Source organism: Microplitis demolitor, chromosome 9 (assembly GCF_026212275.2).
Source record: "Microplitis demolitor isolate Queensland-Clemson2020A chromosome 9, iyMicDemo2.1a, whole genome shotgun sequence".
Classification (NCBI taxonomy): domain Eukaryota; kingdom Metazoa; phylum Arthropoda; class Insecta; order Hymenoptera; family Braconidae; genus Microplitis; species Microplitis demolitor.
In genome coordinates, this window is record NC_068553.1 from 17,402,923 (window position 1) to 17,875,924 (window position 473,002).

General features: G+C 27.5%; 22 protein-coding genes and 7 long non-coding RNA genes across 46 annotated transcripts; 15 read left to right on the top strand and 14 right to left on the bottom strand.

Moving 5' to 3' along the window:
• Window positions 1-4,518: 4,518 nt before the first annotated feature.
• Window positions 4,519-6,684, bottom strand: LOC103575096 (mitochondrial intermembrane space import and assembly protein 40-B). The gene is made up of 2 exons (XM_008554731.3): window positions 6,536-6,684; window positions 4,519-5,140 (listed from the first exon to the last, which is right to left on the bottom strand). Exon 2 carries the CDS (start codon window positions 5,022-5,024, stop codon window positions 4,626-4,628), a length of 399 nt encoding a protein of 132 aa, XP_008552953.1. The 5' UTR covers window positions 5,025-5,140; window positions 6,536-6,684; the 3' UTR covers window positions 4,519-4,625.
• A 3,876-nt stretch (window positions 6,685-10,560) lies between these two features.
• LOC103575100 (tyrosine-protein phosphatase non-receptor type 13) lies at window positions 10,561-47,455 on the bottom strand. The gene is made up of 9 exons (XM_008554734.2): window positions 47,267-47,455; window positions 28,530-28,672; window positions 23,220-23,395; window positions 22,915-23,079; window positions 18,160-21,556; window positions 16,995-17,240; window positions 16,444-16,918; window positions 12,819-14,476; window positions 10,561-11,504 (listed from the first exon to the last, which is right to left on the bottom strand). Exons 2-7 carry the CDS (start codon window positions 28,669-28,671, stop codon window positions 16,449-16,451), a joined length of 4,596 nt encoding a protein of 1,531 aa, XP_008552956.1. The 5' UTR covers window position 28,672; window positions 47,267-47,455; the 3' UTR covers window positions 10,561-11,504; window positions 12,819-14,476; window positions 16,444-16,448.
• Window positions 44,482-45,656, top strand: LOC103575104 (uncharacterized). The gene has a single exon (XM_053741827.1). It carries the CDS (start codon window positions 44,938-44,940, stop codon window positions 45,553-45,555), a length of 618 nt encoding a protein of 205 aa, XP_053597802.1. The 5' UTR covers window positions 44,482-44,937; the 3' UTR covers window positions 45,556-45,656.
• Window positions 47,456-48,097: 642 nt separating the features above from the next.
• Window positions 48,098-50,424, top strand: LOC103575090 (peroxisomal membrane protein PEX14). The gene is made up of 3 exons (XM_008554716.2): window positions 48,098-48,419; window positions 48,488-48,802; window positions 49,799-50,424. The coding sequence occupies exons 1-3, from the start codon at window positions 48,357-48,359 to the stop codon at window positions 50,177-50,179; spliced, it is 759 nt and encodes a 252-aa protein (XP_008552938.1). The 5' UTR covers window positions 48,098-48,356; the 3' UTR covers window positions 50,180-50,424.
• Window positions 50,425-51,479: 1,055 nt separating this feature from the next.
• On the bottom strand, window positions 51,480-56,913 carry LOC103575089 (CTD nuclear envelope phosphatase 1 homolog). 3 transcript variants are annotated; one of them, XM_053741829.1, is made up of 6 exons: window positions 56,596-56,913; window positions 56,375-56,466; window positions 54,370-54,436; window positions 53,890-54,091; window positions 53,489-53,706; window positions 51,480-52,496 (listed from the first exon to the last, which is right to left on the bottom strand). In XM_053741829.1, the coding sequence occupies exons 1-6, from the start codon at window positions 56,603-56,605 to the stop codon at window positions 52,339-52,341; spliced, it is 747 nt and encodes a 248-aa protein (XP_053597804.1). In that variant the 5' UTR covers window positions 56,606-56,913; the 3' UTR covers window positions 51,480-52,338. The 3 variants fall into 3 exon arrangements, with proteins under 3 accessions (XP_053597804.1, XP_053597803.1, XP_008552937.2); XM_053741828.1 differs by having other exon boundaries at window positions 56,366-56,466; window positions 56,596-56,912; XM_008554715.3 differs by having other exon boundaries at window positions 56,366-56,912.
• Window positions 56,914-57,628: 715 nt separating this feature from the next.
• On the top strand, window positions 57,629-63,212 carry LOC103575088 (transmembrane protein 181). 2 transcript variants are annotated; one of them, XM_008554714.2, is made up of 11 exons: window positions 57,629-57,849; window positions 58,616-58,779; window positions 58,836-59,089; window positions 59,970-60,229; window positions 60,375-60,455; window positions 60,530-60,629; window positions 60,704-60,831; window positions 61,511-61,660; window positions 61,747-61,849; window positions 61,922-62,152; window positions 63,061-63,212. In XM_008554714.2, the coding sequence occupies exons 1-11, from the start codon at window positions 57,811-57,813 to the stop codon at window positions 63,192-63,194; spliced, it is 1,644 nt and encodes a 547-aa protein (XP_008552936.1). In that variant the 5' UTR covers window positions 57,629-57,810; the 3' UTR covers window positions 63,195-63,212. The 2 variants fall into 2 exon arrangements, with proteins under 2 accessions (XP_008552936.1, XP_053597805.1); XM_053741830.1 differs by lacking the exon at window positions 57,629-57,849 and adding an exon at window positions 58,460-58,528.
• A 23,237-nt stretch (window positions 63,213-86,449) lies between these two features.
• Window positions 86,450-88,117, top strand: LOC128668581 (uncharacterized). The gene is made up of 2 exons (XR_008404215.1): window positions 86,450-86,701; window positions 86,937-88,117. It is a non-coding gene; the product is annotated as an uncharacterized LOC128668581 (long non-coding RNA).
• Window positions 88,118-90,185: 2,068 nt separating this feature from the next.
• LOC128668582 (uncharacterized) lies at window positions 90,186-96,969 on the top strand. The gene is made up of 3 exons (XR_008404216.1): window positions 90,186-90,594; window positions 96,128-96,319; window positions 96,404-96,969. It is a non-coding gene; the product is annotated as an uncharacterized LOC128668582 (long non-coding RNA).
• Window positions 96,970-98,683: 1,714 nt separating this feature from the next.
• On the top strand, window positions 98,684-100,586 carry LOC103569861 (activated RNA polymerase II transcriptional coactivator p15). 2 transcript variants are annotated; one of them, XM_053741831.1, is made up of 5 exons: window positions 98,684-98,775; window positions 98,859-98,911; window positions 99,145-99,260; window positions 99,587-99,818; window positions 100,314-100,586. In XM_053741831.1, exons 1-5 carry the CDS (start codon window positions 98,702-98,704, stop codon window positions 100,394-100,396), a joined length of 558 nt encoding a protein of 185 aa, XP_053597806.1. In that variant the 5' UTR covers window positions 98,684-98,701; the 3' UTR covers window positions 100,397-100,586. The 2 variants fall into 2 exon arrangements, with proteins under 2 accessions (XP_053597806.1, XP_053597807.1); XM_053741832.1 differs by lacking the exon at window positions 98,859-98,911 and having other exon boundaries at window positions 98,688-98,775.
• Window positions 100,587-100,642: 56 nt separating this feature from the next.
• LOC103569859 (titin homolog) lies at window positions 100,643-109,151 on the bottom strand. 2 transcript variants are annotated; one of them, XM_008547387.3, is made up of 6 exons: window positions 108,952-109,151; window positions 108,134-108,861; window positions 106,921-107,213; window positions 101,783-106,848; window positions 101,681-101,721; window positions 100,643-100,998 (listed from the first exon to the last, which is right to left on the bottom strand). In XM_008547387.3, the coding sequence occupies exons 1-6, from the start codon at window positions 108,992-108,994 to the stop codon at window positions 100,915-100,917; spliced, it is 6,255 nt and encodes a 2,084-aa protein (XP_008545609.1). In that variant the 5' UTR covers window positions 108,995-109,151; the 3' UTR covers window positions 100,643-100,914. The 2 variants fall into 2 exon arrangements, with proteins under 2 accessions (XP_008545609.1, XP_008545610.1); XM_008547388.3 differs by having other exon boundaries at window positions 100,907-100,998; window positions 101,681-101,737.
• Window positions 109,152-112,632: 3,481 nt separating this feature from the next.
• LOC103569858 (integrin alpha-PS2) lies at window positions 112,633-153,808 on the top strand. 3 transcript variants are annotated; one of them, XM_008547384.2, is made up of 12 exons: window positions 112,633-113,010; window positions 122,758-122,879; window positions 127,795-127,913; window positions 135,625-135,784; window positions 140,218-140,279; window positions 146,849-146,897; window positions 147,043-147,123; window positions 148,487-148,662; window positions 148,967-149,202; window positions 149,276-149,900; window positions 149,967-152,801; window positions 153,322-153,808. In XM_008547384.2, the coding sequence occupies exons 1-12, from the start codon at window positions 112,826-112,828 to the stop codon at window positions 153,415-153,417; spliced, it is 4,746 nt and encodes a 1,581-aa protein (XP_008545606.1). In that variant the 5' UTR covers window positions 112,633-112,825; the 3' UTR covers window positions 153,418-153,808. The 3 variants fall into 3 exon arrangements, with proteins under 3 accessions (XP_008545606.1, XP_008545607.1, XP_008545608.1); XM_008547385.2 differs by lacking the exon at window positions 147,043-147,123 and having other exon boundaries at window positions 153,322-153,807; XM_008547386.3 differs by lacking the exons at window positions 112,633-113,010; window positions 122,758-122,879; window positions 127,795-127,913; window positions 135,625-135,784 and adding an exon at window positions 137,530-137,808 and having other exon boundaries at window positions 153,322-153,807.
• A 2,230-nt stretch (window positions 153,809-156,038) lies between these two features.
• Window positions 156,039-165,531, bottom strand: LOC103569857 (PAN2-PAN3 deadenylation complex catalytic subunit PAN2). 2 transcript variants are annotated; one of them, XM_008547382.2, is made up of 18 exons: window positions 164,912-165,531; window positions 164,638-164,816; window positions 163,965-164,134; window positions 163,570-163,884; window positions 163,158-163,371; window positions 162,925-163,061; window positions 162,681-162,827; window positions 162,220-162,316; window positions 161,578-161,811; window positions 160,864-161,109; window positions 160,533-160,779; window positions 159,355-159,528; window positions 159,103-159,269; window positions 158,655-158,823; window positions 157,815-158,549; window positions 157,465-157,594; window positions 156,856-157,077; window positions 156,039-156,709 (listed from the first exon to the last, which is right to left on the bottom strand). In XM_008547382.2, the coding sequence occupies exons 1-18, from the start codon at window positions 164,973-164,975 to the stop codon at window positions 156,433-156,435; spliced, it is 3,924 nt and encodes a 1,307-aa protein (XP_008545604.1). In that variant the 5' UTR covers window positions 164,976-165,531; the 3' UTR covers window positions 156,039-156,432. The 2 variants fall into 2 exon arrangements, with proteins under 2 accessions (XP_008545604.1, XP_008545605.1); XM_008547383.2 differs by having other exon boundaries at window positions 156,040-156,709; window positions 160,560-160,779.
• Window positions 165,532-166,823: 1,292 nt separating this feature from the next.
• Window positions 166,824-170,519, bottom strand: LOC103569856 (serine/threonine-protein kinase fused). Its single transcript, XM_008547381.2, has 5 exons — window positions 170,371-170,519; window positions 170,035-170,294; window positions 167,924-169,464; window positions 167,133-167,317; window positions 166,824-167,049 (listed from the first exon to the last, which is right to left on the bottom strand). The coding sequence occupies exons 1-5, from the start codon at window positions 170,479-170,481 to the stop codon at window positions 167,011-167,013; spliced, it is 2,136 nt and encodes a 711-aa protein (XP_008545603.1). The 5' UTR covers window positions 170,482-170,519; the 3' UTR covers window positions 166,824-167,010.
• A 2,869-nt stretch (window positions 170,520-173,388) lies between these two features.
• LOC128668583 (uncharacterized) lies at window positions 173,389-180,702 on the bottom strand. Its single transcript, XR_008404217.1, has 3 exons — window positions 180,509-180,702; window positions 174,435-174,625; window positions 173,389-174,350 (listed from the first exon to the last, which is right to left on the bottom strand). It is a non-coding gene; the product is annotated as an uncharacterized LOC128668583 (long non-coding RNA).
• A 4,300-nt stretch (window positions 180,703-185,002) lies between these two features.
• LOC128668604 (uncharacterized) lies at window positions 185,003-192,514 on the top strand. The gene is made up of 3 exons (XR_008404247.1): window positions 185,003-185,196; window positions 191,278-191,468; window positions 191,553-192,514. It is a non-coding gene; the product is annotated as an uncharacterized LOC128668604 (long non-coding RNA).
• Window positions 192,515-193,946: 1,432 nt separating this feature from the next.
• On the top strand, window positions 193,947-198,084 carry LOC103578530 (ATP-dependent RNA helicase DDX42). Its single transcript, XM_014443786.2, has 6 exons — window positions 193,947-194,112; window positions 194,644-195,710; window positions 195,781-196,009; window positions 196,841-197,598; window positions 197,658-197,786; window positions 197,848-198,084. The coding sequence occupies exons 2-6, from the start codon at window positions 194,667-194,669 to the stop codon at window positions 198,010-198,012; spliced, it is 2,325 nt and encodes a 774-aa protein (XP_014299272.1). The 5' UTR covers window positions 193,947-194,112; window positions 194,644-194,666; the 3' UTR covers window positions 198,013-198,084.
• An 882-nt stretch (window positions 198,085-198,966) lies between these two features.
• LOC103578531 (uncharacterized) lies at window positions 198,967-210,717 on the bottom strand. Its single transcript, XM_008559661.2, has 6 exons — window positions 210,413-210,717; window positions 208,372-208,584; window positions 207,293-207,431; window positions 203,391-203,517; window positions 203,083-203,311; window positions 198,967-202,647 (listed from the first exon to the last, which is right to left on the bottom strand). Exons 1-6 carry the CDS (start codon window positions 210,637-210,639, stop codon window positions 200,463-200,465), a joined length of 3,120 nt encoding a protein of 1,039 aa, XP_008557883.1. The 5' UTR covers window positions 210,640-210,717; the 3' UTR covers window positions 198,967-200,462.
• A 10,975-nt stretch (window positions 210,718-221,692) lies between these two features.
• Window positions 221,693-302,127, bottom strand: LOC103578532 (serine/threonine-protein kinase 17B). Of its 2 annotated transcripts, XM_014443784.2 has the most exons (8): window positions 301,968-302,127; window positions 301,864-301,901; window positions 273,131-273,273; window positions 240,411-240,623; window positions 239,291-239,429; window positions 225,662-225,788; window positions 224,340-224,568; window positions 221,693-223,042 (listed from the first exon to the last, which is right to left on the bottom strand). In XM_014443784.2, exons 3-8 carry the CDS (start codon window positions 273,262-273,264, stop codon window positions 222,100-222,102), a joined length of 1,785 nt encoding a protein of 594 aa, XP_014299270.1. In that variant the 5' UTR covers window positions 273,265-273,273; window positions 301,864-301,901; window positions 301,968-302,127; the 3' UTR covers window positions 221,693-222,099. The 2 variants fall into 2 exon arrangements, with proteins under 2 accessions (XP_014299270.1, XP_014299271.1); XM_014443785.2 differs by lacking the exons at window positions 301,864-301,901; window positions 301,968-302,127 and having other exon boundaries at window positions 273,131-273,714.
• A 492-nt stretch (window positions 302,128-302,619) lies between these two features.
• Window positions 302,620-383,654, top strand: LOC103574980 (proteasome activator complex subunit 3). Of its 3 annotated transcripts, XM_053741751.1 has the most exons (5): window positions 302,620-302,651; window positions 303,511-303,588; window positions 382,164-382,523; window positions 382,845-382,981; window positions 383,057-383,654. In XM_053741751.1, the coding sequence occupies exons 1-5, from the start codon at window positions 302,634-302,636 to the stop codon at window positions 383,277-383,279; spliced, it is 816 nt and encodes a 271-aa protein (XP_053597726.1). In that variant the 5' UTR covers window positions 302,620-302,633; the 3' UTR covers window positions 383,280-383,654. The 3 variants fall into 3 exon arrangements, with proteins under 3 accessions (XP_053597726.1, XP_008552780.1, XP_008552781.1); XM_008554558.2 differs by lacking the exons at window positions 302,620-302,651; window positions 303,511-303,588 and adding an exon at window positions 380,763-380,901; XM_008554559.2 differs by lacking the exons at window positions 302,620-302,651; window positions 303,511-303,588 and adding an exon at window positions 381,003-381,092.
• Window positions 383,655-384,736: 1,082 nt separating this feature from the next.
• LOC103574981 (caspase-2) lies at window positions 384,737-387,220 on the bottom strand. Of its 3 annotated transcripts, none has more exons than XM_014443787.2 (7): window positions 386,929-387,138; window positions 386,664-386,833; window positions 386,175-386,398; window positions 385,835-386,105; window positions 385,505-385,758; window positions 385,169-385,448; window positions 384,737-385,093 (listed from the first exon to the last, which is right to left on the bottom strand). In XM_014443787.2, the coding sequence occupies exons 2-7, from the start codon at window positions 386,799-386,801 to the stop codon at window positions 384,980-384,982; spliced, it is 1,281 nt and encodes a 426-aa protein (XP_014299273.1). In that variant the 5' UTR covers window positions 386,802-386,833; window positions 386,929-387,138; the 3' UTR covers window positions 384,737-384,979. The 3 variants fall into 3 exon arrangements, with proteins under 3 accessions (XP_014299273.1, XP_053597772.1, XP_053597771.1); XM_053741797.1 differs by lacking the exon at window positions 386,929-387,138 and adding an exon at window positions 387,145-387,220 and having other exon boundaries at window positions 384,738-385,093; XM_053741796.1 differs by having other exon boundaries at window positions 384,738-385,093; window positions 387,033-387,138.
• A 1,382-nt stretch (window positions 387,221-388,602) lies between these two features.
• On the bottom strand, window positions 388,603-396,186 carry LOC128668602 (uncharacterized). Its single transcript, XR_008404244.1, has 3 exons — window positions 396,041-396,186; window positions 389,649-389,839; window positions 388,603-389,564 (listed from the first exon to the last, which is right to left on the bottom strand). It is a non-coding gene; the product is annotated as an uncharacterized LOC128668602 (long non-coding RNA).
• Window positions 396,187-397,114: 928 nt separating this feature from the next.
• LOC128668590 (uncharacterized) lies at window positions 397,115-397,818 on the top strand. Its single transcript, XR_008404224.1, has 2 exons — window positions 397,115-397,366; window positions 397,602-397,818. It is a non-coding gene; the product is annotated as an uncharacterized LOC128668590 (long non-coding RNA).
• A 4,447-nt stretch (window positions 397,819-402,265) lies between these two features.
• Window positions 402,266-409,470, top strand: LOC128668603 (uncharacterized). The gene is made up of 3 exons (XR_008404246.1): window positions 402,266-402,434; window positions 408,234-408,424; window positions 408,509-409,470. It is a non-coding gene; the product is annotated as an uncharacterized LOC128668603 (long non-coding RNA).
• Window positions 409,471-410,745: 1,275 nt separating this feature from the next.
• LOC103574697 (39S ribosomal protein L16, mitochondrial) lies at window positions 410,746-412,603 on the top strand. The gene is made up of 6 exons (XM_008554203.2): window positions 410,746-410,926; window positions 411,130-411,201; window positions 411,283-411,440; window positions 411,922-412,056; window positions 412,143-412,253; window positions 412,339-412,603. The coding sequence occupies exons 1-6, from the start codon at window positions 410,887-410,889 to the stop codon at window positions 412,552-412,554; spliced, it is 732 nt and encodes a 243-aa protein (XP_008552425.1). The 5' UTR covers window positions 410,746-410,886; the 3' UTR covers window positions 412,555-412,603.
• Window positions 412,604-417,672: 5,069 nt separating this feature from the next.
• Window positions 417,673-420,751, bottom strand: LOC103574698 (uronyl 2-sulfotransferase-like). 2 transcript variants are annotated; one of them, XM_053741912.1, is made up of 7 exons: window positions 420,545-420,751; window positions 420,247-420,459; window positions 419,345-419,505; window positions 419,225-419,287; window positions 418,971-419,119; window positions 417,894-418,165; window positions 417,673-417,818 (listed from the first exon to the last, which is right to left on the bottom strand). In XM_053741912.1, exons 1-6 carry the CDS (start codon window positions 420,662-420,664, stop codon window positions 418,020-418,022), a joined length of 852 nt encoding a protein of 283 aa, XP_053597887.1. In that variant the 5' UTR covers window positions 420,665-420,751; the 3' UTR covers window positions 417,673-417,818; window positions 417,894-418,019. The 2 variants fall into 2 exon arrangements, with proteins under 2 accessions (XP_053597887.1, XP_008552426.2); XM_008554204.2 differs by having other exon boundaries at window positions 418,971-419,131.
• Window positions 420,752-421,844: 1,093 nt separating this feature from the next.
• Window positions 421,845-441,367, bottom strand: LOC103574699 (putative inorganic phosphate cotransporter). 4 transcript variants are annotated; one of them, XM_014443726.2, is made up of 9 exons: window positions 441,262-441,367; window positions 441,069-441,178; window positions 427,263-427,456; window positions 426,788-427,030; window positions 426,389-426,476; window positions 425,771-425,997; window positions 424,829-424,978; window positions 424,386-424,760; window positions 421,845-423,837 (listed from the first exon to the last, which is right to left on the bottom strand). In XM_014443726.2, the coding sequence occupies exons 2-9, from the start codon at window positions 441,169-441,171 to the stop codon at window positions 423,640-423,642; spliced, it is 1,578 nt and encodes a 525-aa protein (XP_014299212.1). In that variant the 5' UTR covers window positions 441,172-441,178; window positions 441,262-441,367; the 3' UTR covers window positions 421,845-423,639. The 4 variants fall into 4 exon arrangements, with proteins under 4 accessions (XP_014299212.1, XP_014299214.1, XP_014299213.1 ...); XM_014443728.2 differs by having other exon boundaries at window positions 441,069-441,143; window positions 441,262-441,321; XM_014443727.2 differs by having other exon boundaries at window positions 441,069-441,331.
• A 3,645-nt stretch (window positions 441,368-445,012) lies between these two features.
• LOC106693985 (glutamate receptor 2) lies at window positions 445,013-449,581 on the top strand. The gene is made up of 8 exons (XM_014443706.2): window positions 445,013-445,662; window positions 445,755-445,870; window positions 445,945-446,115; window positions 447,051-447,295; window positions 447,381-447,589; window positions 448,090-448,358; window positions 448,941-449,135; window positions 449,391-449,581. The coding sequence occupies exons 1-8, from the start codon at window positions 445,330-445,332 to the stop codon at window positions 449,506-449,508; spliced, it is 1,656 nt and encodes a 551-aa protein (XP_014299192.1). The 5' UTR covers window positions 445,013-445,329; the 3' UTR covers window positions 449,509-449,581.
• LOC103574701 (dynactin subunit 5) lies at window positions 449,573-451,234 on the bottom strand. The gene is made up of 4 exons (XM_008554208.2): window positions 451,026-451,234; window positions 450,758-450,945; window positions 450,019-450,130; window positions 449,573-449,924 (listed from the first exon to the last, which is right to left on the bottom strand). The coding sequence occupies exons 1-4, from the start codon at window positions 451,071-451,073 to the stop codon at window positions 449,727-449,729; spliced, it is 546 nt and encodes a 181-aa protein (XP_008552430.1). The 5' UTR covers window positions 451,074-451,234; the 3' UTR covers window positions 449,573-449,726.
• Window positions 451,235-451,982: 748 nt separating this feature from the next.
• LOC103574722 (protein PTHB1) lies at window positions 451,983-463,544 on the top strand. The gene is made up of 12 exons (XM_053741732.1): window positions 451,983-452,348; window positions 453,915-454,003; window positions 456,072-456,336; window positions 458,542-458,846; window positions 459,021-459,151; window positions 460,983-461,157; window positions 461,294-461,536; window positions 461,610-461,849; window positions 462,282-462,595; window positions 462,735-462,905; window positions 462,981-463,121; window positions 463,335-463,544. The coding sequence occupies exons 1-12, from the start codon at window positions 452,071-452,073 to the stop codon at window positions 463,542-463,544; spliced, it is 2,562 nt and encodes an 853-aa protein (XP_053597707.1). The 5' UTR covers window positions 451,983-452,070.
• Window positions 463,545-473,002: the final 9,458 nt, after the last annotated feature.

Below are 473,002 nucleotides of genomic sequence, written 5' to 3' on the forward strand. Positions count from 1 at the left end.
GACCAATAGGCTTCGAGTTTTTAAAATTAATAGATTTGTTTTTTTCGGTTTAAACTATAATTTATTTTAAAATTTAATAATGATATATTTTATTATAAAAAGAGAAACGATAAATTTTTTAATGGTTCAATATCAATACTTTAATAGTTATAGCTCTATTTTAGTGACTTATATATGTATAATACTATAACTATGTATAAATCTCAACAAAAGTTAAAGTAATATCAGTCGGAATTTTATTTTAATTTAAATTACAAAATATTACCAGGGTTCGATGCACTACTCTGTTATCTAGCATTCGACGGTGTGATTTACAACAACAAAAATATATGATATATTATATTGTATATTATAAACAATCGTATAGAGATTTTCGGCGATTTAATATAAAATTATATACAGTAGTAAATATATGTATTCCAAATATGTAACTTATATGCTTTTTATATTAAGCCATATATACATTTACATTTACCTGATAATATATTGTATTGATATATTTCCTTTTATATTCAAAAAATATAAAATTTTTATATGAAATGAAATATATGGTAGCATATAATTTATATTATATATGCCACCATATATTTTCTTTGTTATATTTAAGCATATATTTTATTCGGTGTATGTATATGTAAATGGGTATATTATATATTCGCTTCAAATTAACTAATTTCGATAATATTATCTGCAATTTAAAGAGTATATTAAAATTTATATCTAATTTAATTGGAGTGGGTCATATATATAAAAAACTTTTTTTTTCCATACACAATATAAATATATGTTTTTATATATGATCAGAATATATTTTTCGTATATGATAGAAATATATATTTTTATGTATGATAAAAATATAGTTTTTGTATATGACAAGAATATATATTTTCATATATGATAAAAATATATTTTTTGTATATAATTGACATATATATTTTATATATACTAAACATATACAGACTTGTATATGATGAATATTATATTTTTTAATATAAAAAAAATATATCAGAAAATATAGTTAAATTCGCCACATATATTTTCTGATATTTATCATATATTTTTACCTATATTTTCACCATATATGTTATTTTCATACGGGCAGTGATCGAATTGATCAAAATTACACTTAATTATTTTTTCAATCCATATAAATTTTTCTCAGAAACGCGCGTAAAAACACCTTCAGGTATTTTGATGGTTAACAATTTTCACTGCTAAATATACAATCATTTTTTTTATTTTTTATGATAAACAAACTTTGACTACTGCCGGCACGATAACGTTAAGTATAATAATAATAAAAGTACTTGACCTATTACTCATTTGAATAATTATTTAATTATATTGTTCAAACAATTATTCTTAAGAACTTCCTCTCTAAAAAAACTTATCTCTTTATCTACTTAACAACAATAGATAAGCTCTCAATTACAGATTTTAAATTATAATTTACCAAAAAAATAAACTTTATCATTCATTTCTATTGAAAACGTCATATTCATATTTTTCACTCATTTAAAAAAATAAAATTCTTAAACTTTTTCTATAAATATTTAGAATATGGCTCAATGAAGTCTAACTCTGCTTAATTACACCTCTAAGTATTTCCTTATTAACAGAAAAAAGCTATCAAATTATCAACAATGCCGGATTATCAAAACAACTCTGTAATATATTACATGTAAACAGTTTTAATACAACATTGCCTTACGCATGTCAATTAATACTTTTCATACTTAAATATAGTGAATATATCTATAAAAATCGCTTATAATTTAACAATAATTATTTCTGAGGTATATCAAATTTATCACTTTGTACGTCAATGGAACACAATTGAATCTGTTTTCTTATTAATCAGACTTTTTCGGTTGAGAACATAAATATATATGTAAAAAATAAATATTTTGAGTATATTTACAAACATGCAAACATAATAAGGATCTCTTATCATAAACAAAGAAAAATCTTTTCTCCCCTTACGATTTTTTACGCGACAAATAAAAAAAAATCTTCAAGACGGAAAATTTAAAAATCTTAGTGCACCAATAATATCATGTATACATAAATCCTAATCTAAACAACGAAGGGTTAAGATTATAAAATTAGGTTATCATTTGTTATTTGTTTTCGTACATTGCGCATTGTACTGCCCAATAATGACACGACTGTTTGTTTGGGTGGGGTATTTTAATCCCTTACAAAAGAATGTGAAATTTATGGAATGGTCATGGTTCTGGATAAGAGCGTTGACTTTATGGAGATTTTACTATAGACCCTATAGACAAATACAGCAAATTTCAGGATTACATAAAAACTCACAACCGGTACAACCATCGCAACACACACAAAGGTCAGCAGAGATGCAACTATCGCAACCGACACAACCATCGCAACCGACACAACCATGGCAACCGACACAACCATCGCAACCATGGCGGCCGGCACAACCATCACAAACAGTACAACAATCGCAACAAATGTACCCGTAATCTCCAGTATAACAAGTTTGAGGCGTCCAGTAGGTACACGACAAACAATCGACATCTCTTGAATCTGAAGAAAAAATATATAAATAATTAACAGAAAAAATTTTCATAAAAACGAAAAAATGGAATACCTGTTGCGGTCGGTTGAATAGAAACAACTTCCGGTTCGTTAGTTTGATTACTTTGTTGTGTTGCGTTAGGTTCATTTTGGCCATGTGTATCAGAATTCAAAAAAGCAATTATTATAACCATTATGCAGACCATTAATGCTACCGATCCAAAAACAACAGAGTCGTTTATAGTATTTAATGTATCCACGTACATATTTAAAATGTTACTTATAAGCTACGTTGAACTGAATACTCGCTGATAATATGATTTGGAGGCGTGCTTACGCGGACGGAACAGGCGACAATGGCTAATGTCAAAAGTTTCGTAACATACACTGTAGGGGCATAGAAACTGAATTAAAGGGCGCGTTCAGAAATACACTCTGGAAGAGTAACTTTCAACTCCCGCGTTCAGAAATATCCTCTGGTCAAACCAGAGGAACGTTTCGACATTACCATAGTGCGTTCATAAATTTTCTGAAAAGGTGATATTTACTTCCCCAAGGTAAATGCAGTATTAAATTTCCTCACTATGAGCGCTGATTCCCATATCCCGGGTTCGTTCAAAATTGTATCCAGGTATTAAAACAATTTATTTGAAGCTCATTCAGAAATTTACTGAAGAATAAAAAAAATATAATTCATCTCTTTCGATCATACGCATTTTAAATTGTGTTATCTCACTCTAATCTGCATATTATTTATCCAGGTACGTTTTTGAACAAACTCGGGAGATGATTCTTTTCCGTATAATTTTTTCAGAAAAAAAAAATGAAACGTATTCTTTTAATATCGTTTGTAAGCTCATAAAGCATACCCGAAAAAATTTTGTGTCTCATAATTTTGATTTTCTTTTTTTATTAATTTAAAAAAATGTCTGAGGAAAATAATTTTTGTTCAAACCTTGAAATTGTTAAAAATTGTTAAAAATTGTTAAAAATTTCTAAAAATCTCAAACACTCAGCCATTTCAAACACAATTTTTTTTATATTATTTAGGTTATGTTCTATAAGTAGGAGACGTAAATAAATTATTTCAAAGGAGCCGCCATTTTTATACCATAAAAGCTATTTGAAATACTATTAAATAGATAGATAATAATTTTTATTTGACGACGAGATCAAAATTCCTTGTGGCCATTCAAACAACAAAATTTTTACGTTAATTAATATATGGTACCCGCATGAAAATATCATATATGGAAAACATATATTAAACAGTATATGTTACAGATATAAATATATGTGACAATACATGGAATCTTATATAGAACCGTATATAGATTTTGGCCGATTTTATTATATTTCTATATATGTTTTCTCTTATATCATTTCATATATTTTCGTACAACTTCAATATATTATTTATATTTTTGAAAACTTATAATTTTAATATATTTAAAAATAAATGTTATTTATATATGGAAACAAATAAGAATAAATATATAATTCATCATTATATGCCACGATATATGTACCATGTATTTAACTTTATAAATTTTGGTATATTTTTCGATATATAGAAGCATATAAGTCTCCCCATATATGTAAGAATAAATAAAATCTATTCTTTTCTGTCTTTCTCTCTCTGTTATAAGATTCAAACATTGTGTTCAGAATATATATGTGCTAGCTTACAAATTTACATATATAATTATCAATATATGTAATACATATATGTGCTAACTTATAAGTTTACATATATGATTATAAATATATATAATACATGTATTAATTTATAAACTTACGTACAGAATTGATTATATTAAAACTTAGTATATTATATATAAGAAAATATATATCATTTTTGGCCATTTACATGGTCCCATAATGATTATATATTTTTCCACATATATATATATATTTATCATATATAGTATATTCACGCGGGTATATACAAATAAATAAAATTAGTGTATGTTATCATTTTTGAAATATTTTTTAATTCCCGAGTAATAAAATTTTTTTAAATACAATTTTTATTTAATTATAATAACGATATTGACTAAATAATTTTTAACAATATACTATTTTAGATTATTTTCACTGTCTTTTTCATCATTCGTTGAATTTGTTTCTGGCTGTTCATCCATCTCCAAAATTTCATCGGAAAAACCTTTGTCGCGATAGTAGTCAGGATATTTGGACATACATGAGAATAATGTTTTAATCGCTACCAGGCAATCCGCATTATTTTGTCCTTCTACGGACGTAAACATACAAGAAAAAGATTTTTTGAACTCTGAACCGCAGGGTCCTGATGCCATTCCATCTAAACAAGGACAGTCCCAATTTATTTCCCCATCAGGAAGCAGTAATCCAGGAGCTGATTCAGATTCTGGTGAATTGTTTTCCTTTGGAGATGAATTGTCTTCTTTGGCTGCTGAAATTTTTATGTCTTTTTCTTCTTTTTGTTCAGTTGACATAATTGAGTTTTATGATAGCAATACTATTGACTAATTCTTTTAAAATACTAGTTTTAATATAATAAGACTAGTTTTTTTTTCCACTGAATATTTTTCTTCAAATTTAAAACAATTAACTGAAAAAAATATATAGCTTAATTATTCGTTACTTTTTTAATAATTAAAAAATCTAATTCTATCAATATGTTGTTGTAACACTCAAAATATACGTCACTGAGCGCCTATAGTCAGCTACTCAAAATAATGTATATAAAACAGCGGAAAAAAGATGACAATTCAAATTGCGACGTTAGTAGTGCGAAAAGTATAATTTTTAGTTACATGTACTATAGCTTGCGTGCGAGAAATATCAAAGTAACGTTGAGTCATGTGACAAAATTTTTCATCGAATTTCAAGCGCCTTCATTACCTGCGGTTGGTAATTTAATACTTTTAGGCACTTCTTGACAGCCATTTTGATCACAAGTTGACGTAAATCTACGATCGAAATAAAATGTCAAGTTGACTGCAAAAACCTATTACGGCTGTATATTAACATCAACTTGTGGTTCATGTTATACTCATATTAATCAAAATTTGAAACGAAACTTGACGTTAATTTGAACGAAAATAGTAAACAGCAAGTTTTTGAAGATGAAATGTCGCTAACAGGGTTCATTGTCATACTTTTCGAGTATTTCTTACAAAAACTAATGTATCGATTAGTAAAATCACGTATAAGACAATCGTCACAACTCTTGTTTCATACACAATCGCACTAGATAGATAAACTACTAATTTATAATGAATATATACTATAGCACCCTATAAAATCCCTGTTTAGGAAATCTTATAGAATCCAATAGTTTCTTATAAATTCCCAAAGACATTTTATAAGAATGAATAAGTTCTATGAGAAGTGCTATAGTTAAGTATAGGGCCTTATACCTTGGCTATAAGAATCTATCGGATTTTTTAAGCAGGGATGGCACATCAATAGGTCTACTAGAATTAGTAATTGGTTGAGATTTTCGCGGGTAGTTTTTAAAACGTATAGTTGCTTATGGTAGGCCTGGCTATAGTTCAGTTATCATAAGGTAGAGATTTTTATGGTAGACCTATTAATGTGCCTTTTCACATTAAACAGTATTACAGTATAGTTTAGGCATCGAGAAGTAGCCACTTCTCAACCGCCACCCCACGTACTAAAATAGAACTTCCAAATCATGAATATATAAAACAATAAATGTTTCGCGCGCATGCCACTTTTAAAATTAATTTCAATTTATAATGTCGTGTGAATTGTTCATGTTTCAATGTCATTGGTAGCTGGGAAAATGGCTTGAAAAAAATTTCATTATCAGAGGGTCAAATTTTGACGAATATTTGAACTGTGTCAATACTCAGATTTATTGTATGAATGATTTAAAAATTTTTTAAATTTTGTATTAAGTGTTTTCTCAAATCTTGAGTCCCAAAATACTTTGATATTAATTTTAATATTTATAAGTATATTATTTTATAATACTTACCAAATTTATTTAATATATTGTTTCTATACGAATTTATTATTTAACAAATATTGATCGTCTTAAAAAAAAACTATTACACCAAAAAACACAATAGCTAACCGCATACATGTGCACATAACACACGTGTTTACAACAATGAATGTTTAAGTGAAAACAACCTAGAATATGATGCAACGTAATGGTTTTTTATTTACCATATGTAAATTATTTATCGTATGTAAAATATTATATGGTCGGTCCCTGTGAGTAGAATTCGTTTCACCATCGTGAGACAGGTGGCGCCACTCTCTTTTTCTTGGATGGGCAATATTTCCATTTTGCGCGTCTTGTGCGCACGCAGTATAGAGGAATGTAACAATAGTAATATAGCTATATAATCAATAAAAAAAAAAAACTAAAAATATGCACATGTAGAAAATTTAAAAAACTACAGGTGCACTCGGTCTCTTCTTTCTTGACGGCGTTCAGGATTTTCTTCTAAATTTTCCTCAGAAGCAATCATTTGACTATCAGTCTGTTCATTAGGATTTGCACTGTAACTGACTGCGGTTATTATTAAAATAATCATTGCTATTAATGCTACTGCTGCAATTATTATTGAAGTGTCCATCATTTTTTGTAGGAATAATAATTAGTTTACCTATCAGTCAAAAGTATTTTTAATGCGAACATTAGAGTGTGATGGAAATTTGATTAGCTCAGATATTTTTACGTGTCTCAATGTATAACTGATGATGATGATGATGATTATTATTTTGTAATACTTGGCATTGAATATCAAATAGAAGATTTAAGTAGGAAAGTTTATTTCCTATACTATCAACTGTCTATGAATTAATTGAAATTATCTAGTAATTGATGGGTACCAAGGCGGCAATTAAAATTTTTTTTTAATTATTTAAAAAATGCTGATAAATGGCGCGAATTTAAAAATTTTTTAAATTAGTCAATTAAAAATTTTAAATTACTTAAAACTTTTCTGATAAATGGCGCGAATTTGAAATTTTAAAACCTACTCGATTAAAAATATTAATTTTTTTTATTATTTGAAAATTTGCTGATAAATGGCGCGAATTTGAAATTTAAAAAATTACTCAATTAAAAATTACATTTTTTTAAATTTATTTTAAAATTTGCTGATAAATTGCGCGAATTTAAAATTTTCAAAATCAGTGACACCTCAAGATATTGAGATAAAAAAAAACTTTTTTATTCATTTAACCCTAGTCCATAAATTAAGTCACGCAACTAGTAAATTTTTTCGTTGCAAATTTTGAATTTTTATATAAAAAACCGGGAATTTTGAATCGCGGATTATTGTTTCCAGATTACGATTTACCTGAACCATACATTGCAAATTAATCCTTTCTAAAAATATAAATCAATTCCTGGTTCAATGATCAGTATAACTGACCCTGGAATTTGAATTTAAATTTGACACATAAATATTTTAATAATAATCAAAGTATGTGTTATTATAAAAGCAGCGCAGTAATTCCCACATTAATTTTATTTACAAAAAAAAAAAGTAAATAAATACTTAAGAAGAAATATAGATTTTAATTATTCTATTTATTTGATTAATCATAAAAAAAAAAAAAAATTAAATTCTACATAATAAAAAAAATAATAAATTTATCAATCAATTAATTACTCAGTAAATGTTATAATTGACAACTGTACAGTTCGATATGATAATACATTTCTTATACATTTATTTTTCATTCAAATACTAATCGCTGAGTTTATTAATAAAACGACAACTTCATACATCAATTATTTAATTATTATCTTTTAACTCATTAATAATAATAATAATAATATATTTTTATATATAATGTGTACATCAAAGTTTAAAAAATAAAAAAAAAATCTTATCTACATTAAGCATTCAGTAAATAATTAATTTTCTTTATATTTTTATGTATATATATATATATATATATATGTATATATGTATATAAGTACTTATGTCATTTAAATGTTCTAACACTTTAAATATATTTTATTATAATTCCTTATTTAAATACTTAGTTAATTCTCTCTGCATTTTAAAAAACATAAAAGAAAATATGAAAAAAAAAAAAAAAAAAAAAAAAAAAAAAAAAAAAAAAAAAAAAAAATACTAAAACAAAATTTATTATTCAATTTTTGATAATTAACATTTGATATGCACGTGCATTGATTGCACTAATTTTATAACCTGAATAATTTAATAAAAACAACATTGATATTATTGCAGTATATCACGTTGCTAAAATATAAGGGCGATATTATTATTATTTTTTTTTTAAACTTCATATCATATTTAAAAAAAAAAAAATATTATTATGCTCTTATAAAGATAATTAAACTCTCTCTATATATATATATATATATATATATATATATATGTATATTAAAGTGGTAATTGTATAAAATATTTTTGAATTTTGATGCTAAGTGGGAATCAATTAAAAATTTTTTTAAATTTGTCTGATTTGGGCGCGCATATTAAAAATTTTAATTTTTAAAAAACCAAAAAGGTTGTTCTTACTAGTGATTTATATATCTTCGGATATGGCGGACCTGAACTACAGTAATCACCGTAATTTACGATATTCGGAAGAATTACGGTAAAATACGGCATTCTACGGCTAAAGTACGGCATTTTTACCGTAAGTCTGCAGTAAGGGGCGGTCAGTTACCGTAAAATTGTAACAAGCCTGCGATATTTTACCGTAAGATGGAGCAATGCACTGTAATATCTGTAGATTACAAAAACATACGGTGCTTTCGGTAAAATGCTGCAAATTACGGAAAGTTGCCATATTTCACCGCAACTCATGGTAAAATACCGTATATTTATCATAGGAATACCTATTTTACGGTAAATTACAGAAATTCGGTAAATTACCTTAATTCGGATAAAAAAAAAATTCAAAAATAAAAAATAACCACGATAATAAACAAACTATATATTTCTTTAGTATATATTTTTTTTTTTTTTATTAATATCATTTAATTAATATATTGTACACCTAATCGATAAATGCACTTGGTTAAATTAATAAAATATACAATTTTGTGTATAAATATATAAACATATACTCCATGATATGTATGGTATAAAATAATACATAAAAAAAACTATGAAAAATAAAATAAATAAAATCTTTTTTATTTTTTATACTTTTTTTTTAATGTGAAAAATTGCAATTTTTTAAAATCTCATGAAATGCCGGAATTCAATATATATATATATCAATTATCATTATGTAAGTTGTATATTCAATGATAATAACAATGTAAATATACAATTTCATAATTTTAATCAATAACTAGGGTGGAAAAGCATAATAATTATATATGTATATATTTATGTATAATATATTGCACTAAAGGCGTTTTAATTGTAAGTAATACTTTTATGTATTATTTAATGAATTTAAAATACAATATCAATTATTTTTTTAAATAATGACAAACAATGCACAGTAAAAAAAATTTTGTAAAAATTAACACAAAATTGTTTGTTAGAAAATTTTACACAAATTTTCACGTCACCGGGTAAAAAAAATTATATATAATTATAAAAGATCATATATGCTTATATATAATTAATTAGAATTCTATGTAATTATGCAAAATTATATATTATTCAAGATAATTATATATGATTACATATAAACATCCATTATATATAAGTATGTATGATAACATATAGTTATATAAAATTATATGAAAGTTCATTTAACACTTTTGGATATTTGTATACAATTACATATAATTATATAGAGTTTATATATGATTATACATAACAAAACATTGTATATATTCATATATAATTCATATATTCATATATATTCATATATAAATACATTCGGTCATTTTCTATATATAATTACATATTATTATATCTAATTATATATGAATAGATATGAATCGCATATAATTATATATAACATAAATGATTATATATATCAAACCATTGTATATATATATATGTATATAATTTTATATAATTACATTGGACTATTCTCTATATATATATATTAACATATAATCTTATATTATATATAAATAGATATGAATTGCATATAATTATATATAACTTTTAAACCCAGTTTATGTTAACATTATTAATTTGTGTGAAAAAAAATGTTAATATTCTCTGTTACCGGTTCTAAAACTTTAACACATGAAAATGTTATCTGACACACGTAAAGTGTTAATTTAACTCTTTTATTTGTGTTATTCTGACACTTACAAAAATGTATGTATTGCTACGGTAAATTCACATTCTTCGTGTTAATTTAATAAGTTAACACGCGCTCTGTGTTATAGTTATATTTTAAGGGTTAACACTTGTTTGAAAAATAACACTGAGATGTTACTTTTGTTTCAATTAAAACTTTTTGTGTTAAAAATAAACTGATCAAACAACACAAAATCAATATGTTAAATTAACACCCAAAAGTGTTAAATATTTAACACAAAATTTTTAACAGACTTTTTTCTTTATGCAATTACGAAAATTTTTTTACTGTGTCAATACACTTGTGCAATTTTATAAATTATTTGAGCTTAAAATTTTTAATTATGGCCGATTATTAATTATTATTAATATATCATAATATAAAAGCTTTTTTTTAAATTATAGTAACTAATTAACTAAGTAATACTAATTGCAGAGGTAAAATAATTAGCTATTTTTTTTTTTAAATATAAGAAGCGTAAAAAATGATTATAATAATAATTATTATTATTATTTAAGTACCGTTAACGTAGGCCGTATTTTTAAAATTATTTCACGAATAATTAAATTTAAAAGTTTTTTTTTTTTTTCACTTGTTTCTCATTTGTTCACTTTTACACAATATTTACATATTTTATTATTAAATAAACATTGAAAAAGAACAATGCGATTTTTACCTGACTTATTATCGCGTCTTGGTGAGTCTTGTTTATTATTTTGATGAGGAAACGCCTGAAAAAATAAAAATAATAATAATAATTAAATAAATAAATTAGTTAAATGTATATTTAGATGAATAGTTTTTTTTAATTATGAATTGAAATAAATGTTCGGTGAATTTTTTTTTTTTAGTAATTAAAAGTACACAGGGCACTTTTATCTTTTGAATGCTAATTAGTTGAAACTTGAAAATATACGGCAACGTTTATGATTATAAAAGTAGATTTATAATGATGACATTTTTTTTTAATTCAAGAAAAATTGTCATTTTTTCCTGCGTTAGTAAATTAATTACATTTTCATATCTAATTTTATTTAAATAATTTTTTTCCCGCGAATTCTATGAAAATATTTAAAAAATTTAATTTAATAATAAATTTGAAAATTTTAATAAAGTTTTGGTTTATAGTTTTTTGTTAGATTCAAAGTCACTTTGAATTTTTTTTTTTCAATTTTACTGATAAAAATTACTTATTAATTTTTTTATTGTATTCTTACTAAACATTTGTCATAAATTACAGATAACCTATAAATTTTATTAATAGACTCTACAATTTCATAAAAATCATTTTTCAATAAAAGAAAAATTCTAAAAAAATTAACAGAACATTCACTAGCAACGTGACGCAAAATAGTCACAGTAGACAGAGATACTGCTAGTGTGTCATCAACTTCTCCCAGAGAGAGAATGAACTTGTAGTCACCCCCACTACCTCGTATTTCAAAACTGCGCATGCGTAAAGAAAAGCGGGAGAGTCTTTAGTATTTAAAACACTCAAAGTGGGAGTAAAAACCGAAGTCGCTCAAGGCGCTCTCTCGTGAAGACAGTTTTAAATTCTCGTTAAAAATTTCTAGGTTATTTTTACATAAAATAATTTTCTGAATCGCATTCCCACTAACAATTGCCCGCAAAAAAATCAGAATTTTCTTTTAAATCTTAAAATGTTAGATGTCTGCAACTTTCAGTACCACAAAAATTTTACTTTTAAAAGTCATCAGCGACTCGGAAAAATAAATGATCCTGGTTAGCAGGCAGTCAACGATTTTCGAATTTTTTTCTCAAATTATTTACAAAAAAAAAAAAAAAGGAACTAAAAATTTGCACATGTAGAAAATTTAAAAAACTAAAAGTGCAATTTTTTTTTAATGTTTATATTTTATGAATCATCGTTTTGAAATAAAATCCAAAAATTATCAGACCTCCGCTAACTTCAATGTCAAAAAAAACGCTAGTAAATTTTTTCACAGCTAATTGACATCAATTAGCCGTCAACTTCGCACTACATTTACCACCTAAATAATTCTACAAGACCATAAAATATTTACCTCACTAGTCAATCGTCTAATTTTCCCATTATCAGCATCATTAACTTTCCCAAGTTCCTCTTTTTTCTCATAATTATCACACACCTCACAGTCCATAACCTGTTTATTTTCACTAAAAGGTCGTGGTGGCGCTTTACGTTTTACTTTTTTAACCCGACCACCACCCGCCATTTTGTCGGCATCAAATTTGACTTTTTTTTTGCAACTAAAACTTCGACTCGACGATCGGTCTCTCAAACAAGATTCCACTTCTTTAAATTCAAATTCACTCGAACAACCACTCAGTCTCTTATCATCTATTTCTCTAATCACCAGACCGTCTTTTTTTTTCCTCATCAATTTTCCCGTGTGCTCTATTTCGACAACTATATTTTTATCATTCGTATATATCTTTATATCTTTTCCTACACACAAATCATTGCTATTATCACCAGCTATATAACTATTATTTATTTTTTTATCATGTTTATAATGCTTATCACTAAAAATATTATTTTTCGAACTAAAAATCTGGTCATTAACTCGATAATTATGACTAATTCTACCAGATTTTTTATCTCCAGACGTATATGTATTTTCAATAATATTATTGTCATCATTATTATTAATATTATTAATACATAAACGATTAATTTTATAATCCATCGCATCAGATATTTTAATTGCCGGTTTTTCAGGCTCTATTTTTTTAAATTTCATACATTTAAGACTAGTAGTATCGTTATTGTAATTATCGATCTCCAGATCTTTATCATCAGTCTTTTTACCTTTAATACAGGCACTATTGTTCATAGAGTCACAATTTATTCCATTATTATTAATATTATTATTACTATTATTAATATTATTATCATTTATATTTTCTACCATCACTTTGTCGTCGCTATTTTTTTTACCCAACTCTGTAAGCTCTATTTTTTTAACTTTTTTCAGCTTCAATTCATGAAAATTAGTAACAAGTTCATTCAATAAATCATTTTTCATATCATTTTGACTTTTCATATTTTTACTATCAATTTTCATAATTTTTTTATCATCATTTTTATTTTTTAAATCATTAAAAAATTTATTGTTATCGTTATCAAAATCGAACGAATCATTTTTGTTATTTTTTTCTGTATGAGAAATTTTTCTGTGGTTTTTATTTTGAATTTTAAAATTTTTGTCATTAGTCGCGGCACCGCCATCTTTTAATGCTGCGAAAGGTAAATTACTAGCAGTAATCATAAAACATGTCGCTTCATTTTTATTATTATTTTTATTACTGTGTGAATTTAAAGACTCAGGTTGTTGGCACATTCTATTCATGTCTGAATACTCCATCACACTTTCAAAGTCTCGAATAGTGAATAAAAGCGGTGAATTATATGTTTTTTTATTTTTATTATCTTGCTCTTTTACTTTAGTAACTACGTTGCTGTTTACTCCATTTGAATTTGGCTTAACATTTGATGATAAGGAGGATGAATATAAATTGCTTGGTTTTATTAATTTCTTTGAATTTGTTTTAATTAATTGACTACTGGATAACGTCGATGGGTTAATTAATTTATTTTCATTTTCGGTTAGTTTTTTTGATGGTTTAGTCTTTAATATTTTAGGGTCTGGTGAATTTTTTTTACGACGCAACGGCACTGCTGGTGGATTTTTTAATTCAACTGTAAAATAACACACTTTTTAATTATTCACTCTCAATCATTTATTTTTAAAAGATTAAAAAAAAAAAAAAATTATGGGAATTTTCATAGACTTAACACCATTTTTTTAGAAATTTAAAAAAATTTAATTTAATAAGTTTTACATTAATTTTAAAAATCAAAATTCAAATTTTATAATTTTTTTAAATTTAAATTTAAAAAATTATCTTTATATTTTTTTTTATTTTCGAAAAATATTCTAATTCCCATTTTTTTTTTTTTTATAAAATGCATTTTGTTTCACTAAACAAAAAAAATAAATAATTCATACTTTTATTCATGATGATGATAAATTTTTAGTAAAAAAAAATAAAAATAAATTTTTTTTAATAAATATATGAGGACTCGAATGTAAAGTTTAACTAAAAGGTACGACCGTTCGTAAGTTACTGAGCAAGATTCCATACAAATTCATTTAATCACCTGCTTTACCCTTGAACTCATTGGTTTAGTTAAGTTTGATAGAAAATAATGTCAAATCGATAGTTGAGGTTTGACTAAGTGGATAATGGCAATTTAATTAAACGAGAAATACCCAAGTTGAAAGGTTTGAATTAATATCGAATAAAAGTATTCAAATTACTTTCAAGTTATACTTATTTTTCATTTAATTTATTATTGATATTGAGTGAAATGGTAATTAGTCTAAAATAGACCCGGAAAATTTTTATAACAAAAAAGGTCATACTATTTATCACACATTTAATTAGTAATTTTACTATTTCATAACCTGAACAAAAATGAATTTTTAAAAATAATTTTTAATTACGATATGAAAATTTTTAGTGTAAATAAAATTTTTTTTATAGTTATATGTTACCAAAATACAAGTATATCATAGAAAGGTTCGAAATATTCAAATTATTTTATTTGAATTCGAATATTTGGTTCGAATTTCAAAAGCGCGCGTAAATAAATATTTTCGAATCTCACGTTTGAAGATAGAAATCCACAGAAGTTCGAATTGTCGTCACAATTCTGAGGTTATGACGTTCTCAACAAAATCGAGTACATAGTCGAACTTCTCTCAGAGAGAGAATGAACTTCGAGTCGCCCCCACTACTGAAAATTCCTAAACTGCGCACGCGCAAAGAAAAGTGGAAGAATATTTAGTACTAGAACACCTAGAGTAGGTAAAACCCGAAAACACCCGAGGTAAATTTTTTCGTAGGGACGTAAAGAGTGTCGCTTTCGGGATCCGTCGGAAATTTTCGGTTTGTAACGACAATACGTAGTAGCGACGTGAGATAAAACTTGTTTTCTAAAACTGGGGCTAAAACCTATGGCGATTGACTCTCTGGGAGGACAATATTTTTTTAATAGCAACATGGAAATCTCATTTGCTAGAAAAAATGACGAAGCTATCATTGGTTAGGAATAATGTAATTTTTTAAAATTTTTAAGATGCAATTTTTAGAAGTTTTTTCTATAAGTATTTTAGTTGTTTATATAAAAGAAATAAATTTTTTTCGGCTATTTTTAGTATTCTTAAATATATATGTAAAGTATGAAGAAATATATAAAAAACACTTGGTAGTTAAAAGAAACAAAATTTAAATTTAATAAATAATTTACGAATGAATGTTCAATAAATTTGAATAAAATAAATTTTAAAAAGTAAAATCGATAGTTTTAAAGTTACAAGTGTTTGAATTAAAAGTTTATATAAAATTATACGTCACAACTTTTATTTTATTGACTTTAACAAAGAACATTGTTTGGAGCATTTATAAGAAATCCAAGAAATTTATCAAGAATCTTTCATCTAGATAATTAAACTCTTAACAATCTTATAATCTATAAAAGTTTCACGGTACCGATACTTGAAAGTTAATAAAACGATGAAAAAAAATAACGAACTTAAAAAAAAAAAAATTTAGTATAAACTTATAACTGGTAGTTGATTTGATAAAAAAAAATTTATTTACCTGATTTATATAAAAACTTGATGACTGGTACCGCTAATATCCAAGTCTTCAATATTAATCAGTATACTCGCGGAATTTATTTCATTGCTCGTAAGTCCATCTATATAAAAATTTTTACCATCATAATTGCCCATGGTACTGGAAGCAGCGCTGCTGTAAGCACTGGAAGTATTTTGAACTGATGATGTTGGATCACATGATTTCGATGGCGCCAGCCATCTTGACGATAAACTACAAGTTGTTTGCGTATCTAATGAATTATCTGATTTATCATTAATTGTACTCTGTAATTGATGCCGGGTTGTCTTTATATTGTCTTTATTACAATTATAATTATCACTATAATTATTATGATTTAGTCCTTGTGAAATAATTAATTCAATCGTTTGACAAGAACTATTTTGTAGCATTTTTAACGCGTCTTCGTAACGAAAATTAAGTAAACTATGGCCATTTATTGCTACTATTCGATCACCTGGAAATTAATTATTATTTATTAATCAATCAATTAATTTATTTATTTATTTATTAAACTATTAAATATATGTAACCTTTATTTATATTTCCCGCCATATCAGCAGACCCGCCGACTGAAATCGCCTGGACATAAACCCCGCCGTCATTCCCTTCGGTCACTTGCAATCCAATACTACCACCATGCCCTCTTTCTAATTTTATCGTACGTAAAATTCGTTCTTCAACGAACGACAATTCTTCAAGTCGAGCCATAAGGGAAGTCGACATGGTTTCGTCATTCGAAATATGAAAAGTTTCATCATCTATTCGTATATCTGCATCTGATAGTAGAAAAAAATGTTAATGTTTCGGTCAAAATCGTCCCAGTGAGAGAGTACCTCGGGTGTTTTCGGTTTTTACTCCTATTGTGGGTGTTCTATGTAGCGAATTCCCCTCCACTTTTTTATGCGCATGCGCACTTCGGAAAAAATTGGTAGTAGGAGAGGTTCGAGGTTCATTCTCTCTCTGGGAGAAGTTCAAGATAGTTGTCGTGCTATCGGTCACTGAGATAGAATTTCGTGAAATTTAAATATGATAATAAGATAGATGACCTAAATGTAATTTTAAATAATTAGAATTTATGACCGATTGCGAAACAAGATATTAATAATCAAAGGGCACGTAATTAACATGTAGGTTGAATCAACCTTAAAAGGTTACGTTTTTACGTGTATTACAAATATCTGTCGGTAGAATTTCTCCAGAAATTAATAGATTGTAAGAAAAAAATTGTAAGATAAATTAATAAACAAATGTTTTTTTGAAAAATTCAAAAATTTCAAAAACGCACTACTTTTAAACTTATTGACCAAGTCGACTCGATTTTGAACTCGATCAAGGTTATCAAAGCTAGCATCCGAGTGGGAAGACGCGTTATATATCCCATATATATATATATACATGAAAACTATAAATTTTTGAACGAATAGTATTCGTTAAACCTATTTGTAAAGTTATGATAAACGGTAGCAGAATTCTTTGAAAAATCCACTAAGACAAATACAAAAGTCAGATTTCTATGAAATATGAACTCTACTAACAAAAAAAAAAATTTACCACCGATTTTGTAACAAAGTCATAAATATTCAAAAGTATGTCGATATCGAATGAAAAGAAGAGTGGACAATAGCACACACTATATATAGCACAACTATCTCATTTTATAAATAAAAATATAAAAATTCATAAAATAGAACATACTTAAAACATATGCTTCAGTCATTGGCGAATCATTTGAATGGACTAAAGAGCGAATTGAAGAAACAGAATCCGATTTAAGTGACATTGATTCAAATTCATCAGCAGAATCTTTTGGCGCCAAACTGTTGCCATAAATTGCACGTGTGCCCATTTTAACACCCAATCGTCTGGGTAAACTTGGCGTGCGTGATCCTTGTTGTTGCTGTTGCTGTTGCGAAGGCTGTTGCTGTCCTTGTCGCGTTGTCGTACTACTATTAGAATTAGGAAGACTTGAGGTTTTTATTTTGCTATAATTTTTATTGGCATCATTTTCACTATTCCATGCATCAGATGTAGATTCTGCTGAACGAAATACATGGACTTTATTTTTTTTAGCACAGCCAGACTTATCGATTGCTGCATAAAGCTCTTCTGGATGCACCGTAATCTTATCAGTCGGCTTGTAGCCATTGGAAGACATTAATTTCGGTATATCGTAAATAGATTTACACAATTGCCCGATACTCTGATAATTATATGTTTCATCCCTGAAAACACGACAGTTATCTAATTTATCGCGTTCATTCAATTGCACACGTTCGCTTTCATCTTCAGTATCACGCGAAGCGCCTTCTGGTTCTAATCGCGCCCCTTCCGGTTCTAACCGCGTGTCTACTTGTGCATAGAGCGCGTCATCTTCAGGTGTATAGCAAACAGAATCATTGCTAACTTGCGACGGACTCGAATCTTTTTCCGGATTCTCGTTTTCTTTATTTTGACAATCTTCTAACGACGGTTTATTTTCCCCATTATTATTATTATTATTATTATTATTATTATTATTATTATTATTATTATTATTATTATTATTATTAGATGCTATCATTTTGTTGCCAATTTTAACCTTCACTTTACTTTTGGGTTTTATGTTACCCAGTGAGTCGGTTATCAACGGGACACCAAAGTCTTTTATCAAATCCTGATGTGACGTAAGACCTGATCGGAACTTTTGGAAAAACTGATGATGCAACGACGTGAGATTGAATGCGTAGTAGCTTTTTTTGTGGTCCATTTTAAGGTTAAACTTGATGTGCTTACGGCCATTTTGTTTAGTATAAATCGCCAGCCCGTTTTTGCTGTAAGTCAGTGTATGAATATCCCGCCATTGCAGGCGAACTAGTTCGCTTATTTCCCGCACTTGACCAGCGCGTTTGAATAATTTAACCCCTTGACCATAAATACCGAACCATATATTCGTTTCTGCTTTGCGGACTTTGTTACTTTTATCATTACTTTTGATAGTTTTGCTATTGACATCAGAAATGATGTTTTTGGGTACAGCGTAAACATTTTCTTTGCCGTCGACGTTAACAATACTATCGTTCGCCTGATAGTTTACTTTTGCTAGCGTGGATTCCTTGGATAATTGCTGGACAATTTTGTTCAATTCCCTGGCATCAATCGTCGCAATATAAAGATGTAGACCATAATCATCAAGTTCTTGGGCATGAGTAATGAATAATTCCTCAGCGGTATTTGCGTCAAGACCTCGTCTATTTTGGTGCGCTTGGTGTAGCTGGATTGTAAGTGTTTCGTTAGATAAATTCACTTGGGATCTCTCTTCAGAATTTGATAGAATCAATGTCTCGGGCACGTAATGTTCGAGTAGGAAATAATTTCCCCGACCGTGTTCATTTTCATTGTAATTACCGAATTCCGCTTGAAGAGCAAGACCTGTCAGATTGACGAGCTGCGCCACTGAGCAGACCAGCTGCTGTTCTAAAATACATCGTCTTATCTGTAGGTAGAGCAAATGCTTTGAAATCCAACTGCGAATTCCGCGCAATGAGGGTAAGAAAAATCTTTGTCGTAAATAGAGCATGAAACTTGTTGGCAGACACATCGGTCCGGGTTTGTTTTTGTCATTCAACCATCCAGGAGGCGCGACTTTGTGCAGTTTTGTTTCAGGAGGCAACATGGCAAAGTCTCCTGCCAATAAAGCCGCTAACCCTAGAGTAAAATTTTCCTCCAATCGCTCGGCCTGAATAATCGCCTGGAATAACTGACTTGCAGTTATTCTGTTACGGTCGCACACGACATCGATTCGTTGTCCGGACAGTAAGATAACAACCAGACGGCCTACATTGTTACCCTTAGGATCGCCGATTTTGAGGAATTTTGACGGTTGATTAGCTCGTACTACAAATTCCGGACCGACACATTGTGTCTTGTTTAGAGAACGTACTGGACCACTGAGGGCTCGATATAACCGTGATGGGGCTCGTTGTACGGGTTTACCACGACGAGCCCTTGGCCCATTTCGTAGTTGGAGATTCCGAGGTGGTTTAGGTGGCGGTGGGTTACTGGGAGGCTCGGGTAAAGCGAGGGGATGCGAGTAATTCGTCATTGCGTTGTTAACTACTGTTGAAGGTTTGACACTGTAAGTGGGTTCTTGATGACATTGTATCTGTTCATGATGATTTTTTTGTTCTTCTTGTTTGTAATACTTAACATCTGAACTCTGACATATTTTTTGTTGTTGACTATGATATTGCTTTTCAGACTCAATTATAGACTCCACTGAATTGCTTCGTAAATTTTGTGTTGCTAAATTACGACTCAGAATTTGCGGGCTTGAATACTGTCGATGCAATGAAGTTTGGGGCGGGCGATTTTGCCGGGATGAAGTTGCGCTGGGAATTATTTCTACGCTGCGAAATGGCACTTGGCCAATATGAGGGGGATCTTGATTGTGGTTTTGAGGGCTCGTGTTATAATTGGGATCTGAATTGAGTCTGGTCGTAATCGGCCGCACATAATGACTATTCTGATTCGGATGATGTTGTTTGACAGTCAGCCCGTTAACGCGCACGTCCTGTGAGCTAAGGAATGGTTTCATTGGAAAAGCATATATCGGTTCACTGTATACACTATTAATTTGAACCTTTTCATCGTTTTTACGTTTCGTTATATTTCGTATCTCCGATTCATTGACGGGCTTTTTCGGACACTCGGAATAAATCGGCTGTGAATTTGTTCGAATGTGATTCGTTTTGTCTATTAATAACGGCCCGTTGGATTTAATATCTGTTTGGGATTTAAATTGATGTTTTGTGAGGTGCAGAGTTGATGGCTCGAGGACACTCGGAAGATTGGGATGAGATCGTGAATTGCGTGATTGCGCTTTGAAAATCTGTCCTTTGATCTGGTGAGGCTTTGGATAGTTACAACTTGGGGGAATTGATTTTTCATTGTTTTCGGTACGTTGATTCCAACGGTGAGGATGTAATTGACGTGAGGATGCTGCCCGGTTACGGGCTATGTACTGAGGTGATCTTATAACTTCACGATACATGTCCATTACTATGCGAGTGAAAGGCTTTGACAACATACGCGTACGACAATACTCTGATATTACCTGCAAAGTTTTAATAAATTTTATATTCAAACGAGCTAAAAATAATACATTTTTCTATAGATATGATATGTACACTAGGGTGGCCCAAAAAAATGGACTATTTTTTTTTTCGAGACTTATGAAAATTTTTTGGTTTACGATATTTTAAGAAGCCTCTCCAAAAATCAGCTCGATAAAAAATTTTCAAGAGGTCGCTCACGAATTTTGAAAATATCAAAAATGATTGAAATTCGGATTTTTTACTTATAAATTTTTTCTTTCTCGTGGCAGCAATAGTTTATATTTGTAAAATCATGTCTATGCTGAAAATTTCAGCCAAAAATTTAAATATTTAAACGGCGCTCAAGAATTTTGAATATTAACTGATAATATGTGACTAATACTTTGAATTAGTTTTTGTATTTTTTTATAACTCAATTATTGTCATTTCACTAAAATATAACTTTTGCATAACCAAAAATATACAGGACAGTCTTAAACAATAAAATTTCGTAAGTTTTGAATAAGCGAAAAAACCTAAAAATTGAATTAAAAAATAAAAAAGTATGTAAATAACTTAATATTTACATTTATCGGGTTATATCTCCATTCATTGTGATGCAAATTGATGGTAAAAAAATCGAGAAGCTTTATTATCAATATTCAAGGGTCGCTCGAAAACTTTCAAAAGACAGTACTCGGAAACATTCAAAATTCTTGAGCGCCGTTTAAATATTTAAACTTGAGCTCATATTTTCAGCGTAGTCATGATTTCACAAATATAAACTATTGCTGCCACGAGCAAGAAAAAAATTTGAAATAAAAATTCAAATTTCGATCATTTTTTATATTTTCAAAATTCATAAAACATCGTAAACCAACAAATTTTCATCAGACTCGAAAAAAAAATAATGAGTTTTTGCGGGCCACCCTAATGTACACATATGGAAAAAAATGTCTCTTAGCATAACAAAAATTTTTTGCACCCAAAAATCTTTTGTTTCTATGCAGTAAAAAAATTTCTCGTTCGTGTAGAATTTAATATAAATAACAAAATTTTCATTTGAATTAAAACAGATCAAATTTTCCGACCCGGGTAGTCAATTTTCATCTATTTAATGACATTTATAAAGCTAGTGGGCGCATTAAAATTAGTAGTATACAAATCTGATATTTTACGACTCGCACATGCTGAAAATAGAGTGTGTTGTTAATTCATTCGTATAAATTTTATGTCATGAATGATATGCTCGAGTGTTTATATATTGTTATATATATTTCCATCACTTGTTATTGATTATGTCTGCATTCTCGTTTAATTAAATATAACTAAATAATATAATATAGAGTAGTAGTAAAATTTAAATTGAAACACGTACATCAAGAAGATTCATGAGAGAAGCACGTCGCTGCGGATCCGGTTCAATCATAGCTGCTAAAACAGACTGTAGTGCCGAAGGCGGTGAAACTGACACTGAACCTGTTAGGGCAGCGACCCGTGGGGTGGTATCCAATAACGCACGGCCCAGCGAGTACATCCACATCTACGGAAATTATAATTACATGTCAATGTCTATTGAGTCTACGGGGTGTAGACCAAGCGATGATTGTTTTAAAGCATGTGGGTTATATTTATTGCCTTTTAAATAAAGCGAAAAGGGGTTATTGTTATTTATGGACTTACTTTTTCGGATTCAGTGTCTGAATACAAACGACCGGGCCTATATTCTGGTGGTAAATACGCTCGAGCTGTTTCCGGAGACGCCATCTGCAATATAACTCTACCTCGGGGTGTGAGTTCAAGTGTGTGAGGAGTCACCACCGGCCCCGCCCGCGAACCGCTTCCAACAACTCCGCTGTCTTCAACAGATAACAATACATAACAATTATTATCTCAGAATATATTCAGCGACATTGGAAATTCAACCCCTTACTAAATATATATATTATCATTTTATATATTTTATTTCTGTAAAGAATCAGGAGTGGTTACAAATTTTATTTCAATTAGAATTCGTTACTTGGAGTTACCAAATTTGAAAAAAAAATTACTCTGCATATGTAGTAAATGTGGAGTTTGTTTTTTCAGAGGAGTAATTTGGATTATGATCCTGAAGTCAGAAGACAACTACACGGAAGAAACAGAATATTAAAAATTAATAAATAATAGTAAAAAGTGGAATCTGTTATCAACAATTAGTACTATTATGTGCTTAATGCAAAGTAGTTTACTAATTTTTGTAGATTCCTGCTGTCAATTATTTCAAAAAGTAAGGAAATATTATTACTTTTAGGTATAATACGTCACTTATTAATGAAAGCTAATTAATTTATGGCATAATCTATTAAAAAGTAATGATTGGTAAAATTAAGAATTGCTATCTTAGATACTGATTTTTCCAGCCGAAAATTCCAAAAGTTACAAACTTTTATTTTATAAATTCGGTGTCACTGATCAATTGTTAGCTTAAAATATCATTTATTCATCATTATAAATTAATTTACAATATACATAAATCGAATAAGTGGTAAATAATAAAATGAAAAATTAGTATACTAGATACTGATTTTGTTGCCCATAAAAATATCCAAAATTTTAAACTCTTATTTTATAAATTCTATCCCATTGACTAATAATTAATATAAAATGTTATTTATTCGTTATTATAAATTAATTTATTATATACATATATCGAATAAGTGGTAAATAATAAAATGAAAAATTCGTATACTAGATCTTTATATATTAATATGTACGTTTACTAATTTTTCGGTTCCTCATTTTTAAAATTTTTCTGTTTATTTGAATAGTAATAACTGTAGATATCAATTTATCGATTCTTTTTCATATTAATTTTAATATACGAATTTACAAATTTAGCTCTTCTGTGTGTATCAAATTTTAATATAAATAATAGTCATTTTGTAATATATATAATGATCCTGGTTTGATATTAGTATCGAATATACTAATTTTAAGTCGAAAATAAACTACAAACTATTAAAATTTCGAGCATCATTTTTTTCCGTGTACGAAATTTTACAAATTTATAAGAAAGCGACTTTCATGAAAATTATATGCAATGACTTTTTTTTTAATGTGTTGTTCAATTCTACGCGACAACAGACCCTTTTAAAAATATTAAAAATTTGTATAAAGAAATAAAAAAAAAAGCAGTCAAATAAATTAATCGAATTGAGTCCAGCAAAGACAGTTCTGATATTAATTTTTTCGCGTTAACTAAAAGGTATTTTTAGCAATAGAAATCATACATGATGATATGATTGATGCTGAAAATCCACTGTGAAAGTGACAACTCATTGACATACATTCAGAACTTAACATATTGATGCCAACATATAGTATTCTAGGGGAGGAGTTCATTGTTGAATTAGATGCATGTTCTCTGCGCTTGGCAGCATACTTATTATATATTGAAAACCAGCTTCGATACCGACATTCATGACAATTCAATTATTTAATTGACTTAAATGTGTATACCAACATATTCATGGAAATAATAATTACACGTGTTTCTTTTATATTGATTTCTTGAGAATAATACAGGAAAAATTTAATTTAGGAATAAGTCTATTTGTGGAACAGGGGATTCGAAGTTATGCAAATACTTGAATTCAAATGGCACATGAATAATCCTGATGTATCCTTACAAATCTTAATATTTTATGCATTCACTTCCAGTTTCTGCTAAAATTATACTATTATATAAATAAAATTAAAAGTTCATTATTAGTTTGAAATGTCATCTAAAGTTAGAATTTTTTCTCCTTTTAGATGTTCTCTTGAGAAAAATTTGCAAAATTATATAAATGAATGGTAAATAATAGATATGAGATATTGTACGAAACTCGGGTAATTTTTGAGCCAAATTTGAAAAATAATTCGGATTTTGGACTCTTTGCAATGATTTTAATGGGCTGTCATTTATAATTCATTCGACTAAACCGGAAATAGGAAGAGTTGCCATAAAATTATTATGCTATACTACAAAAAACATGCACTGAAAACTTATTGATAAAGAGTAATGAATATTATTCGTCTAAATTAGGAATTACAATAATTTTTGGCATAACTTCCTATTTTAAGTTCGGTCCATAACATAATCAAAATCCGTACATTTTTTTGTTCCGCAAAAAACGTTTCAATCTTCAGGTATATAAATTGTTATTCTAGGGAAAAATATTCATATTTAAGTAGAGCTACAACTATTGTGGGCTAAACAAATTTTGTTGCATTAAAAGTTTTATTTATTTTGCTTTTGGAAAAAAAATTAGTTAAGGTTTACCCAGAAAAAAGACGAAATAATAATCATCTGCCCTCTATATTACTCATATTTATCTGTGAACTAATATCCATAATAAAATATGTTTGGTTCAAAATTTAATGTTTGTAAACGAACAGAGTCTGCTTGTGCATGTAACAGATATTTATTTACAGCAAATATATGACCATTATTAGTTGATAAATATTTATTAATGTTGAAAATAAGTTTGTTCACCGAATGAAATATTTGGTTAAATTTTCTCATGTTGATACGACAGATGGCTACATAATAACCCCAACTTTATTACATATTCATAAAATCACAATTGTGCAAAATATACAAAATATATTTTAGTAAAATCATATTGTATTGTACATTTACCGAATTATAGAGAGAATAATTCAGTACTTTAAATTATTAATGAATGAGTGAATAATAATAAGCATAATTTATTCCAAATTTATAAAAAATTATTCACTGTCGGCCTAAAAAAATAGTATCAAAATTGAGCAATTTTTTTTTTCTGACTATTGCGATTAAGATTAGTTATTATAAATTTTTTAGCTCCATTTTTTTCTATGTCAGGTTTACCTGTATGAAAATAACATATATGGTCAAAATATATGAAAAATATCAGAAAATATATGTGGCGAACTTAACTATATTTTCTGATATATTTTTTTTATATTAAAAAATATAATATTCATCATATACGAGTCCGTATATGTTTAGTATATATAAAATATATATGTCAATCATATACAAAAAATATATTTTTATCATATATGAAAATATATATTCTTGTCATATACAAAAACTATATTTTTATCATACAAAAAATTTATATTTCTATCATATACAAAAAATATATTCTGATCATATATAAAAACATATATTTATATTGTGTATGGAAAAAAAAGTTTCTTATATATATGACCCACTCCAATTAAATTAGATATACATTTTAATATACTCTTTAAATTGCAGATAAAATTATCGAAATTAGTTAATTTGAAGCGAATATATAATATACCCATATACATATACATACACCGAATAAAATATATGCTTAAATATAACAAAGAAAATATATGGTGGCATATATAATATAAATTATATGCTACCATATATTTCATTTCATATAAAAATTTTATATTTTTTGAATATAAAAGGAAATATATCAATACAATATATTATGAGGTAAATGTAAATGTATATATAGCTTCATATAAAAAACATATGTTACATATATGGAATACATATATTTACTACTGTATATAATTTTATATTAAATCGCCGAAAATCTCTATACGATTGTTTATAATATACAATATAATATATCATATATTTTTTGTTGCAATCATATATGATTTTATATATTTCAACCATATATTGTTTTTTCCTACGGGATAATATTAAACTCAACACTTTTTTTTCGTTTTCATTATAATTTTATTTCTACGCTCAAAAGTTTAATTTTAAGCGGATAAAGTTTATCGGTCTATTTTAATCAAACTATAATGGACATTAATGAAACCGATGAGTAATTTATGTCATTACCTATCGTAATAAAATTCCCCAATGAATTTCAATCACCTCTGGATTAATAGCTGCAATGATTGATAGCTCATCAATCATCAAAATCATTACAGTTATTCACAAATAAATTCTTTAGTTCACTTACTTATATTTTTCTATAGATTTCTCATCAGCATCTAAATATAATTTTAATATTCTCATGAAACTTTATCTTTAGACAAAAAACATTCACATATGTATATATATATATATATATATATATATATATATATATATATATATATATACATGTATATACATACAAAAAGTTTATTTGGACATATAAATAGCTGTTGGAAGGAAATCTCGGCCGGAGATGAAGTAGAGAAATAAAAAAAGTAGACCGGGAGTGAGAAAAGGTGGTAATTCCGACATATGAAGTTTGCTCAGTGCCTCCGGGACACATATAATACAACAGAATGCTATATAACGCGATAGCTTCAATTTGATACCACTGGGCATAGCAAAAGCATTATTTCTTAGTCCTTCTATTGTCTGTTATATCCAACTTAAGGATTGCATACTCATATATATATATATAAGGGTGATTTATTCTAAAATCGGTCTTTTCTTCCCTTTAACTCCCTCTAGAAACAAAGTATACAATAAAAAGAAAAAGAAGCTGATGAAAATTTTAGGGGTTGCATTGAAACTTTATTGATTATTGAACATTGCATTAAATCATTAATCACTTTTTCCTTCTCTCAAATAAACTTATTAAATTCCATTGGCTGTTAAATATATTCATTGATGATTTATAGTTTACATTGATAGGATTTGTGAATTTTAAATAAGATTTGTTAATTTTTAATAAATAATTTATAACCCTGGTAAAAGTAATCCGCACTTACGAATTTCCGAGTCAGATCTAATGCTGACATTTGATTTTTTTTTGCATCCTTAAAAAATAAAATTTGCAAAAACATGGAATGAGAGATTTTGCACTGAAAACTGCAATAGACAACTATGGTTTTTTTTTTTTTTAATTTATATGTAACTTTTTTTTCATTCAATTTGAAATATAAGAACTTAAAAAAAGTTTATCGAAGTTCGTGAGCTTTTAATCAATGAAACAAGGGAGCGCTAATGAATCAAGGGAAAAAGTTGATTGTAATGGTTCAAGTACTTACTGGAGAGAAATAAGTCTTGGAGGGCCTGGGCAGCTTGGCAAAGAAGAGCCCATGTCTCGGCAGCGGCCAATCCTGTTCCCCTGAGTGCAAGAATGTCTCCAGCTAAAACCGGAAGTACTGTACTTCCTGTATCTACTGACATTCTGCAACAGAAATTAATTTATTGATCTTCAAATTTATAATAAATTAATATATATATATATATATATATATATATATATATATATATATATATATATATATATATATATATATATATCTATATATATATATATATATATATATATATATATAGATATATATATATATATTTTTTATATTTATTTACACATCTATTCATACATGTAAAAAAAAATTCCAAAAAAGTTTCGCATGTAGAACTTCTAAACATGAGACAGATTAGAACTTCGAATGGAACTTTTTTGGAACGTTAGTAAATTTCTTTTAAAAAAAAAGTATCTATGAGTATATTTAGAGTAAAAAAAGGACGTTCTTGGTACTTTTTTGGAATTTTTTATGAACGTATATTTTCGTTCTCTAAAAAATACAAAAGTTGTGATTTTGGAACTATTTAAGCATGTTTCTAGAACGTCTTTATTCTATAAAAGATGCAAAAGTAGTGATTTTGGAATGTTTTTGGAACGTCTTGTTTAGTCCATAAAAAAGTCAAAAGTGATGATTTTAGAACTTTTTTGGCATTTTTTATGGAACGTCTTGTTTAGTCCATAAAAAAAATCAAAAGTGATGATTCTAGAACTTTTTTGGCATTTTTTATGGAGCGTCTTGTTTAGTCCATAAAAAATTCAAAAGTGATGATTCTAGAACTTTTTTGGCATTTTTTATGGAACGCCTTGTTTAGTCCATAAAAAATTCAAAAGTGATGATTCTAGAACTTTTTTGGCATTTTTTATGGAACGCCTTGTTTAGTCCATAAAAAAGTCAAAAGTGATGATTCTAGAACTTTTTTGGCATTTTTTATGGAGCGTCTTGTTTAGTCCATAAAAAAAATCAAAAGTGATGATTCTAGAACTTTTTTGGCATTTTTTATGGAGCGTCTTGTTTAGTCCATAAAAAATTCAAAAGTGATGATTCTAGAACTTTTTTGGCATTTTTTATGGAACGCCTTGTTTAGTCCATAAAAAATTCAAAAGTGATGATTTTAGAACTTTTTTGGCATTTTTTATGGAACGTCTTGTTTAGTCCATAAAAAATTCAAAAGTGATGATTTTAGAACTTTTTTGGCATTTTTTATGGAACGTCTTGTTTAGTCCATAAAAAAAATCAAAAGTGATGATTCTAGAACTTTTTTGGCATTTTTTATGGAGCGTCTTGTTTAGTCCATAAAAAATTCAAAAGTGATGATTCTAGAACTTTTTTGGCATTTTTTATGGAACGCCTTGTTTAGTCCATAAAAAAGTCAAAAGTGGTGATTCTAGAACTTTTTTGGAATGTCTAAAAAAGTCATATATATATATATATATATATATATATATATATATATATATATATATATATATATATATATATATATATATTTTTTTTTTAGTACTAATTTAATATTAATGGAAAAACAAAACCCGAAATTGAGTTAAATTTGTGGATAAATTCAATTTAAAAGTTATAAATATTTTAAATTAAATGAATCCATTGAATTTAATTGAGTTGTATATGAACAAGATTAATTAAATACTTAAACAAAATTTTACATTTAAAAATGACACTAAACTAATAATTATTCTGTCACTCAGCGTAACTTTAATTAAAAAAAAATAAATAAAAAAATAAACTAGTAAATTTATGAATAATAATAATGGAATTAGTAATCAATAGAATGAATTTATGAAAGGAGGTGTAAAATTTTTTATTCTCATTAACTGAACAAAAAAAGTAAGTGATAAAAAATCTATTTATAACTAAGGAACTAAAAGTAACTTATAAAGCGCAGATTAAAGTGGAAGTTGAAAATTTAAATCTGCGGGATAAGTCACTTTCCGTGGTAGTGAATTGCTGCTCTACTCGGCTGATTGATACTCGATGCAGCGAATAGAGAACTGAGATGAGAACACTCTTCTATATAGACTAATACACCAGTAGTGTGTAGTATAGCAGAAGCATTTGCCAAGTGACTGTACTTATACACTACTACTAGACTAGTGTTGATCGAGTCCAATAGGACGTTTGACATTTAGCGGCATAGTGATGTCACTTCCTCTCAAGCCTAATCAATTTAACAGGACGCCATCAACGAAATTGACTGGGCAATTGGCAATACTTTTGTTATTAATTTTCTATTTTTTTTTTTTCAATATTTAATACTCTTTTAATTAAAAAAAAATTTTTTTTACATCGAGAATTTTACTTACAAGGAAAAAAATGATGCTCAAAATTTTAATAGTTTGTAGTTTATTTTCGACTTAAAATTAGTATATCCGATACTAATATCAAACCAGGATCATTATATATATTACAAAATGACTATTATTTATATTAAAATTTGATACACATAGAAGAGCTAAATTTGTAAATTCGTATATTAAAATTAATATGAAAAAGAATCGATAAATTGATATCTACAGTTATTACTATTCAAATAAACAGAAAAATTTTAAAAATGAGGAACCGAAAAATTAGTAAACGTACATATTAATATATAAAGATCTAGTATACGAATTTTTCATTTTATTATTTAATACTTATTCGATATATGTAAATAATAAATTAATTTATAATAACGAATAAATAACATTTTATATTAATTATCAGTCAATGGGATAGAATTTATAAAATAAGAGTTTAAAATTTTGGGTATTTTTATGAGCAACAAAATAAGTATCTAGTATACTAATTTTTCATTTTATTATTTACCACTTATTCAATTTTTGTATATTGTAAATTAATTTATAATGATGAATAAATGATATTTTAAGCTAATAATTGATCAGTGACATCGAATTTATAAAATAAAAGTTTATAACTTTTGGAATTTTCGGCTGGAAAAATCAGTATCTAAGATAGCAATTCTTAATTTTACCAATCATTACTTTTTAATAGATTATGCCATAAATTAATTAACTTTCACTAATAAGTGACGTATTATACCTAAAAGTAATAATATTTCCTTACTTTTTAAAATAATTGACAGCAGGAATCTACAAAAATTAGTAAACTACTTTGCATTAAGCACATAGTAGTACTAATTATTGACAACAGATTCCACTTTTTACTATTATTTATTAATTTCTAATATTCTGTTTCTTCCATGTGACCTAAAATTGTCGGGTATTTTTTACTATAAAATTCTACGCGTGTATCGAAAATAAATATAATTCAATTTAACCCAATCAATATTGTGTTACATAGCCGGGATGTGGATACTCTATTATGTATGTAATCTGCCAGCTTGGACTTGGCAATAATTCCCGTAGTAATATATATGTATTAGTATACAAAATAGCAGAGTAGAGTTAAGTAGAGTAGCGTATTGTATTGTATAAATCTAGTGTAGAGTTATCCCAATAGCAAGCAAGCTTTGCATGGCCCAAGTGATAAACATCAACGTCAAAGACGACATTGTGGCAGAAAACTTCCGCTTGATTTTCTCCTATTACTTATCTGCAATTTCTTATCCCACTGAACAGACTTTAAAACGGGATAAAAATTTTCTTTTCATTGCTGTTGAATCTGTCGTAAAAGAAAAATTTCCGCTCATTTTATTTTCTTTTTTTTTTTTTACAAAAAAAAAAAAAAACCTTATAGAATATTGATGTATTTACAAATTCTTTATATTACGGGAGATTAAATTAAAAATTTATAATGTTCAAGTTATGTATATATATGTATATATATATTAATATATTTTAAACTGTTGAAATGGTAAATTATTGAAAGAAAATTAGGTAAAGTAAATTAAGTGCTGACTGGTTAGTAATTCCGAGTGACTAATGGTGTTCACATGATTGAGTGTAATTGAGTGTTTTTCAAGTATTTCAAATAAAAACATTGTCTGCAGACAGATAATTTTTATTTGACAATAGCTTTAGAAATAAAAACCTATTAATTTTACAAACTCTTAGTGATAAATTTTTTTCAATTAAACAAAAATAATTTATACAATTTTCACCATGAAAAAACGCTCAAAATTTAATAATAGTCACAGTAAACAGAAAAATTGTTAACTGTTACTATTTCTGATAACGTTAATTTAACATTTAATAAAAATAACATAACATAATTTAAATAACAATTAAAATTTAAATAAATATTGCATTAGGGTAATAGAATAAATTTGATGCTGAAAAAATGGCAAATCCCTTTTGATTTATTAGAATAAATTTAAGCTGTTAGCTATGACTCAGTAATTTTTACTATCGCATGGATGATCTCAGTTAGTATTATTTTTAATTTAAATAAAAAAATTACTTATATGTGCTCTTTCAGCGTGAAAATTTTGTACTCAAATAGAAAAAAAACGAGAGAAGGGAAAAATAAAAAATAAAATTTGTAATAATCACAATGGACAATAGAAAAAAGTATAATTTTTAATGAAAAATTACAAGCTCGAGTGAGTAATTACTGTCCGTAATTAAAAATTTAAATTTATTAGTAAAAAAATAAAAACTCCTTATGATTTAATAAAAAAAACTAGTTAAATGTTAGCTATGATTAATTTTTACTGTGCAAATAATTTTTTAATCTCATGATAAAATAAATTACGAGATTTTTTTTAGCCATTTTCACTTGATTTTCTTTCGTAAATAAATCACGTGTAATTTTTTATTTAAATTTATTTACAAAAATTCAAGATTATTTGAATTATTCAAAAATTCCCGCCTTCACTGAAAAAAATAGTCGGTAGCTGCTACCGATTAATTTTCAGTAACAGCTACCGATTATTTCGGTAGCCGTCACTTATTAGAATCGGTTCCAGCTGCCGAAAAAAAAATCGATAGCTGCTACCAAAAATTAGGTAACTAATACCGAAATAATCGGTAGCGGCTACTGAAAAATAATCAGTAGCTGCTAGCGATTAATTTTCAGTAACAGCTACCGATTATTTCGGTAGCCGTCACTGATTGGAATTGGTACCAGCTACCGAAAAAAAATCGGTAGCTGCTACCGAAAATTAGGTAACTAGTACCGAAATAATCTGTAGCGGCTACCGAAAAATAATCAGTAGCGGCTACCGAAAAATAACCGGTAGCAGCTACCGAAAAATAATTGGTAGTGGCTACTGCAAATTTTTTTTAGTGTGAAAAGTAAATATCTGATTTATTAAAAATAAATATATAAAAAATTTATTTCTATTTCATATAAAAAAAAAATAATTTATATTTTTTCAATAACCTTTGAAATATATATTGAATATTCCAACAATACAAGAAATAGTCATAATAAATATCACTCAATAAATATAAGAACATATAATATAATTATAAATAATGAATACACACCTTACACATCATCGAGGGGTTGATCATCACGCGGAGGTACTCTCGCGTTAATAATCTCGTGGGTAAGGGATATTGAGCCGCGGCTTCCAGGTAAATAGTAAACTAAACATGATACACCCACGAGGAACAGGAAGAATAGAAATACAAGATCGAACATCAATAACGAGTTTAATGTCATTAACTGCATCATGAATATCAATCTATCACTTTACAGTTATATTTTTGTAAAATTACATTTTTCAATATTGATATGGATTTTATATATTTTTTATGTGATATGTAGATTTTTATGCAGGGGTGTTATCATGAAAGCCCCCATTCACTCAATTGTTACTATTTCTCGTATCACCTTGATCCAATTGTTTTTTTATTGAAGGATGATAGGCATATACTGGTAGATGACTCAGTGGTGATTGATACCTACTACATATTCCTATAGTCAAATGCAACAGGAAAGCGTAATTTGATTTTGATTCAATGCGCGTTCACCCTCGGAAAATATATTGTTCTATTCCCGAGCGTATAGTAGTTGTATATATCAGTCGTAAAAATTTTCTGTAATAAATTACCCTCAAGAATAACGTTTCTATAATAACTTTTAAAAATTCTTCGGGTTAAAAATTACGATAATAGTTTAGAATTTGCTCGAAAAAAAAATTTTTTAATTTGAACTTCGAAATTTGAGACAATTCTGAGGCGACTATTTTTGAAACGTTTGAAAAAAAAAAATAATAATAATATTTATAAGCCCGATTTTTTCGCCCGAATAATTTTTTCTCAGACAAGAAAATTTTGAATTCCAATTTATAATGCAAACATGTTTTTGGGACGAGTAAAAATGTTTTGCGCCAAAAAATCTGTTTTTCGTGTAAAAAAAATTTTAAACCAGGCCTTGTTTTTGAAAAGTTAATATTAAAGTCAAAAAACCTTCATAATTAACTTTAGTCTTTTTTTGAATTTTTTTCGAACCCGAAATTTTAGATTGAATTATTTTTGCCTGAAAAATTAAGAAAATGTTTTCGAAAAATTCTTATAAAAGTCAAAAAAAGTTCATAATTAACTTCAATCTTTTTTTGAATTTTTTTCAAACCCGAAATTTTAGATCGAATTATTTTTACCTGAAAAATTAAGAAAATTTTTTTTCGAACCTCAGTTGAAAATTATCTTTACTTTTAACGTTTTTAAATTTCCAAAAATCTATTCAAAGTTTAGAATAGTCTCAAATTTTGAAGTTCTCTATTACATACTTTTTTGAAAATGTATTTGAACTTTTTCTACAGATAGTTTGCGTTTTTCACGATAAAAATATAAATTTTATCAATTAGATGCGTTTTTTTATAAAAAATTAAATTGCTTGTAACATTGTTTAAAAATAATGACGTTATACATAATTAATGAAATATATATATCATTTTTATTTCGAGGTGTTGGAAGAATTATTTCCATAACACAATTTCAAATGAGATTTAAATTGAAATTACACGCAAAATACGGGATGAAAAGTTTTGTAGAAACAATATTACTATGAATTAAATTTCCTACAAAAAAAAAACATCAAGTGTAATGTAAACGCGTGTTAAATAAATATGTCAAGCGTAATAATAGTTTTGATAATGTGAAAAAAGTTTTGTCCCAGAAATCTGATAAAAATATATACAATGATATAGACAAAAAAAGTTTAGCAACAGATTGTTTAAAATAAAATAATTTAAGTTTAAAAATTTGAATTTCAAATTAATCGTCTCCTATTAATAAAATTATTTTGGTCTCGTAATTGAGATAAAATTTTATTACAATAAATCAAAGTTTAGTTTTATTTATTTCACTATTTTATATAACAGACAAATTAATTTATATAACAAAAATATGACTTATTTAATAAAATAATTAAAAATTTTAATTACACTAAAAGCACTCATTTATGTAACCATTAAAAAATAAACAAAATTTTATCGGCACTTGTTACGTTAAAGTAACCGTTAAATGTCTGTTTTATTGCTCGATAAAATAAAAATTGTTGACTTTAAAGTTATTTCATGTTATATAAAATAAAAAAAAAAAAAAAAAAAAAAAAGAGGACTGAGACAGATGTTTATCAGCGGATAAAAAAGCGTGAGATATCTGTGCGGTAATACCGTTCGAGAAATACTAAAAGGTGCATGTTCGGTCGTTTCTCTTGAAGCCACATCCCCTATACACCCTTTAACACCCTACACCCTCTCTGACGTTTCTCGAGAGATTCTGGGGTTCCCTCACCCACGCTTGTACGTCAAACGCGCATCCACCAACGCAACAGTTGCTGCGCGCCCATCGTGTGCGTCCATTACCGATCTACCCTCGTGTACTCTTTTCTCAAAAAATTTACTCTACATTCTAACTTCGCCAGTTTTACTACATACTTTCATTTAGTAACAACAAAATCCTCCATTCCATGCCACGAACAAAAAAAGGATTTTTCGACACAAAAAATTTAAACTCCTCAAGAAAATTTTTATTTGCCCTGAGAAATTTTTTCAAGCCGTCAGAAAAATTTTATTTTTAGTTCTTATGCCAATAAATCCTTTTTTTCTGTGTATATATAAGAAAAATGACACCTTTAGCTTAATTCAAAATCGATAAAAAAGTTTCTTCCATTTGTATTGCAATCCGAGTAAACTGTAATCTATCAGTTTTTTCCGTGGAAAAATATGACAGTCGGAAATACTTTATTTGTACAGATGGTTTTCTTCTATTTTCCAGGGTATTCAATGAAAATTTCTATACCAAGTACGATGAACTAATAAAATTCTTGAAATAGAAAAAAAAGTGGTTTATTGAAAAAATTATGTGGAAATGAAAAATAGTTTATAAGAGACTTTTTTGCTGTTAAGTTCATAATGGCAATCAAAAATTTATTTTAGAGCTAACGAATGAATAATTGCACACCTCAAATACAAAAGCGCGATATGCTCGTCTCTATATTTCAATTTTTTATTTCGACCGAATCAGTATAGACTATTTTATTTTTTTAATTTCTTAAATAAACAGAAAATCGGTTTTCGAAATTTAGTAATTGTTCGAAATAATAAATCCACTATTTCTGTCTGTGAAAATAATTTGTCACAAAATTTTTTTTACTGCTTTGAATCATAAAATAGAAAAAAATTTATATTTTAGTACGATACTAATTTTTTCTGGAGTAGATCCAATTCAGTTTTTTTCTGAATGCATTTTTCATGAAAAAATTTAGAAAATTTATCACTTTTAAAACCGAGTCAAAAAATTTTCATTTTTGATGATAAGAAAACAATATTTTTTTTGTACTTTCAGAAGTTTAAAAAAAGTTCAAAAAACGAGCTAAAATTATATATATACAAACATAAAGCAGTTCCCCATGTAAAAAAATCGTTCCAAAAAAGTTCGAGGTCTAGAGTTTTCAAATTTGAGACAGACTAGAATTTCAGCTTTTTTCAAACTTTCAAAATTTCACTAGTAAAAAAAAGTAGATTTTGCACTTAATGTGCATCGCGCGAATTTCCGGTCAAATAAGAACGTATCAGAAACATAATTTTGCAAATGTATATTGACTCCATTTTTTTTCAATATAGAGATTTTCAAAATGTTCTCGTTTGACTAGAAATTTACCCAAAGCATATCAAATTCCAAATCTACCTTTTTTCATACTATTAAAATTCGAAAAACTCGACAAAAGCTCAATTTGGAATTCCAATTTGTCTGAAATTGAGAAGTTCTACATGTCGAAATTTTCTTGAATTTTTTTTAAATGGGCCATAGGTGAACTGATTCATTTGCGAATATTCAGCAACTATTTTCTTCAAAGGTGACCTTCTTTCGTATAAAGATACATAAAATGGTATTTAAGTGTTTAAAATATAATTTATTTCTTGCAAAAAAGACTCAACAACAGCTATTACGTGCTTCTCATGTTATAATGAGGCAACAAGAAAAAGAAAATTACTAGCTACGATATATTTTTTTAGTTTTTCTATCGAAAAGAAGGCGTATTTGAAGTACGATCATACATTTTAAAATAAACACTTAGTATTGATAAAACGATATTTTTAAATATTGATTTTGAAATGTTCACTTTCTCAAGTATCATAATATGTAGGCAGTGCATAAAACGAGTTATTATGTAAAAAAAAAATTCAAAGTCCTCAAAGTTTATACCTGATATTTTAAATAAAATATTGGACAAGTACTTTTCGGATTATTTGAAAATATTTTTCATTTAGTTCAATAATTCCTTAGTTTTATTCAAACACGGGATAATTATTCCGACAATAGATGCAATATTATAAATTTTCACTCAAGTGAAAAATTTTAAGGGTCAATTATTTGCAAAAAGTATACGTATGCTAAAATTTTAATGATTGCAAGAATTTGCTTAAAATAACAGTCCGAACAATCCAGGATGAGAATCCGTGCAATCCTGACTCGAACGGTTATCCTCTGAATAATCGATCGTTAAAGGAATTCATGTTTCCACACGATTTCGTGATTTGTGAACATGAAATTCATCGCATATATATTGTAAGTCATCACATAGTTAAATAATTTAATTAACCCTTTAAAGACATACATTTTACAAGAATTAATCAAATTTATCAGATAGTTGGAATATCTACGATGAATAGATTTGAATTTTTATGATTTATTATAATACTTCCTTAGATACCCATTTGAAAAGTGTTTTTCAGTAAACTTCCAAATCAGACAATTGTGAATTTAAAGTTGATCATTGTTGGAATTTTTCAAAAATTCAATAGTAGACCTAATCTCCAATTTCGTAATTGGTCGTAAAGTCTCAAATTTTGAAGTTCACATTTATGAGCTTTTTTGTAACATTTTTAGAACGGATTTTTTTTACCCAGATATTTGTATTTTTCGAAATTGTGTTATGCTAATCTCAAATGTAAAATGTATGCTTTAACTTTTACGAAACATGTCCGGTAAGTACATTAATTTACCGTTTTTACTTCCCTTTACTGAGGTATAAAAGAGATGTCACGAGCAGTGTCTCTTTATTTATACGAATACTGCACTATACTATTTCCGAAAATTTTAGGTCATTTTAAAAAATGTTATCTCTGAAAAATCTTAGATGAAAATGAGCTACCATCAGAATAACAACAGCAAGATTACTAAAAAAAAAATCTACCTGACTTATTCTTAAGCTCGCAATGCCTTAAAATGAGGATTAATTTCATATGCGAGACTTTTAACTCAGTACTTGTGTTTTTTAATGTCTCGCTTGCACTGCGTTGACATCCTATAAGTGATAGTGTCGTGAGAGAAAAATTCTCATAACGAGAGTGCTGAAGGGTTAATCCACACTTTCCCTTTTCTACTGCCGTTAACTTGCACAATGCGGAGACCTAATAGGAAATGCAGTCTGAGTTATTTCATTAGAGGATTAATTTTGAAGGCAGAAAGTATTTATAAATTTTGTTAATAAATATAACATGAAGCAATTAACCCCTTACGTACTGCATGTAGCGAGGAAAATCCATCTTTCAAACGTGACTTTGAATGCTTGTAAAAGATCTTTGGCTTGCAATTTTAACCCTGACATTTTTTTTTTTAGGGTACTACATTTCAACATCATATGTTATAAATGACAAGCAGAGAAAGTTTATTGTAATGTAAAATGGAAAAAGATCGATCAAATCGAATGAACTGAGAAGTGAATTGTATGAATCGAAGGAATAAAACCCTGGAATTACAATTTATTCAATTCCGTAGCATGGCCATGCATAGAAAGTAGAATGAAAAAAATGGGTATTAACATTACGACGTCAAAGGTTAGAAAAATATATCCTGAGATCAAATAACTATGAATTGCATTGAAATACTGCTCTGGTATCTAAAAAATTTTCTCAGATAAATTGGAATTTACGAATAACCAAAAGATGTCTATTTAGATCTTTTAAGAAGGGTCAGAATTTTTTTCTCTATTACACTCAAGTCAACGAACGGTACTGCCCTTGTTGCACTTGCGCAGTAAATGGAAACTTTGTAATGCATCGAGCTCATTCTTAATTTCGCATTTAGAGGTCCTCCTTAATGACAACTTTTAGAGCGGATCAAAGTTTTGGTCGATTGAGCAGGGATATTTTCATTGGAGGTTAGCTGAGTTGACCAGATGGCTGACGGAGACGCAAAATTTGAATCTGAATCATTTTATAAGAAAATTGTGTCTAAAACAATGAAAGTCTCGAATGTATACACAGCCGCGCAACACAGCGAGTCTGGAGATAACAGTGTCCTTCAATTAACAGTGACGCGTTAAATCAAGTGGTTCGGTGACCAGCCGCTAATTGATTTTTCTGTCACAAAAATTGAATTTAACCACTCTACAAGTCTCCAAGCGCGAAATTGGTTTATACTCTCTTGTCACCTAGCGGGCTGTGGTGAACTAAGATTTTAAGTAAATGAAATTATGTAATGGATTCTGTCCAGACTCATATAAGTCGTAGGAAAACTTAGAAATGTTTCTTTAATTTCATTTTCTAGTTGCTCGCAATAAATTTTAATTGTGATTTTTGTCCAATTTGTCAACTTTTTAAGCAAAAGTAAAACATAGAATACATGAAAATTTTATTCTTTTGATTTGAAGTACAGGAAATTTTGATATTCAAATATTTAAGATTTGAATATTTCAAATTTTTAATTTTGACTTCATTTAATTCAAAGTAATTATTATTATTAGCAATTAAATCCGGGTTTGGAAATTTTCTAATTTTTTAAAAATAATTTCCATAAAATTAAAAATATATTTTTCTTTTTAATATTTATATTTAATAATAACTAAAATATTAAAAACAAGATCAATAATAAGAATAATAAAGAAAAAAAATAATATTCTAGCTTGCATAAATGCAAAGTAAATATTTACGACGACAATAAAAAGTATTTAATAATTTCATAGTATTTGACAACATATTTTTTTCACTAAAGCTAAAAATAGTTAAATCTGAAAAGAGAACATAAATCTCAGCAAAAAAATTGCGTAAAAAGAGATTAACTCTGAAGAGGAAATAAAAACGCATGCAATTAAAAATATAAGGTTTGTTGAATTTTACAGTACATTTTAACGATTTACTAAAAGTGTACTCACTAATAAAAAAGTACGTTTTGATAAATGATGCAAGTTTTGTCACGGTGTTTTATTTTTAAAAATTTGAATTTTATAAAAATTGAATTATCGAACTTAACCTCAATTATCATATACATAAACATATATGTATTTATCGATGAACGTATAGATTTAAATTGAAACAATCTCTGCCTAAGTCACAAAATACAAAAAAATGGTACATTGTGAGTGATAATGAAAAGTGGAGAGATGGAGAACTGAATTTGTGGAGTGAGAAGTATTTCGTTTAAGTATACGACAGCTGAGACTTCCCAATTAGGTGTGTCTATCATACCCCACCTAAGACACTGTGTTCCAACAAAATTGTTATACCTCGGATAGTTAGTCTACGGAAGAGCAGAAATTTCCTGGAAATTCTCACTTAGTGAATGTCCCTTCTCTTTTTGAAGCGTAAACTACTACGCATGCGCTCTTTCATTGATATATAGATATATAACAGCGTAGAGATAGCGTAGTTTGCAATGGAGGTCAAGATAGACGAAAAGTTCCGAGGAAATGGAATTCGACTGATTGAAATAGGCATAGGGACGAGTGACTGCGAGAGGCACGAGCTGTAAAAAGCCATCTCGTGGAGTGGAACCGAACTACCATATGTATATTTGTCATTTCTTCATTTTTGAAGTGACAGAAATGCTTCAATTTATAAAAATATTCAACTGCGTGCAGCAGGATCAAAAATTTTGAAAATAAACTATTAGAGGATTAATTGAAAAGTAGAATACAATAAACATCTGATATGAGGAGCTTTCACAAAATTTTATTTCTTCGACATAATTTAGCCACTATAACCACATCTTAAAGTGCTTCAATTTTCTATACAAATAAAGAAAAAAAATGTATGCACTACGAAATGTAACTCATCAGGGGGCGCGTGTGTTTTAGTATCACTTATATTCCAACAACTTCTGATAAGTTTAAAAGCCTCTTGTGAGAAAGAAGCTCATAACCCACGTTCTGAAGAGTTTATAAGTGACTACAATGCTTTGGAAAGGAAATAAAATACTTGGATTTACACTTTATGAATATAGAATATTTGTTTTTTCGCTAGAATAACTATTGCTTATATTTTTATTTGAAATATTGTTCAAAATATAATATATATTCATAAATTGTTTAAAGTTTTAGTTTAAATGCTAAGCAGTAAGAACCGAAAAGTTTTCAAACAATTGCTTATATAGATAGACGAACAAACAGATAGACGTCTAACACAATAAAACTATAAAACTTTTTAGTAATGACTGTATAAAATCCTAATTAAATACTACAATACTTTGCTAAAAAAAAAATTAATTAAAAATGATTCCAAAAATATTGGAGTATAAACAAGTAATCAATAGATGGCGCTCTTATATACTATAAATAATAATAATGGCGGCTAAATTTTTTTCATGAATGTTCAGATTTTGTTTTATGAAATACAACATCTGTAATATTGACCGACGTCATGGGTTTTTTTTCACAATTTTTCTATTTTCCAATCATTATTATTAAAAAACTGACTCAAAATCGTATTCATTTTGTTCTTTCAAAAATTATCTTTCAATGCTACGAATTCCGCTCTAGTTCAGCATATTTAAAAGGGTGTAAATACATTTTTCACGTGAGTGAAACAGCTGGTACCGGGTAAGCGATAGTAAAACACATCTCATTGCGTCGCAATTGAGTTGCACAAAATCAATTAGAAAAATTAAATTAACGACAATGCGGATTCCCATTTTGGCAACAGCAGTTGCCTCCGCTTCGCGATCGAAGTGTGCGATATATTTTCTTGAATGCTCGTAGAGGAATTTTTAATTTAAAAAAAGGTTAAATGATCAGTTGAGAGAAAATGAGATAAAAAGTATGAATTTTTGTTGTTGTTTAGTAAAATATATATCTAGCATTGAAATAAAAGTACTCGCAATCCAAGATAATAAATAGTAAGAGATACTTGAAAAAGTTTTCGCATTGCTACGGGGTCGATAATGAGCTTACGAGCTACTGAAGAAGCCCTTGGTAGTAAAAATTGCCGGCTGATCCGGACATGGAAAAAGTTTGCGCAAGTTGGGTGTCATGCAATACGCAAACTTTCTTCAAACTCGCTCGAGGTAACTTCATAATAACTACTTGATACTTTGAATACTTTTATTAATCGTTAAAAACCATCAGATGTTTTTAAATAAAGTAAGACTAATTAATTTATACAAACTGAGTGTAAGTTGTAAAATAAAAGCATTATTTTTCAAATGATATTTTTTTGTGGTGGTTATAGTGCACTTTTAAACTTTATTCGTTGTGAAATACTTTGTTTAATATTCACTAAAAGTTATTGATCTATCTATACATATATGTATAGATAGATGTATTTTTAATTCATTATTTAAATTGCGATTAAATAGTTATCAAGATAAAATGTACTTTCATCCGTTAGAGTAAAAAAATTTTTTTACGGACCAGGTTATTGAATTATGCTTTAATAGCTGTTCATTTTATGCAGAATTCTATGATTTATAAGATCCATTTATTAATTTTTTTTTGTGAAAAGAAAAAGTAAATTATTACTTTGAAATTCCTATTTGACGCGGGTAATTTAAAATAAATATTTGTTACCTCATTTAAAATTCTTTCTATGAATGTTTTTAAAAACGATTCAAAATATTTTTTTTTAAATCCAAATTCTGTTCGTAAAAAAATTTTTTCTCAACCCAAGAAATTTTTTTTTTTTTTTTAATTTGAAGTTCAAAAATTTCTTGAGCTAAGAAACAATTTTTTTTGTGTACATAAATAGAATTATTTAAATATTTAAAAATGTGTCACGTAAATTAATAGTTTTTTTTTAATTTTGTAATAAAATATCCAATAAAAAATGAATAATTATAAAAAATGAAATATTTCAGATGATATTAGAGCCATGGTAAGACGAGACCGCATTGAAAAAAGCGACAAAAAGGAGGAAAAAAAATTGCCAACCGTTGATGAAGAGGAGAAAGACTTGAATCAAGGTTTCGGTGATTGGCTAAGATCGAGTGACGGTGTGGAAATGATGAGACTTTTTGTAATTGCAAATTCACTTCTTGTTTTTGTCACAATCGGTTGGCCAAATATACAACAAGTATGGTCCATAATTAAGGATTACATAACCGGCGAGGACGAATAGTTTAAGATAATCATCTTAAAAGTATGACAATATAAATGAAAAATACTACACAGAAAAAAAAAATATTTCTTGTCCTAAAAAATTTTTTGTTTCAAATTTAAAATAAAAAAAATTCGCGGTAAGAAATTATTTTTTTTTCTGTGGATTGCAGGAAAATTTAGTCAGGATATTAAAAATAAAATGTATTTTTAAAATTGACAGATAAAAAAATTGAATTTTAATGAATGATAAAGTACCTAATGCTCGTCTAAAACTTGGACGGATATTAAGTTTACTCCTCGTTTCTTAAACAACTATCGATTTTCGAAGCACTACTTGAAGAAAACTAGCTCAACGTGAGTAATTGTGTTACTCGGCTGAATTTTCCTCAATTGCATTCTAACGTGAAAGTGAAAAAGCTTCGCAAGAGGAAATAATATCCCTAAGGCGAAATTTTTAAAATAAATATCTACTATCATAAATTTAATGACAACGTTACGGATTCTTAACATCAATTAATTTTGAAAAAGTATATATTTATTTTCCACTGACAGCATAATTTACTTTTGGCGGGAAAATATTTTTTTAAAAATTTAAATTGCAAAACAATATGACGAGTTTTCAATCAATTTTTTGATCGATTATATGAATATATAGGGAAATTTTTTGAATTCAAAAATAATTATGCTGGCTGTGGCAATTCGCGGTGTTGTTTTACTGATCGTAATTGGCTGGTACAGTAACAGCGTTTGGAAAATGATTGACGGATATTTTAAAGATAAATTTGAAAAATATTTACGTGATGAGTACAAAAGATTTCCGCAAATGAAAAAAGATGTTCAAGAAAAATTAACGGAAAAACAAATAAACGAAATTGTCGACTCTACTATAATAGACAGCAAAAATAAACCCAAAGAAAAGCCATTAATATTAAATTCAAATGTTGATGAAATTAATAAAATTAAATCAGTTAATTTGGGCAATGAAGAAAATTTCAAATCAAAAGATGAGTTACGACTGAAACCAATTAAAGAAATTAATAAGAAAAAGAAATCGAAATTTAAAAATTTACATTCTATTGATAAAATCAGAGCTGAGAATGACGAAAATGATTTTTCGGAGTTTGAAAGCGATGGTGATAAAAGAGAAATTAAATTAAAAGGTATACGAGTGGCGAGTTTATCATTTAAACCTAAAGCTGATATTGGTAGTCTTGATATTATTTCAGAAGATGAATTCTGTCCAATTAATTTAGATAATTATGATGAGGAAACGTGTGGAGAAATTAAAGTATGGCCTTAATTATTTAGTTTATTTGTAATTTTAAATTTAAATATCAATTTTAAGTTTTCATTTGTTTGAATATTATATATAGGCCTCTCCAAAAATCAGATCTATAAAAAATTTTCAAGAGGACGCTCACAAATTTTGAAAGTATCAAAAAAGATCGAAATTTGAATTTTTATTTCAAATTTTTTTCTTGCTAGTGGCAGCAATAGTTTATATTTATGAAATCATGACTACGCTGAAAATATGAGCCCAAATTTAAATATTTAAACGGCGCTCAAGAATTTTGAATGTTTCCGAGTACTGTCTTTTGAAAGTTTTCGAGCGACCCTTGAAAATTGATAATAAAGCTTCTCGATTTTTTAACCATCAATTTGCATCTCAATGAATGGAGATATAATCCGAGAAATATAAATAATAAGTTATTTACATACTTTTTTATTTTTTAATTCAATTTTTAGGTTTTTTCGCTTATTCAAAACTTACAAAATTTTAATGTTTAAGACTGTCCTGTATATTTTTGGTTATGCAAAAGTTATATTTAAGTGAAATGACAATAATTGAGTTATAAAAAAATACAAAAACTAATTCAAAGTATTAGTCACATATTATCAGTTAATATTCAAAATTCTTGAGCGCCGTTTAAATATTTAAATTTTTGGCTGAAATTTTCAGCATAGACATGATTTTACAAATATAAATTATTGCTGCCACGAGAAAGAAAAAATTTATAAGTAAAAATCCGAATTTCAATAATTTTTGATACTTTCAAAATTCGTGAGCGACCTCTTGAAAATTTTTTATCGAGCTGATTTTTGGAGAGGCTTCTTAAAACATCGTAAACCAAAAAATTTTCATAAGTCTCGAAAAAAAAAAAAATAGTCCATTTTTTTGGGCCACCCTAGTATATATGAAATAAATAAAATTTCAAAAATTAAAATAATTATTAATTACAAAAATTATAATAAATAAAATAAATTATTTTTAAGTATTATAAATTTAAAATTTATTATTTAAAACGCACTATAAAATTTTATTTCGATTGTATAATCTACGAAAGTTATATTAAAAGTTTATACCGGATTCGAAAAACACAAACTTTAAATAAATATAATATTAAAATTATGCAAACTAAAGTAGAAACTTTCAGTTAAATAATTTTATATTACAACAATTTTTTTTTTACTAAATTATTTAAATGCGAAAGTACTATTGCATAGTTTACAAACAATTTTCATTCAAATTCTTCCAAACAAATTCCGCGCGCTTTTAAAAAAATAGAAATAAAATTTTTATGAATAAAAGAAAAGTCTTTCAATTTTATAAAAATATAAATTTTTTTTTTTAAATTCAAACCAGAGAATTTATCTTAAATAAATAAATATTTTCGACAGGTGCAGTTTGTTTAAATAAAATAATTACTCACACTCCGAAAGCCCGTCACTTAATTTAAAAATATCAAATAAAAAATCAATTTAAATATTTAATTGCAATTTAAAAATTTAAACCCAGAATTTTATAAACAAAATTTATATAAAAACTTTAGTCTGGTTTTGTAGGTTAATTTAAAAATATATATGATTTAATGTAGACTATTTTAATTTTTAAATATTCAAATTAATTTACAAGTGAAGGATAATTATTTAAAACAAAAAAAATTAATTAATTGTATTTACTAACCTAGTAATTTTGTAAAATAAAGTATAATAATAAAAAATGAACTAACCTAGGATACGATGATCTGGAGCAGGATATTTATTTTAAAATGATTATTATTTTTAAATTAGAAATTTTTTTAACACCAATAAAAACACACTATTTTTTAGCGCTTGTTTATACATTTTTACACTTATATTCACAAGTTAACATACTTACATTACGAATTAACACTGACAACACACGATAAATCATCAAATGAGAGCGCGTCATTCTCCAGTATGTCGCACTCACACACACTCACAATATACATATACTACATGCTCACACATATACTTTTTAAATTTATATACACATGCAATATATATATGTTACATAAACCCATGTCTATGTGAATGTTCACAATCCACCTTTAGTTTGAATATTTCTGCACAAATTTTTCCCGGGCAGCACTGTCGCGCTTTTAAAAATCGTCATTTTTACTAAAAAAAAAAAAATCGATACTCGATTACTTGATAAATTTATAAATTTTTATATTTTATTTAGTAATCAATACTCAAATTACCCGCCAATTTTTGAATTTTTAAAAACCGTAATGTGTAAAAAAAATATTTAAAAAATCGCGGCTATAATTTAAATTTTTATTTTTTGTAATTTAATTTAAAAAAATATTCAAAAATTTATCGTTTGCTAACTAGAGTGTAAATTTAAAATTAAAATATTCTTAAAAAATGCGCGCGCTAATTTTTAAATTGTCAATAAATAAAAAAATTTAATTTATATTCTACTCACTATTTATTTATTTAAAAATTTAAAAAAGTTCCAACTGTCAGTTATATTCACACTCGAAATTTCGATGACAATCGATTAATCGATTGACATTCTTTCGAGTAATCTCAAAGTGCATCAGCGCATGTGTATACAGAGGGTATAGGTTACGTTTTTACATACATTTATATTTATATCATTTATATATATATTATATACATTTACACATAATAGTAAAATATGAGTGACTATCTAGTAATTAATTATTCATGTATTATTTAAATTTCTTAATTATCAATGATATTTATTTATTGACAAAAGATAAGTTTTAATTATTAATAATAACAATAGATATACATATATATTTAAATACATATAGATATATTTAAAAAATGGCAGATAACTGTAGCGATAGTAATAATTTTAATGGTATTCCACCTCTGCGGGAAAGTTTGGTAAGTAAATTTAAAAAAAAACTAAGTTTATTTATTTAATTAACTAATTAATTAATTTTTATACGCAGATAAATACAGCAGTTAAATTTTTGAAAAACCCGCAAGTGTCATCGAGCCCTTCGAAAAAAAAATACATATTTCTAAAAAATAAAGGTCTGACGGATGAAGAAATTAAAAAGTCATTTGAACTTGCGACAGTAGCACTTCCAATTGATAATAAAAACGAATTTACTTCGATATCTATTCCTTCCTATAATAATAATAATAATTATGTTAGTAGTAATTATTTAACGCAACCAAAGTGGATTTATATTATTAAAGAAGTTTTTAATGTTACCGCCTTTATTGGGACTACTTTTTACTGCATTTACTGGTGTTACAAGGTAATATTTTTTTTTAATTTTAAATTTTAATTCAAATTCAAATTATAAGATTTGACAAATTTTAAACTTCAATTATTCATAACTAACAATTTATTTAAGTTCAAAACTTTGAATATTTTTAAGTAACTTTTGGTGGTGGCATGGGGTCTAGATAATTTTCGAATTTCAAAATTTATAAAGCCTAAACCCATGTCACCACTGAAGACATTCATTGCCTGCAATATTTTTTTGTACATTGGAAATTCTTACGGCTACTAAAATTTATTCTAGTTCTATTGCCTATGGAAATATTAAATATGTAATTTAATTGCGAAAAAAATAATTGCAGTTCTATTGCCTAGAAAAATAATTCATGATGTTTGATTGATTGCTATTTAATTGTGAACCCAATCAAAGAAATTCCTAATTAATGTAGATGCTCCTGATTTTCCTGAGAAAATCTTGTACTTGAGGAGAAATGATCAACAAAGACCGATCACTTGATAAAAAAAAGACGATTGATCTGTAAAATATGAGAACCGCAGTAGTCTTGACAAAAGTATAACTCGCCCGGTCCATAATAAGACACTGGGTTGAATCTCATAGTCGACTTAGGGAATCACCTGATCAGCTCACTAATTTCTGATAGAAAACTGTCAAGTTTTACAGTTGCTATTGTCAAGACTACCGAGGTTCTGATATTTTTCAGACCAGCTGCGTTTTTTTTATCAAGTGATCGGTCTTGACGTTGATCATTTCTCCTCAACAAGTACAAGATTTTCTCAGCAAATAAATCAGAAGCTTGTCTACATTAATTAGGAATTTCTTTGATTGGGTTCACAATAAACTAGCAATCAATCAAACATCATGAATTATTTTTCTAGGCAATAGAACTGCAATTATTTTTTATGCAATTAAATTACATATTTAATATTTCCATAGGCAATAGAACCGTAGAATAAATTTTAGTAGCCAACTGAGCTTTTAAATGATTAATTATTTTTCTTACAATTACAGAAATTTATTGAGCCAATTTTATTTAAACGTAAGCCTCCAAAACCTGATGACAATAACGAATTAATATTGAAAGACGTCAAAGAAATGAAAGAGTCCATAGCTAACGTTGAAGAAAACGTAAGCAAACTAACGTGCAATCACACACCAGACCCAACAGTACCACAATTAATACAGGAATTGAAACAAGACTTAGCTAGTTTAAAAGGTTTACTATTATCCCGCAAACAATTCCCAAGTGCGCCGCCTTCGATTCCAACTTGGCAGCTGGACGACGCCTCCAATCAGAACCGCGAAAAAACTACAGAAGACGATGCCGCGAGTGGCAGCAGCGCTAATAATTCTGACAGTTCGCTAGAAATGATACGAGAAGATCCAAAATAAATTTTTTTTATTATCATATATATATATATATATATATATATACTTATTGATAAATTAATGGACAATAGTTATATTGATCACCAAAAAATGAACCCGACCCAAATTATACGATGCAATAAAATACTGAATTTTTTTTTATACTTTTAATAACATTATTTAATTTTTTTTTTTTATTTAAAACAAACTTTTAGTTTTGTAGTAAGTTAAATTTAAAAATTCAAATTTGCGCGGGAATTGTAGATAATAAAAATTGTGGTTTTTTATGTTAAATAAAAAATAATTCTTATAATTATCATTTATTAAGAGTCTATAATTAACACACCTTCAACAAGATTTCTACAAACTAGTAACTATTATTATTATTACATTAATTATAATTATCATTATCATTAAATAATTAATTAATTAATTAATTAATAATCGCTATTATTTATAACAGAGACATAACATTCCGATTAATATTACATTTAACCATTTTTTCATATCATACTGCAACTGTAAATAATATAATTATTATTTTCACAAAAAAAATCATTGAAATAAGTCTACATTTAAATTTACATTGAACCAAATTATACCAAGTTAATAATTACAAAAGGACATATTTTTTTTTTTTATTGCAAATTATTTTGGATTTATTTTAAACTCCATTAAAAAAAAAAATTTTTAATCCGGGAACAGAATTTAAATCACGCGCCCTTATTTTCAAAATTTTTTTTTTTAATTTTAGATTTTAAATAAATTTGAACAATTGGCAAAAAAATTTACGCGCTTTTGAAATTGGCGCCGTAATATATGCGTGTAAAAAAAAAACTCGTTTTAAAAAAAATTCAAAAAAAGTTCGATAAGTGGAATTTTTGAATTTGAAGTAGATTAGATTTTTTGTAATTTTGATAGTAAAAAAAAATTTTGGATTTTATAAGAGCGATTTTTGATGATCCTGAAGTTATTTAAAGTTACCAGGCAATCAAAAATTTTTGGATTTTTTTTTTTCACCGAATAAATTACAAAAAAAGAAAACTAAAAAAATGCACACGTAGAAAATTTAAAAAACTCCAAGTGGATTTTTTTTAATATTTTTTTTTCAATAGTTTGACATTTTTCAAAAATCCAAAAATTACCAGACGTCTGCTAACTTCCATATCATGTTATCCGACGTCTTATAATTTTTGGATTTTTTTTAAAGCGATAAATTATATAAAAAAAAAATATTTGAAAAAAATGCACTTGTAGTTTTTTAAATTTTCTACATATGCATATTTTTAGATTTTTTTTTTTTTAATTAATTAATAGAAAAAAAAATTCAAAAATTGTTAATTGTCTACTAACTTCAAATCATGACTTTTGAATAAAAAAAATAAATTTCAAAATCATTTTTACCTTAATTTCGAAAAAATTTCTATTGGAAACTAATGGCTCTAATAAAAAAAATCAAAATTTGAGGTTTTCAAAATTACAAATTACAAAAAAGTTTTCCTCCGTCTACTCAAATTCAAAACTTCCACACCGAATTAATTTTCACATAATAGTATAACATTTATCGACGTACAATTGCGTGGAAAAAGCAAATCGACAATGAAAATAATTCCACACTATCTTTTTTTTTCTTATTTTTTTTTTCTTTTAAATATTATTTAAGCCAAATACTTAATAATCAAATTTATTTTTACTCGTTTACATAATTAATCAACCACATATATAATACATGGATTATTGATCTTTGGCTAATGCATAATTTCGGAAGTGCTTTACATTATTTACAAATTCAATGAAAAGTAATTAAATTCTGTATTAATGAAAAAAAAATAATAATAATAAATAAAACTAATAAATAAAAAAAATTTCCGTCCAAAACTAAATTAAATTTTTAAATTTTAACTTCAATTAAATTGTCAATATGTTGCATTAAATGAATTATATTTGTAACAAATACTAGATTAATTACTTGTTGTGTAATGAGGGCACACATACGTAGTGTATTCGTACATATATGACAGTAATTTTTTTTAAATTTCTATGTATTTGTGTGTTGTCAGTATAATTATTATTATTATTTATTAATTTGTTATCATTATCATTATTATTATTATTATAATTATTATTATAATTAATTAAACTATTTCAGCAAATCAATCGAGCATAATAAAAACACTAGACTGCTACCAGCCACCACCCCCACTATGGGGTAAATGTAAATTTCTTGACAAAACTGAGCGCACGTCTTGAGTAAAACGAAGTGCATCTAATACAGGTAATAAACTTAATAATGCTGTATCACCAGCATCACTGAACCATGATTTTATTGGTATTGCATTATCTGTAATCAATAAATTTTTTTTATATTATTAAATTATCTGTAAGTGAGCAGTAATGTGTGCTAAGTCTGGTTATAAGCAATCGTGTGCTATAGATTTTATTAATAATTTTCTGTTCGATAAATATCGATTGTAAATCACAAGACTGTTAAAAAAAATTTTATAATAGATAAATGTTCAGTGAACGGTAGCTGGTATTTATAAATAGTTATGGGGAAATTGCGGTGTGAAAATTTTATGTAATTAATGATAATTGATAAAATTGAAACTCGAAGAAAATCTGGAAAACTCGTCTAAGGGTCAGCTTCGAAATCCAGCTGTTTTCAAGCTCAGGTCTCTCCCTAAAATATCACTGGACACAAAAAGTTTACACGCATACACATATACACACACGCATACGACCGGAAGTCCATTCAGTAAGTAATTTTCTAGGAGTTCAAAATGCCGAGATCTAATGAAAACTCGATTTTCAAAAATCGAAACAATTTCCCTTTTTTTTTTTAATTTTTATAGCGGGAAGTTTGAAAATTTGAAAACGGAGTGCAAAGAAATTGCAGATTCTCATTTATTTTCATGGTGTAATTTTCCATAATTCCCATGATTAAATTTCCTTAAAATTTCTCAAAATTTTCTTAATTTTCTATTCGAAAAAATTAATCAATTTAAAAGCGGCAACTTTTCTTTTTTTTTTAATTTTAAATTTTTATAGCGGGAAATTTAAAAATTTGAAAACGGAGTACAGAGAAATTGCAGATTCTCATTTATTTTCATGGTGTAATTTTCCATAATCATGATTAAATTTCCTTAAAATTTCTCTGAATTTTCCTAATTATCTATTCGAATAAATTTAAACGCGGGAAAAAAATATTTAAATTCAAAATTAAATAAAACACAAAGTGAAATTAATAAAATACGAGTGTGTTTTAAAGATGGCAAAAAAAATATATATAAAATGTATGTAGCTTGGAACCAGACTGGTATATTTATTTCTTACGTGGATAAGCTCGGTAAGCACCAGGACTGTTGTCAAGTATAAAAACTGACGTTAAATCGGAACAAATAGCTGCTAAGTCCTTAGTATATGATCCCATTTCAGGAGTACAGTGTTGTCTGTAATATCTACGTCTAAGTATGCCACGATTGTTGTCCAATTTGTCAGCAACTGCAGCTCCATAAATTTCCATTGATGCTGTGAATACAACCAACTCGTACCTGTTTAATAAAATCATTTTATTATTAACATTTTCATATATTTAAGTTATTATATACTCAATACTTTTACTTTCAATAATCAATAAAATTTTAAAATAATTGATGTTCTATAGACGTTCAATTAATCAATTATTTAAATGTATTAAAAATTACCATAAAATATATAATTGTTCGTTTACTTACCACTGACTTACAATATCCAAAAAAAAATCAACATGAGGTCTTTTGTGGACGAAAAATCTCACTGGGTGTCGATCAATTGTCACCTTCAGTACAAAATCCGGTGGAGTTCCTGGTCTGACTGTCGGTCTTGCTACTCCATCATGATGTGAATGTATTAATGTTTCGTCTAAGTCTAACACTAGTACTTTTCTCTTCACTATACCTGAAAAAAATAAATAAAACATCTTTTTAATGTTTACTTCATTCTTCAGACTTAAATTATTTTTTCCCAGTGCAGATCGATATTTTTTTAATTTAAAAAAAAAAGTTCATACAGGGTGAAGTAATCAGTCTCCAGCTCATATTTATTTTTTAAAAAAATTTATTAAATTTTTGGTTTGTTAATTGATGTAAAAAATAGTTAATTATAAACATATGCTACTGGGATATACTAATATATCAATACAAGTATTAACAATAGATAAAAAAAAATTAACATACTTAATCGATGTTTTGACAGTGGTGATAGTGGAAAAATTTCATATTTAACCGGTTGCATCTGTGAAATCTAAAAAAAAAAATACAATTATTTATAATCAATTAATTTATTAATTAATATTATTGTTAATTAATTATTAATTAACAATAATTATGGACAAAGAACTTTGGATAATGAAAGTAGCAGACGTCAGACAATTTTGAAATTTTTATAAAAAAAAAAAATTCGAAATTTAAAAGATTTTTTATTTTGAATTTTTAAAAATTTTCTTCTATAAGTATTTTAGTTGTTCGTTAACAAGAAATAAATTTTTGTCTGCTACTTTTATTATCAATAACTTTGACCATCAGGGTAATTTGGACCTCTTTCTACTTGGATTTTTTTTATCATAAAATCTTGATCAATCTCGAGATCTTTTAGATTTCATAAATGAAATTATTTTAAATCAAAATATGTAACCCAGAATAAAAAAAGGCCAAGTTATCAAAGTTGGCTGCGATAATTTATTCAGAATTTACTGAAAGTATAAACATTTATTAAAATTTATCACATTAGATCTATAAATAAGTAAACATTCATATACTTTCAATACATTGTTGAAAAAAATATACACAGATTTATGAGTAAATATGAGTAGTGCATATTAATAAGTTATGAAGTAATGAAATATATTTTTTGTATAAAAATAGATGAGTGTAATAAGTAAATAATGACCCTGGAGTTAGCAGGCAATTAAAAATTTTTTAATTTTATTTTTTTATTTAATTTAAAAAGTATGCACACCCAAGTAGCAGACTTGGCTTTATGACATCAATTAGATATCAGTTTTGCGGCTGTTTTTTTGACCCATTAGGACACCAAAATGTTGACAAAATCAGAAATTTTATTCTAAAGTTGACAGCTAATTAATAATTTAAAAAAAAATATGCACACCCAAGTACTAGACTTGGTTTCGTGACATCAATAAGATATTAATTTGCGGCTGTTTTTTGACCCATTAGGACACCAAAATGTTGACAAAATCAGAAATTTTATTCTAAAGTTGACAGCTAATTAATAATTTAAAAAAAAATATGCACACCCAAGTACTAGACTTGGTTTCGTGACATCAATAAGATATTAATTTGCGGCTGTTTTTTGACCCATTAGGACACCAAAATGTTGACAAAATCAGAAATTTTATTCTAAAGTTGACAGCTAATTAATAATTTAAAAAATAAATATGCACACCCAAGTACTAGGCTTGGTTTCGTGACATCAATAAGATATCAGTTTTGCGGCTGTTTTTTGACCCATTAATAAATCATTAAAATGTTGACAAAATCCAAAATATGATCTTGAAGTTAGCAGCCAATTAGCAGTTTACAGATTTTTTTTTTTACTCATTAAAAAGAAAACCAAAAACATGCACACCCAATTAAGTGATTTTGTGATGATACGGGTAGCCATCTAATAACTTTTTGATTTTTGAAAAACGATAAATTATTCAAAAAAAAAAATATTTTGAAATATTGCACTTGTAGTTTTTTTTATTTCCTACATGTGCATTTTTTTTTTTTTTTTTTTTTTTAAATTAACTTGTTAAAAAAAACAATAAAAAATTCGTAATTGTCTGCCAACTTCAGGATCATATTTTGTGACATCCAAAAGATATCAATTTTGATGTTACTTTTTACTCCGTCAACTACCAAAACGTTGACAAAACCAAAAAACGTCAAAAAAAAAAAAAAACTTGACACGTGACGTCAAAAATCTGTCATCAGATGACTTTTTTCCCAGAAAAAAAAAAAAACACAAATGACTCCTGGACCAATATCCTAACATAAAAAAACTAAGGTCAAAAAAAATTCTCAGCAACCTGGGGCCTGAATAAAAAACTGAAATTTAAAAATTTAAAAAAATTTATCGCATTTAAAATTGAAAAGTTACCAGACTGCTAACTTCAGTACCACAAATAAATAAATAAATAAATAAAAGAGGTGCAATGCACCAACTTACGGCTCTAACCTGCTTCTTTAGAAGAAAGCAGATGCAGGTCCACACACGTGAAGCCATTAGAAGGAAAGCCCTCATCCCCGTTTGCAATTGTTTCAGCATTTCTATTACTCATATAACCGGTTAAAACTCTTTGGTTGTACACACGGTAATTAAATGCATACAACCTTATTTTATTAAGGACAATATTTATAAATATATATATGTATATATTTTATTTAAAATAGTTTTACCATGACACATCCACCAATAAGACACTAAAATACCCTAATACAAGTTGTATATTTGTACAAGTAAACAAACTCGGTATTATATCATCCTGCATTTGTGAGTTATCATATTTTTTAGCTAATTTCAAATTCTTTTTTAATAACTATCAAATTAATGATAAAAGTCATCAGGTATTTTAGTTAACTCATTTAATTTGTACGCGGATCCACTAATAATTTGTCGGGATCAAAATCACTAAATCTTAAACTTACACGGACATTGTCTTTTATTTAACAGGGACACGATTATTATATTTATGTATATATGTGTATTTTATACGCGAATATATGTTATGCTGATGATGAAAAATGTTGTAATCAAGTTTATTGTCTTGGTTCTGTGGTTTTTCTAAGGTCAATATGGCGGGTTGTGGCGCGAAATTTGAATTTTGAAAATTTGACATTTGGGTGACAGACGAAATGTCAATGATTTTTTTTTAAATTTGAAGTGATTTTGAATTAATTTAAAAAAAAAAAAATGGACATGTAGAAAATTAAAAAAACTATGGGTGCAATTTTTTAAAATATTTTTTTTTTTGTAATTTATGGGTTTTAATGAATTTCAAAAATTACTAGACTAATCTCAGTATAATTTTATGAACGGAGTCAGCAGACAATTAACAATTTTTTTTTGACAGTAATTAAAAAAAAAAAAAAAAAAAAAATGCATGTGTAGAAAATAAAAAAAACTATGGGTGTAATTTTTTAAAATATTTTTTTTTGTAATTTATGGGTTTTAATAAATTTAAAAAATTACTAGACTTATTTCAGTATCATAATTTTAATCTAATAATTTTAAAATTTTTGAAAAATGATAAATTATAAAAAAAAAACACATTTAAAAAATTGCACTTGTAGCTTTTTGAATTTTCTACATGTGCATATTTTTCTTTTTTTTTTTTCGCAATTGATTTGTTGAAAAAAAAAAATTCAAAAACTGTTAATTGTCTGCTAGCTTCAGGATTATTAATTTTTCGATTTTTTTTTTCAGAATTTTATGAAAGAAACAAAAATAAAAATTGAGCGAAGACTCATGACACAGATTCCGATTATAGAGACGATCAATAACCTAGATCCCGATGACACAGACTGATCTTCTTACTTATCAACCGCAAGTCTAAAAAAATTATCAGTTTCTCAGAAACTTGATGACAATTTATTGCCGCCAAGTTTATTTAAATGTGTCACAAAGTCACACATTTAAATAAAAGGAAAAATGTAAGAACTATTAATAATAATAATAATAATAATAATAATAATAATAATAATAATAATAATAACAATAATAATATTTAATTTATTAATTTTAACAATTATTAATTTTTTTGAGTTACGAGGTTGATATATGAAAATACGAATTTAAATGTAAAATATATATCCTATATACTTAATAATAATTTATTTACAATGAGAGAACTAGTATTATTATTATAAATTATGACGATAAAAAAAATAATTTTTTGAGCAGCATAAATGTATAAAATCAATCCCAGTATTTTATTTTTCCATCCCAACCGGCAGCGGCGAGGCGGAATGGCTCATGAGGATGCCATAGTGTAGCCATCGCTAATCATTCGTTAAATAAATCATTTGTTAAAAATAACAAAATTGATTCTGTTCTAATAAAATTTAGTTGTCCTAAAAATAAATTATAGTTTAACAGAATTTAACAAAACCAATTTAATTGTTCGCAGAGAAATTATTTCTCAGTGTACGTATTTTTATTTACCACCCTCCTAACAAAAAAATCAATAATTCTTTATCAGTTCTCTTACGAGGGCGCTTATCCACACTACTATTTACTTCAGTCTCTGTTATGCTTTTTGTAATTTATCAGAGGCCACAATTTTTTTTTATTAACTAATTAATAGAACTAATAATAAATTAATAAATAAATGTAAGTACAATTGTCTATTTTTTAAATTTAAATGTCACTAAAATAGAATTAATTATAAAAATACAAATTTTATTAAATAATTTCTAGATTTTACCGAATATTAAAATGGAAAGTGGACTAGGATATTCATATCATCTGCCTTCAGGGGGATGGAGTTCGAAAATTCGTAACACGTTGACACAATTCAGCGATTTGTTTAGTGAATTTAATAAATATATTGCACCTGCCTATCATCATGATCGATGTGAAAGGTAATTAATTAGCTGATTGATTAATTATTGTAGTACTTATTTGTTTATTATTGCAGATCAGTACCAATGCGCCTTTACTCGATGCACAAACGCGAGTTCGTTATGGTGTTTGTTGCATTTTTCGCGTGTTTTGGTCTCGCAGTTTTTATAGGACTCGCTGGGCCACCGATAACTTCGACAGTCGAAGAAAAAGCTAAGCTAAATGCCACAGATATGGCCACTGGGCCATTTATTATGAAAACTCCAGCTCTGTCAACTTATAGCCAGCAGTTGTGGGTCATTGCCAAGTTCTCGACGTCAAATACTGATGGTTTGAATTTTTTTTTTATTTATAATTTTTTATGATACCAGCATTGGAACTTTAAGTTCCAGTGTCAGCCAGGTGAAACAAGCGAGTTTCAGTCCAAAGCAAATTAATATCAGCAGACGCGTAAATTCTCAATGCCGTCAGCGGCGGAAACAAACTTGTTTCAGCTGAGGAATAAACAAATAATGTCTCTGCCCGGTGACTGAACGCCTCAGCAATTTAAACTCTGATACTTGTAATTTGTTTATTAGTCATTTCAGAGCATTAATTTTATTTACGTAAATGACAGTTCTGACTGTAATTAAGTTTTATAAAAATTAGTGTCAATAATAACTAGTATTTATAGTTTCTGCTTAATTATAAATTTAAAATGACAATTTACGCTTACGCTGATAGTTGATTGCACCATTGCTAGAAAATTAACTTGTTTCTGACTGGCTGCTGACACTGAAACTTTAAGTTCCAATGCAGGTGATCATGAAAAATATCGGGCATGTTCAGAAAAACACTCTGGAGATTGATAAATATTTATCCAGGCGATTAGTAAGTGGAAACTCACGTGGTTTAATTAAAACCAGAGGAACGAAAGAGTACCTAACACCTCATTTACCTTCTCCGTAAAATTAATCAACGCATTGAGGCAGTCGATTTGTTCCCTGGTTCAACCAGATAATATTTGTCAGCGCAGAAGCTGCATCTTTATCTTCCAGAGTTTATTTCTGAACATCCCTAGTGTGTAACTCTGAATGAAACACGATTTCAGACCGGGTGATGTCAGCCTTCACTCGCAGTCTGAAATCCTTTTGTTTCATCCCTTGTCGCACGATATACTATTTATTAATGCTTGAAGTTAGAGACAATTGACTGATTGATTGGTTTCTAGATGAGAGATATGACAAGAGTTTTCAAGTCAGTGTTAAAATAGACGGAATAAATGAAGATGACAAGTTGGTTTCGGTGCTGGAAAGTGAAACTGCACATCGCAATAGGACGAGACATTTAAAATGTGAGAGACAAGTGTGCGAAGAATTAATTGTCGCACATTTGGGATCTCTTGATTATACGCATTATATATTAACAGTAAGATTTTATGGCCTCGAGGGCTTCCATCAGCGGTATTCAATACGAGACTTGAGTTTTTATGTACGTAATAAATTTTTCTTTGCTTGTAATTAAGAAATTTATTTGAATTTTAATTTTTTGGTCTGGAACTGGTACAAGAAATTTTTTATTCATAAATTAATATCTCGTAATTTTATAAATTAAAAAAAATTATTATTTAAAACAGTTCAAAAATTACAACCCAGCGTTCACGCAAATTGAAATATGGTTCAGATTAATATTTCTACTCGCCACTTTTATAATCACGGTAACTACTAATCAATCAATTAATTAATCAATTGATTAACTAATTAGTCAATAATTAAAATTAAAATACTCTAGTGTTGGTTTGGCCACTCACTGAAAAAATACCCAATGAACGATTGGTCAATTGAACAAAAATGGGTGTCAGTATTACTTCCACTACTTATTCTTTACAATAGTAAGTCCATAAAAAACAAATTAATAAGTAAACTTATTTTTAATCACCAGTAATTAATTAAATATTAATTACAGACCCATTTTTTCCAATGATATTTCTTATAAATTCATGGGTACCAGGAATGCTGGACGCAGTCATGCAGACAACTTTCCTCTGTGCGATTTTAATGTTCTGGCTCTGTGTTTATCACGGCCTGAGACAAGTAATCACTCATCAAACTCATTAATTAATCACTTAATTAATTAATAATGGCATATTTACAGCTCTGCTATTAGCGGCTCTACCAAAAATGAAACTCTATTACTATTTAGTAGACTTTTTTATTGAGAGAATTTTAAATATGGCGGATATTTTATTGAAGAGAAATTTTTTACGTAAACTTTGTGACAGACTTTGACAGGTGAAGACTTTGACTCTATAGATTCTTATATGGGTTCCTATGGAATTGACACCATGTAAAATCCATATAGGAATCCAGCCTAGATTTCTATGTGGGTTCCCATGGTGTTTTTGGATAGATTCTCATATAAAAAATTCTGATATAGATTCTTATATGGGCTTCTATGGGAATTTACACCATGCGAAATCCATATGGGAATCTAGTATGGATTTCCACGTGGATTTCTACCTCGATTTCTCATAGGAATCTGCATCATGTCAAAAAGGGAATCCAGATACTCACAGTTTCTTATGTGGATTTCCCATATGGGAATCCAGATACCCATGGATTCTTATATAAATCCATACTTTCCTATATGATGAATACCTATTGATTTCCATGTAATCCCATGGATTTTGATAGGGCAGAATTTTATTTTTCATAAAGCCGCTTATAGCAGAGTCTTAAATACGCGATAATAATAAATTATAATAAAATTTAGAATGACAGAAGACTATTAACATTTTATTTACCAAAATTGTTGGTAATCGGATCACTATGGTGTTCATCACTTACTTTGGCCACGTGGTTAAGATGGACAGAGCTTGAAGATCCGACTTATGATTACGCACTCGATACATCAAATTATTATGTAATTTTTAATTATATATTTTTATAATACTTAACTTTAATTAGTTAACTAATTAAGTAATTAATTGATTAATTAATTTTTTTTAGGGATTTAAAGTCTTCTTTTTTACTGTTGGATTTATTTATATTGCGTACTTATTATTATTGATGTTGAAAGCCTACAGTGAATTGCGCGCAATGCCATATTTTGGTAAGTTAATTAATTAATTAATTAATTAGTTATTTAATTAATTAATATACTTGTTATTTTATTTTTTTTAAGATCTAAGATTAAGATTTCTGACATTACTGGCAGTGATAGTAGCAGCGGTATGTGGAATAGTGACATCAAGACATTTTGGTGCTGGAGTACTAGAAGATAGTTTTGCGTCGCGTTTATCAACTTATTACCGTACAAGTGCACAATTTATGGCACTTTATGGTTTATTGAATTTTTATTTATATACTATGGCTTACGTCTATTCACCAGGTTTACAACAAATTTACGGCCAGCGTAATTATTTATACTATCGATTATATCAAATTTATCGTATCACTCTAAAAGGACTCAAGAGAGACATCAGTTGCAATATTTTTTTGTACATTGGAAATTCTTACGGCTACTAAAATTTATTCTAGTTCTATTGCCTATGTAAATATTAAATATGTAATTTAATTGCGAAAAAAATAATTGCAGTTCTATTGCCTAGAAAAATAATTCATGATGTTTGATTGATTGCTATTTAATTGTGAACCCAATCAAAGAAATTCCTAATTAATGTAGATGCTCCTGATTTTCCTGAGAAAATCTTGTACTTGAGGAGAAATAATCAACAAAGACCGATCACTTGATAAAAAAAAAGACGATTGATCTGTAAAATATGAGAACCGCGGTAGTCTTGACAAAAGTATAACTCGCCCGGTCCATAATAAGACACTGGGTTGAATCTCATAGTCGACTTAGGGAATCACCTGATCAGCTCCCTAATTTCTGATAGAAAACTCTGTCAAGTTTTACAGTTGCTATTGTCAAGACTACCGAGGTTCTGATATTTTTCAGACCAGCTGCGTTTTTTTTTATCAAGTGATCGGTCTTTAACGTTGATCATTTCTCCTCAACAAGTACAAGATTTTCTCAGCAAATAAATCAGAAGCTTGTCTACATTAATTAGGAATTTCTTTGATTGGGTTCACAATTAACTAGCAATCAATCAAACATCATGAATTATTTTTCTAAGCAATAGAACTGCAATTATTTTTCATGCAATTAAATTACATCTTTAATATTTCCATAGGCAATAGAACCGTAAAATAAATTTTAGTAGCCAACTGTCTTCTCAAATATGAGTCCTTTTAAAATCAGTGACGCCATTTTAAATTAATTATTCATATTAACTAATTAATTAATTATTTGATTATTAGATTCTTCGATTACAAAAGATAATCCCACATTTTCAATGATAAATGACTCTGACGAAGATGTTCTTTATGGTTCCGACGAAGACAGCAGAAGACCACTGACACGTGCGACGAGAAATACCGACGATAGTGATTAAAATAAATAACTAATTAGTTCAAAAATTTACACACAATTATCAGTCACTAAATGACTATAAATATATATGATAATTGATAATAATAATAATCGTTATTTGAATATCATCATTAATTTTTATAAAATTTTTTTTGACACGAGCAAATTGATAAAAATTTTAAAGTTCAATTTTTTTTATCAATTTGCCAGTATAGAAAAATTAAATTGTAAAAAAGACAATATTATAAGCGAATAATAAATCGCAACTTAAAATATAATTTTTATTTACACTTAAAATAAATTAATAGACTTTGAACAAAAAGTTTTGTAAAAAAATTAAAATTCAAAACTGAAAATATTTTTATGTAAATATTTAATCTTATATTGTTATATTTATTCAATATATTGACGTTTGATAATTATAAATATATATAAATATATAAAATAACATTACAATTGTTTTTAATAATGTAACATAAATTATTCATTTCAAAATTCCCGCGAAAATTTAAATCGTTATAATTGGGCTTGCACGCAAGGTTCCCAATTACGTTCACCCAAATTGTCTTATAGCTAAAATTACTATGAGCGGTAGTGTTATGTCCTCAACAGCCTCAGGTGCCTCCACCTGTTGATTAATTAGTAAACTTGAGATATATAAGAAGCGCGCATTTGAATTCCATTTGAAATTATATATTAATTTCTTACAACACTTATTGCGTCTTAACAATATTGAGTCAATAATTTAAATGATAAATCGTCGTGGCACATACTCATTAAATTATATATTTTTATTATAAGAAAGTTTAAATAAATAGATAGATAAACCTTTATTTTGTATTCAGAGAAATATAAATACAGGTTGAGTGGTCTTGGAACGTTTCCTGTCATCCGATACTTAAAACCTAAACAAAACATACGCATAAAAATCATGAATAGGTCCTTGTTCTAAAGTTAACCGTCAATATGGTTATAAACAAATACATATTCTATCAACAAGTAAGAAAAGAAAATATATAATTAATAAATGTTACTTACTAATGAAAACCATGTCTCACCAGAATTTAACTATTACTGTTAATATTAAATAAAGAGTGACGCGTATAATAAATAAATTAAAGAAAATATAGAAATATAGCATTATATTAATTATAATAATGTTTCACAATAAATAGTAATGTCAATCGTACTAAATAATTAAATATAGAATAATTATGGAGGAATACACCTCTGATAGCCTAGAATATTTAACTGGAAGATTGTATCTAAGTACATATAAATAGAATAAGTAATAAGAAGTTGTAGAATGGATAAAGTGAAGAACGTATATGTGTAAGCTTATATCCCAAATTTGAATTAGTAGAAAGTATAAATGTATAAGTATAATATTTAGTAAAGGACATAGATATATAAGAATATATACATGTAAGCATGAGTGTGAACATGAGAGTAGTGGGGAGAAGTTGGAGAGTGAAGGTCCGAGATCTCTCTGCCGTCTGATGTAACTTCACTTCTCTCCGAGAACTCTTTACGAATACAACTGTTATTACTGATCAAGTTTTATCCATACTTTATAATAAAATTCAGTCTTCAGATAAATGTTATTTTATCAATTACATCTATCCTTAATCATAGTTTAATTATTTCATTAAATAACAATCATAATCATCATCATCGTAGTAAACAATAAATTTATCCACTGTTTTCAAATTCAAAATTTGGTCCCGCGTGACAACGAACTGCCCACTGTCCAGGAGGTGGCGTCAGCTCCGATCCTAGTAACCTCCCAGGACATAACAACTGGTGACAGCGGTGGGATAGTCACACCAATTGGGTTCAACGCAAATCTGGAGATTCAACAGCGTTCTGGAAAATCCTGATTGGTCCATCAGCGTTTTGAAATTCAAAAGCATCATCGAGTGTATTATTCTGCATCTGTTCCGGCGTTCCAGTAAGTTTATCGGCGATCTTCCAATTCCAGAGGGTCAATTCAACTGCGAAGGGTCATCTAGGAGGAAACTTCATGCTGACAGAAGATATTAGTGAAGTGAAATTATGTAGTGCGATTTTAATAAGGGCAATTTCGCGAGTGAAAAGTGAAAAGTGATTATTTTCTTTTTTAAGGTATTTTATTTGTATTAATTCTGCAACCTGTAAGTCATTCTATGAAGTATTATTTTATATCAAAACTAAAGGCATTTTGTTTTAAAGGAAATTCTATAACTATTCATGTATGAAATTTGACGATTATTTGATATTTAACACTTTTAAATTGCTATCAGACATAAGTTTCAGTCGAAATAAGTACACATTATAATATTTTGTATTATTTACAATTCCATAATCTTAATAATTATAATTAAAAGTTCAACTGTAATTTGATATAGTATTTCCTTAATATATTAAATATAGTAATCAAATAGAATCAAGACTATAGAAGCATTAACATGATTTGAGGCGAAAATGTCTAATTTAGTGACTACAGACGAACACATTTCGGACGCGAACACTGAAGTGGTGATTAGTTCTATTGACATTCAGAACACTAATAATGACAATTTTTCCACCATCTCTCCTTCTATAACCCCTAGCATTCCAGCTACTCCAGTTCATAATTCGAATCGCGTACTAATTGAACCGGTACTCGCGGGCTACGGAAATAATGAGCACAATTATGCTACCAATAATCTAGTTCATACAAGTAATTCCCAATTTTTGAGTACCAAAGACGCTATAAACCTTATACCCGTATTCAATGGAGAAAATATGCCAGTTAATAATTTTATTGAACTTTGTAATCAAACCTTAAATCTAATACATCCACCTGGTAAATTGTATTTAACTCAGTTGATAAAATCTCGTATATTGGGTAAAGCCAGCAAATATATTTCAAATCAATCGGGATTAGCATTTGAAGGGATTTTGGGAAATCTTAAAAGAGCTTTAGTGCCGAGTAGAACTCTATCTCAATGGCAGTCGTTACTTTCGAATATTTATTAAAAGGATGGTGAAACCATCGTAGATTACGTTACTAGAATCAACGAAATCGTTCAAGGAACGTCAGAAGTAATTATGGATAAGCATTCGGGTGAAATACGAACCGGGTTATTAGCTAGTACCCAAGAAGGAGCTCGAGATAGCTTTGTACGGGGTCTTAGGGGAGAGTTAGGATTGTGGGCTGCTAGTCAAAAACCTCTTACCCTGTCGCGAGCAGTAGATCTTGCCGTAGAATTAGAAAAAGAATTGAAACAAAGAAATTCACTTTTTAAAATACATTCCCACTGTAGTAATAATCCTTACTCCAGCCAATATTCCATTAGTAGTTCCCAAAATCATATTAAATTTGCGAACAATCATTATGGACATTCATGGAAATAACTCCATGAACGTAATTTGTTCAATATGTTCTAAGCCTGGCCATTTCGCACAAATCTGCAAAAATAGGTTAACTTGGGTTAGAGAAAATAACACAACATCAAACCAAAATTTCAATGCATACAACGACCAACAAACTGACAATACAGCCCACACAGAAGACCAAATGAAACAAAAACTTATTCAAAAATGACGCTTCCATAAAACTCACAACAACAAGCATATTACCTCACCGTGTATAACTATTAATAGTGATGAACTACTTAATTTGGAGAAATTTTAATTCACGATAGATTCTGATATTAATTATAAGTTGATATTAATTTATTCTCCAGTTCCCCCACTTTCAAAACTTTCCGTCACGACAACAAACACTTCTTTTTATGCCTCGGTGCAATTCTCAGCCAGAAGACATTAGAAAATACCTTCCTACTACTCTGCCCCTGAACTCCTGAAAGTCACAGATCATAAATCATTGGTGTGAGCTCATAGAATGAAAATTCCTATATCTTAACTCCTACATCGGTTGCTGAAGTACGGAAATATGAATATGAAGTCAATTATAGGGAAGGTCGATTGAACGCTAATGTTGATGCGCTCTCTCGAAACCCCATTGACATAAAATTACTTAATATATTATTGATTTAGAACACAAAGCTTGGGAAACCGCTTCTTGAGGATAAACTCATAGGAAATAGTAGGTTGAGTATTAGCATGGATAAAAACAGAATAAGATAAAAAAAAAGAGTGTGAAAAAAAAATTATGGCATCGACTCCTTGGGGTTGTTGGACAACCCCCTCCAAATATAGTGGCGTAAACAGCAAGTTTATGGCCACCCTTGGCACGTTGTGCACATATCTGAAGGATAGAGATGCCTTCCCGACGACTCGCCGACCTGACGTTGAGGCGGAAAGCGAGACTCGAACGAGGACAGTACTCTCTTCCCAGGGAGACGAGTTGTTGGATGAGTGGCAGCCCTCTTCAGAGGGGTTTATTAGCCCTGTCCCTTGGGTGGTTGGACCACCCAGCAGTTGTTGTACCGAGCTCGGATGTCGTGTGGGGGTTTGAGTCCCCCATGCATGAGATGCCAGAGAGGACGTCCTCGCCTGAAATGTGTGAAAATGAAAGAGACATTATAGAAATGCATGCTTAAGTACTAACATTAAAGTTATCTAAAAGAAGCAAAACTAGTTTATATTTAAATATTCCGGAATCAGCAACAAATGTTTGTAGTCATAAATATCTAGTTTTCTTATATCCGGTTCAAACCAACCTCCCTGCCAATTCTTTTAATGATAATGATACTTTTCCTGAACCGATATTAAATGACGTTTATTCCTCAGACGATGAACCTGACAAGAACCCTAAAAACCCTGAATGGCTGACAAAAAGAATCAGAAAATCAATCTTACTTGTTGTGTAATTTCTAGTCTGCCGATTATAAGTCAAGTAACACAATTAAAAAGCCGCTGAAAATCCAGACAGAGCTACATTCAAATCAAAGGAATATTGTGACTGTCGGGTGAACCCTAATAAGTTTTCTTAAGGAAATTGGGTATTTTTGGCAAATGACGCGAAAACCAACGAACTTGATCGTAACTATATAGACCCTTATAAAATTACTGAAACCTGGAATAATGAAATGTAGCTACCTAATTCACCCCACCACATACCAAGTCGTACATACAAACAAGTTGAAATTAATATATCTGGAATAATATAACATAAGTGATAAGAATTTCCGAGTATAACTTTAATCAAATTTTCTTTAAATTCGTCAAAAGACTCTATAAAATTAAATTACCTTGTTGATCCGTATAATACTTCATAGTCTGGATTAAACTCTTGCTAAAATGTAAACACCGTGACCTCAATGATAAGGCTGGGCCGTACTAAACGAGTTTTTAAATTTTACTTTTCTTTGAATTTATTGATCAATTCTTATTACAAAAATTTTATAGCTTCCGAAAAATGTTTAAGATAAACTTTTTTTTTGAAGGTTTTCATCATTTAAGTGACGTAATTATTCCAAACGTAATTAGAAAAATAAATTCGAATATCCGGTTAGTGCTGCTCACCCTTAAAAAATATGTATTCTTGTGTAATATAAATATTGTGCGTAACCTGAGTTAATATTTACTGTTAGTTTTAAATCATGAAAATGATTATTTTTGTAACTTGTAATGTAAATGTGCGACCACGATTTAACAACCAGTAATGGTATTATTTATATAGGTAATTGTCTTGCAGAATTTATATTTCATTCAGAATTAGCTTTAGCTATTATTATATATCGTTATATACATGTGTATATATGAGAGAAAAATTCGACGAACGATATGTCGAATTTTCATTAACGGTGGAGGTGTTGGGTAGGGATAGTTTCGCCGAAAAACTAGAGTGGTAAAACAGAGCGCCTAAAGCAGCAAAAAGAAATGTTGATAACGAAGAATGATGAAAACATAGTTTGTGTAAATTCCGATAGAGAGCCAGTAAAGTACTTGTTGAGACATAAAATCAAATACGACGACGAAATCACTGAACACCAGAAAAAAAGGCTCGTTCATGAAAAATGGGCAAAGGATGATTTTGTTGTTCATACTGCTATAGTTTGCCCGTTTGAAAAGACGGACAAATTAATTTTTTTTATTATAATGAAGAATTTTTTTTATTTATTTAATAACTGATGAACTTGGTTTACTTTCAGAAAAGTAAATATTATAATGTGATTAGAATATTTCGCGGTTAGTTGAAAGACAGCATTGAAAATATACTGTAAGTCATCCATTTGAAAAATCAGCTGTTTGAATAATATTACTTCATTGATAAAATTTTTTTTTTCATTAAATTAGTAATGCAACCACTTTAAAATTAAAAGGGCGCTGACACTACAATGCCTATAAGAACAGTACTACTTTGCAATGTGCAGCTGACGGGAAACTGTCGGTCGACCCGTTCAAGAAAACGGGTAGATTGAATTTTAAGTTTTAATTAATAATTTATAATTTTTTTTTTTTTTTTTATTTAACGGCGTAGTGACGTCCAGTCGTACATAGCTGTAAGAGAAAAATGATACATCCACGTACTGTCTTGCAGTATGCCAGCGTATAGAGAAATCATCAGCCCGCCCGTTTGAACAAACGGGTAGATTAATTTTTATGTTTTAATTAATAAATAATTTAATTTTTTTTTAATTAGTACCGTAATGACTTTAAGTCTTACTTACTATGAGAGAATCATGACCGTAACTTAAGTACATCCTAGCAGTATGCCAGCGTATATAGAAACCACCAGCCCGCCCGTTTGAAGAAACGGGTAGCTTAATTTTTGTGTTTTAATTAATAACTAATTAAATTTTTTTTTGATTAGTACCGTAATAACTTTAAGTCTTACTTACTATAAGAGAATCATGACCGTAACTTAAGTACATCCTAGCAGTATGCCAGCGTATATAGAAACCACCAGCCCACCCGTTTGAAGAAACGGGTAGATTAATTTTTATGGTTTAATTAGTAACTAATTAAATTTTTTCTTAATTAGTACCGTAATGACTTTAAGTCTTACTAACTATGAGAGAATCATGACCATAACTCAAGTACATCCTAGCAGTATGCCAGCGTATATAGAAACCACCAGCATGCCCGTTTGAAGAAACGGGTAGCTTAATTTTTGTGTTTTAATTAATAACTAATTGAATTTTTTTTAATTACTACCGTAATGACTTTAAGTCTTACTTACTATAAGAGAATCATGACCGTAACTTAAGTACATCCTAGCAGTATGCCAGCGTATATAGAAACCACCAGCCCGCCCGTTTGAAGAAACGGGTAGCTTAATTTTTGTGTTTTAATTAATAACTAATTGAATTTTTTTTAATTACTACCGTAATGACTTTAAGTCTTACTTACTATGAGAGAATCATAACCGTAACTTAAGTACATCCTAGCAGTATGCCAGCGTATATAGAAACCACCAGCCCGCCCGTTTGAAGAAACGGGTAGCTTAATTTTTGTGTTTTAATTAATAACTAATTAAATTTTTTTTTGATTAGTACCGTAATGACTTTAAGTCTTACTTACTATAAGAGAATCATGACCGTAACTTAAGTACATCCTAGCAGTATGCCAGCGTATATAGAAACCACCAGCCCGCCCGTTTGAAGAAACGGGTAGCTTAATTTTTGTGTTTTAATTAATAACTAATTAAATTTTTTTTTGATTAGTACCGTAATGACTTTAAGTCTTACTTACTATAAGAGAATCATGACCGTAACTTAAGTACATCCTAGCAGTATGCCAGCGTATATAGAAACCACCAGCCCGCCCGTTTGAAGAAACGGGTAGCTTAATTTTTGTGTTTTAATTAATAACTAATTGAATTTTTTTTAATTACTACCGTAATGACTTTAAGTCTTACTTACTATAAGAGAATCATGACCGTAACTTAAGTACATCCTAGCAGTATGCCAGCGTATATAGAAACCACCAGCCCGCCCGTTTGAAGAAACGGGTAGCTTAATTTTTGTGTTTTAATTAATAACTAATTGAATTTTTTTTAATTACTACCGTAATGACTTTAAGTCTTACTTACTATGAGAGAATCATAACCGTAACTTAAGTACATCCTAGCAGTATGCCAGCGTATATAGAAACCACCAGCCCGCCCGTTTGAAGAAACGGGTAGCTTAATTTTTGTGTTTTAATTAATAACTAATTAAATTTTTTTTTGATTAGTACCGTAATGACTTTAAGTCTTACTTACTATAAGAGAATCATAACCGTAACTTAAGTACATCCTAGCAGTATGCCAGCGTATATAGAAACCACCAGCCCGCCCGTTTGAAGAAACGGGTAGCTTAATTTTTGTGTTTTAATTAATAACTAATTAAATTTTTTTTTGATTAGTACCGTAATGACTTTAAGTCTTACTTACTATAAGAGAATCATGACCGTAACTTAAGTACATCCTAGCAGTATGCCAGCGTATATAGAAACCACCAGCCCGCCCGTTTGAAGAAACGGGTAGCTTAATTTTTGTGTTTTAATTAATAACTAATTAAATTTTTTTTTTATTAGTACCGTAATGACTTTAAGTCTTACTTACCATGAGAGAATCATGACCGTAACTCAAGTACATCCTAGCAGTATGCAAACGTATATAGAAACCACCAGCCCGCCCGTTTGAAGAAACGGGTAGCATTATTCTGCTACAGCTCTTTAACTCTTGAAGTAACTACATTACGAAAAAAAATAAAAAAAAATTATGTATTAATTTAAACTTAATAGTAAATCTGACTGCTTTCCCCAAAGGAATAGACTGACAGATTCCGTATTGCTGTAATACTGCGAAACAAAACTCAAATGATAAACATTTTCCGATTACGACTTTTTTGAAGTCGAAGTCGAGATGCTACTAATAAAAATAAAAGAAAATTATTTATTAATTGAAACACAAAAATTGATCTGTCCGTTACGCTAAACGGGCAGACTGAAGGTTTCTCTATTGCTGGCACAATGCAAGACGAAAATTGAATGTGTCTTTCTTCTCTTACAGCTAATTAGGACTGGAAGTCACTACGGTACTAATTACAAAAGAAAAAAAATTGTTTACTAATTAAAACAGAAAAATTAATCTGCCCGTTTCCGTAAACGGGCAGGCTAGTGGTTTCTCTATACGCTGGAATACTGCCAGGATATACTTAAGTTAAGCACATGATTCTCTTACAGTTAGTAAGACTTACAGTCATTACGGTACTAATTGAAAAAAAATTTAATTAGTTACTAATTAAACCATAAAAATTAATCTACCCGTTTCTTCAAACGGGTGGGCTGGTGGTTTCTATATACGCTGGCATACTGCTAGGATGTACTTGAGTTATGGTCATGATTCTCTCATAGTTAGTAAGACTTAAAGTCATTACGGTACTAATTAAGAAAAAATTTAATTAGCTACTAATTAAACCATAAAAATTAATCTACCCGTTTCTTCAAACGGGTGGGCTGGTGGTTTCTATATACGCTGGCATACTGCTAGGATGTACTTAAGTTACGGTCATGATTCTCTCATAGTAAGTAAGACTTAAAGTCATTACGATGCTAATCAAAAAAAAATTTAATTAGTTATTAATTAAAACACAAAAATTAAGCTACCCGTTTCTTCAAACGGGCGGGCTGGTGGTTTCTATATACGCTGGCATACTGCTAGGATGTACTTAAGTTACGGTCATGATTCTCTCATAGTAAGTAAGACTTAAAGTCATTACGGTACTAATCAAAAAAAAATTTAATTAGTTATTAATTAAAACACAAAAATTAAGCTACCCGTTTCTTCAAACGGGTGGGCTGGTGGTTTCTATATACGCTGGCATACTGCTAGGATGTACTTGAGTTATGGTCATGATTCTCTCATAGTTAGTAAGACTTAAAGTCATTACGGTACTAATTAAGAAAAAATTTAATTAGTTACTAATTAAACCATAAAAATTAATCTACCCGTTTCTTCAAACGGGCGGGCTGGTGGTTTCTATATACGCTGGCATACTGCTAGGATGTACTTGAGTTATGGTCATGATTCTCTCATAGTTAGTAAGACTTAAAGTCATTACGGTACTAATTAAGAAAAAATTTAATTAGTTACTAATTAAACCATAAAAATTAATCTACCCGTTTCTTCAAACGGGCGGGCTGGTGGTTTCTATATACGCTGGCATACTGCTAGGATGTACTTGAGTTATGGTCATGATTCTCTCATAGTTAGTAAGACTTAAAGTCATTACGGTACTAATTAAGAAAAAATTTAATTAGTTACTAATTAAACCATAAAAATTAATCTACCTGTTTCTTCAAACGGGTGGGCTGGTGGTTTCTATATACGCTGGCATACTGCTAGGATGTACTTGAGTTATGGTCATGATTCTCTCATAGTTAGTAAGACTTAAAGTCATTACGGTACTAATTAAGAAAAAATTTAATTAGTTACTAATTAAACCATAAAAATTAATCTACCCGTTTCTTCAAACGGGCGGGCTGGTGGTTTCTATATACGCTGGCATACTGCTAGGATGTACTTGAGTTATGGTCATGATTCTCTCATAGTTAGTAAGACTTAAAGTCATTACGGTACTAATTAAGAAAAAATTTAATTAGTTACTAATGAAACCATAAAAATTAATCTATCCGTTTCTTCAAACGGGTGGGCTGGTGGTTTCTATATACGCTGGCATACTGCTAGGATGTACTTGTGTTATGGTCATGATTCTCTCATAGTTAGTAAGACTTAAAGTCATTACGGTACTAATTAAGAAAAAATTTAATTAGTTATTAATTAAAACACAAAAATTAAGCTACCCGTTTCTTCAAACGGGCGGGCTGGTGGTTTCTATATACGCTGGCATACTGCTAGGATGTACTTGAGTTATGGTCATGATTCTCTCATAGTTAGTAAGACTTAAAGTCATTACGGTACTAATTAAGAAAAAATTTAATTAGTTACTAATTAAACCATAAAAATTAATCTACCCGTTTCTTCAAACGGGTGGGCTGGTGGTTTCTATATACGCTGGCATACTGCTAGGATGTACTTGAGTTATGGTCATGATTCTCTCATAGTTAGTAAGACTTAAAGTCATTACGGTACTAATTAAGAAAAAATTTAATTAGTTACTAATTAAACCATAAAAATTAATCTACCCGTTTCTTCAAACGGGCGGGCTGGTGGTTTCTATATACGCTGGCATACTGCTAGGATGTACTTGAGTTATGGTCATGATTCTCTCATAGTTAGTAAGACTTAAAGTCATTACGGTACTAATTAAGAAAAAATTTAATTAGTTACTAATTAAACCATAAAAATTAATCTACCCGTTTCTTCAAACGGGTGGGCTGGTGGTTTCTATATACGCTGGCATACTGCTAGGATGTACTTGAGTTATGGTCATGATTCTCTCATAGTTAGTAAGACTTAAAGTCATTACGGTACTAATTAAGAAAAAATTTAATTAGTTACTAATTAAACCATAAAAATTAATCTACCCGTTTCTTCAAACGGGCGGGCTGGTGGTTTCTATATACGCTGGCATACTGCTAGGATGTACTTGAGTTATGGTCATGATTCTCTCATAGTTAGTAAGACTTAAAGTCATTACGGTACTAATTAAGAAAAAATTTAATTAGTTACTAATTAAACCATAAAAATTAATCTACCCGTTTCTTCAAACGGGCGGGCTGGTGGTTTCTATATACGCTGGCATACTGCTAGGATGTACTTGAGTTATGGTCATGATTCTCTTATAGTTAGTAAGACTTAAAGTCATTACGGTACTAATTAAGAAAAAATTTAATTAGTTACTAATTAAACCATAAAAATTAATCTACCCGTTTCTTCAAACGGGTGGGCTGGTGGTTTCTATATACGCTGGCATACTGCTAGGATGTACTTGAGTTATGGTCATGATTCTCTCATAGTTAGTAAGACTTAAAGTCATTACGGTACTAATTAAGAAAAAATTTAATTAGTTACTAATTAAACCATAAAAATTAATCTACCCGTTTCTTCAAACGGGCGGGCTGGTGGTTTCTATATACGCTGGCATACTGCTAGGATGTACTTAAGTTACGGTCATGATTCTCTCATAGTAAGTAAGACTTAAAGTCATTACGATACTAATAAAAAAAATTTAATTAGTTATTACTAAAACACAAAAATTAAGCTACCCGTTTCTTCAAACGGGCGGGCTGGTGGTTTCTATATACGCTGGCATACTGCTAGGATGTACTTAAGTTACGGTCATGATTCTCTCATAGTAAGTAAGACTTAAAGTCATTACGGTACTAATTAAAAAAAAATTAAATTATTTATTAATTAAAACATAAAAATTAATCTACCCGTTTGTTCAAACGGGCGGGCTGATGATTTCTCTATACGCTGGCATACTGCAAGACAGTACGTGGATGTATCATTTTTCTCTTACAGCTATGTACGACTGGACGTCACTACGCCGTTAAATAAAAAAAAAAAAAAAAAATTATAAATTATTAATTAAAACTTAAAATTCAATCTACCCGTTTTTTTGAACGGGTCGACCGACAGTTTCCCGTCAGCTGCACATTGCAAAGTAGTACTGTTCTTATAGGCATTGTAGTGTCAGCGCCCTTTTAATTTTAAAGTGGTTGCATTACTAATTTAATGAAAAAAAAAATTTTATCAATGAAGTAATATTATTCAAACAGCTGATTTTTCAAATGGATGACTTACAGTATATTTTCAATGCTGTCTTTCAACTAACCGCGAAATATTCTAATCACATTATAATATTTACTTTTCTGAAAGTAAACCAAGTTCATCAGTTATTAAATAAATAAAAAAAATTCTTCATTATAATAAAAAAAATTAATTTGTCCGTCTTTTTAAACGGGCAAACTATAGCAGTATGAACAACAAAATCATCCTTTGCCCATTTTTCATGAACGAGCCTTTTTTTCTGGTGTTCAGTGATTTCGTCGTCGTATTTGATTTTATGTCTCAACAAGTACTTTACTGGCTCTCTATCGGAATTTACACAAACTATGTTTTCATCATTCTTCGTTATCAACATTTCTTTTTGCTGCTTTAGGCGCTCTGTTTTACCACTCTAGTTTTTCGGCGAAACTATCCCTACCCGAGGTGTTATGTCCTCAACAGCCTCAGGTGCCTCCACCTGTTGATTAATTAGTAAACTTGAGATATATAAGAAGCGCGCATTTGAATTCCATTTGAAATTATATATTAATTTCTTACAACACTTATTGCGTCTTAACAATATTGAGTCAATAATTTAAATGATAAATCGTCGTGGCACATACTCATTAAATTATATATTTTTATTATAAGAAAGTTTAAATAAATAGATAGATAAACCTTTATTTTGTATTCAGAGAAATATAAATACAGGTTGAGTGGTCTTGGAACGTTTCCTGTCATCCGATACTTAAAACCTAAACAAAACATACGCATAAAAATCATGAATAGGTCCTTGTTCTAAAGTTAACCGTCAATATGGTTATAAACAAATACATATTCTATCAACAAGTAAGAAAAGAAAATATATAATTAATAAATGTTACTTACTAATGAAAACCATGTCTCACCAGAATTTAACTATTACTGTTAATATTAAATAAAGAGTGACGCGTATAATAAATAAATTAAAGAAAATATAGAAATATAGCATTATATTAATTATAATAATGTTTCACAATAAATAGTAATGTCAATCGTACTAAATAATTAAATATAGAATAATTATGGAGGAATACACCTCTGATAGCCTAGAATATTTAACTGGAAGATTGTATCTAAGTACATATAAATAGAATAAGTAATAAGAAGTTGTAGAATGGATAAAGTGAAGAACGTATATGTGTAAGCTTATATCCCAAATTTGAATTAGTAGAAAGTATAAATGTATAAGTATAATATTTAGTAAAGGACATAGATATATAAGAATATATACATGTAAGCATGAGTGTGAACATGAGAGTAGTGGGGAGAAGTTGGAGAGTGAAGGTCCGAGATCTCTCTGCCGTCTGATGTAACTTCACTTCTCTCCGAGAACTCTTTACGAATACAACTGTTATTACTGATCAAGTTTTATCCATACTTTATAATAAAATTCAGTCTTCAGATAAATGTTATTTTATCAATTACATCTATCCTTAATCATAGTTTAATTATTTCATTAAATAACAATCATAATCATCATCATCGTAGTAAACAATAAATTTATCCACTGTTTTCAAATTCAAAATTTGGTCCCGCGTGACAACGAACTGCCCACTGTCCAGGAGGTGGCGTCAGCTCCGATCCTAGTAACCTCCCAGGACATAACAGTAGTAACACCTAGCAGAAATGATAAAAAATAAATGGAACGTGAGCCAAAATTTCAAATAACAAACCAAATCAGAATGCGCATGCGCGAAAATTTAAAACTACAAAGCGGATGTCCAATAAAAAGTTCTTTGTACATATATTCTGAAATTTTGTTTTATTTATTTCTAGGTATTATTTTTTTTACTTACCTGTATTTATGTGTGTAACTTATTCTTCATAATTAAATTTACTTTCGTTTTTTAAAAAAAACTTATTTTTATTTGTAAAATTAAATATTTAATTAAAGATAAAGAAATGGTTTAAAAAACAAAAAAAAATATAATTAATAGCAATTGAAATGAAAATTTATTATTAACAAAACAAAGCAACTGAGGACAGACTTTTTATATACATACACTCCTAAATAAGTAGGCATGTACAACGTTATGAGTGCGCATGCGCGAACATTTAAAAATTTAGGAAATTTATTGATGACAATTTGTTCTCTTTTTTTTATTTCTTTGCTATTTATTACGATTAAATATATATATATATATATATATATATATATTATGTAGACATATTTATTTAGATACATGTAAATTAATAAATAAAATATTATATATGAATTAAAAGAAAAGAATTTTCTTATTTAAATCAGAATTACTCAATATAAAAGAATTTTAATTAATTGATATAAAAAAAAACTACTAAAAACAATATTCTATTGCACATACGCAAATATTTAAAAAAATACAAAATCTCTCGGAAATTATCCAGTAGAGATTTTTCATTTCTTTTGATACTATATATTTATGATTTAATTAGTATGAATATTAATATTTGCTTCTTTACAATAATAATCATTTTCTGTACGAAAAATATCGTTCAGGAAATAAATACTTTTGTAAAGAAGCAGATGAAAAATATAAATAATATTGTAAAAAAAAGAGAAAATTATAGTATACATTTTTCTTGATTTTTCATAATTTTTTTTTTTTGTTTATTTGATTGCATTAATATTTATTATTTTTTTTACTTACCTGTATTTATAAGGATTCTTCTGCTTCTTTTTAATTATATGGATTTTTCACTTTCTTATAAATAATATACTTAATTCTATTTATAATCTAAATATTTAATTAAAAATAAGAGGAAGGTTATTTTTTTAATTTATAAATGCTCAATTAAAAATAATAAATATTAGAATTTATTATTTAAAAAAAAAAAAAAAAAAGCGGCTGAGGACCGACTTCCTATACTGTGCGCATTCACCTACAATTGTATTTGTTTAGAAATACAATTGTACTGGTCTAGGCTATTTTCTTTTGTTAGAAAGAAAATAGCCCGTTTGGGAAACCTCAACACCGATAAAATACTCCGATAAAAATCCGATAGACCCGGAATCTATCGGTTTAAATCGGAGGATTTTACCAGTGAAAAAACCCGACCAACACAGTGATCACTCGATTGGTGACCAAAAAAAAGCTAAATAAAACTAAATACAAAATTTTATACATTAAACAATTATAAAATAAATACATATAAAAAAAAAAAAAAAACAATAAATTTTCATAAATAAAATTCCTTAAAATTAAGCCTTAATAGTAACATTCAGGTCTGATCACACAGTACTCAATCTCACACACACTCCATACGCTTATAAATAATACTCGGGTATGATCACAAAGCAATAAAAATTTACATACAATCCATTCATTACATACTTATAGGTAAATTAAATTACATTCATTCATACTTATAATTAAGACCTAAAGGGATAAAGGAAGAAAGAAAAATTTAAATAAAAAACAAACTACCCAAAACCATGCAACAAAGAAAATAAAAAAAAAAAGCAAAATACGCAAGCACCATGCGAAAAATGCAAAAGATACATGCCACTCGAACACATTCTCACTCTATAAAAATATAAATTAAATTCTTAAATTATATATCATTCTAATATCATTCATCACACTCACACTTGTATAAAATAATTATTTAAAACTAAATACAATTAATCTTAAATTAAATTAAAAATTAATAATAATAATAATAATCTTAATGATCAATTAATAATTATTCTTCTTTCTCGTCCTGGTCCTCCTTCTCCTGGTCTCGGTATTCCTTGGCACCCATGGATATCCTTATTCTCGTTGACTGGATCTGAAACTAAAATATATATCCCAATAGATTAAATACAGGGATACATATTTATAGAAAAAAAAAAAGAAATATTAGAAAATGAATATGCACCAGAAAAAAAAAAATTAAAGCGGCGGTGTGTCCTAGGATCTGCATCACCTTGTCCTTGATGTTCAGCAACATCACTGTCCTCAAAATTATTCTGGTCCTGGTAGGCCAGTCATGTCAATAGATTCCATTGGACTCTAGATTAGACACGTCATAAATGATATTGAAACAAGTCAATCCAAACTATATCTAAACCTGAAAAATAAATTAGAAAAAAAAAAAAAATAAAGAAATTAATAGCCCAATAACTTCAGCAGGGTAAGAGTTAGGAAAGTCCCTGGAATCATGAAAAACCTATTAAAAAAAAGTAGAAAGAAAAATTATACATCTAAACCTGAACAAAAAAAAAAAAATTATAAAATTTATCCAATTCATGGTGAGGTTACGGAACCTTGAGAAATCTATTAAAAAAAAAATCATATTTCTAAACCTAAAACAAAATCCTAAAAAATGAAAAAAAAAAGATAAAAAATAAACATGTCGGGGTGCGGTTCGCGTATCTAGTTTTTTTTTTAAATAATAATTGAAAAGCTATCAAAACTAATTAAATAAATAATAAAGTGACTCTATTGTTAAAAGACTGACCTTAATTTAAGTGAATTTATATTTAAAAAATGGCTCGAATCTACGGAACTTCAATTAAATAAAAAGAAACGAAAGGGGGGGGGGGGGGGTGAAAGAACATTAACATTAATTAATTTAATTGAAATAAAAATAAAAAAAAAATGGCTCTAATTCAAGTGAATCTACTTTCAAAAAACTACTGACTCTACTTCTACTAAATTGACGCTAAATTAAATGACGATAAAAAAATTAAGAATGACTGAGCATTTACAGTAAATTAATTAATCGAAGCAAAAAATAAAAAAAAATGACTCTAATTTAAGTGACTCTACTTGTATCAAAATGACGCTAAATTAAATGACTCGAATTAAATGACTCTACTGTCAAAAGAACGACTTTAAATAAAAAGACTCTACTTTCAGAAAACTACTGACTCTACTTCTACCAAATTGACGCTAAATTAAATGACGATAAAAAAATTAAGAATAAATGAGCATTTACAGTAAATTAATTAATCGAAGCAAAAAATAAAAAAAAATGACTCTAATTTAAGTGACTACTTGTATCAAAATGACGCTAAATTAAATGACTCGACTTTTTTAAAAATGACTCGAATAAGATGACTCTACTGTTAAAGGAAACGACTCTAATTAAAGTGACTCTACTTTCACCAAATTGACGTTAAATGACATGACTCGAATTAAATGACGATAAAAAAATTGAAAATGAATGAGCATTCATATTAAACTACTTAATTGAAACCGAATTCCCTTCTGATCGTATACAAAAGTCACTATAAAATCACATCGTTATGATATCATCAATAAAACGATTGCAGTCAATATTAATATCAATCGTGTAATGCGACCTGCCAGGGCCAATTACACTATCATTATAGAATGATAATGGTATTGATATTAATTATGACAGCAACAATAATATTGACAATACCGATAACAGCACGATTATTACAGATTTTCTTAGCATATACGAGCAATAACGATCGACATGTATTGAAAATAGAAATTTAAAAAAATATAGTGAAACCTGACCGAGTGCCAGGTCTCTATCATTAAGTGAAACGAAAACCGACTCTACTCTTAAAAAAAATTACTCTACTTCTATTAAATAGACACTAAATTTATCAACTCGACTGTTTATAAAATGACTCGAATTAAATGACGATAAAAAATTAAGAATGACTGAGCATTTACATTAAATTAATTAATCGAAGCAAAAAATAAAAAAAAAAAAGACTCTAATTTCAGTGACTCTACTTGTATCAAAATGACGCTAAATTGAACGACTCGACTTTTTTTAAAAATGACTCGAATAAGATGACTCTACTGTTAAAAGAACGACTTTAATTAAAGAGACTCTACTTTCAGAAAACTACTGACTCTACTTCTACCAAATTGACGCTAAATTAAATGACGATAAAAAAATTAAGAATGACTGAGCATTTACATTTAATTGATTAATAAAAAGAAAAAAAATTTTAAACTGAAGCTACTCAAAATATCTCCGATTCTGTAAATATGACTCTACAATGATGATATTACTCTCATTTAAATGACTCTATCATTAAAAAACTGGCGTTAATTCAAATGACTCTAATCTTATAAAATTGAAGTTAAAAAAAAAATTATTGGGGTGTAAATACATGTGTGATAAAAAAAAAAGTGTGTGTGTGTGTGTGTGTTTTCTTTCGAAGAATAATAAAAACTACATAATATATTGCCATCAAAACTGAACCGTATGCGTAGCATTAGGCCACCAGCCAATCGATAAATCGAATCCCCGTTTTGATCGCACACAAAAGTCACTATAAAATCACGTCATTACGATATCATCAATAAAACCATTGCAGTCAATATTAATATCAATTGTGCAATGTGACCTGCTAGGGCCAATTACACTATCATTATCTCACTCATAAAGTGGTAGTGATATTGTTATTAATTATGACAACAACAATAATAATGATAATACCGATAACAACATGATAATGATAGATTTTCTTATAGCATGCGACCAATAAGGACCGACATCGATCGAACCGGAGGGTTATGCGTACCAGCCCAGAAGATCAGGATATATATTATAAAAAAACTAGCAATTAAATATCGCGACAGCCTGACCTAATGCCAGGGCTCATAATTTACGCGGGAATGCCATTTAAATTAAATTTATTATTAGAAAAAGAAAAAAAAAACCCGATTTTTAAAGTAACTCTAATCAAATTAATACGACATGCAAGCAGTACCAACGAGTAAACTAAAGACTCTAATGATAATGCCACCTAACCAAGTGCCAGGTGATTTTTTTTAATTTAAATCTAATTTAATGAATTTAAGGGAAAAAAAAAATTAAGGGTGTAGATTGGTGTGTAGAGAAAAGTCGCCGTAAGCGAGGTTGTGGGTAACCTCGACTATACGGCGGCGTGTGGGGTGAGACTCGATTTCATTAAAGATGAACAGAGTCTCAGGGGTAGTGTAAGTAAGGGTGTATGAGAGAGAAAGAAAAAGAATTGAAGCTAAAAAGAACCCAAAGCAAAATTGACTCTAATTTAAAAGCCCCTGGACCAGTAACTTAAAAATCTAAAAAACCGTGACGCTAATACTCGATTTAAAAAAAAAAAAAGGGGTAAAGTGTTTGGTGAATGAAAGAGTAAATGAGTGGTAGAGTTACCACTCATTAAGAAGAAAGAGATGGGGTGATTCTAATTTAAAAAAAAAACCCGAATTATTTAATTAATCTACTCCCCCGATCAGTCTAGTGACATCAAAACCCCAGTCCTATATTATTCCCCTCCTATAGTAAAACTAACTTATTAACTAACGCAGCAAAAGTGACTCTAATTAATTGAATAAATAAAAAAAAATACATATCGCTCTACAGACGCTTAAACACTTAAAAAAGAAAAGATTTGATCAGAAAAATTTTAAATGAATTGAGACCGGCACCCAAATCGCACCCGGGTACTCAAAGGGTGGGACAGAATAATTCATAAAAAATTAAAACTGATCAGGGAAAATTTCTTTTTTCAACTTTTTATCATTAAAAAAGAAAAAAAATAAATTTTTTTTAATTTTTAATGGATAAAAAAAATATTTTATATACGCTGCTATGGTTGGCCACCCATAACAGCGTAACAATATTTTTCGCCTTTAAGATCTATAGAGCGATATATATTTTCAGACTCTAATTCGCGTGAATTTAATTCTAAATAAATTATAAGAACCAAATGTCCTTATAATCCCTAACACCCATAAACCCCCACCCAACTAAATCACTAGACCAATATCCCATTTCGCGGACAAAACCCAACGCGAATTAATTATTAATATTAAAAAAGGGGTAAGGGTAGTGATATAGAAAGAGAAAGAGATGAGTTAGGGAAGGGTTGGTTGACTCTAAAATTAAACGCGTGATTCTACTGAGAGAATACTCTCAACAAAAAACCTATTACTGGTCCACTAATTAATCTAATTACCCCGATTAAAAAAATTAAGAAAAAGATAAAAAATAGAAGAGAGAGAGAGACTTGGAAACGCAAAGAGCGTATGTGTATGTGTGTGAGATGGGTAAGAAAAGTTGTGTTTGAATTATCAACAGCAGAAGGCTATTGATAACCAATCAATCTACACCCCATGTTAAATTAAAAAAATAAAATACAATAACTCCAGAAGGGAGTTATTCAATTTATAGAAAAAAAAAAAAAGGTTACTCGGTTAGTACTGCTTGTGATTCAAATGACTCTAATTAAAATGAATATAATAAAAAAAAAAAAAGACAAAATTTTAAAAAATAAATGACTCTACTTTGGAAAAATTAATTTAATTTAAATGGCATATTTTAAAATTTAACTCAACTCAAATGACTTTACTGTAATTAAAATGACTCTACTTTTGAAAAAATTAGTTCGATTTGTATGATTCTACTTGTAAAAAAAACCGGAATTTTGTATCACTTGATACAGAATTTAATTTATTAAGAAAAAAAAAAAAAAAAAAAAAAAAACGGCGGTGAAAAATATGTGACTCTAGTTCATATAATTTGTACGTGACTCTAATTTTGAAAAGATTATGTGTATATATGAATTCACACCCCAATATTAAATATATTAATTAAAATTTGAAAAATGACTCGAATATAAATGATTCTACAGATTTAAAGATAAATTTAAACGCTCGAATTTAATTCTAAGAAACTAAAAATAATGCAAAAGACTCGACTTTAATTGAAAAAGAAAAAAAAAATTAAATGTAAATGACTCGACTTTGATTTGAAAAAAAATAAATTTTATGCAAATGCTCAACTCTTATTTAAAAAAATTAAAAATATTTCAAATGACTCGACTGCAATTTAAAAATACTAAATTTACTATAAATTATTTGAATTTAATTTGAAAAAACCGAATTTATTACGAATGACTCGAATTTAAGTTAAAAAAACCGAACTACTTTCAAATGACTCGACTTTGATTTGAAAAAAAATAAATTTTATGCAAATGCTCAACTCTTATTTAAAAAAACTAAAAATACTGCAAATGACTCGACTGCAATTTAAAAATACTAAATTTACTATAAATTATTTGAATTTAATTTGAAAAAACCGAATTTATTACGAATGACTCGAATTTAAGTTAAAAAAACCGAACTACTTTCAAATGACTCGACTTTGATTTGAAAAAAAATAAATTTTATGCAAATGCTCAACTCTTATTTAAAAAAACTAAAAATACTGCAAATGACTCGACTGCAATTTAAAAATACTAAATTTACTATAAATTATTTGAATTTAATTTGAAAAAACCGAATTTATTACGAATGACTCGAATTTAAGTTAAAAAAAACCGAACTACTTTCAAATGACTCGACTTTGATATAAAAAAATTGAATTTACTGTAAATGACTCGACTTGAATTTGAGAAAACTGAATTTAATTCAAATGACTCGAATTTAATTTGAAAAAACTGAATTTAAGTTGAAAAAACCGAATTAGTTTCAAATGACTCGACTATTCATAAACGTAATGATTTTAATTAAAAAAAAAAAAAAAAAAGATACGGAACCGTTGATAAAAATTAAAAAGTGAAATGAGATAGACAGATAATAATAGAGAATAGAAAAGAGAGTGACAGAAACCAAAAAACAATAACAAACCTCAACAGGGAAATAACTTTATTTCTCTGCCGAACGATGCCAGATGATCAGCTGGTAGGATGACAACTAGCAGTCCCTTGAGGTAGGTCAGTGTGTTTCAGTTCCATCCTTCCTTCCAGTCAAGACATCAGAAAACGATAGTTTCCGTCGTTGGAATCCATTGAAAACCTGTCTAAATAATTAACACTTTTTAATTAAAAAAAAAAATACTTTTGACTTTTGTAATTTACTACATGGAAAAAAAAATTAAGAAAAAAAAATTAATTATTTCAACTTGCGAAAATGCCAGTTGAAAAAAAAAATTTTATTTTAAAGTGACCATGGATCACGTTAAGGAAAAAAAAAATTTAAAAAAAAAAGTCAAAAGTATTTCGAAATATAGTTGGACACTTCGACTACGATGTCTACACATCGGGTGTCGGGTGCCAACTGACCCTTTTGCCCCTTGCCCTTAGCCCCTTCACTTTTCCACCACTTTCCCCTACTTACTACTCACCCTGCGCAGTAGACGATTTTACTGGTATCGGATTTTTTTCTGCGCAGGTAGAGAGGGATCTCCCCCCAACTTCGACCTTACGGCCGAACTACCCCTCAACCATGCCTACGTGACCTGACCCTCTTCCCCCGTCCCCGCAACCCCCTCGTCCAAAAAAAGCTGATGCAACAATTTTTAAAATGAAATAATTTGATCAATTATAATAAAATCTTTATGTTTTTTACAGTAAAATGCATTGATTTTTATAAATCAATATAAATACCAGCCCATTCACTAAAATTCAAGTAATTATCATGAATGCAAACACCTTTAAAAGGTGAATAAAAAGTGTATGCCATAAAAAAATGCGCTTTTATTAATATTAAATATAATTATTATGCATCTAGATGTTTTATACATCTAACAAAATAACTTGCAATCAAGTCTCGAGTCTTATTTTAATCAAAATCTTTTTTTTTTGTTAATTAAAATAAAGTAATTTGCATTACTTTTATTTTCTATCAACTAAATTTTTAATTTAAAAAATCTTCCGCGAGAATATGCCGCGCGTCTCTCAGTGCGCATGCGATCTTAATTGTAAACTCACCCAAAACATCAGTCGTTTCTTGAAGAAAGCAGCTGTCATAAGTTATAAAGTTAATTATTAATTCTTAATTATAAATTTCTTAGGATTTATTTAATGAACTAATTCGTGTGTCAATCAAATTGCTATTAAAATTATTCAAATAAGATTCGGATGAACATCAGTAGCCAGAGTGCTGTCAACAATCTAACCTTATGTTGTTTGTCCATAATAATAAATTTAATTAATTAAAAATATAACAGAAGTAAGTAATAATTTAACATTCAACTGATTTAAAAATTATTATTTATTGTTCTTCAATACACTCGAGTTACAATCATTTTTTTCTTTAATTAATTAATTACAAATTACTATATTTATTTACTGTCTTTCTTCATCCTAATGAGTGAAAAAATATTTTATACTTTTATATTTAAATAATTAAAACATAAATTTATTACTAGCTACTAAATATTAAATAATATTAATCTTTATTTCAGATGTGCAAACAAAAAATAATAAATCAGGAGATCAATGGATATTTTTTTTAAGTTGACGTCCATTTGTACATTGACCACTAAATCGAAGGAATTTTTTACTAAGAGACACAACAATAGTCATTTCATCAACACAACAAGAAAGATGTGCAGAGTCATTGCTAAATTATTTATTTTTAATATATATATTTAAATATAAAAAATACCGTTGATAAGTAGAATTATTATTGAATTCTTAATTATTATTATACATGCATAACATATATGTCTAGTCGTAGTTTATTTTTTGTTAGTCTTGTTTAATAACGATTTAAAAGAAAAAAAATTAATTATTTTTCGCAAGTTTTCTTTTTCAATTTTCTTAAATACAAAAATTGTAAATCAAATTTTTTTTTATTTTTAATATTTTAATCTCTGGGGATGATAAATTTAAATACAGATGTATGAATAATTTAAGTATCGAAAAAAAAAGTATTAGTAAACAATTAATTCACTGCAATTAATGAAATCAAGTAATTAATCTGAACGCATTAGTGTAATAGAGGCATGTACTTTAAGATTTTTGACACGACTGAATTTAAATAATTTATATTATCGGTTTTTTAAAAATTTTTATTCATTATCTTATGATTATCTTATAATTATATAAATCTGTTCACTAAATAACATTTAAATTTTAATGGACAATAAAAATTATTAATTATAAGTTTTTAAAAATTTAATTCTACAATAATAATATTATTAATAATTATTAAAATAATCATAAAGAGAGACAACGAAAGAATTCGTTTATATCTATGTAATAAATCTACATATCTGGACATCGATGAATTCTGTACACTGTACATTTATTGGATCAGTTTTATAAGTTTTTTTTTTCTTTTCCATGTATCCAATCATGAGATTTATATCAATTAATAATATATTGAATATTAACAACGACTTTTGTTCTTGGTATTCTTGATTAGCGTTCTACAATTGACAATTAGCTCGATTAATATTTCAAGGCTAATTATTAATAAATTGGATGAATTTATTTGCTATTTATTATTTTTTTTAATTCATTTTGTCTGATAGTTAAATAAATGAAATCATTTACTTAAAAGTGATTTTTTTTACAATGACTCAATAACTCGAGTAAAAAAATTATTAATGAATGAATGATTGAAAGAAAAATATAAATTGTTATTTGAATTTTTTCATAAAAGTTAACGTGACGTTAAATTCATTAGCGTGATCTTATGAAAGATAAACTCTGATAAATTGATATCACGTTTCATTTTTTTTCCTTTTTTTTATAGTCCATTGATACTTTCATCATAATAATCGTCAGTATTATTGAGTTTACAGTTTCTTACACTCGTCACGTGATTACGAGTAATAATAAGTGATAATAATTAATAATATTTAAAGATAATAAATCGTGGAAACTTTTAAAATGAATAGTAAAGGATTTTTTTTATAAATAACGTTCATTATGTTCTATTTGTTTTTCCTAATACTTGAATTAATTAATAAAGTAAATTAATATCAATTATACAAACATGCGTATCGATAATGAAATAATTAACGTAATAATAACAATAATTGTAAGAGATAATAATGAACAGATGAGTCATTAATAATCAATGATTGAACGTATAAATTTAAACAATTATCAGCATTCAAGTGCGGCATACATTAATTTCATGGAAGAGAAGAATATTATTTTCATCGGTTTTTGTAAAAATCTCTCGCAAAAATATGCCACGCTACCTCGGAATAAATTTTTATTTTTAAAGGCAAATGAGTTTTATGCCATGAATGTAGAAAATTTTTGATTGATCATTGTCACTTCTCGACAGTAATTCCATCATCTTAATAAATGCAGACAGTTATATAGCGCTTGTTTTTTCACTTAATACTTTTCTTATTCACCCAAGAGTATAACACATCGGAAAAATACATGATTAAATTATTCTCTGTGTTCAATTAAGTAGCCGTTAGCTTTTCTCTTGTCTCTTAGTAAAAAATTCCTTCGATTTAGTGGTCAATGTACAAATGGACGTCAACTTAAAAAAAATATCCATTGATCTCCTGATTTATTATTTTTTGTTTGCACATCTGAAATAAAGATTAATATTATTTAATATTTAGTAGCTAGTAATAAATTTATGTTTTAATTATTTAAATATAAAAGTATAAAATATTTTTTCACTCATTAGGATGAAGAAAGACAGTAAATAAATATAGTAATTTGTAATTAATTAATTAAAGAAAAAAATGATTGTAACTCGAGTGTATTGAAGAACAATAAATAATAATTTTTAAATCAGTTGAATGTTAAATTATTACTTACTTCTGTTATATTTTTAATTAATTAAATTTATTATTATGGACAAACAACATAAGGTTAGATTGTTGACAGCACTCTGGCTACTGATGTTCATCCGAATCTTATTTGAATAATTTTAATAGCAATTTGATTGACACACGAATTAGTTCATTAAATAAATCCTAAGAAATTTATAATTAAGAATTAATAATTAACTTTATAACTTATGACAGCTGCTTTCTTCAAGAAACGACTGATGTTTTGGGTGAGTTTACAATTAAGATCGCATGCGCACTGAGAGACGCGCGGCATATTCTCGCGGAAGATTTTTTAAATTAAAAATTTAGTTGATAGAAAATAAAAGTAATGCAAATTACTTTATTTTAATTAACAAAAAAAAAAGATTTTGATTAAAATAAGACTCGAGACTTGATTGCAAGTTATTTTGTTAGATGTATAAAACATCTAGATGCATAATAATTATATTTAATATTAATAAAAGCGCATTTTTTTATGGCATACACTTTTTATTCACCTTTTAAAGGTGTTTGCATTCATGATAATTACTTGAATTTTAGTGAATGGGCTGGTATTTATATTGATTTATAAAAATCAATGCATTTTACTGTAAAAAACATAAAGATTTTATTATAATTGATCAAATTATTTCATTTTAAAAATTGTTGCATCAGCTTTTTTTGGACGAGGGGGTTGCGGGGACGGGGGAAGAGGGTCAGGTCACGTAGGCATGGTTGAGGGGTAGTTCGGCCGTAAGGTCGAAGTTGGGGGGAGATCCCTCTCTACCTGCGCAGAAAAAAATCCGATACCAGTAAAATCGTCTACTGCGCAGGGTGAGTAGTAAGTAGGGGAAAGTGGTGGAAAAGTGAAGGGGCTAAGGGCAAGGGGCAAAAGGGTCAGTTGGCACCCGACACCCGATGTGTAGACATCGTAGTCGAAGTGTCCAACTATATTTCGAAATACTTTTGACTTTTTTTTTTAAATTTTTTTTTTCCTTAACGTGATCCATGGTCACTTTAAAATAAAATTTTTTTTTTCAACTGGCATTTTCGCAAGTTGAAATAATTAATTTTTTTTTCTTAATTTTTTTTTCCATGTAGTAAATTACAAAAGTCAAAAGTATTTTTTTTTTTAATTAAAAAGTGTTAATTATTTAGACAGGTTTTCAATGGATTCCAACGACGGAAACTATCGTTTTCTGATGTCTTGACTGGAAGGAAGGATGGAACTGAAACACACTGACCTACCTCAAGGGACTGCTAGTTGTCATCCTACCAGCTGATCATCTGGCATCGTTCGGCAGGGAAATAAAGTTATTTCCCTGTTGAGGTTTGTTATTGTTTTTTGGTTTCTGTCACTCTCTTTTCTATTCTCTATTATTATCTGTCTATCTCATTTCACTTTTTAATTTTTATCAACGGTTCCGTATCTTTTTTTTTTTTTTTTTTAATTAAAATCATTACGTTTATGAATAGTCGAGTCATTTGAAACTAATTCGGTTTTTTCAACTTAAATTCAGTTTTTTCAAATTAAATTCGAGTCATTTGAATTAAATTCAGTTTTCTCAAATTCAAGTCGAGTCATTTACAGTAAATTCAATTTTTTTATATCAAAGTCGAGTCATTTGAAAGTAGTTCGGTTTTTTTTAACTTAAATTCGAGTCATTCGTAATAAATTCGGTTTTTTCAAATTAAATTCAAATAATTTATAGTAAATTTAGTATTTTTAAATTGCAGTCGAGTCATTTGCAGTATTTTTAGTTTTTTTAAATAAGAGTTGAGCATTTGCATAAAATTTATTTTTTTTCAAATCAAAGTCGAGTCATTTGAAAGTAGTTCGGTTTTTTTAACTTAAATTCGAGTCATTCGTAATAAATTCGGTTTTTTCAAATTAAATTCAAATAATTTATAGTAAATTTAGTATTTTTAAATTGCAGTCGAGTCATTTGCAGTATTTTTAGTTTTTTTAAATAAGAGTTGAGCATTTGCATAAAATTTATTTTTTTTCAAATCAAAGTCGAGTCATTTGAAAGTAGTTCGGTTTTTTTAACTTAAATTCGAGTCATTCGTAATAAATTCGGTTTTTTCAAATTAAATTCAAATAATTTATAGTAAATTTAGTATTTTTAAATTGCAGTCGAGTCATTTGAAATATTTTTAATTTTTTTAAATAAGAGTTGAGCATTTGCATAAAATTTATTTTTTTTCAAATCAAAGTCGAGTCATTTACATTTAATTTTTTTTTTCTTTTTCAATTAAAGTCGAGTCTTTTGCATTATTTTTAGTTTCTTAGAATTAAATTCGAGCGTTTAAATTTATCTTTAAATCTGTAGAATCATTTATATTCGAGTCATTTTTCAAATTTTAATTAATATATTTAATATTGGGGTGTGAATTCATATATACACATAATCTTTTCAAAATTAGAGTCACGTACAAATTATATGAACTAGAGTCACATATTTTTCACCGCCGTTTTTTTTTTTTTTTTTTTTTTTTTCTTAATAAATTAAATTCTGTATCAAGTGATACAAAATTCCGGTTTTTTTTACAAGTAGAATCATACAAATCGAACTAATTTTTTCAAAAGTAGAGTCATTTTAATTACAGTAAAGTCATTTGAGTTGAGTTAAATTTTAAAATATGCCATTTAAATTAAATTAATTTTTCCAAAGTAGAGTCATTTATTTTTTAAAATTTTGTCTTTTTTTTTTTTTATTATATTCATTTTAATTAGAGTCATTTGAATCACAAGCAGTACTAACCGAGTAACCTTTTTTTTTTTTTCTATAAATTGAATAACTCCCTTCTGGAGTTATTGTATTTTATTTTTTTAATTTAACATGGGGTGTAGATTGATTGGTTATCAATAGCCTTCTGCTGTTGATAATTCAAACACAACTTTTCTTACCCATCTCACACACATACACATACGCTCTTTGCGTTTCCAAGTCTCTCTCTCTCTTCTATTTTTTATCTTTTTCTTAATTTTTTTAATCGGGGTAATTAGATTAATTAGTGGACCAGTAATAGGTTTTTTGTTGAGAGTATTCTCTCAGTAGAATCACGCGTTTAATTTTAGAGTCAACCAACCCTTCCCTAACTCATCTCTTTCTCTTTCTATATCACTACCCTTACCCCTTTTTTAATATTAATAATTAATTCGCGTTGGGTTTTGTCCGCGAAATGGGATATTGGTCTAGTGATTTAGTTGGGTGGGGGTTTATGGGTGTTAGGGATTATAAGGACATTTGGTTCTTATAATTTATTTAGAATTAAATTCACGCGAATTAGAGTCTGAAAATATATATCGCTCTATAGATCTTAAAGGCGAAAAATATTGTTACGCTGTTATGGGTGGCCAACCATAGCAGCGTATATAAAATATTTTTTTTATCCATTAAAAATTAAAAAAAATTTATTTTTTTTCTTTTTTAATGATAAAAAGTTGAAAAAAGAAATTTTCCCTGATCAGTTTTAATTTTTTATGAATTATTCTGTCCCACCCTTTGAGTACCCGGGTGCGATTTGGGTGCCGGTCTCAATTCATTTAAAATTTTTCTGATCAAATCTTTTCTTTTTTAAGTGTTTAAGCGTCTGTAGAGCGATATGTATTTTTTTTTATTTATTCAATTAATTAGAGTCACTTTTGCTGCGTTAGTTAATAAGTTAGTTTTACTATAGGAGGGGAATAATATAGGACTGGGGTTTTGATGTCACTAGACTGATCGGGGGAGTAGATTAATTAAATAATTCGGGTTTTTTTTTTAAATTAGAATCACCCCATCTCTTTCTTCTTAATGAGTGGTAACTCTACCACTCATTTACTCTTTCATTCACCAAACACTTTACCCCTTTTTTTTTTTTTAAATCGAGTATTAGCGTCACGGTTTTTTAGATTTTTAAGTTACTGGTCCAGGGGCTTTTAAATTAGAGTCAATTTTGCTTTGGGTTCTTTTTAGCTTCAATTCTTTTTCTTTCTCTCTCATACACCCTTACTTACACTACCCCTGAGACTCTGTTCATCTTTAATGAAATCGAGTCTCACCCCACACGCCGCCGTATAGTCGAGGTTACCCACAACCTCGCTTACGGCGACTTTTCTCTACACACCAATCTACACCCTTAATTTTTTTTTTCCCTTAAATTCATTAAATTAGATTTAAATTAAAAAAAATCACCTGGCACTTGGTTAGGTGGCATTATCATTAGAGTCTTTAGTTTACTCGTTGGTACTGCTTGCATGTCGTATTAATTTGATTAGAGTTACTTTAAAAATCGGGTTTTTTTTTTCTTTTTCTAATAATAAATTTAATTTAAATGGCATTCCCGCGTAAATTATGAGCCCTGGCATTAGGTCAGGCTGTCGCGATATTTAATTGCTAGTTTTTTTATAATATATATCCTGATCTTCTGGGCTGGTACGCATAACCCTCCGGTTCGATCGATGTCGGTCCTTATTGGTCGCATGCTATAAGAAAATCTATCATTATCATGTTGTTATCGGTATTATCATTATTATTGTTGTTGTCATAATTAATAACAATATCACTACCACTTTATGAGTGAGATAATGATAGTGTAATTGGCCCTAGCAGGTCACATTGCACAATTGATATTAATATTGACTGCAATGGTTTTATTGATGATATCGTAATGACGTGATTTTATAGTGACTTTTGTGTGCGATCAAAACGGGGATTCGATTTATCGATTGGCTGGTGGCCTAATGCTACGCATACGGTTCAGTTTTGATGGCAATATATTATGTAGTTTTTATTATTCTTCGAAAGAAAACACACACACACACACACTTTTTTTTTTATCACACATGTATTTACACCCCAATAATTTTTTTTTTAACTTCAATTTTATAAGATTAGAGTCATTTGAATTAACGCCAGTTTTTTAATGATAGAGTCATTTAAATGAGAGTAATATCATCATTGTAGAGTCATATTTACAGAATCGGAGATATTTTGAGTAGCTTCAGTTTAAAATTTTTTTTCTTTTTATTAATCAATTAAATGTAAATGCTCAGTCATTCTTAATTTTTTTATCGTCATTTAATTTAGCGTCAATTTGTCAGAAGTAGAGTCAGTAGTTTTCTGAAAGTAGAGTCTCTTTAATTAAAGTCGTTCTTTTAACAGTAGAGTCATCTTATTCGAGTCATTTTTAAAAAAAGTCGAGTCGTTCAATTTAGCGTCATTTTGATACAAGTAGAGTCACTGAAATTAGAGTCTTTTTTTTTTTTATTTTTTGCTTCGATTAATTAATTTAATGTAAATGCTCAGTCATTCTTAATTTTTTATCGTCATTTAATTCGAGTCATTTTATAAACAGTCGAGTTGATAAATTTAGTGTCTATTTAATAGAAGTAGAGTAATTTTTTTTAAGAGTAGAGTCGGTTTTCGTTTCACTTAATGATAGAGACCTGGCACTCGGTCAGGTTTCACTATATTTTTTTAAATTTCTATTTTCAATACATGTCGATCGTTATTGCTCGTATATGCTAAGAAAATCTGTAATAATCGTGCTGTTATCGGTATTGTCAATATTATTGTTGCTGTCATAATTAATATCAATACCATTATCATTCTATAATGATAGTGTAATTGGCCCTGGCAGGTCGCATTACACGATTGATATTAATATTGACTGCAATCGTTTTATTGATGATATCATAACGATGTGATTTTATAGTGACTTTTGTATACGATCAGAAGGGAATTCGGTTTCAATTAAGTAGTTTAATATGAATGCTCATTCATTTTCAATTTTTTTATCGTCATTTAATTCGAGTCATGTCATTTAACGTCAATTTGGTGAAAGTAGAGTCACTTTAATTAGAGTCGTTTCCTTTAACAGTAGAGTCATCTTATTCGAGTCATTTTTAAAAAAGTCGAGTCATTTAATTTAGCGTCATTTTGATACAAGTAGTCACTTAAATTAGAGTCATTTTTTTTTATTTTTTGCTTCGATTAATTAATTTACTGTAAATGCTCATTTATTCTTAATTTTTTTATCGTCATTTAATTTAGCGTCAATTTGGTAGAAGTAGAGTCAGTAGTTTTCTGAAAGTAGAGTCTTTTTATTTAAAGTCGTTCTTTTGACAGTAGAGTCATTTAATTCGAGTCATTTAATTTAGCGTCATTTTGATACAAGTAGAGTCACTTAAATTAGAGTCATTTTTTTTTATTTTTTGCTTCGATTAATTAATTTACTGTAAATGCTCAGTCATTCTTAATTTTTTTATCGTCATTTAATTTAGCGTCAATTTAGTAGAAGTAGAGTCAGTAGTTTTTTGAAAGTAGATTCACTTGAATTAGAGCCATTTTTTTTTTATTTTTATTTCAATTAAATTAATTAATGTTAATGTTCTTTCACCCCCCCCCCCCCTTTCGTTTCTTTTTATTTAATTGAAGTTCCGTAGATTCGAGCCATTTTTTAAATATAAATTCACTTAAATTAAGGTCAGTCTTTTAACAATAGAGTCACTTTATTATTTATTTAATTAGTTTTGATAGCTTTTCAATTATTATTTAAAAAAAAAACTAGATACGCGAACCGCACCCCGACATGTTTATTTTTTATCTTTTTTTTTTCATTTTTTAGGATTTTGTTTTAGGTTTAGAAATATGATTTTTTTTTTAATAGATTTCTCAAGGTTCCGTAACCTCACCATGAATTGGATAAATTTTATAATTTTTTTTTTTTTGTTCAGGTTTAGATGTATAATTTTTCTTTCTACTTTTTTTTAATAGGTTTTTCATGATTCCAGGGACTTTCCTAACTCTTACCCTGCTGAAGTTATTGGGCTATTAATTTCTTTATTTTTTTTTTTTTTCTAATTTATTTTTCAGGTTTAGATATAGTTTGGATTGACTTGTTTCAATATCATTTATGACGTGTCTAATCTAGAGTCCAATGGAATCTATTGACATGACTGGCCTACCAGGACCAGAATAATTTTGAGGACAGTGATGTTGCTGAACATCAAGGACAAGGTGATGCAGATCCTAGGACACACCGCCGCTTTAATTTTTTTTTTTCTGGTGCATATTCATTTTCTAATATTTCTTTTTTTTTTTCTATAAATATGTATCCCTGTATTTAATCTATTGGGATATATATTTTAGTTTCAGATCCAGTCAACGAGAATAAGGATATCCATGGGTGCCAAGGAATACCGAGACCAGGAGAAGGAGGACCAGGACGAGAAAGAAGAATAATTATTAATTGATCATTAAGATTATTATTATTATTATTAATTTTTAATTTAATTTAAGATTAATTGTATTTAGTTTTAAATAATTATTTTATACAAGTGTGAGTGTGATGAATGATATTAGAATGATATATAATTTAAGAATTTAATTTATATTTTTATAGAGTGAGAATGTGTTCGAGTGGCATGTATCTTTTGCATTTTTCGCATGGTGCTTGCGTATTTTGCTTTTTTTTTTTATTTTCTTTGTTGCATGGTTTTGGGTAGTTTGTTTTTTATTTAAATTTTTCTTTCTTCCTTTATCCCTTTAGGTCTTAATTATAAGTATGAATGAATGTAATTTAATTTACCTATAAGTATGTAATGAATGGATTGTATGTAAATTTTTATTGCTTTGTGATCATACCCGAGTATTATTTATAAGCGTATGGAGTGTGTGTGAGATTGAGTACTGTGTGATCAGACCTGAATGTTACTATTAAGGCTTAATTTTAAGGAATTTTATTTATGAAAATTTATTGTTTTTTTTTTTTTTTTATATGTATTTATTTTATAATTGTTTAATGTATAAAATTTTGTATTTAGTTTTATTTAGCTTTTTTTTGGTCACCAATCGAGTGATCACTGTGTTGGTCGGGTTTTTTCACTGGTAAAATCCTCCGATTTAAACCGATAGATTCCGGGTCTATCGGATTTTTATCGGAGTATTTTATCGGTGTTGAGGTTTCCCAAACGGGCTATTTTCTTTCTAACAAAAGAAAATAGCCTAGACCAGTACAATTGTATTTCTAAACAAATACAATTGTAGGTGAATGCGCACAGTATAGGAAGTCGGTCCTCAGCCGCTTTTTTTTTTTTTTTTTTAAATAATAAATTCTAATATTTATTATTTTTAATTGAGCATTTATAAATTAAAAAAATAACCTTCCTCTTATTTTTAATTAAATATTTAGATTATAAATAGAATTAAGTATATTATTTATAAGAAAGTGAAAAATCCATATAATTAAAAAGAAGCAGAAGAATCCTTATAAATACAGGTAAGTAAAAAAAATAATAAATATTAATGCAATCAAATAAACAAAAAAAAAAAATTATGAAAAATCAAGAAAAATGTATACTATAATTTTCTCTTTTTTTTACAATATTATTTATATTTTTCATCTGCTTCTTTACAAAAGTATTTATTTCCTGAACGATATTTTTCGTACAGAAAATGATTATTATTGTAAAGAAGCAAATATTAATATTCATACTAATTAAATCATAAATATATAGTATCAAAAGAAATGAAAAATCTCTACTGGATAATTTCCGAGAGATTTTGTATTTTTTTAAATATTTGCGTATGTGCAATAGAATATTGTTTTTAGTAGTTTTTTTTTATATCAATTAATTAAAATTCTTTTATATTGAGTAATTCTGATTTAAATAAGAAAATTCTTTTCTTTTAATTCATATATAATATTTTATTTATTAATTGACATGTATCTAAATAAATATGTCTACATAATATATATATATATATATATATATATTTAATCGTAATAAATAGCAAAGAAATAAAAAAAAGAGAACAAATTGTCATCAATAAATTTCCTAAATTTTTAAATGTTCGCGCATGCGCACTCATAACGTTGTACATGCCTACTTATTTAGGAGTGTATGTATATAAAAAGTCTGTCCTCAGTTGCTTTGTTTTGTTAATAATAAATTTTCATTTCAATGCTATTAATTATGTTTTTTTTTTTTTTTTTTAAACCTTTTCGTTATCTTTTATTAAATATTTAATTTTACAAATAAAAATAAGTGTTTTTTAAAAAACGAAAGTAAATTTAATTATGAAGAAGAAGTTACACACATAAATACAGGTAAGTAAAAGAAAAATAATACCTACAAATAAATATAACAAATTTTAGATTTATATATGCAAATAACTTTTAATTAGACACCCGCTTTGTAATTTTAAATTTTTGCGCATGCGCATTTCGGGTTGATTTCCTATTTGAAATTTTGGCTCATATTCCAGTTACTTTTCGTCGTTTCCGCTAGGTGTCACTACCACTCATAGCCATTTTAGCTATGAATCATTTTAGGTAAAAACGTAATTGGGAACCTTGCGTGCAAGCGTATAATTGGCCGACATTTTCGCGGCTTTTTATTTCCCGTCCAATTGAAAAATTAACTAACCGTCATTTTATTAATACATATGTTTACATATATACATACAGTTTTTCTCACATATATACATAAATATAACCACACACTCAATTGCAGACAATCGTAAGTACAAGCAAAGTATTCCTTTGTCTTCATTGTTATCTTCAAATAAAAAACTTACACTTTATGTTAATTATTATTTATAGATTAATATCGAATCACTTAAAATCCCGATATTTTTCTACAACTACTTTATTCTGTAAGTTAATTAAATTATTAAATATATAAGTATGTAGTAAAAACTACAGATGCTTTTATTTGCCGGCAAAAATTAATTATTTTTATTTTATTTATTTATTTAACGATGAATAATTTTTTCGTATAAATATATGTTACTTTTCTCATATATTTATATATGTACATGTATGAGTATATATTTATATAAGAAAACAAAAGCAAATTTTAACCTTAAAATATTTTTTTTTGTTTCAGTAAACCCAAATAAATATCAAGACCTTTGGAAAGAGGAACTAGATTTGATTTACAAGATGCCGAAATCTAAAGAATATCTTTCTAGTGATGATTCCAGTGGATCTAGTCACTCTGAAGTAATTATATTTATCTATTAATCATTTTTTTAAATTTTAATTGCCAATAAATATTTTATTAAAGTCATTTATGATGATATTGAAGTTAGCAGACTGATAATTTTTTTAATCTTTAAAAAATGACAAATTATTAAAAAAGAATATATTTTTAAAAATTGCACTTATAGATTTTTTTATTTTCTGTATATGCATTTTTTTTTTTTTTTTTTTTTTTTTTTTTATTTGTGTAAAAAAAAAATTAAAAAATTTTTAATTGTCTGGTAACTCGGATCATTTTTTTAGCGATTAAAATTAATAGATGAATTATTATTTTTTTTTTTTTTTAGGACGAAAAGCCAAAAAAGAAGAAGCCAAAGCGTGACGAAAAAAAAGATAAAGATGTAAAAGAAGAAAAACCATCAAAGAAGGCATCTTCAAGTAAACTTGAAGAAGAAGAACCAACATGGGAAATTGGTAACAAGAAACACGTTACTGTTCGTAAATGGAAAGGAAGATTGTACATCGACATCCGTGAAATGTATCTTGATAATGAAGGTTCTCTTAAACCTGGTCGCAAAGGTATTTTCAAAATTAACATTTATCTTTATTTCTTATCATCAATTTAATACTGAAGTTAGCCGCCGTCTAACGATTTCTATTTTATTTTTAAACAATGTCTTTTTTAAATACTGAATTTAGAAAAAAAAAAATTCAAAAAATTGCACTTAAGTAGCTTTTTAAATTTCCTACATGTGCATTTTTTTCTTTTTTTTTTTTTTCTTTAATTAAACTGTCAAAAAAAAATTAAAAAATTGCATTCATAGCTTTTTAAATTTCCTACATGTGAATTTTTTGAATTTTTTTTTTTTTCATTAATTAAACTGTCAAAAAAAAAATTCAAAAATTGCACTTGTAGCTTTTTAAATTTCCCACATATGCATTTTTTTCTTTTTTTGTTTTTCTCTACTTAAATTGTCGAAAAAAAATTCAAAAATTGTTAATTGTCTGCTACCTTCAGAATCATATCAATTTCATTAAATTAAGTAAGTAATTAATTAATTAATAAAATTACAGGAATTTCTCTAACTCCCGAGAACTACATGAAGCTTAAAGACATTATGGGGGAAGTTGATGAAGCAGTCAAACTCAAGGCATAAATTCCGCCCCCATCACAATTAATAATTAAAAATTATTATTAATTACTTCCGTAATAATTAATCTAATAATTAATGTCTACAGTACAATTATAATTGTATTAATACAATTACCTTGAATAATTTGTTCAGTATTTATTGCCGTCAATCTGAATAATTATTTTATCAATAAAAATTACAAATAAAAAACATTTTTTTTAATTTTTATTTTTTTATCAAAAAAATTTTCACGTAAAAAATATTTAAACAAAAAAACTAGATGCACTTGTACAATAATTAAATATCAAATTTAATTTACTGTACTAAAAAAAAATTACTTGTCTAAGGTAATTATTCTATAAACTATTACACATATTTACAACTTATAATTATTTAATTGTTTTGTTTTTTAATTGGAAACTGACAATAGATTTTTATTGTTAGTCAAACTTAACAGTTAACACTTTTAATGTAATGCTCAGCATTGAAAACTTTTTTTTGAATTTTGAATTGCGCGTGTCAATTTTTAAAATAAAATATTTCTACTCAGGTCCATGGACTGTCGTAAGTAATTTGTCGATATTTAATTGACTTAATAATAACTTCGGGTCTCTTATTTTGTCAATCTGGAAAAAATAAGAGTAATTTATTAATAAAATCAATTAGTAGTTGGTCATTAAGACCGCGAAGATGAAAAAAATCTACGCGGTCTTTTTAAAAAAATTCATGATACTGAAGTTAGTAGATTACTAAAAATTTTTGGAGTCCAAAAAATCGATTATACGAAAAAAGAAAAAAATGCACATGTAGGAAATTTAAAAACCTACAAGTGCATTTTTTTTTTTTTTTTTTTTTTTATAATATATAGTTTTGAAAAAAATCAAAAAATTACAAGATGGCTAAACTCAGTATCAAAAATATGACCCTGACTTTAGTAGACAGCTAAAAATTTCCAGATTTTTTTTTTCAAAAAATTGAAAAAATGCACATCCAGAAAATTCAAAAATCTACAAGTGCAATTTTTCAAAATATTTTTTTTCGCATAATCTATCATTTAAAAAGAAATCAAAAAATTACAAGACGGCTAAACTCAGTATCAAAAATGTGATCCTGAATTTAGTAGTCAACTAAAAATTTCCAGATTTTTTTTTCAAAAAATTGAAAAAATGCACATCCAGAAAATTCAAAAATCTACAAGTGCAATTTTTCAAAATATTTTTTTTCGCATAATCTATCATTTAAAAAAAAATCCAAAAATTGCAAGACGACTAAATGCAGTATCAAAAAAATCCTCAAAAAAAGTCTTACAGTATCTTTAGCCTCTGGATTTTTTTTCCGGTTTGCTTTTTCTGTAACAATAATTACCTGACAATTAAAAACAATAACATAAATAAAAAAATAAAATCTCACCTTCTTTATAATGCCCATCATTTTTATCGACATCCTTGACTAATTTCGTCACTCCCGTCTGTTCGATGACATTCGGAGAAGAAGTAGCCAACGGCAACGAGTTAATAGACGTAACCACAGACCTACTGTCCTTCAATTGAACCTTCCGCTTATATTTAACCGGCTCCAGTTTAGGCGGTTCCGATTTCTTGGTAATTTTCTTGGCCTTCGGCGGCTGGAGACTGAACAACTCCTCGTATGGAATCGCCGACAAAGTGATCGAAAGTTCCCCATCATCTGTCGGAATTGTCATCGAAATGTCGTCAATAGTCAACTTCCGGTACCTCTTCTTCGAATTGACATTATCGTCATGCACGAAATTAATCTCGCAGTGAATGAACGTCACGTCAGCCTCCACCTCTTCATTCCCAGAATTTTTAGCCGCCGGGACCAACTTCAGTGACTCGAGGACAGACAATTTCTGATCCGGTACATTGTCATCGACATTAACATCGATCTCCATCTCGCCGGAAGTTCCCGGTTCGGAAATTTCCGGGTCGCTGGTATGCAACTGTCTCAGTAATTCCTCGACCTGACTAGCCGATATTTTCTTCTCTTCGCTGACGTCGCTCATCTCATCCCCGCTAAACAAATCCCGTTTTACCATTTCGACCTTGTCATTATTGTCCCTAGAAGTTTTCTTCTTAACCTCTTCGCTTATAACCCCCGGGTCATCTCGAGCGCCATCTTTTGTCTTCCTAGAATTTTCCAAAAGCAGCCGATTCATAAGAATAGACTCCAGTTCCTTGCTGTCCTTAAATCCCGGCTTGTCTTTATTATCAACCTTCACTACTTCCTTTTCCTTTTCCTTACTGTCCTTCTTATCCTCAACCCTAGATTTCTTCTTGTCCTTACTAGTGTCCCGCTTATTCTTATCATCACTTGACTCACTTTTAGCCGTACGCGCAGCATAACGCGCAGATTTCCTAACTGCTGATACAACAGAAATTTTTTCTTTGTCTTCTTTCTTATCCTTTGCTCCTTGATCCTTTTTTTCATCCTTTCTATCTTTTACTTCACTATTACTTCCGTGACTTTTAACCTTTTCGTCCTTTTTGTCCTTAACCTCAGTAGTCCTTTGACTCCTAACCTTATCATCCTTTTTATCCTTAACCTCAGAACTACTCCCTTGACTTCTGACCCTTTCGTCCTTTTTCTCATAACTACTCGCCTGACCCTTCGCTTTGTCATCTTTTCTATCCTTAACTTCATAACTATTCCCCTGACCTCTACCCTTTTCGTCCTTTTTCTCATAGTTACCCCCTTGACCTCTCACCTTATCATCCTTTTTGTCCTTTTTATCCTTAACCTCATAATGAGACCCCTGACTCCTAACCTTATCATCTTTTCTATCCTTAGCCTCATAACTATTCCCCTGACCTCTACCCTTTTCGTCCTTTTTCTCATAATTACCGCCTTGACCTCTCACTTTATCGTCCTTTTTGTCCTTAACCTCATAATGAGTCCCCTGACCTTTTGCTCTATCATCCTTTTTGTCCTTAACCTCAAAACTACTTCCCTGACTTCTGACCTTTTCGTCCTTTTTCTCATAATTATTCCATTGAACTCTAACCTTTTCGTCCTTTTTATCCTTAAACTCATAATGAGACCCCTGACTCCTAACCTTATCATCTTTTTTATCCTTGACCTCATAATTGTTCTGACCTTTGTCCTTAACCTCAATTTTCCCTCGACTTTTAGGTTTGTCTTCTTTCTTATCCTTTCCTTTACTTCCTGCATATAGAGGCTTCGCAGTGATATTATTTTTCTTTGGCTTGAGTTTATCGATCATGCGCAACCGCTTTTCGTCCAGTTCTCTCCTGAGAATTTCCTGCCGGTCCTCAATTGCTGTCACCAGATAACTGGAACCCACGTCTTCCCTAGGATCGGTCAGCAAAGTCTTCTTTCCGTCATCTTGATTCCAAGGACAACTCGTGTTAATTAATTTACTTATTTTGCTGGTTAAATTTGTCGTCATCGTCTCGGTACCGCTTTTAGACCCACTAGGAGTCTCAGATATGTCAGCTTCGTCTAGTAAATCATCATTTTTAGCTGGGGTTTCAATTTCTGCTGCTGCTAAGGCTTCGTCTGATTTCATTAATGGAAATACTTTTTTCGGTGATGCTTCAAATATTTCCCCATCTTCCAAATCATAATTTTCTTCTTCTTCTAGGTCATCTTTATCTTCACTTATTTTTTTATCTTCAATAACTTCTTTACTCACATCATCTATTTTTTTATTTACATCCTCTCCTTTATTTTTATCATCACATTTTTTATCTTCACTCTGTCTATCATCTTCTTTAATTTCTTCATTTTCTTTTTGAATTTTCCCGCCAATATCTTTTTGAATTTGCCCGCCATTTACTGGAATTTGCTCGAGACCTACTGGAATTTGTCTGCCATCTGCTGGAATTTGTCCGCCATCATCTAGATTTTTTCCGCCATCTTGTTCTTCATCTTTATCATCAATTTTAACAATCGAATCACTTAAATCGAGCCCTAGATTATCAGTTTTTTTTGAAATATTTCCGCTTCTCCTACTCACTGATAACCTGGACCTCGACTTCGACTGATCGTCACTATAATAAGAAGACGACGAACTAGAACTCGAAGACGAGGTGTCGCTGTCAGAGTCCGAGTCATCACTCCTGCTATTGTCCAGACTTTTTTCCGAATCTTTGCTTCTGCTCAGGACCAAGTCAACATTTGAAATCCTCAATTCTTTGCTTTCATCTTTGGGTAAATTTTCCTTGATAACTTCAAACTGCGTTATCTCCAACTTGCCACCCATGGCATCCAACTCTGATTCAGTCGAGGCTGATGTAGAAGCAGAAGCAGAGGCAGAAGTTGAAGCAGAAGCACCAGTAGGATTTGATTTGCTGTCATCTTGAATTTTACCACCAGGTTTTTCGTATTCTCCCGGTTGGTAGTAAGGCGCGAAGTCTTTTTTCAATGAATCTACGGTATTGTCGGAATGTTTCGGTGTGATGTTGATACAAGGAGTAACCGGAAACTCTGGGGTTGTTATGAACCCACCGACTTTCGTTTCATCAGCATGAGCTTGAATAAAAGACGTCGGGTTGCTGGAAGGACTCAGCACCCGCGGAGTCGGTGGTATTCCAAAGTCATCGAACTTACGAGGTGTCTCTAGATTCCCAATATTTACCGACTGATGGTTTTCTTTATCAGATCTGGTATCCAGGCTGGTGTTCAACGAATCAGTGGACCTGGAGGTCTTCGTAGCGATAGTTTTTAATTTAGCATATTTTTTGGTCACTCCCTTGGCGGTAACGACCGTCGACTGCGTCACTTTGACACTTGATTTTATTTCTACAGTCACTTGGTTGCTGTCTCCAGCAGATTTATCAACACTGGAGCTAACAGTATCAGCTGGCTCTTTGACAGCCAAGTCTTTGTCATTTTTCGTGGATTTATTTGAATTTCTACGTGACTTCACTGGTTTATCTTCCTCGGGAATAATTATCGCTTGCCTCAAATCCGAATCCCAGGACTTTTCAAGCTTGCGAGCAGCTTCTGGAGCTTCTATAACTTGGATTTTTTTCGGAGGAGAAACACAAGAGTCTGATTGGGAATCGTAGCCAATTATGGTGTCAACACCAGACACTTTGTTCCAGTTCCCTTTGAGCGTTGGCGCGGGACTTCTGGTAGCAATCGGCACCTCCATGGAGTTCAGGCTCTTACTGGGTGTCTTGGTGGCCATCTTCTTCTTGGGAGAGACCGCGAAGTTTTTAGTTACCGGGGAATTGAATAAACTCGTCCGGCAAATGGATTTGTTCATAGGACGCGGCGACGGACGCGCGCTGGCGACCGAGTACCGGCGACTGGAGTTGAGTGTCGGGGTGTTGAAGTCTAGGGCGCGCACGTGACTGCTTCGGCGCCTGGGTGTTGATAAACTGAGCCGGTAGTTTTTCGCCCGACTCTTCATCAGCGACTTGGGTGTGCGTTTTATTATCTCATGAGTTGATGCTTCTGTAGAAACGTTTGCGTCTACGGTGAGATCTATCGTTGGAACTGGATCTGATGATGTTACTGTCTCTGGAACTGATGCTACTGCTGCGATTGCTGGAGGTTTTGCTGGTGATGCTGGTTCTGGTGACCGCTTACGTTTGTTAAGTTTTAAAAATGGCGACAAACCAGTACCCGAAAGTGAAGAGTCATCAAGATTCAACGCTGGCATATCTGAAACCTCACCTAGACAATTATTTCCGCAAGCAGTCACTGCTTCTGGTGTTTCCTTCTTAACTGGAAGCTTAGGTAGCAGTAATTTTTTCTTTGACAGCTCAGCTTGCACTGCAGCCTGAAAAGCACTGGACACTGGTTTCACCACCGGTTTCACCACCGGATTTATCGCTGGTACTTGGACTGTACGTAGAAAAAGTGTCTCACTAGAAGGTCTAGGTGCGATCGTTGGGTACTTTGACGCAGAAGGATTTTTCTGAGAACCCGATATATAATTACTCATTTCGTTCTGGGAACAGACGACTAGTGTCGGCAATGTGACGACATTTTCTTCTTGAATTATCGTAGGTTTAGGTTTCTGTCGGCGTGTTCTTCTCACTTTGGTAGCCGATTGTCTCACTTCAGCTGGATTTTCATTTACTTCTGACACTGGAGCGAGGATTGAACCTGGAGCTTCAGCTTGGGGTTGGGAATCTGGAGCTGATGACGAGTCCGGGATCCCGATGGACAGCGCGCTGGTGACACTTCTCGGAGGACTGAGTAGTTGAGTAATTCCAGTTGATGCTCCATCAGTTTTGGTACTGGGCTTGGAAACATCAGCAGAAACACTTGGCTCAGGCTTTTCTATGGGTTTACTGTCAATTGAATCACTGGAGTTATTTTGCTGGGTTATTTTGTTGGCATTGATGATGCTTTGGATAGCAGCAGCATTCAAATCATCAAGAGTGTCGTGTTCTGTTGCTCCATTTAATTCGCTAGATACACTGAGTCTTTGCTTTACGCCTTCAGTATCGTCTGGTACTGAGTTCTGTCCTTCGTTGAACCTGAGTGATTAAATTAACAAATAAATGAGTAAATAAATAATTAAAAAAAAAAATATTTATTGATAAAAATACCTGTCAGCAGAATTTAAATTGCTTGGACTGTCATTAGGAGATAAATCATCAACATTGGTACCGATTATCTCATCTAGAAACTGCTCGAACATTGGGTCAGTCTCCGTTTTACTGACGATTGTCTTGATGGCGTTATTCAGCTCTGTCATTATTGATGTATTTCCCTCGGGATTATCAGCGGGACTGGTCTCTTTGATCAGTGAGGACAAGTCAACAGGCTGGAGAGCTTTGTTTATATTCTCGGCTATTTTTTCTTGGATTTCTGTACGGTTTAGCATTTCCTTTGTCAGGAGCTGGAATTTCGAATTTATTTTTTTTACTTTACAAATCGTCAGTTAAATATCAAGTCTTTGAATCAGGAATTATCTTGAGTCTAGGGTGTATTGTGCGACAAAGAAGGAAACAAAAGGATTTCAGACTGCGAGTGAAGGCTGACATCACCCGGTCTGAAATCGTGTTTCATTCAGAGTTACACACTAGGGATGTTCAGAAATAAACTCTGGAAGATAAAGATGCAGCTTCTGCGCTGACAAATATTATCTGGTTGAACCAGGGAACAAATCGACTGCCGCAATGCGTTGATTAATTTTACGGAGAAGGTAAATGAGGTGTCAGGTACTCTTTCGTTCCTCTGGTTTTAATTAAACCACGTGAGTTTCCACTTACTAATCGCCTGGATAAATATTTATCAATCTCCAGAGTGTTTTTCTGAACATGCCCGATATTTTTCATGATCACCTGCATTGGAACTTAAAGTTTCAGTGTCAGCAGCCAGTCAGAAACAAGTTAATTTTCTAGCAATAGTGCAATCAACTATCAGCGTAAGCGTAAATTGTCATTTTAAATTTATAATTAAGCAGAAACTATAAATACTAGTTATTATTGACACTAATTTTTATAAAACTTAATTACAGTCAGAACTGTCATTTACGTAAATAAAATTAATGCTCTGAAATGACTAATAAACAAATTACAAGTATCAGAGTTTAAATTGCTGAGGCCTTCAGTCACCGGGCAGAGACATTATTTGTTTATTCCTCAGCTGAAACAAGTTTGTTTCTGCCGCTGACGGCATTCACAATTTACGCGTCTGCTGATATTAATTTGCTTTGGACTGAAACTCGCTTGTTTCACCTGGCTGACACTGAAACTTAAAGTTCCAATGCTGGAACACCAGCCATCTATTAAATAAACACCAAAAAATAATAATTACACTGAGGTTTTCAATGGGCATGTCAGCTTCCAGTTCCCCATCGCTCTCAATATCCAGAGTCTGAACTTCAGCCGTCGAAAAATGCGTCAGTTCCTTAGTGTCCGTAGCCGTAGAATTTTTCACCAGCTTTTTTTCCTCTCCATCAACCAGCTTCTTCTTCACTATTCCCGTGGTCGCAGATCCCGACACCGACTTACTAGATTTAAATACTGACTGGTCATTTAAATTCTTAATCATCCTCTCTCTCAAAGCCTCTGAGTGACCAGGTAACTGGTCAAGTTGCGTGGCATCAGTATTCAAAGCAGGTTCATTACTATTCAATTTGAACTGACGTTTACATTTTTCGCGGTCATGAGTCCCGCTGTGCTTGCGCTTCCGCATGCTGCTGGACAAAATCGGCGACCCACCCTGAGCCTGGGGTACGTTTATGTTGACAAAAAAACGCTGGCCCCTAGATGACCCGTCAATGAGTAATTTTATTTGCTCCTCAAGATCATCAGTATGCAGGCATTGCTTCAGCATATCACAATCGTCAACTCTAGACAATTTATCTTTAACGAACCCCATAACTGACCAGTACTTTTCCATGATATAAGTCAGTGTAAAATTGTTAACTTTGGTACTGAATTTTTTTCCTCTTTGCAAAACGTCGCGGCACTCTTGGAGATGCGGCGACGTGGTTAGAAAACTAGCAGCGGCTTCCACGCATTCATTTTCTTCTAAATATCCTGTGTTATAAATTATAATTATTATTAATTCTTATATTTATTTAAATAAAATATATCACTGAGGTTAGCGTCATTAAATTGTTAACTTACCTAATACTAGTCGTGCAATTTCTGAAGGTAAAATTCCTTCCATTATAAAAATATATTTTAAAATAATTACTTAGCTAATTAATAAGTTAATTTAATAAATTATCAACACTTAGGGACAGTAGTTTTAATTGTTTTGTAATAATGGTAAAAAAAAAAAAACAAAAAAAAACATGAAACTTAACTGAGCATCTCTGAATGTTTTGATTATTTTTTTTTTTAACTCTGTCTTTTACTAACAACAGCGTTCTTTGTCGGCGTGCGCGCGAAATCGCGGCATTTTTAATCCCAAATAAAGTAATTTGGTTTATTTGAATGGTGGCGCTGCTTTAGATTTTTTTAATTTGAATTGCGCGCGCGCTGGGAGGAGATGCGCGCGCGCCTAGCGGCTGTCAGTTGACTTAAGTTCTCTCGGGTACGTGACTTGTGATTTATTTGTTGTAATTAATGTAGTAATTAATGTAATTAATTAATTGTGGTTGTGGTTTAAGTTTGTAATTAAGTTTTAGTTAATTATTTTTTAATAATTGAAGTGATTTTTTTGTCGCGTTGTGATTTTGGGTGTAATTTTAAAAAGGCATCGGTTTTTTTTACTTTGTCAGGTAAAGTTAATAATTTTTGTATTTATTTTTATCAGGAACATCAATTTTAAAAATTTTAAAATTATAAATAATTATTTTAGTGAGTGCGAATGTAAATGATGCTATATGACTAAAGTTAGCAAATATCAAATAATTTTTGAAATTCAAAAAAAATAATAAGTTATAAAAAAAAAAAGATTTTGAAAAATTGCACTTGTAGTTTTTTTTATTTTATACATGTGCATTTTTTTATTTTTTTTTTTTTTTGTAATTAAACTGGGAAAAAAATTCAAAAATTGTTGATCGTCTGATAACTTCTGGACCATAATGATACTGGAGTCTGAACGATTAGTAATTTTTGAATTTTTTTTAAACGAATAAATTACAAAAAAAAAAAAAAAATAAAAATATGCACTTGTAGAGAGTTTAAAAAACTACAAGTGCAATTTTATTAAACATTTTTTTTTTTAATAATTTATTGTCTAAAAAAAAATCCAAAAATTATTAGACGCCGGCTATCTTCAGTATCATAAGTTTACCGACGTCTAATAATTTTAGAAATTTTATTAAAAATGATAAATTATAAAAAAAAATTTGGAAAAATTGCACCTGTAGTTTTTTCAATTTTTTATAAGAACATAATTTTTTTTTTTTAATTTAATTGTTGAAAAAAAATTCAAAAATTGTTGATTGTTTGCTAACCAAGATAATTTAATGTAGCAGACGTGAGACGGTTTATAAATTTCAAATAAATTAAATTTTAAAAAATGCGCGTACAGATTTTTCATTTTTCTAAATACGCATTTTTTAATTTTTACTCTAATTAAATTTTATTAATTTATTCTAATATTTCTAAAATTGTCATTCGTCAGCAACTTTTATTTTAAAATATGAGTATAAAAAAAAATTAATTTTTCGGATTTAAAATTTTTCCATTGTCAAAATTTTATTTTTTCGTAAATCTGTGATATTTATTCTCTTAAAATAATTGTCGCTGTAATTATTAATTTAATTATTTTTTAAAAATTATTTAAATGTCCCAATTACTAAATTTAACATAATTATTAATTATTTATTAATCAATATACAAAAATTATTTATCATCAATTTCAAAGATTTAAATTATTTGTACATCATTAAATTTATTTAATTAATTAATTATGAAAATTTATCAGAGTAAAGTATATCAATAATAATTTTGTGAAAATAATTTTAAAGTCAATGTTTATTGTAATGTCTTTTTTTTCGCTGACGTATAAAATTACTTTGCATATATTTACCAATAATTGTTCTCATATTTGATTGTTAATTTATCGTTTATAGTTTTTAAGTTGATTATGATGATGATTAGCGAATTCCTCCTGAACCTTCTCCTTCTGGGTGAGCTGTAGTTTCGACTTTTCCAACTTCGGTTTTCTCAAAATTAATAGGCCATTCTTTCCACAATTCTTTAATTTTTTTATTCCAGTCCGGATTTTTATAAAGTATAAATAAGAATAAGACAACTAATCCAATTCCAATAACGATACCCAGAAATAATGATATTGATATTTGTGCAATGACACTCATCTTGATTAATTTTTAATTTAAATTAAACAATATTTTTCTTTTACTAATATAACGTTAAAAAAAATTAAAATATTCTTATCACTTTTAACTTATTATAAAATTCAATTAATTATTTTATTACTCATTATATTTTATTCAAAATTTCAAATTTCAAATTTTTAATTATCATTCATTTTTATTATTATCGATCGCTTATATCGATAACTATTTTATCAACTTCTAGTAAAATAAATTTCTGTCAAAAAATTTTTTATTTAAATTTAAATATTTATTTAAATTTAATTGTATATTAAATTAATATATAGGGCAGGGGGGGGGGGGGGTTAAATGTTTGGAGACTCCAAATTATTCCAGGCACTCAAAATTTTAGGGCCCATTTTTGCCCCCTCCCTTCCTTACATATATATGTATATACAAATATTTATTTAAATTCAAAATAAAAATTTTTTTTTTACTTCCGACAAAAAAAAAATTATTCATTTTTTTTTTTTTTTTAATTTAAATGAATAATTAATTACATGATTAAAAGTTGTCCCTTAAATCCCGTATAGAAATACCATATATGATAAATATATATGGAAAAATATATAATCAATATGGGAGCATATAAGTGGCCAAAAACGATATATATTTTCTTATATATAATATACTGTTTTAATATAATTAATTATATATGTAAGTTTATAAGTTAATACATGTATTATATATATTTATAATCATATATGTAAACTTATAAGTTAGCACATATATGTATTACATATATTGATAATTATATATGTAAATTTGTAAGCTAGCACATATATATTCTGAACACAATGTTTGAATCTTATAACAGAGAAAGAAAGACAGAAAAGAATAGATTTTAGTTATTCTTACATATATTGGGATATTTATATGCTATATATCAAAAAATATATAAAAATTTATAAAGTTAAATACATGGTACATATATCGTGGCATATAATGATAAATTATATATATTCTTATTTGTTTCCATATATAAATAACATTTATTTTTAAATATATTAAAATTATAAGTTTTCAAATATATAAATAATATATTGAAGTTATATGAAAATATATGAAATCATATAAGAGAAAACATATACAGAAATATAATAAAAATCGGCCAAAATTTATATATAATTCTATATAAGATTACATGTATTGTCACATATATATTTATATCTGTAACATATATTTTTTAATATATGTTTACCATATATGATATTTTCATGCGTTTACAAAAAAATCAACAATTTTTTTTTCTACCTTGAGGTATAAAATTTAAAATTCGATTTTTTTTTCAAATCAATTTAAATTATTTTTTAAATTTGAATCATTTTTTTATGAATCACAAACTTTTTTTTTATTCAACAACTATATAGATAGATAATATGCGGGCCCATATATATATATATATATATATATATATATATAAAACCCGGGTAAGTTTGAAATGGCAGTGGGTGGGAGTCATAAGAGAAGTCTAAGTAAGAGTCAGTACATAGTATTTCACTCAGTCTGTCCGCGACCGTCCGTCAAGTTAAATCACACATCAGCTTAATAATATATAGTATTAAGTCGTGTGTTGATAATACCCCCAACTCACTTTATTAACTAACAAATGATAAATACTAATAATAAAATCAAATGAAATTATTATTAATTAGCAGTGATTGTTAGTTAGTGCAGTGTCAATAATTCAAAAATTTAAATAATTCAAAATGCGTGAAATTTTGTGTTTTCGCGGTATTTTAATATCTGCTATTTTAGTGAGTTACAGTTTATTAATATGGAATACAAATGCATTTAATATCGAAACAAGACACTATACTACTTATCAAAAAGAATCTAAATCAATGTTTGGTTTCTCTGTCGCTGAATATCGTGATCACAGCAAACGTGGATGGTAATTTTTTTTTTTTAAATAAATAAATTTAAACAATTAAGTATTTTCATGGTTAATTTTAAAACACTTGCTCATAGTAGTGACAGTAAAAATACAATTATCGTAAATGATTCATAAAAAAGAAATCCGTAGCGTAAAGAAGTTCATTCATCACTTCAGATAATTAAGTCATTAATTTATTTTATTTCCCTGAATATCTAAAAAGATAAAGAAAAAATATATGTGGATATTTTGTTTGGCTATTTACCCGTTCATTTTTATTTAATGCTCAATTAATGACGAATAAATTTATCGGTATTTTATATATGTATTAAATCGTATCGAATTAATGCGTGGTTGTGACCTCGTATAACATTTAGGATTTTTTTTTTTTTTCTAATCATTATTCATCTACTATCTCCATTAGTGTATCCAATCTCTCTTTTAGAGTTTTATATGAATGAAATCGTGTTTATATGTAATATAAACTTATTGCGACATGTAGTTTATTTCATTTTATATGACGTTTTCAATTTTTAACGAGAATACCAAATTTAGATTTGACCTCCTATTTTAATTTCTTATATATATATATATATATGTAGGTGTAATTCAACAATTTATGATTTTTTTTTATGAGTACAATAAAATCTTGTTTTTACCTTAATAACTTTTTTTTTTATTTAAAAAAAATTTTTAATTTATAATGTAATGACCCATATTAAAAAACAATATATAGTTGAAATATATAAAATCACATATGATTGCGACAAAAAAATATATGATGTATTATATTGTATATTATAAAAAATCATATAGAGATTTTTGCAGATTTAATATAAAATTATATACAGTAGGAAATATATGTATTCCATATATGTAACATATGTTTTTTATATTAAGCCATATATACATTTACATTTACCTGATAATATATTGTATTGATATATTTCCTTTTATATTCAAAAAATATAAAATTTTTATATGAAATGAAATATATGGTAGCATATAATTTATATTATATATGCCACCATATATTTTCTTTGTTATATTTAAGCATATATTTTATTCGGTGTATGTATATGTATATGGGTATATTATATATTCGCTTCAAATTAACTAATTTCGATAATTTTATCTGCAATTTAAAGAGTATATTAAAATTTATATCTAATTTAATTGGAGTGGGTCATATATATAAGAAACTTTTTTTTTCCATACACAATATAAATATATGTTATGATATATGATCAGAATATATTTTTCGTATATGATAGAAATATATATTTTTATGTATGATAAAAATATAGTTTTTGTATATGACAAGAATATATATTTTCATATATGATAAAAATATATTTTTTGTATATGATTGACATATATATTTTATATATGCTAAATATATACGGACTCATATATGATGAATATTATATTTTTTAATATAAAAAAAAATATATCAGAAAATAGTTAAATTCGCCACATATATTTTCTGATACTTATTATATATTTTGACCATATATATTATTTTCATACAGGGAGTAATTAATAATAATTTCTTTTAATTAATATGCAAATTTATAAAAAATTGCTAAATATTAAAAAAAAATATTTTTTATTACATTAGACGGTTTGCAACTTCCGTTACGATATATTACAGTGTGATTTCCGTCCGGTTTTATAAAGCGCGCCTAAGCATTAAAATTAATTTTCATGCCTCATACGCACGGTTTGATGCAAAAATATATATATAGAAAATATGAATCATCATAAAAATTTATATCTATATATATATATATATATATATATATATATATATATATATATTATTTTTTATTTACTATCATTATCACTTATCGTATTAAAATATCATTAAATATTATTTTCACAGTAATTTGTCTTTATAATAGTAATAAAATAATTTAAACACTTTTGTATGTTAAAGATCAAGTATATCGTGGGTAAAATATAAGGCGCGATAAAGAGTCGCGAGTAATCGAGAATATAACAACCGAAGACCCGTAGAAAGGATAATGAGGATCGCGTGAGGCACGTGCCTCAAGTCGCTCAGACTCTTTCAATATACTGTAATCATCCTAAAGAGTAGTTTCTTTCAATCTTTCGTGTATCCAAACTCACTTTTACACCTTTTTTTATTTAAATATATTTTGCTTTCAAAATTATATACAGAACAAAATAATATTATTCATTTTTCTTCATAATAAAAATTTTCTGGACATTTTTAGATTTTTCAAAAAATGATAAATTATTTTTAAAAAAATATTTTAAAAAATTACACTTTTAGTTTTTTTAATTTTCTACACATGCATTTTTTTATTTTTCGTTTTTTCAAAAAATTAATTGTTCAAAAAATAATTCGAAAATTAATAGTTGGCTGTTAACTTCAGGATCATTTTTTTTGCAGTAAGAAATCATTTTTTAATTACAGATAATTATTAATTTACAAAATATGATCTACATATATTATGTCGAGATAATTTATAGATAAAAAAAAATTTTAATTATCTAGTCGCGTGTAAAATAAATTTTTTCCATTTTCTTCGCATGGATGATAAAATATTTATGATCCTTTTCGTCCTTCCGGACGTCCAGTCTATCTACATATATATATATATATATATATATATATATATATATATATATATATGTATGTATGCATATATGTATATATATATGTAGTAAAGTAGTAGTATCTTTATAAACGTGTGCACCATATGGTGAAAGCCGAAACAAACTCATTCCTCGTGTCCTTCTGGTGTTTGTCAAAAAATATATTGTGAGCTCATGCGCACCTCCGGCAAAAGCATATGTTGACCTGATGCTGTTTTAAATCTTTAATCTTCACTATCTGTTGTATACTTTTGTTACTGATTTATTATTTTACTCCCATCTGCACACCTCAAAAAATATTTTCCTTCTGAAGCTCAAAACTCCAGAAAAAAATTTAAAAAACTTCAATCATTTAATTGATTGAATCGCGTAATTTTATTAAGCTCAAAATTGGGTCATCGAGCATCGCAAGTTAATTTGATTTAACGTAATATAATCTGTTAATTAATATCATTATTTGCAATTGATTCACTTGCTCTAGATCTTTCTTTTTTCATCATCAATTATTTGTTTTTATGATTCTGGTTAGCTAACGTCTAATAATTTTTTATTTTTTTTTTTTAAACAATAAATTGTTGAAAAAAAAATATTTTAAAAAATTGCACATATATATTTTTCAATTTTCTACATGTGCATTTTTTCGTTTTTTTTTTTTTCTTCGAATTTAACTGGTCAAAATAAAATCCGAAAATTTTCAATTGTCTACTAACTTATGATATTGAAATTACCCGCCAATTATTTTTTGATTTTTTTTTTAAACAATAAATAATAAAAAAAAAATATTTTGAAAAATTGCACATATACATTTTTCAATTTTCAACATGTGCATTTTTTCATTTTTTTTTCTTCAAATTTAACTGGTCAAAATAAAATCCGAAAATTTTTAATTGTCTACTAACTTATGATACTGAAATTACCCGCCAATATTTTTTTGATTTTTTTTAAAACAATAAATAATAAAAAAAAAATATTTTGAAAAATTGCACATATATATTTTTCAATTTTCTACATGTGCATTTTTCCATTTTTTTTTTTCTTCAAATTTAACAGCTCAAAATAAAATCATAAATTTTTAATTGCCTGCTAACCAGCATTACATTTATATTCATTACAATTTCTAATTAATATATTCCTATATACATATATATCAACTAATACATTTTTTCCTAAATTACAGACAGTCAACTTGTTCATTAAAAAAAAAAAATCAAACAGGTTTAGACGCCTCCTCAATAATTTTCGATTTCTAGTTTAAAATCTTTAAAAAATCGTTTAAATTTTCGCCCACGTGGTCAATCTCCCTGTAATAAAAATTACAAAAAAAAAAAAAAAAAAAAATTTTGACATTGAATAAAAATAAAAGTGAAAGCAAAAATAAGTTATTAAATTATCAGTAGGAGTTTTGTCAGTAGGGATATTCCGTACTCCTTATAAAGCTTGAGCTCGATACATACCAAGACTTAAACTACGGGACCGACGTCTACGCCTCCGTTTGCGTGTACGTTGCGTCATCGACTTAACTGACATGGGTCTTGAAGCCCGCACACCAGTACCCTATACATTTACCCATATATATCTATATCTACATATATACATACATACATATATATATAAATATATCAAATGAATTGAATGATCCTCATTCTTATGTCCACCCTCGATGTTTATATGCTGGTTAACAATATTACATACATTTATATACGTGCACAATATAAACGCACACCATACACACCATCAGACATTGTACCAGTACAGGACATTATTTTATTCTGACTCGCGTTCCAATGATCGACGTGGCCAGACGAACATCCTGTTTTTCGGCTCTTCTTTCTCACGCGTCTGACCTTGACGTGTCCAAGCCAATAATTTTTAATAATAATAATAATGATGATGATGATGACAATAGATCGCTTGAGACTATGGGGGTTTTTATGGTAAATAGTTGAGCCAATGATGGCAATGGCGGCAATAAATGGATAGATAGAAGCTTTTATTATGGATATTTTTAATTCGCTTTTATTTTGGGACCCATGTGTATGGCCACTGGATGGTATCTTGATAAATCCTGGCAGGGGATAAAAGATTATGCGTATTCACGTGTCTGATGTACTAATAAATCTAATACACAGTTTCTTCATGCTCGGGTCGGAGGATTTATATGGATTTTAAAATAAATAAAAAGGGTTTAGTTTAGACAGCGGACATCCTTAGATTTAACACGTGAATAAAATTCAGTGACAGAGTGATTTCTGTTGGCGGTTTTAGTTTTTTTAAAAATATTCATACGATTCAGAATTGCTGTAGACTTTTTTATGCTGAGAGTTGTAAAGATTGAATTTAAAGATTGTATTGGCTGTATCACGAGCGACGTATTTAACTTTTAGTCGGTGAGTTAAAGAATTACTGTACGGGAATTGCATTGAGCAATTCGCCAAGTACGGTGTCACGATGGAGCTGTTCGATTTTTCCAAATATGGGATTATAAATTCATGGTATGGGATTACGAATGATGTGAGTCAATGGTTATTTGAGTTTTACTTAAAAAACCATTTTATACTTTTACTTTTAAGTGGTTTTTGATAGTTAGTTAATTTAGTAATTAGTGAGATAAGATTTTGGCCTTAATTTTGAAAAGAATCGTTTAAATGTTTGATATTGCGGCGAAAATATTGGTTTTAGAGAAAAAGTTTTCAAACAAAAGTTGTAGGAAATTTGATTTTAGAAAAAAAATGTCTCTTATGATTTTCTTATACGACTGATATTTTCACTGTAATTCCAAAATTAAGATTCATAATGAATGATTCAAATTTTTGTTAATTATGAAAATGTTAATTTTATAATTACGGTGAAAATATTGGTCCTAAGAAAAAATTATAAGAGACATTTTCTCTGGAAAATTGAATTTCCTACAACTTTTGTTTTAAAAATTTTTTTATACGACCAATATTTTCACCGTAATTCCAAAATTAACATTCATAATGAATGATTCAAATTTTTGATAATTACCAAAATCTTAATTTTGAAATTACGGCGTAAATATAGGTCGTATAGAAAAATCAGAAGAGACATTTTCTCTGGAAAATTAAATTTCCTACAACTTTTGTTTGAAAAATTTTTTTATACGACCAATATTTTCACCATAATATTATTTTCCCGCCTCTAAATATTTCTTAATTTATACACCAGTTGTAACACCAGCCTGGTTACACCTAAATACCATCACTATATTCCATTTTATCACCGTTTTTTTTTACAGTCAACTATAAATCTTAATTTCAATTGTAATGTCATCAGTAATCAGATATCTCGCTTAATTTGTCATCACCATTTTGATATTATTGTATTCCTTTAATGGTATGGTGAATAAACAAATCAATAAACCCAACTATCATTGAATGAATCATTTCCCACGGTTAACCACACGCATGGATTCCGTAAATACGAAGAAATACTCTAGATTATCTTTTATATATATATATATGAACGTGGTTGGCGATTTATACCGTTATACTATCGGTAGCCGGTTTCAAACAGAGCAAACGTCGGTTGTCAAGTATCATTGCAATGTTTAACACAAAAATTACCCGCGTGTCTGGTTTTAAATGACAACCGACACATCACCGTCTTCGTCATCGTTTATTTGTGTGTTATACCTCCTTAAATGGGAAAACGTCATTTTATTACTCATATACCATTCGTAATACAGTAATACATAAAATTTAGGTAATTTTGACACAGCTGAAGACAGCTGTCAAATTTATTATCAATTACTGTATAATTACTAAGGCCAGGAATTTTTCTTTAATTAAAAAATTGATAATTAATAATTAATGATGTCAAATTTTTGATATTAGCAAAACTATTGGTTGTATAGAAAAATTTTTCAAATAAAAGTTGTTCCAAATTAAATTTTATAAAAATAATGTCTCATATAATTTTTCCTTAGGATTAATAAGGAAGCCGTAATTTCAAATTAAGATTTTTATAATTAACAAAAATTTGAATCATTCATTATGAATCTTAATTTTGGAATTACGGTGAAAATATTGGTTATATAAAAAAATTTTTCAAACAAACGTTGTAGAAAATTCAATTTTCCAGAGAAAATATCTCTTATGATTTTTTCATATGACCAATATTTTCACCCTAATTTCAAAATTAAAATTTTCATAATTAATAAAAATTTGAATAATTCATTATGAATCTTAATTTTAGAATTACGATGAAAATATTGGTTGTATAAAAAAATTTTTCAAACAAAAGTTGTAGGAAATTTAATTTTGTAAAAAAATTGTCTCTTATGATTTTTTCATATGACCAATATTTTCACCGTAATTTTAAAATTAAGATTTTCATAATTAACAAAAATTTGAATTCATTATGAATCTTTTGTGAATCTTAAAACACTTATATATATACCCCCACCCTTATTATCGATCGGAGTAAATTTACTCATATATACACCATTTTAACACCCAGGCAACACCCTTACGGTCTGAGTTCATTTTAACACAGTATAGTCTGTTAAATTGAATTATTTCGCAATTAAACGATTAAATTACCTATTAATTAGAAGATAATCAAAATTCATTGAACCGTAAGACGATAAATAGGGCGTATTGATTTAATCAATGGGTTTTGTAGGTTATAGGTAGTAATTAGTGGTTCAAGGTGAAGGTAGAAACGGTTTTTTATATTTCTTCATTATGTAAAGACTTTTTATTACAATGAGTTTAGTAGCTTGTGCAATATCTGCATATGCATAATGCTAATGTTTTTCTTACATCATGAATGCATATGTTTACTTGCTTCAATGCATCTTCCTCAATGCCTTATATGACTGTCTCGGTCGTACAACTCGTTGTGTGAAGGTCGACTGTTTTATTTTTTTAAATTCTTCTATTTAGAATTTTTAAATATGGCGCCGACTTTTTAATTTTTTGCTGCTTCATTGGGAATAAATCGAATCTGCAGTTGGTATAATACTCAGAAAGTGTGCAATCAGTATTTTACTACAGAGCACATTATTTTAAACAAATATCAAACGAAGTTGGTTAACTTTTATATCAATGTCAAAAGTTATACATAATTTCTATTTTTAGTCTGCTGATCTGTCATTGTATTTTTATAAACATGATAACTTTCGAAGGAATCAATTAATTGACCCACTTTTTTTTCTCATTAATTTCATTACTTAATATTTTATTCATTATCACTTTTGCTTAGTTCAAAAATTTCCGGTAGATGGCGTTTTGTTCTCGCTGATGAAATTCTATTTTTATTTTATCAAATATTGAAATATAATTTTCTAGGTTATAAATTATTAATTACACTGAAAAAATCAAATTTAAAAAAAAAAAAATATGCACATATAGAGAACCGAAAAAACTATATGTGCAATTTTTTCAAATATTTTTTTTTTTATAATTTATAGTCTAAAAAAAAATCCAAAAAATATTAGACGTCTGCTAACTTCAGTATCATAGTTTTATAATTAACGCAAATAAAATTAGGAATAAAAATAAAAAAAAAAAAAAACTAAAAATATGCACATGTAGAAAATTTAAAAAACTATAAGTGCAATTTTTTGAAATATTTTTTTTTTTATAATTTAGAGTCTGAAAAAAAATTCAAAAAATATTAGACGTCTGCTAATTTCCGTACCATAAATTTTTTTCATTTTTCTTAAGTCGCTTGTGTGAAATATTGATTTTTTAAAGTAATTTTCTAAAGAGGAGACGAAAAATTTTTTTTTTTATGATGACTGCGCATTATGGAGGTGAGTGAATATGGAGTAATTTAATTTATTTAACAGCCATATGAGTAGATATTTACAAAATTGACCATTATCGTTATTGACTGACCTGGTGGATAATAATGACTACCTATCACACGAACGATACACATTTTAAAACTTGTAATCATGTATTGTGAGTATTCTTTATCACGCATGTCATAAAGTTAATTAGAATAATTTTTTTTAATTATTTCAATTGAAAAGACGTGAGTTTTTGTTTTTAAATTTAAAGAATGATTTATTGAAATTTATCGAAAAATTTTGGTGATGGGTGACCTTTAAGTCGACGGAGCAATAGGCAATAGGGAATAAAAAATGATAAAAGTAAACCCGATGATCAGCTACCGGAAATGACGGCACAAATATCCTCGCGATCCCTTCACGTGCTTTTACGTTGACTAGAATATAATGAAGCGGCCCTCTCTCAATCATTATATATTTCCTTTAGCTGCGAGTAGCATTTTAAAATTGCCTTGTCAGTGATAAAAATATGAGTAGGGAGTTTGTGTGTTAAATTGCTGAAAATATTTAATGCTCGAATATTATTTATTTTTATATTTTATATAAAATTATTTATGATACTGCAATTAGCTGACGTCTAATAATGTTTGAATTTTTTTTTAAAGCAGTAGATGTCAAAAAAAAAATATTTCAAAAAATTGCACATGTAGTTTTTTAAATTTTCTACATGTGCATATTTTTATTTTTTTTTTTTTATTTTTATTTCTACTTTTATTTGCGTTAATTATAAAACTATGATATTGAAGTTAGCAGACGTCTAATATTTTTTGGATTTTTTTTTAGACTATAAATTATAAAAAAAAAAAATATTTGAAAAAATTGCACATGTAGTTTTTTGAATTTTCTACATGTGCATATTTTTAGTTTTTTTTTTTTGTCATTGGTTTTTTGAAAAACAAATCTTAAAATTACTAACTGTCAGTACGGGAAAAATTCTAAGAAAAATTCAAATTTTTGTCTCTCCCTCCATTTTCTTTCTCAACGCGGGTCCTACACATTCGTTAAGTATACGAATGGTCTCTCATTATAAGCAGCTATTGAAATCGCATTAAAAAAATTCAAATTTTAAACTCAAATTTCATATTTTGACATTTAATTTTAAAAATCGATTTATTACTGATTATTCAATTGCGTGACAGGGAAAGTTGCTTATAACGAACTTGGACCGTAGCTGTCATTAAAAAAAAAAAAAGAAAATGAAACTCAAGTAATTGGAGTCAGTGAACAAATTGGTTTTTTTTAATGCACTAAATTATCCGTAGATAAATATATACTTTAATGGATTGATTTATTATGTTACATGATACCCTTTTATCTTTTAGGGTCATCGTAGGAGCACCGGAAGCACAAACATCACAACCAAATGTATTTCGTGGTGGTGCTGTTTATCGATGCGACATTGCTGTAGACGACAGTTGTATACCTGTTGAATTTGATCGCAAAGGTAATCTTTTTATTTATTTATTCATTCATTTTACTTTTATCTCTTTATTTATATTCACTGTGTGGAGCAAAAATACCATTTCTGACCACTGTTCCATTTTTGGACATTTGATACTTTATTTTATTCTATGAAAAACTATAAAAAAAACCACATATATTCATTATAATTTCTAATTATATATATATATCACCTAATACTTTTTTTCATAAATTATAAATGTCCAAAAGTCTTTTGATTTTTTTAAAACCTACAAAAAAACAAAAAAAAAATATTCAAAAAAATTGTACTTATAGACATTTTAATTTTCTACATGTGCATTTTTTTTCTTTTTTTTTTTTTGCAATTAAAAAGTAAAAAAAAAATTCTAAAATTCCATGTTCAGTTTTACTCACAATTATGGGGTGTAAAAATTTTTTTTTGTGTATTTATTACGTTTTACCCCATGTTTATTAAAAATTGCAGTAAATTTAATAAAAAATGATCGTACTCTAGTGTTTTCGTAAGAAAATATCGCGACCTAAATTTAATATTTTTTTATGTAGACCGTGATCTTAAACATAATGATGATGAGTCTACCGGTCGTATTTGAATGTAGAGCAGTCTATTTTTAGGTAGTTTGCACCCTGCCGTTGAACCCATACTAGTTACTCGAAATTTTCTGACGTTAAATATTTAATAGCTTTAATTTTTTTAAAAATTGCGCAATATATTCATAATTAAATAAGTGGAATTGGTATTGTCAGTTGTTTGTCTTAATAGACATATTGTTTCGGTTCTTAATTAGCTTGTAGTATGTTATACAATCCTGTTGGATTTATCCAATTAGCGTTTGTCTTTGTGTGGTATTGTGTTCTTACGTTCCTCTTCTGAATATATATAAGCTTTAGTACAGTGGACTGTCGATTTCTATGTAAAGATACACTCGATTCCATGACCGTACATCCACCTAATTTACAATTACGCGTAACGTTGCGTGTTAACATTTATTTACGTTAATAAATTTTAATTTATAATCTTATCTGTCGGTTAGATTATGCCATCGGTTTTTTAAAATGACCAAGGAGTCAACGCAGGAGAAATTAATAATGAGTACAAATACAACTGTCATTAATAAAGAATTTATTTTTTTTTAAATTACGGATTAACATTTTAGTTAAATTTTAAAGGGGTTAATTTTCAGTAAAAATGTTTTAGATATTTTTAAAATTTATTCCCGCAAATTTACTGACCAGGGCAAGTTGACCAATAAAATGATTATTTATCAATGTGAATTTTTTTACTTGAAGTTTTTTTATAAAAATTATAAAAACGCATTAATTAGTTAAAGTAAGCGACTAAAGGAAGCCGTAATTTCAAATTAAGATTTTCATAATTAATAAAAATTTGAATCATTCATTATGAATGTTAATTTTGGAATTACGGTGAAAATATTGGTTGTATAAAAAAATTTTTCGAGCAAAAGTTGTAGGAAATTTAATTTTCCAGAGAAAATGTCTCCTATGATTTTTTCATATGACCAATATTTTCACCGTAATTTTAAAATTAACATTTTTCTAATTAAAAAAAATTTGAAAAATTCATTATGAATCTTAATTTTGAAATTACGGTGAAAATATTGGTCGTATAAAAAAATTTTTCAAACAAAAGTTGTAGGAAATTTAATTTTCCAGAGAAAATGTCTCTTATGATTTTTCTATATGACCTATATTTACGCCGTAATTTCAAAATTAAGATTTTGGTAATTATCAAAAATTTGAATCATTCATTATGAATGTTAATTTTGGAATTACGGTGAAAATATCGGTCGTATAAAAAAATTTTTCAAACAAAAGTTGTAGGAAATTCAATTTTCCAGAGAAAATGTCTCTTATGATTTTTTCATTGACCAATATTTTCACCGTAATTTTAAAATTCAAATTTTCATAATTAACAAAAATTTGAATCATTCATTATGAATCTTAATTTTGGAATTACGGTGAAAATATTGGTCTTATTAAAAAATTTTAAAACCAAAAGTTGTTCAAAATTTAATTTTAATGACACTAATCGGGATTAGGGTCTTTTATTTTAGTTCCAAAGTCACCGCTAGATGGCTGCGCTTCTCGCATGCGCGAAATTAAATCATCTTTATAAATTGATGAACAATTAAACCAACAGTGGTTTTTTGAGAATTTCTACTATGAAATCACACCGGAAATACTAAGATAATTAGCTAAATAAATAAACTTCTTCAAAGATAGAAACGACTTCAGTTGAGTCACTTTCAAGTTTTACTTTGATCGTAAAAATAAAAATTATCATTCACAGACTTAGCATCCCATTGTTTCAAGGCGTTAATTAAATTCATAATCTGTACTGATAAAAATAATGACAACTTTTTAGTAAATTTGAATTCGAACGGGTCAAGATTAATTAAAATTTACCAACTAAATAATAAAAATATATAAATATTTATTTATGTTATATTTGAACTAGATATTTATTATCAGATAATAAATTTAAAAAAATTAGCTCACATACTTTTGTTTACTTATATCTGAAGCATCGAGATAACGCAATAATTTCTCGTCCATGACGGTCGACGAACTAACGGAAATAACACTTCCCTTTTGCAATGCAAACAATTAATAGCAAAATCGCTAATAATTTATTTAATTCTTCTGACCCAAGATAAGACTAAATACAGAAGCTAAGTGTTGAAAGCATCCAAGATGACTAATTCCACATATAAATAGCATCGTAACCCAATACAAATAAATATCAAAAAAAAATATAAAGAGTTTTGTCAGTTTATCTCCTAAACAAACGAGCCAACATGAAATATTATACAGATATAAATCTCTGCATGTGCAATTCACCTGCCGGCTAAGAATTGTGTGCTCAGTAACTCAACATGTCTCATCAAGGTTCATAGAGAACATATATAATAAAATATAAAGCTCATCTTTGCACTCAAACCTAAGCAGCCCATCTTCAAACAAACGCGGACTTTTTCAGTCTCTTATCTGGCAAGTGAAGAAAACAGAATGAAATCCGTTAGCATGGACCAGTCTAAGGACAGGTCTAAGTACTAGTCTATGAAAGGGAAGTAATGGATGTTTTTTATCTGTCATTTGGTGTCAAGTTGGTCTCTGTTATTCAGCTCCATGACGAAAAGATAATAGGGTGGTAAGACGACTTGTAATAGAAGTTATCGGTAAATATAGTGCTCTGAGAGGTGTGTAGTTGGTTTTATGTTGTCTTTCCTTAAGTTAACTTCAGAAAGATGTATATATAAGAGTTTGTACGACTTACGGTGTTTTTCTTTATTAGGTATTGCCGGTTTGTTTTTATCCGTCATTTCGCGTAACCGTCAGAGATAAATACAAGAGTGAGTAAGTAAACTAACGTATGTATGAGTTGGATTGGGATGTAAGACGTTACGTACCCGATACATTTAACTCTGGTATATAGAGTGCTGATGGATAGTATTATATATAGGAATGATGAGGTGAATGCATTGCTGGTTAAAAAGGAATAAAGGCCGGCACAAGCTTCGGGCAAATGCGATGTGAGTGACCTCTAAGGCCAGGCTTAGGTCCAGTTGATTCTTCATTAACTTTTTTTTTCAATTATTGTGAATTTGTTATTGTTTATTGGGGGCTAATTGAAGATGACGGCTGGTTATTTTATTTTAAGGAAATTTTTAAATAAAATTATTTTTAGATTGGTTTATATTTACCATTAAATCTACTGCCGAGGTTATTTTAAATAATGACGAGAGATTTACTGTGTCTATGGAGAGATTACTTGGTTAAAAATTGTTTTTTTTTTCTGACAGAAATTTAGGACAGAGCAAGAGGCGATTTTGAGGACTTTATCAAATTAGTCATTTAAAAAAAAATAGATTTTTATTTTTTTGATGAGTTTTGAAATTTAAAAAAAAGTGGGAGGGACAAAACGATTTTTTTCTATAAAAAATGTCTCTTATGATTTTTTTATACGACGAATATTTTTACCGTAATTCCAAAATTAAGATTCATAATGAATGGTTCAAATTTTTGTTAATTATGAAAATTTTAATTTTGAAATTACAGCGTAAATATTGGTCGTATAAAAAAATCATAAGAGACATTTTTTATAGAAAATTGAATTTCCTACAACTTTTGTTTGAAAAATTTTTTTTATACAGCCAATATTTTCACCGTAATTCCAAAATTAACATTCATAATGAATTATTCAAATTTTTGTTAATTATGAAAATTTTAATTTTGATATTACGGCGTAAATATTGGTTGTATAAAAAAATTATAAGAGACATTTTCTTTGGAAAATTGAATTTCCTACAACTTTTGTTTGAAAAATTTTTTTTTACAACCAATATTTTCACCATAATTCCAAAATTAACATTCATAATGAATGATTCAAATTTTTGATAATTACCAAAATCTTAATTTTGAGATTACGGCAAAAATATTGGTCATATAAAAAAATAATAAGAGACATTTTCTTTGGAAAATCAAATTTCCTACAACTTTTGTTTAAAAAAATTTTTTATACGATCTATATTTCCGCCATAATATAATAAATTTGACGTCATTTATTATTAATTGTTATTTTCAAATTATACAATATATATATCAATACAATATATATCAATTGCTATAGTTCAATTAATATTGTCTTTGAGCACGTATTGGGCCATGTGTTGGTCGAGTAATGGATCACAACTTTTAGTAAGCAACTATGTTCACACTCACGAGCTTATTTTAAAAATGAATAATAATTTATTTTCAAAATTATTCTTAAAATTTGAATTTTATTCCCGCATTTAAATCTGCAATACTTCAAGGGTGAATTTTACTCGTATTTACTCCCTAAATTTTTTACAGTAGGTATTTTCCCTCAAATAACTAATGAATTTTTGTTTTTACAGAAAACAATTACATTAAAAATCCAAATCCACCTTACAATCTTATACAAATCGACAATAAGACACTACAGTGGTTTGGTGCAACTGTTTCTACATCTCTCGAGGACGGAGGACCGATATTGGTGAGTCAGCATCTTCTTTTTTTAACTTATACTAAATAAAACTATAATTCCCCCAAAAAATCCGAATCTTTAAATATTTTTCTCGGGCAGAAGCAAAAAATAGTGTCAACATTTAATATTTTTTTAAAAGAAAGTTAATGAAAGCGATACAAAGTTGATAGTCAATGAGCCAATGGAATACATAAATTGACCATTAAATGTCAGGCGCCATAAATGTCACAAATTTTTAAAAAATGAATTTATCAACCATTGAATATTACTCTCTATATAACTTTCATTTGCTACATTACTCTCTTTAATTTCCTTTAAGTTTGCGCCAAAGACTCTTGGGCGCACGCGTACACCAGCGTTCCATCTATTTCGGGATTCAAAAATAAGCAATCTTAAACCAGAAACTTAGACAGTCTGGATAGGAAACAAGAGCACGAAATTTCATTTTTTTTTATCATCAAAATATTATTATTTATAAACAAATGTTAGTATGCGCAGCGCTATTAAATATCACGCTTACAATTTTATACACAATCAGGTTCCATTACAAAGCCGTTTATCTTGATGCCTCTTTAATGTTACAATCTGCCGTACAAAATATAACGTGTCTCGAGTGAGAACTAGAATAAATGTAATGTAAGTAAAGTGAGTGACATTGTACTGGGCATGGAAATGCTCATCACGTACCAACTCACTGCTCCTGGCATTCACCACGTGGAAAATTCATCCCAGTCTTTCACTCTGCTTGCCAACTCCTTTACTCTTTATAGTCTCGCAATGCTTTTGTTTAAATTCTCTCTGACATTACATACATGTCTAATTTTTTTTTTTTTTTTCATCTCTTTGGACTTGCGATAGATCTTAAAATATAAACTTAGTCAAAATAAAAGTCATTATGAAGGCAAGAATTTTTGTTTTAATTTAAAATTAACCAATAATAAATGACGGTGTCAAATTTTTGATATTACGGTGAAAATATTGGTCGTATAAAAAAATTTTTCAAACAAAAGTTGTAGGAAATTTAATTTTCCAGAGAAAACGTGTCTTATTTTTTTTTTATACGACGAATATTTACGCCGTAATTTCAAAATTAAGATTTTGGTAATTATCAAAAATTTGAATCATTCATTATGAATGTTAATTTTGGAATTACTATGAAAATATTGGTCGTATAAAAAAATTTTTCAAACAAAAGTTGTAGGAAATTTAATTTTCCAAAGAAAATGTCTCTTATAGTTTTGTATCAGGACTAATAAAAAAGCCGTATTTTCAAAATTAAAATTTTCATAATTATCAAAAATTTGAATAATTCATTATGAATCTTAATTTTGGAATTACGGTGAAAATATTCGTCGTATAAAAAAATTTTTCAAACAAAAGTTGTAGGAAATTCAATTTTCCATAGAAAATGTCTCTTATGATTTTTTCATATGACCAATATTTACGCCGTAATTTCAAAATTAAGATTTTGGTAATTATCAAAAATTTGAATCATTCCTTATGAATCTTAATTTTGGAATTACATTGAAAATATTGGTCGTATGAAAAAATTATAAGAGACATTTTTTATAGGAAATTTAATTTCCTATATCTTTTGTTTAAAAAGTTTTCTGATAAGACCAATATTTCCACCGTAATATCAAACATTCTAACCATTCATTCCGACATGAAGGCAAAAATCTTTACTATTTGAATGTTAAAATTCCCCATATTGACAACCAGGGTCCGGGTTATAATTTTAAACACTAATTTTCAGTTTTTTTTTCCGTGCACTATTAAAGACAAAAATTTCCTAAAGCAAGTAAAAACTTTAGTGCCAAAAAATTATCTTTCTGCGTACGAGGTTCAAAAAAAAATGATTTAAAATTAATCAATAAATTTAAATTCACATCATGCTGATCAAATCGTCAGGTTGAACGCCCACATAATCATACCTTTTATTTCAACCATGTCCTTGTTATTTTAATGTGGGTGCATGACTCTCTTGTCTCAATATATATACATATACATTATACATACATATATAAATATATATATGGGTACAAATATGTTGAATGTGCATTGTACATACTGCTATCGAGATTTGAATAAAAGCAACCTGGCAAATAATAATTTATCAAAATTCAAACAAATATATATAAACATATATATTCATATATGTTCACCCAAAAATCTGGCGGTAGATATTTAAAGATCCGACAGACACTCAACTTAATTCACAGTGGCTTCTTTCACCCTCTGGACTGGCCATCGAAAAAGAACGAGCCCGTAAAAAAAAAAATCCTATCCAGTGGCAGATAATTTTTTTTACCGCAAACCAATCCGTCCTTTTCCTCAAGCTATCCATTTAATCCCTCGTGTTTATCTTAAATTCCTGACTTTCCTTTTACTCCTTTCCTTTTATTTAGTTTCTTTTATCCTTTCCTGCAATACTTGTCTCGCGCGATCGCTACGGCATCTCTTGTATTTTGGAGATTACAGCTTGCAGATTGCCGACAGATGTTTTACGTTCTTTGCCGCGTGTCTTTTCTCTTACCCACCCTCGCTTGTACACTTAATTTCATATTGTATATATATATATATCACATTGTGCCCTTTGTTTAATTTTAAAAATTTAATCACCGCGGTAAATAATTATTTAAAATTTTAATTCAAATTTAAATTTAATCAGTTTTTAAATCCTCGGGTTTTTTCGCGGTAATAAATTGTACTTATTTTTTTTTAACACGCGATACTGAGGCTGAAATCAAGGGAAAATAATAGCTAAAGATAAAAAGATATATATAAAAATTCCTCATGAGACATTGGATGGATTGTATGCATCGGACAGTCGTGAAAACGAGGAGAGATATAACTGAAGAGAGACAAAATGTGATACAAGCATATATATATATATATATATATATATATATATATAGAAAGAGCTTGAGGTAAAAACGTCGGAACGTCTTCTGCAAGGAGTAGGAAAGAGTTTTGCGAGCAACACGGCTTCGAAGGAACAATCGCTGGTAAAATATGGGCGCGTCCGAACGATAAACCTGGTGGCGGCTTCCTCGCGGTCGGCTTTGGCTGTTTTGTCGTTAAAAAAAAAAATAATAAAAAGCGCATCGATTAAAAAGAGTACGGGCTTGTAGGGTACATAATATACCGGTAAAAGGGTAAGATTGTAAGAGTTTTAGATGGAAAAATAAAAACTAAAATGGATAACTTTTATGTAGAGGAGTATGTGGTTATAAAGGGTATAGGATGTTGATGCCCGAGAATGTACAGTCGAAACAATCGGAGACAATCGCGACCTCCAGGACCTCTGAGAGCAGAATCTTGTATGAGTCTTGATCGCTCGCCCTAACCTATAACTCTCTTGAGCTTTATATTCTATCGATCTTCGCACCTTTTTTGGACAATTCGCCGTCTGTTTGATAAATAGCCACCGGCATTGTTTAAAAACAATAAAACATTTTTTATCCGTCGAATGCCTTTTTTCCGCAATTAAAAACACAATTTACCGTAGGTTCTCGTATGAAAATAACATATATGGTCAAAATATATGATAAATATCAGAAAATATATGTGGCGAATTTAACTATTTTCTGATATATTTTTTTTTAAATTAAAAAATATAATATTCATCATATACGAGTCCGTATATATTTAGCATATATAAAATATATATGTCAATCATATACAAAAAATATACTTTCATCATATATGAAAATATATATTCTTGTCATATACAAAAACTATATTTTTATCATACATAAAAATATATATTTCTATCATATACGAAAAATATATTCTGATCATATATCATAACATATATTTATATTGTGTATGGAAAAAAAAAGTTTCTTATATATATGACCCACTCCAATTAAATTAGATATAAATTTTGATATACTCTTCAAATTGCAGATAAAATTATCGAAATTAGTTAATTTGAAGCGAATATATAATATACCCATATACATATACATACACCGAATAAAATATATGCTTAAATATAACAAAGAAAATATATGGTGGCATATATAATATAAATTATATGCTACCATATATTTCATTTCATATAAAAATTTCATATTTTTTGAATATAAAAGGAAATATATCAATACAATATATTATCAGGTATATGTGAATGTATATATGGCTTAATATAATAAACATATAAGTTACATATATGGAATACATATATTTACTACTGTATATAATTTTATATTAAATCGCCGAAAATCTCTATATGATTTTTTATAATATACAATATAACACATCATATATTTTTTTGTTGCAAACATATATGATTTGATATATTTCAACCATATATTGTTTGTTGATACCGATTATACTTTATTTTACGTCTATTATTGAGCTGATGAAAGCGGAAGAAGACTAATTTGCCGGGGGATAGAAAGAGACGAAAGTTATAATGCCGGACAATACGAATTCCTTTGGTGTGTTTTGTCCAGAGGACAAATTGCGACGCCTGCTAAACGTTTTACTTTTTTTTGTTGTTTGACTCAGCAACTCTGCCCTCTTCCACTCTACCGTTGATTCCAGTTTAGTTATTGTTGTTGTTGCCCAGTATATAATACTCCCATTTATTATTTTGTGGAATCCTCTTCAGATTGAGCTGACTCGCGTTTCTGTAACCTTACCATTTTTAGGTTATAAGTAATTCTGAACAATCAAAGTATAAAAATATATGAATATAAACAATAACAAAAACTATCTTACAACCGCCTTCGATCTCTGATTTATGACACTGGGGAAAATTGTAAACGCCGCAGAACTTGATTGATAGGTTCCATGATACAATATATATATATATATATATATATATATATATATATATATATATATATATATATATATAGGCTGGGATGGATGAAATCAAATATCCGGAGCGAATCTCCGGAGTTTAATGTCTCCGAGTATTATTGGGCGTATCGCTACTACAGAATAATATAAGAACGATTATATGCCCCCGCGAGGACCATTTACCTATAAATAATGTCGTGACTCAGTAGCCGCAAAAGGTGAGTCAACTGTATATATGTACATATGTATATATATGTTTATGTATATATAGAGCTTCTTGGTTCATGACATACATGTCAAATTTTAATTCTTTGTCGCCTTGGTCGCATAAAACATTAGACGAAAAAAAATATTCTGTTGGTACTTTTAAGTCTAGTAATATGAGTTGTTACAATATATATATGGACGTCGGAAGTGATTTAGTGGTTAATAATAACCCAATTTAAAATTCGTCAGCCTATTTTGTTTTGTTGATCACACGCACGACCTATAAGATGACCTCATTCACGCCCTGAAATAACTCATGCTTTCAAAGTGTGTAATTTTAAATATATATTAATATACAAGTGACGTATTTAAATATTTTTTTTTGAGAAACAGATATTTATTTCTTCGAAGCATTGTATGTGCCAACTCCATCGTTTTATTTCAGTGACAATCATTTTTTTGGGTCACACTTTTATTTATTGGGTTTTTAATTTCAACTGCGAGAGCGGTAGCCACCTAGCGGAGACTTAGGAACTGAATTTCGATAAAAATGCCATTGATACCCTAGAATGAATGGTTTTATGGGCAATTAAGTCTAAAACGATGATTTTTACAATTTAAAAATAAAAAAATTAGTAAATTGACTCAGAAATTTTAAAAATTAATCAACGTTGTAGCTTTTCCATTGAAAACTACAATATAATAGATCGTATCTTCAGTAATATCGGGACAATTTTAGTCTTAATCATTTTTTTAAGGTCAGACTTTTATCTATTGAATTTTTTATTCTGACTACGAGAGCATTAGCCACCTAGCGGAGACTTTGGAACTAAATTTAGATTAAAATGTCATTACTACCCTAGATTGAAAAGTTTTCGGTGTAATTTAGACTGAAACAATGACTTTGTAATTCAAAAATAAATTAACATCGTAGCACTTCCATTAAAAGTCTGCAAATAATAGACTTTTTACTAATATCTGGACAATTTTACTGGCAACAATTTTTTTTAGGTCAGACTTTTATCTATTGAATTTTTTATTCTGACTATGAGAGCGGTAGCCACCTAGCGGTGACTTTGGAACTAAATTTTGATTAAAATGCCATTTAGACCTTAGACCAAAAGCTTTTGTATGCAATCAAGACTCAAACAATGATTTTGTAATTTAAAAATAAAAAAAATAAATTGACGTAATATTTCTATTAAATGTCTGCAAATAATAGACTTTTTACTAATATCTGGACAATTTTACTGGCAACAATTTTTTTTAGGTCAAACTTTTATCTATTGAATTTTTTATTCTGACTACGAGAGCATTAGCCACCTAGCGGTGACTTTGGAACTAAATTTCGATAAAAATGCCATAAATATCTTAAATTGAAAGGTTTTCGGTGCAATCAAAACTAAAACATCTTGCAATTTAAAAATAGAAGAACAAGTAAATTGATTTGAAAATAAAAAAAAATAAATTAACATTGTAGCGTTTCCATTAAACGTCTCCAATATAATAGACCGTATCTTCAGCAACATCTGGACAATACGTGATGATCGCAGCTGTCCTAGAACTGTAGATGTCAAAGATTCTCGCAATAGATTTACCTCTTGAGCTGTGTAGTTCAATAAGCATATAACATCATTCCAGCCTCTACACTAATAAACATATACACAAAGTTTATAGATTTAAACTAAACTCACGCCATGTATACCATTATCAACGAGTCATCGATTCTATTCTACCAGCAGGCCAGCTGCAATCGATCAGCTATCATCAAGTGCAGACTTATTTTATCCTGCCCTCGCTTTCTCATTGAACGCCTTTGTTCTTAGTTTCCCCGCGGCAATTTAACATTTCTCTCTTTATTCCTTTATTTATCTCTTACCCAGCCTCGCTTTGTTTTATTATTATTTTATCTTACTCTTTTCACTTGATCAACAATATTACTTACACAACTAGTTATATCAACTCTACATACACTTACATATATATGTGCACATGTATAAACTCAAAGAGTAAACCCAAGACCATTGCCCATCAAAAGGGTCCATCGTGTCCTTAATAATGATTAAATTTAAACTAGCGCAATGGATAAATTGCCGTATTTGCCTTCTCTATTCTTTCCACTTCACACAATCCACTTTTATTCTTATTGCTTGAATATTTATCTGCTTGTTTACTATTCGCAGAGTTTTTATCGTCTTTTAACTATCCAATATTTTTAAATGGACATTCTGTTCTTCATATTTTATATTTTTTATTTATGACATTTATCACTTGAGCAAAATGATAAGAAATTGTTTGAAGGCCGCAAGGTTTTAAGGTCAATATCTTTTAAAATATTTATTTTAAGACCATATATATTCATTGTCATACTAATACATATATATGTATATATATATTTATTTAAATATTAAAAATTTAAAAATGTACTAGTGAAGGTCATGGTTTAATTTCAGTAATAAAAATTAGTCATATATTTAAATTATCATTGATTCATTTTATTAAAGAATCTTATTTATAATATTACATATATGAGGATTTATATATACTCAATTTATTTGTTTTGCGAAACGTAATTTCTAAAAACAGAACTGACGCATTCGCTTATTCAATAAATACAAATATAAATTTTTGAATTCACTTAAAATTAATTTACTCATTTTTAATTAATTATTAATTAAGCTTTTTTTTAATTTAACAGGCTTGCGCGCCGAGATACGTTTTTTTTTCGGTGTCGCAATCGAAAAAAGACTTCGGCGATAGCTCGAGACAATCGATCGTGGGAAATAGACGGGATCCAGTCGGCACTTGTTGGTCCACAAATTTCACGACTTCAACTGAGTTTTCGCCATGTCGTACTCGTAAGTTTTTCATTATATATATATATATATATTTTTTTTTTCATATATATTTTTGAACGCAAAATTCATAGCGCGGGAAAAGTCGCTGCTTTTTTTTTAAATCATAAATTTTTGTAGCAAATGCTTATCAATTATTTTTGATAAGACGCGTCAGTAGAATTACAACTCATGGGTTTTTTCGCGGCAAAATTTTTTATTTGAAATTTTTTTATTTTGTTCTTTTAACAGTTTGACTAAAATTTTTAATTTAAGAATGTTTTAAAATTGGTATTAATTTTAAAAAATTCTAGCAGCTAAATTATTGGAGCTACGGTAAAATTTATAAAAATCTTTTTTGTAAGAAATTTAATTTGCTACAAAATTGATATCTATCATTTTTTATGTATCTTTGATAGTTTCGCCAGAAGATTAATTTAACATTAAAAAATTCAAATTCTGTAAATAAAATTTATTTTTTTAATTTAAATTTTCAAATTTTTTATTCTAAATATTAATGATTAAATAATTTGAAATATTATTTTAAAATTCAAAAAAATTTCTCACTATTCCTGAAAAAATAATAATTACTTAGTAATTTATACTTAAAAAAAAAGCGGCATCTCCTTCTACTTTTACCTTCTAGACCACACACGCGCATACGAACTTGTAAAAAATCTAAATATTAAGTTCCCAAAAAAAAAAACCACTCCCCTATAGAAAAATAATTTTTATAAATATTTAAATTTAAACACGATTTTTTTTTTCAAATTTTAAAAATTGCCGCGTTTTTTTTTTATAAAAAATTAATAGTCAGCGAAATTTTAAATTCAATACCTCTTACATACAATTATATATATATAATTCATATATAAATATATGAATATAAAACGTAATTTTTATCGTCGCACCTTCCTGCAATTAAAATTCACCATTTTCTTTACACACGCAAGCATTTATTGCAGCAATAAGCGGGTAGATTCTTCATTTGTGTATTAACTGCATAGCACATGTTATTTGATTTCAGAGCTACGCATTTCCGGTTGTTAGTTGTTAGTGTCATCATTAATCTCTTCCTTAAAAATTACATGCTATAAAACATAAACGCAACAACGTACATAACTTTTTACTTAACATCCTTAAGTTATATTATTTTATACTCGGCCACTAACAAAAACTTTAGAATTTATTGTTTGCTTAATTAAAAGGCCACGGACAATTTAAAAAATTATAAATTATTAAGCATGTCCTAAATAACGAACCGCCGATATAGATATATAAAATATAAATTTATGTATTTTAACAAATAATTTATTTGACCCGAGACTTAATAAGAATTTAATATCTAACTCATTGTCTTTCGTTTTTAATCAAACTAACATATGTCTTTCTATTTACAATTGTTTCTGATAAGATAACTTTTTTTTTTATCATTTATTAAAGAAATCAATTAATGCGAAAAATTCGTAATCATCATAACAATAATTATTATTATAATTATTATTATTATTATTATTATTATTATTATTATTATTATTATTCCTAGTGGATCCAAATTACGGTAATTTACTGTTTTTTTCCATGATTTACCGCAATTTACGGTATTTTAAGTTAATTATCGTAAAAAGCGACAATTCAGAGTATTTACTGTAATGTCCGATAGATGTCTCTCATAATTAACTAAGTCTCTTACAGTAATTGTACGTCACTGGAGTCAGTCGATTTTAAGACCCTGAATGTGGAGTTTACCCTGCTTAAAAAATCCGATAGATTCTTATAGCTGTATGTATAAGGCTCTATACTTAACTATAGCACTTCTCATAGAACTCATTCATTCTTATAGAATTTCTATAGGAATGTATGAGGATCTATTGGATTTTATGAGATTTTCTAAACAGGGTAGATACTCTACAACTTGCTTACTACTGTATTTTTGTTAATTAACATTAGAACGTGTATCCAACTATAATTGTGTTATTATTAATTGACATATATATACTTAACATTATTTCACATACTGTATATTTACGGAATTTTAACCGTAGACCGTAAGTTTTTTGAATATTTAAAGTTTTTACCATACCAGACCCGAATGGTGGTAAATTACCGTATTTTACCGCAAACTACCGTATTTTATGGTAATTTACGGCAAATTACAGTAATTTCTAATATAATATGGCTTATTACAATACTGTACTGCAATATGAAGTATTTTTACCATAATACAGTTAAATACTTTACTTTACGGTAAAATTCCATACTCTTGCAGTAATTTTACACTTTTACGGTCAAATACTTCAATGTTACCGTGAATCGCAGCAAATTGACGTTAAGTTAACCGTACTTTTACCGTAAAATACTAAAATTTACGATGAATACCATAATTTACCGTTAATTACCATAAGTTACTGCAAACTACCGTATTTTACCGTAATTAGGATTTGTCAGGGTACTGTCCAATACTTTAATTTACTGTAAAATACCGCAGACTTGCCACAATATTACGGTAAATTTCCAGTCTCTTATTGCTAATTTACGGTAAAAATACTGTTCTTTTGCCTTAGAATACTATAAGTTAACCACTTAACACCTTATTTTACCATAAAATTCGTTATTTACCGTAATTTAGACCCGTCAGGGATTATTATTATTATTATTTTAAAAAATTTATAATAGTAAATTCCTTTATCCATTTGTAGAAAAAAAAAGAAAGTAATTACGAGCTCATTTATCTTGTAATTTATTTTAAAAGACTTAAGACGTTGCAATTAAACAATTTATACATAAGAGTTGAAATAAATTCTTATTATTAATTTATATAATATTTAAAAAACGTCACTTGATCTGTATTACACTATTATATAAAAAAAAAATTCCGCGAAATTTAAAAAGCGGCGCGTTTGAATATAATAATGAAAAAAAATAATTTACTGGTTCATTAAATTCAAAACAGTTGTTTCAAACTACATACACTAATTTATATTAGTTTTGTGTTGTTTTTAAAATTTAACCAATTACCATTTTTAAAAACCGAGACCGAATCCGCCGTTCTTCCAGGAACTTTTTACTACTGTAGGGCCTTGCAACCGGAAACGTACAGTTCCTTTACACTGTAATGTATAAATGTGCTCCCTAACGTTTAATATTTAAATAAATTTACAAACAGCTGCTGTATGGAAATTAGCAACAATTTGTTATTCATTTTTTAATTTCTCTATTTTAACTGATGACTTTTTTTAGCCTTAGAGATTTTATTAATCCAATCCAAGTACAATATAAACAAATATAGGATATATATATATATGTATATATATTACATTACTATTTATTAATACCACAATATTCACACAAGAGCTTATTGCCACTTACTCTTGTCTCTCGTCGCCTTATCCGTCTCAATTTGTTTTGCGCTCATTGCTAACAACTACTGTGTGCTTCATATATATATATATATTTGTTCGACACTCGTAATATTACATTTTGTATGACTCACACACACTTGAACGCCTACATATTCAAGTAGACTCTGTATGTCTACGTGCGTATCGTAGTTTTATAATACAACAGAAGCATTCATACTCATGTATGTAATGTATGTAAAAAAAAATATATATATATATATATGTGTATAGATATATATTAAATTAAACCAGCGCACATTCTTTTTGAATTCTAATTTACGCTACGAGCTGATAATTAATTTTAAAAAATATTTTTATCAAAAAATTCAAAGGTCATTTCAAATTAATTTACTTAAAAAAACCATAGCTCCATAACTATCAAGTTTATGAAAAAAATCAAAGATACCATTTTTACGGAGAATTTAATTTCCTAAAAAATCATCTCTTATCATTTTCGACGTACACTTGATAGTTTACCCAGAAAGTTAATTTAAAGATTAGAAAAAAAAATTATAGGAAATTCGTCAGTTTAAAAAATTTATAAAATTTTTATGCAGAGTCTAAAATATTCGAGTTATGGAAAAATGACTTAAACATTTTTTATAGGAAATTTAATTTCCTTTAAGATTGGTCTCTTTACTTTTTGTCCTATCTCCCATAGTTAAGCCGCAATGTCAATGTAAAGTAATCGGAGTCTGAAAATCAAAAAATTTCGCATGACTAAAATTGTCTATAAATATTTTTGGACACTAATTTATTCAACCTACCACATAAACTCATACATTAAATAAACAAGTCACATGTAAACCCAGTCTGGACAAATAACCAATTTGAAAATTTAAATCTCAAGACGCTAATTAGCAATTATCTGAAAAAAAAATAATAAAACTTTCGTCATCGGCATAAATCCCTGCAATTTATAGCCTCCATAATTATCTTTTAAATTTATTAACACTGACAATTATTTATGCCCAAACTGAATGATAATTTAACAAACTAATTAATTTTATAAATAACTATTTGCTAATTTTTTTTTTTATTTTTTTTTTATAACAGGAAATTTTGGGTATCACAGACAAGGATACTGCCAAGCTGGTTTAGGTGCTGCAGTCTCCCGAGTAAGTACGCAACAATTAATATCACCTTTTCAACATGTTGAGTCTTGAAAAAAATATATATATATATATAAAGATTATAAAGAAAAGTTGGGAATAAGTAAAACGGCAAGTCGTAAATAAAACCCCCACGTGTAATGTCGTCGGTTCACAACTTTTCTGGTTTATTCGTGTCGCAAAAGAGTTAAGAGTTAAGAGCTAAGACTTAAGACTTGGGGACACGATGAGGGTTGATTCTCATCCTAAAATGGTAAAGAATGTATACTCAGCTTTGTACGTTTTAAACATCGCGCTGTTTGTTTGAATACACTGTCTTACTTTTCCTTTAGAAAATATTTTAAACTTATTCTTATTCTCATAATACATTACATTACACCACATTACATTTAACTCTATATACATTACTCATGTGCTACAATATCCTCTATACGTAAATTTAAATATGTACATACATATTAAATATGTGTATATATAAGGACATATATGACCCCAAAATTTTATTCGATTGCGATTGCGAAAAATCTCTTGGTATTAGCTACAATTTTTTCTTTACGAATTGCTGACTATTATTTGAAATTTAAAATTGAAATTTTTTTTTTTAAATGTGAAAAAAAAATTGAATTTGAACCTGTGTCCAAAATTTGAGCTGGTGGTTCATTATTAATAATGAGTGGAAAAAAATTGTTATAACTTTTGATAGAATAGAGATAGGGCAAAAATCAATCAGAGCAATTTTGTAGGAAATTTAATTCCCTACAAAAAAGGTCTCTTGTGCTTTTTTCGAAAATTTGATAGTTAGAGACTTATATACATTTTTTGATAAGTGTCAAATTTGAGTAAAGTTATCACTACAGTTAACTTTGAATTAAAATTGTGGCGAAACTATTAGAGATAGCGCAAAAATTAATTGGGGCAATTTTATAGGAAATTTAATTTCCTACAAAAAAGGTCTTTTGTAATTTTTCTGTAAATCTGATAGTTAGAGACTTATATACATTTTTTGTTAAGTATCAACTTTTACTGAAATTATCACTACAACTTTTGAATTATATTAGAATTCAAATTCAAATTATACCAAAACATTGGAGATACATCAAAAATCATTGATACCAATTTTATACGAAATTTAATTCTCTACAAAAAAGGTCTCTTTCAATTTTTTCATAAATTCGATATTTCAGCCGCTAGAAAATTTTGAAGATTAAATTTTAGATATTTTGACAAAAAAGATTGAAATTTGAAATTTTTATTGAATTTTGAAAAAATTTAATTTTGCTCACCTGAAATTTTAAAACTTACTGTTTATAGGAATACTTCTTATATAAATAAATATTAAACTTTAAATATATGTAATTTTTATTCATAAAAAAAAAAAAAAAAAAAAAAAAAAAAAAAAAAAAACAAAGCATTGTTTTATCTCTTAACATATAGACGTTTTATATATATTATCGTTTATCGTACTCTCGATTTATACAACAAGCATTAAATCTTCATCGTGATGTGGTAGAGCGACCAGAGATTGTGTCTTTGATCTCAACAATCGATCTCTGACTTACATAAAATATCTATACCATTTTCTATTTGAAAAAAAAATATATAAAGTACAAAATTTGAATAAAAAAATTGAACATACTATACATAGTAACATTTAGATTTTTGTCGCTGTGTTATATTTCAATCTAGTTTTTTTGTCGGCAAAAGTACTTCGTGTACTTCGTGTTTCATGTACACTGTCTACATATTTATACTTATATATATACTTTTGTTTTTGTTTCCTATATAAGAAAGAAGTTTGTTTTATTATGAGCATTGTTCCAGTTGCAAATTTTTATCATGTTAAGCACGAGCTACATTTATAAACCGATTTACACAGTAGGGGGTATATTTATTATTTCAATCTTATTATCATTTTGTATTACATATTTAAATCACTTGAATAATGGGGTAAAATGGACGCGCAATGATAATATTTACATTAATTTAAATTTTATTTTAATATATGAGAAATTAATTTTTACTGATATTTTTTTTACCTGAGGTAAAAGCGCGCGAAAAAATTTTCAAATTTTTTTAGATGAAAAATTATTTATCTTAATTTAACATGGGGTAAAATGGGCCGTGTAATTATTAATTAATTAATTGTGAAGTATAGAAATAAATTCTGCTTTTTGGAAAAAAATAAAAATAATTTATTGAAATTTAAATTTTTCAAATTTGGCGCGAAATTTGCCATATGATTTTTAAATTGTTGTGTTTTAAAATAAATTGTATGTAAAAAAAAAAAATTAATCACAATAATTTAGTTTTTTTTTTTACATATTTTTATATCATGGGGTAAAATAGCTCACTCAAAAAAAAATCAAAAAAAAAAAATTATTTAAAAATTAATATCAGTTCTGATTAATAAAAATTTTTGACATTTTTCTAAAACGAGGCAAAATGGACGATTTTTCTGTAAATTAAATTTAAAATTAAAAATTTATATATATGATCTATTGTATTTAATTGATATAAAGTATACTTATAATATATAACAATAAGATTTATCCATTTTGATGTAAATGAAAAAAATTCGTGCAAACGTTTGCGCACGTGCACATGAAAAATAATATTCATGGATCTGTGGTCATATGATGTGAATAGAAAAGCCGGAATAGAAGTAGAGCTAGAAATAGAGGTTTTAAAGTTGAGGATGGTCACTTTGATTCAGATATTGTTGTTTCTTGGGCGTCCATTGTTTGCAATCGTGCACGAGCCGGTACGAGGACATAAGCCATAAAAAAAATAAAATAATAATAAAAGGAGACCAGGAAAGCACGAGGCAAACGTTACGCTCTGTCCAATGCACAAATAATATCCGTGTTTAAACGATAAATATCAGATCGGTGCCCAAAAATAAATGTAAGGCGTTTAAACAACGTTTGTGGTCACGAGAGCACGATCCCCTTTGTTTTTTATTTAAAAAAAAAAAATAAAAAAATTTGAATAAGACCGGTGTGGCGCCACATCTCACTGTCTTACATGCTGCAGGTGCACTGATGATATCATCGAGTATTTTAGAAATATAAATTCCGCGAATACTTTTATTTTTTATGAGACTAAAGTTAGAACTAAAACTAAGACTGAGACTGAGATTAGAATTAGAGCTAAGATTAGGGTCAGGACTAGAGCTAAGATAAGGACTAAGATCTAGAACTGGGCTGATAAGGACTAAGATCTAGGGCCAAGTTTAGGACTAGGATCTCGAACTAGGGCTGATAAGGACTAGGATCTAGGGCTAAGATCAGGAGTAGAGTCTAGAACTAGGACTAAGATATAGACTAAGATCTAGGGCTGAGATCTAAAACTAGGGCTGATAAGGAATAAGATCTAGGGCCAAGTTCAGGACTAGGATCTAGAACTAGGGCTGATAAGGACTAGGATCTAGGGCTAGGGCTGATAAGGACTAGGATCTAGGGCTAAGATCTAAAACTAGGGCTGATAAGGACTAAGATCTAGGGCCAAGTTCAGGACTAGGATCTAGAACTAGGGCTGATAAGGACTAGGATCTACGGCTAAGTTCAGGATTAGGATCTAGGGCTAAGATCAGGACTAGGATCTAAAACTAGGCCTAAGATAAGAACTAAGATCTAGAACTGGGCTGATGATTAAGATCTAGGGATAAGATCAGGACTAGGATCTAAAACTAGGGCTAAGATAAGAACTAAGATCTAGGGCTAAGATCTAGATCTAGGGTTGATAAGGACTAGGATCTAGGGCCGAGATCAGGACTAGGATCTAGAACTAGGGCTAATAAGGACTAAGATCTAGCGATAAGACCAGGATTAGGATCTAGGGCTAAGATCAGGACTAGGATCTAAAATTAGGGCTAAGATAAGAACTAAGATCTAGGGCTAAGATCTAGATCTAGGGTTGATAAGGACTAGGATCTAGGGCCGAGATCAGGACTAGGATCTAGAACTAGGGCTAATAAGGACTAAGATCTAGCGATAAGACCAGGATTAGGATCTAGGGCTAAGATCAGGACTAGGATCTAAAATTAGGGCTAAGATAAGAACTAAGATCTAGAACTAGGACTGATGACAAGGATCTAGGGATAAGATCAGGACTAGGATCTAGAACTAAAATTAGAACTAAGATCTAGAACTAAAATTTAGAACGAAGTTTAATATCAGTACTAGGGCTAAGATAAGGACTAGGACTAAGATTTAAAACTGAGACCCGGGCTAGGATATAGGACTAAGTTCATAACCAAGATCAGGACTAAGATCAAGACAAGGAAATTAATAATCAAATTTTTGTCAAGTTAACTATCATAGTTAAATTAAAAATAAATATGTAAACATTGTAGAGCAAGAGATGTCCATTTAAGGCACCTACATTTTGTTCTGTCACCGTGTCCGTGTTTTCTCCTCGAGCACGGACCACCTACGCGATACATATACACGTACTCGTCTCTCTTTTGCGACATCGTCTTTACTTATAAAGCAGCTCTTCAACATCTCGTTATACTACTCTCACCTTTTTTTTTTTTTTTTTTAATTATTATTCATTATTACAAACATAAAACATGAAACGTAATATAAACCGTGAAATCCTCTACTAACTCGGAGAATTTTTTAAATTTCAAACTCCCACGGTAGCTTATTTATAATACCACAGTACAAACTTAAATTTTTTGTTATTTGGTACAACTAGATACAAAGCAGAATCAAACAGTGGTTTGTTATTTTTAAAAAATACTCTTGAGTGGGTACTTAAGCGATACGCTCCTTAACGTTTTTTTTCTTTTATCTCTCTTTTGCTGAGAAAAAAAAATATTTATTATTCATTAAAACTGAAATTAATTTTTTACTCCAATGAGATCATGACTTATTTTTTATTGCAAAAAAAAAATTCAATGTGAAGGAGTAATTACTTTTGAATAAATTACAATTTACGATTGTAAACATGAGATTAAATAATCATTGCATAAACTCTGTCTTTAACAACACCTTCTTTCTAATTCCGCGAGGAAAATTGTTATTTTTTATGCTATTTATATAAAACTGTACATTATAATTTACATTTCCAAGGTTAATCCTTTCTACTTTATCATTTTCTATTTAAATATTCAAATAGATTTATATAATTTTACACATTGTTTGACAATATCCAGAATATATGAGATAGACATACATTATATATGGTTATTAGAAAGGAAATTTGATTTCCTACAAGTTTTATCTCTTTGAAAAATTCCGTAAACTCAATAGTTTAGAAGTTACAGCCATTTAAAGAACTTTACAGCAATAAGTTGTCAAAAAATTCCATACGAAACAGTTAAATGCCACTAACTTCTAAACGGCTGCTTTTACAGAATTTTTCAAAGATACAAAAGTTGTAGAGAATTGAATTTCCTACAAATTTTGTCTCTTAAAAAAATTTCTTAAGCTCAGTAGTTTGAAAGTTATAGCCGTTTAAAGTAATGTTGAACAATAAGCTGTCAAAAAATTGCTTGTAAAACAAACAAATGCCTCTAACTTCTAAACGGCTGCTTTTAAAGCATTTTTTAAAGATACAAAAGTTGTAGAGAATTAAATTTCCTTTCCAATGACTATAAATAATATATATCTATCTCATATATTTACAAAGATATCACGAATCAAAATTAAAAATACAAGAATTTTTGATTAATGAATAATAATAATAACGGTAATAAATAATAGAAAAAATTTTCTAAATATTTCTAATGTCATTAAACTCTCAATAGAACACACGTGATGTATTATCACTAAAACACTTATCCAATTCCATTTCCTGTACAACGTAAATAGCATATATATTACATACTTTCTACTTAGCATGCATATAATACTTAATATACTTACTATAACATACATATATATATATATTTATATACTCTCCGCTCCATAATATACACACTTAATAATTTAATTCCATGAATCAGCTCGCCTTTTATTCCTACCGCTCTCAGAAATCAGCGTCAAGTGAATCGCAAATCACTCTTCACTTTCATCATATTAATTAATTATTCAAATGATAACGTCAATGACAAGTATATATATATGTATATATATATCTCTTATATTTTTTCATACAATTACATTCATTCATAATTTAATCATTTTAATTATTAATTAAAAATTTATTTATTTGAAATTCTTAAAACGTGACATTTTCAAATTTCCCGCTTTTTTTTAATATTTAAATTTGAAAATATAATTATGCACACTGTAAAAAAAGATTTTATTGACGTAAGAATTTTTTTTTTCCCACAGAAATTTTATTGTTTAAATTTAAATTTAAAAAATTTTTTGGCGGGAAACAAAATTTTTGCGCTAAAATTTGAATTAATCACGAGACTTTTTGAAGAAAAAATAAGAAACTATAAATATATATGACTACAAATGATCATGTGGAATTATATATGAAGACATTAGTTGCAGAAAAAATTCATATGTTCATATATTATATATATGAACATATGAAGTATTTTTTCCAAGCAAATAATTTTTAAAAAATTTCATAAAAATTTTTCCCGCGAAATAAATAAATAAATTTGATTACAGGACGGAGAGAGAATTTTCATCGGCGCACCAGGAAGTTGGTACTGGCAAGGTAATTTTTAAAATAAAAAAAAATAATATTAAGACATTAACCGTTAATTAATTAATATAATAATTTAACAAAAGTTCATTTACCAGGGAAAAGTATAACAAAAAAACTAGACTATTGTGTAAAAAAAAATAAAAAAAAATTTCAGGTCAGCTGTACTCAGTGATGAGAAGATTGGATAATTTTCCCTTTGTACCTCCAGGAAATTCTTCATTCGGTGTTTTTCAAGGTACACCAATTACACGCCGTCCATTAGAACGACCCTCTTATTAATTTATTAATTTATTTAAAACCCACAGATTACTTGCCTAATTAACAAGGTTTTATTTTTAATTTTAATTCAAACGCCTCTATATTAAGGGAGGGTGAGGCCAAAAAAATTAATCAACCCCATTTATTTTATTTAATTAATTAAATAAATAAAATTAATAATTACCCCGAAACTTTTTTGTCCCACCACTTGCTTGGCAGTGCGAGCTTTTAAATTTTTAAATTAACGGCAAGGCTTTTAAGGATTTAGATTATTTTAATTAATTAATTAATTAATTTTTTTATGTTGAATATTAACTTAATTATTATTACTAAAGTTAGTAATTAAAAATAGTTGTGTGACTTTTTGTCCCGTTTTAAAGATTAATGATTTTTTTTTTTTAATACTCCTAATAAAAAAATTTAATTTTATTTATTTTAATTTAATCACTGCCAGGTGAGTCCGAAAGGGCGATAACAGGTGTGGGCAGAGCTTTTATTACAGCTTCTCCTGGCAGTTGGCGTGGCAGTACCTAATTAATAATTAATAATTAATATTATTTTTATAAATAAAACTATTAAAAAATAGGAATAATGATCGACCGGCTAATGCTTATTAGAATCTCTGATTTGAAACTATTGAATCTGATTTAAAAATTCAAATCTGACTTTCAAATGGAAAAAAAAAATAAACTAAAAAAATGCACATGTAGGAAATTTAAAAATCTATCAGTGCATTTTTTCAAAATATTTTTTTTTTTAATAATTTATCGTTTTTAAAAAATCCAAAAAATAGATATCGGCTAACCGGTATCATTAGTTAACAGACAATTAATAATTTTTGGATTTTTTTTTCAACAAATCTATTGCAATAAAAAAAAAAACTCAAAAATACACATGTAGAAAATTAAAAAAACTATAAGTGCAATTTTTCAAAATATTTTTTTTTTATAATTTATCATTTTTAATAAAATTCTAAAATTATTACGCCGATGAACTTATACTGGTTAGCCGGCGCTTAATAATTTTTGGAATTGATTTAAAATGATAAATTACAAAAAAAAAATATTTTAAAAAATTGCACATGTAGTTTTTTAAATTTCCTACATGTGCATATTTTTCATTTTTTTTTTCGTAATTAATTTGTTGAAAAAAAAAATTCAAATGTCTGCTAACTTTAAAATCATAGCCGATTGAGTTTCTATCAGATAAAATCGTAGTTTTTAATCAAAGACGGATGATAATTAATAAAAAATATTTAAATTTTTAATTGGTGACAAGAATATTGTTTTTTATCTTTTATTTTTTTATTTTTCATTATTTAAATAAAATATTTTTTTCAGGACAAACTTACACGCAGTTGCTAAATAATCGGGGTAAAGTTATGTTTACTAAAGAAGGTTCTCCAGAAGAAGATGATAGTTATCTCGGATATTCTGTAACTACGGGTGACTTTATTGGTAATGGAGACAGTGGTTCTGCTGTTGGTATGCCAAGAGGATTTGGATTACATGGCAAAGTAATTACTTTTTTTTTTAGATTAATTTTGTGTCAAAGGTGACAGATTTTTAAATTTTTCCTTAACTAATTTTTTTATTTAAGTACGCGCCATTTTTTAAATTTTCATTTAAAAAAATTGACTTTCCCGCCAAAGGAAATTTTGGTGTTTTTCAAAAGAATCCTTTTTTGAAAAATTAATAAGTAATTTTCGATGAAATAAAATTATCTGAGATTAAAATTGCGTGTCATTTGAAAATGAATTAAAATTTTTTTTTGGCGCGATTATTCAAATTTAAAAAATAAAATTTAATTACCACTTTTAGGTGATACTTTTGACGTCAAATATGACGAACCACCAGAACATAACCGGGGAACAAATGGGCGGTTACTTCGGCTACGCACTAGCTTCCGGTGACATCGACGGCGACGGACTCGACGATTTGCTCGTTGGCGCTCCAATGTACACGATACCAGAGAACCCGGAGATGAATTACGAGACAGGGCGAATTTACATCTTCTACGGCAAGGGCCCGGACAAATACCGTCAATTTGTGACCAAGTAAAAAAATCACTCAAACTAAAACCAATCACCAAATAAAAAAATAAATTAACAATAAATTAAATACTTCCAGAGACGGCGAAAGCAACAGAGGCCGTTTCGGTTTGTCCATAGCCTCCCTGGGAGACATCGACCGCGACGGGTACGGAGACTTCGCCGTCGGCGCCCCTTACGGCGGACCAGAAGGCCGGGGATCAGTTTACATTTACCACGGCTCCCGCGACGGCGTCCAAGAAACTTATTCCCAAGTGATCCACGCCCAGGACCTCAGCAACCGGGTCTCGACCTTCGGGTTCTCGGTCGCTGGCGGCCTTGACCTCGACGGGAATCTTTACCCCGACATGGTCGTGGGTTCCTACGACTCGAGCACCGCGATGTTCTTCCGCTCAAGGCCCGTAATCAAGATGGTACCGCAGGACACCTTCGTCGAGTTCGGATCCTCATCTAAACTGATATCACTGGACGATAAAGACTGCACGCTCTCCGACACAACACCTGTTACTTGTCTTCCTCTCAAGGCCTGTTTCATGTACACCGGCGACGGTGTTTTATCCAGCTACGACTTCAACGTCCAGTATGTACTCGATGTAAAAAAGACCAAGAGTCCAAGACTTTTCTTTTTGGAACACGAGGGCAAGCACACTCTCAATCACACGATTACTGTTGATCGCAATCAGCAATTCTGCCGCACTGTTAGAGTAAGTTGTCATTAGTCATTTCATTAATTCATTTAAATAATTCAATTAATTAATTTTAATCTCTAGGTTTACGTAACGCCAAGTATTCGTGATAAATTAACATCTCTGGATGCTGAAATGCGTATGAGTTTAGCTGAGGAACGTTGGACAGACCCACGGCCACGCGATCCTCGGATTCCATTGCGACCAGTCCTAGCAACGACGTCATCACGAAAAGATACCTTGTCAATACGTAAGAATTGTGGCGCTGACAATATCTGTACTCCTGATCTACAGCTAACAGTGACACCAAACGTAAATCGTTATCTCTTGGGGTCTGGTAACCGCTTGGAATTTGACGTACTGGTGAAGAATTCCAACGAGGATGCGTTTGAAGCGACCTACAACCTGATGCTGCCACCAGGCGTTGATTATATCAAGATCGAGCGGATAGACAAGGCAGAGATTCCTGTCCAGTGTTCAGCGCCGAAACAATCGAACAACAATACCCTCAAGTGCGACATCGGCAATCCGTTGCCCAAAGGTAATCTCGTGCACTTCAATGTTCTTCTGCAACCTGTCGATGTCCATGATGAGAAGTCTTCCTACGACTTCCGGATGTATGTGAATTCGACGAACGCCGAGCCTCTGGAGACGACAGCCGACAACTCGCAGCATCTTTCATTAGAAATTTGGGTGGAAACCGAACTGCTGATTGAGGGTGAAAGTAAACCTAAAGACGTTTATTATAATCCAGATAATTACACAGTCATTAATGCGACGACTGACGTCGAATATGGCCCGGCGTTTATTCATAATTACACGATACGCAACCAAGGACCCTCGAGGATTGAAGAAGCTGAGATCTTTTTAATTTGGCCAGCCGCTACTCTGGCTAAAGATGATCTAGTTTATTTACTAGAGCAGCCTGAAACTACTGGGCCTTTAGTTTGCGCTACTGCTAATTCAAATCCGCTGAGTTTGAAACTTGAGCAACGCAGAAGACAGTATATTCACTATTCGAACACGGGTGTTGTTCATGAACATTTAATTGGGTCAGGTAAAACTATTAATGTACATACTGGTTATGAAATGCCCACTGAACAAACTAATAAGCATTGGAGAATATCATCATCTTCTTCTTCATCTGGATCTTCTTTATCAACAGGAGTTGGATCTTCTGTGTCGACAGGATCTGGATCTTCTGTATCAACAGGGTCTGGATCTTCTATATCAACAGGGTCTGGATCTTCTATATCAACAGGGTCTGGATCTGTATCTAGAGGATCTGGATCCAGTTCATCTGGTTCAGGCTTTGGTTCTGGTTACGAAACTTCATCAAACGAAAAACACGTAATAATTCATACAGAAACAGGTGGTAGCAGTCTAGGAATAAGTGATGCCATGGGTACGATCCATACCACAAAAGAACCCTTGCTACCAGACTTACACGACGACAAAATTTGGCAAACGGGTCGTAATTTCTATGACAAAAATGAAACCCATTCAATTTACCACTCGAGCAATGGAGACTCTGTTATCGACGACAGGTACAAACAAACCGGAGGTTCAAACACAAACATCAAAGTCACGCAGACTTGGTCCGAGTCCCGGGACGAGGGAAAGCAGCAATTTGATGATCAGGCCAGAAGATTTGAGCAAGAAACGAGACGAGAAGAAGAAGAACGCAGACGTCTTGAAAAAATCCAAGAACAGGCACAAAATAACTATAACTCCCGTGAATTTATTTATGGCAATGAAAAAAAGTATCAAGATGATAAATTTGGAAAGCAGGGATTCGGTGTCCGACTGCGGAACATAACCTCGACTCAGGAACTAGAAAAATTTCTGGGTACTCTGCAAGATTCTGTAGGTTATGAAGTTTACCACCGGGAGGGTAAGAGATTCCTGCAGTTTTTAGGAAGATATCGAGTGTCTGAAGACGGTAAGGAATTCGTCGAGTTCAAGGACGGCTCGATATTTCCATTGGAAAATCGCTTCGGGGAACAGAGTTACGGCTCGCAGAATACCGACAATGATAAGAGATACATGCAATTGGAAGGACAGATCATCAAAGGGGAAGATGGTAAAGCTTACTGTCGTCTTGATGACGACAGACGGTTTCCGTTACAGAGCACGTGGTATGAAGAAAGGACTTATAATTTAGGAAGTAATTTAAATGGACAGGGAATTAATCATGGGGGTGTGGAGAGACACGAGTCCACTTACACTAGAATAAATAGCAATAATAATGGGGGTGAATTTATTGAGGGCAGTGTTAAAACCCATGGCAATTGGAAAGAAACGACGAATAGACACTATGGGAAGAAGATAGAAACTTATGAAACGCGGCTGGAAAGCAAGGTGGAGAACCAAAATGAAGAACGAGGTAATGATGATAATGACCAAGAAGAATACTATGATGATGAGGAAGACAATTATGAAGACGACTCGCGTTATACGCGTAGTATAGATTTTGATAATAAGAAGACTAGGAAATCTAGAGTCAAAAGAGAGTTTGAAGGTTATGAGGAAGTCAAAGACCCGGAAGAAATTAAGGAAGAAAAAATATTGCCATTGTGTGAGGCTGCAAGATGCGTGCGCCTGCGCTGTACACTGGGGAGGTTAGAAAAGGATGAAGAAGTTTCGATTAGTGCGAGGTACAGAGTCAAGGGGACGACGCTGAAGAAAATTGCGGCGGATGAAGCGGTGAAAATTTCTACGCAGCTGGTCGCCAGGGTTACGAAGCTGCCATTTATTGGAAAACCAGCGGGCGAAGTTGTTAAGAGCCATGAAGTTTATACTAATGTTGAACCTACTGCCAGAGCACCCGAACCGGATGTTGTGCCACTCTGGGTTGTTGTGTTGTCAGCTTGTGCTGGAACTATTATTTTACTGCTGCTTATCTTCTTACTTCATAAGGTAAATTATTTTTATTTTTTACTTCATTTATTTAATAAAAAAACTACTTGCTGTCGGTTAAAGTCGGGTGTCATCGGAAATTTTCGTATAAGTTCGGCTACATTCGGTCAACTGAGTAGTTTTCGAAATTGAAACGGACAATTGTTCTCTAATTTAAAAACTTGTCACGATTTTGATTCCTTTAGAAAACAATGAACCTCAAAAGGTTATAGAGTAATTCGGTCAAAGTCGGATGTCATCGGAAATCTTCGTATAACTTCGGATACATTCGGTCAGCTGACTAGTTTTCGAAGTTAAAATTCTTCTCTGCTTTGAAAATTTGTTAACATTTTGATTCATTTACAAAAAAACTGACAGAATTCGACTAACCTCTAAAATTTCAGGGATAACTCGGTTAAAGTCGGATGGCTTTGGAAATTTTCGTAACAATTCGGCTATACGCGGTCAGCTGACGAGTTTTCGGAGTTTTTAATTAATAATTGACTTGTTACCATGAATAATTGTAATTACTTGATTACAGTGCGGATTCTTCAAAAGAAATCGACCAAGTGATGTACCTGAAAGACAACCATTGAATCGTAATGGACATTTTCAACACGGGGACGATCATCTCTAATATTAATAAATGACTAAATTAAAAATTATAACGAAATATTATTTGTACATAAGTACTGCGATGTGCCTTGACTTAAAAGTCATATATCACAAATATTAATATATAATAATAATAGTAGTAGTAGTAATTTAAAATTTTTAAAATAAGCAATAATTACTTATTACTATTAATTTATAAAACCATCGAATCTTAAATTTTAATTAACGCATAATTACGTGCCTTTGCTAATGACCAATTTTTATATAGATATTTAATTAACGTTTTTATTTTCTTAATTAAAAACTCCGATTGAAAAACTCTAATCAGATTTAATTGGAGTTTTTAATTAGAATTCTATTTAAAAATTTATAAACTGCCCGACGTACTTCTGCAGTAAATTTTTACAAGTTTCTAGTCAAGAAACATTTTTTATCGCTTAAAAAAAAAAACAATATATAAGTATAAATATATAAATATATATATTTTGATTAATAATTTTTTAAACATTTTTTTTTAATTTTACTTGTTAGCTGCAGGAGTTAACGCAATTAAAATTTTATTTTTTTTAATTAATTTAAATAATTGACATGGAATTTAATATTTTTTAAGATCTCACCTTTTTGTAAATTTTCAACTGCCAGGTGCTTGTTTTTTTTTTTTTTTTTTTTTTAATTTAAATATTAAGTTAATGTCAGTATATTTAATATTTAATAAATATATACTAGATATATAAATTTATATATTAACATCGGGAAAATTTGGCTGAGTGTATAATTTTGTAAATTAATTCTTTATAATTATTATTGTATTTTATATATATATATATATATATATAATTTAATCCTATTAACTCGCAATAATTATGATTAATGAGTGATGAATTATTTTTAAATTATAAAGTTAAAGATACAGATGATTAATAATTAAATAGAACTGACGTGTAAATACAGAGTAAGGTTTTATTATTAAAAAAAAAAAAAAAAAAAAAAAAAAAAAAAAATAATAAGTAAACTATTTATTAAATTATTTGTATTAACTCATTACCTTATCCTTTGATTCAATTAATTAATTAATGATCAAAAATTATAAACCCGTCATATTTAATTACATATCTAGTCTTCTCAGAGGTTAAGTCGACCTCGGGTACCTTCGGTAATTTTCGGGTTTTTATGTTAATGTTAACAAATGACGAGATTTAAAAATTTTTCGAGTGGGGGAACAACTAATGGCGAATTACTTTCTGGGAAGACTATAATTAATATTGTGTCTCTAATTATTAACAGTTAATTAATAAATTATTTAGTTAAAAAAAAAATTAATTAACAATTGAATTATTTTGTATTAAATCATTAATTTAATTAATTAATTAATTACTATATTTTATGAACTGAAGTCATATTAAATTAAATATGATCTAGTCTTCTTAGAGAATAAGTCGTCTTCGGGTATCTTCGGTAATTGTCGGATTTCTATGTTAACGTTAACCAATGGCGGGACGCAAAAATTTTTTTAAAAGTGGGGGAACAACCAATGACGAGTTACTCTTCGAGAAGACTAATCATTAATTTAGACTTAATGATTAATAATAAAGAAATGAATAAATAATGTAGTTAATAAAAAACATTTATTGAAAATTACAATTTACATTAACATTCGATACAAGAGATTACATAACCTTGTTTATTAAATTTAATTAATAATGATTCTTAAAAAATCTTTGGATGTACCCAAAAATATATTCAAGTTTAAATTCTTCGTACAAAAACAAATTCAATACGTATATAAAAATATTGTAATAGTGTACAATTAGTGACAAATTTTAGGTTACAAACATTACGTATTTTAAAATCTTTCTCTATTAATTGCGTGTGAGTTTAATTTGAAAAATTTCACTGACAAAAAAAAACCAAATAAAATCAGCAGAAGAATGGTTTTTTCTTCCACGATTAAAAATGCTGTGAAATGTTTTTGTTACTTACAATTAATTACATATACAAGGTTTTATTTATTTACAATATACTTTTGTACAATTACGTGTCCGTTACGTATAAAATTAAAAAAAAAAATTCATTAAATAAATAAAACATGATTTTTATGATGACAAAAAACAAATATATATTATATACAATTATAAATTCGTTTTTATATAGTATCATAAATATAAAATACTCACAACGCAAAATATTGTACACTATTGTTTTAGTATTTAACACATACTACCGGAGTCAAAATTTTTTTAAAATAGAATTCGAACCCGCAGTTGAATAACCCGATGAAAAATGATTTTATACAATTGTATAAAATTATATATAAGTAGTATAGAAAAAATGGCCCGATACATTTGTATACGATCGTATATAACTATATCTTATTTGTATATAATTAGATACAATGTTTTCGTATAGATTACATATAATTATGTATAATTTTATATAATTATAACAAATATATACATATGTATATAATTACATATTGTATTTTTATAAATTATGTATAATTATATACAATTCTATATAATTATAACAAATATATACATTTGTATATAATTCATATATAACTGTATACATTTATATCAAATCTTTTTTCATCGGAAATTTAATAAAAAAAAAAAAAAAAGAATGTTTACGTAAATTTGAAATAAATAATAAATAAAAATAATTATTTAAATTAATGCCTTATTTTAAAAATATTTAACTGCGCAACTGTAAAATTTTCGATGATTAAAATATTGAGGTTATGAATTTTAAAAAGTTAACTCCGGTTGTATTTAAATGTAACGATTGTACATTTTTAAAAAAAAATCTCAAAATAATCTCATATAAATTTAAAATCGACTTCGTGTAGAATAAATATAAAAAGAAGCAGATATTAAAATGTATACCCGTAGAATGTGTTGTAAAAAATGATGATAAAAAAATGAATTAAAAAAACTTGTAGTAATTCGAGTTAAAAATAAATACACGAGTCGCGGTAATAAAATGAATTTATAAATAAATTATACTAAATTTATTCTAGATTTAATAAATTAACTGTTGATCAGCTTTCCGGTACCTTCCACTGTAATTCAGTACCGACTTCGTACAATCTTTTTAGTTCGTCATGTATCGTACCTGCGTTTTCTAATTCTATGTACTTGCGATAAAGTTCTAGGGCCGCATGCGCATCCTCCGTTGAGTCGTGGGTGTCAGATTGAATTTTCCTGCCCAAAAAGTGCCAGGTGAGGAATCTTAGTGACACCATACGGCGATGGGGTAAGTGGAACAGTAGTACGGTATCGACTATTTGTTCCGGAGGTACTACGAGATTAATTACTCTGTAATGATAATGAATTTGTTAATAAGTATATGAATATTTGAATAATGGGCATTTTTAAATTTCCCGCTTTTTTTTAATATTCAGACGAACTGATTAATTGAGAGTCAAAGGATTAATGGGAAGAAAATTGAAGTCAATTCTTACCTAAAGTCGTTCTTTAATCCATGGCCGACAAATATGATACCGTTATCAACTAAGAATCTCAGTTTTTGATAAGTGGACTTCAAAGTTGTTAGATGTTTGCTGCTGAAGTTTGCGTCTAAATCACCAGGTTGGATTCCACTGAATTTGGTAAGATAATCGACGACTTGTTCTTGGGTACTGATGTAGTCGTCTATAAATGGTGTACCTTCCAAAGGTCCTTGTCTATAACAAAAAACAAGAAAATTTTTAGAAATTTATTCATCTCATTGCCACAATTTTTTTTTATTTTATGTAATTAAAATTAATGCACATGAAAAATTTTTAATTTAAAAATTCGCGCGTTTGCTGCAGTAGCCTTTGGCTCAAGAAACCAAGTACAGTTGAAAAATTTTAATTTTCTCTTACTATGCATTAAATTGACAATTAAATGAATGCAGGCATGAAAAATTTTTAATTTTAAAATTCGCGCGTTTGCCGCAGTAGCCTTTGGCTTAAGAAGCCGAGTTTAAAAATTTTAATTTCTTTTTTACGGTGTATTAAATTAATATTCAAAATTTTAAATAATTATAGAAAAATTATGTCAATTAAAGAAATATATAAATTACTTACCCTCGAATACAAGTAATTCGCGCAACAGACATATGACTTGGCTTAATAGTTGACATTTTTCCATCACTTCTTATTTCAGATTCTTTGTTATTTAAAGTTACAAACTCTGCATCAATTGCTACTAGATCACCTGTACAAAAAATAAACAATTAATTAATTACAATTTAAAATTTTTGGCTGTCAATTTTTTTAAAAATCATTTTCTGAACAAAATTAAATTTGCGCGGGAAGCAGAATGAAATTTAAAAAAAGATATTTAAAATTTAAAAAGTTAAATGGTCAACTTTTGCAGGTCAATTGACGTCAATTTTCCTGTTTTACGTCTAGATAATTAATTAAAAAAAAATTACCTTTATTAGGCATTTCATCAGAAGTCAACGGAGTAAAAGTAATCCCCCGAGTGCCACCACTTCTAGCGATACACTTGTCTTCGCCAAAAACGTCAGCCGTCAAGGGAGAGACAAAGGACTGTGACTCTGTAGCATTAACTGCAGTGTAATGAAGCACACAAGGTACCTTCCAGTCTAGATTAAACCAAACAGCTTCTTGAGGAGTGACTGCTGTTATACTGAAGTCGTTGAACAAGTACCACTGAGCCACGGCGCTGCCAGTTGATCTCTCATGGTAATTTGGACCCACGCGAATCAGCGCGACGGCATGTCTGCGGTCGTCGCTGGTTTTGTCATCGATATGACAAACCACTGCCGTCAAAATGTACTTAATTTTCTCCACGTGTTTCACAGGAACCTCTTCGCCAGATCCGTCACTGGAATTTGAATCAGAAACTTCTGCTTCTGTTTCTGCTTCCACGTCAGCATCAACTGACTGGCTGTCAATCAAATCTTCTTTCCTTTTAGAATACTTAGGGTGTTCAGGTACTGCAGCACTTTGTCCATTTTCTACGACCGTCTTTTTGACTTGACTCTCAGGTATTTCGTCGAGTTTGTTCACCGTCAGTTCGCCTTTTTCGTCTAGAGAAACTTCAATACAGTGAGGAATCCATGAGTTTGAGTAATAAAGATGACTTGGAGGTGTCGAGATTTGAATCGGCACTGATGGAGTCGATGGTGATGACTGTGGCGGTTCTAAAAAAATTTTTAAATTTTAATTAAATAAAAAAAAACGTATGAAATTTTTTCCATACAAGAATTAAATTTTACGTTGCAGTAAAAAATAATAAAAAAACTTACCAGTATCTTTGCCAATATGTCGAAATCTACAACCAGCGCGTATGCAATTCATTCCGTAGCGACACATTTTTATAGCACTAGGTGGTGGACTTGAACATGGACTATTTTCTTTGCCATTCATAACTTTCTGTACTATAATATTCATTTGTGTTTGCCAGAAATTTTTTTCCTACAAGTCAACGAAAAAAAAATTCATTAATAAATAAAATATTTTCTTTTATTTTTCTTAATGACTACAGTCGACTATCGTCATAAGTCTGGTCTAGGGGACATGGGTAAATTTTTATTGTAATTTAATTCTCCCGCCTTTCTTCGAAAAAAATTTTCGTTTTTAAATGAGAATAAGAAAAATTATTAGGGCAAGTAAAAATTTTCTTATCAGTAACTGCCGATGAGGAGGATGGCAAGTTGACTGTAAATAAATAAATAAATAAATAAATAAATTTACCTGTTGGGAATCAATTCCACAATTCAATACTAATATTTCTGGTAATTTAGTAATTTGTCTAGACTGTAATGTCGGGCTAAATTTTTGACAGCCTTCACACCAAGCAGGTGTTACTTTTTCTGGTTTTAAACTTCGCGCCAATATTTTAGTAAATGGTATTTCTTCATCTAAAATAAATAAATAAAATTAATAACCAGGAGCTAAAAAATTATTTAATTAATAGATTAATTAATTAATTAATTAGTAACTTACATGGACTGGTATTTTCAGGATAAATTAAATTAGACAGTAACATAATTGAATTTTTCGAAGCCTCCCGATTGCACTTAAGGCAGCGATGAATATGAATCTGTTCCGCGCCAAATAAACGACTGATGTCTGTGTCGTCTTCTCGTGCTCCGTTTTTTTCCTTTTTGTTTGTGTTTTCTACATTAAAAAAAAAAAAAAACAAAGTAAATAACTAAAATCTTAAATTACATTTGTAATTAATGATTTACTAATTACTAAGTGTTGTGTAGTAAAACTGATAACAAAATAGTATATTGTGCGACAAGGGATGAAACAAGAGGATTTCAGACTGCGAGTGAAGGCTGACATCACCCGGTCTGAAATCGTGTTTCATTCAGAGTTACACACTAGGGATGTTCAGAAATAAACTCTGGAAGATAAAGATGCAGCTTCTGCGCTGACAAATATTATCTGGTTGAACCAGGGAACAAATCGACTGCCGCAATGCGTTGATTAATTTTACGGAGAAGGTAAATGAGGTGTCAGGTACTCTTTCGTTCCTCTGGTTTTAATTAAACCACGTGAGTTTCCACTTACTAATCGCCTGGATAAATATTTATCAATCTCCAGAGTGTTTTTCTGAACATGCCCGATATTTTTCATGATCACCTGCATTGGAACTTAAAGTTTCAATGTCAGCAGCCAGTCAGAAACAAGTTAATTTTCGAGCAATGGTGCGATCAAATATCAGCGTAAGCGTAAATTGTCATTTTAAATTTATAACTAAGCAGAAACTATAAATACTAGTTATTATTGACACTAATTTTTATAAAACTTAATCACAGTCAGAACTGTCATTTACGTAAATAAAATTAATGCTCTGAAATGACTAATAAACAAATTACAAGTATCAGAGTTTAAATTGCTGAGGCCTTCAGCCACCGGGCAGAGACATTATTTGTTTATTCCTCAGCTGAAACAAGTTTGTTTCTGCCGCTGACGGCATTGACAATTTACGCGTCTGCTGATATTAATTCGCTTTGGACTGAAATTCGCTTGTTTCACCTGGCTGACACTGAAACTTTGAGTTCCGATGCTGGTATCGAGGAAGTAAAATTAAATAAATCATAGTAATTAATAAAACAAAAAAAAAATAAAAATAAAAGTGTTCGATGCAAAGGTTACACATAAATAGTGTTTACCTTTAGCGGCGATCCACATATATTTACCATCCTCCTCTTGTTTCCTTTTCTTCTTTTTATCAGAGTCAGCTGTCTTGTAACGAGATCCCAAATCCTGTAAGATGCTGGGAAAATCTTGCTCGTTGTAAACAAACGGCGCGAATTTAGTCCCGGACTTCAAACGGGCGGCTTCTTCTTCTTCCAGCTGACGTTTACGGGTGTCGAAGATTTCGTAGTGCATTTGGTGCAGAATAAATCTGTTCCAACTCTAGATAATTTGAAAATTTATCATATTAATTAATTAAAGTATTTACTTTTATTTAGTAATTAATTAATTGTTTAATTATCATACCTGTAGAAGACGATTTAAACTCGTTTTCTTTCTCGCCTCAGGATGTAAGTCACTCAGAATAAGTCCAAGAGCAGAAGCTTCCGGTACTGTACGAAAAGCGCGAAGGAAATTCGCAGCTTGACAAGGAGATCCTTTAGAAATATCGAGCATGTGGAATAAAAATCCCAGCTCGCATGACAAACAAAATTCTTTTTGACACGCGTGTGACATCAGTGCTGTCCGTACTGGCCCACAGTAGTACAGTAACTAAAAAAAGCGGCAATTAGTAATTGAATTTAAAAAAAATTCACCAGATCTTTAAGCTAAACAGGTAAATTTATTTTTCAAATTCGATTTGTAGGAAAACTATTGAGTTTAGAAAAAAAACTTTGGAACAAAAGTTGTAGAGAATTTAATTTCCTACAAAAAAGGTCTGATTGCTTATTGTCGTAACTGTGATAGTTTTTGAGTTATAGAAAAAAATAAATGAATTTTATTTCCGAAAATTTTTTTTTTTAATAAAATTTGTAATTGCGTTGAAAAAATTAGATTTTTGAAAAAAGTCAATGAGACCTTTTTTGTAGACAATTTAATTAGCTACAAGATTGTTCATATACATTTTTTTGATATCTGTGATAGTTTGGTCAGAATTTTAATTTTTTTGTAAGAAAATTTTTTGAATTTTTAATTGCGAAGAAAAAATTTAATTAGAGAGAGGTAATTAATAAAACTTACTTGTAACATCGCATTGCAATAGCTATTAGGCAGCGTTGCTTCAAGCCCAGAAAAACTGGTCAAATTATACTGATCGAAGTCGAATTCGTCGTACCCCAGCCTGGAGTATTTCATTTCTATTTTACGGTAGCGTTTGGGGATCGCGGTAAAAGTGCTGTCTTCGTATTTAGCTCGCAGTTCACCAGGGAACAATTTGGTAGCCACTCCGTAACGTTTTTCTAAATGATATGGGATCTGTAAGCAAAAAAAAAAAATTAAAATAAATTTTTTTTTAATATTTTAAATTAAAAAAGAAATAAATGTAAGAGGAAATTTTGAATTTAACCAACACTGAAATTCAAATTTTTTTTTTTTTAAAAAAGTCCTCAGATTTTATTGGCAACTTTACAACCTCGTAGATATTTTAAATTATAATTATAATCTGATAAAAAATATATCAATGGATCTTTGATTTAATTATTAATTATTATATTTGTATATTTTTTTTAAAGGTACTGTCTTGTAATTTACTAGAAAGGAGAGAAAAATTAAATACTGAAGATTAGTTTAGTTGGTTGGCTTGATAGTAAATAGTATTGGTAATTATTAGTAATTAGAGGTGGTGTAGAGATAAGATTTAAAGGTATTGTTAAATTTTCTCACTTGATTACGACGGAATGCCTGTGGGTTTGGCGCATATCCGATTGTTCCCTGCATCTTCATCGTTCTGAGGATTTCTGGATCTATTGCTGGTGTTTTTCTGCACATATTTTTTTGTAATTAATAAATGAATAAATTGTAATTTAAATATTTACTACTAAGTAGTAGAAGAAGGGAGTACTAAAAGTACTAAGTACTAAAATCAATACTAGTATTGAGTACTAAAATTAATTGCAGTACTGAGTACTAAAATACTAAATATTAAAAATACTATGTACTAAGTTCTACAGATACTAAGTACTAATAATACTATGTACAAAGTATTAAAAATACTAAGCACAATAATGAAAAAAAAAATAGTAAAAGTATTGAAAGTTCAAAATACCAAAATTAAATATCAAAAATACTAAATACTAATCATAATAAAAATATCAAGTACTAAGTACACTAAATAAATAGCATACCTATATGTTCTTCTTAAAAACTGTTCTGGCCAATCACTAGCCAATGAGTGATTCCCATACATCATCGGTACTGTGCTGAATGATGTCAATTGGTCATCAAATGGTATTGCCTGCAGTGTCTCAACTGGGTCAGCAAATTCAGTCGGCCTTAAATTTAAAAAAACAACAATAATAATAATAATAATCACCATGAAATTAATTTAAAAAAATTACATTTAAATATTTATAAATTTAAATTACATACCGGGAAAATGTATTGAACTGTGGATTGGGTGCATTAGTAGCCATCAAATGTAACGAACCCGCAGTGTCACCAAATCCTAGACATTTTGATGTCTGTGACACGTCGAATGATTTTACCATAGCGCCTCCCGTTGCTACCTGGTTACAGTAATTATTTATTTATTAATGAAGATATTAATGATCCAATATTTATAGATTTAAATATACATATGAATATATAAGTGAGAAAATTACCTGGTATAGGCAAGTAAGTGATGGTTGCACGTCAGCGTAAATAGTATCCAATAATTGCATTTGTCCCAATGGTGATACGACAGCTAAACGACTGGAGTAACTTGGCAAAAATTTTAGTAAAAATGGATACACTAGAGTCGTAACTGGTGCCAATGATCTCATTTGTCTTAAGTCATAGACCATTAGGAATCTATCTGCTGTCAATCCTTGCCGACTAGAAAATAAAATTAATAAAATAATTATTTATTATTCATTAAACTGCTTAGTCAAGGTCTAATAATTTTCGATTTTTTTTTAAATGATAAATTATAAAAAAAAAAATATTTTGAAAAATTGCACTTATAGTTTTTTCAATTTTCTACATGTGCATTTTTTTAGTTTTTTTTTTTTTGCAATATAATAATAATATTACCTGTTACTGAATCCACAAGTAACTAAATAATTTCCTTGGACATCAAAATCACTTAGAGAGCCAGTATGTGTCTCTAAGGTATGCGCAACTTTAAATGAATTAGGATCACGTAAATCAATTCGTCCTGCGGGACTACCAGCGCAAATAAATTTACTGTGCTGGCGTAGAATTGCACAGCCGTTTTCACCGACATGATAAAATCCTGTTTCTTTTCCTCGAGTTAAATTAAAGTCGATGATTTTGTCTTGGTGGCCACCCATCAGCAATCGTGACCCGCATTGCAACATACATTGCATGTCAGTCATATATTGTGATCTGTAATTAATTAATTCATTTATTTATTAGTTTCTATATTTATTTATTTTTTTTTGTAGGGTAAGTAAGTGATGACTTACGAATGAGTAAAAATAGGAATTCCGCGACGTAGTTGACCTCTGAGAACAGTCTGTGTCAGACAGAGAATACCTTCATCTATTGGATGAATGTGACGGACTTCTTGGTTTGCGTGTACTTGGAATGATGTGTACTTTTGTAAATTTGAGCCGTAGTAGGAAGTAACGTGACCCTGGAAAAATAAATTATATTTTTTATTAAATAATTTATAATAGCCAAGTATTTTAAATATTTCCCAGTAATTTAAATTCTTTTAATTTTCCCGCTATTTTAAATTTTTTAAAATATATTTTAAATATTTCCCAGTTATTTAAATAATTGCCAAGTACTTTAAATACTTCCCAGTAATTTAAATACTTTTAATTTTCCCGCTACTTTTATTATTCTTCAAGTATTTAAAATACATTTTAAATTCACAATAAAAAAATTTATTGGCGCGAAAAATTTATATTCGCGGCAAATATTTTTTCTCAAAATCCTCCCCCATAATTTTGAAACTTTTAAATATTTAAAATTTTCCCGCACTTTTAAAATCTTTATTTTAAATTCATCCAAATATTCTAAATATTTTCCTCATATTTCAAATATTTCCCGGTTCTTTTTATTGTAAATACTCGCAACCGATTGTTAAAAACTCCATCAATTGAATAAAAAAAATAAAAAACAAAAACTTACCCCCTGGTTTCCCATCCACATGAGCTCTTCAACGGTATCAAAAGTGACAGTGGAAACACCAAATCTGTCACCTCCATCAGCAAGTAACGTATGAGTTTCTCTAAACTCAGCACCATGATATTCTTCACCATATTGTTCAGTCGGAGGTAAATAGTCAGGCAGATCATAAGATTCCTCCCCTAACAAACAAAAAAAAATTTTAATAAATAAAACTATCAGTAAAAAAACTAAAAAATAATAATATAAATAAAAGTAGTAAACAAACAATACTTACACCCTAGGTTCTGATGAGTAGCTAACAACGAATAATCCATAGTAATTGAATAATTAAGAAACATTTACAAATAATTTAATTCCTTAACACAAGTATTGAGTAAATAAATAAATTTCGGATACTAGTAAACAATGAAGTTAGACAAATTTAATTTAATTGTTACCACTGTGTGATTAGAGGTTAGTCGCCTTGGTAACAATTGGCCACTGTTGGCAACTGACGTATAATTGTCTCTATTTTTTATAAGCTTTCAATGTTCGCCCGTTTGAGAACGCGGTAAAGTTTTATTCCCGCGGTTTAAAAACCGCGCGCTTTTATTTTATTCGAATTTTATTCAAAACTAAAACTTAAACAAATGTCACTGTTTTTATTATTATTCAAAATTATTTCAAATTTTGTTAACGAAGAACACGAAGTTTGCAGTACAAATTACAAACTGAGTTTTATTGAAAATAGTCGCGAAATTTAAACTGATCACTTTAGAAATTTAAAATGAAGTTCAGTTTTAATTATTATTCAAAATTATTTGAAATTTTGGTAACAGAACACGAGGTCTTCAGTACAAGTTACAAACTGATTTTAAAACTGAGTTTAGTTTAAAATAAGCACGTGATTGCAACTTATCACTTAGGAAACTTGGAACGAAATGACCACTGAAGATTCGAGCTGTTTTATATAGAAGGTATCGAAAGTGGGGCCAGTGGAAGTGGTAAGCCTTAGGAAGGGGAAATTTTCGAGGCGCTTGAGTTTTTGACTCATTGGCACCTGGGTAACTATCTCAGGTAATTATCCTAGGGTCTAGACCATTGACGGTAGATTAGGATTTATTGTAGGTAGACTCTAATTACTTGGGAAAAACCCTGTAATGACCATAATTATTGTTAATCGTGTTTTTACACTTAGTGTAATTTTACAAATATTACTTACCCTTAGACACAAATATTTAACTTAATTACATTTCAAATTTTACTTAAGAAGTATACAAAGGTTGTTGATGACGTTAGATCTTATCGTATGGAAGGTGAGAAGTTTGAACTGGCAACCTTGTAATGTAATTATATTTTGAAGATCCGACGTTGTCTAAGAGCTGAATTTACAACTAGTCTTAATAGCTTTGATTTTAAAAAATGATATGGTAGCATTAAAATGAATTTTAATGATTTTGAGATCTTTTTAATCATGTTAATGATGTTTTAAATTTAATGATTTATTATATTTAATTATTTATGATACTGAAATTAGCTGACAGCTGACAATTTTTGGATTTTTTAAAAAACGACAAATTATTTAAAAATTAAAAAAATTGTCAAGTATTCGCCAACTGTACTGTCATTATGAGTGTAAATGTGGCAGATATAAGACAACTTTAGAATTACATATAAAAAAATTAAACAATTAAATTGATATGATAAAAAAAATGCATGTATTGATTTTATAATTTTCTACAAGCCCGTATTTTAATTTTTTGTTTAAAAAATTTTATTTTATTTTAAATTTCAAAAAATTGTCTGATACCTGCCAACTTTACGTCATCGAATAATTGAAAAAAAAATATTCAAAAAAATTCCACCTGGAGTTTTTTAAATTTTCTATATGTGCAATTTTTTATTTTTTTTTTTTTTATTTATTTGATAAAAAAAAAATCCAAAAAATCTGCTACTTTCATTTCATATAAATTTCCTTGCAATCTATACTCCACTTAGGGACGTCTCTCCCTTATCACTCCTGTTAATTTTTTAAAAAATTTTATTGAATTTATTATGAGGAAATTTTGAAATAATTTACAAAAAATATTTCAAATAATTATTTATAATTACAGTTGTTTTTCATTTTTTTTTTTTTTTTTTTTACTATAAATTATAAAAACTTGTTTTACAAATTTTCATTTTCTAAAAATTAAAAAAATTCTGCAGCTTTCGCTCGCAAATTAAAACTTGCGCTCGAATTTTTTTTAATTCTTCCCTACATTTTTGAATGACCATTTAAAATTCATGAAAAAAAAATAAAAATATTCATTATCTGAGCTCATTAATTTCATTTTTACAAATTCTATATTTACTATTAATTATAAAAATAAAATAAATCAGTCTTTAAAAATATCAACAATTTACAAGTTCATCAATAGTCCGACAAGCGATCTAGAAAAAAATAAAATAAATTAGAACATCATATATATATATATATATATATATATAATTAAATATATAAATATATTACTAACATTTTTAACGCTCTCATTATCATCATTAGCTAACGTCCTTAACAAACTTTCCAGTTGTTTATCCCAAATCTGTTTAAAAAATTTAGACCGCAGTCTTCCTAATAATCTTATCAGAGTACAAGTTCTTGTTTTCAAAATACTTTGGCTATGAGTTAACAATTTGCTGAGCTGTTCATGTGACTCCCCTATAAATAAACAAATAAATGAATAAATGAGTCACTTAAGAAAAAAAAGTCTGAGATACAAAAGAGGATATATTTATTTTTTTTTTTTCAGAGTACCTCCTTTATTAAAATTTTCAAAATTTGTGACATTATTAAGCATCAATCCAAGAATATTCTCCTAAATTTTCATGAAAAAATATTTAAAAATAAGCCAGTGGTAGTGGGGAGAGACGTCACTTAAAAAAGTCCCTATGCCGTAGGCAGGCTCTCATTTTTTAATTTTTGGTAAAAGCGCAATAAAAAATTTTGATTTTTCCCAAAAATTCTTACTTTTGTTTAATTAAAAAATAAGTAGTTCAAAAAAAAATCCTTCGTTCAGATCTAAGATAAATTTATATACTAAATAAATATTTTTGGTTTTTTTATTTTAGATGAGTCATGAGTTATCCTGATTACGTCATGGAGACTTTTTTTGAGGCGGCTCGTCTCCCCCCGCTACCACTTGCTTATTTTTAAATATTTTTTTTTGAAAATTTAGGAGAATATTCTTAGAATGATACTTAATAATGTCACAAATTTTTTGTATCTTAAATAATTAGTTTACATGAAACGTAAATTAAAACTCACGTTCCCCAAAAACCACTTTCTCAACCAATTCAATATTAGCTGGCAGCAATCTTAGAATATTATTAAGAATTGCCAGCGAATCTGCGACAATTCTGACTTTCCTTTTCTCCAAACTTAACAATTCTCTGAGCAACGTCACCCCATTGACGATATCCACAGCCTGGCAAAATTGAACTAAAAATTTGTCCTCGCTGTGCACCAGCCTGCAGAGAACCAACATCGAGGACTCCAGAGCTTGCAGTTGTTCAGGAGAAAGCATCGCCGCTGTTTTAGCACAATCATCATCTTCAGACCTGACTTCTTTGAGTCTCTGCAAAATGATATTCATCGCGCAGATCAAATTTGGGACAACTTTGACCTTATAGTAAACCCGTTTTATTTTAACCAAATCCTCAGGATCTATTTTTACGACAAACGGAAGCGACAGTAAGCAGGCGATGTACTCAACAACTTGACTACTCGCAGTGGAGTTTCTCAATGGAGAAACAAAAATAGAAACGCAGGTTTCCTCGACAAGAGAAGTGATCTCTCCTTCGATAACTTCTTCAATCGACTGCTGCAGGAACGCCAGCCATTCTTCGTTCTCTATATGCTGGTCAACGGCCTTAGCATCCCAGTCAGGAAGTTTTTTAAGATTACAATCACCAGCTACTTGGTCCAGGTCCTGGTCTGTCTCTGGGTCTTGACAAGGACTTTCTTTGCTAATATTCTCGAGTCCATCGCGATACTTGACCTCGTCAGTAAAATTGTCATAAATATTATTGATGTTGTCGCTGATAGACAAAAACTGTTGACTCTGGCACGCGCTGTCCGTGCAATTTACTTCGCCTGATTGATCAGCTGATAGCAAATCGCTCTGGAGAGAAGCGCGCAGGCTTAAATTACTCAGCAGGACATCAACACTCGCAGTGGAACCTGAACTGGTTCCGTTTTGTCTCGACGTGTAAGCGTCCGCGGAGACGAACGGATGGAACCGATTTATCAGTGGGTAAATTGGCTGAGAAACACATCCAGGGTTGTCTGGAGCATGGGATTTATCAAGTGCGCGCATTGACAGATGCTCGAATTGCTGCTGCTTCGCGTGAGCTTGGCTGCTGGACAACGGAGCGGTGAATGATGTTGGGCTATCAATTATCAGGATCCGGTTTTTTACGAACGGGTGCTCGAGTAAGTCTGGCCATGTTAGACGTTGCGATGGAATTTTTTGAAGTAATCCCTGTAAAAAACTTCGACAAGTTGGTGAAATAAAATCCGGCCATTTAATAGACTCAAATCTTATCAGTCTGACTAAGTGGAGAATTGACGTCGTTTGAAATGGAGGAGTGCCGACGATCATTTCATAAGCGATGCATCCCAATGACCAGAGGTCAGCGTTGTGATCATAAGGACACTCTTCGATTAATTCTGGCGCCATGTATAGAGGAGTCCCTTTAATGGATGTCAGGACGTGGGTTCTTGTGCTCATTATCCGGGCGAATCCAAAGTCGCATAGTTTAGCGATTCCATTTGATTCTAATAAAACATTCTGCGGTTTCAAATCCCTGTTTAATTGAAACTTGGGTCAGTAAAGTTGTCAATAATTGTCGCTGATTAAAAACTATAATTTAATTTCATTGAAAGTCAATCATGAATTGGAAAATAATAAATTTACATTCTGATTAAAATGATCCAGAAGTCAACAGACAATTTTAAATTTTCAGATTTTTTTTTTAACAAATGAATTACAAGTTACAATTACAAAAATTAAAAAAAAATAAAAATATGCACATGTAGAAAATTTAAAAAACTACAGGTGCAATTTTTTCAAATTTTTTTTTATTTATTATTTACTATTAAAAAAAAATCAAAAATTCATGATTTGTTATGGTACTAGTTAGCCAACGTCTCATAAATTTTTGATTTTTTTTTTAAGCAACAGATTATAAAATAAAAATATTTGAAAAAATTACACTTGTAGTTTTTTAAATTTTCTACAAGTGCATATTTTTATTTTTTTTTTTTGTCATCAATTTGCTGAAAAAAAAAATTTGAAAATTAAAAATAGTCTGTGAACGTCAGGATCATACTTGTGTGGCAATTAAAAATTAAAAATAAAATTGAATAATTGAAACCTGTGTAACACTCGATTGGAATGTAGATAATAGAGCGCAGATACAAGATCGCATATTATTTTCTGGGCGCATTCTTCACTAAATCTTCCAGTTTTACCTAAAATTTCATACAACTCTTTATCAGCGTACTCCGTTACCACGACGATCTCGTCGATGGTTTCGAAGGAATCTTTCATCCGCACAATATTGGGGTGGCTCAAATACTTCTGGATCTCGCATTCTTGGCGCAGACTTTTTAATTCTTTACAAGAACGTCCTCGCTAGTAATTAATTAACTCATTAATTATGATTCCGATAAAATAATAAATCTTCTAATCAATTATATATTTCTCATACTTTCCGTATTATTTTGACAGCAACTATTTCATCAGTACCGCGCGTTTTCGCTTTGTACACTTGACCAAATGAACCCTCGCCAATTTGGCTCAATAGTTCATATTTTTCCATATTTATAAGACTTACAAAATTAATATTTCAAAACATTATTGTTTATATTTACTATATATATATATATATATATATATATATAAAATATATAACATGTAACATAACATAACCTCTTGAGAGAAAAGTGACATCTGGAATTTTGTACACTAAAATTTCGCTGACCTGTCATTTTTATTTTTCTCCAATTTTAAATAATTTATTTTTTAAATATTTAAATTTCCCGCGCAAATTAAACAATTTATAAATTATTAATGAAAAATAAAAAATTTTAATTGACACAGATTCAAATAAAATTATTAAATTTCAATTTTGAAATTTCGCGCCGTTGGCGCTACTGCGCATCACTGTATTCGACGTTTGAATTTTTGCTAAAAAGGGAGCGGTCGATAAATCGCAAAATCGATTGCTTTGTATTAACTGACGGTTCGATAGCGGCAGTCAGTATCATCGAAAATGGCAGTGATCTAGATTCTTCTTTACATTTGAATTGAAACGCCATTACAGTAGCGTTAATTATTCATAAAATTAGTTGCTCATAATTTTGTAATTAAAATGTGCAGTGCTTGTAAAATTTAAATTGTGCAAAGTGTCTGTGGTGTTGTTAAGTGTTGAGTATTCAGTGCTAGTGGTGTTGCTGATGGCTGATGCTGATGTCTTCTAAGTTCCTGAGCAAACTCATCTGGCATCGTCTGGTGGGAAATAGCAGTCAAGTGACGTTTTTTAGCTGCAATACACTTGGAGCAATTTAATTCAAATCTCCAAGTGTATTAGGACACCCTTCTGCATATTATTTCCCCGCCAAGGTTTGTTCAAACACTTGAGTGTTTTTTTTAAATATTTAAAATGTTTTTCTAACATTTTCTGCCGCCATTTTTAATTTTTCTTCGATTTCTAATAATTTATTTTTCGAATATTTGAATTTACCGCGCAAGTAATAAGAATAATTAACAAATTATTAATGAAAAATAGATAATTTCGAGCATATTTTTTAGTCAAATTGATATAATTATTGACACATAAATTTTAATAAAATTATTAAATTTCAATTTTGAAATTTCGCGCCAAGATGGTGCTACTGCGCGTCACCGTATTCGACGTTTAAATTTTTGCTAAAGAGAGAGCAGTCGATGAATCGCACAATCGATTACTTTGTGTCAACGGTTCGACAGTGACAGTCAGTATCGATCTATTGATAATGACAATAGTAGTCCAGAGCTTTCTTTACGTTTGAATTCAAACACAGTATCGCAGTGACGTCGCGTAAAATTGTAATTGTAAAATTAATCTTTTATTAATTTAAATTGTGCAGTGTCTGTGGTGTAGTAAAGTGTTCAGTGCTAGTGTAAAGTGTTAAGTATTCGGTACTAGTGAAGTGTTGCTGATGGCTGATCAATTTAAATAAAATCTCCAAGTGTATTAAAAAACCCTTCTGCATATTATTTCCCGCCAAGGTTTGTTTAAACACTCGAGTGTTTTTTTTTAAATACTTTTCTATCATGTTGTGCCGCCATTTTATTTTGACGCGATTTTAAATTTTTCTCTAATTTCTAATAATTTATTTTTCAAATATTTAAATTTACTGCGCAAATAATAATAATAATAAATGAATTATTTACTTTGGCTAGCACGCAAGGTTCCCAATTACGTTTACCTAAAATGATTCCTAGCTAAAATGGCTATGAGTGGTAGTGACACCGAGCGGAAACGACGAAAAGTAAATGGAACATGAGCCGAAATTTCAAATAGAAAATCAACCCGAAAGGCGCATGCGCAAAAATTTAAAATTACAAAGCGGGTGTCTAATTAAAACTTCTTTGCATATATAAATCTAAAGTTTGTGATATTTATTTGTAGATATTATTTTCTTTTACTTACCTGTATTTACGCGTGTAACTTATTCTTCATAATTAAATTTACTTTCATTTCATAAAAAACGCTTATTTTTATTTGTAAAATTAAATATTTGATTGAAGATAAAGAAAAGGTTTTTAAAAAACAAAAAAAAAAATATAATTAATAGCAATTGAAATAAAAATTTATTATTAACAAAACAAAGCGACTGAGGACAGACTTTTTATATACATACACTCCTAAATAAGTAGGCATGTACAACGTTATGAGTGCGCATGCGCGAACATTTAAAAATTTAGGAAATTTATTGATGACAATTTGTTCTCTTTTTTTTATTTCTTTGTTATTAAATACAATTAAATATATGTATGTATATATTATTTAGACATATTTATTTATATACATGTACATTAGTAAATAAAATATTTAATTAAAATAAAGGAAAGGTATTGTCTTATTTAAATCAGAATTACTCAATATAAAAGAATTTTAATTAATTAATATAAAAAAAAAAAAAAAAAACTACTAAAAACAATATACTATTGCGCATGCGCAAATATTTAAAATAAATACAAAATCTCTCGGAAAGCATTTGGTAGAGATTTTTCATAACTTTTTATACTATATATTAATAATTTAATTAGTATGAATATTAATAGTTGCTTCTTTACTATAATATTCATTTTCTGTACGACAAACATCGTTCAGGAAATAAATACTTTTGTAAAGAAGCAGATGAAAAATATAAATAATATTGTAAAAAAAAGAGAAAATTTTTCATAACTTTTTTTTTTTTTTTTTGTTTATTTGATTGCATTAATGTTTATTATTTTTTTTACTTACCTGTATTTATAAGGATTCTTCTGCTTCGTTTTAATTGTATGGATTTTTCACTTTCTTATAAATAATATACTTAATTCTATTTATAATCTAAATATTTAATTAAAAATAAGGGGAAGGTTATTTTTTTCATTTATAAATGCTCAATTAAAAATAATAAATATTAGAATTTATTATTTAAAAAAAAAAAAAAAAAAAGCGGCTGAGGACCGACTTCCTATACTGTGCGCATTCACCTACAATTGTATTTGTTTAGAAATACAATTGTACTGGTCTAAGCTATTTTCTTTTGGAAGAAAGAAAATAGCCCGTTTGGGAAACCTCGACACCGATAAAATACTCCGATAAAAATCCGATAGACCCGGAATCTATCGGTTTAAATCGGAGGATTTTACCAGTGAAAAAACCCGACCAACACAGTGATCACTCGATTGGTGACCAACAAAAAGCTAAATAAAACTAAATACAAAATTTTATACATTAAACAATTATAAAATAAATACATAAAAAATACAAATGAATAAATATAAATATAAAATTAAATAAAAATTTGTTAAAATTAAAACTTACTAATAGTATCCGTGCCTGGATGTCGCAATAAACAAAATCACACACACTGATTACACTCTTAAATTTAAATTAAATAATAATAAAACAGACTTAAAATTAAGCGGGAATGGGAATAAAAAAAGGAAAAATAAAATTAAATAGAAGCAAACCAAACCATGCAGTCAAACCCGAATAAAAAAAAAACACACTTAAAATTAAAAGGGAAGGGAAGAATAAGGAATAAAATTAAATTAAATATAAACAATCCAAACCATGCGATCAGACCCGAATAAAATAAAAAAAAAAACAAGCAAGCACAAGCCATGCAATAAAAACATGCCACTCGTACACATTCTTACAAAATAAAAATATAAATTAAATTCATAAATTATAAATCAATCTTACAGCATCCATCACACTCACACCTTAACAAAATAAATATTTAAAACTAATTACAATCCAAGTAAAATTAAATAAATAAATATACAAAATAAAAATAAATAATAAATAATAAAAATAAATAATTAAATAAGTAATTCGTCTTCTTGTTGGTCCTGGTCCTCCTTCTCCTGGTCTCGGTATTCCTTGGCACCCATGGATATCCTTATTCTTCTTGACTGGATCTGAAACTAAAATATATATCCCAATAGATTAAATACAGGGATACATATTTATAGAAAAAAAAAAAGAAATATTAGAAAATGAATATGCACCAGAAAAAAAAAATTAAAGCGGCGGTGTGTCCTAGGATCTGCATCACCTTGTCCTTGATGTTCAGCAACATCACTGTCCTCAAAATTATTCTGGTCCTGGTAGGCCAGTCATGTCAATAGATTCCATTGGACTCTAGATTAGACACGTCATAAATGATATTGAAACAAGTCAATCCAAATTATATCTAAACCTGAAAAATAAATTAGAAAAAAAAAAAAAAGAAAGAAATTAATAGCCCAATAACTTCAGCAGGGTAAGAGTTAGGAAAGTCCCTGGAATCATGAAAAACCTATTTAAAAAAAGTAGAAAGAGAAATTATACATCTAAACCTGAACAAAAAAAAAAAAATTATAAAATTTATCCAATTCATGGTGAGGTTACGGAACCTTGAGAAATCTATTAAAAAAAAATCATATTTCTAAACCTAAAACAAGATCCTAAAAAATGAAAAAAAAAAAGATAAAAAATAAACATGTCGGGGTGCGATTCGCGTATCTAGTTTTTTTTTAAAATAATAATTGAGAAGCTATCAAAACTAATTAAATAAATAATAAAGTGACTCTATTGTTAAAAGACTGACTTTAATTTAAGTGAATTTATATTTAAAAAATGACTCGAATCTACGGAACTTCAATAAAATAAAAAGAAACGAAAGGGGGGGGGGGGTGAAAGAACATTAACATTAATTAATTTAATTGAAATAAAAATAAAAAAAAAATGGCTCTAATTCAAGTGACTCTACTTTCAAAAAACTACTGACTCTACTTCTACTAAATTGACGCTAAATTAAATGACGATAAAAAAATTAAGAATAAATGAGCATTTACAGTAAATTAATTAATCGAAGCAAAAAATAAAAAAAAATGGCTCTAATTCAAGTGACTCTACTTTCAAAAAACTACTGACTCTACTTCTACTAAATTGACGCTAAATTAAATGACGATAAAAAAATTAAGAATAAATGAGCATTTACAGTAAATTAATTAATCGAAGCAAAAAATAAAAAAAAATGACTCTAATTTAAGTGACTCAACTTGTATCAAAATGACGCTAAATTAAATGACTCGAATTAAATGACTCTACTGTCAAAAGAACGACTTTAATTAAAAAGACTCTACTTTCAAAAAACTACTGACTCTACTTCTACCAAATTGACGCTAAATTAAATAACGATAAAAAAATTAAGAATAAATGAGCATTTACAGTAAATTAATTAATCGAAGCAAAAAATAAAAAAAAATGACTCTAATTCAAGTGACTCTACTAGTATCAAAATGACGCTAAATTAAATGACTCGAATTAAATGACTCTACTGTCAAAAGAACGACTTTAATTAAAAAGACTCTACTTTCAGAAAACTACTGACTCTACTTCTACCAAATTGACGCTAAATTAAATGACGATAAAAAATTAAAAATAAATGAGCATTTACATTAAATTAATTAATCGAAGCAAAAAATAAAAAAAAATGACTCTAATTTAAGTGACTCTACTTGTATCAAAATGACGCTAAATTAAATGACTCGACTTTTTTTAAAAATGACTCGAATAAGATGACTCTACTGTTAAAGGAAACGACTCTAATTAAAGTGACTCTACTTCCATCAAATTGACGTTAAATTACATGACCTGAATTAAACGACGATAAAAAATTGAAAATGAATGAGCATTCATATTAAACTACTTAATTGAAACCGAATTCCCTTCTGATCGTATACAAAAGTCACTATAAAATCATATCATTATGATATCATCAATAAAACCATTGCAGTCAATATTAATATCAATCGTGTAATGCGACCTGCCAGGGCCAATTACACTATCATTATAGAATGATAATGGTATTGACATTAATTATGACAGCAACAATAATATTGACAATACCGATAACAGCATGATTATTACAGATTTTCTTAGCATATACGAGCAATAACGATCGATATGTATTGAAAATAGAAATTTAAAAAAATATCGTAAAACCTGACCGAGTGCCAGGTCTCTATCATGAAGTGAAACGAAAACCGACTCTACTCTTGAAAAAAATTACTCTACTTCTATTAAATAGATACTAAATTTATCAACTCGACTGTTTGTAAAATGACTCGAATTAAATGACGATAAAAAAATTAAGAATAAATGAGCATTTACAGTAAATTAATTAATCGAAGCAAAAAAGAAAAAAAAATGACTCTAATTTAAGTGACTCTACTTGTATCAAAATGACGCTAAATTGAATGACTCGACTTTTTTTAAAAATGACTCGAATAAGATGACTCTACTGTCAAAAGAACGACTTTAATTAAAAAGACTCTACTTTCAGAAAACTACTGACTCTACTTCTATCAAATTGACGCTAAATTAAACGATGATAAAAAATTAAGAGTAACTGAGCATCTAAATTAAATTAATTAATCGAAGCAAAAAATAAAAAAAAATGGCGTTAATTTAAGTGACTCTACTTGTATCAAAATGACGCTAAATTGAATGACTCGAATTAAATGACGATAGAAAATTAAAAGTGAATGAGCATTTACATTTAATTGATTAATTGAAAAAAAAAAAACATTAAAAACTGAAGCTACTCAAAATATCTCCGATTCTGTAAATATGACTCTACAATGATGATATTACTCTCATTTAAATGACTCTATCATTAAAAAACTGGCGTTAATTCAAATGACTCTAATCTTATAAAATTGAAGTTAAAAAAAAAATTATTGGGGTGTAAATACATGTGTGATAAAAAAGTGTGTGTGTGTGTGTATTCTTTCGAAGAATAATAAAAACTACATAATATATTGCCATCAAAACTGAACCGTATGCGTAGCATTAGGCCACCAGCCAATCGATAAATCGAATCCCCGTTTTGATCGCACACAAAAGTCACTATAAAATCACGTCATTACGATATCATCAATAAAACCATTGCAGTCAATATTAATATCAATTGTGCAATGTGACCTGCTAGGGCCAATTACACTATCACTATCTCACTCATAAAGTGGTAGTGATATTGTTATTAATTATGACAACAACAATAATAATGATAGCACCGATAACAACACGATAATGATAGATTTTCTTATAGCATGCGACCAATAAGGACCGACATCGATCGAACCGGAGGGTTATGCGTACCAGCCCAGAAGATCAGGATATATATTATGAAAAAACTAGCAATTAAATATCGCGACAGCCTGACCTAATGCCAGGGCTCATAATTTACGCGGGAATGCCATTTAAATTAAATTTATTATTAGAAAAAGAAAAAAAAAACCCGATTTTTAAAGTAACTCTAATCAAATTAATACGACATGCAAGCAGTACCAACGAGTTAATTGAAGACTCTAATGATAATGCCACCTGACCAAGTGCCAGGTGATTTTTTTTAATTTAAATCTAATTTAATGAATTTAAGGGAAAAAAAAAGTTAAGGGTGTAGATTGGTGTGTAGAGAAAAGTCGCCGTAAGCGAGGTTGTGAGTAACCTCGACTATACGGCGGCGTGTGGGGTGAGACTCGATTTCATTAAAGATGAACAGAGTCTCAGGGGTAGTGTAAGTAAGGGTGTATGAGAGAGAAAGAAAAAGAATTGAAGCTAAAAAGAACCCAAAGCAAAATTGACTCTAATTTAAAAGCCCCTGGACCAGTAACTTAAAAATCTAAAAAACCGTGACGCTAATACTCGAATTTATAAAAAAAAAAAGGGGTAAAGTGTGTGGTGAATGAAAGAGTAAATGAGTGGTAGAGTTACCACTCATTAAGAAGAAAGAGATGGGGTGATTCTAATTTAAAAAAAAAACCCGAATTATTTAATTAATCTACTCCCCCGATCAGTCTAGTGACATCAAAACCCCAGTCCTATATTATTCCCCTCCTATAGTAAAACTAACTTATTAACTAACGCAGCAAAAGTGACTCTAATTAATTGAATAAATAAAAAAAAATACATATCGCTCTACAGACGCTTAAACACTTAAAAAAGAAAAGATTTGATCAGAAAAATTTTAAATGAATTGAGACCGGCACCCAAATCGCACCCGGGTACTCAAAGGGTGGGACAGAATAATTCATAAAAAATTAAAACTGATCAGGGAAAATTTCTTTTTTCAACTTTTTATCATTAAAAAAGAAAAAAAAATAAATTTTTTTTAATTTTTAATGGATAAAAAAAATATTTTATATACGCTGCTATGGTTGGCCACCCATAACAGCGTAACAATATTTTTCGCCTTTAAGATCTATAGAGCGATATATATTTTCAGACTCTAATTCGCGTGAATTTAATTCTAAATAAATTATAAGAACCAAATGTCCTTATAATCCCTAACACCCATAAACCCCCACCCAACTAAATCACTAGACCAATATCCCATTTCGCGGACAAAACCCAACGCGAATTAATTATTAATATTAAAAAAGGGGTAAGGGTAGTGATATAGAAAGAGAAAGAGATGAGTTAGGGAAGGGTTGGTTGACTCTAAAATTAAACGCGTGATTCTACTGAGAGAATAATCTCAACAAAAAACCTATTACTGGTCCACTAATTAATCTAATTACCCCGATTAAAAAAATTAAGAAAAAGATAAGAAATAGAAGAGAGAGAGAGTTGGAAACGCAAAGAGCGTATGTGTATGTGTGTGAGATGGGAAAAAAAAAGTTGTGTTTAAATTATCAACAGCAGAAGGCTATTGATAACCAATCAATCTACACCCCATGTTAAATTAAAAAAGTAAACTACAATAACTCCAGAAGGGAGTTATTCAATTTATAGAAAAAAAAAAAAAGGTTACTCGGTTAGTACTGCTTGTGATTCAAATGACTCTAATTAAAATGAATATAATAGAAAAAAAAAAAGACAAAATTTTAAAAAATAAATGACTCTACTTTGGAAAAATTAATTTAATTTAAATGGCATATTTTAAAATTGAATTCAACTCAAATGACTTTACTGTAATTAAAATGACTCTACTTTTAAAAAAAAACCGGAATTTTGTATCACTTGATACAGAATTTAATTTATTAAGAAAAAAAAAAAAAAAAAAAAAAAACGGCGGTGAAAAATATGTGACTCTAGTTGATATAATTTGTACGTGACTCTAATTTTGAAAAGATTATGTGTATATATGAATTCACACCCCAATATTAAATATATTAATTAAAATTCAAAAGATGACTCGAATATAAATGATTCTACAGATTTAAAGATAAATTTAAACGCTCGAATTTAATTCTAAGAAACTAAAAATACTGCAAAAGACTCGACTTTAATTGAAAAAGAAAAAAAAATTAAATGTAAATGACTCGATTTTAATTTGAAAGAATTGAATTTAATTTAAATGACTCGACTTTGATTTGAAAAAACCGAATTTATTACGAATGACTCGAATTTAAGTTAAAAAAACCGAACTACTTTCAAATGACTCGACTTTGATTTGAAAAAAAATAAATTTTATGCAAATGCTCAACTCTTATTTAAAAAAACTAAAAATATTTCAAAAGACTCGACTGCAATTTAAAAATACTAAATTTACTATAAATTATTTGAATTTAATTTGAAAAAACCGAATTTATTACGAATGACTCGAATTTAAGTTAAAAAAACCGAACTACTTTCAAATGACTCGACTTTGATTTGAAAAAAAATAAATTTTATGCAAATGCTCAACTCTTATTTAAAAAAACTAAAAATATTTCAAAAGACTCGACTGCAATTTAAAAATACTAAATTTACTATAAATTATTTGAATTTAATTTGAAAAAACCGAATTTATTACGAATGACTCGAATTTAAGTTAAAAAAACCGAACTACTTTCAAATGACTCGACTCTGATATAAAAAAATTGAATTTACTGTAAATGACTCGACTTGAATTTGAAAAAACTGAATTTAAGTTGAAAAAACCGAATAAGTTTCAAATGACTCGACTATTCATAAACGTAACGATTTTAATTAAAAAAAAAAAAAAAAAAGATACGGAACCGTTGATAAAAATTAAAAAGTGAAATGAAATAGACAGATAATAATAGAGAATAGAAAAGAGAGTGACAGAAACCAAAAAACAATAACAAACCTCAACAGGGAAATAACTTTACTTCCCTGCCGAACGATGCCAGATGATCAGCTGGTAGGATGACAACTAGCAGTTCCTTGAGGTAGGTCAGTGTGTTTCAGTTCCATCCTTCCTTCCAGTCAAGACATCAGAAAACGATAGTTTCCGTCGTTGGAATCCATTGAAAACCTGTCTAAATAATTAACACTTTTTAATTAAAAAAAAAAATACTTTTGACTTTTGTAATTTACTACATGGAAAAAAAAATAAAGAAAAAAAAATTAATTATTTCAACTTGCAAAAATGCCAGTTGAAAAAAAAAATTTTATTTGAAAGTGACCATGGATCACGTTAAGGAAAAAAAAAATTTTATTTGAAAGTGACCATGGATCACGTTAAGGAAAAAAAAAAATTTTAAAAAAAAAAGTCAAAAGTATTTCGAAATATAGTTGGACACTTCGACTACGATGTCTACACATCGGGTGTCGGGTGCCAACTGACCCTTTTGCCCCTTGCCCTTAGCCCATTCACCTTTCCCCCACTTTCCCCTACTTACTACTCACCCTGCGCAGTAGACGATTTTACTGGTATCGGATTTTTTTCTGCGCAGGTAGAGAGGGATCTCCCCCCAACTTCGACCTTACGTCCGAACTACCCCTCAACCGTGCCTACGTGACCTGACCCTCTTCCCCCGTCCCCGCAACCCCCTCGTCCATAAAAAGCTGATGCAACAATTTTTAAAATGAAATAATTTAATCAATTTTAATAAAATCTTTATGTTTTTTACAGTAAAATGCATTGATTTTTATAAATCAATATAAATACAAGCCCATTCACTAAAATTCCAGTGATTATCATGAATGCAAACACCTTTAAAAGGTGAATAAAAAGTGTATGCCATAAAAAAATGCGCTTTTATTAATATTATATATAATTATTATGCATCTAGATGTTTTATACATCTAACAAAATAACTTGCGATCAAGTCTCGAGTCTTATTTTAATCAAAATCTTTTTTTTTTGTTAATTAAAATAAAGTAATTTGCATTACTTTTATTTTCTATCAACTAAATTTTTAATTTAAAAAATCTTCCGCGAGAATATGCCGCGCGTCTCTCAGTGCGCATGCGATCTTAATTGTAAACTCACCCAAAACATCAGTCGTTTCTTGAAAAAAGCAGCTGTCATAAGTTATAAAGTTAATTATTTATTCTTAATTATAAATTTCTTAGGATTTATTTAATGAACTAATTCGTGTGTCAATCAAATTGCCATTAAAATTATTAAAATAAAATTCGGATGAACATCAGTAGCCACAGTGCTGTCAACAATCTAACCTTATGTTGTTTGTCCATAATAATAAATTTAATTAATTAAAAATATAACAGAAGTAAGTAATAATTTAACATTCAACTGATTTAAAAATTATTATTTATTGTTCTTCAATACACTCGAGTTACAATCATTTTTTTCTTTAATTAATTAATTACAAATTACTATATTTATTTATTGTCTTTCTTCATCCTAATGAGTGAATAAATATTTTATACTTTTATATTTAAATAATTAAAACATAAATTTATTACTAGCTACTAAATATTAAATAATATTAATCTTTATTTCAGATGTGCAAACAAAAAATAATAAATCAGCAGATCAATGGATATTTTTTTTAAGTTGACGTCCATTTGTACTATTTTTTACTAAGTGACACAAAAATAGTCATTTCATCAACACAACAAAAAAGATGTGCAGAGTCATTGCTGAATTATTTATTTATAATATATATAATTAAATATAAATAATACTGTTGATAAGTAGAATTATTATTGAATTCTTAATTATTATTATACATGCATAACATATATGTCTAGTCGTAGTTTATTTTTTGTTAGTCCTGTTCAATAACGATTTAGAAGAAAACAAATTTATTATTTTGCGCAAGTTTTCTTTTTCAATTTTCTTAAATACAAAAATTGTAAATCAAATATTTTTTTATTTTTAGTATTTTAATCTCTGGGAATGATAAATTTAAATACAGATGTATAAATAATTTAAGTATCGAAAAAAAAAGTATTAGTAAACAATTAATTCACTGCAATTAATGAAATCAAGTAATTAATCTGAACGCATTAGTGTAATAGAGGCATGTACTTTAAGATTTTTGACACGACTGAATTTAAATAATTTATATTATCGGTTTTTTTTTAATTTTTATTCATTATCTTATAATTATCTTATAATTATATAAATCTGTACACTAAATAACATTTAAATACTAATGGACAATAAAAATTATTAATTATAAGTTTTTAAAAATTTAATTCTACAATAATAATGTTATTAATAATCATTAAAATAATCATAAAGAGAGACAACGAAAGAATTCGTTTATATCTATATAATAAATCTATATATCTGGACATCGATGAATTCCGTACACTGTACATGTATTGGATCAGTCTTATAAGTTTGTTTTTTTTTTCATGTATCCAATCATGAGATTTATATCAATTAATAATATATTGAATATTAACAACGACTTTTGTTCTTGTTATTCTTGATTGGCATTTTACAATTGACAATTAGCTTGATTAATATTTCAAGGCTAATTATTAATTATTGCTTTCTACAATGGAGGTATTCTACCGATTTTAAACCTTATCAGCATTCATGTGCGGCATACATTAATATCATGGAAAAGAATATTATTTTCATCGGTTTTTGTAAAAATCTCTCGCAAAAATATGCCACGCTACCTCGGAATAAATTTTCATTTTTAAAAGCAAATGAGTTTTATGTCATGAACGTAGAAAATTTTTGATTAATCACCCCACTTCTCAACAGTAATTCCATCATCTTAATAAATGTAGAAAGTTATATAGCGCTTGGTTTTTCACTTAATACTTTTTTTATCATCCAAGAGTATAACGCATTAAAAAAATACATGATAAAATCATTCTCTGTGTTCGATTAAGTAGCCAGTAGCTTTTCTCTTGTCTCTTAGTAAAAAATTCCTTCGATTTAGTGGTCAATGTACAAATGGACGTCAACTTAAAAAAAATATCCATTGATCTGCTGATTTATTATTTTTTGTTTGCACATCTGAAATAAAGATTAATATTATTTAATATTTAGTAGCTAGTAATAAATTTATGTTTTAATTATTTAAATATAAAAGTATAAAATATTTATTCACTCATTAGGATGAAGAAAGACAATAAATAAATATAGTAATTTGTAATTAATTAATTAAAGAAAAAAATGATTGTAACTCGAGTGTATTGAAGAACAATAAATAATAATTTTTAAATCAGTTGAATGTTAAATTATTACTTACTTCTGTTATATTTTTAATTAATTAAATTTATTATTATGGACAAACAACATAAGGTTAGATTGTTGACAGCACTGTGGCTACTGATGTTCATCCGAATCTTATTTTAATAATTTTAATGGCAATTTGATTGACACACGAATTAGTTCATTAAATAAATCCTAAGAAATTTATAATTAAGAATAAATAATTAACTTTATAACTTATGACAGCTGCTTTTTTCAAGAAACGACTGATGTTTTGGGTGAGTTTACAATTAAGATCGCATGCGCACTGAGAGACGCGCGGCATATTCTCGCGGAAGATTTTTTAAATTAAAAATTTAGTTGATAGAAAATAAAAGTAATGCAAATTACTTTATTTTAATTAACAAAAAAAAAAGATTTTGATTAAAATAAGACTCGAGACTTGATCGCAAGTTATTTTGTTAGATGTATAAAACATCTAGATGCATAATAATTATATATAATATTAATAAAAGCGCATTTTTTTATGGCATACACTTTTTATTCACCTTTTAAAGGTGTTTGCATTCATGATAATCACTGGAATTTTAGTGAATGGGCTTGTATTTATATTGATTTATAAAAATCAATGCATTTTACTGTAAAAAACATAAAGATTTTATTAAAATTGATTAAATTATTTCATTTTAAAAATTGTTGCATCAGCTTTTTTTGGACGAGGGGGTTGCGGGGACGGGGGAAGAGGGTCAGGTCACGTAGGCACGGTTGAGGGGTAGTTCGGACGTAAGGTCGAAGTTGGGGGGAGATCCCTCTCTACCTGCGCAGAAAAAAATCCGATACCAGTAAAATCGTCTACTGCGCAGGGTGAGTAGTAAGTAGGGGAAAGTGGGGGAAAGGTGAATGGGCTAAGGGCAAGGGGCAAAAGGGTCAGTTGGCACCCGACACCCGATGTGTAGACATCGTAGTCGAAGTGTCCAACTATATTTCGAAATACTTTTGACTTTTTTTTTTAAAATTTTTTTTTTTCCTTAACGTGATCCATGGTCACTTTCAAATAAAATTTTTTTTTTCCTTAACGTGATCCATGGTCACTTTCAAATAAAATTTTTTTTTTCAACTGGCATTTTTGCAAGTTGAAATAATTAATTTTTTTTTCTTTATTTTTTTTTCCATGTAGTAAATTACAAAAGTCAAAAGTATTTTTTTTTTTAATTAAAAAGTGTTAATTATTTAGACAGGTTTTCAATGGATTCCAACGACGGAAACTATCGTTTTCTGATGTCTTGACTGGAAGGAAGGATGGAACTGAAACACACTGACCTACCTCAAGGAACTGCTAGTTGTCATCCTACCAGCTGATCATCTGGCATCGTTCGGCAGGGAAGTAAAGTTATTTCCCTGTTGAGGTTTGTTATTGTTTTTTGGTTTCTGTCACTCTCTTTTCTATTCTCTATTATTATCTGTCTATTTCATTTCACTTTTTAATTTTTATCAACGGTTCCGTATCTTTTTTTTTTTTTTTTTAATTAAAATCGTTACGTTTATGAATAGTCGAGTCATTTGAAACTTATTCGGTTTTTTCAACTTAAATTCAGTTTTTTCAAATTCAAGTCGAGTCATTTACAGTAAATTCAATTTTTTTATATCAGAGTCGAGTCATTTGAAAGTAGTTCGGTTTTTTTAACTTAAATTCGAGTCATTCGTAATAAATTCGGTTTTTTCAAATTAAATTCAAATAATTTATAGTAAATTTAGTATTTTTAAATTGCAGTCGAGTCATTTGAAATATTTTTAGTTTTTTTAAATAAGAGTTGAGCATTTGCATAAAATTTATTTTTTTTCAAATCAAAGTCGAGTCATTTGAAAGTAGTTCGGTTTTTTTAACTTAAATTCGAGTCATTCGTAATAAATTCGGTTTTTTCAAATTAAATTCAAATAATTTATAGTAAATTTAGTATTTTTAAATTGCAGTCGAGTCTTTTGAAATATTTTTAGTTTTTTTAAATAAGAGTTGAGCATTTGCATAAAATTTATTTTTTTTCAAATCAAAGTCGAGTCATTTGAAAGTAGTTCGGTTTTTTTAACTTAAATTCGAGTCATTCGTAATAAATTCGGTTTTTTCAAATTAAATTCAAATAATTTATAGTAAATTTAGTATTTTTAAATTGCAGTCGAGTCTTTTGAAATATTTTTAGTTTTTTTAAATAAGAGTTGAGCATTTGCATAAAATTTATTTTTTTTCAAATCAAAGTCGAGTCATTTGAAAGTAGTTCGGTTTTTTTAACTTAAATTCGAGTCATTCGTAATAAATTCGGTTTTTTCAAATCAAAGTCGAGTCATTTAAATTAAATTCAATTCTTTCAAATTAAAATCGAGTCATTTACATTTAATTTTTTTTTCTTTTTCAATTAAAGTCGAGTCTTTTGCAGTATTTTTAGTTTCTTAGAATTAAATTCGAGCGTTTAAATTTATCTTTAAATCTGTAGAATCATTTATATTCGAGTCATCTTTTGAATTTTAATTAATATATTTAATATTGGGGTGTGAATTCATATATACACATAATCTTTTCAAAATTAGAGTCACGTACAAATTATATCAACTAGAGTCACATATTTTTCACCGCCGTTTTTTTTTTTTTTTTTTTTTTTTCTTAATAAATTAAATTCTGTATCAAGTGATACAAAATTCCGGTTTTTTTTTAAAAGTAGAGTCATTTTAATTACAGTAAAGTCATTTGAGTTGAATTCAATTTTAAAATATGCCATTTAAATTAAATTAATTTTTCCAAAGTAGAGTCATTTATTTTTTAAAATTTTGTCTTTTTTTTTTTCTATTATATTCATTTTAATTAGAGTCATTTGAATCACAAGCAGTACTAACCGAGTAACCTTTTTTTTTTTTTCTATAAATTGAATAACTCCCTTCTGGAGTTATTGTAGTTTACTTTTTTAATTTAACATGGGGTGTAGATTGATTGGTTATCAATAGCCTTCTGCTGTTGATAATTTAAACACAACTTTTTTTTTCCCATCTCACACACATACACATACGCTCTTTGCGTTTCCAACTCTCTCTCTCTTCTATTTCTTATCTTTTTCTTAATTTTTTTAATCGGGGTAATTAGATTAATTAGTGGACCAGTAATAGGTTTTTTGTTGAGATTATTCTCTCAGTAGAATCACGCGTTTAATTTTAGAGTCAACCAACCCTTCCCTAACTCATCTCTTTCTCTTTCTATATCACTACCCTTACCCCTTTTTTAATATTAATAATTAATTCGCGTTGGGTTTTGTCCGCGAAATGGGATATTGGTCTAGTGATTTAGTTGGGTGGGGGTTTATGGGTGTTAGGGATTATAAGGACATTTGGTTCTTATAATTTATTTAGAATTAAATTCACGCGAATTAGAGTCTGAAAATATATATCGCTCTATAGATCTTAAAGGCGAAAAATATTGTTACGCTGTTATGGGTGGCCAACCATAGCAGCGTATATAAAATATTTTTTTTATCCATTAAAAATTAAAAAAAATTTATTTTTTTTTCTTTTTTAATGATAAAAAGTTGAAAAAAGAAATTTTCCCTGATCAGTTTTAATTTTTTATGAATTATTCTGTCCCACCCTTTGAGTACCCGGGTGCGATTTGGGTGCCGGTCTCAATTCATTTAAAATTTTTCTGATCAAATCTTTTCTTTTTTAAGTGTTTAAGCGTCTGTAGAGCGATATGTATTTTTTTTTATTTATTCAATTAATTAGAGTCACTTTTGCTGCGTTAGTTAATAAGTTAGTTTTACTATAGGAGGGGAATAATATAGGACTGGGGTTTTGATGTCACTAGACTGATCGGGGGAGTAGATTAATTAAATAATTCGGGTTTTTTTTTTAAATTAGAATCACCCCATCTCTTTCTTCTTAATGAGTGGTAACTCTACCACTCATTTACTCTTTCATTCACCACACACTTTACCCCTTTTTTTTTTTATAAATTCGAGTATTAGCGTCACGGTTTTTTAGATTTTTAAGTTACTGGTCCAGGGGCTTTTAAATTAGAGTCAATTTTGCTTTGGGTTCTTTTTAGCTTCAATTCTTTTTCTTTCTCTCTCATACACCCTTACTTACACTACCCCTGAGACTCTGTTCATCTTTAATGAAATCGAGTCTCACCCCACACGCCGCCGTATAGTCGAGGTTACTCACAACCTCGCTTACGGCGACTTTTCTCTACACACCAATCTACACCCTTAACTTTTTTTTTCCCTTAAATTCATTAAATTAGATTTAAATTAAAAAAAATCACCTGGCACTTGGTCAGGTGGCATTATCATTAGAGTCTTCAATTAACTCGTTGGTACTGCTTGCATGTCGTATTAATTTGATTAGAGTTACTTTAAAAATCGGGTTTTTTTTTTCTTTTTCTAATAATAAATTTAATTTAAATGGCATTCCCGCGTAAATTATGAGCCCTGGCATTAGGTCAGGCTGTCGCGATATTTAATTGCTAGTTTTTTCATAATATATATCCTGATCTTCTGGGCTGGTACGCATAACCCTCCGGTTCGATCGATGTCGGTCCTTATTGGTCGCATGCTATAAGAAAATCTATCATTATCGTGTTGTTATCGGTGCTATCATTATTATTGTTGTTGTCATAATTAATAACAATATCACTACCACTTTATGAGTGAGATAGTGATAGTGTAATTGGCCCTAGCAGGTCACATTGCACAATTGATATTAATATTGACTGCAATGGTTTTATTGATGATATCGTAATGACGTGATTTTATAGTGACTTTTGTGTGCGATCAAAACGGGGATTCGATTTATCGATTGGCTGGTGGCCTAATGCTACGCATACGGTTCAGTTTTGATGGCAATATATTATGTAGTTTTTATTATTCTTCGAAAGAATACACACACACACACACTTTTTTATCACACATGTATTTACACCCCAATAATTTTTTTTTTAACTTCAATTTTATAAGATTAGAGTCATTTGAATTAACGCCAGTTTTTTAATGATAGAGTCATTTAAATGAGAGTAATATCATCATTGTAGAGTCATATTTACAGAATCGGAGATATTTTGAGTAGCTTCAGTTTTTAATGTTTTTTTTTTTTCAATTAATCAATTAAATGTAAATGCTCATTCACTTTTAATTTTCTATCGTCATTTAATTCGAGTCATTCAATTTAGCGTCATTTTGATACAAGTAGAGTCACTTAAATTAACGCCATTTTTTTTTATTTTTTGCTTCGATTAATTAATTTAATTTAGATGCTCAGTTACTCTTAATTTTTTATCATCGTTTAATTTAGCGTCAATTTGATAGAAGTAGAGTCAGTAGTTTTCTGAAAGTAGAGTCTTTTTAATTAAAGTCGTTCTTTTGACAGTAGAGTCATCTTATTCGAGTCATTTTTAAAAAAAGTCGAGTCATTCAATTTAGCGTCATTTTGATACAAGTAGAGTCACTTAAATTAGAGTCATTTTTTTTTCTTTTTTGCTTCGATTAATTAATTTACTGTAAATGCTCATTTATTCTTAATTTTTTTATCGTCATTTAATTCGAGTCATTTTACAAACAGTCGAGTTGATAAATTTAGTATCTATTTAATAGAAGTAGAGTAATTTTTTTCAAGAGTAGAGTCGGTTTTCGTTTCACTTCATGATAGAGACCTGGCACTCGGTCAGGTTTTACGATATTTTTTTAAATTTCTATTTTCAATACATATCGATCGTTATTGCTCGTATATGCTAAGAAAATCTGTAATAATCATGCTGTTATCGGTATTGTCAATATTATTGTTGCTGTCATAATTAATGTCAATACCATTATCATTCTATAATGATAGTGTAATTGGCCCTGGCAGGTCGCATTACACGATTGATATTAATATTGACTGCAATGGTTTTATTGATGATATCATAATGATATGATTTTATAGTGACTTTTGTATACGATCAGAAGGGAATTCGGTTTCAATTAAGTAGTTTAATATGAATGCTCATTCATTTTCAATTTTTTATCGTCGTTTAATTCAGGTCATGTAATTTAACGTCAATTTGATGGAAGTAGAGTCACTTTAATTAGAGTCGTTTCCTTTAACAGTAGAGTCATCTTATTCGAGTCATTTTTAAAAAAAGTCGAGTCATTTAATTTAGCGTCATTTTGATACAAGTAGAGTCACTTAAATTAGAGTCATTTTTTTTTATTTTTTGCTTCGATTAATTAATTTAATGTAAATGCTCATTTATTTTTAATTTTTTATCGTCATTTAATTTAGCGTCAATTTGGTAGAAGTAGAGTCAGTAGTTTTCTGAAAGTAGAGTCTTTTTAATTAAAGTCGTTCTTTTGACAGTAGAGTCATTTAATTCGAGTCATTTAATTTAGCGTCATTTTGATACTAGTAGAGTCACTTGAATTAGAGTCATTTTTTTTTATTTTTTGCTTCGATTAATTAATTTACTGTAAATGCTCATTTATTCTTAATTTTTTTATCGTTATTTAATTTAGCGTCAATTTGGTAGAAGTAGAGTCAGTAGTTTTTTGAAAGTAGAGTCTTTTTAATTAAAGTCGTTCTTTTGACAGTAGAGTCATTTAATTCGAGTCATTTAATTTAGCGTCATTTTGATACAAGTTGAGTCACTTAAATTAGAGTCATTTTTTTTTATTTTTTGCTTCGATTAATTAATTTACTGTAAATGCTCATTTATTCTTAATTTTTTTATCGTCATTTAATTTAGCGTCAATTTAGTAGAAGTAGAGTCAGTAGTTTTTTGAAAGTAGAGTCACTTGAATTAGAGCCATTTTTTTTTATTTTTTGCTTCGATTAATTAATTTACTGTAAATGCTCATTTATTCTTAATTTTTTTATCGTCATTTAATTTAGCGTCAATTTAGTAGAAGTAGAGTCAGTAGTTTTTTGAAAGTAGAGTCACTTGAATTAGAGCCATTTTTTTTTTATTTTTATTTCAATTAAATTAATTAATGTTAATGTTCTTTCACCCCCCCCCCCTTTCGTTTCTTTTTATTTTATTGAAGTTCCGTAGATTCGAGTCATTTTTTAAATATAAATTCACTTAAATTAAAGTCAGTCTTTTAACAATAGAGTCACTTTATTATTTATTTAATTAGTTTTGATAGCTTCTCAATTATTATTTTAAAAAAAAACTAGATACGCGAATCGCACCCCGACATGTTTATTTTTTATCTTTTTTTTTTTCATTTTTTAGGATCTTGTTTTAGGTTTAGAAATATGATTTTTTTTTAATAGATTTCTCAAGGTTCCGTAACCTCACCATGAATTGGATAAATTTTATAATTTTTTTTTTTTTGTTCAGGTTTAGATGTATAATTTCTCTTTCTACTTTTTTTAAATAGGTTTTTCATGATTCCAGGGACTTTCCTAACTCTTACCCTGCTGAAGTTATTGGGCTATTAATTTCTTTCTTTTTTTTTTTTTTCTAATTTATTTTTCAGGTTTAGATATAATTTGGATTGACTTGTTTCAATATCATTTATGACGTGTCTAATCTAGAGTCCAATGGAATCTATTGACATGACTGGCCTACCAGGACCAGAATAATTTTGAGGACAGTGATGTTGCTGAACATCAAGGACAAGGTGATGCAGATCCTAGGACACACCGCCGCTTTAATTTTTTTTTTCTGGTGCATATTCATTTTCTAATATTTCTTTTTTTTTTTCTATAAATATGTATCCCTGTATTTAATCTATTGGGATATATATTTTAGTTTCAGATCCAGTCAAGAAGAATAAGGATATCCATGGGTGCCAAGGAATACCGAGACCAGGAGAAGGAGGACCAGGACCAACAAGAAGACGAATTACTTATTTAATTATTTATTTTTATTATTTATTATTTATTTTTATTTTGTATATTTATTTATTTAATTTTACTTGGATTGTAATTAGTTTTAAATATTTATTTTGTTAAGGTGTGAGTGTGATGGATGCTGTAAGATTGATTTATAATTTATGAATTTAATTTATATTTTTATTTTGTAAGAATGTGTACGAGTGGCATGTTTTTATTGCATGGCTTGTGCTTGCTTGTTTTTTTTTTTATTTTATTCGGGTCTGATCGCATGGTTTGGATTGTTTATATTTAATTTAATTTTATTCCTTATTCTTCCCTTCCCTTTTAATTTTAAGTGTGTTTTTTTTTTATTCGGGTTTGACTGCATGGTTTGGTTTGCTTCTATTTAATTTTATTTTTCCTTTTTTTATTCCCATTCCCGCTTAATTTTAAGTCTGTTTTATTATTATTTAATTTAAATTTAAGAGTGTAATCAGTGTGTGTGATTTTGTTTATTGCGACATCCAGGCACGGATACTATTAGTAAGTTTTAATTTTAACAAATTTTTATTTAATTTTATATTTATATTTATTCATTTGTATTTTTTATGTATTTATTTTATAATTGTTTAATGTATAAAATTTTGTATTTAGTTTTATTTAGCTTTTTGTTGGTCACCAATCGAGTGATCACTGTGTTGGTCGGGTTTTTTCACTGGTAAAATCCTCCGATTTAAACCGATAGATTCCGGGTCTATCGGATTTTTATCGGAGTATTTTATCGGTGTCGAGGTTTCCCAAACGGGCTATTTTCTTTCTTCCAAAAGAAAATAGCTTAGACCAGTACAATTGTATTTCTAAACAAATACAATTGTAGGTGAATGCGCACAGTATAGGAAGTCGGTCCTCAGCCGCTTTTTTTTTTTTTTTTTTTAAATAATAAATTCTAATATTTATTATTTTTAATTGAGCATTTATAAATGAAAAAAATAACCTTCCCCTTATTTTTAATTAAATATTTAGATTATAAATAGAATTAAGTATATTATTTATAAGAAAGTGAAAAATCCATACAATTAAAACGAAGCAGAAGAATCCTTATAAATACAGGTAAGTAAAAAAAATAATAAACATTAATGCAATCAAATAAACAAAAAAAAAAAAAAAAAGTTATGAAAAATTTTCTCTTTTTTTTACAATATTATTTATATTTTTCATCTGCTTCTTTACAAAAGTATTTATTTCCTGAACGATGTTTGTCGTACAGAAAATGAATATTATAGTAAAGAAGCAACTATTAATATTCATACTAATTAAATTATTAATATATAGTATAAAAAGTTATGAAAAATCTCTACCAAATGCTTTCCGAGAGATTTTGTATTTATTTTAAATATTTGCGCATGCGCAATAGTATATTGTTTTTAGTAGTTTTTTTTTTTTTTTTTTATATTAATTAATTAAATTTCTTCTATATTGAGAAATTCTGATTTAAATAAGAAAATTCTTTTCCTTTATTTTATATATAATATTTTATTTATTAATGTACATGTATATAAACAAATATGTCTCAATAATATATACATATATATATTTAATCGTAATAAATAACAAAGAAATAAAAAAAAGAGAACAAATTGTCATCAATAAATTTCCTAAATTTTTAAATGTTTGCGCATGCGCATTGTTAAAACTTTACATGTCTACTTATTTACGAGTGTATGTTCGTAAAAAGTCTGTTCTTAGTCACTTTGTTTTTTTAATAATAAATTTTTATTTCAATTCACGTTAATTATTTATTTTTTTTTAAACCTTCCTTTATCTTTAATTAAATATTTAATTTTACAAATAAAAATAAGCGTTTTTCAAAAAACGAAAGTAAATTTAATTATGATGAATAAATTACACACATAAATACAGGTAAGTTAAAAAAATAATACCTAGAAATAAATAAAACAAAACTTCAGTATATAACTGCGATGAACTTTTTATTGGACATCCGCTTTGTAGTTTTAAATTTTCGCGCATGCGCATTCTGGTTTGGTTTGTTATTTGTAATTTTGGCTCACGTTCCATTTATTTTTTATCATTCCTGTTAGGTGTCATTATCGCTTATAGTCATTTTAGCTATAAGTCAACTTGGGTGAACATAATCGGGAACGTTGTATGCAAGCCATTTTTTATTTTTCTCTAATTTCTAATAATTTATTTTTCAAATATTTAAATTTACCGCGCAAATAATAATAATAACAAATAAATTATTTAATTTTCTTAAATCAACAAGATGGCGCTAGTGCGTTATTTTAAATCATGATGGCGGCTTATGCATTTCATATATACATATATTTATATATATTTGTCTTAACCTATTAGTTTATTAATAATCCCCATACTTTTTATCATTACTTTATTTTTAATAAATATTTTGAATGTCAAACATTTAAAAGAAAATAAACATTCTTATTTTTGACAGCTGTCAAAATTTTCAAAATAAGGTAAGTTTCATTTAAACAATCAATTTAAATAATTTTATTACGATACTCAAATTAGATGACATCTAATTGTTGAATTTTTTTGAAAATAAATTACAAAAAAATAATTATTTCAAAAATCACCTATAGTTTTTTTAATATGCTAACTGTGCTCTAGTTTTTGGATTTTTTTCACTAAATAAATTAAAAAAAAAAAAAAAAACAAAAAAAATGCACATATAGAAAATTAAAAAATCTGTAAGTGCAATTTTACAAAATATTTTTTTTTTTTTAATAATTTGTCGTTTTTCAAAAATTCAAAAATTATCAAACGTCTGCTAACTTCCATATCATTATTTTATTAACTTTAAAATAATAGATTAAAATGTTAAAAAAAAAAAAAAATAAAAAAATGCACTTCTAGAAAATTCAAAAATCCATACATGCATTTTTTTAAATTTTATTATTTTACTCATTTAATATTTTTCCTATGCAATTAAAAACATTTTTTACCTCTGCTCCATTCACACTCATGTAATTTTTTATTATCACCAGATACAAAAAAAAAAAAAATAAAAATGAGTTATCAACGTGGAGGTAATAAACCAAAAGGTTTTGGTTTCACGGGTTTTCAAATGGGAACAAAACGCACAGGAGTAAATATTCCGCCACCAGCATCAATAAACACATCATCAACTTTAAGTAAACAAGGCTACCATACAATGAACTCGATAACCGAAAACGCGCTGTCAGCATGCTGGGGTATGCCCAAAAAAAGAACCAAAACAGAGGACGAGTACTTCGAAGATGACGACGAAACACCAGCGTCAACCCTAGAGTATATTCCAGCCCCAGGATCACCGACCTACGAGTTAATGAACAAGAAAAAAGATGACAGTGACAGTGAGGAAGATCCACTGGATGCTTTCATGGCGGGAATCGATGCCGAGGTCAGCAGGAATAATAAAGCCGCTGCTTTGGCAGCCACCGCCGCCGAGGATGCTGATAAACGTGACGAAAAGTCCAGTAAAGGAGTGAGACAGGACATCGATGAAGAGGACGACGAGGAGAGCTACTACAGGTACATGGAAGAAAATCCCACCGCTGGGTTACAGCAGGAGGAGTCCGACACTGAGATCGAGTATGACGAAGACGGGAATCCAATCGCGCCTCCAAAGAAAAAAGATATCGATCCTCTGCCGCCTATCGATCATTCGGAGATCGAGTATGAGCCTTTTGAAAAAAATTTTTATAATGTACACGAGGACATCGCGAGTTTGACCAAGAGCCAGGTCGAGGAGCTGAGAAAAACTCTGGGGATCAGAGTCTCTGGTGCCGCTGCTCCTAAACCAGTCGCTAGTTTTGGACACTTTGGGTTCGATGACGCTCTTATGAAGGCGATCAGGAAAAATGAGTACACGCAGCCTACTCCTATTCAGGCCCAGGCCATTCCGACTGCGCTGAGCGGAAGAGACTTGATTGGTATCGCGAAAACTGGCAGCGGTAAAACCGCGGCCTTTATCTGGCCGATGTTGGTCCACATTATGGACCAGAGGGAACTCAAAGAAGGCGATGGGCCTATTGGGTTAATTCTGGCACCCACTCGTGAATTGTCTCAGCAGGTAAATTAGGGGTTTTGGTTTTTTAATTCGGGATTGGGAAATTCGATGGACTAATGGACTTTGGTTCCAGATCTTCCATGAAGCTAAAAAATTTGGCAAGGTTTATAATATCCAAGTTTGCTGCTGCTATGGAGGCGGAAGCAAGTGGGAACAGAGTCAGGCCCTGGCTGGTGGAGCGGAAATAGTCGTGGCTACGCCGGGAAGAATGATCGATTTGGTTAAAATGAAGGCTACTAATCTTAGTCGCGTTACTTTTTTGGTACTTGATGAGGCTGACAGGATGTTTGATATGGGGTTTGGTGAGTCGCGTTTTATGACAGGGTGGCCACGAACCGGAAATTAACCAGGAATTCAATGCCAGGGAAATATGATGTCAGGATTTAAAAAATACCTGGGAATTTAATTTGATTTTTTTTAAACGATAAATTATAAAAAAAAAAATATTTTGAAAAATTACACATGTAGTTTTTTCAATTTCCTACATGTGCATTTTTTTCAGTTTTTTTTTTTTTTTTAATTGATTCGTTAAAAAAAATCCGAAAATTGTCAATGGTCTGTTGACTTATGATCCAGAAGTTAGCAAATAATCAACAATTTTTGAATTTTCTCTTTTCAAGTTTAATTACAAAAAAATAAAAAACTAAAAAAATGCACATGTAGAAAATAAAAAAAACTACAAGTGCAATTTTTCAAAATATTTTTTTTTTTTATAATTTATTATTTTTTTTAAATTTAAAAAATGATTTGACGTTTGCTAACCTCAGTTATATTGTTGACTTCGGGATCATGGAAAATTATGGTCTTGAATTTATTAGGCAATTTAAAATTTTTAGATTTAAAAAAAATGCACATATAGGAAATTTAAAAAACTACAGGTGCAATTTTTCAAAATATTTTTTTTTTTGTAATTTGTCACTTTGAGAATAATTCAAAAATTATAAGACGTCGACTACCTCCAGTATCATTAAAAAAATTCAAAATTTTCACGAGTAAAATTTCAGAATTCAGGAAAAATGTGGAAAATTTAATTGAAAACCTGGGAAATATCAGGGAGTTTAAAATAATTTTTTTGTGGCCACCCTGCCTAATTTAAAAAAAATTACAATTAACAAAAAAAATAAAATTTACAGAACCACAAGTGAGATCTATTTGCAATCACGTCCGTCCGGACAGACAGACGTTGATGTTCAGCGCCACCTTTAAAAAAAGAGTCGAAAAATTAGCCCGGGATGTCTTGACAGATCCCGTAAGAATCGTCCACGGAGACGTCGGGGAAGCGAACACCGACGTGACCCAACACGTCGTCGTCTTCAACAACAACCCGACCGGCAAGTGGAGCTGGTTGTTGCATAACATCGTCGAGTACCTCAGCGCCGGGAGTCTGCTGATCTTCGTCACCAAGAAGCTGAACGCCGAGGAGCTCTCGAACAATTTAAAACTAAAAGAGTACGAAGTGATGCTTCTGCACGGAGACATGGACCAGATTGAGAGGAACAAAGTTATCACAGCCTTCAAAAAGAAGGAAGTCAGCATCCTCGTGGCGACTGACGTCGCGGCCCGTGGTCTAGATATCCCGCACATCAGAACCGTCATCAATTACGACGTCGCCCGAGATATTGACACCCACACTCACAGGATTGGTAGAACCGGACGTGCTGGAGAAAAAGGCACTGCCTATACTCTCGTCTCGGAGAAGGATAAAGAGTTCGCTGGTCATTTGGTGAGAAATCTCGAAGGCGCTGACCAGGAAGTACCCAAATGTCTGATGGATCTCGCGATGCAGAGCTCGTGGTTCCGCAAGTCGAGATTCAAAAGCGGCAAGGGGAAGAGTTTGAATGTCGGTGGCGCTGGACTTGGGTTCAGAGGCAGACCGACTTCCGCTAATCAGGTAATTTTTTATTTAATTACTTATTTATTTTTAATTATTAATTGGTTAATTAATTGCAGGGTGAAGGGTCCAGCTCATCATCACCGAAAGACATTAGTGAAGTTGTCAAAAAATTAGAACGTCATGGCCCTTGCAGTGATCGTTTGTCTGCCATGAAAGCGGCATTCAAAAGTCAATATAATACACAGGTAATTAATTCATTTTATTTTGTTAATTAATTGGGTATTTAATGAGTGATTTTTATTTAAGTTTCGGGCATCTTCGGACCACACATGGGAACAAACGATCCAGCCGCCCTCTGTAGTGATGCCGCCGCCACCCCCGCCACCTGGTGCACCTGCGTCAGAGGAATCCAAAAATCAAACCGCTGACAAGAGCGATCGCAAGCGTGTGAGAAAGAGCCGGTGGGAGTAATAAGTAATTGGTATATAAATAAATTAATTATAAATTATACATATGATTTTTTTTTTTTTTTATTATAATGGACAAAAGTATTTAATTAATAAACATAAAAGTAATTAATTAAAAGTTTTTTTATTGTTAGCTTTTATATCTACAGTTGAGAAACAGCATCCAGTAATTAATTCGCTAGGAAATTTTCTTTTTTAATTAAAAATGATTTTTTTCTAGTAAATTAATTAGGGCACCGCTGAATTTCAAAGATGTTAGTAAAAAAAAAAAAAATTACATAAATATTTTATTATATATGAGAGTGATTTTTATTTTGCTCTTCAATTTTATCTGCAGAAAAATTTCATTTTTTAATTTTCTCTTTCATTCCCATGAGTAATTTTGTATAAAATTTACTCTCATTAACTAAAAATTCAAATATTTGGCGCCTAGTTTAGTAAAGCCGCCATTTTGTCAAATACAAAATTACAAAAGTACTTCGGGTATTTTCGGGTTTTACCCCCACTGTGCTCTACGCATGACCCCTCCCACTTTTTGCGCACGCGCAGTATAAAAATTATCCTAGTGGGGGTAATTCGAAGCTCATTCTCTCTCTGGGAGTTCAGAAAACTTTAACCTCAAATAGACTAAAATTTTTTGACTTCAATGTCTGGTAATTTTCTTTTTAATTAAATAAAATTTAAAATCACTTAACTTCTAACAGTAAATCTATTTTTTAAAAAAAAAATAATTAATTTCTTATAAAAAAAATTTCGTAATTATTGGCGCGAAAAAAATATTTTTAAAAAATACGGAAAGGAAATTTCCCAATCGATTAATATCTTAAATAAACAGCTTGTAAATTAATAATAATTAACTATTACATGATTTAAATATTAATCAGATTATTAAATAGTCACGTTGATCGTGATTGAATTTACGCTGCATTTAATTAAACTTATTATTATTATTATTTAAAATTATCAGTATTAAAATCTACATATTGCATTACACTTCATTAATATCTTAGCATATTTAATTATCATCATTATTATTCAATTAATATCTAATTACAAGTATGTAATTGAGTTTAATAAAATGATAAATTTATAATATTATTTTTATCAACCTCACAATTGACGCGACTTTTAAATTTACTTCTCGCAACAACCGGTTTTTTTCCACGCCATTTAATTAATCGATAAAGACATACAACAAACAACGAGATCGATAAAAGGCAACAAAAAAAAATCTAGATCGAGGCTTTCCATAAAATGTTATCGAGGCAATCAATTACTTTTTTCTTCTTCTTCTTCTTATTATTATTATTATACAAAAAAAAAAGCAAATTAAGTACAGTCAATATAATGCTCAGTCTTAATATAAAATAAATTCCAGCCCTCGTGGTTTTAAAAATGCCGTCAATTTTTTAAATCCGTGCGCATGCGTTACAATTTTGTAATAATTTAGTATTACTATGGTTATATATTCTAGCGAATCCGAACTACGGTCTTTACTCTGTTACTTTAATTACGGCAATTTACGGTATTCGGAAAAATTACAGTAAATTTCGGTATTTTACGGCTGACTCGATAATTTACCGCAAATTTTTTGGAATTCAAGGGAATTTTACAGTAAAAATGCGGTATTTTGTTGTGAAGATGAGGATTTACTGCAGAATTACAGAACTATACAGTAAAATAAAGTCGTGTTTACGGTATTCGGAAAGATTACGGTATTTTATGACATGCCGCAGTAATTTACCGTAAATTTTTTCTAAGTCAGTGGTATTTTACGGTAAACATTCGGTATTTTGTTGTAAAAGTGCGGATTTACTGCAAAATTACAGTACTGTACCGTAAAGTTAATCTGTGTTCACGGTATTTGGAACAATTAAGGTATTTTACGGAAACGGCGCGGTATTTTTCCGTAAATTTGCTGTAATATGGGGATATTTCATTATAGAAATGTGGTATTCTACCGTACAACTGTAGTAAAAGTGCGATATTTCATCGTGAACATGAATTTACTGCAAAAATTCAGTATTTTACCGCAAAGTGAAGTACTGTACCGTGTTTACGATTAAAAAAAAGCTGTAAGTTATGGCCACTTGCGGTAAATTGTCATAAATTACCGTAAAATGCGGCAAATTTGCTGTAGCACTACGGTATTTTGCAGCGAAATACTGTAATTTATGATAAATACCGTAATTTACCGTAATTAGGATTCACTACGGATTAGCCAGTTGTTTTTTTCTATACTTATACTGTACAGTTACCAGAACACTACAGTAAAATTACCAGAAAATTGCCGAACTTTTACTGAAAAAATTCCCTATAATAATAACAGTAAAATCGTACTTTTGGTAACAACACCGTAATTCTGAAATTTTCCAAAAAAACTGACCAAAATAACCTAATAACCTTAAAATTGCGGCAATTTCAAAACCTGCAAGAGAAAATCTGATTAAAATTTCATTTATCCCTAAAATTTTTGCTTTTATTTTTGTCCCCACTTAAATTACTCTTCCCATTAAACTTTTCCATCGCGCGCGTGTAAGAACCCGTGCAAACTTTCCCCCAAATTTTCTTTTCTTCCCTCGTCAATTTCTTATCATAACCACCAAAATTTTTATTACCATCCCTGCGCTTTTCTTCTTTACCATCAGGATCTTCACTCGATGTCGAGCTCACCCGTTCTAACCTCTTGTCATTCTTAACCTTATCTTCATCACAACTCGATTTACTCAATTGCTCATCAGCAATCATGTTATCAGTGACAATTATTTTAGTAATCGAAGTTCTCTTCCTCAACTTCTCAATATTTTTCTTTGCCTCCTTATTGCCGTCAATTTTCAAAATGTCTTTGAGGTTAACAGAACTATCTCTAGAAATATTAAATTCTTTCTTCTTCTTATCATCTTCATCTTTCGTACAACCCAACACTTCTGGATAAATATAATTCGGCATCCGTTCCTTGAAATAAGACGACCGCGAATTCGAAAACTTGCTTTGATTAATCGGTTTAATAACTTCTTCTTTACCAACCTCTTCGATTGTCTGATTAATCGGACCTTCTTTATCATCTTCGCTAATTAATTTATTTGAATTCGCCACATTAACGCACTGTTTATACTTCTCATTAATAATAACATTTTTATTAAGACTCTCTTCAACTTGATCTGAAAACAATTCCGTCCATTCGTTCCCGACTTTGTTCTGATCACCAGCATCTGGATTAATCAGATCGTCTTCATTACCCGAATCATTGTCGAAATCTTTAATCAACCCTTCGTTTTTCTCATTACGTTTCCTCAGTTCTTCCCAATTTTTCCTCGGCTTGTAACTCGTCTTCCTTCTGACGATCCCGCGCTCCTGGATATTAATATCCGGGATGAAAAGTCTCAGCGCTTTGGGTCCCGTGGGAAAATTAACCTCGTTAACGCGTTTTTCAGTCATGATGGCTTCCAAACTAGTCTTAGATGCAACTTCCTGGTGTTTATTGAAAGCGGAGACCAATTGCGCTACCGTGTACTTGGGCTCGTCGGTTTCAGACTCCGAGGGCTCGTCCGAGTGATTTTTGTCGTCGGAATTACCCGAGTTGTTTGAGTGAGAAGAAATGTCCGAGTTCTGACGAACTGACGTTTTGACCAATCGTGGATTTGTTTCGTCGGAATCTTCAGTCAAAGTGTCTGACTCGACTGACTGAAGGCTGTCAAAATTTTCTTCAAAGTCATTGATTTTTTTTTCAGAATTTTTATCCCCATTTTGATTTTCATCCGCCATTTTGTCGTTTGGTTCGTTTCTGAGGTTAAGGTTTGGCTCGAGGTTCAAAGAACGGACGTTAAAAGAACTAGTGAGAACATCGCCAGCGCTTTCGCATCTTTCCAAAGCGCGGGAAGAAAATCTCTCATTCAAATATTTATTTGCGATTACATTTTTTTCACTTTGATCTTTTTTACGGCTGGTTTTTCTGATTGATTCGAGACTGTGGTAAATGTCGAGCACACCCTGGGACTTAGACAGACACTTGAGGCCGTATAATTTTTCCTGGGACCGGCTGCCGAATAAAGGATTTACTAGAAATTCTTTTTGCTGGGGGGAGCGGGTTATCAAACAGGCTTGCGATTGGATTTGATTCAAACTGCGCATTCGCGAGAGCAAACCGCGGCGGTTCGCGTGATTCAAATTTGCGTGGGAACGACTTTGTACTTGGGAGAGTAATCCCTGGGTTTGCTCAGCGTTGAGTAAATAATTTTGACTAGTTGCGAGGCTCGCTTGGGATGTCGCAAGACTTTGTGATGTTGATAAACTTTGTGATGAATTCAAACTTGTTTGCGAATTTGATGGGCTCATGTAACACTCGCTGTTTATTAAACTGCCGTGGCTACTGGTTATGTTCAAACACATTTCACTCTGACTGAGTCCACCGGCGAGCTGTCCTTCTGGTTCGCGCAAATTCGCTTGGCTTGATGTTAATGCTAATGATGGATGCTGCTGATTCATAAGAGCGACGCGTCTTAGATTCTCACGACTCACTACGCGTTCTAATAAAACTTCACGTGACTTTGATAAGTATCTACGTAGGTGCGGTGATGCCTGGGTTGGCGCGTCTTTCAGCCAATCGTGACGCAGACATTGTTTTGCTGACATACGTGCGCTGCAATCAATTTTTTTGTTGTTTTGGAATTTTTATTTTTATTTTTTGACAGTGGGGTAAAATGGGCCGTGGAAAAATTTATTTTTTTGTAGGTTACTATTTCAGGGGTAAAATGGGTCGTTCAAATTTTTTTTTAGTTGCGAAGAAATTTTTGTTTAAAAAAAAAATTTTTTGTGGGGCAAAATGGGTCGGGATGTTTTTAAATTTTTTTTGAAAAACATATTTATGTGAATTTTTAATGAAATTTTTTTACTGCCATTTTATTAAATTTATTTTTTTAGAGTGGGGTAAAATGAGCCGCGAATTTTTGAATTTTTTTAAAAATTCAATATAATTTTGAGTTTATTTTAATGCAAAAAAAAAATTACCAAAATAATTTAGTATTTTTTGAAAATGGAGTTAAATGGGCTGTAAAAAAAAATTTAAAAATAATACCTAGGGTCAAGCACGAGAAGCTTAGCAACAAAGTCTTTAGCCTGGGTTGAAACATCTTCAAACAATTCCTCCGGGAAATCAACTTCGCCCAACGAAATATTTTGAAAAGTTTCTTGATCAGTTTCTCCCCCAAACGGCGAAAATCCCGTCAACAATACATACGTCGTTACACCAAGTGACCACATGTCCGCCGCAAGTGTTATCGGCTCATAATGCAGAATCTCCGGAGCTTTTCGTTAAAAAAAAACAAACAAAAAATTAATAAACCAATCATTCGATCGATCTCATAACATTTTTACCCAACGTACCAACGTAATCAGGTGTCCCAAGTATCTCTCTCACTTCAGTACCTTCAAGAACAACACGTGATATTTCAAAGTCGCACAATTTGACATCACACTCGGGAAAAGTTCCCATCATAACTAAATTTTGCGGCTGAAATATAAATAAATAAATTTTAGTTTAAAATTTTAAATTTCGCGGTATTTTACTCGACGTAAGTAAGTCATTGACTTTCCAATAACTATCTGACACAACATTATATAAAATATAAATAAAAATAAAAATAAAAATACCAGGTACGGGTTTTTTTTTGTATTGGACGTGGGAATCTACTGGTTTTGCCCTCGAGACTCGATCAAGACGATTGAGTGGTTACCGAGATCGTAACTGGCTATTGACAACGCCTTATTCGATTATTATCATCGTTATTATTATTATTATTATTATTATCAATAATAATAATTATTGAACAAAAAAATTTTGAAATTTTGAAGACAAAAAAATTTTTTAGTGGATTTTTGTAATCATTTTAACTCGAGTACTTTGGAAATTTATTTTTGAAAAAAAAAAAAAATGTAAATGATTCACTGAGACCCGGGGGTGTACTTACTAGGGTGTGGTCAATGATCTACTCGCATTTAAATCAGAGAAAACTTACATATGCCCACTATTATATACTATTAAGATTGAAAGACTTGATTTTATATATGTTACTATTTATATAAATATAAACATTAAAAATTATGTGATAAGCATATAAATATAGAGACAAAAAAAAATTTACAGAAATTTTCATAGGAAAAATTTAATTTGAATTTAATTATGGAAGTAAAATAATTTTAGTTTCCAAAAATACAAACGAAAATTTGTATTTCAGTGGGGTAAAATGGGCCGTCATTGAAATTTTTTTTTTTTTAACAAATTTTTTAATTAAAAAAAAAATTATCATCCAAAAGTTAGCAGACAATCAAAAAGTTTTGGATTTTTTTTTCACCAATTAATTAAAAAAAAAAAAAAAAAAAAAAAAAAAAAAAAAAAAATGCACATATAGAAAATTTAACAAACTATAAGTGGATTTTTTTTTAATATTTTTTTTTCAATAATTTGTCGTTTTTCAAAAATCCAAAAATTATCAGACGTCTGCTAACTTCCATATCATAAAAAAATTTAATTTGAATTATATGAGTAATTAAAAAATTTTAATTTTGAAAAATGAAATTTGAAAATTTGTATTTTGTAGTGGGGTAAAATAGGCCGTCATTGAAAAATTTTTTTAAACCGAAATTTTTAATTAAAAAAATTAAATTACGGAAATTTTTATAAAAAAAAATTAAATTAAATTAAATTATTGTAGTAATTAAAAAAATTTGAGTTTTGAAAATTTGTATTTTAGACTGGGGTAAAATGGGCAGTAGAGAAAATTTTTTTTATCCTTAAAAAATATTGGGATAATTTTTGAATTGAAAAAAAAATGAAAGGATTTTTTTTGGTAGAAAGGGAAAATTTTTTTATATCGCAACCATATTTAGTTATAAATTTATTTATAGCGTGAAGATTTATATAAAAGATCAAAGGAAGATCCGTCATAGTAGAATTTATAATGAACCACAGAAGCGATTGATGTCGTTGGTGTCTGTCGTTTATTTGTCGAGATAAAACGGTAATCGGTCTTAACCAAAATGGGTATCACCTTATGTTTGTGTCTTGTGTATTTATAAATATATATATGTATATATATTTTTATACAGGACAAGTAATGGTGATTACGTTTTTTTGTGGTAGCAGGTTGTTGTAGTTGGGAGCACAAATGCCGATGACGATGTGTAACTTACAAGTTAAGTGTGACTTGTAACCCCAGGCTTACCATAAATCGTATATGGTGTCCTGTGTCACTAACTTAATGTACTATATATTCAGTCATCGCACGACATACTGTCCTATTAAATTTTATTTTATTTTTTACTCTCAAGTTCATCTATCAATCTTATTGACACACTAATTAACTTTATTAATATGTTTTCATTTTTATTATTTTAACTCTGTTTTATTTTATAAAACGTATTTATATATATATATATATATATATATATATATATATATATATTTTTTTTTTTTTTTTTTTTGAGATCCTTGAAAAAAAATTTTAAGGACTAAATTAATTTTTTTCTAGTGATTTTTTAATTATAATTTTAAAAAAGGACTAAATAAATTTTTTTTTTAACTGATCCTTAAAAAAAAAATTATAATAAGGACTAAAAAAATTTTATATGAAGTGATCCTTGAAATAAAATTTTTAAAAAGGACAATAATTTTTTTATTTACATGATCCTTCGAAAGAAATTTTTATTAAGGACTAAATAAATTTTTATTTAAAGTCATCCTTTAAAAGAAAATTGTATTAAGGATTTTGAAAATTTTCTGTTATGTGATCCTTTCAATAAAATTTTTAAAAAGGACTCAATAATTTTTTTTTAAACTGATCCTTAAAAAAAAAATTATAATAAGGACTAAAAAAATTTTATATGAAGTGATCCTTTAAATATAATTTTTAAAAAGGACAATAATTTTTTTATTTAAATGATCCTTCAAAAGAAATTTTTATTAAGGACTAAATAAATTTTTATTTAAAGTCATCCTTTAAAAGAAAATTGTATTAAGGATTTTGAAAATTTCCTGTCATGGGATCCTTTCAATAAAATTTTTAAAAAGGACTAAATAATTTTTTTTTAAACTGATCCTTAAAAAAAAATTATAATAAGGACTAAAAAAATTTTATATGAAGTGATCCTTTAAATATAATTTTTAAAAAGGACAATAATTTTTTTATTTACATGATCCTTCGAAAGAAATTTTTATTAAGGACTAAATAAATTTTTATTCAAAGTCATCCTTTAAAAGAAAATTGTATTAAGGATTTTGAAAATTTCCTGTCATGTGATCCTTTCAATAAAATTTTTGAAAAGGACTAAATAATTTTTTTTTTAAACTGATCCTTAAAAAAAAAATTATAATAAGGACTAAAAAAATTTTATATGAAGTGATCCTTTAAATATAATTTTTGAAAAGGACAATAATTTTTTTATTCAAATGATCCTTAAAAAAAAATTATAATAAGGACTAAAAAAAAGTTCTATTAAGTTATCCTTTAATTAGAATTTTAAGAAAGGACTAAATACATTTTTTTAAACTGATCCTTAAAAAAAATTTCAAAGGACTAAATTTTTCAGCCGATCCTTAAAAAACAACATTCAAAGGATTAAAAAAATATTTTTACATGTCATAAAAAAAACTAAATTCCCTAATTAAAATAATTCATATTAAACAATTAATTATTTTAATTAAACCTAGATCCTTTGTCTCAAGTTCTGTAAAAGGAAATTCAATTTGTTTCCCTCGTTATCGTTGGATCGCTCGTCGTCACTCGTTTACTTGTTTTTAAAAAAAAAAAATTTAATTTAAAAGCACAATAACAAAACCCAACAATGAATAGTCCGGGTACGTAATTAAATTATATGTTACTTTAAATGCTACTATGAGTCTTACAGCAGACCGTATCCTTGATTGTTAAATCGCAGTCGTAAAATCAAAAATACAAACACGGAAATTAATAAATATCTATATATATATATTATTATTTTTTTATGTTCCAACAAAGAGAGACTTTAATTATTTTTATTTCACATAAAAAAATATATGATAATGATAATTGGTTTACAAACGAGTTTCTGTACCGAACAATTATCATCAAATGAAAATTTATTTGTTATCAAAATGATGCGAATTTTTTTAAAATAAGGAAGTTGTCATATTGTGATTATTTTTTAAAAATGTTTTATATTCAAACAGCTCTCGTGTGGAAGTTGAGCTGAGAATGAATATACTCGCGGATAGGAATCGTCGGCACATATGTCACCTACTGCGTTGTTACCTTGATATCCAAATGGGCGATATTTCTCTCGTGGAGGTAGGCGAGTCCTTCTACCAGCTGTTTTACAAAATGCACGACGTCTCCTTCTAGTGGCACTAAGTCACCGTCTATTAGCGTTTGTAAATCACCACCTGGTGCACTGGAAACCAAAAATCATTTTTTGTTGATAGTTATTTTTAAAATTTCGCGCGAGTGAAAAATAACTGGATATTTTGGCGCGAAATTTGAATATTTTAAATTAATTCAAAATTTTTTTGGACTATTTGAATTTTTGCATCGATAAATTTAAAAAAAAAAATTTTTTTTAAATTACACTTGTAGTTTTTTTAATTTTCTACAAGTGCATTTTTTTAGTTTTTCTTTTTTTATATATTAAATAGTGAAAAACAAAATTTGAAAATTGTTAATTGTCTTTTAACTTCAGAATCGTAAATGAGCAGACAATTAAAAATTTTGGGAATTTTTTTTACAACAAAATTATGACAAAAAAAAAAAACTAAAAAAATGCACATTTACAAAATTAAAAAAACTGTATGTGCAATTTTTCAAAATATTTTTTTTTTCAAAATTTATTATTTTTATCAATAATTTAAAATTTATGACATCGGCTGTCAGTATCAATTATTCTAAAATTAACAGACAAAATTTTTGGATGTTTTTTTACATCAAAATTATGACAAAAAAAAAAAACTAAAAAAATGCACATTTACAAAATTAAAAAAACTGTATGTGCAATTTTTCAAAATTTTTTTTTTTTCAAAATTTATTATTTTCATCAATAATTTAAAACTTATGACATCGGCTGTCAGTATCAATTATCCTAAAATTAACAGACAAAATTTTTGAATTTTTTTTTACAACAAAATTATGACAAAAAAAAAAACTAAAAAAATGCACATATACAAAATTTAAAAAACTGTATGTGCAATTTTTCAAAATATTTTTTTTTCAAAATCTATTATTTTTATCAATAATTTAAAACATAAGACGTCGGCTAACGTCAGTATAATTATTTTAATTTTAAAAAAATTTAGTTACGCGGTTCACCCATAAAGGGGACAAATAAAAATCATACATACTATTCCATAACTAAAATAATTTCTTTCGGAGTCTCATAAACATCATGCAGACGTACAACACGTGGTGACTGTGAGCAAAGTGACAATAATGCTATTTCATGACGAAGCTCAGCACTGCAATCAGTATTGAAACGTGTTCTTGATGAATATTTAGCAGCATACAGAGTACCAGTTGATCTTGATCGACAGCGATAAACTTTTGCCCACTGGCCACTGCATAAATAATTTAAATAATAACAATAATTTAAATAAACAAAGTCCAAAAAATAATAACCGCGTTGATTGATTGTTACTCGAGTCCATAAATTCAAATATTATTATTTATTTCTTAATGTTCATATGATATGAGTCTACAAGAGATTCAAAACTAAAAAACATATAATATATTTAAAGGCTTACAAGGTCAGCGCCGCGGCGCCTGACAAGGCTATGGATCATATTTTATTTCATTTCATTTCATCTTTTTATTTTTATTTATAAGTAAAAATAACCATCGGGCCATCGAGATTGTAATCAATTTTTTATTTAAATGTTTCTTGACCTCTATGTAATTTTTTTTTTCTACGGCGCTAGGGGGAGCGAATAATTTTATTGATAATTTTGTAGTACAAATAAATAACGTAATTTGTAGGATCCCTATAAGGATTTGATTAAAAATTCACGCCTCTCTTCATCACTATTTTTTTTTTTTTTTTTTTTTTTGTTGGAGTCACGGATCAATTTATTAACCAGATAATTTATGAGGATATTTAATTACTTGTAAAGATTAATTATTTTAAATTAATATCCTCTGTCTACATGGTAATAAACATCGATTATTAATTTTCGATTATTAATCTTTTGATTTTTTTTTTTTTTATTTAAATTCTGTCATTTGTTATTTTTTTTTAAGGAGAGAGGGGGGGGGATTATTAATAGAATTATTAGAGAAATTTAGTTATCAATTATGAAGAGAAATTTTTTTGAAAATTATCTTGATTTTTGTTTTTTTTTTTTTTTTTTTTTTTAATAAAATATTTAATAAATAAAATTATTATTAAAATTTTTGATCCATAGTTTGGGAAAAAAAAATTGGATTTTTTAAAATTCAAAATTTGTCAAAAAAAAAAAATAACTCAACGAAATTTTCATAAGAAAAAATAAAAATCAAATTTGCTACTGAAATTTTAAATAAATTTTGATCTGCGTCAATTTTTGAATTTTTATTTTCCCGCCAATGTAAAAATTTACATTAAAATTCCACAAAAATTTGAATCGAAGAGAAAAAAATTTTTAAATCAAAAGTTGTCAAAAAAAAAAAAAATTTTTCATAAAAAAAAAAATTTTAATTTTCTACTAAATTCCCGCATAAATTTTTGCGTAAATTTTCGAATTTTTATTTCCCCGCCAACGTAAAAAAAATTTGAAATTCAAAATTTATTAAAAACTCAATAAAATTTCCATAAAAAAAATTTCAAATTTTCTACTAAATTCCCGCATTAATTTTTGCGTAAATTTTTAAATTTTCATCTCCCCGCCAACGTAAAAAAAATTTCAAATTCAAAATTTATTAAAAACTCAATAAAATTTCCATAAAAAAAAATTCAAATTTTCTACTAAATTCCCGCATAAATTTTTGCGTAAATTTTTAAATTTTTATTTTCCCGCCAACGCAATAAAAAATTTCAAATTCAAAATTTGTCAAAAACTCAATAAAATTTCCATAAAAAAAAAAAAAAATTCAAATTTTCTACTAAATTCCCGCCTAAATTTTTGCGTCAATTTAAAAATTTTTTTTTCCCGCCAACGCGGAACTTCTCCCAACGCAAAAAAAATAATTCAAATAAACATCGACTAAATTTCCAAAAAAAATAATAAATTCAAACTTCATAAATATTTGTTCCATAAAAATTATAAACACACTCGCGTTGGTGTGTCAAATATTTGAATATTACGTTAAAACAATTACGTCAACGACCTTAAAAATAATAATTCCATCCCACACGAGTTTCATTGTCACTTGTCTCTCCTAAAAATAAAAAGTTAAATAATCTTCACAAACCTCGCAAACGGTTTCGGGTCTATTTCATAATGCTCCGCAATCGGGCCCGTCTTGACCACCCTCGCCAATTGTGTCTCCTGTACCAAAACCAGGCCCTCTTTGACATGTTTTTCGCTCCACTGGACTCTACACCTTCCCCTGCATCTCTCAACTTTTTCTCCCCTATTACCCGACACTAATTTCGAGCCAGTCGAAAATTTTCTCTGGTTTGATTTCATCGAAGACATTATTGATATTTGTCTTATAAATTACATTGCATAATATATATTTTATAATTATTAACACATATATTTAAGTCGCATTTAATTATTCATATTAATAACCTTGACTATTTTTTTTTTTTTTTTAAATATTCTGTAGAATATATTTTAACTCACTTATATAAATATATAAATATATAAATTCACTAACAGGTAAAACACATTCGTCTCTTAATTCAAAATTATTATTTAAATATCGAAACACTTTTTACGTTCACATGTTGAGGAAAAATAAAAAAAAAAAAATTTGTAGAAAAAAATAAGGAGCCTCCGCGTATCCTGATCTCATGACCGCGTATCCGGGATTGCTCGAAATTTGAATATTAAAATATCAGTAGATCGGGAAAGAGCTGGTGAGACACTAAAAGTGAGCGCGTAAACTCGAGGTAAAGATGCTGTAGCTTCTCGGACTCAGACTCGACTCAGTTTCCATTTCCATCTCCATCTCCATGTCTGCTACCATCTCTTTTTATTGTTAATTTACTCGGTCTTACTCTTGGTCTTGGTCTTGGTCTTGGTCTTGGTCTCTACTAACATCCAGCGACTTTTATTCGGCTTACCTTTGCTTGAGCCTTTTATTTCTCCCACTGAACCAACGGTAGACTCTGCTCCGGTTTGTCATTTTATCCCACCCGCGGATACCGCGAGCTGAGTATGCAAGTATAATAGCAGTCTGTCGCGGTTGGACACATGCTTGGGTTGGCTTAGTTTACGTTATATTTGTATTTGTCCTTTCGCTTAGCTCGTGGTCGTAAGAGAGTTAAGTCTTTACTTTTATTCAGCGATTGAATCCCAGGAGAGCAGGTACATAAGGCTGCCAACTACAAGTTCTAGTCGGTGTTGTGACGTAGGTGGTATACAGTCACGATATTTACACATGAGATTTTTATTATTAGACTCATTTTTTATATGGACATTTTTTTTTAGAACAGATCTAATTTTTCAGTTTGATATAAAAAATTGAAATTTTTTTATTAGGGTCTTATTAACTTGGAGTACAAATTTTTTTGTATATATATATATATATATATATATATATATATATATATATATATATATTTTTTATTATGTTGGTTATCAATTTTTCGAATTTGAAATTTATTTTGATGTATATATGTATTTATGTATATATATATATATTTTTTTTAATGGCAGTTATCAATTTTTTGGAATTTAAAGTAAAAAATTGAATTTTTATTTTAAATTTTGAATTTGAAATTTTTTAAATAAAATAGTAATCGAAATTTTTATTTAATATTTGAAAATATATACATATATATGTATATGTAGTTTTGAAAATTTATGTCACTAGAAAATTTTAATAGCAGATAGAATTCGAATTCAAATGGAATAAAAAAAAATATTAAAGGCGGGAATTTTAAAATTTCAAAAATTATAATTTTAATTAATATTTTATTTTTATCACTAATTAATTTTTTTTTTAATAAACAATAGTAGTAGTAATAAAAAAAACTTTTGTTGCTATTTTCATTAATTTAAATTTTTAAAATTTTTTTAGTTCGCGCCAATTTTTAAAATATTTATTTTCGATAATAATTCAAATAATTTGGGCTAAAATTCATATATATATAAAATTGTGGTAACAATTCCCCCCTCTCCTCATATATATGTATATATATATATATATATATATATATATATATATATATGTATATATATGTCTATAATTAGAATGAAAAAATTAAATTTGTCTTTAAAATAAAAAAAAATTAATTTATTTAATTGAACATCAACAGTATAAATAAATATATAATGAATAGTATAAATTGTTAATTATTTAATGAAAAAAAAATATATATTGTCTTTATAATGGTAAAAATTTGAATGGAGACGAATGGAACAAAGAAAGTGTTTCTTTGGCGCCAAGTAAACAAAGCGACGTCTCGAATCGTGAAATAAAAGTATATTTATTTATATTATTCGATTCATTCCATCTGATTTTATGGGCCTTTAATATATATTGTGTTGTAGGGAAACGATAAGCGAGTAAATTGTGCGATTGTAAAATGCGTTAATATGTTAATGAATGTATTTAACGTGCTATTGAATCTCTTGTTACGAGTACGTTGTGCTGGAATATTTCCATCCGCGATTCTATCATTTCTGGGAAATGTATTTACGTATGCGCTGATATCAATAATTATAATAATAATAATAATGACGAACCATTCAATGAATTTAATTGAATGATTTTTATTGTACATTAATACGGATCATAAAATTTATGCTAAGAACTAATTTGTATTTTATTTTTTTTCTTATCGATGGAAACTTCTGTCGGCATTTTACTCAATAACAAGAAATACTGAGTACTAATTTTTTATATTAAAAATTTATTTTTATTTGTAAGAATTCAAATTAAAATGGAAATTTTTTTTTGATTATATTGCAAGTAATTAAAGATAAATATACATCATATATAGTGGTTGGATCGGAAATTTAATTTCCTACAACTTTGGTTTCTATAAAAAATTTCGTAGGACTGATATTTAAATTTGGCGCCATTTGAATTTTTTAAAAAATGGCGGGTTAAAAAAATTCAATTGCTTAAGTGAAGATAACTCATGAAAAATTGGGTTTACAAGAAAATTTATAAGGACCTTTTTTGTAGGAAATTAAATTCTCTATAACTTTGGTCTCTATGAAAAATTTCATAGGACTGATATTTCAAAAGTTGGCGTCATTTGAATTTTAGAAAAAATGGCGGGTTAAAAAGATTCAATTGCTTAAGTGAAGATAACTCATGAAAAATTGGGTTTACAAGAAAATTTATAAGGACCTTTTTTGTAGGAAATTAAATTTCCTACAACTTTGGTCTCTTTAAAAATTATCATAAACTCAATAGTTTTGAAGTTACAGGCATTTTAAGTTTAAAAATCTAGTAGACTTGGCCAAAAACGTTGATCAAATTTTTTAAAGAGCGCTAACTTTTAAACAGTTGATTTTACGATTTTTTGTATAGAGACCAAAATTATGGGAAATCAAATTTCCTTTCCAAAGACCATATATAACGTATATTTATCTCATATATTTTATGAGATATCCATAAAATTCGTAAGTTCCCGAAAAAAAGTAAAAAGTAATAGAGCAAAATAATTGTTAATAAAAAAGAAATGATTAAAAATAGCATTCGTGTATCTGTGTCCTTGATACAGTACTACAAAAGACGATGACCGGCCTTCGAAACTATTTTGCAAGCCGTCTTCCTTTTTATTTTTATTTGAGGTGAATTTTTTTATTTTCACTTAGTGACCTTACATCCACAGCTTTCTTAATTCCTCCACCTTCGCAGTACCTTCTTTCATGTAACGCTACACGGAGACAATTTAAATGTGCAAATGGATTTTATTATCATTATCATTATCATTATTATTATTATTACTTTTATCCGGATCTTCCGTGTCGACTGTAAATGAACAGGAATCGAGCAAAGCAATCACCGGGACTGATTCCAATCGGCATAAGGTGGTTAAATTATTTATCCGATGTTATTATAATAAACATAATAAATAAACCGTATGTATATCCACGGACGGATAATATATAGACGGGTGTCGTAAATGAATGATTTATTTTAAATTTATGCCGGCTATTAAACGACGTTCACCCGAGGTCAAAGAGAACCTCAAATCTACTTTAGCTCATAATATAACAACTTCTTATATTATGTTAGGCCATTAACCCATGCTATATATATGTATATTTTTTCCCATATATATTAGAAAACATTTTTTTTTACGATCAAATATTAGCTTTGACTAGTTTTTATTTTTATTATAATCTTTATTATTATTCCCTGTAACAGGGCTTAGCATACACGTGTAGATTATTATTATTATTTTTATTGGAACGTTGGAACGAAAATTCTGAGTTAATTCGGAGTAAAAATGAATTTTATTTAAATTCGAATTCACTCTGTCACTTAAAATTTTATTGGAAAAAAAATTACTCCGCGTATGGAGATTTTTTTTTGGCGGGTAATTTGAATTTTATTTAAATTTGAATTTACTTTGAATACGGAGATTTTTTTTTTGGCGGGTAATTTGAATTCAAATTTGATTCGGATACGGAGATTTTTTTTGGCGGGAAATTTGAATTATTTGAATTCGAATCTACTTTGGATACGGAGGGTTTTTTTTTTTTGGCGGGTAATTTGAATTCTATTCGAATCAGTATTTACTCTGGCCCGTAATTTTGGTATTAAAATAAATTTCCCTTTGGAGTAAATGAAAAATTTTGAATTAACTCCGAATTAAATTCAAATTTAATCCGCGGTCACTGTAAATTTTTTGTGGAGTATTATTATTATTATTATCAATATTGATATTATTATTATTATCTGAGAGAATTACAATGAAACATTTGTGTAATTTGATTGAGTAACAGACATCCTACGTTTTTTTATTTTTTTATAACCATTTATCCTTGACATTAACGTACTGTAACACTTAACGAGACCTAGAGCTAGACCTAGAGGTATAATTTGTATTTTATGAATAGATTTAGATAAAATAATATTATTCGTGGCTTTGACATTGACGTATTTAATTATTTTTAAAATATAAACCGTTCGTTTTTATTAGCATTTTTATTTTATTTCATATATATTATCTTATCGGAAGTCTCATACTTTTAATGATATCAGACACGCATATAGAAAACACTATTTTATGGAAAATAAAATTAATTGTTATTATTATTTATTACTTTATTTACAATCGTTAGTTTAACGATTTTATTACGCTGGGAATTTTATTTATTATCAAGGAACAGTTTTTTTATGAGATTGTTTCCGTGAGCCTAAGGCGACTGGAGCAAACATGGCTTCATTTTCGTGGTAAGTATAATTTCTTTTTAAATATTATTTATTTATATAATATTTTAAAAGTGTCTTATATTTTTATCATTTATATATATATATATATATATATATATATATACCAAACTTGGTTTGCTGCACTAACCTAAGGCTCGTGAAACAAATGCGCAGATTAGTATGCGCAGATAATTTACTGCGCATTAGTTTTACAAGCATTAGGTCAGTGCAGCAAACAAATAACCGATATATAGATATATATATATATATATATATTTATATATTTATATAAATTTTCTAAATACAACTAATCTCTTAAATAAATTATTTTTAAAAAAATTATCTGCGCATACAAACTGCGCATTAGTTTCACAAGCCATAGGCTAATGCAGCAAACAAATTACTAATATATATACTTTTATATATTTTTTCAGATACAAATAATTGATTAAATAAATTATTTTCAAAAAATATATCTGCGCATATTTATTGCGCATTAGTTACACGAGCCATAAGCTAATGCAGCAAACAAATTACTAATATATATATTTTTATATATTTTTTCAGATACAAATAATTGATTGAATAAATTATTTTTAAAAAATATATCTGCGCATACCTATTGCGCATTAGTTTCACAAGCCATAGGCTAATGCAGCAAACAAATTACAAACTTTTAAAAATTACCGCGAAAAATTTTTTACAGTAATAATTAAATAAATAAAATATATTTAAAAAATCTAAAACAATTTCCATCAATAAATAATTCATTACAATAATCCTTGACACCCACACTTATAATAATAAATAATATTAAATTAATAGACTAATTCTCAATAATTTAAAATCTTTTATTAAAGACTGTCCGTAACCGTAACAATAAAAATTAATAATTATTTAATTATAATGCTTTTATAAAAATGAATGACTAACTTTAATTAAACTATAAATAATAAAAAAAAAAAAAATTGTCCACGTGTTACGAGTTCGAGTACTGCTCAAGGTAAACAATTATCTAAAACTATTTATTTAAAAAATCCTTAGTGGCTGGTTTTTATTTATTTTCAATAGAAATAATAAAAAATTCTCAACACGATCGTGTAACAAATTTCGACGTGTGAATTTAAAAAAAGATGACACTGAGACGGAGTACAGGTTCGCAATAAAAGTTTTATTTAAAAGCTGTTAGAGAACGTGACTGTAAAGATTATTAACCGATCAAAGGCATTGATGGATATTCCTCTGTAATTATCTTCAATCACCGCGTACTTTATTTTTCTCTTATTATTATAACTTTATGATCTTAAAGTTAAAGTTAAAAACTAGTATTTGATAAAAAAAGACAATTATTAAATGCTGGCGCCTTAATGCAGATTATTAAATAAATTATTTACTCTCTATTTGGTATCGGCAATTTATTACTTATTATAAATTTGAAATAAAATTTGAATTTTATAAGAATTAATAATAATAATGGATTTTAAATTTATTGTAATTACTCTGTATTATAATTTAAATTTATTATTTTAATAATAACGACGTTAATAAATTTAATGGTGTATTAAATTGTTAATGGAGTAATAAAATTATTCAAATAAATTTTTATTTTTATTTTTACTCCCTGTAGTTTATTATTTTTTAGGATAAAATTGAATAGAAAATTTTGATTCCAGAAAAAAAAACAATATATGATCATATATGAATACTCAGATCTGATTAAATATGAACAATTGTTTTTTTCTGATCATCTATGATCATATAAGGTCATATATGATATATCTGATCATATGTGATATATCTGATCATATATGATATATCTGATCATATGTGATATATCTGATCATATATGATACATGTGAACATATATGATTATATCTGATTATATATGAGCAATAATAAAAATTTATGATAATATCTGGTCACGTATATTAATATCTGTTCATATATGAACATATATGACATATGTTCATATATGATCATTTGTGTTAGATATGTATTTGGAAGTGATCTGGTTCAGGTATGATCATATATGAACCTATCTGATCATGTTAAATTAACATCTGAATATATTTGATCATATATGATTGTATATGATGTACTATTCTCTTATGGCTCATATATCAATCATACAATTATATATTATTATATCTGATATATATGATCGTATATATGTGATCAGAATGTTCATATATAATCATATGTAGTTATCGATCATATCTAAGTGTTTTTTACAGATTCTTATCAATTTCAAATATATTATATATGATCATATAAGACTACATTTAACATCATATATGATCATATAATTATATCTGATTCATATAGGAGTCATATAAAGGAATAATTTATCGTATAACATCATATATTGATCATATATTACAAGCGGGATAATATCTGAATATATGACCATATATATATGATCAGGATGATCATATATAGTCATATATGACTACCGATCATATCTGAGTATATTTGTACAGATTTTTATCAATTCTAAATATACAATATATATGATCATATATAACATCATATATTTAACATCATATATGATCATATACGCTAATATCTGCTTCTAAAATTAAAAAATGACTACATAGGAGCGCGTATGTCATATGATGTGAATATTTCTTGAATATATGAGACTGAATCGTTGAATTATTATATTCGCAATTGTGTTTTTATTTAAACTCTGTTTCGAAATAAAATAAAAACACAAAAGGCATCATTGCTCAGTGTGTGATTCATCGTATCACCTGCGATCTAGTGTACAGTAGTGTCATTGGTATGTTTTATTTATAGAATTAACGAGTACATGCGTATAAAGGGTAAAATTCAATTATTTTACAGGTGAGTAATTCTTTTATTTTTAAGGCGAAACAACAAAATTTATATAAAAATAAATAAATAAATATATGAAACACCTTTTTGTTTATCTATTTAATTTATTTGTATCTCGGTAGTAAAATTAATACAATTAAATATTTACAGTACAGTAAATTTACTTATAAGGTAAATTTTTATTTGTTTTGATATAATTTTTTTTTTTTTTTTTAATTAATCAGTTAACTAATTAATTAACGGTAATAATATAATTTTTCACAGTACAATAATTTAATAAATAAATATAAATTTTGTAGTACAAAAATGATATAAATTTTTTTTTTATTTTTGAAAAATCGATTTTTAATTTTTACTTTTTTTAGAAAATTTAATTTATTGTTAATTAATTTAGATATGATTCGATTGCAATAAATAATTTTTAGCATGTGCGTAAAAAAAAGTGAACCGTTTTATGAAAATGAATTATTTGAATTAATTACTAGATTTTTTAAAAATCACATTTATTTTTACAATTAAAATAAAAATATTAATAATAATAATAATCCTGCGTAATTAATGAAATTAAATAATTATTTTTATTAAATGAAAAAATATGACAAATTACATTTGAGTATTCGTAGATCGATTTATATATTTAATCAAATAATAATAATTAATAATTAATAATTAATTTATATTTTTGAGCAGCAGATGAGATCAAATATGATGAAGAGCCAAAAATAATTATGACTAGCATTTACAATTTAAAAAAAAAACATATTTTTTTATTATACATATACATATATATCTATATAAATATACATATGTATACAGAGTGACTGAGCTAATGAATTTAAATGTAAAAAAATTAATGATTCAAAAGTTATTAAGCAACCAAAAATTTTGGATTTTGTTTTTCAGCAAATAAATTAAAAAAAAAAATAAAATAAAAAAATGCACATGTAGAAAATTAAAAAAACTATAAGTGCAATTTTTCAAAATATTTTTTTTTTTTAAATTTGTTATTCAAAAATTCAAAAGTTATCAGACGTCTGCTAACTTCAATCATGAAAAATTAATGAGTAGATGCAGCAGACGTCAGGTGAATTTAAAATTATTACTAATTAAAAAAATTAAATTTTGAAAAAATGCACTTATTAATTTTAAAATTTTCTAAATGCCCATTTTTTTTAAATTTTATTTTTTTAATTATTAATAATTAAATTTTACTGATGTCTGCCAGACTAAAATTAAAATCCAAATTTTTAATTTTTAATTAATCAGCAATTAATTTTTTTTTTTTAATTGCAATTAAAATTCAAAATTAAATAACGTTCATTTATTACTCCTGTTTATTCACTAAACCAATCACCCTGTATATATTTATATATATAAATATATACAAAAAAAATTTTTTTTTTCAATTCAAAATTCAAATCTTTTTCGCGCCAAAAAAAAATTTTTCCGTATATATATATATATACATAAAATATATATAATATATAAATATATGTATGTACTCTTCTCGTCACTCGAACTCTGCCGCCCTTTTTATATATATATGTATATATCAATAATTCATATATATGAATTATTGAAAAAAAAAAATTATAATTACAAAAAAAAAAAAAACAAATTTATAAAAAAAATTCTATATGACATTACCACCACCATCAAATAATTTAAGTTGCATTCACTTGAAATTATGTATCAATATAAATTATATATATATGTATACATAAAATTCTTTGAATGCAGAATATATACCAATTACTTATTATTTAATAATTAATAATTTACAATATAATAATAATATTTTAATTAATAATAATAATTTAATAACTTCATAGCAAGTTTGTCCACGATTCAAATTTAAAAAATAAAATAAATTATTTACATATCTTTTGATAAAAAGTATAATGTTTTTTTTTGTTAAATAGAACGAGAGTTAATTTAATAAAATGTCAAAAATAATTAAAGATGTCTAAAATCAAATCTAGACTCTTAATTTTGATCTCATTGCATTTTTTTTTTTTTTTTTTTTAATATTAATTGCTTAAGGCACAACTTCTATAAGGAATCAAATTACATTATTGGTTGATCAACACAGAAGATCACTTATGATTAATAATTTATTTTTTTTAATAAAATTGTAGACGAAATAGGCACTAGTTTAAACATTAAGTCGAAGCTACGGTTTTTTAAATAAAATTGTGCGAAGGGTGAAAGTGTTTTAATAAATTTACAAGGCACCTAAAACAAAATTTATTCTTTAATTAATTTTTTTTTAATTAAGAATAAATTTTTAGTTATATGGCGTTTATTAAAACGAACACTTGACGGTACTCGTACAGGATTTTTTTTTTTTTTTTTTAATTGTACAGAAATTTTTAATTATTTTTAAGACAAATGTTCTTTTAAATTTTTTTTTTATATATTTATATATATGAGGTTATAGATTTTTATTTTTCTTTTTTTTTTTTATTAGAAAATTTATGTATTTTTTTTTATTTTCTACAATTTCCTTAAAAAAAAAAAGAAAATATATATATATATATATATATATATATATATATATATATATATATATATATATGAGATAATAATTTTTTATTTTTTTTGTAAAAAAATTTGAATTTTAAAAAAAGTTTCCAAGTAAAAAAAAAAAAATTTTATTAATTTTAATTGAAACAAGAAATTGAAATTTGAAAAATAATTAATTTTTTTTTTATGACAAAAAAAAAAGAATTTTTAAATTTAATCAATTACAATAAACTTTTTTTTTTTTATTAAAAAAATTTGAATTTTTTTTTTTAATTTTCTACAATTTCCTTAAAAAAAAAAAATTATATATACATATATATACATATATGAATTTTCATTTTTTTTTTTTCAGAAAATTTGACATTTAAAAGAAAAATAATTTTTAAAATTTTAATTTAAACAGGAAATTTAAATGTAAAAAATAATTAAATTTTTTTTACGACTGAAAAAAAAAATAGAATTTAAAAATAAATTTTTTAAAAATTTTCTACAACTTTCTGTTAAAAAAAAAAAAAAAAATTCATAAATACAAAGTAATTAAATTGAATAAATATCACAACAATTTTTATTTCCAATTGATGACTCAGACCATAAAAATAACTTTAAAAACAAAGCTATTAAATTCCTACAAAACAAAATATAACCACTCAATAAATCTATTAATTTTCAGTCATAAAAATATTTTTTAAATTTACCTCTTAAAAAAACCAAATTATAAATTCTCTTTCCTTCAATAAAAATCCAATCAAATTTTTTTTACAATTTTCATACAAATTAACCAAAAAAATTTCTACATTGAAATTTTATTTAAAAAAAAAAAAAAAAAAAAAAAAAAAAAAAAAAAAATCAAAAGAACATTTTCTTATCAAATAATTGAACTGTATAATTATTTCTAATTGATAAATGATGCGAGGGACGGTCAGTCAGTCTATAAATATAGGCAGAGGACATTGTCCATTATCACTCTCTCGTTCATTAACTAATTACTCATTATCCAATAACTTTTATCAATAATAATAATAATAGTCTTTCTCTCTAATGCATTCACTCATCACAATGCCTAATTTCCGAGACAAATATTTACAAAAAAAAAAAAAATTTCTCGTCCAGCAGGAATTCAAAACTCATTCAATAATTATTTACAAAGGCTCCCTTAATTAATTACTAATTAATCAATAATTTATTTACAAATATCTGACATATTTAAAATAAATTTGAATTGGTATTTAAGATCCGCCTTGTACTTGAAAACGTCGGATGCGCGCCTGGACAGACTCGCACTGGACTTCGCTGTATCTCGTGTATCTTCCAGCGCGCACTGGCTCTCTGATGACGACCAAATTGCCCCCGCGTTCGCGGAGAGCCTCGAGTCCAGTCTTGGCGCGACTTGATGGCGGGACCCGGGCCTTGGAATTTGAAATTGATCCAGATGGCTCGGTTGTAAATCTGCTGAGAGCTTTGCTGACTACTCCGTTGCACTCGCGGGGCCAAACTCTGGTGTGATGACGGTCCCAGCGGTCGGTTTCTGTCCCGGCGAAGGGAAAACTCGCGCGACCCTGACTCTTTCCGTATAAAATGAAATCCAGAGAGTCGTCGGAGTAAATACTTGACCGGTCGCTTGAACTGTCAGTAGAAATTTCAGAGACTGTGTCACTTCCGCTGTCACTGCACTGCTGCTCTTCGCCGAGAATGAAAACTGGAGTGCATTTGAAGACGTCGCCAGCTGGCATTGTGTGATTTCCCATGGCGCGTCTTTGCTGCGAGCTCATGCTCAGAGACGGTGATGACTCGATGATCACAATCTCACCGGAAAATTTCTGCGCGAGCGAATCCATGTTTTTCTTGAAGGTATCGCGACGATCTGGACTCAATCCGATGCGAATTGCTGTCATTTCTGGATACATTTTTTCGTGCTTTGTTATTTTTTCAGTTGATGATGGAATTTTTTGATTTGATGATTTTGGTTTTGACTCAGGGGGGGTTGGAGCTGATGGCTCGGGGGTTGATGTTCGTGGATGATCTGCTGGTGGAAGTTTTGGTTCTTGGCAAGTTTTTGATGACGAACGTGATGATGATGATGATGATGGTGATGGTGATAGAGGTGACTCTGGTGCTGATGATAAACTGAACCAAGGGTGCTGTAGACATTCTGTTACTGTTAGTCGTTGGCTGAAAAATAAAAAAAAATTATTTAAGTAATTTTTTTTTTTTGTAGAAATTAATGTCAGGAATTTTTTTTAGTAAATAAAAATTTTTATTTTTGTCAATTGACATCCGAATAAAAAAAAAGTTTTGGAAAATTCTTTTTGAGTCAAGAAAATTTTTTTCCTCAATAACTTTTTTTTTTTTATATATATATTCATATATATAAATATTAAAATTAATAATTTCCATCAATTGACATCCAAATGACAAAAAAATTTGAAGAATTCTTTTTGAGTCAAGAAAATTTTTTTCCTCAATAATTTTTTTTTTTTTATATATATTTATATATATAAATATTAAAATTAATAATTTTCATCAATTGACATCCGAATGACAAAAAAATTTCCATAAACAAAAAAAAAATAAGTTGGTGATTGAGCATAAGATATTTAAAACGGAAGGAACACTTGCATAGATACTCATGTCTTATCACGCGTAGTACAATGACAGCTGGAAGGAAATAACTTATCACATTTTACGTATACAAAACTATCATTTAAACTCGCGCTCTTTTTATTTACATTTCCCCATTTCCTATCTCTTTTACTCTTATCACCGGAGTAATCCACCGCAGAAATTCATTTCCGCTAAAGTTATGACCATAATCTACTTTTTTTCCCTATATATGTATATATATCTATATATATATATATATATATATACATAAAATTTTAATAATTATTATGCAATTTGTTCCGTTACTGATGTCTAGAGATAAAATATCTTAGCAAGTGCGACAACTCCCAGTTTTTTTTTATTGATATTTATTATGTCGCGTTAAAAGTTACTATATATATATATATATATATATATATATATATATATATATATATATATATATATATATATATATATATATATATATACTATATTTATATTAATGTCAAACGGTATATTTAATAGTTGACATTAGACGTATATTTAAAATAATAAATTCAATAAAAAAAAAACTAGTCTTAAAGAATTTTAATAACCGGTTAAATAATATTTAATTGTTAATTAATTTTTTTTTTAATTTATAATTATGTGTATATAAATTTTTGAAATTACTTAGTATAAAATTTTCCGTTAGTTTTAAATAAAATTAATTTATAAAATTTTTAGCGGTAAATTTAAATTTAAATTTAAATTTGAATTTGAATTCAAAATTGTAAAATAATTTAATGTTAATTAAAGTGCGGGTAATTGTTTGTGGAGTGTTTGGGTTTAGTGATAAATGTTGAATGTGTGGTGGAGGATGGAGGTTGATAAGATAATTTACCTTGGATCTTTAACCATAAGTTTACGCATGAGATCACGTGCTTCTTCGGATACATCCTCAAAGAGATCATCCGGGAAGTCTAGACGGCAACGACTGATGTTACAGAACGTTTCCTGCTTCGTGTCTCCACCAAATGGCGAGCATCCTGTCAGTAGAACATAAAGAAGGACTCCCACGGACCACATATCTGTTGCGAGACTTATTGGTTCATAATTTAGAACTTCTGGGGCTGAAAATTTTAATTTTTTTATTAATTATTTGTTTTATTTTTACTGTTATATTTTAAATTAACTTAAAATTTCAAATGTAAATCCAGTTAATTTTTAAAAGTTAACTCCGGAGTTAACTTTTTTTGACTGGAGTTATATTTAACTTCGGAAATGAATCTTCAAAATTTTGACATTTGTAATAAAATATTTGAATAAAAATTTTAATTTTAGTTGGAGTTAAATTTGACGGAAAAATTTTAAATTAACTCCGGAATTGAAATTTAAGTTAAATTTTATAATACAAAATTTGTAATTGATTTTGAAAAAATTAATTCCAGAGTTAAATTTGACCCGGAGTTAAATATGACTCCGGAGTTAACTTCTTATGACTGGAGCTAAATTTAACTCCGAAAACGAATTTAAAAAATTTTGACATTTGTAATAAAATATTTAAATAGAAATTTAAATTTTAGTGGGAGTTAAATTCGGCGGCAAAATTTAAAATTAATTTCGGAATTTAAATTTAAATTAAATTTTATAATACAAAATTTTTAATTGATTAAAAAAAATTAACTCCAGAGTTAAATTTGGGACCGGAGTTAAATTTAACTCCGGGCATGAAGCTTTGAATAAAATTTGACATTTTAAATAAAATATTAAAAAAAAGGCAATTTGAATTTTTAGCGGTCAAGTTTGACTCTGTAAAAAAATTTAAATTTTTTAGTCCGGAGTTAAATTTGATTCTTGACCCTGTCGACTAAATATTCAAAATTTCTACACGTAACTAACTAATTAATTTGTAATTAATAAATAAATGAATATCCAAGCAATAAATATAAAATGTCTGTTATATTTTCTTGTCAATTTAAATGAATCGTAAATAATAACAATAAATATAACATGAACACACAAGATGGTGTCATAAGGTCTCGGTCTTATTGAAGCTGTGAAAAGTGATAGCGATTAAATTGACCGGACAATGCGTCTGTAACCCCGGCCAATTATATTATGTTCTCTGTTATACTATACTATATAACTCTCTTGTCATGCATGCGTTCATTCAAACATAAATATAAAATATAAACACTAAACTCATATATTTTTTTTTCTTACCAACATAATCGGGCGTGCCCAAAATTTCACGTATGTCAGCACCTTGACTTATGTATCTCGAAATTCCAAAGTCACATAATTTAACATCACAATCTGGAAATTCTCCAGTCAATACCAAATTTTGTGGCTGTAACAAAAAAAAAATACATATATTTAACAAAAATTTAATATGAATATAAAATATAAGTCCAAGTACACAAAAAAAAATTTTAGCGCCAAAAATTTTAATTTGACAAGAAATTTTATATGATCTTGAAGTTTAAAATTTTTGAATTTTTTTTTCAGCGAATCGATTAAAAAAAAATGAAAAATAAAAAAATGCACATTTAGAAAATTCAAAAAACTAAAGGTCCAATTTTTTCAAATATTTTTTTTTTTATAATTTATCATAAAAAAAAAAAAATTCAAAAATTTTTTTCTTTCTGTATGAGTGAAAATTTAAAAATTAATAAACGCGGAACTTAATTTTTTTTTTTTTTTTTTAAATTATTATCAGTATCTTAATAGAGATCTGATAAATATCGAATCTCTTGGAATGAAATTGTAAATATTTTAAATTGAATTACAAGTCCCTTGAGGATATTAAATAATAAATGATAATAATGAGCGAGTAAGTCAGTAAATAAATAAATTTAAAAAAAAAAAAAAAGTAAATTCTGTATATGTAGTATACGCATTGCTGCTACGAAAGGAAATGAACTTTCCAGTTTGTTTAAGCCGACTAGCCATTGCGAGATATACGTAAGCCTCATACTAGTTACGCTTTTAATCGCGAAAGTACAAGCCGCCATGTGTACATATGTGTACTCATGTGTGCACGTGTGAATTAATGTGTCAGTATAGATCTGTATTGATATTGGTATTGGTATATTTTATATATATAAATATATATGAAATATAATGTAAGTGTCTTGTCTCGGTCATTTTTATATGTAACATAACGCGAACGTGTTGTATTGACTGGACACTGGACAGTCGACATTTGATCTAATCCTATATGAGAAAACGAGGAACCGAAATAACAAATGTCGGAAGTTATGTCGGAACTTTTATTTTTTATTTTATTAATCGGTTTTTTTTTTATTGAGTGAATAAAAATACGGAAAACTAATATCTGCTCAGTGAATCGATTACCCGTCCATGAAATATGCCATTCGCTTTTACTTTTTACTACGTAATGATAATGATAATAATTTATTATGAGTTATTTTTAAATATGATATGTAAATTTTAGTAAGGAATATTCATATTTTTCAATTTAAGGATTTTTTAATTTTTGGCGGGAAATTTAAAATTTTTTGCGGGAAATTTAAAATTTACAATTATCACCGAATGTAAATTTCTATTTTTGTATGAAAAAATAAATCAGTTTTTATGTGATTATTTTTTTTTATAAATAAAATTTTGATTGTGGGGTAAAATGGACCGTAAAATTTTTTATCTATGACTTTGTGCGAATTTTTATTTTTTAAATTACTCATAAAAATTTAAGTTCAGTATTTTTTATAAAAATAACTCATAAAAATTTCAATTCTATATTTTTATAAAAATTACCCATAAACATTTTAATTCAATATTTTTATTCAAAATTACCCATAAAAATTTCAATTTAATATTTTTTATAAAAATGGCTCATAAAAAATTCAATTCCATATTTTTTATAAAAATTACCCATAAACATTTTAATTCAATATTTTTATTCAAAATTACCCATAAAAATTTCAATTCAATATTTTTTATAAAAATGGCTCATAAAAATTTCAATACCATATTTTTATAAAAATTACCCATAAACATTTTAATTCAATATTTTTATTCGAAATTACCCATAAAAATTTCAATTCAATATTTTTATTCGAAATTACCCATAAAAATTTCAATTCCATATTTTTATAAAAATTACCCATAAACATTTTAATTCAATATTTTTATCAAAATTACCCATAAAAATTTAAATTCCATATTTTTATAAAAATTACCCATAAACATTTTAATTCAATATTTTTTTTCAAAATTACCCATAAAAATTTCAATTCCGTATTTTTATAAAAATTACCCATAAAAATTTCAATTTTTAACAATTTACTAGAATTTGAACTTTTTCAAAAATGGAGTCAAAATTTTTCATTAATTATTTCATATAAAAAAAATTTCAATGGGATAGAATGAGCCGTAAAATTTTACACTACAAAAAAATTTATTTATTTATGTAAATTTTTATTTTAAAAAAAATTCTTAAAACTACCAAGGATTTGAATTTTATAAAGTAGGTAAAAAAAAAATTTATTAATATTTCAAATTTAAATAATTTAATTTATTTAAATTTCGCTAAAAAATATTTCCCAAAATAAATTTAAAAAAACCCGCATAACGATATAAATATATATAATAAAATCCATTATTTATAGTTAAGTCTGGCTTGGTAAGATACACGATAAACTAAACAAAGTAATTCGTATTCCAAGCCAATGTTAACGATACGATGATACAACCCAACCCGGAATCTTTGAATCTCCCTATTAGTACATTGGGCATTTGATAATAAGCAGTAAGGTCACGTATCGCAAGTCGTTACTCGTACAAACCGAAACCATAAAGGACAAGTTAAATCACCTAAACGAGACACTATTTCAATCCTTAGATAAATAATTTTAAATCCGCCAACGAAATAAAGCGGGAAAAAATTTTGAATTTAAAATAATAATTTATTGCGATTCAAAAGTCCCGCAAATATCGGAGCCACTGAGTCTAGTGTAGTCTTGAGCAGGTTGATAGCTCGGGGTTTAAATTGCACGGTCAAGGCGTACTTATGTTAAATTAAGAGTTACCGTACACTCTATAGTCTATAGTGCAATATGACTGAACACATATACTTCTATATAGATATATATATACAGCAAAACAGTATTACAGTAACAGTGATGATATAGTAATATAACATAAGAGCATAACCAGCGCGCTCGTGAAAATTTTCTACCCTAGGGTTACAACTGGCCTGTGTACTACACACGCATTATGCATATTTATTACAACTACCAGTTTAATTTATACACGTTAAGGAATTTCAAGGTTTACTGGTAAAACCGTGTCGTTCCCACGACTTTGTCATGAAGTCATGATCATCAAGTACTTATCATTATTTTTTATTGTTATTTATTATTTTATATTTTACCATCACTTTATCAGTCCTATCATTATTATTTTATTTTTTTATCAAATAATCTTTTTATTATTTTGTTTATCAAAATATTTATACGGCCTATTGTAGCCTAGTGATGTAAAATTTCATACAATTAATGATTGTCATAAATTTTTTATGGTAAAATTTATTAAATTTATTTTTTTCTGAATATTTTAATGTTTATACGGCCCATTTTGCCCCATTCAAAATTAACATTAGTAATTTTTTCGTTTTTCAGTTGAGGATATTGAGAAAGTTATTGATTGACTTTAATTTCGTGTTTTAAAGTTTTTTAAAATTCAAATTTAAAAATTCCCGCGTAAAATTTTTTTTCGCGGGCTTTTATTTCATTTTTAAAAATAATTCCATTTCAGTCCATCATTTCAAAAAATTTGTGATTACTGATAAAAATGTACACATATTTTAATTTTTAAAAATTCAAATTTAAAAATTCCCGCGCTCAATTTTTTTTCGCGGGCTTTTGTTTAATTTTTGAAAATAATTCTATTTCAGTAAATAATTTCAAAAAACTTGTACTTGTTAATAAAAATGTACCCATATCTTAATTTAAAAAAATTCAAATTTAAAAATTCCCGCGCTAAAGATTTTTAGCGAATTCGCTCTATTTTCACTGCACAATTTCCGGCCTATTTTACCCAGTTAAAAAAAGAATGCTCACCCATTTCACCCCGATTTCCCACATACATTTAAGTGCAACAAAGTACATTAAATCGCCTGCTGTGCGGCATCAGACCGTGACAAAACATTCATTAAAAAAAAATCTCATATGATATAATGAAAATAAAAATGACTACGGTCAATGAACATACTCCAACAATAATAACAATCCTAATAAACAATAATGACGATGATGAGTAAGAAAAATATTTCAAGTCATGATTGAAAAATTTATCTGGGAAAATATTAACTAAAAAATTTTAATCACAAAAAAAATCTAATATGATTCAGTCACTTCTTTTTTTCTAATTTGATGAAACTTACTAAGATTAAAACTCAAATACATTGCTTTGTTTAATATAAAATATAAGTAAAGCATGTTAAATTAAACATAATTATATCTTTATGTAATTAGACATTATTTATATATATATATATATTTTTTTTTTCATTTTCTTTTTATTTTCTATTCAGCTAAACTCTATTTAATTCTATTCTATTCAAAATTATGTACACAAGAAACATATGTGAAAGTAACTCTGATATATATATTTGTTGTCCTTGTAACGAAATCACAATGGATTTATTACCGACAATGAGAAGAAATTAAAAAAGTAAATTAAAAAAAAAAAAAAAAAAAAAAAAAAAAAAAGTAATAAAGTTATTTCTCGAACTTGCGAACGAAATGCAAGTGGGTGAGTACAAAATAATAACATGTAATATTATTTTAATAAAAAAAAAAAAAAAAAAATTGTTTTTACATGTAATGATTGCAATGTATATTATATTGAAAGATTGGAAAGCAAAACCACAAAAGGGCCGCGTAAAAAAAAAAAAGTAAAAAACAGCATCGATAAAACCACAAGACATTAGTTTATCACTATATACGTAAAGTGTTTTCGATCGGTTCGTGTAATGTATTACTTTTATATTACAGTTTTAAAAAAAAAATGAAAAAAAGAAGAAGAAGTTGAGGTGTAAGTGTGAGGATGAGGATAAAAATAACTTTAAATAAATTTTATAAGAAAGGCGAGAGATCAAGAGCTTGGAGGTGTGCACCTACTCGAGAAAAGGAGAATTCGAATCGACTTTCGAATCTACCTGACAGTAGTGCCCCCGCAAATATTCATCTGATTTTTTTTTATTTTTATTTTCATTGGAAATCAATTTTGGAGAATTTAAGTTTTTTCTTATTTTTGCGGGGTAAAAAGAAAGTTGTAAGGGAGTAATTGAAGTAATTTAGTTTTTTTTTTCTTTTTTTTAAATTTTGTTATGTAAAAAAAATTCTAAACATCTTTGAAAGTTCAAAAGGTCACGTTCCGTTACGCTTTCGCGCGTACGACCTCGAAAAGTCGGTGATTATTCGTTGCCAAGCACGTTTTTAACTGATGAATATATATATATATGAGTTTTACGAGGATCTGTCGTATGTATTATTGGTGTTTCCGGTTGTATTAAAAGGGGGAAAAATACGAGCGTCTGGTTGGTTAATAAAATTCTTTTGTGTTACTACCGAATTGTTAATGATTTATAAGAAAAAAAAAAGAAATAACTTAAAGGGGTTATTGTATATGGTATTAAAGTATAATTACATTTTTTATATTTATTTATTTGAATGAATGAATAAAATGTAATTAAATGTTTTGAGTGGTGTATTATTGTCTGTTGTATAATTTATTGGATAATCGAGATTGAGATCTATGGAGTACAGTTGCTAAATATATATGTTATATTTATCATTGAAATGTATCAAAATATTTAATTGCTACATTTATCATCAAAATTTTGTTTTTAAAAAAATTATATTGAAAAATTTGAATTCAATATTTTTATTAAAATTATCGATGAAAATGTTATTAGTAAAGATACCCATAAAAATTTCAATTCAATATTTTTTATAAAAATGACCCATAAAAATTTCAATTTTAAAAATACCCATAAAAATTTCAATTCAATTGTTTTACTCAAAATGACCCATAAAAATTTCAATTCAATAGTTTTACTCAAAATGACCCATAAAAATTTCAATTCAATAGTTTTACTCAAAATAATCCATAAAAATTTCAATTCTATATTTTTACTCAAAATTACCCATAAAAATTTCAATTCAATATTTTTACTCAAAATTACCCATAAAAATTTTAATTTAATATTTTTTATAAAAATGCCTCATAAAAACTTAAATTTTAAAAATACCCATAAAAATTTCAATTCAATAGTTTTACTCAAAATGATCCATAAAAATTTCAATTTTAAAAATACCCATAAAAATACTCATTCAATATATTCTTTAAAATATTTTTTGTCAAAATTACCCACAAAAAATTCAAATTAATATTATTTATAAAAATTACCCATAGGAATATTAATCAAATCAATACCTATGAAAATTTAAATTCCATTTTCGTTAAATTACCCATAAATATTTTAATTGAAATTTTTTTTTTTTTAAAAATTAGTTGTTAAAATTTAAATTAGCAATTTTTTATTAAAATACTTGTTTACTGAAAGGGGTAATTATTATAAGTAGCTTTTTAAATGAATGAATAAAATGAAATAAAATTTTTTTTTTTATGGATCGTACGATATTATTATTGATTGTATAATTTATTGGATATGCGTGATTAAAATTTATTGAAGGTAATGTTGGTAAGTGTAAAATGAAAATATAATGAAAAAATATTGGTTTAAGAAGCAGGTATTTATTGAAGAAAGGTAAATGGACTCTGGAGCAAATGCGATTGCAAATGGTAGCTGCGGTCATTGAACGTCAATAAATCGATTTTATCAACTCTATTGATTTTATTATTATAATTACAATTATTATTATTGTTATTGTTATTGGTGGTGGTGTTAATGGTGTTAGATGAGAATTTAAATTTAAAATTTAAGAGGGTAAATATAAAAATAAAAATGGAGAAGTAAAGAAAAGTTTTTTAAAAGATTGAGATTTAGTATGAAAAAAGTTTTAGTATTGTGTATTGTCATTAAAGGCTTTTAAGTGATGGATAAAAAAGTAGAGCACTTTGTTGAATAGACTGTCGGAACAATGAAACAAAAATAATGGTAAAGTAGCAGAGTGGAAAAAAAAAATATATAAAAAATGGTAAGAAGAAAATGAAAATGGATTCTTAAACGGAATTCCTTCTATGAGTTCTTTAACCCTTTGATACTTTTTTTATGACGAGTTTAGTAGTTTTTTAAAATTAGCCATAAAAATTACCATTAATAATTTTAATTAATATTTTTAATATAAAAACCTATCATAAACATTTTAATTGATAATTTCTATTGATATTTTTTTTGTCAAAATTACCCATAAAGTTATTTGTATTGAAATTTTCCATAAAAATCCTTATCGATAATTTTATTAAAGTATTTAATATAAAAATCAGTCGTAAAAAATTCAATTGATATTTTTCTGTCAAAATTACCCATAAAATTTTATTTATCAAAATTACCCATAAAAATCCTCATTTATAATTTTATCAGTATTTCACATAAAAATTTCAACTGATAATTTCTATTGATTTTTTTTCCGTCAAAATTACCCATAAAAATTCCATTTATCAAAATTACCCATAAAAATTCTCATTTATAATTTTATCAGTTTTTCACATAAAAATTTCAACTGATAATTTCTATTGATATTTTTCCATCAAAATTACCCATAAAAATTTCATTTATCAAAATTACCCACAAAAATTCTCATTTATAATTTTATCAGTTTTTCACATAAAAATTTTAACTGATAATTTCTATTGATATTTTTCCATCAAAATTACCCATAAAAATTCCATTTATCAAAATTACCCATAAAAATTCTCATTTATAATTTTATCAGTTTTTCACATAAAAATTTTAACTGATAATTTCTATTGATATTTTTCCATCAAAATTACCCATAAAAATTCTCATTTATAATTTTATCAGTTTTTCACATAAAAACTTCAACTGATAATTTCTATTGATATTTTTCCATCAAAATTACCCATAAAAATTTCATTTATCAAAATTACCCACAAAAATTCTCATTTATAATTTTATCAGTTTTTCACATAAAAATTTTAACTGATAATTTCTATTGATATTTTTCCATCAAAATTACCCATAAAAATTCTCATTTATAATTTTATCAGTTTTTCACATAAAAATTTTAACAGATAATTTCTATTGATATTTTTCCATCAAAATTACCCATAAAAATCCTCATTTATAAATATATCAGTTTTTTCACATAAAAAACAGTCATAAAATTTATAATTATCAATTTCCACAAAAAAAAATTTTTCAAAATTACCTATAAAAAATTTTAATAAACAATTTCCATTCAAATCATCAACGAAATTTAAATAAAACAATTTATCAAAACTTACAAATTGTACTCATGATTCATAAATAAAAAAAAAAAATAAAAAAAACGAATATTTATATAAAACAAATTTGGTGACAAGTATATAAGAATTAACGCAATAAATTAAAAGTAATGTGTTATGTAGATTTAAAGAGAAGATTCAAAAGAAAATAAAAAATCTAAAGCAACTCCTTAAGATAAGAGATTTAAGTTAACAGAGTACACTAGGCGCCTTCATATGTCACTTGTGAGCCAGTGCTCATGGATCTAAGCCAAAAATCTCAACATAACATCTAATATCCACATACTCTCTTTATACTCTCTCTCAACTTTTGAACCTCTGCCAAAGAATGCATGTGAATTTTTCCATTCATAAGCCCCCACTCTCCCGCTTTTTCTCTCCCATACCACATTTCTCTGTATTTATAAAATAAATCTCACTAATTTAAATTATGTCAATTATTTATTTATTTTCTTAATTATTTATAATTATAATTATAATTAAAAATAATTATTTTCATTCTATTGTCTATTTTTTTTCTAACAGCTTCTTCTTAAATATATATAATAATGATATATTTAATTTAATTATTAATAATGCGCGCTAAAAAAAATGTCGTACATTCACTTTTTTTTATGCTCTATAAATTTATTTAATAAACAAATAAATTATTAAATAAGCACACGTTTTTTTTTTTTTAATTAAATTTTGTGACGAAATTAACGAGATAATTAAAAAAAAAAAAAATATTTAAATTGCTTTTAAAAATTTTTATAGCGGGCTTTTTAAAAAATTAAATATTCTCTTGTTATTAGATGTGAGACTGAGTATGACACATTATCAAAAATAAATATTATCTTCGTCATGATTACTGGAATGTCTTGAGTACACAAGATAATTTAATGATAAATTATTTACTGATAAAGTCATGTGCAAAAATTTATTACGAGACTATTTTTTTTTTTATTGTTTAATGAAAAAAATAAATTATTCTCTGGACTTTTGTACGATTTCAAATTTACTAGAGACTTTAAAAATTTATAGAGGCTGAAATATTGACTTTATGAGAAAATTGATAAGGACTTTTTTTGTAGGAAATTTAATTTCCTAAAAAAAAGGACTCGGTGACTTTTGTCATATCTTTGATATTTTAGGCGGAATTTGAATTTATAGATAAAAAAATGTCATGGGATATTTGTTTGTGTTTATAATGTTTACTTTAAAAATTCATAGAGACTAAAATATTGAGTTTATGAGAAAATTGATAAGGACTTTTTTGTAGGAAATTTAATTTCCTAAAAAAAAGGACTCGGTGACTTTTGTCATATTTTTGATATTTAAGGCGGAATTTGAATTTATAGACTGAAACTTTTATTTTTTTTAATAAATAATTTAAATGGTACTTTTAATTGTAATAACAAGTGTAAGAAATAGTTATTTCAGCGGTTGAATTATTTATTAAAATGAGTGGAATGATCAATTATGATAATTATAGTATAGAAGTATGTATATATATATGACAATGTGGAGTAAATATATAAATGAGCCAAGTTCTATGCATAATTTCATAGTTTGTATCTCGTTATAATAACAGGTGCTAAAAGTTAAGTGCCAAGGCGCTACTGTCAATCAGTTAGTAGTAGTCACTCATCTAGTCCCAGTTACAAAATAGTTAGACATTAATTTACACATTTTACTAATATAATAAATTGTATCAAGCTGAGTAAATATCGAAATTTATTTTATTATTTTATTTCTTTGTGGGTTTTTCTGTTTGTCAATTAATTAAATATTATTTTTATTACTGCGTTAATCAAAATTTATTGTAAGCAATTTTTAGAAATTTAATTATTGTAAAAAATAAACTGATAATAATTAATAATTAAAAAAAAATATATGAATATTTTTGATAAAAATTAAGGAGTTGCTTTGAATAATTCTAGAAGCTTAAATATTGGACTTATGGAAAAGTTGATAAGGACCTTCTTTGTAGAGAATTTAATTTTCTACAAAAGTGTTCCTTATCATTTTTATCATATCTTTGATAGTTTAGTCAAAAATCGAATTTAAAGCAAAAAAAAAATTAGTGATGGTGGTTACAAGAAAATGAAGTAATTTCTTGATACTTATTTTGAGTTTCTAGATTAAATAATCGATTTATGGAAAAATTGATAGAGACCTTTTTTATAGAGAATTAAATTTCCTACAAAAATGTTCTTTATCATTTTTATCATATCTTCAATAGTTTAGTCAGAATTTTAATTTGAAGATAAAAAAAATTATTGATAGTGGTGCCAAGAAAATGGAGTAATTTTTTGATACTTATTTTGACAGTTTCTAGATTAAATAATCGATTTATGGAAAAATTGATAGATACCTTTTTTGTAGAGAATTAAATTTCCTACAAAAGTGTTTTCTATCATTTTTATCATATCTTCAATAGTTTAGTCATAAATTGAGTTTGAAGCTGAAAAAACTTTAGTGACATTAGTCATCACTTGAAATGCGAGTAATGAGTAAAAATTGTATTAAAATTTTTGTAGCACATCTCGGATGATTTAGCGAGTATTTAAATATAAATAATTAAAAATAAAAATAATTAACTGTTAAAGAAATGTAAGATATTATCTGACACTCGGAATTCGCTAATTGTCCCTGCTAAATTTGTAACTTAAAACCTGAGCAAAAACAGTTGTGCAAAAATATGTAACTCCCTTTTATCAGTAGTTGACGAAACTCAAGTGTTCTGCGAATTTTAAATAAACTCAACTCAAACAATTTATAAATCAATAATTAATTAATAAAAAAAAAAAAGAAGTTAATTTATAATTTTGAGCTCGCTCTTATCTTATCGAAAAAATTGATTATTTCCTGCGATTATTCCATGTTTCCGTCATACTTAACTTATACTACGCTATACAATTTTTTTTTTTTTAAATGATATTTTTTATTGCTGCCTAGAATTTTACTGACACTCAGACTCTCTATAAAATTATCAATAATTAGACTGACAATTACAATTATAATGATGGAAATAATCTGAGAACGCATTATTAATATCATTAAATTATTTTAATTTGTGGACTTAATTCATAATTTAAAATTTTATGATATGGAGAAATTATTTAAATTGAGTTTTAAAAAAACAAGCAGAAAATAAAATTATGCAATAAATAAACTTTGCGAGGAGAAATGTTAATAATAATATAATAAATTATGTTTTTTATTTTTTGAGTCGAGGATCGAATGTTAAAAAAATATTTAAATTAATAATTTATGGAGAGTATTTGTTTTAATGAGAATTCAATTATTTGATCAGCGATATCTTGGTAATTAATTACGATAAGTAGACATTGTGGGGGGTCATTAGAAAGGTAATTCAATTATCTACAACTTTGGTATCTGTAAAAAATTTTGTAAGATTGATAGTTTAAAAGATATAGCGATTTAAACTTTTTTTTTTAAATTTATATGCTAAGAATTTTTTAACTGTTTAAATTATAGTCGGGTTAAAATTTAAATAACTCGTTAAATATTTGGTTTAAAAGAAAATTTGTGAGGACCTTTTTTGTAGGAAATTAAATTCTCTACAACTTTGGTCTCTATAAAAAATTCCATACGAGCAACAGTTTAAAAGTTATCAGTAATTAAAACTTAAAAAACAAAATTCAGGCTTAAAAAACAATTGTCCAATTGTTTAAATTTTTAACTTTTGAAAAATTGGTTCTAGAAAATTTTTTTTTAAACAAAAGTTGTAGATCGGTAAATTTCCGATCCAATGACCATATATGATGAATATTTATCAGAATTTAGTAAGATGCAATGATAAAAAAAGAAAAAAACCATATATGTAATTGGTAAAAATCTAAATATATAAAAAATTACATATTCAACGAACGGTATTTTACGAAACGCATAATTGGATTGCATAAGATAATGATAGTCGACATATTTAAATGTATAGTAGATATCTATAATAAAATAAAATAAATATCCACGTGACACACGTCGCGTTTAAGACAAATGTGCTATGCGGTTTATATTATAAATATATACGATGAATAAAAAATAAAGAGAATATTATTATTATTAATATAACAACTAGCTCGCCTTGGCAGCCCGTATCGATTGCCATACGATTATACACGATAATCGATAAACACGTGTGCCTACACTCATCATCATCATCATCAATATCGAATGTCCATCATCTCTGCCTTTACAATCTAAAAGATATTTTATTATAATTCTACTTAACAGTCATTGCCAAATAGAAGGCTTCGATATGACATCTGCATAAGCCCACTTATTTTTTTATTCCATACATAATTTTATAATAAAAAAAAAAATATATATATATATATGTATGTTTTTTAAATAAACAAAATCCTTGAACGATATATAATAAATTTCATTAAATTGTCATCTGTTGAATTTCATATATATAAGTATATATATCACCCGGGGTAAAATCACAAAATTTATATTTTTTAGGTAAAATTTTTTTTTAAATATGGGGTAAGTTGATCAGTCATTTTAAAATTTGAATTAAAAAAAAACAAATTAAAATTTTGAATTTAAGAAAAAAATCAAAATTTGAAGAAAAAAAATTTTTTTTAAAAATAATTAGTTGAGATTTTTTTTAGAAAATATGGGGTAAGTTGATCAGTCAACTTAAAATTTGAATTAAAAAAAGAAATCAAAATTTCAAAATTTAAAAGAAAAAAAAAATCAAAATTTTGAATTTAAAAAAAAAAAAATCAAAATTTTAAATTTAAAAAAAAAATCAAAATTTCAAGAAAAAAAATTTTTGTTTAAAAATAATTAATTGAGATGTTTTAAAAAATGTGGGGTAAGTTGATCAATTGAAAATGTGAAAAAAAAAAAAAATTTATTCAACTGATTTTGATAAAATTTGAAAAGTTTGACTTCGGGGTAAGACGGCCTGATTGTAAGACCAAAAAATCCGGTGATTTTTTTTTAAATTGATGTCTCATTTTACCCCAAGTTCTGTTATGTATAAAGAGTGGAGTATCAAGTGATTAATGAATCAGCAGAGGATCGAATTAAAGATCGACAAAAACATAATTTCAAAAAAATTTGCTGACAAGTTTATTGTGATAAAAAAAATTTGAGAAGTTTGAGTCGACGGGTGTAAGAATGTAAATTAAAATAACAAATAAATGAAGTTAATTTTGATGAAATGTAAAAGGTTCGTTTTAAGCATCTATTTGCATAGCGTCGCGACGCTGTGGTATTTCGACTGACGCCGGCCTCATTAAGCCCACGCATTGCGAGTTAATAAAAAAACTAATGCTACTTTTAATCATAAGAATGTCAGTGCAGACGTGGAGAGCTCGGCAACTCTGTTAATATTATGTAATTATTATTAATTATTTTATCGGTGATAATTACCTTGATATCGAGGTGTGCAACGTTCAGAGAATGAAGAAATGCTATTCCTTCTAATATTTGACGGAGTAGTCTTACAACTTGACGTTCTTCTGGTACTTCGTCTCTGTCCAATACCATTTGTAATTCACCACCAGGTGCTCTGTAATTAATAATCAATTTCATTGACAATAGATCCTAATTAATAATTTATTATAATAATTATTGATCATTAATTAAAGTTATTAAGTAATTTGAAATTATTTTTATAGAAAACTAATTAATGATTACTAAATAAAATTTGACATAAAAATTTTAATTTCTATTGAATTTTTTTTGTCGAAATTAGTCATCAAAAAATTGCTGTCAAAATTTGACATAAAAATTTTAATTTTTAATTCCTATTGAATTTTTTGTATCAAAATTTGTCATAAAAATTTGAATTTTGACTCCTACTGAATTTTTTTTTCAAAATTAGTCATCAAAAAATTGCTTTCAAAATTTGACATAAAAATCTTAATTTTTAATTTCTATTGAATTTTTTGTATCAAAATTTGTCATAAAAATTTGAATTTTGATTTCTACTGAATTTTTTTGTCGAAATTAGTCATCAAAAAATTGTTTTCAAAATTTCCCATAAAAATTTGAATTCAAAATTTCCATTGAATTTTGTGTTTAAAAATTTGTCATAAAAATTTTAATTTTGATTCCTACTGGAACTTTTATATCAAAATTAATCTTAAAAAATAATTTACAAAATTTTCCATAAAAATTTTAAAATAAAATTATTCATAAAAACTTATGAATTTTTAATTTTCAAAATTATCGAGACCAAATTTTGAGTTTTATTTTTTTTCCATTGGCACCAAGGCTCAAAATTTGAACACTAGACTTTGGTTCAAATTTTTCTTTTTACCTCGGATTTGAAATAAAATAAAAATGACATCTGACTTAAAAATTTGACATCCATTAATTGTAATAAATTTATATAAAAAAAAAATAAATGATCATCAATTATAATCAGTAAATATTTGTAATAATTTGTCCCAAAAATAATCAAATAATCGTATGATAATAATTAATTAGTCCATAGTAATAATAGCTAATTAATAATAATAAAAATAAATAAAAAAAAAATATTTACAATTCAAGTACTAGAACCATCTCAGTGTTTGTTTCAAATACTTGATGAAGTGAAACTAATTGTGAACAATGTGCAGCAGCATCAAGTACAGCAACTTCATGAAGTGCTTCCGCCCTGAGCTCTTGAGCACGTCGTCTCTTTCTCAAAAACTTAGCAGCCCACTGACGACCACTTGATCTTTCTCTGCATCTTCTTACTGTTGCATATTTACCCCTGTAACAAAAAAAATTCAAGTAAGTAAATAAATAAAAAATTAAACCCACATTAAAAAATAAAGATAAATTTTTTTCAACCCATAAATCCTCATGTTGACCCATGTCAATTCGAATTAAATGACAGATGGTAAATTAATAACGACACAATCGGGTGTAATCGTCCGATACACGCAAATCAGTACCACTGGGGTCAATAGCTCATATCTAATTTGTTTTTGCGATGACCAACTAAAATTTATTGCTGTTTAAATTTATGTTTTAAATAATATTAATATAGACCCTCGCTATTTAATATATACATATATATATTTATATATTATCCGTCTACGGATGTTACTACCAAGGGTACCAGGGTCGGTGATATGAGTTATTAATACGGTCAATGTTAGCCACTATAATATGAGATAAAGACATCTCGTCTCTCCTCTGTGCTACACTATATTTTTTTTATTTATCTATATATATATATATATATATTTTTATTAATGTGTGTACTAGTGTTACCAAGTACAACGGGTACCTTTATTTCTTTGATAAAAAATTCTTTTACTTTGTACTATGTATGTGTATATATACTTATATATATATATATATATATATATATATATATATATATATATATATATATATATATATATATATATATATATATATATATATACCTTTAATACCAAAGAGAACCTTATACCTTTACATACATAACTTAGCAACGCGAGAAATCGCGTCGTGGCCTGTTGCCTCGGATTTCTCCACGGAAATGCAAACCTACGCTTTACAAAACCATCATCGCTCAACTGCACGAGTTCGTGTATAGCGTGCCTTATATTTTTTTTTTGTTTTGTTTTTTTTTTTTTTTTTAAATTTCAGTCAAAAATAAGGACGGACTAAAAATTTATATGACAAGTTAGCAAACGTCAAATAATTTTTTAAATTTAAAAAAAATGGTAAATTATAGAAAAAAAAATATTTTGAAAAATTGCACTTGTAGTTTTTTTAATTTTCTATATGTGCATTTTTTTAGTTTTTTTTTTTATGTTAAATTTGAAAAAAATAAATTCAAAAACTGTTGATTGATTGCAAACTTCTGGATCATAGATGTCAAATAATTTTTGAAATTTAAAAAAAATGATAAATTATAGAAAAAAAAAATATTTTGAAAAATTGCACTTATAGTTCGTTGAATTTTCTATATGTGCATTTTTTTAATTTTTTTTTTTTTCCAATTTGAAACCTTAATAATTTTTGATTAAAAAAAAATTATAGTACAGATTTAAATTTGCGTCACATTAAATTTATAAAACAATTCTATAAAAAAAAAAAAAAAAAAAAAAAAATAATAAAAATTTATCAATTTAATCTGGGAATTTTTGTATATATATAAATATATATCAGAGATATTGGATCATCAAAGAGAGTAATAAGTATGAATTGAAGTAGACGTCCATAATATACGACATTGCGAAATTACATTACGAGAAAGCCAGTAAAGTAATGGAGACTTTGTTGTTATTGTCATTATTATTATTATTAAAATTTTTATTATTGAGAAGAAAGAAGAAGCAGTACAGTGTTACGGGGCATAGGCCGCAATTTAACGCACCAGGAGTTGCAGCTCCCGATTCTTTATCATCTGGATCTGGCGAACCCTCTGTTCCTTTTATTAATAACCGCCGGTATAGTATTTGATCCTCATTCGAATTTATTTAAAGTTAAATAATTGCTAACGCGGTTAATTATTTATATAGTAGCAGATTGGATTTATTTGAATTGGGGTGTTGGCTGTGCGTTGCAACTAAAATAAAATAACTGGCCTGACAAATGCCCAGTGGCTTTTTTTACACTCGTCCTTTCGCCAGCATTCGCTCACCACACACCAGACCACGACCTACATCCTGTTTGTAATTTCACGTGCCTTTTTTTATTTCTCTTCAACGAATAATAAGACTCCATACATACATATATACATATATATATATAAATATATTTATGTACATTTAACTTTACTTATATTCGTTAATTTTCTTACTCCATCAATTCCTTAACCCCTTTAATTACTTTCTTCATTTAAATTATTTTAATTGAATAAATATATATATATATATATATATATATATATATATATATATATATTTATTGGGTCAAAGGTTAAGTATATATATTCTGCAGTTAGCCACCAGTTTAAAATTTTTGAATTTTTTTTTTCAAGTTTGATTAAAAAAAAAAAAAAAAAACTAAAAAAATGCACATGTAGAAAATTGAAAAAACTACAGGTGCAATTTTTTAAAATATTTTTTTTTTTAATAATTCACCATTTTTTTTGAATTTCAAAAATTATTTGACATCTAACTATGATCCAGAAGTTAGCAGACGATCAACAATTTTTGAATTTTTTTTTTCAACAGCTAAATTTAAAAAAAAAAAAAAACTAAAAAAATGCACATGTGGAAAATTGAAAAAACTACAGGTGCAATTTTTCAAAATATTTTTTTTTTAATAATTCATCGTTTTCCAAAAATCAAAAACTTATTAGATATCTGTTAGCTTCAGTATCATTAATTTTTTCTACTGTAGGAATTTAGAAAACTGTCTCAAGTCAAACGGATGTATAAAAATATGTCTTTTTGGAATCAGTAACGCATTATATATATATATATATATATATATATATATATATATATATATATATATATATATATATATATATATATATATATATATATATATATCTAACACCCTTGACAGTTATAAATATATCATAAGTATATAAATATATCTTACGGGTATATCTCCTACAGTGTACTTGATCTTATGACACATATATATATATATATATATAAAAGGTTTAATACAGCAGCCCATCAGAAGTTAACTTCTGTTGATATATCAAATGCGTAGAAAGCATTTTACTTTCACTTGTTCATCAACAATATTTATATATATATATTTATATATATGTATATATATCTTTTGTTGGATTGAAAAAATAAAAAATAATAATTTAATCCGCGACACCTTTGTAATAAAAGATAGTAATTGTGAATAAATCAAATGATTAATATTTATTTATATATATGTTTTGTATAGTTTTATAAGGATTTATCAGGATGGCACGTCAATGGGGATTTAAATGAAACAGAATGTGTGTTGTCAGGATACTGGCAAACGTAACTGATGTTCCCACGATGAGTTAGCACGCTAAAATGTCTCGGTGTACTTGGACTTGGACTGTTGCTTGTTTCGTTACTTTATGTACCCAAGTATTATATCGTTAGTAATAGACACCGTGATAATGAACCTTCCGGTTGCTGAACGGTCAAACCGTTTAGTTATTTTTTTAGGTGAAGATCAACGACCGCGGTCACGTGTTGCCTCGATACTTTGCATATTTAATTGGGGCCGAATTTTTTTTTTAACATTTAAATTAAAGATCGGTTTAATTCGCGGGTTTTTTAAATGTTGGAAATTTTTATTTTGGAGTCTGAGTTTCGATTTTTGAATTTCAAATATTTTATATATTTTACGATGTAATTATCAAAATATATAAAAAGATTTATGATTCTGGTTAACAGACAATTAAGAATTTTCGGATTTTTTTTTTTTTGACAAATTAATTAGAAAAAAAAAAAAAAATAAAAAAAATGCACATGTAGAAAATTTAAAAAACTATAAGTGCAATTTTTTAAAATAATTTTTTTTTCATAAATTATCGTTTTTAAAAAATTTCAAAAATTATTTGACGTATGCTAACTGGTATCATTAAGAATTTTATAAAAAATAAAAATTTCTAAAAAAAATATATTTATAAAATTTTAGAAAAATTTAATAGTTTACCTCAAAATGACTTCTTACAAATTTTTATGTCCATTTTTAAATTTTTACTCATATTTTAATTCGCAAAAAAAACAGATACTGAATTTGACCAACGTCTAATCTTTTGATTTCATTAAAAAACTACAAAACAAAAAAAAAAAAATATTTTAAAAAAATACACTTATAGAAATTTTAATTTTCTACACATGCATTTTTTTATTTATTTTTTTTTTTGTAATTAAATACTGAAAAAAAAAAATCCTAAAACTATTGTCTGCCAACAGGATCACAAAAAAAAATCTATACTTTTTTTTTTATTCAAAAGCAATAAAAAAAAAATTAATTAGCATTAAATTTAGTAGATAACAAGTAAGATAAGTGTATAAATTAACCCGATTTGAATTACACAAGAAATAACACCGCGCTGATTTATAGCAATAGGTAAACAGTTAGTAAAAATAAAATAAAACAGGGTTTTAATTTTCTTAATTACGAAAAACAGTGACTAGGATAATTAATGGTCGATAGTTTGCTTTCCGCATTACCATCCAATCCATGTAATGAGATAATTATACTGTTACTAATCCCCATAAAAAAAAAAAAAAAATTATCAACGACCGTAAACTTTCATCGAGTTTAAATTTTACCCAAATAGATCCTACTCATATATATATATGTATATATATATTTAAAAAAAAAATATACATAAAAGTATGAAGAAAAAAAATATATATATATATATATTTAAAAAAAAAATGTATATAAAAGTATGAAGAAAAAAAAAATATATATATATATATATATATATATATATATATATATATATATATATATATGTATTTTTTTTTTCTTCATACTTTTATATATATTTATTTTAAAAATCAATGACGTAACAAATTCGTGTCATCATGACATGTCTTCAGATAAAACAGAATCGATATAATAGTCAGAGTAAAATTTAACATCACGTTGTTATGAATAGTGAGCACGATAATATGACAGGACTAGTACCAGTGCCAGCATAAACCGACACCTTCTGCAGGAGCATGCCAATGAAAGTTTAAAACTCGTGCAGAACGTAAAGTACAAGGTGAGGCATCGTATCTATGGGAAAATTAGACAGCAATTTTTCTCTGTACCTCTCATTGGTATAATGGAAAATAAAATAAAATGGATTGTATGTATATATATGTATGTATATATGTGTTTAGTAGGAATTGCATGAGGACGGTATGTATTTTAGAGTAAAAGATCCGGTATAATTACACTTGAGACACCTTTGAAATGGCGATCGCGAGATTGATCCAGCGATCGGTGATTATTATTGGCCTCGTGCCACGCGATCCTTTTATACTTATATTTATATATGTATATATGTGGCTGTGTGAGTAATATAAAGGGAATTTGTATTAGTGTAGTATCGGAGACTAGACCTGAGAGCGGCTTTTGCATGACTGTGGAATGTAAACGATCGGCCTGAATGATCACTAATCGCTGGCTTTAAAGAATACTTCAAGTCCTTCCTCTTCTATTATATATGAGATTGGTTTATATGTTAGAAAGGTTACTCTATATATATATATATATTTTTTTTTTATATTGAGATCGTGAGAAAATTTTTTAAATTAATGTTTTATTTGACATTAAATGATACTGAAGTCAGTCGGTCTAATAATTTTTGAATTCTTTTTCAAAATGATATGTGGAAAAAAAAAATTTTTTGAAAAATTGCACTTGTAGTTTTTTTTATTCTCTACATGTGCATTTTTTTAGTTTTTTTTTTTTTTTTGATTTTATTGATTAAAAAACAAATTCGAAGATTATTGTATTGTTTGCGAATTAACCTGAATGTAGCAGACAAATTTAAAATTATAAATAGAGTAAATAAAAAAAAAAAAATATTTTGAAAAAATGCACTGATGAATTAAAACATTTTGTAAATGTGCATTTTTTTTAAATTTAATTTTATTAATTATTTACTATATTTATTAATAATTTTAAATTTGTCTGATATCTACTAAATTCAAAAAAAAAAATAATTTCGCGCCAAAAAATTTTTCGCATGGAAATTGAAAACAAAAAAATTTTCTTGGGTCAAAAAAAAAATTTCTTACACTGAGAAATTTAGTTTTAAATTTTAAATTCATATTTCGCGCCAAAAAGTTTAATTTTTTTTTCTGTATAGAAAATAACGAATAATTTAAAATCCAAAGGGTAATTAACTAAAAAAAAAATATTTTGAAAAAATGCACTGATGAATTACAAAATTTTGTAAATGTGCATTTTTTTAAATTTAATTTTATTAATTATTTACTATATTTATTAATAATTTTAAATTTGTCTAATATCTACTAAATTCAAAAAAAAATAATTTCGCGCCAAAAAATTTTTCGCATGGAAATTGAAAACAAAAAAATTTTCTTGGTTAAAAAAAAAAATTCTTGCACTGAGAAATTTAGTTTTAAATTTTAAATTCATATTTCGCGCCAAAAAGTACAATTTTTTTTTCTGTATAGAAAATAACGAATAATTTAAAATCCAAAGGGTAATTAACTAAAAAAAAAAATATTTTTTTGTTACTATTGATTAACAAAAAATCTAAATAATTATTTAATGTTTGTTACGGGACTCTAATGATAATAACGATGATGATACTTGATCGAAGAATTTTCTTTTGCGTATTGCGAGAACGCGATTTTAAACCGGTGTATGGAGCCATTAACCAAACGGCTCTCTTTATACATATATATAAAATATATATATCTATATAAACTATATACTCTCATCTGGCTCTATAATACCTCTAGCACCGGTTTATGCAGGTCTCGTGCACTCGATATACCCTGCGGTTACCCAGGAAAAGACGTGGCCATAAAAAATAATAAAAATCTTTAAAAAAAATTAAAAAAAAAAAAAACTAAAGTCCATCGAGTATCGAGTGTTAACTTCTGGCTTTAATTAATTTTTTACATACGATTAATATTTTTTTCACTCATACTTTTTATGAAAACCCAAGACTTGATATATATATTTATTTATTAACATTGTGTTAAATTTCTCTTTTAACCAACGGCGACTACAAGCCCAGAGCCCACAAGATGTTTATCCTTTCATGTCGTTTTCAAATTTTTTTTATTATTATCATTATCATTATCTTTATTTACTAAAGCTATTATAAGACAGTGTATTGAAGTTAAAATTTTCTATGACTAAGATATAATATCTCTTTTAACGTTTAAGTATAAAGATGCGGCAATCGCGAGCGCGAGGAAGTCACGAACCGGAGGTTTAAGAAAAAGTGTTAGATGCCCAGGAAGTTAACTTTAATAAAATACTTGGGACTTATATATATATATATATATATATATATATATATATATATATATAAAATTGTTTAGTACAAGACGACCTCGAGGGAGGTCTCCAAGGTGCGGTTACGATGAGACCACACTCAAGGATCTCAACCGATAGTACGTCAAGAATACTGAGATTATATTCTATATAATATATATACAATATAAATATGTATATTGAAGAATAGTATAGTGTAAGTGGGAGAAGGGTGAAAGTTATCTTAAGAAAAACTGTTTCCCTATAGAGGTGATGGCCTCGCCAGTGAAAACGAACACCCACACCTATTATCCTTATAAACATTTCTCTCTAGTTGTAAACCGTCATCGGGAATGACGATCTGCTTGTAATTTAACACATTTATTTACATACGATAATAAGACTGATTTTCATTATCTTTACTTTCATTTTATATATTTATTTAACAACATAACCATGGGAATGGTCTATTGTTTTGGTTTATTAATTAATTAATTAATTAAATAATTTTAAATTCTCACATTCTTAAGAATTATTTTTTGTCTTTGAAATCAGAATTTCTTTTTAACTATCAGAGTTATGGTAAAATGTGTTAGGACTTTTTTATGAGAAATTTTGTCCTCTACAAAAATGTATTGATAAATTTTTTTCATATTTTTGATATTTTAACTAGAATTATAATTTTGGAGTAATTTATTTTTTTTTTAAGTATGGATTTGAGTATAGAAAATTAATTTTACGCGTTAATTATTGAAGATACGACGAAAATGTATAGGAACATATTTGTAGAGGATTTAATTTCCTACAAAAATGTACTGATACATTTTTTTAATATTTTTTATATTTAACCCAGAATTTTAATTTTTAAAAAATTAATTTTTTTACTAATTATAGATCAATTATCAAAAATCATTATTACGCGCTAAGTATTGAAGATACAGCAAAAATGTACAGAAACAAATTTATAGAGAATTAAATTTCCTACAAAAATGTACTGATACATTTTTTTCATATTCCTGATATTTAACCCATAATTTAAATTTTCAAAAAATTAATTTTTTTACTAATTATAGATCAATTACCAAAAATCAATATTACGCGCTAATTATTGAAGATAAGACAAAAATGTATGGGAACAAATTTATAGAGGATTAAATTTCCCACAAAAACGTACTAATACATTTTTTTCATATTTTTGATATTTAACCCAGAATTTAAATTTTCAAAAAATTAATTTTTTTACTAATTATAGATCAATTACCAAAAATCAATATTACTCGCTAATTATTGAAGATACGATGAAAATGTATAGGGACAAATTTATAGAGGATTAAATTTCCTACAAAAAAGGTATTTGCAAAATTTTCCATAAATCCCATAGTTAATGAGTTGCAGCCCTATAAAGACCAGAGTGGACTGAAAAAATAAAAATGTGATTTTTTTTTCCTTTTTCTTTTTTTTTCAAATGATCTATGATCTAGTTTAGAGATTGTAATTTAAATATAGTTAATTCTCTGGTAAAGGAAATGACAGGTAAGGTTTTACTCTGCGGAACAGTCTTGGTTTTATTAACTCCAGATGCAGAGACCAGAGACAGGGCGAGTGGTTTATGTGAGTGGATTTATATATTCTTACATTACATTATATTATATTAGCAAGCTAAACTAAATGAGTTCGAGGTCATAGAGTGTGGAGTGAGTGGAACGATTTTGTCGTTAGATTAGAAAACATAACTGTTATTTACCTCCAACTATATATATATATTTATTTATTTATTGTATATTCTAATGAGTGATTCTTAATGCCCCAGAATTAATGGGCATCCTACACTAAAAAAGTAACTTCCTGGTCCGTGGGTCGTCGAAAAAAAAATAAACATGAATTTTTAAATCTGTAAAAATTTTTTCCCATCGATGGAATGACGAGAAAAAAGTCCATAGATATTTTAAATCACTGATCAAGGAATCCGACTTTTAAATTTTTTAAACGCTTCTACTCATCTGACCAAAATTGGACCCGTCAGAAAAATATTTATCGGAAAAAAAAAAATATATTTGGTGAAAAAATATAAGTAAGTTGTATATATGTTCATATTGTGAATTAAATTCGGAAGCAACTGGTCCCGACCGCGGAGTTGTGAATCGTGACTTGAGTGGACAAAGTTTAAACTCCTTGCCAGGATACGGGTGGTGAACGCAAGGAATGCGTTTTGTTATGGAGGGACTACTTCTCAAGAAAAATATTTACTGCACAAACATCGCGGACTTCTTATTATATACAATTATAATTATTATTAATTATATGCCTGGGAAAAAAATTTTGATCTAGAGATTTTAGTAGATCTAGGATCTGATTTTTTAAAAATTTACGCAGATATTTATAGAGATCTTACTTGAAAAATTTTTTTTTTCAATGGAATTTGAAATTTTTTGTAAAAGTTCAAAATTTTGAATTTTTAGATTTGAATTTTTTGAATTAACCGCCAGAATAATGAAAATTTTAGATCTCGAGACAATTATTTTTCACGTGTGTTTAAAAACCAAAATTTCAAATTTTGAACCCCAAGTTCAAAATTTAAAATCCTTGTAATTTATTTCAAAATAAAATAATTCAAATAAATATGAATTTTTTTTTTGTAACTAGAATTTAATTTTTCAAAATTTATTCAAATTCATATAGATCTTAAATCAATTTTTTTACCAGGGTTCAAAATTTAAAAAAACCAAATTTTGAAATTTGAATTTTTTCTAGTACTGATTCACTAGACCAATTACTGTATATATTTATATATATCGATCTATATAGATTTTCATGGACTTGAATAATTTTTTACTCCCAGTGTTTAAAAACCAAATTTCAAATTTTGAACCCCAAGTTCAAAATTTAAAACCCTTGTAATTTATTTTAAAATAAAATAATTCAAATAAATATGAATTTTTTTTTTGTAACTAGAATTTAATTTTTCAAAATTCACTCAAATTTACTAGATTTTAAATCAATTTTTTTTTTTTACCAAGAATCAAAATTTGATTTTTTTTTTCACTCCTGATCTCCCTAGATCTCCATAGATATATTTATATATACTGATCTATATAGATTTCCCTCAACTTAAATAATTTTTCACCTCCAGTGTTTAAAAACCAAATTTCAAATTTTGAACCCCACATTCAAATATATTTCAAAATAAAGTTATAATTCAAGTAAATTAAATTATAAAATGTTTTTTTTTTTTTTTTTTTTTTTTTTATAAACTTTTTAAACTCAATTGATATTTCTTCATTTCACGCTTTATTTGTTAGCGTCAAGGCCGCGGTATCCGCTTTGCAATGAAAGAGAAGAATTGAGTATTGAAGAATTAACAAAAAAACATTATATATATATATATATATATATATAAACATAAATGAAATATATATAAAAAGAGAAGTCATCAATTTCATTGAATTCGTTCGGCCTTTATCGCGGCCTTGTTAATGTATATACATATATACATATATATATTAAGTATATATCAAGTGATTGGTTAAAAAGCAAAATCATTTAAGAAATTGATGCAGCTGATATTAAATTTACACCCACTGATATTACGCCATAATTAAATAAAATTTTTTTTTTTTTTTTTAAGTAAACATCAAAATTAATTTTATAGACAATAAATTATCATTTATATATATTTTTTATAATATATAGTTAGTAACCTTTGGTAGTAAAACTAGTTAAGCAACAACGCCTTTACTTACTAACGAGTACACGTTCTCTATATAAATATAATTTAATATATATATATATATATTATATATTTTTGAAGTTTATTCAAATGGATCGGGATTTATATATTTTTATGTGAAATTAATAGACGTTAATTGAGTAATTTATTGAAAAATAAGTTAGAGGAGTTGTAAATTTGTAAATATTTAAGTTATTGTGGTAATAAAATTGTGGGTAAGAAGTATAGATATAGAATATATAAATCTATATCAATTAGACTTTCTATATGTAATAGTCTAGGTGATCGAGGCGCTCTGTCAAGCGGCAAATTATTACCTAACGTTTTGAATTTAAGTTCTGTGCCAATTAAAATTAAATAACATCATCCTATAAACTAAATGTTTTAATACTTTCGCTTTCACTGTAACAGTGACTCAATCTCATGATAATTCAACTGCAGATATTTTATCATTTTTTATTAAATTCAACGAATTTAGTTTCATTTCTCCAGGAAAAGTTGAAAAAAATTCCTCGTGGTCTAGAATTTGTGGATAAAATAAAAATTTAGACAAATAAAAAAATTTAATTTTACAAAAAATATCAATTAATTTTTTTTTCCTTTAGTCAAAATTTTGATTTTTATCTGACAAATTTTGATACTATTCAAGATCGAGTCTTTTAATTCAATATTACGGCTCAGCTATCAAAGATATGAAAAAAATTAATAGGAACAAATTTGTAGAGAATTAAATTTCCTACAAAAATGTACTGATACATTTTTTTCATATTTCTGATATTTAACCCAGAATTTTAATTTTAAAAAATTTTTTTTTTTTTTTAATTATAAATTAATTACCAAAAATCAATATTACGCGGTAATTATTGAAGATACGGCAAAAATGTATAGAAACAAATTTATAGAGAATTAAATTTCCTACAATAATGTACTGATACATATTTTTCATATTCCTGATATTTAACCCAGAATTAAAATTTAAAAAAAATTACTATTTTTTAGTAATTATAGATTGTCATTAAAATTAATTTAACAGACTAATTATTAAAGATATGTTGAAAATGTATAGGAACAAATTTGTAGAGAATAAAATTTCCTAAAAAAAACATTTCTATAAAATTTTCCCAAAATTCAATATTTAAAAAGTTATCCCAACTCAAAGACTAAAAATTAAAAAAAGGCCTAATTTCGCTAGCGAAAAATTCGAATTTTCAAAATTTCACTAGCCAACAGCACCGAAAAAAAACAAAATAATAAAAAGGTCAGTGACCCCATATGGCGCCAGGATTCTTGTCGATTGGTACGATCACTCGATAGCAAAACGACAAAGCCGTCGACAACGACGACGACGTAATACCCGATGAATATACGAGTGGGGGCGAGTTTTTCTTACATTCTACTTGTATATTGATGAAAAAGGAGAACATGGATAGATGAAGCAAGAGAATAAATAAAACGGGTAGTTTGCTAGGATGATGTTGCAACTACTACTACTACTTCTACTTCAACAACCAGTACTCCAATACAACAGATGATGGGAAAGACTGCACACCGGGAGCCAACATTCCACCTGGGGTTGACCGTCAAGTTCGCTCTATTCCGCGAACTGCTTCAAGATCCCGCGTCCGTTAACCGTGATCGTTTCTTTGGTAGCTCCTTGTAATAGGTCGAGTCTCAGACATAATCTTTAACCGTTTGTCGTCAAATTATTCACTTATCATTTTTTTTCCCCATTTCCTACTATTTTATTTAGCGATTTTTTTATATTTTTTCCCTTTGCAGTCCCCCAGTTTAACGGCGTGACGCGTAACGAGATGGAATCAAGGTCGAGGTAACATGAAAGAAGCATCTTCTCAGTAAATCGGACCATGCCGGCATCTGATCAACAGAACAAAGATTATGAGTGGAAGCTAAACATCCGGCCCTCACCTCATCCCCGTCACAGAACTCAGAGCCCACATCCGGTTACTCACGTTTATAATAATAAATGTGTATATTACCCGTTTGTCAGCATTAAAGTGATAATTATTTACCAATTCGCCATATTTATATATGTATATATATATTTACATGAACAAGTTGGCTTAGTAAACAAAATTAAAAGCAATTTTTACTTTAAATTCGAAATCTATAATTATATTATTAAGCAATTTACTTTTCAGGCTGAAAAAAAAATTTTTTTTTTTTAAGGATTACTGGAGAATCGTGAGCGTAAAAATAAATCAGAGGTTTAAGAAAAAATATCCCACGATATACCGAAGCCTGAGGGATCAATTTTTGATTTTAAAATTTGAACTTAAGTATTTTTGTTAAAAAAAAAAAAAAAAAAAAAAAAAAAAGATGGATGGTTTTGTAAATCATAGCAGACTATTTATAATTTAAAACTCCCGCGTAAGAACTAACAATTACTGAGAATGAAATGTTTCTGTTGATCATTTAATGTGTGGATAGCGTTGGAATTTCCATTCAAGAAATTATTCTGAAGAATAGGTTGGTTCATAATATAATGTGGACTAATAAAACAACTCATTTACTCGGTCATCATATCGCGGGGTCAATTGATGTCCATCATTCATGTTTCTCAGTATTCTTATTAGTCACTTTAGTTTTTTTTTTTATTTGGACTTGAAAAATAATAATTAACCCTGATAATTATCTCGTGACCCAGAGGTTCTAATTTTGAAATTAGGAAAAAAATTTTAATTTAATTTTTTTATGACCATTTTACCCCAATTTTTTGAATATGACTAAAGTTAGCAAACGTCAAATTATTTTTTAAATTTAAAAAAAAATGGTAAATTATTAAAAAAAAAATATTTTGAAAAATTGCACCTGTAGTTTTTTTTATTTTCTACATGTGCATTTTTTTAGTTTTCTTTTTTTTTAAATTTAGCTGTTGAAAAAAAAATTCAAAAGTAGTTGATTGGTTGCTACCTTCTGGATCATAGTTAGATGTCAAACAATTTTTGAAATTTAAAAAAAATGGTAAATTATAAAAAAAAAAATATTTTGAAAAATTGCACCTGTAGTTTTTCAAATTTTCTACATGTGCATTTTTTTAGTTGTTCTTTTTTTTAAAATTAAACTTGAAAAAAAAATTTTCAAAAATTGTTGATAGCCTGCTAACTTCTGGATCATTCATAAATTACGCGGGAAATTTAAAAAAAAATCGAATGTGATAAATAAATAATAAATATTTGAATTTATAAAAAAGTAAGACCTGTCGGACCGTTGGCGTTCTTCCCACGTGACTCACCCACCCGCAGATATGCATCAGGCGTGACCCTACAGACGCATAACCCGTCAGACAAACGCACAATGCGTGGCGAATAATTCTCCATAGTGAGCTGGTTCGCGAGTCCAAGTCCAAGTCACGATTCACAAGTCCACGATGCGAGCACAACAGTAAGGCAAAGCAAGGCAAGGCAAGTATCTCTAAATGAGCCCATCGAGCCACCACCTCACTCAAAGTATGACTCAACAGAGTCATTAACCTTGCGTGATTTTTTTTACCTCGTTGCTCCCAGTGCTTGTGCTCATGCTCACTTTGTCGGTCTCCCAATCTCTTGGTTTTAAATTCTGCGTACGCATTTTTCTTTAGCGACTGTAGTCTCAAACAACAGACTAAGAGCATTTTTTAATGTTAGCTCTTGAATTTTGCGGCGGTTGTAGGATGTAGGATACTCATGTCCTTTTTTTTTAGTTAAGATGTAGAATAAGAAGGAAGAGGTAAAAAAAAAAAAAAAAAAAAAAAAAAAAAAAATGACTTTCTGTCGATTGATTCATCATCGGTCGGCTGAAGGTGAAGACCGTTGGGTGTGAGTCACATGTGTGATCTTCAAGTGGAATTCTTTAACACCCTGAATACTTTGGTGGTTGTGGTATGCATGTTAAGTAGATTTAAATTTAAAAAAAATTCAAAAAAAATTTTTTTCAGTAAAAAAATTATTAAGAAGTTAAAAGTTAGTTAATAATAAAAAAAAAAATTGATGAGTTTCCAAGAAATGAGAATCGGTGGCACCTGCGGGCACCACGAAACTCAAATGGATCCTCGTTTACTGATTCTCAAGTAATATATATATAAATATATATGTACATTAGTGAAAAAAAAAAGAGAGAGATGCATATATATGTATATATATAAACATATATGTAGTATAGTGACAGAGACCCCCTTTGCGAGACCCACTTGCACGCGGCCTACTTGAAGAGTCTCAGCGATCAAGACCGAGACCCAAGAGCTTGAGTGTATCGATGATGATGCTGAGAACCAGGCGGTGGCTGGTTTTTTTTTTAAATTCCTACCTCATCTTTGTATAACCCTCTATTCATGATTTAAAACGAGATTTACTTAGACTTCCATTTCCACTCATCCATGATTTGCATCGAGTCACTTTTAAACCAATGACCAATGACACTGAAATAGACGCAGCGCATGCGAGAGGCGGCCTAAAGACGACATCTACCGGATAGCCGTAGACTTAATTTTTTTTTTCCATGAGTTTAATTGCACTTTATTAAAAATCTTACAAACTTCGTCATATTAATGATATATACATATATATATATATATATATATATATATATATATATATATATATATATATATATATATATTATGTAAAAATATTTATACCGGGAGAACACGCGATTTTTAAAACCTAAAAGCCCGACTATATAATCGACCAAATTGCTGGGAACGAAATATAAATATAAATATATATATATCTTAGGTCTAATTCTAGATATTCCCTAAAATTTTTTTTTCACGAAAAAAAAAGAATTGAAATTTTTATGAATGATAATTTGAGTCTATTGAGAAGAAAAAGAATGAGATAGTATGAGTTGGCGCATCATCACGTGTGTCGTGAATGTCCTCATCTTGTTGGGGACCCAGAGACCTGAATATCCCCGCGGCTCAGAAAGGGAGGGGGGGGGATATATAAACTCGGATGGAGCAGAGTAACGGTCCATGGATGAAGGTTAGTGCTATCCATATACCAAGTATTATATATATATATATATATATATATATATATATATATATATGCTCTTCGTTATGTTTCTTATTCGCGAGATGCCGCGAAATATTTGAGATACGAAAATTTTAAATGGATCCCAGTAAATATATATATATATGTAATATATATATATATATATGATATTGTGGTATCAGTTGAAAGTATATTCAACGTTTCTAGTCTATGGTAATGAGTTTTGAATTTATAATAATAAAAAATTAAATTTGATAAAAATTTTTACAAAAAAAATTTATATGAATATATATATGTAAAAATGTTAATGAATAAAATGAATGAATGAGTAAATATAAAAATGAATGAAATAAAAATAAAGACATTAATTTTACGAGAAGAAAATTTTTTTTCTTTTTCAATGTGATATTATTTAAATTAGCATGAAAATAATGGTGATATATATGTATATATATGTATATGGACATTTGAAAATGCAGTTAAAAATTATCCCTTCCTAATGAAAGGGGGTCTGACACGCCTCTGGACACAGAGTACGTTAATAAAAAAATGAAAAAAGACATTAAAATTATCTGCGGTACGAAGATGGAGAAAGTGAAATTACCAAAAAGTTTCGTGCGGAAAAAATGCGGAAAATTGTATGATGGCTACAAGTAGAAAGCAATACTCATTATCACTCGGAAATGAATATATGAATTTATGTAATTATGCTATATATATATGTATATATGTATATAAATATTTGCTGTGGAATTTTTTTCAGTTAATTTCTTAAAAATTACTCAATTACCTCAAGGTTAAAATGAAGATTCAAAATTAATGTTTTGTAAATTTAAAAATAAATAAAATTATTTTGGGTAAATTGATAATAATGACCGTGATATTTTTAATTCTGGAACGCATGAGTCGATAATCATAATTCAATTTTTTTTTATAATTTTTTTTTAAGTAATTGGCTGCATTAAAAATTTTTTTAAATTTTTAAAAAATTTTTTTTTCATCTAAAATAATTGTAGAGAAATTTTATAAATTTTTTATAAAAATGCAGATATCAGATAAATTTTGAATTTTAAATAAATAGGGTAAATAATTAATAAAATAAAATTTTGAAAAAATGGGCATTTAAAAAATTTGGTAATTAATAAGTGCATTTTTGTAAAATATTTTTTTAAAAATTATTTACCCTATTTATTTAAAATTCAAAATTTGTCTGATGTCTGCTCCATTAATACTCGCAATTTTTTAAAAAATTGTCAAAAAAAAAAATTAATTTTATAATCAAATTTCATAATAACTCAAAAATATGACACCAAGGTCCCAAGTGATCACTAAAATATTTTTTCACCAAAAAAAAAATCCAAAATCCAAAAAATCCAAAATTTTCATACAAAATCCCAGATTTAGGACTAATGACGACCCAGACTATCAAAGTACTGTACAACTGATAATAATACTAATAATAAGTATTCATATATATATACTACAGCGCGAGATATTACATATTAAGATTGAGTGAAAGATCTAGCGCCGGCACGTGGGCATACGTGTTCTAAAGACGTCTAAAAGAAAACACTACACATGTACACAAAGGATTTGACTTGTTGCCTTATTATATGCTTTTTAGCTTCATAAATACACATACATATATACATATATATATATTGTGCTAGTGGTTATGAGAAAATTTTGCACGACAGGTAATCGCGATCTTGCATAGGTTAACCACCAGTACCAGTACTAAGAGAACTTGAATTTAATGTAGGCGTTAATTGGGACTTGAGGACTTATACTTAACATATATATATATATATACCTGTAGGTAGCTAAAATATATGTGCGTTGGTGTGTAGCAGGTATCAGATTTAAAATTTTAAAAAATTTATTGCAGAAAATAATTATTGAACTTTCAGTTAACAGTTCTAGAAACCTAGATTCTTTACATCATTGAGAGTTGTTTGAAAAGTGAATAAGCGGTTGATTATTTTTTTTTTATTGGAGCATACGTGAAATGTAATGTGCGTTAGGGAAATACGAGTTTTAAATGATTCTGGTGGCGCGAAACGAGTTAAAAGCAGCTGCATTGTATACTTTGTTATATATATATATATATATGTATGTATGTATGTATGTATATATGTATGTGGATATGTGGATATGGGTTGTGTGTTAAAACGGGATAAATTGGTGTGCAATGAGAAAAGAAATGTAAGTGAAATTCCCCTTACACCTTTCACCATTTTAAAACCTTTTTTGAATTTAAAACTCGTTACTTGATTTCATTCCTATAAATTATTTTAACTATTTATATTCTGACAATTATCTGTAAATAATATTTTATTTTATTTGAATTTTTTAAAATTTTTTATTCATTTATTTGAATTTTGAATTTCATTTGAATAATTTGTTTTAGACAAGACTTTATATATATATATATATACTTGTAGAAAATTTTATTGTACTAAATTTTGTTTCCGGTCATATTTATCGTCTGATTTTGTTAAATTAATCAAAATATATGAGAATTTTTTTTATTTACGATTCAAATTATTACTCAAATTTTTGAAATATATCAATGCTATTTTATTTTTATAAAATTGTCAGATATTTTTGATAATTAGACCGCAATAATTGAAATTAATGAAAATTTACTCTCAAATTAAAATCCCGCCGAAAATCTCAAAAATTTTTTTGACTGAACTTAGCTGCCGATTTTTTTGAATTATTTTTTAAAGATAAATTATAAAAAAAAATTGCACATATAGGTTTTAAAATTTCCTACGTGTGCATTTTAAAAATTTTTTTTTTTCTTCAATTCATTTTTTAAAAAAAAAATTCAAAAATTTTTAATTGTTTGCTTACGAGTGAATGTAGCAGAAATTAAATTTAAAATTACAAAAAAAAAGAGTAAATAATTTTTAAAAAAATATTTACAAAAAATGCACTTATAAATTTTCAAATTTTCTAAATGTGCATTTTTTCAAAATTCCATTTTTACTTAAAATTACCCAATTATCTCTAAATAAATATATTACAAAAAATTTCCAAAGGTAAATTATTAAAATTTAAACCTTGACAATAAAAAAAATGTTATTGAATACTAATATATGACGTAATGAATAAAATAACTGCCCTTGAAGGGATTAACATAGATTTTAATCCGTGGGCTTATAAAAAAAAAAAAATGAAAAACAAAGTGAAATAAAATTTCATTGTTAATTTTACATTGAGACTTTAGCACCTTCCCACTCATTGTGACTCTCATTTCCAGATTAGCATCACCTCATTCTTCACATATATATATATATATATATATATATATATATAAAATATTTCCAACGTCTCTCTCAATTATGCTTGCATGCACATGAGCTGTACACTCAAGCTCGTTGATGTATCCAGGACGAATAAGACAAGACAAGACAAGACATGCGTACGTGGTTATATACCATCACTACGATCCATATATATATATATAAAATATATTTATATATAGTAAATTTCCCATCAACATTGGCGCCAACTCTCTCCTGTACATCATCAGCAACTCTTGGTGAAGGAACATCAACTCATACTTGCACTGCACAGTACAGAGAAACTTAAACTTCATCTTCATCCTCATCTTCATCCTCATCCTCATCCTCATTTTCATCCTCATATTCAACTCAAGAGATGAAAAGAGCCCTCGAGCTTTACCTTCTTTACTTTATTTTTTTTTTCAGCCTTGATACATGACAACAAAAACGTCCTCTTTTCATACATGCACTATCCGGCCAACCCTTTACTTCACTCACAAGTCATCTGAGACAAGCCAACGACTCTTGAGAATGCAAATTTTGTTCATCATTAAAATGTTTATAGTACCGATGCACGATGATAAATAAAAAACGTCGATTCATTTATAAACTATGCCGTCCTATCATATGATAGTGTACTTGTGTAGGTTATCTTTATTTATTAGTACTCATATCAATGTCATACATTAATCTACTCTATACTCTAAGTCTATAATGTAATACCGTTGATAATTCAACTAATCGAGCAAATGCGTCAGCGTTTATGATTCCATTCGTTAATGTATGAGTATTCATGTGTATTACATACTTTTAACATGAAAAATTCCCAACGCATTAGTCATTCTTTGTGTACATATTTTAAATATTAAATACATATGTGTATGAGCAATCGTGATTGATGGATAAGGAATTTTTTAAGTGTTATACAACTTAAGTTATGTAAGTGTTCTAAAAAAGAATTTATGTGTATTTATAGATTATGTGTAAACGGTGGGGTTTATGAAAAAATTTATGGGAACTTTTTTGTAGGAAATTTAATTATGAACAACTTTGATATGGGCACAAAACACCGTAGGGTTGATAGTTTAAGAGATATAGTGATTTTAAGTTTTTGGAAAAAGCTCTAGTTACAAAATAATAATCAAATTTATTATATAATTTTGGGAATTGATTTAAGTTGTTAAGAATTGAAATTAGGGAAAAATTTATAAGGACCTTTTTTATAGGAAATTTAATTTTGAACAACTTTGATATGGGCACAAAACACCGTAGGGTTGATAGTTTAGAAGATATATCGATTTTAAGTTTTTGGAAAAAGTTTCAGATATAAAAGTATAATTAAATTGATTAGATAATTTTGGGAATTAAAGTAACTTGTTAAGAATTGAAATTAGAGAAAAATGTATAAAGACCTTTTTTATAGGAAATTTAATTCTTAACAACTTTGATAAAGACACAAAATACCGTAAGGTTGATAGTTTAGAAGATATAGCGGTTTTAAGATTTTGGAAAAGTTATAGATATAAAAAAAATTAACATTTTTTTTAAATTAAAATAACTTGTAAAGAATTAAGTTTAGAAAAAAATTTATAAGGACTTTTTTTGTAGGAAATTTAATTCTTAACAACTTTTATGGAAACGTAAAATACCGTAGGATCAATATTTTAAAAGATATCATCTAATTACTGATTACAATCAAAGTAAATTAAAAAATTTTTCCAAGTAAAAAATAATAAATAACAAAAATAATTTTTATTAAAAGTAATGTAAAAATAAAATAAAGTTATTTTAAAACCGACTTCCTGATTATAAAGATAACAATCAGCATACATTTAAATTACCTTAGAATAGATTAACTCGGCTATTCCACCCACTAGACATTTTATAAACGTGTCATATGTTATATCACCGATACTCGTGTAGATAAACAGATATTACAAATATAAATATAATATACAAATATACATTTGTTATTATAAATATCAAGCTAGACAGTATTAAACCAGGAAATAATCCAAGTGTCCATTCGACCGTTTTATTCTACAGTCAGTCATCTACTTGTTCGGCGCTAACACTGACACTAAAACTAGTACTAGTACTATTTTTTTTTTTTACTTTCCTAACTTTTATATTGTACAGTTTATTATTACCAACATAAAACTACAAACTAACTATATAGAATAATAATAGTAATAAAAGAAGAGTAACTGGAACGTGTCGATTTAAAATATATAAAGAAAAAATATATAAATTATTGTGAGAAATGTCCTTTTGTAATTTATAGAAGCCTGTGTCATATATATACATATATATTAGAAGTTAAAAGAAATTTTTGAACCGAGACATCTTTTTTTTTCTGTGAATGTAACTAGTGTTCAGTTGAATCAGATAAAATTCAAATTATTGTTTAATTTTTTAATTATTTGACTCAAATTTTAAATATTTTTGAATCAAATATTGAAATTTTGGGAATTCTAATTTTTGGCTCACGTAATAAATTATAAAAAAATTACACATAATAATTAAAATTTTTTTTCAAATTTTGACCCTAGACAATAATTTAAATTTTGAATTATTTGACTCAAATTTAAATTATGATCAATTTTTGAAATTTGAAAATTTTAATTTTTAGCTCACGTAATAAATTACAAAAACATTACTCATAACAATTAAAATTTTTTTAAATTTTGACCCTAGACAATAATTTGAATTTTGAATTATTTGACTCAAATTTCAATTATGATAAATTTTTGAAATTTGAAAATTTTAATTTTTAGCTCACGTAATAAAGCACAAAAAATTTCACATAATAATTAAAATTTTTTTTTCAAATTTTGACCCTAGACAATAATTTGAATTTTAAATTATTTGACTCAAATTTCAATTATGATAAATTTTTGAAATTTGAAAATTTTAATTTTTACGTCACGTAATAAATTACAAAAAATTACTCATAATAATTAAAATTTTTTTCAAATTTTGACCCTAGACAATAATTTGAATTTTAAATTATTTGACTCAAATTTCAATTATGATAAATTTTTGAAATTTGAAAATTTTAATTTTTAGCTCACGTAATAAATCACAAAAAATTTCACATAATACTTAAAATTTTTTTTCAAATTTTGACCCTAGACAATAATTTAAATTTTGAATTATTTGACTCAAATTTAAATTATGATCAATTTTTGAAATTTGAAAATTTTAATTTTTAGCTCACGTAATAAATTACAAAAACATTACTCATAACAATTAAAATTTTTTTAAATTTTGACCCTAGACAATAATTTGAATTTTGAATTATTTGACTCAAATTTCAATTATGATCAATTTTTGAAATTTGAAAATTTTAATTTTTAGCTCACGTAATAAAGCACAAAAAATTTCACATAATAATTAAAATTTTTTTTTCAAATTTTGACCCTAGACAATAATTTGAATTTTAAATTATTTGACTCAAATTTCAATTATGATAAATTTTTGAAATTTGAAAATTTTAATTTTTACGTCACGTAATAAATTACAAAAAATTACTCATAATAATTAAAATTTTTTTCAAATTTTGACCCTAGACAATAATTTGAATTTTAAATTATTTGACTCAAATTTCAATTATGATAAATTTTTGAAATTTGAAAATTTTAATTTTTAGCTCACGTAATAAATCACAAAAAATTTCACATAATACTTAAAATTTTTTTTCAAATTTTGACCCTAGACAATAATTTAAATTTTGAATTATTTGACTCAAATTTAAATTATGATCAATTTTTGAAATTTGAAAATTTTAATTTTTAGCTCACGTAATAAATTACAAAAACATTACTCATAACAATTAAAATTTTTTTAAATTTTGACCCTAGACAATAATTTGAATTTTGAATTATTTGACTCAAATTTCAATTATGATCAATTTTTGAAATTTGAAAATTTTAATTTTTAGCTCACGTAATAAATCACAAAAAATTTCACATAATACTTAAAATTTTTTTTCAAATTTTGACCCTAGACAATAATTTGAATTTTAAATTATTTGACTCAAATTTCAATTATGATAAATTTTTGAAATTTGAAAATTTTAATTTTTACGTCACGTAATAAATTACAAAAAATTACTCATAATAATTAAAATTTTTTTCAAATTTTGACCCTAGACAATAATTTGAATTTTGAATTATTTGACTCAAATTTCAATTATGATAAATTTTTGAAATTTTAATTTTTAGCTCACGTCATAAATTATAAAAAATTACTCATAATAATTAAAATTTTTTTCAAATTTTGACCCTAGACAATAATTTGAATTTTGAATTATAAGATCTGATAAGACAGTATGAATTATCCATACATCCCATAAATATATATATATATATATATATATATATATATATATATATATTTATGAATAAGATTTTATGAAGGTATTAAATTTTAAATATCGTGTAAAATGTTAGTGGTTAAAATACTCAAACATTAAAATAAAAGTTTGTAAGCTGAAAGTACAATGAAAAATTTACTCATCGTCATGTCGACATTTTGTTTTACAACAGTCAGTGTAGTGTTATATTGTACTATGGGAAAATATGCGATAAATTGTACAACTTTATTCCCATCAGACAGGGAATAATAAAATAAAATAAATAAAAAAAAAAATTTATGTATATATATATATATATATATATATATATATATATATATATGAAGAATAAGACCAAGAATAATAACAATAATATTTGTTGTGTTGTGTTTGCACTCAATGGCCATGAGAAACAATCCAGCTTAAATTTAATCGAACAATGTTCGTTTTTTTTTTATTTATACAAATATTTTGCAATTGGTTTCTTTGTAATTTGAATAGTATGTAAATAAAAAAAATATATATATTTATATTGTGATTAAATAATATAAATAATTTAAATATTATTAAATAATTAATTACATTATTTAATCACGTAAGATCCTCATTGTTATTATAAAATATTAATTCAAGTAAATATATATTGCGTGCAGCTATATATATACATTTATATATATAGTTACACGCGTCAGAGAATGTGGAATGTGAGTAAATTTAATAAATTTTGTTGCCATGGCAACTTTTAATATTTATCACTTTTTTTTTTACTTTAAGGTGAGAAATTCTCGATAAAAAAAAATAATTCATATATTCTACGGTCATTTAGTGGATGATTAATTGAATAATAATATATAAAGGTTAGATAGAATAATTTAAAATATGATCGTTTAGATCGATGGCAAACGGAAGTGATATGAGGAGAAAATTAAAACTGACGATGCACGTCGAGATATTCTTCCGCAAGCGTGTTTGCTATTTGAGAAAAAATTACTTTGCTTTGCTATTGTTAATTATCGCGATTATGTTTTTAACAATCAATGTCACGTATACTCTCTCAAGTGGTTTAATTTATATATGAGTATATATATATATATTTGTTCACTAGCTAACATTTAAGTAGGTCGTAGCGTGTATGATTTTACTTTGCTGTATATATATATATATATATATATATATATATATATATATATATATATGCGTGTGTGTGTTTATATATATGTATATATAACGACTTCCGAAGAGACCATAAGTACTAAGTAATTGTATTTTTTTTATCACTAAAAAATAAAACAGTTATACGTAATTAAATAATTGTAACCTTCAGTTAAAAAAATTTAATTATAACATTTAATAAAATTATGTTTTTTTTTTTTTTCTAGTGTTATCAGTAAAAAAGAAAAAGTTATAACTGTAATTTAAAATTTTTTTTTGGGCACTATTTGAATTTTGATCGTTTTTTTTTATTTTGTCATTACTGATAGAGGATCGAGTTTATGGAAAAATTTATGAGGACCTTTTTTGAAGGAAATTTAATTCTCTACAATTTTTATTCAGGTGAGATTACTGTAGGATTGATAATTTAGAAGATATGGCAGTTTTAAGATTTTGAAAAAAATTGTGGTTATGAGAAATTATTGAATTGATCAGATAATTTTGGGAATTGATTTAAGTTGTTAAGAATTGAAATTAGAGAAAAATTTATGGAGACCTTTTTTATAGGGAATATAATTCTCTACAATTGTGAAAAGGGCACGAAATACCGTAGGATTGATAGTTTAAGAGATATAGTGATTTTAAGTTTTTGGAAAAAGTTGTAGATACAAAAAAAATAATTATATTGATTGAATAATTGTAAAAATTGAAATAACTTGCTAAGAATTGAAGTTAGAGAAAAATTTATAAGGACCTTTTTTATAGGAAATTTAATTCTTTACAATTTTGGTGAGGACCCAAAATACCGTAGGGTCGATAGTTTAAGAGATATAGTGATTTTAAGTTTTTGGAGAAAGTTGTAGATACAAAAAAATAATTATATTGATTGAATAATTGTAGGAATTGAAATAACTTGTTAAGAATTGAAGTTAGAGAAAAATTTATAAGGACCTTTTTTATAGGAAATTTAATTCTTGACAATTTTGGTAAGGGTGCAAAATACCGTAGGGTCGATAGTTTAAGAGATATAGTGATTTTAAATTTTTGGAAAAAGTTATATATACAAAAAAATAATTAAATTGATTAAATAACTTCGGTAATTGTCATCTATATACATATATAAAAACAAAAAGTCTATAGAAATTCCAAAATTTTTTTTTACACACTATCTGACTTTTACATTAATTTTTTTTTTCATCACTAAAATTTTGAAATTTACAAAAATAATTTGCATACACCCGTTATCTCACGGTTGTTGCCCTTGTGAAAGATAAAGTCGGAGGTTAGGGTCAAAAACCCGATGAGATTGCGACTCGCCCGAAACGCGAGTTGAATAAAAAGGACCCGGAAGAGATTCAATTTTAAAAAATAACGAGATATTTCTTTTTTTCTTAAAAAAAACTAAATAAATAAATTTTAAAATAAAGAGCACGTGCCGCGCAACTTTTGACATCACGAAAATTTATGAATGACGTCCGTCTCAGTTATAATTTACTGTCCAGGATTGCAACAGACACCGCCGCGTAATTTTGAAATTCCAGATAAAAAAAAGAGAAAATGAGTAATTAAATTTGAAAATAAATATTTATAGTAATAAAATATATTTATAGATTTGAAAAAAAAAAAATATTGGAATGTAGACAAGCAAAGTAAAGGTAGACGTTGAAAGTTGGATCGATATCATGATTACAAGCGATAATAAACCGGCGTCGTCGGGACCCGAGTAAAAGTGTGTGTGTAGAAGAGCAGAAAGAGGGAAATGTTTCCCCGATAGGATACGAGTAGAGACCGAGTAGTCAACTATGACGTTTTTTATTACGTATTTTTTTATTTGTCCTGTTGGCATCAACCATCAACTTGATATTATACGAGGTCTAGCTCGAGAAACGAGGAGAATACACATGATATGATAGTTATCCCGGAAGACTTGCACACTGTTATTAACTATTCATTTTTTTTATCTCCCTTTCCTGCCCTTATCTTTCCTACACCTTCAACATATTTATTACGTCACATAAGTTAAGTGTTTAACGTCGAAATTTATATTTTGTAATTACGGAATATAAATTTAACGAGGTCTGGGTTTTTAAAAAAAAAATATAAATAAATAAATAATTTGAGTTTTAAACCGTTGAAGCTTTCGTCCAGGAAGTGGAGCATTGTTATGCTAAGCGAAGAACCGTGTCGACGTTTCTGTACTGTCTTCTATTCCTTTAAGTTTTAGGTGCTTGTATGGGTATTTTTATTGTTATTATTATTGTTATGGTGGACATGAGGATCCTTTTTGAGGTGAAAGAAAATCCGTAACGAAATAAAATACGAGTTGAGTAAACTAGTGACTGGATACGCCAGGATTGTTGAGCAGCTGCAGTATAACAGCTGCATGTACACGCTTAGTGAGTCGATTATTCAATAGTCGAAAAATATATTACTTATTTTTACACTTAACTTAATTTATTTACTTTTTAATTTCAATTTTAAATAAAATTATTCCGTAAAAAACTCCGATTCTGAAGTTCATTATTTTTGGAGTTTTTTTTTGATAAGATTTATGCAAAAAAAAATTAAACTAAAAAAATGCACATGTAGAAAATTTAAAAATCTGTAGGTGCAATTTTTTGAAAAAAATTTTTTTTTTTAATTTAACATTTTGAAATGAATCCAAAAGTTATTAGACCTCAGTATCATGAAATTAGACGTTTAAAAATTTTTGAATTTTTTTTTTTAAAGATAAATTGTAAAAAAAAAAATATTTTAAAAAATTGCACTTGTAGTTTTTTGAATTTTCTATATGTGCATTTTTTTGGGTTTTTTTTTTTTAAATTAAATTTGAGAAAAATAAATTCAAAAACTGTTGATTGATTACTAATTTCTGGGTCATAGATGTCAAATAATTTTTAAAATTAAAAAAAAATGGTAAATTATAGAAAAAAAAAATATTTTGAAAAATTGCACTTGTAGTTTTTTAAATTTTCTACATGTGCATTTTTTTAGTTTTTTCTTTTTTTTAATTTAATTGTTAGAAAAAAAAAAAAAAAATTCTTAATTGTCTGCCAAAAAAGTTTTTTTGTGTCAAATTTTTTTTTATGTACAATAAATTAAAAACTGGATATCTGCGAATTCGAGTTATAAATTAAAAAATATCGATTACAAAAAATTTAATATTTTCCTAAAAATTGAAACCTCAGTATTAAATATTTTGTATCTCAATTTAAAAAATAAAAATATCTGATAAACTCTTAAATCTCGTTAGCACGGTAATTTTAGTGGCAATGAGTATAAAATAAATTGAACCGGGTCTTTCTCCACTACAGAATAAGAAGAGACAGAGAATATACGAGCTTCGACACTAATTGCAGAGCGGCATTACCGTTAGTCTCGCAGATGGCATTACAGACTATGAGCTCTTTCTGTCGCGCGATTTAATTCTCGCTCATCCACTTGCTACTAAATAAAATTCACACATATACAGACTCGTTTATTTCTATCACACATGATAATATTCTTCTCACATCTTTACTATGATTCTCATCAACGTTACGTAACAGGTAGTACATACCTATCATCACCAATATATCTACTCATCCTCTTTATTTCCCTAACACCTACACTAATACCAGTATCAATATCAGACCATTATAAGTACTAATACCAATACCAGTACTAGTACCAATACCAGTACCAGTCCACTACCATTATGAGTATCAGTACCAATACTAGACCATTAGTACCATTACCGATACTAGACCATTACTAGTACTAAAACCAGTACTAATACCAGTGCTAGTAAAAATACCAGTACCAGAACATTACTAGTATTAGTACCAATACCAGAACATTACCAGTACCAGTACCAGTACCAGAACATTACCAGTACTAGTACGAATACCAATACTAGACCATTACTAGTACTAAAACCAGTACGAATACCAGTACTGGAACATTACCCGTTCGAAAACCAATACTAGTAACAATACCAGTACCAGAACATTACCAGTACTAGTAGCAATACCAGTACTAGTAACAATTCCAGTACCAGTACCAGAACATTACTAGTACTAGTACTAATACCAATACAAATACCAGTACTAGTACGAATACCAGTACCAGAACATTACTTGTATTAGTACCAATACCAGAACATTACCAATACCAGTACCAGAACATTACCAGTACTAGTACGAATACCAGTACTGGAACATTACCCGTTCGAAAACCAATACTAGTAACAATACCAGTACCAGAACATAACCAGTGTACTAGTACCAATACCAGTACCAGACCACTACCATTATGAGTACCAATACCAGACCATTACCATTATCAGTACCAGTACCAGACCATAATCATTATCATTATCAGTACCAGCATCAATACCAGTACCAATATTAGGCCATTATTAGTACAGTACTAGACCATTACGAGTACCATTATTAATACCAGTACTAGACCATTACGAGTACTAATATCCGACCATTATCAGTACCAGTACTAGTACTAGACCATTACGAGTACCAATATCAGACCATTATCAGTACCAGTACTAGTAACAGACCATTATCAGTACCAGTACTAGTACTAGACCATTACGAGTACCAATATCAGACCACTATCAGTACCAGTACTAGTAACAGACCATTATCAATATCAGTACCAGTACCAATACCAGTACTCGACAATTACGAGTACCAATATCAGACCATTATCAGTACCAGTACTAGTAACAGACCATTATCAGTACCAGTACTAGTAACAGACCATTATCAATACCCGTACCAGTACCAGTACCAGTACCAATACCTTGACATATGATCATAAAACTTAAATGTTCACTATAACTAACTAATCGATATTCATACGAATAAGCAGTCGTGTTACGCGTTTAGATTGTCAGATACGATAACAAAACAAACGACTTTACTCTCTTCACTTCTTTCAACCTAAACATACTTATAACATTAACTATACACCGGTTGTTCTGTTAAATCTCAACTCAATGTGTCTTACTATTTACAATTTGCAATTTACAATATTTAACTCAAGAGTAAACGGTTTAATTTAAATGCTTTAAGCCACTTGTATTCGTCTCGCTCACTCTAATAACTGTTCTTTAGTATTATTACTATTATTATTATTGCTAATGTCTACGACAATTAACTCATTACTGGTCACTCCTGTCTGCATAAAAAATTATCGGTTTTTTTATTACCGCTATTAGTATTGTTATTTTTTTAAGAGGAATTATCTTACTACCGGTACACTAGACCTTGTGTTTAAAATAAAAACTGCCCTTAACCTTAGCACCTAAAATTCAAATCCGGCTTTAACGTCACTTAAATTCCTATCTTTCGAATCGTAAATCTTTCAAGATTTATCTCTTTTTAAACACAACAAGAAAGGGAATAAATAAATAATATAAAAAAAAAAAAAAAAAGGAAAAATATTAAGTGAAATAACGCGACCTTTGCTGGGCACTTTCACATTTTGTCATTTGACACAAAAGCCAAGGTCATTGGACCTATTTTTTTTTTTTAATTATGAACGGTATGATAATTATGATAGTGACTAATAGGAGTAATTATCGGACATTGATTATGTAAATAATTAAGTTTATTTATTTTGCTACCGGAAATGAAATAAATATTGTAATGCACAGAAAAAAAAAAAGAATTTTTGATTTTTTTTTTTTTAAGAATATGATTAGAAAAAAAAAATGCACTTGTAGAAAATTTGAAAAACTATATGTGCAATTTTTTAAAATATTTTTTTTTTTATAATTTGTCGTTGTAAAAAAATTTCAAAAATTATCTGACGTTCGCTGACTTTAGTATCATAATTTTATAATTAATGCAATTAAAAGTAGGACTAAAAATTAAAAAAAAAAAAACAAAACTAAAAAAATGCACATGTAGAAAATTAAAAAATCTATAAGTGCATTTTTTCAAAATAATTTCTTTTTTATATTTTATCATTTTTAATGAATTTCAAAAATTCTTTGACGTTTACTGACTAGTATTATAATTTTATAATCAATGCAATTAAAAGTATGACTCAAAATTAAAAAAAAAACAAAACTAAAAAAATGCACATGTAGAAAATTGAAAAATCTATAAGTGCATTTTTTCAAAATAATTTCTTTTTTATATTTTATTATTTTTAATGAATTTCAAAAATTCTATGACGTTTACTGACTAGTATTATAATTTTATAATCAATGCAATTAAAAGTAGGACTCAAAATTAAAAAAATTAAAAAACTAAAAAAATGCACATATAGAAAATTGAAAAAGCTATAAGTCCATTTTTTTTAATTATTTTTTTTTCATAATTTACCATTGTGAAAAAGAATTAAAAAAATATAAGCCATCGACTAACTTTAGTATCGTTATGATCTCGTATATTTTATCAATAAAATGAAATAATTTGAGCATAATAACGACTAGTAAATCGATTAGGTCATAGGTCTAGTAAATCAAACCTCCAGTAAATGTTTAACGATAGGGTACGTGATTTACAAGATTATAAATCTAAAAGATTTAGCATCTATTGCGTTACCGTCTTAATTATATTCTCTATTGATCAATCAATGCCGCAATGCTCTCATTTAATTTCTCCCCTTCCTGTCTTACTTATTATTAAATAAAATTCAATAATTTTCTGTCTCAAATCCCTAAATTTTATTACCGATTTACTTAACTGGCTTTTCTCGCACGTGATTTTATTTTTAGACCAACAATTTGAGTGACAGCTGCATCAATTAATATTCCTGATAAAATCGAAAATTTTTCGACTAGACGAAATTAATCAAGCGGCCCTTGACCTTGAGGTTAAAATTCGATGGCAAACTACCGGTTTAAATTTAAATTTGACGATTATTATTTTATTTTCGCCGACTAAACTCGGAAATGAGTCAAAAGTTTAATAAAAAAGTTGAGGAATGGAGTTAAATAAAAAATAAAAATAAAAGAACAAGAGAGAGGAACTAAGAGCTCGAGAAAGACGAGGTCGTAAAAGAACTAACCGAAGAGACCGCTTACGTCTCGACCTCGATCTTCTGGCCGCACTTTCTTCCATAGAATCGTTTCGTCGAGACGTCGAATGACCGAGTCTCGTGTCCGCCATTCGACATAATATAACATCTGAATCTACTTCTAACCGATTTTTTTTTCTTTCTTTTTTAATTTTTATTCCTACTTTTAGCCGCCTTAATTTAAAAATTAATACTGAACTCAGCAAACGTCAAATAATTTTTTGAATTTCTCCAAAATGACAAATTACAACAAAAAAAAATTTTTTGAAAAATTGCACTTATAGATTTTTCAATTTTCTACATGTGCATTTTTTTAGTTTCTTTTTTTTTTTTTTATTTTTAATTTTTATCCCCACTTTTACGTTAATTAATAATAAATTGGATACTGAACTCCATACGTCAGATAATTTTTTAAATTTCTCCAAAATGACATATTATAAAAAAAAAATTATTTTGAAAAAATGCACTTATAGATTTTTTAATTTTCTATATGTGCATTTTTTTAGTTTTTTTTGTTTTTTTAATTTTGAGTCCTACTTTTAATTGCATTGATTATAAAATTATAATACTAGTCAGTAAACGTCAAAAAATTTTTGAAATTCATTAAAAATGATAAATTATAAAAAAAAAAATTATTTTGAAAAAATGCACTTATAGCTTTTTCGATTTTCTACATGTGCATTTTTTTTGTTTTTTTTTTTTGCAATTGATTTATTGAAGAAAAAAAAATTCAAAAATTAACTTCGGGATCGAGAAAGATTTTTTTTTAAAATCAGAGCAATAATTTAAATTAATAATAAATATATAAATTTTTACCTTGCAAAAGGTTGTTCCTCGACTTCATACAATTCATCTAAAGTCTGTTTTGAAAGAAGCCGCTCCAATCTTTCTGGCGTGGGAGCGAGATGCCCTGGGATGCTGGTCGTTTCAAATAGTCCGTCTACAGTCATCGTTACTCACTTGTATAAAAAAAAAAAAACAAAATAAATATATATTTATATATATATAAATATATATATATATATAACAACTTAGTTATCACAAAGTCACACACTAAATCATTTGAAAGTATTCAATTTTAAAAATTCAAATTTTAAAAATAATTATTTTTAAATTTCGTCAGAAACTTCCGCGAGGCGCGATATCGGCCCGCGAAAGTCCGAAGAGTTAAACTTAATTAATTATTTGAATTTAACACACATCACTAAATTTTTCAATTTAAACTTCATTTGAAAATACGAATTTTTTCAAAATTCGCGGGTTTTTTTTTTTTTTATTTATTATTATTGAAGTTTTTTTTTACGGATACTGGGAACTGATAAACAAAATATTTATTTGAATGCGAAGTTTAACGGAGCGACTGACACGTAAGAAATTTAAAACGACCACTCACTCCGACGACTGGCGCACGAATGAACGACCGGAGACTGACGAGCCGCTAGCTCTGCCCCACTCGAGTGCGACCCGACTTGACGCGAAGATTGCCGAGGAGTTACGATTATTGACGAAGTACTTTAATCGCATGAGGGTTTAATTTTTAAAAATATTTTCAAATTATTTGAATAATTAATTGCAATTAATTATGATACTTAAGACGACGTCTGATTTTTGGATTTTTTTTAAAATGACAAATTATTAAAAAAAATATATTTGAAAAAAAGGCACCTGTAGTTTTTTTAATTTACTACATGTGCATTTTTTTGGTTTTTTTTTTCTGTCACTGATTTGTTGAAAAACAAATTTGAAAATTCATAATTTAGTGTCAATATAGCAGACATTGGACGAATTTAAAATTATTAATAAATAAAGTAAATAATTAATAAAATAAAATTTTTAAAAAATGGGCATTTAAAAAATTTCAAAATCCAAAAGTGCATTTTTTAAAATTATTTAATTCATTAATTAATAATTTTTAATTTATCTGTTTACTCCATCAACACATAAATTAAAAATTTTCGGATTTTGTTTTCCAACAAATTAATGACAGAAAAAAAAAAAAATGAAAAAATGCACATGTAGAAAATAAAAAAAAATATAAGTGCAATTTTTTCAAATATTTTTTTTTTTATAATTCATCGTTTAAAAAAAAAATCAAAAAACTTTTAGACGTCGGCTAACTTCAACATAAAATTTTTTTCATCATAAATTGAAAACAAAATTTTTTTGAGACACAAAAAAAAAATTTTTTGGGTTGAGAAATTTTTTCTAGACCTAAAAAAATTAAAATTTTCAAATCATAATGAAAAATTTGTTTCCCGCCCATTCTTAAATAAAATTAAAAAATTTTACATCAGATGGATGATTTTGTTGATCGTAAGATAAATGCGACATATTTAATAAATGGACTTTGATCGCGATAATCCTTATCCTTATCAAGATTACCTGATTTCACTCGGCATCGAGAGCACGCACTTATTTCGTCTACACACATATTTATAAATATATACATATATATGACCATTAACGCGTAACATCTACGGTAAATTCTTCTATACATTAAATAAATGAATTATGCATCGTATTATTCATAGCTCGTCGCTGTAATCACGCGTGATCGTTGACAAGATTCAAGTGTCATGTTTTATCGTCACTTTTTCACCTGACGGTTTATAACTGTCTCTATTTTTATTTAAACTATCTTAACAACAACGACAACAACAATAACTAGATACTTTTTACCATCTCACGGATAACAATCTCAGTTTCTTTTCCGTACTTTTATCCGGTCTTCCGGTTTTTTAAAATTCTATTGTTAATTTTCTGGTATTAAGAGTCATTAGCAAAAAAAAATTTATTTAAATTTAACTTCCTCGTATCACTAAATTAAAGTAATTGATTATTTTGAAGTTGGCTGACAATTAAGAATTTTTGATTTTTTTTTTAACAATTTGATTTAAAAAAAAAATAAACTAAAAAAATGCACATGTAGAAAATTGAAAAAACCATAAGTGCATTTTTTCAAAATAATTTTTTTTTTACAATTTAACACTCCTTATAAATTTCAAAAATTATTTTACGTATGCTGACTTTAGTATCATAATTTTATAATTAACGCAACTAAAAGTAGGGGCAAAAATTACAAAAAAAAAAAACTAAAAAAATGCACATGTAAAAAATTGAAAAAGCTATAAGTGCATTTTTTCAAAATTTTTTTTTTTTTACAATTTGTCATTTTTAATAAATTTCAAAAATAATTTGACGTATGCTGACTTTAATATCATAATTTTATAATTAACGCAACTAAAAGTAGGGGCAAAAATTAAAAAAAAAAAAACTAAAAAAATGCACCTGTAGAAAATCGAAAAAGCTATAAGTGCATTTTTTCAAAATAATTTTTTTTTCATAATTTATGATTTTTAATAAATTTCAAAAATAATTTTACGTCAATAATTCAAAGTTCAAAATTGTCTCGTGCAAAATTCAAAAATTCGGTTATTGCTGCTGACCTTTAATTACCTAGTCTATTATCAACGTCACTAAATTTAACTCCTTATTGATTTCTATAATGATGCTGTTCTGGGGTAAAAATTTAAATGACATTCTTAGTCATCATTTCATATGAATTTAAAAATTTCTCATTATAGGATTTAAATTTTAGATTTATGACTGCAAATTATGAACGCAAGTTATAAAACTGAAAGGTTTATATTAGTGTTGAGCTACTCGACGATTATGTCCATTATTGCGTAGCCATTGTTTATCTAATATAAGGGTAATGAATGCTTTTAGGATAATTTCAGGTAAAAATCCTTTCAAAATTTTCGACTAGTTAAATTTGAATAGATTATTTTAGTGTTTGAGTTATAAAGACATATTTACTTTGAGTTTTAAAGTTCAAGTGCACAGTAGACAGAATGGGAATTTCCAACAGATAAATTTTGCCTTTTTTTTTTTCAATGTCGGGCAAAATGGGACAAACTAAAAAAAAAAAAATAATGTCTTATTATGGGTACATGTAAATATTAAAATTCAAAATTTTGATAAATATTTAAAAAATATTTTATATGAAATTTTTTAATAAAAAACTATGTGGTCTATTGTGGACATACTAAAAATATAAATATAAAAATTTATATATAAGTATTCCCGTATAAAAATAACATATATGGTCAAAATATATGATAAATATCAGATAATATATGTGGCGAATTATATTATAACTATATTTTTTGATATATTAAAAAATATAATATTCATCATATACGAGTCCGTATATATTTAGCATATATAAAATACATATGTCAATCATATAAAAAAAATATATTTTCATCATATATGAAAATATATATTCTTGTCATATACAAAAACTATATTTTTATCATACATAAAAATATATATTTCTATCATATACGAAAAATATATTCTGATCATATATAAAAACATATATTTATATTATGTATGGAAAAAAAAAGTTTCTTATATTTATGACCCACTCCAATTAAATTAGATATAAATTTTAATATACTCTTTAAATTGCAGATAAAATTATCGAAATTAGTTAATTTTAAGCGAATATATAATATACCCATATACATATACATACACCGAATAAAATATATGCTTAAATATAACAAAGAAAATATATGGTGGCATATATAATATAAATTATATGCTACCATATATTTCATTTCATATAAAAATTTTTATTTTTTGAATATAAAAGGAAATATATCAATACAATATATTATAAGGTAAATGTAAATGTATATATGGCTTAATATAAAAAAAATATAAGTTACATATATGAAATACATATATTTACTACTGTATATAATTTTATATTAAATCGGCAAAAATCTCTATATGATTTTTTATAATATACAGTATAATATATCATATATTTTTTTGTTGCAAACATATATGATTTTATATATTTTAACCATATATTTTTTCATATGGGTTTAATTTAAATTTCAAAGTTCAAGTGCACAGGAGACAAAATTTGAATTTTAAAATAAGAAATTTTGCCTCATTTTTTTTTTTTGAATCAGGCAAAGTATCAAAACTCAAAATTTTAATAAATATATAAAAAAAAATATTTTATATAAAAAATTACATATGTGTTCTATTGTGGACATACTAAAAGTATGACTATAAAAAATTTATAAATAAGTATTTGTTAATAAAAAAAAAATAGTAATTAAATATAAAGAATAATTTTTTATAGTCGGCATACAAAAGGGATAAAATAAAAGTCCAATGGCACGTCTACACGTAGCAATATAAATGACCGGATGAGCGCACATAACAGTAGAGAAGCAAGTAAAGATAAATAAATAGATATAAAAAAAAAAAAAAAAAAAATTAAATAAATAAGAAGTGTGTAGAGATAGAAATGAGCATTATTGGCGACGCGCAATAATGAACTTAATAGGATCCGGGGGGGAGTTTTTAGGGGGATTTAAACTCTGATTAACAGTGGCAATAGTCAGATACTCTAGCCATAAAGTTGCCTCGACCGCGACACATCAGTCGCGAGCGAGTAAACCTTCGGCGGCTCGTGTGATTCAATCTGAGGAAGTCCGTCTCTACTGATCCTTTTCATCCTCAGGTTGTATCGCCGTCTAGCTTTGTACCATCTATAGAATTCCAATCGGTACGTACTTAACGTGCACACCACCGTCATCAAAGTTAATATAAGAAATAAATTTAACTGCTTGCTGGTGCTGGTGATAGTGAGAACCAACTGCCGCTATAACTACTTCCCTTCTCCTCACTATTTTATTATTTATTTTTATTACTTTTAAAAAATATATAAATAAACGTTAAATAATTATTTTTTAATTACCCTTTTAATCATTTTTTTCTATAATACAACTCATCATTTTCTTGTCATTATTTTTTTTTTTAAAAGTTTAAAATTTTCTATCCAAGAAAATCCAAAATTTTTTTTTTCTATAAATAATTATTTAAAAAAAAAATTATCGAATCAAAAGTATAAATTTGTAGTCAAAAAAATTTTTTGAATTGTCATTAAAAAAATGATATAAAAAAATTTTCAGAAAATTTTTTTAATTCCTATTAAAAAAAATCCATACCACCAAATCCTGAGTATAAATTTTTAATTAATTAAATTTCATTAATTAATTTTTTGAATTATCATTAAAAAAATGATATAAAAAAATTTTCCAAAAAATTTTTTTATTCCTATTAAAAAAAAAATCCATACCACCAAATCCTGAGTATAAATTTTTAATTAATTAAATTTCATTAATTAATTTTTTGAACTGTCATTCAAAAAAAAATTTTTGTCAAGAAAATTTTCAAAAATTTTTTTTCACTCCTGACTATACAAAAAAGAAAAAAAAATACATATTACCCTAATTCTACATACAAATTTTTATTTAACATCTTGTAAAGTTGTATAAAGATCAAATAATTTTTTGAATTAAAAATCCAAAAAAAAAAAAAAAGAAATTTTTTTATTGCATCGATTGCAAATGAGAAGGGACTTTGTAAAGTAACTTTCCCTCCTACGCATACGAACGAAATAAAACGTTCCTTTCTAATCCGAATGGAAGCAACATATATACATATACATATACATATATATATATATATATATATATATATAACAAACAACAACAAGCAGTTGGTGCAGAAATGTTTTTTGAGCTGTTAGTAGTTGGTAACGGACGTATGTTATCCAGTATAAACTACATCACTATACACGGAATACACGGGGCAAGGACGGCCGAGGCCGTATTACTATATATTGAAAATAACCAACTTATACTGTGTATGTATACAGTATGTAAGAATTTAAAATGACAATTTATAAAGAAACTTTCTGGAGACGGTAAATATTTCATTAACTTTATTCTCGCTACAAATCAACTAACAATAATAACAATAATAATAATAATAATAATTATTATTATTATTATAAATTGTCATGTTGACTGCGGTGGGAATTCGAGCAAAAAATGTATTTTTTTTTTTTTTAAGGGAGCAAATTTTAAAGTCTAATGTAATCGTGTCTTGCTCCTGGTTAAGATATTTTTAGGGAACCAGTTTCATCCGAGCGACTTGTGCACGAGACTGATTTTTATAGCCCTTTCGAATAATCCTACGATATAATACAAATTTATCGTTACGTAAATATATATATTTATATTTTTTATCCTACTGGTAATTAAATTTTTTTAAATTATTATTTACGGTATAAAAAAATAAAATTTTAAATCCATTAAAGGATCAAATCAATTTTTTTTCAAATAATTTTACTGAGAAAATATATCAGGAAAAATTTATTATAAAAAATTGAGTAATAAAAAATTTTCTGAGAAAGCGGATCTGTTTGAAGTAAAATTATGAAAAGCATTTATATATATTATATATATATATATATATATATATATATATATATATTTTTTTTTTTTTTTAAGTTATTATGCTTCAAAGCGGCTTTTTACGTCTTGCGATCTCCCAGGTCTATTTTCCGGGAAAGGTAAAAAAAAGTTAAGTGAAGCAAAGCAACAAGACCACTGCACTATAATAACTACAAGTAGGGTACAGTGACTTAACTGTAGATACTAAAGATAGGACAATTGTTAGGGTGTAAAAGAGACAGGAATGTGCTTTGACGAGGGACACCCAGCGAGCCCACCAAGGGATCGGTAAGAAAATTCATTGAGAAAATCCTATTTATCATTTTTATCTTTGGTTAAGATGGTCTAAAGTTCAGAGACTTGATGATAAGGCGGATAATCAATCACAGATTAATTCATTTTTTATATCAGATGAATGAGAGCAGAGATAAATTTTTGAGTTATGGCAAAATGTCAAACGAAAAAAAAAAATGCTGCAACAGGACTAAGTTTGTAAATACGACGGCATGGAAAAAACAGAATATTAAAAATTAATAAATAATAGTAAAAAGTGGAATCTGTTATCAATAATTAGTACTATTATGTGCTTAATGCAAAGTAGTTTACTAATTTTTGTAGATTCCTGCTGTCAATTATTTGAAAAAGTAAGGAAATATTATTACTTTTAGGTATAATACGTCACTTATTAGTGGAAGTTTATTAATTTATGGCATAATCTATTAAAAAGTAATGATTGGTAAAATTAAGAATTGCTATCTTAGATACTGATTTTTCCAGCCGAAAATTCCAAAAGTTACAAACTTTTATTTTATAAATTCGATGTCACTGATCAATTATTAGCTTAAAATATCATTTATTCATCATTATAAATTAATTTACAATATACATAAATCGAATAAGTGGTAAATAATAAAATGAAAAATTAGTATACTAGATACTGATTGTTGCTCATAAAAATACCCAAAATTTTAAACTCTTATTTTATAAATTCTATCCCATTGACTAATAATTAATATAAAATTTTATTTATTCGTTATTATAAATTAATTTATTATATACATATATCGAATAAGTGGTAAATAATAAAATGAAAAATTCGTATACTAGATCTTTATATATTAATATGTACGTTTACTAATTTTTCGGTTCCTCATTTTTAAAATTTTTCTGTTTATTTGAATAGTAATAACTGTAGATATCAATTTATCGATTCTTTTTCATATTAATTTTAATATACGAATTTACAAATTTAGCTCTTCTATGTGTATCAAATTTTAATATAAATAATAGTCATTTTGTAATATATATAATGATCCTGGTTTGATATTAGTATCGAATATACTAATTTCAAGTTGAAAATAAACTACAAACTATTAAAATTTTGAGCATCATTTTTTTCCGTGTAGAAAATTAATTTTTTCTCACCCAAAAATAAAGAAATTTTTGGCGGAAAAATCTTTTACTCTCCCGTAGAAAATTTTCGTATTATAGATTAAAAAAAAAATTTTCCTACTCCAAAAAAATTATTTTTTTTTATTTCATATCCTAATATTTCTTACAATACTTTTCTATATATTTTTTCAAATTTCATATAAATTTTTGTGTTAACAGAACATAAAATTAAAAAATCTGTCGAAATTAAACCCTGACTAATTTTTTTGACTACAGTGGGATTCGAACCCAAGTCTTACTAGTCCATACTCTAGTACGCGCGCAAGTTTGCCAACGTCTCGGTTACGAATATTTGAAATTTGTGAATATGTTTAAAAACACGATTATTCGTCTAAAAAACGAGAAATGGCCTACTTATTAATTTAGTGACCGAGTTACCTCAATTACTAAAAAAAAAAAAAAAAAAAAAAAAATGATTTAGATTGTATGTAACATCTGTAAGCTCTCGAAATTATATTAAACAATGAACTCTAGCCTGATCTCTGTTAACGATCATTTTATTTATATTTGTCTGTTCCCATCATACCGATTAAACCAATTGTACGCCCACTCTCTTTGTGTTTGACAGCGACTGCTTGGGAGATTATTGATGTTAATCAACAACTACTAACTACCAACTGCTCCTTATATTTCTTATATTATTGCTGGTGCACTTCTCACGCGTTCACTATTCATTCATTTTATTACGTTACAATTACAATCGTGATATGTTCTTTCATGTTACAATTACTATTTTTATAACTTTGATTTATCTTGATTTATTACTAAATCTTTTTTAATTCAACATTTTATTTATCATTATTATTTTTATTGTTCATTTATTTTATAATTTATATATATTTTAATTCTAGATATGTAATATTTTGCCGAGTATTCAAAAAATATATACTTGCTTATAGTCATGAAAAAGGTCATTCGATTCCCTAAAATTTTGAATTTACAAAAAATTTTGTAGATAAAAAATTTAAAAGATGCGACCGACTTGAATTTGAAAAAAATTTTAATTATTAATTGTCTGGATGCGAAACTTGCAATAACTTTTGAACTATTGGTCTTACGAAAATTTTTATTGATACCAAAATTGTAGGAAATTTAATTCTCTACAATTTTGTTCCTCATGACAAATGCCATAGAATTGATAGTTCAAAAGATACAGCGATTTGAAATTTAAAAAATGTTTCAAAAGTAAAAAAAGAAAAGATCAAATTTTTGAAATGATGCTAACTTTGAAAAAAATGAGTTTACAAAATTTTTTATAAAGACAAAAGTTGTAGAGAATCAAATTTCCGTTCCAATGACCTCCTATGATGTATAGTTATTATATATATTTTATAAGATATTCGTAACCGAAGGTACAATTGTTACCAAAAATTTATAAGTGCCTTTATAAAAATATAAAAAAGAAAAATAAATAAATATCTTTTGAAATTTACTCAAAGTCCATTCATCTCAAGATTTACGATTATTTATTTAGTACATCTGGCCCTTAGAAAAATCGACAGATAATTAAAAAAAAAATATAGACCCAAAAATTTTTTTTGTTCAGAAAATTTTCCTCTCATTTTCTTTAGATGAGACCCCAGTCACCAGAAGTTGATAAATAGTTAAAACTATTTATTTCATATATTGTGTACGTCAATTTTGACACACGTGGCACACGGGATACATTAGCTCGTGTCCCTTATATATTTATCGCACAAAAGCAATGGTGTGACGTGGTGTTTACTTATCCGTGTAAGAACTAGGGGAAAAATGTTAAAATTGTAGGGGTTGTTTACCGCACACAATGATTGTATCAGTTGCGGGTTTATTATTATAACAAGTACCCAATCACCCTCTTATAAAAACTACCGTCACTTTTGATCTTATCGACACTTTTACAGAAGCATTGTTCTTGGGTTGATGTAAATGCATTTACTGACTCAAATTTATATTCGAAATCTACTTGTCCACATGTCTAATACTCTATTGACATCTTTAGTGAACCATAGAAATTTTTCTGAGAGTTTTTCCTTTCATTTTATGAATAACAAAAATATACGATCAATTTTCATTATATTTAGTTTCAAAATATGTCCATTTACTCTAGAAAATTTTTAACTGATTTTTCATTTCGCTAACGGGTTATATCATTTGGCTGAAAAGAAAAACCGAAAATTTCATTTAACAAGGCCGAAATTCGAATGAAATCAGGCCATAATCACTAATTTTATTGGAAAAGGCCGAAATTCGAATGAAATCACATTAAAAACCGAAAATTTAATTCACACATCGAAATTTGAACGAAATCACGCCGAAAACATAAAAATTTTATTCAAAGAGGCTGAAATCCAAATGAAATCATGCTAAAGCTACGAATTTTGTTGGAAAAGGTCGAAATTTGAATGAAATCACACTGAAAACCGAAAATTTTATTGAAAAATATCGAAATTTGAACGAAATCATACTGAAAACATAAAAATTATATTCAAAGAGGCTGAATTCCGACCAAATTTACTAATTTTATTGGAAAATGTCGAAATTTTGATGAAATCACATCAAAAACCGAAAATTTTATTCAAAGATATCGAAATTTGAATGAAATCACACCGAAATTATGTTATTTTTAATGAACATGCCGAAAATTGACTGAAAAATTGAATCAGTCCATTTTCGGGCATATTTTTTAAAAAATAAAATAATACACAATCTTTTGGCCAAATTTCGGCCGTTAGTTTTCAGTTTCAGTTTTCGGTCGAGAAAATTTATTATTTTTCGGCTTAAAATTCTTTTGAGTCTTTGAAAAACCAAATTTGTTTTTTTTAAAATTAAAATACAAAGAAAAAAAATCGAAAAGATTGAAAATAAAATAAAATAAATTTCAATTTAAATTGAGCAGGTGGAAGATTTAGAGCACGTGCGCATAATTTAAACCAGCGGTCCTCAAATAAATAATTCTAAATTTTGACTTATGGCAATACAAAAAATTCTCTAACTATACATAATATATGATGTATAATATGTAATCAGTGAATTTCTTAGAGTTATTTTCTATGAAAAGTATGAACAATATTTAAAAACTAGGGTACGCTTTAATTTAAATCCCTCGTTGAAGGTTTGTCTATGTCTAATGTAACAAGATATTTTGTACAAACGTTATGAGAACCTTTTGTCAGTCAGAAGGGAGCATAACACATGTGCAAGAGGGTTGGAATTATTTTTTTTTGTTTAAGCAAATGGCTGTGTCGAGCGTAAAGAGAGTTGAGTAAAATATGTGTCTATGAATGAACAATGTGCATTAAAAAATACATATGTACAAAGAATCTTTTTCTTTTGATGCTGAAACAAAGTAAATATGAGTAGTGAGAAAATATCATTTTCTTTGAATATTTAAACCCTAACTTTTTTTTATGGTCAGAAAAATTAAAAAAATTTTCAATTCTACGGGAAAAATTTCCATAAAATTCAAAATTTTTTTTTTAGTTTCGACTTTTCTTTATAGTCTTAAATTTTGAAGTTAACTTTTAAAAACTTTTTTTTTTCAGCGGGCTTAAAAAAAAATATGAAAAAATTGACATCAAAAATAAAATTTTTTTTCATATAAAAAAAAAATAAAATAATAGGTTAAATATTAATGGGATGTATCATAGCACGTGAGGAGGTTGAATTTCTTGAATTCGTTGTTAGTAGAATATAAGTGAGCATGTGCCAGCTGTGTACCACTTCCATTGTATTCTTATTCATTCGTTCTATTGAGCACATCCGTGTACCTTCAATGTGTTTATATTTTCTATGATGTCTATTCTATTTCATAAATTTTTTTTTTTTTTCAAACTATAAAGCCTCAAAAAATATTTATATATTTTTTTTATATATAAAATTATAAAATTTGATCAGAGGATTAAATTTTGAAAGCTATTTATTAATAGCATTTATTTTAGTGGTTGAATACTGGCGCCAAGACTTGCAAGGCGGGATAGATCTTACGTACAATAATACATTTACGAGTTTAAAAATAAAAATAAAAATAATTCATCCTGTATATGGAGGTAACATATGCAATGCAGATGAAAACACCGACGCAGCGTGTAATGCAGCATGAGGAGTATGAGCCATGAGCAGGAATGGCCTGAGATCCATTGTACTGAAGAAAGTAAGAGGGATTCCTCCTTTTATATTACATTAGGCTTAAACTCTTCTAACTATATATACATATACATATATATATGTATACACTTAACAGACGGGATTCCGTCCACAGAAATAGCATCTCGCGCGCGCAAATTGCATTATTAATACGTCACGCACTGCCAGGAATATCCTCAGGCTGTGAATCATCGTATTCAAACTTTGTACATACATATGATACATTTCAACAGTTTTTTTATGTCACTGAAAAACCCTATGGATTTTAGAAAGTTTTAAATTTTTAAATTTCCCGGTTTTTTATTTTTGCTTCAAAAAATAAAAAAAATTTTTTTGACGTCTGTTATATATATTTGTTCATATATATATGATATATTTCAAGATTTCTGTCAAAAAAAAAATCTAAATTTTAAGAAAATTGAATTGAAGAAATTTTTAAATTTCGCGGGTTCGCGCTTTTTTTATTTTTACTTAAAAAAAAAAAAAAAAACAAAAAAAATATTTTTGACGTCTTAGATATATATTTGTAGATATATATGATATATTTCAAGATTTCTGTCAAAAAAAAATCTAAATTTCAAGAAAATTAAATGAAATTTTTGAATTTCGCGGGTTCGCGCTTTTTTTATTTTTACTTAAAAAAAAACAAAAAAAATATTTTTGACGTCTTAGATATATATTTGTAGATATACATGATATATTTCAAGATTTCTGTCAAAAAAAAAAAAAAATGTAAATTTCAAGAAAATTAAATGAAATTTTTAAATTTCGCAGATTCGCTCTTTTTTTATTTTTGCCCATGAAAAATATAAAAATTCATGTTTTGTATCTTACATGAACTTTAGTTCATATGTATGACATATTTCACCAGTTTTTTATTTTACAAAAATCCCCAGACAATTTTTCAGTGACAGCTATAAAGAGCCGGAATGCAAGTTTTTCTTATTTTGTTAAAAATAAATATTTTTTAAAATATTCAAGACCCGGTTGGCACAAACTATTAAAGTTTGACACTTGCATGTGTAGTAGGGTTAATAGCACTTTAAGAATATAACCAAGTTATATTTTCTTTGCCAAATAGTCATCACTAAAATATCTAGCGCAAGATAGGAATGAAGTAGACAAATTTAACTATGAGAATTTAAATAGTTTTACTAAATAAATATATATTACACTAAAATAGATTAAGCATTCATTATTTTTATAGCAAATTGATGTTAAAAAAAAAAACAATAAAAATAAGCCTCAAATAAATAGACCCCAGGGTCGACGGATTGAGAATTTTTGAAAACAAAAAGTGACAGCTATTAGTAATTATAGAGACACTAACTTACTATTATCAGTAACAAACAGATAGTAAGAGTTAGTAAGTGTATGTATATATATTTACATACATATATATATTTATATAGATATGTAGTGTCTAGAAATAGAAATAGAACCAGAGTAAAACGTTGGCTCGCACGTATTTCTCACGTTCCACGGATGAATCATAAGACACTGGGGGAATCACAAGTTTTAATACATATATATATAAATATGTATATAAGGTAAAAGACCCTAAACCCCATCAGTACCACTAGTCGCTCACTTAAACTGATTAATGGGTTTTTTATAATTTTTATAAAAAAAAAATTCAATTAAAAAAATGATCATTCAGCTCGGAGTAAAGTTGGATATCTTTTTACTTTTCTGGTGAAACTATCAGTCTTATCAAAAAATGTCATTAGAACTTTTTGTAGATAATTTTATTCTCTACAAATTATTATTAACAAAGTTTTTTAAAATTCCGCATTGTCTTCTAGTTATTCCCATTTTAATGTCGAGCTCTTGAAATCGATCAGAATCACTTTTTTAGAAGCTTGAAATTAAAATGAAAATAACTAGAAAACAATGCGGAATCCGAAAAAACTTTACTGATAATAATTTGTAGAGAATAAAATTATCTACAAAAAGTTCTAATGACATTTTTTGATAAGACTGATAGTTTCACTGGAAAAGTAAAAAGATCTCCAACTTTACTCCGAGCTCTAATGACTTTTGAAAAGATGGATTTATCAAAAAATGATAAGAGCCCTTTTTTGTAGAGCGTTAAATTTTTTTACAAAAATATGTATCAATCTATTCGATCCATCGATTTGTTAAGGATTTAAATGGGAAAATCGATTTTTCAAATAAGCTACGTCTGTAATCGACAAAGATTTTTTTTTTGGCGCGAAAAATTTTTTTTTTGTGTTGAACTATGATTTTTTCCACATGCACTTAAAAAAAAAATGTTGTTCCGAAATGACGCACCCTAATATATATTAATCCAAAATAATGAACTGATTTTGACAGTCGTAATAAAAAATGAAATCTTTTATAAAATAAAAAATCCAAAGAAGCATTAACCTGAAGAAACTTTTAAATAAAATTAGTAGCGCAACAAACCCTACCCTGGTTCAAAAACTCTCAGACTATCCCAGAGTTGAATCATCTCGCTAAATACAGTTGCGCAATTGTAGGTGGGATGATACATCACTCGGAATTTTTGACATACCTGTTACTGTGGCACTGTTACTTCAATTTATTTTAGTATAAAAAAAATTCTTTCATTCTATTAATAGAATTTTTTTTTTTCCTTTTAAATTCTTTATTCAAAATAACGTAATTATAAAATTCTTTTAATATAAAATTTCTATAGGTTTCTTTTATTTGTACAAACATTGTATAATATTAAATAAAATTAATATCTCTGACAAATACCTCAAACTGTATTTTATATTTATTTTATAAAATTAATTCAGATGTCAGAAACTGACGTATAATTTTATTTTTTTCTTTCATTGTTTAATAAAATTAATAGAGTTTGTAAAAAATATTTATTTTTTATAATTAAAATATTTACGAATTAAAAAGAATCAAAAATTGTTATTGTTCATTTTTGGTCATTATACTTTGGAATTTTTTTATAATTTAAAATTTTTTCTTTCGATAAGATAAAAAGTTTCTGTAGATCTTAGGACATTATTTAACTAGGCTTCTAAACATATGTTCTGTTAATTTTATCCGGTTGTTAGAAGGGTCTTTGGCCGCCAGAATCATAATTTCAAACTTTTGGGTTCTCAGAGTAGCGATAAAAGACAGCTATTAAGAATTATATTTATTAGAATGACAACTCTATCGATAGATGGGTCTAAAAATTTCAAAATTACAATTCCAACACAGAAAAAAAATCAAATATGATTACTAATGGGCTCATTGACCACCAAAATAATAATTTTGGACGTTGGAAAAATTCAAATGGACAAATTCTATTTCTTACGATGGCTATTCATTTTTAGATAAGTTCAAAAATTCAAAATTCAGAGATCTGATGAATTGACACAATCAATTTTGTTTAAAAAAAAAAATTTCTAATCAGAAAAATCACAATTTTCATAAGATTTCACTTCTCTGCGCTAGAATGTTTCCAAAAATCCAACGGACGCCTCAATTTCGCTCAAAAATCGTCCTCTAAGAAATTCTATAGACAATAGATAGTAAATCTAGACACAGAGCTTCTGTGTACTAGAAAAAAAAATTGTAACCTCATTTATACCTAAAAGTTGCAAAAAGTCACACAAAATGAAATTTGGCCGAATTCTTATTTATATGAATTTTGAATGAAGACAAATCGAAATAAACCTCAAAATCTTGTATTTAAAGTCTAAAATCGGAATTATTTTTGAACTCGGGGTATGATATTCCCGAGGTTTCCAAACATCCAATGGACGTTAATTTTGGTCAGGATCGTCGTCTATGAAATCGTACAGAAAATCGAGACACAGGGTTCTGTGCTGGGAAGAAATTTTTCTCCTTTCATATTGAAGTCATCAAAATCAAAAACAAGTCGAATGAATCAAAAAATTCAAAATCGTTATATTTAACCCGGAATTTAGCATGAAAACAGCATTAACTCCACTAATCCACAAAAAATCCAAATCTGTCCCTTTAATTATCCACGAGCCGTTTTTCATCCTACCAAAAACAGTTTTTTCCATACCATCACTTCTTAGCAAAACTAAACAAAGAACTAAAATTTCCAAGGAATATAATTCGCAAATAACTCGAAAAAGGGATAGAGTACGCATATAAAACCTTCTTCCGGTTTCCTCTCTTTGGTCACACTGAACACCGCTTACTAGGTGGTATATCCGGACATAAAAATGTTGACAAACCTGATCACGTATTCAATATCCGGTTGATTACGGCTTACCCACACATGCTTATTTTCGGGTTACCACCAATGCACCCAACAATAGATAAAACGAATAAAAAACTTTTTAATCCATTGTCGTATTACGGTTCCTCATAGTGCCGTTGGTCATAATTACATAACACATGCTAGTACGTCATGTTGACTTACTAAACGGTAATTACAATTGTCCCCGTAATCTACGTCAGCACTTTCACGATATGAAAAAAAAAGTATATATATTTTTTTTACTTTCAGCCCAACAGAGCATCATCTTATCCAGGTTTTCAGCTCTAAAGCACCTTGTGGTGAATGATTGTACGTAATGTTAACGCACTTGTTTAAACGTCTGCCGACAAACATTACAAGGACTTTTTGTAGCGCAAAACCTAAGAGGAATTCCCGTAGAGACGGCAAAGACGCAAAAGATTCATGCCGGTCTCAACTCATCTCATCTCAACTGTATTCTTATTGCTAAAGACTGCAGTAGCTTTGAGCCAGCAGTTAAATAGTTGTCGGTATGAATGAGTGCACCGGATGCTTCTGGACCTCACAGAGGCATTTATATTTATATATATGTATATATATATATATATATATATATATATATATATATATATATATATATATATATATATATATATATAAATACTAAAAAATAACTGGCTACTTAACTTGTACTCAGGTAACTTTAACCACAGGTGCGAGATATTTTTAAAAATATTTATTTTCACTCGAATTATATTATTTTTAAATATACTCGGGTGTTAAATGTAAATTAATTATATTTTTATATTAATGATTACTTATAAATATATAATTGAAAATATTTACACGCGATCATGCATTTACGTCAAAAAAAAAAAAAAAAAAAAAAAAAAATTAAATAAAAATTCATTATACTAACATGTAAGAAAATATATATATTATGTTATATAAACTTTCGCCAATTATTTTCTCATCAAACTTATTCTTGTCAGTGGAGTTTCATATGTATACAACAACAACAACAATAATGATGATAATGATAAGTAACAAGTATATAAAATGATTCATTGCTGGAGGGTTAAAATAGTATTTTTTTTTTTATGTTAGTTTTCCATTGCGGAAGAAGTTGTGTTATAAAAACATGAATTAGCTAATTTAAAAATTATTAAAAATGTTGGAAGAAAAACTTTTAACGAGAGGCTGATGATTGAATGTATGTAATTATGATTAATGATTATGTGAATAATATATAGAGTTTATCGTCTTCCTAGTCTACAACGATCCTAATTGATACAACCTACTTAGCGAACCCTTGATCTTATATATTGCATAGCTGGACCATTATCTTGGCATAATGTTGGGAATATAGATGCTCGATGGAGAGATATTGTGAAGTTCGAGATGCTCTGGTGATTTTGGTTATTTTTGGTATTTTTACGAACGGGAGATTGGAGATCTTAGAATGTTTGAAGGAGCTGATTATTATCTAACGACTTTTATCAGTGAATTAAAAGGCAACAGAAGAGAGAAATGGATATGTTTCCTATATTAATATACGGAAATTCTTATGTTGACATGGTCAAAATCCGTAGAGATAATACTGTCTATGTATTTTTATGAAAAGTGACCAAATTTTTTTTTCTGGTGGAAAAAACTCAAAACTACACAAACGTTTTTTGTTCATTATGATGCCCTCTAGTAGGAAAAACAATAAAAAGTCCTAGGAAAAATTTATTTTTTGAGTTGAGACCCATATGAGCGTTGGTGGAAATGGGTAGAGATAATTCTCGATGAAGAGTAGCCTCTAACTTTGCCCCTGTTGGGAATAACCCATCACAACATAAACGTTTTTTGTTCTTTATGATGCCCTCTAGTAGGAAAAACCATAAAAAGTCCTAGGAATAATTTATTTTTTGAGTAATCGAGGTCGGGCAGATGCGGACAGATGACACTGCCCACGCATTTTTATGAAAAGTGGCTTGTAACTTTGCTCCTGTTGGGACTAACTCAACACAATACAAACATTTTTTGTTCTTTATGATGCCCTCTAGTAGGAAAAACCATAAAAAGTCCTAGGAATAATTTATTTTTTGAGTTGAGACCCATATGAGCGTTGGTGGAAATGGGTAGAGATAATTCTCGATGAAGAGTAGCCTCTAACTTTGCCCCTGTTGGGAATAACCCATCACAACATAAACGTTTTTTGTTCTTTATGATGCCCTCTAGTAGGAAAAACCATAAAAAGTCCTAGGAATAATTTATTTTTTGAGTAATCGAGGTCGGGCAGATGCGGACAGATGACACTGCCCACGCATTTTTATGAAAAGTGGCTTGTAACTTTGCTCCTGTTGGGACTAACTCAACACAATACAAACATTTTTTGTTCTTTATGATGCCCTCTAGTAGGAAAAACCATAAAAAGTCCTAGGAATAATTTATTTTTTGAGTTGAGACCCATATGAGCGTTGGTGGAAATGGGTAGAGATAATTCTCGATGAAGAGTAGCCTCTAACTTTGCCCCTGTTGGGAATAACCCATCACAACATAAACGTTTTTTGTTCTTTATGATGCCCTCTAGTAGGAAAAACCATAAAAAGTCCTAGGAATAATTTATTTTTTGAGTAATCGAGGTCGGGCAGATGCGGACAGATGACACTGCCCACGCATTTTTATGAAAAGTGGCTTGTAACTTTGCTCCTGTTGGGACTAACTCAACACAATACAAACATTTTTTGTTCTTTATGATGCCCTCTAGTAGGAAAAACCATAAAAAGTCCTAGGAATAATTTATTTTTTGAGTTGAGACCCATATGAGCGTTGGTGGAAATGGGTAGAGATAATTCTCGATGAAGAGTAGCCTCTAACTTTGCCCCTGTTGGGAATAACCCATCACAACATAAACGTTTTTTGTTCTTTATGATGCCCTCTAGTAGGAAAAACCATAAAAAGTCCTAGGAATAATTTATTTTTTGAGTAATCGAGGTCGGGCAGATGACACTGCCCACGCATTTTTATGAAAAGTGGCTTGTAACTTTGCCCCTGTTGGGAATAACCCATCACAACATAAACGTTTTTTGTTCTTTATGATGCCCTCTAGTAGGAAAAACCATAAAAAGTCCTAGGAATAATTTATTTTTTGAGTAATCGAGGTCGGGCAGATGACACTGCCCACGCATTTTTATGAAAAGTGGCTTGTAACTTTGCCCCTGTTGGGAATAACCCATCACAACATAAACGTTTTTTGTTCTTTATGATGCCCTCTAGTAGGAAAAACCATAAAAAGTCCTAGGAATAATTTATTTTTTGAGTAATCGAGGTCGGGCAGATGACACTGCCCACGCATTTTTATGAAAAGTGGCTTGTAACTTTGCCCCTGTTGGGAATAACCCATCACAACATAAACGTTTTTTGTTCTTTATGATGCCCTCTAGTAGGAAAAACCATAAAAAGTCCTAGGAATAATTTATTTTTTGAGTAATCGAGGTCGGGCAGATGACACTGCCCACGCATTTTTATGAAAAGTGGCTTGTAACTTTGCCCCTGTTGGGAATAACCCATCACAACATAAACGTTTTTTGTTCTTTATGATGCCCTCTAGTAGGAAAAACCATAAAAAGTCCTAGGAATAATTTATTTTTTGAGTAATCGAGGTCGGGCAGATGACACTGCCCACGCATTTTTATGAAAAGTGGCTTGTAACTTTGCCCCTGTTGGGAATAACCCATCACAACATAAACGTTTTTTGTTCTTTATGATGCCCTCTAGTAGGAAAAACCATAAAAAGTCCTAGGAATAATTTATTTTTTGAGTAATCGAGGTCGGGCAGATGACACTGCCCACGCATTTTTATGAAAAGTGGCTTGTAACTTTGCCCCTGTTGGGAATAACCCATCACAACATAAACGTTTTTTGTTCTTTATGATGCCCTCTAGTAGGAAAAACCATAAAAAGTCCTAGGAATAATTTATTTTTTGAGTAATCGAGGTCGGGCAGATGACACTGCCCACGCATTTTTATGAAAAGTGGCTTGTAACTTTGCCCCTGTTGGGAATAACCCATCACAACATAAACGTTTTTTGTTCTTTATGATGCCCTCTAGTAGGAAAAACCATAAAAAGTCCTAGGAATAATTTATTTTTTGAGTAATCGAGGTCGGGCAGATGACACTGCCCACGCATTTTTATGAAAAGTGGCTTGTAACTTTGCCCCTGTTGGGAATAACCCATCACAACATAAACGTTTTTTGTTCTTTATGATGCCCTCTAGTAGGAAAAACCATAAAAAGTCCTAGGAATAATTTATTTTTTGAGTAATCGAGGTCGGGCAGATGCGGGCAGATGACACTGCCCACGCATTTTTATGAAAAGTGGCTTGTAACTTTGCTCCTGTTGGGACTAACTCAACACAATACAAACATTTTTTGTTCATTATGATGTCCTTTAGTAGGAAAAACCCAAAATATTCCTGAGAAAAATTCATTCTTCAAATCCAGACCCATATCAGGATAAATGAGGATAACACTGCCTATGCATTTTTATGAATGTGTATTTTCCAATTTATTGGCGAAAACATTTCCAATTATCAACAAACACTATTTTTCGTGCAATAAATCGACTCGCGACACCATAGCATCAAACGACAACATAGTTATTATCTATATGGTTATTTACTATAAGACAAATTGATGTTACGTCAAAAGTATATTTATATGACGCGTAAGATGTGTGTTAACGAGTTTTGAATTATTACACCCAGCTTCTGGTTCTCTTTTTAATCATCAACGCGTCCCTAGCAACACGTGGGAAACGCTGTTCAAATATAATTTCCAACAAGAATTACCGTCCAAACCAACATTCAAAATTTCCAAATAAATTAGTCTTATAGACCTTTTCTCGGGCTCTAAAGCCACATTAAAGTTTGGCGATGATTTGAGCGTGTTTGGGGTGAAATTTTGATGAAAATGACCTAAGACTAAGCTAGGTTATCCTGGAATTTTGAAATCTGATATGAGCTCCAAGCTATGATAAATAAATAACTCGAAAATTTTCAAAAAATTGATCAATTTTTTCAAAACTCATTCTGGGGTATCAAAAAAAAACCCCATCCGTGACTAAAAATTTGACTTCAATCAACCTGTCAAGCAAATATATATATATGTTTATATAAAATATAAGGTGAGCTTTTTAGCATTGACTGTTGATTGTTGACACAGTCCATCTTCATAAGGAAGTAACTTAAACCACTAACCAGACATCAGCTGGATAGCAACTCCAAATGACGAGGGACAATTCTCTCTTATATCGTATCGTGTACTGAGTAGTATGTAACGGAATAAGATTCATTACGAGCACGCGATCGAGTTCGTTGTCACTGTTATATTGACGTTATGGATACGAAAATATATATATATATATATATATAAGTGTCAGTGAAATGCAGGAATGTTATATACGAAAAGTATCATTATGATTATTATTATATAAATATAAATATATTATAATATTTCCGATTTCAATGCGGAAGGATTTTTTATTTCCCTTTACGTGTCGAATATCTTGTAAACGATCCTCCCGTCAATCAACACAAATAATATATCCCTGATTTTCAATGGCTACTTTCAAACGGTTAATTTTTTTAAATCCTCAGGATTGCTCGAAATTTTCCTAATGGCTCATCCGAAATTAATCACAGTGACTTGCATTTCATTCATACAAATACATCTAATTTTATTTTTTATTACAATTGAAACGGTTTTATTTCAAGTGTAAGATGAACGATTTCAAATGAAATATTATTACGAACATTGCGTTTTAATCTAGTGATGAATAACGGCAGTTATTATAAAAAAAAAAAAAAAAAAAAAAAAAAAAAATTTATACGGTTAAATTTATGTAAACAAATATGTAGTGATACTAAAATTTTACTTGAAATTTAAAGGACAGTTGCAGTTATTCCAAATTTTAAGTCGGATATATAAAATATAAATCAATTTTTACTTAATAAGGCAGATCCTGATTACGGTAAATTACCGTAATTTACGGTTTTTAGAAGATTTTCGGGAAACTACTGTAAAATACTGATTTTTACCATGAAAGAGGGTATTTTATGGTAAAATATGGTAATTAAAAGTAAAATTGCGACAATACTGCGATATTTTACCACAAATTTGCGGTATTCAGAAGAATTGCGGGAAACTACTGTAAAATACTGATTTTTACCAGAAAAGACGGCATTTTATGGTAAAATACAGTAATTAATAGTAAAATTGCGACAATAATGCGATACTTTACCACAAATTCGCGGTATTTTACGGTATTCAGAAGAATTTCGAGAAACTACTGTAAAATACTGATTTTTACCATAAAAGACGGCATTTTATAGTAAAATACGGTAAGTAAAAGTAAAATTGCGACAATACTGCGATATTTTACCACAAATTTGCTGTATTTTACGGTATTCAGACGAATTGCGGGAAACTACTGTAAAATACTGATTTTTACTATAAAAGACTGCATTTTACGGTAAAATACGGTAATCAAAGGTAAAATTGCGGTATTTTATGGTATTCAGAAAAATTATCGTAAATTTCCGCAACATACGGTATTTTGCCATACATACGGAATTTTACAGTAAGGTGCGGTAAAACTACAGTAAATCACCGTAGATTGCCGTAAATCACCGGAATTTACAGAAAATTTTCATTAAATTACAGTAGTTTGCGGTAAAATACGGTGATTCACCCTAAAGAAGGTAATTTACCGTAATTCAGATTCACTAAAGAATTGAACTTTGCACATACACTGTAAAAAAACGGTGTTAAAATGTACTTATTTTGACACCGATGTAAATCCAATTCGTCTTTTAACACTTGAAAAATAAAACTACTTTTAACACCGAAAAATTTGACTACCACCTGTTATTTTACACCGTTTTCGGGGTTAAATTAAACATCGGACAGTGGACTTACACCGGTTTTTCTTAGTGTACAATATACAAGAAATATCTACACGCTTGGTAAAACACTGATGACAATGCTTTAGATGATACTCAGTACAATGGCCTTGTCCTAGTTCTGTTATAAACTACAGAGTATATACATTTAAGCTACAGCCACAGGAAATTAGCCTTCAATTATCTACAGTTTTTTTCCTTACATCTCTTTCATATCATCATTCTTCACATATGTATTTCTTTAGCGGTTTTTAATTCTCGTTATGCTAATTCAATATTTTACGTTAACATTTAATTTATCAATTTAATAAATATCCTGCTAAAAATTAATTATCTTTAAAATATAAATGTGTTGTGACTTCCGTCAGGAGTCCTAGATATTATGATGCCCACGTTTTATCCACGCCCATGGTCGAAAGTGAAAATAAATTGACCAGTTGATTGGTTAGCAGTTAGCAATTTGCTCCATTCACCCAACCATGCTTTTACATTATTATATTTATATATACATATACATATACATATATATAAAATGAGACCTTAAAAAAGGTAAAGTCGATATACATAAGATATCTCGCATGTTAAAGGCATTTCTCAGCAGAAATCCAGGATCCTCAGACACCTAAATAATCTACCCACCCAAGTGTTCATGGAATGCACATGAATTTTAGTCTCCTTATTTTTTTATGTCTATTTTTTTAGAGGCCAATGACTCAGAGGACGGTTGGTAACAAGTTTTTACCGATGAACAGATTTTCGCCTGCTTATATTGCGGGGACATTGGAAATTTTTTTTTTTTTAATTCCAATTAATGAACCCGCGGGAATAAATTTATTTTTAAAAATAAATTTAATAATTAATAAATAATTTCATTAATTAGTTTAAATAATTTCAGTAAAATATGTCGAATTTGCTACGGTATGAAGACGTAGGATCCTGGGATTAGCATCACCTACGACAAATAAATAATAATCTCTATGGCGCCCATTTGCATTTATATCTACGATTGTTTTCCTTTTTCACGGACTGATCATAAATTAAAACTTACCCGCATGAAAATATCATATATGGTAAACATATATTCAAAAATATATGTTACAGATACAAATATATGTGACAATACATGAAATCTTATATAGAACTATATATATTTTGGCCGATTTTATTATATTTTTATATATGTTTTCTCTTATATGATTTCATATATTTTCATATAACTTCAATATATTATTTATATATTTGAAAACTTATAATTTCAATATATTCAAACAAATGTTATTCATATATGGAAACAAATAAGAATACATATATAATTCATCATTATATGCCACGATATATGTACCATGTATTCAACTTTATAAATTTTTATATATTTTTCGATATATAGAACCATATAAGTCTCCCCATATATGTAAGAATAAATAAAATCTATTCTTTTCTGTCTTTCTCTCTCTGTTATAAGATTTAAACATTGTGTTCAGAATATATATGTGTGCTAGCTTACAAATTTACATATATAATTATCAATATATGTGATACATATATGTGCTAACTTATAAGTTTACATATATGATTATAAATATATATATAATACATGTATTAACTTATAAACTTACGTATATAATTAATTATATTAAAACAGTATATTATATATAAGAAAATATGTATCATTTTTGGCCACTTATATGGTCCCATATTGATTATATATTTTTCCATATATATTTATCATATATGGTATTTTTATGCGGGTAACATGAGTCATAAAAATAAAAAACTAACGTGTAATTTTTTATCACACTCATTTGTCATTAAAAACGGCTAATTATAAATTTATTTATTAGACGTATTATTATCGAGTATAATAATAATAAAATTTTTTTTTTTTTAAGTATATAAATAAAAAATAACATATGTGCAATAAGAAATGTAAATATGCACGTGTCCAAGTGTGATATGCGTACGCCTACAAAGAGTTCTTTTACTGTCTAATTATTATTGGCGCCAGACAATCTTGCGAAATTTTTTTAATTTTTTTTACTCTCATACACGTTCTTTTAATCATACATTAATATAAACGCTTGTAATATTAAATTATAAATAATTAACTATTAATATTTTGTAACACTATTACAAGTTCACTGTACCTAATAATTTATATAATAATAATAATAACAACAATGGGTAGGAGATATATAAAAAAAAAAAGTGAATAAATCACTATGTATAGAAAATATGATATAAGTACTAGAAAATTCGAGGTCATGGCCTTAAAGAATAGCAAAACCTCGCCTTTACTTGCAACTCTTTCATCGTCATCGTTTAAAGATGATGAACCTAACCCTTATAAACCACGCATCCAAACGGCTTTCATAATATTACTAACTATAAACTATCGATACGTGACTCATAGATGCGTGAGTTATAATACTCATTTATTAAAGCTCGTATTTTGGATTTATGTCGAAAACTGAACAGTTAAAAACAAAAATGTCAGTTTTGATTTTTGATATTATTTTGAGATGAAGATATTGTCTACTAATGGAAAATTTGAGCGCTTAGTTGACAACCTGGCATATTTATGATCAACTCAATTGGGCGCCATTTTGTGGAATTTTATATCGAAGATCAAGATGTCGGCATGTAAACAGACCCCAAGGATGGGTCACCTCGAAAAAAGACCCAGAATGTCCAAAAAAAATTTTTTTTTTGATTAATAGGGTATTAGGGGTGGTGACCATGGTCCAAAACGGTCCATACAGAATTCAAAAAATAATTTCTTTCTATTTCTGGATTTTTCCCGCAAAAATGGATCAGAACGAGCAATAAATGTCCATATTGCCAGTTATTCCTAAAATCAACGTAGTTATGAGCTACTTTTAATGAAAACAGTCACACCCTATGGTCCAAAATGGTCCGTATTTCCGAGATACAGAATTCGAAAACTAATTTTTTTTCTACTTTTTTAGAATTTCTTCCGTGAAAATACATCATAAAAAATTGCATCAATAAATTTCTTTCCCCTCTAAGAAAATTTTAGTCTTCATTTCATACTGAAAAATTTTTCTTACACCAAAAAATCTTTGTTTTCCACGTACTCTGATTACGCTGCGTATCAACTTAATTAAATTATCTAAAATTGCGTTAATACCCAAGACAAGAAATAAGTGTAATAAGATAATAATCGGACATTGTTAAAGATAAATAATAAATTTAAAATGCACGATTGAGCACTCAATATTACTTTCATTAATATCGATAGTTAATGGACCTAATAAATGTTATCATTAGTATAATATATCCGTGTTCACCGTTATGGTATTGTTGATGTTATCTCTCTCTCTACATATATATATAAATATATAAATATAATAATATTATTATAACGGATACTAGTCGCGAATTGTAATTGATACGATTAATGGAAGCAGGACGTGGTAGAGCCTGCTACTGAACACATACTTGCTACTTACTACTAAACAGTTATGAGATAATAGCCTGACACTTGAGATCTATTCCACGAGGTGCAACATCGTTAATATAAATTATTTTATATTTTTATTTTCACCTCAGAGTCCACCCATACAAACATTTATTATTTAATATACGGGACTATTTATTTTCATAATCAATAGATTTTAATCTTCATATATATTTCATAATATATATATATATATATATAACATAACATAACAAGTTAGTTTTTCATATATTCTATAATTATTACATATGAAAAATTTAAAATGAAAAAATAATTACGTATAAATTATTAAAATTGAATGAGTACTTGGGTAAAAAATTAATTAAAATTTGTTGCGTTGATTGCAAGTATGGGTAGAAAAAATTGTTGATTAATGAAAAATGACATAATATTTTTAGAGAGTTAATGACATGTCTGAGGAAAAAAATATGAAGAGAGAAGATTAAAAAATAATTAATAGATGAGGGAGTTATCGATACGTGAACTTTCTTCCACTTGCCCTTTCACACTTTCAATCTTTCAATCAGAAAAAAAGTCACTAAACATTTCCTTAGCAGTTAATAAATTGTTTCCGTTTAAATTTTTTTTTCATCATAGAATTGTTTAATCTTTCTCCTCATCATTGATCATGCTGTCATGTCAATAATCGTAACTTGTAGGCGAAGTTATCGCTGATGCTCATTAAATATTAAGTACTAGCTCGGTAATAATTTATATCTAGTATTTATTGTTTTGCTTGTTTCGTAATAGATTTTTTTTTTTTTTTTTTAATGGAACCTCACAATTTTTTAAATTGTTTTTTATGTAAGAAAAATTTTGCATCATAAACTGGGAAAATTTGGAGCGATAATTTTTTTTAATATTTTTTTTTTTAAATTTATCATTATTATAAAATTTCAAAAATTATTAGACGTCGACTAACTTTAGTATCAGGAATTTACGATACTGAAGTTAGTAGACAATTGAAAATTTTTGAATTTTATTTGAACAGTTAAATTTAAAGAAAAAAAAAAAAACTAAAAATATGCACATGTAGGAAATTTAAAAAACTACAAGTGCAATTTTTTATAATTTATCATTTTGTAAAATTCAAAAAATTATTAGACGTCAACTAACTCAAGTTTTATGTGAATTTATTTATGATCCTGAAGTTAGCAGGCAATTACTAATTTTTGTATTTTTTTTTAACAAATAAATTACAAAAAAAAAAAAAAGTAAAAAAATGCACATTTAGAAAATTTTAAAAACTACAAGTGCAATTTTTTCAAATATTTTTTTTTTTATAATTTATGGGTAAAAAAAAATCCAAAAATTATTAGACGTCAGCTAACTTCAGTATCATTTTGAAAAGTAAATTAATTTAAATTACCATCAGTTTAAAATTATATCGGTAATTAAAACCAAACACTCTGTGGAGGCTCAACTTTATCTAGACGATAAATTTAAAATTTTCGCGGTTATTTTAAATTTTATTTGTTCCCCTTAAATTTTTTATAAATTAATTGTCCCGATATTTGAATACTTTAACAAATATATATATATATATATTTTTTTTAATATAATTAATTACTAATATAAAAAATCCCCAATATTTATTTATAAATTTTTAATCTAATACTTAAATATTTTTATTTATATATTTATATTTTTAAGCCTCAGATATTAAACTTTCAATTAATTATTATAAATATTTATCAAGTGTTTTGAATACTTTCTAATTATTTTAAATACAACTCAAGTACCACCAAAAAAATTCGTCGTATTGCAATTTTTAAATTTCACGCAATTGACCCAAAAATTAATATAACAAAATAAATTTAAACGCAAACACTTGAGATAAATATTTAAAATAAAACTTTAATATTTAATTTAAAAAAAAAAAAAAATTAAATATTTATTAGTAATAACTCATAAAAAAAATTATTAATTAAATACGAAACATAAAAGTAAGACGTCACCATAAATTTGTATAAAAAAAAATATTTATATTTAAAATAAATTGACTCACCGCCAAAAATCTCCAACTTACTCCAACACCAATCACTTCTGCAACAAATAATAAAATTAAAATACAAAATATAATTAATTACAAATAAAAATATCAACAATTACTTTAGTCGCAGCTGAATAAACAAAAATCTGGCTCTAGATCATGCGCCAACTTGATCTTCACCAAATCACTTGACAGTTTCGCACTCAATTGTCATAATAAATTATCACTTATCAACTCTTATTGACACTGACAGCTAATTTAATTAAGTAATTAATTATATATATTTTTAGTAAATTAATCACTTTTTATCTGACAACAAAAACTGACTGAAAAAAAAATTAAACACTCGATCCGCGACAACGATTTTCAAATATTTAATTAAATAATTAATTCTAAACTAATTATTAACGACACCACTAATTAATTTATACGCAAAAATTTTTATAATTATTTATTATTAAATATTAATAATTAAGTGACAACAAAACCTCAAACTTGACACTATGCAATTTAAATTATTAATTAAACTCGAATTAAATGATTTTATTATTAATTAAATTTAATTACGATAATTATTTAAAGTAAAGTAATTAATTTTATTACAATAATTAAAGAAAATTAATTATAAACACAACAAAGCACTAAATTGGAGGGAAAGACGCTGACTAAGCGGCCATCTTAGAATTACCGCGGCCATTTTCGACGCGCGCACTAATTTCGCTCAGTGCGCAGACTTGCGCGCAGAAAAGCGCCCGCTCAGTTGTAGTCCCAGGCAAGCTCTCGAGATGTTCGTTACAATTCCGGTGACAAATTAATTTTTTTTTTTGTATTTTTATTAATTTAAATTAATTATTAAACTTTAATTATTTATAATTAATTATTTATCAGCTGTCTCGGTAATTAACTTTAAACTAATTGACTCAGTTATTAAAATCATAAATTTAAATAAATATTTTGCTGACGCAGTAGACAATGGGTATGTCGGAAATTGCTCGAGCTCGAGCTCTAGCCTAGCGACAGCTAGAGACGAGTGTGAGTGTAGCAGGCAGATGACTTTGAAATTATAAATAACTGGAGTAAATAATCAATAAAATAAATTTTCTAAAAAATGGGCATTTTAAAAATTTTTTAATTGATTAGTGCATTTTTTTTAAATATTTTTTTTTTAATTATTTACTCTAGTTATTTATAATTTAAAATTTGTCTGTCTGCTACATGTGAGTGTGAGCGTAGCGGACAATTGTCAATTTTTTAAATTTAAAAATAAATGAATAAAATTTGAGTAAAAATAAAAAAAATGCACATTTAGATAAACGCTAAATCCATATTTGCATTTTTAAAAATTTCATTATTTTAATTAATTAATTCATTTAATTCAAATTTATAAATTGTCTCATGAGTGCTATGAGCTAAAGCGTTTTTGAATGCATCAAAAAAATAATTTTTAAATAATCCGAGCCTCGGTATAAATTTATTTTTTAAATCGTAACCAGTTGTCTAGTGATAGTGTAAATAAAATTCAAAATTTAAATTAAATCAGTGCTGTGAAAAAATTCAAGTTAAATAAAAATTGTCATCGCCATTTTGAAAATTTACAGGTTCTTAAAAAAATTAAAATTTTAAATAATTTTTATTAAAATTTGTATATTTTTAAATTCACAGCAATCCAGTCTCCAACTTCATCGACATCTCCAACGTCTCCAACTCCCAGAGCCTGAGTTCCTGATGTTTGCGCAAGTAGTAAGTCAGTAAATAATTTTTTATAATTTCTCAATTAAATAATTGCGGCAAAAAAAAAAAGAAATTTAAAAAAAGAAAGCAAACTACACAAACTATCCATTTAAATCTCGCCATGAGTGGCGCTAGTAGTAATTTCCTCCATTTAAAAAAACAAAATTACCGTAATGACACCCTAGATGATAGCAATGTCTCCATTCCGCATCAGTTGAAATCCCGCAATTAGAAATTTTTGACTTCGAAGACTGCATTAAAAAAAAAAATCATACGCAGTTAAACTCTCGTACTCGACGTCGCGTCCACTCACTAGCCTCCAGGCTCAGCACTGGACCTCAGCAATAAGGACCGAATGTCCGCGGGCACAATTTCCAGTCAGCATTCCTCGACTTTTTTTCACACTTCCCCAGAAACTCGGTCCGTTTTTCATAAATATCAAAATTAAAATCACTTTCTCAGCAGCAGATAATCGAGTTACATATCAGTTTTCATTCCTACAATTTTTATATGTCAGCCGTAACATGATTTGAAACTTAACATCGAATTGAGGTCATTGTCCGTGCGACATTTCCATCGCTATCTATTTAATCGGCTGGTAATTATCCAGCAAGTCGATTCCTAGCTCCAGGTATTAAGTCATGCGAGTCAAGTACTGAGTACCAAGTACTCAGTACTCAGTACTCAGTACTGTGTCCTCTACTGTAGTAAAAGACACGCGGGTCCAAGGTATGCATACCATTACAGTCTAACGAGCTGGACCCTCAACTCGCGGTAAATCGTGACATCACCTCAACTTAATTCCTTTATCAGTCAGCTCTCCAGCTCCATCCGTTGTCATATTATTTTTTCCTTTCCTTATTCATTAATTAATTCATTAATTTATTTAATAAGAGTAAGACCAAGAAAAAAAAAGCAATTTATAGCCTGGCATATATTTATAATATTAAAATATCCCCAGGTTATTTACATAGTTCGATTTATGTTGTCTGTTAAATTCCCTTTCTCTCTTTATACATGTTCATAATGTTTAATAAAATAAAATAAAATAAAGTGTAGGACTAGTGAAGCTGGTGGTGGCTCTAGTCATGTACCAGGTTTATCCTACTCGCATTTTAACGGCATTGACACTGGCAACATCGTCACCATGTTACATTAAATGTACAGTCAGAAGCAACCAGTAGCTTGTTTATATTACATATATATATGTATATAAATATATGTTTTTTATTTTAACACGCGACAGTATAAATTTACTTGTGAAATTGTTAATTTAATTTTTCTTTTTTTTTTATTGGGACTTTTTTTATTGATATCAATAAATATCGCGAGGAAAAATTGTGTCGTAAATAAATGAATGAATAAATAAATAAATAGAGTTTAGATATGCTGAGTACTCGACTGTTAACGTTTGCACTGTGTGCGGTTTTGTGTTATCGCAATATGTACCTCACTGGTTATCTATCATGTCGAGGACTTGAGCTTACTAAATAAATCCTTACTAGTATATATGTGCATATATGTATGTATGTATGTACATATGGGTATATGCATAGGAGTTACGTTTTATCGAATGTGAACTTTAGATATTTCATTTAAATCTCACGATCTGTCTGCAAATATCCCTTGTTTTATTTATCTAAACTGATTAATTATAATTATTCTTTACATCCTTTTTTATTATTTAGATTTTTGTAGTAAATTCAATTTATTATTTATATTGTAATGGATATTTATTATTAATATGAGGGGATTATAATAGCATTTAATTATATTATGTATGGAAATGTATGTCCATATATGTGTATAGAGATTTATTATAATTAGAAAATTCAATTATTTAATTTTTAATCAAATTGCTGATAAATATATATGATAATAAAATTTTTTAAAGAAAATTTGAGTAATTGATTTTTAATTAAATCAATTAATCAAAATTATTCATTCATTTTTTTATGATTTTTGTTCAAAAAATTTAATTATTTGGTTTTCAATGAAATTTTTGAAAAAAAAGAAAAAAAATTTTATATTAAAATGTTTTACAAAAATTTTATTTATTCACTTTTTTATGAAACTTTCGTTACAAAAATTCAATTATTTTTCATTAAATTTTTTATAATAAAATATTTTTCAAAATTATTTATTAAATTACTTTTTGAAAAATTTATTGATTCGTTTTTTTTTTTTTATAAAATTATCGTTCAAAAAATTCAATTACATAATTTTTCATTAAATTTTTTATAAATAAATTTTGCTATAAAATATTTTTCAAAATTTTTCATTAAAAATTTTATTCATAAATTTTCATTAAATTACTATTTAAAAAATTGATTTATTCATTTTTTTATAAACTCTTGTCAAAAAATTAAATTATATAAATTTTTCATTCAATTTATGACAAAAAAAATTTTACAAAATTTTTTACTAAAAATTCTATTCATCAATTTTTAAATAAATTACTTTTTAAAAAATTTACTTATTCATTTTTTTATTAAAACTTTCGTTCAAAAATTTCAATTTCATAATTCTCCATTAAATTTTTAATAAAAAAAATTCGACAGTAAAATATTTTTCAAAATTTTTTACTAAAGTATTTTAAAAAATTTTTTTTTATTTATTTTTTTTTTTCCAAAACTCGTTCAAAAAACCTAATAATTAAATTTAAATTCAATCGCCCCTAAAAAATTTGAATAATTTACCATTTCATAAAATTATCATCAAAAAATCAAAATCATAACTCAAAATTAAAATTAAATTTTAAAATTCAAAATTTCCGAATCTTGTCACCTCAATCGGAGTCTTAACATCAATCAACATTTAGCATCTTATAAATTATCATCTCAAAAAGACAATTGTCATCCTATACATTACTATGCGGTATTTATAAAAGATGTCGATGAGTATGGTAAATTTTCTCATCCTTTCATAGCGTCTTTAGACTGCAATACTTGTAGATAGTCGTGAGAGAACGAGTGGCATCTGAAGAATGTTTAAACACATTTGCAGAGTAGAGTCTCTTGACGACTGTCTACCTACTTAATCCATTTAAATCTATATTATATTTATATCTATATCTATATCTATATCTATATTTACAAATGTCCCAGCCATCAAAGTACTCAACGTTTTTATTTTTCCATAATCATTACAAGTAAATAAATAAAATAATATTAAATATATATAAAATTAATGCTACCGCGCATCTCAAGATCGCCCACCTTTTGTCGAGTGAGACGACATAGTTAACTGTTGTCTCATTGCAATACAACATTAAAAGCCCGTGAAACTAGTTTATCGAGAATAGAATTCAATTGCTTTATATCATTTATATATATATAAACGTTTACTCTACTATATATAAGAATAATCCCAACTCTTTTGCTCCAATTACCGGATCATTCGTTTCTCGGCGAATTTTATAACGACCGTCAGTATTTTTTTTTATATATTTTTTAATTGAAATTTTATTGATTAAAAAATTTATATATTTATTTATTTATTTATTGAATTATATGAAAAAAAATAAAATTCATATAAGGAATTAAGTTATATAGATTTAAGAGATTAAATTTATACGGTTGGGGTGGTGGGTAAACTTAAGAAAAGATCGGGCGGACTATGCACTCTCGCTTCAATTCTAAATCGAGCAGAGACCATACCATTGCTTAGTAATGTGGACACAAGTTTATTTATAATATAAGAAGTCTATCACCCGGCGCAATCTCGCGTGTGGGTACACACTTGTATTGCTGTATATCTATACTGTGCACTCTTTAGTTAGTGTATACATGTATAACAAACCCGCACCTTACGCAATAATTCCCCGGTGAGTATGTACACCTTTCAACGCACTGGCTTTTTGCATTGACTTTGCATTTGTTATTATACATTTGCTGGTTATTTTATTTTTCGGTGTGTGGGTGGTGTCAAATTTACCGCGGGTTATTTTTATTTAAATCGATAGTATTTTAAATTCAAATTTATTCTTAGGTCGAGTATATCAATAATATACTAGATTTATGATCATTGAAAAATATATTTTATACCCTATTTTAGCCAGGCTAAGAATTTCTGTAAAATTAATTTTTAAAATTGGCGCGAATTTTGAAATTGGGTATTTTTGTGATCGTATTCAAATTTTTCGGCCTTAAAACGGCTGTATCTTTTAAAATATCGATCTTATGAAATTTTTTATTGATACAAAAATTGTAGAAAACTTAATTTTCTACAACTTTAGTCTTCTTGAAAATGACCAAAAAATCCGTTTTTTAAAAGTTACCGCCATTTAATCAAGTAGTCAATTTTTGAATATTCAAATTTCAGACATGAAACGGCTGTATCTTTTAAAATATCGATCTTACGAAATTTTTTACTGATACAAAAGTTGTAGGAAATTAAATTTCTGACAACTTTGGTCTTTTTAAAAATTACCAAAAAACTATTTTTCAAAAGTTACCGCCATTTAATCAAGTAGTCAATTTTTGAATATTTAAATTTCAGGCATGAAACGGCTGTATCTTTTAAAATATCGATCTTACGAAATTTTTTACTGATACAAAAGTTGTAGGAAATTAAATTTCTGACAACTTTGGTCTTTTTAAAAATTACCAAAAAACCATTTTTCAAAAGTTACCGCCATTTAATCAAGTAGTCAATTTTTGAATATTCAAGTTTTAGACATTAAACGGCTGTATCTTTTAAAATATCGATCTTACGAAATTTTTTATTGATAAAAAAGTTGTAGGAAATTAAATTTCTGACAACTTTGGTCTCTTTGAAAATTACCAAAAAATCAATCATTCAAAAGTTACCGCCATTTAATCAATTAGTCGATTTTTCCTCACGCAAATTTCCAATACAACGGCTGTATTTCCCAAACAATCGATTTTATAAATTTTTATATCGATACCAAAATTTTGGAAAATTAAATTACCTTTTCAAAAACTATACACAACATATATTTTATATATATCCATACCGTAAGCTGCAAGTTATTTAAAAATAAAATAATTTATTTTTCTATTAATTTAAATAATTACAGAACAATAATTAACATTAAAGATCAAAGGTCTATTGTCAACAAGATAATTACCTCGGAATGTTAATGATAAAAAAATACCAATTCAAATAATGACGAATAAACAACAATAATAATAATAAATAATAACCATTTAATATTTTTCATCATCGACATAAACTTTATCGACATGACAAGAGCTGCGCAATATAATAATAATCGATTCAACAACAACTAATTTATCTTTAAAAAAAAAAAAAAAATAAATAAATAAATAATAAATAAATAAATAAAAAAAAAAATATTACATAGAAGAATGCAATGAACGTTAATAATAAAACACGTATAGAACGAGCCCGTGGAATCCGTTTGTTCTCGAGGACTGAACATCATCTACTTTTCTACCTTATTCTCTTATTATTCTTATTCTTTTATCATCATCATCGTCTTGGTCTTCTTCTTGGTCTCAGTCTTGGTCTTCTTCTTCTTCTTCTTCTTGTTTAATACTTGATCTTATTCGTCTTCTTGTTCATTCTCGTGCACTGGCACTTAGCCGGCCGCAAATTACGCGCCTCGTCGTTTTAACGAACGCATTTCATTCGAGTGGATTGATACGTTCCCAAGGGACTCGTCCCCCATAGATGATTACCGTCCACCACCATACACTTTTATCTACTCAATTCAACAGCAAACCCAATAAGACTCTTCCGAGTTAACCCAACAGCCAACAAGACAAAGATACACAATCTGTATAAAAGAGTTTTAATTTAAATGAGCTTGGACCCTGTACAAGTAAATCCGATGATCCTGTCGTAACTGCTATATCTTTTATTTAACTTTTTTTATTATTATTATTATTATATACTCAGAGCCTTGGACAACGTTCAAGCATTCCGCGCAATCCAATGTTGTGTCAAAGGAAATACACTATCAATTATTAGTGAAATCAACTACGACAATGTTTCGCATCGACAATTGTCCTCATCATTAATTTGTATTATTAAAAAAAAAATATTTATATAACTTTTTATGCATTCTTAAATAATAAGGAAATTACATATCGACAATTATTTTTTTTATAACATCACTCCACTCATAACTGCACAGAAATAAATTATTTGTTGGCGCAATAAATATTTTAAATAAAACTTTTTCACCTCAATAAATTTTTGTTTTCTATTTGTGATGCAAAAAATTCATTGAGGCAACTGGGAAAATTTTATCGGGAAATTTTTTACTCTCGACCCTTAATATTTTTATTCAAACTTCAAATTATTTAAATAAATTTATTTGAAACTTGACGTATTTTTAAAATTTAAAATTGCCGCCAAAATTTAAATCAGCCTATAACTTCTCAACCACGCGTACATCTGTCAATTTTTTATCTCTAAAAATACGTCAATATTTTTATTCAAACTTCAAATTACTCAGATAAATTCATTTAAAAATTTCCTTATTTTCAAAATTTAAAATTGCCGCCAAAATTTAAATCAGTCCATAACTATCCGAGTTTTGACCACGTATACATTCGGACAATTTTTTTTCTCTGAAAACACATGAATATTTTTATTCAAACTTCAAATTACTCAAATAAATTTATTTAAAAATTTCCTTATTTTTTAGATTTAAAATTGCCGCCAAAATTTAAATCAGTCCATAACTACCCGAGTTATTGACCACGCATACTTTCGGACAATTTTTTTTCTCTAAAAACACATGAATATTTTTATTCAAACTTCAAGTTACTCCAATAAATTTATTTAAAAATTTCCTTATTTTTAAAATTTAAAATTGCCGCCAAAATTTAAATCAGTCCATAACTACCCGAGTTATTGACCACGCATCCATTCGGACAATTTTTTTTCTCTAAAAACACATGAATATTTTTATTCAAACTTCAAATTACTCAAATAAATTTATTTAAAAATTTCCTTATTTTTAAAATTTAAAATTGCCGCCAAAATTTAAATTAATCTATAACTTCTCCAGTTATCGACCACACGTACATCCGTGGCATTTTTCTTCCTGAAAAACACTCAGAAAGAATTCCTTATACTTCTTAAATGATTTAACGAGTTCTTAAAGCTTATTTCCGAGCCATAACTTTATTTTTGTATGAAATAATAAATTTTCTAGTTGTTTAAAAAAGGTGTAACTTTGAAATATATTTATCAAGCATCGCACGATTAATTATTACTCACAGTACATAAGGAAGTAATGAGTTTAAATTATATATATATATTTAAGTGATAAAGAAGATGTACAAGTTTTAAAAAATAGACTTAGGTATATATTGTACACATTTATATAGAAACGTATGCATATATATATATATATATAGAGTTCATTGAGCTCTAGAGCAATTATACGGTCGTCTAAGCGAGGTGTAAAAGATCCAAGTAAAATGCTAAAATATTTTATATGCCTATGAGCCTTGAGATTAATCGTCCTGTTTGCTGGCTAGATATTCTGAAGATTTCTTATAATCCAGCATATAACAGCATATAGTAGTAATATGTTGGTACATTTCCTACAACGATAAAGCATCTGGATGTTACCCAGAATATGTGTCTTAGTGATATTATAGTATGTATGTTCTACTACAGCATAAACAACCAAAAAACCAAAAAAAAAAAAAACCGTCTCGGTATCTAGTCTAGTCTGCTTGTGACTTAACTCGGTTTTAAGTCATAAATGCCGGAAAAAGTTAACAAATTATTCAGCTAAACTACACGCTGATTAATGTTGCATATCTTTGATGCACATATATGTTGTATATTTGGAATTAAGTATGCGTTTTGACTAATTGCTTGTCTATTTATAGATTTGATATGACGCGTGAATTTTACTTATTACTTTTTGTGTGTGGGTTTTTAAATTAATTTCTGCGTTTTAGTTTGGGAGTGGCGATCGGAATCTCATATATTTTGCCAACACCTGATATATTTTTTTTTAAGCATGACCGTAACGAAATGTTGTAAATCAAATTTGAATATTTGTAATAATGCGGGATAATAAATTAGGTATTTATATACAAATTTTCTGCTGTTGCAAAAATGTTCTTTATTTGGCTCGCTGGGGTTTTATTGTGTATTTATTCAAATATATATTATATAAATTTCTTTATTTTTTCTTCGTAAGAAAAAAATTTCAAAATCACTCGTGGCGCTGCAATACCGCGAATTCTTTTTTTTTAAATAGATGTTGAGAAAAAAAATATTTTGAAAAATTGCACTTGTAGTTTTTTTTATTTTCTACATGTGCATTTTTTTAGTTTATTTTTTTTTCTAAATTAAATTGTTGAAAAAAAATCCAAAAATTGTTGATTGTCTGCTAACTTCTAGATCATTTCAAATAGCTGTAACTTTTTCAAAAATGGCCTATTTTGAACGTTTTTCTTTTCAAAATCTTCATTTTTTAATGTAGTTTTCGGAAAAAAAAAAAAAAAATTAAGATATTCAAATCTATGAAATTTTTCACTTTTTTGAAAAAATCACATTTGTATCAAAATTCATTTTTTTCAAAAAATAAGCGAGATATCGAAAAATTTTATTCTTTAAAAAAGTCTTATTTTGTTGAATTCTCTACAAATTCGCGGTCATTTGGCGCCGTCATGGAAACCGTAGTTTTTCCACTAAATTCGAAATTTGGAGTACAAATTTATTTTTCAAAATTTGATTTAAGTAAAATATTTTTGCAAAAATTAACATATGGTTTTTTTTTACTAATAATTTAAATGACATTTTTTTTTTTTTTGAATTTATCGTCGTTTTATTTGAATGTAAATTTTCATGTTTAAAAATGTCAAGTTAATTTAACAAAATTTATGATTCCGATATCAACTAGCGCGAAAAAAAAAAAAAATAAAATGATAAAATTGCATTACAAAGTTGATAAAAAAAGTTTCATATCTTTAGCGTCTACGTTATTATTTTATCTTATCTTATCACAAAAGATTTAAGATAAGAATACTTTTGTAACCCAGGGTTCCGTGAACTAAAAATCGAGTTACAAAAAAAAAAAAAAATGATTTAATAGAATTAAAAGTAATGATTAATTCGAGATTGTATTAGTCTCGCGTGATGAAAACAATTGTGCCGATGAACTTTCCCAGGAAAGCCAGGAATCGACTAAAAGTCTAATGTAATGTAATGTAGTGTATATATAAGACTCCACGCCAGATGTTTGCTACTTATTAGTTAGTTCTCTTTAAGTCTAATACTTTAGTATATACAGGTATAGAGATCGGGCTCAGCTTCATCAGCAACATTCTTACCTACCGGTAAGTCTTTGAGCCAAAGTAGAGTATTACGTCGGTAATAATTATTCCAATGCACTTGGCTCGTGGGAAACGTGACTTGTATATGAACGTGTGTTGCATCCGTTTATGAGCTATCATCTTTTTACATATATGTATACATATATACATATATACATTTATTATACTATGAACACTTCAACGCTCTTTAGTAAATTATTTCATCTATAATTTTTTTTAAATTAGTAATCAAAATAATTAGATTAATATTTTTAATTAATTTTATTGAGGTCTATAATTAATTTTATGAAAAAAAAAAAAAAATGTTTTTAATATGAGTATAATTAAATTTTTAAATTAACTATTGAGACATAGAAAAATAAAAAGTTCATTAATTGGTTAAATATTTCAACACTAATTTTTGAAAAAAAAAAAAAAATTATTGACATATATAAAATATATGAACGTAAATTATAATATATGCATGTAGTAGACACATTAGTATCTTTTAAATTAATAATAATTTCTCGAGCAACTGATTGACATTTTGCAGATTTATGTCTTTTAATATTTCATCAGTCTATATATATATATAGATAGATATATGTATGTTTGTATATGTATACGCGGATAAGTTAAACTAGACACGCGAGGTACCGCTCCCTCATATTAATATAATATGTTACTTAAACGCGCGATATATCACCAAATCTATAAATATATAATAAATCGAAATTTAAAATTATTATTAATTTTTAACTGATTAATAGGGACAAGATTTTTGCCGTAATTTTGAAATGGATGATTTAAATGTTTGATATTAAGGCGGAAATATTGGTTTTATCATAAAAATTTTCAAACAAAAGTTGTAGGAAATTTAATTTTCTAAAAAAAATGTCTCTTGTGATTTTTTTTAACGACCAATAGTTTCGCCGTAATTCCAAAATTAACATTCATAATAAATGATTCAAATTTTTGGTAATTACCAAAATGTTAATTTTGAAATTACGGCTTTCTTATTAGTCCTATGAAAAAATTATAAGAAACATTTTTTTTATAAAATTTAATTTTGAACAACTTTTATTTAAAAAATTTTTTTATACGACCAATAATTTCGCCGTAATTCAAAAATTATCATTCATAATAAATGATTAAAATTTTTGGTAATTACCAAAATCTCAATTTGAAATTACAGCTTTCTTATTAGTCCTATGAAAAAATTATAAGAAACATTTTTTTTATAAAATTTAATTTTGAACAACTTTTATTTAAAAAAATTTTTTATACGACCAATAATTTCGCCGTAATTCAAAAATTATCATTCATAATAAATGATTAAAATTTTTGATAATTACCAAAATCTTAATTTTGAAATTACGGCTTTCTTATTAGTCCTATGAAAAATTTATAAGAGACATTTTTTTTTATAAAATTAAATTTTGAACAATTTTTATTTGGAAAATTTTTTTATACGACCAATAGTTTTGCCATAATATCAAAAATTTGACCCAATTAATTATTAATTATTATTTTTTAATTGAAGTAAAAATCTTAGCCTTACTGATTAATAAACAATTAATTATCTTTAATTAACGATTACTCTATTTAATATTAAATACTCGATATATGTATATATATATATATATATATATATATATATATATATATATATATATATATATATATATATATGTAAATTGTGATTGATTGAATCCCGAGATGAACCTCATTGTCTTTGTAACGCCGCTTGAAGTTGAATTAATTGACCGTGTGACGTAAAAATTTTTTTTACTGGGTACTTGTATTTATTATTATTACAATTGCTTACAATACTTAAAGATCAATTTATTTATAAACAAGTCGTAGATTCTTATTGTTGATAATTATTTTCATTTATATTTTATTACTTTTCTATCAATTCGTTATTGAGGACAATAAAAAAAATATTATCAATTAACATAAATAATAATTTATATTTTAAATTCAAACTATGAGTTATTTTTTAAAAATATTCAACTCGAATCTATACATCTCATTAAAAATAGCTCTCATAAATTTCATATTAATATTTCTCCATAAAAAATAAATTTTTTAAACATTTAATTTTAAATTAATCGATTTCCCGCCATTTTTCAAATATTCAAAATTGTATGAAATTAAATTTCCTATCAATGACTAATGACTATTAATGACATATATTTATCTCATATATTTTCTGAGGTAATTAATCAAAAATTTACTTCGGTGAAATTATTAAAAATATATATATATATATATATATATAGAAATGATTTAATATATCGATAGTATATAAATAATATTATTGCAAATATCCGCGTAATTTGTAGCACTTGGCCCTAAAGCAATAACCCGAGGTTTTAAATTGTTAAACATTTATATTTTATCCTCATCATCATCTTGTACTTTATCAACTTGTTATTTTTATTAAAAACTAAACTCTTGTTTTATTCTATCATTTAATGCATCATCATCTTTATCATCATCATGATTATGATGATGATGATGAGGACAAGAATGCGTACGAGAAGGATGATGATCGTAGGTCTTAGAGAACTGACCTCGAGCAACCGGACGTTTCTGATTTTATTATATTTTTTTATTTTTTTATTTTTAAACCTTTTCCGTTGTGCTGACACTCAATTATCCCTCAAGCCAAAACAGCCAATTACTGTCGTAATATCCAAAGAATTACTTTGCAAATATTTAATACTAATGCGTACACTGGAAAATTTAACTCCAAGCTATTTTATATATTTTTTATAAATTTAAATTAATAAGAAATATATAAATAAATAAATATCTAAATTGCTTATTAATCAATTTTATCTTGCGAATAAATAATTAACAGACTGCGTGACACTTTACAGTAATCATTTGACGTAATTAAATTAAATAATCAATTATTTTGAATTTATGGTGACAATCTAGTGATCTTTGATCTTAACATATCAACAATAATGTCATTTTTATATATTTATTTCAATTAATTACAATATTTTATATTTTGCTAGACTTTGTGACTACTGATTATATTTATCTCACATATTTTAATGTCAACAGTCTTCATTTTTTCATTATTTATTTGTTTACTAATTGATCATTGACTCAATTTTTTATTTTTACAAAAAATCAATTTTTTAAATTAATTATTATCATTTTTTATATTTTTTAACATTTTTGAATTTTAGGTGAGCATTAAAACGTGAATTTATTTTTATAAAATTTTGCATTCCATTGAAAATATCATAAAACCAACAATTTAAAAATTGGCGCCATTTTCAAATTATTCAAAAGTTTGAATGTCAGAAATTAATTATCCAATTATTTAATCGGCTGTAACTTTCCAGGGATTAGTTTTTGGGAAACGGTTATAAAGATCAAAGTTTTAGAAAATTAAATTTCCTTTCTATTGGCTATAAATAATATATATATTTATCTGATATAATCAGAGATATCACTAATCAGGGTAATTTTTTTCACTTGAAAATTCATTTGTTATTGTTGTAATTTAAAAAATGTAGTTTGAGATCGTAATGATAAGACACCTGATAAAGGTATTTTACAGGTGTGCCAATAAATTAATTTGATATATTATATATACATATATATGACAATAGATTAAAGAATGCAGATTCATATATTGCATAAAACGCCAGACTATTATATATTATAATTTAAGTCAATCCTTAATAGTATACTAGTAAGTATAGATCAGCAAGTGAAATGCATTTAATATTAATATATATGTATATATATATATATCGTGATCAATCGAAAACACGTGGGCAGTTTAAGTCTCTTGTTAAACTCTTTATCGCGATTGTCGATTGCGAAAAAGTGGTTCTACACAAGTGTGACCTATTTTTTATATATTATTATTATTATTATTATTATTACATTTAAAAAAAAAATTCCCGCCATAATTCAAATTATAAATTTAAAATCCCATAATTCAAAATAAATATAAAATATTTAAAAAAAATACTTTCTCTGATATTAAAATTTGTAAGTAAGCTTTCAATGGAGTTTAAAAAAAAAAAAACATATTTATTCCATCCACTGAACATATAAATGTGCAAAATTGTTGAGATATCTTTGATTTTACGAACCGTGACTCTATAAAAAAATTTTTTTTTTATTTTGTTTTAAAAATTTAACTGCGCTGGAATAAATTTAATGCATGTCAATATATATTAAACTTGAGAACACTGAAAGTAAGACATTTAATCTTTATCAGCTACATAACTAGATAGTGTTTTATATTTTTTAAAGGCTAAAACTATTTACATGTAAATGTTAAAAGAAAATAATAATTTATAGGGTTTTTTTGAATTGATAAATATTTTTATAAATAATAATAATGATAATAATAATAACAACCATTATATGAATTTACATATTTTATAGTATATACCTTTAAAAATAACATACTAAAATTTCTAGTCGATATCTCGAATACTTTTTTTTAATCACAGCCAGCGGAAGAGCAGCCGCTTATTGGTTTTCAAAAATGCACTTTTCAAAATATATGTTTATATATGTTTTTACATACCATGAATCTCCATTTTTTTATTCGAATCAAAAGTTCAATTTCAATTTTGGCAGACCATAGATTATAAAATTTTCGCGCGAATTTTGAAATTTTTTTCAAACTCCGCCATTTTGTTAAATTTAAATTTTTTTCTTAACCCGAGGGTTATGGTACGAAAAATACCTTTTACTCCTTACACTTTTTGGTTTTTTTGATTTCTGGTACTGCGGTCGCTATAACTGCAGTGAGATTTTTTTTTGAGCAGGAGATTCTTGATAACTCACTGAATTTTGAATATTTTTGTTCAAAAATTTTATCTTATGTTCATTATGAATCCACAAATATATCCTCAAAACATTAAAACATTCCATGCAGTAGTTTTTTTTTAAAAAATTGGTTTTTGAGGCAGCCACACTCGTGGCGCCCCTTAAGGTAATTTTTGAAATCAACAAAAATCAAACTTTGTTATCAAAAATTGAGTTTGTATTGTGGGTGGTCACAGATGACCTAATAAAAAAATAAATAATAATAATAATATTAATATGAAGGTAGTGGATATTTTCGGGTCTAAAGTGTAAAAAAAAAGTAATAAAGTGTCGTGTTACAAATAAATAAAGTAAAAGTGATGAAGAAAGATTAAAGTTAAGAAGGAAGAAGAAATGAAGAGACAGGTATTAGAGGCGTCCTTGTAAAGAAACCTTGGCAAGGTCGTCACGGTTACGAGAAGAGTGGACCCAGAGGTTGCTGCACCAGATATTCAAGTCATCAAGTCTGTATCTTTCAGTCCGTAATAAATAAAAAATAATGAGAAGGAAAAATAATATACATGTGAGACTTGATATGGAGAAAGCCACGACCTTCATCATCATCTAATGTCTAATTTGAATTGAATTAAAAACCTCAACTCTCACTTTGATACTAAAAAATATATCAAGTAAATGAGAAAAAAATAATAGGAGGAGATTTTATTTTTTCGTGACCTGTATTTTTATTAAATCTAGGCTATCTCATTTAAATTCTTGTGTCATATTAGTGTGTTATGTTATTGATATAATGTAATTAAGTGTAAATTTAAATTTTTATTGATATTTATTGTGTTATGAATATCATTATAAAGTAATATTATAATTTATTGGTAATTAATCGCTGATAAAAATCAAATTATTTTTTAATTTTCGCTCGATTATTTAATTTAACTATTTTTTAATTAATTATTTTAATTACCGCGACCTGGGGGCAAAATACATCGTGATTAAATTGATCATCATTTTTTTTTTTTCACTAATTTCCTTTACTGAAAAAAATGGGGCAATTTTGTCACCGTAATACTTCGTAAAAAATTTTGCAATCGGAAATTTTTTTTTAAATAAAAATTTTCACTTGTGTGGCCAACTTACCCCATTTGTCCCTTTTTTTGGCAGACAAAAAAAATTTTCAAAAATTTATGTAGGAAAAAGGAGGGGGGGGAATGGGCCTCAAAATTTAAGGGGCCCATTCCTCCCCCCTACTATATATATATATATACTCAAAATATGTTCAAAAAATGTATATAAAAATTTCAAATTTTTTAAATTTCGAATGAAAAAAAAATTTTCAAATTTAATTTTTTTATTTAAATTAAAATTGTCTGTTTAAAAAATAAATTAAAAAAATGATTAGATATCAGCCTAAATAATATTTCTCCGAAAAAATTACAGAAAGTTTTGATAAAAAAATTTATTAGCTCAATAAAAATTGTAAAGAATCATGTAATAGAAATAACTTAACACCTGACAGCTGCGTGTTGATTATTCAGTGAATGTATATCACATTTAACTATTATCATTATTATGATTATTATTATTGCTAGAAAAAGTATTAATAATAAAATATAAAAATTTATTTACAACGACAATGACAGAAACGTCGACGTCGACGTTGACGAAAAAATAAAGTGTGTAAATAGTACGTTTCGATGATCGGGTGTTTCCTTATCAGACCGTGAAGCAAATACGTAGGCAAGGTCGTTTCGCGTCCTTGCGGCAATCACATTCCATTAATCTACACAAAATAAATATCATATCATACATATATATATTAAGTCACGCTTTAAATATCTGCCTCTCTTTATAGATACGGATTACTTACATTACGTTACTTATTAACTTACAACTTACTTTTTATCATCATCATCATCGTCACATATATGTTCTCTATATATTCAACCCGCGATTGCACAATAAACAATTTAAATTATAATGCACATTAAATTAGTTTTGCTATAAAAAAATTTATCTATTTGACCACAAAAAACACCGGGAATGTTTTATAATTTAAAATGGCGCCATTTAACTCATTCACTTGAATTAATTGAATTTTTATTTTCCTATTAACTTTATTAGCTTAATCGTCTGGCGCCTATCCTATTTTTTTTACTTCAATAGCAATAAAAAAAAATTCTTTGCTTTTTATTACCATGTTATGTAACTTTTTTTTTTTTTTTTATTTATTCATTGATATTATATATATTAGTCATTTAATTTTTGATATTGATACTTGACTAAATATAGGAGAGGCCTCTGAGCTGCTGATTATTTTTTTTTCGGGTATAAGTACTTTTGGTCTCGAATAAATTTCTCATTATTTTGCATTAAATTTCATAGGCGCAAAATGAACCTCGAAAAAATTTTTACAATAGTTTGTTTAAAATCGTTTAGAAAATAATTTTTTTGTTTGAAAAGTTGAATTTTTGAAATTGATATTTTTAACAAAGACCGGAAGGTATTATCTAATAGCTAGAACAAAAATGCCAGAGAATTTATTGAGAGAAAAGATAGAAGGAGTAGAAAGTTATCAGGGCTAGGCAACAGTAGCGAGTACTTCGGTGCTCGCCGCTAGATCGCGCTCGGCCACTTGTGTGTCCGTGGTAGGAAATGTATTTCAGAATTTTTATATTCCAAATTTGAACAGAGCTTTGTTCTGTAATTTTACAAGTGACAAACACTATTAGTGTACCATATAGTACTTTCTATCATACATTATGATATTAATATTTAATATTAGTGTTCACTTGAATACATATCTCAGACTGAGAAATTTTTCGTTTCCATTGAAGGAGCGCAAACTTTTTGATTATATCGTTTTTCCTGAGCTCGTATTTTTTGATATTAACACGTTAATTTTCTCAAATTATGTTACTATTAATATCAATCGAAATATTTTATTGAATAAGTAGAGTTGTGTTTCCGAAATAGAACAAAATCTATTAAAAATATCTTTTTTAAAAATATTTTAAGCGCTCGTTATACCCCAGAAATCTTTTATAACTTCGAAACTCGGAAAACATTCCAAACACATAAAAATCTAATGGTTATTCTTTATATCTACTCCTTTGTCCAACATACGTTCTATCGATACAACTATTAGAGCGCGATTTTTAAATAATCGACACCGATTTGGATTTATATATATTTATTTTCATGAATTTAAATTTCACTGAACAAAAATGGCTTGATTCTTTAAAAAAATTGAATTTTTACGAATGTCTCGACTCTAATTTTAAAAAAACTGAATATGAGTCAAATTACTCGATTATTAAAAGCCACTGCTCCAAGCCTTCACCTTCAAAACCACACTGTGAAAAATTTCCTACAAATTTTACTATGGGTACATTGTAACCCCAGACCATAAGAAAACTGGTACAAAATTTACAATTGTCCCATAGTAAACGTATGCGCATAGGTCCCAATTGTGTCGTCTGCGCATACCGTTTACTATGGGATATTTGTAAATTTTGTACCAGTTTTCTTATGGTCCAGGGTCACAATGCGCCCATAGTAAAATTTAATGGGAATTTTCCACAGTGCAATAAAAAAAAACATTTTTTGTCATTGACTCCACTAAAAATCCCCATAATTACCGTAATTAACTTACAAAATCCCAAGGCCCGTCATCCTAACACTATTTACACTAAATATAGTTGTCATTATCTTTGTCATAAATTTAACTCTACAAAAGCCCATAAGTAATTTACTTAACGAATAGAATAAAACACTTATCTTAGCTCGTTATCAGACGATTAATAAAAATCGATCCGTTAAAACAGCAAACTAACGATCGCGTTCGTCCCCCAGGCGTTATAATTACACGTTCTCTACTCTAATTGAAAAACGATTTGTGAGCTTACCGATCTCTCCCCAACTGAGTAACGATAAATAAATCCTCAAATATTTTTAACTTTATAAATTCACCATATAATATATACACACATATATTTACATAACTAGTATATCGACATCATACAAGTCCCTGATTAATCCAACTAAAAATATAAATAAATAAATAATAATCTAATAAAAAATTACGAACATTACTACTGGTAACTACCGCTGCAGAATGTCACCGGTTATGCAAGTTTTCGTTCATTGCCCGACAATTTTTAAATTTATTTTACAAGACTTCAAGTCACTTTACTTAGATTTCTTACTTTAGTGTAAAGCGTTCAGTCTTTCAGTCGGGGCATAGATTTTTTTTATTTAATTTGTTAAATATTTTATCGAAACCCGGTTGAGTGACTTTATCTACATATATATACACACATATATATGTATAAATGAACGATCAAATAAGAAGACAGTCACCAGGTGGAACGGCCCGAAGAGAACGTCCTTGCAAGGCCGGTACCGTAATGGCCGACGCCCAAGCATATTAAACATGAGTCCACACTGTCTCCGTTCATCGCCTTTATATATATACATATATTTATATATATTATTTACCTAAGGCATTATTGCAAAAAAAAAAGATAGAATTCAGCTATAAAATAAAATTTTATTATTGTTAATAAAATATATGGTTATATGTGTGTGGGTAAATAAATATATGTGTTATAAATAAAAATAAATATCAGCAGACTACCCTTAGCTGTTTTCCCAGTACCAACATTCCGATAGTTGAGTTGATGGGAGATTCCTCTGGAATGTGGGACTACCAGTGCAGTGAGTACTCTTTGCGCTTGCAGCTACTCGGTACTAAACATGTGATGGAAAACAAGAGGAATAACAACATACAGACACAACACACCAAGGTCATATGGGTATTACGACATTTTATTTATCGCTTATTATATACGACGTTTTACACTGTCATTATTATTAAATTGTTCAATAAGATAATTATTTTTATTTATCATTAATATTATACTTTATTTTATTTTTTCAACGATCATTTTATTTATTTTATTTTGATATTTTCTTTGGGTAATTTTGTGATTTAATAAAAAATTTCGGCTCGTTTGCTTGGAATTAAAAATTTTTTTAAACCTAATCCTTTTTTTTTTGGAGCTTGTGAAAAAAAAAATAATTTTTTTTTTTCTTAAATGACTTGAAAAAAATTATGATCCAGAAGTTAGCAATCAAAAATTTTGAAATTGTTTTTTCAACAGTTTAATTTTTAAAAAAATATAAACTCAAAAAATGGGCATGTAGAAAATAAAAAAAACTACAAGTCCAATTTTTCAAAAAAATTTTTTTTTTATAAGTTATTATTTTTTTTTAATTTCAAAAATTATTTGACGTTTGCTAACTTTAGGAAAATAAAAAATTTTATATGAAATTTTTTAAACAAGGTCATTGACCTCAAGGATTTTTATGTCATAATTTTTTGATCCTCGTTATTTTAAGTCGGCTGATAAAATAAAATAAAAAATGCGGGTAAAAAAATTTAGAAAGTACAGTTTAATTTTAAAAAATAATTTTTTTATCTCGTAATTCTAAGGCCGTTATTTGAATTTTGATAATTTTTAGATAAAGTTTTTTTTTGTAAAATAAATAAAAACTTTTTCTAGATAAGCCAGAAACTTTAATTAACTTTTTTAAAGTCCTAACTAATATTTATCTAATTTAACTACTAATATACCAGTCATAAATTTGATAAATATTTATTCGATACCAAGTGAAAGTCACATAAAACAAAAAAATTATTTAATGGACAATAATTTGTCATTGTGTGTGGGCGACACATGCAATCTATTTTATTTGACATTTATGTTTTATTAAACGTTTTTTTTACTCTCAGTACAGTATATATTTAAATGTATGTACGAAATTTTATTTTTTAATGATACTATAAAAATAAGTCATTACTTAATTCATTGTAAAACATGTTGATGTTTTTTTTTTTAACAATTTAACTAAAAAAAAAAAAAAAAAAAAATATGCACATGTAGAAAATTAAAAAAACTGTAGGTGCAATTTTTGAAAATATTTTTTTTTCTGAAATTTATCATTTTTAGAAAAATCCAAAAATTCAATCCTGAAGTCAGCAGACAATTAATAATTTTATGATTATTTTTCAACAAATAAATTACAAAAAAAAAAAAAACTAAAAATATACACTTGTACAGAATTTCAAAAACTACAGGTGCAATTTTTTGAAATAATTTTTTTTTTTTAATAATTCGTCTAAAAAAAATCCAAAAATTATTAAACGCCGACTAACTTCAGTATCATTAATTTCTAGGAGTGAATTTAACTTTTAAGTTTTGATATTAAATTAAACTCCCCTCGGAGTCAATTTTACTCCGAGTGGATTAAATAAAAAAAACAGTCATCTACTCCGCGGTCACTCCGTTAATTTTTTACAGAGTAATAACAATAATAAATAATTGAAAAAAAAAAAAAAAAAAAAAAATAGGAATAAATATTTTATGAGTTTAAATTTTAATGTTAAAAATATTGCATTGGAATTTACGATCTTATACGCCCACAATCTTATACGAGTAGACTCTAAGACTTTAGACGCAATAACTTTACCTTTAAGGTACCGACTTGATTTATTGTCTCAGCTATAATATTGCGTTATACTTTTCTAGATTTTCTTTCTCTTATTATTTCAATTTTTATATATTTTAAATATATGTACTCACATATGTGAGTCTATATATATTTATGTATTGATGTATGAAATATTTAATTAACTGATAATTTTTATTATTGACTTGAAGTCCTTGAAATTCATAAAAAATTCAGTTTAAGAAAAATTTCGCATTAGTAAAAGTTGAAGTTTTTTTTTTTAAAAAAGAAATAAATTATATAAAATTAATATTATTTCGTAAAATTGCAGAGTAATCAATTTCTTAGTGTACAAATAAATTGTGTAATAGTTTAAAAATATGTTCAAATGTACGGTAGTGATTGGTGATTAGTGATTAGTTATTTCTTATTTCAACAAGGTAATTTATCAATTACTTTCTAACGAGTATTTTTTTTTTTTAATTTGTTGACGAGTTGATGAGTCAAATTTTTCTTGACTACCGTTTTATGAGCTACTTTATTTTAAATATTTTAAAGACATATAATGTGATTATGAAGCTCAGGATTTTTTCCTTAATTAAAAAATTGACAATTAATAATTAAGATGTCAAGTTTTCGATATTTCGGCAAAAATATTGGTCTTATGAAAAAATTTTTGGAATAAAAGTTGTTCGAAATTTAATTTTCTTAAAAAAATGTCTCTTATAATTTTTTCTTAGGACTAATATTTTCACCGCAATTTCAAAATTAAGATTTTCATAATTAACAAAAATTTGAATCATTCATTATGAATCTTAATTTTTAAATTACGCTGAAAACATTGGTTTTATAAAAAAATTTTTGAAATAAAAGTTTTTCGAAATTTAATTTTCTTAAAAAAATGTCTCTTATAATTTTTTCTTAGGACCAATATTTTCACAGCAATTTCAAAATTAAGATTTTCATTATTAACAAAAATTTGAATCATTCATTATGAATCTTAATTTTGGAATTACGGCGAAAATATCGGTCGTATAAGAAAATCATAACAGACATTTTTTTTTGAAAATTAAATTTCCTACAACTTTTGTTTAAAAACTTTTTCTATAAAACCAATATTTTCGCCGGAATATCAAACATTTGCACAATTCATTCAAAATTAAGGCCAAAATCTTGTCCCTACTGATTATTTAATAAAAGATAAAAAAAAATCGTGTCATATATTTTAAAAAAGTATATTAAAATTTTTTTCTTACTCAAAGAGAAAAAAATTTTTTACTTCATTCTTTAAAAAAAAATTCAAATTCAAATTTAAATTACCGCCCTCAATTTTTTGTATAATTTTATTGAAATACTCAAAAAAAAATTTTTTTTAATTTTTCGAAATTACAACCTGGATCATACTTCGATCTTTGAATAGAAAATTTTTACTTCATTTTTTATAAAAATTGCCGAATTTTGGTACCAAAAAAATTTCATAGTAAAAAAATTTCTCATCTCATTTAAAAGTTTAATTCGCGCTAAACGTCTCATCTCAATTTAGTCATGTTTAAAAATATAAAATCAATCTTTCCACATAGTAATAAAGCATAAATAATTGATTAAATTGACAAGTAATCTGAAATTTAATATAAAAAAAAAAAAAAAAAAAAAAAAATAATCCGCGAATATGCGGTGAGCGCGTGTGCGGATCTTGTCTCTCGTCAATCAGTAATTAAGATCGCCGAGTGATCATGAGGAATTTCGCGAGACAGAAGAGACCATTGGATCCAATAACGTGCATGTGTGGTCCTCATATATGTTCATATATATATATCCTTGCTAATAATTCCTACAGCAACCAGACACGATCCTTATACTTAGAAGTCTCAAGACACCATCTTAAGATCACATTACCTTATGCATGTCTTTGAACTCCCATACTTATTTTTTCGCTTCTAAAAAAATAATACCTATATATAAATTTGTTTAAAAAATAAAATAAATCAACTTTGTGTCTCAATATTTTTTTTTAACGTCTAGAGTTTTAAATTGTACATAAAAAAAAAATTAACTTTTTTTTTAAGTTCTTATCTTGAATATTTTACGAATCCTTTTTAAGAGTTCGCGGGTCCTTTTGACTGCGTTATCATACCGTATAGAGAGATAAAGAGTCTTTTCATCTCCCGCAAATTTTTTTTTTTTTGTATGCTTTAGTTTTTTATTTTTATTCGCGTCTAAAAAGAATCGTGTACTCGAAACAAATTCTTTCACGATGGGTGGGACGCATGCAAGAAGATCTTTTGTATTATATTATTATAAAAATATAAATACATGTATATAATTTAAATAAAATAAAAAAAATATTCCAGTACATAAATAACTCTGTGAAAAGAGTAAAAAAAATATATATAAATATATACATATATATTTAAATAATGAAAAGGATAATAAGTAAAAGTTGACATCTCTTTGTTTCGTTAATTGGTGTCTCCATAACCGGATGTATGAGTCAGGTAAAACTTGGATACTAATATTTTCTCATAAATTTAAATAAATAATATATGTGTGTTTTATCATTAAATAACTAAGTTAAACTAAATCTAAAACCTACACTTAATATAATTAACCATCTTAAATTTATTATTGAAGGTTTCATGATAAAATAACTTTTTTTTTTTCTTTATTATTGCAATCCAGTGTACACTGTACTATGAGCTTTGTAATTAATGGTAATACCGTGATTGCGTAGCACGCAAAAACACCCGTAGGTCAACAAAATAATCATTTTTTTATTACGTATTCGTCTTGAGATAAACGCTAAAATTAAATTGAGGATGCAATGCCGTGTTTTATTCTAAGATCACTAGGATCAAGTATACATTTTCTTAATTAGTATTTTTAACATTTAAATACTTGACATTTTAATTATTTTTTTTCAAACTTAGTAAATATTGTCCTTTATATTTTTTTTTTGACATTTAAAAAATTTTTTTTTTTTAATAAAAGAATTTGAGTATTGAAATTTTTATTTGGCCAAAGTGGAAATTTTTACAGTTTGAAATTCATTTAAAAAATTTAAATATTTGAATTTTCGCGCCTAATTTAAATGCTGTTTTTTTTGGTGATTTGACTCGATTACGGATTATCTAATTTTACGAATTATTAAATTTGAAAAATAAATTTTATCAAAATTTGAAAATTTTCTACTTAATTATTTATAGACTTAATTAGCATTACATTGAATTTTTTTTTTTATTTTTACTAAAAGAATTCGAGTATTGAAATTTTTATTTGGCCAAAGTTGAAATTTTTACAGTTCAAAATTCATTTAAAAAATTTAAATATTTGAATTTTGGCGCCTAATTTAAATGCTGTTTTTTTTGGTGATTTGACTCGATTACGGATTATCTAATTTTACGGATTATTAAATTTGAAAAAAAAATTTTATCAAAATCTGAAAATTTTCTACTTAATTATTTATAGACTTAATTAGCATTACATTGAATTTTTTTTTTATTTAATACCTTACATAGTTTTAAAATGAACACGTGCAAGTATTATTTTTATTCTCAATATCATTTAAGGCGATTACGCAGAAAACGAGTGTTACATTCCCCATATCTGCGATTCTGCATTCTATTAATTTAATACATAGTCAATACAATGACATACTAAATAATTATCATTATAAACATGTTAAGACTGTGCAATTTTATTCTACCCTGGAAAAAAATAATTTTGTACAAAAGATCTAAGCAGATCTAATTTTTCATAAAATTAGATCTACTTCACTTCTAGAAGATCTACGATCTCATAATTACCAGGATATTTTTTCAAGAGATCTAAGATCGTCAAACATTGACGACCTCTAAAATCGATCTTTGATCGACCCTTAGTCTAAATAGATCTCTATTGATATTATTGTAAAAAGTCGATCTGTTGAGATCTTTTGGAATCGCTATGGGTCTAAAATCATCTAAAATTCGTCATTAGAGACCAGGTCTAAAATACGATCTAGAAGTTAGCAGACAATCAAAATTTTTTTGATTTTTTTTTTTAACATTTTAATTTAAAAAAAAAATAAACTGAAAAAATGCACATGTAGAAAATAAAAAAAACTACAAGTGCAATTTTTCAAAATATTTTTTTTTTTTTTTCATAATTTATCATTTTTAAAAAATCAAAAAATTATTTTAAGCCGGTTAACTTTAGTATCATGTCTAAAATTATTGACGATCTATTAAAATCATTAGAGATCTTCTGAGATCTATACCAAATTTAAAATCTCCCGGGACTCAAAAATGAATCGAACGCTCAAAAGATCGAGTCATAAAATAAAAAAATTAATTTTCAAATAAAATACAGGGCTAAAAATATCTCATTAATTTATTTTCTCAACGTTACAATCTCTTTCTCATTTATAAATGATATATCTATATATATATATCTTTTCAATAAAACCCATCACCCATCACCCATCTTATACAAAATGAAATTGACATCAAACTGAGACAAAAGAAATTAAACAAAGCGCAAATATAAAAAAATATAAATAAGGATTTTAAAAAATCCTAGCTGATTATTTTGAATTGCCGGACGCTGTTCTCTTTTCTCTATCGAGGTCAATTGGACGATAATCATCGAATAAAACCACGCGATTGTGTCGCGTGTACTCATTTACTTCAATATCCGTTGCTAGTTTATACTTATCAATTTTATTAATTTATTATTATTATTTTATTTTAATAACCGATACCCAATTCATTTTACTTAATATAATAATCAACTAGACAATTATTAATTATTAATAATCAATAATTATTTTTGTCCTAAATTATTTAAATGGTAAACAAATTTTTTTTTTTTTATATTAAAGCCTTAGGAGATGCTCCCACGCAAAATGAACTCGAGCTGAGAAATTTTCTGGGCCGCAGCCTCCAGGCGTTGCCTTACTTCTTCATCTTCGTCTTCTTCTTCTTCTTCTTCTTCTTCTTGTTTATTATTATTTATTTATTTATTATTATATTTTTTTAACATTTAATCCTGATGACGTTGTCTCCGCCTTACGCCCTCGCGTTTAATTTTTATTATTATTATTTTAAATATTTAACAATAAATAATAATATTATTTTTATTATTTCTTGTCTTGTCTGTAAGACATCAAGAGTAACGCACGTGCAGTAAATGCACGTGCACATGCGCGATCTCTATTTTGTTAAATAATTTTTTTTTTTTTTTTTATAAGTGAAGGATCGGGAATAAAATTTTTAAGTAGGATGAAAGAGAAAATAGTTATGAATAAAAAAAATATGTGTTAACAAATAAAATATAACATATATATTTTGATAATAAAGATCACAAGGTCAATGTATGAGAAAAGAAAAGAAATAATGAATGTGGAACGGTAACACCCGCATATATGGGGCACGAGTCTCAGGTTACATACCGCAAGGTCGATGTGTGAGATACAATCGACTTACATTCACTGATTAATTATTTAAAATAGGATTTTTAATAATTGTTATTATTATGAATTATGGGTTGAGGTGTCGGGGTTACGTCTGAGATATGACGGGTTTTTATTTATTTATTCAATATTGAAATACTGTTATATTGATTTTTTATTCGAGTAATCAATTTTTATTCAATTCAATTAAGTTGATTTCAATTTAGTTTCTTTCTCAAGGAAAAATAAATTATCAAATTGAAGTGAGATTTTACTTCTTTTAAATTTCGCGCCAGAATAAAAAATTATTTAAATTGAGAAATTTTACTACACAGTAATTTTCAAAAATTTATGATTGTGATTTAAATTCAAAATAAATTTTTTTTTTTTCAAATTTTCATATTTATATGATATTTTTCTTTAATTATCTGTATCGAATAAATCACCAATTTCCAGATTTTTAAACTTCCCGCTAAGAAAATTTCAAGTTTTCAAAAATTCGGCAAGTTATTGGCAAGAAATTATCAAAGTGGAGTAGGATTTTACTACTTTTAAATTTCGCGCCAGAATAAAAAATTATTTAAATTGAAAAATTTTAATACATAGTAATTTTCAAAAATTTGTGATTCTGATTTTAATTCAAAATAATTTTTTTTTTTCAAATTTTCATATTTATATGATATTTTTCTTTAATTATCTGTATCAAATAAATCACCAATTTTCGGATTTTTAAACTTCCCGCTAAGAAAATTTCAAGTTTTCAAAAATTCGCCAAGTTATTGGCTTAGTCCAACTTTCAAAAATCAAATTTCTAAAAAATCTTGACGTTTCGAGGTTTTAGGAAGCTATTCTGACTAATTTCAAGATGATGTCCGAAAGAAAACTTTGAAAAATTTTTTTCCTTTACTTTCTCTGAATTCTAGAGTCACCCTAGAGAAAACTTAGAAAAAAATTTCGCAATTTCCTTTGAATAAATTTTCGAATTCTCAACCTTTCCTCCTTCTTCACTCCCACTTCACAAAAAATAAGTGATAAAATCAGACGCGTGTCAAACGAATAAAATTGCATCAGCAAACGTGAAAAACGTTGCGTTTTCGAGCAACACACATACATTGGCGCCCAATAACTTATTAGATCTTTTATTCCTCGATATAAATCAGCTCAGGCCAGTGAGTAAAGTAAACCTGAATTATATATACATAAGACAGAATAAAACGTAAGACACACTCTAAGTGTCCAAGATCCAGCATCCAGCCAAAGAATCCTGGCTCATTTTCTACCTGTATATTTTCTTACAACAGAGAGACATTTACAAATATACGTTGTTTGCAAGAAATAACTTGTTGGCATATGGTACCGAGCACAAGCTTACACATTACATTAGCTCAGCTACTTTACGATTATCCAGTGCACGCAATACGTAAAAAAAAAAAAAAGTATAAATAATAAAAGACCTACAAGTTAAGACCTATAACCAATACCCATACCCGTACCCAATACAACTTAAGTTTCTTGTCTCTTAGTAAAGTAAAGTCTCTTTACTTATTGCTGACCAGAACACGACAAAGAAAACGCAAGAACATTACTTCCGAACCATTAAGCCGTGTCCATGTGTGACAAAATATTGGGTTACACTTTCTACTCACTGCCCAGCCTTAAATATCTAATTTTTAATTTTTAAAATTTTAAATTTCCCGCGAAAAAAATTAAAAAATAAAATCATTGTTTTAAATGGATGCAGCCACTTTCTATACGTGATGTCACGTGTTTACATTAAACCGTTAGTTAGTTAGTGACTCTTTATGCAGAACCTCTCGTTTATTGTTTCCAAATTGAGAGAATTGAATAAAAAGACACACGTGATTTTATGTTTTGTTGGTTGATACTTTAACTGACTACTAAATCTACAAATGGTTGTTTTTAAATGAAAAAAGTCTATCGTGTGGTGTAGCAATTTAAGCTGGAAGAATAGCATATTCAAATTTACTTTATACCGGAAATTAAATTTTGTAGAATTTAGAGAGAAAAAATTTAACGGTTTTGGTGTTGATTTAAGGAGTTAATAATTTTTTGTCTTTTTGATTGTGAGTGCTAGTGTAAATGTGGGTATATATGGAGGTAAGAAGCTTATCTCGATATGCCTGGAACAAAATGACGACAATTTGCATGCGGACTCTAAGTGACCACGCTTCAATATAGATTCGTTTCGCGCATGCAACTTTATAAATTTATGTACTCGACATTTTAAATTACCATAATTATCCTCGGGAGAACCTGAACCCAATTGAAAGCTACCGAGTAATATTTTTTTTTATTTTATTTATTTATGGAAATAAGTTTGAAATAACTTCTATTTAAAAATTTTAGATTTATTGAGAAGCAACTGAATTTTTGTTACATTTTTTTTTGCAAATTTTTCAAATTTTTACCCACTAAAATATTTTACACTGAATCCAAATTTCGATCAAAAATTTTTTTACTTTCAGGTTGATTTTGAAAAAAAAATTTATCAAAAAATCTTGAGTAGTTTTTTAAAAATAAATTTTATAAATTGGCGCGAAAAATTTGAAATTTTGAATTTGAATTATGTTTTTAAATTCGAAAATTATCTTTGCCCTTAAGTTTGACCCCAGGTTCAAAATTTTTGGCGCAGCTGAAAAATAAAAAAAACCAAAAGCTCTAGTTTTTGGAAAATTAAAAAAAAAATCCTTAAATTTCCATACTGAAAGTAAATAAAATATTGTGCGCATTGATTATTAAAAATCCGTTTACAATCTCACAATAATCTCGAGCGTGTCGGGTTTTATCCATAATGATGACAAATGACCGCGTAAATCACATGACACTTCTTGCGAACTCAAATTATCATGATCATAAGCCTACAGATCTTGTCACTGTGCTTAATACACTACACACACTCGACCTTTATCATCATCATCATCATCATTATTATTATTATTATTATCATCACCATCATAATCATAAACCCGCAATGAGTATTGTAACAGTTTGCATGCTACAATTGTTCCTGAGACATCCGCAATTCGCTATTCCCACACTCTTAAAGTTAAATCTAATTTAGCCAGTCAAAATTATTCATTACTCATCTGCACTAGTGACACCCCAGTCTTAAAATAAAAACAATAATTCCATGCAAGAAAAAAAATCCATCAAGTCTTCTCCATGCCCCAGTGAAAAATGTATAATTTTTTCTCAGCTATTTATAAATTCCTGAAAATTTTCCAACCCGTTTTTCAAATTTTCATGTCAATTTTTTAGAGTCCATTTTCTAAGGGTTCAATTTCCCATTTTTTTCAGGAAAAAAATTTAAAAAATCAATTTTCAATTTTTCCTAAAAAAATGTTTTTCAAAATTTTATGACTAGAACATTTTTTTTTCAAACGAACCCTAAAAGGAATCAAAAAATTTTTTGCCCGATCATTGACTCTTTTTTCAGGCAAAAAATTAAAAAAAACAATTTTCAATTTTTCCTGAAAACATGTTTTTCAACATTTTATGTCTAGAAAATTTTTTCTTTCAAATGAACCCTGAAAATAATCAAAAAATTTTTTGCCCGATCATTGACTCTTTTTTCAGGCAAAAAATTTTAAAAATCAGTTTTCAATTTTTCCTGAAAACATTTTTTTTTTTCAAACGAACACTGAAAGGTATGAAAAAATTTTTTGCCCGACCATTGACTCTTTTCATGAAATATCGCAGGTTTAAAAGTTCCGCGTTGCAAAAACCCTTTATAATATTTTCGTAAAGCATGTTTTTTGTAACATGGAATAATAACAACAATAATTGAGTATGACTATCTATGATCATATGAAGACGTCACGGTTTGACATAGACGACAATGGAGTATAAATTACTATGTGGTACCTTTAAGAGCAGGGTGTATCTTTCTCGGCATCTTTTCTTTCACCGTCTCAAGTGCACGACCTATAAGATTAAGATGAGCCTTTACTAAAAGACCAAGACCAAGACCAAGACCAAGAAGAAGAAGAAGAAGAAGAAGAAGAAGAAGATGTGGTCGTGGTTGTAGAATTAAAGATAGAAGAAGGTGTATACGACGACAACAACTTAGTACAGAAAACAACCACGACCTTCATAGGATCCTCGATAGGATTATTTTTATAGGAATCATCATTTCATGGGGGATGAGAGCAATATCAGTAGAGTAATACAACCAACAGAGAAGAGTTTAGTTTTATGTTTATGTTGAAGTGAAAGAGACTAAAGATTCCAGGAACGCCTACGGGGCACTTGACCCCACGCTTCGTGCTCGGTACCAAAGAGTTTCCATAAGATAATCGACCTTCCTTGTGCGACCTTAGACGACATGGGACGTACCTCTTATTATTCTTATTATTTTTTACAATTCAAAGTATTTTGCAACAACAATGCACCGGGACTGAGTATTTCATTGTCGATTCTCAGCATCGTGGAATTGTTTTAAAGGAAAATTGTTTGTAATTTAAAATCTGGGCTTGTGAAGTTTATTTACTGGCAAGCGAGTATCAAGTGCATTAATTAATATGAGAGATTGTAAAAATTAATATAATTGATGCAGTTCATCATTTGGATGGAATCCAAGGCGATTATGGTTAGGCTGTGGTATTTTAATTGCCTCGCCCCTAGACGCTGTTACTTTAAACCTCAGGAATATAAAACCCTAGACTACTCGAGGCTATAAGGTCGGAAGGATGAACAAGAGTTAAGATCTTAAGACGTCGAGAAAATTTTCATGCGGGCTTAAGAGCATACTGTGATTAAGTTTCAGCTGCAAACCACATTTTTATAGATACTATTATTTTTATATACTTTATGCATACATACAAAAAAATTATTTCTTGACGTGAGGAAAATTTTTCTTTATGAAATAAAGAAAAAAATTTTTTATCATCCCAGAAAAATTTTTGTTTTCAATGCATGCTGCAGAAAATTTCTTTGGGTGAATGAACATTTTCTTCTACAAAAAAAAAAAAAAAAAAAAAAAAATACACATGTAGAAAATTTAAAAAACTATACGTGCAATTTTTTAAAATATTTTTTTTTTATAATTTATTGTTTAAAAAAAAAATCCAAAAATTATTTCAAAGGGATTTTTTATGATACTGAAGTTAGTAAACGTCGAATAATTTTTTAAGTTAAAAAAAAAATAATAATTTATAAAAAAAAAAATATTTAAAAAAATTGCACTTGTAGTTTTTTTTATTTCCTACAAGTGCATTTTTTTAGTGTTTTATTTTTGTAATTTATTTGATGAAAAAAAAAATCCAAAAATTGTTGATTTTCTGCTGACTTCTGGATCCTAGGGATTTTTAGTTGTTGCATATTTTTAATTAAATAATTAATTTTTAAAAAGTTACTGGAGTTAAAAATTTGAACTTAGATTGAGAAAAAAAAATAACCAGTTTTTAGTAAAAAAAAAAAAAAAAAATTCCGGTACTACTTATTGATTTTTTCAACAAATACTATAATCAAGTTTGATTTTAAAAATTGCCATGAATAAAAATGACAGAAATATCGATCATATAAATCGAGCAACCTCTATATTAAGACCGGCGTCTGCAATAATGTTGCAATAAGGTGTCCAAGACTTGTATAATTACACAGCTCGCGATCAAGATCCGAGCTTATATTTATTTCTTCTTCAAATAAAAATACCATTGAATATTTAGCTTTACTTTAGTGCATAAAACCTCTTCTTCATTCGCGACTCTTGCATCCCATGAAATTTCCTCGAATAGAGATCTTTAATTCCTGATTTTCTTCACGGAATTCTGGTACACTCGAACGCCTCAATCGTGTGCATGGGCGACCACTTAGTTTCTTCATTAATGCAGCCTTTATTTATCCAACCGATCATTAGTAACCCTCGGCTTACTTGTTAAGACTCATTTTTATTTTTATTTCAAACAAAAATTACACACTTTTCACCGAAAATAAATCATCCAAGAAGCGTTTAAGTGTCTGTCTGTATATTCTTCTCAATGTCATTTTACAAAATCACTCACATATATATAAATATATATATTTATAAAAAAAAAAAAAAGTGTGTAAAAGTGAACTTACTTAAAAATTAAATTTTCTATAAAAATATCGATTTTAGAAAAAAATGTTTCGAACAAAAGTTGTAGGAAATTTAATTTACTATAAAAAATGTCTTATGACTTATTGTCGTATCTCGCATAGTTTCAATGCTATGTTAAAATCAATGGATCAATTTAAGAAGTATTTATCTAAATTCATTTTTTTACTTTAAACGACTTTTACATCGAAACAATGAGATCTATGAAAAAATACAAAGAGACCTTTTTTGTAGAGAATTTTATTAGCTACAAATTTGTTCCCATGCATTTTAGTCATATCTGCATTAGTTTAGCCAGAAATTTGATTTTTTCGGACGAGGATACTACTAGTGTGTATAGGAGTAAAAATACTGCATAATATATATTTATATTTATATATATAAATATAAATATGTTATTTTGCTTAGCGGCTTGGTTGCTTTGTCTTGCACAATGCCGGTTTTATTATCAGCGATCGGTTTTGTTGCTGTTATGGCGCCGCCCATCACGACACAAAACAGTATTACTGGGGCTGCTCCACTAACATTTAACCACTCTCTAATATATCTACAAGCTTAACTCCGTCAGATTGTTAACTCATAGTCTCCAAGTTGAGTCTAGGAGTCACGAAGTTCAAGAGTCCTAGGGAAGTTGCGGTTAAATTATAGGATACGGGTTTAAAAACCGCTAATTCATTGATTATTCAGGCCCGAAAAATTGCTAGAGTAGCTGGAGAAAATTTTAAAAATAAAAGTAAATAAATAATGGCTAATGTCTTGATTAAAAGAACCCGGAAGATTATCGTGGGATCGGCACACCCTTAAAACCTCGGAATCAATTTATAAATTGTCATGAGTATGTTCTCCAAGACGCCATAAAAGACACTATATAGTCGACGCCAAAGGGACCTCGTGACAAGACGCAAATTGCACATTAACTAAATGTCAAGTCGGGGCGTCGTTCAGACAAAAGTCATTTTAACACACCATCACACCATTATGACTTTAATATATCATTAAATATACGTCTTATATATATTTAATCAGAATTTTTTTTTTTTTATTAAAAAAAATCCTTTTTCCCATCTTTGACTTTTTTCAAATAATCTGACCCCAATTTTGCTGCAAAATAATTTTTCAGTTCAAAATTTTCTAAAAAATTTTTATTTTTAATTTTACTTAGAAAAATTGTAATTAATTTTTTTTTTTTTTAATTTAATTTTTTTATCAAAAAAAAATTTCGTCTTAATAATTAGTCTTGGAAATTAATTTTCAGTTTAATTGAAAAATTATCCGACCGTTTAAAAATTTGAGTTTCCGCATTTCTATAAAAAAAAAAAAAAAAAAAAATTCATTGAGTCTTAAATTACATAAATGAAGAAAATAATTGTCACCTTATCGTAAATGATCTTATTTACAGCAAAGATTACTTTTGCATAACACTCCCGCTAAAAAAATCGATAGGTAAAAGTAAAAAAAAAATAATTGCATAAAAATTAGAAAGGTGTGCTCTTTTCCCATCATCCCATCACTTTTACTCCAATATAAACAAGTAAAGCAACAGCATTATTATTATTATAGCCCAGATGTAGCAAATAAAGTGTAATGGGGATTGAATGAATAAAATTACGTAAAACGAATGGTTCGGATCGTGGAATTTCCTTAATTATACATTAACGAAATCAAACCAGAATAATTAACGAGAGAGTAATGTTATAATATCCAATAGTGTAGAAGGTGCTCTTTATTATTTTAATTCTCGAAGACATAACATTTAATTACAAGCTATAAGTCGGGTAATTATTTATAAAATATAAAATCAATTGGTTGTAACATTTAGAGCTGGCAAATAGTTTTATAATGTCCTGTTTAATTGAACAAACTTTAAATGGGAGTAAAATATACCGGCCACACGAAAGTTTACTTGCAACTAAGTCAAAGAGAACAGATCTGCAAATATCATTTCTCTCTCTCCCGTGTGAAAACAATTCTTTTACTGATATTTTTCTGAAAAGATTACAAAAAAGTTCGACATGTAGAATTTCTAAACTTGAGACAGATAACATCTTTTGAAATTTTTATAGAAAAAAAAAATGTCAAATACTTTATATAAGCAAATTCTCTGGGATTCTCTAGAATTTCTCTTAGATTTCTCTAGGATTTATCTAGGATTTGTCTAGGATTCTCAGAGAAACAAATTTTTCTAAGTTTTCTTTAGGATTTGTCTAGGATTTCTCTAGGATTTGTCTAAGATTCTCAGAGAAACAAATTTTTCTAAGTTTTCTTTAGGATTTGTCTAGGATTTGTCTAGGATTTCTCTAGGATTTGTCTAGGATTCTCAGAGAAACAAGTTTTTCTAAGTTTTCTTTAGGATTTGTCTAGGATTTCTCTAGGATTTATCTAGGATTTGTCTAGGATTCTCAGAGAAACAAGTTTTTCTAAGTTTTCTTTAGGATTTGTCTAGGATTTCTCTAGGATTTATCTAGGATTTGTCTAGGATTCTCAGAGAAACAAATTTTTCTAAGTTTTCTTTAGGATTTGTCTAGGATTTCTCTAGGATTTATCTAGGATTTGTCTAGGATTCTCAGAGAAACAAGTTTTTCTAAGTTTTCTTTAGGATTTGTCTAGGATTTCTCTAGGATTTATCTAGGATTTGTCTAGGATTCTCAGAGAAACAAGTTTTTCTAAGTTTTCTTTAGGATTTGTCTAGGATTTCTCTAGGATTTATCTAGGATTTGTCTAGGATTCTCAGAGAAACAAATTTTTCTAAGTTTTCTTTAGGATTTGTCTAGGATTTGTCTAGGATTTCTCTAGGATTTGTCTAGGATTCTCAGAGAAACAAATTTTTCTAAGTTTTCTTTAGGATTTGTCTAGGATTTCTCTAGGATTTGTCTAAGATTCTCATAAAAACGAATTTTTCTAAGTTTTCTCTAGGATTTGTCTAGAATTTGTCTAGGATTTCTCTAGAATTCTCAAAGAAACAAATTTTTCAAAGTTTCCTCTAGGATTTCTCTGCGATTTTCAGAGAAGTCTTCTATAAAAACGCGAACACATAAAAACTTACACTTCATACAAGAACTTACACTTTTCTTTGTACAGTACAGTGGTTTCGGTACTGGTACTAGAATATTAACGAAATGAATTGCTGGACGTTTTAAATTCTATACCCCCATTATTATCTAACTTGAACGTGAAGCAGAATTAGATATAGAGGAGAGTTAGGTCGAGTTGAGCTGAGCTGAGCGGAATAATGTACAAAACGTTGTGTTAAACGATTCAAGTGAGACGAACCGATTATTTTAAAATGCTCCAATGGATAACGCATTTGACTCGTTTCACTCTTTCTTATAGAACATTATGCGTAAATTACTTGGACTATAGTTACACTTGTACCTGACAATGCCATATAATATCCTGTAGTGTAGCTCAAACAATTTCTTAGCGTTCTCCACGTCTTATTGCAGGAATGAAAATTGGATTTTGATTCTCCGAAGCAATTTCACTCTTAAAATACTAAAGGAAATGAAAGAAACAGAGAAAGAAAAGGGAAAATAAAACAATAAAATAGTAAAATCCTGTTGAGAAGATACATTTTATTTAGCAGTGGATGTAGATGTGTTAAAGTTGTAAATAGTCTCGTGCTCTTTGCTGTCCTTAGAGATAAACTCGGTTGTAATTAACGCGTAGATCGGAATACGCAATAGTAGCATATACGCATTATATACATGTTGAGTTTAAGTATACGGCGGATGTTTAATGTCTACAAAAATGCTGATGCCACTTGGTGATAGGTACCAACTGATGTTCTCTCTTTTACGCTCTGTACTATATATATGCATGTAATAGTATTCTATGAGGGGATAATTCAGCTTTAACATCCTGCGGATCTAAAATGCTAAATGTTTTTAGTGCTAAGCTACTAAATAGCTATTTTATCATTCAAATTTATTTTACAATCTTTTCTTTTTAACATTCGTCTGCTGTTTGAGTGAAGTTTTGATAGTTGATTTTTTTATATCAATAATATATATAGAAATTCCTGGGAAATTGTCTAGAAAATGTCACCTTAAATAAAAATTTATCAAAGCTAAAAATTAAAGTTATAATAAAATTTCAAATTGTGAGAAAAATTCAAATTCAAAAATCCTGTTGCAGTCTCTATTTTTTTCCGTGTGGAAAGCCATTTTGAATATTTTCGGAATAATGATCCTTTTTTCTTGTCCATTATGACAGAATTTCGATTCTGATTCCTGAAATCCTGTCCCTGAGGATTTTTGATCTGAATTATTATTAGGGACATGATTTTTGCCTTATTTTTGAAATTGTAGTTCAAATTTTTGATATTACGGCGAAAATATTGGTTTTATAAAAAAAGTTTTTGCACAAAAGTTGTAGGAAATTTAATGTTTTTAAAAAAAGGTTTCTTATGATTTTTTTATGCGATCAATATTTTCACCGTAATTTCAAAATTAAGATTCATAATGAATGATTCAAAATTTTGGAAGTCATGAAAATCTTAATTTTGAAATTACGGCTTTCTTATTAGTCCTATGAAAAAATTTTAAGAGACATTTTTTTTCGGAAATCGATTTTCCTGCAACTTTTGTTTGAAAACTTTTTTAATACGACCAATATTTTCACTGCAATTCACAAATTAACATTCATAATGAATGATTCAAAATTTGATTAATTATGAAAATCTTAATTAGATCCGTATCTAATAATAGGGACCAAAAATTTATATATATTTCCAAAAGTGCTACTCAAAAATCTAATGTTCAATTAGAAACCAAAAAACCGTAAAAATATATTTTCAATTTTGAAATTAAAAATCGCTATTATTGAGACAGCTGTTCTCTATCCGTGTAAAGTGATATGTTACAAAAATTTTCTGTGTAAAGTAGTGAACTTTAGTCCAACAGTCTTGACGAATTCGGATGAGATTGAGGTAAAAAAAAAATCTGGCGTGCCAGGTGGTTCTGCACATGCTCGAACAGCTGCTCTAAAATTCGAGACTTCACCTGTTGACTTAATGAATTTCAAAAATTCAAGCGATAATAGTAATAGTAATGGTAAATAATATCATTAAATAGAGTGAAAAACTGTAACTAAAAATCAGTGTATCTAAAATGTTAAGTATGAGAGTATGGGTCAGTATAATCAAAATGCTATAAATCGCGAGGTGGTTATATGCCTGCAATGCGCCTACAATCAAATCCCGTGGTTCAAACATAATAGAAGAATGAACATAAATAAAATAAATAAGAAGACGATGAGGAAGAAGAATAAGAAGAAGAAAGAGTTTAAGTTGATGCTAAGGAAGACTAGGATATACTACACTGTAACTATATACTCTAGTATTTTGTTATTTCCACGGACGTGCAAATCATCGATCACTATACAGCCTAGTCTACGTACGTAACTAAAGTTCAAAAGCCCATCAACCATTTTGTTTTTATTTCCACTATCATCTAACTGTAAATAAAAATGGAAAAATAATTTAATGGATAATAGAATTGAGAGAAAACAAGAGGAGTAAAAAGAATAGCAAGTACTGTACTGAGTATGAAAATCAATGTGTTTTTGGATAAATATACCGCTATTCCAATTGGCTTTTTACGTTAACGGAAAATTGGGTTATCCCGGAAACAAAATAGGAAGTTAACTGTCATTTTGTACGGACATTAAATGCGGATGAGGATGGGACTTAAAATAACCGAGGCTTGGCTTTTGTATGAGAATGCAATGTAAGAAGGTTTATGTACAGCATAACGTAAACGATGATCAAGAGTAAGGCTCAAGTTCACGGTGAATGGCTGCATTAGCCCAATTCACGATGAGTCGAGTACTCAGCGATGATCCAATGATTTAACAGTAAGAACGGGGGTTATCGGTCATCGCAAAGCCCATGGCTAACCATTTATCATGCAGAACTTATTTATATATATATATATATATATATATAGTAAGCCAATGTATAGTGTGCAGTGTAGAGTAAAGTGTGGTGCCAACTCAATTAACACCACGTCTTGAACGCGCAATGAATGGCACAGTCATCTGGAAAAACAGCTTCCAATAATCTTAGTAAAGATCTCATTACTTGGAATTTAACTTCATAGCCAATATATTTAATACTAAGGTCTAACATTCCTATGCTTTTTACATCAAAAACAAGCCTGTTCCATAAATACGGAGCTCATCAAGTCAAAAATCTTAATTCTGACCATATTTTAAAAAAAACCTAATTTCGTTTTCGGATACGAATGTACGAATTTGAAATATCTCTTTCGACAATTGAAAGATGTCACCTCAATAGCGATCCAGTCAAATTTTGAAACAACGCCATGTAATTTTGAATTTATTCAAAAAAAGAAACGACGAACATTTTTTTTTTTTTTTTGAATCCTTAAAAAATTACATGACCAATTCATCTTCGAACAGTTGGAAGACGTTCGAAGCTTGGAATTTTTTTTTATCGGACTAGTCTGTCGGTGGTATTTTTCCCAAGTAGATATTGGCAATGAAAAATAGAGCTATCTGAGCTCATTAATGTAAGTAAGTACAGTAAAGAGCGTAGCGAATTGGATCAATGACAGGAGCAAAACCCGAAGAATATATATTATAACAAGTATCATCATCAGGCATGATGGTAAGCAAGCGAGAGGTTAGCAGATGAGAGGATGAGTATAAAGAGGAAGTCAGCTCTCCGGCGTATCTTTAGTTTTAAGACACTTCTATACCTTCACCCTGTCATCGAAGATAACTTACGATGTGGATGAATGGTAATGGCTTAAGATGGTTTATTCCTCCAATGCGCTACCTGCCAACGATTTAATAGATTCGTTCCGATAGGCTACGCGTGTCATTGCTCGTGTCTAGTAGACTCGATTCAGTGTCTGTCCTCTGACAGCTAAAAATTCTGCCCTCGCTGTATTTCAAATCATTAATCATTATCATCATTATTGTATATTTAATAATATAAATAATTTAATTGTTTTAACATTGCCCTATTCTGAGGAAAAATAATTATATCATACTATATATATGACTGGATGACCATACGTAGTTCTATATAATTATATATAATAATGACTAGTTATATATAATCATATCTTATTATATATAACCAGATATGACACTTGAAAAAAATTATCACACATATAATTACATATAATTGGAAATGACCATAGATAGTTACAAATATTATATTCAAATTTTTATATGATGATATATAATTACATATAATTGAAAATGACCATAAATAGTTACATATAATTATATTCAAATTTTTATATGATTATATATAATTACATATAATTGAAAATGACCATAGATAGTTACATATAATTATATTCAAATTTTTATATGATTATATATAATTACATATGATTGAAAATGACCATAGATAGTTACATATAATTATATTCAAATTTTTATATGATTATATATAATTACATATAATTGAAAATGACCATAGATAGTTACATATAATTATATTCAAATTTTTATATGATTATATATAATTACATATAATTGAAAATGACCATAGATAGTTACATATAATTATATTCAAATTTTTATATGATTATATATAATTACATATAATTGAAAATGACCATAGATAGTTACATATAATTATATTCAAATTTTTATATGATTATATATAATTACATATAATTGAAAATGACCATAGATAGTAACATATAATTATATTCAAATTTTTATATGATTATATATAATTACATATAATTGAAAATGACCATATATAGTTACATATAAATATATTCAAATTTTTATATGATTATATATAATTATATATAATTATGCATAGTCATATATAGTTATATGTAGGTAATTCTGCAAATATTTGGATATCGTTATATCAAATGTTCAAATATAATTATATATAATCAGATCCAAGGATTTTTTCTCGGGTATGTTTATTATTTTCTCACGATCATTGACCTCATATTTAATTTATCAATCACGGCCAATGTCCTCAGCTATTTTATATATTCTCAGATGGTGAAGGTGGTCTTGGTCTTGCTCTTGGTTATTATACAGTTGGCTTCTTCCATTACGTGCCATTACATTCTATAGCATATTCTATTTAATTTCATCTCATCTCCATTCTCCATCTACTTGCATATAAAGTGGGCGCAGTAAGAGAGTGTTAATGAAACGTCACTCGTCGCATCATTTAGTGTCACTAGTCACTATGCAGTCTTTCCTGTTACTATTATTATCATTATTATTATTATTGTTGTTGTTGTTGTTGTTGTTGTTGTTGTCGTAAAGTTGACTTTTATTGCGGTATAGTCGGCCCATAGCATTGAGATCCAAGGCGGCATCATCATAATCAACAGCAAAAGCGTCGGGACGCTGATGCCATTTTCTCTTATTTAAATCCCACCGCACCAGGAGTAATGACACGCGTACACACGAGTTATGTTGCATACAAGGTCAAGGACTGAACTCTACAACCATCTAAGATGCTTCTTTTAACCCGTCGACTGAAATAAACTTGATTGTCAGACGGCAGATGTCTTTCAAGAGACACAAAAACAACTCGTATTTTACCAATGCTTATTTTTATATATCTAATGGTATTTTAAATCCTTTATGACAAATAATTATCAATATTTTTACTCGAATTTAATTATTTCATTTATTTTGTTCGTTCAAAAATTATCATTATTCAAAAAGCCAACAGGTTAAAATCATCGTATTGACATGGAAAAAATTATATTTCAAATTTGGTTAACCTTAAACTCTCTAAGTTCGATTAATTTCAGTTATTGTACTGAAATAAATTTTTCTTAAAGTTAACGATCAGAAAAAACCAAAATCGGCAAATTTTCAATTTTGATTTGGTCTACAGCTTTTGAAAAAAAAGTACACAGTAAAATTTCCAGATATTTTAGAACTATGTCTTGAAAAGTACAGTTACCAAAAGTTAGCCAACAAAATGTCGTAATACTTAAAAAAAAATCCGACAGATGTCTCAAAATTGTCGTGTGGTAAAAAAGCGGGATTCCAAGATAGCTTCAGCAGAGCTTAGCCCACGACCTGAGGCTGTGGGTATCAAAGATATTCAAATAGGAAAATAGTAAACAAGGCTCAGTGGACATAGGGAGATCCGTATAAAATTAGCATAGCATCAGCTTTGAGCGTACAATCCGTTCTTAAGTTTCTTAGTCGAACGGTTCACAATCCACTTGGACCAGCAACAACAGAGCAGAACACGATCGTGAAACAAGTCTCCAGTCTCCAGTCTTAGTCTCCATATCCTTGACTACATGAAGAAAAGCAAGACTTAAAAAATGAACGTTACCACAGCTCCTAGCCTCGAGTCTACACATCAACAAGTAAAACTCATGGTTCTTCTTCTTATACTCTATCAAGTCTCTCAAGCAACCAATCGTTTTAATTTTAAACGTGAATCGTAAATCAAGATCCAGGATATATTTATGTAATGGACAACCGACTACATCTTAATTAGGAAAAAAAATATGTTTAAGTTGCATCCGTTTCATAGCTATGCCCAGTGCCCAGATCTACAGTAAAGTTAAGACTGCGTCTCATTGCATTCTCATTAACGTCGTCTTGGTCTTGGTCTTGGTCTTGGTCTTAGTCTTCTTGGTTCTTTGCCTACTGCACACCACAGCATCCATTAAAAAAAAACCATAAATAAAATAACACATATGTATCCACCCAATGACTATTTATCTTAGCCCACGGATTCGCAGAAGGTAAAGGCAACGTCTTTACTTATTATATCTCACATACAGGGTGGTAATTGATCTCAGCAATTCTCCAGCACGCGCTAAAGATTATTTAACTTGTCTCAAACATTAACATACATCTTTATTTAACTTATTTTCAGTTATTACATCCACTCAACGTCTGCATTAGACGAGTTATGATGTTGATAACCTCAAATTTTATGAATTATAACCTAAAAAAAAAAGGTTAAATATAGAGAGAGAATTGTAGAGGGCCCAGAGCAATAGCCAAAGCTAAAAGACAGCTTGCTTGATGGTAAGAGTCTACAGGCGACATAATTAATGCCCTGGGTACAGTAATTGCCGCCCATTCGCGGAAAATTGATGATCTTGAGTCTCCAGAAGCTGCTACGCCGCCTTAATTGCTCAGGATTTACTCTTCTGACCCTAGATCATTTTGTATCACTCTTTACTCTGCTGGACTCAATAAACTTTTACATACATGCTTGTTATTATTGTTGGTTTTTTTGTACACTTGCATGTGTGCTGGCCGTAAAAACGCGCGCGCATAAGTAATGATCTACATTTTTTAACATAAACCAAATCATTTATATAATTATGGCGTTTGTTGGAATAAAAAATTATTTTTTTTTTGTTGTTGAACCGAAGAAGAAGAAAGTCGATATTAGGTTAGGTCAGTCATGGCCACGAAACTCGTTTATTATTAGTCGATTTCAGGTCGAAATTTGTTTATTTGGTGAATTGAGCAATCAGGGGGTAATAGGCGTAGAAAGATGGCGAGGAATTGTTAAGGATTTTGTAAAAGTATATTTAAGATGGACAAAACAAAGTTATAAATGTTTATGTCGTGACGGGAATTTGGCACTCGCTAAAATCTATGTTGTAATATGGTACTTATTATTATATATGTATATATTTATTGTTATATAGTTGGGCATATGTGTATATGTAATAAAAATATATATGTATATACTTTCACTCTTGACTTTGTTTATTATATTCTTGAGTTTAGTGTGTCATGAATATAACTTTCGATTTAAATCGTCTATTGTGTAATACAATGTTTGAGATGAGATTTTTTGAATTATCAATAGAGGCCTTGACAAAAGTATAATTTATTTTATTGATTTAAAATTTGTTTTTTTTTTTTAAATTGAGATTATGCAGTAATTATTGAAGATAAATAGTCATCATATATGGTCATTGGAAAGGGAATTTGATTTTCTACAATTTTGGTCTTATGGAAAATTATTCTAGGATTGGAAGTTTAGAAGATATTTGCAGTTATTTGAAGTTTGTAAAAATAATCAAAATTATAACAGATTTCAAATTTTTTAAATTACGATAACTTGTTAAAAATTGGAGTTACGTGAAAATTTATTTAGACTTTTTTTTTGGAAATTCAATTCTTCACAACTTTGATTTCTATAAAAAATTTCGTAGGATCAATACTTTAGAAGATATGACCGTTTGAAGTTTTTGAACAATTATAATGATTCAAATGGCGGCAACTTTTAAAAATTGAGATTATGCGGTAATTATTGAAGATAAATAGACATCATATATGGTCACTGGAAAGGTAATGTAATTTTCTATAAATTTGGTCTAGTGAAAAATTATTATAGGATTGAAAGTTCAAAAGATATTTAGATATTTGAAGTTTGGAAAAATAATCAAAGTTGGAAAATAAATTCCAAATTTTTTAAATTACGATAACTTGTTAATAATTTAAATTTCATAAAAATTCATAAGAACCTTTTTTGTAGGAAATTCAATTTTCTATAACTTTGATATCTATAAAAAATTTCATGGGATCAATACTTTAGAAGATATGACCGTTTGAAGTTTTTGAACAATTATAATGATTCAAATGGCGGCAACTTTTAAAAATTGAGATTATGCGGTAATTATTGAAGATAAATAGACATCATATATGGTCACTGGAAAGGTAATGTAATTTTCTATAAATTTGGTCTAGTGAAAAATTATTATAGGATTGAAAGTTCAAAAGATATTTAGATATTTGAAGTTTGGAAAAATAATCAAAGTTGGAAAATAAATTCCAAATTTTTTAAATTACGATAACTTGTTAATAATTTAAATTTCATAAAAATTCATAAGAACCTTTTTTGTAGGAAATTCAATTTTCTATAACTTTGATATCTATAAAAAATTTCATGGGATCAATAGTTTAGAAGATATGACTGTTTGAAGTTTTTGAAAAATTATCCGATGGTTCAAATGGCGGCAACTTTTAAAAAAATTGAAATTTAATCATTTTTAAACGGAACTAAAGTTGTAGGAAACAAAACATACTTTCCAATGAGCATTTAATGCATATTTATCTCCCATATTTTATGAGATATCGCTATACAAAGTTGGATGATAAAACTTAATATTTAATTTTTTATTCAGTATCTCAGCCTTAAGGCCAATAAATACTATGCAAATTAAGGTTTAATTTAAAAAAAGTTAGCACGGAATTTATTGCCCAAAGCCGTAGACATTTTATCATTTGCTAAAAAAACTCGATGACATTTCAATTGTTCCGTATTTAATATTTAAAATATTTAAAAATAAATAAATAATAATGTCGAAATGCTAATTTCGAAATGCCTTTTCTCGAAAAAAATTTATATTTATATTTATATTGGTACATAAAATAAAAAATAAATAAAATTAAAAACATATAAAAATGTAGGGTATTATTTACCGACAAGTATGTATATACCGAGAGTACGGCCTCGTCAATCACGACGTACGAAGGAGACCCAGAGATCTCTCGATGTTGTCGCGGATTGTGGGCGGTCATATTTATATCCTCGCACTTAAAAATATTTTTTTCCATATATACAATCATATATACATATATTTGTATGTATATAATATATGAATTGAATTAAATGTATATGGAGGATTGCCGCGTCGCAACAATCGCGAGAATGCATTTATCATTCGATCATCGCAATCTTCAATCGCACACGTATTTGGATCGTATCTTGGGTTATTTCTGATGCAATGGCGCCTTGTCGTGTCGACAGAGTAATTTTATTACACACTTAATACTATCAATCTTTCGATTTAATTTTGTATTACAATATTTCGTTTATTATATAAATATACATTAGGGAGGGCCGGAAAAAATAACGGATCATATCACTTTTTTTTTAATATGCTATCAAACTGTCATTTTTTACTTTCATATTTATTTTTAAAATTTTTGAGTTTTTCAAAAATTATTTTCACTAAATTTTTTGTTCAATTGAAATTTTTGCTTCAATTAATTTTTTTAATTCTGGGTTTTTTAATTAAAAAAAAAAAAAAAAAAAAAAAAAAACATCAAATTGAAATTTTTGTAAATTAAAATTTTCAAAAATTATTTCTACAAAATTTTTGAAAAAATTATTTGTTTTTTTAAGCTGAAATTTTTGCTCTAATAAATTTTTTATATTCTGGTTTTATTTTTTAAAATGACGTCAAATTGAAATTTTTGAAAACTTAAATTCTCAAAAATTATTTTCTCAAATTAAAAAAAAAAATAACTTTTTTTTTTTTTTAATTGAAATTTTTATAACAAATTTTTAAAAATCTGTTTTTAATTTTGAAATGACGTCAAATTGAAATTTTTGAAAACCGATGCCCAAAAATTTTTTTTGACAGTAATTTTTTTTAAAATAAAAATTTTATTTTTTATGAGGGTAGGAAAGGGAAGGGGAAAACTTTGGAGTATATACTTCAAGTAAAAACCAATGAAATTATTTTCAAATTAATGTTTATTATATATATATATATATTTTTTTTTTTTGCGGTGCTGTTGGTATGTTGTTCCTTAGTTATTTAACTTATTTAACTTCTTACTCCTTAGGACAATAAAGAAAACGTGTAATAGATTGCCAAGGTAAACGTTGAGCGATTATGTCGTCGTGTGTGGGCTTTCATAGCCACGTTGTTGGTTCTTGTGCAAAGGTAACATTGACTTTCTCATGGTATATTGTTCCACCACGACTTAGAGTTGATACTTTAATAAAATACTATACTACAAAGTACAATCTACCACCACTAATACCATACACAATAAACACTAACCACTGCAATATACTCCAGCTACTGTATACCTACAACCGCAATGATAAATTTTATAACTTTGAATAATATTATAAGTACTCGGAAAAATTTATTGCGTGGGAGTAAATGCCAGCTATTGTTTTTTTTTACAAAAAATACACTCTTAAGTAAAGAAAAAAATTCAATTTTTACTACTCCCTATAAAAATTCAAATTTTCAAGAAAATTAATTCTTCAATTGATCGTAACTTTTAAACAATCAATTTTACGGTAATTTTTACTCTTATCAAAGTTGTAGCAAATTTAATTCTCTACAATTTTGCTTCTTATAAAAATTACTGTAAAACCAATAGTTTAGCAAATAGAGCCATTTAAACACCTTGTCAAATATTCCAGTTCAAAAAAATTATCTAATTATTTAAATAAACAATCGATTCAAGAAAAATCAAAATTTCTCCATTTCCTGTTATCATAAACTGCAGTAAATTTCACCCTTTTTCAATTTAAGTATCTACAAAAAATTCCCAAAAACCAACCGTTCAAAAATTCCCGCCAAAAATTCGGTTAATTATATTTCCATGCAAATTTACTCTTCAAACGACTTTACCGCTCCAACTATTGGTCCAAAAAATTTCCACAGCATCCCAAATTATAGGAAATTAAATTCCCCGTCTAATGACCACTTAATTTTGATTTTTACTACACACACATCTTAAAAAACATGACTTTGAATTCTGCAATTTAAAAATATTTTAAGCCGACATTTTTGTTGCAATGACAATGAATCTCAGGACGTGGTCAAAACAAAAATTACGTCAACAATATATTTATATATATTAAATAATAAATGAATCATTGCATGGAATGATGGATGCCGTTGTTTATCGATCTTTTACGCAAGTCTTCCTTTACTACGGCCCACAACAGAACAGAACACAAGTATAAGTCATTAAATGTAATGTGTTGTTCATTATACTCGTGTGTAACTCCAAGCAGTCATGGTGTCGGAAATTTAAATCAATGCTCTATAGATAACGCGATTCGTTAATGTCGAAGATTGATGTACGTTTTATATTTATTACAAGGGAGTATAAAAGAAACCGAAAGAGTTTCTTTGTCTTAATAAAACGCAATAGGTGTTTATGTATCTATATCTATATCTATGTATATATATATAAGTTCGTAAGAGTATGTTGTAATAGCAACTTTGAGAATAAAATCCAGCCAACACAACTAGTAGATCAAACTTTTATAAATGTTAGTAACAAAGGCTGGTCTTACTACGCTTTAGATCTTACGAAATAAAAACGTCGAGATTTAATGGATTTTATTCTCACTGATAATTTATTGCTTTAATATAAATAAATCGGTTATAACAAAAAAATGTACAGATATATGGGCATGTACATAAAAAATTTATAAAAAGTTCAAATATTAATAATAAACCGCGAAAAATTATTTTTTTTGAATACCGCGAATTTTAGGATCCGCATATAAGATTTCGTATAAAATAATATAATTGTCGCGCAGTTGTACCATGCGGTGCCATAAATTCAAATGTGTAACGTCGTCGGTCATTCCGGAGTCTGCGATCTGTAAAAAATTTAAAAAATTTTTTATTATCTTTTTAGGAAATTGTGAATTTTTGGGAAAAATACTTAGCTATGATAATATATGATCGTATATGATCAAATATAACAATGGATAAATTTAAACCTGATCAGATATGATCATATATGATATGTATAAATTTAAATCTGATCAGAAACGATCATAAATGATATATCTGATATCATATATGATCACATATAAATTTGCACTTGATCACATATGATCATATATGACACAAGTTAAAACTGATCAGAGACTGTCATAACTGATTTATCTGATATCATATATGATCACCTATAAATTCAAACCTTATCATATATGAGCATATATGACATATATAAATTTAAACCTGATCAGAGACTATCATAACTGATTTATCTGATATCATATATGACTCTGTATAAATTCACACCTTATGACGTATAAATTTAAACCTTATGACATACTATCATGAATGATTTATCTGATACCATATATGACCTTGTATAAATTTACACCTGATCACATATGATCATATATGACATATAAATTTAAACCTGATCAAAGACCATCATAACTGATTTATCTGATGTCATATATGATCACCTATAAATTCACACCTGATCACATATGATCATATATGACATATAAATATAAACCTTATGACATACTATCATGAATGATTTATCTGATATCATATATGACCCTGTATAAATTCACACCTGATCACATATGATCATATATGACATATATAAGTTTAAACCTGATCAAAGACTATCATAACTGATTTATCTGATATCATATACGATCACGTATAAACTCACACCTGATCACATATGATCATATATAATCAGGCATCATATAATTTTTTAAAATATATGATAATATTTAAATATCTTTTCCTGTTTTTTTTTTCTGGTAAAAATTACTTTTTCACGTGCGCGATTAACTTGTAGATGTTTTAGATGGAAAAACAATTCGTAAGCCCAGCAATCGATTGTTTCGGTATTGCGAGTTGCATTTGCGAGTTCCACCGTGGTTATATTTTTCGTTGCCAGGGATTGGAGCCAACGTTTCAGCTGTGAATAAATAAAAATTATTTATCATCGACAATGATAACAATAATGATAATGATGTTGCCGTAGAAAAAGTAAAGCTGCAATTAAGCCAATAGAGCTTACGATAGTAGTATCTGTGATTAGTTGGACTGCAGCGGGTCTGATGACACTGATAAATCTACCAACAGTTGTTGTATCATCTTTTAAAGTTGTTGCGCAAGCTGAAAGTGAACTGCTCCAGTCAGCACAAGGTCCACATTGAGCGTTTTTTAATTCACGTCTGTTTTTAATTTATTTTATTTATTATACAACATTATTCCTTTGTTGGGTTTGTTTGGGAAGAATTAACGTTAGAGAAAGTATGAGATGAATTAAACGAGATGTGCTCTTAATTTTGTTGTGTTTAATCATGAGTAATTAAGTGAAAGGAGTCGAGACTGAGGTAGAAGTAGAAGAAGAGGTAGAGGTAGAGGTAGAGGTAAAGGAAAAAGAGATAGAGGGAGGGAAACAAGGAGGAAAATAAAAATGATGGTATAACCTGCGAAATAGCGTTGAGATAATACGTTCGACGATGTAAGAAGAAGGCGTAATTATAATATTCTTTGTGCATACTGCTAATTTGCTGGCGATAAACCCAATCAGTTGACCTAGTGCTGCCGGTCGACGGCGATTAACTGTACGTAGATGGTGAGGTCCACGAACTCTGTAATAACGACGTTTGCAGACTCCTCCTCCTCCTACTCCAGTCCCATTCCGAGTGAATCCGCGATCGTTGTAAGTCGTTAATGTGTAGTAACTCGTTAATGACCGCAAGTCAAATTGCGATTTGTCTATTTTGACTGGAACTGAAAAAAAAAAAAAAAAAAAAATTATTAATTGATCTCGAAATTTGAAAAAAATTCAAATTTTACTTTCATCTGGAGACTCGTTGTCATCTTCGTTAATTGATGATATTGATCCAGGGAATTTATTGATAGTATCGTCGATATTGCCATTTTTAACAGAAGGCGGTGCATAAATCTCGATAATATTATTAAGGTCCGTAACTTTGTTTGGGAATTTTTCAAGACACTCTAGTGCCTGTAAATAAATATATACATAAATTTAAAATATAAAACTAAAATGAAAGAAAAATTTTTCAGGCATGAAATAAAAAAAATTTATGATTCTGAAACTAACAGACAATTAGGAATTTTTGGATTTTTTTATTTATAAATCAATTGCAAAAAAAAAAGTAAAAAAATGCACATGTAGAAAATTTTAAAAACTATAAGTGCAATTTTTTTAAATATTTTTTTTTTTACAATTTGTCATTTCTAGAAAAGTCCAAAAATTATTAGACGTCAGCTGAATTCAGTTTCATAAAATTATGATCCTGAAATTAACAATTAAAAATTCGCAACAAAATAATGACAAAAAAAAAAAACTAAAAAATTGCACATGTAGAAAATTAAAAAAACTATAAGTGCAATTTTTTAAAATATTTTTTTTTTTACAATTTATCATTTCTAGAAAAGTCCAAAAATTAGTAGACGTCAGCTGACTTCAGTTTCATAAAATTATGATCCTGAAATTAACAATTAAAAATTTGCAACAAACAATGACAAAAAAAAAAAAACTAAAAAATTGCACATGTAGAAAATTAAAAAAACTATAAGTGCAATTTTTTAAAATGTTTTTTTTTTTATAATTTATCATTCCTACAAAAATTCAAAAATTATTAGACAGCTCACTTTAGTATCATAAAATTTTCTAAGGGTGGGTAAAATGTTTTTGCATCAAGAAATCTTTTTGTTCTGTGTATGTTTTAAAATATTGTTGAAGTGAATTTAACAGACAGATGGTTGGCAAATTCAAAAAGCTAAATGTCGATGCGAATATCACGATAAATCGATACTGAGATTTTATTTTCTTCGTGGGAGCACTGAGAATGACTTTAAGAGAATGTATACATACATATACATATATATATATATATATATAAAGCTCTATTCTCAGGCTCTCTTTTCTTGAGCTAAGCGTGAGGCTGTCAAGATTGACGCTAATGCAACTAAGTGAGCGAGCAAGAGAGAAAGAAGCTGAGAAAGACAGTGACTAGGCTAGGCTAGAACTAGAAACATACAACTTTAAAGAGAAGTCTGATGTATAAGTCTCTCAATGTCTAGACAGACGCACTAACTCGTTTTCTTTTATCTATCCATCCATACATACATACCTTCATATATAAATATATAAACTTATTTTTCCTAGTTTTGTTATTTACCTCTTTCTGCAGACGTTCTACTTGGCAGGACGTCGCCACGTCAAGATCCTTCGTTGTTTCTGACATATCTCAACGTTCATCCGACTATCCCACGTGAATTTGGACCATATATCATCTTGTTATTTGCCAAAGACAACTTATAAACGGCCAACGTCAAATTTTTATTTCAATAAATTGAATAACGCTTTACTTTTTTTTTTTTTAATATTCGCGCGTCGGCTGTTTGCGCGGCAAAATTCAAATTTCGCGGTTCCGTTATTTTTCGCCGAATTGATTTCCATAGAAAAAAAAGGGGCAAAATTTACACCTGGAACTAAACGAGCCCACAATTTTTATTTAAAATATAAAAGGGGCAAAATGGGCCACGTAATTTTTCTTTCATCTCCTGAATATTTAAGACATAAAAAAAAATTCTAACAATATATTCACGTTTAATTTTTTTTTTCACCCATTTCGCCTCATATATTTGTTTTTCGTAACATAAAATAATTAATTGAGTACAAAATAAAAAAAATAAAAATTTTTTTTCTGGTCTCTTTTGCTTCCCTTCTTAAAAATAAAATAGAGCGACTAAAATAAAAAAAATGGCAATTGAATAGTTGATGAGACTATTGCGGAAGTATTTGAATGAAGGCGGGATAACCTAATGGTAAAGCGTTAAACGAGTATCGACCCCAACTAACCTGTGATCTTACTTGATAGTGTTAATCGTAGGTTCAAGTCTCTCGTCTATAACAAAATATCTTTTATTCTGTACTCTATTCAGTGCATTAGAGTGCAGAGTGCATAGTACAGAGCTCCTTATAGACAACAGCAACAACAACAGACACTATCGTGCGAAGAACGGTAGTCACGACTCTGATTACTGGGCTTGTAAAGACTTTGAAGTAGTAAGAGCTTTGCTATTAAACAAGTACTGTATTTCAGGACAATTAATGTTTTAATTTTAATTTTCATTTTAACACAGAAAAAACAGTTAACTTTAGTCAAGAAAAATATTCTTGATTCAATAAATTTTTATCGTTTCGGAAAATCGTTTTTTTGCACCAAGTAAATAATTATCTTGAAATTTTTAACTTGAATCGAAATTTTTTTGAGATTTTTTTTTTAAAGCAAAATGCGTTAATTTTTTGTAACAGAATTGCATGTTTTTCTTTGAAGGAGTAGGGGAAACATCAGTGCTAGGCATCAACGGAAGTAGTTCAGTGCTCGCCACTAGATGGCGCCCAGCTTTCTGATGTCCGTGGTAAGAAACTTATTTCATAAGTATTATATTCTAAACTTTAACACAAATTTGTGTTGGACATTCTTGAAAGTATCTAAATAATGTCAAGTATACAGTTTGATGAAATGTAAGATTTTTGATATCATATTATTAACGACTCTTATTTTTGATATTAATGTTTCATTGAATATTGCAATACAACTCAAAATAAAAAGTACTTAGATAATAACCACATATTTCAGCAAATATTCTGATTCAATCTAAAACTGAGTTTTCTGACTTAGTCTTTTTTGACTTCTTAGTTGAGATTACAAACGGGAAATAACTGATTGTCAGACACTTTGGTTTTTTTGATTTGCCCTTTTTTCCAAGCCAAAAAAAAATATGGCTCGGATTTTTCAAACCAGCCACTAGTTCTGTCAACCAAAGGTTGAAAGAGACTTTTCATTAAGGATATTGTATTGCATCGGCGTTTTTGTAATCTGGTATCGATGATGGCAACTTCGGTTAATAGAATATTTATTATTTTCGTTAGTTTACAAAAATGAATTATTCTTTTTGAAATGACTGCTTAAGTTTCTGCGGTTCCTTTAAATTGTACCAGATTTTGCAATGGTGGTTAATTCCCCTGCAGTCATTACTGTAATACTGAAAGTCGAATCTGCTGAAGGCATCAATAGATAACAATGAATTTCGCTTCATTATATATATTTATATACACAAATAAAATATTTTACTGTTAAATGTCATTACGATGTTCAAGTTCTTTACGATGTTCATGATTAATTTCATTAAAATAATTTTATTTAAATATACAGATTATTTGAATATTGGACAAGTGCACGTTACTATCCCTGCATATTTGCGGTGCCTCTGTTGATTTGGAAATCTTGACGAACTCAACAATCTATTAAAGTTGCTGGTGATTATGTAGATTGCAGCTTTAGATGGATTCTTTGGTTATGACTGATTTACTTTTATCTTGAAATTGACGATTTTGTTCGCAAAGAAAATCATTTAGTAATTGGATTTATAGTTTTTGTATTTAAATTCCATAATTTTATTGGAATATTGATATTTCATCTTTAAAACATGAATTAAATATCCAGCTCGATTTTCAATGTTGCCTGAATTGCATCGTCACCAAATATCAATGTCTATTTTTTACTTTAAAGGCGATGAGGAACTTTTTTTTTTTTCATGTGATTGATTACCCATTTGAATCTTAGCGACTTTTTTATTTTTATACGAAATTAAAATAAATTTAGAATAATAGTATATTAATGATTTATTATTAACGGGTGGCCTTCGTGGTCCCCCATGTGGAGCAAAACGGGTTCGTGGGTGTGTTCTTTCTCCCTTGTATGTATTGAGCTAAACAGTACATACGCTACGGGAACAATGTGACATTATGGTAAACGAGTGGACGAGCCTTTGTCGTGGCATGGTGGAGAACGCGTGTCACGGTAACGGGCTTTCGTATAGGTACCAAGATCGTGAGTTGAGAGAAAATCTTTCCTTCTTGCTCTCTCTTTACATTCTGAAAAACTTATAGAATAGAACCGTTGTTGGTACCAATGGATAAAATCCACGACTTGTGAATTAATATATACGTGTATGTGTGTATTTATTATTGTAGGAAATCGATCTTATATGCCAATGGCTAACGAAAAAATTATTCGATCAAGACACAAGTGGTTTCAGAAACAATTTAGATCAAATATCCTGTTTTCAAAATATATAAATCAAATTTATTTATTTCATATTTTATGTCTATTATATTTACTCATCTGTAAAATATCTTAATTTTTTTTTTAAAAAAATTAAAAAATTTTGAAATTAATTTGATAAAGTAAAAAATTTTAAAACTCGTTTTAAAAATTTCAATTTTTCAAATGACGGTCCATAAAAAATTTTTTCAAAAAAAATTGTCATTTTATTGGACAATTATACGGAAGCTAAAAGTTGATTAAAATGAAACTTTTAGTATAATTAATGAGTATTTTTAATGTAAATATATTAATAATAATTAAAAAATGACAATAGAAAAGAGAAACTATGGAATAAGCAGTGATTGATATAAGGAAGCCGCAATAATTGGCGCGGAAAGGATAATTGCCGATGATAGTATCAAACTAAAGGGACGCGTTGTGTCGTGGCTGGATCTTATTCTTCAGAAGCCTACAATATATATACTCACCACTGACAAGCATCGGTGCGAAGTGAGTTGAGCGAGCTCTCATGTCGTTACACCAACCTTCATAACATAAATTACCATTAATTAACAACCACGAGCGTTTAATCCTGCTCAGTAAAATAATTAATCCTATAGTATATATATATTGTGCTCCCTCGCGCTTAATACTGAATACTCACTTTACATTTTACATTTAATCCTTAAAATAAAAATTTCAAAATATCCCCGTCTCCATGCAAACCTGGATGTCATCAACCGTCTTGTTTACCGTTAGTCATATAATATGAGTTAAGTTAGAGGATCTGTGAAACGTTTGTGGTGAACCACAAAAGACCCCGGACAACCAGATCCCGTACGCGTGACACAACCGCGACATACGAGTTTAACTCGCGGATTTCACTATACATATATATATATATATATATATATATATATATATATATATATATATATATGTTTTTTTTATGCTATCTAATATCAAATATTTTTATTTCTCCATTTACTAATATTACAAGTGTCCAGCATCTTAATAGCATCATATATTTATTTTTAGATCTCATAGAAATATAACTATTGCATTAGTTTTCATATCGCAACTTTCTTAGTTTTGCAACAATGTCTTAATTTCTTTAAACGAAAGTTGTTTTGAAAAATACCATGGGTTGAAAAGTTCATGTATGAGTATAAAGAAACTTGACGTCCATTTTTTATATGGAAATTTTTTTTTTTTTTTTTTTTTTTCAATTTTTAGTTACATTTTGAGAAAAAATGGGAGAAATTCATCAGTTTGAAATTGCGGGCAATTTAAAATTTTGAGTAAATTTTTTTTGATATCGGAATTATTTTATTGAATATTAGAAAAAATTAATCCTGAGGTAAAATGGGCCGTCATTTATAAAATATATTTTGATTTAGTTTCTTTAATTTGTTATTTTATCAAAATTTTTACCAATTTCATGAGGATGGGAAATTTAAAAGTAAAAAAATTTTCTTTAAAAATTTTTTACTGAAGTCGATTTTAAAAAAAATTTTTAAATTTTAGCTTCAATTTGTTATTTTTGCCATTAATCTGCAAATCCACATGCGGGTGAAAAATTTTTCAATTATTTTCTATAAATCTTTTACTCTAGATGGCAGATGTCATTTTTAAATAAATAGATGCCTTGGATTGATATAACAAATGAAAAAAAAAATAAAAACAATTAAAAGATGTAAATTTTAGAAAGTTTATTCTCACGTTCTAGAGTGTCGTTGTTTTAATATACTCTGATTATTTTCTCTTTCCGTATGTACTGATCGAATTAAATATCATCTAGTAATTGTACATACATATATATGTATATTTAGATATATACATGTTCATATTAGTATACGTAATATCAATATTACGTCTTAATACATCAGTATATTACCACAGAAAACTATTATCTACATTAAAAACTTGAATGTAATTATTTTCTCATGTAATGAGAGAATATATAAAAGTATTTACTACCTATATATATTTATATATATATAAATATATAAAGTAATCGAGGAACACAAGTATTTAACCGGAAGACTTTTAGTCACGCGATTAAACTTTTGTATGTTTTAGCAAAACATTTATTTACTGAATATTATTTTTTACACGAGCTATACAAATATAAGTAATTGTAATTGTAATCATTATTTTTAGATGGATTTTTAAAATGGCTAGTTAATGAGTTGGTTTTTTTTTTTTTCTTTTAAAAAAAGTTAATTTTAGTCATTCAACACTCTGGGGGGTTACAACTTTGTTGGAAATATTTACACAGTATTTTTATCTTCCTACTGTAATTTTTATAAATTAAATTTATATAGAAATACTTAAATAATCACAACTTATGAAATTAAAAATAAATTTATTAATTTTTTTGAGACTCAAGTTTCGACTGATGATTTTATCATGATACTTCAAAATAAATTGACATCATGGGTGTGTTTGAAAAAGGAAATTTAATTTCCTACAATTTTGGTCTCATTAAAAAATTTTGTAGGATCGATAGTTACAGAGATATAGGCAAGTAAAGTTTGGAAAAAAAATTCGCATAAAAAAATAGTGAACTCTCAAGAAATTTTTTTGATCAATTCGGAAAATCAAAATTTTTTTGAATTAAGTAACCAATTATCTTGAATCAAAATTTGTTTTCTCATTTTTTTCTTTAAAAAAAATAAAATTTTAAAAAGCAGTAGAGGGAATAGTTCAGTGGCCGCCGTGAGATGGCGCCCAGCCACTTGTGGTGTTCCCTGTAGGAAATGTATTTGAGAATTTTTATATTCCAAGATTGAAAACGAAACTCTTTGAATAATTATCTGTTATTTCAATCAAAAAAATTTTAGAAAATTTAATTACCTTTTCAATGACCTATATATTTATCTCATAAATTGAATAAGAAATTTAGCGTTAATAAAAATCTTAATCTAAATTATCTCAATTCTATAAATTCAAGTCGAAAAAAAAAGTAAACGACAGAACGATTTTCAAAGGGAAAGTTAAAAAAACTAAAACAAGTTTAAAAAAGTAAATAAATATATCATGATAACATATCTTAATTTTTTTGTTCCCAACAAACTAGTCAAATTGTCGTGGCACCCATCTGTGAAAATAGCAGTATTACGTCGAAAGATTACTATCGCATTATATAGTACTTTTTACCTCTAACAGCTAATGATAATCATGATATGAGATAAGAAATAATAATAGTAATAAAGAAAGGCAATAACAAAAAAATATAAAAATAATATATAAAACATAATATGGATAATATTTAAGAATAAATGATATGAACAGGTATAACTGGTCTTCGGTCTTGTGTGTCAACCACTGTTGACAAGAAAAAATAATAAATGTACACATTTTGTACTGATAAAAATAAAAGTGTCGTATTTCAAATATATACATATATATATACTCATATATTTTTTTTTTTCGTAAGTGCGAATTGTCTTGTGCACTTTCACCTATTACGGTAAAAAAAATATTCATTATTTTTTTTTTTTTCAATATATACATATACATATATATACATATATATGTATAAGTATTAAATAAGAGTACGTATACATTGATGTTCGTTCCGTAAATGTGGTGAAAGCAGTTACGCAGTTGTAAAGATTATTACTTCATGATTGCGTCTTTTCTATATATCTACACGATACATATATTTATATATACATATATATCATATATATATTTGAAGGAATTTAAACGTCATGTGATTTTCATTATTATCATTCATATATATATATATATATATATATATATATATATATATATATATATATATATATATATATATATATATATATATATATATATATATATATATATATTTTCTATCAATATAAGGAAATATATTAATATAATATTATGTTATATTTAAATAATTGTCTATTTATAACTATTACATATTATTTACAACATAACTCATTTTTATGTTAATTTAAACTGTTGATATAAATTATTATTATTTAAGGAGAAAGTAGAGTCAACTTATATTAATATATGAATTACGAAAATTAATACCTATTTATGTGTTTTATATTGAGTACTGGCTGTAATTAGATAAAATTTTATTTATAAAAAAAAGTTGAATTATCAAACCGCACAAATATCGAATTAAATTTTCAAAACAATGAAATAAAGTACGAAGGTCTTGCAGAGGGCAATGTACTTAGGTCATTGTGCCTCTATCGACTCTAACCTCCAACTCTGCAAACATATTTTCAGCATCTCACTCTTAACGTTTGTTATAAAATTACGATACACTTCTATTCATTCATTATTTTTTTCCAGTCGCACTCATATTTATACAACTCAATTTTTTCAAAAATATGAACTTTCTTAGAAAAAAATTTCAAGTTTCATTTTTACAAAATACTCTTAATCCTTCAGGCTCTCAGTAAAGAGATCGACTTTGATCTTCTTCAAAACGTTTTCATTTGCAATCATTTTCCTCAATTTTCGAGCCTAATTTCCTTCTTTTCAAATCTGATTCCTTTCGATAAATTTTCCTTTTTAAATTTCGATTCTCCGTTCGATTTCGATCAACGTTTTTCAGATCATTTTTATCAGTTGGGTCACCCCAGTCAGCAGCATTTTCACTTTGTAAAACAAAATGAGAAAATCTTGTTTCAGATTCTCTGTTTTTTCATTTTAGCTTCACTATATAACGTATTAGGTCCGGAAGTCTGTCAAAATACAAAGGAATACCCAATTCGAGGTTATGTTTAAGTTTGGAGTGTAATAAGTTTCTTACCAGGGACATCAGAATCGACTGTGCGCCATCTAGTGGCGGTCACCGTGAACTTTAAATGTAAAAATTTTAAAATAAAATTTAAAAGACTTAAAATTAAAATTGAGGCCTGAAACTTGCAAGAAATTTTTTTAAAAATTTTTACAACATTTTGAAGTGGGAGTGAAAAATATATATATATATATATATATATATATATATATATATACGATATACTTATGTGGATTTATCTGTTTGTGCATCGACGTTCCGCTATGCTGAGCATCGCGAAGTATCGCAGGAAGATCGTAAGAGGCATCTATAGCACAAGGTATAGAGAGCTGGTGTAAGCTAACTGAGAAAATACGAAGGGGGTCGTTACTCGTTCAAGTTCAAGGACACACCAAGGACTAGAATACTTCTCTATAGACTCCAGAGCCTCCAGAGTCTACAGGAAGACCAAGAAAATACTTAACCCAGCCTTTTGTAACCTATTGCTAAAAACTCGTCAAATATAATTATGATTAAATCGCTGCCACGGCTAAACTACTGATCTTACAAAAAAAATGTATATATATTAATTTATAGGAAATTTAATTGCCTACAAAAAAGGTCTCTTATAAAATTCCCATAAAATCCATCATTAAAAAGTTATGACCAATCAAATTTTATTCTACTAAAATTATAACTTTTCCCCGTCAGTTTAATATAACTTTGAATCAAAATAACTTTTGAACTAATGCTTCTACGGTAATTTTATATCAGACATTTTTTTTAGAGAATTAAATTTCCTACAAAATATATTAAATGATTTTTTACGTAAAATCAATAATTCAGACATGACAAGCGTTTTAAAATAATTTAAACTCCAACTCGAGTAATAAAATATTGCAGCTAAAAAAAAATATATATAAAATGATATAATTATGTGTATATGACACATTGTAGGTGATAAATAGTGTGTACAGACAGTATATATATAATAAAGTAGACGGTGGAATATTTGCGATGGATAAGATCGAACTGTTAGTGCAGAGCCGAAGAATAAAACTCACTGGACGTTTGCTCGAAGCCCTTATTCTTGCCAGTAAGACCGTGTACTGAGTGTACAGTGAGCATCCATGCGAGTACATACTGTATATAAAGATTGTTGATACCTCATACGAGTACGCCACCAGAAAGGATTATAAGAGAGCTTCTTGGTTGTGCTTCAAAGCTTCCTGCTGCGATATAACTCTAATAATAGTCCTTGGGTATCTTTATCTATACTGACGACTACCATCTTCACTGTATATATATGTGTATATATATATATGTAATACCACCTCAGGTCAAAGTAGTTCTCTGCAAGAGTTTAGTTGGGAGTATAAAGAGTACAAGGAGTGCTAGATGCTTCAAGAAATATGATTAAGATGATAGTGAATCGTTTTTGCGGTGTCTAATGTTATCAACTTAACGTATTAAAACTCGCTTTTATCTTTTTTAGTTTTTTAAACTTTAATGCATCTAGAGAATAAGAACCTATCTTGTAATAATTTCATCCCTGGTTCCATTAAAGCGATTTTATAATCGAAAAAATTAAACTACTTGTAATTTTATGTAATGAAAGTTTTTTATTAACTTCTAAATTTTTAATTGAAATTTTTTTGAAAATTATTAAGTACTTGAGCAAAATTTTGTCATGATTTTTTTTATTTTTTACTTTACTTGTTTCTTAAGTTTACTTCTGTTTCGTTTAAAAATATGAATAATTTGGATTTGAAGCTGAAATTCAAATTTTAAAAATAATTTTATTTAAAAATTTTTTATTTAAAATTAAATTTTTTAAATTTCCAAACCCAAAGTCTGAGCTCAGTTAAGATTTTTAATGAAAATAATTTTGGCGGTAAAATTAAAAAATTTGAATTTGAAATTAAGATTCAAATTTTTAAAATAATTTTTGACATTTTCAAACAAAATTTTAAAAATTTCCAACCCCAAATTCTGGTCTCAGTTAAGATTTGAAATAAAATAATTTTGGCGGTAAAATTAAAAAATTTGAATTTCAAATTAAAACTTAAATTTAAAAAATAATTTCATTTAATTATTTTTGACATTTTAAAACCAGATTTTAAAAATTTTCAACCCCAAATTCAAGTCTCAGTTGAGATTTGAAATAAAAATAATTTTGGCGGTAAAACTAAAAAATTTAAATTTGAAATTAAAAAACTTAAATTTCCAAATAAATTTTTGTCGTTTCCAAATCAAAATTTATAAATTTCCCCCAAATTCTAATCTCAGTGAAGATTTAAAATAAAATCAATTTTGGCGCCAAAATAAAAAAATTTGAATTTGAAATTAAAAAACTTAAATTTCCAAATAATTTTTTGTCGTTTCCAAATCAAAATTTATAAATTTCCCCCAAATTCTAATCTCAGTGAAGATTTAAAATAAAATCAATTTTGGCGCCAAAATAAAAAATTTTGAATTTGAAATTAAAAAATAAAAAAAATAATGAAATCGCCAATGGAATAAAAGGGCAACGTCTTATATCTCGGAATACAGTGAAGACGTTATTTAAAAGCCGTCAAAGTTAACGGATCTCGTACTTGTTATTCTTATTGGCGTTATTATTTCTCTTCTTCGGCACCCACGCAGGAATACTGTCCGAAGTCCATAAGTCTCAATAATCACAGAGTGTAAAGATGTAAAGAAGCTCGCATTAACAGTACCGAGTAGAGTAGAGTAGAGCAGAATACAGAGGAGTCTGGTATTATATTGAGAATGTGTTTTATTTAAAGTGTTCGGGATCTTAACCGAGGGAGCGAGTCTCCACTCTAGAGGGAGATCACCAAGAGAACAAGGTAATACACCCATGCAATCAGCAAACTCAACGGTATATATGTTTTATAAAAGATATTGGGTAGTAATGAAATGTAATGTACTCAATAACAACAACCCACAGACAACAAATACTGCTACAATAACATTGTACTTTGTACTTTGTTCTTTGTTCTCCTTCCGCATTCGTATTCATTTTTTACACTTTTATTTCATATATTTAATATTATAAACTATATAAGTATAAACGTTTGTTACTTTAATCTCGCCTGAAGACCTACTGCTTTGCACTCTCTTAAATGTCTACTTAAATTACATTATATATATGTATATATATATATATACATATTCTATATATATATATTATACAGTGAGATAAAATCATAAACTTGGATTTAACGACTTGTCCATGGGGCAGAATAATTGCGAAAAAAAATGTTTTAATTCATGTTAAATCTACAACTTGTTCTTGTCGCACTAAATTTAACGTTGATGTATATCTTCCCGTATATATATTTTTATGTTTTGTTTATTGAGTTAGAATAAAATTTATATAAAATTTTAAAACATGAAATGCATATTTTATATGACTAGTCATGTGTGTTTTAATCTGTACACACGTGGTTCGAGTAATTTGCGCGAGCAACCACCCGGATCAGGAATCCTCGCTCGCATATGGGCATGAGATTACACGTTCCTATCAAATCAATCGTGTAAAATTAAAGAAAAAAAAATGAATAAATAAATAGTAGTAAAAAAAAAAAATTTTAATTTTGAGATAAAAATTAATAGAGAAAATTTTTGAAATTTAAATATATGGGTAAAATTGAAGATATATCTCATATATGTAGCATGTATTCAGATTTGCCCGAATATGTACAGATATATACTTTTATTGTACGAGAGGATGAATTTAGACTTTTAAGATTGACAATAGTATAGAAGCAGCTACCAGTTAGCAATCAGTAGCCGCTACCAATTATTTTTCGGTAGCAGCTACTGATTATTTTAGTAACAGTTACCGAAATAATTGGTAGCGGCTATCGAAAAATAATCAGTAGCCGCTACCGATTATTTTTCGGTAGCAGCTGTCGAAAAATAATCGGTAGCAGCTACCAGTTGGCAATCAGTAGCCGCTACCAATTATTTTACGGTAGCAGCTACCGTTTATTTTGGTAACAGTTACTGAAATAATTGGTAGCGGCTATCGAAAAATGATCGGTAGTAGCTATCGAAAAATAATAGGTAGCTGCTATCGAAAAATAGTCGGTAGTAGCTACTGATTGCCAACCAGTAACGGCTATCGAAAAATAATCAGTAGCGGCTACCGATTGTCAACCGGTAGCTGCCACAATTATTTTTTTCAGTATACACAAATAATTTTACCCACATTTAAGCCTCAAAAGTTTAATTCGACGTATTTTCTTCATCTTTTCTTTTTGAAATTTTTCAAAATCCAAAAAATAACTCTCCATTCATTGAGGATTTTGGATCTTAGTTATAATTCAAAAGTTAAACCTCATGGTTCTCATTGAGGATTTTAAGTACTAGTTACTTTCTGGGCGACAAATAAAACACCGAAGAAATTAAGGCTTTTGAGGACTAAACTAAAATTTGTTTTTCGACTCAGGAAATCATCAATCGATTTTTCTTTAAAAAAACAGATAATAAAAACCTCCACAAAATTACTAGCGGAGGGGGTGAAAATTAATTGATCCTCGGAACTGAAAGCTTTGAAGCTTAAAGTAAAGCTTCCTTAAGCTGAAAGCAATTTTTTAATTCGGCTTGCCTCAAGGCGTTATTTATAGTGGCATGTTACTTGTAACAGCAGTTACAAGTCTTTGAGTCATGTGTGAGGGTCTCGTCTCGTGGTATTACAGTATGACTCGACTCTAGATAGAGTAGAGGAACTGTGTATGGTGGATTGTGGATAGAATGGATATGGAGGATCGGCCGGACGTCGGCAATACATATAAAGAGTCTACTAGGCGCCAGACCCGAGACCCGAGACCAGAGACCAGAGTGCGGCCTCATACAACAACGGCTTGACTGCAATACATATATATGTCGGTTCATACCTAACTTGAAACTTCTACGTCTACTCTGCTCTTGCCATACTTATATGATACTGCTATTGACGATTCACATGCCTAATACATATACGGCGTCTTACGATTATCAACACACGACGCACTTGGGCTGCATACGCGCCAGTAGTTCCGGTCGACCGTCATAGTCAACTTGGCTCTTTTCGATAGATACCAGAAACCAGAAGCCGACGCCAACACTTGCATTCATTTTGTCTGCTTTTGTTATTATTATTTCATGAAGAAAAACATCTTTTGTTTAATTTCCGACATGAAACATACAATTTTTTATAATTAGATCTATTAATCTAATCAGATTTCATTAGATTTTAATTATTTTTCGCGGGCATTCAAAATTTCCCTATAGAAAAAAAAATTTTAATTTTAGATTTGAAAAGAACTACTGATGTCAATGTAGATCTACGATGGCAAAAAATTAGATCTACATTGATCTATTTAGATTTTATTAGATCTAAATTAATTTTTTCGGACAGTCAAAAGCATTATTTCAAAAAAAAATTTCGTGGTTTTATTAAAGAAAATTTTTTTTATATTTCAGATCTATTGCCAATTTAGATCTTGAATTTTTAAAATCCAGATCTACATCTACACATTAAACTTTATTAGATCTAAATTATGTGTCAGTCATTCAAAATTTCAATTTCGAAAAAATTCAGGGCTCTATCAAAGAAAAAAATTCAAAAAAATTTTAAATCAGATCTATTGACATCAATAGAAATCTAAAATTTTGAAAAATTTATCAATAATCAGATCTCGCTAGATTTAAATTATTTCTCGCCCGCGAAATTCAAATTTTATTCAAACCAAATTTTCGCGGGCTTAAAAAAAAATTTTTTTTATATTTCAGATCTATTGCCAATTTAGATCTTGAATTTTTAAAATCCAGATCTACATCTACACATTAAACTTCATTAGATCTAAATTATGTTTCAGTCATTCAAAATTTTAATTTCCAAAAAATTCAGGGCTCTATCAAAGAAAAAAATTCAAAAAAATTTTAAATCAGATCTATTGACATCAATAGAAATCTAAAATTTTTAAAAACTTATCAATAATCAGATCTCGTAGTTTTAAATTATTTTTCACCCGCGAAATTCAAATTTTATTCAAACCAAATTTTCGCGGGCTTAAAAAAAAATTTTTTTTCTAGATCTAAGATTCCAAGGAATCTAAAAAAAATCTAAATAGATCTACTGGCTAGATCTAAAAATTATTTCCCGGACATTATTATCTTTTCCGTTATTAAAAACAAAAATAAAATTGTCATTAAAAATAATTAACCATCCAAGCATTAGATTTAAAAAAATAAATGTCACAAGCCGCTCGTAAACTAGACATGTAGTGAGAAAATCCATTTAAAAATAATATTTATTATTTACAACTAACTGCTGTTGCTGCTGCGCCCAACTAAGACCATTTAACATTACATATGTGCAGTTTCTGTGCACCCTAGTGTATACTGGCTGTAGATTGCACACCAGGAGGTAAAAGAACTCTTCCCTTCGATTATATTTACACTCCATCTTTGTCTCACTTATAAATTATTTTTAAAAAAACAAAAAATAAATAACATTTTATTTTATTATTCATATTGTAGTTGTAACGCGGCAATTATTTTTATTTCGCGTTACTGTTAATAACTTTTAATTTAAATACTTATGATATAATTCAAACATAAGAGTGTCCAGTAATCTGAGACCAGGAATGTTGTGAGTTGGGACTTAGGAGCAAGAAGTAAATTTTAATAATTGCAAGTGCTTCTGTACAAACTGCGTGTTCATAATAATAATTACATTTTTTTTTTTAATCAAAAAAAAATTAACTATGATTATTTATGAGTAATTAGCATACGAGTTACGAAATATTCAAAGTCGATAATTAATTAAAAAATATGGATAGTCAAATTAAAATTAAATTTATGTCGAAAGAGGTCTATGATTTATTTTTCTGCGCAATAAGAAACTTTACGAAATTAAAAAATTATTTCTACTCTTGATTATTTAGAATATTCAGAAGCTTACGAAAGTGCACTAAGGTAGAAGCCCCCATTATTGACACTAAAAGAAAGTCTGTGATTGTTTTAATTTTTATATCGTATTTGAAAATTATATGTACAATAAACTTTTTTTGATTAGATGATTTAATTGATGTCTCCATTGTATTTAAATGAATTTACTTGAACATTGATAAATCATATAAAAACTATATTAGTTTTAAAACGAGCGACTCGAGTGTAGGTATTATTATAAGAGGTATCTATTTTCTAGGTCAATTTTTTTGGCCGGGAACACGATTTTTGGGCATTTTGACCACTTAGGGACCCCCTGGATGGCTTCAATATGGAATCTTAGTTCATACTCCACGTGATTTTGATTCAGACATTCAAGATCTACTTCCAAACCAGTTTTTAGCTTGATAGAGCAATAATTAGATTTTCTAGGTCGATTTTTTTGACCGGGAACACGATTTTTGGGCATTTTGATTACTTAGGGACCCCCTGGATGGCTTCAATATGGAATCTTAGTTCATACTTTGCTTGATTTAGATTGAGGGCATCGAGATCTACTTCCAAACCAATTTTTAGCTTGATAGAGCAATAATTAGATTTTCTAGGTCGATTTTTTTGACCGGGAACACGATTTTTGGGCATTTTGACCACTTAGGGACCCCCTGGATGGCTTCAATATGGAATCTTAGTTCATACTTTGCTTGATTTTGATCGAGGGCATCGAGATCTACTTCCAAACCAATTTTTAGCTTGATAGAGCAATAATTAGATTTTCTAGGTCGATTTTTTTGACCGGGAACACGATTTTTGGCCATTTTGACTACTTAGCTATCTTAAAAATATTAAAAAATTTGTAGCAAGTATTGAGCACTGTGACTATTCATACAGCTAATTAAAAAATTAATAATTTAAAACCTTCTTGCAAGTTAAAAATAATTTTTACCGTATATCTTTCAAAATTGAAAAACTCGTGAATTTTTACCGTCTGTTTTTTCGTTCCCAAAAATGGCGGGATTTTATTTTTGAAAATCTTCCCTTTGATCTCTACGGAATTTATGCCAAAGCTATAATAGTCTGCGTAGTTTTTTAGGTTAGAAAAAAATTAGCGTTCTGAGAATAAAGTAAAAAATAAATATGAATTACTGGTAACAGAATAAATAATCAAACAATCGCAGTTCGTTGGTATTATAGCTCATATTTCCCCGAAACTAACATATAAGTTACTAACATCTATAATAAAAAAACGCTGTGTAAATATGCGTATTTATAATAAGTCAAAAAAAACATTTTTTAAATCGCGTACAAGTGTTCGTTTACTTTTTCGCAAACGTTTGACACGCAGCGTAATTTATGTTCATACGTTTATACAAACATTCATGCTTGCAATTATGTATTTTCTTACATATATATTACACGTTTATATCCATGTATGTCTATACTAACCCGAGACAAAGTGAGCAGCTATTTTAGAAGAAAAATTTTTCGATTCAAAATATTTACCGTTTTTTAAATTTCCCGCGTAATAATTTTCCGCCGAAAAAGTTATATTCGGCCGAAATCTCTAAGGCAGTAAAATTTTGTTGGTGTTCTTTATAAACAGACCGAAAATTGGCTAATAAATGAAGTCGGCCTTTTTTCGAAAATTTTCAAGCCTAGTCGGTTCAATTTTGAGGATTTTTGAGCCTAATTCGACATTTTTTGTCTTAGAAAAAAATTTTATTATTTTTTTCGCTTCAAATTTTTTCATTAGGGAGAGGGCAAATCGGTCAACTAATAAAATGCATTCAATTAAAAAATTTCATAAAAAAAAAAAAAAATTTTAAATCTTTGTTATTTGAATAATTTAATTGATAACGCGACATACTGATTTTGAGGTAAAATGGGCCATAATAAAAAAAATTTTCTGTTTTAAAAATGGCGCCCAATTTGCCCTTCTACATATTTTTTATTCAATTTCTAAAAAAATTTTAAATCTTTGTTATCTGAATAATTTAATTGATAACGCGACATACTGATTTTGAGGTAAAATGGGCCATAATAAAAAAAATTTCTGTTTCAAAAATGGCGCCGAATTTGCCCTTCTACATATTTTTTATTCAATTTCTAAAAAAATTTGAAATCTTTGTTATCTGAATAATTTAATTGATAACGCGACATACTGATTTTGAGGTAAAATGGGCCATAATAAAAAAAATTTTCTGTTTCAAAAATGGCGCCCAATTTGCCCTTCCGCATATTTTTGATTCAATTTCTAATAAAATTTGAACATAATATTCTTTTTTTTTTTTTTTTAAAGCCATATCCTAATTTAATTTTTTTTTATTTTATTCTGATTATAAATTTTTAAAATAATGATTTTTAAATTTTATATTTAATTTAAAAGTTTTGTACAAAAAAAAAAAATTTAGACTTTTTTTGACACACCCTCGTTTAGAAGTGGACCCAATTAAAAAAAATAATTAGCTAATGTATTATGTATTAAAAAATAAATTTAAATAAGTCACAAAGTCAAGGCCGTCTTACCCAAGTACACATAAATTCCATTTTCATCATACAAACGACTCCAAATACGTTACTTCCGTTAGCAATCTTTACAAGTATGTAGAAAAAAAGTAAAATAATTTGTTTTATTTTTTCCCATTAAACAAAGTGTCCGAGTTGTTTGCGGACAAATGAATTCCTCAATTAATCGTTGCTCTTAAAGTATATAAAAATAAAGAAATAAAATAAATTAATGCGACACTCTATAAATTCACATGTGGAGAATGGGAAGAGATTAAAATACCCAGTGACTTTTATTAAACAATAATAAAGAGCCGGTGAGTTTAAGATTTGTCGTTATCATCTCTTTGTTTGTGGCTAAATGTGAGCGTTAATTCAGTCCCTCGGGCGGTAAATTAATGAAGACGCGTAACGAGACAAGGTCAGCTACATCCTTATAATTGTAAATGTTATTGTATTGCACACATTTATGTACTTGATAAAAATTAACCGTGTACATGGGTCATTTAATGCCGGCAAGAAATATAAAAAATTCGAACAAGAAAAGGAAGAGGACGAAGAAGAAGAGGAAGAAGTTGGATTGTATGTTGTGATTTTCCCATGACCAACATCGAAAATCCACTTAATCTGCGTCTTCTCTTTCTTCCTCTGATCTTCGTGTACTTTGTACACTTAAATTTTATTTAACTGTTGCGTGTTTGCTTAAGGGTATAGGGAAAAAAATGCAAATCACGGCTTTATATATTATCTCATATTTTTTTTACCTTGAATTTAAATTTAATCAACACTTGGACTTGCATTAACTTGTACCGTTCAATTTTTTAAGTATTTAATTCACTGAATTTTTTAATTTTTATTTTAATAAATAAATTTCATGGGAAAAAATTTTCCTGTCCTTTTTTTGTTTGTAATCAAAATTATGGCTTAACTATTGAAGATATCACAAAAATGATTATAATCAATTTCTTAAGAAATTTAATTTCCTACAAAAAAAGGTCCTTATAAACTTTTTCATAAATCCATTACTTATGGCGCCAGGAATTTTTAAAACAAAACTAAAATTTCCATCAAAATTCAAATATTTTTTTACCAAAACTTTGAATACAAATTCCGGGTTATTTATTGAAGATATGATAAAAGTGAACAGAATCAATTTTATAGGAAATTAAATTTCCTACAAAAAAGGTCCTTATCACCTTTGCTATAAATCCCATAGTTCGGCCATAAATTTAAAAAATAAAATAAAACTCCAAAAATTTCCATAAAAAATTAAACTATTTTTTTTACCAAAACTTTGAATCCGAATTCTGGCTTATTTATTAAAGATATGATAAAAACCATAAGAATCAACTTTATAGGAAATTAAATTTCCTACAAAAAAGGTCCTTATCACCTTTGCCATAAATCCCATAGTTTAGCCACAAGTTTAAAAAACAAAACAAAACTCCGAAAATCTCTAAGAAAATTCAAGTCAGACATTTAGAAAATATATAAATTATAAAATAAATAATATAGTAACCCGATATATAATTAAATAATAATAATAACATTTATATTAAATATACACGTATACTATAATACTTCCAAGGATTTAATTTTCAACAGCAAAGAAATCGTCGTCTAGGCACGTTCAAGTACTTCCTGGAGCTCGATTATTGTGCATAAGACCTTTAAAAGATATCACAGCACATTCTATCCAGTACAGCTAATTTATATAGAATGAATTCCTACATAAATAATAAATCGTTGATATTTCATTTTTCAAAATTAATTAATTAAATTAAATTAAAAATATATGATAATAATTATTATTATACATAATATTGATTGAGAGTACAGTAGGGTAGAGTAGAACGCGTGGTAACGTGATATATATATTTATATATATATACATATATGTTTTAATAAAAATACTGTGCAGTGTTGCTGTCACGTCCAGGTCAAGACCTGGTACACAATCGATTGTGTAAAGTATTAAATAGTATTAAACATAAACCGTGTCCGTGTCCGTGTCTATGTCCGTGTTCGAGTATGTATATTATAAGACACTAGTTTAATCAAGATAATACGCACGTAATAGGCGTGACCCAAGCGAACCCTACCTAATTGACCCACTTTTATTAAACATTAATTGCACATCTGTTTCTCTGGACCAGAACCATCAAGCTCTTTACTATAGACCATTCCTATAATTTAATCTTTATAACTAAACACAATGCAACACTTTACTATCCGTGATTGGACGTTTCTAAGAACTATTGTATTTATGCCAAGGTAGAGATTTTTTTACAATAATTATCGTTTTTAACAATATGGACCTTTCAAAAATTTCATTCATTCTTATAATTAATATGGTCTTCAGATCATTATTTATCGCTTTTAATTATTTTTTTTAATCGTTTAATTTTAATTGCTGTGGCGAAATTTTTTATTAAGATGTGAAATCTTCATATTGGATTTTTTATTCCATATTTATATATTTAATACTAAATCGATGTATTGGTCGGATCGATTTTTTCAAAATTTATTTTGTTAAGATCTGAATTAAAAAATTACATTTTTAATTTTCGAAGCGATTTTTTAAGAATTTTTGGTATTAAGATTTTTAAAAAATATACAGAATAAAAAGTGGAATCTGTTATCAATAATTAGTACTATTATGTGCTTAATGCAAAGTAGTTTACTAATTTTTGTAGATTCCTGCTGTCAATTATTTTAAAAAGTAAGGAAATATTATTACTTTTAGGTATAATACGTCACTTATTAATGAAAGCTAATTAATTTATGGCATAATCTATTAAAAAGTAATGATTGGTAAAATTAAGAATTGTTATCTTAGATACTGATTTATCCAGCCGAAAATTCCAAAAGTTACAAACTTTTATTTTATAAATTCGATGTCACTGATCAATTATTAGCTTAAAATATCATTTATTCATCATTATAAATTAATTTACAATATACATAAATCGAATAAGTGGTAAATAATAAAATGAAAAATTAGTATACTAGATACTGATTTTGTTGCTCATAAAAATACCTAAAATTTTAAACTCTTATTTTATAAATTCTATCCCATTGACTAATAATTAATATAAAATGTTATTTATTCGTTATTATAAATTAATTTATTGTATACATATATCGAATAAATGGTAAATAATAAAATGAAAAATTCGTATACTAGATCTTTATATATTAATATGTACGTTTACTAATTTTTCGGTTCCTCATTTTTAAAATTTTTCTGTTTATTTGAATAGTAATAACTGTAGATATCAATTTATCGATTCTTTTTCATATTAATTTTAATATACGAATTTACAAATTTAGCTCTTCTATGTGTATCAAATTTTAATATAAATAATAGCCATTTTGTAATATATACAATGATCTTGATTTGATATTAGTATCGAATATACTAATTTCAAGTCGAAAACAAACTACAAACTTAAAATTTTGAGCATCATTTTTTTCCGTGAACACATCATATTATTCAAATTTTCCAAGTGTCAAAAACTGGCCAAAAACGTTACTTCTAACCTATATACTAAGACAAACCCAAAAAAAAAACCCATAAAAACCATAATTTCATCTAATGATCAAAAAAATGATATATCAAGACATTTGTGTCGTTCCAAATCGATTGATCAAATAGATACCGCTATATTGGATACGTCATTTCATGCAGTTAGAGAACACATACATGCACACTTGTATAATCACATATCGAGCGCAACAAGCTGAAGTAAATAGCAAATACGACATATTTCTGGGAATAAAGACAAGAAGACATACAGATTCAGGTCGATGGTGGACGTCTTTATGGGCAATGCCAATCGTACTTGGCATTCCCACTGTTTTCTCAACTCGCATTTATTATCTACGAATATAAGACCAACTCAGTCTCTTGTCTCTCTTCTATACACCATATTTATATAAATATATAGCTGCTTTCACGCAAATACAACTTTTAACATAATTCTTGTGTCAATCTTTGTCCCTAAATGATTACGATTAAATGCATTAGCTCTTCTCTCTCATCTGAGTTCTCGGTTCTGCTAATGTCATTCAATAACTATGACTATATACATATACATATACATATACATATACATATATATTGTAGTACAGCACACGCGTGCTATGTTGTCTCTAAATAATTCATAGGTTCCGCAGTGGGTGAGCAAAAACAACTGTCGTGATCCTCACGGTAATGTCTCATCTGTTTTTTATAAATACCTTCCAAGATTTTATCTCAATCTAAATCTACTTGCTCCTTCTACTCCCATAACAACAACAATATCCTCTCAATCTTTATCATATATTACTATTACTACTTACTATTTGCTGTTTACTATTACCATTTTCCATTATCAAACTATATATACATACAATTGACAATGATCCTTATTCTGTATCTACTATCCACTATGTGCATAAATATATTTTCATAAATACCGGACATTTTATATCCCGGACAATAGCAACGTCAACAAAATACCTTTGGTAAAATTCCGCTAAGAACTATATGTGAAATAGGGCGACCATTAAAAAATATTAAAACTATTTTACTGATTTTTTTTAACATTCTGCCTAAATTTCATAAAAATCGTTTTTTACTACGAAACGTTCTATACATCGTAATTTTTTTTTTCGTATGCTTTTGTGACTCTCGTGATAGAAACGAAACGATTTGGAGAAAAATATAATTTTTAAAAAATTAGTACATTTCACACCTCGGGAGAAAAATGGGACATTATGACACGGGAGTGTAATTGCGTCGCAATCATGCAAATTAGGATGCCCTGCCTTCTTTTGAGGTGTGTATAATATTTTTTACAGAATCTGCACTTGAAAGTTTAAATTTCTGCACTTTTTAGGGTGAAAATGTTTTTTTCTGTTGTTAGATAACATGATAAAAATAAGCGCATGCGTCATTCTTCCCAGAGGCAAAAATTCAAACTTTCAGATACAGATCTGGTGAAAAATTGTTTACACACCACAAAAGAGGTTAGGACGTCTCAGTCCTCATCTTCACGGCTCAAAATGTCTTATTTCTCCTCCTTGGTGTGTAATATACTATTTTTCACCATATCCACATTTAAAAGTTCAAACTTCTGCCACTGTTTCTGTCAAGAACAGCGCATGCGCTAATTTTTATCATTTGTCGTCGCACAAAAGAAAAGAACGACTTTTTCCCTACACAGGGCAAGAATTTGAACTTTCTGCACAAGTATCGTAAAAAAATTCTATTTTGTTTCTCTATGGAACGCAATATTAAACAAGAAATTTCTCAGGCGCTTTATTATAAATTCGTTACATTGATTCAGTTGTGAATTTCGAAAATAATAAACTGATTCGGGGAACCAAAAGCTATGAAATGGATTTAATTGAATGTTTATAAATAATTACAGCAAGATTTGAAGAGAGACTTCCGTTCTTAAATAGTATGCCTTTATATTAATTTCATTTATTAATCTTTACCGTTGCTCGTGTACTGCAGTGCGTGGTATAAAATATACTTAAATACACAATCGAGACACTTATTATTAATTGCTGAGTACTATGAATTATGAGGTTACATCTCAAAGTTTTCTGAGTAAACCATCAAACGATTAATAACTTCCTCTAGTTTATTAATCAGATGGGAATATATCATTTTTATATATTTCATATATATATATATATATATATATATATATATATATATATTTTTTTTTTTTTTTTTTTTTTTTTTTTTTTCAAAAGGGCAGAATATTTTCTTTGACTTTGAATCCTGGATTAATGATTGAAGATACGATAAAAATGATTAGTATCAATCTTGTAGGAAATTAAATTCTCTACAAAAAAGGTCTCTTTCAATTTTTATCCAAACGCAATATTTTGACTACTAGGAATTTTTAAACCAAACTTTGTTTTTTTTAAATTTACTTTTTCTATAAAAATTTATAAATATGACATTTTCTTTGAACTTATTAATAAAAATAAAAATAATTTTACATAACAAACTTCCGCGAATGGATTTAAAAATTTTTTTTTATTATTTTCAAGAAGAAATAGGGATTTTATTATTTTAAAAAGCGAAAAGGGCAATAAAATACATCAGACAAATAGGAATATATTCCTGGGAGTAGAGCACAAATGACCTCTTGTTAACTGGGTAGTTCAGGGTTCACGTCTACTAAGCCTCCAGCAAATCGTAGTCCCTGGGACTGTTGTGTCTTGCGACCCAAGACGTTTCTTATGTATATAGCCACCTATAGCTGTCTGTTTCTTAATTTTATTGCGAGAAATCTAAAGGTAGAAGGCTCAATAGCTTACACCAGCACCCTGACTTACCACCTTCGCGAATAGAACGGTGAGAACGCATAACAACGACTACATGAACTTTACTACAGACAACAACACATACGGAAGAAGAAGCAGAAGAAGAAGAAGAAGAAAAGATAAAATATAACAAGTTAAATAGAGGTAGATTTCTAAGGAGATACTAACACTGATTGGTATCCAGTTACTTGATCTAAACTACCCATCTATATATACATCTATTCATACATATAAACAATCTGTAAGAAAATACTAGCATTTCATAAGTTTTCATTTTTATTTTTATTTCACATATTTTTATGCTAACATTCATAAATATCTTGATTTATTCATTTAGAGATCACTTGTGACGTAACCAAAAAGTTCAGGGTTCGAATCTCCATCAAAGTATTCAAAGAAAAAAAAAAAATTTTTTTTATTAAGGGGGAACATGATTGCCTGAAAAAAAATAAATTTTGGGAATTTTTCAAAGAAAACTACATGGAATATTTTAAGCATATATTTGTGCATGAAGTCAAAAAAAACCCAAAAGTTTATTAAACTAGAAGGTTTTTCCGTACTACGACCCACGGGCTAAGAAAAAAATTGAAATTAAAAAAAATTTCAAATTTCCCGCGGAAATTTGATGATTTTTGGCCTGGCAAAATTACATTTTTGATTCGAATGAAAAACTGAAAGTTCATGGTACGTAAAAACATAAAAGAATCTTCTATAAGAATCAAATATATCAGATGATTTGTCCGAGTTATGACTACGATTTTGAAAAATGCATTTTTGAGAACCGATAAGCAGCTCTTCAGATGGCTGTAACTCAAAAAAACTATTCGATACACTGGAAATTTTAGGATGTCAATTTTGAAGCTCTAGACTATCGAACTATGCAAGAAAAAATTGATTTTTTAAAAATTCCACACTAGTGGTCACCTTAAAGCGCGCTTAGACAGTAATCACAAAGTTCTGGTTTCGAATCCCCATCAGAGTATTTGGAAAAAAAAAAAAAAATAATAAATTTTTTTTTGTCTATTTTTATTGTCGATTTAATTTACAATAAATTTAATCAGATAAACGGAGCTTTACTATTAATTATTGAATTTTTTAACCATATACAAGACTCGAGATGTGACGGAATGATATAATGGTTGTAATTGTGAGGTACAAAGTCGCGCATCGTATCACGTGGATTGTAATGACAGTAAAATGCTGCCAGTGACCTCGAGACGTGTTCTAGTAGTGATGAGCTAACTTTATATATATAATTAAATAGAGTCAGCTCGAGGACAAAGAAATGGATTTCTTAAAATAGATAATAGAATTTCTTCTCAGAATCCACGTCGCTCAAGTACTCCAGTCATTTATCTGCTGCTTTTATTGAAACATTTTTTTTTTTTATATATAAATATTTATATTTATTTTGTAGGGCGGGAAAAAATGGCGAATGATTTCTTCATTCAAATTATTTTTTTTTTTGACGGAAACTACAAATTATCTGACTAAATCTTTGTAGTAACATAAAATACTTGGTATGTAAAAATCATCAGGTAGCCCGCAATTGATAAAACGTTCTCTTTCATCAGGAATTCCATTTTCTGTCAAAGTTTTGTCTAAATCCAAAATTTTGTCATCCGATTTCCACAAATAGTCTGCGTAATTTGAATTAAAAAAAGCGAAACGCTTTTGAATTTTTCTGACAGTTTCTTCTTCACAAACCTGAACCCGAAATAAATTAATTAAAAGTAGTTAGCAATTAATTAAAAAATTAATTGATTAAAAACTAAGACTATATTTTACCCAGATGGTAGCTTCCTTGGTAGTGAGCATGTTGATGACGCGACAGGGTCTCGGATTTTTCGTAAGCTTTCCAATGAGATATTTAGTGTCGAGCCACCAGGGAAGACGATCTAAAGGTCTCCAAGTGCTCGAGGGTTCGGGGATTCCGACGTCGGGAATGGGTCCATGAGGACAGTAGGGCACCAAAGCACCAGTTCGCGGATCCACGTGATGCCGTATATCTCCAGTGCTATCGTCAAACCAGTGACTTATATCCTTGCCAGCGAATAAGAGGATCGGCTTTATCTCCGGTCGATCTTTCCACGATTTACATAAGTCCGTTAGATTGTATACCCTGCCCAAATATGAGACCCAACAATCCTCTGGTTTGTTGTGAATTACAACTTCACGTGGTAAAAAATATTCGAGGTTTTTTTCCTGAAAATTAATACAGTTGAAAAATTTTATTAAAATTTTTTAATTATAATTAATTACTAAAATTTGAAATTTTTTAAAGATAAGAATTAATCGGGTTAATCTTCATTAATAATTTTTTTATGAAAATTAAATTAAAATTTGAATTTGAATTTTTTTTTTAAAATTGGAATATAGTTTCAAATTTCTTATATTTTTGATGAATCGGCTGAAAAATTCTGCAACAAAATTATTAAAAATTTTTATAAAAAATAAAAATTTTTAAATTTCTATTTCTTGACATCAAAAAATTTTACTCAAAATTGTCATTCAAATGTGAGTCAAAATTATTTATAAATTTTCATTTTTTCTCTATTTTCAAAATACCTTTTTTTCTTTAATTTCGCGCCATAAAATTTAAAACTTTAATATTTAAATATTTAAAAAATTCATTATTCAAATTTCGCGCCATTTGTCTATAATTCAAAATTTCATTAATAAATATACAAAAACTTAATTTTCTTTCAAAATTTTCCTTTGATTAAATTTTCATGACAAACGAATTTGAATTTCGCGGCATTTATTCCCAATAATTTAAAATAATAAAAATAAAACTTTGGCGAAAAAAATAATAAGAAAAATAAATTTGAACTTCAGAAAAAATATTCCCATACCAAACCCCCTTTTTCACTGAAAACTCCCCAACAACTAGACTCTAACATGACGAAAAAACGACCAAAAGAGAAACGATTTCCTGTTTGAAGTTGCACGTTTTAACCATACTCCAAAGTGTGGTTATATTTAATAATACTTAGTACTTATAAGTTTATATTTTTCATTCGCTCAATAATGGCTGAAACAACTTCAGAAAAGGTAATTAACAAGGGTAAAAAAAACAATATTTAATCTCTTACAATTCATAAACTCGCTCCTATTTAATTACTTATATTTTTATTTCATTTAAATAAAATATAATAAAACTCACGTCTCTCTCCATCAACCGGTAGTTTTACACCGCAACATTTTTTGTTTGTGTTATTGTCACAATGCTCCCATCAGTCGTGGTATTATTGGATTATTATTACCTATTAATTACAACAATACTCATTTTTCATTCTTTTTTATCCCAATGCTCATTTTAAATTATTATGTCAATCTTTATTTCAATCTTTTGTTTTCCATTTAATGCCTCTAAAAAATCAGATGTCAGCCTTAACCTTAAAAATTTCTTTTTTTAATATTTATTACTTATTATTGTCTATATTATTATTAAATAAATTTAATTACTCTTTTAATTATCTGATTAATTTTTTACTTTTGAATTTCTATTCATTTTTTTTTTGAAAATTTAAATTTCACACAGAAACTGAATTTTTTTTTTGAGCGCGTGGTCGAGTTTTTTCAAATTAAAAAAAATAATTTATTTATTATTATTATTATTAAAAAAAAATATTTACAAAAAATGCACTTATCAATTTTGAAATTTTTTAAATGTGCATTTTTTTAAAATGTAATTTTTTAAATTATTTATTCTTAATAATTTAAAATTTTTCTGTCTACTACATTCAGACTCAATAAAAAACTATTTAATAATTAATTTATTATTAATATTAATATTAATTAATAAAAAAAAATTTTGAAAAAATGCACATTTAAAAAATTTCAAAATGAATAAGTGCATTTTTTTTAAATTTTATTTTTTCAATTATTTACTCTATTTTTTCATAATTTTAAATTTGTCTGCTTAATTTACAATCATTAATTTTTTATTTAAAAATTCAAAAAATTCAATACTTACTTTTTGATGTAAAATTTATCAAAAATTTATTTATTTATTTATTATTGTCTTTATTAAAATAAATTACAATAAAAATAAAAAATTGAGTATTAATTTTTAGTCATAAAAATTTTGACAGAAACAATTGAATAAAAAAAAAAATTTATTTATTTTTTTACAAAATTTTATTAATAAAAAAAAAAAATGTTTACATTTTTTAATAACGAAAAAAAATTACCAAAAAATGTATTTACTGACACAGTATCATTGACAGCAAATTCATTTACTTTGGTAATTTCCTAAAAAAATAATAACAAAAATGAAATAAATTTAATTGAATTATTGGTACTTTTTTAAGGTACAAGAGTACAAAGACTCGCTAAAAACAAAAGCTGAGCAATTATTACTCAAAGGATTTCCGGAGAAAATAGTAAAATTAAATGAGATACTGGGGACACCGAATTTTTCAAACCGCGACATGACAGAAGTCCATCAGGAACTGAATGTGTCAATTCCAGAGCCTATTGTCCTGAACAATTCCGAGGATGGACATACGAATAAACGTAAGAGGATGGACAATGAGGATGACGTTCCCAATGTCACTGGCACCAAAGTTATGATCCTTCCAAATGGTCCGATTCCATGCAATAAACCTCTTTGTGACATGATTCGTATTGTTAAGCCTTATATTATTCAGCTTCTTGAAGATTCAAACCTGGTAACTATAATTATTTTTTTTTTTCAACTGCAAAAAGTCAAGGCCAGAAAAAAATAATGTAGATCTACAGAGTCTTAAATTTGCTATTTTTTTTTAAATTCCATAATTAAAAAATTAAATTTATGAATTTTTTAATGGTGAAGATCTCTAAAGATCTATAGAGATCTAGTCCACAAATTTGACGAACAGTAAAAATAAAAATTTTTATTTTGAAATGTGATAAAAAAAATTAGATCTAAATTTTTTTTTATACCGAGAGATATTTTTAATTTAATAAAATATAAATATGTTTATTAATTATAATTATTATTTAAATTATAGTTAAAAATGTGGATATCATTTATGATTCCTAAAATAGAAGATGGTAATAATTTTGGTGTATCTATTCAAGAAGAAACACTTGGAGAAATTCAATCTGTTGAAAGTGAAGCTGCTGCATTCTTTGATCAAATTTCTAGGTAATTTTATTTATTGATTTAAAAAGTATTAATCAATAAATGTATTACAATATAAATATTTAAATAATTTTTTAGGTACTTTGTATCAAGAGGGAAAATAATAAGTAAAGTGGCAAAGTATCCCCATATCCTCGACTATCGACGAGCTGTACAAGAATTTGATGAAAAAGAATACACAAGTTTATGGTTGGTCATGTGCGAAGTCCGCAATCGCTATTGTTCATTACACGATCTGGTGATCAAGAACTTGGAGAAAATAAAACGGCCGCGTTCTTCAAACGCTGAATCTTTATATTAATAAATTAAAATTAAAACACTAATAATAATAATAATAAAAAAAAAAAAGTAATTGCCCTGTGTGAATTTTGAATCCGAGTATTTTCTAATTTTTTTCCATCGATGTAATTACTTAAGTATAAATGTAAACTGATAATCGATCATTGTAATACTTTTGGCTTTGTAATTATTTATCATTTTTTTGTTTATTTTATTATTTATTACCAATTTTTTTTTTTTTTAATGCAAGGAACGTGATATTTTTTAACGTCCTCAAGTCTTCTATGTCTACTTGACAATTTCGCCAGTACAATTGGAAAAATTTAAGTAAATTTAATTTTCAACTTGAATTATTTTTTCCCCTAATAGATGTACGTCAATAAATTTTCGACAAGTTTTTTTTTCAATTAAATAAATAATTAATTTAATTATCCTGATTTCGTCCTTGACCCAGTCCTTAAAGTTTGAGGTATGGTCACTTGTAACCCAACTATTATTATTATTATTATTATTAATTGGGCTTTACCCCACTGTGACTTGTCTTAAAAAATCATGGCGCCCAAAAAAGATCGATTAGATCACTTAGTGATGGATGAGGGCAAGTTTGTGTTAATATCCCTGGTTAAAAATACTGATTGAAAAGAATTGAGGTGGTTACTCACTACCTATCTATGATCAACCTGTTGACCAATACAAGAATACCACGGGGGTCCGAAGCCTACTTTGACCAGAGTTTCTTTATTTCCTGAGATGGTAGTGTTTGGTTCAAGAGAGGTATGGTGGCTGGTTCGCCAGCAAGTATGCCTGAAATAGGTGAGGTAAGACTTCCGTAAAACGGAGGTGGACTTCGATCCTCTCTAATTAAGAAATCTAATTTAGAATGATTTGAGATTACGTAACTCTTAATCACTTTGAATCATTCGAAATCGTCTGAATTATTTTGCTTTCGAGTATAAATTTTGGAACGAATCATTTCAAATAAAATTGAATTAGAAAGTAATATAAGTCAGATTTTTCAATGAGCCTGAGAACGATTCACATTTTTCTGCCATGTCCGATATATAAACCCTACAGAGATCATCGTAACACCTTTTATTGGATCCACGAATTACTGATCCCTCGGACATACTTTTTTCCCTATTAAGCGATTTCTCCGGCCACAAATCCCCATTTTTATTCGTTACTCGGGCTTTAAAATTGAGAGCTTTTTGTCAAGGTCAATAACATTATCTAATTATATTCTGTCCTGCGTTTATATTGACACCAAAGGTTATATTTAACTAATATACATCCAATTATTGACAGTAATATTTTTATGTGTATATAATAAACTGATATTTATATATGACTTATGCATCTAAAAAACAAATTTTTCAAATCATTTCAAATTAGATTTCTTAATCACCGTTACATTAATTAATTAATTAATTAATATTATAATACAAATGTTGAACTTTTTTTGAAAATACAAATTGCATTAAAGAGAATAATAAATAATTTATTTAAATTCTCTATTAGAATAAAAAATATACAAAATATCTTAACGTAGATTTGATCTACTGGCAATGAAAATCCTAAATAAATATTCAAGTCTTGCATGAGATTCCATACATACAATGTGGAATGTCATAAATATTTTTTACGTAATATATTAATAATATATGGAAGTAAGATGATTATTAAATTAATAATAATTGAAATATGATTGAGTTAAAGAAATGTCTATTCAAAAAGTCCAGGATTAATATACATCTTCTTATGGAAGCCTATTACTTCAATAAGAGCTGTCTGGCAGTGGAAGTCGGTTGTTCTGATTGCATCTAAACGTTTATCAACCTAAGAAATATAATTAATTAATGAATAAATTTAATTTATGAGTTTATGGTTTATAATGAATATAATAACAATTACCGTTTGCAGTAATTCAAATACATGCGAACGATAAGCCCGTTTCATAAATACTTCACATAATATTTGGATGAACCAAGATCCGTATTTAGAGTCTCGGAATGATACGTAATTTGGCAGTGTGGAATGAACAATAAGAATATCAGAATAATTCCTTACAGATTTTTCTAGAACCCGTATCCCGCGATTGCCTTCGTGATGCTTAATACTCGGTTCTAAAGAAAAATTATCATTTGTTTGTCTCGCATCCTGATGAGTCAGTGCCTTCTGTTTATTCTTGCCTCTGAAATGAATAAACAGCGTAAAAAAAAAATTTAATTTAAATATTAAAGTGATTACCTGCAGGCTTGAAAAATAAATATTTTGGGTTTTCCCGCCAAATTTGGACAATTTTCAGCAGAGAAATAATTAACTATTTTATCACATTTTATTTCTCTATGCTGAGTTGATGCAACTCCGGTATGATCTACACCCTGTATCAGACTCTCGCCATTTTCAGTAGAGTCTCCATGTCCAGAAATTATAACGAAACAAGAATCGACTGTTCGTAATTTTTTTAACTGAGAAAATTTTTTCACTTCGTCGCTTATTTCCTGTAATTTAAATTTATTTAATTTAAATATTTATCAGAATTATATATAAGGAAAAATAAAATCGAAGAAAACATACGTCAGCAGTCAAATCTTTACGATCATGAACTTCGAACCCCATTTGCGTATAAAGAGAGATCAAATTTTCGTGATCGATTATACCACCCGATCTATCACGATCTGTGTCAACGTAATTTATGAGAGTTATTATTAGTGCCAATCCCCGAGGATTACTTTTCATAGGCCAGTGGTCTTCGCTGCCATAAGGATCAAAAAACTCACGCGATTTTCTGACGATGATTTTAAGTCTTTCTTTAGCTTCTGCTGGATTATAAACTAATTCATCATCACTAAAAAAAAAATGAATTATTAGTCTGTGACTGTCATTTTAAAAATTGTGTATAAAATAGAATACTTACGGATCATCAATAATAATATTATTATTGTAACCAGTACTGGTACTAGAAGCAGTTCTGATAGCAGTGGAATTTATAAAAATAGACTCTGGATTTTCTAAAATATTAATTATATGTTCTTGATGTGTTTTTCTCAAACACTTCAAAAAATTTTGATAAGCTCTTGGACCTCGGGTTTTAATTGTTCTCAAAATATCACGTTTTGTTTCCGCTTGATCCAATTTGTCCTGAAATAAAATGAGTATTTAAACTTTTGGATTTTTTTTTAAAATGATAAATTTAAAAAAAAAATATTTTAAAAAATTGCACTTTTAGTTTTTTAAATTTTCTACATGTGCATTTTTTTAGTTTTTTTTTTTTTTTTTTTTTCAAATTAAATTGTTAAAAAAAAAAATTGAAAAATTCTTAATTCTGTTAACTTCAGGATCATTAATAAATTTTAAATTCCCGGCTACTTTCAGTATTGAAAAAAAAAGAAAATAAATTTCTTACCTTCCACTTTGGGACATTGACATCATCTCTATTAAAAATATTATTATCAAACAGTTGTGGCCACAGTGATTCCATGTTAATTATCGGTACCATTTTATCAACACATCGATCTATTTTAGCACGATCTTCTTGCTCCATTATAAATTTATTTATAAAACAAGTAAAAGAATCTTGAAAAAAAAAAAAAAATATCAATAAAACTAACGAATAAATGCACAGTAAATGCTAAGTGATGAATTGCACTGAATTATAAATTTTAAATTACAATACAATAAAAATGATGCACTCAAAAAAAAAAAAAACTTTTATTTAATTTAAATTCTTTCAACAATTTATTGTTTACTAAAATAAAATTTATTTAATAATCACAGAAAATTTCGTATATATTTAATAAACTATATACTAAAAGTATCATAATTAATTATTGAGATAAAAAATAAAATTTTTGGCAACGGGGGTCGGTAATTTTTTTAAAAAGTACTTATTCCTTTGTTATAATAAATATCACTGACACTTTGGTAATTTTAAAACATAAATGACTCACATGTTGGTCTATACTCAATTCGGAACTGACAAATTGAGTCATGACATCTAGTGGCAAAAAATTGAACTATTTAAATTAATTAACTACATATGTGTCAAAAAAATAGGCTTGCACGCAAGGTTCCCGATTACGCTTACCCAAATTGACGTATAGTTAAAATGACTATGAGCGGTAGTGACACCTAGCGGAAATGACGAAAAGTCAATGGAACATGAACCGAAATTTCAAATAGGAAATCAACCCAAAATGCGCATGCGCGAAAATTTAAAATTACAAAGCGGATGTCCAGTAAGAAGTTGTTAGCAGATACATACTGAAATTTTGTTTTATTTATTTCTAGGTATTAATTTTTTTACTTACCTGTATTTATGTGTTGATTTATTCATCATAATTAAATTTACTTTCGTTTGTTAAAAAACGCTTATTTTTATTTGTAAAATTAAATATTTAATTAGAGATAAAGAAAAGGTTTTGAAAAAAAAAAAAAAAAAAAATAAATAATTAATGAGAATTGAAATAAAAATTTATTATTAAAAAAACAAAGCGACTAAGAACAGACTTTTTACGTACATACACTCGTAAATAAGTAGACATATAAAGTTTCATCAATGCGCATGTGCAAACATTTAAAAATTTAGGAAATTTATTGATGATAATTTGTTCTCTTTTTTTTATTTCTTTGTTATTTTTTACGATTAAATATATATATGTATATATTATTTAGACATATTTATTTATATACATGTACATTAATAAATAAAATATTATATTTAAAATAAAGGAAAAGTATTTTCTTATTTAAATCAGAATTTCTCAATATAGAAGAAATTTAATTAATTAATATAAAAAAAAAAAAAAAAACTACTAAAAACAATATTCTATTGCGCATGCGCAAATATTTAAAATAAATACAAAATCTCTCGGAAAGCATTTGGTAGAGATTTTTCATAACTTTTTATACTATATATTAATAATTTAATTAGTATGAATATTAATAGTTGCTTCTTTACTATAATATTCATTTTCTGTACGACAAACATCGTTCAGGAAATAAATACTTTTGTAAAGAAGCAGATGAAAAATATAAATAATATTGTAAAAAAAAGAGAAAATTTTTCATAACTTTTTTTTTTTTTTTTTTTTTATTTGATTGCATTAATGTTTATTATTTTTTTTACTTACCTGTATTTATAAGGATTCTTCTGCTTCGTTTTAATTGTATGGATTTTTCACTTTCTTATAAATAATATACTTAATTCTATTTATAATCTAAATATTTAATTAAAAATAAGGGGAAGGTTATTTTTTTCATTTATAAATGCTCAATTAAAAATAATAAATATTAGAATTTATTATTTAAAAAAAAAAAAAAAAAAAGCGGCTGAGGACCGACTTCCTATACTGTGCGCATTCACCTACAATTGTATTTGTTTAGAAATACAATTGTACTGGTCTAAGCTATTTTCTTTTGGAAGAAAGAAAATAGCCCGTTTGGGAAACCTCGACACCGATAAAATACTCCGATAAAAATCCGATAGACCCGGAATCTATCGGTTTAAATCGGAGGATTTTACCAGTGAAAAAACCCGACCAACACAGTGATCACTCGATTGGTGACCAACAAAAAGCTAAATAAAACTAAATACAAAATTTTATACATTAAACAATTATAAAATAAATACATAAAAAATACAAATGAATATATATAAATATAAAATTAAATAAAAATTTGTTAAAATTAAAACTTACTAATAGTATCCGTGCCTGGATGTCGCAATAAACAAAATCACACACACTGATTACACTCTTAAATTTAAATTAAATAATAATAAAACAGACTTAAAATTAAGCGGGAATGGGAATAAAAAAAGGAAAAATAAAATTAAATAGAAGCAAACCAAACCATGCAGTCAAACCCGAATAAAAAATAAACACACTTAAAATTAAAAGGGAAGGGAAGAATAAGGAATAAAATTAAATTAAATATAAACAATCCAAACCATGCGATCAGACCCGAATAAAATAAAAAAAAAAACAAGCAAGCACAAGCCATGCAATAAAAACATGCCACTCGTACACATTCTTACAAAATAAAAATATAAATTAAATTCATAAATTATAAATCAATCTTACAGCATCCATCACACTCACACCTTAACAAAATAAATATTTAAAACTAATTACAATCCAAGTAAAATTAAATAAATAAATATACAAAATAAAAATAAATAATAAATAATAAAAATAAATAATTAAATAAGTAATTCGTCTTCTTGTTGGTCCTGGTCCTCCTTCTCCTGGTCTCGGTATTCCTTGGCACCCATGGATATCCTTATTCTTCTTGACTGGATCTGAAACTAAAATATATATCCCAATAGATTAAATACAGGGATACATATTTATAGAAAAAAAAAAAGAAATATTAGAAAATGAATATGCACCAGAAAAAAAAAATTAAAGCGGCGGTGTGTCCTAGGATCTGCATCACCTTGTCCTTGATGTTCAGCAACATCACTGTCCTCAAAATTATTCTGGTCCTGGTAGGCCAGTCATGTCAATAGATTCCATTGGACTCTAGATTAGACACGTCATAAATGATATTGAAACAAGTCAATCCAAATTATATCTAAACCTGAAAAATAAATTAGAAAAAAAAAAAAAAGAAAGAAATTAATAGCCCAATAACTTCAGCAGGGTAAGAGTTAGGAAAGTCCCTGGAATCATGAAAAACCTATTTAAAAAAAGTAGAAAGAGAAATTATACATCTAAACCTGAACAAAAAAAAAAAAATTATAAAATTTATCCAATTCATGGTGAGGTTACGGAACCTTGAGAAATCTATTAAAAAAAAATCATATTTCTAAACCTAAAACAAGATCCTAAAAAATGAAAAAAAAAAAGATAAAAAATAAACATGTCGGGGTGCGATTCGCGTATCTAGTTTTTTTTTAAAATAATAATTGAGAAGCTATCAAAACTAAGTAAATAAATAATAAAGTGACTCTATTGTTAAAAGACTGACTTTAATTTAAGTGAATTTATATTTAAAAAATGACTCGAATCTACGGAACTTCAATAAAATAAAAAGAAACGAAAGGGGGGGGGGTGAAAGAACATTAACATTAATTAATTTAATTGAAATAAAAATAAAAAAAAAATGGCTCTAATTCAAGTGACTCTACTTTCAAAAAACTACTGACTCTACTTCTACTAAATTGACGCTAAATTAAATGACGATAAAAAAATTAAGAATAAATGAGCATTTACAGTAAATTAATTAATCGAAGCAAAAAAATAAAAAAAAATGACTCTAATTTAAGTGACTCTACTTGTATCAAAATGACGCTAAATTAAATGACTCGAATTAAATGACTCTACTGTCAAAAGAACGACTTTAATTAAAAAGACTCTACTTTCAGAAAACTACTGACTCTACTTCTACCAAATTGACGCTAAATTAAATAACGATAAAAAAATTAAGAATAAATGAGCATTTACAGTAAATTAATTAATCGAAGCAAAAAATAAAAAAAAATGACTCTAATTCAAGTGACTCTACTTGTATCAAAATGACGCTAAATTAAATGACTCGAATTAAATGACTCTACTGTCAAAAGAACGACTTTAATTAAAAAGACTCTACTTTCAGAAAACTACTGACTCTACTTCTACCAAATTGACGCTAAATTAAATAACGATAAAAAAATTAAGAATAAATGAGCATTTACAGTAAATTAATTAATCGAAGCAAAAAATAAAAAAAAATGACTCTAATTCAAGTGACTCTACTTGTATCAAAATGACGCTAAATTAAATGACTCGAATTAAATGACTCTACTGTCAAAAGAACGACTTTAATTAAAAAGACTCTACTTTCAGAAAACTACTGACTCTACTTCTACCAAATTGACGCTAAATTAAATAACGATAAAAAAATTAAGAATAAATGAGCATTTACAGTAAATTAATTAATCGAAGCAAAAAAAAAAAAAAATGACTCTAATTTAAGTGACTCTACTTGTATCAAAATGACGCTAAATTAAATGACTCGACTTTTTTTAAAAATGACTCGAATAAGATGACTCTACTGTTAAAGGAAACGACTCTAATTAAAGTGACTCTACTTTCACCAAATTGACGTTAAATGACATGACTCGAATTAAATGACGATAAAAAAATTGAAAATGAATGAGCATTCATATTAAACTACTTAATTGAAACCGAATTCCCTTCTGATCGTATACAAAAGTCACTATAAAATCACATCGTTATGATATCATCAATAAAACGATTGCAGTCAATATTAATATCAATCGTGTAATGCGACCTGCCAGGGCCAATTACACTATCATTATAGAATGATAATGGTATTGATATTAATTATGACAGCAACAATAATATTGACAATACCGATAACAGCACGATTATTACAGATTTTCTTAGCATATACGAGCAATAACGATCGACATGTATTGAAAATAGAAATTTAAAAAAATATAGTGAAACCTGACCGAGTGCCAGGTCTCTATCATTAAGTGAAACGAAAACCGACTCTACTCTTAAAAAAAATTACTCTACTTCTATTAAATAGACACTAAATTTATCAACTCGACTGTTTGTAAAATGACTCGAATTAAATGACGATAAAAAATTAAGAATGACTGAGCATTTACAATAAATTAATTAATCGAAGCAAAAAATAAAAAAAAAATGACTCTAATTTAAGTGACTCTACTTGTATCAAAATGACGCTAAATTGAACGACTCGACTTTTTTTAAAAATGACTCGAATAAGATGACTCTACTGTTAAAAGAACGACTTTAATTAAAGAGACTCTACTTTCAGAAAACTACTGACTCTACTTCTACCAAATTGACGCTAAATTAAATGACGATAAAAAAATTAAGAATTACTGAGCATTTACATTTAATTGATTAATAAAAAGAAAAAAAATTTTAAACTGAAGCTACTCAAAATATCTCCGATTCTGTAAATATGACTCTACAATGATGATATTACTCTCATTTAAATGACTCTATCATTAAAAAACTGGCGTTAATTCAAATGACTCTAATCTTATAAAATTGGAGTTAAAAAAAAAATTATTGGGGTGTAAATACATGTGTGATAAAAAAAAAAGTGTGTGTGTGTGTGTGTTTTCTTTCGAAGAATAATAAAAACTACATAATATATTGCCATCAAAACTGAACCGTATGCGTAGCATTAGGCCACCAGCCAATCGATAAATCGAATCCCCGTTTTGATCGCACACAAAAGTCACTATAAAATCACGTCATTACGATATCATCAATAAAACCATTGCAGTCAATATTAATATCAATTGTGCAATGTGACCTGCTAGGGCCAATTACACTATCATTATCTCACTCATAAAGTGGTAGTGATATTGTTAATAATTATGACAACAACAATAATAATGATAACACCGATAACAACACGATAATGATAGATTTTCTTATAGCATGCGACCAATAAGGACCGACATCGATCGAACCGGAGGGTTATGCGTACCAGCCCAGAAGATCAGGATATATATTATAAAAAAACTAGCAATTAAATATCGCGACAGCCTGACCTAATGCCAGGGCTCATAATTTACGCGGGAATGCCATTTAAATTAAATTTATTATTAGAAAAAGAAAAAAAAAACCCGATTTTTAAAGTAACTCTAATCAAATTAATACGACATGCAAGCAGTACCAACGAGTTAATTGAAGACTCTAATGATAATGCCACCTGACCAAGTGCCAGGTGATTTTTTTTAATTTAAATCTAATTTAATGAATTTAAGGGAAAAAAAAAGTTAAGGGTGTAGATTGGTGTGTAGAGAAAAGTCGCCGTAAGCGAGGTTGTGAGTAACCTCGACTATACGGCGGCGTGTGGGGTGAGACTCGATTTCATTAAAAATGAACAGAGTCTCAGGGGTGGTGTAAGTAAGGGTGTATGAGAGAGAAAGAAAAAGAATTGAAGCTAAAAAGAACCCAAAGCAAAATTGACTCTAATTTACAAGCCCCTGGACCAGTAACTTAAAAATCTAAAAAACCGTGACGCTAATACTCGATTTAAAAAAAAAAAAAAGGGGTAAAGTGTTTGGTGAATGAAAGAGTAAATGAGTGGTAGAGTTACCACTCATTAAGAAGAAAGAGATGGGGTGATTCTAATTTAAAAAAAAAACCCGAATTATTTAATTAATCTACTCCCCCGATCAGTCTAGTGACATCAAAACCCCAGTCCTATATTATTCCCCTCCTATAGTAAAACTAACTTATTAACTAACGCAGCAAAAGTGACTCTAATTAATTGAATAAATAAAAAAAAATACATATCGCTCTACAGACGCTTAAACACTTAAAAAAGAAAAGATTTGATCAGAAAAATTTTAAATGAATTGAGACCGGCACCCAAATCGCACCCGGGTACTCAAAGGGTGGGACAGAATAATTCATAAAAAATTAAAACTGATCAGGGAAAATTTCTTTTTTCAACTTTTTATCATTAAAAAAGAAAAAAAATAAATTTTTTTTAATTTTTAATGGATAAAAAAAATATTTTATATACGCTGCTATGGTTGGCCACCCATAACAGCGTAACAATATTTTTCGCCTTTAAGATCTATAGAGCGATATATATTTTCAGACTCTAATTCGCGTGAATTTAATTCTAAATAAATTATAAGAACCAAATGTCCTTATAATCCCTAACACCCATAAACCCCCACCCAACTAAATCACTAGACCAATATCCCATTTCGCGGACAAAACCCAACGCGAATTAATTATTAATATTAAAAAAGGGGTAAGGGTAGTGATATAGAAAGAGAAAGAGATGAGTTAGGGAAGGGTTGGTTGACTCTAAAATTAAACGCGTGATTCTACTGAGAGAATAATCTCAACAAAAAACCTATTACTGGTCCACTAATTAATCTAATTACCCCGATTAAAAAAATTAAGAAAAAGATAAGAAATAGAAGAGAGAGAGAGAGAGTTGGAAACGCAAAGAGCGTATGTGTATGTGTGTGAGATGGGAAAAAAAAAGTTGTGTTTAAATTATCAACAGCAGAAGGCTATTGATAACCAATCAATCTACACCCCATGTTAAATTAAAAAAGTAAACTACAATAACTCCAGAAGGGAGTTATTCAATTTATAGAAAAAAAAAAAAAGGTTACTCGGTTAGTACTGCTTGTGATTCAAATGACTCTAATTAAAATGAATATAATAGAAAAAAAAAAAGACAAAATTTTAAAAAATAAATGACTCTACTTTGGAAAAATTAATTTAATTTAAATGGCATATTTTAAAATTGAATTCAACTCAAATGACTTTACTGTAATTAAAATGACTCTACTTTTAAAAAAAAACCGGAATTTTGTATCACTTGATACAGAATTTAATTTATTAAGAAAAAAAAAAAAAAAAAAAAAAAAACGGCGGTGAAAAATATGTGACTCTAGTTGATATAATTTGTACGTGACTCTAATTTTGAAAAGACTATGTGTATATATGAATTCACACCCCAATATTAAATATATTAATTAAAATTTGAAAAATGACTCGAATATAAATGATTCTACAGATTTAAAGATAAATTTAAACGCTCGAAATTAATTCTGAGAAACTAAAAATACTGCAAAAGACTCGACTTTAATTGAAAAAGAAAAAAAAATTACATGTAAATGACTCGATTTTAATTTGAAGAATTGAATTTAATTCAAATGACTCGACTTTGATTTGAAAAAAAACTAAATTTTATGCAAATGCTCAACTCTTATTTAAAAAAACTAAAAATATTTCAAATGACTCGACTGCAATTTAAAAATACTAAATTTACTATAAATTATTTGAATTTAATTTGAAAAAACCGAATTTATTACGAATGACTCGAATTTAAGTTAAAAAAACCGAACTACTTTCAAATGACTCGACTTTGATTTGAAAAAAAACTAAATTTTATGCAAATGCTCAACTCTTATTTAAAAAAACTAAAAATATTTCAAATGACTCGACTGCAATTTAAAAATACTAAATTTACTATAAATTATTTGAATTTAATTTGAAAAAACCGAATTTATTACGAATGACTCGAATTTAAGTTAAAAAAACCGAACTACTTTCAAATGACTCGACTTTGATTTGAAAAAAAACTAAATTTTATGCAAATGCTCAACTCTTATTTAAAAAAACTAAAAATATTTCAAATGACTCGACTGCAATTTAAAAATACTAAATTTACTATAAATTATTTGAATTTAATTTGAAAAAACCGAATTTATTACGAATGACTCGAATTTAAGTTAAAAAAACCGAACTACTTTCAAATGACTCGACTTTGATTTGAAAAAAAACTAAATTTTATGCAAATGCTCAACTCTTATTTAAAAAAACTAAAAATATTTCAAATGACTCGACTGCAATTTAAAAATACTAAATTTACTATAAATTATTTGAATTTAATTTGAAAAAACCGAATTTATTACGAATGACTCGAATTTAAGTTAAAAAAACCGAAATAGTTTCAAGTGACTCGACTGTGATATAAAAAATTGAATTTACTGTAAATGACTCGACTTGAATTTGAGAAAACTGAATTTAATTCAAATGACTCGAATTTAATTTGAAAAAACTGAATTTAAGTTGAAAAAACCAAATTAGTTTCAAATGACTCGACTATTAATAAACGTAATGATTTTAATTAAAAAAAAAAAAAAAAAGATACGGAACCGTTGATAAAAATTAAAAAGTGAAATGAGATAGACAGATAATAATAGAGAATAGAAAAGAGAGTGACAGAAACCAAAAAACAATAACAAACCTCAACAGGGAAATAACTTTATTTCCCTGCCGAACGATGCCAGATGATCAGCTGGTAGGATGACAACTAGCAGTTCCTTGAGGTAGGTCAGTGTGTTTCAGTTCCATCCTTCCTTCCAGTCAAGACATCAGAAAACAATAGTTTCCGTCGTTGGAATCCATTGAAAACCTGTCTAAATAATTAACACTTTTTAATTAAAAAAAAAAATACTTTTGACTTTTGTAATTTACTACATGGAAAAAAAAATAAAGAAAAAAAAATTAATTATTTCAACTTGCAAAAATGCCAGTTGAAAAAAAAAAATTTATTTGAAAGTGACCATGGATCACGTTAAGGAAAAAAAAAATTTTAAAAAAAAAAAAGTCAAAAGTATTTCGAAATATAGTTGGACACTTCGACTACGATGTCTACACATCGGGTGTCGGGTGCCAACTGACCCTTTTGCCCCTTGCCCTTAGCCCCTTCACTTTTCCCCCACTTTCCCTTACTTACTACTCACCCTGCGCAGTAGACGATTTTACTGGTATCGGATTTTTTTCTGCGCAGGTAGAGAGGGATCTCCCCCCAACTTCGACCTTACGTCCGAACTACCCCTCAACCGTGCCTACGTGACCTGACCCTCTTCCCCCGTCCCCGCAACCGCCTTGTCCAAAAAAAGCTGATGCAACAATTTTTAAAATGAAATAATTTGATCAATTTTAATAAAATCTTTATGTTTTTTACAGTAAAATGCATTGATTTTTATAAATCAATATAAATACAAGCCCATTCACTAAAATTCCAGTGATTATCATGAATGCAAACACCTTTAAAAGGTGAATAAAAAGTGTATGCCATAAAAAAATGCGCTTTTATTAATATTAAATATAATTATTATGCATCTAGATGTTTTATACATCTAACAAAATAACTTGCGATCAAGTCTCGAGTCTTATTTTAATTAAAATCATTTTTTTTTGTTTATTAAAATAAAATAATTTGCATTACTTTTATTTTCTATCAACTAAATTTTTAATTTAAAAAATCTTCCGCGAGAATATGCCGCGCGTCTCTCAGTGCGCATGCGATCTTAATTGTAAACTCACCCAAAACATCAGTCGTTTCTTGAAGAAAGCAGCTGTCATAAGTTATAAAGTTAATTATTAATTCTTAATTATAAATTTCTTAGGATTTATTTAATGAACTAATTCGTGTGTCAATCAAATTGCCATTAAAATTATTAAAATAAGATTCGGATGAACATCAGTAGCCAGAGTGCTGTCAACAATCTAACCTTATGTTGTTTGTCCATAATAATAAATTTAATTAATTAAAAATATAACAGAAGTAAGTAATAATTTAACATTCAACTGATTTAAAAATTATTATTTATTGTTCTTCAATACACTCGTGTTACAATCATTTTTTTCTTTAATTAATTAATTACAAATTACAATATTTATTTATTGTCTTTCTTCATCCTAATGAGTGAATAAATATTTTATACTTTTATATTTAAATAATTAAAACATAAATTTATTACTAGCTACTAAATATTAAATAATATTAATCTTTATTTCAGATGTGCAAGAAAAAAATAATAATTCAGGAGATCAATGGATATTTTTTTTAAGTTGACGTCCATTTGTACATTGACCACCAAATCGAAGGAATTTTTTACTAAGAGACAAGAGAAAAGCTTCATCAACACATCATTCCATCAACAGAACAAAAAAGATGTACAGAATGTACAGAATTCGTTTATATCTATATAATAAATCTATATATCTGGACATCGATGAACCCTGTACACTGTACCTTTATTGGATCAGTCTTATAAGTTTTATTCTCTTTTTTTTCTATATTTATTAAGTTATCATACGATTTATATCAATTAATAATATATTGAATATTAATAACAACTTTTGTTCTTGGTATTCTTAATTGGCGTCTTACAATTGACAATTAGCTTGATTAATATTTCAAGGCTAATTATTAATTATTGCTTTCTACAATGGAGGTATTCTACCGATTGTTTTAAGAAATATTTTTCTAACGTCACAAAATTTTCATTAAAACATTTAATTACAATTATCAAGCCTCTTTTCTTTTCACTTAACGTCAACTACTGCTTCAACGTATTCTCAATCTTCAATATTGAAATTTTATTATTGCACTTTTTTAAAAATAAATTTTATAAAAATAATAAATACAAACATTTATCAATTTTTTTAATTGAAAAAAATATCTGCAATTATATTTATAATTACAAAGAAATTATGTATATTAATAAATAATTAATCTTGATTTAATGTCATTTTTAAATTTTTTTATCTATTCTTAATCTAGAGAAAAATAATAATAAATTAGATTACATTAAAGACAAATTGTAACAGCTGCTTCAAGAGATTGAGTTTGATTTTGTAGCAGCAAATAAATTGGATGAATTTATTTGCTATTTATTATTTTTTGAAATTTACTTTGTCTTATCGTTAAATTAAGGTAATCATTTACTTAAAAGTGATTTTATTTTACAATGACTCAATAACTCAAGTAAAAAACTATAAATAGAATGAATGATAGGAGGAAAAATATAAATTGATATTTAAATTTTTTTATCAAAATTAACGTGACGTTAAATTCATTATCGTGATCTTATGAAAGATAAACTTTGATTAATTGAGATCACGTTTCGTTTTTTCCTTTTTTTATATTAATTATATCAATTAATAATATATTGAATATTAATAACGACTTTTGTTCTCGGTATTCTTGATTGGCGTTTTACAATTGACAATTAGCTCGATCAATATTTCAAGGCTAATCATTAATTATTGCTTTCTACAATGGAGGTATTTTTCTAACGTCACAAAATTTTCATTTAAACATTTTATTACAATTATCAAGCCTCTTTTCTTTTCACTTAACGTCAACTACTGCTTCAACGTATTCTCAATCTTCAATATTGAAATTTTATTATTGCACTTTTTTAAAAATAAATTTTATAAAAATAATAAATACAAACATTTATCAATTTTTTTAATTGAAAAAAATATCTGCAATTATATTTATAATTACAAAGAAATTATGTATATTAATAAATAATTAATCTTGATTTAATGTCATTTTTAAATTTTTTTATCTATTCTTAATCTAGAGAAAAATAATAATAAATTAGATTACATTAAAGACAAATTGTAACAGCTGCTTCAAGAGATTGAGTTTGATTTTGTAGCAGCAAATAAATTGGATGAATTTATTTGCTATTTATTATTTTTTGAAATTTACTTTGTCTTATCGTTAAATTAAGGTAATCATTTACTTAAAAGTGATTTTATTTTACAATGACTCAATAACTCAAGTAAAAAACTATAAATAGAATGAATGATAGGAGGAAAAATATAAATTGATATTTAAATTTTTTTATCAAAATTAACGTGACGTTAAATTCATTATCGTGATCTTATGAAAGATAAACTTTGATTAATTGAGATCACGTTTCGTTTTTTCCTTTTTTTATATTAATTATATCAATTAATAATATATTGAATATTAATAACGACTTTTGTTCTCGGTATTCTTGATTGGCGTTTTACAATTGACAATTAGCTCGATCAATATTTCAAGGCTAATCATTAATTATTGCTTTCTACAATGGAGGTATTTTTCTAACGTCACAAAATTTTCATTTAAACATTTTATTACAATTATCAAGCCTCTTTTCTTTTCACTTAACGTCAACTACTGCTTCAACGTATTCTCAGTCTTCAATATTTAAGATTTATTATTATACTTTTTCTAAAATAAATTTTATAAAAATAATAAAATAAATATTCATCAATTTTTTTAATTAAAAAAAAAATATCTGCAATTATAATTATAATTACAAAGAAAATATGTAAATTAATAAATAATTAATCTAAATTTAATGCCATTTTAAAATTTTTTTTATCTATTCTCAATCAAAAAAAATAATAAATTAGATTACATTAAAGACAAATTGTAATAGCTGCTTCAAGAGATCGAGTTTGATTTTGTAGCAGCAAATAAATTGGATGAAATTCTTTTCTATTTATTTTTTCAAATTTATTTTGTCTGATAGTTAAATAAATGAAATCATTTACTTAAAAGTGATTTTTTTTTACAATGACTCAATAACTCGAGTAAAAAAATTATTAATGAATGAATGATTGAAAGAAAAATATAAATTGTTATTTGAATTTTTTCATAAAAGTTAACGTGACGTTAAATTCATTAGCGTGATCTTATGAAAGATAAACTCTGATAAATTGATATCACGTTTCATTTTTTTTCCTTTTTTTTATAGTCCATTGATACTTTCATCATAATAATCGTCAGTATTATTGAGTTTACAGTTTCTTACACTCGTCACGTGATTACGAGTAATAATAAGTGATAATAATTAATAATATTTAAAGATAATAAATAGTGGAAAGTTTTAAAATAAACAGTAAAGGATTTTTTTTTATAAATAACATTCGTTATGTTTTATTTGTTTTTCCTAACACTTGAATTAATTAATACAGTAATTGATATCAATTATACATTTATAAGTATCGATAATGAAATAATTAACGTTAAACAAACAATAATTGTAAGAGATAATAATGAACAGATGAGTCATTGATAATCAATGATTGAACGTATAAATTTAAACAATTATCAGCATTCAAGTGCGGCATACATTAATTTCATGGAAGAGAAGAATATTATCTTCATCGGTTTTTGTAAAAATCTCTCGCAAAAATATGCCACGCTATCTCGGAATAAATTTTTATTTTTAAAGGCAAATGAGTTTTATGTCATGAACGTAGAAAATTTTTGATTGATCATTGTCACTTCTCAACAGTAATTCCATCATCTTAATAAATGTAGAAAGTTATATAGCGCTTGTTTCTTCACTTAATACTTTTTTTATTCACCCAAGAGTATAACACATTGGAAAAATACATGATAAAATTATTCTCTGTGTTCAATTAAGTAGCCGTTAGCTTTTCTCTTGTCTCTTAGTAAAAAATTCCTTCGATTTGGTGGTCAATGTACAAATGGACGTCAACTTAAAAAAAATATCCATTGATCTCCTGAATTATTATTTTTTGTTTGCACATCTGAAATAAAGATTAATATTATTTAATATTTAGTAGCTAGTAATAAATTTATGTTTTAATTATTTAAATATAAAAGTATAAAATTGATTGACACACGAATTAGTTCATTAAATAAATCCTAAGAAATTTATAATTAAGAATTAATAATTAACTTTATAACTTATGACAGCTGCTTTCTTCAAGAAACGACTGATGTTTTGGGTGAGTTTACAATTAAGATCGCATGCGCACTGAGAGACGCGCGGCATATTCTCGCGGAAGATTTTTTAAATTAAAAATTTAGTTGATAGAAAATAAAAGTAATGCAAATTATTTTATTTTAATAAACAAAAAAAAATGATTTTAATTAAAATAAGACTCGAGACTTGATCGCAAGTTATTTTGTTAGATGTATAAAACATCTAGATGCATAATAATTATATTTAATATTAATAAAAGCGCATTTTTTTATGGCATACACTTTTTATTCACCTTTTAAAGGTGTTTGCATTCATGATAATCACTGGAATTTTAGTGAATGGGCTTGTATTTATATTGATTTATAAAAATCAATGCATTTTACTGTAAAAAACATAAAGATTTTATTAAAATTGATCAAATTATTTCATTTTAAAAATTGTTGCATCAGCTTTTTTTGGACAAGGGGGTTGCGGGGACGGGGGAAGAGGGTCAGGTCACGTAGGCACGGTTGAGGGGTAGTTCGGACGTAAGGTCGAAGTTGGGGGGAGATCCCTCTCTACCTGCGCAGAAAAAAATCCGATACCAGTAAAATCGTCTACTGCGCAGGGTGAGTAGTAAGTAGGGGAAAGTGGCGGAAAAGTGAAGGGGCTAAGGGCAAGGGGCAAAAGGGTCAGTTGGCACCCGACACCCGATGTGTAGACATCGTAGTCGAAGTGTCCAACTATATTTCGAAATACTTTTGACTTTTTTTTTTTTTAAATTTTTTTTTTCCTTAACGTGATCCATGGTCACTTTCAAATAAATTTTTTTTTTTCAACTGGCATTTTTGCAAGTTGAAATAATTAATTTTTTTTTCTTTATTTTTTTTTCCATGTAGTAAATTACAAAAGTCAAAAGTATTTTTTTTTTTAATTAAAAAGTGTTAATTATTTAGACAGGTTTTCAATGGATTCCAACGACGGAAACTATTGTTTTCTGATGTCTTGACTGGAAGGAAGGATGGAACTGAAACACACTGACCTACCTCAAGGAACTGCTAGTTGTCATCCTACCAGCTGATCATCTGGCATCGTTCGGCAGGGAAATAAAGTTATTTCCCTGTTGAGGTTTGTTATTGTTTTTTGGTTTCTGTCACTCTCTTTTCTATTCTCTATTATTATCTGTCTATCTCATTTCACTTTTTAATTTTTATCAACGGTTCCGTATCTTTTTTTTTTTTTTTTTAATTAAAATCATTACGTTTATTAATAGTCGAGTCATTTGAAACTAATTTGGTTTTTTCAACTTAAATTCAGTTTTTTCAAATTAAATTCGAGTCATTTGAATTAAATTCAGTTTTCTCAAATTCAAGTCGAGTCATTTACAGTAAATTCAATTTTTTATATCACAGTCGAGTCACTTGAAACTATTTCGGTTTTTTTAACTTAAATTCGAGTCATTCGTAATAAATTCGGTTTTTTCAAATTAAATTCAAATAATTTATAGTAAATTTAGTATTTTTAAATTGCAGTCGAGTCATTTGAAATATTTTTAGTTTTTTTAAATAAGAGTTGAGCATTTGCATAAAATTTAGTTTTTTTTCAAATCAAAGTCGAGTCATTTGAAAGTAGTTCGGTTTTTTTAACTTAAATTCGAGTCATTCGTAATAAATTCGGTTTTTTCAAATTAAATTCAAATAATTTATAGTAAATTTAGTATTTTTAAATTGCAGTCGAGTCATTTGAAATATTTTTAGTTTTTTTAAATAAGAGTTGAGCATTTGCATAAAATTTAGTTTTTTTTCAAATCAAAGTCGAGTCATTTGAATTAAATTCAATTCTTCAAATTAAAATCGAGTCATTTACATGTAATTTTTTTTTCTTTTTCAATTAAAGTCGAGTCTTTTGCAGTATTTTTAGTTTCTCAGAATTAATTTCGAGCGTTTAAATTTATCTTTAAATCTGTAGAATCATTTATATTCGAGTCATTTTTCAAATTTTAATTAATATATTTAATATTGGGGTGTGAATTCATATATACACATAGTCTTTTCAAAATTAGAGTCACGTACAAATTATATCAACTAGAGTCACATATTTTTCACCGCCGTTTTTTTTTTTTTTTTTTTTTTTTTCTTAATAAATTAAATTCTGTATCAAGTGATACAAAATTCCGGTTTTTTTTTAAAAGTAGAGTCATTTTAATTACAGTAAAGTCATTTGAGTTGAATTCAATTTTAAAATATGCCATTTAAATTAAATTAATTTTTCCAAAGTAGAGTCATTTATTTTTTAAAATTTTGTCTTTTTTTTTTTCTATTATATTCATTTTAATTAGAGTCATTTGAATCACAAGCAGTACTAACCGAGTAACCTTTTTTTTTTTTTCTATAAATTGAATAACTCCCTTCTGGAGTTATTGTAGTTTACTTTTTTAATTTAACATGGGGTGTAGATTGATTGGTTATCAATAGCCTTCTGCTGTTGATAATTTAAACACAACTTTTTTTTTCCCATCTCACACACATACACATACGCTCTTTGCGTTTCCAACTCTCTCTCTCTCTCTTCTATTTCTTATCTTTTTCTTAATTTTTTTAATCGGGGTAATTAGATTAATTAGTGGACCAGTAATAGGTTTTTTGTTGAGATTATTCTCTCAGTAGAATCACGCGTTTAATTTTAGAGTCAACCAACCCTTCCCTAACTCATCTCTTTCTCTTTCTATATCACTACCCTTACCCCTTTTTTAATATTAATAATTAATTCGCGTTGGGTTTTGTCCGCGAAATGGGATATTGGTCTAGTGATTTAGTTGGGTGGGGGTTTATGGGTGTTAGGGATTATAAGGACATTTGGTTCTTATAATTTATTTAGAATTAAATTCACGCGAATTAGAGTCTGAAAATATATATCGCTCTATAGATCTTAAAGGCGAAAAATATTGTTACGCTGTTATGGGTGGCCAACCATAGCAGCGTATATAAAATATTTTTTTTATCCATTAAAAATTAAAAAAAATTTATTTTTTTTCTTTTTTAATGATAAAAAGTTGAAAAAAGAAATTTTCCCTGATCAGTTTTAATTTTTTATGAATTATTCTGTCCCACCCTTTGAGTACCCGGGTGCGATTTGGGTGCCGGTCTCAATTCATTTAAAATTTTTCTGATCAAATCTTTTCTTTTTTAAGTGTTTAAGCGTCTGTAGAGCGATATGTATTTTTTTTTATTTATTCAATTAATTAGAGTCACTTTTGCTGCGTTAGTTAATAAGTTAGTTTTACTATAGGAGGGGAATAATATAGGACTGGGGTTTTGATGTCACTAGACTGATCGGGGGAGTAGATTAATTAAATAATTCGGGTTTTTTTTTTAAATTAGAATCACCCCATCTCTTTCTTCTTAATGAGTGGTAACTCTACCACTCATTTACTCTTTCATTCACCAAACACTTTACCCCTTTTTTTTTTTTTTAAATCGAGTATTAGCGTCACGGTTTTTTAGATTTTTAAGTTACTGGTCCAGGGGCTTGTAAATTAGAGTCAATTTTGCTTTGGGTTCTTTTTAGCTTCAATTCTTTTTCTTTCTCTCTCATACACCCTTACTTACACCACCCCTGAGACTCTGTTCATTTTTAATGAAATCGAGTCTCACCCCACACGCCGCCGTATAGTCGAGGTTACTCACAACCTCGCTTACGGCGACTTTTCTCTACACACCAATCTACACCCTTAACTTTTTTTTTCCCTTAAATTCATTAAATTAGATTTAAATTAAAAAAAATCACCTGGCACTTGGTCAGGTGGCATTATCATTAGAGTCTTCAATTAACTCGTTGGTACTGCTTGCATGTCGTATTAATTTGATTAGAGTTACTTTAAAAATCGGGTTTTTTTTTTCTTTTTCTAATAATAAATTTAATTTAAATGGCATTCCCGCGTAAATTATGAGCCCTGGCATTAGGTCAGGCTGTCGCGATATTTAATTGCTAGTTTTTTTATAATATATATCCTGATCTTCTGGGCTGGTACGCATAACCCTCCGGTTCGATCGATGTCGGTCCTTATTGGTCGCATGCTATAAGAAAATCTATCATTATCGTGTTGTTATCGGTGTTATCATTATTATTGTTGTTGTCATAATTATTAACAATATCACTACCACTTTATGAGTGAGATAATGATAGTGTAATTGGCCCTAGCAGGTCACATTGCACAATTGATATTAATATTGACTGCAATGGTTTTATTGATGATATCGTAATGACGTGATTTTATAGTGACTTTTGTGTGCGATCAAAACGGGGATTCGATTTATCGATTGGCTGGTGGCCTAATGCTACGCATACGGTTCAGTTTTGATGGCAATATATTATGTAGTTTTTATTATTCTTCGAAAGAAAACACACACACACACACACTTTTTTTTTTATCACACATGTATTTACACCCCAATAATTTTTTTTTTAACTCCAATTTTATAAGATTAGAGTCATTTGAATTAACGCCAGTTTTTTAATGATAGAGTCATTTAAATGAGAGTAATATCATCATTGTAGAGTCATATTTACAGAATCGGAGATATTTTGAGTAGCTTCAGTTTAAAATTTTTTTTCTTTTTATTAATCAATTAAATGTAAATGCTCAGTAATTCTTAATTTTTTTATCGTCATTTAATTTAGCGTCAATTTGGTAGAAGTAGAGTCAGTAGTTTTCTGAAAGTAGAGTCTCTTTAATTAAAGTCGTTCTTTTAACAGTAGAGTCATCTTATTCGAGTCATTTTTAAAAAAAGTCGAGTCGTTCAATTTAGCGTCATTTTGATACAAGTAGAGTCACTTAAATTAGAGTCATTTTTTTTTTATTTTTTGCTTCGATTAATTAATTTATTGTAAATGCTCAGTCATTCTTAATTTTTTATCGTCATTTAATTCGAGTCATTTTACAAACAGTCGAGTTGATAAATTTAGTGTCTATTTAATAGAAGTAGAGTAATTTTTTTTAAGAGTAGAGTCGGTTTTCGTTTCACTTAATGATAGAGACCTGGCACTCGGTCAGGTTTCACTATATTTTTTTAAATTTCTATTTTCAATACATGTCGATCGTTATTGCTCGTATATGCTAAGAAAATCTGTAATAATCGTGCTGTTATCGGTATTGTCAATATTATTGTTGCTGTCATAATTAATATCAATACCATTATCATTCTATAATGATAGTGTAATTGGCCCTGGCAGGTCGCATTACACGATTGATATTAATATTGACTGCAATCGTTTTATTGATGATATCATAACGATGTGATTTTATAGTGACTTTTGTATACGATCAGAAGGGAATTCGGTTTCAATTAAGTAGTTTAATATGAATGCTCATTCATTTTCAATTTTTTTATCGTCATTTAATTCGAGTCATGTCATTTAACGTCAATTTGGTGAAAGTAGAGTCACTTTAATTAGAGTCGTTTCCTTTAACAGTAGAGTCATCTTATTCGAGTCATTTTTAAAAAAAGTCGAGTCATTTAATTTAGCGTCATTTTGATACAAGTAGAGTCACTTAAATTAGAGTCATTTTTTTTTTTTTTTGCTTCGATTAATTAATTTACTGTAAATGCTCATTTATTCTTAATTTTTTTATCGTTATTTAATTTAGCGTCAATTTGGTAGAAGTAGAGTCAGTAGTTTTCTGAAAGTAGAGTCTTTTTAATTAAAGTCGTTCTTTTGACAGTAGAGTCATTTAATTCGAGTCATTTAATTTAGCGTCATTTTGATACAAGTAGAGTCACTTGAATTAGAGTCATTTTTTTTTATTTTTTGCTTCGATTAATTAATTTACTGTAAATGCTCATTTATTCTTAATTTTTTTATCGTTATTTAATTTAGCGTCAATTTGGTAGAAGTAGAGTCAGTAGTTTTCTGAAAGTAGAGTCTTTTTAATTAAAGTCGTTCTTTTGACAGTAGAGTCATTTAATTCGAGTCATTTAATTTAGCGTCATTTTGATACAAGTAGAGTCACTTGAATTAGAGTCATTTTTTTTTATTTTTTGCTTCGATTAATTAATTTACTGTAAATGCTCATTTATTCTTAATTTTTTTATCGTTATTTAATTTAGCGTCAATTTGGTAGAAGTAGAGTCAGTAGTTTTCTGAAAGTAGAGTCTTTTTAATTAAAGTCGTTCTTTTGACAGTAGAGTCATTTAATTCGAGTCATTTAATTTAGCGTCATTTTGATACAAGTAGAGTCACTTAAATTAGAGTCATTTTTTTTTATTTTTTTGCTTCGATTAATTAATTTACTGTAAATGCTCATTTATTCTTAATTTTTTTATCGTCATTTAATTTAGCGTCAATTTAGTAGAAGTAGAGTCAGTAGTTTTTTGAAAGTAGAGTCACTTGAATTAGAGCCATTTTTTTTTTATTTTTATTTCAATTAAATTAATTAATGTTAATGTTCTTTCACCCCCCCCCCTTTCGTTTCTTTTTATTTTATTGAAGTTCCGTAGATTCGAGTCATTTTTTAAATATAAATTCACTTAAATTAAAGTCAGTCTTTTAACAATAGAGTCACTTTATTATTTATTTACTTAGTTTTGATAGCTTCTCAATTATTATTTTAAAAAAAAACTAGATACGCGAATCGCACCCCGACATGTTTATTTTTTATCTTTTTTTTTTTCATTTTTTAGGATCTTGTTTTAGGTTTAGAAATATGATTTTTTTTTAATAGATTTCTCAAGGTTCCGTAACCTCACCATGAATTGGATAAATTTTATAATTTTTTTTTTTTTGTTCAGGTTTAGATGTATAATTTCTCTTTCTACTTTTTTTAAATAGGTTTTTCATGATTCCAGGGACTTTCCTAACTCTTACCCTGCTGAAGTTATTGGGCTATTAATTTCTTTCTTTTTTTTTTTTTTCTAATTTATTTTTCAGGTTTAGATATAATTTGGATTGACTTGTTTCAATATCATTTATGACGTGTCTAATCTAGAGTCCAATGGAATCTATTGACATGACTGGCCTACCAGGACCAGAATAATTTTGAGGACAGTGATGTTGCTGAACATCAAGGACAAGGTGATGCAGATCCTAGGACACACCGCCGCTTTAATTTTTTTTTTCTGGTGCATATTCATTTTCTAATATTTCTTTTTTTTTTTCTATAAATATGTATCCCTGTATTTAATCTATTGGGATATATATTTTAGTTTCAGATCCAGTCAAGAAGAATAAGGATATCCATGGGTGCCAAGGAATACCGAGACCAGGAGAAGGAGGACCAGGACCAACAAGAAGACGAATTACTTATTTAATTATTTATTTTTATTATTTATTATTTATTTTTATTTTGTATATTTATTTATTTAATTTTACTTGGATTGTAATTAGTTTTAAATATTTATTTTGTTAAGGTGTGAGTGTGATGGATGCTGTAAGATTGATTTATAATTTATGAATTTAATTTATATTTTTATTTTGTAAGAATGTGTACGAGTGGCATGTTTTTATTGCATGGCTTGTGCTTGCTTGTTTTTTTTTTTATTTTATTCGGGTCTGATCGCATGGTTTGGATTGTTTATATTTAATTTAATTTTATTCCTTATTCTTCCCTTCCCTTTTAATTTTAAGTGTGTTTATTTTTTATTCGGGTTTGACTGCATGGTTTGGTTTGCTTCTATTTAATTTTATTTTTCCTTTTTTTATTCCCATTCCCGCTTAATTTTAAGTCTGTTTTATTATTATTTAATTTAAATTTAAGAGTGTAATCAGTGTGTGTGATTTTGTTTATTGCGACATCCAGGCACGGATACTATTAGTAAGTTTTAATTTTAACAAATTTTTATTTAATTTTATATTTATATATATTCATTTGTATTTTTTATGTATTTATTTTATAATTGTTTAATGTATAAAATTTTGTATTTAGTTTTATTTAGCTTTTTGTTGGTCACCAATCGAGTGATCACTGTGTTGGTCGGGTTTTTTCACTGGTAAAATCCTCCGATTTAAACCGATAGATTCCGGGTCTATCGGATTTTTATCGGAGTATTTTATCGGTGTCGAGGTTTCCCAAACGGGCTATTTTCTTTCTTCCAAAAGAAAATAGCTTAGACCAGTACAATTGTATTTCTAAACAAATACAATTGTAGGTGAATGCGCACAGTATAGGAAGTCGGTCCTCAGCCGCTTTTTTTTTTTTTTTTTTTAAATAATAAATTCTAATATTTATTATTTTTAATTGAGCATTTATAAATTAAAAAAATAACCTTCCCCTTATTTTTAATTAAGTATTTAGATTATAAATAGAATTAAGTATATTATTTATAAGAAAGTGAAAAATCCATACAATTAAAACGAAGCAGAAGAATCCTTATAAATACAGGTAAGTAAAAAAAATAATAAACATTAATGCAATCAAATAAAAAAAAAAAAAAAAAAAAAGTTATGAAAAATTTTCTCTTTTTTTTACAATATTATTTATATTTTTCATCTGCTTCTTTACAAAAGTATTTATTTCCTGAACGATGTTTGTCGTACAGAAAATGAATATTATAGTAAAGAAGCAACTATTAATATTCATACTAATTAAATTATTAATATATAGTATAAAAAGTTATGAAAAATCTCTACCAAATGCTTTCCGAGAGATTTTGTATTTATTTTAAATATTTGCGCATGCGCAATAGAATATTGTTTTTAGTAGTTTTTTTTTTTTTTTTTTTTTATATTAATTAATTAAATTTCTTCTATATTGAGAAATTCTGATTTAAATAAGAAAATACTTTTCCTTTATTTTAAATATAATATTTTATTTATTAATGTACATGTATATAAATAAATATGTCTAAATAATATATACATATATATATTTAATCGTAAAAAATAACAAAGAAATAAAAAAAAGAGAACAAATTATCATCAATAAATTTCCTAAATTTTTAAATGTTTGCACATGCGCATTGATGAAACTTTATATGTCTACTTATTTACGAGTGTATGTACGTAAAAAGTCTGTTCTTAGTCGCTTTGTTTTTTTAATAATAAATTTTTATTTCAATTCTCATTAATTATTTATTTTTTGTTTTTTTTTTTTTCAAAACCTTTTCTTTATCTCTAATTAAATATTTAATTTTACAAATAAAAATAAGCGTTTTTTAACAAACGAAAGTAAATTTAATTATGATGAATAAATCAACACATAAATACAGGTAAGTAAAAAAATTAATACCTAGAAATAAATAAAACAAAATTTCAGTATGTATCTGCTAACAACTTCTTACTGGACATCCGCTTTGTAATTTTAAATTTTCGCGCATGCGCATTTCGGGTTGATTTCCTATTTGAAATTTCGGCTCATTTGAAACAAAACAAAATAAATTTCTTAATTCAAATATAAGCGCGCTTAAAACAAATGTGCCCGGAAAAACTGCGCATGGACACTCGCGCATGCGCTTAATCTTTCTTTCTAAAGAAAACGAGCATAGTTTTGTGGCAGAGTTCAAGAAATTATTAATTGATTATTTAATTATTAATAATTGCAGGCAGGATTTAAATTAAAATAATTGATTAATAATCAACTGTCAAAATGTTGTTATTAAAATTGAATCAACGTTCATTATTATCAGGTAAAATTATTATAAATTTTATAGGTTATATTTATAAAAGTAAACAAATTAAATTTTAATAAAAACGTTTCTTAAAATTATAATTTATTTTTAAATACAAAAATAGTTATCAGATCCCGGATTCTTTTATCATAATTTCAAATTGAATTATATGTAAACTAATTAATTAATTAATTACTTAATGCTCTTATTATTTATTTCAGCTGAAAAATTAGCTGTCATGATGAATCAATCAGCCGGATTAAAAAATTTTCCTCCACCACCTAAAAAAAGAGGTATTTAATTATTAATTAATAATTAATCAAGTGCCAATTGTTATTAATGGTTATTTAATCATAAGTTATTAATAATTATAGATATCGAATATCCTGAAAGAATGAAACTAAAGATAATTGAAAAAGTGCCACAGTACCCACCAACTATAAGACCATTTAAAATGCAAAAAAAATTACGTCTAATGAGAGGACCTGAACCCATACATACTTCTCTTATTCATAAACAATACGGTATTGTTGTAAGTTAATTATTTATTTATTTAATTAATAATTTTTTTTATGATGAGCGTAAATGATCCAAATATGAGACAGTTTATAAATTTTAAATAAACTGAAATTGAAGTCAGCTGAGGTCTAATTATCTTTGGATTATTTTTTTAAAACGATAGATCATGAAATAAAAAATTTGAAAAAATTGCACTATTAGTTTTTTAAATTTTCTAAATGCGCAATTTTTTTTTTTTTTTGTATTTATTAAAATTTATTAAAATAATGAAATTTTAAAAAATGCACATACTGATTTTTCAATTAGTAGACAATTGAAAATTTTTGGATTTTTGTTTCAACAAATAAATGACAAAAAAAAAATGAAACTAAAAAAATGCACGTGTAGAAAATTTAAAAAACTATAAGTGCAATTTTTCAAAATATTTTTTTTTTTATAAGTAATCCCTTAAAAAAAATTCATAAGTTATAATAATTTAAAAAATTAATTCTTAGGCATTAAAAGGCGGGAGACTGAAGTACGAACATTTTGAAATGGCGCGTATGACATTTGCCAGACGATTTAAGGAGTTTGATAAATTATTCGCTATCTGGAGAGTCGACGCGCCTTGGCAACCCATCACCAAAAAAGTAAATTCGCTTGATTATTAAATTAAGTGACTAATTATGGAATTATTTATACATTTCTTTAACTGATTGTTGGTTTAAATTTACAGGGACAAGGTCAAAAAATGGGAGGTGGTAAAGGACACATTGATCATTACGCAACTCCAGTAAAAGCTGGGAGAATAATCCTCGAAGTTGGTGGTGATGTTGAATACTTTCAGGTATTTTTTATTTAATTATTTGTTTAGTTTATTGATTAATTTTACGAAGAGTGAGTGATTTAATTGTAACTTTTTGGGTTTGTAGATTCAAAAAGTTATGGAGAATGTTGCGATGAAGATGCCATTTGACGCCAAGGCTGTAACTTATGAGATGATGGAGGAAGAGCGAATCAAAGAGGAGACTCTTGAAGCGACGAATTTAAATCCTTGGACCTGGAAGTATATTATCCAAAATAATTTAGGAGGTTGTCATAATTGGATAAGTCCATCTGATAGATTTTGGTTTAACAAACATATATAAATTATTATTGTTTTTTAACGTATTAAATAAAAAATTGATTTTCTTAGAAGCTGATAGTTGTATCATTTATTTTTTTTAACTTCTCTCTAAGAGTATCGATGACTCTCGAAAAATACGAAAAAATTCTTTTCACCCTGATTCTCGAAAATCGAGATTTCATCAGATGTCGACGTTTTGAAGTCCTAGGAAGCTAATCTGACTATTGTCAGATTGATGTCCGAATGTCTGTGTTTGTATGCATGTAAACTCTTTGTAACCTTTTAAGTAATGAACCGATTTGGATGGTTAAGGCGGCAAGAAAGAGCTCGCTGACCATTAACTTTCCTGAAAATTTCAAATTATTTGATTGAGTAGACTTGAAAATATTGGCTAATTTCGAAAAAGAAAAAATTTTTTATTGATTAATCTAATCAGCTTTAGAATTAATTAAAACGCATTGGTTGCCGCCTCAACTATCAAAATCGGACCATTTGTTCAAAAAATATCGTGGGAGAAAGAAATGGTTAAAAATAGTTTTTTTCAAAAACAATGGCAAGCAGATGATTTTTTTGAATTTTTTTAAAGAAAACTACTGCATGGAATGTTTTTACGAGTTGAAAATATATTTGTGGATATATAATGAATAGAAGATAAGATTTTTAGACCAAAAAGTAAAAAATTCAGTGAGTTTTTCACATCATCCAAGGCTCCAAACAAAAAGCCCCCTTGGATATCCACAGCACCAAGAACGTCGATGCGCTTGATTCGCAACATGACGATGACATTAAAAAAATTCTAAGATTAAATTCATAATTCACGATGACCAATTTAAGTGGATTCACAGATATAATACGTCAATATCCTTGAGGAGAAAAGTATTTTTCAACTCGCGGCTGACAGGATTCAAAGCAAAAAGAGCTCGGTCGTAGGAATCAGGCAATCAAAAATTATCAGATTATAGAGAAATTAAAATTTATCACCGAAATAATTGAATTAAAACTTTATTTTCAAATTCGTTGCCTGCGAAAATTACGAGTTCACTAAGACAATGCGTACTTATTAAAAGTTGTTACAAAATTTATTCAATGAAACGTTAAATTTCTTTATTTATATCGACAAATATTATGATATATATATATTGATGTACAATTTAAAAAATACTTGGCACTCGCATAGTAGACGAATGCTGGGCACAAGTTTGTGTTCAAGTTTTGAATATAATACTTCTCAAATAAGTTTCTTACCAGGGAAATGAAAAAGGCGGTGCGCCATCTAGTGGCGATCGTCGAACTACTCCACTGCTGCTGCCTATCATCCACTGATCTATTATCTATCTATAAGTATGATCAGTGAAAAATATATCGGTACTTAATTAACAAATTTATAAAATCCCTTTGATAAATTTATCAAATAAAAGAAATGAATTTTTTTTTACCCCTTAACACATTCATTGTCATTGGCCGTAATGTAAATTCAAATTCAGAGCAAGGCTGCTCTTAAAATGTAAAATCTTACAATAATATTTCTCGCTCACGTTCTCTTGTATTTAATAACCAGCCGAGTGTTTTTGTAATTTTACTATGCGTGAACGACATGTAGATTACAATAAAACACTAGATTTTAATTTTAAATCCTACATACCTGTCACATGCCGCTCTATCAAAAATCATTTGTAATTAACTTATAACTCGGAGTTTTGGTCGGGCATTAAAATATCATTTAACTTAAAATTATATTATTTGCTTGTGTTAAATTCAAATTTTATTATTATAAAATATTAAAAAAATAATTACCGTCCATGCCCGTTTTAAAAAAAAATATTTAATTTTTGGAATTAAAAAAAAAATTTATTAATTAAGAATTAATAGAAAAAATCGAATTTTTTTTCGATAAATCGATAATGATGAAATTGTCATTTGCTATATATATATTTTATTTTATTTCAAATGCAATTATCATCAACGCATTAAAAGACTGCGCAAAATTATTTCGGACGGCATTTTATTTATCTTCTAATGTCTCAGGTAAATTTTATTTATTTTCATATTTTAAAAAATTATTTTATTGCAAAAGATTAAAAATCATTTTTTTTTTTACTTTTCTAGTTATTGAATGTAAGATTGTGACAATAAAAATGGACGAGTTGAATAGAAAAACATTTCGCCTGTCCATAATATTCAATGACATAATAATAGAGTCATTAAATTTTACAAAAACTGAAGGATTTTTAGCCAATGGTGAAACTCCAGTTTATTTAACGAACGTTCATTCGTTAAAAAAAATGTTTGGTTCGAAAATTATCGATGACTACAAATTCATTAAAACATCTATCGAAGAGGTATTTTATATTTACTTTCAAAAACTTATATATATATATATGTATGCTCCTGATAAGCTACAACGAAATATGTGATCCTGAAGTTAGACAAAAATTTTTGGATCTTTTTTTAAAATCGATAAATCGAAAAAAAAAATATTTTGAAAAATTGCACTTATAGTTTTTTAAATTTTCTACATGTGCATTTTTTTATTTTTTTTTTTTTTGTAATCGTCTTGTTGAAAATAAAAATCAAAAAATTGCCGATTGTCTGTTAACTTCAGATCATACAAAATATTTTTTTTTTCGGTTTCCATTATACCCCGGTTTTATGTAATTTTGTAAATTAGTATGTTCCAGAACTCGGTGGTTTCAGATTTTATCACAATTATCAAAAATCAGGATCACTGGTTGTATTTTTTAATAATTATTATATAAGTTTGGTAAGATATCAAATATATATAAATTTGTAGAATATCATTTTATCAAAATTACTGTACTAAAATTAATTTTTGTAAAAAAAATAAGTGCCTATAGAGGGCAGTTCGCGCGCTTTTCAAAATATCATATATTTATTAATCAAATTTTAGGAAGGAAATATTGGCGCTTATGTACTTCGACGCTTTCCAGTAGAAATTTTTAACGACCAAAATAAATATGTATATGCTCAATTAATCCGTCCTGGTATCAATACTATGATTATTTATATAAATTTTTTTTTATTAGAATATTTATAAAATAAGATTTTTACAGATCAACAAACGTACTCCCGAAAGTGGGACACCCCGTTATATCATTCAATAATGCCTTACAATTTATTTTCGCCAAAATTACAAGTAGTCAACTCTCAACTATTTCTTATCGTACATCCCAGTTCCATAGATGAGTAATTGACACAAAATTTCAATCATTAATCCTAAATTTAAAGAAACATCTTAAATAATTTTTTTTTTAATCTAGTAAACCTCGGAGCGAATTGATGAGGATTCTATTGATGTTTCACAATCACTTGGACATGTTTTTTGGAAATTTTACACTACCGCAAATAAAATTTACTATCAAAGGAATACTTCTTCCAGATGTAAGGATTAAATATAATTTTCACCATATCTACGCCTGAAATTTTATATCCTGTCCTGTAAGGGATAATTTGGTCAAAAATTTTCAAACCAAAAAAACAATATTTTTTATTTTTCATGGCCGAAAATTAGGCCTGCAACTTACCGGGTTAATTTCCCGCCTTATTTTTGGGAACAATAAAATTTCGGTGTGTTTTTTAAAAAATCATACTTTGCTTTTATAAGAAACCAATTGATGACAATTTTGAGCGTAGATTTGGTGAAAAGTTGTATACATATGGAGGAAGGTAGGATGTCCCAATCCGCGTGTTTATCATCCTCGCCTTCGGCTCCGGTAGGCAATTACGCACTCGGGTTAGAATGTCCTACTTTTTTCCCATGGTGTATAATCTACTATTTTTTTTTTTATTAATTAGATTGACAAACCAATTTTATATAAAGGAGACAGAGAACTAGATTTGGAATTAATAACTCATATAACTCTGAAAAAAAGTTTATCGAAATTTTTGATTCAAAATCAGGATTATTTCCATTTAGAGTTACATGATAATATATTTCTTCAATTTGGGTATTTATTTTTACATACATATATAATTAATTACAAATACATGTATATATATATATTTAATAGTATGTTTATTTTTAGATCATTTATAGGCGGGCTGATTGGATGTAAGTTTAAAAGTATACATTTTTTTTTAAGAATAAAAAATTTGAATTATTTATTGTAAAGACATCATATATTTTTTTTATTACAAATATATGTCTTCGGTTATATTTAATAAATTAAAAAAACATTTTTAATTATTTTTTAGTTTCTTATCCAGCAATTCCACGGGCTTGTGAATTCAGACCAGTTTGTTATAAATTATTTGGATCCATTCATGGAGATTATCAAACTTATCATATAATGCATCTCCAATATTTAGCTGCACTGTAATTATATCTATTACTAATTTAACTGATAATTAGTTTTTAAATTCCTCCCATTGAAATTAAAAAATTTTTTATTTTAAATAAAAACCCAAGGGCTCTATTTATACCCCCCCCCCTCTTTTCAATATTAAAGTAAATGAAAATTTGTATTTTTGTTAAAAAATTAAATAGAATTTCAAAAATAAATTTGTTAGAGCGAATATTGAATATTGATATGAAAAACATTTAAAGGTTTGGCGCCGAACTCAATAAAAAAGATGAGTCATGTCCTGAAATATCGAACTCACAAGCAAGATATGTACTTTCGCCGCCATTGCGGTGGACTTATTGTTCGATAGATAAGATGTCAAAATACTTTATGTAATATCATAATTTCAAAAACCAAAAAAATTTTTTTTTTTTCAAATAAGTTTATACTTTACAATTTTATTTTTTTTTTTAGTAAGCATGACTGCTCTTATTACAACAAACATAAACCAGATTTATCGGTGGATATAACAGATCCGAAAGATAATCGACTTCGGATGTCAATAGGGCTCAAGCTTTATGAGCAGCCTGAATACGTGAATGTATGTATTTATTTAAATTTAGGATAATGTATTAAGTAGATATTGGGGGAAGGGGGGGGGGGGAATGGGACCGTTGGGGAAATAGGATTTTTGGGCATTTAAATACAGGGGTAGCTTTTTGATGTACATTTATGGCAAGACACGTAAATTTTGAGTAAAGAAATTTTTACCAAATTTTTTGAGTCAGGCCTACCCTGGGTTTTCCCGCCATTTTTTTGTATTACAAATTTAACTTGCTGTCAATTATTTATGTACTGCAAGAAACTTTTTACTTAGTTACAGAACCAACCGATGAAAATAGCACTAAATATCTCGCATGGAATGGAGTCAAAGAAAATGATGTGTTCGTGTGTTCCTTGAGTTATTACTTAAGTAATTCTGTCCCTCAAAAAGTGTAAAAAAAAAATTAATTATAGACTCGTAGAATAGTATATTCGAATATATATAAAATATAAATACTTTTCAAAAATTGTCCATTTATTTGAGTGCGCTTACATATTATCATTTGTGTTTTATATATTATTACATATTCATCAACTATATACATTTCTTATGAATAATTAAAAGCAAATATCAGCAAAAATTTTAATTAGTTAATTCGTTTGCTTGATTAAGTAAACGGGATTTCAACCATAAATAAAATTCTATCTCTCTTGCTACCGTTTTTTCAATTTTTTTTTTAATTAATAAATTTCGTTTAATTTTATTATTTCTCAGCATTTTTTTTAATCCTGCATAATAACAATAATAATAATATTAATATTAATAATAATCCGGCAGATCTAATTTATGGTAATTTACGGTATTCGGAATAATTATGGCAAATTACGGTATTTTCCGGTAGGGGTATACTACTGCAAATTTACGGTAATATTGCAGTATTTTACCGTAAAAGTAAAAATTTGCTACAAAAATACGGGATTGTACCGTAAATTGTAATATTTCACTGTGTTACGGTAAAAATGCCACAATTTACAGTATGTTACCGGAAATTACGGTATTTTACGGTAAAATTGCAGTATATTTCTGCAAATTTGCAGTACTATTACAGTATTTCAACGTAAAAGCAGTGATTTACTCTAAAATTTTAGAAATTTACCGTAAATTGAAACATTTCACTGTTTTACGGTAATAATGCCACAATTTACAGTATGTTACCGGAAATTACGGTATTTTACGGTAAAATTGCAGTATATTTCTGCAAATTTGCAGTACTATTACAATATTTCAATGTGAATGTAGTGATTTACTCTAAAATTTCAGAATTTTACCGTAAATTGAAACATTTCACTGTCTTACGGTAACAAATCACACAAATTGCGGAATATTTCCCACTGTGTCGTAAATTACCGCATTAATACCATGAATCGCCGTATTTTACCGGAATTCGCCATATTCTACGGTAGTTTACCGTAACATGCGGCAAATTAGCAGTAAAATACGGTAATTTACCATAATTCAGATCTGCTAGGGTAATAATATTTATTTGGCATTATACTTTATTAAAAAAAAAAAAAAAAAAAGAAAACTACTTACGAAATTTTTTAATATAAATATCAGAAGCTCCATTGAAAAAATAATAAAATTTTTTCGTTAAAACATCCAAAGTTCCTTCCATGTTTTCCAATATTCCTATGACGGAATACCATTGGATGACATTTTTCTTAGCATTTTCTAATGACCATCTACTTTTAACGCTAAAAATTAATTATTTCAATAGATATATATTGTTATTATATAACCATAGTCATAAATTTTGACTATTATTACTATCATTATTTTTTACATACAGACAGCGCGGATTTTGTCCACAAAAATATGAAATTCCTCCGTCATAAATAGCCGATTTATTTCTGTTTAAATAATTTATATTATTACGTATATAAATGACAATTAATAACTACAATTACCTGTTTGATAAATAAATATCCCGTGGATCTCGGACGATTGAGATAAATGACGGAGTTTGGCGGCCAAATTTTGAAAAATTCAAAAATCTGATATTTCCGTCAAAACTTAATGGAATCGCTTCTTGTTTTATTATATCTGTTATATCTTCCACAAGAAATTCCTAATAATAATAAATATATATATATATATATATATATATATATATATATATATATATATATGTATGTACATGTATATAAATATAGACAATTATTTTTACTAAAATAATTAATGAACTAAATTTATTTATAAAAAAAATGTTATTATGTAATAATTAAATTATTTTTAATTAATTTCGCACAACTTTCACTTACTACCGTCTCTCAATTATTCTATATATATTATATATACTTAAAATTTTGCAAAATATATAATTAAGTCTTAATGAAAAAGTTTAAAACTCATTTTTTCTAAAAAATAATTCAAATAAAAGTTTCAAGTCCAATAGCTTACAAACTACTAAGTCTACAAAAAAATTTTAAGAATACTTTTTTGTAGGAAATTTAATTCTCCACAAATTAGCTTCTATACATTTTTATCATATTTTCAAAAAATAACTCAGAATTCCGATTTTAAACTTCTTAGTCTTCCCTCCAAAAAAAATTTCTTTTCAAAAATATTTCCCAAACTTCAAATTAAAATTCTGACTAAACCATCAAAGATATGATAAATATATATTAATACTTTTTTGTAGATAATTAAATTTCCTATAAAAATGTTTCTGACAACTTTTTTCGTGAGTTCAATAATTCGCGCCAAATTTAAATTCAAAGTTTCATAAATAAAATTTCTGATTTTTGGATCAATTTTAAACAAATTTTTATCATTATTATTTATAAATATATATATATTAAATATATACCTGTTGTAATGGAGAAAGAATCTTATCATAATTACCCGAAGGTATTCTTATATGTTTAAATGCATTATATCCTGATAAATGTTGCAATATATAGACTAATATTTCAGCACCTGCACCCGGTACTCTAGTCAGCATAATAACGTGGTCATTAAATTTAGAAATTCCATCGACTCCTAGTTCAGCGAGTGATGGAGTCACCATTCTATGCACTGTCTAAAAAAAAATATAAATTTCAAAATTAAAAAAATTTAATTTAATTAAAAAAATTTAATTTAATTAAAAAAAAAAAATCATTTACCTGAGCGTAATAATTTGAATAATTAATGCTGTCATCAACCAACTGATGATTCATATTATAGACGAGTAATAACACTGTGAAAATAATTGAAATAATTAACAAACTTTTTACGCGACGCATAGATATTTTTTTTTCAAAATTTATGTCATAAATTACAAATAAATAAATATATGAGTACTATCATTTGTTAAATTATTAAGAGATACATGTGAAGAGTATTGTGTTCATAGTAATACTGAAGAGAATGTCAGTGGGTCAGTAAACGATCCCCACATCATTGCAAAACGTGTGGGAATCTTTTGTGTATAATTTTTTTTTTTTTTTATGTTATTTAAAGAGATTTGAGAACTTATAGATGACAATTTTATTTAATTTGGTATTTTTTATTATTATTGCAATGAAAAATTGTAAAAGTATTTTTTTTTTTTAATAGTCTAATTAAAAGTATGATCCCATTTAGGAATGCAGTGAAAGTTGCATTTGATGAGTATGAACGGAATAATAATTAAAGAAACTGTCATTTAAGTAATTTAGGGTAACAGGTTTTTTTTTTTTTCAAATCTACACAGAAAAAAATTTTTTTTCTGTAGTGGTAATAAAAAAATATAAGAATTATTTATTTAAAAATATTATTTATTTTATCACGTATTTTTTTTTCTACAATTAAAATATCCGAAATATATCAATCATTTACAATCATTTTATTTTTAAATTTATCTCCATAAATTTACAGTTTAGTCATATATATACATATATATCTAAAAATAATTTTATTTACTTACAAAAAATATTTATTCAAAATAGCGAAGCATGAAATTTTAAATTTTTGATTTCACTGAAATTTTTATTTAAAAAAAAAAAAAAAATTCAGTATTTTTTTTTTTAATTTTTCAAAAAATATATTTTTGATTGATATTTATTTAGCCAATAATTTATATAAAAAATAATTGATATTAAATTTTTTTATTTATTTTAATCCAATGATATCTTTATTTTATTATTGTATGACAATATAACTTAATAAAACAATAATTATAATTATAATAATATATTTTATATCTACACTATTTATAAACCATTATTGTATTGTCGAATCGGAAGAGTTATTTATAATAAATATATGTATAGCAAAGTAAATAATACATTAATAATAGTTATTATTATATATAATTGTCCAGTATGAATTTTTAAAAAGAAATATTCAAAAATTTTTAAATATATAAGTAGTAAATATATAATAATATATTATTATTATTAATTTTGTTTAAAATTTATTAGAAAAATTTTACAATCTGTCATCTGTATGAAAAATATTTATTTTCAATAATATATACTAATATGACATGTATGTTAATATATATATGCAAATATATGTAACATGGTTTTTTTGTGCAAACATATATTTGGGATATATGTTGACATATATATCAACATAAATATCACCGCATATGTCTAGCATATAATTTTCACATATTTATTTTTTTGCGCGGGAAAATTAAATTTCAAATTCAAATTATTTATAATTTATCGAGTTACAGGAACCATAAGGACGTATCCTGTAGAAAATACCCATATAGACACGTAAGTGCGTAAATTTTTTAGTCGAGTCATGTGTAGATACAAAAAAAAATTTTTTTGCTTCTCTGTAGCTTCTGGAATTTATCCGGGAGCCCTGAGGGCGTGAGAAAAAAATTTCATATCCTCTCAAGGCTTCCGGTACCTATCCGAGGAGCTATAAAGGCATGAAAAAATTTTAAACGAGTAAATAGTAAATTACACATTGCGTGAGTAAAGTAGGACATTTTAAACCGGGTGCGTAAATGCCTACGAGAGCTGAAAGTGGGGGTGAAAAATACACGTGTTGGGACATCCTGCCTTCCTTTTTCGTGTGTGTCTATTTTTCACCAGATCTGTAACTGAAAGTTTAAATTTCCCTGTTTAGAGGAAAGAAAGTCATTCTGAAAACAAATGATAAAAATTCGCGCATGCGCCATTTTTCCCACAAAGATCTAGTGAAAAATCCATAGGCAATTACGCACATGGTTGGAAATGTTCTACTTTACTCCCTAGGTGTATAATTTACTATTTTCTGCAGGAAGAATCCAAACGCTAATTTTTATCATCTTTCAAAATAGGGCGGGAATTTAAACTTTCAGTGCAGGTATGATAAAAAATTTTGTTTTTTTTTAGATAAAAAATATATTATACGCCCTTACGGCACCTGCAGCGCGATATATATGACATTTTCATGGCAGTATAAATTTTGAAAAAAATCATATATTTTTTTTTAATTACAATACAAAATGGCATTGAATTAAGAATAATAATATTAATAATAATAATAATAATAATAACAACAATTATAATAAAAAATAAGATAACAAAGTGGCGAACGTGCGGCGTTCTACTCTAATACTGCTGCCTTGATGTCGATAACATTTTATAAAATTTCAATCACAATCCTCATTACAACAATTTATTTAAAATTACACCATTTAAATTATTTTATTTTATTTAAATAAATAAATTGTTACGAAGCTTCAATTGAAATTGACTTTTAGTTTGTTAAATATTTAGTTTTTAAATCGACTAACATACACACGACCGCAGATACACTTGTTTATTTTTAAAAAAATTTATATATATATATATATATATATATATATATATATATACATACATACATATATATGTATATTTTTTTTCATAATTCTTACCTGTTATCATTTCAATTCTTTCTAAATTATATTTACATCGGAATAGAAACAAAAGTTACTGCTGTACTAAATTACTGTCTATTATATGATATACATATTTAATATATATATTTATATTATTTGACATTAAATCTTGCATACAATTATCATTTACACGTTAAACACAAGGCACACTACCTGACTGGATTCTTATTTTATTTTATTTTATTTTATTTATTAAAAACCGCGAAATTTAAAAAAGAAAAAGAACTCTTTTGTTTTCTCATTGTGGAGGGAATGAATGGTTTTTTTTTTTTTTTTATATAAATATATATATTTATATGAAAGTTAATTTTTTAAACTCTTAATTTAACGTAACAACGTTTGTTAATAACTTAGTCAATGTTGAGTTTCATTTATTACTTTTCCCGCTTCTAAATCTTTTGGTTTTCTTCTTTTTTTTTCAATTTCTTCGTCTTTCTCCGGATTGTCCCATGGCTGTCGTTGACCAGATCCAAATATTATGTAAAACGTTGCTCCGATTATGTAAATGGCGCCGCAAATTATAAAAACTATCCGCCATTTTGCTTGTGAAGGCTACACACATAAATAAATATATAAAATAAATAAATATATGGATAGGCAAAAAAAATTCCATTTTTTTTACTCTCAAAAACTGCGTTTAAAAGAAAATAATTTAAAAATTTGAATTCGCGGTATTAATTTTCAAATTTCCCGCTTAAATTTTTTGGCGCGTAATTTAAAAATAATTTATTTAAAAAATGACCGTGACATAATTTGTATGAAATTTAACGCTCTACAAAAAAGGTCCTGAGGTTCTAAACGTTATTTTTAATATTTTCGAAACTACAGGCCTTCAAACTTAAATTTAAATAAAACTTTTATTTTAACGTCCAAAAATTAAAATAAATAAAAAATTTTGTCTACACTCCAAAAATGTATCACTAAAAAATAATTTATCCTGTTAATAAAATTTCAAATTTTCAAATTTGTTAAAAAAATTAAACGTCAGTTCAAATTATTTGAATTTTTTTTCCAAGACTAGAAATTTAAAATAAAAAATTCGAATTTTTTTTTTGGTAAACATATGTACAATAAATATGTAGATATATATGAATACATACATTTCCGACATTAATATATCCAGCAATGACCGGCGCAAGAAGACCAGCAAGATTGGCAAGACAATTTGTGAAGGACATGAGTATTCCAGCAAATCTCGGTGATATATCAAGATGGTTTACTTTGAACCCAGAATAAATACCGCCGTTTAATCCAATACCGATGGTAAATAATGTAACGGTCAGTGTTTTATCACACCCAGTATATGAAGCTATGATAAATGCTATCGCAGGACCATACTGACCAATTGTGTTTATTATTTTACGCGTTGACGTATGAGTAAATCTACCGGAGGCAATCATCCAATCGGCGATCTGTGATATGAACATTGAAAATATCCACATCGCTAAGTACGGTAGGGCGGAAACTAAACCATTCTGTAATATAAATATATATTATTTGCCTGTAGAGACTTGGAGATTTGAATTGAGCCGCAATTACTCACGGTTTTAATGTCGAAATGTAAAATTTGCTTCATGTACGAGGGCAATTGAGTCATAAAAGTTTCGTATCCGTAGTTCTGACTTATGTGAGCTATTAATATGGCCCAAAATGGCAATGAAGTTAATATTGCTTTCCATGGTACTGGCGGGGACTGCAAAATAAATCATTTTTATTTTTCACCCACTGTAATTTTTTTTTTTTTTTTTTTCATAATTTTTTATGGTAGAGGTTTTGGAATTTTTTGAATTTCGCGGTTTTGGAATTTCGTTGTTATTTTGTAAAATTTAAAAATTTCCTGAAATTTTAGATGATTTCGTTTTTTTTTTTAATTTTTTTAAAATTTTTAGGAAATTTTAATCATTTTTCAGGGGAATGTAAATTTTTCTAAAAAATTCTCGAGTATTTTAGAATTTTCTAAAATGTCATAATAAATTTTCAAATTTTCTGAAATTTCCGTAGCAATTTTTAAAAATATTTCATACAAATTTGGAATTTCCTGAAATTTAAGATGATTCCAATTTTTTTACACGATTTTAAAATTTTCAGGAAAATTTTCAACAATTTGATAATTTTTCAAGGAAATGTAAATTTTTTTCAAAAGTTCTAGACTATTTCCGAATTTTCTAAAATGTCATAATAAATTTGAAAAATTTTCTGAATGTTCTAGACCAATTACGGAGTTTTTCAGTTTGCATCTAGTTTCAAAATTTCCCATAATATTTTCAACAACTCAATAATTTTTCGTGGAAATGTCACTTTTTCAGAAAAGTTTTAAACGATTTCATATTTTTTCAGTCTATATCAAACAGTTTACAAATTTTCAGAAGTATTCCTATAAATTTAATCATTTTTCCCATTGAAAAATTTCTGTAATTGCTGAAAACTATTTTAATTTTGAATTTAACACAATAAATGTCTGCCTATAAATAAAAAAAAAACTTACAGATGATCCAGCAGTACCCCAAAGTGCGCTTAGAATATATTTTTTCTCATCTTCCGAAATTTTCGGGTGCTGTTCAGGATCCTCATAAACCCAAATAAGAAAAATAATACACCATATAGTTCCAACAGCACCAAAAACATAAAATATCGATGGCCATCCACCAGCAAATCCGTATTTTGACAACAAACCACTCAGTGGCATCGATACAATTGACCCAAACTGTGCCCCTATATTTTCAAATTAAAAAAAAAATAATAAAAAAATAAATTTATTAATAACAAAAATACAATTTAAATTTTCAAATAAATTCGCGCGGCAAAACCGCTCGAAATTCAAATTTTTTTTTTAAGCTTTCAATATAAATTATCAATTGCATGAATCCGAACTGATAAATCCAATTCCACAGATCCCATAATTGCGTCGTTGGAACCGCGAACATTTAAATTTTGTAAGTCCAAATTTTGCTGTAGGAACCAGTGGTAGCAGTAGTTGTAGTAGTAGTAGTAGTTGTAAAAACTCGCGATTCGTCATGATATTACTCGACAGTTTAATTTTTTATTCAAATTTACCCATTGGATTTTTAATAATTTTTCTTTTTTTTTTTTTTTATGAGCTTACCAGCATAAACGAAAGCTCCCATCCGGCTCCTCTCATTTGGTGGTATCCACTTTGCCAGCATTGCGTGCGTACATGGCACAATTGGACCCTGTAATAGGGATAATCCATTCCTAGGGGGAGGAAATATACCCGAACAATAAAAAAAAACGTTCACACACGAGCTAATTTCTTTTTTTTTTTTTTTTTTACAATAAATAATTCATCGATATTTGAATTTGAAAATAATAAATTTAATTTACCGTTTTTTTTTTTCCAAATTGGAATGCAAAAAAAATCAAGTGGCTAAAAAACTCATGACAAAACTATTCATATTTTTGACGTTAATATTAATAAAAAATAATTCAAATTTAACGCGTTTGTTTAGTTTTTTTTCTTTCGTAATTTTAAAAATTTACTTACCTCTCCAAGGCCCTGGACAAATCGGATAACAAGAAGCCAACCGTAGCCCCATTTCGCTGAAATCGGTACTAAGAAAGCAAACACCGAATTTATAAGCATTCCTACGCCGAGAAAATATTTTGAACCATAGCGTTTTGCTAAAATTCCAAATGGTATTTGGGTGATAACGTAACCCCAGAAGAAGGAACTCAGCAAATATCCCTGTTGCTTTGAATCCCATTCAAAAGGTCCATCGTCTGCAGCCTGAATTTCAAATTAGTAATTTAGTTATGAGTCAAATTATTTGAATTTTCCCGCCTCGAAATATTAGACGTCAATTGAACGTTCAAAATAAGCAAGTTAGAGGGTTTTTTTTTTTTTTTTTCATCAAAGTGATCTGGGATGGTTGGATTTTTTTTGAAAATTTTATTGAGGCCCAAAAAGTTCTATTTGCGTCTGATATTTTGAGGCGGATAACGTTGAATTAAAAACTCACGTGATTATTTGATGAATTTGTGTAATCACTTCCTGGACATTCATTTACCATCGCCTCTTGTTTTTTGTCGTGTTCGGTCGCCGTGTGGTTTACCATCGCGACAATGGCAACGGACATGTTTGTTCTCATTACATATGCGTTTGCCATACCCAAGAAAAGCATAAACGTTACTATATGCCGTGATCCAATCCATGCTGCAACATTTTGATAAGAGACTCTGTTATCATTATTGTCATTTGTAATTATTGTGTAATCAAATTACTATTTTTCGCCAATTAATCTCCCATTTGTCACTTTTTTTTGTGATTCAAATTTTTTTAAATTTCCCGGTCTTAGTCGAGTAGGTTTCAAAAATACTATTGGTTCAAAAGTTTATATATATCCGCTTTTTTTATGGTAAATATTTTATTTTCTTTCGTCATTGATAACATTAATAAGATATGAGTTTTACGGGCCATGGAATTAAGAAATATGATAAAAATATATATAAATATCTTGTTAATAAATATAAAAGGTATATTTAATTATTAATGTGATTATTTTTTCATATTTTTGATAATAATGGTATTTTAAATATATATTCTTATATATTTCACAACATTCTCAAATTGATTATACCGATACCTCCTATATATATATATATATTTTATTTCAATTAGAAATTTATTCAATTGACTTTAATGAAGATGGCCTTTAATAAATATATTGTCATTTTAAAGATATGAATAATTTATGATAAAAATATTTTTTTAAAAAAAGTTATTCGAATTTTCATTCAGCTTTTTTTTATGTATGTACAGATAATAATTTATCGATTAAGTATATATCTTAATAAATTAATAATAAAATAGAAAAAAATGTCGAGTTCAATGGCGGTGATAGTAAAAGACGGAGGAAGGTCATCATTGAGTTTATTGGCCGAGATCCAGAGTTCGTATATGCTTCGTAAGTTATTATGACTATTTAATATATATTATAAATTTTAAATATTAAGTTTTTTTATGCTGTAAGATGGTCGAGTTAAATTTGCGATATGTTATCAAATAGCGGAAAATCTACAGGAAAATCCATTATTATTCTCCGCTATCGTCATACATTCTCATAAATGCTTTAAGTTTTATATTTTAAAGTAGTAAATTTCTTATTCATTATTTTATATGTATATATAATTGATTATACTTTTTTTAATGACTTTAAATGAGTGAAAATTAAAAAAAAAAATTTTCTCAATAATTTCATTAACTGGCAGTAATTCAATAAAAATTACATGATTCGGTTAGAAGACAATTCAAAGTTTTTGAATTTTTTTTTTAGATATAAATTACAAAAATTTTAAAAAATTAAAAATATGCACATGTAGAGAATTGAAAAAACTACAGGTGCAATTTTTTGAAAAAAAATTTTTTTTATAATTTGTTGTTTTAAAAACAATTCAAAAATTATTACAAGTTGGCTAACTTCAGTATCATAAAAATATATAAATTTATTATATATATTTTTATATAAATTATTTCTATATTTATAATTAATTACTAGAATAATCAATTTTCTAAAAATAATATATATATATATATATATATATATATATATATATATATATATATATATATATTTATTGGACTGAAATTTTGTAGTTATTTTTTTTTGTAATAAAATAATTAAAAAAAAAAAAAAAAAATATATGAAATATTTTTGACATTTAGAGAGCACGTGAAAATAACAATAGCGACGCATGCGCATAAAAATATAAACAAGGTAATTAAGTTGTTAAAAAATACCAAGACAATGAAATTAAAGAACAAAGTATAAATAATAAAACCAGAAAAATATATATATATATATATATATATATATATATATATATATATATTAAACTTATGCTACATGTTAAATAACTGACTATAAATTGCACAATATGCTGTCACGCGAATATTATTTAAAATTAATTAAAATAATTTTTCTATTAAAATGTAACTATTTAATAAGTAATTAAAGTGCATAAAATTTATCCCCGTACCAGATAAAAATAATTATTTATAGAACATTAGTATAAATGTCAATATGTTAAGCTAACATTTACCTTCTATATATATCTGTATATTATGTGTAACATATTAATATTTAATATGTTACATATTATATTTAATGTAATCCATGTAAAAGTAAATAAATATATTTCATAATGTTTATTTTAGGAAGATTATTTTGGGTGATTGCATTTTGTAAAGTAACAAAGGAAGTGAGGAATTCAAGGATTTTATTTAAAAGCGGGAGTTTTTAATTTTTAAAAGTTGAAAGACCAATTTTTACTGCAGATGCATTATATATGTTGTGCATTAAATAAAACTATTGAGGGTTTCTTTAAAATATTTTCTTAACAATCGAGACAATGTCTTTTGTATGCGACAAACAATACAAAGATTTAAATTTAAAACCCATTGAAAATTATTTATTTTAAAAATTCAGATTAAACTCCGTTTCTTTTCTTAAGAATTTTAAAAATATCCAGGTCAAAATGCCCCATTTTTAAACCCCTTACTTTTGTGTTAAAATTACGAAAAAATATTTATGACATTTTTGGATAAAATTTTTCAAAAATTTTCCATACAAGTAAAAAATTTATTTTTCACAAAAAAAAAAAAAAAAAAAATGTCCAGTTTTTTTTATCAGATAAATTTTAATTTTTCTACAAAATTATTTACATAAAAAAAAATTCAGAATTTAAATAATAAAACCTTGAACTAAATATATATATATATATATATATATATCATGATACAATTAGTCATTTTACTAATTAACTAAAATTACTTAATTAATTGCAATAATTTTGAAGATATAAAATTTTTAAAAATTTATGAGAATTTGAATTTTGTAAAAATAAAATTTTTGTAAGTGAAATTAAAAATTAAAAAATTTAAAGACGTCATGACATCCTAATTTTACTTTAACTAACGACTCAAATTATTAATATAATAAATTGAAAATGATTTAAAGTTTAACAAACGCCTACGTATTGTGTTATACCTTGTTGATCTTTAAATAACCGTACAAACATATAAGTATGATGATTTTCAGCCAGCAATTTACACATTAATAAGTAAATATATATATACATATATACAATGAAAAATTTTCCCAGCAAGAAAAATATAACAATCATTTTTATTACATAAGATTTGTAATGTGTGATTATACACAAAATTTTTTAATTCTTCATATATTGATTTACATATATCATATATAAATATATATATATATATATATATATATATATATATATATATATATATATATATATATATAAATTTTGAAATTACAAAATTATAATTAAGAAATTTGATCAAAATTTTGCTTACTCCAAAAATAAATTAGACATTAATAGTATATTTAAAAATAACAATTTATACATATATATTTATATATATATTTTTTATAAATTTAATTATCTAATAATTAAATTTAAAAATCCCTCGTTATTTTGTAGTTTCTTTTAACCCCTCGTAGAGTGAGTTACAATCGTATACTCTATAATATATGTAGTATGTAATCTACTCCATATATATATACATATATATATATATATATATATATATATATATATATATAATACGACTATATAAAAATTTAAATGTATGAGTGAACACGAGGGTCTGGAATTCTACTCCAAATTTATATATATATATATATATATATATATATATATATATATATATATATGTAGAGTATAAAAAGTAGAAGTGAACACGAGGATACCGGGTTTTAATGCACGTGCTCGTCTTGCTTCCCTTGACGACCACAAACGACTTAAAATTTGCCTACATATATAATATATATATAAATATATATACCACTACTTATACTACCGGCACATCAATAGTGCGTGCAGAACTTTAGCAACTTCTCATATTACACGTTAAATGTTCTTTTATTCTATTCCCCAAAATTATATAAATATTTTTATCAAAAGTATTCAAAAAAAAAAAAAAAAAAAAAAAAAAACCATATTAATAAAAATTAAAAAATTCTTTAATTAATAAAATATATATAATTTATTTATACAGTATAAATAATAAAAATACCTCGTTTTTGTTTCGGTCGCTCCGTTTCATCAAGACCCGGTTGTTCCCATACCAACACGTGGCCATTTCTTCCACGGTTATCATTATTTGCGGCAATCATTTTATTACAACACAAATTCACTCTTTATTTAAATTTAAATTTCAAAAATTTAAATCAACTACTTTTAAATTTTATAATTTTGATTTACACATTTTTTAAATTTTATTTTTTTACTACTCCGTTTTAGTAAATTTGAATATTCAAAAACAACAAAAATATTAATTAACAATAAATAAATTAATTAATTAATTAATTAATTAATAATAATACTAATAAAAGTATTAGTAATTTAAACTACACGACCTGTACTGACTACGGTACAACTGAGGGTAATGACGAATGACGAGTTACTCGTCACACGCCAGACAATAAATATGTGTTATAATTTAAGAATGTATATATATATAAATATATACTTATGCGTTAATACAATGATATGTGTAATGGTCAGTATTATATATTAATGTGTATAAATGTATGTATGTATGTATTGATACACCGATAACGATGATTAATACAATCCTCGATACTCGATACTCGATTCTGAACCCGCGACTCGCGACTCACAACTCGCGCGATCAAAGACAAAACTATATAACACACATGCGCTGATGCAGCAACACGTATTAATGATGATGTGATGATGAGAAATTTAACCATTGGCTTCAATCCGAATTTTATATACATATATATATGAGTACATACATAAGTATTCATATATATGTATATTTACTTATGCATGTATTTCAATGATTGTAAAATGTATGAGTATATATGTATATATAGGTGCTAAAGATTGTTAGCTATATATATCTATACATATATATATTTATATATATAGTAGAGTAATATATTTAAAGAATATAAAGGAGGGAGTTTAAAAACGTGCGTGCGTCGAAGAACACATGCTTTCTTATATTACACATATATATATATATATATATATATATATATATATATATATATATATATATAACACTGATGTATCTATATATTATGTCGCCCGTTTAGATCCGGATATGACGATTTTACGCGCGGTAAAATTATGAAATTCTAACGTCACATATATTTTTATAATTGAAATTTTTAATTATTTTTATGTTAGGAAATGTATGAAAAAAATTTTAATATTTTTATGGATTTGATATAAAAATTTATTTTAAAATTATTGATGGATTTTTAAAATTTCAATGGGAACATATTTTATTTGAATTTAAAAAAAAATTACGCGGAAAAATGATAAATTGAAAATTACTTGTAATGAAATTTAAAAAGATTTATATCGGGTGAATCATATATATCTTTTGTTAAAATTTATACTTGAAAATAAATTTTTTTATACTTATCTATAATGCTGATAAAAAATTTTTATATTTAGATTTTTATATTGCATTGTTTTTTTTATTAATAAATTTTTTTGAAAATGTTGATAATTATTTCAAGAGTTGAAATTTTAAAAAAGTTGGTGTGGAAAATTTGAATTTTGTGACTCATTGAGTTCATTTATATTAATCAGTGTATAAATAGATGTAATTAGACTTAAATATAACGTTTGATTTTTAGTTCAAGTAAAAATTGTTATTATTTTTGACATTAAGATTTATTATCATATATATGTATGTATGTATGTGTGTATGTATGTATGTATAATGGAAATTAAAAATGCGTCATGTTGATAAATACAGGTACAGTATGATATATTTAAAATGAAATAATCTGACAACTACAGTGAGATTGTCATGTTGTAAATGCTATCTCATATCGTACAATAAAGCATACCTTTCTTATTCATTGTGTAAATAACAATATATATTATAAAATAAATATATGAAGAAAAAATAAAATTATTATTATATTTTGTCGGTTATTGTTTACCGAAAATATGTATATTATAATATTCTCTTTATACTGTAATAATGTTATATTTATCATTAAATATTATTTATGATAGTTATGTAAAACTATATCTATATTTACTAATTTATATTAGCTAAAGATTATTTTATGAATTCTATTTATTTTATTTATACTGCAGTGAAAATTATTATTTACTCTTGTTCTAAATCTTTACTTTTTTTTTTTTAATTATTGTGATTTATATAAATATGTAATAGGCACAATAATAATAATAATAATAATAATAATAATAATAATAATAATAATAATAATAATAATCATATTTATTGTTATTATCATTATTATTATTATTATTATTATTATTATTATTATTATTATTATTATTATTATTACTATTATTATTACTGTTATTATTATCATTATCATTATTATTATTATTATTATTATTATTATTATTATTATTATTATTATTATTACTGTTATTATTATTATTATTATTATTATTATTATTATTATTATTATTATTATTATTATTATTATTACTATTATTATTACTGTTATTATTATCATTATCATTATTATTATTATTATTATTATTATTATTATTATTATTATTATTATTATTATTATTATTATTATTATTATTATTATTATTATTATTATTATTACTGTTATTATTATTATTATTATTATCATTATTATTATTATTATTATTATTATTATTATTATTATTATTATTATTATTATTATTATTATTATTATTATTATTATTATTATTATCATTATCATTATTATTATTATCATTATTATTATTATTATTATTATTGTCATTATTAGATATTTGAATTATAAATAAAATTATGACTAAACTATTGAATTTACAAAAAAAGGCATAAGGATCTTGTTTGTAGAAAATTTAATTTCCTATAAAAAAGTATTAATACATATTTATCGTATTTTTAATATATCAGTCAGAATTAAACTAAAAAGACTAGAAAATAGAAAATTGCTATGTTTTGACTGATCAAAATTTCAATAATTTAAAATATGAAATTCTGAGTTATTTTTTAAAAATATGATAAAAATGTATGAGACCAAATTTATGTGAAATTAAATTTCCTACAAAAAGTTATTAAATAAATTTCTTCGTAAACTCAATAATTTGCAAGTTATTGTAATTTAAACTCCAGTTTATTTTTTTTTATATTAACAATAATGATAATAATAAAAACTGTTAATACAAACGTAGAAGAAATAAATTACAAACAAATTACTGAGTTCAAGAGCGTGATCGATGAGTGATATATGTACACAGGATGTACTGAATTTATTTCTATACATCCATATATATATATAAATCACAACAAACCGAGTACAAGCTATAAATTAAATACTAATAAATATTTAAGGCTGCCAAAATGAAATCACACGTTAATTAAATTTTATTATTATAATTGTCATTAATCAGTTAATTAATATATGAAAAAACAAAATATTCAAGAATTAATAAAATTTTTGATTATTGATTGTCTTTATCAATATATTTAAATAAATAAAAAAAATTTATAAACAAGTGTCGGTTTATTTAGAAATGACATTCGTAAATAAACTCAAAAGTCGAGACGCGAAGTTAATTTTAACATCTGCTAAAATGTGCCAAAATTTCTCAAGTATTTTTTTCTCTTACGGAACTTAAATTTTTTTTTTTTAACAAAAAACAAAATTCCAAATTAATTAATTCGCTGATTTATATTAATTACGTGTATTAGATACTCATAAATTTATTGGATAAAAAAAAGTATATAAATTTTGCTAATCTAAAATTTGAAAGTCACTCAACGTAAAAAAATCACTCAGTCATTTTTGCATTACTTTGCAAAAAACTATTATTAGATAAAAAAAAATTACAGCACAAGGCTACGGTCGATTAACAACCACAGATACAGATCCAATTATCTCAATAGATCTTACTGACTCATTTTCTGAAAAAATTTCAATGATTGATTTTAATTATTCGTTAAATCTAATCTCATTTTTTTTAGTCAATATTCTTTTTTCCCAAATAATCTAATCAGTTAAATAGTAACTATACCGATAATTATGTATTTATCTTTTTAATTCATATATTTACATCAAGTACACAAGGTCATATATTATTATTATCATTATTACATACAACGAAACATGACGCAGCCAAGTGCGAGTACAACAAACATCCGCGCATTTAAATTCATTATTAATATTTTAATTTAATTTTTAAAAAATTAATTTTTTTTTTAATTTTTATTAGAAATTTATTTATTAAAAAATCTAAAATTGTGAATTTGAAAATTTTTTTTTTTGAAATTCGAATAAAAAAAACATTATTACGGACAACTGATAAGACAGTTTATTTTCTTACCATCAATAAATAATTAAGAAACGAGAAATAAAAAATTGTAATTGACAGTAAGTAAAAACAGAATTAATTACTTTGAATTTCAAATTAATTTTTTTTATTAATTAATTAAATTTTCATACATAAAAAAGGGGAGAAATTGATTTAAAAAAAAAAAAATTTTAATAATGTCTACGTGGGCCATTTTGCCCCTCAATTTCATAAAAACTAACACGGGGCCCGTTTTGCCCCACAAGTTTATAAAAACTAATAGGGGACCCATTTCACCCCAGAAATTAAAAAAAAAATAACAGGTGACCCGTATTGCCCCAAAAATTAACAAAAAACTAACAGAAGGCCCATTTTACCCCAAAAATTTATACAAACTAACAGGGGGCCCGTTTTGCTCCTCAAATTTATAAAAACTGACAGGGGGCCCGTCTTGCCCAACAAATTTATAAAAATTAACAGGGGGCCCGTTTTGCCCAACAATTTTATAAAAACTAATAGGGGACCCATTTTACCCCAGAAATTGCAAAAAAACTAACAGGTGACCCGTATTGCCCCAAAAATTAGCAAAAAAACTAACAGAAGGCCCATTTTACCCTAAAAATTTATAAACACTAACAGGAGACCCATTTTTCCCCAAAAATTTATACAAACTAACAGGGGGCCCGTTTTGCCCCAAAAATTTATAAAAACTAACAGGGGGCCCGTTTTGCCCAACAATGTTATAAAAACTAATAGGGGACCGATTTCACCCCAAAAATTTATAAAAACTGACAGGGGGTTTATTTTACCCCATGGGGTCCATATTGCCTCGTTTACGAATTTGAAAAATGGTTTAATTGATAAGGGAAAAAAATTGATTAGCGTAAAAAAAAGTTGAATCAATCAATCATGTCAGATAATTTAAACAATAAAATAAAATAAATAGGTTTGTCTTACTTCCGGTTGTAAGTAGAACGAGGATGTTGGCGATTTCCTGATTATCTGATTACATGAATAACCGCAAGATATTTAAACCCACTGATGTTAGTGTCAACTATTTTTATTAAAACCCATCATGTCTTTCTACTTAAATTCGAGATAAAGTGATGTCAAGTTAAGATAAAGATGTACATTTGACCCTAATAATTTATAATTTAATTTTCACTGTGTTATTACTATTACTAAAGTTTTGACCCACAGAATCCAGAATTTTCCGGAGCTGTCAATTTTCAGAATCCAATAAAATACTTCCGGTAGTTGAAAAAAATTTTTTTATATTGAAAACGTAACCGTAATTTAGTGAAATGCTCCAGTGGTTACAATTTTTTTCAAAGATTCAAATAAAAAAAATTTCCCAACACCTAAAATAACAACTCGATTAATAGCACGATAAAATATTACCGGAAGTCAGAATTTTTAGCTGTTAATTGTTTGTCAAATTAAATTATAATTTATTGTAATTGATTGCATTTTTAAGTAAAGTAATAAAAGTCACGATATTAATAAAATATTTAAAACAAAATTAATGTGAGCTCAAGGTTGTCTGAAAAAAAAAATAAATTCTGTGAAAATCGTACACAGAAAAAAAGAATTTTTGGCGGGAATTTTTAAACTCGCCTCAAAAAAATTTTTAAATTATGATTTGAAATCAAAAGTGAAAAAAAAAGTTTTGGCGCGAAAACAGAAATTTTTAAAAAGTAGAAATTTTGTGCAGCAAATAATCGCTCAAAATAATTTTGTCTGATATTTTGCTGGCATGTATGGTATATATATTTTTATATATCATATATAAATTATTTACACAAATCAAATTTATGATACTGAGGTTAGCCGACATCCAATAATTTTTGGGTTCTTTTTTGAACAATAAATTATGAAAAAAAAAATATTTGAAAAAATTGCACCTGTAGTTTATTTAATTTTCTACATATGCATTTTTTTATTTTTTTTTATTTTTATTTATTATTTGCTAAAAAATAAATCCAAAAATTGCTAATTGTCCGCTGACTTCCGGATCATGTCGGTTGTATATTCTGCTCTATCAGAGCCGGACTAAAATTTTTAAATAGACTTATATTGCAGTTTTAAAAATTTTTTAAATAACAACATATATATTTATATATAAATTTGAATCGTAACAAACATATAATTAAATCAGACCGTAAACACCTTGAGTGTAACTACTAGACTATTTAATGACTATTTTCCGCTTTAGTCATGGAGTAAATATGTGTAAATAATTATTCTCAAGTTACTATTATATTAATAATATACTTAAGTATATATTCTAGTAATTATATATCTAGTTAACTATTATAATATCGAGTTCTAATAAATAATTGATTAATTATCAACGGTTTTATGAGTTAATTTCAAGAAACCGGTTAAGATTTTTTTTTTTTTTTTTATTGTAAATTAAGTACTCAGACAATATTATTGTTAATTAAATTAATATTTTCAAAATTTATGTAAATATTTTTTTTTAATTCTTATCAAATTCAAAACAACTTTCACCTTCCGCAGTATATATTTTTTTTTTTTATTACTTATTTAGATTTTATACTTTTTTATTTATAATTATGTGGATGCGTATTAAAAAAAAATATATATATATATATATATATATATGAATTTTTTTTTTGTTATCAATTTGTCGGAAGAGATAAGATATTTGATAAAAAATAAAAGCTTCAAAGATCCGTTACTTTATCCAAGAGAAAGTAAAACGAGGAATACGTAATCAAATAAAAAAAAAATATGAGAAAATAAAATAAAAAAGCAAAAATTTATATATGAATTTTTTTTGTTTTTGATAAAAAAATTAATTGAAAAAATGAAATCTGCAAGTATTTGAATTTTCTATTAGAAATTTTTATTTAATCAATCTTCGGAAATTAACTGAGAAAAAATTCGTAATCTAATGGTGATAAGATGAAATTTTTAATTGTTGGTTGATGTATGATGTCATTTACTATTTTTTAATTAACGAGATTAGACAGCAAAAAAAAAAAATTATGATTCAACATTAACAGACGATTGAAAACTTTTGGATTTTTTTTTTTTCAATGATTGAATTGGAAAAAAAAAAAAAAAAACTAAAAATATGCACATGTGGAAAATTTTAAAAACTATAAGTGCAATTTTTCAAAATGTCTTTTTTTTTCTTATTTACTTTTTTGAAAAAAATCCAAAAACTGACACCTGTCAATTTTATGTCAAATTTTTTTATTTCAAATTAACGACACTGAAAATTTTTGGGCTCAATTTTTTTTTTTATCTATTTCGTACCCTTGGGATGAAATTCACTTTCGAGGTGAGTTTATTTCAAAATTTGAACTCCGAATCCAAGCGAATGCGGATTAAAATAAAATTATCATAAATTATTCCTAAAAAAAAATTTCAAATTTTTTCCGCGCGAATTCAATTTTTTTTTTTCAGTTGATTATTTTTCACAGTAAAAAAATTTCTTTAAAATCTAAAGCTGGTGCAAAAGTAAATCAATTATTTAAAATTTCAAATCGTAATTTAAAAAAAATAAAAAGCCCGCGAAAAAAACCGCGAATTTAAATTAAATTTTTTGACAACTAAAAAAATACCAGAAACTACTTGATTATAATCTTCTCTCACAATACTGTCCTTGATATTAAATTTAAGTGTTTATCCCAACCGCAGTACGCTTTAACGCAACTTAATAATTACATAAAAAAAAATTTAGCGAAAGTAATCTCGCAATTACTCTGCAATTTAATTAATAAAAAATTTTCGTGATAAAAAAATAAAAAAAATCTCAAGACGCGTTAGAAAATTTTTTTGACAGACCGACAATTGGTTGAAATAAAATTTTTTATTCTTATCAGTTAACTCCATTAAAATCAATCATAAAAATAATAATAATAATAAATCAGACAATAGAATAAGAAGACAATTTAAACGATTTAATTAAAGTCAATTAAATTCAAGCAGATTTAATTAAAGTCATAAATTTTTTTCCACCCACAGCGATTGTATTCTTATAATAAATAAATATTTATATCACAAGATTGCAAAATTATTTTTAACTATTTCTACTACGGTTAACTTCGCTATGAATGACTAATGACCTTAAAAAAAATAATTCATTGATTAATTATAAATAAATTACAAAAGTGACATTTAAAAATTTAAAAAAAAAATTATTATTATTTTTAGTTGCAATGCTCGTAGAAAAAGTGAGGCTACGATGGCATGACAATGTGATAAATTATTCAAGAGCACTCAGATCTAGTATAATCATAATCATAATCATAATAACAATCGAAGATACTCTTTATTAAATTGCCTGACATTAACTGATTACTTAAATACAAACACTTCCGTAACACGTGCAAAGATTATGTCAATAAATGACTAGTTTATTACACTCATAAATCAAACATCTATTTTTATTTAATTTCATCACGTACTTATATAATAATTATCTTTTTTTTTCGATCGTCTAATTGTAAAAAATTCGCGGGGTGAGCGCGAATTCAAAACGGAGTCAATGTCTGCAGATGACTGGAAATTGACTTCAAAGAGATGTTTTTCCCCATAAAAATTCCGAATCCGGGTTTCAATAAAATTCAGACTCCGAAAACTAACTCCTATTGACTCCATTTTAATCTGGAGTTAATTCCAAGGTGGCTAAATTTATTTATTCTGGAGTAAAATTAACTCCGGAAAAGTTTATTTTAATAATGAAATTATTCGGAGTAAATGTGGATTTAAATAAAATCCAGATTACTTTGAAAACAAATTCCCTATAATGGAGTTAATTTTTGAAAAAACCCGGGAATTTTGAATTAGAATAAATTTGAATTTAAATAAAAACTGTAATCACTTCGAATACACTTGGGATTTTTTACAGGCTGTATATTTTAATATTACTATGAAAAAAAAATATATATATATATTTATATATATATGAATTTATTAATTAAATAGATTTGAATTTAAATATAATTAAATTTATGTGATTAAAATAATTATCAAGTATTGAGATGCTAATTTAATACACAAAAGAGAAAGTATTTTGTAACAATTAATATTCACAGCGTGTTACTTTTAACACAATATATTTTAACACTTTTAAATAATATACCTACTTTGGTTTATTTATATCGTACTTAAATTTTTTTTTTTTTTTACGTGTTTAGAATATAAAATATGTGGTGGGGGTGGGGCCTAAATAGAATAACAGTAAATTTATTTTTCGATGAATTTTAAACCGAAACCAGAAAAAAATATTTTAAATTCCATTACAAAAATTCCATATATATATATAAATATATACATTTTTTTTTAGTAAATTTTAATGTAAATATATAAAAATATTTGAAAGTTTATGACATGATTTTGTGTCAAGATCAAAAACCAAAAAAATTAATTCACAAAACAATAAATATATAAAATATATATATTTTATAAAAATATTATCTTACCTTTGGGCACCGGAACTTCGGAGTCAAAAACCTCAGATTTTTTAATATCAATTTTTGAATTTGTTCCGCCGTTTTCTGCACCCATTTTGTAATTGTTTAACATAAAAAAACTATTGTTTATTTAAATAAAATATAACGATAAATATATTATTTTATAAGGTTAATTATAGAATAAAATAAAATAAATAAATACTTTGAGGAAGTTGTAGACTAAGATAAAACTCACAGCCACTCACAGCGTGGTCAGTGTGTCACTGGCAGAAAGCTGCCGGTAGCTGCGACACTTTAGACCTCTATACTACTCTTTAAATCGTCAACACTATACATTCTTCATATATATATATATATGTATATATACATATATATATACACCATAAATTACTCATACATACTTCAGTGCGTACTAAAATATATTACACACATTTAGAGTATACACAAGTTGTAATATATATATATATATATATATACATATATATGAGCTATAACGACTCGTATTTACGCGACTTTCCTCCCACCACCCACCTCCCACTGTACTGTCGACACTACATACAACTTCTACCTTCCTGATTATTAATATTTACATTTTACTACATATATTTCAAATAATAATAGTCATAATATATCAATACCTTTTCTTATCAAACTCTACTGCATACATTTTTATTTATAATTATAATTTTATCGCTTTTTCTAGTCAAATAATTAAATAAAAAAAAAAATAAGTAATTGTTGATTTGAAAAATTCGAAAAAATTTTTAAATTTCGCGCGATTAAATTTTTTTTTTTTTTTCACCAAATTTTGGAAATTTTTTGTGGAAAAATTTAATTATTTTCTGATAGAATTAATTCCATTGGAAAATTATAAAGTTTTTGTATTTTTGTTAAAATTAGTAAATTAAATATTTTTTTTTTTATTAATTTTCGATTAATCGATTTTTTGTTCGGGAATTGAATAGATTTCGAAATAAATCGATTTCTTTAGAAAATTTTCCCAAATTTTTAAATTTCAAAAATATTACTAATTTATCTAATTTTTAAATTTGAATTTTTAAATATTCCCGCGCTAAAGTAAAATTTTTAAAATTCGGAATAACAACAGCTGATACTTTTCCATTCTATGCGGAATTTTTTCATAAAAAATTTTCCTGAATGTATGTAACGATATGCAGATCTCCTAATTATTCTTGCTATAAAATTCTTACAAATTACAATTAAATTAATACTGACACTAAAAATGAATAATATTAAACTGTAGTAATTATCAGTAAAAAAAATTTTTGAAATTACTGAAGAATTACATAATTTTTTCCATAGAAAGAAATAAAATAATTTGAATGGATAATAGTAGGGATTATTCAACAAAAAAATATAAAATTTACGTACTTGATATACTAAAAACTACAAGATATAGATAGTGTTTCGACAAAGAATTAAGATAATTCTACTAGATTTGATAAGAGGTTTTATTTAAGTATTTCATTTTAAAAAATAACTAAAAATCTCAAATTGTAATATCATTGTCGGTACATACATACATACATACATACATACACATATTTATATATATATATATATATATATATATATATATATATATATATATATATATATACTTGATAAGTATTTGCTGGAGGCATAGCAATTCATGCTCCAATCATTGGATGTACACGAGTTACACACCTTATTTATCATTAAATAATAATAATAATAATAATAATAATAATAATAATAGTAATTTTTATAATTACAAATTGTGATTTTTTATTTGAAAAATTTATCGATACAATCAAATAATTAATTTTTTTTTTTAATTAACAATTTTTCCTTTACTCCGTAGATATATGTGTATATATATATATGATATAAGTATATATAAGTATATATGTAGATATAAGTATATATATGTATATATATATATATATATATATATATATATATATATATATATATATATATATATATATATATATATACTTATATCTACATATATATACTATATCTACATATATATAATATATATATATATATATATATATATATATATATATATATATGAGATTTAATATGTATTAATATATAATATGTCACAAAATTAATAATGAAGATCATTTTCAAATTTTTTCAAAAAAAAAAAATGGAAATAAATTTCATAAATTTTTTTTTTTCAATCGCGTCATTTATTGTACTCACGTGAAGTAATGTATAATTATCAGACAGTGATCTCGTGCTTGTTGATAAAAATCTTCAATTATAAATGTTTATAAGTATACGTGTATATATAAATATATATATGTAAGCATGCATTAAGAATGTTAACTTTAATAACTCACGACATATTAATTATTTATAGTATGAAAATTTAGTTATTGATATTAAGTGTAAAAATGATATATATAAATTTTCTGAAATTTGAATTTTTGAATTTAAATTTGCGCGCGAAATAATTGGTTTAGTGGAAAATTTGAGTTAATAAAAAAGTAAAAGTAAAAATGTGGGAATACTATATGCGGTTTTATATAGACCGTATTCGTCTTTACATATAAATTATCTTATAAATTTTTTTCTTTATCTTTAAAATTATAGACTCGAATATCATGAAACGTCGTATTACTCAAATTGCCGGTTTAATTTTCACAAATGTCGCGTGTACTCTATATCTTAGAATAAAGATTACACATTATGACATGATACTTTTTTCATTATTCTATTAATTTTTATTTTTACTTATTTTTTTTTTAAACTTATCACATATCACTTTTCCTTATCAATTGTTTGTTTTATAACTTTAATACATACGCTTATTTAAAAATCTTTAAATTATAATTTTCCACGTAACAATTAAACAATTAAGCCATAAAATAATTTTAAGAATTATTTTAATTAATTTTATTTTTCAAAAAATGAAATTATTTATCAACTTTTTTTTTCTATCTCTGTTATTTTTTGCAAAATCACATGAAATCGATAATACGATCGAATTATTTATAATCGATATGATTAAATCGATTCCTCCCACGACCGTCACATCATTTTTTTGTTCAACCTCAGGTAATTTATTTTTGAATTTTTTTTTCACAGTTTAATTTCAAAAAAAAAAATAAACTAAAAAAATGCACATGTAAAAAATCAAAAAAACTATAAGTGCATTTTTTAAAAAAATTTTTTTTTTAATAATTCACCTTGAGAAAAAGAATTCAAAAATTATTAGACGGCTAACTTAATGATATTTGTTATTTAAATTTTCAGATATAATCAAATTTTCACGGCGACTTTCAAAAAATAATATAATGCATGATATCAAAAATTTATATAATTACGATCATAATTTCGAAATAAATCAGCAATTAAAAATATCACATCAAAATCTTTATATTCTCGATCTCGATTGTCCAGATGCAACTGAGTTACTTTTGAAGGTAAAAAAAAATTTATAAAATAAGTTCAATATTTTCTTTATATTTTTTCAAGTATATACATATATATACATGTTTACATATATATATGAAGAATTTCTGAGGAAAAAGTATAAAAATTTATTGCAAGTGTTCTAAAAACTAAAAAAAAATTACTTTCGTGTTAAATAATAATCTGCAAATATGATTAACAAATATGTTATATATATATATATATATAGTGTTGCGTGTTTTTTATAATTTTATCGTTCATCATTTCATTCTATGTCATATGAATTTATATTTATCTTATAAATGTCCTCTTGATCATTTGATGATATTATATGCTTATATATATATATTTATATATATATATTTTTTTTCAAGGTTTTGATGAATAAACACAATGTCAGATTATAATATTCGCCATTTTTCATGGTCACTTAGTATATTAGTAACTTTTATTACATTAAAAGATAATAAATATTTTTTTTTTTTTTTTTTTTTTTTTTTTCAAAATGTATATTTAGATAGACGATAAATAAAAATTAACCGAGTGCTTCCAATAAATAACGGAAACTATTTCTATCTATTATAGAAAAGTTTTTCATATCAAATTTCCCGCCATTTACCGTAAAACGCGCAATTTAAGTAAAATACCGTAAAATGGGGAAATTTACCGTAATAAGGATCTTCCAGGGATATAATCGTGGGAAATATTCTTCTAAGTATAGACAGTGTCCCATAATTTATGAATTTCAAAAACTTTTTAATCATTCGAATAAAAACCAAAAAAATTAAATCCATAAATTTTGACTTAATATCAAAAAACCCTTAATTACATTATTTTTCAGGCACATGAAAGTGAAATGTTTTTCGCGCCAACTAAGTGGTTAATACTACAAGACATAAGATACGAAAATTACAATTCATCAAAAAATTACAACGACCAAGAAAAAAAATTGAAGGATAAATTCAAAAATTTTGAAATTTTTCCCGACAGTGAACTATATATTTCGCAGAGATTTGATGATAATAATATCAAAATATTGTCAATTTACCGACCTAGTTTTTACGTAGATTTAATTATCGAAGAGCGAGCTAATTGGGATATTGATAACGGTATTAATTTTATCGATTCAATTCCTACATCACGTCGGAGAAGAAATCTTCAGTTAACGCCATTGAAAACGTGTCTTGTGGTGAATATTTGAAGGGTTAACGCGTAAATTTTTTTTGTTAACTATTCTAACATTTTTAGCAACTATGATATTAATTGATATTATTAATATAGTTAACAAATCCTGATACATTAAATCATCTGACGGATTATAAAGACAACAGAATTGATGCTGTTACAAAAGCTAATTACATTTGGATGATGCATCTCGTTAATCAAATGAATGCAACGTATTTATTATTATTATTAGTATTATTAAATAATTAGAAGAGTAGTAAATAATACTAATTAAATTTAAAAATAGAGTAACATATACTTGGCGCGATACTTGGGGTTATCCAGATAAAAATGGCACTTGGAGTGGAATGATTGGATTATTAGATCGTGGAGAAATTGATTTTGGTGGAACAGCGACGTTTCTTATAAAACAAAGAATTGGTGTGATTGAATATTTACAATTGTACACACCCGTTGGGTAAATTGATACATAGGTTATGTTTTTATAGGGTAGAGGTACCATTTTTGGACACTAGAAAAATTAAAATAAAATAATTTGCAAAAGAAATGACATTATATATTTTTTGATACTTTTATCACACTTGCAATGGAAATTTTATTTTTTTGAGTCAAATAAAATTTTCAGTATCCAAAAATGGAGCAGTGGCCATAAATGGTACTTCTACTTTAAAAGTCGGTACTCCATGTTAAAAGACAGCAAGTAGTCTTATAACGAGGCCCGACTGTATTTTACTTGGGTTTGAAAATCGCTTTATATAATGCAATTCTTAGCAATTTAAAATTTTTGGAATTCAAGCTACAAATTCGAAATTTTGAATTTTTAAAAAAAGATAAATAAAAATTATGTCCGTCACTACAAAAAAAAATATTTGAGATTTTTTTTTTTGACGTCATTAAAAATAAAAAAAAACTAATTTTGAATTTTTTAAAAAAAAATTTTGAATTTTCAAAAAATCAGAATTAGATTTCGAAATTTTTACCTGGAATTTTTTTTAATGTCAGTATAGATTTCCAAAATACAAAATCATTTTTTAAAATAATTTACCCACAGAAAAAAAAAATTAAAAAACAAATGACCTTAAAAAATTTTTTCCAAAAAAAAAAAAAAAAAAATCGTGTCCCTGTTGGAATTCCATTCACTTCATTAAAATATTGAAAATTTGAATTTACCGTAGCTTGAATACTGAGAGATTTAAAACTTGCCAATGCTTTGGAATATTAAACACAAATAAATAAGTGGCTTTCAAGACCCAAACCATCAAAAAACTAAAAAAATCATTATGACCTCGGCGATTTCGCCTGAAATGTCCTCGACAATGCCAGGAAATAATAAAATATTTATTGGACAAACAATTAAATCACTAAACTCATAAACTTCTTTGTTTCCCAAAGATCAAAATTCGTATTTCGCAAACCTCCACTATCTTATGTGAGTAATTTATTCACTCTTCCATTCGGACGCACAGTTTGGTACGCCATCGCTGTGATGTCATGTATTGTTTGTGGATTTTTATACATAACCATGAAATGGGAATGGAAAGAAATTGAAAAATCACCGGGAAAACTAGACGAATTGAAAAATGACCCAACTATAAGCGATAATTTGCTGATTCTCTTCAGTGCAGTTTCCCAACAAGGTATCATCAATCTTATCTTCATTAAAAATGACAGCTTTTAGATGTCATATATAATTAATAAAAAGTTTACCAAAAAATTTACCAGGGTTATCTTACGAACCTCGGACTATTTCATCACGAATAGTAACATTTATGTTACTAATTGCCGCTTTGAGTCTTTACGCATCATATACAGCAAATATTGTTGCGCTTTTACAATCAACATCATCATCGATAAATACTCTGAAGGAACTTATAAATAGTGGTTTGAAATTTGGAATTTATGATATTGTTTATAATAGATATTACTTTAAGGTAATTTTATTTATTAGTAAATTATGCACCATGGGAGAAAAATAGGACATTATAGCCTACCCTTAATGATTTCGAATTACGGCAATTTCTGTAATTTACGATATTTGGAAGAATTACGGCTTGCCAGCAAAACTACGGTATTTTTACCGCAAATTTGTAGCAATAGCTCGGTAATTTACCGTAAATCGTGGTATTTTACCATCAAATATTGTATGGTAAAAACTGTAACCAAAAAATATACAGTACTTATGTCAAAAATACCGTAAATTGCCGTAAGTAGTTCCATACCTAAAAAACTTAGAAAATTTGAACTTTTACACTTCGAACTTGACAATTTGAATTTTCGTAAATTTGAACTGCCCTAAAAAAATTTTTTCCCGCCTTTAGAAAATTTTTGTTTTCAATTTATAATACAAAAAATTTGTTGGGACAAGTAAACATTTTTTGCGTTAAGAAATTCTTTTTTTTTTGGATATATATGTATATATATGTTGTGATAGGTATTGGATGATCCAGTACGTCGAGAATTTCGGGAACGTTTTGTAACAAATAAAACATCAATATGGATAACACTAGAAGATGGAATTGAAAAGGTACGTCAAGGATTATTTGCATTTCATGTTGATACTGCAGCTGGATATCAATTGATACAGGAAACGTATGAAGAAGATGAAAAATGTGGGTTACAAGAAATTGATTACATGGGTGTACTAGACCCGATGCTTGTTATAAAGAAGAAATCTCCGTATCGTGAAATTTTTAGGGTTGGGTCAGTATTTTTTTTTCATGTTACGCGTAATCTAAATTTTACACAAGACGGCAGAATATCAATTTTACATATAATTTTGGAATATTCTATAGGGAATCGCGCTAAATGTTCAATTTGAGTAGAAGAGTGTCATGGAAAATTTTTGGTTATGACGTTTTAGAATGTCGATGGCAATATAACCTAGTAGTATATTAATTGTCCAAAACAAGTTTTTTCGCGGGTAAATTTCCATGCTTTCAATCTAAATATTAAAAAATAATGACTTAAAATTTTATTGATAAAATTTGTCATCAATAAATAAATCTTTTGCGTATGATAAAAAAAGTTATAAAAATACTAAGACTAAATATTAAAATTCAAGTCAACAAAAAATTTAAGTGATTTCTTGTTTGAAAGTTCAAATTTTAAAAAAATTGATTTATCACCGTTGCAAATTTGAATTTCGATAATTGAAGAATTGAGATAAATTTTATGGGGTAGACGAAATTAAAATAGAATTGAGTAGAGATATCATGCAAAAAGGGGTTTTCGCGCCCGAATTGGGCGAAATGTAAAAAATAAGAAAATTTTTATTATTTCTAGATCACTCTGGTTACGTGAAACAGGACTACAACAACGTGACACTCCAAGATTATTTACTAAAAAACCAGTTTGTGTAGGTCATACTAGTTTTATAAGTGTCGGAACAACTGAATGTTATGCTGCTTTTTACACGATCATTTACGGAGCCGCAATAGCATTTTCGATTTTTTTTATTGAAATTATTTTACGTAAATGGTAACTTTTATTTATTTACACGAATCTATTACAAAAAGGGGTAAAATGGACCAGCAATTTTTTTATTTAAAAAGATTAGCAGGCTATGGGGTAAAGTGACCCATGACTGCAGTAAAAATTTTAAATTAAAAAATTAGTCTAAATTTTGATTGAAATTTAAAAGAACATTGAATAGGTCGAACCACATATTTATTTTCAAAGTTCATTTTACCCCCTCCTAATTTTCTCTATTGATTAAAATTTTCTGTTTTAAAGTTTTGGAAACAAAATGGCCGGCGATGAAGAATCAACTGAATGTGATGTTGACACAGAAATTAATGACAAAAATATATCAAGACAATCATCAGAGTCATTGGAAACTACCGTTGAATAATATTCTTAAAAAGCAATAATTTATTGTAGAAACAATATTATTATTATTAATGAACACAATAAAATATTCGATAAACAAATTTTATTTTTCCTTATTTTCGTTAGGAATATAAATTATTGCATAAACAAATTTGTTCATATTCGATAAAACTTTCCTGTGTATTTACAGCTAAATAAAAAAAATAAAATAAATATAAAAATAAGCGAGTTAATAAATAATTACTTAGAGGCTGGGAGGAAATGCTGGTAATAATTTTTCGTAAAATCGACCATCAAATCTAAAGTACACTCGGGTAAATCTTCAACGGCCATTGCAGGGTTTCCAGAAAATTTAGTGAACGACGGGACTATTGTTTCTGGTGGTATTACTGCGCCGTCTTCGATAAAACAGCAGTCTTTCAGAATGCATCGTCTTCCCTGAGATTTAATAGTATTAATGTTAATTATAATAATAATAATAATAATAACTAATTAATGTCATTAATTATTAGATAATAAATTTATAACATACAATTACAGCATTTTTTCCAATATAAACATACGAGCCAACTACAGCTGCATTAACAACAGCACGTTCACCAACAAATACATGATCGCCCATTTGTAATGGAAAAAAGGCAACTCTAAAATTAAATTTATTAATTATTATTATTAAGATGTACCATAAATAATTAATAAGATTATCGAGCTTTAGTATCTTGTGTTAACCCTGGTGGAAATTTTTCGGACTTCTGTCTTAAAAAGTCTTTGGAACTCTGAAAAAGTCTTTAGGACTCTAGAACTGAGTTTTTAAGACAAAAGTCCGAAAAATTTCCACCAGGGAAGAGCTCATTAAATAAAAACGCGGCTAGAGTCGACTGTTTATCAATTTTCTTTTTTTCAACGAATATAAAATTTATAACTGAACTTTTTGTGTTTTTTCAAAAATAGACCAACACATATGCTTGTTATGCTGTGGCTTTTTTTCATGGTTTTTGTATGTGTTTATTCGAAAATAGACCAACACATATATTTGTTATCGTGCTGTGCCTGTTTTCACTGATTTCGTGTTTTCTTTTCTCAATATTTTTTTCTAAGTCTGTCTTTTCGTCTATTTTTTTAGAAACTGTTTTTTACCATTGCCAAGGATATTTTATCATGGGGAGATATTTTATCTGAGGATATTTTGTCTGGAGATGAAGACGCCTAATACTATTTTTTTTTTTGTGATATTAAATATAATTACAATATTATCTATATATATTAATTACCCTTTGCTGAATTTTTTGAAAGGTGGTCTTATAACGACATTTTTACTTATTATACAATATCTACCAACACGAACATTGGCCAAATCACCTCGAATTATCGCATCTGATTGTACAATAACTTTACCATGCAAAACAATATTTTGCGATCCGCATAAAACTGTTTGTCTGCTGACTTTATTACCAGAGGCCTGAAAATATTTTTCGTCAAATTAACAATTGGTATATATTCTAATGTATAAGAAAGGTTAAGTTGCACAAAAATTCTTACTGTTTCAATATATTCAGCCCTGTCATAATAAATGTCATGTGGTTCCATTTTTCTTGCAAATTTTTATGTAATTATTTTCTAATTTTATTTTTAAAAAAATACGTGCTTAGTATTTTATATCAACTAGACAAATATTTTGTATATCATATATGATATATTTCATATATATTTGTTTTTCTGCGAAAATGATGATAATAATAGTAATAATAAATATCCAATATGTCGGCGTGTTACCAACAGAATTTATATAGCTAGAAAGTGCTGCCACCTGCAGGTGACATTCGAACTAATTTCAAAATTTTTAATTATTATTATTAAGTTGGTGTATTTGAAAAGTCAATACTGAAGTTAGCCAACGTCAAATAATTTTTGATTTCTTTTTATAATGATAAATTTTAATAAAAAAAAATTTCTAAAAAAATGCACTTATAGTTTTTTGAATTTTCTACATGTGCATTTTTTTAGTTTTTTTTTTTTTTTTAAATTAAAACTCGAAAACTGTTAATTATCTGCTAACTTCAGGATCATGTAATGATGATACTAAAAATAGCTGTCAAATAATTTTTGTTTTATTTTTAAAATGATAAATTTAAATAAAAAAAAATTTCTAAAAAAATGCACTTATAGTTTTTTGAATTTTCTACATGTGCATTTTTTTAGTTTTCTCTTTTTTTTTAAATTAAAACCCAAAAACTGTTAATTGTCTGCTAACTTCAGGATCAGGGAAAAAGTAAAAATATTTTCCATTAAAAATAATTACAAAAAAAAAAGAGTTTAACAATTAAAAATAATGACATATTTTGAAATTGAAAAATTCATAAATAATAAAATGAAAAAATTATTAATGGTGATAAAAATTATGAGTAATTGTAAATAAAAAAAAGTCGATTTTAGATTTAAATGTTTGTACTAAATTACCATGGCAACGCGTGCATGTAGGAAATAACTAGTCTGCGATTTATAACCGGGTATCAAAGTAAAAGTATACAATTGTAGAGCAGAGTATTGTCTGTTATTTGCATCATTATTGATGTGAATTTGAACCATGTCCTTGTTTCGAACACGAGAATGGTGGAGAACAGAATGCGGTGGCGGTCAGGAAATATTTGACGGCAAAAATCTTCTAGTCGTGCCGCTGTTTGGTGAGGATAAAAAAGATATCATTGTTGTATCGAGTCACAGTGGATTCTTGAGATTGTACAGTCCGACATCTAAGTGGGATGACGAAAATGTCAACCCAACTGGCTATCAAGTGACGGATTTGATTATTGAATCTCGAGTCGCTGATTGCATCATTGATGTCAAAGCTGGGAAATTTGTGTCGTGAGTATTTTTGATGACAGTTATTTTGAGGAATTTTTTTTAATACTCAGAATAGAAAATCGTTTAGTGTCCACTAGTCCGAAAAAATGATCCTGTAAGTACGAGCGCGAATTATGATTTTTGAAAATCGCTCAGATTTTTATAGCATGCGCGCTAAAAGTACTAATAAAAATTATTTTATTACATTTAGTGTAACTTTTTACAATCCAAATATATTTTTCCCGCCATACCGATTATATATATGCTACATATATTTGTAGAGTATAAAATTTAAAATTTGTAAAAAATATTTAAATTATTTTGTTACCGCGATTTTATTTTAAAATGCCTACAACTTTTTAAATTTTAAATTTATCAATTTATTCAATTAGACTTTTTTTGCAGGCCATGAGATTCTATAAAAAATCGTCGTTTCATTTTTTTATGTAACTTTAAAACTTTACCAGCGCTGAGTGATTTTATAATAATTTTTATAAAAAATAAACTTTCACCCTCCGTAAATAAAAAACTCTATGGCGCACAGATTCAACTCTCGGGGCTTTTTTGTTGATAATTTAGTGCCCCATCCCACTTTGTGATTAATAATTCCACAAGATAATTAATTGATTATAAAATACAACAATAAACGGCTAAAAAATTTTTATTTCTGTATTTTTAATCAAAAATTTTTTTAAACGACCGACTTTTCAAATTTATAATTACGCGCCATAATGAAACCAGGATTTTTTTTCATATAATTACTGAATTTTAAGTGACTATAAATAAATACTGCTGCTAAGTAGTTGTCTAATATATCCACACATATATACATATACATTTAATAAATCAATAGAGTTCTTTTTTTATTATTTGCAATAATTAATAATAATAATAGTAAATACTGAAAGTGTCAATTATGGCTTATTAATTTTCCATCATTTACGAGTCCATAAATATGCATTACATATATACATAACATATATATTTATATACATAAAAAAAGCAAATTGATCTCTTTACGAAAATATCATACAAGTACACTTACATTAATGTTTTATCGTAATATATAGATAGCACGTGTTCTCAAGTTGAGTCTTTACTAATTAGCATAACCTCTCCCTGTACTTATTATTATTATTTCACACTTTTTCTTGCTGATGAAAAAGAGAGCGAGAAAAAAAATTAAAAAGACCAATAAATTAAAATTTAAAAAATTTCAAACGTCATAAATTTTAAACTTGAAATATCTCCGTAACTATTCGATTTTTGAAAAATATATAAGATACCTTTTTTGTAGAGAATTTATTAAGCTACAAAAAAGGTCTCTATCAATTTTTTTATTAACTCAATATTTACCAAGATATTTGCAAAAAATAAGTCACACTTTCTTGCGAATTATTATTATTAATTCAGATGCTTCGGTAATCGTATCTTATCCCCACTAAACTCTCATACATATATATATATATATATATGATACAAGTATAATATATATAGTAAATATGTTAAGTTTAAGTCTCTACTTGCTCTCTACACTGGATCGTTTCACGTCATCTTAAACCGATCGTAATCACTTGGCTGTTACAGGGGTTCTCAGGATCTACGATTGGGTATTCTGACACCCAGCAAGCTTCTCGTATATGCAGTTACTTTTAGTCCAGGATCAACTGAGCATGGTTCGTCGAACTTGGATCTTCTTTTTAGTTTTTTATTTATTTATCTCATTCTTTATTCACTATATATATAATAAAATAATGAAAGTATACTCACTACTGTCTTATGACGTACAATACGATAGTGTACCTTGCATGTCTTACTCCGATAAATGGACCCGCGTTATTTTCTTATCACTAATTCAAATTTTCCCTCATTATTCAAAGTCATACTTTATTAAAATAAGTGAATAATTTTATTATTTTTTATAAATTGAACAGTTTAAATTCTACGAGTATTAAATTTTAAAATCTATATTCATATTCTCTCTTATTCGTTTCTTGTTATCTTTGGAGACTTAATGAAGTATGACAGGCAGAATAAAATAAATTAAATGTAGAAGTCAAAAAAATATATAAAAATAAGAGAGAGATAAATGAAGAGAGACAAGACATCGAATAAATTCTTCAATGATTTTATTTGGAATTTAAGAGACCTACACCTTTTACTACATCCGATATTAGCTATACATTTTTATTTTAATATATATATATATATATACGTATATATGAATATGATATATGTGAATATGTCTATTGATATTAAAATCCATATTTTAATTATTTTGGATTTTATTTTTCAACAAATCAATTGCAAAAAAAAAAACTAAAAATATGCACTTGTAGAAAATTTAAAAAACTACAGGTGCAATTTTTTCGAATATTTTTTTTCTAATTTGTTGCTTAAAAAAAAAAAAAAACAAAAAATTATTACATATTTTTTGACTCATAAATAAGGAAAAGATTTTTGCCTTAATTTTGGAATGAATCGTTCAAATATTTGATATTCCGATGAAAATATTGGTCTTATAAAAAAAGTTTTTGAACAAAAGTTGTAGGAAATTTAATTTTCGAAAAAAAATGTCTTTTATGATTTTCTTATACGACTGATATTTTCAGTGTAATTTCAAAATTAAGATTCATAATGAATGATTCAAATTTTTGTTGATTATGAAAATCTAAATTTTGAAATTACGGCTTCATTATTAATCCTAAGGAAAAATTATATGAGACATTATTTTTAGAAAATTCAATTTTGAACAACTTTTACTTGAAAAAATTTTTTATAAGACCAATATTTTCACCGTAATTTCAAAATTAAAATTCATAATGAATGATTCAATTTTTTGTTAATTATGAAAATCTTAATTTTGAAATTACGGCTTCCTTATTAATCCTAAGGAAAAATTATATGAGACATTATTTTTAGAAAATTCAATTTTGAACAACTTTTACTTGAAAAATTTTTCTATACGACCAATATTTTTGCCGTAATAACAAAAATTTGACATCATCAATTATTAATAGTCAATTTTTTAATTAAGGTAAAAATCCTGGCCTTACTCATAAATAATAAAACTCAATTCTTCAAATTCTGATTAATACTAAAAAAATAATAAAGATTTAATTTTGAGATTCAGAAATGCATGAAATTTTTTCAAAATCTCAGGATTACAAAAAAAAAAGAGCAAAAAACAATGACAATATTCATGGAAAAAGTTGCGAGTTTCATCCATCGGAATGTAGAATAAGAAGAATTAAGTATATACATATATATATGCTGGTAGTTTGCTGATTGGATATGCGCTTCTCATTACGTTAATTGGCCATCAGGTTTTGCTGCAGCAGGTATCTTAAGAAGCAAATAAGGCAAAGCCGGTAAGAAAGGGCCATTGAATTTAAAAGTTAATAATATGATAATGGAGAATGAGGAGCAAAAGCGGATCCGCTTATGAAGACAGAAGACCAGTGAATGTATTAATGATCGGGGATAGAAAGGGTTACGATTATTACTATCCGCCGAATGTGAATAATGATAGGGAATCAGGATGCTAATTCTCTCAAGACGGAGTTCGTCATATATACCTTTGATCATAGAGTCGTGTCTGATAAACAGCAGCAGTATTTGGTCATATATATTCAGATATGTCGGACTATTTCCCATTTAATGCGCAGTGATTGGAGCGTCTCTGTTGCAAAAAGTCAAGGTATAGATAATAAATTATCTGTTTTTTTTTTTTTTTTTTTTTAGGCGATCGATGTATCCTGGAAGTAGTTTATGAGCATGAATTACCGCGTTTTCCGGCATCGCTGATAGCTGGACCTTTTGGCGGTGCTCGAGGCCGGGATTTCTTCTGCGTTCAGTGTCTTGATGGCACGATGCTTTTCTATGAACAGGAAATACATACATTTCATCAAGTTTTAAAAGACCGTTTGCTACCGGAGCAAGTTGCATATGTACCAAGGAATGATGTTTTTATTACGTCGAGTCCTGGATGGCTGCTTGAATGTTACAGGTTCGATTTATTCATTATTCTCAGTAATGTTATTGTTGAAACAAAGCGGTGTCTTTTATTTAATTTTAAATTATAGAAGCCGGTGATTTAATTTTGTGACAAAAAAAAGTTAAATGGATTTTTTGAATTTTGAGTTTTTAATTTTAGTACCACCTCCCCCCACCCTCAATTTTCGAGTAATATCAGGTCATCTATTTGGTAAAAATGAGAAGTTTATACCACAACATTACTATTATGCCCGGGTAAAGATATTTGGCCGAAAATTCACTGAAAAGGATAAATTTGGCTGAAATCATAGAATTTTATTGAGTGAGGCCTGAATTTGGTTGAAATTTCGCTGAAGCTGTAGAATTTTATAAAAAAAGGTCGAAAGTTGGCTGAAAATACGCTGAAATTTTGTTATTTTTAATAAACAGGCCGAAAATTTGCAGAAAAGGATAAATTTGGCCGAAATCATTCAGAAACAATAGAATTTAATTGTAAGAGGCCGGAATTTGGTTGAAATCTCATTGAAGTCATAGAATTTTCTTTGAAAAAGTAGAAAATTGGCCGAAAACATGCCGAAATTTTATTATTCTTAAAAAACAGGCCGGAAATTAGCCGAAAAGGATAAATTTGGCCGAAAGTTTTCCGAAACAACAGAATTTTATTCAAAGAGACCTGAATTTGGCCAATATTTCGGTGAAACCGTAGAATTTTGTTGGAAAAAATTGAAAACATGCCGAAATTTTGTTATTTTTAATAAGCAGACCGAAAATTGGTCTTTAAATTGAGTCGGATTTTTTCAGGCCTGATTATAAGACAGTTTTGAGTCTTCTTTTCACTACCTATGTCTTTTTTGGCCACTTTTCGGCGAGAAAAAAATTTTATTATTATTTCGGCTTGAAATTTTTTTACCCGGGTGACTATTATTGTCGAATGGAAGATTATTATTATTATTATTATTATTATTATTATTATCGTAATTTTCCAAGTTAATATAATAGTGAAGAGAATTAAATCGCAAAAGAGATAAAAGTGTAAATTTAAATTGGGTCGCCGAACGTCTAGGCGCCGGCGTCGAGACCAAGAGATCATGATGAGAGTAGAATATAAACTCTGAACTGAGTCTTTTGTGTATTTTAGCACACTATTGTATATCTATATCCATGCACTCGTAGCATCCAGATATAAAAGAGGATGCATAATGTTTTATTTTTAGCCATTTTATCGTTGTTCTGCACTTGGAAAAAATAATTAATAGCCTAGTGAATATTCCCGATTTTTTAATTAATTCGGGAATAAGCATTGAATTATTCGTCTATCCCTCATATAAGTATATACATTTATGTTTATTTAAATAAAATACTACATTATTATCTTAACCATATAAATATTTTCTAGCCATGTCTATAAAAAATAATAATAAATATTTGTTTGTAAGTATAAACATAAATAATTTATTCCAAGTACACTTAAAGTCATTTGAAATAGTCGAGACTAGTATTCCCACTGATAATAATGTATGTAGCAATATACATATATATATATTTATTAGCAAAAAAACTGTACGATGACGAATGTTAACGGGGTATATGTACAAGTAAAATATTTATTGTCATTAAAGTTGCAAATTTTTTTTTTTTGTTACAAAAATAATAATAATAATAATAATAATAATAATAATAATAATAATAATAATAATAATAATAATGATAATAATAATAATAATAATAATAATAATAATAATAATAATAATAATAATAATAATAATAATAATAATAATAATAATAATAATAATAATAATAATAATAATAATAATAATAATAATAATGATAATAATGATAATAATGATAATAATAATAATAATAATAATAATAATAATAATAATAATAATAATAATAATGATAATAATAATAATAATAATAATGATAATAATAATAATAATAATAATAATAATAATAATAATAATAATAATAATAATAATAATAATAATAATAATAATAATGATAATAATAATAATAATAATAATAATAATAATAATAATAATAATAATAATAATAATAATAATAATAATAATAATAATAATAATAATAATAATAATAATAATAATAATAATAATAATAATAATAATAATAATAATAATGATAATGATAATGATAATAATAATAATAATAATAATAATAATAATAATAATAATAATAATAATAATGTTAAAAATTTAAGGTATCAGAATATCGCAGAATTTGGTAGGCATGAAGAAGAGCGAAAAAATCGAATGGAAATGAATGGAAAAGTCAGTAGTGATAATGGAGATAACGATAACAGCATAAAGTGGCTTGAACCTGACTGGACTTATAATCTCGGGGAAGCAATACTGGGTATTCAAACAGTGACGTTAAGTAGCTTTGAGGTCGGAATTATCGTCCTCGGTGAGAGAAGTCTCTACTGCTTCCGTGACAATTGTACGAGTGTTAAATATGCTAAGAAACTTGATTACAGCCCTGTGTCTTTTCACGCTTATGTAATTGGTACAAATTTTATTTATTATTATTATTATTATTATTATTATTATTATTTACTTGAATTTATACTAGGGATTTATGCAGACCATAAATTTAATTTTTATCACTTATTTATTTATATTAATATATACTTCCGTAATTTATATTTATATTTATGTAGTTAATTTTTATTATTTTAAGAGCCAGACGGCAAACTGATGGTTCTTGTCGTCGCCGACACGGACACCCTGCTGGTTTACGAGGGCGCAACACTAAAGTGGTCCGCGCAATTGCCTTTCACACCTGTCGCAATTGTACGCGCACATTTTCAGGTTAAATTACATATATATATTATACATAAAATATATGAGTTTTATTATTTAAATACGCCGTATTTTTACTACCATAGAAAAAAATAAAATCGCCTGCAATATCGAGGCAGAGGTGCTGAGAAAAAAATTCCCCACTTTTTTTTCCAAAGTGTCAGGTGCAAAATTTTGCTGGTTCATTTTGACCCAGTCTTGTGTCATGGCTTAAAATACAAAAAAAAATTCTAGAAGATTAATTTGCCCACGAAGATAGCGGCGTCAACAAGTAGCGGCCACGCAAAAAAATTGCGTGGCCGCTACTTATTAAGGCTAGCTTTAGCTTGATCAATTTGCCTCTTTTCACTAGATTAGAAATATTTAAAACTGTTTTCAATTTAAATATTTTATTATCATTATGGAGTCACATAAAAATAATTATCAATAATAATATTAATCAAATGACCTTTGAAAGCATAATAATAACAATGATAAAAATTTATATCATATAGAATTTGTTATCAAGTTTCCGTGTCCTCTATAAAAAAAAAATGTTTCTATAAATAAAATTACTATCACAAATCATTGACAATTTCCCTTTGAAAGAGTTTAAAAAAAAAAAAAAAAAAAAAAAAAAAAAAAAAAAAATAGATATAATAAAATATATATTTTCATGAGTAAAAAATAAAAAGCAATACTAAAGCGAATGATTTATTCATATAGACGATCTATAAAAGTAAGATGGAGATTATTAAATTGATTAACCGAGCCTGCTTATACTTGATTTGATTTCGTCTCAATTAATTAAACAAAACCTGATCGTGCGGACCAAATTCCAGAAGGATGACGTGTTGCGATCATAAAAGGCGAAATGTCGTCTCGATCATCGTATACATTTTTATTTAAATATCTATACATATTTAGAAGAAACTCTAAAAAAAAAAAATGTTTAAACTTCACAGAGAGAATTAATTTCAGATTTTTTAAATCGAAAAGTCATTTATTCCTCATAGTAGACCAATAAAGATCTACTTTGTCAACGACGTTAAACTTGATAACAATATTTTAAGAAAATTTTTTTTTCAATAATAATTATAAAATATTTGAGAAAAATTAAGAAAAAAAGGTAAAATTAATTACATGTTAAACTTTAAACTCGAATAACTTTTAAAGGAGTAGACTTAAAGAAAAAACATAAGAGACAATTTATTTAGAGCGTCTAATTTCCTTCAAAAATATGTATCTCTCACCCCGACATGTTAATTCCAAAATGAGTTGTAAAATTCCAAAGTTAAAAAATTTTTTTTTCCATGTTATTTAAACGTAAAATAGAAATTTACGATGAGCGACCTTTCAAAATTGATATTATGAGCTCCCGTTTTCACAGGCTTCTTTTTTCATGACTAGGAAGATATTTCACTGCGGGTTTTGAAAAAAAAAAAAATAGTCGATTTTTTTGAACCGGTCTAATATATATATATATATAAAGTGATATTTACTACAGCTCAATTTTAGACGGTTTCTAGTAGATAAGAAAACGTTTTTCCAATGTAACAAGATTTTCCAATTACTAAATTTATAGAATACTTTTTATGACATGATCATTGAAAAAGCTTGAAATGAACCAACTTAGACTTACAAAGACAGAAATGACTGTGTAGGTCTAACTTCCGCTTACATAAGTCCAAGTAAGTTCAAACCAGGCCTTTGTAAGTCTAAGTAGGTCCATTTAAAGCTTTAATTTGCAACAATCATGTCCTAAAATGTCTAAAGTAGATTTTCAATTCTCCCGATAATCATCCTAGAAATTTGAATTTCCCGCCTAAAAGTTAAAAAATAAAAATGTTAATAATTACAGCATTTAGAAGGAGTTATTGTCATTCTTTCTGAAGAAGGACGGTTAGAAGCCTGCTACCTCGGCGCCGAGCCGTCTCTGTTTGTCGCACCACCTCTTCATTCCCGGGGATTCGATTCGAAAGCTGCTGAAAAAGAACTACTGGAACTAAGGAAACTTTCTAAAAAAGTTAGCTCAGGTACATGATAACTAAACGCACTTATCGTTGCCTTAACACATCTACACAACCACAAATAATATTTAGCACACCTCAGATGGGGTGTGCTCTGCTCCTGATTTAAATTTTTCGTAACGTAAAAGTATCCTTCGATCAGATAACATGACAAAGGCTGTAATGGAATCAGAGATAACGATAAAGTCAACAATAGATGTAACCAAAGACCCTCAGCTCAATACAGACGGAGAAATAAAAGATTACTCGTCAATGGTCTCGTCGCCCAGTTGCAAAATAAATATCGAGTTGTCATCATACACGATTATTAAAGACGTCGAAGTAAATCTTCAAGTTGTCAAGCCTTTGCTAGTAAATGAAGACTTCTATTCATTTCCTAGCTTACGTAAGTATCTTTCACACAATAATAATGATAATAATTGTTGTTATTATTGAAGCTGTGGTTGTTATCACAACAGGCGATCGTCAACAGATTTCCGTAACCGTTAATATAAACGGCAGAGAAACAGTTCTGTCATCAGATTTACGACTTACGGCATCTTACGAAACTGACAAAGGCGATTTGAGAGTAATTGAAAAAATAATTCAATTGCCTTTGAGAATGTTCGTCCGGATTTGTTCGCCAGAAAACACGACAACTTTTTCTGCAACTTTTAAACCATCAAATCCACTCCTTAATTTTAGTCAACTTTTTCCAGGTACTGTTCAAATTTAAATTTTAATTTAAATGTACGTAAGTCGTAAGTAAAAAATTTTTTTAAAATTTTAAATTAGTATTTGAAATTCACAGGCATTGGAATTCTCAAAAATTATAAAAATGAATTTTATAAATATTATTAACATTAAAATTATAAAAGTTATCATCAATTTTTCTAAATTCACTTCCAGAGAATCTAAAAAAAAATTATCAATTATTAATTACACTTTAGTTCATTAATTAGACGTAATTAAAAATCTCAGATGAGGTTTTTTTAAAAAAATGGCGCCTGAGTTTAAATAAAAATCCTAGATGGCGCCTGAGGAGTAAAAAATAAAAATGGCGCGAAATTTCCCTAAAAATGATAAAATTAGCACCAAAAAAAAAAAAAAATAATAATTCCCAACTAATAATAAAATAAATTATTTAACAGAATTATTAGTCGACTATTCACAGCGACAGTCATCATCTTCGACTTCAAATGCCCTGGGGTTACGTCATATTAATTCAGGACGAGTTGTAACAATAGTATTAGGCACAAATACAAACCGATACCGCGTGCAATCAAACGACGCGGTCTCGATGACCCTGATAATCCAGCAGCTGTTGAGCAGACTGTCTTCCCGACTTAACCCCAATCCGACTCCGGGAAATATTGTCGCTTCCATCAGTCAGAATAATTTGCAGCTGGTCCAGGGGCACATTGAGTCCCACTTTGTGGCTCGTCAACAAGTTCACCAGATCTCGGTACTATTAATTTTTTTATTACCCTCATTCTCTCCTCACTCTGCTTCCCATCTGCTGTTTCGCCATTCGATATTCTTTCATACATCCAACCAACCTCTCCAATATATAATAATAATATAGATTATAATCTATCAATCAGAATGAGATTGCATTGCTGACAACCCAGCTGAGGAATATAGAGAAGCGAATACTTCAGAGCATGCGGGAAAGAAACTCGCGATCCTTAACGTCAACTGGTCTTTCGATTCTCTTAGAATCTACTTATCAATTGATGTTCACGCAATTGAATCAACTTGAATCAGCACAAATGGTAATTCTATTTAACATTATTATTATTTTAATTATACTTCTCATATATATATATATATATGTAATCAATTACCAGGAACTTCATCGAGCCGCACATGAACTGTACGGCAGCCTGAGATTAGTCCTTTTGCTCTCGCGGACAAACATCACAGAGGATGATAAGTACGGATTACTCGAAGCTGCAATCGGCTTTGAACCACAGCCACGTGACAGTATTGTACGTTTATTTTATAAACATAAATTTAAACCACAGTAAAAAATTCATTAAGATAAATATGTTTGCATAATGCAGGATATCTATGATAATTTATAGTAATTTAAATAAAATGACTTTTGTGGTCATCATTAGCATATAAGTGTGGTATGGATGTGAATAATTGATTAGTAATATGTATAAATATATGAATGCTTGGTTTTTATGTTCGTTAAGGATTGGGAGGAAATAGCAGAGGTGACATTGGCGGCGCTTTTGCGTGGAACTTCAAGAAAATCTGAGCATGAGTCATCGGTGAGACAAGTCAGCTGGAACGAATTCAAAACAACCAGGGATTTAGCTAAACTGAAGAAACGATTTATCCACGCTGTTGATCGGCTTAATAAGCCGTCTGATGACAATAGTGTACTTCAAGAAGACGAATAATTTTTTTTTTACTATATATAAATATGTAGGTAATGACAAAATTAAATTTATACAAAAAATTCGGTCTAATTTTTTTGAAATTCTACTATGACAGACTACTCGTTATAAGCCTTCTAATAATCCTCTTTCCTCTAATCAGTAATTACTGAGTCTAAAATAACTTTCCACCTATTTTAAATTTGTATTTGACAGCTCGCTATAAGACTCTGTTAAAATTTTAAAAATTACAAACCACGAGTAGGAAAAAATTAAAAAATTAGTTAAAAAAATTTAATAGAAAAATTGAGACACGACAAAAACGTAAATATAAAATAAACCCGCGGTAGAGAAAATAAAATTCAAAAGAAAATTTCTTTACATTTCTTAGACCGGGGTATGACAAATCGACTGTATTTTAAATTTTAGTAACTGCGAAAAAAATTTCTTTTCATAAAATTTAAAAATTGCCGCTCTTTTCGGATAACCAACTTATCCCATATTTTTTCAAAGACTGAATAAATTTTTATCTGAAAAATGGTGTTTTACTTTGCCCCACTTTTCCCTATATTTACATATATTTATCACAATTGTTGTGTAAATTCTCATTATTTTATTTAAATTTTTATTACCTATAAACTTTTTATTTGAAAACTCATATATTTTTTGTGTATTTACATGACCTATATAATTAACAGTACATTAACAAAGAAACCTATTCAAAAAGACATAAATACTATTAAATTATTTTTCTCATATAATAATAAAAATAGTTATCGTTATTTCTTATTTTATTAGTTTAAAAAATAAAACGACTACAATAAATCTACTCATGCAGCGGCAATAAACGTGACTACGGGATGAACGACTGCTATAGAAGAATATATATATATATAATGCAATATATGACGATGGATATTGTACTGAGATGAAAGACAAAGGCATTTGCTTATATTAACGTCTGCATATACTTCCACAATATTTACAATTAAAACATGTAAGCGCGACGATAACGATCTGCGGCTTGACTAAAATCATTTTTAAATTTACTAACAAATAAAAAGAAAAAAAAAGGATTAATAATAATAACAAACTTGCGAAACGTTTGAGGTAAAATGTAATAAGTTCAGTACTTAGCCAATACAGGGAAAAACAAAACCGTATGAAATTGATCAACTGTTAAGAGCGTCAAGTTGGCGCCAGGATCACGTGCGAGAATCGATTCAGCGGAGAAGAAATAACTTACGTATACTAGTAGTTATTTCATGATTTTAGAATCAGGATTTGCTAATATATAGCAGTTTCTATCTCTATTTCACTATAGGTTTAAAAATTTTTTTTTAGTTCATAAAATTTTATAAATCAAAATTATGCAAAAAACAAATTTTTTCATACTAATCAATTATATTATTAGCATCGATTTTAGTTAATACTTTAATTGTCAATAATTGATTTTGAAATAAATTTGCTTCAATTTTCTTATTTTTTGTTACGTAAATTCGAAATTTTAAGCGAAAATTCAAATTTTCAATTTGGCGCGAAATTTCAAAATTTGAATTTTAGTGGACTTTTTTGTTGAAAAATTTTTTGTAGCTCATATATATGTATATACTAGAAATATATATTAAAAACAATTCAAAACATAAAAATTCGCTAAAATTCAAATTTTTAATTTGGCGCGAAATTTAAAAATTTGAATTTTAGTGGACTTTTTTGTTGAAAAATTTTTTATAGCTCATATATATATATACATATGTATACACTAGAAATATATATAAAAAACAATTCAAAATATAAAAACTCGCTAACATTCAAATTTTCAAATTTCGCGCCAAAATAAAAAATTTGAATATTCTCTAAAAATTTCAAATTTACGTAACAAAAAAAGTTGAAGCATATTAATAATAAATCTTTAAAACACCTATGGCATATATATTTCAAAATATTAAATTGCCATAATGACTGTACTCATATGAACGTAACCACCTCAAGAAGGATTTAAAAATATATAAATAATCAATGGTCTATATGTATGTATATATATACATAGTGCAATTGACGTTGAACAGCAGACAAGTGATATCGATCTGGCGATCTGCGTAAACGTGTAAGATTAGCGTTATGATATATATTTTTTTATGTTAGACCGCGGACGCGCCGGCGCCGTCGCTTTTAACTTATACAAGATAGTGTCTTGTGTTCATGAATATAGTGCGTCGGTAATAATTGAAGGAAAAAATACCTCATACATTCATATCTATATGCATACATGTACACACTTATATTGAGCAAAATGCGGTGCACGAGGTAAATAGAAGTAGGATTTCATGGTATTATGAACGTATAAACTCGATACCGATCTCCTTTATTGCTACGCGCGTTACACTAGACGTGTGTACTTGATACATAAATAAGTAACGGAATAAGAGGTGGTAGCTAGTGTAGTAAATATATATATCTATATACATAAATGCATATATATATTTTACATTACCCGGTTAATACGAATAAAAATAATGAAAATAACAAGGATGATAAAATAATATTGAGATAGAGAATGTCTGAGTGCACAAAGGGAAGGGAATTAAAAGTACTAAGAATAATTATATATATAAATATATGAGTAGAATAAAAAACAGTCTTATAAATTAATAAAATCCGATTTTTTACAGTGGAGGGAAATTTTGAAATTTTTTATTTCACTACTGATATGTAAAATCTGAGATGGAAATTTTTGAATATAAGAAATGATTATTTTAAAAAATGTGGGTTATAGTAAGTTTGTGTTATCAGAAATAATAATAAAATACATGCGTGATAGTATAAGGAAGCATGTGTGCAAGAGTAGGGACTGCTCAGACCGCTATCTCAGACGGCATCCAGAAAAGAGAGACGACATCAAGACTCAAGACGAGTAGGGTTTAAGAATAAAGAGGTCAGGGTCCGCGATTATATACATCAAACGTCATCAATTTCTTGCTTACCATATATATATATATATATATATATACACTTTTTTTTTGTATTACAAAATGTACTTTGATTCCAAGGGTTCTTATTAAATATATTCACCATTGATATTTTTAGAATTTATGAAATTAGTGCAACTGTTGTATGAAAATCGAAAGTGAATTTGGCGCCAATTTTTAAACAGAAATTTTTTGTCCCTCGTTCTGAGGTTTTAAAAAATTACTCCGCGACAAAAAATATTTTTTAGTGAAAATCCGCAATGGATCAGGACATTTTTTACAAAATATATATGGGGTTACTGTAGTCATTGGTGACGAATAACAACTTATTCATGTAATTTCGTTGTGTGAATTAATAATATAGAGGAACTAGATTAAATTAGTGTAAATGAATGGCTATGAATAACAGAACGGATGAGGAATGAAAGAAATTTTATAAAAAAAAAAAAAAAAATTATGTGTATGAGCTATCGTTAGAGTTGATTGTAATGAATTTTATAACGTCTGATTACCTGGAAAATGTTAACTCTCGTTATTCTACGCGATAGATTTCCACAAGCTTCCGCTCTTATTTTCACGGAAATAAGCGTATTGATAAATAATTTCTAGTCCTAAGAAACATTTTTTCTTCAGTTAAAAAATATCGTTATGGAGTTATAGGGCGACCCCCTGCACAATATAAATGATAACAGCAATTAATGGAAGCCATAAAGTCTTAGCAAAAGAGCTATAGGACTCGAAAGACCACACACTTAAAAAAAAATTTTTTTCCCTGCAAAAAGTATAGTCGACATATATATATGCATATATATATTGCGTTACTAATTCCAACAGGACATATTTCTATAGTATATAAATATATAAATAAATCTTCTTGACATTAGTAACGTGATATATATAATTATATTTTCAGTACATATTTATATAAAAATAATTATTAAATTTATTTAATTTTTTTTTTTAATAAAAAGTAAATTTCTATTCTATGAATGTGTTGTCACTTTGATGACAAATTTATATTCACTGTAATATATCCGAGTCATACATTAGTAATATCTATAAACATTCACATTTATATAAATACATATATATATATATATATATATATATATATATATGATTCATGATTCACTGTTTTTATCATCATTCGTATCCTCTTTTGTCTTCTGTTTACATATATGTATATGTACATATATATATAATTAAATTTTTTTTTCATTTTTTTTTAATCATGCGAAACATAAACGCCTGAGTCATATATATCTAAGAAAAAATACAATTGCATGAAACTTTTAAAAAATTATTGATTCGCACCGACAGTAAGTAAAAGATAATTAACGCCAGTCAATTACAGTATGGCGCCTTTAATTAACTTATTATGTATTAAGTTAATAACAGCGAGTAATAAATTTGCAATTAAAATTTATTAATATACCTATCACACGTGTTCGACAAGAAAAATATAAAAAACAATAAATTATTAATTATTTTTTTTTATACATATATATATATATATATATATATATATATGAACTTTTTTTTCTGCCCTATCCAATATCTCGAAAATTTTTCGTCATCGATATCCAGCCCAGTTTGATAGAAAATATATGAAGATAATTATCTAGCAAATTTTGCGTCTTAATTGCAGGGGAAAATGGGCCAGGGTTAATTACTCTGCTGTTTACAGAAATCATTCAGTTATGGGGTAAAAAAATCCGCGATTTTTGAATAAAAAATAAAACAAAAAATATTAGATTGTATTTTTTTTTTTTTACCCAAATTGTGAGATTAATTTTTCCAAAAAATTTATTTTGTCATACCTCTTTTAAAAAAAAAAAAAAAAAACAAAGTTATGTACTTTAGTAAAAATAATAAAAAATAATAAATACATTCATGGTGGTCGTATGCCCTAGGTGGTCGTAGAAATACAAAAATTTACTGAATTCATTACCATCATTAGCAAGAAAAAAATATAAATTCCGTCATTTTAAATATTTAGCTTGATAAGATGAAGCTCACTAAATAATTCATTCTATTGACAAAATTAAATCCTCAGAAATCATTACTCATAGATTGTGATTATTGAATACAGTCATCTAATATTTGTTTAGTCTATCACAGGATTGGCGGATGATAATTAGCGAGTCTGAGTACGCGGCTCGAAAATTCGCCAAATGATCTTTAATTTTGGGTATTTTCTGGCCAAGGTTTTCGTCAAACCTGGTTATTATTTTCTTTATGTATATTATGTATATACTTAATAATAAAAAATGTTTTTTTTTGTTTCTATATCCATTATTCTTTCAGCTTTTGTTCTTGGAACGAGCGAGATTCGCTTGGGTCGGTAACCACAAGACTACTCGAGAAGACTCTCATGGTGGTCCTCTTCGCAGGTGGTCCATCCTCATCCTTATCCTCATTCTACAATATATATATATACTATTATGGTGTATAGCCGAATGATGATGGTTAAGTTAAACTATATATGAGAGTAAAACTCAAAATAAAAGAAAAATGGTAAAAAAAATGATGTTGGTTATTCAGCCAACCTCAACAAGACGATGATTGAGTATAATAATAATAATTCGTCAATAAAAACTTTACTCGAAAATTTTTTAAATTTAAATATGACTCAGATTGTAAATTTGGGGAAAAAATTTGTAGTAAGATATGTCCTTATATTAATGTAAGTGTACTTGTATGATATTTTCTTAAAGAGATCAATTTGCTTTTTTTATATATATAAATATATATGTTATGTATATATGTAATGCATATTTATGAACTTGTAAATGATGGAAAATTAATAAGCCATAATTGACACTTTCAGTATTTACTATTATTATTATTAATTATTGCAAATAATAAAAAAAGAACTCTATTGATTTATTAAATGTATATGTATATATGTGTGGATATATTAGACAACTATTTAGCAGCAGTATTTATTTATAGTCACTTAAAATTCAGTAATTATATGAAAAAAAATCCTGGTTTCATTATGGCGCGTAATTATAAATTTGAAAAGTCGGTCGTTTAAAAAAATTTTTGATTAAAAATACAGAAATAAAAATTTTTTAGCCGTTTATTGTTGTATTTTATAATCAATTAATTATCTTGTGGAATTATCAATCACAAAGTGGGATGGGGCACTAAATTATCAACAAAAAAGCCCCGAGAGTTGAATCTGTGCGCCATAGAGTTTTTTATTTACGGAGGGTGAAAGTTTATTTTTTATAAAAATTATTATAAAATCACTCAGCGCTGGTAAAGTTTTAAAGTTACATAAAAAAATGAAACGACGATTTTTTATAGAATTTCATGGCCTGCAAAAAAGGTCTAATTGAATAAATTGATAAATTTAAAATTTAAAAAGTTGTAGGCATTTTAAAATAAAATCGCGGTAACAAAATAATTTAAATATTTTTTACAAATTTTAAATTTTATACTCTACAAATATATGTAGCATATATATAATCGGTACCGTGGGAAAAATATATTTGGATCGTAAAAAGTTACACTAAATGTAATAAAATAATTTTTATTAGTACTTTTAGCGCACATGCTATAAAAATCTGAGCGATCTTCAAAAATCATAATTCGCGCTCGTACTTACAGGATCATTTTTTCGGACTAGTGGACACTAAACAATTTTCAATTCTGAGTTAAAAAAAAATTCTCCAAAATAACTGTCATATATATCTAGTCATCTAGACTCATTCTTTTGAATCACTACTGTTGCATGCTCGGATGAATTCGTTAATCATGATGAGTAAATAAAGATTAAAAAATTTTCCACCTAAAAAAAACCTTTTTCTACCATCAGTAGATTGTTCCGCTCCATTCTTCATATTCACTAAAAGGTAAAAATTTAAAATACCATCCTTTATCTCCTTGTTATTTTTATTTGTTTATTTAAGTTTTTTTTTTCGTTATTTATGTTCAGTTATCATCCCTCCAGGTGGTCTCTCCTCTAACTCAGTCTAATGGAGAGCGACCGCTCACTTGCTCTCGTCCTTTTTCCCCCTCAGGGTGAGTAGTAAAGGTACAGCAATAGCACAAAAAATTTTTTTGTCTTGACGGGATCCTCAACTAGCGGCCAGTTGATGATACATCAACAAAACTCGGAGGAGTTTGGAAAAGGTTGAGATAAGGAGTCTAAACTCGACTCGACAGTTTGAATTCCACAAGATGGGACTCAATATTATTTATGGGAATAGCTTATTTTTTCACGAAACATTTTGTCAATTCTTAATATATATGTTATGGAACTGCTATATATATTTTTATGTAACCGACATACATTTGAATTGCTTATTTATTTATCTTTCTATAAATTCACTTGGAAATATTTCATGGAATCAAACGAAGTTGTAACATTTGGTATAAAGCAAAGAATGATGGAGTAAAATAATAAATAGAAATTAAAATTATTACCTCACATATTTAGCTTTAGAGTTTACTTTATATTACTTTTATTTTATTTACACGATCTATAATACTTGATTATTATCATAAACTCTTTCATAGTTAAATTAATTATTAATCAAATTTTTTTTTTCAGTGATCTAAAGTACTCAGAGTAAAATGGAGCAGCTAAAAAATTTAAAAAATCTTTTTCTTTTGCTTCCGAGATTTGCCGCGAAATTTGAAATTTTGAATTCGATCGCGCGCTAATTTAATTTTTTCCACAGATTTAAAAAAAAAATCAAACTCTTTTAATTTGAAATCAATTATTTCATATTTTTCAATTATGAATAAAAAAAAATAATTTCGCTCCCGCGCTAAGCCGCGAAATTTAAAATTTTGAATTCGATCGCGCGCTAATTTAATTTTTTTCCACAGATTTAAAAAAAAAAAATCAAACTCTTTTAATTTGAAATCAATTATTTCATATTTTTCAATTATGAATAAAAAAAAATGATTTCGCTCGCGCGCTAAGCCGCGAAATTTGAAATTTTAAATTCGATAGCGCGCTAATTTAATTTTTTTCCACAGATTTAAAAAAAATGTAACTCTTTCATTTTGAAATCGAAATTTTTCAGTTTTAAATTATTAATAAAAAAAATTTTTTTCACTCCTGTGCTATGCCGCGAAATTTGAAATTTTGAATTTGATCCGCGGATTTAATTTTTTTCCCGATCTAAAAAAAAAAAATGCAAGTAAACTGCAATATCAAGATTTTGATATTTTTATATTATTGAATAATAAAATATATGAAGAGTCCTCATAAATTTAAAAAAAAAAAAAAAAGAAAGAAAGAAAAAGAAATGAATATTTATCAATCCAAAATAACTCAATAAAATTTAAGTTTATGACCGGAGGCATCGATACCGGACGTCGAGAGACCTCGAAAGGACGCGTTAAAGTATTGCGCTCGTTGCGTAAGGATTCAGGAGCGAGTAGTAGAGTGTAGTATAGTCAGATTATTTGTTACGGCAATGTAACGGGCGCAAGGTCACTCGAATTCTACTCAATTCCACTTGGTGTCCAGCTAACTCACTATAAATATACATATTTATATTTATATACACAAACATATACATCTACATATATGTATGTACTTTCTCTTATTGCTGACCAATTTCTTCAGTGACTTAATTACATTATAAATAATTATTTATTATTAATTAACTCACTCTTAATCAATGATTCTGAAGATTTATATGTATGACTGAATAAAAAGAATGAAAACTCTCGAGTATCTGAGAAAAAATACCAGTACAGTATCGGCCATTTGACGTCAATGAACAAACCGGTATTTATATTAACAAAATTCCCAAAGCTAAAAAAAAATTCCGTTTAGTCTTCCCATATAATAGACCGATAATTGAGCGGTCTAAACTGTACTCACATTATTATATACCTGTGCCTATATATATATATATATATATAAATATTGCAATTATTGTGAGATTTAAAAACCGAAAATCAAGGCTATAAAATCTTCTGTAAGTTTGTAAAAAAAAGTTTATTTAATAATAATATAGAAAAATAAGAATTCATAATTTTTCTTGGATCCTACTAAAATTTTTTTTAGTTTTCTGTGGTTTAGTTTTTTTTTTAATTTTGATAGGAAAATATTTAATTGGAAATTTTCGAAATTAGGTAATTTTTTTTGTAAATATACGAGAATGCGGGGCAATATGAGACACTATAAAATTTTTGTTGGGTCAAAATATTTATTAACGGTAATAAAAATCAAAAGGGGTCAATTGGTCACTTCAAATTTCAGTCAAAATTTTTTTGAAAAAAAAAAATTTTTTGTAATTTAACTGAAACTGGGGTAAAATGAGACTCTATACAAAATTTGTGTTGTTTCAAAATAATTATTTATGGTAAGAAAAATAAAGCGGGGTAACTTGGTCACTACAAATTTCAACCAAAATTTTCGTGAAAGAAACAAAAATTTTGTACTTTGAAATATTTTTGTAATTCAAAGACTGAAAAAAATAAAACCAGGGTAAAATGGTCATGTATAATCAAAATTTTGTCAAAATTTTGACTGTCAAA

Excerpts from the sequence above, each read along its gene's own strand:
- LOC103575096 (XM_008554731.3), bottom strand. The coding sequence starts at position 5,024 with ATGTCAACTGAACAAAAAGAAGAAAAAGACATAAAAATTTCAGCAGCC.
- LOC103575100 (XM_008554734.2), bottom strand. The coding sequence starts at position 28,671 with ATGTCAGTAGATACAGGAAGTACAGTACTTCCGGTTTTAGCTGGAGAC. Across the intron at positions 21,557-22,914 it reads CTCTCATGAATCTTCTTGAT|GTAATATCAGAGTATTGTCG; the intron begins GTACGTGTTTCA and ends AAAACTTTGCAG. Across the intron at positions 17,241-18,159 it reads GACTGAAGCATATGTTTTAA|ATGCAGATATACGAATAGAT; the intron begins GTATGTTCTATT and ends TTCTACTATCAG.
- LOC103575104 (XM_053741827.1), top strand. The coding sequence starts at position 44,938 with ATGCTGGCTGTGGCAATTCGCGGTGTTGTTTTACTGATCGTAATTGGC.
- LOC103575090 (XM_008554716.2), top strand. The coding sequence starts at position 48,357 with ATGGCAGATAACTGTAGCGATAGTAATAATTTTAATGGTATTCCACCT. Across the intron at positions 48,420-48,487 it reads CACCTCTGCGGGAAAGTTTG|ATAAATACAGCAGTTAAATT; the intron begins GTAAGTAAATTT and ends TTTTATACGCAG. Across the intron at positions 48,803-49,798 it reads GCATTTACTGGTGTTACAAG|AAATTTATTGAGCCAATTTT; the intron begins GTAATATTTTTT and ends TTACAATTACAG.
- LOC103575089 (XM_053741828.1), bottom strand. Across the intron at positions 54,437-56,365 it reads TAAAGAAGCAGGTTAGAGCC|ATTTCACAGATGCAACCGGT; the intron begins GTAAGTTGGTGC and ends TTTTTTTTTTAG. Across the intron at positions 54,092-54,369 it reads ACTGTCAAAACATCGATTAA|GTATAGTGAAGAGAAAAGTA; the intron begins GTATGTTAATTT and ends TATTTTTTTCAG.
- LOC103575088 (XM_008554714.2), top strand. The coding sequence starts at position 57,811 with ATGTGTCACAAAGTCACACATTTAAATAAAAGGAAAAAT. Across the intron at positions 60,832-61,510 it reads TTTATCACGGCCTGAGACAA|AATGACAGAAGACTATTAAC; the intron begins GTAATCACTCAT and ends AATAAAATTTAG. Across the intron at positions 61,661-61,746 it reads TCGATACATCAAATTATTAT|GGATTTAAAGTCTTCTTTTT; the intron begins GTAATTTTTAAT and ends AATTTTTTTTAG.
- LOC103569861 (XM_053741831.1), top strand. The coding sequence starts at position 98,702 with ATGTTTACATATATACATACAGTTTTTCTCACATATATACATAAATAT. Across the intron at positions 98,776-98,858 it reads ACACTCAATTGCAGACAATC|ATTAATATCGAATCACTTAA; the intron begins GTAAGTACAAGC and ends TATTATTTATAG. Across the intron at positions 99,261-99,586 it reads GTGGATCTAGTCACTCTGAA|GACGAAAAGCCAAAAAAGAA; the intron begins GTAATTATATTT and ends TTTTTTTTTTAG.
- LOC103569859 (XM_008547387.3), bottom strand. The coding sequence starts at position 108,994 with ATGGAAGGAATTTTACCTTCAGAAATTGCACGACTAGTATTAG. Across the intron at positions 106,849-106,920 it reads AATTTAAATTCTGCTGACAG|GTTCAACGAAGGACAGAACT; the intron begins GTATTTTTATCA and ends TTAATCACTCAG. Across the intron at positions 101,722-101,782 it reads TGATGGGCATTATAAAGAAG|AAAAAGCAAACCGGAAAAAA; the intron begins GTGAGATTTTAT and ends TTATTGTTACAG.
- LOC103569858 (XM_008547384.2), top strand. The coding sequence starts at position 112,826 with ATGCGTGAAATTTTGTGTTTTCGCGGTATTTTAATATCTGCTATTTTA. Across the intron at positions 135,785-140,217 it reads GTTTTCGCCATGTCGTACTC|GAAATTTTGGGTATCACAGA; the intron begins GTAAGTTTTTCA and ends TTTTTATAACAG. Across the intron at positions 149,901-149,966 it reads AATTCTGCCGCACTGTTAGA|GTTTACGTAACGCCAAGTAT; the intron begins GTAAGTTGTCAT and ends TTTAATCTCTAG.
- LOC103569857 (XM_008547382.2), bottom strand. The coding sequence starts at position 164,975 with ATGTTTCTTAATTATTCAATTACTATGGATTATTCGTTGTTAGCTACT. Across the intron at positions 164,135-164,637 it reads TGTGGATGGGAAACCAGGGG|GGTCACGTTACTTCCTACTA; the intron begins GTAAGTTTTTGT and ends TTATTTTTCCAG. Across the intron at positions 161,812-162,219 it reads AGGCATTCCGTCGTAATCAA|ATCCCATATCATTTAGAAAA; the intron begins GTGAGAAAATTT and ends TTTTGCTTACAG.
- LOC103569856 (XM_008547381.2), bottom strand. The coding sequence starts at position 170,481 with ATGGAAAAATATGAACTATTGAGCCAAATTGGCGAGGGTTCATTTGGT. Across the intron at positions 170,295-170,370 it reads CTGTCAAAATAATACGGAAA|CGAGGACGTTCTTGTAAAGA; the intron begins GTATGAGAAATA and ends ATTAATTACTAG. Across the intron at positions 169,465-170,034 it reads TCCAATCGAGTGTTACACAG|GGATTTGAAACCGCAGAATG; the intron begins GTTTCAATTATT and ends TCAATTAAACAG.
- LOC103578530 (XM_014443786.2), top strand. The coding sequence starts at position 194,667 with ATGAGTTATCAACGTGGAGGTAATAAACCAAAAGGTTTTGGTTTCACG. Across the intron at positions 196,010-196,840 it reads GATGTTTGATATGGGGTTTG|AACCACAAGTGAGATCTATT; the intron begins GTGAGTCGCGTT and ends TAAAATTTACAG. Across the intron at positions 197,599-197,657 it reads GACCGACTTCCGCTAATCAG|GGTGAAGGGTCCAGCTCATC; the intron begins GTAATTTTTTAT and ends AATTAATTGCAG.
- LOC103578531 (XM_008559661.2), bottom strand. The coding sequence starts at position 210,639 with ATGTCTTCGATGAAATCAAACCAGAGAAAATTTTCGACTGGCTCGAAA. Across the intron at positions 208,585-210,412 it reads GACCCGAAACCGTTTGCGAG|TGGCCAGTGGGCAAAAGTTT; the intron begins GTTTGTGAAGAT and ends TTATTTATGCAG. Across the intron at positions 202,648-203,082 it reads CTTCTCGTGCTTGACCCTAG|CGCACGTATGTCAGCAAAAC; the intron begins GTATTATTTTTA and ends AATTGATTGCAG.
- LOC103578532 (XM_014443784.2), bottom strand. The coding sequence starts at position 273,264 with ATGACTGTAGACGGACTATTTGAAACGACCAGCATCCCAGGGCATCTC. Across the intron at positions 239,430-240,410 it reads ATGGTTCTAGTACTTGAATT|AGCACCTGGTGGTGAATTAC; the intron begins GTAAATATTTTT and ends TATTAATTACAG. Across the intron at positions 223,043-224,339 it reads CTTATGGTTAAAGATCCAAG|CCAACGACTAACAGTAACAG; the intron begins GTAAATTATCTT and ends TTTATTTTTCAG.
- LOC103574980 (XM_053741751.1), top strand. Across the intron at positions 303,589-382,163 it reads TCCTGATGTTTGCGCAAGTA|GTACAAGAGTACAAAGACTC; the intron begins GTAAGTCAGTAA and ends TACTTTTTTAAG. Across the intron at positions 382,982-383,056 it reads TTCTTTGATCAAATTTCTAG|GTACTTTGTATCAAGAGGGA; the intron begins GTAATTTTATTT and ends ATAATTTTTTAG.
- LOC103574981 (XM_053741796.1), bottom strand. The coding sequence starts at position 387,078 with ATGATACTTTTAGTATATAGTTTATTAAATATATACGAAATTTTCT. Across the intron at positions 386,399-386,663 it reads TCAATGTCCCAAAGTGGAAG|GACAAATTGGATCAAGCGGA; the intron begins GTAAGAAATTTA and ends ATTTTATTTCAG. Across the intron at positions 385,759-385,834 it reads GTAAAGATTTGACTGCTGAC|GAAATAAGCGACGAAGTGAA; the intron begins GTATGTTTTCTT and ends TTTAAATTACAG.
- LOC103574697 (XM_008554203.2), top strand. The coding sequence starts at position 410,887 with ATGTTGTTATTAAAATTGAATCAACGTTCATTATTATCAG. Across the intron at positions 410,927-411,129 it reads TCAACGTTCATTATTATCAG|CTGAAAAATTAGCTGTCATG; the intron begins GTAAAATTATTA and ends TATTTATTTCAG. Across the intron at positions 412,254-412,338 it reads GTGATGTTGAATACTTTCAG|ATTCAAAAAGTTATGGAGAA; the intron begins GTATTTTTTATT and ends TTGGGTTTGTAG.
- LOC103574698 (XM_008554204.2), bottom strand. The coding sequence starts at position 420,664 with ATGCGTCGCGTAAAAAGTTTGTTAATTATTTCAATTATTTTCACAGTG. Across the intron at positions 419,132-419,224 it reads GGACAAAATCCGCGCTGTCT|CGTTAAAAGTAGATGGTCAT; the intron begins GTATGTAAAAAA and ends ATTAATTTTTAG. Across the intron at positions 418,166-418,970 it reads TATTTATATTAAAAAATTTC|GATTAAAAAAAATGCTGAGA; the intron begins GTAAGTAGTTTT and ends GTTATTATGCAG.
- LOC103574699 (XM_014443726.2), bottom strand. The coding sequence starts at position 441,171 with ATGTTAAACAATTACAAAATGGGTGCAGAAAACGGCGGAACAAATTCA. Across the intron at positions 427,457-441,068 it reads CGAAGTTCCGGTGCCCAAAG|CATGGATTGGATCACGGCAT; the intron begins GTAAGATAATAT and ends AAAATGTTGCAG. Across the intron at positions 424,979-425,770 it reads GGGGTACTGCTGGATCATCT|TCCCCGCCAGTACCATGGAA; the intron begins GTAAGTTTTTTT and ends TTTATTTTGCAG.
- LOC106693985 (XM_014443706.2), top strand. The coding sequence starts at position 445,330 with ATGTTTTTCGCGCCAACTAAGTGGTTAATACTACAAGACATAAGATAC. Across the intron at positions 445,663-445,754 it reads CATTGAAAACGTGTCTTGTG|TTAACAAATCCTGATACATT; the intron begins GTGAATATTTGA and ends TTATTAATATAG. Across the intron at positions 446,116-447,050 it reads CAATTGTACACACCCGTTGG|ATCAAAATTCGTATTTCGCA; the intron begins GTAAATTGATAC and ends TGTTTCCCAAAG.
- LOC103574701 (XM_008554208.2), bottom strand. The coding sequence starts at position 451,073 with ATGGAACCACATGACATTTATTATGACAGGGCTGAATATATTGAAACA. Across the intron at positions 450,946-451,025 it reads GGGCTGAATATATTGAAACA|GCCTCTGGTAATAAAGTCAG; the intron begins GTAAGAATTTTT and ends AAATATTTTCAG. Across the intron at positions 449,925-450,018 it reads TTGGAAAAAATGCTGTAATT|GGAAGACGATGCATTCTGAA; the intron begins GTATGTTATAAA and ends ATTAAATCTCAG.
- LOC103574722 (XM_053741732.1), top strand. The coding sequence starts at position 452,071 with ATGTCCTTGTTTCGAACACGAGAATGGTGGAGAACAGAATGCGGTGGC. Across the intron at positions 461,850-462,281 it reads TTTTAGTCAACTTTTTCCAG|AATTATTAGTCGACTATTCA; the intron begins GTACTGTTCAAA and ends ATTATTTAACAG. Across the intron at positions 463,122-463,334 it reads CACAGCCACGTGACAGTATT|GATTGGGAGGAAATAGCAGA; the intron begins GTACGTTTATTT and ends ATGTTCGTTAAG.